General features: G+C 37.1%; 2 long non-coding RNA genes and 1 pseudogene across 2 annotated transcripts; all 3 read right to left on the minus strand.

Annotated features, from left to right (window-relative positions):
* Positions 1-88,022: 88,022 nt before the first annotated feature.
* Positions 88,023-94,725, minus strand: LOC126938397 (uncharacterized). The gene is made up of 3 exons (XR_007720081.1): positions 94,542-94,725; positions 89,982-90,191; positions 88,023-89,606 (listed from the first exon to the last, which is right to left on the minus strand). It is a non-coding gene; the product is annotated as an uncharacterized LOC126938397 (long non-coding RNA).
* Positions 94,726-119,941: 25,216 nt separating this feature from the next.
* On the minus strand, positions 119,942-126,276 carry LOC126938322 (plasminogen activator inhibitor 1 RNA-binding protein-like; annotated as a pseudogene).
* Positions 126,277-211,089: 84,813 nt separating this feature from the next.
* LOC126938332 (uncharacterized) lies at positions 211,090-455,868 on the minus strand. Its single transcript, XR_007720059.1, has 5 exons — positions 455,679-455,868; positions 404,743-404,833; positions 240,332-240,397; positions 231,817-231,961; positions 211,090-211,263 (listed from the first exon to the last, which is right to left on the minus strand). It is a non-coding gene; the product is annotated as an uncharacterized LOC126938332 (long non-coding RNA).
* Positions 455,869-576,716: the final 120,848 nt, after the last annotated feature.

Here is a 576,716-nt window from a genome sequence, read left to right on the forward strand (position 1 = left end):
CAAGTTAATTAAATCAGAACCCCAAATACTACCCAGATGACATCCTGAGGAGATCAAAGAAATGAATCCCTGGAGAAACTGGAAAGGAGAAATATATCTTACAGTCTTTAGTAGAATGGTGAAACATTTGCAGAGCCTTGATGGAGGAATGGGTCTGACCTCACTCTCAAGAGAACCAGTTCTGAGCTGGAACTAACCAAAGCTGCCACTGATCCCCTACCCAGCTTAACTCCTAGTGAGATAGAAGAGATCACCCCTTCACTTTAGCTGTTTGACAAAAAACAGATGTACCATTTTGGGGAAAAATGTTATTTGATTCACTCTCTTCTCTTTTGTCCATAATATACATCATAATATATAAAAAGTATAAGACATATGAAGAAGCAGGAAAATATTATCCATAATTTAGTTTAAAAAAGCATCCGTAGAAGCAGACCTACAGATGCAGATGACATAGATTTTGAAATTAGAGACATGACCTTTAATAATCTCTTTTCTTAACTTAGAGAGATATTTAGGAAATAATCTCTTATTTATTTGAAACTTGTAATTCCCTCGGTTTTTTTTCACCTATCAGATTGACAGAAAATCCAAAATCTTGACAAGATTGGCAAGATTGTAAGGAAACAGGCACTTTTCATACATTGCTGGTTCAAATATAAAATGCTATTATCCCATGAAGGAGAATTTGGCAATACTGAGCTAAACTACTAATGCATGTATTTTTTTTTTTTTTTGACCTATGGATTTCACGTTTAAGAACATACCCTGAAGACACATGTTTAACAATGACAAAAAGCATATGAAAAAGTTATTCATTGCAGTATTGTCATTGTAAAGTATTGTAAACTACCTAAAGTGTAGAATGAAGAAGACTGCTTTTACTAACCAAGTCTGAGATAATTTAAGCATTAAGGTAGATAAGAAAAATAATAGTTGGTTGAATAAACTATGGTTCATGCATACTATGGGGTGCTATTAACTGGTTTAAAAAATGAGAAACATCTCTAAGAACTGAAAGGGAGATGTTTCCAGAATTTATTTTAAAGTGAAATGTGAAAAATAACATATTTAATATGCTACCTTTTGTGAGAGAAAGAACAGAAAAAAAGAAAATGTACACATATCTATATAATTTTGTAAAAAGAAACAGAAGACTGATAATACAAAAATGAATGAAACGTTACTAATTAGGGAAGGAGATGAGAGGGTAGGGTTGCAGGGGAGGGGAGGAAATGATGTTTCTCTGAATACATCTTTCTATACAATTTTGACTTTTAATTGTATGCTTATGCTTTAACATATCCAATAAAATGAAATTACAGGGGTGGGGCAAAAAACCCAGACTAAAGGCAAACAGTAACAAATGAACTTAATGGCTTTCAGTGAGTAAAGTAACTTCCCTGAAGAAGTTAAAAATTATTTTTATTGTGGTAAAATATACATAACAAAACATATCATTGTAACAATTTTAAATCTGTATCTATTCAAAGATTTCTCTTTTTTAAGAGACAGGGTCAAGGTGGCTGGCAAGATGGTCAAATAGGAACAGTTTCGGTCAGCAGCTCCCAGTGAGATCACCACAGAAGGCAGGTGATTTCTGCATTTGTAACTGAGTTACCTGGCTCATCTCACTGGGGCTGGTCAGACAGTGGGTGCCACCCATGGAGGGCAAGCCAAAGCAGGGTGGGGTGTCACCTCAGCCGGGAAGTATAAGGGGTCAGGGAACTCCCTCCCCTACCCAAGAGAAGCCATGAGGGACTGTGCCCTGAGGAATGGTGCATTCCGGCCCAGATACTACACTTTTCCCACAGTCTTTGCAACCCGCAGACTAGGAGATTCCCTTGGGTGCCTACACCACCAGGGCCTTGGGTTTCAAGCACAAAACTGGGCAGCCATTTGGGCAGACACTGAGCTAGCTGCAGGAGTTTTTTTTTTTTTTTTTTTCATAGCCCAGTGGCACCTGGAATGCCAGGGAGACAGAACCGTTCACTCCCCTGGAAAGGGGGCTTAAGCCAGGGAGCCAAGTGGTCTAGCTCAACGGACACCACCCCCACGGAGCCCAGCAAGCTAAGATTCACTGGCTTTGAAATTCTCGCTGCCAGCACAGCAGTCTGAAGTCGACCTGGGGCACTTGAGCTTGGTGGCAGGAGGGGCATTCACCATTACTGAGGCTGTAGTAGGCGGTTTTCCTCTCACAGTGTAAACAAAGCCACTGGGAAGTTTGGACTGGGAGGAACCCACCACAGCACCATGAAGGCCCGTAACCAGACTGCCTCTCTAGATTCCTCCTCTCTGGGCAGGGCATCTCTGAAAGAAAGGCAGCAGCCCCAGTCAGGGGCTTATAGATAAAATTCCCATCTCCCTGGGACAGAGCACCTGGGGGAAGGGGTGACTACGGGCGCAGCTTCAGCAGACTTAAACATTCCTGCCTGCCGGCTCTGAAGAGAGCAAAGGATCTCCCAGCACAGTGCTTGAGCTCTGCTAAGGGACAGATCGCCTCCTCAAGTGGGGCCCTGACCCCCGTGCCTCTTGACTGGGAGACACCCCCCAGCAGAGGTCAACAGACACCTCATACAGGAAAGCTCTGGCTGGCATGTGGTGGGTGCCTCTCTGGGACAAAGTTTCCAGAGGAACAGGTAGCAATCTTTGCTGTTCTGCAGCCTCTGATGGTGATACCCAGGCAAACAGGGTCTGGAGTGGACCCCCAGCAAACTCCAGCAGAGGTGCAGCAGAGGGGCCTGACTGTTAGAAAGAAAACTAACAGAAAGGAATAGCATCAACATCAAGTAAAAGGACGTCCACACAAAAACCCCATCCGAAGGTCACCAGCATCAAAGACCAAAGGTAGATAAATCCCACGAAGATGAGGAGTCCAGGAATTCTAAACAAGCCTGGGCAACATGGCAAAATCCCGTCTCTACAAAAAAATACAAAACTTAGCCAGGCATGGTGGTGTGCACCTGTAGTCCCAGCTACTTGAGAGGCTGAGGTAGAAGGATTGCTTGAGCCTAGGAGGTCGAGGTTATAGTGAGCGGAGATTGTGCCACTGCACTCCAGCCTAGGTGACAGAGCAAGATCTTGTCTCAAAAAAAAAAAAAAAAAAAAAATTACACATACATACAAATATTAAACTCATTCACACTAACAATGCATGCCATATTGAATGTGTACTTTAGCTGTATCAATGTTATAATATTATGTAACATTACTACACCTTGTTGAATATCTCATATTGCTTGTTCTAACAAATTACTTTACACCCAGTATTTTCACTCAATTTATCCTAAAAAGTGGAGGTAAAACATAATTTCACTTCTTTTAGGCTTGTGTTTATCTGTTATAAAAACCTGGTAAATTAATACATAAGAAGCAAACATAGTATATCATTTTTTTAATTCCTGGATTTGCTTTCCATCTATTTTTATTTTAGACTGGAGTGCAGTGGCACCATCTTGGCTCACTGCAACCTCTGCCTCCTAGGTTCAAGCAATTCTCCTGCCTCTGCCTCCCAAATAGCAGGGATTACAGGTGTTCACCACCACGCCCAGCTAATTTTTGTGTTTTTAGTAGAGACTGGGTTTCACCATGTTATTTGTTTTTTAAAAAAAAAAATCAGTGCATACTCATTGTAGTAGATAAAACCATTTCATTGCAATATTGCCTTCTTAAATATTGCCCCTGGTAACTACACCCTGGTGCCTATTCGGTGGCAATGATGTTTGGGCTAAAATCTCAATGGTGTCACGAGTGAAATCAAATAAGAAAGGCATGTGTATTTTCTCTGCTAATGAAATACCCTAAATACTTAGACCCTTTTCATCACAATGTCTCCATTAATAGACAGAAAATATGCATATGTCCGGCTGTTCCTTTACACTTTCTTCTTTATTGCATTTTACTTTTTAAACATCTATCTTTTACTACTTCCTAGATCACATACCTGAACGGAATCAGAGTGAAATTCAACCACAAGTCACTGGCATCTGTAATCAAAATATACCTCTAGAGGTTTCTTGTTTGTTTTTCTATCTGTACACATGTGGTCTAGAGACTTGCGGTATTTAAAAGTATATATGGGTAAAATACCCAGCTCAATAATTTTTGCAAAAACATCTCTTTATTCCAGAAAATACATTCAGCTCTATACATGAGGCAATCTATTTGCATAAATGTTTTGCTTCATCCATAAACACATATTGCAAATAAAGAAAAACATATTTAAAAAAACATAAAATTCATTGACAATGGTGGACATCCTAGATCGGGCATGATGTTAAGAATCAGTTTTTGTTATTAACTAAATTATGTGAATTCTGAGTCCTCTCTCACTGTCAGAACCCTCTAGAGTATTAAAAAAAAAATAGAAATGTACTTTTTAATGAGGACAACCAGCATTTCTGCAATCATAGCACACTATAGTAGTTTGAATGATAATGCCAGCATATCTATATCCTAGGGAGAATATAAGATGTAAGCCACTTATTTAAAATATGATAGTGTAATATGATCAACTGCAATATATCTTTTTTGCTAAGGGGAAATAAAGTTCCTGTTAATCTTCTTTCAAGGCATAAAGAATGAAGAGAAAAATAGTCTCCCTAACCACGTTAAATTTTTAAATCATATTTAGTAGGTTCTACTGTATTTGAAATGCCGTATTCTCCCTTCCCACACTTCACTTGAAGTTAGGACATAGATTTACAATTTTCAGTGTTTATTAAACTAATGCTGGTCAAAGTTAAACACGCTCTTTGTAAAATATAAGTCCCTGGTTCCTTCTGAGTGATTATATAAAGAATTGTTTGGCCTTTGAAGACATTAGCTTCTGTTGTAGCAAAGGTTTTACTTCTCAAAGCCGCTAAAGTATGGATTGACTGTTCAGTGGATCTTAAGCCAAATTAGTTTTAATTTCTATTTTATCTTAAAGTGTTCACATCTAGGATGTTGTATAGGAGCATCCCTTATAACCCCCACACCACACACACACACACACACACACACACACACTCAACCCCACACACACCAGACCTACTATACCTAAGAGGTAGCCACAATCCAATGCTTTTCCTTCCACATTTGGTGTTCAGCTAGGTCCCTGAGACTTTACTGATTTCCACTACACACCTTCCTTACTTCAGCTTGTTTCTGATTTGGAGACACCACAAAATCTTGGGAGAACCTTGTTTATGTATAGGATTTAGTACTATTTTGCTAGCATTATTTTCCCATCAACCAAGAGATGTTCATTCTGACACGTGCCACCCTCCCAATTTAAAGTCCGTAAAATGTTGTTACTGTTGAAATTTGTTTCCTTTAAAATAGCATTTTACTGTAATTTAGGCAAACAACAAATATGCATCCTCCCAAGAGTAACACACCAAAGTTATGCACAGAAGAAAACTGATGATATTCTCCTCGGACTCTCTGTCTGTTTCACACCCTCTTTTCCTATAGTCTCATGCTACCTGTGCCTTAATTTACACATTTGTCCTTAGGAACTGGTGCTTGAGAGTGCCTTTTAATGTTTTTTATCTTAATTAATCACATTTTTAAATCAAGAACACCTAAAGTTGCCAAAGAAAAAAGAGAATGTAAAAGGTTATGAGGTCTGCAAAGGCCTTAACTAACTTCAGACCTTAGGAGAGATATTTACAGAATATTGCCAAATTCCAATAGAGAAAGTGTTTTTGTTGAAGTGTCTGATCATATAGAAAGGAATGTGTGGGGATTTCAACATTAGCTATAAGTTAAATGAGCAATTAGAATAGTGTTTATCTCTGTTTCCTGACTTCGTTACTTCGGGCACAGTACTTTGTCTCTGTGGTTAGGATTTGTGTCTTACCAAAATATAGAGCAGGACTAGATAAACTACAAAACTTTTTTAACACTAAGACTCCATAATACTATAATTTATTTTCGGCATAGGCGTATATATGACTATACATGCTGCTTACCCAAATGACTAATGACATAGTAAATGCTGATATAATCTGGTTCATTGCCTGGATTTGGAAATATGATTGGTCTATCACAATATATTAGATATCTACATTGTACAATTTATGTGGACATACTCATATAGCTTAGTTTTATTTTAAAGCAGATGTTAGTCAATTCTCAATACTATTGGGAGTAAATGTCTCATCCTAAAGAAGAAGCTGAATTAAATGACAAAGCAGCTTTCTTGATTAGTCCTATTTGCACATGACACCTAAGAAACCTCCTCCACTCTGTTTGTTTGCACTGGATTAGTCTCTACTAAAGTCAAAAATGCCTGAAACTGTGTGCTTGCTCTTGAATGGTCAGTATTTTTTTTTAGGAAAATCTTTTTTCCCATGTATTATATTTCACTCAGTGACTTGCATGCAATGAGTGTGTTTTGAATGAGAAACTTTCTCAGAATAACTACCATGTTTTTAAATTTCATTAAGTGAGTATCATTATTTTAATGTTGAGATAGAAACCCGAGTTTTGAAATATTAGGAACCTACATTAAGGCCATGCAGCCATAGAATGGTTGAGCCAGAATTTGACCTTAAACCTGAGTTTCCTCTGTCTCACTACACTACCTTTAGACACACAGAGGCTGACAGTCTTCTTTGCTCACCAGGTAGAGACTAACAGGCAGGTTCTTCAGTCGAACTTACCAGACTAACTCCACTTGGGAGACACACACACACACACACACACACCAAGCAACTTTGTTTATCTTTCAACCCATCTAGAAATACCATGTTATAAGTAAAAGAGAGTTATCAAAAGTTACTAAAGATGTGTCTTGCCATAAATCTCTTTGAAATCAAATGTGTTTTTACTGAATTCTGTTTTGTGTGCATTGAACAACATTAGAGCCATTCTTCAAAGCAGTTAGCTTTTTTGGTGTTGGAAAAGTGTGTTTGAAAGAAGAAACATTTGGAAGCTTGTGTTAAAGCAAAGCCGAGCAAGGCTGGAAATTGAGGGGAAGCAGGTTGCGATGTTGAGGTAGAAAGGTATCCCATAGAAGCTCATTTATTTTTTATTTGTTTTAATATTTGTTTATCGCAGAATCTGGAATAATGGGGCTTTGAGGTCCTATGCTAAGGAAATAGAAGGAAATTGGAGTGCATTGTGTCAGGGGCACACATTGCCACCCTCACCAGGAAAGGAAAGGGAATCTGAGAAACCTCAGGACAATTAAACTTTGATTTCCACATCCTTACTGACAATGTGCTACTTACCTGCTATGGGAGTTACGGCTCTTGTCATATCACTGCTCCTACAGAAAGGGAATGGACCAGATGTCTGCAATTTAATAAGTTTACATAGCTAACTACTTGGTTATTGATGGCTGGTTGGTGCTGTGTCGTTTTGAATAATGAAAAAGCTTGCATTATAAATTCAGGTAAGAAAGAAAGTTTGGATGCATAAGGTAGTAAAAAGAGGTTGAACCTTTTTTTGGCATTTATTGAGTTAATTGTGTTTTTTTTCCCCTTAACATACCCTGAATAGTTATATAATATAAAAAGCTCTTTTTCATATCCCTCAGTGTGTGTTGGGACTCCACATATAGAATACCCCCACCCCCCGCAAAAAAAAAATTTAGTCGGTGCCAAAATCTACATTTTCATTTGGCGAACTAGTTAAATCTATTCATAATCTGGTGCCTGAATCAAATTTCAGAGCCGACTAGACTGCCTTGGCTCCTGGTTTCTGTTGCTCGACCTGTCTCCGACTGAATTTAGCTATGATGTTACATCTTTAGCTGTAGAAAATTTCTAATAAGGGTGGCCTGTTTTCCTTTGCCACTGAAGGGTTCATACACAAGATTCAGCATTTCCGAGCAGGGGCCCAGTTGGAGCCACCATGAAGCATTCTTTGGAAAGAAACTCCTTGTTTCTTTAACTTCCCCCCCACCCTTTTTTTTCCTCTAAAGGTTCACTTTAACGGCTCTAACACTACATAAAACTTATATACTATATAGTGAACAAATTGTGTACAGAGTGTTGTCAGGAATTATGAGAGAAGGCATGAGGATCCAAGGAATTAGTTGTGAAATTGTGCAGGATTTTCCTGTTTGTATCACAGGAAGTGCAGGTGAAGACCGATCAGGAGCGAGTTGGGGTGTCCTGTTATCCAGAATGAGAGGAACTTTTTTTCTTGGGAAAGATTCAGATGGAGAAGGAAAGAGAAGAAAGTAGAGAAGAGGGAGAAGATTGGAACATCAGTTGCCAGAATACAATGCATTTGGAGACTTAGTTAAAATGAGAAAATAATGAATGGATTGTTGAACATTAGGAGGGTTACTGTAGATCTCAGTTTACTGCAGACAGTCCAAATATAGTATTGTTATCCTGTCTGGATTATATATTGGAGATAGATCACGTGATCGCCCTACACATTGGTCCTCTAGGAAGTCCATGATAAGTAACTATGTTCATGCATTTTTTATTTGATCATAAGAAATATTGGCAAGGTTGTTTTATTTTCTCAAAGCAATGGGAAGCTTTGTTATTCCAGGCAAATATCAAACAGAATGTCACATCATTATTTGTTTGAATACTATTGTGGAATTCTGTTACCATCATGTTAGACATAGTTATTAGAAATCAGAAGTCGGCAAGTGAATAAATGTTTTGGTCTTTGTCACAGTTACTGAACTTGGCCAAAGCAGCTAGCAAAAGCAGCCACAGATAATATGTTAACAAATGGGCATGGCTATGTTGCAATAAAACTGTATTTATGGCAGCGCGGTTGCTCATGCCTATAATTTCAGCACTCTGGGAGGCCAAGGTGGGAGGATTACTTGAGCCCAGGAGTTTGAGACCAGACTAAGTAACATAGTATGATCTTGTCACTACACAATTAAAAAAAAAATAGCTGAGCATGGTGGCACAAACGTGTAGTCCCCTCTACTTGGAAGGCTGAGGTGGGAGGATCACTTGAGCCCAGGAGGTCAAGGCTGCAGTGAGCTATCATTGTGCCACTGCACTTCAGCCTAGGTGATGGAGCGAGATCCTCTCTCTCAAAAAAACAGAACAAAACAAAACAAAACTTTATTTACAAAAAAGATCGACCAGGTGCAGTGGCTTATGCCTATTATCCCAGCACTTTGGGAGGCCGAGGCTGGTGGATCACCTGAGGTCGAGAGTTTGAGACCAGCCTGGGCAATAAGAGCAAAACTCTGTCTCAAAAAAAAAAAAAAAAAAAAAAAAAAAAAGGATTACAGGCCATATTTGGCTTGTGGACTATACATTGCTGACCCTTGATTTAGAAGAACATTTAAGGTCATGAGAATAGGTTAAGGATATGTTGATAACTGCAAAAGCAGACGGCAATACAATATGAACTATGTCGTTAGTATGTTTATATGAAAAAAACTAAATAACCCACAGCAGCCTAATATATTAAGAGAGATTTCCTAGGGTTGTGAAATTGCTAGTGATTTAGCTGTGCCTGTGTGTACCCACATAACTTTCTCAGCTTTCTGAATGTTTAGCACTGAGAGATTTTTACCCTTATATTAAGGATAAGAGGAGTGAGCGGAGTAAGGAAAATTACCCCGGGTCATGTTGTCACTGTTGTGTGTTGATTATCTCTACAGCATGTTGTTATACCTAAATGCATAAAAATCAAGGCTCCCAGGTAGAGGGATTCGGGCTCCATCATTAGCCATCTGGGGCCCTGATACTGTAATTTAACTGCTTCTTGTCTCTGTGTCTTCTTCAGTCTAAGAGGATAATAAAAACAATTTGTTCATGGAGTGTTCATAAAGATTGGGTTGCTCTATGTAAAGTTTCTAGAGTAGTTTCCGACACATATTCAATAAATACAATTATTTTTATAACCTGTACTGGATAAGAGTATCTCATATTCCTTTCACCGAAGGTTTTTTTTTTTTTTAAAGTCATTGTATATTTTTTTCTTGCTCATTTTCTATGACAAAGCTTTTTTTAGCCTTCTCATGGCATTTCTCACATTTACTCTTTTTTGTTACAAATTTTTTTTCTTTATAAAATGCCACGACATTGGAGTGAATCCTTTGGTCAACCCAAACCCTAAGGGCTATAGTAAAAGGTCATAAATTATTCTTCCTGCCGATAAAATTGAAGTCAATTTTCTATAAATGAGGTATCCTTCCTGCCTTTTCTATTCTCAGGCACATTCCTACTTTCCACATAAGTGTCATTTTCTTCCTCTTTAACATCCTCGTTGGAAATATTTTGGGGTTTCTCTTTTTCTAAAATCATCACTGTGATAATAAATATCAGTTTCTTGTATTAGATGAAGAGAGCAAGGGTTTGTGTCTGTCTTGCTCATAATTGTTTCTGCTATGCCCATTGCCTAGCACATGGCACGTTATAGATGCTTGATATAGTTTGGATGCTAATCTCATGTTGAAATGTATCCTTCGATGTTGGAGGTGAGCCTAGTGGGAGGTGTTTGGGTCATGGGGATGGATGTTTTATGAATGACTTGGGGCCATGCCCATGGTAATGAGTGAGTTCTTGCTCTAGTAGTTCATTTGAGAGCTGGTTGTTTAAAGGAGCCTGGCATCTCCTTCTCTCTCTTGCTCCCTCTCTCACCATGTGACACGCCTGCTCCCCCTTCACCTTCTGCCATGATTGTAAGCTTCCTGAGGCCTCACCAGAAGCCAAGTACATGCCAGCACCATGCTTCTTGCACAGCCTGCATAACTGTGAGCTGAATAAGCCTTTTTAAATTTATGAATTACCCAGCCTCCAGTATTCCCTTATCTGCAAAACAGGCTCATACAGTGCTCAATAAGTATTTATGAAATAGGCTATCCTGACAAATAACCTTTAAAAACTCATTTATCTGGCTTAATAATCATTAGGAAATATTATTTAGGGCAGTAGTGTTGTTGAAACATCCCAGAATGGCCATCAATTACTGTAAGTTTCTCAATTAATTTGACAGTAAGAATTTTATGATGAAAAGCACACAAGCAAACCATAAAAACACATTAAAAAAGAAAAAAAGAAGCTGACTACACTGTTTTCTAACTGAATGTGGTAGTCTCTTCCCAAGTTTTATTTTTGTTTGTTTTAATGAAAAGAATGGCTGGTATACTAGTATAACTATAAAGATGACTGATATTAGGGGTTTACATAATGTTTTCACCTTTCCATTTCTGACTGACAGAAATAAACATCAAATATAAATCCACATGTAATGAAATAGAGATACATTATTTTTCTTAAATGTTGTTTTCCAAACTTCTGGTTGTTTCACTGGGATCCTAGGGAAATCCAACAGTTCTAGTAAAATGTGGGCTGAGGAAAAGGAGAGAAGAATATGCAGTTATAGTATGGCTGCTTTTTAAGTACATCTTCTGTTCCCATTTTAGAAAACATAATGAAGAGCAGTGGGCCAGGGAATGACACCACATTTTACTATCTCCATGTCCCTCATGGTGCAGGTCCAACATCGCCATTTGACAAAGCATTACTTGATTTATTTAATTCTTTTCTCTGTTTAGCACCCTGCTCCTGTCTGTTGTTTGCTATTATTCAAATAGTATTATAGCTATTCGTGTAAAAGCCTGTCTCCTCTACCAGAACATCAGCTCTATGAGGGCAGGGATGGTCACTTTCATTTTCTGTTCAGGGTACTTAGCAAATTACAAGATAAATCTCCTTTGAATAAATTCAGCTGTGTAAATCACATGCAAAATAGGGTTTCCACATATTGAAGTGATCTGTGAAAGTGTCAGTTGAAACACCTACAGCTCTCCTCTCCTATGGCGAGGCAAATCCATGCTCCTCATAGAAGTAGTTGGCACACTGTGTTTTGACATGGTACCCCATGTCCATGTGAACCTCCTCTAGATTTTAAGGTTTGTGTGTCAGCAGGTGGACCCCTATCACATCCCACACACTACCTCCTGACTTTGTTTCATGGCCAATGTGGTTATAGTGGTCCCAGGAGCAGTCTCACCTGGCTCTCACATCTTGCTCTCCAGGGACCTACTCGGTTTTCTACCAACAGGCCATCTACCTAAATGCCATCTTGGAAATGTGTGTTTACAGAGTTTGAACATAAATTCCTTGGTTGTTTGATGCAGTTCCCAAAGACTTTGGGACTTCTGAGGCCATTTTTCTCACCTGGAGATGTCAACCATTCTACCCCATGAGCAAAGTTGTCTTTGCTGTTTGATTCATGCAGTTGATACAATACAGCCCCAATCTAGAAGACAAGAAAGGCCCATAGTCCAAACTCAACTTTTACTAATTTAAGCACATTTAACCTGGGGAGAAAGCCAAGAGGCTGGATTGGTTGGGATCATTTATTCTGCCAAGTTTGGGTGGGTTTGCACTAGCTGAATGTTCAGTGCCAACCCTGATCAGTATGAACTGGCACAGTAAATTAAGCTACCACACCTTTAATGAACTTAATTCCCTTATTTTGACAGAGTTCCCATTTCCAGTGATTCACTTTACATTTTAGACACTTCTCCTATAGGTGTTTGCCAAAGGCCCTTACTGACAGCCAAATACTGAATTAGTTAGAAATTAGAACGAAAAACCATCAAAATCATCATTGCATGTTCTGTAAGCCAGTTTTGAACCTTAGCTATTCGGGGTCGGAAGCACTTAGGGTAAGTTTTGAATACTTGCCCCAGGTCTTTTCTATTTTTCAAGATTCCATTGCATTTTGTAAGATTCAGGATCCAGGGCTTTGGTGAGGGATTGTGAAGAGTATCAGTTCTGCACAGACTCAGCACACTAGGCATTTACCAACTACTAAATACCATCATCAAGAGTTTGACTCTACTGAAAGAGAAGCAAACAGAGAGTAGTTATTTGGAGAAAGCAGGTTTGCCAGAATTAAAACGAGGTACATTTATTCTCAGCCATTTGTCTATAATTACAAAATATTTTCGTTTTTGAGGATTAATGGGAGTTGAGGAAATTATCTAAGTTTCTCATTGAGTTTATGCAAGAGCGATAGTGATAAGTAATATGATTTCTGTGTGCCAGCAGTGCTAAATGTTTTAAAAGCAAGGCCTACATTAACCCTTACAATTTAGTCAAGGTCAAACGCTATTAAGTGTTAGAACTGGGACTGAAGTTTATATTTATCTGGTTCTAAAACCCATGCCCTCAAATGCTACTCCAGAAATCATCACACTTTTCATAGTATGGGCCAGTTAGTAAGTCTTTTAGGATTTGTGGGCCTGGTGTTCTGTGGAAAACACACAGTTCTGCAGGTACAGCACATGGCAGCAGCCATAGCTGATTTGTGAGTAAATGAATGTGGTTGTCCAATAAAACTTTATTTGCAAGCACAGGTGTTAAGCCAGAATAGTCTCATGGATCACAGTTTGCTGATCCCTGTTCCAGTCTATACTCTAAACTTGATGTTTCTCAAAATGTTTCCTTTTCTTTCAACAATTTCTGGAGTACTAGATCATAGAATATTGCATTTCATCAGAGACTCTCTTTTCTCTCCTTTCATTCGTTCATCAAATATTTATTAATTACTAATTTAAAAATATATGTAAATCAATCCCTAAAATTTTCCCTCACTCTCTCATTTTGTGTTTTTTTCTTAATCGATTATTTTATCCATCCTTTCTTTCTTGAGAGTAGATCAGACTTTCTGTTATCTGCCCGATGCTGCCAAAATTTCAGATTATCAAAAAACTTTTCTCCTTCTTTCTAAAAACAAAAACAAAAACAAAACACAGAAAACTCAGTTTGAGTTTAAGACATTAGATGACCTTCTTTTGATAAAAAGCAGCCAGTCACCTTCCCTTAGATTTCTTCTCAGGTTGTGTATAATCAGCAGTTTGGGAATCCGTAATGGATTTTCCAGGAGGCAACTCTGATGAAAATGTCAATGTTCTAAACAAAGACAATTGTCAGAATGTTCTTTCAGAAATCCAGGTTATTCACTGTTTTAATCATGTTGAGCTTTCAGCTCTTCAATAGTAAGGGGGCATTGCCACCTGGTGGAAAAAAATATTGAGGGGGTTAGATGGTCACCTGGGGAAAACATGGATAAGCACACTCAACATGAATTGGAGAATTTTATCCTGGAAACGTCATTTCAGTGTCAAATGATAGGAAAACTGACCTCTTCCATGTTCAGAGCCTAAAACGATTAAATGAAAGAAAACACAGTTAACAATTGCATTTAAATGGATACAGGTAATCTTTTTCCAGAATAAAATGACTTGAAAGGTTGTATGTTATTTCTAGTTATGAAAACTCCCCTGGAGCCATTTCTTCCTCATTTATAGAATTTTCCACTCTTTTTCTGTAATTTTCAATTACTTCCTTTACATGGGTTTTTTAATTCCTATTCTCAGTAATGCTCAAGTCATATATATATACATATATATATATATAAATATATATATATATATATAACCTCTTAACTTGAACCTAAATTGTCTTTGAGCTGCTTTTTAAAGTTATATTCATTAGTGACCTATATCCACTGTCCCTAAGTTGTATCTGCTTACTTGCTGTCAAGCACTCTAAAATCTCTCCTTTATTTCTCATTATCTTCCTAAATCTGCTCTCCAAAGTGTTAAATTTGATTTACTCACGTGGCTCTCTTCAATCCTTATGCTCATTGACCTCTTCATGACCTCAACATCATCCTCGAAATTCCTCCTTGGTTTCCAACTGTGTGGTTTCCTAGTTGGACTCTTTCTGCTCTCATCGTTCCTTCTGTATTCATTGAATATGATCACTTTCTCTCTTTGCCTGGCTTCTTATCTGTGAGTCTTAAAGCTAAAGATGTTACTATCAGATGTGTCTTGTTCACAGTCTCACTTTCTGAATGTATTCATTGATTCTCATGGCTTCCAATAAGCATCGGATTACACAAATATCTGCTTTCCTAGGCCTGTCCCCAGACTAACTTTTCTCCCATTCCTATTTTTTCAGAGGTATCCTAAATTCAACATGCCCTCACATCAGCTGAAACCCCATCTTACCCAAACTGGGGGGAATATATTTCTTATATAATATTACTATTTCCCAATTCCTTCATTTAAATAAAGCCACACTTTTCCTACTATTTTGCGTTAGAAATCTTAGAGCAATTAAAAATTACCCTGTGCTTTACTGTTTTTATTTACGGGTTCTCTTTGCTTTTTTACTTTTTAATTTTTGTGGGTACATAGTAGGTATACCTGTTTATGGGGTACATGAGATGTCTTGATACAGGCATGAAATGTGAAATAAGCACATTATGGAAAATAGGGTATCCATCCCTTTAAGCGTTTGTCCTTTGAGTTATAAACAATCCAGTCACACTGAAGATTTTGTTAATGTAGAACTAAGTTATTATTGACTATAGTCACTGTGTCGTGCTATCAAATAGTAGGTCTCTCTGCTTCTTTAGGAGTTTTTATCTTAAGTGTAAACTTCATGAGTAGAAAAGCCTTCCCTCTTTTACTCACCATTGTCCCCTAGCACCCAGCACAGAGCTTGGAATATTATACATTGTTAACAAATCTTTGTAGATAAATAAATGGACACACGTCCTCTAACCTTTCTCTTTTCTATTGCCACTGCCAACTTCTGTGTCCTGATTCTTTTTGCTTCATCCCAGGATACAGGAACACTCTTTTAGACTGTAGCCCTCTACTTTGAGCCACACAGGTGGCTCATTAAATACTCAGTTTCCGAGGTCTCATTTCCAGATATTGTGATTCACCAGGACTGGAATCTGGATATTAAGCAAGCACAATACTGAATTCATAGTCCTGGATTTTCTCATTCTCTTCTGTCCTATTTTGTTCTTATAAACTTCTATGCAAACAGTAGCATTCTATTACAGTCAGTTTAGACACACATTTTCCTCTTTGGCTTTCATTCTTATTGGTCTTCATTTCTCAAACAAGCTGGATGCTTCTCAGGATCAGAATTAGATCTGTTTCCAGATTCCCAGATTTATTTCCTAGCTCCTTAATCTCTTAAGTCATATCTATACTCTGTGGTTTCTGTGAGGATCAAATGAGATAATATTTTTAACGAAATTGACTTGTAAATGCAAACAGTCACTATGCTTGTCAATTAGGCTGTTGTTTAGGTATTTTGTAACTACAACAATAGCTACCATGTACCTGCAAGATTATAAATTCAGTGGAATGATTCTCTTTCATTCTAGAACTCCCTGATGTAGCATATCCTTTGTACCTTTTCTAAAACATTAATTAGTGCTTCTTGGAGCATCACAGGTGGACCAATACCTCAGTATGGAATTGTGTTTGTTGCCTCTGAAAGAATAAATGTGCAGACAAGACTTTGGATAAATAAAGCTGATGAAAGCTAATGTAGGTTTGTTTTTTACAAAACTAATTTCTTATTCATTAGAAGAATGATTGCTGTGTTGAGAAATAGAGCGTTCCTCCCTGTATGAAGTAAGCATCTTAGAAACGACAGGGATGTTGCACACGAATTTCTTAGATTATGAAGTAGTAAATTCATGGAGATCACATGGCTTTTTCACCACTGTATTCTCTAAGTCTGGCTTATAGAAGAAGCTTGATAAGATAAACATCTATTAGTTGAGAAATCCAGTCTTCAATTACGAAATCTTAATCATATAACAATGTTTCGATGTCTTGCTTTTCATCCTGGTTCTTTTCCAGGGCTACCTATCCCCTATTTTTTTCTTAATCACATAATCCTATTGCCAGGTAACAATTTAGAGTTGCAAAGTGGAAAGCTAATTATAACGAGCTTAAGCTGGCCACATAGCCTTGTTTGGAGGCTTCATTTTATTCTAAACCCTCCAGTGGCTGGAGGTTGCCATGTGACTAAATTTTTACTAATGGAATGTGTTCCAAGTAACTAGAGCTGTGGTCAGCACAAATTGGTGTTCAAATATTGGTTGAATGAATACAGAAACAAGTAGAATGAAAAAAAAAAAAGTGAAGTGTGCAACTTCTGCCTCTCGAGGCTGTCTTGTTGAGACTTTGATCCAACTTTGAACATGCAGATGATCACGGGGCAGAGATTTGCAAACTTTTTCTGTAAAAGGTCAAATAGTAAATATTTTAGAGGCGATAAGGTCAGTGAGGTGCTCAACTCTGCTGTTGCAGCATCAAAGGAGTCACAGACAATACAGGAACAACTAGGTGTGGCAGTGCTCCAATAAAACTTTATATACAAAAACAGACAGCAGGCTGAACTGGAGCTTTGGGTTTCAGTTTGCCGACACCTGCTCAAGGGGACAGTGCGGGAGTAAAAGATGGAAAAAAGTGGAGTACAGGACAAACCTTATGCAGTCAAGCCATCCCATCAACCTGAACTGCTCAACTCAGAGCAGTGATGTGGAGGAGAAAAAAATATCTTTCTTCTTTAAGTCATTGTATATTGACTTTTTTTTGTTATAGCAAAGCTAATTAACCAATACATACAGGATACATTAAAATGAAGGGCTAGCTAAATTCATTGTTTATTATGTTTTATAATTATTATTCTATTATTATTTTAAGCCCATAATACCCCTGGGATTAATTGCCTATGATTAAACACTAAAAGTAGCCATTGCAGGGGTAGGGACACTCAAACCCTATATTGTAATATTTGATTAAGTCACTTAGTTTAATTATTATCACATTCCAATGAATGGGACATTTTAATTCTATTTTGGCAGATGACACAACAAAGGATGAGATAGGTTCAATATCTTATCTAAGATCATAGAACCAGAATGTCTTGAGACTAGGATGTTAGCTCAATGCCATCTGATTCCAAAGCCTTTGCTTAACATGAGGACTACTGTCAGGGTAGCTTTGCTACTATTTTGTTTGGATACATGCATTTATTAATATTTTCAGGCCTACTGCAGACTTGAAGGGAAATCTAAGTACCTGGTGTTCTTTATGTTCGCTAAACACAAAGTATCTGTAATAATATATAAGCAACCCTTTATTTGCTGTTCATGTCATTTGCACCAGCCTGCTAAAGTGTTCACAAAAAGAGATGGGAAATTGTGAGTGGTTTCTCTGTCCCTGCACTGTCCAGAATGATGGCCCTTGGCCATATGTGGCTATTCAAATTAATTGAAATTATTTTTGAAAACTTAGTTTTGCTCCAAAATTTCAGCGCCTCAGTTGCACTAGCCACATTTAATGTGCTCACTAGCCATCTGTGATGAGTGGACACCACTTTCTACAGTGCAGATTGTAGGATGTTGCCTCATTAAAGAACATTCCACTGGACAGCACGGCTTTCTCTTCTTTCACTAGATTTGACTCTTTTGGTTTCTATGTAAATTTAGGATCTCAGTACTTGACCTTTGGGGTACCCAGATGGCTATTCCATTAGTAGCATCCAGAAGAAGCTGCCCCTGCCTCCAGTTGCCTTGATTTAGTTCCCCCATGGCCCCTTCCCTTTTTCCTTTTCTGCTCCTCATCCTCATGGCCCTGCCACTTATGTGCTAGAGTTGTCATTCCCTCAGCACTAATTACTTCCCAGCAGGATGGAGCCAGGGTCATCAGTGGTATAAAAGCAGAAAGAAGGAGAAGGAAAAAGAGTCAAGACAATGTGTGGAATCTGCCCTCAGAGTGTGGAATCTGCAAACCAACTGAATGTTCACACTGTCCATATGAACAATCATCTTAAGTTATTATGCTCAGTGAATGTTTGCATCTCTTTACTATCCCTGCTAGGACCCAGAAGGAAGGGAAAATGTGAAAAACATCCAGTTACCTCAATCTTTAATATTATATGCTTGTATATATGGTTGTCTTCGTGTGTGTGTGTGTGTGTGTGTGTGTGTACATGTGTTTTCCTGCCCTATAGAGAATAGGAAAGCCCAGCTTAACAGCAAATACTCATCAGCTACACCTGGTCACCCAACTAGTGCTTAATTAGTTACAGTATAGAAAACAAAAAGTGTGGCTTTATGCAATGTTTTTGTTAAGGTTGAGCTCACTTTTATTATGGAAATACAACCTCCAGAGTTTATGAAAGTAAAGCTTATGAGAAGACCAATACTTGTTTGAACAGGCTGAGCAACTGTGATACCCCTGGTAGCATCCATAATTGTGAACTGAACTTGATTCTGTGCTCTTGGTTGCTAACAGTGTGAAGAATCCTAAAGGCAATTTGAAATGCTTGGCTCATGTCTAAGATGCTGGGCTCCTCCTTCCAGTGATGTTTCATTAACGAGACCAGTGGGATAACCCAGATCAATACATAGGTCCCTACTATCCACGACAAAGACTCATACAGAGATTAGAATTTGTACAATTGTTTGTCACTGGATTTGTGAGCAGAAAAACATGTTTTGGGAAATCTAGCCCCATATTAGAAATCTTGGGGCCTTTAAAGTCTTCATCACACGGGCAGGGATTTGGAAAAGTCTGCAGCCTCTTATTTATAGCAAGAACTGGTCCAAGGTGTGCTTTGTGATTTGAATGTTTAATGGAATAATTGTTATTTGCCTTCCGGGGTGAGAATTTACTTTCTTTGACTCTCCTTTGGAGTTCTTCAGTTTAAGATAAGCTCAAATATTGACAGAACTGGAACTGAGATTAAGGACATACAAAATACATTTGTGCTATACCAAAGGAAGAAGAGGAAAAACCAAAGCACCTCTCCCACAGTAAATAAGGGCAGCAAAGATCCTTAACAAAATACTACTGAATTTTACTCATGTATATGATGAAATGGATTAAGTTTACAGCGATCTGTAGAACAGTATGGATTCTTCACCTTGACACCCCCAAGAACAAACCACCGTATTAGCAAAACTCCCTTTGTATTCATTTTGACCGTTTTCTTTTTGGTGTGTATCATAATCTGATGCATAATGAAAACCAGCTGTTGTCCCTCGGAGAAAAAGAGGAAGAGCTCAGTCAAATATTCTAAAAGCAGAGTAGGCAGAGAGTCCACAGCCTAGGATGTCACTTACTAAGTCACTTAAAGAAAGTTGGAATTTGATGAGATGGAGGAGAGAAAAAAGTCAATATATTGATATCCTTGTTATCAGAGAATAAATTATCCATGTGCACTGCATATTATTTAAGTCTTCTGATTTTTCTCAGTCAAGTGTTGCATGCTTTGTTAGCTGATTTTCAGATTTATCACAGTCTGCCAAAAAGAAATCTCATCTGTGATAGAAGCAGGATTCAGGATTCAAATGATGACTAATTATTGACAGGGGTAAATAGAGAATTATATGTTTCCAGTTAATATAAATTAATATGTTTAATGTAAGGGAAGGACAGAGAAAAGGGGAGTTCCTATTTCCTCTCATAAAATATTTACTATTCAGGTCCTCACCAGTTGGTTCTACCAATCAAATATTTACCATCGAAGTCCTGGAGCAAGGTGAAGCATGTGGCCATTCATAGTGCTGTGGGCTAAGCTGGCCAGACTGAAGTCAGATCCCCTAAATATTAGTCTTTGACATTCTGACTCTGTCTGTGTTCATGGAAAAATAGATCACTGAAAAATGTTCTGTCCACCAATGAGTTATTAAGCAGAAATTAAATGTTTTATAAAGGCTCTTGAAAAACTATGCATATATATTTGAGGCCTTCAAAAGTCTATGATAAAAGAATGATGGAATTGTTCATTTGGAATTCTTCTTTCATTTACTTATTAAAATCACACTGACATTGCAAAACCTATCTATTCAGTGTCTTCAATATCAACTTGGAGTACAGCAAAAATGGATAATGCAGCTTTAAACATTGTTCATTTTTAGAATATTTTGACCATTCTCAGTATAAAGGTCACATTCATTTTAGAGTTTAAGGTACACTTTCTCCAACAAGCAAATTGTATAATTTACTCTAGGAGTTCATGTGGAATCCTAAACCTCCCCCTTAATTCCTTCTAATGGATAGAAGTGGGAGGGGAATGGGAAGAGTAGGAATGTGTAAGATAGCATGGGATGAGCTGGGCGTGGCAGCTACGCCTGTAATCTCAGCACTTTGGGAGGCCGAGGTGGACGGATCACTTGAGGTCGGGAGTTCGTGACCAGCCTGGCCAGCATGGTGAAACCCCGTCTACTAAAAATGAAAAAAAAAAAAAAAATAGCTGGGTGTGGTGGTGTGCACCTGTAGTCCCAGCTACTTGGGAGGCTGAGGCAGGAGAATTGCTTGAACCCTAAAAGTGGAGGTTGCAGTGAGCCAAGATCATGTTACTGCACTCCAGCCTGGGCAACAGAGGGAGATTCCATCTCAAAAAAAAAAAAAAGTTAGCACGGGATGACAATATGAAAAGTGCAGAAAGAGATTCTTCTCTGGCCTTGTACTATTTTCATCCATTTCATTCTACCTCCATTTTCATAATCAATTCACATCTAATTTTTTCACATCTAATGTCTTTCTTTCTATAACTGTCCAAAGTAAGCAAATGTGTACTGTTTGTTGCCACAGGATTGACATGTCAGAAATGACTCAGCTTTCAACACTTCCTAAAGATTTGTGACCTGAGTCAACTTCCTAATAAAACTGACCAAAACACCTAACTAGAATCCATCTATTCCTCTGAGGAGTATAAACAAAGCCTTTTTGGAAAGAATATATCAGTTCCGTTACTTCTGTTGGGTAAATGGGAGTTTTTTGTTTTGTTTTGTTTTGTTTTTCCAGAACATTTCTCTTCTGTTTTAATGTTTTCAACTGCAGCAGTGCGCTAAACAGAGAAAATCCATTCTCAGGACTTTCTGGGATTTGGGTCAAATGTCCCTTGGTTGTCATTCTAATCTTAAGGTTCTTTAAACAAAAGAGCTTTGTCTCAAAACATGGATCAGTTATTTCTTAAATTGGGTGAATAGCTTACCTTAGCTAAGACAGGAAGCCACTTTATTAATGGCATTCAGGACAAATCCACAACATTAAAACATTTGATATTGCACATAAATACAAATGGGAAATAAATCTGGCTGAGAACAAGGAAAATGCCTATGTCCAACCTCTATTAAATTCCTTAAAGTTAGGAAAACTATTTTTCCTGATGCTCCAGATTTTATAATGTTCTTTGACTTTTTTTAATTCCTTGCATTGTTTTTATTAAAAACCTGTGTCTTAAATACTCCATGCTCTACTTACTTTTCATTGTGCAATAGCTGTTTGGAGGAATTTTTTTAAAAAACAATTCAACAAAAGACATGAATAAAATCGTGAAAATATACCTTAGCAAGATTTTATAACTTTTGGTTGCTCATACTTCTTGTTACAACGTTGACTTATTTCCACTGGGGATATTGGGCTGGAGAGACTTCAAATATCTCCTTGTTTCAGGAACACTGGGAAGGACTGAAAAATAAACAACATTCCCTCAAAGTTAATCTGCACATTTATCTCTAAGCATTTTCCCATATTCATAGCTTGCTCAGACAAGGAAGCCCAAAATAATATTTTCTTTTAAAGACAAGAATTCAGTGAAGGGCAGTCCTATGGTCTTCTGACCAATGGTGATTCCAATATGGTGCACTGGTAGTAATTCCCAAAGTGTGTTTGCAGGTCACCTTGTATGACTTTCTATGCTCTTGTGCACCTTGGAACTCCTGAATCTTCAAGAAAAAGTGGCTAGAGATTCAGTAATTTTACAAGCTCTTCATGTTATTGTTATGCATGCTAAATTTTGAGAACGATTGAACTACATAAAACCATACCAAAACACAATTGCAAGCTAAAAGCATAAAATAAAGCTTAAAGCATAAAATAAGAAAGTAATAAACATAACTATTTCAAAGTTAAAAAAGTTGTGTAACCACAGATATCGTAAGCAAAGTTAAACCATAATACACAGGCAATAAGAGATTAGTATTTAGTATAAAGACCAACAAGTCAATGAGAAAAATGGCAAATAACTCAGGAGAAAAATTAAGCAAAATATTTGAAAAAGCTTTTCAAAAACTAAATCCAAATATTTAAAGAATGGGAAAAGATGTTCAGTTTCATTGGTAACTGGGGAAATACAAATCAAATTAAAGTGAAATGCCATTTGTGAAACTGCAAAAATTAGGAAGTGTGCTATTACCACTTGTGATCAGAGAGATAGATAAACAGGAATTTTCATAAAACTCTTAAGGATATTTTAGAACATTTGCTGGAAAGTATGTAGTAATAAGTAGCAAAACTAAAAATGTGCATGTCTTATAACCCAGAAAGTCCATTTCTAGGTATATAATTTATTTTACAAAAAACAGCAAAAAACAAAAATCTGAGCCACGTGCAAAATGATGCATGCCTGAAAATATTCATGATAGCTCTGCTTGCAATTGCCCTAAGTCAGAAATGACCTAAAAGTTCATTAAAAGGAACAAGGTAAATTAAATATGGGATTTTAATGTGACAGAATAATAAATAACACTCAAAAGAAATGAGCTAGAGCCGTATGTGTCAGGATGGATCATTTTTAAGAACTAAATTGACATCCTAGGCAACATGGTGAAAACCCATCTCTATGAAAAATTTAAAAATTAGCCGGGTGTGGTGTCGTGTGCCCATAGTCCCAGCTACTGGCAGACTGAAGTGGGAGGATCACTTGAGCCAAAGAGGTCGAGGCTGCAGTTTGCCAAGACTGTGCCAATGCACTCCAGCCTGGGCAACAGAACCAGACCCTGTGTCAAAACAAAACAAAACACTAAATTGAGTGAAAAAAACAAGCTAAGAAGAAATGAATATTTTTTATTTATATAAAAGTTAAAGCACAACATTTGTGGGTACATGCACCCATGCAGACCTGAATAAAGGCACCAAAATGTTATCATTTCCATGGAGATGGTAAGGTTGTACCTCAAATTCACCATAGCAGTTGCTTCTGGAGAGGGAACGAGAAATGAGACATAGGAGGGTACTTTAATTTTGAAATACTATCAATAATGAAGTAATACTATCATGCATTTATTTGCCAATTACATTATATATAGTATTCCATTTAATTTCATAACAAGTCTATGGGATAATAATATTAACATCCCTTTTTTACTTTTTTCAAATGATTTATTTTTGTATAAGTACACACACAAACACATTTTAAATCTAAAGCTGATTTGGAATACAACTTTAAATTTTTTATTATTTATGTATATTTCTCTATTTTTGTTTTTATTTTTAACATATATAAGATTGCCTTACAATGCTGATGCATTTCTTCTATTAAAAACACTACCATCACCTAGGTTTTCTGCTCTGCTTCACCTCATGTGCACTATTTCTTACTTACCTTCTCACTCCTACCCCCATTCTCACAAAAAAATATTTTTATTCTAGGGAAAGTTCATTTTCATACCTCACATGCCAATTATCTAATAGAACTTAACTCTTTCTAATCTGATTTGGCAATACAGACAAAAATTAAATTCTTTTAATGTTTTAAAAGATACCCAAGGCAATACTATACTATTCCTCTGCAAATCTCCAAAGTTAATAGACACTAATATGCATCTCTACTCTGTGTCTGCTTTTTAGCAGGTGTCTTAAAAAGAAAATATGATAAATTAGGCTTAATTTCCTAAGCCATGTTATCAGGAGTCACCACTTTTCACTTAGGAGGAATTCCTACATCATATTCGCAAAATAATTAATCTGTTTAAATAGATAAACCCTACGTAAGGCTTAGTTGGATTCTATTGGGAATAGGACGATTCAGTTCACACTGCACGACTGGAAAGATCATCACGTAAAACATGGTTGGTTAGTTATCATATTGAGTGAGATTTGAGGTTGCATGACTGGCAAGAAAACTCCATTCCTTCTGAACTTTTGAAAGACAGTCATGGGGCTGCAACTGTCTATATTGAACATGTTTCTGAAATACTGATTGGATTGTAGATAGGCTCAAGAAAAAATAAGAATTTGAAGTAATTTTTTAAAAATGCTCCTTTTTGTTGTTGTTGTTTGTTTATTTTTGTTTTTGAGACGGAGTCTTGCTCTTGTTGCCCAGGCTGGAGTGCAATGGCACGATCTTGGCTCACTGCAAACTCTGCCTCCGGAGTTGAAGTGATTCTCCTGCCTCAGCCTCCTGAGTAGCTGGGATTACAGGTGCCCACCACCACACCCAGCTAATTTTTTATTTTTAGTAGAGACGGGGTTTCACCAAAAATAATTTCAACTTTTAGATTCAGGGGTACATATGCAGGTTTGTTACATGAATATATTGTGTGATTCTGCAGTTTAGGGTACAAATGATCCCTCACCCAGGTACTGAGCATAGTATCCCATAAGTAGTTTTTCAACCCTTGCTCCCTTCCTTCCCTCTTTGAGTAGTTCTCAGTGTCTACTGCTACCATCTTTATGTCCATGAGTATCCCATGTTTAACTCCCACTTATAATTGAGAACATACAGTATTTGTTTTTCCATTCCTGCATTAATTTGCTTAAGATAATGACCTCCAACCGCATCCATGTTGCTGCAAAGGAAATGATTTTGTTCTTTTCTATGGCTTGTAGTTTTACATGATGTATATGTACCGCACTTTTTTATCCAACTAACTATTGATGGGAGCTTAGGTTGATTCCACATTTTTGCTATTGTAAATAGTACTGTGACAAACATTCAAATACATGTGTCTTTTTGGTAGAACAATTTCTTTTCTTTTGGATATATACCCAATAATGGGGTTGCTGGATCAAATGGTAGTTCTGTTTTAAGTTCTTTGAGAAATCTCCAAAATGCTTTCTACAGTGGCTGAGCTAATTTACATTCCCACCAACTGTGTATAAGCATTCCTTTTTCTCCATACCTTGCCGACATCTGTTGTTTTTTGACTTTTTATTAATAGCCATTCTGACTGGTATAAGATAACATCTCATTGTGGTTTTGATTTGCATTCTTCTGATCATTAACGATGTTCAGCATTTTTCATATGTTTTTTGGCCATTTGTATGTCTTCTTTTGAGAAGTGTCTGTTCATGTCTTTTGCCCACTTTTTAAAGGAGTTATTTGCTTTTTGCTTCTTGAATTGTTTACATTTCTTACAAATTCTGGATATTAGATCTTTATTGGATGCATAGTTTGTGAATATATTCTCCCATTCTGTAGGTTGTCTGTTTACTCTTTTGCTAGTTTCTTTTGCTGTGCAGAAGATCTTTAGTTTAATTAGGTCCCACTTGTCAATTTTTGTTCTTGCTGCCATTGCTTTTGAGGACTTAGTCATAAATTTTTTCCAAGATATCCAGAATGGTGTCTCCTAGGTTTTCTTCTAGGATTCTTGTAGTTTGTGATCTTACATTTAAATATTTCATTCATTTTGAGTTAATTTTTGTATATGGTAAATAGTATGGGTCCAGTTTCATTCTTCTGCACATGGCTAGCCAGCTATCCCAGCAACATTTATTGAATACAGAGTTCTTTTCCCATTGCTTAAAAAATAACCTTTCAATATAGACAAGTATTTTATGCTATATGATAAACTGATTTTGATCTAATTTTTCCCAAACTTCAAAAAGATGATTTTAATACATTTCCAAGCAGTGGTGCATAATTACTCTCTATAATAATAGGAAACAGAAAAGATATGGATGTATCAAGGCTTGAAGCTCCCCATCACTTTGGATTACTGTCAATGCTGGTCTAAGTAAAGAAAGGCAACTGCTTTCTCCAATGCAGAGAAAACTCAGCCAGCTTTTAGTTACCATTTACTGAAATCAGGCATTATGATATACACACACCTGTGCATACACACAAATATTTGTGCATGTATGTATATGTGTATACATACATACCTGTATGCCTGAATATATGTGTATGTGTGTATTCACATTATTTTAATCCTCCCCAGGTATGCTTTATATCTTTCTTTTTACAGATGAAGAACATGAGGCTCAAAAGTTTGAGTTCACAGAGATCACAAAGCTTAGTAAGCAACAAATGAAGAGTTGAAACTGGGTCTGTCTGACTCCATAGCCTATTTTATCCTGTACATTAGATACATCCATGCATTGTATCACTACCTAAAACATAAAAATGCGTGTAAGCCTATGGTCAAGAGAACAAGCAAGAATTGTGAGATAGATTGAGAGAGAGATTTTTAACCTAAACCCCTTATTGAGTATTTCTGCCATGAAAGAAGTAAGCTAATACCTTTTTCAGAAAAATATTGTAAACAGGGCTCTACACATCACTGATTCAATAAAAGCCAAGCTCCACAATGAATCTGGCCTAGGTTCATTCTTTCTGCCTCTTCTGAGAGTTCCATTTACTCTTTCAAAACTTTGTTCCAACAGATGAATGCTGATTTTTTTATTTCAATTTTTCTCCCATTCAAAATGTCTTTGTTCTTCTTTCAATCTTGTAACCCATTCTTAGAATAAAAATTCTTCCATAAGACAAGAAGACATCAAGACTTCCTCACCTTCACATAATATCTAGTATTTGTATATGTCTTGAGGGCTAATGAAATGCTCTCTTCAAGAATGCTCTGTTTCTCAACTTACAGAGCCTACTCCGTAACAGCCATTCATCCTTCTTATTCTTTCCTATTAGTTGTTCTTTGCTTTTGAATCTGATCACTGAATCCTATTATGGAAATTACTGACCACTTTGAATGTCTTAATCCCTGAAGGCTGCTCAACCCCTCCCAACATGCAACAGGAAGGAGAAGTGCACAAAGAAAGAAATCCGAGAGCCTCTACATTTCTTCGACTCTCTTTGGAGTACTACAGATGTATCACTTTGCAAGCAAAAATCAAATGTCCCGGGTCCCTATATTAGCTTTGCTAGAGGAGTGGGTGCAGTCCATTCTGTACACCCACATCGTATTCTAGCTAATAACAATCCAAATTTGTGTAGTGTTGAAAGAATAATTGGTTTTTCCACGGTGCTGTTTTCCAAATACTTTTTGTTTCTAATGTGAAAAAATATAATAGGTACTTATACAGAGAAGTACCCATAGCTTTGCTGATTTCTCTGCAAACATGAAGCAATTCTTTTAAGGAGGCACTGCCGTACTGTTGCTGTGGATTCAAAACTCAGGTCAGGTGTGTTACGTTTAACATACTGCCTAAAAGCTGCAGCAGACTGCTGCAGAGTTGATGAAAGATGGTCCAAGTTCCCATAAGAGGCAAACACACATGGAGAATTAAGTTGCACACAAAATGCAACTGAAGTTGCCTCCATTCACGGAACTCATCAAACTTGTGTGATCCCTATTCTTCATGTATTTATTTTTAACTCTGTAAGGCAAGATTGGCAACATAATTATATGACTTTAAAAATAGAGTTTATTTTAAAGATACATGTGGATCAGAACTACAAAACCAACTCTCCATCTCTTCCGTGGTTTGGATGATCCCTCTTCATGCTATCTCAATTGCTCTTAGTGTGCCTGTTCCATCTTAGTCTTAATACACCGTGGCTGATTGTCTCTATTCCTTCTATCCAACTCCCAGAAAAAGTTAACCTTACTGTTGTTCTAGCTACTTAGCATTACCCCACTTTGTCAGTTCTCTGTGCACTTGGGCTATCTCCTGGGCTTTCCTAGGGCCAGATGCCTGTCTTCCCAGTATGACCAGTAGCGAGTCCTGTGCAATTTTTTTAAAATTATTATACTTTTAGTTCTGGGGCACATGTGCAGAACATGCAAGTTTGTTACATAGGTATACACGTGCCATGGTGGTTTGCTGCACCCATCAAATCAACCCGTCATCTACATTAGGTATTTCTCCTAACGCTATCCCTCCCTTACCCCCACCCCGCATCCCCCGACAGGCCCCGGTGTGTGATATTCGCCTCCCTGTGTCCATGTGTTCTCATTGTTCAACTCCCCAATTGCAGCACTGTTCACAATAGCAAAGACTTGGAATCAACCCAAATGCCCAGCAATTTTTTGAAATGCAAATTTAAAAGTAAAAGGCCAGTTCCCATTTGTATAAAACATGAAAATATATATAAAAAAGAGTTGAATAATGATATAAATGGTCTATGTGCCTGATCACATTCTCTTTTCACCTCTCCCACTTTTTTTACTCCCACTGAATGTGTTCTTAACAATGATTGAAATGTCTAATCATTCAACTTTTCTTTCCTCTAGGCCTTCTGGCCCTCCTGAGTCTCATGTGGCTGTTCCCAGCTGTGATCCAGTGACAAGTATTTCAAACATGCTATCATATCACCAGAAGTCTTCATTTATTTCATCTCTCCCTCCGTTGATTATCTCATTTCAGTTTACTGACAAAATGAAATCCATCCATTATGAAATATTTTTACGTATCTCCTCTCCATCTCAGAATTTCTTTCTTAAACCAACTAGTCCTTTCTACTTCTTATTTTTTAGTTTATGTTTCTTATTTTAAATATACATATACCTTAATATTTTTTAAAACCAACTTTTAGCTTGGCTGTAATCTCTTTTTTCCTATTAACTACAAGTTATACTCTATTCGATTACCTCCTATTAGTTTCTACATAACTTTTCTCTTCTGCTTTATAATTAATATCTTACAGACTTCTACTACTAAGGATATACACATGTTCTAATCTAACTAATTCCTCACATCTATTAGAGTTTAAAAAACCCTTCCTGGCCAGGTGCGGTGTCTCACTCCTGTAATCCCAGCACTCTGAGAGGCCGAGTTGGGCAGATCATAAGGTCAAGAGATCGAGATCATCCTGACCAACATGGTGAAACCCCACCTCTACTAAAAACACAAAAATTAGCTGGGTGTGGTGGTAGACACCTGTAGTCTCAGCTACTCAGGAGGCTGAGGCAGGAGAATCACTTGAACCCGGGAGGCGGAAGTTGCAGTGAGCTGAGATTGCACCACTGCACTCCAGTCTGGGAGTCTGAGCAACAGAGCGAGACTCAGTCTCAAAAAAAAAAAAAAAAAAAAAAGAGAACAAACAAACAAAAGAAAGTCACATTTCTTTCTTAGCCATTCAGTCCAAGTCATCTATTATCTGCCTCTGACGTAAGTTCTCAGAATCCTGTCCCATTAGATTTTACCATATGAGTGCATTTTTGCTATGCTGGAAAATTTGTAATGCTGAACACAATATTCACTTTCTCACTCTGGAAATATGCCGATCTTTCAGCTGGGAAGTCCTTCACCTCCATTTATAAAATTCTCCCCAAGTTTCAATACTCAGATTGATCGCCAGTTCCATTTTTATACTACAGTCATGCACTGAAAAATGATGTCTTAGGCAACGATGGGCTGCCTATGTGACAGTGGTACTATAAAATTATACTGTATTTTTACTGTACCTTTTCTTTAGATACGCTAATACTTAAGTTTGTAGCTCAGGAGCAATAGGCTACAACATATAGCCTAGGTGTGTAGTAGGCTGTACCATCTAGATTTGTGTAAGTATATTCTATGATGTTTGCAAAATCATGAAATCACCTAACAATGCAGTTCTTAGAATATATGTGTATCAGTATCATTGAGGAATGCATGACTATGGTTCTATCTCCAGTGCTAACAAAAATAACCAGGAAACTGAGGACAGCTCAATCTTTTTCTCACAATTAGGAAAAATATGGTAGGAATATCAGTAAGCCTCAGACCTATTAGGATTTGGAGATAGGTCTATATCAGCAAGATGTTTGAGCACAGAAATGACAAGCATTTTCATTTTGTGACTAAGGCGTTACCTATGTGAAAACCATTTTTCCCCTATGTCAAGTCTTATGAAAGATAGGTTTCTTCATCTTCATATTCCTTCATCTTCAAAAAGATGAAGCTCGTTTTTGCTAGTAGACTTCCTGATTCCTCAGGCACTTGATAAAGGCTTTCGTCTCTTTGATTTCAATCAGCTTTCAGTTCTAAGATACTGATATTGCCTTTATTTCTCTCTACCCACCCAGGTTTTACAGAATTCTGGAAATTAGCCTAAATTTTTAGTAATGTTATAGTCTTCACACTGCAGTCTCAAAAACTTGACCCCATTGACTGGGTTGATAATATGGTTTGAATGTTTGTCCCCCTCATATCTCATGTTTCAATGTAATCCCCATTGTTGGAGGCAGGGCCTGGAGCGAGGTGTTTGGGTCATGGGGGCAGATCCCTCATGAATGCCTTGGTGCCCACCTCATGATCATGTGTGAGTTCTCACTCTGAGTTTATAGGAGATCTAGTTGTGTAAAAGAGTGTGGCACCTGCCCCAACTCTCTCCTTCTTGCCATATGATACGCCAGATCCCCCTTTGCCTTCCACCACGATTGAAAGCTTCCTAAAGCCTTCAATCCAGAAACAGATGCCTGAATATTCAGGCTTCATGTACAGACTGCAGAGCCATGAGCCAAAATAAACCTCTTTTCTTTAAAAAGTACCCAATCTCAGGTATTCCTTTATGGCAATGCAAGCAGACTAACACAGTTGAATTGTCTCCCAAAATTCACATCCACATGGAACCTCAAATGTGATCTTACTTAGAAATAGGGCCTTTGCTGATGTAATTAGTTAAGATGAAGTAATACTAGGCCCTAAATCAATGGCTGGTATTCTCATAAGAAGGCCATATGAAATGAAGAGAGACATGGGGAAGAATGTCCTGTGAAGATGGAGGCAGAGATTGGAGTTATGTGTTTATAAAGCCAAGTAACACCAGGGATTGATGTTAACCACCAAAATCTAGGAAAGAGATGTGGTACAGATTCTCCCTGCAGCCACCTTGGTGTTGAACTTCTAGCCTTTGGAACTATATGGAATTTTTTTTTTTTTTTAATTTAAGCCACCCACTTTGCAGTATTTTGTTACAGCAGCCCTAGAGAACTAATACATCTAATTAATCCATGGCATCAAAGACTTGACACCTAGATTGAATCAGAACACATCTTCTGCAATCTTGTTTGAGTTGTGTGTGTGTGTGTGTGTGTGTTTAATTCCTGACACATGCCAGAAGGTTGCAGCCTTAAACCTTTGGTAACAGACTGAGGAAAATTCTCTGAGAGCCTGTTGCCTATCCAGCTTCTCTATCTCACTGCAGAGTTCTTATTTCCTATGTCAGAATGACCCTCAAACTATTCCAGGAGAATATTTATCTGAAGCTTTTATGAAATTCAATTTGGGCATCAAAAGCCAGTTCCTTTATTATCACACCTCTTGATCAAAACACATTTTTCTGCCTGTTGTAACTTCGCAGTACCCTCTGCCTCCATTATATCATGTTCTGCCTTAAGCTGGAGCTAGTAGCCCAAAAATTTTGCATGCGCCTTCCTGCACCCCCAATAAAAAAGCCTGATTAAACTCTTAAAGGCAAACACCAGCTTTCATTCATATTTGTCTACAACACAATGCCTTCACTAATGAAGTCATTCAATACCCATGTATTTGCAGCCCACATTATAATAGGAACATTTAAACGTACTTAATAGGTGTTTGGTCAACATGCCTTGGATCAAAATGAATGATATCTAAAGCTTTCCTTTTCTTCATTTTAGCCTGTTGAAAAATGAGCCTAGACTCACTGTGCTTTAGTTTAGCTACCCTTCTGGTTAAATTATTTGATATCAGATACCACTGACATCCCTCCCTTTTCTTTGAAACAGGAAACAATGCCAAGAATACGTTAATCTAAACCCATGATGCTTCTACATCTCAAAGAACAGAGAGAAACGGAAACTGGAGGGAGGCCAGAAGTGACCAACTCTATTCCCTCATCTCTGTATTATACTCCCTTTGTCTAATCTGCCCTACCCTACCAGGTGGTTAAGAATTTTATCCTTTCTCCAGACTAGAAGAGGAAGTGGGGGCCGAAATTAGGTGTATACAAATTGTTGGAAAGCCTTTCTGTGGGTTTGGAGGGCTGAAGTAGAGTATCATTTTTATAAAGCAGCCCAAGCCTTTAATTTGAGCAGGAAGGTTCACACTCATTCTCTGGCATGAGTCCTATCAGGAGGATCACTGAAGCCAAGGCTGTAGAAATAAATAATTAATCTCTCCACACAAGGAGGCTAGTAAACAATATTCAATATGTGAATACTGAGTTGTGCCAAGAGGAAGAAGCATATAAACCAGGCAACTGCTGAACGCATTGCCAAAAGGGAGACTTCCACATCATTCACTAAAACCTTCAAAAACTAAATCAGATCCAAGAACAAACTCCTGCAGAATGACAGTGGTGGAGAAAGTGACCTCCCAGCATTGCAGACTTACATCAGTTGTTCTGATGTTCTTAGTTATATCAGATTCCTTCTAGAATCTTCTAAATATATCAGACAGTCAGACACAACCCCAGACTCTAATAAAAAACCCTGATGCTGGCCTACAGATCTGCGATTTAGTAAACTTTCTCCATGATTCTGGTGCACGTCCAACATAGAAGAACCACTTGGTACTTCTATGTGGCTCATATTTCTTCCACTATTTGCTAAATGTTGACCTTAGGCTAATATCTTAAATCCATGTCCAAGGGTTTCTTTAAGTGGAGACAGTACTACCTTATCATCAATCTATTGTGAGAATTAGATAAAAGGGTGCATACAAAGGACCGAGCAGTGTAGATACCACACTGTAAGTGCTTAATACTTGTCTCAGCTTATTATTCTGCAAGAGAAGCTAACTGCCTAATAGATCATGTAGATACCAAGTGCCCCTCGTGGCACTTTAATCAAAAAACTCTGTTGTTAATTCCTATTGTAAACCTCAATTGCTACATCAGCCAGCTCTTGAAAGGGATAAATATGACATTATTCATATTACTTTTATTTTCTAAATGCTCTTAGAGTGTTTGATCCCCAGGAAGCTATCATCATTAATGATTTCATGAGTGTACTGAGAGTAATGTTTAGGTGTAAAGGAAGTGAAAAGTAAATATGAATGCTTCTTTGCTCTTCAAAGATGAAGGTTCTGAGATCAAAGAGCCTGAGTGATGTGACCACATCCCAAAAGATGGTGCCAAATGCCGCCCTACTGATAAGGCTGCTGAGGGGACCGTGCACCTGTGTTCTTCTCTTAATACTTCCTCTGGGTCTCTGTTGACAAGGAACAGTTTGAAGTTTCTAAGAATTATTTAATAACCCTAATAGTCTTTGTTTCTTTAGTGACTCAAGTCTATACCTATAATGCTCAGGGTTTTTTTTTTTTTTTTTTTTAAATCAGGGAACATAATTTTTTTTCTTGTAGTCTCCTAAATAACAGATTGTATAATAAAAAAGGAGAAACTTTCTCAACAAGGAAGCTATCTGCACTGCTCTGCTGAACTCTAAGCCACCTCTGCTACTAAAAAGATAGTAGCACCTGTTGGGGTCTCTGGAGCAGGGAAACCCAAGTTGTCACAGATCTCGTATTCAGTAACCAAAGGGGATTCTACAACTTTTGTTTTTCTGGCTAGGTGACTTCAGCCCATCAAAGACAAAGCTGAAATAAAATAATCTGAAAGATCACTCTCTCTATTCATTTTTTACAAATAACTTTTATTTTTATGCAACTTTAGGTTCAAAGCATAATTGAGCAGAAAGTACAGAGAGTTCCCATATATCCCCTGCTCCTACACAGTACAGTCTCCCCCACTATCATTATCACACACCAGAGTGGTACCTTTGTTGCAATTGATGAGCCTACATTGACATATCATCATTAACCCAAAGTTCACAGTTAACATTAGGATTCACTCTTGGTATTGTACGTTCTATGGATTTTCACAAATGCATAATGGCATTTATTTACTATTGTAAATACATTGTTATCTACAATCTAGACACCATTGTCGTGTCACATAGAATAGTTTCACAGCCTTAAACATTCACTGTACCCTGCCCATCCATTCCTTTTCTCCCCATTAACCTCTGGCAACTACTGATTTTACTGACACCACACTTCACCTTTTCCAGAATGTAATATAGCTAAAAACATTCAGGATGTGGCCTTTTTGGATTGGCTTCTATCACTTAGCAATTATGCATTTAAGGTTCTTTCATGCCTTTTCATCGCTTGATAGCTCATTTCTTTTTGGTACTGAATAATACCTCCATTGTCTGGATGTATCATAGTTTATCCATTCACCTACTACTCTATTCAGTTTTTCTTTCTTTTTCTTCTTCTCCTTTTTTGTTTTGTTTTGTTTTTCTTTTGTAGAAACAGGTTGCCTAATAATGTCAAATGCTACTCTACTGATAAGACTGCTGAGATCTAGATTGTAGATTACAGTGTATCTACAATAGCATATAAATGTCATCATGCGTTTGTCAAAATCCATAGAATGTACAACACCAGGAGTGAACTCCAATGTAAAAATGTCTCACTCTGTTGCCCAGGCTGGAATGCAGTGGCACAACCTTGGCTCACTGCAACCTCAAACTCCTTGCTCAACCAATCCTCCCACCTCAGCCTCCTGAATAGCTGGAACTACAGGCAGGAGCCAGCAGGCCCAGCTAATTGTGTTTTAATTTTTTGTAGAGACAGGGTCTCACCATATTGCCCAAGCTAGTCTCAAACTCCTGGGCTTAAGCAGTTCTCCTGCCACCGCCTCCCAAAGTGCTTGGGTTACAGGTGTCAACCACCATGCCTGCTCCTCTATTCAGTTTTAATGCTTAAAATTCTCTTCCCTTTTTCCTCCACCTCTAGGTTTACTAAATTTTGCTTTGCCTTATGTGGTGACTGTGAGAGTGCATGAGTCGAAGCTCTTGTGACAGGGAGCATTACTGATTGACAACTATCTTGATCCAACCCTGTGTTTGCATGGAGGTGATGTTGCTGTGGGCTGCCTTCAGCCAATGACTGTGCACAGAAGGGGCAAAAAGACTCATTCCTACCAACAGTAGGACTCTACAGAGGGTGACTTTTGTGTGAGAACTTCCCAGTGGCTTGGTCAAAACTTCCTCGCAACTGAACTGTGGTAGAGACCCTTCTTGCCCAATTCTTCTTCTATTCTTGTCTCCTTCCACAGATGTCAGACCTGTTTTGAAATTGGAAAGCTCACCATACATTCATCTGCTTCCTTCTACTATAAAGCTCTTGTATATCTAATCTTATCTTGCTTTATGCTTCCCAGGGCACCTGAACTTACCTAAGTACAATAATGTGGTCTGTCTATGCAAAAGAACAAGTACTTTTCAACATCATAGATTCCATAGACTAGTGTTTCAGCAACTTTATTGTATACATTAGTTCCTAGGAGTCTTGTTAAAATACAGAATCTGAGTCAATCAGGATGAGGAAAGGCTGGAGATCCCAACAAACTCCAAAGTGATGTTGATGTTGCTTTTCCTTGCACCACACTTCGAATAACGGGGTCCTAGAAATGTAAAGTTCCTGCATTATAAATGATTCCTTTTGCTCCAGATACTTCAGTTTAAAAGCAATATCCTTAAAGTGTTAGTTTCAAGCACATCTTTTAATAAACAAGGGGAGATATCTAATTGAAGTTATCATCGTGAACACTTTCACACATAATCGAAAACTTTTGCCTAGACAAATTTACTGGGCTTAAGGTAACATACTGTATTTCAAAATATATGGAATAAGTTCTTACTGTAAATAGACACAAGTCCTTGGAAAATTTCATCACAATAGGGATTAGAACAAGTTTTCTATCTCCCTTAACACACACACACACACACACACATACACACACACACACACACTAAACTTCCCTTTCTTCCTTTTTTTTTTTAATTATACTTTAAGTTCTGGGATACATATGCAGAACGTGCAGGTTTGTTACATAGGTATACATATGTCATGGTGGTTTGCTGCACCCATCAACCTGTCATCTACATTAGGTATTTCTCCTAATGCTATACTTTCCCTAGCCCCCCACGGTGTGTGATGTTCCCCTCCCTGTATCCATGTGTCTCATTGTACAACTCCCACTGATGGGTGAGAACATGCCATGTTTGGTTTTCTGTTCCTGTGTTAGTCTGCTGAGGATGATGGTTTCCAGCTTCATCCATGTCCCTGCAAACGACATGAACTCATCCGTTTTTATGGCTGCATAGTATTTTGTGGTATATATGTGCCACATTTTCTTTATCCAGTCTATAATTGATGGGTATTTGGGTTGGTTTCAAGTCTTTGCTATTATGAACAGTGCTGCAATAAACATACATGTGCATGTGTCTTTATAGTAGAATGATTTATAATCCTTTAGGTATGCACCCAGTAATGGGATTGCTGGATCAAATGGTATTTCTGGATCCTTGAGGAATCACCACAGGGTCTTCCACAATGGTTGAACTAATTTAGACTCCCACTAACAGTGTAAAAGCATTCCTATTTCTCCACATCCTCTCCAGCATCTATCATTTCCTGACTTTTTGATGATCACCCTTCTAACTGGTGTGAGATGGGATCTCATTGTGATTTTGCATTTCTCTAATGACCAGTGATGATGAGTTTTTTCCATATATTTGTTGGCCACATAAATATCTTCTTTTGAGAGATGTCTTTTCATATCCTTTGCCTACTTTTTGATGGGTTTGTTTGCTTTTTTCTTGTAAATTTGTTTAAATTCTTTGTAGATTCTGTATATTAGCCCTTTGTCAGATAGATAGATTGAAAATTTTTCTCCCATTCTGTAGGTTGCCTGTTCACTCTGATGATAGTTTATTTTGCTGTGCAGAAGCTCTTTAGTTTAATTAGATCAATTTTGGCTTTTGTTGCCTTTGCTTTTGGAGTTTTAGTCATGAAGTCTTTGCCCATGCCTATGTCTTGAATGGTACTGCCTAGGTTTTCTTCTAGGGTTTTTTATGGTTTTAGGTCTTATGTTTAAGTCTTTAATCCATCTTAAGTTAATTTTTGTATAAGGTGTAAGGAAGGGGTCCAGTTTCAGTTTTCTGCATAGGGGTAGCCAGTTTTCCCAACACCATTTATTAAGTAGGGAATCCTTTCCCCATTGTTTGTTTTTGTCAGGTTTGTCAAAGATCAGATGGTTGTAGATGGGTGGTGTTATTTCTAAGGCCTCTGTTCTGTTCCATTGGTCTATATATCTGTTTTGGTACCAGTACCATGCTGTTTTGGTTACTGTAGCCTTGTAGTATAGTTTGAAGTCAGGTAACATGATGCCTCCAGCTTTGTTCTTTCTGTTTAGGATTGTCTTGGCTATACGGGCTCTTTATTGGTTCCATATGAAATTTAAAGTAGTTTTTTCTAATTTTGTGAAGAAAGTCAATAGTAGCTTGATGGGGATAGCACTGAATCTATAAATTACTTTGGGCAGTATGGCCATTTTCACGATATTGATTCTCCCTATTGATTCTCCCTATCCATGAGCATGGAATGTTTTTCCATTTGTTTGTGTCCTCTCCTATTTCCTTGAGCAGTGGTTTGTAGTTCTCCTTTCTTCCTTTTCTGTGGTCTTTGTATCAGTTTGTTGGAAATGAGACTGGAAAGCAATGTGATTTAGAAATAATTAATACATTTGCTCATAATTTCTAAATCCTCACATTAGCTGTGAGAGGGTGGAGCATTTTGTTTCCTATAAGAGCTTTCACAAAGCAACTTTATTGCCATCCTTTGATGAGGGTGTATTTTACAGGCCTTATCTTATAACTTTCCCAGGTCTGAATAGTCCAGATTCCAGATTTAAATAGGTTTTAAGAAATAGTTGAACTACGCAATATTTTTTCATAAAACTTCTTGCATCTTCCTAGTAATTATGAGTGTTTTATTTTCACTGTTTTATTTTTCTATGCTATCAGTGTGGTTAAAGTTTAGTTCCATGGTAAATATATAGAAATCCAAATTAACAGAAGGTTCATATGTTGTTCTTTGAATATCATGATTCATGCCACAAACACTATGCCAGAATTTCACCATCACATATATGTTCACATGGCCTATATAACTTTCCTTTTACCATGAATTATTTTATCAGGAAAAAAGTCTCATTTGCTGATCATGTGTAGGGAGATTGTCAACATTTATTAATTTAATCAAGAAATACATGATATTTAAAGATAGCTTTATTTGAAAAAAATCCATAAAATTATGTTAAAATATGATATTTTCTCAAAGGAAAATGAATAAAAACTATTCATCACCGGATGTCTCTAGAAAGTAGTAGTAATAGCAGTACTGTCCAATAAATATATAATGTAGCCCATATGTGTAACTTTAAATGTTCTTAGAGCCAAATATTTTTCAAAAGTAAAAAAGGAACAAGCAATGTTAACTTTAATAATGTGTTATTTAACCCAACATATAAAAATATTATCATTTAAACCTGTGATCAATATAAAAATTACTCATCAGTTATTTTACGTTCTTATTTCTTATACTACATCTTCAAAGTTGGCTGTGTATCTCAAACTTACAGGATGTCTCATTGTGAATCAGTCACATTTTGAGTGTATTATTTAACCCAATATATAAAAATATTATCTTTTAAAAATGTAATCAACATAAAAATCACTCATCAGCTGTTTTACATTCTTATATTTTTGAATTACATCTTCAAAGTCAGCTGTGTATCTGATACTTGCAGGATGTCTCACTGTGAATCTGTCACATTTTGAGTGCTCAGAAACCACACTTGATTAGTGGCTACTGTATTCAGCAGTGGAAATCTAACAAATGAGATACGGAAAAGTAAGAAAGCCAGAAAAGCCAAAAATGAGTTAGATCGTGACAAAAATTATAGCAATGATAGCAAGACTGTGTGTATGTGTATGTGTATGTATATATGTGTGCGTGTGTGTGTGTGTCTGTGTGTGTGTGTGTGAATATATGGATATAGGACATTTGTGACTATTTTTAAGGCTAGAAGAATAAGAAGGCAAAGAGAACACACTCAACGATATTACAACATTATGCTATAAAATTCAATTATGCTTATATTGGATAAAATACTTTCTATGATTTATTATTCTTTTTGGAAATAATTTATCTTCCCTGCCATCATGAACATGGGTTTGTAGATCTAACTGGAAGCGCAATTTAGAACATAACAGCAAGTATTTTTTGAGCATGCACTTTGGGCTTAGCACTAGGTTAGAGTTGTGGGAATTTCCAAAACATCAACATATTTCCTATCCAGTAAGTGTGATGTATTGGAAGGAGTCAGAGAGGGCTAGATTTGAATCCTTATGATCAAATTGCTCCCTTCTCTGAACTTAATTTATTTCCATAAAATTGGTGTAATAATACTTATCTCACAGTGTATGGTATTTATTAAATGAGTACAATGCCTATCTCACAAAATTTACCTTACAGAAACAAACTGCTTTTTATCTCCATGACTCTATTTGATAGTAGATTATCAACTACTTTGTGCAGGAAAGAAAATGTCTCAAGTACTTCTCAAGCAAGTCAAGACAGCCTTTAATGAAAAGCTTAAATGTGTAAGGCATAATAACAGATCCATAGAAGGTTAGAGAATAAGAATTGAAGACTATCCAAAAGGAAGGGCATTTGAATTTTCTTTCATCATCAAAAAAATTTAAGGAAGAAAATTTGGGGAAGAAAAGATAAGGGGAAGAAAATTCTAGAGAAGACGATCAAGGCAATAGCTACGCAAGTAGTGGGCATGGTAGGGTAACCAACTAGGGTATTTTGCTTAGAACAGAGGAGGTCCCCAGAGTGCAGGACTTTCAGTGCTAAAACCCAGACAGTCATTAGAAAATTGGGATGTTTGTTCACCCTAGCACAAGGTAAAAAGAAGTTCAGTAGGTGCATTGGTAAAGAGAAGGAAGAAGCTCAGCTTGATGGTCGCAGGATTTTCATATTATGAGACAAATAGAAAATAGAGTTAAATGGTAAGATGGGACAAGGTTTTGATGGGTCTTGAAATACACATAGGGCAATGTGAAAAACACTAGGGTGTATTGGCCAAACAGATTTAACAAATGTGAAAGAAAAAAATGATCTATGCATCAAAAGAATTGAGTCTTAGTTCTGATTTTGCCACCAACTCTGATTGCTCCTCAACTTTTACATCTGGGGACTCCATTTTTTTTTCATTTGTAAATAAGGAAGTTGGAGCATATAACCACCATAGCCTTGTGTGGTTGGGATCAGTTGTGATTCTACTGATGGGAGCAAAGATCTAATATTCAGAATCTGTAAGGAACTTAAACAGATTTATGAGCAAAAAAAAATAAAACCCTATGGAACAGTAGACAAAGGACATGAACAGACACTTTTCCAAAGAAGACACACATGGCCAACAAGTATATAAAACAATTATTAACATTTCTAGTCATTAGAGAAAAGCAAATTGAAACTACAATGAGAAACTTTCTCACCAGTCAGAATGGCTATTATTAAAATGTCAAAAAACAACAGAGGCTGGTGAGGTTGCAAAGAAAATGGAATGCTTATACACTGCAGGTGGGAATGGAAATTACTTCAGCCATTGTGGAAAACAGCTTGGCAATTTCTCAAAGAACTAAAACAGAATTACTATACTACCTAGCAATCCCATTATTGGGTATGTACCCAAAGGAATGTATATCATTCTACCTTAAAGGTACATGCACACACGTATGCTTATCACAGCACTACTCACAATAGCAAAGACATGGAGTCAACTCAAATGCCCATCAATGGTAGATTGCATTAAAAAACTATGGTACATATACACCATGGAATACTATGCAGCCATAAAAAATAATAAGATAATGTCCTTTGCAGGAACATGGGTAAAACTGGAGGTCATTATCCTAAGCAAACTAACACAGGAACGGACAACCAAATACTGAACGTTCTCAACTTAGAAGTGACAGTTAAACTTTGAAACATATGGGCACAAAGAAGGGAACAATGGCCACTAGGGCCTACTTCAGGGTGGAGGGTGGGAGGAGGGTGAGGATTGAAAAAGTACATGTCCTGTACTATGCTTATTACCTGGGTGACAAAGTAATCTGTATCCCAATCCCCTGTACCATGCAATTTACCTATATAACAAACCTGCACAGGTACCCCTGAATCTAAAATAAATGTTTTAAAAAGCATTATATTATATACCATAAATAAATAGAATTTTTGACAATTGAAAAATAAATAATTTATAAATCAAATGGAAGAAATTAAAATAAAATGAAATAGTTACTTCTAGAACAACAACAAAAGGAGTCATTGAAGACTTTGACCATATTGGTGGTCCAAGAAGAAAAGCTGTATATTTAGGTGAGAACACTAGTGTATCATTGGTTTCCCTATCATCTTGGAAGCTTTTTCATACATTTCTCCAGCACCGTCACTTGAAAGTCTCCTAGCAATACAGATTGATAACATGAACTCCCATTTCTTCCATGAATAGCAGTAGAAAACCGTAGGCAGTGGGTTCCTGAATTCGCTAGGGAAAAGTGTCCAAAATCCAGTTAAACTGAAGTTACTTGTTCATTAATTTCAGAATATTAAGGATATTAAGATATAATTATTTCCAAGAATTCAGAAGGAAGATGGCAGAGAAGAATACATCCATGAGCACTTTCCTTGAAAACACACTTTTATGAGTTACTGCCTCACTAACAGAACCATCATGCTAGAATTTTGTGTCACTTTCACAAGGCAGTTTTGACTTCGGAAACTGGAAAGAGAATGAATGATCAAGGCAGGGGAAATGAGGATGACAACTGGAGACAGACTCTCTCGAGCTAAATAATTCAGTTTTCATCTCATCTGAGTTCACTTCCTTGACTTCTATAAATAAAATAGATTATAAGACTTTTAGCTACTATCTCTTAAGAAGCTTATCTGTTTTGCCCATGCCTATGTCCTGAATGGTACTACCTAGGTTTTCCTCTAGGATTTTTATGGTATTAGGTCTAACATTTAAGTCTCTAATCCATCTTGAATTAATTTTCGTATAAGGAGTAAGGAAAGGATCCAGTTTCAGCTTTCTACTTATGGCTAGCCAATTTTCCCAGCACCATTTATTCAATAGGGAATCCTTCACGTCTAAAACACCAAAAGCAACAGCAGCAAAAGCCAAAATTGACAAATGGGATCTAATTAAACTAAAGAGCTTCTGCACAGCAAAAGAAACTACCATCAGAGTGAACAGGCAACCTACAGAATGGGAGAAAATTTTTGCAATCTACTCATCTGACAAAGGGCTAATATCCAGAACCTACAAAGAACTCAAACAAATTTCCAAGAAAAAAACAAACAACCCCATCAAAAAGTGGGCAAAGGATATGAACAGACATTTCTCAAAAGAAGACATTCATACAGCCAACAGACACATGAAAAAATGCTCATCATCACTGGCCATCAGAGAAATGCAAATCAAAACCACAATGAGATACCATCTCACACCAGTTAGAATGGCGATCATTAAAAAGTCAGGAAACAACAGGTGCTGGAGAGGATGTGGAGAAATAGGAACGCTTTTACACTGTTGGTGGGATTGTAAACTAGTTCAACCATTATGGAAAACAGTATGGCGATTCCTCAAGGATCTAGAACTAGATGTACCATATGACCCAGCCATCCCATTACTGGGTATATACCCAAAGGATTATAAATCATGCTGCTATAAAGACACATGCACACGTATGTTTATTGCAGCACTATTCACAATAGCAAAGACTTGGAATCAACCCAAATGTCCATCAGTGACAGACTGGATTAAGAAAATGTGGCACATATACACCATGGAATACAATGCAGCCATCAAAAAGGATGAGTTTGTGTCCTTTGTAGGGACATGGATGCAGCTGGAAACCATCATTCTTAGCAAACTATCACAAGAACAGAAAACCAAACACCGCATGTTCTCACTCATAGGTGGGAACTGAACAATGAGATCACTTGGACTCAGGAAGGGGAACATCACACACCGGGGCCTATCATGGGGAGGGGGGAGGGGGGAGGGATTGCATTGGGAGTTATACCTGATGTAAATGACGAGTTGATGGGTGCAGCACACCAACATGGCACAAGTATACATATGTAACAAACCTGCACGTTATGCACATGTACCCTACAACTTAAAGTATAATAATAATAAATAAATTTAAAAAAAAAGAAGCTTATCTGTTGACTTCCTAGATCTTATTGGCAGAAATACTATTCTAAATTTAGCATTTATAAACGTGAATTTAGCCAATAAACATTTAGTGCTAGAACTTAATTTCTTGCCAGAATAAAAGTATCATTATAAAGTGTCATGGAAAAAAGAGAAAATAATAATAATGCTTTGGAAAGTTCATCAATGAGAGTACTCATGCAAAAGAGTGATTGCTCCTGCTCTCCATGTTTAAGGGAAAAAGAAAGAACATCTTAATTACACTAATGGCCTAATTTTTTTTTTCATGTAATTACAAGTTTAAAGTTTTTCTTTGCTGCTAATTTTGTATGAAACATATTTGTGCTAAATATTGCCTTACCATATACCTAGAGATGTTTATTTACACAGATGCAGGATATTTTAATTTAGGGGGAGGGGGTCATTGAAACCAGAACCCAAAGCCAACTGCTCTTCAATTCCAGTGGTAATTTGTGGCTTTTCTTAGATTTAGTGGTTACAAAGGAGCCTTAGACTCTGTTGATCATAACCGATACTGCACCGCTATTTTATATGAAATTGAAAAAAAATAGAGTTCTTACTCTCATGACCCATTAAATATTTTAGCTCACTTTAACTGGGTAGAGCAATGGCGGCAAGGAAGAGGTGGAGGGAATCTGGGTGGTATCACACAAGTGAAACCAAATTTCCAGAGACGGGAACTACTTGTCCAGTTTCTTTATCTTAGCTAAGTAAACAAACTTGGGTCTGCATATAAAATAAAATAAGGTAGTAATAAAATAAATTAGGCAATGAACCAAGTTTAGAATTCATTTTCTTCTTGTTTTATTTCCATGTGAACATCTATGCAGAAATATTTACGTGAAAAAATTCCATTGTATATGTAACATATATTTAATGAAGTAGATGTAAGTTTCTGCAAACAGTGACATCCATTACAGATGCTGTTCATGTCACAGATCATTTGAAAAAGATATATTGATCAAGAATAAGGGAATGGGCTCAGAAATGTAAACTTTCAGAATGTTTGAAAGTATCATTTGAATGATAGCCTAGCGATGAGATCTTTCATACATTATCTTCATTCTCCTCCACAACTAGCTGAGTATTCTGTGAAAATACGAAAAAAATAACAGAAAAATCTCAAAACAGTGTCAGTTTATATTCTGACTGAAAAGGAACAAGGTGCAAAAAGGTCAAGAAAGTAAGTCTTAGATAGGTGAACATATGTGGGGAAAGAAAATTCCCTCTTATTGTAATGACAGCTTAATCAAGGACTTGATTTGATGATTAATATTACATTTTTCAATTTAATTTGAGAAATTTTAATTTAAAATTTTAACTATGGAGCACAGTTTTCTATGAAATGTTGTGTGAAAGAGCAGTGGCAAATTTAATTTCATACAAAAGTCTATGTCTATGAATGTTAAATGTCTATGAATGTTCAGCCATTTTCTATAGAATCCCTAATAGAGACTTGGGAACTTCTGTGCCTTCTTTTGGATGAGGATTCAGACAGTATGAATATGACAACGTTTTATCAGATTTTGTTTTCAGGCTGATATAACTGGTATCATATTTTAACTTCCTTTAAAGAAATCATATGTTTTACTCCATGGCTGAAGTATTCAGAAGCTGCATGGCTAATTTTTTGGCTGAAAGAATCATACTTGATTTCATTTATTTTCGTTCAATGTACAGAAAACATTTCTTGCCACAGTTCTGTCACTAGCTTTCCCCACTTAGCTAAGAAGGAAAAATAACATATTGTTATAACTGGCATATAGTTGTAGCCTTTTTAGAACTCCAAATATTAATTAGACTTGACTAAAACACAAGAGTTCCTAAAGTGAAAATTTTGTTGGAGTTGAGGCAATAAAAAGGTTAAAGAGTTAATAAACATTAAGATTTAAAATAGCCCAGGAAAAAATTTCTAAAATGCTATAAAATGTTTAAAATTATATGTTTAAAACCTATTGCTTAAAATCAGCATGTTGAAGAATTATCTGCACCCCATTTTCATCATAGCACTGTTCACAATAGCCAAGATATAAAACCAACCTAAATATCTATCAATAGACAAATGAATAAAGAAAATGAGGTGTATATACATAATGGAATATTATTCAGCCATCAAATTAATGAAATCCTGTGATTCATGGCAACATGGATGAGCGTGGAGAACATTATGCTAAATGAAATAAGTCAGGCAGAGAAAGACAAATACTGAATGTTCTCACTCATACATGGTAGCTTAAAAAAAGTTATGTTCATAAAATTAGGAAGCAGAATTGTGATTATTACAGGCTGGAAAAAAGAGGGGTGTTGGGGTGTTGTGGGGGTGGGGGGATATATAAAGGATGGTTAACAGATACAAAATTACAGCTAGACAGGAGAAATAAATTCTAGTGTTCTATAGTGCTATAGAATGACTCTAGTTAACAACAATTTATTGTATCATCTCAAACAGCTAGAAGAGAATTCTGAATGTTTTCAACACAAAGAAAGGATAAATGTTTTAGGTGATAGATATGCTAACCAGTCTTTACACATTGTATACATATATCAAAATATCACTCTGTACCTCCTAAATATGTACAATTATTATGTGTCAATTTAAAAATTAAAGATCCCAGCAACCAAAAAGAGTTAAGTACTATGATATCACCATGGCAACCAGTGAGCATGAAAAAAACCCTACCTACTTCAACTGTATCCCTTACACATAACTGTAGAATGGAGAGTAATTATATTGAGAAAAAAAATGGAGAAATGAAATTTCATATAATTATACAATTGCTTGGGCCAAAGACAGTATACTGCTTGATAATGAAAAATGACATGTATAAAGTATTTAAATGTTGGCTATAAAACTCTCTCTAAAATAGAAAATAAAGTCTGATTGTACATTGATAATATTCAGCAACATATAAATGAGCCTGTAATTACATGTTTGTTTCTAAACGTTCCTCTTAACTGCGTATCAATATTACGGTGTTAGACCCTTTACATTGACAACCAAACACATAATTACTGTGCTGGAAAGGAAAGTCCTAAAATTACTCTTCCATTAACTGATGCCCTAAAGTGATCAAGGGTAGGGATAGACATACAGAATTACTAAAACACATCAAAAGTAATAGCAAAGACATTTAGTGGTAAAACGCAAATTATTCTCTTTAAAATCAGGTAGAGAAAGGAAGTCCTTCACAAACACATTTATTTAACATTTTTAGTATAGTACAAGTACGACAAGTAGGAAAAATGCAAGGTATACAAATTAGAAAAAGACTACAGAACAATCTTTCACACACATATGTCCAAAAATATAGATGAGAAAATTTACTAGGAGTAATTGAGCTTAGCAGGTTTGCAAGATTTAAGATTCATGTGCAAAACCTAATTGCATTTCTAGCCACTAGAAACAAAGAATGAGAGAGTTATGAAAAACTTACCCTATTTACCTAAAAACCTATAATTATTCCATCAAAAGATGTAGAAAACCTTTAATACTAAATTGTAAAACTTTATTGAAAAAACTTAACTGAAAGGAGAGTGAGGAAAATTTAATATTGTAAAGATTTCAAGTTCCCCCGGATATATATGAGATATTTTCAATCAAAATCTCAACAAGTTTCTTCATAAAATTTGACAATCTGACTCAATGGCATTAAAAAAAATAAAGAGTAACAATAATAACACAATAGGAAAAGGAATAAGTGTTTGTCTTGCAAGACATAAATTTATTATAAAGCTACATTATTTAAGTGTAAAATTTTTTACACTACCTTATTTATGTGTAAAGGATACAGTTGAAGTAGGTGGGGCTTTTTTTCATGCTCACGGGTAGCCATGGTGATGTCATACTACTTAACTTTTTGTGGTTGCTCGGATCCTTAATTGTTTTTGAATGATATATAATAATTGTACATATTTATGAGGTACCGAGTAATATTTTGATATATGTATATAATGTGTAATGATTGATTAGCATATCTATCACCTAAACATTTATCCTTTCTTTGTGTTGAGAACATTCAGAATTCTCTTCTAATTGTTTGAAATGATACAATAAATTATTGTTAACTAGAGTCTTATTAAGTAGGGTTTGGAGAGATGGTTGGTTTATGTCTGCTTTATCCTGTCTCAGAGCGCATAGCCTTTTGCAGTTCTATATTGATGGGGGAAGTTCTATTTGACTTTTTACATTCCGCAGGCTTTGGTCTTTGACTTCTGACTCAATTCTCACTTCTGACCCTTCTCAATTTGACTTCTGACCCTTCCCTGCCCCCTTGTGGTTGCCAGAGCTAGAGGCCAAGTTTGCCAACATAGGTAAATGCCATCAGCACTGCATTCCAGTGCTTTGTTGATAATTATCCTAGTTCTATCCTTTCTGTGAATTTTGGCACAGTCAGTCCTTAATATCTTGACAGCACGGCAATGTGCTGACATATTGTATTAGTCTGTTTTCACGCTGCTAATAAAGACATACCCAAGACTGGGTAATTTATAAAGGAAAGAGGTTTAATTGACTCACAGCTCCACATGGCTGGGGGTGGGGAGCGCTCACAATCATGGTGGAAGGTAAATGAGGAGCAAAGTCATGTCTTACATGGCAGCAGGCAAGAGGGCATGTGTAGAGGAACTGCCCTTTTATAAAACCATCAGATCTCCTCAGACTTATGCACTATCGTGAGAACAGCAAGGGGGAAAAACCCACCCCCATGATTCAACTACCTCCCACCAGGTCCCTCCCACGACATGTGGGGATTGTTACAATTCAAGGAGAGATTTGGGTGAGGACACAGAGCCAAACTATATCAGGTATGTTTCAGCAATGGAGCAACTAGAGTGAAGAAACAAACCAACTTTATATGGAATCATGATATTTGACAAAGATGACCCAGCCAATGACTGGGAGAAGGAGGAATTAGTCAATAAACAGCATAAGCAATTGGCTTCCCATATGAAAAATAATGAAATGGTATTTCTATTCTATGCCATATGTAAAATGTTGTAGTAGAAAGATTAAAGATTTAAAAGTGGACTTCCATTTCTAGTATTAATAGGCTATGTTGTTGAGACCAAATTACTCCCTGAAAGCAACTAATGACACAGAAAAACTATTTTAGTTGTCCTTGAAAACAGAACAGCAATGATAAGATAATAAGGAGTGACACTGCCAAAATTAATGGAGAAGCAGGAGCCAAGACAGCTAAGCAAAGCACCAGGACACAGGAACCACTTGTGTCCTGATGGCTATTGCATACATTGGCAAACTTGGTCTCTAACTTTGGCAACCACCAGGGGGCAGGGAAAGGATATTAACTGGGTTCAATGTCAAGGCCTAGTAGCCTTCCCACTGCCCCAAGAGGAAGTCAAATGGGGAAATTTCTCACATCAATATGGAACCTCCCAGGCTTAGTGTGGGCAGCACTAAATAGATGTAAGCCAGCCCTTTCCCAACCCCCAGGGAACTGAATAGATCACCTTAGTCAGGAAGAGTGGGGGTGGTTGTTATTGAAAGGAAAAAAAAAAAATTCCTGCAAAAATGTTGCCATGGATTGACTCTCACAGAACTTTGCAATCCAGCTTCTAGATACTAAGGCGGAGAAGGGACTTTACGCTGTGAATTTAGCCTGAAGCTATCTGGGGCTAGAATGTCGCCAGGTGCAGAGCCTGTGCAAATGCAAATCCTTACCCATGTGGTATCTGAGTTCAAATTTTAAAAAAGATTCTTCTCCCATGAGACTTTACTTGCATCTACCCAAAAATTAATGTGACAAGTACAAGAATTTAAGGCATCTGTAAAGTGCTTGGTAGCCCATTTAGATGTGCTACCTGGATGCAGTGAACAGCCTGGACAACTTTATACTGCATCCCTAAAGTGAAATCTCATCCTATTTCTCAGGAATGCCCACATATTGTGTTTAAAGGACAAAATAAGGTGCTATTTTGAAATTCAAATATAACAATAATTGCGACTAGGTAAAAAAACTAAATGTTTCAGTTAAAAGTCAAAGACAATCAGACCAGATTATAAAAATAAACAAATTCTGTATTGTTTTCAAGGCATATACTTTGAGTATAAGAACATATAAAGGTTTAAAATAAAGGGGGAAATATGTAAATAAATAACAAAAAAATAGAAATAGACTAAATTGTTTTTATATTAGTAACATTTTTTGTGTTAAAGAGAGTCACTTTACAATTATGATACAAGCTTCAATTTGCCAGAAAAAAAAATGTAACTAGTTTAAATGATTATGGCTTAAATGACATAGATTTAAGATACATTAAAACCAAATTAAACACAGATAGCGGTGAAATAGGCATGTCCATAATTATAGCGGAAGGTTATTGCTTATCTCTTGAGGTAATTGCTACATCATGAAAACAACGATATCAGAAAGAACAGGGTAGATATAACCGATATATAGATATCAGATAGATAGATAGATAGATAGATAGATAGATAGATAGATAGATAGATAGATAGACAGACAGACAGATAGATAGATAACCAATGAGCAAATCTCACTTGACAAACACAAGTAGAATATTGCCATGAATAACTGAAGAATGCATACTATTTTCGAGTACCCAAGAAACAATTGTAAACATTGACTAAAATATATCACCTCAGAGTTGGTAGGACTGTATTAAAATAACTTCTGTTCATCAAATGACACCATTAAAATAGGGAGCAACAACTTGCAAAGTGAGAGAATATATTTGTAATACAGAAATTGACAATTGACAAAGGATTTGCATACAGAATATATTTTTTAAAACTACGAATCAATCAGAAAAAGAGAGACGATTGAACAGAAAATGGATCAAAAGACTTGAATTGACAGCTCACTAAGGAAACTATCAAAATGGCCAGTAAACATATGAAAAGATGTTCATTAGTCATTAGGAAACACGAACCCAAACCACTGGAGCTGAGACTAGCCACCTGAAAGAACAGCTGAAATGAAAAAAATAGAAAGTACCAAGTATATAGACAAGAATGTGGAGGAAACTGTATTCTCATAGACTGATGGGGGTGTAAATTTGTACAACTATTTTGGAAAATAGTTGGATTTAGCTGATGAAACTGAATGCACACATGTACCACTTTCCTCAAATTTCAGATATTGTTACTCAACAGAAGTGCATACATATATTTTAAAAAGATATATATTAAAATATTCTTAGCAGCACTATTCTCAATAACCAAAGATTGGAAACTATCAAAATGCAGTTTAATGACAAATAAATTGTTGTAAATAAGTAAATTCATACAATGAAATATTTTTATGCAGTTAGAATAAGCAATTAGCAATCACTGCATATAACAATATAATGAATTTGAAAACCATAATGAAAGAACTGAAAGAAGACTCAAAACAGTCCATTTGGTGTAATTTATTTATAGAAAGCTCAGAAATAGGTAAAACAAAAATAGCCTGTTAAAATACAGGTTATCTTTGTAGGATAGTGGCTGAAAGAAACACAGGTGATTCTAGAATTGGTAATGTTCTGGTTTTCATTTGAGTGGTGGTCTCTTGGATGTACTTAGTTCGAGAAAACACATCAAGCTTTAAACTTATATTTATTTTTCTGAATGTATATTTTAATATGATACACTATTAAAATACACTTATTTACAATTGCATCAGAAGTTGGAAGTACTAAGGAACAAATCTAACAAAAGTGTAAAATATCTCTAAGAAAAAAATATAGAATTACTGAGAAATTTAAATAAATAAATAAATAAATAAATGGGATGACAGACAATGTTCATGGAGTGAAACCTTAACATTGTAAAGATTTCAACTCCTCAATTTGATCTCTAGATTTAATTCAATCCCAATAAAAATCCTAATGATTTTCCCATTGGTAGGCCTTGAGAAGTAGATTCTAGAATTCACATAAAAGTACAACAAATGATTTAAAAAAAAGAAAAAAAAACCTCTAATAAAGAATCAAGTTAGATAACTTTTCTTCCTGTTATCAAGCCTTATTTTGAAGCTATAGTGATTAAGGCAATGCAGAATTTGCACAGCAGATATCTGGATAAATGCAAAAAATTTGTGATAACTCAGAAATAGACCATATTGTATACACTCATTGTATGACAGTGGTGGTACTCCATAGTTAGGTTAAAAAGTACGCATTTTAAAACATTTTGTATTTTAATTTATCTTAATTAAATATTATTTTATTTTTATTTTTAATTATTGATTCTAGACTTTCCGAAATGTTGCAATATTAGTACTTTTCCAAATAGCGTTCACCCAGATTATCCACACTGAACAAAATAAAGACACAAAAGGATGTGCAGAATAGTACTCTATTCATATAAAGTCCAAAGACAGATAAACTCAATTTCTGAAAGGTAAATAGATAAAACAACAGAGGAAAAAAGATACAATGATTTTCATCAAATTCAGAATAGCGGTTACCTCAAAGAGGCTGATTATCATGAAATCAGTATAGCAGTCACCTCAAACAGTTGATGCTATCACAGAAGAGGTACGGGGATGGGTGATTTTTTTTTCTTCGAGTGCAGGTCATATTTTATTTCTTTAATTAGATGATGTGGCTTACTTTACTGCACATATATGTTCAATTCATTTTTTTCATGTAAAACACATTTTACTGTAAAATTTTTAAAAACATTTAAACCAGAAAGAGTGGAACTTGGAAAAAAAGGTAACTTTAGTTTTATCAATTCTTTAACAATTTAGTTTTATCAATTACTTTAACAAGTAATTCTTTAATACTGGTAAATTATACTTTATTAAAAATTTCTTTAGCGAATACCATTCTTAAGATTTTACAGGAACCCTTCTGGCCTGAAGTTCTGTAAAGGTAGTTATTTCCCAATGGTGATGCAGTCATTTCCCTTTGTCATGTTATTTATTCAGAGTTTAATAAACAATTATTTGTTGCTTGGCTAAATAAGTGTCAAAACATACATAATGCAGTTTTTGGCCTGAAGAAATTTACAAATAAACACAATATTAATCGATTATTAATTCATTAATAAGAAACTAATTAAAGGAAGGACCTAAAGTACAACCACTAAATCTTCACGAGGCCACTCACCAACCTGCTGACTTTTGTACCCAAATACTTTACCCTCTTGACAATGGAGGGGAATTATTTACGCTCCTATCTAAAGTCTACCCCCTCTAACCTGCGCTGCAAGAGCATTACTCAGCAATTATTTCTTTGGCTACTATATTATCAATTTTTTCTTTCAATTAGAGTCATGTTCATCATAAATAAAAAATTTTGTTATTTTTTGCATCCTAAAACAAAAGCCCTATATATCAAAATTCCAGGAAAATATTCATTGTATTTAATTCTTACCATTTCACATCTTTTAAAACTCACTTCAACCAGGCTTTTGCTCTCAGTCCTTTATAAGAACTTCTCTTATAAAGGTCCACAGGGACTCAATGTTGCTAATATCGATGATTAATGATTAGTCCTCATCTTATTTGATCTGTCATCATGCATTTGACCCAGTTGGTCACGCCTTCATCCTGGAAACACTTGCTTTGTTTGGCTTTCATGATGTCACTCTACCTTGTTTCTTACCTACTTTATTGCCTTCTCATTCTCAGTTTCCTTTGCTACATCTTTTTATCCCCTTCAATGAAGCGATGTCATTTGTCTGGGGTAATATCCGAGGTTCATTGTCCCACAGCCGTATAAGTTTAGTAGGCGAAAGAAAGAGAAGAGCTCTCTGTGCAGAGAGGGGTCCCAGAGAAAATGGGTTGCTGCTTCTGCAGCGCAATGCAGAAGGTTTTATAGAGGAGCCTGAAGAGGCGGTGTTCGATTTACATAGGGCACAAAGGATTGGTCGGACCAGGTGTGCTATTTGCATAGCCCATGAAGAAGCTGGCCACCCCGCCCTAATCTTTTATGATGCAGATAGGTTCTCTACCTGGCTGGCCTCAGGTAGACGTGGCGACAAAGAAAAGGGACTAAGCAGCCTCCATGTTGAACCCATCTGGCTTCCAGGTAGCCCTTTCCTGTTGGCACAGCTTCCGGCATTTCCCCCAAGCACGCTTCCGGCTTCCGGCTTCCTTATCTATGTTTGCAGCTCGATTTCTCAGGATGCTCTTTGTTAAAAAAGAAATGATTTGGCCGGGCACAGTGGCTCACGCCTGTAATCCCAGCCTTTTGGGAGGCCGAGGCGGGAGGATTGCCTGAGCTCAGGCGTTCGCGACCAGCCTGGGCAACATGGTGAAACCTCGTCTGTACTGAAAATACAAAATTTAGCTGGGCGTGACTGCAAGCACCTGTACTCCCAGCTACTCGGGAGACTGAGGCAGGAGAATTGCTTGAACCCGGGAGGTGGAGGTTGCAGTGAGCTGAGATCAGGCCACTGCACTCCAGCCTGGGTGACAGAGCGAGACTCTGACTCAAAAACAAAAAACAAAAAAAGAAAAAAAGAAAAGAAAAAGAAATGATGTGGGGGCTACTTTTTGTTAAAAGGGAAATTCCGCCGAGGACTCTCTTACCCTCACTATCTACCTAAATAATTTCTTTTTAGCTCCTTGTATCATCAATTTCTAAACATTGGATGGGTATGTCCCAGAATTCATGTTTGTTTGTTTGTTTGTTTGTTTCTACCTACTTACACCCAATGCCTTGGTGATTTCATCCAGTAGCATGGTTTTAAATCACACCTATGTGCTAAGGATGAGCACATTTTTACATTTTCAGCCTAGGATGCTTCACTGAATCCCAGACCTCCGTTTGGATGTCTAATAAACAGAATTACTGAGACTTCTCCAGTGTCCTACCATCTCACCATCTCAGCCAAAGCAAAACTATATCCTTCAAATACCTTCATGTCTTTCTTAATCCCTCCCTTTCTCTCACACCCCATATCGAATTTGTCAGTATACGCTGTCAACATTTTCTACTCTCTCTAAACAGTACCTATATAATATTTTCTTGGATTGTTTCAGTCGACTCTACCTCCAAATTTCTCTCCTTGCTTCTTCTCGTTCTCCCGTAGAGTCTGATCTCAATACTGCAACTGGTAGGATGATTCTAAAACAGATTACGCCCCTTCTCGTCTCAAAACCCTCAAAATGATGTCACACTTCACTCAGATTAAAAGCCACTCTTTTGTTTGTTGGTTGGTTTTGCTTTCGTTTTGTTTTGTTTTGGTTTTTAAACTTTTATTTTCAGTTCAGGAGTAAAAGTACAGGTTTGTTACGTAGGTCAACTTGTGTCATGAGGGTTTGTTGTACAGAAGCCTAGTAACCCTTAGTTATTTTACCTGATCTTCTCCTTCCTCCCACCCTCCACTCTCCGAAAGGCCCCAGTGTGTGTCACTCTCCTCAATGTGTCCATGTGTTCTCATCATTTAGCTCCCACTTATAAGTGAGAACATGTGGTATTTGGTTTTGTGCTTCTGCATTAGTTTGCTAAGGATAATGAAAAGTCAGTCTTAAACAGCCTACTAAGCATCTATGATCTCGTCTCTGAAGTCATTTCCCACTTGCTTGCTTTAGTAGAGCCAAGCACACATATAACTCTCTGCTGCTTGGAGCATGGGCATGACGCCTCTTTAACACCTTTGCACTTCCTCCTCCCTGGCCTGAAAGATTTTTCTCCCAGATTTATGTGTGGTTCATTCTCTTGTCTCTCTTGTTTAAATATCAACTTCTCAGTGAAGCAACCTATTGTAAAATTGCAAGTCTCCACTCCCAGTACTCACAATCTTCCATATCCTGATCTATTGTATCACTGAACACTGACCAAGATGTAACACACAGTATCATTTACTTATTCACTGTTTGTCTTTCCACCCTTAAATGTATCTGTTATTTTCACTGATGTTTTCCCAGCTCCTAGAAGAATGTCCAACATGTAGAAGATGCTTAAGATGTAGTTGTTTAATGAATTAATTGTATTGCTTTATATAAACTGTAAGTCCTTTAAAAGTTTGGAGATGGGAGAGACAAGTATTAGGCAGAGGAGTTAAAGAGTTTTGAATGTATACAATTCCTGCTTGCATTTTACATGCCACATGTGGTTGAAATCAAGCAGAAAGAAAAACACCCACATTGGATGGACGGGATGAAAAATAGACAGAGTTTAGAGGAAACCATCTTCCTTCAGAATAAGATTTATGGTTTCTAGGCAGTCCCTCATCACCATTTTGGGGTATAAAATAAGAACTTTTTTTTGACTAAGATTCCAATTCTCCATCAAACTTTTCTTGAAGAATACTTTTCCTTCCTAAGGTTCTCTTGCCATGATAAATCAAAGACTATGAACAGATTAGCTGTGGCTGAGAAGCCTGGTTGTCTACCCATACCCAGGACTTTTTTCTTCTACAATAATAGCACCTTACCGTTTGACTAGACACATGGCCCCCTTAAGCAGTAACTATAGTTACATTCTCCCTGGAAACTAGGTGCAATGATGAAGTTCTGTCCAATGGAATATAAGGAAAATTGTGTGTGAGACTCCTAGGACACACCATTAAGGGGTGGGGGCATTCCCTTCTGTTTACTTTTTCAGCATCATGCTGCCTGGAAATGCAAAGTGGTAGCTGGAGCTTAAGGAGCCATCCTGGACCACAAGGTATTAGTCAATTATGAAAAATGGCAGAGCAACACAATAGAAAATTCTAGGGTCTTGAATAATTGAGAAGCTGCCAAACCAGCCTCAGGCTTTACTTTTGTTTGAGCAAGAAATAAACCTCTGCATTTAGGCCACCGGTAATTGGGTTTTCTGACATTCGCTATTATCACTAAAATTGCTATCTGCTTATCGCTAAAATAGAAGGTAGTAATATTTATTATTACTAAAATCTCCAGTTATCCTAAAAACGAAATTTCTTCTCTCAGAGGTCATATAATAATATAAAGTCACCAGTTAAACCCAGTTACTAGCAAAGCTGAAAGAACACTGACCTTGGAGTCCCGGTGGGCTTGGAAATCTCCCACTGTTCCAGCATTAACCCTTTAGTTGATAGATTTTAGAGAGGTTGGGGTGGTCTTATGGGCATGACCAGACTGGCTGGGCCAGGCAAGGAGTTTTCAGGGAACTTGGAGAAGGAGCTCTTTGACAACCAGTCTGGAAGGTTTTAATATCTGAGCAACTCGAATGTCTGTGAAAGTGAGGATCATCTCACTGTATAATAATACCTCTCTTATAATAATACCATGCAAATGAAGTGGGAATTCATCTCCTTTGACTTTTATTTATGTGATTTCTGTAGACGTAATCCCACTCTAGGAACAGGGTGGAGTACATGACACTAGGTAAAATCAGTCAGAAAACTCAATTGCTGAATTGACCTCAAGGTCAGTAAATTAAAAACCCAGTAAATATAAAACACTTATTAGCACTGCTAAAGAAGCGTGATCTATGGCCATTTATATTCAATGTTTTAGTGATATAAGCTTGGGACTGCAGGAGTCATAAGTGGAGCTTGAGAATGAAGCCAACACAGTAGAAAGAATGCCATTCAGTGCTGAGATGCTGGGTGCCACTGACAGCTCCTGAATCCTGAATTCAGCCATATCTGAAACCAGGCACTATCTATGGACTTTTAAATATTCAAGATAATAATTTCTCTCTTTCTTCTTAATCTAGGTTGGGTTGATTTTTTGTAATTTGTAACTGAACCATTCCTACCTGGTGCAAGAATTTGAACCTTCAGATGTGTCAGAAAAGAGCATTCTAGATACAAAATAGAATGGGCATAGATGCAAAATGTGGGCATTATTTTTGTAAAAGAATATAATCTTGTAGATAACTGGTAGTAGTTTGAAGAACAAATTAAGACAAGAAAAATGACAGACAACAAGATAAATAAAAATACTACTGAAATATTTCAGTTGAGTGGATGATGAGGTTCTGAATTAGATAAATGGCAAGTAGAGTCTCCATAAAGGTGAAATAGATGACGGGAACAAGTTTACATTATTAAGGGCATGAAATTTTTATTGGAGCTGGTGTTTAAACCCAGTGATTTCAGTTTCCCATCTCTCTGCTTTGGCTGTTCCACAACAACATCCTCTAATGTAGAGAAATATCTGCCACAGAGGATATGCTACCTAAATTGTGTGGCCCAATGAAAAATGAAAACTTAGGCCTTTTTTATAAAAATGTAAATTTCAGCATGGCAAGAGCAGAACATTAAATAAATCATGGGGCCCTTCTAAATGCAAGACCCTATGGGTGGCACAAGTTGCCTAACCATGATGTGGACCTTGTCCCGAAATGGAATGGATATTGGCAGTTTTTCTTCAGTAAATCTTCTGATACATAAATAAAACTTGTTTTAAAAAATTTCCTAAAGGTGTTTCATCGGCATAATAGAGCTGTCTTTCACTAGTTCAATTAAGACAAAGGAGAAGGGTTGTTTTTTAAAAACAAAAACAAAACTTGCTTATGAGAAAAGATACAATAATTCTTTATTTTACTCTACCTAGGCATTGCAACTGATCACCCTGTATTCAGTCATAAAACCCCTCATATTTAGCTCCTTAATCTGTCTACACCCAAATCTTCCATTTGGGTTATGCACTAGCATGTTCAAGAATTGAAATTTGGATATTTCTAAAGGTAATTTTAAATAGCTTTAAAATACATATTCACATTACCTATTTCAGAAAAACAAAACAAGTTTCATATTTAAACATAAGGAGTTTTCATTTAGCTCTTTTTTAATAATATTTTTGGAAATTCTTTGTTAAAGGCTGGAAATATTGAAGCTTGTAGAAAGTTTTTCTATCTAGAAAGACTAATAAAAGGATTTTAGATACATTTTACCAAAATACACAAATGTCAGCTCCTTTTTCTATACAATTCCATTTCTATGAAAACTATTTGAAAATTATTTCTCTTTTATAAAAGATTAAATTCAGTGTTTTATTGCCTAGGCTCATCCATGTGTTCATTCTGGAGAGTTACAAATGGAGGTTGTGGAATCAGAATATGTAGGTTCAAATCAACAACTTTGTCACTTACAAATGGAACTGGGTATTCCAATCGACATTAACTTCCTTATTTTGGGGAAAGGAATAATGATAGAAGTAACCTCTTCAGGGATTTGTGATGGTTATATGGGTGAATAGATAGAGAGTAGTGAAAACAGTGCATTGGAGACTGAAAACACTGAATACATGCAAAGATTATTATTCTTTGATCCATTCAACAAATAGTGAGTCTAGACTATATTCCATGAACTTGGTTAGTGATGGGCCACCAGTGTAAACAAGACAGACATAGCTCCTTCTCAAGTAGAGGGCACAATAGATCTCACAAGGAAGATAATCAAACAGTTATAATACTGTGTGATAAACTCTTTGAAGGAAGGAGAGTATCATGCTATGAAGCACTCAGCAGAAACACGGAAATCATCTGAGATGGTTATGTTGCCTTGGAAAAGCATGTTAGAAGATTATTCTTTTGAGAAGAATATGCAGCTGAATTTAAATTAATAAATAGTCAGATAAAGGACAGAAATAAAAATATGAAGGCAAAGAAGACTTGCAAATGAAATGAAGGAGAGAATAGCACAATCAAAGAACTGGGAGATATTTAATAGTGCATTGCTTATTCTGGGCAGTGGTAATCTAGTGAGATAAGCAAAAGCCACATCGTAACAGCATGCTGAGGGGTTTTACTTCTATCCTAAGGAAGATGTGCAGATGTATCACACACCAAGAGTTGGTCACTAAGTCGATCTGCTACAAAAGCACTTCATACTGCTATGTAGAGAAGAGATGAGAGGGAAATGGAAAGGGGACATTTAAAGTTTAATAGGATAATTAAAAATGCACTAAATAATTAAAAGATGAAAAAGACAAAGAGAAGAAAATGAGAAAGGAAAAGTGAAAGACTGACCAAGAGGGTTCAACCTCTAAGAAGAGTTCAAGAATAAGGGACAAATAAGAGAAGGGAACACAGAATTGAAGACCATGAGTTTCTAGATTAAATGACATCACCTTGTATTCAGCAGACTAATTTAAAGAAAAACACACCCACATCCAGTTGCCTTATGATAAAATTTCAGGACACTAAAAATTTTTTAAAAACCTATAAGCTTTTAAAGAAAACATAAGTCACATCAAAAAGGAATTATGAGTGAGATTACTGGAAGCTAGAATACAGTACAAATATGTCTTCAAAATTCTAAAAATAAAATTCAAAACTTATAATCCTAGCCAAGCCATCAGGAGTGTAATAGTAGAACTGAGATATTTTCAGACCTGTCAACTCTCAAAAAAAATTACCAGCCAGGCTTCTTTTTCTAGGAAGCTTCTGGTGTCACACTCCCAGGCACTAATTTATAAAGGAGGAATATGTAGGAATTTATGCAATATGGAAGATGTGAAGAGAGCTCCCAGAATGATAGTGAAGAGAAGACTTAGTAAGATGGCTGGTGTAGCAGGCCTAATTAATAACCTATGCAAGTTAAGGCAGAAGAAAAGAGAAAATACACACACACATGTGCACGCACACACACATGCACACACACATGCACCCCAAGCTCAGAGATTATATTGGAATATTCTGAGAGAATATTTATAGTTATTCTCGGAAAATCTTTGAAGCTGAATCAGTGAGAGTTACATAGAACAAAATACAAAGAAAAACCAAATATGGACAGCTATCGTCAAGAGAGTATAAACATGTGCAGAACAGGAAGAGGCATCTCACGCTTGTAATCCCAGCCCTTTGGGAGGTTGAAGCAGGAGGAGCTCTTGAGCCCAGGAGTCCGAGACCAATATGGGAAACATAGGGAAATTCTGTATCTCCAGATCATTTAAAAATTAGCTGGATGTGGTGGTGTATATCTGTGGTCTCAGCTACTCAGGAGGTTGAGGTGGGAGGATCAGCTGGGCCCAGGAGATTGAGGCTGCAGAGAGCCATATTCATGCCACTACACTCCAGCCTATGTGACAGAATAAGACCCTGTCTAAAAAAAACAAAAAAAAAAAAAACAGAACAGAGTGTAATCTTAAAGTACTGGGTAGCTCGGCTATCAGCAAAATATGCCTACTCATAAAAAGGTGGGTACTGACTATTCATTTAACCAACAATCTTGGGAACAGGAGGGCAGGAGAGAAAAGACATGCCTGTTGAGGAATGAGTGCCAGAGTTAATTCCTTGTCAGCTCTAGAAGAAAGTGGAAATATAATGCATAAGGTTCAAAAAAGATAGACATATAAGCATTTTCTTTAGAAATATAAAGATCAATACCATTAGAAACAGCTAGAGTGGCTGCATTTGTTGAGTAGGAATTAAAGGTGAGGACAAGTGGGGCAAGAAACAGCTGTTTTTCATTATAGTCTTTTAGTACTATTCAACTTTTAAAAACTTTTTATTGTGAATTACAACATACACACAGAAAGCTGCATAAAACACATTTGGACAGTTTAACTATATAATAAATGTCTGTGCAAACACCACCCAGGTCAAAAAGTAGAACATTGCCAGCCTCTGAAAGTACCCTCAACCCCCAAACCATCTACTGTCTCTGAGCAAAACCTCCTCCCAACCTTTGAAGCTGATACTAATTTGATTTCTGTAATAATAATTTTTGCATTTATTTATATTTTTATCACTTACGTGTGCATCCCTCAATGATATAGATTAGCTTTTTGTGGTTTTGACTTTGAATTTTTCAGTGTGTATACAGTTTACTTAAATAAAATTGAAAATTTTTAATGCAATATGTTTCTCCTATGAGTACGAGAACCACCTCCACTATAAAGAATTATTGAGTACACTGGCTTTCCCACATTGATATTTTCATATGAAAAAAGGTATTATTACTCATTTCTCCCAGACGCTTGTAAATGTACCTTTACCTTGGAACTGTAAGAAATGACCACAGATCTACACAAGGAGTATTTATATTTCCATAGCATTAATGACCAAGGCATGTTTTTAATATTGTATATGTAAAGCTGTGCTAAAATACAGTTTTAACAATAATTTCAATGAGCCATACATCATTAAAAGGAAAAGAAGATTCTATGACTTGAAGAAATAATAATGACAAAGACAGGTCACTTAATAATAATTTTTTAAAAAAAGAATAGCATTTAATATTTAGGTCCATACCACAAATCTGGTCTTTTAAAACAGTGGTTTCCTCCTAGAGCAAATATCGGAGTTGACTTTGTCCATTTTAAAGCAGTTCCCATAAATGTCATCCTCTTCACCACAGAAAGTAAATTAGAATGTCGGATATGGAGAAGTGGTAATAAGCATAGACATTCTAACAAACAAATAATAGATAATATCCAGAGCAATATCAACGGACTTTTCAGGCCATCTTATTCCAATGTATTCATTCCTCATCTTAGTACACTATCCCAGAGCAGAAGTACCCTTAGTACACATCTTAATACACTATCCCCCACCTAAATCAATAACACACTTCTGCTAGAATAAATAAACACATTCCCAACATCTTGCTCTACCCCTAGTTTCTTTTCCTATCTTTTTCTGACTTGCTGAGTGCCTCAACTGTGTAAACTGAAACTTTCTCATTTCGGACTTGGTGGAATCTGCTCACTCCATTTCCAACTCTGGCCCTATTACCTGCATTGGGCTTCAGTGACTTAATATTATAAGGTGAACTACTTCATTGCTACCACTTCTCCACCTAGCCAAAATGTGTTCATTGGAACGTATTCTGGACTGTGGAACAAAATGTAACAGGACATAGTCCTGCCATTAGTGGAGGCCAGCGATGTAGAGAAAGAGCCAGCTTGGCTGCGTCGAGGGTGAGTCCTCTTACTGTGGCTAGGGAGGAGCTTTGTCTCGTGGTCAGAGCACAGGCTGGGAGCCATGACTCATGGAGCCAGTTCCTGACTCCCCTCTGACTCACTTCATGACGTTGAACGAGTCCCTCTATCTTTCTGGGTCTCACTGGCCCCATTTCGTCTACTTCTTCTGGTCTCCCTGAGATTGCAGACATTTGTATTTCTTAATGTGTTTAAACCCTTCAGGAGAGCCATTTCCGAAGAAATATTGGTTCTGAGACTCAAGGGAGTTATTTGAGTCAGGGTGTGGAAATAAGAGATACTAAGTGACTACTAACCTGTGTGTGTTTGCTAGTTTTTCTTTATTTTTTCTGTTTGAGGTCTACCTAATTTACTTCCACCGGTCAGTGCTACTTAAGGCTACTTGGGGACTTTTACGTAACACACATTGTTGATTAAGTTGTGCCTGCAGGCTGGCCGGATACCTCCGTGACCATCTCATTGCCTATCAAATAAGGATCAAGCTGAGATTCAAGGCCTTCCACACTTAGATCCTAATCCACTTTCCCTGTTTTATATCCTCTACTCTTTTATGTGTATTTTATAACCTAGATGAGCTGATCTCTTAGCTATTTTTTCAAATAAATAGTATGCCCTGAAAGCAAAGACTTTGTTTTATTTGACTTCACAGTCTGGGATTCAACACAATACCTTGTGGATTGCCATTGGTTAATAGAGTCGAGTAAATGAGGAAATGAATGCACAAGTGAATAAATGGATGGATTCAGTTTCCTCCACCCAAAATGTCTTTCAAATATAAATACTACCTGTGTTTTATGGCCCATCTCAAATGACACATCATCCACAAAGCCTTCTTTGACTCTCCTGTGGGAAATGGCTTTCCCTCCTTTTTTACACCACTTTATCTGCTCTGATGACATAATGCCATATATCGAATTTACTTTTATATATCATAGCACCCATACCAGAGTCCCTTGAAGGGAAAGAACAAAATGTTTTTAATATTGTGCTTTTACCAGTAGCATTTTAATAATTATAGTCATGTACTGCATAATGGTATTGTGGTCAACCACAGACTGTATATATGACAGTGTTTCCATAAGAGAATAATTAAACTGAAAAATCCCTTTTGCTTAGTGACACTGCAGCCATCCTAAGGTCCTAGTGGCAATGCATTGTTCATGTATTTGTAGTGATGCTGGTGTAAACGGACCCACTGTGCTGCCAGTCGTGTAAAAGTACAGCACATACAGTTATATGCATAAAAGTACAGCATATGCTGCAAAAGTACAGCACATACAGTTATATGCAATACATCATACTTGATAATGACAATAAGTGACTATTGTATTAGTCTGTTCTCACGCTGCTAATAAAGACATATGGGACACTGGCTAATTTATATAGGAAAGAGGTTTAATGGACTCACAGTTCCACATGGCTGGGAAGGCCTCGCAATCATGGTGGAAGGCAAAGAGGAGTGAAGTCACGTCTTAACATGGTGGCAGGCAAGAGCCACGTGTCCAGGGAAATTCCCCTTTATAAAACCATCAGATCTCATGAGACTTATTCACTATCATGAGAACAGCATGGGAAAGACCCACCCCCATGATTCAATTACCTTTCACTGGGTCCCTTCCATGACACGTGGGGATTATGGAAACTACAATTCAAGATGAGATTTGCTGGGGGACGGGGGACAGAGCCAAACCATAGCAACTATGTTGTTGATTTATGTATTTACTATACTATACTTTCTATTGTTATTATAAGGTATACTCCTTCTACTTATAAACAATATTAACTGTAAAATAGCCTCAGGTAGGTTCTTCTGGATGTATTTCAGAAGAAGGCATTGTTATCATAGATGACAGCTCCTTGTGTGCTGTTGCCCCTGAAGACCTTCTAGTGGTACAAGATTCAGAGGTAGAAGACAGTGATGATCCTGACCCTGTGTCGGACTAGGTTGATGTGTATGTTTGTGTCTTAGTTTTAAGTTTAAAAAGTTAAAAAATTAAATGAAAAAAAAAGTTTATAGAATAAGGATATAAAGAAAGAAAATATTTTGGATCACTGTGTAGTATATTTGTGTTTTAAACTAAGGGTTTACAAAAGGGTCAAAAAGTTTTTAAAACATTTACAAGTTTATAAAGCAAAAAGTTACAGCAAGCTAAAGTTAATTTATTATTGAAGAAAGAAGTTTTTATATAAATTTAGTACAGCCTAAGTGTATAGCATTTATAAAGTCTATAGTAGTGCACAGAAATTCCCTAGGCCTTCAAATTCACTTACCATTCACTCACCAACTCACCCAGGGCAACCTCCAGCCCTGCAAGCTCCATTCATGACAAATACCTTATACAAGTGTACTATTTTTTATCTTTTATACCATATTTTTACTGTACCTGTTCTGTGTTTAGATACACCAATATGTATCATCGTGTTACAATGACTGAATACTACATTCAGTAGAGTAATATGCTGTACAGATTTGCAGCCCAGGAGCCATAAGCTGTACCATATAGCCTAGGTGTGTAGTAGGCTGTACCATGTAGGTTTATGTAAACACTGATGTTCACACAATAACAAAATTGCCTAACATCACATTTCTCATAACATTTCTCTGTTGTTAGGCAACATATGACTATTCTTTGAATCAAGCATGTGTGTGTGTGTGTGTGAACACTTACACCTTGAAAGTCCTATACCCCTCCCCTTGCTTTTTTGCAATTATGCTTTATCTCTTGATATCAGTTATAATTTGGGAACTCTGAGATGTAAAGTCAAGGGTTTCTACTCTGTCAAAGAAGGAAATAGGCCCAGAGCTCTAGCCTTTAGACACGAGATTTCTTTGGGTCAAAAGTTTTGGGATGAAGAAATTTAATTTAAAGGTATTACTAAAAACACAATGCACTTTTGGCATCTTATGCTGGCTGGTGTTTGTTTTCTTGGAAGTCATTAAGAAATTTATATTTTTTCACTGGTTTTCATTCTTTTGATATATCCATTTACTATATTTTAGGGCCTAAATTGTCCTAACTAAATTAGTTGTAAAAATCACAGACTCAAAAGAGGCCTTAGAGATTATATAGTCTGATCCTTTCATATAACAGAGGAGGAAATTGAGATTCTGGGATAGAATTGGCTTGCTCCAAACAATGAAAAGTGAATGAGAAAAACTCAGCTAACGATCTCATTCTTCTGGACAAGAAAGCAAAACAAACCACAAGACTCGTCAGCTGCTTTCTTCCTCATGATGCGGCCTTGATCTTTGGTGTTTTCTTTTCTGTTTTCTTAATTTGAGGGATTAAAAATTAGTCTTTTGGTTTTAGCAGTGCTCCTGTGGGGATCGAAAGCCTATGGTCCTAGTGCTTTCTCATATCCATTCGAAAAACACTGTCAGATGGAGTCAGTGAGCATATTCCAGCTCTAGTTGAAAAGTTAGGCAATAAATGGGAAAAGCAACAGTGTGAGTTTTGACTTTCTTGGAAGGCTCATGGTATCTGGGCCAGATTTGCATCCTTCGTAACTCCACAAGGGAACTCCCAGAAGACATATATTTTCTTTCCTTGACAAATGTCTCAAATTAAAGAGCAACAAAGGAAAATGGCTGAAGCACCAAGGGTGTGATATTTTAAGAGATTTAATTCGGTCTTTGGCTCTTCTGAGCTAAATAGGTCACGGTTCTCTATTGGGAGAACATTTGCCGATCAATTTGTATAACAGTAGGGCTCCAAGGGCGCTGCTAACGGGGTCATCTATTTATTTGAGGTTTAGTGATGAAATAGATGGATTTTCTCCCCACCCTAATTCATTTTTTAAAAAAAGTTTCCACTATCTTTTATTGTTCCCCATGGTAGATGATCCTCTTAAGGGAAGCTCAGTGGAGAAGGTCAAACTCCTAGCATTGATGTATGTTCACATTAATCATGTCCCGGAAAGATAAAGAATCTTGTAGGCAATTCATAGAGCAGAGTGAAGACAATTAAGTGGAGCAAATGGCATGCTTATTAGCCCTCAAGGCTATGACACTGGAAAAGAGCTTCTTCTTTTTTCTCTCCAAAATAAGGTGCATTCATATTCTTACTCACTGCTATAATATACTCTTATTTGAATAAAAGTTACTACATCTAAAATGCTAAAATTCTTTAGAGGCACTGTTTCCACAGAGTCTTTTTGTCTACATGAGCAAGAACAGTGATACATTTCATTTAAGCTTACGTTATATTTTCATTGCTACTTTTCTGCAAGTGCTGAAACGATGCTGAATCTGAATGCAAACATGTTGTTTGCATTCTAAAATTCTAATAATTTTAGAAAGGAGTTGAGAGGACTAATGCAGGGATTTAAAATCTGATGAATGATAATGTGACCAATCTGATATCAAGGATGAAAAGTTAAGTATTTAAAAATGATAAAAAGGTATCCTTTGCTTCAGGATTTCTTTTTTTAACTACTAAAGGACTTTACTCATTTGCCTTGATTGATTCAGCATATATAATGAGGGTCCACTACCTTCTTTGTGCTTTTTTAGTTCAGTGTTTATTTCTAATTCCCAAGTCCATATCATTCTAGTTAAGAGAGGCTAATTAAAATAAGACTAGTATTGATCTTTTCATTTTCAGTATTTCTTCTTATAATAAGTACCACTAGTTCAGCTCTCTGCCTCTCACATATTTACCCACCTTCCAAAATGCCAAAAGTGATGCAAATTAATCAATACACAAAAATAATCATGGCAAATCTTTATAGCATTACATGGCAGACATGAGTAAAAATAATTTTCCAGCATGAACCCCAAAATTCTTAGTTCTATAACCTCATTCTATTGTGAGCCTCTTCCTATGATTGGCAAAAATGAAGCCAAGTAATTTGGTGCAAATAATGGGACGTGGGCAGGTCAAAAGTTTGCCCCAAAGCAAAGAAATAATGAGGGAAAGTGCTAGGATTTGAACCCAGACCTTTGATCTCCACAATCTGTTCTCCTAACCATACACCCTGCTGCCTCTCATGAAGAATCAACTTGTTGGTGATAATAGAGTTCAGATACTTCATTACAATTTCCTAATTATATTAGAAATAATAATCACTGGATTATTATAGGAAATTTGAAAGATTACATTAGTAACAACAGGATATTATACTGAACAGAATAGACCCAAAGTATTTCTAAAATTTAGTTTTGATAACACTTTTTCACATTTGGTTGAAAGAGGCTTTATCAAGCTGGAAAAATGCCTAATCACGGGCAATTTACAAGCTAGAAAAGGGAAGTCCAATATTACTAACAAGATATAACGTGATACACATGCATAGGATATAGCGACAATATTCTGTAATAACTCTTCATGTGTTATTGTTTTCTCAAGGCAATCATGTATATATCTTTTAATAATTACAAGTCCAATTATTGTTGTTTTCTCAAAAATAGTCATGTCTATAATGCATGCTTTCTAAGAATCTAGACCATTCTACTTTTAGCAAAAGGGGAATGGAAGAAACAGTAGTTTGGAACATATCCTATGCTATCTTCTATAAAGTGAAAGCTTCAAATATTCTACTATTTTAAATGATAATAAATCAATCCAGATTGAGACCAGTATTTGTTATGTTATATTTGGAATTAATAATAATAAAACTAAATATTACCTTCTGTAATATTCAGAGTGGAATTTAATGGAAATAAAATGATCCTGTGAAGTTTGATTTTTCTACTTTGTACATTGTCATATTTTTGGAATGGAGATCCCTGTAAGATTACATTACTTGAAAAGTTGAAATAACTGCATTCAAGTGTAAATCAGACTATTTTTCCTGGAGCCAATATCACCTCTGTGGCCTAGTTTTACCTCTGCAGCCTTTTAAAAAATGCACTCAGGCACAGTCTACTTAAATTAAAGAAAGTAAAAGGAGTATTTTCCTTCTGCCTAAATTTGAAAACAGGCTCACTCACTTGCAGTAAGAAAGAAGGGACATTTACACATTAGTAATGTCCTTCAAAATAGCAGGAAATTGTCAACGTAAAGAAGAAAACTGGTAAAGAAAGTGAAGGGAAGTTGTTGTTACATCAACCGCATTCTTCAGTTTAAACCAAAGTACAGTAGAGTTTTTAAACAATGAACAGCTATCTTTCTTCACAATGTACGTTACCAATTAAAGAATAAATTTGTTTCTCCGTTTCAGTATTTCATGAGAGTCTTTTAAAAACCAAACATGCATCACCGCCATTGAAGGCAACCCTAACTCCCTCTGGTGTTCAGCGGTCCCCATGGAACAGAAGGCATTTATTTTGTAATTTACTGAGACACTGCACTCTGCAAAACAGGACCAAAAGACGGACCTCAAGCTGCAGTCACTGCTGAGCTCCTGAAACAACATACCTGAGCTATATTTGGAAATTTCTGTGTAGACAAAACAACGTGCTCTTGAAGAGGAGGGTGTAATGAGGAGTGCAGGAGGCATTATCTGGTTTCACAGTCTATCGTGATCAGATCAACCGAATAATTGTCCATTATTTTCTTTGTAGCATAGAGCCCAAGGCTGATGTATTTACTTTCAAAGTGAAATGAAGAATTGAGGATAAGTCAGCTCCCTAACCACTTCATTCCTCTTCCATCTCCATTCCAACATTTCTTTAACTTCCCAAATTGCAGTAACCTTAATGGGAGAGCTAGGCCTGAGCACAAAATTGAATTTCTTGACTTCCTTTGTGATATAATTAGGAGTGGCTCTGTACTCTTTATAATTAGGAGTGGCTCTGTACTCTTTAAGCAAGGCATTATAACGGCATACAGCCAATGTGTGTGTGTGTGTGTGTGTGTAGGGATGTGAGTCTTTGCATTCTATGTGCACAGGCATGCATGGCAAGGTGGTGGTGGAAGCCAACATCTTGGAATGGGAAACTAACAGCCGGAATGATAGCAGCAATAACTTTGGTGTGAAACAAATCATTTTAATGTGTGTCATGTCAGATAAATGTGGTAAATTGTAGATTTTATTTAAAGTAATTTCTGGGACTTCCATCCTGAACATTCCTCAAATGTATTGTTTTTGTTCAGCCCCCCAACTTCCAAAATTCTAGAACAGGTCCCAACATCAGTAACTTTCACAAACGGGACCATCTCCAACCTGGTTTATAGCTTCTTTTATAGCTTCCCCCATGCAATCCATCTTCCACAATGCCACCTGAGTGTTCTCCTCAAACAGAACTCTGGTCAGGTCTTTCTCCTGCTTGAAAACCCTACAGGGGCATCCTGTCATCTGCAGGAAATTCCCAAGATTTTGTGACCTGGCCTCTACTCACTTTCCCACCTTCACCTTGCTCACTACTTTATGAGGACAAATCACTGGTAAATTGCCCAGATATATACCCTGGTCTGTTCCCTTTTTCATTCCATGTAATGTTTGCCCTCCTCTTCAAGTTCTCTGTAATCCAACACCCTATCAGCGCCTCCATTCTTAGCCTTTCCATTGAACCTGAGCTCATTCTCCAATTCCTGTAGAGAATGTTTTCTGACTCTGGAGCCGTCACTCATCTGTGCTTCCACAGGGCACTATCTGTATTTATCACAGCATCGAACATATTAGATTGAAGTCAACAAATATATATGCTCTGTGTATATATGTATATATAACATATATATACCATGTTTATATTCATATATGTGTATAAACGTATATGTTGATTGAAATAAAACATATACAGTATGTATCTGTACCTATATATTTTATATATACACACTTATATGTAACATGTAACATATATACAGTATACCATGTTTATATACATATATGTGTAAATTTGTACATACAAATATATACATATATATCTTATGTATATACATATACATATCATTCATATATATATATATAACATACACACACACACACACACACGTAGCTTATATGTCTGGGAACTTTCCCTGGGACCAGTGGTATATCAAAGGCATGGCATAAATTTTGTAAAGAAGTTTCTGTACCACTGACAGCTCCACTAACTCTTTGACACTTGCTGGATAATTCTTCAGCTTAATGAGCCCTCTATGTCAGATATCCCTGCAGGGACTACTTAATGTTTACTTTTGCTCTAGGCTAAAAACAGTATGTTTGAAGAAAAACAATAACATGACTTTCCCCTTGAAATTTTTATTTGGTTAAATTTTATAGTTTCCAGACTGTTTTGAATGACTGAAACAGTCACTAAATAAGTGTACATTTTTGTATAAAATTTGGGGTGATTATAACAGATTCTACAGTCACAAGGAACTATATATGTCGGGCTAAAAGTAGAATAGAAGCTAAGATTCACAGCAGGAAGAACAATTATCAAATTCATGAGTCAGTTCAACTACAGTTGAAATACATGTCTCTTAAGACTGTCTTTTCTAGAAAGCAATTGTTATGATTATGATTCTAATTGACTCTTGAAGGATGATCATTTATTATTTTAAGTAAGACCTTATGCCTTGAAGGTAGTTTAGGATATAAAAATGCTGACTTAGTCTAGTTCCCTGCTGTGAACAGCAAAATTAGTGAAATTCAAACATGAGGTCACCATTTTATCCTAAGCACAGTAACTTAGATGAAAGCAAAGAGATAAAATTAATCTTGGCAGCATAATAATAAATAAAACCTTGTTAACGGATTGACTTCCTTTCTCCAGCTGCTGACGTGAACTTCAATAGAGCCTACAATCATATATGTGCATCTTATCTGGAACTTTAGTAGTGAGGTTTATTCAGTAAATATTTACTGAATATCTGCTAGACTTTCTTTTAGGTTTTTAGGACATAGATGTGTAAGATGAAAACTAGGACTTTGAGGATTTCATATTTTAGTGGGAAAGGAAAATGGTGAACTCAATAATTAAAATGCAGTAATATCAATGATAACTTTACAAAATGTAATATGAAAAAGCAGAATAGAAAAATCAAATTCAGGGTAAGAGTACCAGGAAGGTGCTCTGGAAAAGATCCTTGTGCATTTGAATCTAGTTAACTTGTAGAAATGAGTCCGGCAGAGAATATGGGAAGAGGTTCCAGAAAGAGACAGTGCAAGCCCCAAATGTTGAGAAACCCCTTAGAATATGGCACATTCAAGAAATGTCAGTCATGCAGAGAATATGAGAAGAGGTTCCAGAAAGGGAGAAAGCAAGACCAAAATGTTGAGAGACTCCCTTAAAATATGACACATTCAAGAAACGTCAACTCTACAGCTAGAATATTGGATGTTTTGTAAGATAAGAGGAGGAGAGGAAGTCATAGAAATAGGCAGATGTTAAATGATAGATGCAATGTTACACTGAGTAGTTTTGACATGATCGTGTCTAGGGAACAATAGAAGTATTGCAAGTGGTAAAAATAACAGGATCATATTTATATTTCATAACAGTAGTTTAGTGTGATAATCGAATTTACATTAGCAAAAAGAGACAATTGCATTATTCTGGAGAAGAAATAATGAGGACAATAAAATATTAATATAGAGAAGGGACTAGATACGAGAGTTATCTAAAAATAGATACACACAGTACTTCTGTGTGTTTGTGTGCGTGTGTTTGTGTGTGTTTGCTTGTGTGTGTGTGTGTGTGTGTGTGTAGGGATGTGAGCATTTGCATTGTATGTTCACAGGCATGCATGGTAGGGTGGTGGTGGAAGTCAACATCTTGGAATGAGAAATTCCAACCATCTGAATGATAGCAGCAATGTGTTGAGCGTGAAACAAATCATGTTACTGTGTTTCATGTCAGATAAATATGGTAAAATTTAGATTTTATTTAAAGTAATTCCTCAGACATCCATCTCAAACATTCCTCAAATGTGTGTGTTTCTCTTCATCCCAACTTCCAACATTCTAGAACAGGTCCCAACATCAGTAACTTCCACAAATGGGACCATCTCCAACCTGGTGTATGGCTTCTTCTATAGCTTCCCCCATGCAGTCCATCTTCCACCATGCCATCTGAGTGTTCTCAAACAAAACTCTGGCCATGTCTTTCTCCTGCTTGAAAACCCTACAGGGGCATCCTATCATCCACAGGAAAAACCTAAGACTCTGTGGCCTGAGAGCCTGATGGTATATGAAGTGGTGATAATGAAGAAGAAATTGTCCCAGATTTCTGGCTTAAGAGATTTTCCATATGATAATGCCATTTCCACAAGATTAGGAGTAAAAGGAATCAGATTTAAAGAGGCAGGAGAAGTAAGAGTGACGGAATTGTAGACATTTTGAGGTTCGGTTACTTTGGGAACTTTGAGTTGACCATGTTGGTAGAAAGAATAGATACAGTAGCTTAAAGTTTGAGGCAAGAGTGTGGGCATATCAGTACTAGTTGAAGTCATGGATGTGGGAATCACTCTAGAAAGACATGTAGAATAAAACGTTCTGCTTTAACCGTGTGGGACAATGGAGAAAAAGCACAAAATTGTCACCTTCTGCAAAGGGCTTGTATTGGTCTGTTCTTACACTATGAAGATACTACCCGAGACTGGGTAATTTATAAAGGAAAGAGGTTTAATTGGCTCACAGTTCCACATGGCTAGGGAGGCTTCAGGAAACTTAACAATCATGATGAAAGGCAAAGAGAAAGCAAGGCACTTTCTTCACATGGCAGCAGGAGTGACAAGAGTACAAGCACAGAAAGCTGCCACTTTTAAAACCATCAGATCTCATGAGACTCATTCACTATCATGAAAACAGCATGGGGAAACCACTCCCCATAATCCAATCACCTTCCATCAGATTCCTCCCTTGATACATGGGAATGACAATTCATGATGAGATTTGGGTAGGGACACAAAGTCTAACCATATCAGGGCTCAAGTGCCAAAGGAAAAACATCATTGACTTAAATAAGTCATTGTTAAATTGAAAATAGTATTTTAACACACTTGTTGTGGATGAACCCAAGATTAAGAGGTTGTATTAGTCCATTCTCATGTTGCTAATAAAGACATACCTGAGACTGGGTAATTTATAAAAGAAAGAGGTTTAATGGACTCACAGTTCTACATGGCTGGGGAGGCCTCAAAATCATGGCGGAAGGTGACGAAAGAGCAAAGGCACGTCTTACATGGAGGCAGGCAAGAGAGCATGTGCAGGGGAACTCCCCTTTATAAAACCATCAGATCTTGTGAGACTTACTCACTATCATGAAAACAGCACAGGAAAAACCTGCCCCCATCATTCAATTACTTCCCACTGGGTCCCTCCCATGACACCTGAGGATTATTACAATTCAAGGTGAGATTTGGGTGGGGACACAGAGTAAACCATATCAGAGGTTGAGAAGAAAATTGGAGGTGACAAATTGGCAATGAGTGAGGACAGTTCTGTCAGGATGCTTTGATATGAAGAGAATGAGATTAGAAGGTCCACAAGTTTTGATGCTTTGTAATGACATGATTATACGGCAGTGGGATGAGCCTGCAGAAAGATAGAGGATCTATAGACCAGGTCTTGAAGGGGCATCATACTTGAAAAGGAGGAGAACTTTACTTTTATCTGATGGAAAGTGGAAAGTGGAGATTCCAATATGATTTTAGTTAGAGGTGGATATAATTTGAGGTTGTTCTCATCAGCTGTCTTCTATTTCTTCAGCCAAGTAGGAAGAGAAATCATTTGCTAATATAAGGGTAAATAGTTAGACAAGAGAACTGAAAGAGATGTGGATTATCTGGGGAAATAAATTGCTGAGGAAAGTAGGTTGGCTAGCAGCACAACTGAAGTTTCAACCACCCACCTTATTGTTCAGTCCTCCTCTTGAACATCCTCCTTTCCCTATTTCTCCCCTTGTGCTTTGTTCCTCCTAGAGGCAAAAACAAAACAAAACAAAACAAAACAAAAACAAAACAAAACAAAATAAAAACAAAAACCCAGAAAACAAATAGCAAAAAAAATAAATAATTCTTTCCATTTCCTCATGTAGAACAAATTAGCCTTTCCAAGATGTTGGAACATGACCAGCACATGCAGTGACCTGCCTAGACCTTTGAAATACATGAAATTATGTCTTTTCTTACTAAGTTCTTAAGCACTTCTTTGGTTCATTTGGATATTGATGAAGGTAAAAGTTATAAATATTTTTTCCAGTTAAATTTATATAAGAAGTCCTTTTAAATAAGATGTTAATCCCTTCCTGATGCCATCATTATTATCTTCTCTTTTATTTTATACAAAAATCCATGGAAACATTATCTAAAATTTATATATGTGAAATACACTTTTAGTTTCAATTGTTAGAAACCATTAAATGGAGATATTTTTACATTGATTTATCATGTCTTAACAGATGAGCAAAGTGAGTTTCAATATCTAAAGCCAATTCCCATTCTGATTTTATTTCTGAACTGATTTATTTTATTATATTATTTATTTATTTTATTTTATTTGGTTAGAGACAGAGTCTCTCTCTATCATCCAGGCTGGAGTGGCACAAATAATCAGTGGCACAACCATGGCTCACTGCAGCCTGGAACTCCTGGGCACAAATAATCCTCCCACCTCGGCCTCTCAAGTAGCTGGAACTACAGGTACCTGCCGCCACACCTGGCTAATTTTATAATTTTTTTAGTAGAGACAAGATGCTGCAACATTGCCTCAGCTGGTCTTGAACTCCTGGACTCAAGCTAGGCTCCTGCCTCAGTCTCCTGAAGTGCTCAGATTTCAAGTATGAGCCACTGCACATGGCCTAATTTGTTTTACTTTATAGATTTTTCTTAAATATATTATAATTCTGAAAATACAGTGAATTTATTATTATAATATATCATACCATGTATGTCTACAGTATTTGTATCATAATAAATTTTATTTAGATATTATGGACAATGAAACTAAACCATAAAAGATTGCCTGCAGCCAGGAAGGTGAAGGAGGTGACAAACTGGAGAAAGAGGAGTAGAAGCAATACAGAGACTTTGACTTAAAACAAAAGTTTTTTATCTTGAAACATATTTAACCTTAAGAAGAACCTGTTCACATTACAGGCATACTACTATGAATACCTTTTTTTGTTTTTTTTTGTTTTTTTTTTTTTTTTTTGAGATGGAGTCTTGCTCTGTTGCCCAAGCTGGATTACAGTGGCACGATCTCAGCTCACTGCAACCTCCGCCTCCCGGATTCAAGCAATTCTCCTGCCTCAGCCTCCCAAGTAGCTAGGATTACAGGTGTGTGCCACCACGCCCAGCTAATATATATATATTTTGTATTTTTAGTTGAGACAGGTTTCACCATGTAAGCCAGGATGGTCTCAATCTCCTGACCTCGTGATCCACCCGCCTCAGCCTCCCAAACTGCTGAAATTACAGGCGTGAGCCACTGTACCCAGCCTGTGAATACCTTTTAAAGTAGATCATTTTGTTTATCTGTGATTTAAGTTTATCTTTCAACATGTTACTCAGAGCAGGTTATAACTTTATGACAAACTGAAGGTCTATTGTGACTATTTATTTTACTCCTTTTCAAGTGTAAGGCTACCTCAAATATTAAGGCAAAAATAATGTGAAGATAGACAACATTGTTAATATTGGCTCTTCTTCTTTTGAACTCCTGAGTCAGCTTTTATCAGAATCTCAAGATGGAAACAAAATTCCAAACTCTTCCTTCCTTTTTTCTTCAACTTTCCAAAAGAGAGAAAAAAATATACTCAGACTCCTTTGGTGAATCACTTGCCAGCTCTACCTAGCAAATGTAATTACAGTGTAACATTAACTTTTTTCCTCTGTAAATTACCCTTAAAGTCTGCATACATTTGGTTGGCCATTTACATCCAAGAAACACCTTCTGTAGAACAGTTTGTTTCAGCAAATCTGCCAAGCTGGGGAAACAGGGGTATTATTCAAAGACTTCAGGCCTCATGCACTGTCCTTTCACTACACTAACAGGAGGAAGCACAGCCTTGAAGAGGCAGATAAACAAATTCAGAAGATCCAGAGACAGAGTTCACTGACCACATAGAAGCACTAAAACTTTCAGGAACCAAAAGTATAAGCCAATGAGAAAGTATTGAGAAATAATGGTTAAGGGAATTGGAGATGTATCAAAGCCAACGCATTTTTTTTTTTTTTCTGTATTTCACCATCGACATAAGAATTACGAAACCTGGCCTTAAATTATGCCTCTAAATATTTATGTGGCCCTAGCTACTTGGCTTCTTTGTGTCCCATTTTCCTTATTGCTAAAATGAAGAAATTGTATAAAATGACTTCTAGTTATCTTCAATCTTTATTATTTAGAAGACATACATTCTTAAATATAAGGTCAAGCTTATTTTTAAATATGAGTGAAAATGTTTCCAGTGATACATATAAAAGCTACACACTAAATATTATTTGAGAAGTTTCTAAGGATACCGCAGTAATGTGCATTGGGGAAAAAAACACCATTTTAAGAAAGCAAAAAAAAAAAATAATAACAAGGAAGTGCTTCTGATTTTAAGTTAAGCATAAAGAAGGTAAGACTTCATTTAATAAAACGGAAAACTGTTCAGATTCTTTACTCAGCGTTCTTTTCACTTTATTACTTTCATTACATTTTACTAGTTATAACCTGATGTATAGTTCTACTCAGCTGTTTATTTATTAATACAAGGACTCAGCATTCCTCAGGGAATAGACATATCTTTTGAACCGTGACAATACATCTGACACCCAAATCATCCCACTGGCTGGATAAAATGTAAATTCTAAAATTATACATGGACCACAGCCTGGAGATTTTCAAATTCTTTATCTACAGGTTATCTTTAGTTCTAGATTCTTCCTCCTAGAGGATAGTAAATGCCATTATCAATACTAAATTGTGATTACATTTTCTTCCCATGACACATTAATACTGGTATTAATAGACAATGAATCTAGTACATTGGCATAAATGAACTTAGAGTTTCTATTTTATTTTATTTATTTTATTTTGAGATAAGATCTTGCTCGGTTGCCCAGGCTAGAGTACAGTGGCATAATCATGACTCACTGCAGCCTCAACCTCCCAGGCTCAAGCAATCCTCCCTCTTCAGCCTCCTAAGTAGCTAAGATAACACTCATGTACCACCATGCCTGGCTAATTAAAAAAAATTTTTTTTTTGTAGAGATGGGGTCTCCCTATGTTACCCAAGCTGGTCTCAAACTCCTAGACTCAAAGGATGTTTCTGCCTTGGTCTTCCAAAATGCTGGAATTACAGGCATGAGCCATGCACCTGGCATAATAGTTTCTTTGTAGAAAACCTATGAAAATCATAAGCTGGTTTCTTACTTAAAACACAGACCTTAAAGAATCAATCAGGTTATATAATTTAAATTTTCTTATTTAATAATAAATGTTCATGAAAAAATCCAAAATTTGTTTAGCATGCATAAGAAAACCCAAATTGTTCTTCCCATATCCACAGTTAGGAAGTAGAGGCATAAGTAGCATAAGTATACTGAAAGATCCATTTGTTTTTCTCCTACATGGATGAATAATTGAGATTCTTGGATTCCTCTTCAACTGTATGATATTTAGTTGGAGATCACATTTCATGGTGTTTCTGCGGAGGCCGTGTCTCTGTGTTTGTATTTATGTAGATCAGTCTACAGAGGGTATGGATTGTCTTCAACTGCAGGTGATGTGAGTAAAAATGGCCATGATGCCTTCACACCCCATCTACATCATAGAATGAGATTTCCAGCAAGATCTCTGAGTAAATTTCACCCATGATGCCTTGGATGTGGAGTTTTGCAATTGGTCTCATCATTTCTTCCCTTCCAATAACTGCTATATTCCATTTCCATCAGTCTATTCTTCCCATACTGAACAATATGAAAGTTTCTGATGACCTGTCACCTACCCCTAAACAAATAACACCTGTGTGGCCCTCAGAACTCCACTGCCTGTCATCCCAATTGAACATGCAGTCTTGGAGTCACTTAGAAAAAGTGTTTAGAGGGCAGGGCACAGTAGTTTACGCCTGTAATCTCAGCACTTTGGGAGGCCGAGACAGGTGGAGCACTTGAGATCAGGAGTTTGAGACCAGCCTGGGCAACATGGTGAAACCCTGTCTCTACTGAGAAAAAAAAAAAAAAAAAATTAGCTGGTCATGGTGGTGGACACCTGTACTCCCAGCTACTCAGGAGGATGAGGTGAGAGGATGGCTTGAACCCAGGAGGCAGAGGTTGCAGTGAGGCCAGATCACTCCACTGCACTCCAGCCTGTGTGACAGAACTAGATGTGTCTCAAAAAAAAAAAAAAAAAAAAAATATTTAGAGAAGAGAAAGGGAAAAGGAAAAAAAGCACCAAAGGAATGAAATATAAGGAAGTTTCTCATTCCTCATAGTCTGTTGGCTTTTCCTTACATGTTTGTATAGCAGTGGCTGTGATTAGTCCCTTAAAGCCATAAGTCCATATTCACCGGCATTCCTTCCTGAGCTTTAGGCTAAAATACTGAAAATTGAAACTCCCCATCAATGGGTGGTATTTGGATTAAATTAGATAAGAAAGAGACTGGACAAATTATTCACTGAATCTCTTTCAACATGTATATAAATTCACTATTCTTCACTGTTTTGATTATTTCAGATAATGAAATAGACTTTCAGAGGTTTCTTATCCCACATATTGATGTGTTCTTGCTTTAGCCACAATAAAGAAAGTCCTGAGGCTTGGAAAAGCATGTGGCCTGTAAGCAATGTTTTCCTTTCTGGAACATGTAACTGTCCTTGGTTCTTGTTTCTTTCCAGAGTCTTTAAGCCTAAAATGAAGAACTCAATCTTGGAGTGAATGATCAGAGCTGTTTTTCAATACCTAATTAAATTAGCATTTGGTGAACACTTAATTGGTTAATTAACATTATTTTAGTAACAGGCAATTTTATGAGAATTACTTCCAAGAATTATGCTCAGTCCCATGTAAAACAATTCTTTAGTTATTAGGTCAGTAGATTAGAATGTGAATCTTAAGCTACCTTGATCAGCAAATCACAAAGACTTTTTTTCCACTACAAAATCATTATATGTCTTTCACAATCCAGCTTGTGCAAAAATTCTGCAATTATTACTGAATTCTTTTCTTTTTCTATCCTAAGGGCTGAATATATACCTCTCCAAACAGAATATCTCATGCTGTATTATAACTATTTAATATCTGTCTCCTTCATAGAGTCTATGTAATTCCTTGAAGATAAAATCTCGTATCAATCTTGGTGTATTCGGAACCTAGTCACATGTCTAAGCACTTGGAATTTTTGTCTGAAAAAAAATATTGGCATACCTCAGACTCCTTTGGGTTTTTCTATACTACATGATCATTATCATCATCTTCTTCATCAACATCATCAGCTTGATAGTTAAATAAATTTCAGTAATATTTATTAAGCTTTTACGGTTTGCTATGAGCTTTCTTTAGTGCTTAATTTAGTGTTATTCTGATTTGGGCCTTTTCCATTCTCTTCTTCATCAGACTCTGTGCCCTGGGATTTTGACTTTTGCTGAAGGCATCAACCATACTCCCTTTGTTGGTTGGATTCTTTTGGCTTTAGCCAATGGCAGTCACCAGAAAGGATCTAAGGGTAGATACAATAAGAGAAAATGTTTTTTCTCCTTCTTCTTCCTGTGTAGACACCAAGTCTCTCACAGGAGCTTTGTACCTTCATGACTTAACATCCCCACTAGGGTGGTCCCTTTGCATGGTTCCAGTGTCCAGGTCTTCCCTCTGATAGTTGCCTCTGACCCTATTTGATCTCTGTGTCCCTTGGGATGTAATAGCTTTCCATCATTGCTGAGTCTCTCCATACTTTCCTGTCCCTTCTCCCACTTTCCTCACTTTATGTATTTCTTTAAAGTGTCTCCATTTTAAAGAACTATAAACTCTGTTTCCTGACAAGAATCTGATGGATTAAAACTAAGTAATAATAAACAAATAAACATGCTGCAAAATATTTATAATAACAAATTAAAATTGCATAAAATACAAACTATAGGTATATGTGCTATATGTGTGTATTTATTTATGTAACCTTATCAGGAAGATGCTGTTAGATTGAGCATTTTATGGCAAAGAAAATTGATACATAGGAATGTTAAGTAATTTCCCTAAAGATGCACAAGACTATACTTGGCAAAGTCAGTGGCCAGTATACTAACTTATGTATATATATTTTTTTACTCCAAGGATTCTCAGTCCCTATCTACTCCCCTATGATAAAGCCCTCTGGTCATTACTGATATTATTCATACCTTTTGACTACTTTACATTCTGAGTTCTGTCCCCTACCCATTAGCATATGAATCTCCAGGCCAAAAAAAAAAATGTCATGCTTTTCCAAGACCTTCCACTTCCTGGGCTTAGAAAATTGGACTATCATGAATTACATATTAGGTTGTCTGTTATCAATGGCAATGAACTATTGATGGTTTAAAAAAAAAAATTGGTAAGCTTAATTTGCCTCTATGCTAGCCAAGCAGGTCTGACTATAAAGTTGGAGTATTTTTTTTTTCAGCTGCTTTTTCTTCCTCAGTGCACTTGGGTTTGGCATTTATTTTTCCTCTCAGTGGGAACACTCAGAGCTGTGGGTGGCCTCTCTTGAAACCTCCTGTTTAAAATGAAGTTGAGGAGGAAACATGGTGCTTTCTCAACAGAAAAGAGAACATCTGTTCTCTTCCATAGAGAATAAAAATATAGTGAGAATGGACCCAGGGAGAGTTCATTTGTCCCCGCCACCTCCCCAAATCACCAAGTCCATTTTTTTTCCCCCAAATCTAATGGTCCCAAAGCAGACAAGGAGGCAGATTATCTACCTTAAATCATATGCTCTTCCTGCCAGGTGGAGACACTTCGACATGGCATCATCAATTATTGGTCAGTGAAATTGTGTTTCTTTACTGTTTGGGATTTCCAAAGGAAATAAAGAACAATTTTATTTAGTTATTTGTCTTTCCACCTATCCTCCCTTCTCTGAGAAGGAGGGTTCCCTCTTCTGTCCAAATTTAATTCTGCTGGCTATGTTTTGCATCCCCTCTCCTCAAACCTCTCTTTAACATTTCTCTTCCATCTCGTCATAAGAGCTACCAACATTTTCTTCTTCTAAACATAAAAATACTCTAAATATACCACTAAAATGGAAAAAAATATATATATGTCCATAAGTACTCCCATGACACAGTATTTCTCTTCTACAGCGAAGTGTTTTGAATGATGATTATTTACTTCTTCTCTGCAATGACTTAACTCCCGATTCACTTGTACCCGACCATCAGCCTGACTCTGGAACCTCCATGCCATGATTCTCACAAAATTCTGGAGGGTGCTTTTTGACAAAATATCTAATGGACACTTTTCCATTCTATTGTAACATGACTTTTCTACATGACTTGCCACTCTGAACTTTCTGCTTCTTGAAACTCTATCCTACCTTGAATTCTTTTTTTTTTTTTTTTTTTTTTTTTGCAGAGTCTCACTCTGTCACCCAGACTGGAGTACAGTGGCACAATCCCAGCTGACTGCAACCTCTGCCTCCCGGGCTCAAGCGATTCTCTTGCTTCAGCCTCCCTAGTAGCTGGGATTATAGGCACATGCCACTACGCCCAGCAAATTTTTGTATTTTTAGTACAGATGGGGTTTCACCATGTTGCCCAGGATGGTCTTGAACTCCTGACCTCGTGATCTGCCTGCCTTGGCCTCCCAAAGTGCTGGGATTACATGAGCCACCACACCTGGCCTCTTCTCTTGAATTCTATGACACCATTGCTTATGGTCATTTTTAAAACTCTGTGGTCATTCTTAGTCTTTTCCATGAACAGTTCTTCACACTTGTGTGTTAAATGATGATAATCCTCAGTATTCTCTTGAGCACAGTTAAGTTTCTTGCACTACAGAGTTTTGTGCTCAACAAATTTCTTAGCACTTGAGAAGCAGCACAAATTAATACATTAGGACAAATTAGCACATTAAACATGTTCAAAGCTCATCTCAGCCTGTTTTCCAGAGCAAATTTGCACTGCTTCTCCCACCTTCCTTTCTCAAAAAATGATACAAACCTGTTTCAGCTGCACAGAATAGAAACCTGAGGGTCATGCTAAATTCTCCTTTTCCCTTGCCTCCTTATCTAAATTAGCCTTAGCTGATGATGATGTCTATTAAATGTTCTAACATCCATCCCTTGTTATGCCTCTCATGTGTTTCTGCTTTAGTTTCAATTCAAGCTTCCCTTGAATATGTCAAGAGACTTTGCTTTTCCTTTTGGCTTCACTTATGCACTTCTACTCTGTCTTCCAGGTTGTAATTAATGTGGTCTTTCCAAAATTTGCCTACAGTGTTGGCATAAACTTGGAATGCATTGAAATAGAGTTCATCATAGTATTTGATCTTTTGCTTCAGCTCACAATGTCACCTTCCACCATGTAGCTTAATAATTCCACGTGTCAAACTACCTGTAGATGGCCTTAAACTACCAAACTACCTTTAAGATGTTTAAGATCTTTTAAGAAATGGTACAAATGGCTAGAGCTGTAATTGGACCTGAAGTGAGGCAAATCATGAATTCTAAGCCAACTGTATTTAAGATTTGGTTACTGTTAATCATTTTTATCAGGCACATGTAGCACCATCTAATTAAAATTGACAATTAACAAATATATATATTGAAGTAGGGATATTAAATATTTTCAGCCAAAAAAATGTGTTGGCTGAAATAGTACAGCCTACCTATTTAAAAATATATGTATATAGCCATCTCAAGTTACTTCTAAATTCAGGAGAAAGATGTCAATAAATATAGCCAAGTTTACATTCACCAGGTACGTTAATTGTGCAGTGTAGCTTTATTCTCTGTTTTTGCACAGAGTGTAACTGAACCCTGGGTAGGTAGTTGTCAGGTATTTATTGGACACCTGAAAACTTAAATGCTCTCTAGATACCTTGCTCCTTAACTTCCTTTCTGGTGCGAGAAATACTTCCAGGTTGACAAGTAGGTGAAGGTTAAAGGCTGAGCAGAAATATCCCTTTAGGCAGAGAGGAAGTGAATGAGCTAGTCTTCCTTGAAATTCTGGAATAATTAGTGTTTTGTAGTCAGGATAACATATATGGCCAGGAATAGATTAGAGGTTATTTCCTCAGAAGATCTTTATTGCAATTTATCTCCTTTATTAACACCAGCTGCAATTTACTAAATAGCACTTCTATGGATGTCATATACAAATTGCTAATTTTCTAAAGACCTCATAAAGAGGAACAATTATTCCTATTTTATCCGTGAATCTCACCTAAGTTAGTTGGTAGAGCAGCTTACAGTTACTTAAACTAAATCCATTGTTAAAACAAGGTGGAAAGAGTGGATTACCACAAGGAAACATTTCTCTCATCACTTAGGGTCAGGGCTTTGGAGTACAACCTATAGGAAAATACTAAGTTAAATTTTAGAAGACATTGATTGTTAGGTATCCATAAAAATAGTATAGGGGAAAAAACAATTCTTAGGTGTCTTTCGTTTGATTTTTTAAAAATCACTTACCTTGGTTCTAAGCAAGACAAAGATAAATAAAACATAGTCCCTCTTTTTTTGTTTTGTTTTGTTTTGTTTTGTTTTTAATAACAACTGTATTCTGGACACAAAACAAACCAAGAACTCCAAAAGAAAAAAAAAAAAAGGAAAAGATAGTAATGGAATACTGGAGTTCAAAACGGAGGTAGCTATCATCTGTAGTTGGAGAAATTAGTAAAGTTTTATGGAGAATGTGGAATTTGAAAAACATAAAGAATGAAGAATGGGCAAAAAGTTGCAGAGAGGTAGAGAAAAACAGACTTCCCAATTACAGGAAAAAAAATCTTCTATATGAGAATGATAATGAAGTCAGATCTTGGCAAGTAGGGTTTACAGATCTGGGGTTGGAGGGGAAGGTGGTTTGGGCTTTGAAGCACTTGCCTCAAAAATTTTTATTCACCTTTCAACTGCCTGAGATGACTGGGTCCACAACTGTCTTATGGCACGGGCATCTCCAGCTTAGACCAGGACAAGCATGAGACATGGTCCCTTAGCCCTCTTATTTCCATTTGCAGCAGTCTGCTCTGCAGCTTCCTACTTCACCTGTGGGGTTGATCTGATGCCAGAAGAGCTCAGGGACCCATGACTTTATATCACACTGAGGCCTCATGGTTGAGTCCTCATTCCAGAAGATTGTGGGCAAGCAAATCGTCCTCCTGGAGGCACCATATTTCATTTGTGGATCTGCATAAAAGTGGGCTGCCAGCATGATGCAAAGCACTGTTTTATACTTTCATATTAGACAGAGGCTGAGTTCAGAGCTCTGGGTCAACCGTCCACCATCGATCCTTAGTCTTGAGTCATACGTATAAGCCTAGATATCCACTCTCCACTCCTCTCAGTGTTCCAACGGCAGTAGGACCTCTAATCTATAGCACCCAAGATCAGCAGGGGTGGTGACAAGCATTCTTTACTCTGTGTGTCCCCTGTCACTGGCACCCAGGGTAGGCATGCCTTCCTCCCTGCATGCCTTATGCCATGTGTTAGCATTCGATAAGTGGGCAGCCCCTTCTAAGCACCTAATTAGATAAGATCCAATTAAACTCATCAGGGTGGCAAGTGGGGTTTACAGGTCTGGGGTTGGAGGGGAAGATGGTTTGTGCTTTGGAGTGCTTGCCTCAGAATGTTTAATTCCCCTTTCAACAGCCTGAGAGGACTGGGTCCAGAGCTGTCTTATGGCATGGGCATCTCAAACTTAGGCCAGGACTCACGTGGGACCTGGTCCCTGGACCCTGTTATTTCTGTTTGCAGCTGTCTCCTCTGCCACTTCCTACTTCACCTGTGGGGTTGACCTGATGTCCAAAGAGCTGTCAGGGAAGAACGTGACATGGAACTAGAATTGCCAACTCACCTTGTTCTTACATTAATGGAACAATATCCGTTATAAGAAATTCCAGTTGAGGAAGCAGAACAGTGCTCATAAAAGATACGGTCACTGAAAATAGGTGTCGGTCTATATACCAATCAGCACCAAGAGTCTTGCCCATAGTAATGGGGTGTCAGTAACACTAAGTAGAAGTAAGGATGTAGGGTCTAGGAATAAGAGACAATGAGAGATGGAGAGTTCTAGATAAAGGATTCAGTTTTTGGAGGTGGTGAATTCTAGAGCTGCCACATAGAACTAAGCATGGAACCAAGTCAGGGACACAGCCAGGAAGAAAGACAAGAGTAGAGCTTTCAAAGTTAGAGCCAGAATGGCAACTTGGGTGACTTGATGGTGATTCCTGGCTTATTTGATTATACCTCCGTTAACTTCTAGAGCCTAAGGTCAAAAATCGTTCTAGATGAAAAGATAGGGCTGACTTTACACACAAAGGATGAGTAAGGAAAAAGAAATTTCCTCTACTAGGAAGAGAAGACAGATAAAAAAACAAAATAATGGCTGAGAGAACACATTTAAGTCACCAAAAGTAATTTCACGAGGCATGTCTGAGTATCACCACACATTTGAGAGTACGCTTATGTAATGCTTAGAGAGGAAGGATGAGTCACATTGTAGAACTTTTATATATAGTACTTCCAAGATGTGAATTTGATAGGCAATGAAGAGATTTTTCTTCATAGGAAGAATTAAAAAATCACCAATGACCCCCTTTTGATTCATCTCAGTGTTGGGGTAGATTGGGACAAGAAGAATTGGATATAAAGATTAAACCAAAACTTTTATGTCCAATTGATTTTGACAAATTTTCCAAAATAATTCAAAGGAAAAATGAGAGTTGTCTCTACAAATTGTAACTGAATGAACAATTAGATATTGACAAGAAAATAAAATTACCTTTTGCTTTCTCATCACATACAATGACAAGTTGGATGCAGATCATGCTTCAAAGTAAAAAGTCGAAACTATAAAGTTTATAAAAGAGAATGTAAGAGAAGTCCATATTATTGAGGTAGGCAAATATTTCTTAGATACAACCTAGAAAGCATTAAGCAATAAAAATTTGATAAATTCGACTTAAGCAAAATCAAAAGCATCTGCTCATCAAAAGACACTGTAAAAAAAAGTGAACAGGTTAGCCACAGATGGGAGAAAATATCAGCCATACATACCTTTGACAAAGGACTTGTATTATTGTATTTGGAATATAAACATGATTCTAATAATGCAACAAAACCACCTGCTTTTTACCAGTAGATGAAGCACTTGAACAGATATTTCAAAAAGGGAAAAATACAAATTTCAATAAGCATATGTACAAGTGCTTAACTTTATTAGTTACCAAAGAAATGCAAGGTAAAGCCACTAAAGGTACCACTACATGTCCATCTGAATGGCTAAGAGAAAAAGTCATACAACACCAAATGTTAGGGAGAATGAGAAGCAACCATAACTTTTTAATGTTGCTATAAGACTATAAAATGCCACAACCACCGTGGAAATCACTGTGACAGTTTCTCATGAAGTTATACACACCTAGTCTATGACCCAGCAATTCCATTTATAGGTAATTTACCCACAATAACAGAAAATATGTCTAACAAAACTTGTGAAGGAATATTCATAGGAGTTTTTATTTCTATTAGACAAAAACGGAAGACAGTGCAAATGTCCATCAAGAAAATGTTTAAACATGTTGCAAGAGTCTCATAATTAAATAGCACATGGCAATGAAAAAGAAATGGATGTCTAAAATATACAGTAATATGGATAAATCACACAGACATTATGCTGAGTTACAGCAGCTTGATACAAATGAGCATATACTGCATGATTTAATTTATATGAAATTCTAGAATAGGCAAAATTAATTTATGGCAAAAAAAAAAAAGCTTTTCATAAAAGCTTTTCCCTTTAGAAAGCCAGTATGTGGGATTGGAGGCTAGAGATTATGGGGAAAGAGGTTTCACGAAGACAGCGGTGATGTTCTATTTTATTAACTGAGATGTGGGTCACGTAGGTGTATCATTTTGTCAAAGCTCATTGAACTTAAGATCTGTATATTTATTTCAGTGCATGTAAATTAAATCTCAATAAAAAATTCAGGCCAGGCATGGTGGCTCATGCCTGTAATCCCATCACTTTGGGAAGCTGAGGCGGGAGGATCACTTGAGGTCAGGAGTTCAACGCCAGCCTGGCCAACATGGTAAAGCCCTGTCTCTACTAAAAATACAAAATGCCAGGTGTGGTGATGCATGCTTGTAATCCTAGCTACTTGGGAGGCTGAGGTGGGAGAATCGCTTGAACCCGGGAGGTGGAGATTGCAGTGAGCCAAGATCCAGCACTTGTACTACACCCTGGGCGACAGCGCGAGACTGTTTCAAAGAAAAAACAAAATTCAGAGAGAACCTATTTAAATTTAAAAATGTAGCAAATTAGAGTAAGATGATTATAAAGCATTTTTCATAGGTTCTATATATTTGTATCTATGAACCTTTCACAAATTTCTATTATTCATAACAGCTTACTTTCAACACTTCTTACAACTGATAAAAACCCCTCAGGGACATAACAATTGAGAAAAAGTAAATCTTGATAATATAAGCTTTAAATATCCTCACTGTCTCTCTTCTTTTAATCTTTTCTCCCTTCCAGTTTGATGAGAGGTCTGAGCAAAAATCAATTACCTGCCTTAATTCATCTCTTGGAATGTAAAGACAAATCATAGCCCATACAAAAATAGATAAATCTCAACTCTGTACAGGGCTTTTCTATGTTTGTGGCAAGAATTAAATCCTACAGTGTACTCTAATGTTCCCAACCACTTGGCCTAGGCTAAAAATTACTCCAGACTTTTAACACTGTCTTCTCAGGATGTGAAAAATTTCCACATTTACGAAGCCATTTCATGGACATTTGCTGTGCAGATTTGATGAATAGGGACAGTTCTCTGAAAAACTTACACCCATATTTTTATAGCAATCAAGTAACTTTAAAAGGAGAGTGTTCTAGAGGAAATATATATATATATACACACACACATATACACACACACACATACATGCACACACACAAACACACACATATACATACATACCAAACAAAGAACAACAACAAAATTCTAAACCCAGAGTTTATGTAAATTGCTCTGAATTATGCAAGTACTAAGGGGAAGTCTTAGATTTAAAAACAGCTGCGCTTGAATATAAAACTAATTACCATTCTTAGAGTTACTTTGTTATGTTGAATAAATTGAAACAATAAAAATGCATTCATTCACTCAACAAACACTTGTTGAGTGCCTCCTGTGTGTTAGGAGTACTGTGTTCAGAGTTAAGACAAAAACTAATAAGCATGAACCTTGCTTTTGAGGAGCTCCCAGTCTAGTGTGGAGGTAGATGAATAAATATTCAATGTGTTATACTAGAGGCATAAATAAGGTGAAGTGGTGAAAAGACTAATCAATACTCAAGAGATGAACATGCACTTTCTCTAGAAAGATGCTTTTTTTTCTCATTTTTTTTTCAGGGTTATTTTCCACAAGGTGGGAATGTTTTCGATTAACAGGGAAGAACTGCACAGTTGTGTGCTGTTTTAGTGGCTGGGGTATGACATAAAGTGACAACCATAAGTTCAAAGAGTCTGGCTGTTTATGGGAATCCCACCTCCAGAGAACTGGCGTTTGAGTGTGAGATTACTCATCTGTATTAACTCTTTGGATAAACACTTTCTTGTTAAGTGTAACACGGGCTTTACATTTCCTGACAAAAATTGTTCTCAAATTTAAACAGAGTATCTGAACCAGGGTTTATTTTGTAAGGCATATTTAGAAAGAGACAAGTAGCTTCAATACAACCTTTTCTGCTGCCATTCAGGGTTTTGGGGCAAAGCTACAGCCCAGAGGCTTGATCCTGAATCCTCAAACAGAAGAGACCTTACCAGATTCCACCTGTTTTCCATGGTGTTACTGCACTGATGTTTCTGCAACTCCAATGAGCTTAGTTATCTCTGGGTTGACTTGATTTTTCACTTTGTGTATTGATTCTGAATGCCAAGTCAGGCTTTCCTCTGATTTCAATTCATTTGCAGTTGTAGAGTTTTCTGGGGTAAGAGAATGAGTGCCCAAGGAAGACGTGACTATAAGAATCAATCTGGGGCACAACGGGGAGAAATGTTAACAAAAATCTAAACGATAATACGCTCAACAGAAGATGGAAGAATTAATTTAGAGGATTACCACATCTAACCACCTGCTTCATCCCATTGCACCTGGCACAAGAGAACTGGCATTTATTCAAATGTTTGTTTGCCATATTTCTTTAAGAGTTTAAGGCATATATTTTCTTGTTTTAGTAGATTCACCTATACATTTATTAACAGTTGAATCTCTAAGGTACTATGTTAGGTGCTTTTAGAACTATAACCATTGTAAATGTATATATGTTTCAATATCCCGGTAGCAGAAATTTCTGATGAGATTATAAACAAATAAACAAAAACTTCCTTCAAGATAAATAAGTACTTACCTACACAGTCGTTTTAAGATTGAGGAAACCTCTGTTGTTGAAAACCAGAAGAGGAAAAAAGACACATTTTCATTCCCTTAGACAAGCGAATAATCTTGGGAAAGATTGTCCGTTTTATACTATTGGTGTAATAAGAGAGTTAAATTGTCATTTAAGCAATGAGTTTCTTCGAAGAAGTGTGAATATTATTAAATGGCAGAACTTTTGCATCTGTAGGGATAAAGAGGAACACATGGTTGATTGCAGCAGCACTATCTTCTTGCCAGGCTGGTGTGTTGGCTCTACACAGTTGGCCCTGGGTAAGAAAATGAAATTATGAGTTCCAAAGGGACAAAACACCGCAGTGGGCTTTTGCTTTCCTTGGGCTTGAAATTGACGATGGGTCCAATTTTATGTAGATCTTGCAGAGGAGAGAGGACCCAGCTTCAGACATGCAGGTTTTCAGAAGAAAACAGGGCCTTGTCTAAGTGTCAAGAGCCATCATGGATTTGTGTTCCTCATGAAACTTTTTACTGTGAGATCTTGTATGGAATTCTCCATTTCAGGGTTCAACTTCTTGGTACAAATATCTAATTAAAACCAAACCAATCCAGCAAACAAGAAATGGAAAAAAAACTTACAATTGCCTTTTGACTCACACCTTGTTTTGGAATATACATCCTAAGCAAGAACGTCACCCTTTAATGAAGAGAGTTTAGGGAGAGAGATATAGAGATATAGATATCAAGATACAGAGAAGGCCCGTGAGTTCTTTTGCCAAACGTCTTAAAGTTGTCAAACCAGCTAAGATTGTCTCTGGAGCAAGAAGTGATCCTTGTGTCTCATGGGACCCCTGAAGTCCTTTTGCTCCATGGGCTGCTCAGACAGCAGACACAGCTCCTACATGAGGACCCTGAGAAGGGAGGAGCATTTGCTCATGAGCCATGCTCAGGTGGGGCCCCCAATAACAGACATTGCATAGAAGACTGACCACCATGACTGGCCAGTCTTTCAGGACATTTATTACTTTGTATACTTTCCATGTGATTATTCACCTTTGCCCAGAAACTTAAAAGCCAGCAATGACTAAAAGGTGGCACAGGACTCCACTATTTCAAAATCTATGAACCAGGTTGTTCCAAAAACTTCATCAACTTCACTTTTCTTCTCTTGTGTTTCTAGCAGTTAGCAATGGCAAAATCGTGGAAAAGACAAGGCTTACCTCTAATGTGCCTGATTTGCTTGTACTGAGAAACTCATATTCCTTCTCTTTAGCCTTTCTACGATGTACCCTAATTCTGGATTTCCAGCTGAGCTCACCCTTCCTAAAAAAGCTCAATGTTTTTGACTTTTCCAAGGTCCCTGCTCCTCACCTCTGAAACCTTAACTCTGATTATTCCATTTCTGTTGATTCTTATAAACTTCTCTCTGCTGATGATTTGCTAGCTCATACCTTTAATTTGTGAAAGGATTTTTGTTTCCAGCTTTAGGTAGTAATATCTTTTTTAAAGTAAGATTTCTTGGGGAAAAACATAATAACCACACAGTTGCTTAGATATCTAAAGAATAGATGGGTTAAATCTCAGAGCAGAAGGGAGTTTGAGGAGCAAGTGAAACAGTGAGTCCTTACGTGGCATTCAACAATACGAATAAATGGCTAGCCACTAAAACTACACTCTCTCTCACTCTCATAGTAACTCTCTGAAGTTCAATGATTTCTATTCAGTTTTACTTATGCACTCATACATTTAAACCTGAAGAATACAATGCTTCTATATTGTATAGTGTTTTGCAATGAACATGATTATTTGTGTAATTTAGTGTAAATAATACTTTTTTCAACAATACAATGTGCAGAATTGTATTATTTATTTACATAATCATAAATATGTGTGCATTAAATTACCTTTTTCAGTTTAGTTTATTTAAGCACATAATAGAAAACAAGTTTTCTTATTGGTAGTATCCTTGTCACACAAAACAAATGCACTCAATTTTGTTTTCCTAGAGATCCAGGAAATACCTAATTGTATCTACTCAGTCGTCCACTTCTGGACCCTGTTACTTATCAGCACATTGTAGGCATGTGAGAAAAAAAATCAGAAGACCTGAACCCACAGGAGATTGTTGCTTTGCTGATCTCCAAAATACTTAACCAATGCCTCTTTATAGATGAGTTAAGACACAATAGTTAATCATTTCATGACAGTTACCGAGCCAAGTTGATAGTATGTCTTCCTGCTTGTCCATGAAAGAGGAGATTGCAATTGTACATAGGTCTCCAGAATACAACTGCTCCCACATGTTAGCTAGCACTGAGCACCTGTGACTGATATTTGTGTAGAGGATGGGCTTAGAAAATGGGCCTCAGACTCAGCCTTTCTGGCCCCTCTATAATCAACTTTGCCTTTCCCTGACATATATCTAGGTGGCTTCAACATGCCTGGAAATGAGAAGCTAGAGGATGAGACAGACAAGGTCCCTGATCTTATGCATCCTATAATATGTTCAGGAGAGAGAACAATAAATAAGGACGAAATTTTTTAAATGACTAAAGAAAGAATAAAAAAGAAAGATTTTAGATGACGATAGGTACTTTGTAGCGAGGTACAGAATAGTCAGGATAGTCACAGAAAGGCAACAATATCGACTGTGGATTTGAGGGCCAGCAGAGGCTATTGGGCTATAGGGATACTTAAGCAGACCCCTGGTTGGCTATGTGGAGTCCTGGACTATCAGTTGTAAGGCTATTTCAGATAGTGGGAGAGGCCAGTGCTGGGTCCTTTAGAGGAGATCAGAGTTCAAGAGCATAAGGAACAAAAAGCCAATATGGAAAGGATGGCGGGGTAGGGACTTGTCATATGAAAGAGGCCAGATTACAGATAACTTTCAAAATCAATATAAGAAATTCAGATTTCATTCTAAGTGGTATGGGAAGGTATCAGTGGGTGCTTAAGGGATGGAAGAATAAGAGATCATCTTCAGATATAATTGAGTCAGTTAACAAAAGCAAACAAACAAAGAGAAAAGATGAATTATTATAGAAAAACTTCTTACCCTCTTTTCACTTAACGACTGACTATATGACAGAGTGGCCTCTTTTAGACCAATCTTCCCCCACTGGCATGCACCCTGTGGTGTGGACTCCTTAATTTTGTAGGCCATAATTAACTACTTTTTCTTGTCATTGTTATTTTGGCAGCTTCATTGAGGTATAGCTGGTATATGGAAAACCATACATATTTAACGTATACAATTTGATTATTTTGGACATGGATATACCGTGAAACCACCACCAAAATCAGGGTGAACATCTGTCACCTCCAAAAGTTTCCTTGTGCCCCTTTGCGATTTTGTTGCTCTGTGTGTGTGTGTGTGTGTGTGTGTGTGTGTGTGAAGAAGTCCCAACCTGAGATTCCTCGCTTTAACAAACATTTTTTATGTGCACAATACAGTACTGTTAACTTTGGCATCATGTTGCACAGCAGATTTCTAGAATTTACTCATCTTGTATGATTGAATCTTTATACCCATTGAACAATAACTCCCACAATCAACTGGCTTTTAATGGCTTAGTTAAATCATACCTATTTAAGTTATCTATTAAAAATGCCACTCCTGAAAATAAATAGATAATATAGATAGACAGGCAAACAGATGAACTAATGAATCATCCCTGGTTACTTATCATTATAAAATTTAAATACTTAAAGGCATGACATAAAGACGAATAATGTGAGTTGCCATTTCAGTGAATGGCTCACTTTGTATCTGTTGCTGTGACAATGGTCATAAGAAAATCATAAATGAAAAAATTTAAAGACACATTTAAAGCAGAAACTGAAAGATATGTTGACAATTTCCTCTAGTTTTTTAAAAATTCAGCTGTCTATGGGATCTAAAAAATTAGTTTATACCCATTAGGAATACTGTTGTTATTCTAACCTCCCCAAAACACGATATTGGTAAAACATTAAAGCTACAATATTTTCTTTATCTAAATATTATTATGATTAGTAATAATTATCATTTACTCTCATTCAAAAACCAATTTGATTCTGAGCATGCCTAACTTACATTCCTTTATGCTGTATGTTTCTTCTTTGCCATCAGAAGGAAGGATTGGATCATTTACTCTCTAAATTTGGATATGAAAAATAATTTGAAAGAAAATATTTTTAAAACTCCAGGGAAACTAGTTTATATCGATAATCATAGATATTTTCCCTGAGTTTGAAATGAAGCAGTGCAGATCTAAGTGTATACATGAAAATCCAAGAATTATTACTAAGAAAACCTATTATTTCTCTCTCCTACTGTAGCAATTGGCTAAAAGTAAATATTTGTTTGTTCAGTAATTTATTTAAAATCCACTAAAAAAAGGAACTTGGTTTTTGGAGCAAATTTTTGGTTTATTAAACAAACTTCCATCTGGCCACAAAGTTCTTTGTACCTACTTAAGTACACTTTCTTGAAAAGATGAAAAATATGTTTTGTTTTTAGACATCCTTCCATCTAGGCAAAATTTAATGCAGTCTAAATTCTAAATTGTGAAACTTTTAATGTGAAAAAGGTACTTACGTTTTTGTCACAGATGCCACTGCATTAAGTCTTTGGTAAAAACTTTGAGGACACTTTTATGGTTCCGATGACGATCGAAGATGCCAGTCTGTCAATCACCCTGCCAATCAAATCTCACATTTATGCCTGAGAATACAGATCTCTCCACTCCTGATCTCCATGGAGATCCTTAAACCAGTCAGAGAAAATGCTTTTGTCTTCATACTAAAATACTGAAGATTTATGGAGTGATAGGCTTAATCCTCCAGAGAGGAGAGAGACAGCCTCGATCCATCTGAATTATTTAAAACCATGAGTATCTCATGCACATGAGAACTGATTTGAAAAATTTAAATTACAATAGAATGGGTTTGCCTGTAAAGAGATGAATTCAACCATAGATATTTGAGTTGCCTGGGAACAAAAGTCCAGAAAACCCAAGACCCTCAATGGAGAAAAGCTTTACCTGGCACTTTTTAAAAACAGTGCTTCACAAGCTTTCAGGTCCATCTGATGTACTTGAAAATCTAGTTAAGTTATAGATTCTTATTTAGTAAGTTTGGGTTGAGACTTGAGATTTTGTGTTTTTCAAAAGCTTTCAGGAGATGTTGCTGCTGCTGGTCCATGGATCACACTTTAAATAGCAAGTTTCCAGAATAACAAATGCACTTCAGCATTGAGGATTTAGGGTAACACTGATCCTCCATCAAAAATAGACATCTTCATCTCTTATGGTAGATTTATTCTTAGTCAAGTAACAAACTTTTCCACATAGGCATGGTGGGCTCACCCACTTTGCTGCGTGGCTCACCCAGCAAAAGTGCTGTAATCCCAGCACTTTTGGAGGCCGAGGCTGGAGGATGGCTTCAGCTCAGGAGTTCAAGACCAGCCTGGGCAATATTGTGAGACCCTCTTTCTACAAAAGATTTACAAAGTTAGCTGGATGTGGTGACTTGAGCTTGTAGTCCAAGCTACTCAGGGGGTTAAGGTGGGAGGATCCCTTGAGCCCAGGGGATCGAGGAGGCAATGAGCCATGGACCCACCACTGCACTCCAGTCTGGGTGACAGAGTGAGACCCTGTCTCAAAAACAAAAACAAACGCAACCCCTGGGACGCTCAATTTACCCATGTAACAAGCCTGCACAGGTACCCCTTGAACCTAAAAAGAAATGTTGGAGGGAACAACACAAAAACCTTTCCCCTGACAACCACTCAGACTGTAAGAAGCAGGCTAGAGAAAACCATACCTTTATTTCCTAGACTCAGCATCTTGTCACGTGACCCCGTCTCCTAGCTCAGACTGTCTTCTTGTGTGTTCCAAGAATCTGGTTTAGAAAGTCATGGCAGATTCAGGAACTATCAACTTCCCTATGCACAAGAGTGGAAAAGCCAGAGCGGGGCCAGTGTTCCTTCATGGGTCTGGGTACAAAAAGATACCTAATCAGTTCAACGCTGGATGCCTTAGTTACATTTTTTTCTCAGTTGTAACCAAACTCCATACTTACACGAACAACAACTTTTTTAATAAGGCAAACTATCACACCAGCGCATCCTTCCATGGCAATACAGATCTCTCTGTAGAACCTCAACCTGCCCATGAAACTGTGTGCCAGAACTTTGGTTTCACGATAGTGGAAACCTTTATCAGATTGCCAGGAGAAGATGGGGATTAGGGGGTGTGGGGGAGAAGAACGTGGAAATTTCCATAATCAAATCCCGAAGAGGAAAACTAAGGAGGGCCCATTCTCACTCAAATGCTACTCTCCCACTCAGTCCCCTCTCACAAGGGTTTACAAAGGGCCCTCTTTAATTTGTTGTGTATTTTACTCCCAGGCATGAATTCCTATTACAAGAGCCAGCCAAGTACACTGCGTCATCAATGGTTTCTTCTCTATAAATGCACCAAATTGTTAGAATTCTATCATAATTTTTTGTCTCTTCCCCATTTTGCCATAATACTCCCCATCTCATCCACATCTCCTTCCCAAACTCAAGTGATCTCTAAGTCAATGCTTTTAGTCCTGTTTCCCAGAACACCAGTATTCTCAACCGAGCTGCTGCTCAGCATTCTCTTCCCATGCTATCTAATGGCTACACATGGGCTTGTCAGGGTGTCTGTCTCTTGCTGACCTGCTTCCATAGAAATCTGATGGAACTCTGTTGGATGGTCGTGGGGGGAGCAGAAAGGCTGATTAAGCCATTGCTTGCATTGATTTAGTAGCCAGCAGCTTGGACTGATGCTTTATCAACTCTTAAATTCAAACCCTGGCTGGGAACTGAGTTATTCATCAAGAAGGATTAGAAAATGCAAAAGGTCTATAAATTTCACAGACTGATTCTTGTTATCTCCAGAGATTTTCCTGTCACTTAAAAATGATGTCTGGGGTACAATTTGCATCTAAAATGGCCTTGGAAAGAGGCAAAAGGCCAGCACTTCAAACTAATGAATCCTTAGGTTACAGAGAACTGCTCCCAGCCAAATAAAGCAAACCACATTTCTACCAAATTCCAATCAGACCCGACCCGAATCAATGACAAGCTTGCTAGTGGACTTGAGCTTCTTTCTTCCAGGAGGAATGCTATTATTTTTTTTTCACACAATTCACATTCATATTTAAGTAAAAGGAAAAGTAGTGTATTGGAAACAGAAAAACAGAATGGCATTATCAAGAAAACATGGTTTTTTTCTTCTTTTCTTTTCTTTTCTTTTTGAGATGGAGTCTGGCTCTGTCGCCCAGGCTGGAGTGCAGTGGCGCGACCTCAGCTCACTGCAAGCTCTGCCTCTCGGGTTCACGCCAATCTCCTGCCTCAGCCTCCCGAGGAGCTGGGACTACAGGCGCCCGCCACCACGCCTGGCTAATTTTTTGTATTTTTAGTAGAGACGGGGTTTCACCGTGTTAGTCAGGATGGTCTCGATCTCCTGACCTCGTGATCCGCCCGTCTCGGCCTCTCAAAGTGCTGGGATTACAGGCGTGAGCCACCACGCCCGGCCGAAAACATGGGTTTTAATGTCAGCTAGGTCACCAAATAGCTTTGTGATGGTAAAGGAGTCATTCCTTCTTTCTGGGCTTTCATTTCACTATCTTTAAAATTAAATCTCCAGGGTTCATTCTGTATGGGCTGCATTTCACTATTTATAAATCTAAATATCCAAGGTTTATTCTGCACTGTTATTGAGCAAGGTCCTTTCCTTACTGTTACAAGGCAGTAACAGTGATTTTACAGAACAAGTAATGGCTAGTGATTTTTCTAATAAATTAGAATGTTCACTGTCCTTCCTACAGGGTAGGATGATAAATATTCAATGTTTTTAATCTCTTAAAAATATATTCTTCTCATTCCCACCACAGATTATGTGATGGTTGTCACGAGTTCACTGCAATTACTGCTTGTGGGTAATGCATCCACTGTGTGTGTGTATACATGGATGTATACATTTCCCAGATGAAGTTCTCTAGGTTGTATTTTTAAGAGAAAAGACATGTTCTATTGTTTTAAATTATTATTTGGATAAGATTCTATTAGATTCATGCAAAATGTGGGCCTGAATTTTGTATAGCCCAAATGAATACTTCTATTGCTTAAAGATTCTGATAAGGATGCATTTACGGATAAGAAATATTGTTGCCTAGAGAGATTTTCAATATTTGAACAGATAAAATAAATAACTAAAGCAAATGCTGCATGTGGAATAACCTAATAACATCACAGGGTACAAATCTTACATACACAGCTTCAAGAAATAGAGGGTTGTTCTTTAAATGAACATCTTATGAGTTATAACATTTGGATTGATTCCATTGACTTAATTTTTATCCCAATTCGTGCTTTGTAGGGAAACTTATACTGATATCCAATCTCATCCTATGAAAGCCCAAAGCACTATCGAAAATGTACACATAATGGAGATTGTCATGTGAGGTCATTTGTAGGGCAAGTTATGTCACTGGGCATTTTCCAGTTGCAAAGAAGGGACACATTCAGGATAGAACATGAGTTTAAGAGTCAAGAAAGATCAAAGAAGCTTAGTAATATTTTTTGCAACTAAACAGTGATTTGAGATACATTATTGTCTTAATTAATCTGTCCCTACCCAGTACCCCACTCATCATAAAAACCAATGGGCAGAGCAGTGCCCCTTCTTAGACACAGCATGTCAGAGACCTTCAGTCAAAGTAACACATAGTCATTTTGCATTTTTCCAAAGACACCAATTTTGACCTTTTTTTGTCTGACCTAACTCAAATTATCTGCCCCTCTCAACTTTCCTACTAAAAGGACCTGTTTTTGTACTTGATAAATATGACTTACAATCTTACTGAGTGATTGTCATTGCTAATTTGCTTTTACAATCTATGTATTTGCTTGTAGAGTGCCATGTCATTACAGTATTTGCTAAAATCTAGGGTTTTGATATCTAGTGTCAGCAAACGACACTATGTCTGAGTAACCAACGGTCAGAGTGTTTGTTGTTGCTGTTTTGGAGAGACAGAGATCTTGCTTTGTTGCCCAGGCTGGTCTGGAACTCCTGGCTTGAAGTGATCCTCCCACCTGGGCCTACTAAACTGTTGGAATTATAGGCAGGAACCAACACACCCAGCCAGAGCTTTGCTGAATTCTTATGGCTTGAGTTCACAAGTGGTTCGATTACTCCAACCATGTGTTAAAGATGCTCCTTCTCTGTCTAGTAAGAAACTTGCAGTAACTATTCTTGCAGAGAAGCAATGTTCCCCTTGTTTTATATTTTGCATACAGTGTAGGACTTTCAAATTTTTTAAAATAAATATCTAACAATGTCTGGCTCAATAAACTCAGTAAATTTGCCATCCCAATCTACTACATCTACTCTTAGCATTAAAATACTGTATGAAGAGGGTAAACAATCTTTGAATGCAAATAATTATCGAATTATTAAGTTAGACTGAGGCTGTTAGTGTAGAGTAGGGCTTGACCTTTTAGTGCTCAAGGTAATGGTCTAATTCATCTTATTATAGAACCATTTCTCGTATATAGTATGTTTAAAGGTCAGAAAAGGTTAATCTGAGAATGTAGACTGTAGTATTTGGACAAGACTAAAGAAAATTTCAAAGTTGTTTTGGACTGCCGTAGTAACATTCCTGAAACATTTTCATTTTTACTGGAAGACAGAGTAATTCTGGTGATGAAAGTGCAGTGCAGATAAGAAGGTAGAGTTAATATTTCACAGTGTTTCCTTAAATTCCAAAATGGAAACATCCACTTGGTCCACCTACCTTCCTGTTATTCTAATATGTTATTCTAAGATAAGACAGTGGTTTGAGGATTGAAAATGTAAAATTCTGCAATTCTTCTTATAGCATTTAGTTTATAATAGTTCCTTTGGAAATAAAGGCTTTCCAGATCTGTAAAATGAAATTTTTTTTTACATATTCCAATCTATATTTTAAAAGCCACAGATGTCCAAAACTCATCTCAGACCCATACTTTTCACCCCTCTAATAGTACCCTAATAGTACTCATCCCATGCATTGAAATTTCACGTAGTCTGTGTTTTCTTCAATTTTGGAGAGTTAGCAAGCCTCTTTTCCATGGGTCCCTAACACAATGCACACATTTCTATGGGTTGTTTTTTTTTACTGCATTTCATCATCAGTATTTGTTTTGTGTTCGTGATTTCAACTAGAAGCACATTAACTGGGGTAGAACTCTTTCAGCAAATGTATGCCTATGTATTCATTCAAGGATTTTCTAGGCTTCCTTCATCTTAGTTCTGGGAAATACAGGTACTTCAATTATTATCAACAGAGTATCATACCTGTCACATTGTAGCCATTTACCAAGGATTTCTTAAATGAATAAAGGAGAAAAATATATGCATTCCTCACTTGCCACAAGTGCTTTGTGGACAGCTGTTGCTCCAGCATGTTCGGTAGAAGGCCTGGGACATGATAGATTGTTTTGAATATTTCTTGAATAATGTTGAATAAATGAAGAACAAATTAATGAAGAAACTTTCAAGTCATAAGCCCTATTTTTATCCTGGAAGAATTTGCCTTTCCTGATTTTCATTCTCTTTCTCCTTTTTTTTTTCATTATCCTCGTTGTCTGGATTGTTTGTGTTGGCTTCATGCTCAGTATCAGCCTCATATTTATCAGCAAACATTCACTGAAGGGTTACCATTTTGTTCAATTAGAGTTTTTCAAATCAAACGTATTGATGTCATTGTCCCTGCTCTACTTTGATATGAAAAGGAAGTGTCTGGTTACCATTGTAAATTCCACTGGGCATTTGATCGCTAACACATAACCCTGAACGTTTTCTCTCTGACCATTTCTCTGCTCTAAAGCAGATCATTAAATTGCTCCCAGGCAGAAAGAACAGGACCAGAACAGCAGGGCACTTTTGTAACAAGACCTTGTAAATTGAAAGCCCTAGATACCTTTCCCACTGTGAGAACCCGCTGAGACTGGTTCCTTTTAACATTGCATTAATAGGCCCTTCAGACCCACTTAATTAAAGACAGTATATCTAGGCAGACTTTCATCGCTTAGAAGGATCATGTGCATGGCAACTCTTAAAGACCAGCACTTATCTTCAAGGTCATTTTATTCTATTGAAACGTACGTCAGCCACATATTTTTGTTAGTTTCCATGTCTTCTGAAAAACATAGTTTCTGTCTTACGTACAGGACCATGGACCTGGAATGGGCTGTATTAAGAAATCAATCATGCCCTTGAATTTATACATGTTTTTCCATAACAAAGTCAGATGTGAGGGCCTTCTAGCTGTGATTAACCAAGTCCATTTGTTAAATCCCTGCTGGTTAAAGGAAAGGCTTATAATTGCAAATATCATGGCCATACAGTTACAAACTGGGAGCCTGCTGGGAAATGCAGACCTTAATGTAGAGGTGTCATTAAAACCTCCAAGTCAGTCAAGGTAGTTAATCACTCAATTAGACTCTCATTATCATCTGCCCCGCATCAAAAAGACTTCCCGCAGTCAAGGAGGGGTTGTAACCAGTCACTTTGACAGGTGATCCCCTCCTCAAATACAATGGCTACAATAGCCCTTGGAGGAGTTATCAGCATGATGTGGCCTGTATCTAAGCTGAAACAGACGCCCATGGGAGTTTGGACAGCCCTAACTGAGGAGATCAAAGGCAGGGAAACAGCTGATCCCAGACTGGCTGGTGTCAGCCTGGTGTTTCCTCTGTCAAAGGCAGATGGAGAATCAACTTATTGATTGCTGGCCTTGGTGTTCGTCCTGGAATTAAAGGTCTGGCCTGGGGGAATATTCATGAGGAATGTCTGACTTTGGAGGCCATGGTAGCACAGATATTAACAATCGCAAGCCTTTGCTTTCAGTGGAAAAAAAAAAAAAAAAACCTGCTCGAGAGAATTGGGGGTAAAATAGACATTTTGCCACCACACTGTGGCAGGCAAAGAAGAGAAAAAAATAGCAATCGGTATAGCCCAGATCTACTGAAACATGTTCCAAATACAGAGTTGGTCTTTTGGGATGGAATAATTTACTGGGGAGCAAAATAACTAATTGACGATTCCATGGGGCAATTAACATAATAAATGGAATGTTGTTGAATATGTAACCAACAATATTCTCCAAAATATTTAAGCCATGCTGAAATAGGGGTGTGTATATTGTCCTGACGTAATATTTCAACCTTTTTCCTAAAGGGTCAAATATACCAAAGTTAATTACTTAATGCAAGGAAAGTCTCCAAGGGAAAAGTACAGATGGATTTCAGGATATTCCAAATAGAATTTGTCAAATTGGTCTTCACTTGTTACTAATTTTAGTAAGTCAAGTAAAAACTATCTTCTACTGCTACTATCTTGAAGATAAATTATCTTAAGGTTCACAGTACAGTAGAGTAGAAACGTGTGATCTTTTCCTTGCCATCACAAGGGTCATGGCCACACTTTTGTAACAAAAGACAGGTTAACAAGAGAGAAAAAACAAATTTTTTAATCAAGATTTTATCTGACATGAGAACCTTCAAAAATGAAGACTCAAAGAACCAAGAGAAAACAATCTATGTATTTTTTATTTTTTAAGTATTGATAATACTTTAGTGTTTAGAATGGCTATTTTCCCTAAATTCCTTTTTTTAAATTATACTTCAAGTTCTGGGACACATGTGCTTGAATGTGCAGGTTTGTTACATAGGTATACATGTGCCATGGTGGTTTGCTGCACCTATCAACCCATCATCCAGGTTTTAAGCCCCACATGCATTAGGTATTTGTCCTAATGCTCTCCCTCCCCTTTCCCCCAACCCCCTGACAGGCCTTGGTGTGTGATGTTCCCCTCCCTGTGTCCATGTGTTCTCATTGTTCAACCCCCACTTATGAGTGAGAACATGCGGTGTTTGGTTTTCTGTTCCTGTGTTAGTTTGCTGAGGATAATGGCTTCCAGCTTCATCCATGTTCCTGCAAAGGACATGAACTCATTCTTTTTTATGGCTACGTAGTATTCCATGGTGTATATGTGCCACATTTTCTTTATCCAGTCTATCATTAATGGGCATTTGGGTTGGTTCCAAGTCTTTGCTCTTGTAAATAGTGCTGCAGTAAATATACGTGTGCATATATCTTTATAGTAGAATGATTTATAATCCTTTGGGTATATACCCGGTAATGGGATTGCTGGATCAAATGGTATCTTTATGTTTAGGTTTGATGCAGAATGGAGAGTCGTGTGGAATTGTGATTGGACAAAAATGGAATGATCCAACAGAAGTAGACTGAGAGAGGAAAGCAAGCAAGCCCTGTCTGTTCAGATTCTTTATGGTCTTTCTGTGTGACCTTCCTTCTCCCAGGTGTAGGGCAGAACCCCTTCTTCAATGATGGTCTCATGACCTACCTTCAGACAAGATAGGTGAGAGAATTTCTTATGGACAACCCTTACAGAGAAAGGCAGCAGCAGGTTAGAGTAATATTTCTAGGTTGTACGGCTGGCTCTGGGGGATAGGGGTTTTGGTTTCTCTGACCTGCCTCGGGGAAGAGGAATTCTAGGTTTTGGGGCTGACTTGAGAAAGGAAGGGAAGCAGGAGAAAGAAGGGCAAGAGAAGGTCAGAACCAGATTTTGCTTCTGAGGCCCTTCCAATGTCCTTCAGTTCAAAGTTCTCATCATACCAAAGGCGCCATGCTTTGGGGTATCATTTGTTGATCCCTAACTGTACTTATTTATCCATTCAAAAAATGAGTTCTCTGCATGTGCTAAACCCCTGTAGTAATCAAATCACATTATTTCACCATTAATGAAGTTTATAATTTAACTTTTTAAAGATATGCTTATGGAAACAGTGCCTCTGCTTCTTAATGTGAGTCTTTTTCCCCATAGAATTTAACTCCATAATGGATTATCTTGATAAACAGGCTCAGTTAGTTGCATTTTACCTTCCCTGCCCGTCTTTAAGATACTGCTTTTTTCCAAATATTCCTTTAACACTTTCAATTATTTATGCTAAAAAAAGGTTTTTAAGAACATCTGTCAAATCAAGCACTCAAGGGATTCTTTTGCATGTGTGTTTTGTTTTGTGAAATAAAGCCTACCGTCAACAAATTTGGGAAATGCTAATTTGCTTTTAATAAAATTTCAATTTAGAATATCTTTAGAGTTACAAAAAGAAAAAAAAAATAAAAGGAAAGATAGCACAGAGTGCCCTTATACCTCACATGCTGTTTCCTCTCTTATTAACATCTCACATTAGTATGGTAAATTTGTCACCGTTAATGAACCAACATTGATAGATTACTATTAACTAAAGTACATCGTTTATTCAGATTTTTCTCACTTCTTACTAAAGTTATTCTTTCGGTACTAGGATTCCATTAAATACATCATACCACATTTAGTTATTATGACTCCTAAGGACCGTCTTGTCTGCGGCAGGTTTTTGGATCTTTTTTGTTTTTGATTACCTTGATAGTTTTGAGTATTACAGACGGTATTTTGTAGAATGCTGCTTAATTGGTATTTGCTGGAAAGTTTTGTTTGTTTATTTAAATTATTAGACTGGGGGTTATGAGTTTTTGGGAGGAAGACAGAGGTAAAGTGTCATTTACATTATACCATCTCAAGGGTGCATTCTATCAACATAACTTCTCTCTCTGGATGGTAGCTTTGATTACCTGGGTGAGATAGTGTTCGTCAGATTTCTCCACCATGAAGTTATTATTTTTTCACCTGTCTGTACTGTTCTCTTTACAGCGAAGTTAATATGGGCAGCCTAAACATAAGAAGTGAGGAGTTATGCCCCACTTCCCTGAGGGCAGCATATCTGCATAAATTGTTTGAAATCCTGTGTGGGAGATTTGTCTATTTTCCTGCATTTATTTATGTATAAAATACTTCATTGATATCAGTATGCACTCATGGGTTTTTCTTTTATACTTTATGATACAATCCAACACTATCAACTAGCATGTAGGATTTATAAAAAAGTTCCTTCTGCCTTTGGTTTCATGGATTCAACTCATTTCCAAAATGAATTAATGAAGTCAGAATTTTTATCCTCCACCTTCTTGAGTAAGGTTGTTTCATACATTTGTAATATAGTCAGGTTACATTCTGGGGTCCTGCAGCTTCCTAAAATAATTTCTTTAAGGATCACTATTTGTGCTGAAAAGGTCTGTGGATTTTCACAAATGTTTAGTGTGCTATGTCCACAATCACAATATTATACAGAATTGTTTCATGACCTTAAAAGTTCGAGTCTCAAAACTGAAGAACTTGGAGTCCAATGTTTGAAGGCAGAAAGCATCCAGCACAGGACAAAGATATATATATGTATATATATGTGTGTGTGTGTGTGTGTGTGTGTGTGTGTGTGTGTGTGTGTAGAGAGAGAGAGAGGTCTGTCCTATTAGTATTGTTCTTCTAGAGAATCTTGACTAACACACAAATAAATTATGTACTTTTAGGTTTTCTTATAATCTCGGAGACATGTTATCTTTATTTCTGATAAATATTTAATTGTGAGAGTTACTGAAATTACTTTTTTTCTCTTTGCGGGTGGCAATTTTATTACTTTTCTCCAACAGCTAGTCAGTTAGCTTTCCATTTGTTTATTTTTAAATGACAGATAAAATTGTTTGCATTTATCATGTATAACATTGTTCTGAAGTATATGCATAAATACTTTAAAATTACTTTTATATATCCAGTATCCCATAGCTTCTTTTTATGTGGTAAAATTAATTTTTAATTGATTTAATGTTTTTGCATAATAACATAGGATTTGCATTTAAAATACAAAGATAAAAATGAAAAATAAAATACACAAGTCCTGTAATTGAGGCACTTATATCCTTGTTGCAGAGAAACAATATTTTCAGGTATTGATCAAATAATAGTTTATAATAATGTGTTAAATAATTGATAAAGACTGGAAAATGCTTCAGGAATTTTGAAATGTTGTTTAACCAAATAATTCTCTCTTTGAAACGTTCAGACAAAAAAGCAAAGCAGAACCGCGTTGGCTATAAAGGGTGGAAAATCGGGGACCTGCAAATTTGCCTCTACCCTCCTTTTTACCTCATTTCCCTTCCACCAACTGTGGCCCAAAAGGGGATTTTAAGGTATATGTAAGTCTTTGAGGAACTAATTCCCAAATCCCTGTCATCAATAGTTATTTGGGGAAGAGGAGATCCGTGCAGACTAAAATGTGTTGGAAAGGCTCTATCAGAGTAGTTGAAATTTGTATTTTTAACCTTAAGGTTTGAGTAGTATTTGGGTAGATGAGCAGATGAATCCAGAAGTGCTTAGGAGTGAAACTGACAGTATTAGCAAAAGCAGGAAACATGACTTTAGCAAAATATAGTACAAATAGAAGACAATGCAAGATGCCTGGCTGAAGAAGTTTCATGTAGCTATTACTGTGAATGTTGAATTAGAATTAAATTCTGGAGATATTCAAATGTAGTCAGTTTAAAATGGAAGAAATTCTTAAATTATCAAATACAATCTATATTTTAGATTGGATGATCTAGTAGTGATTTGCAGTAGTCGTTAAAAATATGAGAGACTGGATATGGTGGCTCATGCCTGTAATACCAGCACTTTGGGAGGCCAAGACAGGAGGATTGCTTGAGCCCAGGAGTTAAGACACTGCCTGAGGAATATAGTGAGACCCCATCTCTACAAAATATTTTTTAAAAAATTAGCTGGGCATGGTGGCACACACCTACAGTTCCAGCTACATGGGAGGCTGAGGTGGGAGGACTGCTTGAGCCTGGGGAGATCAAGGCTGCAGTAAGCTGTGATCAGGCCACTGCACTCTGGCCAGGGCAACAGAGCAAGACTCTGTCTTAAAAAAGACAAAAAAAAAGAAAAGAAATATAAAAGACTAGATCCCCAAATTCCCTGAGAAGAACGGTTTGTGGATTTCCGTTGAGTTCCTGTCCAGCATTTCTTTCTTAGGGTTTTAACTGTCCAGTATGCCATGTAATCCTGGGATCACTTCAATTTTGTGTCCTTTTCCTGAGGCCTGAATGAGACCCAAAACCAATGTATTAAGAAGCCCTATTCCTCTACTCAGAATAATTTTATTTAAGTTATGGACACATGCCCCATGCTGTTCTCCCCTGGCAATACTCTGACATTAGAGACAACAATCTCTTACTTGTAATAGTGCTGAAAGAATGGGAAGACAAGCTGTTGGCCAGCCATGATGAAGAAATTTGGCCAGACGCAGTGACTCATGCCTGTAATCCCAGCACTTCAGGAGGCTCAGGTGGGTGAATCACCTAAGGTCAGGAGTTTGAGACCAGCCTGGCCAATGTAGTAGAACCCCGCCTCTACTGAAAATACAACCACCACAAAAAAATTAGGTGGGCGTGGTGGCGGGCACCTGTAATCTGAGCCACTCGGGAGGCTGAGGCAGAAGAATCGCTTGAACTCGGGAGGCGGAGGTTGCAGTGAGCCGAGATCGCACCATTTCACTCTAGCCTTGGCAACAAGGGTGGAACTCTGTCTCAAGAAAAGAAGAAAGAAACTTAACTGTAGTGAGAAGGAATGAGGTTAATCCCTGAGATTATCCCAGAGGTGAAAAGAATAAAGAGAGAAAGAAAACCTTGATGAAATAGTTTGGGTGTTGAGACCCAGCTGAGACTGAAGTCATTCCATATCAATACTTTTTTTAAAAGCCGGTTTTAATTTTTATTTCTTTAACTAGTCTAAATTGGGTTATGCCACCTTAAATTGGTTTGCTGCGTTTAGGCTGGTAACTGCAATAACAACCTAATAGTTATTTACTCAGCACCAACTCTGACAGCTACTGTAGTAGAAACTGTCAAATAATTTATTCTAAACTTATAATTTTATTTTAACTTTATAACACCCATCATAAAAACTAAATAAGATGTAATGTGTTTTTCTTCATTTATAAAAGGGGACAATAAAATCAAGAGAGCTTGAACAACCCCTCCAAAGTTGTACAACTAGTACCTGGAAATTCAGGGACATGAACCCATATCTGTGTGTAACCAAATTCTGAGTTTTTGAGAGTATGCAGTTTTGCCTCTGGGAAGCAGAAATGAAAGTTGATCTAAGAGACTTTGTCAAGAACAGTAAATAAATGGTTAGCTCTAGTGACTATTGAATATGAAGAGTAAAAAAAATAAAAAATAAAAATAAAGGTTAGGAATCAAAGAAAATGACATTTACATCGAAGACATTTAGAAAACTGAAAATCGAGTTGGATTTTTGGAGAATAGGATACGATCAATTCAGTTTGAAGTACATGGAGTTTTAAGCAATGGTAGAACATTTCAGTGGATGTGGGCATCAGAAAGTAGAGACACAAGAGTGAAGTTCAAATGAACGTGAGAACTAAAGAAGAGCAGACTAATAACCCTGATGTGGGGAAAGCAAACTTGTAATTCCCTGATCCCTTCTTATTGCTGGAGCTGGTGAGAAGGCTGTCTCTGGCCTTCTATGAGAACCTGGGGCAGCCGGTAGCTATTTCTCCAGCTGAATTCAGAACGCCACTCTGCAATTGAAGATAATGAGGCAACACATAAACAGAGGTGATGGATGGAAGAGGAAGATGGTTGTTCAGAAATGCTCAATTAAAAAGAATCCCAGTCCTGTGTTGCAATGTTTATTAAAACGCTGTGGAAACCATTTTAATGCCCAAACCAGCTGAGAAGTCCAGGCAAATTTTAAGTAGTTGAACTCACTGAATAATTATGAGTCTTAGGCCTTCCCTTCCTTTATCCATGCTGGCAAAGTGCTCCAGGGCCACCTTATTCTACAGGTACATTTTTCCGTAACAAGCGAGGTTTCTTAGCATAATAATTTTAAGAGAAATATTTAGTAACTGGAAATTAAGTTTTTTTAAACTCTTAAAACTCTTGTTTTAATATTTAAATATTTCTTATCAAGGTTTTCTAATTTAAGAGCTTAGAATAGAAAATAATAAATGCTAATATTTATCAAATGAATCCATTCGCTGGTTCATTTATTCATTCATTCTTAACGTTGCATATTTGCATGCTTTATGTAAAGATTTGATTAAAAATGTCTAATAATTTATGAAAAATTGTTAATTAACATATGGTATATGTTAATACATAAAGAAAATATAATTAACAAATTTTGTTTTCCAATAAGTGAAATAAACAAGTATTTGCTCATAGCACATTCTTACCTCAATTGAAATTGAATCCACTACAATTGTTGAAAGCAATGAAATTATCAACATGTAGGAAAAAATATCTTTACTCCCAGAGCCCCAATTCATTACAATTAAAATAAAGGACATTGATAATCGATTCTCAAAATCCAAGGTTATCTCCTTTATAGTATTTGAATCCATTTATTTATGCTTCATGCATCACAATAACTAATAATAACTTTTTTTTTTTTTGCTTTTTTTTTCTTTTTGGTGCAGAAAGATATATCTGTTGTAACTGAATGCAAGGAACTGTAAAGGATATGAATCTGTGAAGAGTCCTTCCCACCCCAGCCATAAAATACTAATTTTTGGTTGTAATAAAAAAGTAAATACTATAAACTCTGTTTTAGTGACATTTAAATAGATCTTAACTGAGTTATTTATTTAAAATATATACAAATGGAATTTCAACTATTCTACAGAAATCAATTCCAGTCACTCATTCACTTTTTCAATTTATAGCTGCCCCTGATTGCTTGGTCTTCTCTCTTTAGTCCTTTTGCAAATGGCTTATTTTGAAAATGGCTTGTTTTGAAAACATCTTCAGTAACTTTCTAATGTACTTCTCTATCCATCTATTCAAAACAAAAGAAAATAGAACAATACCTTGCAAAGTTGGGAAACTTAATAACATTAGCAAATTACCTATCATATACCCTAGAATCTATCATGCAATTGTTAAATGATATTATCTTTAATAATTATTATTGTTAATAACAAGTAATTATACAAATTGAATAAAATGTCTGCACAGTGTCTGTGTGTTTATTTGGTCCTGGAATGTAGGGGTCAACATAAGAATCCGGGAAGAACCACTGGAATCGTGTCTGAAAGTATATACAGCAAGGCATAGTGGTTGAGAGCAAAGGTTTCAGATTTCAGCTGCCCTGGACTAAATGCTGTTTCTTCTGTTTACTGAACTGGATAACAGTGGGCAGGTTGATCTTTCTGTACACCATTTTCTTCATCTGTAAAATGGGTGATAATAATACCATCTCTTAAGGACTCTTAGAGGATTAAATTACTTAATATATGTAAAATCCTTAGAAGAATAGCTGGCAGAAAATGAGTGCTACATCACCGTTTTTGAGTACTTTTATATTAATGTGGCATTCTGAAAGTATCAAGTCATCTTCCTAATCATCATTATTTGCTCTTGGCTTATGACATCAGAATATGTAAACCTTTTACCTTTAAAACTCCAGTGGAGTTTGCCACTAGCCATTATTTTTCTTTTCTCTCACTAACGGTAAGAAATACATGCTGAACGCGGTGGCCGTGGGACTGCAGAAGGAGCACGGAGCTTGTTTTAAGCCAGGACTCCCTGCTGGAGTACATAGGAGAGGCCCAGACGGGGGCAGCTGTCGAGGCAGTGATGTATGACAAATGACTTGCTGCTGCAATGGATCATCAGAGGCTGGCTACGCTGGTGACATGTCACAGTCATACATCATCAGAGCAGTGCCTGGCAGGAGCAGCAGCCTGCAAACCACCCTGCCCCATAAATTTTAATACAGCCAAATAAAAAAAGCTGCACTTTTCTTTTCTTCTAAATTAAAGATTGACACTCAGGAAAGGAGGGACAGAGGACTCTTTCATATGACCAAGTTGCTTTCCAAGACCCCAGAGGCACTGAGGTCCTCTATTAATATGCACTGTCATCAATGCTCCACAATAAATGAAAACAAAACAAAACCAAACCAAAACCCCAGGTACCTTAGCTTGACTCAACCAGACTGGACCCAGTGTATGACTTCCTGGCACAGTCTGCCCTGGGAGGTAGAGACATCCTATATTAATCTATGGAAAATTGTTAGAAGCAGTGGGTCGCTTTGTTACCAATTACTTTCCTATAGTCAGTCGATGAGAGTGCATTAAAGTTTGCTATAATCTGGAAGGCATGCTGAGCAGTTTAGATCTCAATGGAGGTGGATATAGCTAGTCTACTGAGAAGCTTTGATACGTTTTTACCAAAATGGCAATTTCCTTACTAGGTTTTGTGATACAACTGTGAATAAAGCATTCTAGTAGTTTGCTTTTCAGTTGGGTTTAAGAGGAGATACTAAAAATGAACACAAAATGAGTAAGATATGAATTCCAACTATTGATAAGAAATAAAACTGGGGGGGGATAAAGAAATAAAAATGGGGTGATGAGATAGAGATCAGGTGTCTGCTTTAACTAAAGTGGTCAGGAAAGGAATCCCTAAAAAGATTAGTTATGATTTGAGACCTCAATGATAAGAAGCAAGCAGCCAAGGAAATTTCAGAAAATAAAGTGCCCCGGGCACAGGAATGACAAATGCAAAGTCCTGAGACAATAATGGATGTGCCAAATTTAAGTCAGAAGGGAGACACTTCAGCATATGCATAACAAACATGGGAAGAATTGAGATAGTAGAGGACAGATGGGTAGACAAGTTTCAGTTCACTGAGTTCCTTGTGAGCCATACTGAGGAATTTGGATAATCTGATTGTAAACAATTAGAAGCATTTTTTGTTGTTGTTTTGTTTTTTTTTTTGAGACAGAGTCTCACTCTGTCACCCAGACTGGAGTGCAATGGCACTATCTAGGCTCACTGCAACCTCCACCTCCCAGGTTCAAGCGATTCTCCTGCCTCAGCCTCCTGAGTAGCTGAGACTACAGGCACGCGCCACCATGTCCAGCTAATTTTTGTACTTTTAGTAGAGATGGGGTTTCACCGTGTTGGTCAGGATGATCTCGATCCCTTGACCTTGCAATCCGCCCACCTCGGCCTCCCAAAGTGCTGGGATTACAGGCGTGAGCCACCGCGCCCAACCAATTAGAAGGTTTTAAGCAGAGTAAGGATGTGAGAACACTCCCAATTTGGAAAGAAAAAAAAAATATTCTTGTTGCTATGTGAAGAGAAGGTTGAGGTGGGTAGCATTGGAGGCAGGGGAAGCAATACCAAAGACTAGTTAGAAAGCTTAACTAGCGCAACTGGATAAGTCAGAATAATCCAGGTAACAGATGACTGACCTTGTGCTGCAATTTTAGCAGTATGATGGCAGAAAGTGTTTGGATTTACAAAATATTTTGGAGGCAGAGCCAATGTGACTCATTCATGGAGTAGATGTTTTGCACGATGAAGGGAACAGAACCAGGGAAATGTCTTTAGATTCTGCTTTTACATGACAAAGTGGTGGTAATATTGTTTACCAAAATGTCTAAAAAACTTTGGAAGAAGCTTCTGAGTGAAAATGAATATGTTGCTTTTTGATGGCGTTCTGTTGAGATGGAAATTCAGTATCCTAGCGGAATTCTCAAGTAGGCAGTCGGTTAGAGGACTTTTGAGCTCAGGGGATGGGTCTGGAGTTCAAAATTTGAGATTCTTTATCCTGAGATTCAGGTAAAGTTATAAAAGAGAGGAAGACTTGAGGAGAGATCTCTGGGATATTCTAATATGTTGAGGTTTGGTAAGGGAGAAGGGGTGAATAAAAGAGAGGAAGAAAGGGTGATAAGAAAAGGTAGAAAATCAAGTAAGGTGAGTGTTGGTGTTGAAAAAAACCCAGAGAGCAAAGAGTTTCAGGAAGGAGGGACTGGTCATCTGCTGCTGGGCCACTGACTCTAATAGGTGGTTTAGAATGAACATGGAGAATGAACATCATCTTCCAAAGGATGAATTTTGTCAGTAACATTATTATGAGAAATGTTTACAATGTGAGGGTAATGAAAGTCCAGTTGGAAAATCTGAGCACAGGAGAGAAGCTGAAGAAGTAGGAATCAGACTAGAGACAACTCTTGGATAGCCGTTTCTAGCAAATGGAATGGAGAAATGGAATAGTAACTGAAGGTAGATGATGGAGTTTATGAAATTTCTTTTAAAGGTGAGTGATATTAAGGCATATTTGAGTACTAATGGGAATGAACCATTAGAAGGTGAGACAGAAGTCAAAGGAGGGAGTTCTAGGAGTGAGGTCCTAACAAGGTATGAAAGAATGGATCCAGAGTATCCATGCTCTTAGATAAGAGCAGAGAAAGTTCACAGATTTTAAAGAGAGAGATGCCACAACATGCGATACAGATGCAGGTAGTTTGGTGGATGTGGCTATAATCAGATAAGGCACTGGATTGGATCTATTTTATTAAACATGAATCAAATTTTCAGCTGAGAATGAGAAAAATTTCAGGAAAGAGACAGTGGAGAAATGTCATCTTTGAGAAGGGAAATTAATTAGATTAAAATGCTAAAATTGTCTGGAAATGTGGGAAGCTTCTCTGGGATTTCTGGTCATGAATTTGTCGTGTGTGTTACTTCAAAGAGCATTCAGATTTTCAGATCCAGGCATTGAGTAAGTGACTGATTGGGTTAATTAGGGATAGATATTGCCAACATTTGACTGAAGCACAGAGGAGCATAGGAATTCAGAGGATATGCAAGGGACTGGTTATAGTACTAGACTATGGAGGATGGTTGATTAAGAAGGGAAATGAAGACTCAGATGCAAAGGGATTTTATGCATAGAGAAAACATAATGCTTTTGATGGCTTGGAGGTATGGCTGGATCAGTCCATTTCTGGAGTGAGAGAAGCAGAATAAGTGAACTGACTAGTAGTTGATGAATGGTCAAAGCAGCAGGGTTTGGAATTAAGATTTTAGAATTTGTGTAGTTACTGGTGATGAAAAGTCTTGAGTGTAACCATGTGAGTCAATGACCTTTTTAGTGAAATGAGAGAAGAAACATTGTAGAATGTAAAGGAGTGAAAGAATTGGTGGGCTGTTGGTGGTACATCTAGATGGATATCAGAGTTGTCAAGAATGATGGTAAACAAAGAGGTGAAAGGAAGACAGTAATTCAGATGCAAAAGATCCACCTGCCAGGTCCTCCTGAATTCAGCACTCCTTTCACCCAGGGCCCAGAAGATTCCACAGGGCTATCTGTTCCACCCCACACTTGGAGAAAGGACCAAAAGGTGCTTCAAAGAAGGGAAATTAGGAGCCGGGGCTCAAGCAGTTCCCTATCTAAGGTATCACAGATGACGCTTCTAAATCATTCCAAAATGTGGAGAGCCTGAGGTCAGGGCTGGGATTACGGGTGCCCACCACTATGCTCGGCTAATTTTTTTTTTGTATTTTTAGTAGAGACGGGGGTTTCACCATGTTGGCCAGGCTGGTCTTGAACTCCTGACCTTGGGTAATCTGCCTGCCTCGGCCTCCCAACATACTGGGATTACAGGTGTGAGCCACTGTGGCTGGCCAACATTTTAATTTTTTTCTTATGAGAGGGATCACAGTAGGTAAACATCTTTCCTTTCCCATAAAACACTGGCTTAATTCCTAAAGCATCATTTGCAGATTAATTTATTTCATAGATTTTTGAGCCCAATTTGTTTTCGATTGGCAGTATTTCTTTAGGAGAGATCGAGCAGAGAAAGAAAAAGAAATACACGTTTGGGTGAGTAACACAATTAAACACACTGGATCCTTTGATAGGTGAGGAGTAGGATTTGTTCAGAGCCAAATCCCCCTAGAATTTTGAAAACAAAAAGAGAAACGGTAAGGCATTTGAACCTTTTAACTTTAGAGTTGTAATTAATTTAGGACCATTAGCATTATATGCGGAAACAACAAAATTCCCCCACAGCATCTCAATTCTTCAGTGGAAGCATATCCAAAATAAATACTGCCCCTTGATCCTGTACCATGAAATAAATTTCTAAGAAATCCTTGGCACCTTTTCCCTGAATTTCCAACATGGTCTGCTAAAGAAACTCTTCAATGAAACCACACAGGTACTGCTTCAGGAAAAACAACGACCAAAAAAAAAAAAAAACATGAAAGTACAGCCCCAGAGTGCATTTTCCAGCCAATTATGAAGCTGTATTAACTTTTTTTATATTACCCAAAAGATGTTTGCGATCGCATCCATAGCAAAGGGATTTCTCCCAGAATTTGTAAGTCTTTTTCTAATGATACCGCATCCTGATCTCTATTCTTTCTGTCTTTGTGTGTCCTCTTTATGTTTCTCTCTTTTGCTCTCTACTTCCCTTTCTCTGTCTGTCTCTCCTCCTGTTCGATCAGTGTCTACAGAATTTGGAAACAAGATATTTCTGCAAACCAAGCAACAGATTCACCCACATTTCAGGATTTTAGAGCATTTATCTTAGCGCTGGATTATGATGTCATTTAAACAAATTATTTCACAACACTGACTCCATTGTTTTTCTTTTAATTTTCTGCAGAGATATGAGTTAGGAAAACATTATTTATGGTAGAAGGAATTATGCAGATACATGGTTAAAAAAAAGCATATATTAAGCATATAATATGTTCCTTTATTTAAACAAAAATGTAAGATGTTTTGATATTGTAATATAGATATGGACATGGAGAATCTGGATATTTGTTAATGATTCATAGCTCATCGCTCTTACAGCCCTTTCTATACTGTTGGGGAATTTTAAGCCTTAGAAAACAGAATTTCTCTCCCTGACCATCTCCCGCTCTCTTTTCACCTGTTTGTTTTTTTTTTTTTCCTCCCCGTGGCAGGAATCTTCCCTTACCTTTTTCTGTCTTGGAGCTGACCATAAAGAAATAATCTGACCCACCCTGTCGGATTGTGGGTCATAAGACCCCCATTTCAGAAGGGGTCCTGCCCCATACCCTAGAGGAAGGAACACCGCACAGAGGCCAAGAATTGGAACAGACAGGACTAGATGGGTTTCCCCACTCCGTCTGTTAGTGTAAGATCATGCTCTTTCTGTCCAAGCACATTTCCACACGGTGGTCAATCCTGCCTATCCAATAAAGTCTCCATAAAAGGCCCAAGAAAGCAGGATTTGGGAGCCACGACTGCGCCACGGCACTCCAGCCTGGGCGATAGAGGGAGGTTCCATCTCAAAAAAAAAAAAAAAAAAAAGAAAATGAAAATTAAAATGTCAAAGTCATCTCTATTATGCAAAGTGTCTTCACTCAGAAGGGAAGGAAGCAGTGTCTTGTCTTCTTGATGACTAACCGTGGCACTGTGTATACTCTATGTCCTAAGGACACTGACAGTCATACACCAGACCTCACCTGATATTTTACACAGTCAACTCTCAGTTATTTGCACTAATGGGTAGGAAAAAAAAGGGGGATAGAGGCACAGGGGAGGGACACCACAGTTAACTCTATACAGAGAATACTTTTCAAATGGTTCCATTTTATTTTTGGAGTTTTTATTTTAATATGATGGTAGCAATGTGATATGTGGATTTTTTTTTTTGAGTTCTTAAAATAATCTAGCGATTCATTTAATGGAATTTATTTATTTATTTATTTATTATTTCTTTTCTTTTTTTTTTTTTTTTTTTTTGAGGCAGAGTCTCTGTCACCCAGGCTGGAGTGCAGTGGCACTATCTCGGCTCACTGCAACCTCCATCTTCCAGGTTGAAGCGATTCTCCTGCCTCAGCCTCCTGAGTAGCTGGGACTACAGGCACGTGCCACCACACCCGGCTAATTTTTTGAATTTTTGGTAAAGACGGGGTTTCACCACGTTAGCCAGGGTGGTCTCGATCTCCTGATCTCATGATCCACCCGCCTCAGCCTCCCAAAGTGCTGGGATTATAGGCGTGAACCACCGCGCCCGGCCATGTAATGAAGTTTAATGAAGAAAAGTCACCTTTCTCATTTTGCCTTTACGCTTAGCTCTTCTCTTATTTCCGTAAAAGAAATTATTTATATATCACTTCTGAGAGTGATTATTCCAAACCACCAACCTGAAGAGAAAAGCAGTCTTTTGCAAATGTTGCTGTTTTACACTTTCCCTAGGGCCAGAGATACTTATTTTGGCCTGCGAAAATTTTTCTACTCGCTTGTCTAACCTTAAGTAAATATCCCGTTTGTTTCCACAAACTGCATAATTAGCAGAACCAATGAAACTATTACTATGAATTTAAAAGCAAAATGTCCATGGATAATCTTTTAATTCCAATAATCTGTTCCCAGGTCATTAAGAATTCCTTTATAATTCTTAATTCAGAAGCGGGTCATGCACTTTGTACACACCAGTCTTCAAAACGAAAGTCATAGCACTGTTGGCAAAGGCTAGGGAATGTCTAGAAAAATAAGAGATCTGGGAGTTTCCATGTGAGGAGAGATAAATGATTAGCTATATTTCGTCTAGAAAGCAGGAAGACTATGGAGAAGTAATTGATTATTAACTCGAGAATTGTGTGATTAAGTGGCGACTTTTCTCAGTCTTTGGACAGTTATTATATATACTCTAATTTTTCGTTCTCCTAGAAAAGACTGCCTCATAGAGTAAAATTGTGAACTGTTTATCTCTGTAACCCTAGGACCTAGGGTTACACCTCTCATAATTATTGGGGATTTGAATAAAACTAAATGAATTAAATATTTATTGGGCTGTATGATGACTCCAGGCATACTGTTAAAACTTGAGATTTGGCAATGGACAGGAAGGTGGTGAAAAAAACCTCAGAAAATATACTTATATTTATATTTCTCTGCAATTTTACACTTAATTCTAATGATAGTAATTATGATTAATTGTATATTTTATCCTACATTCAGCCCATTGCATACTTTATCCCTCAAATCCTTATAAATTAAAGGAAAAAAGATAAGACAAGAGAACATTTATACACATTTAATACGTTAGAAAACTGAAGCTCAGAGAAATTATGGAATGCATGCAGTTTCATATAGCTGGGATTTAAATCCAGCTCCGTCAGTTTCCAAAGGCTGGACACTTTCCTTCATGTTGTATCATGTTTACATCGATTCTCTTAATTACTTGTCTAAGGATGCTTAGAAGTCTTCTTCATCCCACTATGTTCATTTGAAACTGGTTTGGGTATGCAGCTTTGGTTCTGGTTATCTTTGGTAAACAGAATTACAATTTTGATAGTTTCATTAGGTTGGTGCATACATAAGTGCAGTTTTTGCCATACTTTTCATCACTGTTTTTATAATTTTGATGTTCTATCTTGTAAATTTTGCAATTTAAATGTGGTAAACTGGCAGTTCACAATGCATATTAAGTAAATGGCAGTTTATCAACAGAGGAGGGTTCTTTCGTTCCCGTAGCAGAAAACAAGTTCTCTTCCAGTCCAAGAATTTCAAATGTTAATCCCACTGTAGGACATGGAGATACTCATCGGTTGTACCCTGTCTTGTGTCTAGGATCCTTCAAAAACTTTAATTTCCAAAGGACATTCCTCACCTTTGTTAATGTTTCTCCTACAACAAAATTTCGTTTGTAGTGTCTCTTCACACTGTTGCTTGGGAGCCCGTGAGCATCCCGCTGTAATGAGAACAAATACAGTTAAGATTATTTCCCCACTTTAGAAATTGAAAAATGCAGACCCAGCGAGTGTGAGTGGTTTCTCCATTCCTTAAGGAACTGTATATAAGAATGCTATTCCTAGAGATCTTCTAAGCCCTAGTCACAAAAAATTGGAGGAGGATAGATATTTCTTTCCATGTTTTGATGCTTTGTAGGGGATTATAGCCTAAATTATCCATGTTGCTTAAAAATAAATCAACACCAGCATATTAAAAACAAGAGGAGCTGCTCATGGGGATAAGATGGACAGAATCTTTCTAGAGGACAATTGTGTACTATTCATCAAAAGCCTTACAGATAGTCGCTTGGTCCTGCAATTCACAATCTAGGTTATATATTTTTAGAAATAACAGGAATAGGCCTGGCACGGTGGCTCGCACCTGTAATCCCAGCACTTTGGGAGGCCGCGGCAGGCAGATCGCAAGGTCAGGAGAGCGAGACCATCCTGGCCAACATGGTGAAACCCCGTCTCTATTAAAAATACAAACATTAGCTGGGCGTGGTGGCGTGTGTCTGTAATCCCAGCTACTTGAGAGGCTGAGGCAGGAGAATCGCTTGAACCAGGGAGTTGGAGGTTGCAGTGAGCTGAGATCGCGCCACTGCACTCCAGACTGGCGAAAGAGTTAAGACTCCATTTCAAACAAAAAAAGAAAAAAGAGAGAAGGAAATAACAGGAATAATATATACAGGCCTGTCCAGAAAAGCTACAAATCATGCTAAACAAAGATTTGAAACATCAGAAGTATAGCTAGTTAACTAAATAATACTCATACTAAAATCCATGTTATAGAGAAAAATATTTTTATGTATGAGAAAATGCTCAGAGTATAGAATTAACTTGAAAAGTTTTGTTTGTTTGTTTACTTGTTTGTTTGTTTTTTGAGACAGAGTCTCACTCTTTCACCCAGGCTGGAGTGCAGTGGCACAATCTCGGCTCACTGCAACCTCCCAGGTTCAAGCGATTCTCGTGCCTCAACCTCCAAGTAGTTGGGATTACAGGTGTGCACCACCACACCCAGCTAATGTTTATATTTTTTGGTAGAGAAGGGGTTTTGTCATGTTGGCTCAGCTGGTCTGGAACTCCTGACCTCAGGTGATCTGCCCACCTTGGTGTGGGATTACAACCATGAGCCACGGTGTGCAGCCTCCCCCTTTTTTTTTAACCGTTCACAGCAATATTTTAAATTTGGAAATGCATATTTGAAAGCAGCAATACAGAAGCATTCGTGAAAAATGCATAATTTCTGAAAATTATGAAAACATTTCTGCTACAATACATTCTAAATACAAAACTGACTATCATATTTGTTACTTATGTGTAGCCAGAGAAGTTCATTTTTAAAACAGATAAAATTGAGTCTTTAGGTGTGAATGGAATGAATAACAATCCTCTTTTTAAAAAATTTCTTAGTCGTTTGTAAGCACTAAGCATGCAACAGCTTTAAACAGGAGAGTCTGCAAAGGAACCAGGGTTGCCTAAGGGCATCCAGGTAGGCCAGAGCTGGGGGTACCTTTGGGTCATCATGTCAGGCGCAGAGGCACCTGTCTTGTGGATCCTGCTGCCATGGTTCTGACGTCCACCATGCCCAGGTCCATGGCATCCTCCCCTGCCACCACTGTCCTGGGTGGCCAAGGTCTCCAGAATTAATCTCCAGCTGAGACATTATATCAGAACATTATATCATTTGCTGGCTTCTGGAAAGGATGATCTACAATCAAATCTTCAGCATGAGCCTTTTCACTCTTTGATTTACGAAGAACCCACTTCTTCCGCTGCCCATCACACCTTCACGTGGTTTTCGGACATGAAATTCTACCTCTGCCCAGTCCTTACGTTGGACAGCCTTCCACTCACTCAAAGTCATCCCTTTTGGAGCCTCTGCCTTTACCTCCTCAGTTTCATTCTCCTCCTTTTCAGTGTCTGCCACTGCGTGTTCTTCACCTTCAGGGGTTTCCTTAGTTATATTTGATTGATGCAAGTCACTGCAATGATAAGATAATTGTTTCTGAATGTAAATGTTGGAGACTCTGTTAATCCATCTTTGACAGTTCCCCAGTTGTGACATCTGCCTCCTACATGACTGTCCTGTTGCTTCAGGCCAGCTGTGTCACTTGCGCTGCTCTTATATCAAACTTATGAGTGCCAGGAGAATGAAACCCATCTTCCCGGCCACTCCACGCCCACCGCCCCCTATTCCTCTTCCAAGACCCCCATGGCCTCCAACAGGAAAGCCAGTAATCAGTCTATCAATGGGAGGTCACTAATCAACCTATCAACTAAAGCTTCTCCTCCTTCCTTTTCTTCAAGTGGCTTCTCAAATCTTCGCTCATGAGGTGGTCACCTTTCTGGTCTTCTCTGAATTATTTTTCCATCCCTCTGAAATTGTTGATCAGGCCTTCTTCTCAGGCATCTTACTCCCTCTCTCTTAAGTGCCAGAGCAGCTGCATCTCTTCTTTCTTCTCAATCATGACAATTCTTGTCAACCATGCAAATGTTAGGGAGCAGCGGGTTCTTGTTGTCTTTTGGGGCTCTTTTTATCTTTTTGAGACAGGGTCTTGCTCTGTCGCTCAGGCTGGAGTGCAGTGGCATGGTAATAGCTCACCGTAGCCTCAACCTCCTGGACTCAAGGATCCTTCCACCTCAGCTTCCTAAGTAGCTGGGACCACAAGCATGCACCACCATGCTTGGATAACTTTTTAAATTTTAGTAGAGAGGAGATCTCTCTTTGCTGCCCAGTCTAGTCTTGAACTCCTGGACTCAAGCAATCCTCCCACCTCAACCTCTTAAAGCACTGGGATTATAGGCTTGCGCCACCATGGAAAGGCCTTTCTGTGACATTTTAGGCAGCTATGTCCCTGATGCCTTGGAGTTGGTCTCAGCTGTGGCCTGAGCTGTGCTCTTGGCCCAGGGCCTCCAACACCGCCCCCCAACAGCTTCTTTCTTCTTGTTCTTTGCTGCCTTCAGCACCTTGAGGAGGTCCAATTCCTGGTCAAATAACTGGTCCAATTGGTGGGTGACCATGCAGCCAAAGCTTTCCTGTAAGGTCCTAGCCATGATGGGGGCTCTGTGGCATGTTCCTATGGCTATTGTAACAGGCAGCCTTGAAAGCCATTTGAAACAGATGATAGAGTATGATCCATTTTTAAGGACTAGGGAGTATGTGAACGTGATCATGAGACTCATATGCATATGAATATTTCCAACTGCTTTTAGCACTGATTTTTGAAAATGCTATTTTAGGTAATCGTCTCTCAAATTATATTTAAATCATATAATTACCTTTTAAACAGAAAAACATTGATAAATGCTCTATTGGGTCTGATTATAGCATTTAGTGACTTTCCTTGTAGAAATGAGAATTAGGTTGAGCAGCAGAAAAGCAGACATAGGAATTACAATGGCATATCTTAGATGTGGGAGTCAGCACTTACGTCAGCACAGATAGTTGGCAATGTTCCAAAACTTGGTGGCCATCTGAATACTAAACTAGAACTTCCCTCCTTTAGTGCCCTGGCAGCTTCTGTGATTGTCCTCTTTTCTTTTTTCCTCCCCTAAATTCTCAACATTTAGGACTGTGCTTTTAGGGGCATTCCTTCTTATGGCCTTCCCTGTCTTCTTCTTCTTTTTTTTTTTTTCCTTTTTCTTTCTTTTCTGAGAGAGAATTTTGATCTTGTCACCCAGGCTGGAGTGCAATGGTGCGATCTTGGCTTACCACAATCTCAGCCTCCTGGATTCAAGTGATTCTCCTGCTTCTGCCTCCTGAGTAGCTGGGATTACAGGCATGCACCACCACGCCTGGCGAATTTTGTTTTTTCAGTAGAGATGGGGTTTCTCCATGTTGGTCAGGCTGGTCTCGAACTCCCAACCTCAGGTGATCCACCCGCCTCGGCCTCCCAAAGTTCTGGGATTACAGACGTGAGCCACCACTCCCAGCCAGCTCTCCCTTTCAAACTCAACATGCACCCTGAGGTAGTTCAGATTATCCACTGGACCGTTTGTCCAGCTAAGGCCAAAGACATGGCTGGCCATTGCCACAGCTGTAAGCCTTTCCTGCATTGGAAGAGTCCAAAGAGTATAAAAAAATCCCATTTGTGAAACTGTGTAAAGTTAGAGAAAGTCTTTATTCACCTGGGTGGTTTTGGATCCCACTCACACGAGGTCACATAGTGCCTTGTCATTACTGTACTACCTCAACTTGAATATTGTAATTTCATGTTCTCTATTCTAGAGCTATGAAGCACAAGAATTACACCACAGCTTCCTATTATCTGTAGTGAGCAAATTGTGTGGGTGGAAAACAGATGGAGTCAGAAAAATAACTTATGATTTTTTTCCATATGTTCATGTTTTACTTTTTATTAATAAGTGTTCTTGTCTTAATTCAGCCAGAAAGTACAGCTTGTACTAAGATAATAAAAGCCCAATAGCATCCCAATCATATACACATTATGTTCATGGAACTTGGTCCCTAGTGTTTTTAGGGTGATGAAAAATCCACATATATACACCTCAACAGCCCATAATGCAGCTCACGCTACAAAAATACTGCTGTCTGGTACTGTTTCCCGTATTTACATGTCTTTGTAAGATGCAGAAAGAAAACTAAATAAATAGATAGATAAGAAGGTGCCTTCCATGCCACTACATTTGGCCATTCATGACTGTGTCCTCAGGCTTTTCCAGCCATGGGAGGGTCCAGAAAATACGGTAAATAAATAAGCAGAGGGAAATGCCTTCCCATGCCACAACTGCTACTCAGCTTACACACTGCAGCAGAAGACTCAATTTCACATCTATCATTATTTTAACTGGCAATTGCTTAGACAGTTTTCCAGTTCTTATGAAAGAACTCAAATTATTTATGATGCTGACTCCCCACAATAGTTAATTCCTTCAAATGGCCCTAGAGAAGAATGGAACACAATTTTAGTTTGTGAAGGAGGAAAAAAAAAAAAAAAAAAAAAAAAAAAAGAAGTGAGCAGGAAAGACTTCTATTAAATTTATAAAATTTATAAATAAACTGTAGAATCTTGGGATCCTGGTTATGCTTTTCCTCCTAAGTACATTTAGGACACAGACAGATTCAAATGAATAATATTGTTGCCAGAATTCACATATCTTTCCTTTCACTGAAGACGTTAGCAGTAATTCACCTTTACTGATTGACATGACTATGTTAAAGTCAAAGAGAAAGGAATAAAGATTATTCGTGTTCCATGTGGATGAAATTCTTCCATTTTTTTTCTAAGAATGATAAAGAAAACAGGGCTTCTCAGAAACTGGGGCCTTCCGCAAAATGTTATCACAATGGTATATGATGTGAAAGCACCACTTTCAAACAGTTTGTTGCTTCTGTAGTGGTAGTAATGACAAATTAAAAACGTCAGAAAAGATATTTTCTCATATTCTGCTCTACAGCAATTAGCTGAATTAAGCCATGCTAGCCACACAAATATGCCTAAAACTGGAATTAACCACACGTTCCTGTCTTGTCCATCCTTTTCTTTCCTACTCTATTTGAAAATGTATATGTTGGGTTAGTTTTTTTGTTGCTGTTCAACAAGGGATTTTACCCCTCACTTCACAAAATGTGGAGAACTTTCAGATTTATGCAATGCTATATTCTATTTGGTGGTTGACTTATTTATTTCTCCTGTTACACTCTGGCTTCCAAAATTCTCAGGCAAAAATCTGTGCGCATCCAAAACTGTGGATACGTAACTCATATTTAAACGAGATTGAAAAAAACAATAGCCTTCACCTTAAACCATTAGTTTCTGTAACAGTGGGAACGAGCCAAAGGAAGCTATTTATCTACTTCAAGGTAATATTGAAGTTTCACTAAATTCCTTTCCTTGTCTTCATTCTCCTTTGCCAATAAGTATTTAAGATCAACAAGACTCCATTCATAAGATCTGAAGGCATTTTACTTTTACAATGCAAAACATAATTTTTTTTTTTTTTTTTTTTTTTGGAGACAAAGTCTCACTCTGTTGTCCAGGCTTGAGTGCAGTGGCGTGATCTCAGCTCACTGCAACCTCTGCCTCCTGGGATCAAGCGATTCTCCTGCCTCAGCCTCCAGAGTGGCTAGGATTACAGGTGTGTGCCACCACTCAGGCTAATTTTGTTTTTGTTTTTGTTTTTTTTAGTAGAAAAGGGTTTCACTCTGTTGGCCAGGCTGGTCTCGAACTCCTGTGCTGGGATTACAGGCTTGAGCCACCACACTTGACCTCCAACTCAAAATTTTAATACGTGATGAGAGAAAGTGGCCTGATCTAAACATGTTTCATGGCTGTTTTTCTTTGATGGCTTTTGCTCAGCTGGTTTTATAGGCAGTAGTTGTAGATAGTGGGCATATATGCCAAACATGTAATAGCATATTTAAAGCTAATACTAACAGAGTGTTTGCAAAATTAATTATCTAACTCTTGCCACCCCCATATACTTCCTCATTCATTCTTATCTTCCCAAGAGTTTTGTTTTAGGATCACGGACACAGATAGGAAGAGTCCATTTCTAAGGGTTTTAACTATCTTTACTCACTATAGTATACCCTAGAGGTAGCCTATATAGAGACTCAGTTTTTCCATACATTGGTTTTCAGACTTGAAGTACTAGAGAGAATGCCATTGCAATGTATTTATAAAATACTTATTCTGTAGAGCATCCCCAATACATCAACAGAAGACAACTGCTATAACATGATTACGTGTAACAATCACAGTTTGCCTGTGTGCCTGTGGTAGCTTTCTTCTTCTCTGTTCTCCCTGACTTCAGGATTACAGGTGCCTGCCGCCATGCCTGGCTAATTTTTGTATTTTTAGTAGAGATGGGGTTTCATCATCTTGGCCAGGCTGGTCTTGAACTCCTGACCTTGTGATCCACCTGCCTTAGCCTCCCAAAGTGCTGGGATTACAGGCATGAGCCACCGCCCCTGGCCAGCTAACTTTTTTTTTTAACAGAGACAAGGTCTTGCTATGCTGCAAGGCTGTGTTTTTTCTAAAATCCTTCTTTCTGCTGGGGATACCTACTTCTACTCCCTACCCCAAACCAACACCAGTATCCATTTGGTGAATCACAATTCAATACTTGAAGCCCAGATTTTCACACTTTTTTCCCAGTCCCCAGTTGGATTTTATGTTTCTCTCCTCTGTATTTTCACATTGTATCTTTATTAGAAATGTGTTATGCCTGGCCTTATACTTCAGTTATGACACCTGTGAGCCTTCCGAGATTCTAATCTCTGGATCATCCTTAGATCCTTTCACAAAATAAGCATTAAATAAATGCTTAATTAAATTGAAAGGGGGCTGTACCCCCAATCTGAAAGTAGCCTTTGTGTTCCTTAAAACTCAGAAGCTGATGACTGAATTATTCATGACATCAGCCATCCTCTCTAAAATAAAGTTGTACAAGAATGCCAAGGAAGCCAGCTGAAAAGAGATTCAGTTAAAAACATCACAGGACATTGTTGATGGTAAGAGACAACAAGCGGGAGAGAGCCCATTTTCTATTCCTGAATTAGACTGGTACACACTGGGGTGTGTGTGTGTGTGTGTGTGTGTGTGTGTGTGTGTGTATGCATGCACACATGCACATTATGACATTCCTTGCTTGGTCAAACACTTCAGTGTGATTATGAGTAATTCACATGGTAACATACAATTTTGCCCTAGATAGAGGTGCTTGAGTCAGAGTCAAACCTTTTTGGAGGAGGGGAAATCTTGGATTGAGAGCGTTACTGACACAGGCACCCATCCTTGTCTCTGCTCCAGATTACAGGAATCTCTGGTAAGAGCCAAAGCCTGTTATACCATTAGAAAGAAAATCACTCGGCTCCCCCAGTCTTTTGCGTCCAATTTATGTCCAATTTGCAGACTTTCAACATTGCAACCTCACAGTTCATAAAATCAAACTCAGCCTGGGCTAAGTCTCCAGGTAATGGATTTAGGATCACGGGAGGTGTTACCTGCAGTTCATGATGGGTAACTTTCTTGTTAACTAAAGTCCCTTTAGCTAAATGAGTTCCAGGTTTTAGTCTCCCCTCTCTCTTTTTTTTGGCAGGGATTTTTGGGATGGGGGTGGGGCAGGCGTAGAATTTTATTAGGCTGCGCGTGGAGAGCTTTTCATTGAAAAGGCAACAGGAAAAAAAATTGGGATAAGCCAGTCTTTGTATAAACGGAAGGTGGTGAAAGGAAGGCTGTGTGTAGGGGCTAGGGGATCAACCCTCCGGCTCCACTTGGCTACATAGGGACTCCGGGAGACAGCCTGGTGCTCAGAGCGGAGCCTGGGTATTTCCGCAGGTAACTGCAGCTCTGCAGGAAGGGCCCAGGGAGAGAGAAACCGCAGATGCAAGGGGGCTGGGGGGACTTGGTGGGGATACTAGCATCTCTTGTCCACTCTCTCTGTCCCTGTTCTTAGCATCAAATTCACTTTCCTCCGCTTGCCTTCGGGGAGTTCTAATCATTAGCCAATTGTTGAAAGCAGGTCAACTTAATATTCTAGGTGGGTGTCTAAGCATGTGTCTAAATATACAACGCACACATAAACATATGTATGGGCACACACTAACGATTTAAGGATCTGTTCCAGAAGCCTAAAGGGAAATATCCCTTCCAAGATTAATGGTTCTTCAACTGTCAGTTTCAGTAGTTGGGTTAATTTGATGTCTATGTTTTTAAAACACTCATTTATGGAGTCACTCCATTTAAAAGGCTAATGAAATGCTATTTAATTTGGGCCTTCTGTCATCCCTTAAGCCAAGATCAGCTACTTCTATATTTTGCTTATTTTAAAAATCATTTCCCTTATAAAAATCACATTGCTGCATGAATTTCATCTCTTCCCTATGCGTACACATCTCTTAAACTGGTCACATAGCTTCCTGTTTTATATACCTGTTTTTTTCCCCCTGCAGCCTTCCTGTTGTAGTTTTTTTGTTTTTTGGTTTTTTTTTCTGAAGCTATCAAGCGATCATTTTTTCTGAAGCTTCTTGTTATCTTTCCTGATCTCTTATTATATTATCCTTTTAGATAGAGCTCAGACCACTGTGTTGGAGAAAGAATGAGTATTTTACTTAATTTAGTGGTCAGATAATTTATTTATGCTTACACAACTATAGTTCCTCGTCTTGGAATTTTCAGAAATGGAGTTAAGTGGTTAGTTCCACCATTGGCCTTTGGTTGGATATATGGAAACGGCTCCATTGTAACCCACAGTTGTTTGTAAATCATAGACTTTCCTGCCATAGAGGGATTGTAGTCATATAGGGCAGAGTTGATATTTTATTCATTGTTTATTTCAAGACTAACAAATGATGGCCTATTATGGCATTATGGTTTTATCGTATTGTTTCTTGTACTAGAGTTTTATATATATATATATATACACACACACACACACACACACACACATTCCACACATAAACATATGTATGTATACTCACTAATGATGTAAGGATTCTTAGTCTGTGCACATATATATGTTTAAGGATCTGATATACACACACATATATATCACCATCTTTTTTTTAATGGGGAGAGGTTCTTAATGATACTGTTCTTGTCTCATGTCTCTTGTCAAAGTTTAATGCAAAAAAAAAAAACCCTATTTTTCTATTAATAGTTCAAAATGTCTGCTTAAGCTCATTTAACTTTCTCAATGTTGTAGTGACATTTATCACACAAGTTTGAGAAAGGGCTTGAGATAATACCCTAGAACATCTTGGAAATATGTGTAACAAAGATTCTGGCACCTCAATTAATCAACATGAATTGAGTCACCTGAGAAAATCATTCAACAAACCAACCATAGAATGACCTTGATGATTGGTTGGAATCTTCTCGTGCTGGTGTTTTGCTTCTCTCTTTTGAGTGGGTGCATGTGAGGGCAGGTCTCTTGCTCTACATTTGGTAGCTGTTCTTTGCTCTCCCTGGTTCGTGGCAGATTCCGTGGGGACTAAGATAGACCTATTAGCTCAATGCCTTGGGTCTGGAAAATAAGCAAGTTTTGTTTCAACAAGCTGCCACTATGGAAGGCCTCAGTTTCAATGTCCCAATCTGTGAATTTGATGAAAAGAGAAGCTGAAGAACTTATTGGAAAATTTAAGTTGCCTCTTAGCTATGTGCCCTTTGAAAATTAAACTGCTCACTCAGAACTTGGACTCCAGACTCCTGTTTTTTGGTTTGTGTCAGGCATCTGGAGGGAGCTTTGAGCCAAATGTGGTGTCCTGGGTGGGAAAGGTGGTTAACCTGAACCCCAAACACCTTTCCCTGCCACATGCTCCTGGGTGTCTTACAGTTTGCCTTTTAAAACCGAGCGTCAGAGAATGTCTACAAGATGAGGTTAGGACAATTATATGGTGGCAGTAGTATCCTATTTTTAAAAAAAAGATGGAGAGTCTCTAGGTGTTCAGGGTTTGGCAAACAAACTTAACAAAATATTTTAGATTTGGAAATGTGGAGGACACTCTGTCCCAAGGGTACTTGACTTTTATTTCTGTTAATAAATTTTAACATGAACTTAAAAATCATTGCTTTTAATTCACCAAAGCTATATTTGTTCAGAAATATATTAGAAAAATAAATATTGGAAAAGAGGAAGCAAGATTCTCTGTAGTTGGAGTTAACATGATTATCTTAAAAAAAAAAAAAGAAGCAAGAGAATCAAGGAGACAGAACTGGAAGTAACAAGTATGAGTAGTTGATGGCTAGCTATAACAACAATATAGAAACACTAATTGTTTTCCAAAAATCAAGGTTAACCCTGAATTGAATTTGGGATTAGTCATTCACTAGCTGAGGGAATATTCTCAGCCTTTTGGTGTCTATTTCTTCATCTGTAAATTGAAGTTAATAATATTTCCCATGTCAAACAATTGTTGTGAAAAGTAATTGAAATCACAAACATAAACCATTCAACAATGCACCTCCATGGACGTGCCTACTAAACATAAACTATTAGTTTTAAGTAGTTAAAAAATAAAATTATAATTATCCTATTCAAAACTGCCAATCAAATATTTTTAGAAAAAGCTTTAAAAGATTTACGGGAAAAAAAAGGTGGCACTGATTAAAAAAAACAACACTATTTTTTACTACAGGATATGAGGTTTACTTCTATTAATGAAATGATATGCTATGTTTCTAGATTATGAGACTCAATATTGTAATGATGTACGTGTATACGTATATATACCAGCCATTGATTGAGTGCTTAGTGTCTACTATGTGTCAGCCACTGTATGATGATTTTATATGTGTTTGTGTGTGTATATGTGTGTGTGTATCTCACTTACTATGCATATTAACCTGAAGAAGGAATTATTTTGCTCATTTCATAAAAGAGGATATTAGGGCTTAAAGAAGAAAAGAAACACGACTCCTTGCAGCTGGTAATTGGAGAAGTGTGAAATTGGATAAAAGTTTATAATTGATTTGTAATCTGAAAAATTAATAGGACTTTGAAATTGCCAAAGTGGTTCAAAGTTAACTGGGAAAAATAAATTGGTGAAAGTAGCCTAGGGTTGTTTGAAAACAGTAACCTAAGTAAAATGGTCTTACCAGATATTAAAATATATAATAAAACCATGAAAAGGTATCTAACTGGTATAGAATAGAAGAAACAAATAGAAATGAGAATAAATGATGATTCATTCCTTAGCTAGGTTGTACTCTAAAATCAGAGGCTAAGATAAAGTCTTGAGTCCAGATATCTTCTGGCATGTAGGGAATTATTCCAAAGAGTAAAAGCAGGGAACTTGGAAGATGGGAACAAGAAAAGAGGAAAATCCAATCTTAGGATGTCTTATCGAACTGATAACTCAATGGACAACTGGGGTTTAGTCTCACTAATGACACTCTAAGGAGCCATGTAGCATACATCTTCTCCATTGAGGGATAGAAGAGTGGTGTATTTATTTATGCAAAGTCTCCTGTACGACACTGGTCTGGGATTGCCTTTGATTGAGGGTATTAATTCACTTGCACTTCTAGATTTGTGCTTGTGTCATAGTGGCTGAGTGGTTTCACCAAAAATCCTACAATTGTAGCAGAAAAAGAGCTGGGCTGAAAGGGAGAGATTTCTGTTTTCAGCCAAGACAAGTTGCCATTCCTATCACAGCCGGCTGACTTTTCAGCTCAGAAGATGAGCTGAAAAGATGTTACGTGGTAAAAGTAGTATTTGATAAAGTTATATGGTAGTAGTAAAAGTAGTATTTCAAATTCTGAAAAACTTTGTGTTTTATTTGAATATAAAGTTAGAAATTTGGTTAGAATAGGAATAAAAAATAATTGAAGTCACATAAAGTTAACTTGCACGTGAAATAATTTAAATGGTGGAAAGTAAAAATACAAAAGGATTACAAGAAATACTGGTGTATAGTTTTTTGTTTGCTCATCTGATTGTTTTAGTTTTAGTTTTTAAATAATCCTCAGGAACAGAACAGACTCTCTAGTCATAATATTTATGATAAAAAACCATGTATGAAAATAGTATAACTCATTAAAAATGTATTTAAATAGTTAATCCAAAACAATTTTTTTCTATTTTATTTTATTTATTTTTTTAAATTATTCTTTAAGTTATAGGGTACATGTGCACAACGTGCAGGTTTGTTACATATGTATACATATGCCATATTGGTGTGCTGCACCCATTAACTCATCATTTACATTACGTATATCTCCTAATTCTATCCCTCCCCACTCCACCCACCCCACAACAGGCCCCAATGTGTGATGTTCCCCACCCTGTGTCCACGTGTTCTCCTTGTTCAATTCCCACCTATGAGTGAGAACATGTGGTGTTTGGTTTTTGTCCTTGCGATAGTTTGCTGAGAATGATGGTTTCCAGTTTCACCCATGTCTCTACAAAGGACATGAACTCATCATTTTTTATGACTGCATAGTATTCCATGGTGTATATGTGCCACATTTTCTTAATCTAGTCTATCACTGATGGACATTTGGGTTGATTCCAAGTCTTTGCTATTGTGAATAGTGCCTCAATAAACATACGTGTGCATGTGTCTTTATGGCAGCATGATTTATAATCCTTTGGGTATATACCCAGTAATGGGATGGCTGGGTCAAATGGTATTTCTAGTTCTAGATCCTTGAGGAATCGCCACACTGTCTTCCACAATGGTTGAACTAGTTTACAGTCCCACCAACAGTGTAAAAGTGTTCCTATTTCTCCACATCCTCTCCAGCACCTGTTGTTTCCTGACTTTTTAATGATCACCATTCTAATTGGTGTGAGATGGTATCTCATTGTGGTTTTGATTTGCATTTCTCTGATGGCCAGTGATGATGAGCATTTTTTCATGTGTCTGTTGGCTGCATAAATGTCTTCTTTTGAGAAGTGTCTGTTCATATGCTTCGCCCACTTTTTGATGGGGTTGTTTGTATTTTTTTCTTGTAAATTTGTCTGAGTTCTTTGTAGATTCTGGATATTAGCCCTTTGTCAGATGAGTAGATTGCAAAAATTTTCTCCCATTCTGTAGGTTGCCTGTTCACTCTGATGGTAGTTTCTTTTGCTGTGCAGAAGCTCTTTAGTTTAATGAGATCCCATTTGTCAATTCTGGCTTTTGATAACATTGCTTTTGGTGTTTTAGACATGAAGTCCTTGCCCATGCCTATGTCCTGAATGGTATTGCCTAGGTTTTCTTCTAGGGTTTTATGGTTTTAGGTCTAACATTTAAGTCTTTAATCCATCTTGAATTAATTTTTGTATAAGGTATAGGGAAGGGATACAGTTTCAGCTTTCTACATATGGCTAGCCAGTTTTCCTAGCACCATTTATTAAATAGGGAACCCTTTCCCCATTTCTTGTTTTTGTCAGGTTTGTCAAAGATCAGATGGTTGTAGATGTGTGGTATTATTTCTGAGGGCTCTGAATCCAAAATAATTTTTACTCTTCAAAAGTTGCTTTCTTGTTCCAACTGAATAGTCTCATTATGTTAAATAAACATATCTAAATTTTGACTATTTTGTTGCCAAGTGCTCACATAAACTCTCTGTACCAATATACTATCTGTAATGTTGTGTGTACAAGTACTTAGTATATAAAGAGCATATGATCCAAGAGCAGCCTAGACTACTCTCAAATATATATCTTAAATCTAGAATAATTTTTTTTAAAAATCAAAGTCAAGTTTATATTTATAACGTATTAGATTTCTAAATCTATAAGTAAAATATTGTTGCATTTTAAAAGTTCACCCCCTCAGTTTCACCATTATTTGTATTTTTTTAAATACAGTCATTTGAGACATTTTTTTTCTGACAAAGATGGAGAAACTGTGATTTAGTTGTAAAGCCTACATATACAAAAACAAATTTTAAAAAGTGGAGAGCTTAGACAATGAATCAGTTATCACTATCACCTCTAATTCCCATATCTAATTATGTGCCGCCCAAAGCCCTTTGGTCGAAGTTATAAACATATTTGATTAGTTCACCATTTAGCTTTTATAATTTGATGCAATTTATGTTTAGAAGGTGGCTTGATTAATATAGGTGTAGCATAGATAAACTGGTGATTAAGTACTTTATAATTGAACTATTTAAAATATTCTCAACTTAGCAATGAATTTGAAATTTTCTAATTCAGATTCAAGTATTTTCCTTCAACCTCTTGTCCTCTACTACAGTCTCATTGTTACAATCAATATAAATTAGAAAAATAAATTCTAGCTTTAAATCTTCTCAAAGACACTTTAAGTTGCAGGCCAAGATCCAAACAAAAGCAATTTTATACTGTATAATTTGGCAGAAGAATGCTATATAAAGAAGAAATGGCCCTACCGATGGGCCAAACACTGAGAAATTCCCTAAATAGCATATGTATGGCAGCTTTTTAAAAACTTTCTTAATGTCTTTCTTCATTCAGCTATGTTTTGTAGCTATGTTTTTCTGAAATGAATTTTATACTAAATGGGATTGAAGGCCTTTATTTGTGCTCTGTCACTGACTTGCTTTTAATCAACTTGGAGGATGATCAAATAGAAGTGAAGAGTAACCTATCACAAAACAACTGAAAAATTAGGTGAGAGGAAATATTGGCCACAAATTGGTGATCCAGGGCAACATAAATCCAAATATACTCGCTTTTTGAATTTTTCAGGTTTCAGACAAAAAGAAAACATGATTTTGGACACAATTTATGATGCTTTTCTTCATGGACCACAAAGGGGGATCTCCTTAGGAAATCAACAGCTAGAATTTGTTCTGGCTTGTTTTTCTTTTTCCTTCCAGCTTGTCATGGTCTTTATAATTTTTTTTTTCTTACTACTATGCAAAGACTTGAATGTGCAGTGCTGTCATACTTTCCACTGAGCTTCAAAGAAACAAAGCAGAATGAAGCTTGTTGTAAACTTTTATTTCCATCTTCTGCTTTATGTAACCTTATTTTAGTAGCTCCAGTAAAATGTAACCACATTCACCGACACTTAATTTGGGCTAAATGATGAAAGAAAGCCAATAATAGCTTAGAAACAAATTCTGAAAATGCATGTCTGCCTCTATATCAGATGTTATCAGGTCACAAATTATTGAAATTATAACACATGCTGTATAATATGTAAACACACTATGGTGGTGGTATAAATTCAATGCTCCTTAAATATAATGGACATATGTGTTTTATTTGTATTAGCATTTATTTATCAACCAACAACTACATGGTTGGCAAGTCACTTCAGAAGACCCTATATTTGTTTAGTGTTTTACAGCATATAAAATGATTTATAGCAGTTGTTTTATCTGATTCTAATAATTGTCCATGATATGTCATGTTCAAAGCCTGGTAGTGTTAGAGCTATAAATTGATCTTAGCTCCTGTGATTCCTGATCCATAGCATTTCTGGACTATTCAGGTACCAGATAGGTTTATGATATATGTAATATACATTGTTGAACTTTACCTATTTAATTGCATGTAGTTGATAACTATTTATTAAAATAACAGCCTGGAATTTTAGCAAATTAATGAAATAGCTAGCATGTGCCAAGGACCTACTATATACCAGGATGTGTTATTTCTGTTCTCATTATGTTTTGCTGTGTGACAAACCTTCTACAAACTTAGTGATTTAAAATGACAACTATTCTATTTATGTACTCATGATTCTGCTATTTTGTCACTATTTTGCAAACATAACTTGTTTGCTTCAATGAGATTAGCTGGAATGGCTTAAGAATATGCTTTAAAGACGGCTTCAACTTTCAACAGTAGGTTGATCCTGACTGTTCCCTGGGACTCAGCTGTGTCTGTGGCCCAGTAACTTTGGTTCATACTTATGTCTGTCTTGCTTGGTTCTTCTCCCTTAAATCTCTCTGTGTGGCTAGCTTGGGTTTCCTTACAGGATTGGGTTATCAGGAAACTTGACTTCCAAAATGCCAGAGGAGAAGCTTCTTAAGGCTTAGGCTCCAAACTGGCACAGGGTCACTGCTGCTGCCTTCCCTTGGCTAATGTGATTTAAAGAGACCTCCAAATTCAAGGGGAAAGGGCAATACCAGAGTGGGGATAACAGGAGTTTTGTTTTACTTGGGAATATAAGTGTATCATATAGAAACTTGTATACAAATGTTCATAGCAGTTTTATTTATAACACCCCGAAACTGGAAACTATCCAGATATCCTTCAATGGGTGGAATATTATGACTATTGAATATTATTCGGCGATGAAAAGGAATGAGTGCAACACTTTGGATTAACCTTAAGGAAATGAGACTGGTGAAAAAAGTCAATCTCAAAAGGATATATACTGCATAATTCCATTTATATAACATTGTGAAATAACATTTCGTAGATATGAAGAACAAATCAGTTGTTCCTGGGGCTAGCGGATTAAGAATGGAGAGAAGTAGGCATGTCTATATAGGGGTAATGGGAAGAAACTTTGTGATGCTGGCATAGTGGAATATCTTGATTGTGGTAGTGGTTACAGAAGCAACATGCATGATGAAATTGCAAGGAGCTACACTTACACACAAGTGCATATATAACTAATAAAACAAGAATAAGTTCTGTGGATTATACCATTGCCAATTTCCTAGTTGTTAAATTGTATTCTAGTTAGGCAAGGTGTAGACATTGGGGGAGGCTGAGTGAAGGGTGCATAAAACCTCCTTGTACCTTTCTGTGACTTCATGTAAATCTTAGTTTTTAAATTAAAAGCAAATTGGAAGAAGAAAAAGAGGAGGAGGAAGAAGAAAGAAGAAGGAGAAGAAGGAGAAGGAGGAGGAGGAGAAGAAGAGAAAGAAGAAGAAGAAGAAGGAGAAGAAGAAGAAGAAAGGAGGAGGAGGAGAAGTAGGAGAAGGAAGAAAAAGAAGAAGAGGAGGAGGAGAAGGAGAAGGAAAATAAGGAAAAGGAGGAGAAGGAGATGAAGAGAAGGAAAAGGAAGAAGAGGAATAGGAGGAGGAGGAGAAGGAGATGAAGAGAAGGAAAAGGAAGAAGAGGAATAGGAGGAGGAGGAGAAGGAAGAAGACAAAGAAGAAAGAATAGGAAGAAAAGAAAAAAATAAAGAGGAAAAGGAGAGAAGAAGATCGAGAGGGAAGATGGAAGAAGGAAGGGAGGAAGATGAATATTCTTGAGGTTAAAAAGAGGAAGGGGATGTGCAGTCAAAGGGCCTTGGCTCAACTCTGAGTACATTTTGTAAAGTGTACTTAGAATTTTTGTTTTAATTCAGGTATGGAGAGGTCAACAGATCAGGAGACAGTTGCCATTAAAAATATAGTTTGATTATCATAGTTCTCACAAGAAGGGACACTCCATACCATGTGCAGCCATATGGGGAAGCCCCAAGGTCAGTCAGGAGGCAGAAGGAGTAGGGTGAAAGCATGGGCCCGAGCCTTTATTGTGATTTCCATAGGAAGGAAGGCTGAGGCAGGGGAAGCAGCTGAGCAGGCTTAGGATTGGATAGTTTAAATAATTTTGGCAGGCCATGGGCTATGGGAGTGGTCGCTAGTCATCCAGTACCTGCCTCTGGGGTAATTTATGTCAGAGGGAATGTTGGCTTGGTCTGTGAAAGTTTGATAAAGGAGTTGGTTAAATTATAGACTCGACTGGTTTGTATGTATATCAAAGTTGTGCACACAAGCAAGTTGTTTGCTATCTCTAGGTACTAGCTAGCCCTCTAAGGTGCAGTCCCTCCCTGGGTCTGCAAGACTCCAGCATGTCAAAGCAAAGTATTAAAAAAAACAAAAAAACAAAAAAACAAAAAAAACATGATTCATACAGCATGCTACTTCCTAGTGGTCAAACCTCCAGACTGTTTTTGACTCTTAAGGCCTCAGTTTATCCCCTTTATAATTTGCATAGTAATTGCACCTATCTCATAAAGTTGTCAAAAGGACTAAATAGGAGATAAGCCACATAAAGCATTTACAACAGTGCCCAGCATTCATTAAGCATTCAAATATGCTAATATTGTGCAATCTTGGATTATTGGTAAAACAATATCTGGTACAATGGTAAGTGAGTTTGGAGGTTTCAATAAATCCTTGTTCAAATGATAATTTATGTAACTTTTAACACCATATATAGACTTCTATTCTCACGAAGCAAAACTCTTTTACTCTATCTCATTTCTATTTGAATGCTACTTATGCTAAACTTCAGGATAAGCTCCAGAAGACAATACATTTTGGTAGAGAAGAAAATCTGAGTACTGTTGTAGGTTATAATGTGCATATAAAGCAATTGTTCCAAGGTGGAAACTGATTTGGAAATTACCAACATAAAGTGCAATAAAAACACATATTCCAACTGTAACCATTAATGTCCTACAGTTTCTTTCATGGAAAACACTAACCCTAATCTATGCTATATTTCGAGGAAATAGCTGATTTTCAGGTGCAATAAACTCAGGCTACAAGAAAAAACCTGGCTATAGTCAAACATTTAGCTCATTTTCTTTGCATGAAAATAAATCACACTTTGTCAGCTAGAGAAGGTTAAAAGTCAATTGGTAAATGGATGGCTTCACCACTGATCTGTGGAACTTCACAGGGACATCCAGCTAACTATAACACCCCTCACCACTTCATAAATTTAAAACAATCCATAAATAACAACTTACTCCAAATTAGATGGAAGAATGACATTTCAGGAGGTGTGGAGATGAGAAAGATGGGGAGTTATATAAAATATGAGAGAGGTCCCATGAGAGATCTCATTAAGTATTGCTTAATTTCAGTCAACGTGACAAGTTGGACACAGGCCTGATAAAAGCCAAAGACTATAAATTGTCTAAGAAAATTAAGATACAAGTGATCCACTTAAATAATAGTCTAAAGTCAGGTAACTTTATTATAGTACTATATTTTCTGCAATATGGTATGCAATTAATTCTTCCTTAGATAAACAAACTGATTAAAATTTCATTAATGCCGACATTTCACAATAAACCTGGATCCAGTGAACCCCTTTCTTGTTGCTTACTTAAGTCCTTATAATTAATTCTAGATTTATGTCATTTACTGGTCAATGTTACAGTCACCTTACTAACTATTTAAGCAATTTGAAAGCTGTCGGAGCTCACAGGAGCCACTGAAGCAGTAGGTGAGAGCCCACAGTTTTAATCTGATCCTTATTTTGAGAAGTTTTATTTTCCCATGCTGTGGCATTTTCTTTTAGCCAAGTAATTAAATGTTATTATCTTCATTTTACGTACAACAGTAATTCCAAGATTGGATTTCCGTTGGACACATGTGGCAGCACAGTTTTGTCCAATATACCGCCTAGCAACATTTTTCCCCTTTTTAATTGTTTTCTCAGTTGCATCCCCCAAAGTTATTTTGCCATAATCGATAAATCTAAACTGTGATATTATACAAAGGTCCTAAGAATTATTCACATAATTTGCTTACTCTGATTTGTGTTGTTAGTTTCTTCTTTCAACAGGCATTTGTTGAGTTCCCTGAAAGTATTTCAGGGCCACACATAGAAGAGGCTTCCAAAATATCTTCCAGAATTCTTAAAGACCTTATATAATTTCCCATCAACCAGGTAATGGGAGATGAGCAGCCAAATTCAAAACCTTACTCCACACCTGACCCTTGTGATGAGATGGAGTTCTCTTCCAACACTTTTGAACATGTAGAACTTTCACCAAATTTAAACATTTGTTTATGTACATAAACAGTTTTAAGAACAGCCTTTTAGTAGGACCAAAACAGAACAAAATAAAAAAAAATAGTCAGGTAATTTACATTTTTATCTCACATAGGTAGTGTGTTATTATGAATGAGGTGTTTCCAGAATCAGGTGTCCAGCATGTCCTCACTCTTTAAAACAAGTTGTGGGAGAAAACTATTCAGACTTTAAAAACCAGGAATTTGTATGACATCCAGGATTATAGAATCTTGTAATTAGACAAGGTTCTCTAAGAACACTGTATTAGTCTGTTCTCACGCTGCTAATAAAGACATACCTGAGACTGGGTAATTTACAAAGGAAAGAGGTTTGATTGACTCACATTTCAGCATGGCTGGGGAGGCCTCAGGAAACTTACAAACGTAGCAGAAGGGGAAGCAAACACGTCCTTCTTCATATGGCAGCAGCAAGGAGAACTGCCAAGAAAAAGGAGGAAGAGCCCCTTATAAAATCATCAGATCTCGTGATAACTCACTCACTATCTTGAGAACAGCATGAGGGTAACCACCCCCATGATTCAATTACTTCCCACCGGCTCCATCCCATGACACATGGGAATTATGGGAACAACAATTCAAGATGAGACTTGGGTAGGGACACAGCCAAACCATATCAAACATTAAGAAGATAGAAATTACTACTTTCATTTTCAGTTCGTTAGCTTGAACATCAAAGCCTTCCACTATCTGTCGAGAACTAATTTGAACAAAATGAACGTTTTTCTCTAGCCAGATCCACAGATCCCCCATATGCTATGACCTGCGTAATTGTTTGTTTTGCTCCCTGGTCTCAATTATTTTCCCAATTATTCCTTCATTAACCAAAATTTTTATATGTTAGAGACTTAATACAAATCTTTATCATTCTTTTTTCTCTTCTACTTTTTTTAGTTCAAAGCTTTTCTTGATACTCTTCTTCATAGAAGTCTCTTACTAATAGTAGTCATAATAACAATAAAACATTTGACTGTGTGTGACTAAATATGCCTTCTGGTTTTCTTGTACCAATTGGCTTTCAACTACCAGGAGATTGAAACTCATTTTGAAATAAGAACCGTGTCTCACATTGTGATACTTTTTCCCTCAGAATCGTACCAAATACTCGATAGAAAGTGGCTTACAAATATGTACTATTGATGTATGCACCCATCTCATTGCCTTTTCCCAGTACAGAACATCCCTTATAGCAGTGCCAAAAGTCAGTTTTAAAAATAAATGTAAATATACTATAAGAGAATTACACAAACTTTTTAAAAAAAGATATCCATTTAGCAACATTTACGAATGTTTCCTAGGCATTTGAGAAAACAAAACCAAGGGCAGGGTGCAGTGACTCATGCGTATAATCCCAGCACTTTGGGAGGCCGAGGCAGTCGGATCACAAGGTCAGGAAATCGAGACCATCCTGGCTAACACAGTGAAACTGTGTCTCTACTAAAAATAGAAAAAATTAGCTGGGCGTGATGGCGGACATCTGTAGTCCCAGCTGCTCAGGAGGCTGAGGCAGGGGAATCGCTTGAACCTGGGAGGCAGAGGTTGCAGTGAGCTGAGATCACGCCACTGCACTCCAGCCTGGGCGACAGAGTGAGACTCTGTTTCAAACAAACAAAAAAAAAGAAAACAAAAAAAAAAAAAAGAAAAAGAAAAAAGAAAAAACCAAAACCAAGAAATATTTGTTTACAGAATCATGGAAAAATCTTGCATCTGTTGCAATATCATCAATAAACTGCATCCACCTTACTTGTCTAGGTTTTCTGTTATTCTCCACATCTCGAAATCATTCAATGTTTGAGGATAAATATTTGATGTAGAATAAAATCGTTCTGAAATGTCTTAGTTAGATCTGGGTCGAATCCTAGAGCCTTGCTATTTAAAAGATGTGCCACCTTGATGCTGCCATCTTTGTTAAAGGGCACTCTCAGTGTACCTTAAATGGAGACCATATTGCCTCCCACAGGGAGTAGTGGTGAAGTCTAAATGGAAACAAGGATTTGCTTTTCTTCTCCAAGCTTTACCCTTGTATTATGGTACTTTTTGAAGTAGAGAACTTAGGGAGAAACATGAGCACACAAACAACAGTGTCTTTTCAACTCATTAATTCCATTCTTAATGCAAAACTTTCATTTCTTTCTCACAGAGCTGTTTTTGTTTTTGTTTTCTTTTGTTTTGTTTTGAGAGGGAGTCTCACTGTGTCACCCAGGCTGGTGGGCAGTGGCCCAATCTCGGCCCACTGCAACCTCCGCCTCCCGGGTTCAAGCGATTCGCCAGCCTCCCGAGTAGCTGGAATTACAGGCACACGCCGTGACGCCTGGCTAATTTTTGTATTTTTAGTAGAGATGGGGTTTCACCATATTGGCCAGACTGATCATGAACTCCTGACCTCAAGTGATCCTCCTGCCTTGGCCTCCCAAAGTGTTGGGATTACAGGGGTGAGCCACTGAACCTGGCCAGAGCTGTATTTTTATCTTCCTTTCATCTCCTGCAATAGACAGTGTCAGACATATGTGCTTATTTCTTTCTGTCTCCAAATCTTATCTCAAAGATTTTTTTTCTCCTCAATTTCTGCCTCTCAGCACCCATTCCATCCCATCTTTGAGGTTAAGATCATTCTTCCATGATTATTAGGTCTTCTTAAAGTGTTTCCTTTCTCTGAAGAATTTCACTGTCCCAGGCCGGGCGCGGTGGCTCACGCCTGTAATCCCAGCACTTTGAGGCCGAGGCGGGCGGATCACGAGGTCAGGAGATCGATCCTGGCTAACACGTCAGCAAAAAAAAATTAGCCGCATTACTCGGGAAACCAAGCTTGCAGTGAGCTGAATCCGGCCACTGCACTCATAAGCGAGACTCTGTCTCAAAAAAAAAAAAAAAAAAAAAAAAAAAGAATTTCACTGTCCCTCAGGCTGAGGTTATATGTGTCAGAGGCATTTGAACCAAAGTAACTTCATCTTGAATAGGGGCTGGGTATAATGAGGCTAAGGTCTTAGTCATGAATTCTTTGCCTAGGCCAATGTCCAGAAGAGTTTTTCCTAGGTTATCTTCTATAATGTTTATGGCGTCGGGTCTTATACTTAAGTCTTTGACCCATCTTGAGTTGATTTTTTAAATAAGATGAGAGATAGGGATCCAGTTTCATTCTGCTACATGTGGCTATCCAGTTTTCCCAGCACCGTGTATTAAATAGGGTATCCTTTCCTCAATTTATGTTTTGTATGCTTTTTTGAAGATCCGTTGCTTCTAAATATTTGACTTTATTTCTGGGTTCTTTACTCTGTTTCATTGGTCTATGTGTCTAGTTTTATATCAGTATCATGCTGTTTTGGTAACTATAGCCTTATAATTAATTTGAAGTCTGGTAATGTGATGCCTCTAGATTTGTTCATTTTTAGAAGTAAATAATGTCTTTGGAGCAACATGGATAGAGCTGGAGGTCATATTCTAAGAAATGCAAGAATGAAAAAACAAATACCACATATTCTTACTTATAAGTGGGAGCAAAGCTATGGCTACGCAAAGGCATATAGAGTAATGTAATGAGCTTTGGGTCTCCAGGGTAGGGGAGAGGTTAAGAGGGTCATGAGGGATAAAAAACTGCATGTTGAGTATAATGTACGCTCTGGTGATGGGTGCACTAAAATCTCAGACTTTACCACTATACAATTCATCCATGTAATAAAAAACCACTTGTACTCCAAAAGCTATTGAAATAAAGATAAATATTAATTTTTTAAAATGAGGTTGAAACCTACTGGGCAGTGTTCCCAGGAGTTTAGGCATTCTTAATCACAGGATAAGATAGGAGGTCAACAGGCTTGTCTCACAGGATATGGATCACAAAGACCTTGCTGATAAAACAGGGTGTGATAAAGAAGCCAGCCAAAACCCACCAGAACCAAGATGGCAACAAAAACAACCTCTGGTTGTCCTCGCTACTCATTATACTCTAATTATAATATATTTGCATGCTAAAAGATACTCCTGCCAGCCTCATGACAGTTTACAAATGCCGTGGCAATGTCCAGAAGTTACTGTATATAGTCTGAAAAGGGGAGGAGTCCTCAGCTCCTGGAACCCCACACCCTTTTCTCAGAAAACTCATGAATAATCCACCCCTTGTTTAGCGTATAATGAAGAAATAACCGCATTATACTCAGTCATGCAGCTCATGCCACTGTTCTGTCTGTGGAGTAGCCATCCTTTTATTTCTTTACTTTCTTAATAAACTTGCTTTCACTTGACTCTATAGACTCGGCCCCAATTCTCGCTTGCTTGAGATTCGAGAACCTTCTTTTGGGGACTGGATCAGGACCCTTTTCTAGTAACACACGTTCTATAATAGTTACAGATGCTCTTTTGTGTATGTTTGACTACTCATTCCACAAGCATATCACTGAACCTTAAAAAATAAGTGCTTCTGGGGTGAGACTCAGAGGTTTTTATTTTTGTTCTTTTTTTAAAAAATATGTAGTCTTCCAATGTACATAAATTATGTAGGTTAGGAATTCATGATGCAACCAGAGGGAAGTATTTTCTATTCATTATTTATTCTTATCTCACTTTGTTCTAAAAAGGTTTTTAGGTGGCTTCCAAGAGAGTGTATCTGAACCTATAGTATAATAAATTATTTTATAATGAATAGCTTTGCATTGTACACTTACACAATGCCATTATATCATGTTCATTCTGTTTAACCTCATGACATCCTATGTGTTAAGAGGCTATATGTCATAGGTTAGAAAAAATTGATTTTGCTCTAAAGTAATAAGTTTTCTTTCCTGTACTCCCTCCCCAATATGCCTCTCATTACTTAGGAAGAACATTTTGCTGTTTCTCTAAGCCAGTATTTTAATCAAAGCATCTTCGAGACACTGATCGCCCATTTAATGAATACACAGAATCTGATTATTTGGGGAGACAAGCAGATTGATGGTGGAGTTGTGATCACAAAAGGGTAGTGTATCTTAGATGCTTGTCTGCAATACTCCCCATGTATTCCATTTTGAATTTCATGTGGATTGAAGGGAGATGATATTTTTAATAGCGAAAAGAAATAGAAAATGAAATTCTATAAAGAATGGTCAACTGGTTTACATTTGAACTGGTGTTTCTTTTCCGACTGCTCTGGGATTAAAACAGGTTGATCCACCCTATCATTATGTATAACAGCCAATAACTTCAGAGTTCTTGAAAATAGTGATAATATAAAAATACATCTACCCAAAATGGAAACTTAGGATTTATTAAGCGGCTTAACTTTGTTGGCATTGATAAATGAGCCTTTCTAAAAAAAGATTTTTTTTTTTTTTTTTTTTAAACTTGGTTCCTAAGTGAGCCAGCTGCAGATGGCTTTGGGGGTTTTTGCAGTGTCATTATGAGAAACCGTCTGTCTAGCTTTCTTTCAAAATCTCCCAAGCTCTGCCCAGGTGTTGAGATTTAAGGATGTGCCATTCCTTACATCAGCTGCACAGGATGGACTCTCACCCACACTGTCAGCACCTTGTGAACAAGAGAAGGCCCTCTTTGTATACTTCCTCAAGGCACTTCAGTTGGCTATCTCATTCTGTTTCAAATTAACATCAGTGGTAATTTCCGCTGGTTATGCTGTGTAAAAGGAATTCAATATCCTTCAACTGTTCTTTGCTTGCAGGGCACCATGGGAGGCTGTTAAGATATGCAAATTGTGTTGTCTCAATGTACTCTCATGGATAGTTTTTTTTCCCCTTCGTCTTAGCAAACTGAAAGGAAATGTTAGAGTTTGGCTCTTAATCCTGGAGGGAAAAAGAACAGTGACTGCAGGTTCTCCCTGTGAATCTTCTCTCAAGGACAGATCATTCCATAATGTCGAATGTTGCATTTGGGGAAAGCGCTTTTACATATTGTGGGGACACATAAAAAAATAATAAAATTACTAAAGACATCTTTAGACATATTGTGAAATTGTTACTATTGTTTACATATATGCCAATTATTTTGCTAGACAATGACATTTCTCCAGAACATGAATTTTGCAAATATGATCTTGTAGGGGATAAAAAAAAAAATCTTTTTCTTACCTATTACAAGGTTTATGGTTGAGACCTCTACAACAAAAAACAGTTTAACAAAAGAAAAATATACACATTTATTTAATAGGTAAATTTTATTTATTTTTTAATGATGTGGGAAACTTCATAAGGAAATGAAGATCCCCCCAAAATAGATAAACTTGTATAAATATTTTTATGCTTAGGTTTGATGAAGAGTGAAATATGATTGGAGGAGAAAATGACATGATCTAATAGTAATAAACTGGGGGTGGTAGGGAGAGATTTAGTAAGGCCTTTTTATTCAGATTCTTCTCTGTGTCTCTGTGTCTTAAGAGATACATTTCTTTCATCCAGGTGTAGAGAGAGTACCCCTGGAATGGGGCTCTTATGACCTGCTTCAGGGGAGAATGGCAAGGGGAAGGTGAGATGGCTTCCTGTTTCTGTTGTTTTCTCAACTGTCAAGGTGCCATATTTTGGAGTAGCAGGTCGTAAGCCCCATCAATCTTCAAGTAGTTTAAAATCACTGTGGTGAACAATCAAGACTTAACCCTCTGACCTTAATAGTTAAAAATATAATAGGGGTCAAGATTGGCCCAAGTTCAAGGTTTTCATTCTATTGATTATGTGATCTAAGTTACTTAAAATCTCAAAGTTTCAGTTTTATTATCTCTATATTCAAGAAATTTGACACCTAGTTAATGATGTTATTATAAGTCTAACATAAGGTAATGTTTCTGTCCCAAGGCCATCATGCATTTTAAGAAGGCTTTTATTGTTATTACATAATTGCTTTGGGAAAAATAGTTGATTGAATATTCCACGTTCTTAGCAGGCTTTGATAATATTTAATGACATATTTCTGCATCATGGATTTGATCAATTGCATCTGAATTAATTCCATTAACCTGTCATATATTGTCAATAGATTAACTTTTTATATAGTATTTAAGTAAGCACAATAATTATGTGTGTGCTATAGTGATGTTACAGATGTTACAGTAGGTAGCTAGTCAGACACGAGTAGAGCAGGAGAGGGCTCCTACACCACACACATACCAGGAATGTCAGGTGACATCAGGTGATGGTCAGGTGGTTGTTAACGATCTCTCTAAAATACTAATTGGTTGCAACCAGTTCCGGGGAAAAGCAGTCTCCCAATAGATAGAAAAATCAAAACTGGTGATCAGTAGCTTCCAGTTAAGATCTCAGGAGTTGGGCCAATGGGCTCAAGCATGAGATTAAGAGGCAAAATGGTGAAGTTTAAGTGGTATATGACCTTCTAGGGACATTCGACCAGTAAGGGAAGAATGCCTTAAGTGAGCATGTGTACAACTCCAGAAAACATACTGTGCATGCTCCCCTCCCAGATGCTGGCAGGCCACTGCACATGCAGACAGCCCACACCAAGGGAAGAATCAGGGGAAAATGGACACAGGACCCCCAGAGTATGCAAACGTGTAAAACCCAAAGTCAAATGTCAAATGGTGCACTTGATCTCTCAAGTCACCCGCGTGGCCCTCTTCCAAGTGTATTTTACTTCCTTTCATTCCTGCTCTAAAGCTTTTTAATACATTTTCACTCCTGTTCTAAAACGTGCCTCAGTCTCTCCTCTGCCTTATGCCCCTCAGGTGAATTCTTTATTCTGAGGAGGCAAGAGTTGACGTTGCTACAAACCTGTATGGATTTGCCACTGGTAACAGTGATAATGGGAAAAAAAATGATACAGATACTATTAAATGGCTTTATTATAAAGGTCCATTTCTAACATGAATACTGCATAATAGATTACTAGGACATAGTGTGACTGAGCATTTCTCACAATGGCCCTCATGTGTGTCCCACAACAACCCTCCCTGACCCCTCTTGCACTTGGCCTTAGCCTCTAGCTCTTCTTCCTTGCCCTTATTGATAAAATCTAAATTGCTCCCACACTAGATACTAATGCACAGGAATACTTTCTCCCTCTTCTAAGAAACATCCTTGACCAACTATTCTAGAAACTAGTTGCTGAAAGAAACCACCTGCTGAAGCCCAATAAAAGATTCCTGATAAGGTTTGGCTCTGCGTCCCCACTCAAATCTTATCTTGTAGTTCCCATAATTTCCATGTATTGTGGGAGGAACCTGGTGGGAGATGATTGAGTCATGGAGGCAGGTCTTTTCTGTGCTGTTCTCATGATAGTGAATAAGTCTCATGACATCTAATGGCTTTAAAATGGGAGTTAACTTGCACAAGGTCTCCCTTTACCTGCCACTATCCATGTAAGATGTGACTTGCTCCTCCTTGCCTTCTGCCATGATTGTGAGGCCTCTGCAGCCACGTGGAAGTGTGAGTCCAATTAAACCCCTTTCTTTTGTAACTTGCTCAGTCTCAGGTATGTCTTTATCAGCAGCGTGAAAACGGACTATTACAATTCCAATCTTTTTGTCCAAGTTAGAATGCTCCTTTGCAGTTTTCCCAGGCCTTGCGTTTTGAAATAAAGGCTATGCTAATGGTGCTTTTGTTGGTTTTCTTCACAGTAGTCTGTAGGTTTTCTTTTTTCTTTTCTTTTTTTTTTTTTTTTTTTTTTTTTGAGATGGAGTCTTGTTCCGTCTCCCAGGTTGGAGTGCAATGGCACGAGCTCAGCTTACTGCAAACTCCGCCTCGTGGGTTCAAGCAATCTTCCACCTCAGCCTCCTGAGTAGTTGGGACTACAGGCACTTGTCATCATGCCTGGCTAATTTTTGTATTTTTGTAGAGACTGGGACTCACCATGTTGACCAGGCTGGTCTTGAACTCCTGACCTCAGGTGTTCCACCCGCCTCAGCCTCCCAAAGTGCTGAGAATACAGGCGTGAGCCACCATGCCTGGCTGTTTTTTTTTTTTTTTAAGTTTGCAAAATACCCTATATAAGAAGTGGAATATCTTATACTTTATTATCTATCATTGTTTTTGAGAGTAATCATCTGCAAGAACAATAACAAATTATAATTACTGATTTTTTTAAAAAGCAAACTATTTCAGGCAAATATTCATAAATCAGATTGATTTTAGACTCTGGGAGATGACAACTTTACAATTAATTTTTAGAAATCCCTTTAGCAAAATCTCTCAGTTCATTACATGCTTTCCTTAAAAGTAAAATATTTAACCAGTGACACCATTCTTGGATAAAATAAGGTCTGATGTGGAAACGAAATGGGTAAACCAAAACAACCTAACCTTAACCCTTGGGGATCAGTTTAGGAGAGACTTGGAGATGTTACAAGTCAAAGAAGCTGCAGTCCAGAGCCATCCAGTATGGCAGGTCATCCAAATGCAGCCAACCTCCTAATTTTTGTACAGCTTATAAGTTAAGAATGGTTTTTACATTTCTAAATGGTTGGAAGAAACACGAAAAGAAAAAATCGTATTTTGTGACATGTCAGTATTATATGAAATTCAAAATTCAGTATCCACAAATAAGTTTAATTGGAACAGAGCCACATCTATTTGTTTATGTAGAGTGAGTGACTGCTTTGGCCCTACAATAGCAGAACTCAGTAGTTTTAAAGAGACCATATGGCTCACAAAGCAGAACATATTTACTGTTTGGTCATTTACAGAAAAAAAAAAATTGGCTGACTCCAAGTATAGACCAATGGAATTTATATATATAGCCATTCCAGTACTGTTTACAAAATTAGTTTTCATTTGTTAGTTTGGTTTGATGACATAAGAAAGTTCTTGCATTATAGAGTTCAGAAAATGAAAGGAGCATGGGAAAGAATATGCAGTATAATGTGGATATGTAAAATCAAAAATGAGTAAATTACTTAAAAAATACACTTGAATGTTAATAGTACCTAAGATTGAAATTATACACGTTCTCCCTCTCCCACAGGCTTTTCTTCTAATACTTATAAACTAGAAAATCAGAGGAAAGGTGATGAAAACATTTTAAAATGAAACTGATTTGTATGACAATCTGTTGAATTGTTTCTACAGTTTGGTTCTGGTATTTTGAACAAGAAATGTGAATTTAATAACTATTTTCTGCTAATTAATGCTCTAAAGACCACATCCAATTAACTCTCTCTAAAAACTTATGTAACATGTGTTTTTGTCAAAATAACTCTTCACTTATTAGAATGAATTTAATAAAAACCAAATTATAGTCTAGTTCTAGTATATGTTTATATCTCATGAGTAAAGTGAATGCTGAGATGTTACTGTTATTTTGCTTACCTGGGAAAAGCAATGCTAATGAATTAGTTACAAAATGTAAATCCGGATGTAGAAGGTAGTTTACTGCAGTTAAAGAATACATTTTAAGATCACGTGATTTATTTGTGACTGTTTCTTTATGTATGAAGAAAATCCATTTATATAAATATCAATTTTGTGGTAAGAATGTTTCATTTTTAATGTTTTTTAAATGGAAAAGGAAAACAAATGCCTAAATCTTTGCTATAATTCAAGTAAACTCAGAATGATATAGTTCCAGCAGATGTTTACCTATATAGAAATAAAATACAGAAATGTGTACGCAGATTGATAAAGATGTGCACATATGTGCATATGTTCAAGGCCAGGTAACTCCACAGATTTATGTATGATAAATTGAAGTTAAAAGAATTGTGCCTTATAGATTTGTTTTTCTGATCAAGAGTTGCATTGTCAGTAATTTTGTAAATGGCTATCCAGAGACAACATTTATTATTGGTTGCACTGATGTAGTAGGCTATTTTGGTCATTCTTCATTTTAAAGCATTTGTTTGCCTTCATTTTCTTGTGGCAGACTGAGCCAAATAGAAACAGGCTTTGAAATCATTATAAAGCAAAGTATTTTTCCAAGAAAAAATCAGAACTTTAGAAAGTCAAGTAAGAAATGAATGAGTCTAAGAAAAGCCGGTCCTTCTTCCAGAAAAATCAGTGGTGATTGCAGAGAGCAATCACCGCTATCAATTATTGTTCTTTTACATCCTCTTTACGATATTGCTGTTTGTTATTGTTGTGTTTATTTGTTTGCTTGTTTGTTGCAATTCAAGAACCCAGTGTCCCAGCTGACAGGAAAATATGCCAAAAAAATGCAATAAATAGTTGGTTGAATGCTCACTCACTGCAGATAACTCAAGAAAAGGTAAACTGTATGGATGAGAGTATCAAATCACATTAGGTCATGCACCTATGTTTTAAGGGAAATCATTAGCTTGTAAAAATAACACACTAAAAGGTTAATTTTGTTTTTCCTTCATCTTATTAGACTAGAGATAAAGCAGGATATGCAGGGGAGAAAAAGTCGTATGTTTTCCTCACTCATTACAAGGTTCAGGGCTGAGCCCCCATAACCAAAGACAGGCTGACAAGAAAAAAATTACACACATCTATTTCATAGAAATTTTATTTCACGTGGGAGGCTTCAGAAATGAAGACTCACAGACACAAGGAAAAATTGTACTTTTATGGACAGTTATGCAGAAGTATGATTGGAGGATAAAAGGGTATATGCTAATGAAAACAAACTTTGGGGAGCTTAGCAAGGCCTGATTATTCCCATCCTTCTTGGCATCTCTGTGTGACATTTCTTCCATGGAAGTAGAGATCAGGACATCGAACACATGAGGGTCTTTAGGGTATGACAGTAGGTAGCTTGTCAGACATGAGCAGGGTAGAAAAGGCCCCCCTCGGCCGGGTGCAGTGGCTCACGCCTGTAATCCCAGCACTTTGGGAGGCCGAGGTGGGCGAATCACGAGGTCAGGAGATCGAGACCATCCTGGCTAACACAGTGAAAACCCATCTCTACTAAAAATACAAAAAATTAGCCGGGCGAGTTGGCGGGCGCCTGTAGTCCCAGCTACTCGGGAGGCTGAGGCAGGAGAATGGCGTGAACCCGGGAGGCGGAGCTTGCAGTGAGCCGAGATTGCGCCACTGCACTCCAGTCCGGGCGACAGAGTGAGATTCCGTCTGAAAAAAAAAAAAAAAAAAAAAAAGAAAAAAGAAAAGACCTTCTCCCCACCAGGAATAATGTCAGGCGACCCTCAGGTAATGGTCAGGCTATTGTTAAGTTGTCTCTCTAGAATAATAATTGGTCGCAGCCAGCACCAGGAAAAGGCAGTCTCCAAATAGACAGAAACAACTGAAACTGATGGTCAACATCTTCCTGAAAAGATCTCAGGAGTTGGGCAAGTGGGCTCAAGCATGTGCACTAAGAGGCAAAATGGTAGAGTTTAACTGGTATATGACCTTCCTCTTAGAGCACATGACTGGTAAGAGAAAAATGCCTCAAGTGAGCAGGTGCACAATTTCAGTAAATACACTGTGCCTCTGGGCCCTCCCAAGTGCCAGCAGGCCACTGTACATGTGGACAGCCCACCCCAAGGGAAGAATCTGGGGAGAAGTAATGCAACCCTGGAAGCTTGCCAGCATGTAAGACCCCAAGGCAAAGGTCAAACCATGCACTTGGTCCTTCAAGGTGCCCACTTGGCCCTCATCTACTTCACTGATTTCATTCCAGCTCTGAACTTTTTAATAAAATCTTATTCTAAAACTTGCCTTGGTCTCTCACTCTGCCTTATGCCCCTTGGTCAAATTCTTTCCTCTGAGGAGGCAAGAGCTGAGGTTGCTGCAGACCTGTACAGACTCACTGCTGGTAATGACAGGAGAAGGAAGAAGGCCAGATGGACACCTTCCTAGGTTTTTTGGCCTGCTTCAGGGAGAAAGGTGGAGGTTAAGTGAGAGTGGCCTTCCTGCTTCTGCTGTTTTCTCAAATACCAAGGTGCCATATTTTGGGGTAGCTTTTCCCACACATCATCAGATACCTGTGACCATATTCATTTTCTGTTTGGAGGACACTCTTTTTCTCTGAACTTGAATAACAACCTCAGAATTTCCAACAATCAACCCAATCAGCCACTACTATCAGTTGAAGTCAGCCTGAGAGATGGAAGAGATCCTTGAATTGGAGGTGAGCTCCTCAGAGGCCAGGCTTTTGTTGCAACCATGCTTTTATCTGCAGAAGTGGTATTACTAACAATAAGATCTAACACTTACGCAGTGCTTACTATGTATGTACCAGGCACTTTTCAAGGAGCTGTCATTTATAACTCGTTTATGCCTCAACAAAAACCAAATGGGACTGGGAACTATAATGCCTATTTCACAAATGAAATCACAGGCTCCACAAGGAGTGGTAACATGCTCAAGGCATAGCAGTGAAGTGAGACAATGATAATTCAAACCAGAGTAGCTTGGATCCAGTGCCTGGGGCTACCCACTGCATCACACAGCCTCTCCTGAACATGGTGGCTGTGTCTTAATCATTGAAGGATTCAGTCAACCTTCCTTCCTTCCTTCCTCCTCCCTCCCCTCCCTTCCTTCCCTCCCTCCCTCCCCTTCCTTCCTTCCCTCCCTCCCTCACCTTCCTTTCCTCCCTCCTTCCTTCCCTCCCTCCCTCCTTCCTTCCTTCCTTGCTCCCTCCCTCCCTTCCTCCCTCCCTCCCTTCCTCCCTCCCTCCCTTCCTCCCTCCCTCCACCTTCTTCCCTCCTTCCACCCTCTCTTCCTTCCTTTCTTCTTCCCTCCATCTTCTTCCTTCCTTCAATTCCCATCCCTCCTTTTTTCTTCCTTCCTCTCTCCTTTACTTCCTTTCCTCCTTCCTCTTTCCTTCCCTTCTTTCCTTCCTTCCTTCCTCCTCCCTCCCTCCCTCCCTCCCTTCCTTCCTTCTCCCTCGCTCCCTCCCTCTCCTTCCTTCCTTCCTTCCTCCCTCCCTCCCTCCCTCCCTCCCTCTCTCCCTCCCTCTCTCCCTCCCTCTCTCCTTTCCTCTCTCCTTTCCTTTTTTCCTTCCTTCTTCCCTCCCTCTCTCCCTCCCTTCTTTTTTTCCTTCCTTCCTTACTCTCTGATATGGTTTGGCTGTGTCTCCACCCAAATCTCACCCTGAATTGTAATAATCTCCATGTGTCAAGGGCAGGGCCAGGTGGAGATAATTAAATCATGGGGGCAGTTGCCCCCATGCTGTTCTTGTGGTAGTCAATAAGTCTCATGAGATCTGATGGTTTTGTAAATAAGAGTTCCCCTGCACAAGCTCCCTTGTCGGCCACCATGTAAGACATGCCTTTGTTCCTCCTTTGCCTTCCACCATGATTATGAGGCCTCCCCAGCCATGTGGAACTGTGAATTCATTAAACCTCTTTTTCTTTATAAATTACCAAGTCTAAGGTATGTCTTTATTAGCAGTAAGAATGAACTAATACCCTCCCACTCTCCACCCTTCCTTCTTTCCTTCCTTCCTTCTTTCCTTCCTTCCTTCCTTCCTTCCTTTCCTTCCTTCCTTCCTTCCTTCCTTCCTTCCTCCCTTCTTTTCTTCCTTCCTTTCTTGCTTCCCTCATTCCCTCCTTCCTTTTCTCTTTTAATGGAAGAAGGGCATGTTTAAGACAAAGTGCCCAGGATCATAAAAATTATAATGTAACCCTGGTTGCTGATGGGAGAAAATAATTATTAATCTACCTCCTTTCAGCTTCTCCTAACAAGTCATATGAGTACCTGAATCTAGGAGGAAAAGCAACCTTTTTGGTCATATTAATAACTGAATCTAAAAAAACAACAGCTTTTTTGGTAAAATAATCTCCTTTATTTAATACTAAAGATGATTGAAAAACTTTTCATATTTCTCTCGTTTCTTATTCTAGGAGCAACCCAGAAATTGTCTGTTTTCTATGAATAGTTATTCTATTAAATAAATGAAAATAACAGATACTAATAGCAACATATGTAACAATATATCTGAGTGTTGCAAAATACAACTCTGATTTTGTTCAGGGAAAAAAGTTATTATTTCTTTTCAGCCTTTCATGTGATTATTTTAAGTAGCTTTTATTGTTAGTAACTTAATTGTTAAAATAAGAACAGTTTTGATTACTTGCAATATAATGGTAAATTCACTGAAATTTAGTGCAAAAAGAATGACAACTGCAAAAGATGTAGCTACTAAATCTTGACCTACTAAATCTTTAGCCTTCCAGAGATTCTCATACATAACATCATTAAGAGTATGGGCTTTGGAATTTGATAAACTAGAACCTCTATATTTGTGACATCCATTAGAGTAGCCACAAGACACATAGGCAGTTTAAATTTAAATTTTGATTAATCAAGACCAAATAAGGTTAGAAATTCAGGTATGCAGTCACACCAGCCACATTTTAAGTGCTCAATACTCACGTATAGATAGTGGCTCCCATATGAGAAACAGTGGGTACAGATCATTTCCATCATCACTGCAAGTCCTATTGGAGTGATATCAGAGGTGATCACACATTTTCTGTGGTGAGCCAGAGAGTAAACATTTTACGTTTTGTGAGCCTTATGGTCTTTCTTTTGTAACTACTTAACTCTGCCATTGTAACTTGAAAGCAACCATAGACAAATGTGTAAACAAATTGGGTGTGGCTTTACAAAAATTGGCAGTGACCTGTATTTGGCTCCAAGATGTAGGGTGTCTAAACCACATCATGCAAGCAGGGCACTAAGCATGATGTCAACCTTCCTTTCTTCCTTCCTTCCTTTCCTTCCTTCTTTTCCTTCCTTCCTTCCTTCCTTCCTTCCCCTTCCTTCCTTCCTTCCTTCCTTCCTTCCTTCCTTCCTTCCTTCCTTCCTTCCTTTCCTCCTTCCTTCCTTCCTTCCTTCCTTCCTTCCTTCCTTCCTTCCTTCCTTCTTCCTTCCTTCCTACTGTGTGTATTGGACACGCAGTAGACATTCTATACTAATCTTTTTATTGTAAGTTTTTAAAAATAAGACAATAACTATAAAGTCAGAAATAAACTAAAAGTCCAAGTTTTTGTAAATACAATTTAGTGTGTTCCAGAAACATATCAGTAATTAATTAGACATGATACTCCAATAAACAAGCAAGCAAACAAACAAACCCTGAAATGTATTTATGGGCATGGAAAAATGTTACTAATCCCTCTGTATATTTTAACAATAGTATGTAGGTTATGCGTGTAGTTAGCTTAAAAGAGGACAGGAACACATATATTTATAGTTGCACATTTTGATGTACTGACAAATATGTTTTAATGTCATTTTTTGGTTTATGTTTTTTAATTTTTTCTACATATAATCTCTGTTACTTTTATAATCAGATGAAAGAACTAACCAAATAAAAGTAACTGGAGTTTTGGTCTTCTTGCAACTCGTTCCTAATATCAGTAAGGGAACTGCACTGAGTGAGTTCTGTTCTCACTGAAGCATAACATTGTCTAGTTCTATTTAGTCTGTTTCTATATACATATTTTATAAACATCATTGGTATGAGACAAAATAATAATAGTGTGAAGGTGGCCAACCATGAAAATCTTGAATAATTTAGGGATACGGTGTAACGGACTGCTGGATTGTTTATGACTTCAAGATAATCATTTGGAACTTAGGGGAAAATTTCACAGATAAAAATCTCTCTTTTTCTCATTCATATTACCTTCTTTCCATAAATGCAAAGAAAGAGAAATATTTTCCCTATATAGACCATGTTCCATCTTTATCAATAATGGGTAAGCACATATTATACTGGGGCTTATGCTATGCAAAACCTATGAAACAAACCTCATGTTCCCCGATAATTTATTATTTGAGAAAATGTCTAGAACATGTTAGTAAGTATAAAAATAGATTCATCCACTATTTGGATTGGGGTTATAAAACAAAACATGCAGGTATGAAATTGCATTTTTAAATTTACACTACAGAGTTTTATTTTTATAAAAACAGATATAAACATATTATGTATGTATACGTGCACACCCATGCACATGCTAAAGATACACAGGAAACATTTAAATGTGTATTAAGTAAATGCACAAATAGTGAATTTGAAATGTACTTAAAAGATAAATAATTCGGTAAAAATATTTAGTACACCAGGAAATACAGCATAATCAGAAGTTCTGGCAATATAGAAATCAAACAAAATCTGTTTTGTTTTTTCTTTTCTGTTTTTGGAGCTACAGCGTGACAAGAAAGATTTAACAATTTTTTTCTACTGAAAATATATGATTTTGTTAATTTTGGTACCCCGATTCCTGTAGTTTGAATTGTTATGAAATTTATCACAAAGGCAAGTATTTAAATAAGCAAAATGTCAATATTTTTATAGTCAAAATGCTTAAGTTAGTGTGTATAATTTTTATACTAAAAAAATTCTGTTAGAGTACAGGTCAGGGTGTATAAGAAAGGGAAACCTGTTTCCCTTTTCGGTTGAGAAAACTTCATTTGGGTAATGGTGTGATTTTCCATCTGTGGCGGTTACGCAGGCATTAGCCAAGGAGCCTTATAGGAAAAGACGAGATGTTAAGTTTCACCTCAAGATACATTTACAAGTCCTGTTTGGCAGCATTTTCTCTGAGAACAAGCTATGCTATATATTTCAGAGAAATTGAAACCATATGTTGACACCTAAAAATTTTGAGAAATACCACTGGAGTTTGCAAGAAAACATATAAATATAATCAAATCGTTGTAGAATATGTCTTCTTGGACTAACTATAATACCTCACTTGTTTTTTGAGAAGCTGTATTAGTGATGTCTTAATGCTATTAGCTGTAAAACACAGTGATCTAGTTGAAACTGACTGTTTGAGTTAATATTAAACCCTTCATCTTATATTTCCAAATTGAAATGAAAAGATTTAATAGTACCTGCTTCAATTTTAGTAATAATTATGTTTCCTTGCTGATACTTGGCATATAAGCCTTTCCTGTCAAAAGACTGGGGTCTTGGAACAAGATTTAGGCCAAAATGAAGCCTCAGTAAGAAAACACTATTTGGGGCATATGTAGGCTGACAGCTGTTTGATGAACTACTGTACAGCCATTCTGCTTTCTCCAGTACTGAGGTCAATCACTTTTGTCCACAAATATTGAAAAACAACACAGCCAAGGCACTGAATTAAATCTTAAAGGTGGACAGACACCTTTAAGGACAGACACATGACCCAAGTCGTCTGTCACAATTAAATCTTAATTTAAAGTGAGGTATAGGACAATTCTTCTGCAGCTCCAGGAACCTACCTACTCAGAGATACATATAATAATCAAACATTGTAGAGTATTTCTCCCTTAAATAAAAACATCAATGGTATCCTTGCCATAGTAGGATTTTAGAATTCTATCCACCTGGAAAGCATACAAGAGAACCATGGTTATGACTTTTCCTGCGTCAATTTGAATTGGAAATTGTGGGACGGGGCCCCAGGAAGGGATGGCCATTAGCTGGCTGTGCTATCAGCTGGCTATCATCGTGCCTACCAGGGATCCCCCTTCTTCGTCTTCACCATTAAGTCTGGTCATCTTCAGTCTCTTTGCTACCAGCGTCACAGCTGAGTGCCCTCAGTTTGCTACACTTCTATGTGAATATTTTCCTTAGTGTTAGTTTAATGGACTATTTGAAATAAAAAATAAGGCAATTTTAAATGCAATTTTCAGAAGTTTCTCTTGCACACATTTACTTTAAATTTTACTTTAGGAACAACCTATTTCTACCTGCAAATCTGGGCCACCTTGCCAATTTTCTGACCTTTGGAAGGTCCTTTAATTATCTAGGGTTCTTCCATGTCTTTTAGTTTTTTTTTTTTTTTGTGTTTTTTTGTGTGTGTGTGTGTGTGTTTCTTTGTTGTTGTTGGTAGTGGTAGTGGTGGTGGTGGGGTATGTATATGGAACAAACTAAATATTTCTAGTTCAATTCTTTGGAATGGGAGAACTCCCCCATCTCAACCCTGACTCCCACACCACCACCTAAAGGGCAGTAAAATGTCTTAGTTTCTTCAATGCAAAGTCACAAAGGGATTGCATTTCATGAAATTTTTTAATATGCTCATGAGGGAGAAGAGTACTCTCACCATATGGGAGTACACACACGTGCACACATAAAGTTTGGACTAATAGTAACTACCTACATTTATTTGAGTAGCTAGTATGTACCAGAGAAGTAACTGGGCATCAAATATATCTTATTTAAACCTAACTAAGATTCATGAAAGATGTAATCCTCCTTTGATAGATGAGAACACTGAAAATTAAAAATTTAACTAAATTGCTCACATGCCCAAAGTTAGAAGATGAGGCAGATCTATTTAAACGTGTAACTGACAATAAAGACTACACAGTTAATTGTACTATGTATTGCCCAGTTTTTAATTCTTGTAGTCCACAATGGCCTTGTAGATGTAAAAGGCAGTTTTAATACCATAAATAGATAAATTCCACAAAAGTACAAAATGATTTAAGGTACAGTAGCATAATTTGCAAGAAAGGAAATAGACAAATGCAGATTCCAAATTGCTTTATTGTAAGGGTTCTTTATGCAAAGGATTTCTCGAACTTCTCAAATCTGTGGGAGAGAATTATGAAAAATATTTGAGTATATAGGTGCACACTTTTTCTGGGGAGATGATCAATAGCTTTATCAGATTATCTACGTGATTTATGGTGTATGTATATATGTATACATCTTAAAGATCTAGATGGTGCACAGAAATACTCAAACCTTTATCCTAAAGCATTAGAGTTCCACTCTCTCTAGAATTAGGAAGATTCTTCATTCTTAAAGTAACTGCTTCTTATCCTTCTCTGTGTATGTAGACTCCAAATGCTCCTCTGATCCCGCATAATGAAATTTCAAGTCATCTGCTATGTCCTTGGAGGTTTGATATTGGATCTAGCTTTACAAATGTGAAGGAAACCATTTAAGCTGGATCTGTTTTCTTTATTCCCTTTGAGCTTTTTATTTTACAGTATTGAAATAATATTTAATCATTGCCTTTACCCCTCTTAGAGACTTGGAAACTCTGGGCCTCCAGAACCTGACAGTTATTCTTGATCTTTTTGTGCCTGACATTTTTGGTTGCCTTAATAGCACATTCATTAATCACTTGCTTAGTTTCTTTCAATCTTGGGATAAACTCAACTTTCACAGCTACTGTTCTAATTTGGCACATGTTCCTGGCTTCTCTACCACTCTTGAGAAGTTGGGATGACCATCTCTCATTGCAATTGGTGTGCATAAGTTCCCTCTGTCAGTCAGAAGCTAACTCCCTACCCAACTTTTGGAGCTGCCCGCTAAGTTAATTTCTCTATAACAAAAACCAATAGCTTCTCAAATAGTTGCAACTCAGAAATTCCTGAAATATCTTAAGACCAGTAATCAAGGTGGCGGTTAACCAATAACCTTTACCTAATTATCCCTAACTCCCTAATTTGTCCAAAGTGATATTTTTACAGGATTGTGGTATTATACTTTTGAAACCCAAATAATTTAATTGTCATTTTAGTAGCAGATTAAATTTCCACCAAATATCAAACCATTCAAGACTCACCGATAAATCAATGCATTTGTCTTGTACTCTGATTTGCTCTACCAACTCATAAGCATGGTATCTTACATTATTGATTCTTGATTAAAAACAACATCAACAAAACTTTATCCAAAGTAAAATTGCATATCACTCTTTTTTTTTCAAACACAGTAAGGTATTTATTTTCCCAATAAATATTGGGTAAATGATTTACCACTCTTTTGTTTAAATTATTAGTAAAATGGGGTCAGTATTGGATTGTTTTGAAAAGAATGCTCCCAGCTGGGTGCAGTGGCTCAAGTCTGTAATCCCAGCACTTTGGGAGGCTGAGACAGGTGGACAACCAGAGGTCAGGAGTTTGAGAGAAGCCTAGCCAACATGGTGAAACCCCATCTCTACCAAAAATACAAAAATTAGCCAGGCGTGGTGGCACATGCCTGTAATCCCAGCTACTCAGAAGGCTGAGTCAGGAGAATCGCTTGAACGCAGGAGGTAGAGGTTGCAGTGAGCTGAGATCACGCCACTGCACTCCAGCCTGGGCAACAAGAGCAAAACTCCATCTCAAAAATAATAAAAAAGGAAAGGAAAGGAAGAAGAGGGGAGGGGAGAGGAGGAGAGGAAAGGAAGCTTCCTAAGGTCAGACATGCATTTGAAATCATGACCCTCCTCTAACAAGTTGAGCAAGCTTAGTTACCCAATTTTTGATGTTCATTTTCCTAATCTACAAAATAAGAATAAAAATGATAATCCATACCCCAGAGAATTGTTGTGTCTTTAAAATGAGAAAACATAGGCAACACACTTACCATCCTACTTATCATATCATAATGAATTTAGCATATTTTGTTTGGTATTACTATAATTGCTTTTTGCTAAACAAAAGTGGAAACTAAGAACCACAGAAATAGACAAACATCCAAAATCTATCATACCTAAATAATTTTATTATTATTATTATTTTTTTGAGACAGAGTCTCCCTCTGTCACCCAGGCTGGAGTGCAGTGGCGCAATCTCAGCTCACTGCAAGCTTTGCCTTCCAGGTTCACACCATTCTCCTGCTTCAGCCTCCCAAGTAGCTGGGACTACAGGTGCCCACCACCATGCCTGGCTAATTTTTTTGTATTTTTAGTTGAGATGGGGTTTTGACATGTTAGCCAGGATGGTCTCAATCTCCTGACCTTGTGATCCACCTGTCTCTGCCTCCCAAAGTGCTGGGATTACAGGTGTGAACGTACCTAAATAATTTAATTTGGACAACAAGAAAACAAACCAAACCAAAATAAAAACTAAGCATTGATGTGGATAATCCAGCAATAATAACTGAAAGGGTTAATAAGTAAAAAGTTAAAATATTATATGTAGATTTTTCTTTCTATAAATAAATACATACATATACCATGTATCTATATATGTAGTGCTATCTATATACCCATATAGATCTATAAATATATACATGTATTTCTTCTTGAGCAATTAAAATTCTCAATTCTTTGAATTATTTGAGTTATTGTCACTCCAACTTACTCCTAGGTTAAAATCCTTAACCAAACTCCTGACCTTAAAAACATAAAAGAAAATTATAGAGCTGAACATTGAGGTTGCTGAGACTAGAGCATCATTTTCCAGCTCAAACAAACAAAAAAAAAAAAAATGAAAGAATGGATGACATAAGAATTTATCCCCTGCTTGATGCTTGATGCTTGTAGATTCCATTTTCATCTCCCATGTAAGCAGATAATATATTTGAGATCATGGTATTTTCAATTCCAATGACATAGATTAACCCATTGCCTAACTTCCTCTAAGGAAGTTAAATAACTCAGGGTCAGATCCTAAAGTTAATATCTGAAGTTAATAATCACTGTGCTCTAGAATTTGCAAGCTCTAGGTCCTGTTATCTTATGATTCCTTTTCTGAGTGGAAGTAGTATCCATATTCAGTAAAGTGAGCTACTGTGCAGTGCCTTTGAAGAAGCTCATAAAACAGTGGGTTTAATTTGTCTGGGAAATAGAGACGAAAATGTGGTGCAGGTCCCTGATGGAAAATGTGGCTCCGTTATGCCGTGTTCCCACCAAATATCTTGGAAAATGGGCAATATTAACATAGCTCTCTGGAGTAGGGCCAGAAAGAAACAGTGGATGTTCTCTTGTAAAAACCCTGAAAGCAGCAAGCAATCCATAAACAGTATGCAGACTGAGTCTGAAAATGGACCATTTTACGTTCCCTAATGGAAGGATAGCTTATTTGTTCATGGATTTATAGCAACAATGTGATGTCATCAAGTGATTTACGGCAAGAAACATAGCAAGTGTCAATATACAGTGGGGGGTGGAAACATCCTATTCCCACCAAGAAGCTGGTCCCCGTAGGAGGTTGTCTTTGCCTTAGGGTGGGGCGGATGTAGGAAAACCCAGGTTGTTCGTGTTACTGGAAATGGGACGAAGGAGTGAGAGATTTACCGGAGCCATCCATCTTAGGAAAGGACTTGAGGAATACACAATTAGTCTATTTAGGACATAAAAAGGACAATGACAAACCAGATCATAACTCTAATTCTTAACTCATCCAATGAGCAATGTTTAATGCTCCACGGGAAGGTAGAAAGGATACCTACAAAACCCAGGCACACGTGTAGCAAATATTCAATGGGACTATTTTCCCATTGAAAAGTTGAAAAAATTGCAATGAGAATGGGATACTGACAGTATGAAGTGGTAGTTATGAAGCATGGCTTTATTTTATTTTTAAATTTGTGTACAGTGAAATTTACTATTTTTGACAGTTACACAAATTTGACAAAATTTTGAAAATTATGTAACTGTCACCACAAACTAAACACATTGCCATGATCTCAAAAACTTCTCTAACCTAGTCCCTTTGCGGTTAATCCCTCTCCTCACCCTCAAACCCTTGCAGCCACTGATTGAGTCTCTGTTACTTCAGTTTTGCTGTTTCCAGAATGCCATTTAAATATAATCATACAGTGCATTGACCTCTAAGACAACATACTGTATGCATTTGAAATTCATCCATGTCATTATATGCATCAATAGTTCATGTTTTTCATTACTGAGTAATATTCCACTGTATGGATGCACTATGTTCTTGTATCCATTCCCAGTCTGAAGGACATTTGAGTTGTTTCCAGTTCACAGTGATTTTAGTCCAGCTACTAACACTATTCATTATCCAGGTTTTAGTATGATGATAAAATTTCATTTCTCTTGAATAAATACTTAGGAACAGGTTTGCCAATTCATGTGGTAAGTATATAATTACTTTTATAAGAAACAGTCAAACTTTTTTTTTAAGTTGCTGTATGATTTTGCAACCCACTAGCAATGCAGCCAAGTCCCAATTCCTCTGCATCCTCACACACTTGGTATTGCCAGGCGTTCGTGTTGGTTTATTTTTGTTTCTTGCGACTCTGATGTGTATGTAGTAGTATCTCATTGTGGCTTAATTTGCATTTCCTAATGACTAATTCTGTTAGTCATCTTTTCAGGGGCTTATTTGCAATCCATATACCTTCTTTGAAGTGCTTATTTGCAATCCAATACCTTCTTTGAAGTGATTGTTTAAAGCTTTTCCTCACTTTTTAATTGGATTCTCTTTTTTTATTATTGAATTTATGTATATTCTCTATGATGTCTCTATGTGTATCCTAAACACAAAGACCTGAAGGATTTATGATTTACAAATATTTTCTACCAGTCAGCGGCTTGTGCTTTTTTTTCACTTTTAGTTTTATTCAGATAATAGACATTTTAAATTTTGATACCCATTTTACCATTTTTTTTTTTTCCATTGAATAGAATATGCTTTTGGTATACTATAAGAAATACTTTGCCTGGCTAAAGTTCACAAAGGATTTTTTCCTGTATTTTCTTCAGAAAGTTGTATACTTTTAGGGTTACATTTGGGTCAATGAACCGTTATGATTTAATTTTTGTTTAAGGGTGAGGTGTGGGCTAATGATTTCCCAACAGCATTTGTTTATATTGTTGTTATAATGAACAATTATGAGTTAATTTTTGTTTAAGGGTGAGGTGTAGGCTAAGGTTCATTTTAGTGCATTTGATGTCCCAACAGCATTTGTTATTATTCCAACATCATTTGTTAAACGTACTATACTTTATGGATTGAACTGGATTTACAATTTCGTAAAAACAATATATTTGTACTTGTTTTTTTGTCAGTTTTGTTCTGTTTCATTAATCCATATATCTATTTTTCAAAAATGTGACATTGTTTTGTTTAATGTACCATTATAGAAAGCACTGAAATAAGATAGTATGAGTCTTCCAACTTTGCTCTTTTTCAAAATTGCTTTGGCTTTTCTATTTTCTTAACTTTTCATAGAAATTTGAGAATAAGACTAACTAAAATCTACACAAATAATGTTGAAAGTTTGAATCTATATATAACAGAATATATATGTTATTTGGAGGAGGGTTGATTTTTTAAACAATAATGCGTCCTCTAATTTAAAAAAATATGGTGTATATTTCCATTCCACTTAAATGTATTTAATTTAAGAATATGGTATGTATTTCCATTTATTTGGGTCTTTGATGTCTTTCATTGTCTTAGAATTTTCAGCATACTGTTTCTGTACATATTGGTTAGATGTACGTTACCCAAGTCATTTTTTAAAATTGTTATTGTAAAAGGTACCTTGAAAAAATTTTCAATTTTGAAATGTTTCTTGCCAGTATATAGAAATATTATTGATTTTTGTACACTTACTGCAACCTTGTGGCACTGCAAAGGCTACTTATTATTTTGACAAGTATCTACAGAATCTTTGGGACTTTTTTGTGTAAACTATATTAGTTGCAAATAGTTTTATTTCTTCATTTCCTATATATATGTATATATACACTTTTTTTTTTTTTTTTTTTTTTTTTTTTGAGACAGTCTCACTCTGTCTTCCAGGCTGGAGTGCGATGGCACAATCTTGACTCACTGCAACTTCCACCTCCCAGGTTCAAGCAATTCTTGTGCCTCAGCCTCCTGAGTAGCTGGGATTACAGACATGTGCCACCATGCCTGGCTGATTTTTGCATATTTAGTAGAGATGGTATTTCACCACATTGCCCAGGCTGGTCTTGAACTCCTGAGCTGAGGCAGTCTGCCCACCTCAGCCTCCCAAAGTGCTGGGATGATAGGCATGAGCCACTGTGCCCAGCCTATATTTCTTTTATTTCATTTTCTTGTGTTATTTCATTGGCTAGGACTTCCAATACAATGATGACTAGGAGTAGAAAGGGGGCACATGCTTTCCTTGTTCCTGATCTTAGAAGGAATACACACATGCTTTCATAATTAAATATAATGTTAGCTTATTTTTAAAAATTCCTATGTATGCCCTGTATCATGTTTAGGAAGGCCTCTAATATCCCTAGCCTGCTAAGAGTTCTTATGCTAAGTAAATCTTAAGCCCTCTCAAATGCTATTTCTATTTTTCACATCTGTTGAGATGAGTGTTTTTTTCTTTTATTCTGCTAATATGGTGAATTACACTGATTTTTGAAGGTTGAACCATCCTTGGATTCCTGTGATCTCACTTGATGGCATGCATATATTATATATATTATATGTTTTCTGAATGTTGAATTCAATTTGTGACATTTTATTCAGGATTATTCCATCTAGGTTCATAAGTGATACTGGTATATGGGTTTTCTGCCTTTTAATGCTTTTGTCTAGTTTTGGCATCAAAGTAATGGTAGCCTCATAAAATGAGCTGGGAACTGCTCCCTCCTATCCCATTTACTAGAAGATATTGTGTAGTATTTGAGTTATTTCTTCCTTAAATGTTTGGTAGAATTTGCTAGTGAAACCATTTAGGATGTGGAGGTTTTTGGTTTTGTTTTTGAAGGATTTTAACAATGGATTTAATTTATTTAATAACTATAATATTATTCTTTGGAAATTTATTTTTAAATGAGTTTCAGTAGCTAATGTTTTCTTCAAGGATTGTTTGTTTTATAAGATTGTAGTTTCCTTTGGATGGTAGGACACAACACGATGATACTAGGCATGTTAGATGAAAGGTATAGCTCTTTGTTACTTACAGCTCCAAATGACAGAAGGCTGCCAGACAGGGCCACAAAAGGAATTGCTCCCAGGGACAGGGTAACAGTGAGCTGGAGCAGTAGGGTTCAGCTTCGTATGGTACATAGGGCCAAGTTAGCTAGGTTTCCTGGGCTTCCTGTGGACTGGATAATTTGAATTATTTTATAGGCTCCAGAGCATAGAGAGTGTTCCTAGTTGTTTGTTACCTGGGCCTGGAGTAATAAAAAACAGGTGCACAATAACCAAGAGTGTTAGTGCCCCATAAGGGAAATGGTTAGAGTGTGGATTTAATCAGCTACTCAAGAGGGGAAATTAACTGTCCTGTAGCCAGGGCCTCAACGTGGGTCAAGTCAGCATTTTTTCAATAATGATTTTACATTGGTCCATTTCATCTGTCAAATTTATATGTTAAAAATCTATTTTTATTTTTAAATTAATTTTTTTAAGAGACAGGGATTTTCTGTGTCACCCAGGTTGGAGTGCAATGGTGCCATTATAGCTCACTGTGGCCTCTACTCCTGGGCTCAAGTGATCCTCCTGCCTCAGGCTGCCAAGTGAGGACTGCAGGTGCATGCCACTATGCCTGGCTAATTTTTTAAATATTTTGTAAAGACAATGTCTTTCTATATTGCCCAGTCTGGCCACAAACTCCTAGCCTCAAGGAATCTTTCCTTCTCAGCCTCCCAAAGTGCTGAGATTATAGGTATGAGCCACTGTGCCCAGCTGAGTTGTAAAATATATAAACATTAAGTCATCTGTGGTATACTCTTATTATCCCTTCAGTGTCTTTTTGAGTTACATGACTATAGTGCAATCCCATCTTTTATTCTTGATATTTAAATTTGTGTTTATTCTCTTCTACTTTCTTACCGCTCTGGCTAGAATTTTATTAATCTTTTCAAAAATTTAGCTTTTCATTTTATTAATTTTCTCTCTTGCTTTTCTGTCTTAAAATTTAAAAGAAATTATTATTACATTCTTCTGCTTGTGTTTTTTCCAATTTGCTCTTCTCTTTTCTGATTTCTGAGGATGGTAACTTAGATTTTTTAACATTTTTAACATTTTTCTTCTTATTCATGAAGAAGTGGGAGTCAGCTTAGTATGGCACATTGGGCCAGGTTAGCTAGGTTTCCAGGGCTTCCTGTGGATTGGATAATTTGAATTATTTCATAGGCTCCAGAGCATAGAAGGTGTTCCTAGTTGTTTGTCATCTGGTCCTGGAGTAATAAAACACAGGTCTCATTGATTTTCTTTTAAAACGATTATATTCTAGGTACTTTTGAAAAAAAATTCAGTTTCTACCACATAAAGAGTGAGGCCACATATCAATAATGCTTTATTGAACAGATACCTAGTTATGAGAGAAAGAATGGAAAAGCCCAATTGCAAAAATCAAGGAGAGCACCAAACCAAAAATGGAGTCACATGTGTCAACACTACAGCATCCTAGGGGCTTACTGGAGGTCTATAGCCCACCCTGAGGAAGAAGGTGTGGCTTTGGACCCACCGGACAGAGTTGATCTGAGATTCCCACATAAGCCAAATATCTGGAAAGAATTTAATCCTTAGGAAATGAAAACAAGCAAAACTCATCCACCAATGCAAATTGGAACAGTAAAAATTTGTCTGGTCCTGGGTTAGGAAAAAGTATTCCATGAGAAATTAAAATTATACCAGTTAATACATTTATGATCCTTTCCCTAAAAAACAGAGCCTATTAATAAAAAAATTTGGTCAACATATGTCATTACATAATTACAAATTAAAACAACAATGAAATACCACTGTGCACCTACTAGAATAAATAAAATCCAGAAAACTGACAATACTAAAAGTTGCAATAATGTAGAGCATCCGAATGCTCATTGTTGACTGGTGGGAATGCAAAATGGTACAGCCACTTTAACAAAAAGTTTTGACAGTGTCTCAGTCAAGTTTTGTGTTGCTATAAAGAAATACTTGAGGCTGGGTAATTTATTAAAAAAAGAAGTTCATTTGGCTCAAGTTTTGCAGGCTGTACCAGAAGCATGGTGCCAGGATCTGCTTTTAAGCATCTGGAAGCTTCCATTCATGGCAGAAGGCAAAGGGTAGCTGGTGTTTAGAGACCACATGGTGAGAGAAAAACAAGAGAGAGAGAGGAGGTGGTGCAAGGCTCTTTTCAACAACCAGTTCTCACAGTGACTGAGAGTGAGAATTCACTCCTGTGCAAATGAAGAATGGCACCAAGCCATTCATGAGGGATCTGCACCCTTCCCAACTCAACACCACACACCAAGCCCTACTTTAACACTGGGGATCAAATTTCAACATGAAACATAGTGGGGCCAAGCAAACCATATTTAAACCATAGCAGACAGTTTGAATCCAAAGCTAAATACACTCTTACCTTATGATTCAGCAGTCAGGCTCCTTGGTAGTTACACAAATTAGTTGAAAACATATTTTCACACAGAAACCTGCACATAGATATTTATAGCAGCTTTATTTATAATTATTGCTAACTGGAAACAACCAGGATGTTCTTTAACAGGTGAATGAATAAATAAACTGGGGTACATCCACACAATGGAATACTATTCATCAATAAAAGAAATGAGCTATCAAGCCACCAAGACACATGGAGAAATCTTAAATACATATTGCTAAATGAAAGAAGTCAGTCTGAGAAGGCTACATAATATATAATTTCAACTCTAGATGTTTCTTGCCTTATGATAGAGTTATATCTCAATAAACCCATCAAAAGTTGAAAATGTTAAGTCAAAAATGCAACTCTTTTTTCTTTTTCTTTTGTTTGAGGCAGAGTGTCACTCTGTCACCCAGGCTGCAGTGCAGTGGTGCAATCCCAGCTCACTGCAACCTCTGCCTTCCAGGTTCAAGCAATTCCTGTCACAGCTTCCTGAGTAGCTGGGATTACAGGCGCCTGCCACCACACCCAGCTAATTTTTGTATATTTAGTAGAGTTGGGGTTTTATCATTTTGGCCAGGCTGGTTTTGAACTCCTGACCTGAAGTGATCCGCCCATCTCGGCTTCCCAAAGTGCTGGGATTACAGGCGTGAGCCACCGCCCCTGGCCCCATAATGCATTTCACACATCTAACCTACCAAACATCATAGCTTAGTCTAGTCTACCTTAAACATTCTCAGAATACTTAAATTAGCCTACAATTGGGCAAAATTATCTACCCCAAAGCCTATTTTATAATCAAGTGTTGAATATCTCATGTAATTTATTGAATACACCACACAGTGCAGTATCAATTGCTTACCCTCATGATTGCGTGGCTGCCTGGTTGCTGCAGCTCACTGCTGCTGCCCTGAATCACGAGAGAATTATACCATATATCGCTAGCCTGAGAAAAGAACAAAATTCAAATTCTGAAGTATAGTTTCTACTGAATGTGCATCACTTTTGCATTATTGTAAAGCTGAAAAATGGTAAGTAAACCCATCATAAGTCAGGAACTGTCTATGTATGACATTTTGGACAGAATAATAAATCTAAAATTAGATTTTGAAAACTAGACACGTGTCTAAGTTATTCGGGGTTCAAATAAGAAATTTTTGATAGCTTAAATAGAAAACAACTCATTCATTAAGTAATCAATAGATGAATTGTAGTGTACTTACAATGTGGGAAAACATCAATCACCAAAATTGATAAATTAACTAGATCAGGTTTAGTCTTTGAGACTTTTTTGGTCATAATGTGAGTTGAAAAAAAAGACGTTATTTGAGGATATTATGTAGATACTTATATAACAAGAGAAAAAGCAAATTTCCACAAATTTGGGGTTAGTAAAATTCAAAATATAATCATAACAATTGAAAGATTTTTGTTTTTTAGTTTTTTTTTGTTTGTTTATAACACAGGTCTACTAATGAAAATAAGATTTCCGGCCGGGCGCGGTGGCTCAAGCCTGTAATCCCAGCACTTTGGGAGGCCGAGGCGGGTGGATCACGAGGTCAGGAGATCGAGACCATCCTGGCTAACATGGTGAAACCCCGTCTCTACTAAAAATACAAAAAACTAGCCGGGCGTGGTGGCGGGCGCCTGTAGTCCCAGCTACTCGGAGGCTAAGGCAGGAGAATGGCGTGAACCCGGGAGGCGGAGCTTGCAGTGAGCCGAGATCGCGCCACTGCACTCCAGCCTGGGTGACAGAGCGAGAGACTCCGTCTCAAAAAAAAAAAAAAAAAAAAAAAAAAAAAAAAGGAAAATAAGATTTCCTTTTGGGGGATACAATTTTATTAAGTTGGGGTTCAAAGTTAGCATTTCTTATCATCAAATTGTTTGTAAATGTTAAAATGTAAAAAACTTTCTGGGCCTGAAATCTGTACAAAAACTAATGGTGGGTTAAATTTTGACCTGTGGACCACAGTTTGCCAATCTCTGAACCAGATCAATGTGTACCAGCATGATATTGAGCATAAACACATCTTGTCAAAGGAAGCATACATATTGGTGCCATTCATGCAAATTATTTAAAAATCAAAAGATAACCATTATTACTTACGGATATAAATATGTAGTAAAGTATAATAACATGGACAGGAAGGACAGATACCAGCTTCAGAATTAGGGCTGAATGTGATTTCTCAGGTTAAACTAATAACTCTAACATTTCTATACCAGAATCCTTTTCTGGGTTTCAGATATTCACTTCAAATGCTGCCTGCTGAGTATACCAACTGGGGTTGGCCACAGGAATTTTGAAAGGAATATGTACAAAAATAAATGAATCATTTACCTCTTCCACCGCTTCCTGCCAAATTTTTCTTATTCCATTTTGCTTATCTTAATAAATACTGCCAATGCCGTCTGAATTTTTGTAATCTTTTTTTTCCTCCCCAAATATTACTGTTATTAATATTTCCTAAATTCAGGTCCTCCTCCTCACCATTCTCTCTCTTGCTGTCTCTTTCTCTCTCTCTTTCTCCTCTCTCCTCTGCCTTCCCTCCTCCATTACTAATACCAAAGAGGCCTCATAATTTTTCTCTATGAAATAAAGTTTTGAAAACTCAAATGTGATCCTATCATGCTATTTCTCAAACTCTCTGATATCTCCTTCTCCCAAATAGGATAACACACAAACTCCTTGCTGGCCTTAAAAGGCTTTGTAAATTGGCTTTCTTAACTTTTAAAAATAAGATTTCTAACTTTTAATTATTAACTTTTAACACCCCCTCTACACACCCATCCAAACCCCCGACAATTTACATCCCACAGTTGTAGTCTCAAAATTCTTATGATGACAAACCCCTATCAATCATACATTTTGAAATTATTCCTCGATACAATTTTTTATTCAAAATATAAGCCTATCTGTGTATTTATTCATAAGTACATTAATAAATACTCAAAATAAAAAATTTTAAATATAAGCTGAATAAAATATACATATTTTAAAGGCTTTATACCTTCAGTATTAACAGCACACACACACATACACACACACACACCCTCTTTTTGTTCTGATCAATGCATTAATATTAGCTAGAATACAAATAATATAATTTTATATATTTTATTTTGTTAAATCAACACACAACAGTAATACATGTTTTAGGGTACCTAATGATATTTTGATACATGGAATATATCATGATCAGATAGGGTAGTTAGTATATACATTATCTCAAATATTTATGATTTCTTTGTGTTGGGAACATTTGATATCCTCCTCCTGGCTAACAAACAGTGTTTTTAATGGGACCAAGATGATGGTGTCTGCTGCCACTTCTAACAAATTATTTGCATTTGTGCACATATGCTCTTTCTCCATCCTGCTAATAAGAAAAGGACTCAGTGCTCCAGACTCAGTGCTCCTATTCAAGTGCAACTCCTTCTGTTCCTATCCCTTCTCCCCTTATCAAGTCATACCTCAAGGAATTGTCCTTTTTCTAGAATGATTCCCCCTCCATTTCTGCTGAATTATTTCCATAAGCATATACACATTCTGTAATATCTGCTCTCCAATAACCAAAACAAAAATATCCCTTGACTCCAGTATAAACCAATATCTCTACTCTTCTTTACTGAAAAGCTCCTCCAACGAGTTTTCTGTACACGTTCTCTTTAGTCCCTCCTCTAGCTTGACCACTGCTCCACTGAAGTTGCACTTGCCAAGGTCACCAATGAACCTCACGTTTCTAAATCCATTGACCAATTCTTAGTCCACATGGTATTGACCACCCAGCAGCCCTTGACGTGGTTGGCCATTTTCTCCTCATTGACATGTTTTCTTCACCGGACTTCCTGGAAAACCATTCTCTCAGTTCCTTTCAAACTCACTTTCTGATGCCTTGTCTACTTTGCTGTTTCTGTCTCTTCTCTCAGACCTCTCTAAATGACAAAATATATCAACACCCAATAGGAAATCAAATCTGCACTTTTGTCCTAGTTGATCTCATTCATGCTCATGACTTTCCACCTGAATGTCAATGTACACAGTTACATCTGAAGCCTGGCCCTCTCCACTGGACTCTAGATTATTCTAGAAAAATGCTGACTCACTACCTCCACGTCTATGTCTGTCAGGCATCTCATAGTTAACAGCTCCAGACAAAATTCCATATTTCTTTTTTTTTTTTTTTTGAGATGGAGTCTCACGCTGTTGCCCAGGCTGGAGTGCGGTGGCGCGATCTCGGCTCACTGCAAGCTCCGCCTCCCGGGTTCCCGCCATTCTCCTGCCTCAGCCTCCTGAGTAGCTGGGACTGACTACAGGCGCCCGCCACCGCGCCTGGCTAATTTTTTTTGTATTTTTAGTAGAGACGGGGTTTCACTGTGGTCTCGATCTCCTGACCTTGTGATCCGCCCGCCTTGGCCTCCCAAAGTGCTGGGATTACAGGCTTGAGCCACCGCGCCCGGCCAAAATTCCATATTTCTGACCTTCATGACTTCTTCCTCATTTGTTGCCCTATCTGTAATCAGCAACTTTAATCTTCCATTTGTTCAGTCTAAAAGCCACAGAGAGATCCTTGACTTCTTTTTATTTCATAAACCATATCCTATCCATGTATAAATCTTTTTAACTGTACCTTCAAAAAACCTTATGTGTGTTATGTGTCACTGTGGCTAGATTATGGTGTCCAGATGTTTGCTCAAACACCAGGGTAGATGTTGCTGTGATAGTACCTTTGTAAAGATGTGATATTTAAATCCGCAGACTTTGAGTAAAGTAGATTGCCCTCCCCAGTGTGAGTGGGCTTCATCCAGTCGTTGAAGGTCTCAAGAAAAAAGACTGAGGACCACCATAAAGAAGGAATTCTGCCTCCATACTGTATTCAGACTTGAGAATGCACCATCAACTTTTGCAAGACAGTCTATCTGTGGATCCTTTGTAGGAATCATCTTGAGCCATGTGTCTATGTGTCTGAAATCTGAACAATGTCCTTTACCATCACTGCTGTTACTCTAGTCCAAGTCACCATCACCTCACATGTATTAATGCAATAGCTTGCTATTAGTCTCCCTGCTGTCCCTACAGTATATGTTGATCACACAATACTCAGAGTCATTCACTTTTACAAAGTAAATCAGATTACGTATCTCCTCTGCCCAAAATTCTCTAATCCCTGTCACCACCACCACCATGCAATGGCCTACAAGTTTGTACATGACCTTACTTCACTCTCCTTTGTATCAAGTATCAATCTCTTCCCAGCAGGCTCAACTCCAGCCACACTGACCTCCTTGCATCTCCTTGAAAATATCAAGAACATTTGTTTCTTAGTCTTCCCTCTGCTTGGAATGCTCTCCTCTGTACTATCTACATGGATAGTTCCCTCATTTCCTTTGGGTCTCTGCTCTCAAAGCTTCTATTGATAACACACCTTCCTACCCATTGCATTTCCTATTCTCTTTACTCTGCACATCACTGCACCTACCCTGATGTATGCACATTTGTGTATGCCAATTAAATTTTATTTTTCAAGCATAAATGACTAATGAGATCTAATTAAACAGATTCTGCACAGCAAAAGAAAATATCAACAGAGTAAACAGACAACCTACAGAATGGGAAAAAATTTTTGCAAACTATGCATCTGACAAAGGTCTAATATCCAGAATTTCTAAGGAACTTAAACAAATTTACAAGAACAAACAACTCCGTTAAAAAGCAGGTAAAGGACATGAACAGACCCTTTTCAAAAGAAGACACACATGTGGTCAAAAAGCGTATGAAAAAAAGCTTGTCCAGGTGTGTTGGCTCACGCCTGTAATCCCAGCACTTTGGGAGGCTGAGGTGGGCAGATCACCTGAGGTCAGGAGTTTGAAACCAGCCTGGTCAACATGGCGAAACCCCGTTTCTACTAAAAGTACAAAAATAAGCGGGTGTGGTGGTGGGTGCCTATAATCTCAGCTGCTCAGTAGGCTGAGGCAGGAGAATCACTTGAACCTGGGAGGCGGAAGTTGCAGTGAACCAAGATTGCACCACTGTACTCCAGAATGGGCAACACGAGTGAGACTCCATCTCAGAAAAAAAAAAAAAAAAAAGCTTAACATCACTGATTATTAGAGAAATGCAAATCAAAACCATTCTGAGATACCATCTAACACCAATCAGAATGACTATTAAAAAATCAAAAAATAACATGCTGGAGAGGTTATGGAGAAAAAGGAACGCTTTTACACTGCTGGTGGGAGTGCAAATTAGTTCAACCATTGTGGAAGACAGTGTCGTGATTCCTCAAAGACCTAAAGTCAGAAGCACCATTCGACCCAGCAATCTCATTACTGGGTACTCAAAGGAATATAAATCGTTCTATTATAAAGACACATGGACACACATATTCACTGCAGCAGTATTCACAGTAACAAAGACATGGAATCAACCTCAATGTCCATTTGATGAAGACTGGATAAAGAAAATGTAGTACATATACACCATGGAATACTATGCAGCCATAGAAAAGAATGAGATCATGTTTTCTGCAGGGACATGGATGAGCTAGAGGCCATTATCCTTAGCAAATTAAGGCAGGAACAGAAAACCAGATAGCACATGTTCTCACTTTTCATTTGGAGCTAAATGACAGAACACATGGACATATAGAGGGAGATAACACACTTGGGCCTATCAGAGGGTGGAGGGTAGGAGGAGAGAGAGGATCAGGAAAAATAACTAATGAGTAAGTACTAGGCTTAGTGCCTGGGTGATGAAATAATAAGTACAACAAACCCCCATAACATGTTTACCTATGTAACAACCTGCACATCCTGCACATGTACCCCTGAGCTTAAAATAAAAGTAAAAATAAGTAAATAAATTATTTTCTTCCTTAGAGGTGGGGTCTCACTATGTTGCCCAGGCTGGCCTTGAACTCCTGGGCTCAAGCAATTCTCCCACTTCAGCCAATTATTTATTCGCTTCTTGTTTATCTACCACCACCAGAACATAACCTCCACGATCCAGGAACTAATCTATTTTGTTTGATGTTGCGTCCTCAGAACCTAGAATGACATACCAACTTATAGAAGGAGCTTGACAGACTGTTTTTTTACAAATGCATGAGGAGCAAATGAACACATGACTGCATAGATTAGTCCTGATTAGCTTCTTAAGCTTCTTTTTGACATGTCATATGCCTGTGATGGTGATTTTTATGTGTCAACTTGGCTAGACTATGGTGTCCAGATGGTTGGCCAAACACCAAGGTAGATGTTGCTGCGAGAGTGCGTATTATACATGTGATTCATATTTAAATTAACTAGTAGACTTTGAGTGAAATAGAATACTCTCCCTAGTGTGAGTGGGCTTCATCCAATCAGTTGAAAGCCTTAAGAAACAAGACTGAGGAGCCCCAGAAAGAAGGAATTCTGCCTCTAGACTGTCTTCGAATATGACAAAGCAGGCTCAACTTTTCCCTGGGTCTCCAGTCTGCCCTGTGGATTTCAGACTTGCCAGGCTCCACCATCATGTGAGCCAATTTCTTAAAATCTCTGTCTTTATGTAAATGATTTGTATGGATGTGTGTGGGTGGGGGTGTGTTCGTGCGTGTAACCTACTTGTTCTGTTTCTCTGGGAACCCTAATCAATACAATGCTTGAAGAAAACTTTGTGCTCAGAGTAAAGGCAGTTTGGGCTCTGTCCTTCCTCTTTTGCTGATTCCTATATTCACTAGTAAATATAATAGTAGTAGAGGTGATAGCAACTGACCATAGCATGTACTACGTACTGTTCTAAGATGTACTGTTCTAAGAGGCTAACGTGTGCTAGCCCATCTGTATTAGTCTGTTCTCACGCTGCTAATAAGGACATACCCAGGACTGGTTAATTTATAAAGGAAAGAGATTTAATGGACTCACAGTGGGAAGCCCTCACAATCACGGTGGAAAGCGAAGGGGAAGCAAGACGTCTTACATGGCTGCAGGCAAGAGAGCTTGTGTAGGGGAACTCCCATTTATAAAGCTATCAGATCTCATGAAACTTATTCACTACAATAAAAGCATGGGGGAATACGCCCCTATGATTCAATTATCTCCACCTGGTCCTGCCCTTGATACCTGGGGATTATTATAATTCAAGGTGAGAATTGGGTGGGGACACAGATAAATCATGTCACCATCTAATCTCCACCACAATCCTTGAGAAATATGCCAATGTCTGATTTTTAGACAGGAGGAAACAGAAACTCAGAGATGCGCACTGTTCAAGCATTCCAGTACCACATCTCATAAGTGGCAAAGGCCGGATTCTAGGCAAGACAGTCTATCTGTGGCTTCCTTAGAGGAATAATCTTAAGCCATGTGTCCATTTTATGATGGTCGCATTAGTTAAAAGCAGACAATATAATCTGCAGCTCTGCTGACACAAGCATATTTCATGACAATGCTTTGCGGTTATTTGAAAGACAGTGGATGATAACACTTTTGCACGCGGGAACCTACGTTCTTTCTTCCCTTAGGACACCATTCAGACTGCATATGATGTGTAACTGACATGTACACATGTTAACCTATAAATTATAACCACAATGACAGGTGACTTGGGAAGACACTCATATTCATCTCTATATTAAGTATCAGCAAGTTCATTGACTCATTTATAAATAAAATAAAAACATGAATACATACTCTGTTTCTTCCTGCACTGCAACAGATTGTCCTGCTTACCACTGTACTCTACTTGGGAGATACTTGCTTAGACACACTGCTCCTTTTGTTCTCAGATGTGCCAAGTACTTTCTTACCTCCACACCACTCCCCCATAAGCTTTTTCCCTCCAATAACCTTCCTTTTCTTCTTAACATTACACACCAGTTTGGAAAAATAAAACAAAATGTGAAAATTATAACTCTGTATGTGAGGATTCAGTTCAACAGACCGATTCTAAACAGTTAGCTAAATGTGAAACAGTTTCATGCCATAAAGCGACACTACTGTGGTCTTTTTCTAGATAAACAGTGGTCAGATAATTCCTGCACCTCTCTAGCAGATGCAAATAAATTAGTATAGCTCAAAAGGAAATCCACAGTCTGCTAGGGAAAGCGGATCTTCACATGTTGCAACATCTGTTTGTTTTTCTCTACGCTCCTCTTGCAAAAATATATAACCTTGATATCAGAATTAGATTTGAGTCTGGGAAGAGATACAATTTTCTTCTAAAGCTTTGTTGAGTTTTATCAGAAAATAGTAGTCAAACTGGATTATTCTGCACCATATAGTTCATCCTCCCCCAAATACAATAAAACAATAAAATAAAACTGGATGACATTGTGAACATTTTAATAAATTTGCTTAAATTACTTTGTAGATTATTTTAAAGGTTATTTCAGAATAAGTATTACTTCAAGAGACCAGCATAGTTTTTAGTAGTTTTGGCATTGCATTCATGATTAGTTTTAATATTATTTAAATTGTCAAATTAAATTCACTAGACACTGTCTAGTGTAGATTCCTCCCAACAAGAATTTTGTATAAACACACTAAGTAATTGAAATGTATTATCTTCTCCACAGAATCAAATGCTACACAGGATATATGAACAAGAGAGATATATGACAGAATTAAAGCAATCATATTTTTTTTTATACAATCACAGCTCCGCTTGACACCTATTGCCCTTAACCACTTTTTAGAACTGTATGACTCCAGTGGACTCACATTTTTCACACCTTTATCTACTCCACAACAGGTGTGAGGGAAAGAGCAGACGACAAGTGTGTACCTTACACCAAACTCATTTTTGGATGTCAAATTTGAGAAGGGGAAAGAGTGTAGAAATGGAGTTTATTCATTAAATTGAAACCACCTTTCGTCTTCCAATTAGAAACACATTTTACTGTCAATCTCTTTGCAGAATTACCTGCTCCTACTGCATGTATAGGTTGCACTTCAAAGAGAAACAACATAGAATAAAATATTAAGCCAACAATAGCACTAACTGAATAGAAATTTTATTTTATTTTTTTGTAAGAAAATACCTACAGGATGCTCAAAGGAGATATCAAAATGTTAATAGGCTTCCCATTTTTCCTGCCCTTAAAGATAAACAGAATCTACCCATGAATCAGATATTCTCATTTTGTTCTCATATTTCACATATTAAAAGTATGTATATATGTATACATACTTTTACTGATATAGGTATAGTAATATATATAACATATATCTTGTATACGTGCTTATATGTAATACATATTATATATATGATATATAAACATAACGCAAACAAGTTTGAGTATTTAAGGTTTATAATTGAAGAAATAAACTTTTCCTTTTTTTACCTATACTATACATGTATATATTTTTAACGTATTTGTACTTTTATTTTTATGTTGTAAATAGTATTGTTTTATTAACTTGAATTATTTATTTATTTTCATAAGTTATTGGGGTGCAGGTGGTATTTGGTTACATAAGTAAGTTCTTTAGTGGTGATTTGTGAGATTTTGATGCACCTATCACCCGTGCAGTGTATACTGCACCATATTTGTAGTCTTCTGTTCCTTGCCTTCCTCCCACTCTTCCCCCCAAGTCCCCAAAGTCCATTGCATCATTCTTATGCCTTTGCATCCTCATAGCTTAGCTCCCACATAGCAATGAGAACATACGATGTTTGGTTTTCCATTCCTGAGTTACTTCACTTATAATAGTCTCCAATCTTATGCAGGTCACTGCAAATGCTGTTAATTCATTCCTTTTATGGCTGTGTAGTATTCCATTGTGTGTGTGTGTGTGTGTGTGTGTGTATCTATATATATCTCTCTCTCACAGTTTCTTTATCCACTCATTGATTAATGGGCATTGGGGCTGGTTCTGGGATTTTGCAGTTGTGAATTGTGCTGCTACAAACGTGTGTGCAAGTATCTTTTTCTAATAATGACCTCTTTTCCTCTAGGTAGATACCCAGTAATGGGATTGCTCGATCAAATGATAGTTCTACTTTTAGTTCTTGAAGGAATCTCCACACTGTTTCCCATAGCAGCTGTACTAGTTTACATTACCACAAGCAGTGTAGAAGCGTTCCCTGTTCACTGCATCCACGCCAACATCTACTGTCTTTTGGTTTTGTTGTTGTTGTTGTTGGTTTTTATGGTCATTCTTGCAGGAATGAGGTGATATCGAATTGTGGTTTTGATTTGGATTTCTCTGATCATTAGTGGTGTTGAGCATTTTTTCATATGTTTGTTGGCCATTTGTATATCTTCTTTTGAGAATTGTCTATTCATGTCTTCAGCCCACTTTTTTGATGGGATTGTTGGCTTTTTTCTTACTGATTTGTTTGAATTCGTCATAGATTCTGGATATTAGTCCTTTGTTGGATGTATAGATTGTGAAGATTTTCTCCCACTCTGTGGGTTGTTTGTTTAGTCTACTGACTGTTCCTTTTGCCGTGCAAAAGCTTTTTAGTTTAATTAGGTCCCAGTGATTTATCTTTGTTTTTACTGCATTTGCTTTTGGGTTCTTGGTCATGAAATCCTTCCCTAAGCCAATGTCTAGAAGGGTGTTTCCAATGTATCTTCCAGAATTTGTATAGTTTCAGGTCTTAGGTTTAATCCATTTTGAGTTGATTTTTGTATAAGGTGAGAGATAAGAATCCAGTTTCATTCTTCTACATGTGGCTAGCCAGTTATCCCAGCACCATTTGTTGAAAAGGGTGTCCTTTCCCCACTTTATGTTTTTGTTTGCTTTGTCAAAGATCAGTCGGCTGTAAATATTTGAGTTTATTTCTGGGTTCTCTATTCTGTTCCATTGATCTGTGTTCTTATTTCTGTACCAGTATCACACTGTTTTGGTGACTATGGCCTCATGGGATAGTATAGTTTGAAATCAGGTAGTGCGATGCCTCCAGATTTGTTCTTTTCGCTTAGTCTTGCTTTGGCTATGTGGGCTCTTTCTTGGTTCCTCATGAATTTTATAATTGTGTTTTCTAATTCTATGAAGAATGATGGTGGATTTTGATGGGGATTGCATTGAATTTGTAGATTGCTTTTGGCAGTATGGTCATTTTCGTAATATTGATTCTACCCATCCATGAGCATGGGATGTGTTTCCATTTGTTCATGTTGTCTATCATTTTTTTCAGTTGTGTTTTGTAGTTTTCCTTGTAGAGGTCTTTTGACTCCTTGGTTAGGTATATTCCTGAGTTTCTTTTCTTCTTCTTCTTCTTCTTTTTTTTTTTTTTGCAGCTATTGTAAAAGGGGTTCAGTTCTTAATATAATTGTCTACTTGGTTGCTGTTGTTGTATAGAAGAGCTACTGATTTGTGTACATTAATCTTGTACCCGGAAACTTTGCTGAATTCTTTTATCAGTTTTAGGAACTCTCTGGAGGAGTCCTGGAGTCCTTAGGGTTTTCAAAGTGAACAATCATATCATCAACAAACAGCGACAGTTTGACTTCCTCTTTACCAATTTGGAAGCTCTTTATTTCTTTCTCTTATCTAATTGCTCTGGCTAGTACTTCCAGTACTATGTTGAAGAGTAGTGGTGACAGTGGGCATCCTTGTCTTGTTCCAGTTCTCAGAGGGAATGATTTCAACTTTTCCCCATTCAGTATTAGGTTGACTGTAGGTTTGTCATAGATGGCTTTTATTACGTTAAAGTATGTCCCTTATATGCTGATTTTGCAGAGAGTTTTAATTATAAAGTGATGCTGGATTTTGTTGAATGCTTTTTCTGCATCTATTGAAATGATCATGTGATTTTTGTTTTTAATTCTATTTATGTGGTGTATCACATTTACTGATGACTTGCATATGTTAAACCATCGCTGCCTCCCTGGCATGAAACCCACTTGATCATGGTGGATTATCTTTTTGATATATTGTTGGATTCAGTTAGCTAGTGTTTTGTTAAGGATTTTAGCATCTGTGTTCATCAAGGATATCAGTCTGTAGTTTTCTTTTCTGGTTATGTCCTTGCCTGGTTTTGGTATTAGGGTGATGCTGGCTTCATAGAATGAATTAGGGAGAGTTCCTTCTTTCTCTCTCTTGTGGAATAGTGTCAAAATGATTGGTAACAATCCTTCTTTGAATGGCTGCTAGAATTTTGCTGTGAATCCAGCTGGTCCTGGACATTTTTTTGGTTGGTAATTTTTAAATTAACATTTCAATCTTGCTGCTTGTTATTGGTCTGTTCAGGGTATCAAATTTTTCCTGATTTAAGCTAGGAGGGTTGTATTTTTCCAGGAATTTATCCATCTCTTCTAGATTTTTTAGTTTATATGCATAAAAGTGTTCACAGTTGCCTTGAATGATCTTTTGTATTTCAGTGGTGTCAGTTGTAGTATCTCTGTTTCATTTCTTAGTGAGGTTATTTGGATTTTCTGTCTTCGTTTCTTCATTAATCTTACCAATGGTCTATTGATTTTATTTATCTTTTCAAAGAACCAGCTTTTTGTTTCATTTATCTTTTGTATTTTTTGTTTGTTTGTTTCAATTTCATTTAGTTCTGCTCTAATCTTGGTTATTTCCTTTCTTCTGCTGGGTTTGGGTTTGGTTTGTTCTTGCTTCTGTAGTTCCTTGAGGTGTGACCTTAGAGTGTCAGTGTGTGCTCTTTCAGTCTTTTTGATGTAGGCGTTTAGGGCTATGAACTTTCCTCTTAGCACCACTTTTGCTGTATCCCAGAGGTTTTGATATGTTGTGTCATTATTGTCATTGAGTTCAGAGAATTTTTTAATTTCCATCTTGATTTCGTTTTTGACCCAATGCTCATTTGGGAGCAGGTTATTTAATTTCCCTGTATTTGCATGATTTTGAAGGTTCCTTTTGGAGTTGATTTCCAGCTTTATTCCACTGTGGTCTGAGAGAGTGCTTGATATAATTTCAATTTTCTTAAAATTATTGAGGCTCATTTTATGGCCTATCCTATGGTCTATCTTGGAGAAAGTTCCACGCGCTGTTGAATAGAATGTATATTCTGCGGTTGTTGGATGAAATGTTCTATATATATCTGCTAAGTCCATTTGTTCCAAGGTATAGTTTCAATCCATTGTTTCTTTGTTGACTTTCGGTCTTGATGACCTGTTTAGTGCTGTCAGTGGAGTACTGAAGTCTCCCACTATTATTGTGTTGCTGTCTATCTCATTTCTTAGGTCTTTTAGCAATTATTTTATAAATGTGAGAGCTCCAGTGTTAGGTGCATATATGTTTAGGATTGTGATATTTTCCTGTTGGACAAGGTCTTTTAGCATTATATAATGTCCCTCTTTGTCTCTTTTAACTGCTGTTGCTTTAAAGTTTGTTCTGTCTGATATAAGAATAGCTACTCCTGTTCACTTTTGGTGTCCATTTGCATGAAATTCATTTTTTCTACCACTTTACTTTAACTTTATGTGAGTCCTTATGTGCTAGGTGAGTCTACTGAAGGCAGCGAATAGTTAGTTGGTGAGTTCTTATCCATTCTGTGGTTCTGTATATTTCAAGTGGAGCATTTAGGCCATTTATATTCAAAGTTAGTATTGAAATGTGAGATACTGTTGCATTCATCATGCTCTTTGTTGCCTGTGTACTTTTGTTTATTTGGTTTTTCGTTTTTGCTTTTTAACTTGTGTTTTTGTTTTACAGGTCCTGTGTGATTTATGCTTTAAAGAGGTTCTGTTTTGATGTGTTTCCAGAATTTGTTTAAAGACTTAGAGCTCCTTTTAGCAGTTCTTATAGTGGTGGCTTGGTAATGGTGAATTCTCTCAGCATTTGTTTGTCTGAAAAAGACTGTATCTTTCCTTCATATCTGATGCTTAGTTTTGCTGGATACAAAATTCTTGACTGATAATTGTCTTGTTTGAGGAGGCAGAAGATACGGCCCCAATCCCTTCTAGCTTGTAGGGTTTCTGCTGAGAAATCTGCTCTTAATCTGATAGGTTTTCCTTTATAGCTTACCTGGTGCTTCTGCTTCACAGTTCTTAAGATTCTTTCCTTCATCTTAATTTGGATAACCTGATGACAATGTGCCTAGGTGAAGATTTTTTTGCAATGAATTTCTAGGATGTTCTTTTTCCTTCTTGTATTTGGATATCTAGGTCTCCAGCAAGGCCAGGAAAGTTTTTCTCAATTATTCCCCCAAATATGTTTTCCAAGCTTTTAGAATTCTCTTCTTCCTCAGGAACACCGATTATTCTTAGGTTTGGTTGTTTAACATAATCCCAGACTTCTTGGAGGCTTTGTTCATATTTTTGTGTTATTTTTTCTTTGTCTTTGTTGGATTGGGTTAATTCCAAGACCCTGTTTTTTTGTATTACCAGGGTCGGTTTTCTGGTTCCTTCTCATTTGGGTAGGCTCTGTCAGAGGGAAAGTTTAGAGCTGAAGGCTGTTGTTCAGATTATTTTGTCCCACAGGGGTGTCCCCTTGATATAGTACTCTCCCCCTTTTCCTATGGATGTGGCTTCCTGCAAGCAGAACTGCAGTGATTATTGTCTCTCTTCTGGGTCTAGCTACCCAGCAAGTCTACCTGGCCCTAGGCTGGTACCAGGGGTTGTCTGCACAGAGTTCTGTGATGTGAACCATCTATGGGTCTCTCAGCTGTGGACACCAGTGCCTGTTCCAGTGGGGGTGGCTGGGGCTTGGGGGTGGGGGTGGGGGGATGGTGCACAATGGACTCTGTGAGGGTTCTTAGCTTTGGTGGTTTAATGCACTATTTTTGTGCTGCTTGGCCTCCTGCCAGGAGGTGGCGCTTTCCAGAGGACATCAGCTGTGGTAGCATGGGGAGGAACCGGCAGTGGGTGGGGCCCTGGAGCTCCCAAGATTATATGTCCTTTGTCTTCTGCTACTGGGGGGGTAGGGAAGGACCATCAGGTGGGGGCAGGGCTAGGTGTGTCTGAGGTCAGTTTCTTCCTGGGCACATCTTGCTGTGGCTCCTGTGAGGGCTAGGGGTGAGGTTCCCAGGTCACTGGAGTTGTGTGCCTAGGAGGATTATGGCTGTGGCTGCTGAGTCATGCAGGTTGTCAGGGAAGTGAGGAAAGCCTGCAGTCACAGACTTCGCCCAGCTTCCATGCAAACCGAAGGGTCCCCCACACACAGCCCCCCAGACCGTTTCCAGGCGGATAGCGATACAGCTTTGAAAACCTTCCCCAGACTATCCGTCTCCCAGGTGCAAAAGAAAAAGGCTTAGTTCTTCCCCCGCCTGTGGAGTCTGCACACCCAATTTGCATCCTCCTAAATCCTGTTCTGGCCAGGAGGCTTCTCACCCCGTTCAAATTGTTACAGAGTTCAGCTAGGGATTTCCTTCTCCCTGTGTAGTTTCACCCCCTGCTCCTCTCCCGCTGGATCCCTGTGGTGCCAGGCAGGAATGGCCTGCGAGGTGACCCTGTCAGCTCCCAGGGTCTTCTGCTGCTTCCTCTATCCATGTATTTCATTCGGTTCTCCAAATTGACTCGGCTCCAGGTAAAGTCAGAAACTACTTCTGCAAACAGACCTTCAGCTTCTGCGATGGGGGCGTGTGTTTGGGAGAGGAAGGTTTCCCTTTCCCACTTCCGCAGTTGGGGTACTCATAGTTATGGGGTCAATCTCCCGGCTCCTGCAGGAGTATTCTGCTCCCTTCAGAGGGTCTGCGGGTCCTCTTGGGATTGCTGATTTGTTCTTGCAGTTGATCTGGAGCTAAAATTCACAATGCAAGCCCCCTGCCCACTGCTCTGTCGAGAGCTGCAATCTAGTCCTGCCTCCTGCCTACCATGGTAACCTGCCAGGTCTCCTATACTGTATATTTAATCTAAGTTACAAAGACACTAAATGGAGGCAAACGTCTCCAAAAGCCAATATTGTGCAAATTGATAACTATAAAATATAGTTTTTAAATTTTGTTCGTGTTTATCATGGGATAGTTTTTGCTGGAAGCTTGTGGTGTGGAAGTTCTTACCTCTTGTTTCACTCTAAAATTTGCTGATTTTAGATTTGGATTTCCTTATGCACAAGATCTTAAAATGTTTATTGACTTATTTATGTTTAAGAATTATATATATCGTTTTTGCAATATCAGAAATCTGTGTACTTTTGTTATAAAGAAGCTTTAGGGCACACTGTACTTCGGATAGAAGCTTCTCTATATGGTACCGAAAAGATGGGTACAAAATTAACATCGCAAATGTGTCATAGGAATGCTTGAGTATCTCTAAGCTTAAATATCATGAAGATTTGAAATGATTATTCTTAAATTTGAATGTTCGACACAATCAACACTTTAAATCATTACATATCAACTATGTATTTGAATTCTTTTCCCTCAGTGTCCAAAGCAAAGTACGTAGACATATTTCATTTAGTCTTCAAGTGAGTGCAGGACTCTATGAAAAACCCATAGAAGACTCAAGAAGTACAATGATCAAAAAGATAAAGAGCAGGATTTGAGAGAAAAACAAGAGGGTCTTAATTATTCAGAGAGAAGGAAGAGAAAGACAAAAAGAGGAATGAACTATTTTGTTGTTTGTAGTTTCAAAAAAAGGTGATTGTCTCCATGGGGATGTTAGGTTTGTTACTAGGGAAAATTATGTATGTGTTTGTGTGTGTTCATATATGAATGTGTTTGTGTCTGTGGGGCATGAAGAATGCAGTCTTTCTTCTGTTGATCATAGAATCCTCCTTGAAATTATGGATACGTACCAATTTACCATTAAAGCTTTTCTCTGACCCTTATGGTAAAGAGAAAAGTGTGCCATGGAAGGTGCTGTAAAATGTCCTTTGACAGAAGCCTGAGTGAAACATACTCAGAACTAGGCTGGCAGTGTAGACTGAAGCTATCTTCCTGGCCTGGCTCTACTGCTAGAATTTTAAGAGAAAGGCAGTATCCTCATCAGCCCCAAGAAAAAGTGAAAATCATATAACATTGTCATGTTCTGTTTTGTCATTTAATGTAAAATAAAACACCTAAAATTAGAAACCCCTATTTTCCTATGCAGCAATAGTTTATTTGTAGAAAGAAACCTTGACGATATTCTAATACATCTGGAAAACTGTAAATCAGGGTGAATGATTGAAACCGTGGCATGGTTGATCCTGCTTCCACAGTGGTGCTTAGTCATCATTGTTCTGGAAAACAATGTGTTCGGCTTTTGATTGTTTTAGATCTTTTACTTTTATTTCCTGAGAAATAGATGTATTGATATTGAAGCTGGCTAGTTGAATGATCTGTTTCTGGGCCAAAGGAAATGCAAAAGATTAAGTGCTGAAAGGTAGCTGTTGGGAAATTCAGAAAGTGAATTTTGCTTTTCTGTCAGTTGGCTGATACCAAGCTCACTTGATAATAAGAGCTCTTTAGAGGAACATAAATGTCAGTTTTGCGTCAGCTTGTAACCTGAGGAAAAGTGTGAAAGGGTAGCGCAGCCCTTCCCTCAATTTAAACTTTGTAAAGGGGCTTTTGACTGACTCCCCTTGGTTTGTGGTTTCTGGATCTAGTATTCCAGCCCATTGAATGTTTTTTTGTGGGTGTTCAGACCAAAAGAGACTTATCTGTAGACTTACACCCCCACCCTGTGGTTCTGGCCAACCAATGACGCTGGGTCAGAATGAGTCTCTTAATGGTAACATTTAGCCTATTTCAACACACTTCTCTTAAAGCAGCACGTTCAGCTTGTACTTGAACAGGGGCTTTATTACTTAACTTAAATTTTTTTAAGAAAAATAATATTTCTAAATCTGATAACTCATCTAAATTATTCTGGAATTATCATGGAAAAGTGGAAATAAGTAGTCCTACTTTAAACAACAAAGTTTCATTCATGGGCATCAAATATTAAAACATTTGTTCAAATGAGAGCTAATTCAGATTTAATTTTGAATTCTTAACTTTTGTTTTTACTGAGGATACTGATCAAAATAATAAAGATAGAAATTAAAGCTAGTATACTAAAGATATAGTAAACTAAGGTAGTTAAAGGAGAGAAAATAATATAATTTGTAGAATAATATTGTAAACCTTAAATTCAGTTTTGGTTGATAATTTTGAATCTTCTTTTAGAATCATTCGTTAATTCCAAATATCTTAGCCTATGACTACATTTTAAATTATTGGGGTTCAAATTAAAATGTGTGGCAGTTTAATGTTCTATTATCTTTCATTTAGAGGGAAGTCCTTTGAGAAGCTAACAAATTACACTGTAATTAAATTTTTAGAGCTAATGAATTAATCCCCTTAGCCACCATTTGCTTAGTTTACCTATTGAACTCAGTTATATCACTTTTACTGAGGGAACTAGGAATTTCTCCTCCATTGTTCTGGCTCATATCTGTAAGTAAAGAACCTTATTTTTTCTGATGAAGTCTTAACATTCCCAAAATGATTTCCTATTCCATAAATCTCCCACAGCTCCAAGCCATCAATCACTAAGACCCTTGTCTTATGATAACCACAAGCAAGGTAATATTAATAAAACTGATATTGTAGGGAACAGGCTAGAAAGAAAGGCTGATGTGTTCAATAAGAATCTATTATACTCTGTACCACAATAGCAACCTTTGTTTTTGTTTGAATTATATTTTAAATCCTTGTGAATACAGGCCAAAGCAAATCCTAAATAAGTAGTAACACATAGTGCTCAATTTCTGCTCCTTTTTCCTTTCTTTCCTTCTGTTACCTCTTGGTCATTTCACTCCTCATTACCACCTTTGATTGAACCTCAACTTATGGAAAAGGGCGGAGAGTGAAGTTCACTAGGCTCTCCTGCTCCTGCTAGTGTAGCCCAGGAAGGAAAAAGTGAAGGGCAGGAAGTTGTAGCGGGGTGACCAGAAGGTTTCAGAGCCTATAGATAGGCAGTATACCTTTGAATGCTTTCTTCCCAATGTGCCTTGATAACGAAGAAATAGGTTATGCTCAGATAAGCACATGCACATAACACCTTTATTTTGAGGGATAAGTAAAAAGCTTTCACTGTTTATTTGTTATTAATTAATGGTTCATGGGAGAAGTGATCTAGCATTGCCATGGTTTGAATGTGTCCTCTCCGAAATTCAGGTGTTGCCAACTTGAATATTAAGAGGTGGGGCTTTTAAGAGATGACTGGGCCATAAGGGGTCCTCCCTGGTAAATGGGATTAAGATCCTTATCAAAAAGGCTTCACCCACCATTTAGCCAGCTTGCCCTTCTGTGCATTCACCATGTGAGGACACAGTGCCTCTTCCCTGCAGAGAATGCAGAATCAAAGCAATGCAGCATCAGGATGGCATCTTGGAAGCAGAGAGCAGCTGTCCTTGTACAACTGAACCTGCTAGAAGTTTGCCCTTGGACTTTCCAGCCCATAGAACTGTGATACATACATTTCTGTTATTTATAAATTACCCAGCCTGTGGCATTTGGTTATGACAGCAAAAGAGGGAGCGAGGCCAGCACCTATAGCATGCCTATATAGAATTTCCACATTTATCATCAAATTTGCATAGGCTTCCCTGTTCCATATCCATGATGCTCCCTATTATTCTATGATAAGGAGATTGCCATCATTCTCTAGAGTTCACTTCCCTGGTTACAAACCTTAATATTTATTTATTTATTTTTTTTAAAAATTTTTTTATTATTATTATACATCCTTGCACACTTCTCTTGGTGTGCTGCACCTTTCTCTCCCCCCTCCCCCCTTGATAGCCCAGTCCCCTTCTGACCAAGTATGTTTATATTCTGAATCATCCTTGACACTTCTCTTCCTTTCTCTCCCCTTGCCCAGTCTCTGCTATACTGAATCCGTAATCAAGACCTACTGGTTTCTACCTTCTAATATCTCTTATAGATATCTACTTCTTCTCCAATCCCTTTCCTTAGGCTAAGTGGGAATCTATCTTCTGCGGGACCAACACATCTCCTGGGTTCATTTTACCATCCGGATTGTCAAATCTATGAAAATAGAGACCAAAGTTGTTTTTGATTCCTCTCTGAATCCCTGGAAATTTCCACAGGACCTGGCTTGTAGAAAGGAGAAAAAGGTGTCAGTATGCATTGCCAATAATTTTTTTTAAAGTAACTAGAGAAGATGATTATAACTTTAACTTTTAAATTTCTTTACCTACTAACTACACACACACACACACACACACACACACACACACATTTTTCTACAGACATACCATGTGGCATGGAGCTAAGAACTGCTGTAGGCAGGTCTTGAGATCGCAATCAACATACATTTCTTGAGATCTAATAGAAAATGTCCTTTCCCTCTCACAAGCTTTGCATAAAACTATTAAAGAGCCCTGAAATGACCTGAAACAGGAAGCTTTGGTTCTAGCTACCTGTTTGTAGACTGTATAGTGGATAGTTAATGCCCAGCCCAGTGCCTTAGGATGGTTAATGCCAGTGGAATCTGAGAGTATGTTTACCATTTACTAGGTATGCAATCGTAGACAAATCACTTTATCTCTCTGAGATTTGGTTATTTCTATTATAAAATTAGAATAAAAATATACAACTTCCAAGATTTTGTGAGGGCTCAAGACGATATTAATGTAGTGCCCACCACAGTGCCAAGTACATAGAGATGCCTAATAAATTTTAGTTGGACATTTCAAATGACAATCTCTTTAAGTTACAAAATGACTTGTGCTCATCTTTCTGGCAAAAAGAGGTGTTATGATTATGGGACATTTTTATGCTTCCAAAGGCCATTTACAACTATTCAAGAATCTGCTTAAATATAATGGAGAAATTGGCAGGACAGCTATTATTTCTCTCAATTTTTCTAAAAATAAAGAACTAGAGACCCAAAGAATTGCATGAATTTCACAAGGTCATAGAGTGAGTTAGTAACTAACTTGGAAATGGGCTTAGCCTTTGGGACTTCTCATCTGTTTTTGTCCCTGGTCCCCCAGTAACAAGAGCTTAATTCATTCCAAAGATGCTTGAACTGTGGGTATAAATGTTTCAATGTACCAAGGCTTTCTGGAACTGTCAATGTTAAGCATATTTTAAGATACAATAAATATTCTGCAATTTCACTACCTGCTTAGCCTAGCCTAGCCTTTCTATTTAAAGCTGTATTTGGTCCCACATTCATTTACTCATTAAAAGTTATAGAAACAAAACTATGTGTGAGGCACCATGAAGAGATGCAAAGGTGTCCCGCTGTCAAATGCCCTGCCCTCATTGATTCCTTATAGGCTAAGAATAAATCTGCTAAAATGACCAGCAGCCAACTGAGGGAAAAGACCACCATTAGAGGTTTTCCTTCCAGTAGAATCATCAACCCCCTGGAGATGGGAGATCAGCCTAAAGACACTAAAGACACAGCAATCTACCTTTCAGCAATTACTCAACCCTATTCCAGCAAATCACCAAATGGAGAGAATCTTTTATAAAAGAAAGAAGGAAAAGAAAGGCTAGATAGAAATGAGATCCAGAAAATATTTCTGGGTGGTAGCATGCTGAAGTCCAGATGGAAATTTAGCATTAATTTGGCTAACACTATTTCAGTCACAGCACATTTTCAACTATTTATTTTTGTACTGAGCCTCTCCTAGTAAGGTGGGTATCAAATGGAAATTTTTTTTCTAAGGTGGCATTTCAAATAATAACAATAATAATAAAATCCTGGATCAGGAACACTTTTTCCATTAGATGCACAAGGAAGCAAAGCAGGAAGCTTGAATGGTCCTATATTTTTTGGCTAATTGAATCTGTTCATGTAAATGACATCTCTCCATTTCTTCCTTTAAAACGTTTGTTTTTCTATCCTTTTAAATGATTGGCTCCAACTTTGAGATGCTTGTTTCTTTAGTGTTGATACCCAAAAATGAATGCAGTCCTCTAATTTATACCATGGGGGAAAGGAGAGCTGGAGTATGAGAGGTGGATTTTATCCGTGCCATGGTTACATATAGAAAATTGATTTTCCAACCATACCAAATGATAAAGTCCATCTTTGATATATTCCTCTCTCACTGCTTTCCAGGTCTTAAGGCATCTGATCTCAGGTCAACTCCCCTTGGAGTGTAATTTAGAATACAGTCCCTTCCCTTTAGAGGTTTCATGCCACAGGGCATGGGTATGTTTTCTTTGGCTAGGACAGACCTTATGAAAGAAATTATTCTGCTGCCTAACTGACAGAGTTGGGCATGGGGTACAGAGGAATGGAGCCTCTCCCAGTGGCCCTTTGCCTGGAATTTGTCCTAAAAGCATGAAACTAAGCAGGATTTGTAGCAGACAGATGTGGATAATATATGCACTACCTTTCCATTCTGGTGTCTGTTTGCATGAGAATGATAAACTGCAGGACTTTAAATGTGGCCCTAGGTAATGGTGAAGTTGTGAACTCTTGGAGAGACCTGGTCCCGGATTTGATTGGAAAATCTATTATGGATGGATCTTCTGGCCAAACAAACAAACAAAAAAATCCTCCAAAAAACAGGCAACAAAAAAAGTCCCATAGTGCCAGGTCTGCTGGAGCAAGCTTTCTGAAGACAATAAACTAAAGATTTTTAGTAGTCCATGAAAAGTATGTATGTTATAAGCAGACAACAGTCAAATTTGGTGGCTGGTCGATACCGCTTGCTCTAAAACTACCTAAAAACTGGGGCTACTCAGCAGGTCAATGGTGTTTATTCAAAAACCTCTTATTACCTGGGCCAACATCTTAACCTAGAATTACTGATTGGTCCAAGAGTTTGTTTCTTTGGTTCTTTTTTGTTTGTTTGTTTTGGATGAGTTTCCAGGAACAATTACAGTGAAACTATTGTTGTGTAGTGAAAAGAATCCCTTCTTGGGTCATATGAGTTCTAGTCTGCCTCTGCCATTTTAATTGTAAGCAAATTGTTACCTTACATATAATGTGAGAGAGATTATTTACATGACTTCCAGCTTACCTTTTTTTTCACTCCAAAACATTATAGTATCAGTGCCACCAGACTTATCACAGTGAGTCAAATGTAAAAGTTAAGTGTCTAACATCAGCAATTTGTACCTCCATTGCCTGAAGTCTAGTGGTTTGTGGGAAATATATGTTATTGATTATATTATAAGACATTCATTAATTTTTTTGAAATTTAAATTGGAGGTAAAACCTGGGAATTGAGATGACCTTTTTCTTGCTCTCTCACTAGCACATTTCTTCTAAACCAAGAACTGAACTTCCCATTTGTACACAGCAGCCAGCTTAGGTCTCGGCTTAGAGCAGGAATTGGCAAATAAATCATGACCCTCAGGCCACATATAGCCTGCAACCACCTGTTTTTGTAAGACCGAAAGCTAAGAATGGTCTCCTCCATATATATTTTTCTCTGTATTTTTAAATAGGTGAAAAATATCAAAACAAGAATAATATTGTACAACATGAAAAATACATGAAATTCAGATCTCAGTGTCCTTGAATAAGGTTTTATTGGAACACAGCCACACTCATTTGTTTACTACTATCTGTGGATGCTTTCATACCACCACAACAGAATTGAGTAGCAGCATCAGAGACAGTGCAGCTTGCAAAGCTGAACATTTTTACTGTCTATCTTATTATTAAAATATTGCCAACCTCTGGCATGGAGGGAGAGTATGAACTGTCAGAAATACATTAGGAAAGAGAGAAAAGAGAAATAATTACTAAGAAGAAAAATGTAAAAGAGGAAAACAATAATGATTACTAAATTGTAATTTCAATAACGTTAGCCGTATTTGTTTATGTATAATACTACTACCATTTTGAAAATATGGCACATAGACTATTTTATTAGTCCTAGGCCAAAAGAAAGTTATGAAGGAGTAAGATAAGTAAGATATTCTCTATTTTACTGAAAGATAGCGAGGCCCAGAAAAGTTCAATGTGAGCCACACAGCGAGTTAGCCCTCAGAGCCAAGACTTTAATTCAGGGCCCTGAAGATTTATTCCAGTAGGCCTGACATATACAACATACAACAGAAGAGGACTGGGGTGAAAGGGAAGGGTCATTCTGGGAACACTGAATTAAAGTCTTACTAAAAGACTGAATTGTCACTCTTCCTACAGAATACACTTAAAACCTCAGGTTGACCATGTCATCCCATATGTTGATTCTATTAAAGGTAACACACACACACACACACACACAAATATATGTGTAAAACATTTATGTGTTTCTAAAAGATTTACCATTATCCAAAAAATCGTCGACATATAAACCGTTTAGTTTAGATAACACTCTGTTTTCAATACCTACACAAATACTCAGTCATTTGGGCTATATTTTTATATTCTGTGTAGTATGAAACAAAAAGGACAATAATGTTCAGACCTCAAGATTTATATCTTCGAACAAATGACCAAATACCAAATTAAAAATAAAAAACTAACTAAATAAGTTCTAGATCTAGCAAACGACAGGAACGCCAAAAACTGTCATTTCTGATCCCTACATCTTGTGAGAAAGTAGCCAATAAATGCAGCCGTGGTCTCTCCCACCTCAGCCATCACCACCAACCCCAAATCCAGAGCAGCTGATACGATTTAGTGGCACAGGAAGAGACAAACATGTGGGAAAGCAAACCCTGAAAGTCAATTGGATTATAAAGTGGAGACTTTTGTGATAAAGGGGACTTAGTTTTACAGCTTAGTTGAGCACGAGTGGGGAGAAAAAAGAAAGAAGAAAAATCACTCTGGGTCTCTTTGCTTAAGTTATTTTGCAGATTTATTGAAACATGCACGTGGTAGAAAATGACTTCCAGAAGTTAGAATTTTAGCTAAGCCATACTGTGGTGGCTGGCTCTCCTGTGCAAACATGGCCTCATGCTCTGAGCTCTGAGGTAATGTGAGGTAACTGTTTACACTCAGGAGCGCTTGACAATGTTAATTGCAGGATGCCTCTGGCCCAAGCTGGCGTGGCACTCCTGGATCCTCCACTCTGATTAGAAATTTGTGAAATATAACACGTCTTGCCAGGTACAGTCACGTTTGGGTCAAGCCATTTTTACCAAGTAAAAAGAAGTGGGAAAATATAGTGGAAATACACACGTTTGAGCGCACACACACACACACACAGGAGGTCATAGTAGCCAATGCCGAGTCTACACAAGCACACTTGATTAGGTATTTTAACTGATCATGACATTCAAAACGATCAAGCCATTCTTAATGGGAGATGTAGCATTTGGTTGGTTGCTCCTGGCTCTCCATTCTTTCCTGCGGTTAGTGTTTGCTATGGAACACGGAGCCTTGCTTATTGATAATTGGGGACACTTTATTAAATGCCAATGTACTGGCGAGGTGAAGCCGCTTCACTAATTTCTTGGCCTCCTAATTTATAGCCAAAAAGTCAACAAACAGATCTGAGCTATGCCTACAGGAATCCAAAACAACCGGTGAATATTGTTTGATCCACTTCATCAGTTTGATCGAATTCACAGGTGGCTTAATGCATCTGGGTAGAAATAGCCACAAGCTTAATTCATAGTAAAACAAAACATGATCAATTTAAGTAGCCCATTGAGAAAAATACAGTCAAGCACTTTGTTTGCTGGAAGGTCAGGCTAAAGGGAAATCGCTGTTTACAGAATTTCACGCAGCCCTTTTTGGCTCTGTGTGATGCTGGGAATAAGGTCTTCCTCCCCTGGAATGTCTTAGCATTTCATTTAATACGAGTATGTGGGTTAGATACTATCCATGTGTAAGAATTTGGTGCTATTTTTCATTCACTATTAATTTATACTTTTCTTGAAGTAAGGAATGATGATGTATTTTTGTATTACGTACGGCACAATGTCATCCACGGACTAGTTCCTCTAGAAATATGTGATAAAAACAAGTTAAAATAATTAATGATGGATACACAAGTCTCTTACGTTTCTTGGGGCTCTTCTATTGCCAGTAATTCATTCAACTATGCTCATAGTAGAGATATCCTTTGTTATAAGCATGGTCCTTGTCATTTCGGGTATACAAATATAAATGGGACACACTTAACTGGCTGCAGATAATTTAGGGGAAAGCTATTATGAGAAGAAACATCTTTAACAGAATATAGAATAGGGTATATCTTATTAGAGAGGTCCAAACAAAGAAGAGGATTCAAAGAAGAGGTTTTGTCATTTAACTTGTTGATTAATTGCCTCTTCATCTACTAAATATTTATTTTAGTCAATCACGAAAAACATCAATACATGATAATATTTGTTATCACCTATATAGTGTTTTGTACTGTAAGCTACTTTCAATACATTACAGGTATTAATTCACTAAATCCTCACAACAAATTGGTGAGGTATATATTACTATCATCTCTATTAGACAGATGAAAAAACCTGGGGAACAGAGAGATGTTAAATAACTTGGGCAGTATCACACAGCACATAATTAGTGGAGATGGAATTTGATCCCAGGCACTCTGGCTCAAGGGTTTTGTCCTATTAACCAAAATACCAGTGTTGACTTAACCCTTGCTCTTTGGGAGTTTATGATCTAGAACAGGGGATGCAAATATTTCCCATAAAGGGCCAACTAGGAAATATTTTTGGTTATTTTTGGCCAGAGGGTCTCTGTTACCACCCCTAACTCTGCTGTTAAAGTAGGACAGCCTCCCTAGATAGTGTGGAACCAAATGGGCATAGCTGTGTTCTAATAAAACTGTATGTCTAAAAGCAATCAGCTGGTTGAATGGCACCTGCAGGTTGTAGTTTCCTGACCCTATCTAGAAGGAAAGAAGTATATAAGCAAGCAAACACAGAAGGATTTTACTAGTTGCAATAGGTGTGAGGTTGGGAATGGTCTGAGATAAGAAACATTGGGTTTAGCGAGCATGAGAGAAGAGAGAAACTAGGCAGATAGTGTTCAGATGAGGTCTCTCAGAAGCAGTGGCCTTTACATAGGGTTTAATGGTGAGCGCTCCAAGCAAGCAAAAAGGAGCCAAAGAAACACCATTCTGGATGGAGGGAATAATAAGATAAAGGCCACAGAGAAGTTAGAAAAATATTGGTGAGGCATGTTCTAAGAGTAAATTGTGTGAACACAAAAGAGAGTGGTGATGTCTTCCAAAAGGGCCAAGCAAGGTCACAGAGGGCCTTGGACACTGTAGTGAGGATGGATATTCCTAAGGTCTCTGGGAAGACACTGAGGAGTCCAAGTCGGGCTCAAAGACAAGGCAAACTGTACATGTTTTTAAAGGGATAAAGTAGACTTTGGGCTTAGCCTAGGGGCCTAGGTGGAGTTTTGTTTCAACATTAGCTTATAATTTATATGTATAGAAAAGCTAAGGCAGGATATAATACTTTCCAAAAATTGAAATTATACCTGTTGTTGTACAATACTAAACTCTAAAATTTATCATGTATAATTCTATTTAACTCACCAATAAGAGGATTGCTAGATGCCAGGTGCTGTGCTAAACATTAATGCAAAAATATACATATCTCGAAAAAGAGCTCTGTGTGTACTAGAGTTAAATAAGGGCATAGCCAATACAACATTCATTACTCCCTAAGGGAGTTCAAATCCCAGTTGTGCAGCCTTAGCACATTACTTAAATGCTCTATGCCTCAGACAGAACAGGATGATAATAAAATATGTGATTTCGAAAGTGAGGATGAGGAAAAAAGATGATACAGACAATAAGAAGTTCCTAGACTAAAAAATAAATGTTAGCTCCTTTCATGAGGAGATAATATTTCATAATTATCCTTAAGAAAATATTAGGCATGCACTCTATCAACTAATAAGTACACACACACATATAATTTAATACAACTAAAAACAGAGAGCAATTCATTGTTTGCTAAGTGACAAAACACATTCTAAAGATGTTTTAAAGCTACAGGATTTCAAAGAAGGGAGAAACCAAAGAAAGGTTCTACAGTGAGGATGTTTTGAGCCCCTGCCCCCTCTGCAACCAATGACTGTAAATAGCATTAAGGGGGCCAGTGTAGTTTTAGTTTTAAATTTACATTTTGGGCACTATTTGGAACTCAGCTTCTTTCAGACATATCCTAAACTCACCAAGATTTTCTAGGCCAAGAAAGGGAATACGTAACCTAGGATTTGTACATTTGACCATATGCTGGCAGAGCCCATCATAACAGTGTTTAGTATTAGAAAGTAAGGCAATAGAAGACAAGTCATGCCTACGCTACCCAAACCAACGTCATCTATAATTGTAACAAAAGAGTCTTAGAATATAAATGTAATATCACATACAATTTTAGGAAGTAAGATATGGGGAAAAGGCTTAATATTTAGTAATGGATGGTAAATTCTGTAGCATAATTAGGTTTCTCATAAAATGCTATATCAACATTTCATCTTGTACATAAAATTGTAATACCAAAGTAGAATGATGTTGCAAACACACCTATATAGATCATTAGAAGAGTAATTTTCTCTCTTGAGAGCTTCATAGCATAGAATAATCTGAAGAACTATAGCATATAGATATATTGAAATAAATTGCAAGAATGCCAAAAAATGAGACCTCAGTGATATAAAATGAAATAAGAGCAATCAAGTTAAATTCATTTTGTTTTTAATGCGTACTTTGAGAATGGCACAGATTACAAAATAGAAACTTGAGAGTAATTTTTGTGGAGTATGTGTTTTGAATCCCATGTAATAAATACATAAAGAAAATTGCCGTGAGTTGTGAAAATTATTTTCTTCATTTCAACCAGGAGCTTGGTTCTTTACAATGATAATATGGTGTTAAAAGTTTGATTGCAAAATGGCTGTGCTCTGGGGGCAGCTTCTGTGCTGCTTTTGTGGTTTCTGCTGATACAAATTTGATATTTTACAAATGCAGAATATGAAATATATTCCTAACATGTGTTTCATACACTTATAATACACCAAAATGTAAAACAGCATATGCTTGGGACATTTCTTGGCTGTGTGCTTAATGCAGTATATCTGGAACCCGTTAAATGTTATTATAGAAATAATTGAAACATTTCGCACAGTTTCATGCAGAGAATTTTGCATGTTAAGCTCATACTCCTTTCTTCAGTTATAGAAGACTTTACATGACTGATACACAAATGTTTCCATTAGAATCAGGAACACGGATATGGTGTTTCTTTTTATGAACCAGTGTTAGGTAAACTTTGGCGGTATTTCAGACTTAATTTTGCCAACAACCACCTATCACTGAATAGATTCATGAAGAGAGGTTTTTCTACAAATGAATTATATTGAAAATAAAGAGAGACGCGATTTCTACTTTCACAATTTAAAAATGACATCCTTTATTCCTCTTAAATTCATTTTTCTCCTTCTATTTCTTTGCTGAAGGTTCTTTGTTTATCCCGGTGTCACATCAGTATTTTCTCGGTGATAAGTTGTAATATTTAATCATTCAGATATAACTCCTGCTTTCATTTGTGATGTGGAGTGTAATCAGTTTTTAGTATGATTTCTGGCTTCAATTTAAACAAATTGAAAATTTATATTTCCTATGGTGAATTCGGAAATGAATGACCTGATAGAAAGTCTGAAGTGATTCAGTAATAGCTTTAAATTATTATTCATTATTATTACTTTTTTGAGACAGGGTCTCACTCTGTCACCCAGGCTGTAATGTAGTGGCATGATCATGGCTCACTGGAGCTTCAACCTCCCCAGGCTCAGGTGATTCTCCCCACTCACTCCCTCGGCCTCTGGTATAGCTGGAACTACAGGTGCACGCCAACATGCCCGGCTAAATTTTATATATTTTTGAAGAGACAGTTTCACCATGTTACCCAGGCTGGTCTTGAACTTCTGGGCTCAAGCAACCTGCCTCAGCTTCCCAAAATGCTGGGTTTACAGGCTTGAGCCACCGCACCCTGCCCAATATTAATTTTTTATTTCTGAGAATTGAATGCCACTATTATTTCCAGATCATTTAGAAACTACATAAAATGATCTAGTTTTTCTCACGACAAACAGCACCATTTATTTTACTGAAAACCAGTTGTTACCACTAAAGTATGGTATGAGCCTATATGTACATTTCATTGATAGTGGGCCTCTCCACGTCAGTGGTTCTCCAAAGTGGGGTCCCCAGACCACCATCACTATCATCACTTGGGAACTTCCTAGAAATGCAAACTGACAGGCTCCCCTGGAGACCTACTGAAACGGAAACTGGGAATGAGGCTTGGTAGTCTTTGCTTTAACAGGCTCTCCAGATGATCCAGAAGCATGTTCAAGTTTGAAAAGCATTGCTCTAGAAGGATGGATCCATCTCATCATGCACTGAGATGATGAGTTTCAATATCCTGCTAGAATCCTCTGTTCAATTACAGGGCCTATGACAGGTTGGAGGGAAAACATTTATGTTAAAGTCAAATACATCTACTAGAGATAGAATAGACAAAAGATAACCAATCTCAGATTCTGGGAGAAATATTCTTCTTGCTTTCCCTCGCCCTTGTCTGCGTACCATATTTCCTCTGCCAAAACACACTTCCATAAGCGCGTGCACATGCACACACACACACACACACAGAGATTTATCTACCCCTAAAAAAAAAGATAACTTGTCCATCCCCTGCTTTCATTTAAGTAAAGATTTTCCATAAGACAAGTATCTCAAGAAACAGAAATTTCATTTTCCAGCCAATGTGTGAATATTATCCGGGCCTCACAAAATGTTAGAGAGATTTACAAAAGGTGAGGATCTACTAATGACTTTTTTTTTTTTTTTACCATGTTTAAGACCTAAAAGTAGGAATCATGAATTTCCTCAAACTTAAAATTGGTCAAATAATTAATTTGTATATTTAATGTATAGTGGAACTTACGGATTAAAATGATTTGTTTTTATTATTAGGGAGTCTGTAGAATAAGCCATTGCATGAACTCACCCAGAGTCGTCCATATGCCTGTCTGACAGTTGTTAAAGGCAGTATCATCCCGTGCCACATGTGGTTAAGAAAGGTGATTCTGAATCTGAGTTTCACCACTTTTTAGTTTTGTGAACGACAGCAAATAACATAGATTGCTTGATTTTCTCTTTTCTCCATTGAAACGTGGAAATAATAAGAAAATCTACTCTATAGCATTGGTAGACAAAAATAAACAAGATAGTGTTTATAATGCCTGGCACATTTAATAAACATTAGCTATCACTAAGCTGAATTTTCACTGACCATCTCTCTTGAGATCACATTCTCATCCTTATTTTATTTCCTTGATTAATGTGTCAAAACATTACTTTGGAAACACACAGCATAAAGTTTCCTTTCCATTGAATTTTCAATAAATTATGAGCTTTCACCGTAATGATATGCATTTACCTTAATTCCTCCCTTTGAAAAAACTCCCTTAACGTTTATATTAATGAGTCTTTTCAGTAGTTATGAGTCTGGACTATGCTCTTCCAAAGAAGTTTCCTCATAAATTAGCATTAATTGATGTCCAGTTTTTTGGAAAATGTTAGCACACATTATTTATGGCACGTTCTGTTCGTGTGGCGCCTCTTAATGTGAAAAAAAAAAAAGTTTTCAAAGGAGGTTCAAATGCTGTTTCCTTTGCTTGCAAAATGGTGAAAGCCACGGGCTTTTCGTATTTGGCAAGCTTTCAGCAATATTTCTAGTTGAAGAGCATGTAAGTGATCTGAAGTCAAGGGCGAATTTGGGATCACTCTCAATGTCGTGGTTTTTTCCACATCCATTTTAAGCCTGCACGAGCTGTGGATGCTGTACCCAAGTGACAAAAACACATCCCTCCAGTATTAATAAGAACGCCTTGTATCCAAAATGAAGCAACATTTCAGAAAGGTTGGCATCACTTCTACCAATCCTAGGGTATGAGAAAAACACATCAGGACATAAATATATATTTAGTTTTATTCCTTCTGGTATATCCGTACATGTGTGCAAATGGACCATTTGTACTTTTCTAAGCATCTTAATAGACTAGAAGAGGGAAGAAAGCAAGAATCCATAAAAATAAAGTTGTAGTTTGATTTCATTCTGTAGAAAAAGTTATGTAATACTGTAACCAGAAATCTTCCTAAAGGTTGGAGGCTTTTTCTCAATGTTAAACATCATAGATTAATGGGTATTGAGTAAACACTGGCACAGATGTTCTGGAAAGCTGATCCTTAAAGATACATGCAGTGGGTCATTAGGATCTAGCACATAGTGAATTCTCAATCATTTGTGTTTGTTATTTTCATTTTTCCCAGTCTTACGTGCTTGGTGATTTTTGTTTTGTGCCATTTTCAATTCTGTGTATTTGCTTGGTAACAAATACTTAAGAAGGCTCTTGCTTACAGATAAATTCATTTTTCATTATAAGAAAATATAGAACTAGTCACTTATCCTAATACAATCAACCACATAAATGTCAATCTATATTGGATTTTCTTGGGAGAAAACCAAGTTCAGCTGAAAGTATTTCCATAAAAATGTAGATTGATGTGATAAACATAGAATGTTATTTGCATCAAATATAAACCCTGATGAAATGAAAGAGACAGGTCAAAAGACTTTTTTTATTATTTATTTATTTATTTATTTATTTATTTATTTATTTTTGAGACATTCTCGCTCTGTCGCCCAGGCCGGAGTGCAGTGGCGCGATCTCAGGTCACTGCAACCTCTGCCTCCCGGGTTCAAGCAATTCTCCTGCCCCAGCCTCCGGAGTAGCTGGGACTACTTGGGAGGCCAAGGCAGGGGGATCATGAGGTCAGGAGTTTGAGACCAGCCTGGCTAATATGGTAAAACCACATCTCTACTAAAAATACAAAAGACTATTTTTAAAGTAAGTTCCATTGTAAGCCCAATCTTTGAATAATAAATGAGCCTACAAATAATTTTTTTTCCTCTAAATAATTTGTATTTTTATTAAGGAGATGACATATACACAGGAAATAAGAGAAAGCTAGAAATGGTGTACAAAAGACTACATGATTTGCTGCTTTGTTCTATTCATAACTATAGAAATTCCAAAGAGATATAAATATTTTTGGCAGTCCACAATTTTTCAGGATTTGAGTCAGAAGAGGGGCTGGTCCCAAAAATACATGACCCTTCCCAGAGCGGGTGCTACCAAAAAGATTATCTCAAAGTCAAGGAGGAAAAATAAACCCTATTAACAGTCAGTCAATTATACTAACATAGAAAAAGGAAACAATTTCTGATGTGAAAATAAAGCAATTGTTTAGAAGCTTAGATAAGCCAAAGCACCAAAGTGTGGATGGGCTTGAAATAAAAAGCCAATATGGGCCTGGCATGGTGGCTCACGCCAGTAATCCCAGCCCTTTGGGAGGCTGAGGTGAGAGGATCACCTGAGGCCAGGAGTTTGAGACCAGCCTGGCCAACATAGCGAAACCCTGACTCTACTAAAAACACAAAAATTATCCGGCACGCACCTGTAGTCCCTGGGAGGCTGAGGCAGGAGAATTACTTGAACCCGGGAGGTGGAGGTTGCAGTGAGCCGAGATCAGGCCATTGCACTCCAGCCTGGGCAACAGAGCGAGACTGTCTGGGGAAAAAAAAAAAAAGAAAAACAGAAAAAGCCAATATGAGAAAAACAGAGGCTGGACTGAGGAACAGACATGGTGAGCTGCAACGTGGAATAGGTCTACCACAATCTTCCCAGAGCTTAAACAGTCATGTTGAGCCTTGCTGAGAGGATACAGCATTTCTGACATGTTTGTGGGAAAAAAAGACTGTTTACAGGTCAGATTTTGTCAGTATCAAAGACCATCGAGGGTAAAAATGGAAAAGTTGCAGGCATAGAGATTTAGATTTGGATAGTGGTTCTGTCCCTGTGTACTATTTTGCAACGGATTGGGAAGCCATGCAGGGCTCTGGACCTTCTATATTCTCATCTATGAGACAGGATGAGTGACACAAACTTTTTGAAATTCTTCTGAGGGTTGGCAATGATGTATAGTTACCACAAGATCTAACACAAAATATGTGTTGTTTTTTTTTTCACATTTTCAAAACCTATTTTTTTTTTTTTGGTAAAAAGCGGATTCGTTTTATTTTAGATTCAGAGGGTACATGTGCATGTTTCTTACATGGGGATATTGCATACTGGTGGGGATTGGATTTCTAATGTACCCATTATTCAAATATTGAACATTGCATCCAATAGGTAATAAAAATGTTCTTAGTGAACGATGGCTATTTTTATTATTGTTGTTATTATTATTGGCTCAACTTTCTATCCAGTCTGTAAGTCCTCATGATAACATAAACATCATTTTACATTCTAAGCAGTGCTTGAATAACAACTGTAAAATTTTTTTCTTTTACTCCTAGAAGCCCCCATTCCATCTATTAGAAAAATTTTCTGTTAAATTAAAATGTACTTATTCAGGTGACAAATTTTCTGCATTAGTTTAATGATGGGTAAGAAATAAATCTATGGCTGGGCACAGTGACTCATGCCTGTCATGTCAGTACTTTGGGAGGCCGAGGCAGGAGGATCACTTGAGCTCAAGAGTTCAAGGCCAGCCTGGGCTATATAGCGAGACCTTATCTCTACTAAAAAATAAAATAATAATAATTAGCTGGGCATGGTGGTGCACACCTGTAGTCCCAGCTACTCGGCAGGCTGAGGCAGGAGGATTGCTTGAGCCCAAGAGATGGACGCTGCAGTGAGCTATGATCATGCCACTGCACTCTAACCTTGGTGACAGTGAGGCCCTGTCTCAAAGCAAACAAACAATAAACAAAAAACAGAAAGAAATAAACCTAAAATCTCTTTTATGTGGTAGCATGTCCATACTCTGCTTATACGTTTATGTCTTTGCTTCCGTTTGGCTCTCTCAGCTACATATCACTGTCGTCTCATACGCAGGGAACTAAGTGGTTGCGCTCTCTCTCTCTCTCTCTCTCTCTCTCTCTCTCTCTCTCTGAGTTTATTCTTCTATCTGATAGAAGTAGTTTTGAAACAAAGTCTTGGTGTGACTTAACCAACACAGAATAGATACAAGCAATTACTTTTCTTACCTCTGAATAATATTCTTCTAGTAAAGCCTAAATCACATTAGCTTTCAGATGACCATATTACAGTATTGATGAAGGCACAGCGTCATCTTAAACCTCTTTCTAGGGGCTAATGCATCAATGAATCAATTCTTCTACCGCCTAAGATACATCAATCTAGGAGCTAATCCATCCCTCCATCAATTCTTCTATTCATTTGAGAATGGTAAGTTTTGCTTTCCACATATTTCCAGAGTGAAAAGGCACTTTATTGAATCTACGTAGATTTAAGAAACAGAGATTCCCTCTCCTACTAGGTTGATATAGTCCCAGAGTCCCTGACAGTTGATATGTGAGCTGAGTAGTTACATTATTTTGTTTGTTTTTCATTTGGTTCTACCGAGCAGATCTTATTTGCATCATCTAAGCATCCTCTTGAATCTAGAGAACAAAAAATTCGCTACTTAATAAGAGAATTCAGAGACAGGCAGATTTAATGTGTTGCTTACATACTTTTGCTTTTAATTTGTTTTCTCCATGTTCCTCTTGCTTTTCATTTTCAGGTTCTATTTTCCCTTTAACCTTTATACCTAGCCAGGTAAGAAAAATGTAGTAATTTCAAATTTCAGTAAACTGCATTTCAACCGTAAACAAGCGAGAATGACCACATTCGTGTCATGTTCTAATAAATATTAGGGTCTGACGCAGATTGGGGTTTTTCCTGACTGCTTTGGGAAGTATTGACGTTCCAGCAATCAGTCTTTGCTAAATTTTTTAACTGATTTTCTAGATGTTCTGCACTCGACATTGAACATGAGGCTCATTGTATTCTCTATTAAATGACACAGTTAAAGCTTGAAGCAGAAATTTTTGACTGTAATCAGGCATAAAGGAAATAGGAAAATTTATCCCAATGAATTGTATTCTTCTTCATTATCAAAAAAGGTAAAGAATGTCGATAAAACATGCATATCTGTTTACTCACAATTTACTATTCCTATGCTTAAAGATAGATTTTCTGTTAAAATAGAAAGATACAGATCTCTTCTGAAGAGCTTCAGAAAACTTTCATATTAAAAAGGCATTCATCTGCTAACGATGAAATATTTTTCTTGCTGTGATTGTTCTATAGAACAATTGCTAAAAGCAATTAGAAGTAAAAGATACAAGTAAAAACCAATAGTTATTGTCATCAAGGAGAAAATATCTATCCTATATATAGTTCAAGGTAATCGTAAGTATTCAATTCATGATACTAACATTTTCAGGACCCAAACTTCTGATCCTTTTAAGAGATTTATTTCCCATGCCATTTAATAGTCCCATTGCCTGGAATCAAGTTCAACCCACAATGTCTAATCTAACAAAAATGTTAATGTAAAAGAAAAACTAACATTTTCCAAAGTGCTCATAGACGACAGACTGCAACAATATTTCACTTATATTTATGATTACTTAGAAGTCTGTGCTCTCTTAACAGCCTACTTCTAAACTTCTGAAAATAGTTTCCTCTGGATTTGATAATTTTCGAAAAATAACTAAACAGTGAAACAGACGAAATTCTGAAAATGAATTAGGTAAAATTACCCAAGTGTGGGGTTAATTAGAGAAGAAGTAACTCTGGGAATCTGAATCATAAGCTATTTCCAAAGTATGACTTTTTATTACTTTTAGGAATATAATAGGAACAAGCAGCTGAGAGTGTTACCAAGTAGGAACACTGCCAGATGTGCTTAGATAAGTAGATAAAAAATAGTTGTAAATAAAATGGTGTACTAGCTACATTTGGTAAATTTATTTTTAATAATTCTTGAAAAGCTTTAAAATAAGAATCAAATATTTTATTCCATAACATGTTTATTTGTATGATGACACACAATCCAATTTAATCAATTTTCACCTTATTTTCAAGAGAGTGAAAAACAAGTAAGTTTTCACCAGAAATACATCTTTTTTTTTTTTTTTTAGATGGAGTTTCGCTTTGCCACCCAGGCTGGAGTGCAGTGGTGCGGTCTTGGCTCACTGCAACCTCTGCCTCCCTGGTTCAAGCAGTTCTCCTGCCTCAGCCTCCAAGTAGCTGGCACTACAGGCATGTGCCACCACGATTGGCTATTTTTTGTTTGGTTGGTTTTTTTTTGTATTTTTAGTAGAGACAGGGTATCACCATGTTAGCCAGGCTGGTCTCTATCTCCTGACCTCAGGCGATCCGCCCTCCTCAGCCTCCCAAAGTTTTGGGATTATAAGCGTGAGCCACCACTCCCAGCCCCCAAAATACATTTTTATTCAGAAAAGCAAACTTACCAATAGCAAGATGTGCTGAACATACACATTTTATTGAAGGGTGAGCAAATGTGAGTAAACCAGGTCTCACTGAAAGAGCTAAAAGCATGAGAAGAAGCATTTAATTGACATTTGAACTGTGGTCATGTAAGATGTGATTTAACATAAAATTACTGCCATGTTTCCTGGCGTATCTTCTCCCATTCACCCTCCTAAATAGAACTCTTTCTTGCAGCATTTTGACTTACGTGTGATATTCTGTTGACCAATGTTTCTGAGAGTTGTGGTTAAACTCACAGTCTCTGGAAATTCTAGTAGCACCTTGCACAATCCTGGGTAATGTATTTTCTCTGTTTCCTCATCTGTTAAGTACTAACTCATTTAATCCTCACAACTACGAGAATTTTTTCTCATAGAAAATATTTTCGTAGAAAAAAATTCTCAAATTTTCTTAAAGTTGTGAGGATTAAATGAGTTAATACTTCAAAATTCTTAGAACAATGTGTGCCACATATTAAGTCCTAATTATCATTTGCCAGAAGGCAAATAACCTAGAACAAGTACCCTCGTAGTTTTCCATTTATCCAATGCTCACTATTTGCAAAGTTCTGTGCTCTGCAAATACTTGTATGAGAGATGCAGAGTTTTATACAAACATTTTTATAATTTAAGGTGGGTTTTAATTTAGAAGAGGAGAAATCCTTTCTGCAAATGTCTATAAAAAATGACTATGGGCTTTGTGTTTGGACCTGACAGTCAAAGATTATTTAATGCAAGACAAGTTTAAGATCATGGAATTTAGTGGGCAAATCACACATATTCTTTGAGCACGTTCCCACTGTCAGGCACTGAGCTGGTTGGTGGAGGATAATGTAAAGATGACATTTTCTCATCTCAAGTTACACTTAGTAAAGCACACAGACCTATAAGCAAATAATTCTACCACAGTGATAAACTAGAATTAAGATATGCACGAGGAAGGATGGAGTGAATTATTTTGGCAGGGAGGAAAGCATTCAGACAAGGATCAGGAGATGAAGAGAGTTGACCATGTCTCCAGGAACAAATCCAAGGCAGTGATGGGCATGCTAGATGGGTGACTCTTGCATACTGTGACTGGGAGGCATGGAAGTCAGTGTGGTACACTTTGTACACGTTGCACCTGTCAGTAGTTGAACATGGCAGACAGAAAATGAAGGGGCACAGAAGACATGCCTGTAAGCAGACATCTCTGTTCAGAATGATTATTTGTAATTCATATTTCAAATTACAGTAGATATGAGAAAATTATGGAGAAAGACTGATGGAATAATTATACCTGTAAGGCCAGAAGTAAATACAGAAGGATTCACCATTACTGCACACACACTAGGCACTATCATTTGAATCTGCCTTCTCTGATCTTATTCAAATTCAGGTCTTGCTGCTTCCTCAAAGATCTTGCTTAAAAATAGGAATCCTTACAAATAAAAGTCTTCAAATATTATTCTGTTTTCTGAAGGAAGAGGTCTATGTGATTTTCTTTCAAGCCACTTTATTTTTGGCAAGATTTAGAGAAAAGCTCTCCTTTAAAAAATATAAGTTTTCCTTCCTAGAGGCACAATACTCAGACATGAGGAAATATCAGTCAAGAAGACAAAATAAACATGTAATTCATAAGTGCTTTAAGCCAACTAGAATATACTAAATATTGTAGTAAGTCTGAGTTCTCGTGTGCCTGTGTGTGAGAGAGACAGGAAGGGAGGGGTGAGGGAGAGAGGGAGAGAAAAAAAAAGGGTGAGAAAGAAAGAGCCAAAGAGGAAAAGGAAGAAAAAGAGGGAAGGAGAAAAGGAAGGAAGGAAGGAAGGAGAATGCAAGCAAGAAAGAAAGACAGAGAAAAAGAAAGGAGAGAGAGAGAAAGAAGAAAGAAAAAAGAAAGAAAAGAAAGAGAAAGAAAGAAAAAGAAAGAAGAAAGAAGAGAAAGAAAAAAGAGAAAGAAAAAGAAAAAGAAAGAAAAGAAAGAAAAGAAAAGAAAAGAAAAAGAAAGAAAGAAAAAGAGAAAAGAGAGAGAAAATCTACTGAAAGGTTTTGGTCTGTGAAGTGGATTATTGGAAATGGTTAGTCCCATTCTCTCCCAGACCATAGCAGGACAGTGTTAGTCAGCCAGCAAATCCCTCAGTGGGTTGAGGGTTGGCAGACGATCATTGCTTTAGGTTTTGCTCTGTGGTCTGACTCAAATCAAACCTATGTTAGCGTGCATGTGTCTAGCCATAATGGAATCTACCATTAGTGCTGGTTCCACCCATAGCAAATGGTATTCAAACATTATCCTCACATGGAAGACCTGAGATGAGATGGGAAATTGAATAAACTACAAACCCTTCCTTATTCCAGGCAATTCTAAGTTCAACATGACCGTTCCCATTAAAATCAGCCTTATTTGTAAGGTAACTAAGTGCTTAGAAATGTCTTTGGGGATACATGGTATAATGCAGGTAACCAAACCAAACCAAACCAAACAAAAACAAAAACCTCTAAAAAGCTATGCCAATAAAACCACAACCTGAATTCATTTATCTCTTTAGAAAGTAGTTCACTTTCCTCAGGGAAAGGAATTTATTCTAGGGCACAGAATGTATCTTGAATCTGAGCAGACAGTTCTGCTTGGCCGTAAGAGGGATGGAGATTAATGCCAGTGAACTCTGATACATCCCACAGTGAAGAGATCATGCCTTGCAGAGATGGGCTAATGATATAATTTCTGTTTTATGAAGAACCCCACTCCATAAAAACAATAGCATGCAGGCAGCAACATCGCTTAGTGGAAAGAGAACAGATTTTGGAATTGATTAGGCACAGGTTTATTTTTCAGCTCTGTTGTCAGAGCAGTCACCTAATCACATAGACATATTTTATTTTTTTAGAGACAGTGTCTTATTCTATTGCCCAGAAAGGAGTGCAGTGTTGATATCATAGCTCACTGTAATCTCGAACTCCCAGACTCAAGCGATCCTCCCAGCCCAGGAGTAGCTGAGGTTACAGGTGTGTGCCACCATGTCTGGCTAATTTTTCTATTGTATGTAGAGATGGGGTCCCACCATGTCACCCAGGCTAGTCTTGAACTCCTAGGCTGAAGCAATCTTCCTGCCTCGGCCTCCCAAAGTGCTAAGATTACAGGTGTGAGTCACCGCATCTACAAAGACAGATTTGAAAGACAAAACTTACATTAAGTGCCTATTAGAGTACTTGGCACATGGCAAACCCCAAATGCGTCATTTTTATACAAATCTAAAAAAAGATACATCAAAAATAATGCTCCTACATAAACAGTATGTAGGAACTGATGCAGAGTAAAGAGAATGGGACTGATATAAAAGGCAAATTTCAATAAATTTCAGGAAATTAGCAAAGGCAAACTCACAGGCAATAGGCAAAAATGTAAGGACCACCCGTTCCCCACTCCTCTGCTTTCCCTAAGAATCTTAATTATTGAGAGGAGATTTGCCCCTGCATGGAAAATGTCTTTCCCCCTAGTTTTATTTAAATGGAAAACAAGGATGACCTCCAAGGACCCTGCAGTTAGGTCAGTAAAGTGCTGAGGATGCCTCTGGCACATACTGCTGAATATGTAAATATGGAGGTTCCCAGCATGTGGTTGGCCACTAATTAGTTGTAATTAGTTATATGACTTTTTGTATGTGATGATGATTTAATTTCTGGAAGCTTCACTTTCCTTATCTGTAAAATGAGGAGAATGAGCAATGTTATCTAAATTCTGATTGCATTCTGAGAAACAATAACATAAGTTTTGTCTTATCAAGGATCAGAAAGTTAATGATGAAGCAAAAACTCACAGAGGTGGAACAGGAGCCTGTAGATAGCAGAGTTGAAAATTATGCGGCTCCCAGTCAATTCCAGCACGATGCTAACCCTTGTAATATAGCGAAGTGCTGTTTTCCATTCGTCTATATATCCTTAGGCAATACTTGCTTATTTTAAAAAGCCCATTTTATCTTATACATTCTGTGTGCACATACAAGTACATATCATATTATGTGACCCAGAGGCCTATCTAAATGTATAGAACTTGTTCAGTTGGCAGGAAGAAAAAAATAATAAAAATATTCCCATTTGCTTTGTTTAAAAGATGTAGACATTTTTCTTTTATTTATTTGTTTTAATTCAAGAGAAAACCAGAAAATGTAGCCAGACAGTAGCTGTGTCTTTTGGCAGTAGAAATAATCTAATAAAAGCATCACATTTCAAAGGGGGAGGGGGAGACCCATCTCAGACATTAGTAACGTCATTCTAGCCCCAAATATATTTCATTCTGGGTTTATATTTTTTGGACTCACACAGCTTATGATGATTTTATCCAAAGTTCATGCCACCAGAGTTGGAATTTTTAATACAAACATTTAGACCAGGCAGTGATTGGCAGTTCTGACTGTTAATACCCCGTAGTAGGTCTTCTACCGTGGTGAGAAGTTAAGATTTATTTTGACAAGCTTTCTCTTGGTTTTGTAGCTAGAAGCTTTATAATGGGGTTACCCCATGACTATATATTGGGTATAGGTTATTAGAATTCATAGCAAAATGGTAGACAGTCTTTTCCCATATAACCAGAGCCCGCAGATGCTGGAACTTGATATTAATGAAGTTATATCCAGTTATTGCCTTCTTTAATGGGTAGAATCTGGACATTGGATTCGAAATAGAACCAGACAATAAGTGGCCATGAATGTCAGCATCTCAATTTAGGAAGTCTCCTGATTAAAAACAACAACAACAAAAACTGACTTTTTTCTAAGCTCGTTGTCAATTCCTCATCTCCAAAAGAATCATTTGGTAGCTTTTTCACACGTACAAAAAAATTTACATAGAGTTGAATTAAGGCTGCTGAGATTTCTTCAAACATTGCTAAGTTAGGGCCGGGCATGGTGGCTCATGCCTGTAATCCCAGCGTTTTGGGAGGCCGAGGCAGGCGGATCACCTGAGGTCAGGAGTTCAAGACCAGTCTGACCAATATGGTGAAACCCTGTCTCTTAAAAATACAAAAATTAGCCGGGCTTGGTGGCATGCACTTGTAGTCCCAGCTACTCGTGAGGCTGAGACAGGAGAATCGCTTGAACCTGGGAGGCGGAGATTGCAGTGAGCTGTGATCGCACCACTGCATTCCAGCCTGGGCGACAGACTGCATCTCAAAGAAAAAAAAGAAAAATTGCTAAGTGAGGGTAATGTTTCTCAAAGTGATGATTTGAAGAGGCTTTATTAGGAGAATATTGGAGATTGTATAACAGATTGTTATATATAGCAGGGTGAAGGAAAGGGACCATATTATGATTCTTATAATAAGATTACGCACTCATTTTTTTTTTAACATATCAGGCTCTAGTCTTTAACAGTGTCTTCATGAAAAACACAGTAAAGCTCAGAATATACATGAATTTTAATATTTAATTTAATATTTAATATATTATGTATTTAATACATATTTAATATATATTTAATGTACAGATATTTCACTTAGGCATGACTTTATTGTCATTAGGCAAAAATCAACCTTTACTTCTTAGACATCCATCAAGATTGTGCTGATGACCCTTTGTGGTGTCCAGGGTCTTCTGAGGGATCAGCTAAGTCCGATAGAAGTGCTTGTGAGTGAGGGCTCCTGGGCTGGTCCAAACACTGTGCCTAAATGATGATAAAAGGAAGTGTCATTGGTGTTAATTCTATAATTATTGAGTGTTTATTACACAATAGATTGGCATGCTATGCTTCATGAGACTAAGCATGTACTCTTTAAAAAAGGAATTATAAGAGAGATCTCAATGTGTTTAGACAAGGTAATCTTTATAGTTTCAAATAATTCTGAGAGGTAGGATTCTGAAGTCTTAATCAAGGAGATTCAATAAAATATAACTTTTATCTGCTTATCAGTAATCAGAATTGAACTGATTTCTTATTGATACAGGAAAAATCAAGTAAGAATAATAGTCATTCAACAATTCTTTAAAAAATATGTATTTGTGATGATTAATATTAGGTTTTATCTTGATTGGATTGAAGAATGTCTAGATAGCTGGTAAAGTATTACTTCTGAATGTGTCCGTGAGGGTGTTGCCATTGATATGTGAGTTAGTGGACTGGGAGAGGAAGATCCACCCTCAATGTGGGTGGCCACCATCCAATTGGCTGCCAGCACAGCTAGAACAAAGTAGGCAGAAGAAGGTGGGATAGCTTTGCTTGCTGAGTCTTCTGACTTCCTTCTTTCTCCCATGCTGGGTGCTTCCGTCCATTCCTCCTGCCCTTGGACACCAGAATCCAGGTCCTTTGACCTTTGGACTCTGGGACTTGCATCAGTGGCTTGCTGGGGGCTCTCGACCCTTCAGTCACAGGCTGAAGGCTGCACTGTCAGCTTTCTTGACTTGAGGCTTTCAGACTCAGACTGTGCCACTACCAGCTTTCTTCCCCAGCTTGCAGATGGTCTATCATGGGACTTTGCCTTGTAATTGTGTGGTGAGCCAATTATCCCTAATAAACATGTATTCAGGAGATAATATATATGCAGTGACCTGAGCTGTACTTTGGGCCCTTTGAGCCAGGGCTGGAGCTGGAGCTGGAGCAGCTGGGATGCAAGGAGCAGTGTCCTGGGGCTGTGCAGAGCAGTGGGCCCTGGGCCTGGCCCAAGAAACCATTCTTCCCTCCTAGGCCTCCAGGCCTGTGATGAGTGGGGCTGCTGGGAAGATCTCTGAATTGCCTAAGAGTTCTGTCCCTCTGGAGAACCCTGACTAATACAGCATCGGTCATCTGTTTATGTGCAGACTCTGCCGACTGCTGGGAAAATGTCAACAAATAGAGTAGACAATGCCTCTTCCTTTGTGAAATTTATATTTTATGTGAGGAAACCAAACATCAAGTCAGCAACAAATAAGACAACCACAGATTGTGTAAAACTATAAATGACACAAATAAAATAATTCAATAGAGACCAAATGAGTAAGGCCAGCTAAAGATAAAATAAGAGACAACTTTTCAAAGGAGGGTAAAAACGAGCTACCTATAAGATCTTGGACTTTAGCATTCAGAGTTCAAAGAAATGAAGCAACAAGCGAGGATTCACTTAGAATGAAAATATTTGATCTGTTTGGGCAAGAAAGCAGTGAGAACAGAGACAGAGATTACTGGGGGAGGAGTGAGGAAATGGAGTGGTACAGATTAGAAAGGCAAGCTGGAGACAGGCCATTCAAACTTTTTAGGCCAATGTAAGACCTTTTTTTTTTTTAGTACAATAAAACCTTTGAACATCTTCAAACAGAAAAATGAAATGGTCTGAGTCTCAGTTTTAAAGGTTACTGTGGATGCATTATTTAGAATGGGCCAAAGACAACAAAAATGGAAAACAAGGAGATTCATAAGAGAGCCCCATCTCTATCTGTGTTTAAATCATGGTGGCTTAAACTACAGTGCTACTAGTGCACTAGTAAAGAAAAAAAAAAAATGCAGATTTAGTACATATCAAAGAGACAGAATTAAAAGGATTTTGATTAGATGTAAGGGTAAAATTGTGAATTAAATGGATTGCTACGTTGCCCTAGCATTCATTCTCAGTTGGTGACTGCTTGCTCACCTAGGAATTCAAGAGTGGTGAGATGTGCAGGGAGTGTTTGGACAGAAGGGGGGGTTGGGGTAGTACAATGAATGCTAGTTGCTCAGCTTCATACACAGAAGTTGACTGCTTGCTCACCTGAAGTCTAATCAGCAGTTGTATTAGTCTGTTCTTGCATTCCTATAAAGAAATACCTGAGACTGTATAATTTATAAAGAAAAGAGGTTCAGTTGAATCATGGCTCTTCAGGCTCTACAGGAAGCATCGTGGCTTCTGCTTCTGGGGAGGCCTCAGGAAAATTCAAATCATGGTGAAAGGCAAAGGAGGAGTAAGGATCTCACATGGCAGGAGCAAGAGCAAGAGCAAGAGAGAGAGGGGAGGTGCCACACACGTTTAAACAACAAGATCTCCTGAGAACTCACTCACTATCATGAGAACAGCACCAAAGGGATGCTGCTAAACTGTTTATGAGAATCCAGCCCTATGATCCTAACCACCTCCCACAAGGCCTCTCCTCCAACATGGGGATTACCATTCAACATGAGATTTGGGAGGTGAAAAATACCCAAACTCTATTATTCCACCCCCACCCCTCCCAAATCTCATGTCTTTCTCACATTTCAAAATACAATCATGCCTTCCCAATAGTCCCCCAAAGTTTTAACTCCTCCTAGCATTAACTCAAAAGTCCAGAGTCCAAAGTGTCATCTGAGATAAGGCAAGTCCCTTCTACCTACAAGCCTGTAAAATATAAAACAAGTTAGTTATGTCCAAGGATGCAAGGAGTTAAGTATTGGGTAATTATTTTCATTCCCAAAAGGAGAAATTGGCCAAAAGAAAGAAGCTACAGGCCCCAGCCAAGTTCAAAATCCAGCCAGGCAGTCATTAAATCTTAAAGCTCCAAAATAATCTTCTTTAACTTCACATCCCATGTCCAGGGCACACTGGTGTGAGGGGTGGTCTCCCAAGGCCTTGAGAATGGCTTCCATTGAAATAAATTGTATAAGTCCTAAGACATCATACTTATTCAATGAGATATTTTTCACTATTTAAGTTGGCAAACTAGACTTTACATTATGCACCAAAATACAATTATTATTTGTCCAGGATATCTCAATGCTTGATATCATTTGTCTACTGTTCCCTCTGTCCATTTCCCACTTAGATGACTTGAAAATTAACAGTGTAATTTCATCTGATTATAATCAGTTAGCCATTGACTAAAAATTCTCCTTGGCTATTACATTCAGTATTTCACTAGTACATTGTTGAATATGTGACTAGCAAATAAGCAATAAAAACTGCACTTCTCAAAAGATAACTAAAGATTTATTCCTTACATCACTAACTTCAAGAGAGATATTATTCTCTAAACTAATTTTCTTCTTGTCCTAGGCTTGAAGTTTCATGTATATCAAGATTACTATAATAAGGCTTTCATTGCAGGAAAACTGAAACCTATCTAGTAGTTTTTTATTACTGTCTTTGTCAGACATACTAGATTTTTCTAGCAAATCCCAAAGCATTCAAATTTATGCAAATTATTCATTTCCCAAAAAGGAGTTTTGACCTTATTAAGTATTGTTTTCATCTAAAGCTATGATGTAGTCCCAGGGTGTTCTATCAGACTACTAAGAAGTTTAGAGTTTCTACTTTACTCATTGAAAAGAAACACATGTATTTATTCAGTTTTTCAAACTAGCATGGATTAAAGCTGTGTCACTGATATGGTTTCGCTGTGTCCCCACCCAAATCTCATCTTGAATTGTAGCTTCCATAATCCCCATGTATTGTGGGAGGGACCTGGTGGGAGGTAATTGAATCATGGGGGTAGTTTTTCCCATGCTGTTCTCATGATAGTAGATAAGTCTCATGAGATCTGATGGCTTTCTAAAGGGCAGTTCCCCGGCACACATTCTCTTGCCTGTGCAATGCAAGACATGTCTTTGCTCTTCCTTTTCCTTCCACCATGATTGTGAAGATTCTCCAGCCACGTGGAACTGTGAGTGCATTAAACCTCTTTTTCTTTATAAATCACCCAATCTAGAAGATTTCTTCACAGCAGTATGAAAATGACTAATACAGTTATATTTTAAAAAATACTCTTATAACACATAGAAAAAATATACACATAGAAAAAATGTATACACAAATAAGATAAGTTGTGCAAAGTAATTAGCAGAGTTATTGGCACTTAGTGCTCAATCAAATACATCAATCTTTTATAATAAAAATTATTTGTGTTATTAATCATCATAATAGTCAATGAAAACAGGTATTTGCAATATTATATTTATTGCCTTTATTAAAATGAATAATGAAAAGCCCCATGTTTTAGGTAGACACATATCCATTGTCACCTGGCTTATGGAAATGATATCACTTTTACATTACACAAAAATGAAATTCAATTAGCCAACTCATCCGTATTTTGATAGAGGTAGAATCTTATTTTTATCCTATTGTCCCAAGCCCTTTGTAGATTTAGGTTGAAATTGCATAATACTGACATTAACAATTAAGTGGTTGAGTCTACTAGTAACTAAGTGAACAGAATAATCAACTAGGTACAAAGTTGAAGTATATATAATTTATGAACATTAATAATCCCAGCGCTTTGGTTTTATATAATTATTGAATCCACATCTATTTATTGAGCATCTGCTCTGCAGGAACTGCTAGGGTATGTGCTTGTGAGAAATGGTGAAAAACACAGACCCCATCCAAGATTTCAGGGTCCTAAATAACTTCAGTAGTTTTCAAGATGCTATTGAAGACAAAGTCCCTGAAAACTAGGATCAAATGTAGTAAGTGTTAGAGACAACTAATTCTCCCTCTGTGTTTTTCTGGGGAGCGGTAAGTAAAATGTTCCAATTGTGAAGGCTTCATTTTCTGGCTATTGTGTGAGAGTGCTATATTTAGCAAATAAAAATACAGGACATCCAGTTAAATTTGAATTTCAGACGAACAACATTTTTTTGTGGTATATTGCATGTGATATTTGTATTTTATTTGGCAAACCTTTGTGGGGAGGAAAATCCTTTCCAAGCCAGCATGTTGCAACAGTAAACACTATGATGTTTTCCCAAGTTACAATTTAGAAAGAATATTTATATCAATTGTTTTAATGGGTGATTTCAAATCTTTACTGGCTAGATTTTTTTTTAGCATTAAAACATAAATGTGTTATGGGAGTAGATTTTTTAAGAAATACAATTTTTTAGATGATGAACTTGCTATTATAGCACCCATAGGCATGTTTGTAATTAACTTTCAAGGCATATAAATGATCTAATTTGTGAAAATATGTTTTTGATCTGTTGGGATTTGTTTCAAATATGGCCATTACCTCAATGTAACTGATTGACCACCCAAACCTCATTCATTTCACAGCATGAAATGAAGTGATGATGTTCCCTGGAAAATACAGCATATACTTGAGACAGATTCATGAGCTAGTTATAGATGCTGATCCCCAGAGAGCAATCCATTGCTGGCTTCTGCTCAAAACGTGTAGGAATCTGTTTCACATCCTTCAGGGGTGTCCAATCTTTTGGCTTCCCTGGGCCACATGGGAAGAAGAATTGTCTTGGGCCACACATAAAATACACTAACACTAACAATAGCTGCTGATGAGCTCTCTCACTATATATATATTGCAAAAAAATCTCATAACGTTTTAAGAAAGTTTACAAATTTGTGTTGGGCTACCCTGGACCCCATGCATCCTGAGGGCTATGGGTTGGACAAGCTTGCTCTACATTATCTGGTTGGAATCTGATGCCTCAGGTGGAATATGTACATAAAGATGACCCCTTTTCCTCCCAATCTACTTTGAAATAATTTTAAGGACATATGAACGTAATAGCTACTATAAATTGCATGTCCACAATGTAGTTAGGGAAGTTAACTAAGCGGAAAAGAACACATAAAGGCATATAAAACCTCTCATTGTTAATTGTAGCTGCAGATTACCCGATGGAGGGCTTATACCTGACTTCTCAATACCTTTTTTCTAACCTATTCTATTGAAATAGTAAAACAAAACAACAACATAACTTCTAAAAATATTTCAAATAAAAATATCTTTATGCTATTTTAAAAACAATTTCTCAAAACCTTTAAAATTAAGGTATAGTACATGTAACATAAAATTTACCATGTTAACCCTTTTTTTTTTTTTTTTTTTTTTTTTTTTTGAGACGGAGTCTCGCTCTGTCGCCCAGGCTGGAGTGCAGTGGCGCGATCTCGGCTCACTGCAAGCTCCGCCTCCCGGGTTCCCGCTATTCTCCTGGCTTAGCCTCCCGAATAGCTAGGACTACAGGCGCCCGCAACCGCGCCCGGCTAATTTTTTTTTTTTTTTTTTTTTTTTTTTAGTAGAGATGGGGTTTCACCGTGGTCTCCATCTCCTGACCTGTGATCCGCCTGCCTCGGCCTCCCAAAGTGCTGGGATTACAGGCGTGAGCCACCGTGCCCGGCTTTTTTTTTTTTTTTTTTTTTTTTGAGATGGAATCTCACTCTGTCACCAGGCTGGAGTGCAGTTGCACAATCTCGGCTTCCTGCAACCTCCACTTCTTAAGTTCAAAAGGTTCTCCTGCCTCAGCCTCCCGAGTAGCTGGGACTACAGGTGTGCACCACCACACCTGGCTAATTTTTGTATTTTTAGCAGAGATTGGGTTTCACCATGTTGGCCAGGATGGTGTCAATCTCTTGACCTCATGATCCACCCACCTTAGCCTCCCAAAGTGTTGGGATTACAGGTGTGAGTGATGGCACCTGGCCCATGTTAACCATTTTTAAGTGCACATTGGCCTTAAGGACATTCACACTGTTGGGCTACCACGACCACTCTTCATCCACAGAACACTTTCATCCTGCAAAACTGAAACTCTGTGCCTGTTATAGGACAATTCCCTCTTACCTCCTCCTGCTGGCAACCACCATTCTACTTTCTGTCCCTATGAATTTGACTATTTTAAGTACCTAATTTAAGTGGAGTCTGTCCTTTTGCAACTGGCTTTTTTCACTTAGCATAGACCCCTAAAGGTTCATCCATGTTATAGTTTGTGTCAGAATTAACTTCTTTTTGAAGGCTGAATGATACTCCATTGTATGTATATACCACATTTTGTTTATCCATCCATCTGTTGTTGGATACTGAGTACTTGCTTTCAATTCTTTTGGGCATACACCCAGAAGTGGAATTGCTAGATTATATTGGTAATTTCATTATTAATATTTGAGGAACCACCATTCTGTTTTTTATAGTGGCTTCACCATTTTACATTCCCACCAACAGTCATAAGATTTCTGATATTTCTGCATCCTCTCCAACACTCATTATTTTGTGTTTTATTTTATAGTAGACATCCTAATGGGTGTGAGATGATATCCCATTGTGGTTTTGATTTGCATTTCCTTAGTGATTAGTGATGTTGATCATTTTTTCATGTGCGTATGTCTTCTTTGGAGAAGTGTTTATGCAAATCCTTTGTCCATTTATTAATTCAGTTATTTGCTGTTGTTGATTTGTAGGGGTTCTTTGTATGTTCTGGATATTAATCCCTTATCAGATGTATCATTTGTAAATAGTTTTCCCATTCTTTTTTTTTTTTTAACTGAGATGGAGTCTCACTCTGTTGCCCAGGCTAGAGTGCAGTAGCGCAATCTCGGCTCACTGCAAGCTCCGCCTCCTGGGTTCATGCCATTCTCCTGCTTCAGCCTCCTGAGTAGCTGGGACTACAGACACCCACCACCACGCCCGGCTAATTTTTTGTATTTTTAGTAGAGATGGGATTTCTCTTTGTTACCCAGGATGGTCTCGATCTCCTGACTTCATGATCCACCCACCTCGGCTTCCCAAAGTGCTGGGATTACAGGCATGAGCCACCGCACCTAGCCAATAGTTTTCCCATTCTATGTGTTGCCTTTCAATTCTGTTGATTGTATCCTTTAATGCACAGAAGTTTAAAATTTTTATGTAGTCCAGTTCATCTGTTTCCTTCTGTTGTCCATGCTTTTGCTGTCATATTCAAGATATCATTACTAAATCCAATGTATGAAGCTTTTCCCTTTCATTTCTTCCACAAGTTTTAGGCTTTTCAATCTTACATTTAAGTCATGAATTTATTTTGAATTCATTTTTCTATGTAGTATAAAGTCAAAATTTTTAAATCATGAATTTGAATTGACATTTAAAATCATTTAGTTCACAGATGGATTGGATTTAAACATTATTTAGCTTAATACATGAAGTAACAACTAAGTTCCTTCTAAAACAATCTTAGAACATTCTTTCAACTCTGGCTATGTCCTACTTTTTCTTCAAAATTCAATTTAGGTATTATCTATTCTGTAAGTATTCCAGGACATCTTACTCTCCAACAAATACTCATCTCAAGAGGAAATGCCCAAACGCCTCTGAGCTCTTCTAAATTTCCAATCATAATATACTGTGTTTTTTAGATGATTTTATTTTTTAGAGCAGTTTTAGGTTAACAGCAAGATTGAGAGGAGGAAGGTACAGAGATTTCTCATATACCACTGTCCCCTACATGCACGGCTTATATTATCCCCATTATCAACATTCTTCACCAGAGTGGTACATTGGTTACAAGTGATGAGCCTAAATTGGCATACCATAATTACTCAAAGTCCACTGTTTAAATTAGGATTCACTGTCGGTGTTGTACATTCTATGGATTTGGAAAAATGTATGGTAACATGTATCTACCATTATATTATTGTGCAAGTATTTTCACTGCCCCCCAAATCCTCCTGCTTCACCTGTTCCTCACCACCCCCCAACCTCTGGAAACCACTATTCTTTTCACTGTCTCCATAGTTTCTTCTTTTCCAGAATGTCATATAGTCTGAATTATCCAGTATGTAACCTTTTTAGACTTGCTTCCTTCATGTAATAATACATATTTAAGCTTCCTCTATGTCCTTATGGTTTGATAACTCATGTCTTTTTAGTGCTGAATAATATTTAATTATCCACAGCTTATTTATCTACTTACTTACCGAAGGATATTTTGGTTGCTTACAAGTTTTGGAAATTAGGAATAAGGCTGCTATAAACATACATGCACAAGTTTTTGTGTGACCATAAGTTTTCAACTCCTTTGAGTAAATACCAACAAGCACATTTGCTGGATCATATAGGAAGAGTATGTTTAGTTTTGTAAGAAAGCGCCAAACTGGCAGGGCACAGTAGCTCATGCCTGTAATCACAGCACTTTGGAAAGCTGAGGCAAGAGGATCATTTGAACCCAGGAGTTTAAGACTAGCATGGGCAACATAGTGAAATGCCATCTATACTAAAAATAAACATAAAAAAAATAGCCTGCTGTGGTGACGCATGCCTGTAGTTACAACTGCTTGGGAGGCTGAGGTGGGAGGATAGCTTGAGCCGAGGAAGTCGAGGCTGCAGTGAGCCATAATTATGCCACTGCACTCCAGCCTAGGCAATAGAGTGAGACCCTGTCTTAAAAAAAAAAAAAAGAAAGAAACTGTCAAACTGTTTGCCAAAATGGCTATACAATGTTCATTCCCACCAGCAGTAAATGAGAGCCCCTGGTGCTCCACATCCTCATAAGTATTTAGTGCTGTCAGTGTTAATCATGTTAATAGGTATATAGTGGTATCAAATTGTTGCTTTAATTTTCATTTTCTAACGACATATGATGTAGAGCATCTTTTCGTATGCTTTTTGTCATCTGTAGCTTCTTTGGTGAAATATCTGTTAAAATTTTTGACGAATTTTTTCATCAGTTTATTTCTTATTGTTGGGTTTTTAGAGTTATTTGTCTATCTTAGATAGCAGTCCTTTGTCAGTTATGTCTTTTGAAATATTTTCTCCCAGTTTGTGGCTTGTCTTCTCATTCTCTTGACATTATCTTTTGCAAAGGAGGAGTTTTTAATTTTAATGGGGTCCCTCTTATCAATTATTTCTTTCATGGATTCTGCCTTTGGTGTCATATCTAAAATGTCATCGCCATAGCCAAAGTCATCTAGGTTTTCACCTAAGTTATCTTCCAGGAGTTTTATAGTGTTGCATTTTACATTTAGGCCCATGATATGTTTGAGTTAATTTGTGTAAACCGAACAAGATCTGTGTCTAAATTCATTTTTTTAAATGTAGATTTCATATACTATACCTTGAATCCTCTTTGCCTTCCTAAAAATATTAAACCTTTAGGCAGAGATTATATCTTACTTATCTTTATATTCTCCAATTATATTCCAGAGTTCATAACCCCCAAAAAATGCATGATGGTGACCTTCTAGATGCCATACTTATAAAGTGTAAAATTCAATTTTTGACTCTGTTATTTAAAAAATTTCTTCTCTTTAGTTAACATAGTATTCCTCATTCTCTCTTAGATACCTACACAGATCATATAAAGTTCCTCTTCTTTGTAAGAGCTTTCCAATTATTTTAACACAACTATTTTGGTCTTTCCCAGTTTCAGATCTTCAATTCCAAAACAAATGTCTTCAGATCCTTTCCAGGCTCTTAATCAACCCTGTAATTCTCTTATGGATTTGTATGTTCAGGGCTGGGGGGAGTGACAAGTTATTTTCCTTGGAATTTTTAATGTTAAAAATACAGAAACAAACATAAAATTCTGAAAAATTCACACAAACTATTTGAAGTCACAAATTTAGAAAATTACTTCTGAACCACAAGAATGAGAATCCATATACAAAAGATGCATCTGCAATTCTCTGAATGTTTTAAATGAACCCAACTAATATTTCACAGTTTGTAAATTTTCATTTTAGATATGCGTAGAGCAAAAATCATAACCTGGTCCATATCTCTCAGGTCATTATCACCTTATGTAGGTTTGCAACCTTCTTTGAAAATGTACTTTAGTTTTCCCAAGAAATTAGCTCATTTTCATGATAGAAATTGATAAAATATTTGAAACCACCAATGTGGAGTCTCTCTATCCTTCTGTTAATTGCCTAAACCTAATGTATCATAATATCATTCTCCACTTTTCATTTTTATTTCATCTCTTTTCATAGTCTTTCCATGTAATCTTAGCATGCATATGTTTGTTTTCTGTGCTTATTGTGAACAAAATGCCTAAGTAGTTAAAGAATTCCAGTTGAACTAAATTCAGCACTCATCTATTTACAGTTGTTTTTGTTTGCTTTTTAAAATCTTACTGCTTTGGCAGGAAAAAATACCAACAAGCTCTAAGTTTGTAGTGACAAATGTAGACTTCATCTCAAATTCATGTATGGGTGACATTTGCATGTTGATTTCTTTGCCGCCCTAATGGTTAAATTTCAAAGCACATCTTTCCTTTTATCTTCAGCTGAATGAGACATCAAAATAAGGGCCAGATAAAGGCGGAAGTCCTTTGTCTGAAACTGCCCAGGCCTGGCCAGCTGTGATGAAAACTGTCTGATGTTTCACAGGCTTCTTGTCTGGCCTCAAGCTGGTATTTGCTTCTTTTATTTTGGAGGTTTTAAAGGAATATTGCATTCTAGCACACAGTGTCATAATGGACAATGGAAGGCCTGTTCATGGTGGTGTCTGAATATATACACATCAGATTAAATTATTTATTAGATAATAAGCCACTGGTTACACAAGGAATATGTGCCATCTTTTATTATAATCATGGTAATTTCTAAGGTCAAACTAATGTTTGGTTGTATCACAATATCACAGCCTAATGAGAGTGTCTCCTTTACTGATAAATCTAACCTTCATGTTTCATTTTCTAATGTAGGTAATGAGATCGAGTGTTTTGGTTTAGTGTGTTTATTTTTAAATATAAAATCAATTAGTAGTAGCATCTGTAAATAGTATACTATTTGATGATAAGAAAGGTAGACTAACTGGAGTATGCTAAATTATATTTGGTCAATTTTAATAAGAAATAATAGTGATTTGCTCTAAGCAGCAAGTAAATGAAGGCAGCTCCCTTAAAAAAAAAATCAAATAAGCCAGTGGTTGGCCATTAAAGTCATAAAGTATTTTCTTAGGTTTTTTTTTTTTAACTTCATGTAAATATCTTCTTAATTTGGGGGATAGAATAGATATGCACAGGAGTAAAAGTGTGCTACAGTTATCTGAACTTGTAGCATTATTTATATTATAGTTCAACCTTTTTTTAAGAGAAAAAAGCAATAATTATTTCAGAATATTTTGCTTTCTAAAATAGCATAAGGGCAAGTAGATATAATACATTATAAATTATCTTGGGTCCAAAATCGTTAAGATAACTTGACAATTGCACATACTGGATCCTTAACTATGTTTTTGGACCTCGCTGCTTGATGCTCTATTGATGAAATAAGGCTGACTCACTTCCTCAGGCCACACTCTTGTGTTTTTCTCATGCTGAGAAGTCCGGTCTACTTAGTGAGACCTCAAGACCTGGCACTCTGCCTCCAGTCCAACTTCCTGTTCCTTCCAGCCTGTCTAGTCACATACACATCACACACAAGTCATGCGAGACTGTCATTTCTTCTTTGCAGAACCTACCCTGTGCTCTTCTACCTCAGCATCTTTGCTCAAAATGTCTCCACAGATGGAGTACTCATCAGCCCCATTTTGTCTGTTACAATCCTGGCTATTCTTTTCATCCAACTCCATTGCCCAGTCCTTCACGAAGTTTGCCACAACCCTTCTTTCTTCTTCTTTATTTTATCATAGACCTGTTTGTGGTTCTTTCATATTATCATAGAATTGTTTGTGGTTCTTTCGTAGCAATAATTCACCAACATGGTGAAACCCTGTCCCTACTTAAAAATACAAAAATTAGCCAGGCGTGGTGGCGGATGCCTGTAATCCCAGCTACTCAGGAGGCTGAGGCAGGAGAATCACTTGAACCCGGGAGGCGGAGGTTGTAGTGAGCCGAGATTGCGCCATTGCACTCCAGCCTGGGCAACAAGAGTGAAACTCTGTCAAAAGAAAGAAAGAAAGAAAGAGAGAGAGAGGAAGGAAGGAAGGAAGGGAGGAAGGGAAGGAGGGAGGGAGGGAGGAAGGAAGGAAGGAAATAATGGCATTCGCAGGAACCTAGATGGAGTTGGAGACCATTATTCTAAGTGAAGTAACTCAGGAATGAAAAACCAAACACAGTATGTTCTCTAATTGCTTTTTATAATAGCCTACTAGGGCTCACTTACACATTTTTCAGGATAACCATAAAAAAGGTTTGTTCTTTGGGACATATTTTGCATATATTTCATGGTAGAATCACTGCAAGCTTCATCCAGTGTCCCTAAAAATACTTTTAACCTACCTGCGCTGAACACTATTCTTTGGTGCATAAACTGAAGTTTATACCATAATGTATGCTTTCAATCAATTAAATATATTTTAATATAGACTCTTCAGATTGAAGGAACATGAAAAAAAACTAGGATAATCATCCACCGCCTTCTTCCCAAGTCTTATAAAATGGTTGTCCAACCCATGCTTAAAATACTGGTGCTCACTATATTTAAGGAACAATCTCTTGACCACATGATGTGAAGTTTTGCCTGTTATTCACTGGCAACGGCCTGGCAGAATTGGATTCCTGTGCATTTTTCTACACACAAGATACTGGAATAATCTCCATCCCCATACTAAATGGAGGATGTCTGGGGGAGTGGGATTTTTTTTTTTTCTTTGAGACAGATCTCGGCTCACTGCAACCTCTACCTCCCGGGTTCAAGTGATTCTCCTGCCTCAGCTTCCCGAGTAGCTGGGATTACAGGCGCCCACTACAATGACCACGTCTGGCTAATTTTTGTATTTTTAAGTAGAGACAGGTTTTCACCAAGTCAGTCAGGCTGGTCTTAAGCTCTGACCTCAAGTGAGCCACCTGCCTCAGCTTCCCAAAGTGCTGGGATTACAGGTGTGAACCACTGCACCCAACCTATTTAGTTTCTTTTTATGACTGAGTAGTATTCCATGGTGTGTATGTATATATCACATTTTTAAAATTCACTTGTTGACTGATGGACATTTGGGCTGGTTCCATGTTTTTGCAATTGTGAATTGTGCTGCTATAAACATGTGTGCAAGTGTCTTTTTCATATAATGACTTCTTTTCCTCTGGCTAGATACCCAGTAGTGTAATTGCTGGATCAAATGGTAAATCTACTTTTAATTCTTTAAGAAATCTTCGTATTGTTTTCTGTAGTGGTTGTACTAGTTTACAGTTCCACCAGCAGTAAAAAAAAAAGTCTTCCCTTTTTACCACATCCATGCCAACATCTATTATTTTTTATTTTTTCTGATTATGGCCATTCTTGCCAGAAGAACGCGGTATCTCATTGTAGTTTTGATTTGCATTTTCCTGATAATTAGTGATGTTGAACATTTTTATAAAAGTGGGAACTAACCTATGAAGATGCAAAGGCATTAAGAATGATACAGTAACGTGGGGGAAGGGTGGGAGGGGGTGACGGATAAAAGACTACACATTGGGTACAGTGTTCACTGCTCAGGTGATGGGTGCACCAAAATCTCAGAAATCTACACTGAAGAACTTATCCACATAACCAAACACCACCTGTATCCCAAAAACTATTGAAATAAAAAAGAAAAGAAAAGCAGCTAGAACAATGCCTATCATGTAAGATACCCCCCTTCCAAAAAAAAAAAAAAAAAGCAAACAGGCCGGTGTGGTGGCTCATGCCTGTAATCCGAGGACTTTGGGAGGCCAAAGCAGGTGGATCATAAGGTCAGGAAATCGAGACCATCCTGGCCAACATGGTGAAATACCATCTCTACTAAAAATACAAAAAATTAGCTGGGCGTGGTGGCATGCACCTGTAGTCCCAGCTACTCTGGAGGCTGAGGCAGGAGAATCACTTGAACCCAGGAGGCAGAGCTTGCAGTGAGCCGAGATCACGCCACTGCACTCCAGCCTGGGTAACAGAGGGAGACTCTGTCTCAAAAACAAACAAACAAAAAAAAACAGAGACATTAATTAAAGTTTGAATTTCAGTCTACGAATTATATCTTTTATTTTCTAGTATTGATTTTTGCTAATTAGAATGAGTCCTTATTAAATAAAACAATTACCCCAAGGAATACTGTAAATCTTTACCATGACTTTTAATCTTTCTCAACAAATAAATTGTATTTCTTTATGGTATTGTTTTTACTTTTACTTGCTAATATTTTTCATAGCAAATGCTTATTATGGAAATGGGAAGTTAATAAAACAGATTACAGTGAAAGCAAAGGCTATTAGAAAAGCATCTTGATAGTACCTTATTTTGTTTCACTCTTAAGAACATAGAATTTTTAAAATTAGGAATATTAAAGAATATTCAATCAAATATCACATTTTAATAAAGTACAGAAAAAGAAATGAGAGTATAAATTTTATTTTATTATGGACCTTGATTATAGTCAGAAGTATATTTATATCTGATTAGTTAATATAGTATCTGTGAAGTCCCTGAAACATATTTCTTTAAATATTAGATATCTGCTTAGAATTGTATCAATAGTATCCCTTCATAAATATATTTTATTTCTCCCAAGTCTTCAAATAGTCGATGACACATCATATAAATTTAAGATCTCGCCTTGCTTTCTTCTCTCCCTCAGCAGAGAATACTATACATGGCTATGTACATTTTCAAAAAATGGAAGAGATAGAGGTATAGAGGAGGAGGGGCTGCAGGTAAATATTCAAACCCCCAAAATTTAAAGAACTATGACTTGAAAAATTAAATGTGTTTCTAGCTATCAATAACACCTAAGGGGTACAAGGATATCATAAGCATTGTTTGAAACTAAAATGTGTGCACTTGCTAATTTTTTATGCATCTGCTATATACTGAGTTTACCTAATTTTCCAGCAGCCAATATAGTATGTAACCTACCCAGTTCATAAATCTTTTGCTGCATAGTAAATCATTCCCAAATTTAGTGGATTATAGCAACAGCACTTTATAATTTTTCATTATTCCATTTGTTGACAATCTAGACGGTCTTTTGTTGGCATCCTTCGGGGTTGCTCATGATGCTGAGGTCATCTGACAGCTATGCTGGCACTCCACTGTGCAAGATGGTCTCAATCAGCTGTCTGGTTGTACGTGCTACCATTGTGGGTCTCTGGTTGTTCTCTATGTGACCTCTCATCTTCTAATATACGGACTGGGATTCTTCACAGCCTTGTGATGTCAGGGTTCCATCAGCTAAATCCTGGACTCTAGAACTCTTATTACTTTACTTCTACCACATTTATTTATTAAAACAAGTCACCAGACCAGTTTAGACTCAAGGAGTCTATAAAATAGACTCTACCTCATGATAGGAAAAGGGGTAATGACACTTAACGAACAGGTATAAAACAGTGAGTTATGGTTTACTGAGGATCATTATGATGATTATCTACAGCAGTGCCATCTCTGGCCTCAATGAGTCATACTCTCTCACATGTAAAATGCACTCCCTCCTGCTTCTCAAGACCCTTTCAAATATCATTTAATCAACACCAGATTCAGGCTCTGAGTCTGGGATCTCATCAACTAAATAAGGTCCAGATGTGGATTACACACCCCACACACTCAACCTACAACAATGAGATGGAGACAAGTAACTGCAATAGATAATCCCACTCTGAAAACAGAACTAGGAGGTGCATAGTAAACACTGGTTGATATGGTTGATAACAATTCTCCTTTTCCAAAGTCAGGGAATAGTCTTTGATTAAAGCTGAATTATTCTCCCTGGAATCAATTCTCTAATCTATTCTTCTTCTTTATTCTTGGCTCTGTCCTCTCAGCCTGTTTCCTTTATAGAAAGTTGACAGCCCAGAAGCCTCTTCTCAGTTTGAACTACCATTTAGTCTAAAACAATACGGCATGCTTAAACTTTGTGGGTTTCCTATGTATGAAATTATGTACCACTCCATTACATAAAGTCATGCCAAATTCATCCTATAGCATGCCATTTTAAATTTGGGAGTTGTTGGGAAATAGCCTTGAAATAGAAGCCCCTTTTTCTACCTGAAAGGTTCTAGTGACCCCCACCTTAAACTTTTCTGAGATTTTCACAAGTGGTATTATGGACATACCCTTGAGCCAATCTTTTCGTAGGCATTTCTTAATTGACAGTATTTTACTGGCTGGAGAGAATACCCTGGGGTGTCTATATTTCTTCTAAATTATGCATATAAACCAAACTTCTTTTTTTAGAGCATTTTTTTAAATGTTAAAGGAACCAACTGACACTTCACTTAGCCTGAAATTTTCCTTGGTAAGATTTACAAGTTCATTAGGTTATTTTCTATCTTCTGCTTTAATGTAGGATAAAATTATGTTAATTGTTCTGCTGGTGTAGGACACAGGTTGCCTTTTCTGCAGCCTAAGATAACAATTTTCTCAGTGCTTTTCTTGCCCCAGTAGCAGTCTTCCTGCTTCTCTTCCACTCTCCACTTGCCACCTGAGCTAAAAGATAATGCCAAACATTTTAAGTTTTTTAAAGGGAGAAACCCACTTCCAGGTATTAATTTCTGTTTCAGTTACCTTTTGCTGCATAAGAGATCACCTCAAAACTGAGTAACTTAAAACAATACTAATATTTTATTTCTCGTGATTCCACCTTAGCAATGTGGGAAGTTCTTCTGCTGGTTCTTCCTGAGATCACTCATGTGGCTTAAGTCTTTTGATGACTACACTCAAGCTGGAGGTTCTGAGATGGTATCAATCAAAGTTTTTGCTACTTAATTTGGCTATGAGCTGGGGCTCCTTGGTTTTTCCATAGTTAACCTTCCATTCTCTATTAGGCTTGGATTAAATTTCACCTTATAGTGGTTTCAGGGTTTTAAGACTGTCAGGGAAAATCCTGCAAAATCTATTGAGATTCACACAAGACTTCTGCCACATTATAATGGGTAAAGCAAGTCACAAAGCCAGTGAAGGGGATGATAAAATACAACTCAGATACTATGTCACATTACAAAGGTTCTGGGTACATGAAGATGGGATTTCTTAGAGGTCATGACTGTAACAATCTGTCACTCTACCTTTCTCCTTCAAAGCACCTCTGAAAGTGTATGAAATTATGAATACTTTTTTAAAAGACTGCATTTTTAGAGCAGTTTTAGGTTGAGAACAAAACTGAGAGGATGATACAGAGACTCCCCTGCCCTCAAACATGCATACCCTCCCCCATTATTAATATCCATCACCAAAGTGGAACATTGGTTACAGTTGGTGAACCTACAGTGACACATCATAATTACCCAAAGTCCATGGTTTACATTAGGGAAATTTTTTTGTGTTGTACATTCTATGAATTTGAATAAATGTATAATGACAAGTATCCATCTTTATGGTATCATGCAAAGTATTTTCACTGCCCTGAAAATCCTTTGTGCTTTGCCTATTTATCACCTCCTCCATCCTAAGCCCTGGCAAACACTGATCTTTTTACTCTCTTCATAGCCTTGTCTTCTTCAGAATGTCATATAGTCTGAATTATCCTGAACATAGGCTTCTTCCACACAGTAATATGCATTTAAGGTTCCTCCATGTTTATTCATGGATTGATAACTCATTTCTTTATAGCATTGAATTATAATAATATACCATTGCCTGAGTGTACCACAGTTTAATTATCCATTAATGACATCTTGGTTGCTTCCAAGTTTTTGGCAATTATAAATGAAGTTGTTGTAAATATTCACGTGCAAATTTTCTTGTGGACATACATTTACAATAATGTATATGCCAAGGTTGTTGGGTAAATACCAAGAGGTGTAATTGCTGGATTATTGGGTAAGTATGTTTAATTTTTTTAAGAAACTGCCAAACTCTATTCCAAAGTGCCTGTGCCATTTTGCATTGCCATCAGCAATGAATAAGAGTTCCTCTTGCTCCACATCCTTGCCTGCATTTTATATTGTCAGTACTGTAGGTTTGGGGCAATCTAATGGATGTGTAATGGTGTCTTTTTGTTGTTTTAATTTGCATTTTCCTGATGGCATGTGATGTAGAATATCTTTTCATATGCTTTTTTTTTTCTTTGCCATCTGTATAAAATGAGAGGTGTCTCATTTTCTTGGTGACGTGTCTGTTAAAACCTTTGGCCCAGTTTTTAATTGAGTCATTTGTTTTTTTATTGTTGAGTTGGTAAGAATTCTTTGTATATTTTGAATAGCAGTCCTTTATCAGATGTGTCTTTTGTAGATATTTTTTCCCAGTCTGTGGCTTGTCTTCTCCTTCCCTTGACATTGCCTTTTGCAGAGGAGGTTTTAATTTTAATGAAGTCAAGCTTATCAATTATTTCTTTCATGGGCTGTGTCTTTTGTGTTGTATCTAAAAAGTCACCAACCTATCTAAGGTCATCTAGGCTTTTTCCTATGCTAACCTCTAGGAGTTTTATAGTGTATTTTACATTTATGTCTATGATCCATTTTTAGTTTTTTTTTGTTTTTTTTTTTTGTTTTGAGACAGGTTCTAACTGTCACCCGGGCTGGAGTGTAGTGGCTTGATCCTGGCTTACTGCAACTTCCACCTCCTGAGCTCAAGCCATCCTCCCACCAATACCTCTCAAGTAGCTGGGACTATCAGTGCACACCATTACTATGCCTGGCTAATTTCTGTAATTTTTGTAGATATGGAATTTTGCCATGTTGCCCAGGGTGGTCTCAAACTCCTGAGCTCCCGCCTCACCTCCCAAAGTGCCGAGATTACAGGCATAAGCCACCACCCCTGGCTTAGTTAACTTTTTGAAGTATTACTTTTAAAACTTAACTGTGAGATTCTAGACCAGTGACACAACTGGCCCTGATTAATTTTGAAAATGAAAATAATTTCCTGATTGATTGACTTCAACATATCATTCACATATGTAGGATTATAGAGTTTTCGGACAGTGAAGGTAATAAGGTGATATCTAGTACAAATTCACTTCTTATTCTTGAATCCTTTCCATCACTTCACAGTAACTCTTTTTGCTCAAATCTGTAGGTGTTAACACTCTGCTGCTCTACAAAATTTTCATCTGAGCCCATCTACTACTATTATTCCTCTTGTTCCTCCCCTTCTTCCTCCTCCTACTATGAAACAGCAATCTTTCCTCATTGCCTTTTATGTGCCAAATTCTTTTCATGCATTAGTTTTATTCAACAACTTCATAAAATATATATTATGTTTAAACCCAAGGATATGAGATGTAGAAACATTAAGAAGTAGGCTATAAATGTGGGCTTATCTATACTCAGTCTGAGTTTGCTCCACTTTCCCTAGAGAATATTATAAAAGTCTCTTGGATTATAAAGGAAGAATATGAGGAAAGCAGTTGACCAGAAAAAATAAATATTTACTAAGCACCTGCAAATGTCAGACAGCGAAATATAGCACTTTAGTATAATGTCCATTTTGGTCTCAGTTTTCCAACTCACTCTTTACCTACTTTTGCCTCCTCCATATGTCAAAATTATAAACCCTTCCTTATGATGCACGCATAGTTTTCAATTAATGTTTATTTCTCATCCTTAACCCAGAAAACTCAGAGTTGAATATCTGTGTACTGTTTTTTCTCTTCATCATTTTTCCCCTTTCCCCCCACCCCACTGATTATATAAGTGCAGTATGAGGCATTAAGATTTAGGAGTTTATGGATATGACATTATATTTGTAATAGTTCTGACCTCTGGGCCTTAGGTTTGTTGTTGTTATTGGTGGTGCTGTTTTAAATCAGTATAGTTAGGTGTTTGGATCATCTTTTAGTAAAACTTCCAGGAAAGATGCCTTCAGGATCCAGGTTGCTACTTGTGGGACCAGCACTGGCAGCTTCTGCTTGAGTAGGAGAGGAAAAGAGAACAGGTGATCAATGAGGAGGCCAGGGACGGGACAACTCAGTGAACATAAATAACAGAGGAAAGAAGAAGGAATGTAAACTGTCAAGGGGGCATTACTTCTTTCTTTCTTTTTTTTTTTTTTTTTTTTTTTTTTTTTTTGTCCCTCTTCTCTTTTTTGTTAAAGAAAAGAAAAAATCTTTCCGGCAGCTTTGTAGCACCATCTCAATCTCTTTGCATCTGTTGTTATGCTCACTCAGATTCAGGAAAGTCACACGTATCATTTTTCAAAAGGCACAGAAAAGAAAATATTGCGAACTGACAACCCTTTTAGGAAATCCACTTCGGACTTGGAATTTAAGACAAAGTGAAGTGGAGACTTACACAATCCTCCAGTGGATTTTGATTTGAATACTAAGGCTCTTCAACACCGCACTGCATTTTCTCTGTAATTTGTGCACACACACATACGCACACACACATGCACACACACACACACACACACAGAGGAGGTAATGGCTCCATGATCTCTCTATTTAACACTTTGGACCATTGCAGAGACTATTCAGGCAAAGAATACCAGGAAATAACGTGAATTTCATTTTCATCTCCATCTCCATCTAGTGGTTCCTGCTGTGCACATCTTTATCTGATGGGAAGAACAGTCCAGCATCCTGGAAGAAACAGAGTTAGGATCTTCACAGCAGAAACCACTGTATGGAAATTAAAATGAAAGTGGAATTCACATTATTTCCTAATTAATATTGGAAGCCTGATGTTTCTAGAGAAGTGCGTCCGTGCTCCATTTTACTCTCCGTGTGTAAACATTTGACATTTTAAAAAATTGAAGAGGGAGATCTAATTTTGAAATTTTCTCATGAAAATCTACCTTTTCTTCTTGCCCTTCCTAAAAAGTAACTATATAAAGGAGATACGATAGTAGAAGTTAGAAAAGCCAAAAATCCTTTGTATATTATAGTATTTCTATATCTTTACTAAATTTGGTTTCAGTAAATGAAAACTTGGTCATTCTATCCTATTGAGTTGTCTTGTCTTGAAGAATGAGCAGGTGACCCTCCAAGGCATACAAAATGGAAACATATTCTACAATGGGAAAAAGAAAACAATATGGACACGGGTATCTCATGGGCTCTCAGGAAGTAACCTGTAGCACAAAGAGTCAATTTTCTCTATTTCTGTCTCTGAGGCCTTACATACTCTCTTCTCTGCTTCATTTTGTACACTGGTTTTATTTATCTCCTCAAAAGAGCCTTACCTCCTCTTAAATGCTTATTAGAGCCTTTGGAAGCTAATTTTAAATTCTCATAAATGAGATTCTGATGGATCCAACTTGAGCCAGATTTCTACTCTTGGTCCCCATAGCTGTGGTTATGGGGGAATAGGGCCATATGACCTGATGCCCCTTCAGTGGGAAGGCAGATGGTCAGATGAAGAACTTTGGGTAGATATTTTTCTAAAGGTAACATAGAGTAGGAAAAAAATATAATTTGTGGAGGAAATAACTGATATTTCTGGTGCATTTCATCTTTTTCTAGCTACGTGTTTCATTACCATAGCTTTTGCTGAGTAATACACAGCTCCAAAACATATAGCATAAAACTACAAGTGTTTATTTTTCCTGTGTCCATGGGTCAGCCAGGGCAGTTTTGCTGTTCTGGGCCAGGCTTGGCCGATCTTGCCTGGGCTCATTCATGAAGCTGCTGCTAGTTGGCCAGTTGACTGGGGACTTGCAGGTCTAGGATACCCTCACGGTGGATCCACTCATTTTCTACTCATGTGGCCCCTCATTCTTCAGCAGACTACCTCAGCTTACACTCATGGCAGAAGGCACACAAAGAGAGAGTAAAACAAAGCACAGCCTCTTGAGGCCTAGTTTCAAAACTGGCGTGATAATGTTTCAGAGCATTTCATCGGCCAAAGCGTATCTCCAGGCCAGCTCTAATTTGAGCATTTCATTGGTCAAAGTGGATCTCCTGTCCAGCTCCAATTCGAGCATTCATTGGTCAAAACATATCCCCAGGCCAGCTCTAATTCGAGCATTTCATTCGTCAAACCCATCTCCAGGCCAGCTCTAATTCCAGCTTGGAGAAATAGATTCCATTTCTTCATGGGAGGGGCTGTAAAATGACATCGCAAAGGGTGTTGTGGCTAGAGGGAGGTCATTAATTTGTGTCACCAATGCAATAATCTATAACACTTGCATCTTTATTTACCTCATCCATTTATCATTAAACCCCAAGCTATTCAGAGGGGCCATGTCTTCTCGGATTCTCTCCAGGAAGCTAAAAGTTTTCCAGTTATTTTTCTTTTTTATAATAAATCTTTTTAAGATACGTACACCTGCTAATATCTTCAGGATGATGTTTCTTTTATTTTATCCCACAATGTTTACACTTTGTCTTTATTACTTCTTTAAATATACTCTTTTTTTGTTCGTTTATAATATTGGTTAAGAGTAGTATGTATGTATGTATTTGTTTATTTTGAGACAGTTTCTCACTGTTGCCCAGGCTGGAGTGTAGTGGCGTAATCTCCGCTCACTGCAACCTCTGCCTCCCAGGTTCAAGCAATTCTCTTACTTTGGTCTGCTGAGCAGGCAGGATTACAGGCGCCCAGCACCACGCCCAGCTCATTTTTTGTACCTTTTTTTTTTTTTTTTTTTTTTTTTTTTTGACAGAGTCTTGCTCTGTCTCCCAGGCTGGAGTGCAGTGGCACGATCTCGGCTCACTGCAAGCTCTGCCTCCTGGGTTCATGCCATTCTCCTGCCTCAGCCTCCCGAGTAGCTGGGACTACAGGCACCTGTCACCACGCCCGGCTAATTTTTTGTACTTTTAGTAGAGACAGGGTTTCACCGTGTTGAGCAGGCTGGTCTCAAACTCCTGACCTCGTGATTCGCCCGCCTCGGCCTCCCAAAGTGCCGGGATAACGGCCTTGAGCCACTGATCCAGGTGAAGAGTAGAGTTTAATTAGAATTAAACTGCCTGTGTTCAAATCATACCTTCACCATTTACTACCTGTGTCACTTTCAGCAAATTACTTTGACTTAAATTCTCTTTGTCTCAGTCTCCTCATCAGTAAGATGGAAATAATAACCACCTCATCATGTTTTATGAAGGTGAAATGATTAACTATTTATAAGCACTAAAAATAGTACCTGTCACATAGTAATTTTCAGTAACTGTTATTATGATTGTTGTCATTATTATTTTATCAATCTTTAAATGAACAAGAACATTTCCAGACTCAGTGCTTTGATTGAGCGGATTGGCCTTTGGCTTGCCTTTTTTTTTTTTTTTTTTTTTTAACTGAGCGAACTTCTCAGATCTACAGAGCTGAAGAACTAGATCGGGGGTCTAAACTCCAGGGCCACAGACTGGTACCAGTCTGTTTTAGGAACCAGGCTGCACAGCACGAGGTGAGTGGTGGGAAGGTGAGAGGTGGCGAAGCTTCATCTGTATTTACAGCCCTCCCTGTCGCTCACATTACTGCCTGAGCTCTGCCTCCTGTTAGATCAGCAGCCACATTAGATTCTGATAGGTGCACAAACCCTATTGTGAACTACGCATGTGAGGAAACTAGGTTGTACGTTCCTTATGAGAATCTAACGCCTGATGATCTGTCACTGCCTCCCATCACCCACAGATGGGACCATCTACATGTAGGAAAACAAGCTCAGGGCTCCCACTGATTCTGCATTATGGTGAGTTGTATAATTATTTCATTCTCTAGTACAATGTAACAATTATAGAAGTAAAGTGCATAATAAATATAATGCACTGGAATCATCGCGAAACCATCCGCCCACCCCCGGCTCCTGGAGAAATTGTCTCCCATGAAATTGGTCCCTGGTGCCAAAAAGGCTGGGGACTGCCGAGCTAGATACTGTGCAGAGATCCTAGCGTCTTTTTATGATCAATTCCCATTCACCTTGGGCTGTGTCTTCTTGGGAGTTTTGTTACTGGGTCTACACTGTCAAGGCTGCAACATTTCACCTTGAATGCGGGTCTCTCTTGCCCTGGTTCTCTTTTACGCAGATTGCTTTGGGACTTTCAGATACTAGAACACACAGGATGAGGGCATCAAAGAGGAGCAAGGGGGAAGAGCATCACCTACAGAGATCCTTGATCAGAAGCAGGTCCTGCTTCTCTGCCAGGGGAATGTGGATCAGGTTTGGTGGCCTTCTAGCATCTCTCATTCTGTCAAGGTTGTTCCATGTCACAAGATGGCATGCACACAGGGCACCAATTGGTTAATACACTCAGCCCTGTCTGACTTCCAATTATTGAAAATTCCTTCCAGATTCAGGCCTTGGGTTGTCTGTCAATCTTAGTTTATGGGGTCATAAATTTACATCTTTTCTGCCCTTACATAGTTCTTTTAGTGAGAGTTCGGGAGAGGCTTTGTCCAAGGCTTCTAGACAGAGGCCATTTTTAAACCAGAAACTTTGTTCACCTAATTGTCAAGTTTATTTGGCTCTTGTTTTTATTCAACCTAAAAATTTGGATGTGAACATTACCCAGGAATAACTCCTTCTTAAGTAAATATAGTATGTTATTGAATAAGAAGCACATAGAATTTTAAACTAAGAATTCTAAGGTTTCCAGAAAACAGGTTACCCTCTCATGGAGTTTTCTTTTAGGGGTAAGTGACTTGTGACCCCCTAATGAAAACAAACTCTAAGATGTCAGTGGTGATAGTTGGGTATTATTTTTGTTTAAGAATTTTAAATATCGTAGGTATAAGACTCTTGTAGCACAGGTAATATTAAATATTTGCACGTCTCTGAATTATGGTTTTTTCCCCCCTTTTTTCGGGGGGAGTTGGGGGTTGATTCAAACAAGAGGTAAAGAAATATATCTTTCTGGTTGAAAAGAAAAATTCTAAAATGGATATTTTTAACTTGTGCAGTTTTTAGTTTCTAAATCTGTCACTAATACGGGAATCATTTTTGTGTGTGGCTGGCTGTTATTTATGAAAAAGTTGTATTTTATGAAATGTTGATTTTTCGAAATGTTATTTGACAGATTTCTTTGGAATACTGTTTATGCTGACTCTGTACTTATTAAACTACACAGGAAGAGGTAACTTTATAGAAAGAAATACATCTGCAAAAAATGTGCATAAGTTGCTTAACCCTTAAAGAAATTAGAGCCAAAGTTAATTCTAATGTTTGCATTTAAATGAATAATACAGTATAGATTCTTGCCTATTAAGAAATCTATTTGCTGGTCCTGGCTACCAGTATTTCCTTGTTGCAAACTGATAAACCTGAAAAAATAGATCTATTGAGGGATATATATTTGTTAATTCTGACTCTTAGAAACCTGCTCATTTTCATGTACACAAACAAATGCCGATGGAATGAGTCCAACCAAATTCAGAGAGCTCTTTAGTCATACTTAGAAAATCAACTACATATAAAATTGACTAAAAACAATACCATCACCACCAATGAAACCACGACCACCATCAATGAAAAGTAACCTGATGGTAAAATAAATTTTAACTCTTTATGACTTGGTTCAACATTATAAAAATTCCCTGACACAGGCAGCTTAATAGAACTCTATCTCTGAAACATAATTGGACAGGATCTAACAGTTTTATTTTCTTAAAGGATATACTTGTGTACATTTACTGGTAATGAAAATGATTAAAGTAGTTTTGGAGTTCAGAAAAGCCCACTTATTTATTTATTCATCCCATGAATATTTTTCTGGGTGAGAACTATGCTCACTAGACTGTATTCTTCAGTCAGGTCTCTATTACATGGGGTTAATTTGCTACTATTATTTCTCGTTTCAACAGAAAAATTGTTAATCCATCTTTAAGTACATTCAAAGTTTCTATTCTTCTCAAATAGAATTGTCTTTGTCTCTCTCTCTTTTATAATAAGTATTTAAAGTTTGTCTCTTATATGAAATTTCACTCTCATTAATTACCTTTACTACATTGCTACTTAAATTATTATTGCTTAGTGTTATCACATTTTCCAGGAATTATTCTAATTTCCATGAATTACGGCATAGCTTTGAAAGTTTATTTTAGATTATATTTTGCCATGGAAAATTTTTTTGACAGTATTCATATTTTCTGTAAAAAATGCATTTACATAGTTTGGAAACCATATGTGTATTTCTGGGAACAATAAGGGAGATAGATATCTGAGACTGGAATGTGTTGGGAAATCTATACCATGTACTCATGTAATTATGGGGTTTGGTCAAACAGACCAAAGAGACCGACTGGCCAAAAAGCTTTTAAACCTTCATATTATTTGTGTTGGTTACTGTTCGGAATCTGGTGAGCGAGGCTACAACTCCTGGAAGAACTAATTTTCAATGTGGAGTTTATCTTAGAACAAAAAGTAAATTTTTATGGGTAATTCTTGAGCTGTAGAAATGTTTCAAACTCTTGCCCTTCCTATTTTTACTCATCTAATCAAATAGTTTTTGGGCATTTACCATGTTCTATGTAATTTGCTGGGTACTGGAGATTTGATGATGGAGAAAACAGATATCCTTTCCCTAAAGAAGGCACTAACTTACCACGCATCATTAAAATTCTTTGGTCTTGAATTTCTTTATAGAAAAAAATGGAAGAAAAAAAATCTCTGAATTCCATACTTATCATGAAATTATGTCTAAGAGTGGGTAGTTTTAGAATAATTTATTGGAAGTGAGAAAGACAAGTTGTAGAAGATAATGTTTGGAACTTAACGATTTACATCAGAAATAACACATATGTTAAAAAGTATATATAATTCTAACAGACTTAAAATAGTACCATAAATCTAAAAAAAACCCATAACATATAAATAATATATCAGAAATTCAATAAAACAGAAAAATGCTACATCAAATATCACTTGGATAATAGACAAGATCAACCGTAGATTGTTTCTGAGTCTCTCTCTTTTTTTTTTTTTTCTAGAAATAGCAATCCCTCTCCATTCTGTTGGCACTTGTAAGGATTACCTGAAACCAGACAGACAGGTAAAGTTTGTGGCTAGCTTTCTCCACTCTTCCTTTTCATCCCTCGTTTGATTTTTTAATTCTATCCCAAACATGTAATTTTTCAAGTACTTTATTTTAATCATTGTTATTTAAATGGTCATTTTGAAACTAATATTTCTTAAACAATTTTAATGCCTTTCTTACCTTTGTTCATATTCTTATCTAAACTCCAGAAACCATTAGCTATATTAGCTATATGACAGAAGACAATTCCATCTTTATGGAGAAAATGATTTCAAGGTCTTAGCTCAACCAAATGCTGTCTACATATAGAATTTCTGACCAGCATTTTAATCAACAGATAATTATATTAACATATATGATCAGATGCATATACATTTCATCACAAAATAAGAAATGCAACTTAACCTGATACATGATATTGTTACATATACACATGCACACACACATACAGCAAAAACTTGCTGTGACTGACTCCTTTCTTGGGGCTTTGGGGTCTGTCACTTACATTGCTATGACTAAATCTTTAAATCAAGGTGGGGTGTCATTTTGGTGGTCAATGGCTGTGTGAAACTAAGTTTCTATACCTTAACAAATGGAGGCAATATAAAATAACAATGATTTTGTCCCGTTTTTCTCAAAAAATAAAATGGTCTCATTTGGAAAGGATGAAGAAGAAAATGTAAGTTAAAATTACATGGACCATGATATTCTACATGCATTGTGCTACAGAAAAGCAATACTACTTAGATGAATTAATATGATTTTCTTTGAGTCTCTCACTTTTTTTCATTTGTGTTTGTGGGATTTGGATGGCTGTCCCTGATATAAATTAGCTTTTTGTCTCCATTCCTCTAGGATATATCACTTTTTTTACAACCAAACTTGAAGCAAGTAGGATAAAGTATATGTCATAAAATATGCAATGACTTAACTGATTAGTGAGGTGGTCTTTCCTAGTCCTGTGCCAATATATATTCAGAATAATAAATCCTATGTAACATCATGCATCACAAGCTTTATTTTGGTTTTCTGTGGTAAAACCAAGCATTTATACAGTAGAAAGATGGTTGAGAGAGTGTTTTTCTGTTACCATATTTTATCATCAACCTTTTCATCTCTATTAGAGTTGATAATATGGGATTCATATTTAACTGGGATATATAGATTATCAGTTCATCTATGTTGCTCAGACTGGTCTCAAACTCCTGGCTTCAAGAAATCCATCTGCCTCAACCTCCCAAAGGGCTGAGATTAGGGGCATGAACCACCACACCTGGCCAAAATTAATGATTTTAATCTTCTTTCTGTCAAGCACAAATCAAAGTTGTTAATTATAAGCCAAATTGGCCAATTTAAATCAATCTTACCTTGCCTTCCCTCCTTCCTTCTGTCCATCCGTCCGTTTCTCTCTCTCTCTTTCCATCTTCTACTCTCTAGAATAAAAATAATCACGGATTAGGCAAGAGGTCAAGAAGAAAGATAAGGGCTTGGATGTTTAGGAAACTGTATTTTAAGCTCTTTCAATTAGTTAAAAATTGATTATCTTTCTACTTTTCTAGTGAATACTAAATTTCTCATAAACACAAGACCTCTTAAAATATAAACAACAAAATCAAAGATAAAAATCAGTAGGGCTTAGCTCTAATTTTCTAAAAATCAATTTTTATTATTTTTCATTTTACAAATATGTGCTATACTAGATGCTTTAGATTTTAATATAATTTTGTAATTTCCCATATACTTGGTTCCAAATAGTTCCAACGTATAGGTCTGTGTAGCTAATTGCCTTTCTTGATTCCCTTTCAGATTTTCAAACAGTGTTTACAATTTTTTCTTGTTACTTGTTTGTTCCACTTTTTTGCTTTTAATGTCCCTTCCTTAGATGTCTCAGCCAAGAAGTGTATCACATTGACACCAACTTAACTCATGACTGCAGGCTGGCTTTCCAATCCATTAGTGCCCTCCACAAGTCAAGTGTTGGACCGCAGGAAATGAAGAAGTAGAGCTTTGGTTTACATATGTTGACGTGAACAACTCAGTTGCACCCGTTATGAGAGTAACTGCTCAGCTCATGATGAGTGAATAGGTCATCCAGCAAGAAACAGAAAACACAGAAATGGACCTTCTTTGGGAGCAGGGTAGCAAGGTGCTGACAGCTTAATGAATGACTTGTCTGTTATGACAGTAGGACACCTAGCAATGCCAAGAGCAAATATTTGAAAGAATATGCAATGCAGGAAGTGTATGTATGTTCTATATATAGGACACGTAGATTGCCTGTATCACTAACAGATGGGCAGCATTTGAGAAATCTTATTTTATAATGTGCAACATCACTCCTGTCAGATACACTTTGAGATTTGCGGATTAATGGAGCATGGCACTCAGAGTAAAATGGGAATTCCATTGTATGTACTGAGGGACTGGGGGTTTTAGGGATAGATGAGCTCAACAGAGAATACTGTCCATATTTTTTAGAGGTATAACTCTGATTTCATTTATAATTTAATAATAAACAGCTGCAGACACCATGTCAGATGAAATAGGTAAGTAGATAATTTTGTGATGTGTCTTTGGATAACATTAAATAGTGAAACCATGGCTAAAGGAGCCAAGTGATTAGATGGATGAGGAGTTCACTTTTAGTTTCTAAACCAAGAAATTCACCAACATTAATTTTGAAGGGCAATAAAATTAGTTAGCTTGCAAAAAATGGTATTTTTTATAAATGGACTCACTTTGGAGCTAAGACTCAGATAATTTTAATTAAATTCAACTGAGATAGGTGACTGAGAGATGGTTCTTTTAATTTATTTTTATTTTTATTTTGAGACAGAATTTCCCTTTGTTGCCCAGGCTGGAGTACAGTGGCGAGATCTCGGCTTACTGCAATGTCTGCTTCCTGGGTTCAAGTGATTCTCCTGTCTCAGCCTCCCCAGTAGCTGGAACTATAGGTGCGTACCCCTAAATTTTTTGTATTTTTAGTAGAGGCAGGGTTTCACTGTGTTTGCCAGGATGGTCTCGATCTCCTCACCTCGTAATCTGCCTGCCTTGGCCTCCCAAAGTGTTGGGATTAACAGCAGTGAGCCACTGCATCTGGTTGAGAGATGGTTCTTGAATAGACCCTGACACTCTTATTCACTCTGGTATGGGATCTTGTAAATACATTTGTTAACCATAGTAAATAAGCATGGAGACAAAATTAGGCCCACCATCTATTAGAGATTAATGACCATTTTGGAGTCTCGTGGTTAACAAACGTATATAGACTAGATTCTGACGTATTTCTTATTATAGAGGTCAAGAAGAGGATGGGTAACCGGTAAATATTTGAAACCCCCAGTTATTCATGGAAATTTCATGAGTGCTAACTCATTAGCCAGATCCTATCATAGACAAGCCTCTCTCTCTCCTCATTGCTGTGTTCATCCCCACTCATTATTCATTCGTTTTTACTGGCAGATGGCTCAGTACCAGGTGCTTTGCTGCATGTCCTAGTGAATAGCATATTGCCTTCAGAAATGCTCTGTGTCAAAATTCTTTTCTTTTAGAAAAAATATATGGATTACTGTTCTTAGCTTTCCATTCATTCTCTAGCAACTCTGTTAACATCACAGACTTCTCAGAGCGTGGCTGAGGAGGCATTTCTTCCAGCCACACAACAATTCCACAGAAATAAAGAAGGGCTCAAGCTAGTAAGATCTCACACGAGGCCGGGCGCGGTGGCTCAAGCCTGTAATCCCAGCACTTTGGGAGGCCGAGACGGGCGGATCACGAGGTCAGGAGATCGAGACCATCCTGGCTAACACAGTGAAACCCCGTCTCTACTAAAAAATACAAAAAACTAGCTGGGCGAGGTGGCGGGCGCCTGTAGTCCCAGCTACTCGGGAGGCTGAGGCAGGAGAATGGCGTAGACCCGGGAGGCGGAGCTTGCAGTGAGCCGAGATCCGGCCACTGCACTCCAGCCTGGGCGACAGAGCGAGACTCCGTCTCAAAAAAAAAAAAAAAAAAAAAAAAGATCTCACACGAAGCTGGTACAATATGGGTTTGCCACAGACGTTAGGTCGCTTTCTCTGTGCAGTCAGGTCTCAACATCTGGTGCAAACTACTTGGCAGAGGCAACAGAATGATATCTGGCTTTCAAATCATCAGGGCACAATCATTTGGCCTCACGAAGTGATCTAATTAGATAAGAAATCTCAACACTATTGAAACATGGTTACTATGATGTTTGCAATACAATAGGTCTTTACAGTTCAGGCTAACTGGCCTCACTTCGCCTACAGGGTTATCTTTTAGTTGTTTTTTCAACATATGCCTTAAGTAAACTATCACAAAACTGACCACATAAATAAGCATCAAATAAATTTTATGTAAAAAATTTGGTTCTTCCTTTCTCACTGTGAGCCTTAACTCTCTACAAGAAATAGCTCTGCCATGGCATTATCTCAGAGCCCGGCAATGGAGCCATCCCTAACTCTTCACATTATCCCTGTGGGTTTACCTGGTCACCCCCTGGGCATTGTCAATTATTTATGAATAGTGCCTCTCATTTCTATTCTCTCTGGTTTCATTCCAGGTCAGGTCTTCATAATCAGGGGCTTAATCAACATTACATATGGTATATTTATTTAAACATTCTTGAAGACTCTTGTTAGAGAGCATCATGGTACAAGTCTCTTGTTTGCAATTCAGCTGAATGAAGACTTAAGCCATATGTCTATATAGATAAACACTATGACAAGTGAGAGTCTGAGATGATAGGGCTCTCCCATGATGAAAGGGTTTGTGGGCCCTCAAAAGAGCTGGAAATAGAGGTGTAATGTTAGAGACAGTGGTTCTCCCACAGTGTCCCCTGTAATAATAGTTGTAAATTATTCTCTTATTTTTGGCTCCCTTGGGTTGAGCCTGAAAAAATTATAAATATATGAACACAGTCAAATGACAGGCAATAGATATTGCAACACTTACGATATTGCAACACTTACGGGAGGGAAAGAGCTAATTTTCTTAATTTAAAAATCTCATACAAGTCACTGAAATAAAACAAAATCATCCAGTAGAAATATGGTCAAGGCATAGGAGCAGATGGCTCCCATGGATTTAAAGATAAATTGAACTCAAAGAGGAAAATGTCCCAAATCAAAATTAAAAGTATAAATTTTTATTTTCTTATAAATTAGTAAGGATCAGAAAGTGTAGTGTTAGAAGGTGTAGAACTATACTCACATGTTGCAGGGAGTAGAAACTCTTATGAGGTACAATTTGTCAAAAGTTATAAAAATTTAAATAGACATATTTTGGTAGAGAATTCCACTTGGCTATAGATTAGATGTGCATGGAAACATATGTACGAGAATGTATATGTATTATTGCTTATGAGTTTAAAAGACTAAGAAACAACCTGAACATCCAGCAATAGGGGATTTATAAATAAATAATGGTAACTCCATTGAATGAAATAGTATGCAGTTACAGCTGTCAAAAAGAACAAGGAGGCTCTGTACGTACCAAGACAAACTGACTTCCACGATAAGGTAAAAAATGCAAAATAGAGAATAGTGTGTATAAGATTCAAGTTGCATTAAAAAGGAAAGTTATTACCGATTTTAGCATATGCCCATATTATCCAATGGATGTTTACACAAAAACTTGGTATGTGTGACTACATCTTGGGTGCAGAAGCAAGGGGCCAGAAGTCATTGGCAGAAAGAAAATATAATTTTCACTGAATACTTATTTGTTGTCTTTAAAATTTTCACTTTTGCATGTATTCATGTAACCTTTCAACAAATTGAAATATACATGTACAATGCATATTTTTTAAAATTTCATATATTGATACAGTGCATATTTATTACAAATTTATATGATAATATGCAATTATTAAAATACATGTAAAATAAAACACTCTCAGCCTTTTCCACGGTGTCATTTGAAGGTATCACAAAGTGTCTGATTCATGCTGGGAATAACGTGATACAGGTAAGAGAATCAGAAGCATGTAGAAATACCTTTCAGCTACAGTAGCTCTTAAGAGAACAGAATTCAATCGGCAGGACAAAGACCAGAAATTCAGTCACATGGTGGTAGAGATGACAAGCAGTAACCTGATAAAGTTACAAATGTGGTGGCTTCATTTAAGCATTCTCAGAAACTGTAGTTGGAGAAAAATTTGTGAAAGTCTTTTCATGTTTTGCAGTTAAGCTAGATGAAGACTGAAATCATTGTTCACAATTAATGCTTGTATGCCCCGTTTTGTAAACATCACTGGAAATAAGTACTCTCCTAAAATCAGGAGGCGCAGGCTAAAATGAGGCTGGCTCAACAGAGGCCAACCAAGAATTTGGAGGGAACGGGGCTGGTGTGTTCCAGACAACAAGTCACATGTCACCCAGTTTATCTAAGTGTATGGTGCCCTCTGAGTTTGTGCCCCCTTACGTATGTTACATTCTGTCTAATGATGCAGTCATATTGTTTTTCAAAATTCAAAATATCTTTATGTTTCTATAAGGGTCTGTGCTTGACACAGATCCTGGCCTGTTGAAATGACCATTTTAAAATTCCCTTTTCTACAGTGCTCAGTACTAAGAAAAATTTGGAGAAACTGTACTGGCATACAATTTATCTACGTACAATTCACCTAAAGTTTAGGAAGAAAGGAATCCAATCAAAAAGAGTTACCATGAGATCCTGATGACCAATAACTGGGCAATTTCCTATTCTCTCAAATCTGGTTGGTAGGAAATTTACATCTACGAGTGAATTAGTCTCTAATTGGTAGAAACTTAAGTTATAGGAAATGATGTATCTTCTTGGTAAGAGGGGAATTTCTGCACTTGCTCTTTTCTGCTGCTTGCCTCTAAAAATCATGATGGTAAAGAGATAGACGTTTTGATTCTCACTTGTTTTTATTTTTTGCTATTGATTTTGATTTCTTCCTTCCTTCCTCCCTCCAGCTCTTTTCCTATTAAGAAAGAGGATTTAACCACAGATCTATTTATCCTGTTCTGTTAGTTTTTACTTTGACCCAGTGAGCATAATCATCCTGCTTCATTATAAAAAGAGAACAAGAGAACTTTGAAAAAAGAAGGGCCAACCTCCCATAAATACCACTGTTTTTCATGAAGGCTGTGTCCACTGGATGGCTAGCAAGAGTCAATTGAGCAAGTTTCTCTGTAATGAGAACATAGATGTCTAACTATCCCAGCTGCTCGGGAGGCTCAGGCAGGAGAGTTGCTCGAACCTGGGAGGCGGAGGTTGCAGTGAGCTGAGATTGTGCCACTGCACTCCAGACGGGGCAACAACAACAACAACAAAAAACAAAACAAAACAAAAAAAACTTCGTGTAATGTTTTAGGACGCACTTTCCTGACCTTAGACTTAAAAGTATCATTGCAGAAAGCAAATCATTTTCCTGTCTTTTCAGAATTCTGCTCCAACTCCTAGTCTCAAAATTAGTTTATACCAAATGCAGATGACAATTTGAATCTCCACAGCATCTGGGAATTCAACCGAACAACTTTCATGGCTACTGCTTTGAGTCATGAGCCGGACGCACTCTCCTTTTGGTTATTTCTGCTCTCCTTTAGCTGTTTACTTATTCTCATGTGCATAATTCCTTCCAGCAGGCTCCATTTCTATCCCACTCACCCTGGCTGCTGCACCTTCTAACCATTACACTGCACCCTTGGAAACCTCATTCCATCATCTACAATTGCCCTGCACCTTCAAAATTCTAAAGAAAGAGTGCTCTACATTTTACATTTCCCATTTATTTATTTATTTCCATAGAGAAAAGATCTCACTTTGTTGACCAGGCTTGTCTTATACTCCTAGCCCCAAGTGATCCTCTTACTTTGACCTCCCCAAGTGCTAGGATTACAGGCACGAGCCACCATGCCCAGTTTCCACTCCTTAACTTACATAATAGTAGCAACATCACTTCTCTTTGATTGTCCTTTTTTGTGAAGGCTACTCATTCTTTCAGGCCTCACACGCCACGGGACTGAGAAGCACTATGGCAAATGTCCTAGCCCTCACTACCTTCTTCAGCCCATCTGTATTTCTGCAATTGCCTTTCCCTCCCGTCCTCCGCACCAACTCCTCCAAACTTCCACCACCTTCCCTGAGAAAACTCCACCCCTTTCTCTCACCAGGTATCTTGCCCTTTGCTCAGTCACCTCTTCAGCTTCCTGCCCGACTAATCACCAGAATGAATTGCTCTGTGCCCCTCCTCCTCCCTCTTGGAAGAAGTCAGTTCCTTTCTGCAAAATTAGACTGATACATCCACATTTGCTTTCCATTCCATTCCTTTCTGAATCAGCAACAAAACTCAGAAACTGGGTTTCTTTAGTCAAGTATCTCATTCCTGCATGCTCCCTCTCCTTCCTTAGCCTTTTGGCCTCTATTAGCTTAAAAACAAAAACAAAACACCGAAATAATGAAACCAAGCTCTTTCCCCCTACCTCTTTATGCTTTCAGTCCCCGATCGAGCTAAAAATCTAGCATTGTCATTGGATTCTTGTGCTTCTTTATCCACATCATTATTTTTCCAGTTCTATAAACCAGTGCTTTTTAAAGTTCAAAGTGCTTTTGATTTAGTTGGAGATTTTGCTGGAAAGCAGATCCTGATTTGCTTGGTCTGAAGTGTGGCCGTGTTGCTGCATTTCTAAGACGTTCCCAAGCACTGCAGGCACTACTACTCTACATTTCACCCTTGCGGTGGGGATGAAAGAAAGACAGATGCCTCCAAAATACTTTGTAAGATGTTGAGAGCAATATTCAAAAGAATAACACACATATATTTTTCATAAGTTATATCCAATTACATTGAGAGAATGTTTTAATCCTAATACGGATAAAGCAATCACTATAATTTTCCTGACAACTTACTAGGTGCTATGGCATTTCATTTATCCAGATGAACAAAGTGGGCTTTAAAGAGGTTAAACAGTGGGTCAAACTAACAAAAAATAAACATGGTTTGCATAATTATTGTTATAGTAATAAGAATCCATGTCTTAAAATATTTTAAATTTATACTCCAGTTCCCCTTTTATTTGTTACCTTCCTCCCCTATTTCCCTTGAATAATATAACTTGGTTTTAGAAATTAACTCTTTTGTTTTTAGAGAGAACAAATTATTTTCAGTTTCTCTAAAAAATAGGAATACAGTAAACAAAGATTTTAACTGGACAAGATGCTAATAAATTAAAATATAATCACATTCTGAGGTCAGATTGATGAAGTTGGAATTATGACTTTACCTCCTAATGTGTGATCAAATTACTTAACTTCTCTGTGCCTCAGTTTTCTCATAAAATGTAAGGCAGTGACAAAACCTCATAGACTGTGATGAAATGAAGTTAAACCTCTAAAACACTTACAAAATTAACTAACGCATGGCAAGTGATGAATGCATGTGTGTAGTTATTATTATTACTATTATTATTATCAAGGCATTTTAAAAATTCTGCTCCTGGGATGGTGTCTGTGATTACCCTACTGGGACAGAAAAGTAAGATTTAGCCAAATGATCCATCATCTGGGTTTGTTAGTTTTGTCTGCAGACTGAGTCTGAATAAATCCCTTGGTACTTGAAATTCTACAGACCAATTTCTCCCCCATCTCTAATCCTCTCCAAGAAGATAGAGCAGTTAATGAATTAGCTTGATCTATCTCCTAAGCTGTACTGTCATCAGCAAATTACCCCAAAGAATATTATAAATGGATGTTACAAATTAGAAATCATGTCCTTAAATTACTTCCTTCCTCCCTCTATTCTCTTATTTCAAAACCTTGCAAATCTACTACCAATCAACTTTGCTCCGTTGGACAAAATGTAATCAGGCATTTCTTATTTAGAATTGTGCATGAAAAGCTCTGTAGTAGGATTTGTAGATTTGTTTGCTAAGATTATCCAATGATTTCAACTGTAACAATTATTTAAAAAAAAAAAAAAACACCTGATTATACTGCCATCAGAGGATTATCATAGGATTAGAATCACTGATACTGTGAATCTCTGTGATTCTTACTGATTTCACTTATGATTTGCCTGAGTTGATATAATTGGCAGATTCACATTTCTTTTTCTACTTAACTGCTAACGGGGATTCATATATGCCCCAAATCATTTTTTATACTTACAAAGATATAAAGGTCATAGTGTCTATTAGCAAAGATGGAAGGTGATTTCCTCATACTGACAGATATGAAACAAGCTTGCATTTTCTTTTGACAAATGGTAAATTTATAAAACTGCGGTTGCCCTTGAAGTTAATGAAATAAAAGACTTTATTTTCTTCTATCAAGTGAGCCTCAGAAAGTTACGTGTCTTGCCTCATATCACAGAGGGGCAGTTAGGGCAGAAACAGTAGATCAATGTTTGTTTTATATGGTTACATTGCTTCTGAATGAACGCCAACATTTAATTTGACTTCATTTGAGCTATCATTCACAATTTGGGATAAAATCAACATAGCAAAGAAATACATAATTACTGCTGTCATTTAATTTTGATGAAAATGTGGTTTGCATTATTGTTTTGTCAGGGTGCATTTTGTTTACAGCTTTCTTAATTCACTTAGGACTGCCTATACAAATGTCTGCACAAGAAATATTTACACACAGCTATTGCTGCCCTGCTATGGCCTGTGTTTGTTCAGATTCCAAATATTTTCATCTGTGTAAGTTTCCTTTGGATGAAACTGTGAAAAATGGAGGCTAAGTCTATTAAAGATGGAAGAACACATTCACAGGCGGCTACTGTCTTCCAGAAGTCCCAGTACAATAATTTAAGGGAATAGAGGAGAAAAAAAAACGAAACCCACAAGAATAAAGAGAATGGGTCAGTAGACAACAGAGATAGAATGTCAGGGCATAAAAGTAAGATAGAGTAGTGATAAATGACTTAGCAAGATAAAAAAGCTGAATTTTAGTTTGCTACTGGGAAAAGCTATGAAGTAATCTCATGTTCATTGCAGAACTTCTCCTCAAATCTGAAACTGGAAACAAAAAAATTCTGGAGAAGAGGGTAAAGGAAATATTATCACAGGGGAATTGGTCAACCATTTGAAAAGGAAGAAATAGTTTGTTAACCAGATCCTCTTGCTAGTATGCACAGCCTAGAGATTGTGGAGTCAGTATTTCAGCTGAGTATTAGAGATGCATTTGCTGGAGACAGTAAACCAAATGGCCTCTAGCCTAGGAAACAACAGGAAAAGCTAATAGTTAGCAATGAGAGTATCATGTGGAAAACAGGCATTGATTACACGTTTGTGACGTGAATGTTTAGATTCCCAGATTTCTACTCTACTTCCAGAATTCTGGCAACATCAGTCAGATTCAGCTACATAGCAAATGACCCAAAATGTAGTTGGTTAGAACAGTCATTGTATTTTACTTATGATTCTGTGGGTCAGCTGGGCAGTTCTTTCGAGAAAACACGTGGAATATATGCAAGACAAATGTGGTGTTAAATTTTCAGAAAGCAAAGCCGTCTTCTGTGAATTAAAAATATGGTTACATAGTGAAAACTTTAATAGACAACAAAATTGAAGAAAGCAACCAGAAAGTAGAAAATACAAGTGCTGAATAATACAAGAATGAAGTAAATAAAGTTATAGCAATAGTCTATAGTTCCAGCTGCTAGATAGTGGGAATTTCAGAATGAAAAATAATGACACAGAGAATGTTAGCATTTCAATGAAGACATAGACTGAGGCCAGTAAACCTTTTCTGCAAAGGACCAGATACTAAATATATTAGGGTTTATGAGACATATTTCATCTGTTGTATATTCCTTGTTTAGTGGTTTGCTTGTCTTTACAATCCTTTAAAAAGGTAAAACTGTTTTTAGATTACTGGCTATAAACAAATATGTCACAGACTAGATTTGGCCCTGATTGGGCAGTAATTTGACAACTGCTGGTATAGAGAATTACACAAGCTTTTCTCCTGCCAAAACAATAACAACAACAACACTATAAACTACAGGTGTCTTCTCTCTGTACATGCACAGAAATGTGAAGGAACTAAATATTACTGGAAGCTCTCTTCCAGGATAAGCAAAGATCAAAAGCTGCTCACCCACGTGAAGCCATTGTCCAAGAACTGGGTAAATACTGCTAGACTACTGGGCCTGACAAAGGCAAAGGATGTCTGCTAGATCAAGGAGAGAACAATAGATATTTCAACAGCCATGTAGACTGCCATGACCTGCTAGAACTTTGGAAGCCTTGAAATCAAAGCTACTTCCCTTTACCCACTAAATCTCAGCCATGGAACTTTTATGCATTATGGCGTATATGGAGAGCAAGCCTAGAGTTGGACTGGAAAGATATACAGATATTTCCATCTTATCCTGTAAGACCATGAGAAAAAGATTTTTAAAAAACAGTGAAAAGATGCTGCCTGACATTGACTGAGATGTAGCAATCTCAGTCAGACATTGCTAATACTGGCAAGGCATTAAATAACTAGCACTAGTATGTTAAAGAAAATAGAGAAAAAAATATGTACAAAATGAAGGAAAGGATGGCTGGAAATGTCCAATAGAGAAAAGAAATTCATTTATAAAAAAGATCAAGTGAAAACTCTAGAACTGAAAAATATAATCCTTAAATTAAACATTATAGAATAAACTTAACAGACAACATACAGCATAAGAAGGACCAGTGAACTTAAAAATGGGTAAATAGAAAATGATCAAAGGTGAAAATAGGGAGAAAATGTATTAAGAATAAAAAATAAACAAAAAACAAAAATACCAGAACCAAGTGGGAGAGACATATAGGATAATAATAAACAGTATAACACACATGTAATTGAAGATCCAGAGGAAACAAACAGAAAAAGAAGAGATAGCTATTTTTTAATGTTATTTCATTTGTATAGATGTATGGGATACAAGTATAATTCTGTTGCATGGATATATTGTATCTTGGTGAAGTCAGAGCTATTAGTGTATCCATCACTGGTTAAATTGGCTTTGATAAAGAATTTCCTAACACTCTTTAAACTCTTCATCTCAAAGATCCAAGAAGCTCAATGAATTCTGAATATAGTACAAAACAACATCTAGGCACATCATTGTGAAATGTCTGAAAAACAATCTTAAAAGAAGGAGCAAAACAAGCATATTGCATTCAAGGATAAAACCATAAAGTTGACTATTTCGCTCTATAAAGGACACTATGAAAGCAAAAAGATAATGGAATAACATCTTTAAATTGCCGAAAGAATACAAAAAGCAAAAAACCCTGCAACTCTAGAAAAAAAATTCCTCAAAAATGGTGATAAAATGAGGCTATCTTAAGACATTTCGAAATCAAAAGAGAAACAGTATGCCAGACAAGATTCTACATTATTTTAGGGAAGCTATTCATTAGAGGTTCTAAATGTACAGTTTTAAAAGAATATTTGTTTTAAAAAACAGTTTTAAAAGAAGAAGAAATTCAAGGAATAGTGAATCTAATATAGTGTGATAAAATGACATCTTTAAAAAAGGAAGTAGAAACAAATCTGAATGGTTGATTTAGAAGTAGCCACTTTTGTGATGTTAAATGCTTATTCTTGTGAAAAACTGTACATTTTACTCATTGTACTAAATCAACATGGTGAAACCAAAAATACAAAAATTAGCCAGGCATGGTGGTGGGCACCTATAATCCCAGCTACTCGGGAGGCTAAGACAGGAGAATCACTTGAACCAAGGAGTTGGTGGTTGCAGTGAGCCAGGATCATGCCACTGCACTCCAGCCTGGCGACAGAAAGTCCTCATTAGATTTTGAACCTCCTTGAACACTCATTTTCCTATTTACATACTAAATGGAGACAAGTGAGCAAGCGTTTTGACCATTTTGTATTCAAATTGACCTTATTCAAGTTTGGAATATTAAACTCAGATATTCTAAAATATCTGAGTTACTTAGGTACACTTGTATTTTAAGGTTAGAATTAGCCAGCTAATTGCCTCTTCATTACAACAGAGCAAGCCAAAATCCAGCCTCAATCTTGACGTAGTGTTTCTTAGCGGTCCCTTTCCAACCCATCACTGGCTGCATGGACTTCTTTAAGACACCTAAGTATTTTCCATTCTTTAAAATCTGTACTTGGACTCCTTACATGAAAGAGTGTCTAAAGGAAGACAATTGTATTTCTGAACTCCAGAGGTAGTTCAGGAGAACCATTGCTAGAGTCAGTTCTTATTCTATCCTGATGGTTTTTTCACTATAGGAGACACTGGTTTGGTATCCAGAAGATGGTAAACAATACTTGATCTTTCTCAGTTTAGAGAAGTATTGTCAATTCACAACCACTCATAAAAGTTATACGTAACATGAGTTCTATGTAATGGGCTGTTCATCTCCAATGAGCGCTTGTACTTAGATGTACTTAGATGTACTGGCCTGGCTTTTGCTATGGTTTATATGAATTCTCATAAGAAATCAAAGGACTGGAGGTCATTTCCTTCTTGTAGCTTATGAAAGAACAGTTGGTTTTGCAGGAGATAAACCCAACATCTCTATACCTCTACTCACTCCTCTTCATGTTCTCGTCAAACCCCAACCTCATGTGATGACATAGACATCATCTACCGAAGATGCCTACACCTGCTCTCCAGTAGACAAAAACCATGCTCTATCTGGGCAGTCCTCGGCTACAAGCTTGTCTTATCTTCACACACCACCATCCTGACCCTGTGAGACAAAGACTATCAACAGTGCTGGGCACTGGTAAAGCCAGCATTCCCCTCTTGACTGATAACAGGGAGATGCATGAATTGGTCTTTTCAGCCAATCTCATGGTGTCCAGCCAGAGCTTATCTTCAGTTTTAAGGAAGGAAAAACTGAAGTTGGCTAAAAGCTTTTCTTTATTCTCTCTTGCCTTGATATTCTATAAGTCACCAGGGGAGCTAAATATTGCAAAATCCTGTCATGAAAGAGCAGGCTGATAAACTGAAAAATAAAAACAGATGTGGAGCAAAGAAGGCTTATGGACATTTGTTTCTTGCTTTGGACTGGTTCAAGTGCTGGGAATCTTTATTTCTACTCCCACTAAGAAAAATCTAATATTTCCTCTGCTTCTGACTATCACAATCCTTGGATAATTCACATCTTTGGATAATCACCTCTCCCACATTGAAGTCAAAATAAAGTGATGGGAAAATGCAAAATAAAAATAATAAGTGACATTTATTGCATGTGTATGTGCCAAACACTCCGCAGGCAATATTTCATTTAAACAGGGAGAAAGCTCATATTCTAAGGCCTGATGGCCTGGAGTCAAATCCTAGCATTAGTGCTTACTAGCTGAGTAACCTTGAGCAAGTTACTCGAGTTGTTTTTGTCTGTTTCCTTACCTGTGCAAGGAGAATAACAATACCTTTACCACCCTCTTAAGGGTCTTGAATGGATTAAAATAGTTAATATTTAAAAATTGCTAAAAACAGTATCTGCCTATTGTAAACCCTCAATATGAATAGACTGTTAATCTTATTATATGCAATGAAATAGGTAGTGTTATCAATCCTCATATTTTATATGAAGAACTAAATCTCAGCGAGGTTAGGTCACATGGGAATTATTATGCATTACTGGAATCACAGCCCTCATCTGTTGGATTCCACAGCCCAAATACTTAACCATGATGCCATACAGTAGAATTTTCAAGGCAAAGTCAAAATGGAGATGCCACCAACCTATGAACACCACTGTGATTTCTACATGTTAGGCAAATATATAATTCAGCCCTTAGTCTTGATGTTTTACCTTCACAGATTTGAATATGAATTCTACAGATTTCCCCTCAGATTTCTATTTGCTACATGAAGGCATAACTGCTATTAGGACCCTAGGATCTGAGGAATCAAAATGATGTCAGGGCCAGGTCTGGTGGCTTACACCTGTAATCTCAGCATGCTGGGAAGCCGAGGTGGGTGGATCGCCTGAGTCAGGAGTTCGAGACCAACCTGGCCAACATAGTGAAACCCCATCTCTACTAAAACTACAAAAGTTAGCCAGGCGTGGTGGCATACACCTGTAATCTCAGCTACTTGGAAGGCTAAGGCAGGAGAATTGTTGAAACCAGGGGTGCAGAGCTTGCAGTGAGCTGAGATCCCGCCACTGTACTCCAGCCTGGGAGACAGAACGAGACACCATCTGAAAAAAAAAATGCCATCAGTTTTGCAAAGGCACTAATATCTAAGTAGCCTAAGAGTGGAGCGTTGATCTCATCCCATGGAAGGACTAACTAGAAAAGGTGGATACTACATCATCATCACCCTGCTTCTCCTGAGATTTATCATATTGAATTTTATTGGCTACAAGTTACAGAAGACCCAACTCATAACAATGTATTGATAATAAAGTGTTCACTATCTCACATGTCAAGAATTTGTAAGAGCAGATGTTTCCAGGGTTCAGGTGATTCAGTAACACAAGGACGTTATTTTCATCCTTTCCCCTCACCACATGTAGCTTATTTCCTCTTATCTCCAGCCTTGTCTTCATATGTGGCATGACGGCTATAACATCAGCTTGATTTTTTTTTTTTTTTTTGAAACAGGGCCTTGCTCTATTTCTCAGACTGGAGTACAGTGACATGATCACAGCTCACTCCAGCCTTGAATTCCTGGGCTCAAGCCATCCTCCCGCCTCAGCCTCCCAAGCAGCTAGGATTACAGGCATGCACAACCACACTTGGCTAATTTTTAAAATTTTTCTAGAGACAAGGGTCTCATTCTGTTGCCCAGGCTGGTCTTGAACTCCTGAGTTCAAGCGATCCTCCTGCCTCAGTCTCCCAAAGTGCTGAGATTACAGGTGTGAGCCATTATACCCAGTCTCAGCTCGATTTTTAACTGAGCTCATGACCCCTCTTTAAAACCAGTTTAGATGTAGGACTAATTTCTTACCACTGCTATATGAAAGTGGAATGTGCATTTTTCAGAAGGGCCTTTTCTTTCTACTTTCCTCCTTACTGCTTTTTCTACCCTTGAGGGATGGCAGAATAGAAATCAGGAAACAGCCCACATTCATCATGACAGGATCTACTATGTCAACACTGAATTGCTTATTATTATATGAAAGAAAGTGACATTTTAATCTCATTTAAGCAACTGCTACTTGGATTCTCTTCCATTTGAATCTCAATCAATATTCCACTGATAGTATCTCTGCTAGTTTCCCCAATAATCCACAGTCAGTATTGCAATTAGAATAATGACTTAAGGCCGGGTGCGGTGGCTCATGCCTGTAATTCCAGCACTTTGGGAGGCCGAGGCAGACGGATCACAAGGTCAGGAGTTTGAGACCAGCCTGGCCAATATGGTGAAACCCCATCTCTACTAAAAATACAAAAAAAATTTAGCCGGGCATGGTGGCACACGCCTGTAATCCCAGCTACTCAGGAGGCTAAGGCAGGAGAATTGCTCGGACCCGGGAGGGGGAGGTTGTGGTGAGCCAAGATCGCGTCACTGCACTCCAGCCTGGGCAACAGAGGGAGACTCCGTTTCAAAAAAAAAAAAAAAAAAAAAAAAAAAAAAAAAAAGGCTTCAGTAGAAATCAATTAATTCCACTGTTCAATGGCTGCCACCATTTTGACTGCACTTAGAATCCATAATCTGTCCCCTGCTTACTTTCTATACATGTCCTACCAACCCCTTGACTCTTACTGCATCTTGTCAATCCTGACCTTCTTTCTGTTCTCCAGGAAAGAAAGCAAAAAGAAAAGGGAATGGGAGGAGAGGGGAGGGGAGGAGAGGGGAAGGGAGGAGAGGGGGGAGGGGGAGGGGAGGGGGGAAGGGAGGGGAGGGGGAGGGGAGGAGGGGAGGGGAGGAGGGGAAGGGGGGGGGAAGGGGGGGAAGGGAGGGGAGGGGAGGGGATGGGGGGAAGGGAGGGGAGGGAAGGGGAAGGGGGGAGGGGAGGGGATGGGAGAGGAAGGGAGGGGAGGGGAGGGGAAGGGAGGGGAAGGGAGGGGAAGGGAGGGGAAGGGAAGAGAAGGGAGAAGAGAGAAGAGGGAAGAGAAAAGAGAAGAGAAAAAAGAAAAAAAAGAAAAGAAATATCATCCCCACTCTAGGAGTTTATGCTTCTTATTCTTTCCCTCCGTCCTGTTTTCCCAAAAAGCTTTATATAATCATCTTCCTAATTCAGAACTGACCTCAGTTACCGTCTTCTCAATAAATCTTTCTTATTTCTTGAGCACCCTTTCTCAGTCACCCCTCATCATTACTCATAACACTGCTTTATTGCCTCATGGCTCTTAACTGTACCTGAAAGTTTCTTTTCTAGTTATTTGTTATATTATATGTCTTCAACCATTAGAGTGTAAGCTCCAGGAAAACTAGGAGCTCATATACCTAGACATATCTGTCTTGTAAAAGCACAGCTCGAAGAAGTTTATATTTTGTCTAGCTCTTAGTTTAATTTTCTGGATTTATTTTCATGCCATTTCATAAGCATTCAGATTGCTGGAGGGTGTATGTTAGCTGGAGTCTTATTACGTAAATGATTTTGTGTTCCCCCTCTATATGTGATGAAGATTTCAAATAGACCATTCTTAAGTTACTCTCGTAATAAAAAACTAAGAGAATTTTAAAATAAAACCATAAAGAAACTTAGAAGGATTGGGGGGGTAAGGAGATAATTGGGAGAATAAACATCCAAAATGATGTCTAATTTGGTTGAAAATAACCAGGATCTACTGCATGACGCTGGGAAAAGATTACTGAAGCTCTTGACTCCTGGCCTGATTTGCAGTCTGACCTTAGGACGCCTGTTACAATTCTCTTAAGTTGGATGGACTCTTCCTAATAAATGCATTGAGAATCTTTAGATACAACAATTTCAAGTCAAGCTTGGAAGCCTTTTCTGTATGATTTTAGTTATCTTTAAAAATTAAAAACAGCTCTGCCTGCACTTGTCTTGTTTCAGCATAGAAATATTCCCAGCAAGTGCTTGCATGAAACAAAATAATCATTTGGAACATGACGATTGAAAAAATGAACTGTGTCTTTTAGCTGCTTGATGACAATCCAATTGTACTGATTTTTAAAAATTAATTTTCTTATTAAATCAGTTTAAAATAATGTATTTTTAAAATGTACCCTTTCCTTATTCATTTCGCATCTGTTTTTTTTTGTTTTTTTTTTTTTTTTTTTTTTTTTTTCTTTTGGTCCATGTACTATGGACTTGGCAAGATGGAGCTATAGTTTCTGTATTTGGATGATGAACAGATAAAGAAGTGTTCCATATAGAAAGCAATGTTTGTTTTTGGAAATTTTACATACTTGCATTCAGTCTCATAATTATATAGATGTTTTCTGCCAGCTTTCTAATGTTTCAAGCCTATTTTTACTCTATTATTTTTCTCTAAGCAGACTTAACCTTAGAAACTGAATAATGACATCCTTCCTAGAAGAAAAAAGTTTCCTCAAATTACTTCAGAGGACTTCCGTTGATGTTTTATTTTCAATAAACCTTGAGGCAAATAGCCACTTTTGAACTTTGCACTTTGCCCTCTGAGTTTCACAACCTGGAGAAAGATCAATACCAGAGTCAAAAGTGTCAGCAAAAAATGAAAATGATATGCACAAATTGTTATTTATACAAGTCCCCTGATTTTGTTTACTGAGTTTAATATAAACTATGCCTTTTGATTAAAAGCAAATGTTCAAGTTCTCTGTAGGGACCTGCTGTTCTAGATGATTATATCTTGTAAAGAAAACTGCAAAGGGCAAGAATTAACATAGAAAAGCAGATGGCTAGCAGGAATTCCTTTGGTATTAAATATACTAAATCGCAGAAGATAATGACGGAGCCATGTGGCTATGTGTGGCAGAAAAGGGGAGAGAATAATTACAACAGACATAATGCTCTATTTCTTAAGGCCTTCTGACATATATATTATTCAAAACTGTTGGCATAGTGTGCCAAAATTAATACAAATTATCATCCTTTTACATTAGCTACTTTAAGTCTTGAAATTCACCACAAAATAAGACAATCAAATACGCACGCAAATATGTTATCTTTAGTGCTGTTGACACTTTAGCTCTTAGAGAAATAATAAAATAAAAAGAAAAAAGAGAAAAAAATTAAATGATGTTTTTCATTTTCCATAGAATTTAATGAATCAGCTTAAAATATTTTATGGGATATTTCATTAACTGAGAAAACTATCATTGTAGGCAGATACGTGAGAAAACCAAGTTACTAAAACTGCATACCCGAGGTGATTCATCATTTGTAAAATCATCAAATTTTATATAGATTTAAAATATACAAGTAAGCCTGGAAGAAAAGGTACAAAATTAATGAGCTTTCTCTGGAGTTGGGCCTATATTTCTTATTTTCCTTATACATTTTTAGTTTTTAAATGTTTCATCAAAGTGTAAGCACTATTTTTGTAATTAAGAGGTAATTATTAAAATGGGTGCTATGCTGTTGATATTTATTTTTAGGCACAAAAAGGAAATGCTATTGAACTTATTAAGATTTTACATCTTTTATAGAATCTGACGAGGCATATGACAATGAATTCCCTACTCGTTTGCTCCCTTTTGGGGTTTCCCACTACTAAGATAGCAAACCTTAACTACTTAAAACAAAAGTATTAATAAACATCTATGATAGATTGTCGTTTTTAAAAAGATTTAGCTTAAATGTTTTTGAATGATACCTAATATACATTTATTTTTGGCTTTAGACAGTGATGGGAATTTTAGGAGTTTATAATTCTTGTCCTCAAGGAGTTTATAGTCTTGCTGGGAAAAACAGACCTGCTATATGAAGTATTTACAGAATAATTAATGAACAATTTGTGTGGTCCTAACCAATTGTGCGGTGAGGTTCCTGAGTTTATTCCTCTTCTCATAGGAATATGTAAGATAATGGTAGACATTTGTGGAATTAATTAAGAAGAACAAATATAGTAAAGCCACAATCAAATTTATTGATGTTGTGTTTAGTGTAGCTCAAATTAATTTCTCTAAAATATGGGAAGTGAAATATGTGCATCTTCTATTTAATTTTAGCTCTCAGGGAATACAAATAAAAACATCCTGATTCTATCATTCAACAAATGTTTAAGATATTTCAATGTAGATAAAATGTTAAATCAAATAAGGATTAAAGCTCAGATGAGAGCCTTTTCAAACAACCTATTGTTGAATGTTTGGTGACTTGTATCCATCAGAGGAATGCTGTGGCCCATGAGTGTCTGTCCTTTGTAAGTGAATCTTCTGTATCATGCCCTCAGGTCTTATGGTGATGTATTACCTCTGCAGGAGTTCTAACTTAAAAACAAAATGACGCAAACAAAAACACCAAATACTTTACTAACAGGGAGACAAAATTAAAATGAGTGGGGGAAAAAAGGCTCAATATCTGTAAGTAATTAAATATCACATTCGTTCTTTGGAATTTAGCAGCCAAGAGATCATGTTTCACTCCATTAATTTGTTCTTTTACTGCTCACTGTAGGAAACAAAGAATGAAAACCAGTTTCCAGATTTCCATCTTAATTAATCCATAATAGCCTGACCAGTAAAATAATCTTCCATTATCAAATTTCAACCAAAGATGGCAACTTTTCCTGGTAAGGGTGCCAAGAAGAAATATTTCAAAATAAAACAATAAACAATACAATGTAACTTGCACCTGGAATTGAAAAAAACCAACTATGGACTGACCAGCTGTGTAGAGTATAGCAAAGAATAACTGCCTTATAACAATTTTATAAGATATCATCCATGTTACTCTGCATAGGATTTCAAAGGGAATGATAGTACACATATTTAGCACCCGTTATAAATTAAATAGGTGTCTTAATCTTTGCTTAGTTGTCACGTTTTACTCTGATTTTACATATATATGTATATCTATGGAGATATATATGTATATATGGAGATTTATATATATATACTCTACATATATATTTATATATATTTTACATACATATATGGAGATTTTACATATATACACACATATATACATATATATGTACATATTTACATATATGTGTGTGTGTGTGTATATATGTGGTGATCTGGCTGCCCAATATCTTAATAATAAGAAACAACAAAAAACTTAGTTTAATGCTTCTGTTTTTACACACACATTATATACACACATATATATGTGCATATATACACGTGTATATATATGTGTGTGTATGTATATATGTGGTGATTTGGCTGCCCAATATCTTAATAACAAGAAACAACAAAAACCTGTTTAATGCTTCTGTTTTCCTACATATAAACAATGTGTGATTATAAACATGCACGGAAGGCAATAATGCCCCTTTAACATGACCTTTAATTTACCTTTGCTTATACAGAAGTCATTTCCTATACCAAACAATAAGTCAGCTGCAATACTGAATGTACAGCTGAAAATTCATTTCATTTATTTTAAATGAAATGGGCAACTGGGGATTCCCAAGAGTGATATTAATGGGTCACTTAAACATTAGGTGGCCTGGCTGCTTAGAAAAAGCGTTTCGGCATGGCTTCTTTTGTGAATGCCTCATTTTTATAAACCATAATCTATGGTTCCTTTCCTTCAAGAAAGTGGACAAAAATATCTATCATAGCCTAAAGAGATTTTCATATTTTATGTGCTTTTGTTTACCATTTGTCCAATGTCACCATGCGTCTTAGAGTAAGAGAACAAAACAGAATGCCGGAAATAAACCTTATGCAAAGAAGCTCAAAGGAAGGGCCCTGGAGTGCATTCTGCACGGTACCAGTGAGCACTTCATTTTCCACTATTGCTTTGCCTCTTACTAGTAAAGAAAGTTGCTTATAAAATAAACCACACACACTGACGGAACTCACAATTGGAACATTTAAATGATTATTTGCTTCTCTTCCTACCAGCTTGTAAAACATTATTTTCTTATTCTTCCTTAAATGGCCTGTGCTAATTACATACCATGACCCTTGCCCTCCAAGTGCCTTCATTTATGGCAGTGCATTCCTTTTCAGGGCAACACATTGGCCTGGTTTATAGGATGTTGCTACCAGGCCTTCCCTCCTGACTTCTACTTCCCTAGGTCATAAGTCTAATTCACCACATATAATCCAGCAAAATAATCTATTTTTTCAGCAGAGGTAGATAACTCAATTGCATCCTGAGAAATAAGACAAAATAATATGACTAATTATATGTGACTAAAATAATGCAAAATAATATATCCCTCTTTGGAATATCAACATAGAAATACTTTGGTGATTTGTTTCTTTCCTAAAAGAGAGAAAATAAAAATAAAAATTCAGCCTAGGAATGTATAATTGAATTACCATTGTGGAGCCATTTCTACAGGGATTATAGAAATAACATTTGAGTTGACTTCTTAAACAGTCTGCAGATTGGAAGTTTATAAACTGTTTTGAAACTTACAATCTCAGTTTTGCGTGATTCTAAACTGGCAATGACATCAGAGGATGGAAGTGAGACTCCATGTTAATCTAAGTGTATCGGGGTAAAAGGTTGTTGAGATGATGTCGTACCTATCTTTCATTTACCTCAGACATAATACAAGATTGAAACTCTTTCAGCTGTATATTTGTCAAATTGTTGAATTCAGCACAGCTTGGTTTTCAGGATCTGAATATTGAATGGATTGAGACAAACTGACCAAATAGAGATTGCTATTAAAACATAACTATAAAATTGAATCATTCAGAAACAAACTAAACATTTCTATGCACAGGGCCATATTATTTTAACCATTATTGCTAGCCCTCAAAGTTCTGGTAAATTTATCACAATTATTTATTGATTTCAAATGAAACTGTTTTAGGAAGTTGAACTATTCAGTTAATTATATAAGGCTCTTAATACATTTCCTATAGCTAGACGTATCTATAGTATGAACATAAATGAAAATTTTTGTCAATTGCTAAATGAAATAATTGTACTTTTCATACAACTTTGACTGAGTAAGAAATATACAATAAAAAAGGAAGGTGTTTTTGGCATGCCATTATATCTATACATACCTAACATCATGTAAAACTACATAACGTGTGTCATTCTAATTCAATTTCTATTACAACTAGTACCTTTACTTAGAAAACTAGGATGCCTGAATTTCTGTCAAGTTAAATTTATCCAAAGTGTTTTGTTTAAGCAGCAATATAATTAACTTAAAAGTATTTTCATTTAAGTATGTTAAAAATCTAGATTTAAACAAATAAGCATATATAATTCATTTATGAGTATCACTCTAACTTCATTAAATAGTATATATTGCATATAAAATATTAGGTATATTATAACCATTATACAAAAATATTTACATATGAAATTTGCAACAATTTGATTTGCAAGCCTATTTTCCACTTGGGCATTATATACACGTTAAACGTCTTCCCTGTGGTATTCGACTTTATGTTGATATGGTGTTTTCATCAGTAACATCTTTTTTTTTTTTTTTTTTGAGACGGAGTCTCGCTCTGTCGCCCAGGCTGGAGTGCAGTGGCCGGATCTCAGCTCACTGCAAGCTCCGCCTCCCGGGTTTACACCATTCTCCTGCCTCAGCCTCCCAAGTAGCTGGGACTACAGGCGCCCACCACTTCGCCCGGCTAGTTTTTTGTATTTTTTAGTAGAGACGGGGTTTCACCGTGTTAGCCAGGATGGTCTCGATCTCCTGACCTCGTGATCCGCCCGTCTCGGCCTCCCAAAGTGCTGGGATTACAGGCTTGAGCCACCGCGCCCGGCCCATCAGTAACATTTTAACACGTGATGACTTTATAGCACAGGTAGAGGAATCTTTGCTGGCCATTTCCTTGAGGATAGTATAGTGAGGGTGACAAGTGTTAAAATTCTGAGATACTTTTTCTTATGATGGCTTGGGGTCCCTCTCCCCACCCATCTACCAGTGATGTGGGCTCTCAGAAAAGAGGCCATTTACTTGCCCTGTTGTCAGCGCATCTGGAGGCCTTGTCAAAACAATCTAATTTTACTCTGTAACTTTTTGACATTGGTATTTATTGCACCTGTCTTTGGGCATGATTTATGACCTGTCTGGTGAATATTTCTCCCCATGTTGGAGTTTACAATATGAGATAAGTGAAGCATTTAAAGGCCTGTGTGTGCTTCAAAATGGGAAATGGACATTTTGCACGCACAGCTCACCGCCTTTCCTCTTTCCTCAACCTCATCGTCACCTCAAAAATGGCCACTGTGATACACCTTTCACTCAGTTCTTCAGAGAAAGAAGGAAGACAAAGATTATGTAAGACTACATTTTCTATAATCTATTTTGCAGGGGAATTATGCATCAATAAATTCTAATGAGTGGCAAGGAAATTCACCATGGGGGAGACAGCCAATGGAAAACATGTGTTTGTTGTAAGGAGAGCCCAGTGACCTTTTGTCTTTGTAATGGTATCCTGGCTGGGACTCATCAGTGTTTCTATATGTCACCAGAAAACACACTTACCATTGGCAAAATTGCACATATTTTTTAAGCAGCCATTTTAATTACATTGCTTCACTAGGCTGTAATCAAGAAAACTTTCTTTCCTTGAGTCATCCCCTCTGGGTCTTGGTATTAGCTTATGATTGTTTAGCAATTCTTCTTAATCTCATAAAGTACTTGCCTCAGATATGTCTTTTTTTTTCTATGTTCTCATAAGAAAATGTTTTAAGTCCCTCAATTTCTGCTCTCCGAAGTTCAAAAGAATATGATCTACTTTAGGAAACTTCTCTAATTACTAATAAATTATAATATTTCTGAAGAAAAAGTTTGAGATATGTGACTAGAATCTGTTTCTGTGCCTCCTTCTTCAGGAATGCAAACTCTTTCCATTTAACACAATAGAAACTAAATTATCTTAAAATAACATGAAATACGATTTATGTGTTTGTACAATTATATATTTTTAACTTCAAATGAAGTAAAACAGATTAAAATTTAATGTGCTTTAATCATACTTTAAAAGAAAGCATAGATTGCCCTGTCCTAAGCACTTTTATTTTTTTCCACCATCATCCTACCTAGAATGAAGACTCAAGCTCAACCTCTCCAGAACTTTCCTTACTGGCTATATACTTTCTTTTATTTGAGTGACAAAAATCTGTTAAAATGTTGTATATACTTAATTTAAAATCATTAATATGTTCACTTCCAAGGTGTCCCTAAGAGCTCACAATTATCTACTATATCACTATGTTATTTAAGTGCAGTCATAATTGGCACCAGCTTCTGTAAGTTACCTTTATTTTGATCAGATAGCACATATACACTTAAACATTTATTAATTTAAATGTGTTTCAAAAAATCATTACAGAAGCCTTCAAATCATAAGTGGGTTGAACTTTATTTACTCAATTTGATTTGAAAATTGAGAACTCTGACACAGGTTTAAATAGAAAACCCAATTTTCTGTACACTGGTAATTCAGACAAAAAAATTATGCCATCGAAAGAGAAGATAATTAATTATTGCTTTCTATGATAACTCCTTAAAGCTGCAGCAGTAGGAGGTGCATAAGCAATAGTTCTTGCAGCAAGGAATCCTGTAGTCTGTGCCCTTCATGTCTTTACTATCCATCTCTCAACCATGCCCCAAGTTTCTTAACGTTTTTACCCAGAAATGATAATCTAACTCTTTAATCATTTTTGTTGTATTTCTCTCAATCCTCTCAAAATTCTCCATATCATTCTGTTGTGGTGGTGGTAGTAGTTGGACCGCAAAGTGGGTAAACTTGCCAGGGTTGAGCATAGATGGATAATTACCTCAAGGTTCCTATGTACAACACTTACATATATATCAATAACTTGGTAGTTTATACAGTGTTAATCTGCCTTACAGACTCATTCAGTGTGACACGCCAATTTTCTTCTGGATACTTAAACATTAAGACTAGTCCCTACCATCTTCTTGTGGTGCAACTATATTTTACTCCTGTGAAAAGTTCTGCAGCATTTTCCTTTTTAGAAGATGAAGGACTTTGTTCCTTGGCAAATGCAAATGCAAATGAGGAAAAGACACTATATTTGTCAACTATAATACCTTAATCACTGCAGTGAAATATATACTAGCCATTTTACTGTCAGCTCTTGCCATTTCTTGTTAGTCCATCTGCAATCCAGAAAACATAAGAAGTCCCTCTCCATGCAGTGATACAATTTCCTTCTTGAACGTACTCATCTTTAACAAGTTGGACTCTGCCAATGTGTTGCCAAGCCAGTGACATCAGCACTGGCAGGACATAAAATTGAGATTAGAAGTGGCCCCATGACATCACCCTCTTGTTCCTATCGAACAGATGGTTTCTGTATATTGTGCAATTTTAGATCATTATTCATGGTTTGGGTCAGTATAATTCAGGAAGCCAAAAAACTGCCAAGAAAAATTGACCTGGAACCAGTTCAAAGACTTAAAATGATTTTATTGATTAGATGACTAAGTTTTCATTTTCCAGAAGAACATCATGAATCATCAATATATGATAATACCTGAGTCATTTTGCATGCAGCGCGATGTTTAGAACTTCAAAACAAGATCATCTTTGAGGGGTTAACCTTAAAGAATTGTGATAATAAGATAGCTGAGGGACTTTGTTGGGTACAAATAAACGCGGGCCAAAACTGTTGACTGAGGCAAGTGGTTTGTTTGAACTGGATGGTTATTTATTTTCACCTTATACTTGTGGACTTCACATCCTCCTCACAGCTCAGTTCAGAGACAGTAAAGAGGTATGTTTTAAACAAGCCAGACAGGAAGCTATTTTGTAAGGCCTTGTTCAGGCATTATACCAAAATAAGAAGATAAAGCACAATTTGGCTGGCTGAGAACTTGGAGAATAAAATCATGTTCAAAACAAAACAAAACAAAACCTAAATGTGTTCAGAGAAAGCTTTACAAGAGACCATAAGTATCATCTATTCTTTCTTTAAAAATCTGGAAGGAATTTTAGTAATAATACATTTCACTTAGAGTAAATATTAGCTATTTTTTAAAGATATATCTCATTATATTCATTAGATTATCACTGCCAGAGGGCAAATCTCTTGCATGAGGCATTTTAAATTTATTCCTAAACAAATTCATGCTATGCCCAAACCTCTACCCATCTATGCCTCCCTTCCATCCTGCTGCCTAGGTGCTGTTCCACGTCTTTGAACATGTTACTATCTTACTTAACATTAGTAAGACTGTTGTTGCCACCCACTTAATTGAGTATAAATTTATGCATTAAGAAAATCAGGTCTTAGCCAGGCAAAGTGGTTCATGACTGTAATCCCAACACTTTGGGAGGCTGAGGCGGGCGGATCACGAGGTCAGGAGATCGAGACCATCCTGGCTAACCAGATGGAACCCCGTCTCTACTAAAAATACAAAAAAATTAGCCAGGCGTGGTAGTGGGCACCTGTAGCCCCAGCTACTCAGGAAGCTGAGGCAGGAGAATGGCATGAACCCAGGAGGAGGCGGAGCTTGCAGTGAGCTGAGATTGCGCCACTGCACTCCAGCCTAGGCAACAGAGTGAGACTCCGTCTCAAAAAAAAAAAAAAAAAAAAAGAAATCAGGTCTTTTTTTATTTCTGTGTGGATTTCTCCTTCCATCCTGTGATGGTGTATGCCTGGCAAAGTTATGCACACTTTTCACAACCCTGTTTAACAAGCCTATGTTAGGATAATTCACTCTTGACATCACAAGCAATGCAGCTTTATTAGAAGACTGTAAGAGATTAAACTCTATGGATAGGGGCTTACTCCTTGTCTTTGTTCCTAAAGTTTAAAATTTATAACTAGGTATAAAAGATGAGATCTTCCTACTATCACAGGATAAACCCTATTGAGATTCAGGCTTCATGGTTTATATAACTGAGTTAACATGTTGCTGTGTTTCATGTTCTATCATGATTTGCATAGTTATGTTCCTCCCCTCACTCCCTACGGTCAGAGCAGGGTTTTGTAATGACAGAAGCATTACAAGCAAGAGGAGGTGCTGGAGAGGTGGGAGTAGAGAAATAATTGGTATCCACTTTGGAGCTGTGTGACTGCCAAGATTTTATTTTCTACATTAGATTTTTAAATACACCGTAATCATCTTCACATTGTGGGTGCCTACTATAGTGCTTGGCACATATTCACTACCTAGTAAATGTTTGTGAAAAGAAGGCTGAATTGGCATTTTCATGTTGTATTTAAGTGGGAAGGTTCTGGCTTTAGTCTGAACGGGCTGATACATTTACAACTTCTGTGACACAAGGTATATTAGTCCATTCTCACACTGCTATAAAGATGCTACCTGAGACTGAGTAATTTGTAAACAAAAGAGGTTTAATTCACAGTTCCACATAGCTGGGGAGGCCTCAGGAAACTCACAATTATGGTGGAAAGCAAAGGGGAAGAAAAGCACATCTCATATGGCAGCAGGAGAGAAAGAGAGAAGGAGCAAAGGGGAAGTGCCACACTTTAAAACCATCAGTTCTTGTGAGAATTCCCTCACTATCATGAAAGCAGAATGAGGAAAACTGCTCCCATGATCAAATCACCTCCCACCACATCTCTCCCTGCACACATGGGGATTGCAATTAGATATGAGATTTGGGAGAGGACACAAGGTAAAACCATATTTTTTCACCCCAGCCCCTCCCAAATATCATGTTCTTCTCACATTTCAAAACAAAATCATGCCTTCACAACAGTCCCCCAAAGTCTAAACTCATTCCAGCATTAACCCAAAGACCAAATCCAAAGTCTCATCTGAGACAAGGCAAGTCCCTTCTGCCTAGGATCCTGTAGAATCAAAATCAAGTTAGTTACTTCCAAGATACAATGGGGGTACAGGTGTTGGGTAAATGTTCCCATTCCAAATGGGAGAAATTGGCCAAAACAAAGGGGTCATGGACCCCAGGCAAGTCCAAAACCTAGCAGGGCATTTCTTAAAGCTCCAAAATCATCTCCTTTGACTCCGTGTCTCACATCCAGGGCACATTGATGCAAAGGGTGTGCTCTCATGGCGTTGGGCAGCTCTGCCTCTGTGACTCTGCAGGATTCAGGCCCTGAAGCTGCTTTCACAGGCTGGCATTGAATGCCTGTGGCTTTTTCAGGTGCATGGTATAAGCTGTTTGTGTATCTACCTTCCTGGGGACTGGAGGGCAGTGACCTTCTTCTCACAGCTGAGTGTGAGGGCTCCAACCCCACATTTTCCTTCCACACTGCCCTAGCAGAGGTGCTCCATGAGGGCTATGCCCCTTCAGCAGACTTCTGCCTGGACATCTAGGCATTTCCATGTATCCTCTGAAATCTAAGCAGAGATTCCCAAAGCTTAACTCCTGTCTTCTGCACACCTACAGGCCTAACACCACATGTAAGACACCAAGGCTTGGGGTTTGCACCCTCTGAAGCAATGGCCGAGCTGCACCTTGGCCTCCTTTAGCCATGGCTTTAGCTGGAATGGCTGGGACACAGGACACCAACTCTGGAGGCTGCACAGGGCAGTGGGGCCATGGGAGAACAACACCATTTTTTTCTCCTAAGCCTACAGGCCTCTGATGGGAGGGGCTGCCATGAAGCTCTCTGACATGCCTTGGAGACATTTTCCCCATTGTCTTGGCCATTAACATTTGGCTCCTTGTTACTTATGCAAACTTCTGCATAATTTGATGGCTTGATTTCCTCCCCAGAAAATAGGTTTTTATTTTCTACCACATGGTTAGGTTGCAAATTTTCAAAACCTTTATGCTCTGCTTTCCTTTTAAACATAAGTTTCAATATCAAACCATCTCTTTGTGAACGCATATAACTGAATGCTTTCAGAATAAGCCAGGTAACCCCTTGAAATGCTTTTCTGCTTAGAAATTTCTTCTGCCAGATACCCTAAATCATCTCTCTCAAGTTCAAACTTCCACATATCTCTAGGGAAGGGGTAAGTGACCTTTGATCCACTTCCCAATAAATTCCTCATCTCCACCTGAGACCACCTCAGCCTGGACTTCATTATTCGTATCACTATCAGCATTTTGGTCAAAACCATTCAACAGGTCTCCAGGAAGTTCCAAACTTTCCAGCATCTTCCTGTCTTCTTCTGAGCCTTCCAAACTGTTTGAACCTCTGCCTGTGACCCAGTTCCAATGCTGCTTACACAGTTTCAAGTGTCTTTATAGCAATGCCCCAAACTCTGAATGATACGGTTTGGCTTTGTATCTCCACGCAAATCTCCTCTAGAATTGGAATCCTCACATGTTGAGTGGGAGACCTGGTGAGAGGCAATTGGATCATGGGGGTGGTGCTCCCCATGCTGTTTTCATGATAGTGAGGGAGTTCTCATGAGTTCTGATGATTTTAAACGGTGGCACTTCTCCTTTCCTCCTCTTCTCCCTCCTGCAGCCATGTAAGATGTGCCTTTCTTTTCCTTTGTCTTCCACCATGATTGTAAGCTTACAGAGGCCTCCCCAGCCATGCCAAACTGTGAGTCAATGAAAGCTCTTTTGTTTATAAATTACTTAGTCTCAGGTGATGTCTTTATAGCAATGTAAGAAAGGACTAATACACATGGCAAGTCACTTATGCTAGCTAAACATCGGGCTCCTCATCTGCACATTGAGAGAATGTAGTATAATGAGTCACATTGACTGCCTACATGTTGATCATAAGTCTGAGATCATTCTTGGTACTTTATGCATATTAACTTACCTGATGTCTATATAAGTCCTAAGGTGTAAGTGCTATCTTTTAAATCTACATTTACATACAAAAACGGAGGCTCAAGCAGGTGAAATGACTTGCCCGAGCTCAAGAGCTGAGGGGCAAACCCAGGCAGTATGCTTACAAAGATGGCATGTATGGCCGCTATGCCACATCGCCCGGTTGTAAGGTTTCAATGCAATGTAGATGTAAGTCACATGACACATAATCCATCAAAAATACAAGTTCTTATTGTTGCTGAATTCCATCATTTATAATTGAAGATGCGAGACAAAATTCTCCCTAGACCCTGACTAGTTGCACCATTCTATATAAAACCTGTGGTGATGATTACATTGTTATAGTAGCAGTGACACGGGAAATAAAAGATTTGGTGCAGTGACGGAGTCATCATTGAAGCTATTTTCCTTCCAATTTCTCTCTAAACTTATGCTATGAATAAATCATATGGTCTCTTTAAAAGTATTGATTGAAGCCGGGCACGGTAGCTCACACCCGTAATCCCAACACTATGGGAGGCCGAGGTGGGTGGATCGAGGTCAGGAGTTCAAGACTAGCCTGGCCAAGATGGTGAAACCCCATCTCTACTAAAAATTCAAAAATTAGCTAGGCGTGGTGGCAGGCACCTGTAATCCCAGCTACTTGGAAGGCTGAGGCAGAGAACTGCTTGAACCAGGGAGGCAGAGGTTGCAATGAGCTGAGATGGTGCCACTGCTCTCCAGCCTGGGCAAGAGTGAGACTCCATCTCAGTAAAAAAAAAAAGATATTGATTGAAATGCCATGATTCTATATATTACATATACATATGTGTGTGTGTGTATATATGTATATACAAATATACAAATATATACACGTGTATATATATATCTGCAACTAACTTATGTAATATACCTATTTTGAATATGCCTGTAATAAGATAACAGTGAGCTAACAAGAAAGAAATTCTATGCAACTCAAGCTTAATCATCCTATGTAAACCTTTCAGTTTTTGTATCATGTTATATTTTAAATCTCATTTCCAGGTCCTATTAGATAGACTATCTGGTGGTTATAGGAACCACTGAAAGCAAGAATACAGTTTTCTGTAGGAATGGTGAAATATATCTTACATTACTTACATAAAGGAAGCTTCAATCATAGGTAATAATAGGTTCAGAAATGTTCGATTTTTTTTGTTGCAACATGACACATCACCTTGTTTAACTCTAACGTACTCCAGCTATAATACACTGGCAACATTCTCTCGCCAAGCAATCAAACAATTTACCACTTCAGTTCATCACTTACACACTTGCCTCCTCTCCCCGCCTCCCACCTATCCAACCCCATGATGTAAGCAATAACAACATTACATTGAATGAAGTTTCAGAATGAAATCAGCATAAAAAGAAGAAAAATTTTTTAAATGATATTGCTGATTGGGGAGAAGAGGATATAGGAATTCAAGTAGCTTCTTTGGGTATTCTTTTTCCAAAGGCTGTCTTTGCTCTGAGGGGAATTGAATATATGCTTATGATTCAATTTGATTTTTTCCCCAGTTACGGCAGGTAGGACAGTGTCTGGGCATGCCTCATCCCTCAGCCCTATTTCTCTGAACATTACCAGTATCACAGATAGTGTTAGAAGCGGTACTAAGAAATTTGTTTCCTGGAATTTTCTGCTTGTCTCTCTAGAATAGAGGTCTTATCTATTTACATATGCCTTTGCCCCTTATTTCTTTATTATAATAATTATTATTATTTTTGAGACAGAGTCTCACCCTGTCACCCAGGCTGAAGTACAGTGATGTGATCACGGCTCACTGCAGCCTCAAACTCCTGGGCTCAAGCAGTCCTCCCACCTTAGCCTCCCAAGTACCTGGGACTACAAGAATGTGCCACCACATTAGGCTACATTTTTTATTTTGTTTTGTAGAGACTGGGATCTCGCTATGTTGCCCAGGCTAGTCTCAAACTCCTGGGCTCAGCTTAGCCAACAGGATGAAACCCCTTCTCTACTAAAAATACAAAAATTAGCCAGGCATGGTGACATACACCTGTAATCCCAGCTACTCCAGAGGCCGAGGCAGGAGAATCTCTTGAACCAGGGAGGCAGAGGTTGCAGTGAGCCATGATTCCACCACTGCACTCCAGCCTGAGCAACAGAGCAAGACCGTGTCTCAAAAACAAAACAAAACAAAAACCCTCCTGAGCTCAAGAGATCCTCCTGCCTTGGCCTTCCAAGGTGTTCAGGTTACAGACATGAGCCACTGTGCCTGGCTGACTCTCTCCCGCTTCTTTAAAACACTGTTTTCAGGATTGCATTTACATATATATAGGAATACTGCTCCTCCGGGATGATTCCTTAGGGACTTGATCCTTGTCTTTGTACCTACTCTGTACCATTCCTAAACTTGTGTAACTAAGTAAACACTGTTTCAAAATGTCCTTATTTCCTAGGCACATGGCATGTCTTTTTCAGTCTTCAAAAAAAGGTGTCAGGCACTCCATGAACACTGACTGATGGTTCTGCTTTGTTTCTGCAGGAACAGAAATCAAATCAGGTAGCATGCTGTAGTAGCACTGGAAAAATGAAACATAACTCTTAGCTGGTAACTTGGTTTGATGTACAAACAGGTGAGGAAAGAAAGAGAAACATTAAAAAAAGGTTTATCTGTGAATGACTGTTTTAGAATTCTTTACTAAAGATGATCTAAAGATGTAAAATTCTATGCTTGAGGGAGATGGCTGTGTTTATATATTACATTCACCCTGAGTACTGACTGATAAGCTGTTGTAGATCCGGCTTGCCATTAAACTTCACATTTTGAATCTGAGATAAAAGGCTAAATGGAGGAGTGTTCTATGTCACATCTCCCGTAGATCAATGAATAAATAAATATAAACTGTAATACTTTCCTTCCAGGAGCCTAAAGAGGCCTTTTACATTTTACATTCTCAAAAAGCCTTTTTAACAGTCACATGTCTATAGGATTCAAGGTTTCATTTGCATGGTCAAAGTAGACAAATATTTCATTACAAGGGGAGCTTCTCAAAGATAGCCTCTATTTTCTCCTGTTTTCCAATTCATGCTAAAGTTATAAAGAAACCTGAAAAACAAAAGAAAACCAAACAGAACAACAACAAAACTCTCCTCTCTTCCTTCATCACTACCAACTGCAGCCAAAACAGTGCAGTGAGGAAAATACCTGCAGCCTCTAGGAGCTTTGATAGAATCAAGACCAGTGAGATGTGCCAGGCCTTTTTCCTTTCTCCCAGATGGTGTCGTTTGCGACTTTCACATTTGGCTTTTAATGGACAAGCGAGAAAGCCTGCCAGTAAAGCAGCGAAGCAAACTAAGAAAACAAACAAACAAAAGCAATCACGTCCTAGACACGGAGGCCAATGACAGGTATGATTGATCAGGTGACCAGCTGGAAGCTGTCACCACCAGGTTGAGAGAAACAGGCAGAGTTTGGCATGTTTCACGGGCCAGAGATTATCATGGGCTCTTAGGTAGTCAGTGTTCTTCGGCAAACAAAGAAATGGAAAGAATGGAGTTTGTTTTGCCTGGGCCACATATCTCATAAGCAATACTTATCACATGATCCACCTGGTATAAAGGATACTGGAAACTAAACATATCGTATTTCCTCTTGGAAACGCTTACTAAAGAAATCCATACTGTGCACCACTGTCAGTATTTTTGTGTTCAGAGACAAGCTGGATACTTTTTCCTTGCTAAAGTAAGTATACATGTTGGCATGTAATAACTTCAACAGCCATGCAATCCACTGGGAAGCAATCTCAAGTTTAAACGCTTAAATTCTAATTGTGGTGTAATTTCCTTGTTGCTTAATTGAGGAAAACAGAAGCCCTATGAACTCGATAGTATTGTCTTGAAATAAGTGGAATAATACCACATACACTTGATTTAAAGATGTCATGGATTATAAGGCTCACAGAAAGTTTCTGAAGAAATAACACCTTTTTGCACATTAAGTAAACATATTGATTTTAAAATTAATCTCATTCTTTAAAAAATATTAAAATGTGCATAAAAGGTACACATTGCAAGATCTACATGAAAATATTTGATAAACCACAAAGTGCTAGACACATGAAAGACATTACCAACAATTCAGTCTTAATGTGAACATGTTAATAATATGGAATTATTAGTATCCTTCTTGCTGTAGACCGTTGCCTTCAATAACACGATGACTTCACACACACAAACAGAAACACATCATAAACAGCATAAACTTAAGATCTTAGTGTTCTTCAACTCATGTATACTAAAAATGAAAATAATAGAAAATAAACCTTTTACAAATTTTACTTCATCAGAACACAAGTAAGCATCAGTGTAACAAACATATCCTGAAAGCCTCAACCTGATTCCATTTCAACCCAACACACATTTGGTGAGTAAACTATTGATCAAACTCATCCTATAATATTTGTTCCTGGTTTTTGTTAAGCGCCCAATTTGTATTTACAAATACAGTATTTGTTTTCAAAGAATTAGGATCAAACGGAAGATAATCAAATGACACTGTATGACTAAGAGACAGATCATCAATATCTCTTCAGTAGGACCAGATTCTGGTATCTTGCCAAAATATTTTGGTAAAATACTGGGAAATAAAGCTATGTGCCTACATTACTGGTTCCCAAACTTGGCGCATCCCAAGGATCACCTGCAACAGACAAAACATATTCGGGGTTTCTTGTCTACCCTTGGAGACTCTGAAGCACTATGTCCCAGTGGGGTCCCAGGATTTTCAATGTTTATCAGGTGATTCTAATGAGAGCTGGAGACTGTTGTAGTAACGATTCACATTAACCTTCCAGACTCATTAGTAATGTAACAATATGGAAAAATATTCCTTTGCAGGAGAATATATTTTTTTCTTTAATGTTGGAGAAATATTTGCTACATCACTTGGCAAGGGTGGGAGAAATGCTCATGGGAAATTTTTGAGGAAAAAAAGATGGTCCTGGGCTACATTCTAAGCTTATTCTTGCTGGGTAGAGTACATAAACTCACAGCATGAGATAAATTTTTATGGACAAAAGAGGAAATTTTTTAAAGGTTGCAAATGGGAAGAAAATAGGAGTAAAAGGAAAATGTTCTTAGTTTAGTGCCTTATATGTACATACTTGCTAAATTTAGTAATGATTGTTGTTGTTAGTATTATTACCCCTAACATTATATGTAGACAACAAAAGTCAGTAACATATTAGGGTTAAAGATGTCCTCAAAGGGATTGATCTAATGACTAGCAAAGTTCAAGGATCCTTAAACTCAGTGGCCACTGACTACGCACATGTACCATAAAGAAAGAATAAAACAAAAGCATTTCTTTAAACAATCTGTTGGAACAGCCAAATGTCTCTGTCAATTTAAAGTTGCACCAAAACCGTCCAGTATACCCCAAAACAATGATGAATCTTTGGAAATGCAAGCAGACATTCCAAAAGAAATGATTTCATACTTGAATTGTCTTCAGGAAACTAGAGTTAATGGTAATTTAATAATGCTTTCTTAAATGTCAAGGGATATAATAATTTACCCCCTTCGAATATTGCTACTTTCCTTTCTGTTTTTCCCCAGTGATTGATATCCCACTTTGAACTATTTAATTATATTTAAAAATAAGTTTTACATGCAATTTTAAAAATTTATTTCATAAATTGCTAACTAGATTTTAGATTCTAAAAACTGTAAAATAGTGTATTGAAAATGTAGTCTTTGTCGAGTCAAGAATAATAAAAAAAAAAAAATACACTTTTACTGACCATTAACCAGGGGAAAGAAGTTCTCTTGGGATAAGGAGTGTTACTGTAAAAGAGCATGCCGCCTGTGACTTTTGTAGTTCACAAATTTCAGGTAACTGGTGCCCTGCAGTACGTGAGTGAAAAAAAAATACTTGTTTTTAAGACAAGGTATGGAGCAAAATATTGTCAAAATAGTGTTTTTCAAGGTGTATTTATTTTTATTTTTAATGAAACAAAATTACTGCCAGCTGTGCAGTGTTCTCACTCTACCCATTACATTTTAATGAATCTTACAATAAGATGATTAATTCTACACTCTTGTAGACTTTTGGCTGAATGTTGTTGATTAAGCAATTACTTTAATCCACTTCTGTTTGTTTTTATGCAAGCCCAATGATGAAGGTAATTTTTCCCCCTGTGGAATAATCTCACTAGAATTATTAGGCACGTGTGAAAGGAGTTTTACACACGTTTCCAAGGGCTTCAGTTGCTATTATTAACCAATTTTAAGCCGCAAATTGCAATCAACCTGTTTTATTCCAGCTGATAAAGTTCACAACATCAATTTGTTTAATTTCTGATCTTAGGCACTGACATTATGCAATGGCATTAAAATAATATCATAGTATTTTGGCATGGAATAACTTACGTAAAAACACAATAGAAATTGATCAACTATTTGACTTAGGCAGCAAAACATGCACATTTTTGGTTTTCAAAAATGATTAAAATGTAGGGAATAATACAAATAAAGGTTTTAGAAATGTAGTAGAAAATGTTAGAAATGTAGTAGAAAATGTTAGAAGTAGGATTATGGTTTAGAGTAGTTAGATCAGTGTGGGTGTTTGTTGGGGACCCCTGTGGGTTTGCAGAATTAGCAAGATATTTATTGTGGACCTGATAGGACAGGCAACAGGAAAGGTCTCTACCTGACATGGAGAGACACTGGAAGGTTTGGGTTATAAGAAATTTAATAGTGGAGATAACTGCCTCCGCATTTCTTGTGATGGCAAATGGTAGCACATTGCAAGAATCAGAATAGAGGTAACACAAATGATTGGATTATTTGATACTTATTTTGCCTACCTTTTTTCTTCCTTTACTACAGAAGACCAAAGGTGTGAATAGTTTTTTATTTTGTGTAACTTGTTGTGTTCGGCTGCATTATACAAAAGAACCGATATTCAATCATTTTTAATTCACTAAAATGACAATTTATATGGTTAAAAATAATAACTATAAAGTAATTCTGTCATACAGGCATACTGCCTTCTTCCTTGGTTCTTCTTTTGTTGTTGCTGTTACAAGATAAAATGTGTCAGCTTTTGAGAGTTCCTTGATTTTCCTTTCCCCTCTTCTGACTACAGAGGACTCTGTTGTGAATCACTATTTGCTCTCGAGAAAGTTCAGGGCTTCTGTGATAGTGAATAAGGAGAGAAATGGGAGCGAAAGAGGAGAAAAAACAAAAACACCTCTCTGAATGTGAAACACAGATGTTTTATTTTAGTGAAGTTGAAGAGAAAAGTGAAGCTGAGGAGAAAATTGCACAAAGCACAGCTGCATTGTGCAAGAAAAATTGTTTGTTGAAAGAAAAATAAATTTGATATTAGGTAGTTTTGCTAGGATTATGTATTCATTTTATTTCTTTAAAAAATACAGGTGAAGAATTTGTATTATACTAGCTTCAAAGCATGCACTTACTAAATTTGAAAGACATTTAATTATAGATGCACGACATTATTCTTTTCTCCTTCTGTCTATAAAACTTTTAGTTTGTCTAAATTTAAAGGGTACAAGTGTGATTTTGTTACATGGAAATATTGCACAGAGATGAAGTCTGGGTCTTTCGTGTATTCATCAGCCAGATAATATATATCAAATAATCTTATATAATTTAAAATAATGTAAAATTAAGTTTTACATTGTATTATTCATATCCTATACACATGCTATTGCATGAAATATACATTTAAAAATACAACATAGGGCTTAAAACTCACAGGCATGCCTAGTCCTAATCATGGACCTACCTGCAACATTTGCTCTAAAATACATGTTATTTGACCCTCCTGTTTCTGGCAATAGCTTCTTATATTTCATTTGAATTAAGAAAATTTCTGTTGATAAATTTCTTACATTCAAATCATTACATCCCATCACCTTAGCAAATTGTTTGTCTATTAGACTTTACTATAAGAGTTGGGAGAGTCTTTAAATTATATTATATGAATACATAATTATTGGGAGAGTCCTTAAATTATATTAATACATAATAATAGCTATCCATTTAATAATTTATTCAATAAATACTTATTGGCCGGGTATGGTGGCTCATCCCTGTAATCCCAGCACTTTGGGAGGTCAAGGTGGGCAGATCACGAGGTCAGGAGTTTGAAATCAGCCTGTCCAACACGGTGAAACCCCATCTCTGCTAAAAGTACAAATATCAGCTAGGCGTGGTAGCAGGCACCTATAATCCCAGATACTCAGGAGGCTGAGGCAGGAGAATTGCTCGAACCCAGGAGGCAGAGGTTGCAGTGAGCCAAGATTGCATCACTGCATTCCAGCCTGGGTGACAGAGCAAGACTCAGTCTCAAATAAATAAATAATAAATTAAATATTTATCATTTACTCTACCCTTAGCACTGTAACACGAGCTAAGAATTTTCCTACATATAGGAGGAAGGACAGTCCCTGCTTTTAGTGAGTTTAAATGACTTTCTTCTGGGTTGAATAGGGTGAGGTCTTCAATATGCCTCACAGAGAAAAACAAGAATGCATGCTTACTAGCCACTGCGAAATGGCATGAAGTGGATTTTCCTGTGATATACAATATCCAGAATACAGAAAGAATGGTATGGGCACAAGAAGGAAGATTTTCTTTCCACTATACCTTAACAAAAATTGAGCAGTTTAAAACATTTTCATTGTCCTTTTCTATTGGGACTGCATTGGTGTGTCAGGCTGAATAAGAATTAGTCCTTTATTTTTCAATGAAAGTAATGAACATTCATTCTCCGCAAAATAAACGGTTATATGCATAGGCACAGAATATGGTTAAGCCCAAATCAGCTTTTCTGTTACCTCCCATTCTTTTGAGAATGAATAGAGGAGAGAGGGAAGTGTTGACTGGCAGGATGGAGCAGCACATATCCTGGCAGAGGAAGAGTCACATGTTTAGAAAGATGGTTCCCGTTTCCCCTCGACAGAGGAGGACCCGACTTCCGTGAATGGGTTTCAGCAACTGCAACAGCAGCACTTTATGGCCATAGCATATGCCTTGCGTTTTCACTTAGGGCTGTCTTAGAAGTTCAGACATTGGGATCTTTTTCTTTGAAGACCTCCTGAACACAGTTCTCACTCTTTCTGGCTCCACAAACTAATTACATCCATGATAAGGAAATATTTAAAAGTGCGTTTCCCAAAGCACTTAAGGGTGGCTGGACACTGCGAAACACTTTAAAAACCACACCAGGAACCTTTCATGTCTTAGGTACATTTTAAACATAGCGTGGGCATTGAAGTTTTAAATTCAGAAATAGGGTATCATATAGCTACACTCCAGAGTTCTGTAGACTTTAAGTATCCTACTGGATAAACTGGTTACCAGAAAAAGAAAATTCCCCTACAGAGTGTCTTTGGTTACATTGTTTCTACAACCTAAAATGAGCATTGCAGCAGGGTTCACTTTTCAAGCCCATTTGTTATATTAATTACAACAAGTTGATTATAGAAGATAGAATTTGAATAAATTACAGCTTTAACATAAAAAGAAATGTTACTGAGGAAACTCAATAATCTAAGCAAGCATTGAACAGCAAGCCAAAATAAAGAGAAGCATTCAGCTGTTGCACCTCAGAAAAAAAAAAAAAAAAAAAGATCGAAGTACTTAAGTACTGTCAAAATACTCACTGTTCATCTCTAAGTATCAGCTGTGTTGATCTTTCTCCCTAGACTAACTTTCTCTATCTGGTAGACACGTTAACCAAGAGTTCTTCAGTTTTATGTGCTATAAAGAAGTTTCTTATTTCCAAGTTCCAAAGTTCCATTGAAGTGACTCATCAAGTCAACTGGAGTCAGATTGTACCTTATGTCAGATAATTATGATCAGTGCTGGAGTCATACAAAACATGAAAAGTAAGTCAGTAGAACCTCTAAGAACAAAATGAGTAAAGAAACCCTGTCAGCAGAAGGATTTGTTGTTGCCTGGGTCGGGGAGAAGATAATCTAGGCACTGAGAAGAACCTCCCATTGGCTAGACCCAACTGGAAGCCAGGAGTTAAGAGAGAAGAGTGTGCTGTATTCTGTCTGATATAATACCTTGTGGTAGAGATCAGGAAAGAGAAGATAAAAGGGCCTGGGGTAAAGGAAGGCAGACTAATTAGTTCCCATAGTCAATATGATATATATGTGAGATGGTTTGACTGTGTCCCCATCCAAATCTCATCTTGAATTGTAACTCCCATAATTTCTATGTGTTGTGGAAAGGAGCTGGTGAGAGACAATTGAACCATGGGGGCAGTTTCCCCCATACTGTTCTCATGGTAGTGAATAAGTCTCATGAGATCTGATGGTTTTATAAAGGGAAACCCCTTTCGCTTGGTTCTCATTTTCCCTCATCTGCTGCCATGTAAGATGTGCCTTTCGCCTTCTGCCATGATTGCGAGGCCTCCCCAGCCATGTGGAACTGTGAGTCCATTAAATCTCTTTTACTTCCCAAATTACCCAGTCTCAGGTATGTCTTTATCAGCGGCACGAAAATGGACTAATACAATACAGGGGACTTTTACCTATTAGACTAGAATTTGTTAACAATTGTTACCTGGCCCCTTTCTGGCCCTGTGATAGAGAGAATTACAAATGGAAAAAGACTCAAGGAGCTTCTTTTTTTTCTAGTTAAAATTTATTCTAGTTGAGCAAGGAGGAGTATTTTGAATGCCAGGTGCTATTAATGTCAGTGTTGGTATCTTTTATACCTGCTATTAATTTTAGTTTCCTCCACATTTCTATGGTGGTACACCAGTGACTTTTAGGTTAGTGCTTTGTCTCAAGAAAGCAATACTAGTGGATGACCTGCTTGTTCCCTCCTATTCTATTGTTACCAACCCAGACTTTGAAAATATAGCATTTAACTCCATAGTGATTATTTTATTTAATCCAGTAGGAGTCATATTTTGATCCTTTGCATTCTTAGAAAGGAAAGGTGAATTCCTTAAAGAATTAGGAAGAGAATACTATTCCCTTCCTGCACATAATTCAAAGGGCTTGCTGAATCATTGCAGTAATATTAGAACCTGTGAAAACCCCACTGGACATGAGAAGGTGTTGAATGGATAGGAAAGGAGAAATGGACTTGAAAGGTTTCTTCCCATCTGGTGATTCCCCCAATGACCAAGCTAAAAGAGGACCGGGAAGAGAAAAGGCTCAAGTAATATTATGAGAGTCGTGTTTTCCACTCATGTTCAGGAAACCATTGAGACAAAAGACACCCAGCAGCAGCCACATGGCTCGGGGACTTGGAAAAACATGCTGCTTCCTCTGTTGTTTCCTCACAATATTCGTGCCCTCTCTCAATTTGTTTTTGTAAGGAAATAATTAAAGATACAGATTTTTTAAAAAAGACTGACCAGTCTCTCTTTAAATGTTAAAAAAAAAACTCTTTTTCAATGAAATTATTTCAATTCTTTCTGTTTTCTTCTTCAGACAAAAAAATGTATATATCAGTTTTCTTTATCTGGACACTAAAGAGAAGATTGGTTTACATTCCCTTAGAGGAAAATATCCAAGGAAACTTTTGCCAGCTTAATGCATTAGTCTGAGATTTTTATGTCATGTGGTTATGAGGTGTAAGGCTACTTTAAATCAAAGTACTTTTTCTTATGCCACTCTGGAGCTATATGAAAATACATGAATTTCATACTTCATATTTCTTATCTTCTAATCAGTTTTTTTGTCAACTACTTTTAACACAGTACATGCTAAGAGTATTGAAAAGTAATATAATCTACATTGCAAGTTTATTAGGACTTCATTATTTCTGTGATTCAGCAGATCTGTGCATACATAACTCTTTTTTCATTAGAAACTATTAATAGAATATGAAGTGGCACCTCTTCGATAAAGTCACCAAAGATAAAACCTTACTAAAAGCTTAGTAGGCATTGAGTATACTAGACTATTATATGTAGTACATATTCATGCAGTTTTAGGCAAGAAAAATAAAATTCTACAGATTTCATTGAGAGATAAGATTTTGTATCAGATTGAAAAACATAAAAGTTCCACATGTTCTATATTTATTCCATCTAACTGCTGATTTCAAAGAATAGTAAAAACTCTAAGGTTTCTAACATAGAGGGAATTTTGGTTTGGTTTTTTTTTTTTTTTTTGCCTCATACACAAAAATTTATCTTTCATCATTGTAATATATATTGATCCATCATTTTAGAAAATAACATGAAAATACATCTTTAGTCTTTTGTCTGTTTATTTTTGTTTTCTGATGAGAAATCTGCAGTCTCTCAAATAGCTGCTTTCTTATATGTAATTTGTCATCTAATTCCCCTCAACCACCCTTTAGCTACTTTTAATTTTTTTTCTTTGTTTTTGGTTTTTAGCAGTTTGGTTATGATTTACCTGGGTATAGATTTTTAATGTACATCTTATTTGGGGTTCACTGAACTTCTTCATTCTGTAAACTTTATTTTACCAAGTTTGCAAAATTATCAGCCATTAATTCTTTAGTTATTTTTGTACTATATTCTTTCTCCTTTCTTTTTTAACTTTGGTGTCATAAATATTAGACTCTTAGAATTGTCTCACAGGTACCCAAGGCTGTCTTTTTGTTTTCCAAATATTTTTCTTTGTTTCTCAGACTGAATAATTTTTATTGATGTATTTCACTGACTCTTTTCACGATAAACTCCATTTTGCTATTAATTTTAAAATTTCAGTTATTTACTTTTAGATTCTAATGTCTCTGTTTTTCACATCTTCTATGTCTTGCTGAGACTATCTTTCCATTCATTTTAAGAGTATTTTCTCTACTTCCTGGAGCATGGTTATAATAGTTGCTTTAAATTATTTTTCTAATGATTTCAACATTGGTGTTATCTGTTTATTTTCCTCAAAGTTATTGAGATTTTCCTGCTTCTTTATATGTCAAGTAATAGTGGATTGTATCCTTAAAAATTTTAATATCATGGTAGGAAATTTTGAATATTTTAAAAATTCTATGGATTGTTTTTGCAAACAATCAGCTCAAACAATCAGTTGGGTTCACATCATGAGCTGTAACCTATCCTTCAATATCGGTTCAGTTTCTAAAACCTCTACAGGACTCTTCAGTTGTTTTCCATGTGTGTACCAACTAGGAAGAAATCTGAGTCTTTTTAGTATTATCTCCCCATTCTTGAGATTTTATTAATGCTTTTCAGTTATTTTTCCATATTTTAGCTCTGATTGGATGATCTCCATTGATGTATCTTTCAGTTCACTGACTCTTTACTCTGTCATTTTAATTTTGCCATTGAGTCTATCCAGTGAATATTTGATTTTGATTATGTTGGTTTGACTTGCAGCACCAAACATTGAGATGCTGAAACGGTTTGGATGTTTCGTCCCCTCCAAGTCTCATGTTGAAATGTGACCTCCAATGTTGGAGGTGGGATTAGTGGGAAGTGTTTGGGTCATGGGGGTGGATCCCTCCTGAATGGCTTGGTGTTGTCCTTGTGGTAATGAGTGAGTTCTCATTCTATGACTTCACATGAGATCTAGCCATTTAGAAGAGCCTGGCACCTCTTCCCTCTCTCTCTCTTGCTCTCTTGCTCCCTCACTCATCATGTGACATGCTGGCTCCCCTTTATTTTCCATTATGGTTGGAAGCTTCCTGAGGCCTCATCAGAAGCAGATGCTGGTGCCATGCTTCATGGACAGCCTGCAGAACTCTGAGCTGAATAAACCTGTTTTCTTTACAAATTACCCAGCCTCTGCTATTTCTTCATAGCAATGCAAATGGACAAATACAGCTTAAAAATATGACAATCGGAAAGTGGAAGGTAAACAGTACAAAACTTTAGGGACTCATATTCTGGGTGAAGTTTAAGGGTCCAAGTGTCTGAGTGTATCAAAATATCCCCTCAAAGGTAAAGGAAAGTTTTCTGAAGTTTTACTGCCTACCACTCAAAAAGATGGGTACTATATTGTGGAACAGTTTGGAGTGGGATAAAAGAGCAACATACAACACACTTGAGTACGCTAATCCAAAACATTTATCTCATTAACCTCCAAATACCATTTTTGGTCATTCGTTTCCTGGGATCACTCCTCATATAAATTTCTATATTAATCAGCACTCAGATGAGAAGTAGAAATTGCACATGTTATTTAAACAGAGAAAATAAAGAATTGGATATTAACTGTTGAAGAACAGAAATGACACAAAGAAAACACTAAGAAATCATGGGTGTATTAACAGCAGTAAGGAGTTGCCACCTCTATGACTAGGGGAACATTAGATGTGTTCCCACTTAACACTTGAAGAATGGGACCTGAAGACCTCTGAGGATGGGTTGCTACTCTGCTGGTAAGGATGCCACTAAACTTAGATTAGCGAGTTCAGCGCCTTTGTGGGACTGACCTGAGACCTTATGGGAGGAGGAGCTGGACAGTTAATGAGAAGGAGACACATTGAAGCTGATCTGGAAGTGCTGGAAGACTAAAAACTGGATTCAACTTCTGCTGGTGGAATGATTGCAGGAGCAAAGCCAGGGTGAAGCTGACAGGTAGAGAAAACAGAGAAAAAGCTAACAGGATGCTCGTATAAAAAGGCAAGTCTCTTTTCATCTTCCAATCTTCCAGTCCACGTGTATTGACAGAGCCTTTTAAGGAGTCAGCTACAGAGAATGAAAGTGGGTGGCAGAGATCTACCTTTCCATTGCCAAATGAAGTAGAGAATTATAGACCTGGGTGAAAGGCATTAGCCCGGTAAATGGCACACTGTGTCATGACTATTCATGACAGCTTATACGTGAACAATTAACTTTGTTTCATAATTGGGTGTGGTGGTTCACACCTGTAATCCCAGCACTTTGGGAGGCTGAGGTGGGTAGATCACCTGAGGTCAGAAGCTTGAGACCAGCCTGGTTAACATGGTGAAACCCCATCTCTACTAAAAATACAAAAATTAGCTGGGCGTGATGGCAGGTACGTGTAATCCCAGCTACTCTGGAGGCTGAGGCAGGAGAATTGCTTGAGCCTGGGAGGCGGAGGTTGCAGTGAGCCAAGATCGTGTCATTGCACTCCAGCCTGGGCAACAAGAGCGAAACTCAGTCTCAATAATAATAATAATAATAATAATAATAATAATAATATTGTGTGTTTCCAACTGAAGATTTAATTTTAAAATTAATACATTTAGGAAAATTTTAAAAAAAACAGTAAAATAAGAAAAAAACTGGCTGTTTTTAATTGTCATTTGCCTCTCAACTATTAGGTTGCTGAATTTAGTGTAACTGCATGTTTGGGAGCTAAATTTTGGATTGAGTACAATTGTAGCAGGAAATTAATACTGATCAAAGTAATTTTCCCAGAAAGATGAAGAGTGTTTTTCCTGTGGTGCCATGTACTCCCTGGCAGGGTGTTGCCATCATTGTTACTTTTCCATTGACAATAGAGCTTTTGCAGAATAAAGAAGAGAATACTTTATTTCTCTCTTTTGGATGAAGTCAAAGATGCCCTGGATTAGTGTTGCCAGGCCTCTGCACAGCATAAAGGCACCACTCTTTCATTTCAATCACATATAACCGATTCTCCCAGTATGCATATGTTCCTGCAGGGTGTCAAGAACATGGGGGAACGTCAATGTCTTCACAAGCCATACAATCCCTCCACTGCTCAAAAAGACTCACTTATTCCATATGGCTAAAACTTAAAACAAAACCACTTGAGATTTTCCTAGAAATTGCATTAAATCGGGAAATTATTTGCATACACTTCTGTTGTTTGTGCAGCCTAGGAATACACTGCTTTATTGTTTGCGGCTGGCCGGTAGGCTATACCCTCGTAGGTTGCCTTGTTAGAACTACATTAGAAAGGAAATCAACAGATTACCTTTGGTTGGGTTTATGCAAAGGGAGAGACAGCAAGAAATTAAAGACTCAGAGAAAGGAGAAGTCAGTGCATTTATTCCTTTGACTCCATCACCCTTTGGGCACACCATTGGGTTGGCTCCCTTACTCCACTGAAAGCCATAGCAGTGGTGGGTCTCTCCATGTGGATGCCTTCTCTATATTCTAGTAACCACTCCTAGGTGTAAGTAGCAACAGTACTCTCCACAATTCAATGTTATGGAGTATATGATCACACTTTGGTTGCCTTCGTTCTTCGCCCAGCAGCCATAAATCACACACAAGCTTAAAGCCTTCCACTGACTTCCATTAAACTTGGAATAACATACACACCAAAAACCATGTCTACAAAGTGCAACCAGACTTGACTTATCCACCTTTCCAGACTCTCACTGCCACCGTTTAAAGGCCCCATCCTGGTCTCAAAACCCGGCAAAATCTGCTCCTGATTATATCTCCAACATCTCATCCCACTTTCCATCTTGGTTTCTATTTTCCAATGATTTTGTTTTCCTGCCATTTCCTTAAACACACTGAAACTTTTCTTAATGAAGAAAAGTTCATCCTTGCTATTACTACTTCCTAGAATGCTCTTCTCTGTTTCTTTCCAAATTAGCTCATTCTCATCCTTCAGGTCTCTGCCTAGTAATCACTGCCGCTGAAGAACTTTCTGAACATCTTAAATTGACCATCCCAATTACTTTTGATTATCATCTTATTTCCTTCATTTCATTTATGACATTACATAACAACCATAATCATTTTTCACTTAGTGATGGTCTTCCCTAATGAGAATATAAGCTTCATTCATGCAATAATCTTGCTATTGGGGTTGACCATTGTAGCCTCACAAAACAAACCTGGACTAATAGATGGGACTCAATACCTGTTTCTTGAGTGAAATTCGAGTATAATGTACTTTGCAATGAGAGGCATATATCTCTCTTCAATGAAAGTATTTGTTAGGCAGAAATCATTACTGATTCTCTCTACTTGAATTTTTCCATAACCACAGTGTTCCCTAAGGTCTGTTACTTACAGCTACATTTACTGTTCCTGCTTCCAGCTCCAGATGCTGATTTGGGGGTGAGGATGGTGATACAGTTTCACTGTATCCTCACCCAAATCTCATCTTGAATTGTAACTCCCATAATTCCCATTGTGGTGTGAGGAAACTGGTGGGAGATAATTAAATCATGGCAGCAGTTTCCCCCATACTGTTCTCATGGTAGTGAATAAGTCTCATGAGATATAATGGTTTTATAAGGGGTAACCCCTTTGGCTTGGCTCTGACTCGTATATTGTCTGCCACCAAGTAAGACATGCTTTTCACCTTCTGTCATGATTGTGAGGCCACGTGGAACTGTAGGTCCATTAAACCTCTTTCTTTCTTTCTTTCTTTCTTTTTTTTTAATGTAATATGCTATTGTTTTATCGCTTGAGTAAATGTCGAATTGACATTAACTTAAGGAAACAGACCACTGTAGGTTTTTCTAAATATCTTGCAGTAAACCTCTTTCTTTTGTAAATTTCCCAGTCTTGGGTATCTTTATCAGCAGTGTGAAAACAGACTAATACAGATGGGCAAGCAGAGACTACGGTGGAGTTCTTCTGGGAGTTTTTCCAGGTTGTTCCTTTATAGGTAAAGAATTAAACATTGCAGAAACCCCTTGATGTATCAAGTATAAATATAGTTCCCTCTCTTAGCTTAGAACCCTGAAGACATTATTTTTTCTATTTTTCTGTTCTATTGGTTTCATCTATGGGTATCTGAAAGGGTTTATAGGCCTCTCTGCTGAAGTTATAACCCCATAATTCATCTGGAATAGGAACACTGGCCACTCAATAGTTGTTTACTCAATAGTTGTTTACAAAATTCAAATGGACAGAAATTGGCATTCTCACTTAAAACTTAACCCGGATATTTTCTGTGGCACATGTTTTTGGAAGGTTTTATTTGACAATTTTTTAGGGTATTTGTATTAGTCAGTGTTCTCCAGAGGGACAGAACTCATAGGATATATGTATATATGGAAGGGAGTTTATTAAGGAGAATTAACTCACATTATCACAAGGCAAAGTCCCACGATAATCTGTCTGCAAGCTGAGGAAGAAAGAAGCCAGTAGTGGCTCAGTCCGAGTCCAAAAGCCTGAAAAGTAGGAAACTGACAATGCAGCCTTCAGTCTATAGGCCGAGAGCCCCTGGCAAACCACTGGTGTAAGTTCAAGAGTCCAAAGACTGAAGTACCTGGAGTCTGATGTCCAAACGCAGAAAGCATGCAGCACAGGAGAAAGATGAAAGCCAGGAGTCTCCGCAAACCAGCTTATCTCACCTTCTTATACCTGCTTTGTTCTAGCCCTGCTGGCAGCCCATTGGATGGTGCCCACTCACACTGAAGGTGAGTCTCCCTCTCCCACTCCACTGACTCAAATGTTAATGCACTCTGGCAACACCTTCACAGATACACCCAGGAACAATATTTTACCAGCTATCTAGGCCTCCTTCAATCCAATCAAGTTGACACCTAATATTAACATCACAGTATTCTATATCACTAGAGAAACATCAAACTAACTCTTAGAACTAGCTCCTAATCTATGAGCAATTTTGAGTTTAAGCATCAGAAAGCATCAGAATGATAATTAAGTCTCTAATTTTAATTTTAAAACATTTTATGTTTTTAAAAACTTAAGTGTTTAACTTGTTCAGACTGTAGGGATCCACATTTGCACTGGTGTATTTTCAGGGGATGGGCAAAGTGGCGGGGGATATGATACCTATTATTAAAGAGTAGCTTGCTCCCGTGACTATTGTGTTCTTTTCCTTTTATTTGTTCCTGTGATATTTGACACAAATTAACAATTTTCTGATTGTTCAGAAAGAATTCATTTGTCAATATGTCAGTTATTTATAATAATCTATATATTCTTGTGAAGCAATATTTAGTATACTTATCCATGTTGAAGCAAGCAAATGAATTTATATTTAACATCTTTATGAAAATGAAAGTATTGTCTGTAATGAAGTATTTGTACATAATTGTATGTAAAATATTTGTATGTACTATTATATATAAAGCATTTATACATAATTATATGTGTGTGTAAATGTATATTATGTATAAAGCATTTATATATGTGTGTAAATGTATATTATGTTTAAAGCATTTATACATAATTATATGTGTGTGTAAATGTATATGCATATACATATCTATTATTGTCAAGATCAAGTTAGTTCTTAGCTAAGTCTGTGTTTAACTTTTCCAGCAGGTCTCCACAATAATAAAATTGTCAAGCCAGTTTTCGTTAACAATTACTGACTCCAGCTATAAATCCCTAAACTGGTCAATAACCTATAACCCAGCACCTTTTGAAATGGAATGTGGGATATTTACGCTCCCCTTGAGAACAGCTTTTATACAAAGTCCCAACAGCAGTGTGTGCTGACCAGGACCACCGTTCTTGAGCAATAACACAAACACGATAGCAATAGCGTCGGTGTCTTCGCTTCTGTCTTCCCTCCCATGCCTGTAATGTCTGAGACCACTTTTCTTGGAAGGCTTGAATCGCACCCAACTTAACATATTAGGTGCTAGCTTAGCACACGCAGCACTAAACCACACCACAGCTCATTAACCTGTAGACTATAAAACAAGAAAAAAAAAACTTGCAGAAACGTCAGTTTAACTTTCCATGTCAATAACAGGGTTTAGGGTTAACAAAGAAAGAAAACACAAAACCTGAGACTGTGTGGTCATTATTAAGAATAATAATTACAAAACACAAAACCTGAGACTGTGTGGTCATTATTATTAAGAATCGTTCATTTCATAATTAGTTTTTAAGTCGTAAAGCAAAGCGTCTGAGGAAAACTAGCTTCTAATCGTATATTTTATTTAAAATTCACTATGTCATGTTTTTCAAAAATATATTAGTCTAACTTAAATACAGTGTAAAGTTGAGTAATCCCTTTACAATATACTGGAGTTTTTTTTCAAAAATATTGAGCACATATAAGACCTTTTTCCTAATATATTCTCCAACCATTAAACAAATATTTATTAAGCGTTATGTGCCAGGCACAGCTTTAAAGTCACTGAAATACAGTGGAGAATAAAGCAGACACAAGCTGCTGTCCTCAGGGCGCTTACATGCACTTTAGTGTTTTGCATCACCCTCTAATATATGCTTATACGTGTCTTTCCGTTTGTGATGAAGCTAAATTTCACAATGGTCAAAGTCCAAAATACGTGATTCCCATTCTGGTTTGTTTGACATATCCCTCCTTTCAAAGAAAAAATCATTTTGTACATTAAAAATTAAAGTATTTTTATTGTCCTAGAAACACGAAGATAAGCAGTGAAGATTGAGGTATCTAAATGCTTCTGCCTAAGTGTACTCTATCATGTGCTACACTGTCCCCAAGACGCAGGTCAGAGACAGGAGGAGATATGTGCTCTAGAAAAATAAGTATGTCAGCTCAGTAGCTCCAGACAGCAGTATATTGGAGGCCTTAACTAGTAGCATAATGCTGGGACGGGATGCTTCTTGGTGGTTCAAACTTTGCTATACTTTTCGGGGTACCTGAAAATATAATAAGCTGTCAGAAAACTATGGCTTGTCACAGTGACTTAGATTATGTGTGTGTGTGTGCATATATGTATATATGTACGCACATGTGTGTATGCATATATAGTCATATACATTCATATGTACACACATATGCATACACACGGATATATATGTATGTATACACATATATACATAATCTAAGTCACTGTGACAAGTCAGTGTTTATATATATAAGTCAGCATGTATATTAACACAATTATTACACAAAATGGGGGTTAAAGGACTCAATCCCCTACACAAAAACCTGCATGTAACTTTTGACTCTCCAAAACCTTCACTACTAGTAGCCTACTGTTAACTGGAAGCCTTACTGATAATATAAACCATCAATTAATGCATATTTTATATGTTATATACTGTATTCTTACATGAAGTAAGCTAGAGAAAAGAAAATGTTACTAAAAAAACTCTAAGAAAGAGAAAATATATTTATTATTCATTAAGCGGAAGTAGATGATCGTAAAAGTCTTTGTCTTCATTTTCTTCATGTTGAGAAAGATAAGAAAGAAAAGAGGAGAGGTTGATCTTGTTGTCCTAGGGGTGGCAAAGGCAGAAGAAAATCTGTGTATAAGTGAACCCATGCAGTTCAAACCCATGTTATTCAAGGGTCACCTGTATATACATTTCTCTCTCTGTATATACACATACACATATGTACACATGTATAGAGAGAGAGAGTGTGTGTGTGTGTGTGTGTAGACAGAGACAGAGAGAGAGAGCACTTAATTACACATCAGGCACTGTGTTAGTTGCCAAAGTTATTAAAAAAATAAAAGGGCTGGGTGCGGTGGCTCATGCCTGTAATCCCAGCACTTTGGGAGGCCGAGGTGGGTGGATCACGAAGTCAGGAGATCGAGACGATCCTGGCCAACACGGTGAAGCCCCGTCTCTACTAAAAATAGAAAAATTAGCTGGGCCTGGTGGTGGGCACCTGTAGTCCCAGCTACTCGGGAGGCTGAGGCAGGAGAATCACTTGAACCCAGGAAGTGGAGGTTGTAGTGAGTCAAGATTGCACCACTGCACTCCAGCCTGGCGACAAAGCGAGACTGTCTCAAAAAAAAATAAAAATAAATAAAAATAAAATTTAAAAAATAAAAATAAAAGAAGACAAGTCCCACAACTCTCACTCTAGTTGGGGAAGTGATAGTTATGGGTTAGAGTCCTGTATTTATTATTATGGGAGGCTTAGACACATGGTTAGCTAAGGGAAGTCTTCTAAGAAAATAAAGCACCTGATGTGAATTAATTTGTTGGCACCTACCCTGTGCTAGGAGCCTGAATGAAATTTTAGTCTAATGTGCTTTGCAGTGGAAGGTATATATTTTTGTTCAACAAAGGCGTTGGGAATTCAATAACGAATAACATGGACATGGTTCTTGCCCGAAGGAGACAAAAGTATAGTGAGGAGATGAGAGACTTTCAATTACAGAAAATCATACCTACATCTCAACCATGAAGAGGCAGGTTTGGCCAAGGGCAGCATAGGTAGGGAAATCCTGGCCCAGGGGAGAATTGAGCAAAGATTAAAGAAAGGATAGAAACGGCAAGATTGTACAGATTGAGCATAAATAATTTGGTGTTGCTAACGTGTAAACAAAAGCAAAGAATGGAGAGATTTCCTGTATTCTTGAGAATTATTCTGTCATACAGGTGAGAGAACCAGACTGAGAGTCAGAGGATCTGAGCTCTAGTTCCAGAAGAAAGATCTGGGGGAAGTCGTTGCAGGGTAATAATCTAGGCATTTCAGAATCATTTGGGGAGAGAATAATAGTTTTAAAATAAGGGTGGAGTATGCATGACTCCAAGATCATCCCCTGCCCTTCAGTCCTGTCTCAACTGAAGCTTCTTTTCAGTCACCTACCTGATATGACAAAAATGATGAAAACATTTGTTGCCAACTTCAGGATGGTTGCAAAAAATGAATGAAATAATGAATGTAACAGTGTATTCAAATATTAATCAATAACACTGTTGCTTAGTAATGGATATATAAAATTGACACCAAGACTTATCAAGATTTATACCGGGAGATTTAAATCTGCTTTATGGAGAAAGATAATGCAGTTCTAATTAACATTTTCCAAAGCAATTCATAATATCCATTGTGCTCTTGGCCACTGGATGTCCTTTTCCATAGAATGGTGCTTAGAGTTTTTGTCCAGGGTGGAGAAGAGAAAATAGTACGTCCTTTAGAATTATTTTTAGTCTTTTGGGATCTACTTTTTGTAATTGAGAGAAAAAAAATAGATATTTAAAACTTATCTTTGGAAAGGAAGATGAAATGTCATAATGTTGTCAGTTCTAATAACAAGTGGTGTATCAAATGCAATCTTATTTGAAACTCAGTGGGATTTTCACATAATGTCATATATTTTTACTAAATTTTACTAATGTGGAAAAATAAGTAATTTAGGATATCCAAGGTTATTCTAAAATGATAAATGATAATGTGTATATATATATACACACATAAAAATGACAAACTAAAAGTAAATTAAAATGACCATTTAGTCAATATATTCATCAGTAGCTTTCTAAGCTTTGAGATTGGCTTTGAAAACACTATATGGAAAAAAACATGATTAAAATAGATTATATTTTTAAAATAACTAAAAATTTTGGTGAGAAAATGCCAAAATTCTGGTAATAAAGCAAATAATTCTTTGACAAAAAATAATTGCATACATAGCAAGTTTTTATCTCCTTATATAAAAAAATGTAAATGGCACCAATAATGATGTGACATTTTACCCTTATTAAAGTGACCAATTTAAAAAGTAAATTCCAACCAGGCAAAGTTACATTTATACAGTATCTTCCTACATTATTTGAAGAGTATAAAGTGGTATAGCTCTGTGGAAAGTAATTTGACAGTATGCAGTAAAAATAACAGTATTAATTGTTGTGACTTGGTAAGCATTCTATGAATGTATCCTAAGGAAACAACTTAAAAGCAAAATAAGTTATACACATGAAGACATTGATTGCAACATTACCTGGAAATAAATGAGAATCAATCTCGTTTGCAAATGTAGGATAATTCAAAAGTCAGGTAGTGTAATTAAGTAACAGAATGGTGCTTTTACTTAATGGTATTTTATGTGAGCACTCACGGAATAATAATTAACAGCTTTAGTGATAGGAAAATGAGTACATAATTTACGTGAGAAAGCAAAATTAACAACTGTATATAGGCCGGGCGTAGTGGCTTATGCCTATAATCCCAGCACTTTGGGAGGCGAGGCAGAGGTGGGTGGATCACCTGAGGTCAGGAGACCAAGACCAGCCTGACCAACATGATGAAACCCCATCTCTACTAAAGATACAAAATTAGCTGAGCATGGTGGCACATGCCTGTAAACCCAGCTACTTGGGAGGCTGAGACAGGAAAATCGCTTGAACCTGAGAGGCGGAGGTTGCAGTGAGCTGAGATTGTGCCATTGCACACCAGCCTGGGCAACAAGAGCAAAGCTCCATCTCAAAAACAAAACAAAACAACTGTACAAAGATACTGTGATTGCACCTCAGTAAAGACAATAAATGTAATTAATAGAAATACTTCAGAAACTAGTTCTTAATAATACTAAAAAAATCACATAAATGATTTTTAATAAAAAATATATAGAAAGGATGCATTAGTTTGAAAACTAGTAAATAAAGAAAAGCATCAAACATTTATCTTGACACTTCTGTATAAAGTATACTTGGGGTAGCTAATAGTTGACATATTTTTATGTAGGAGTATTCCAGCTAATTAAAGAAATAAAATCAGAGAGTCAAATCAGTCACTTGTATACCTTGAAGGAGTTTGAGAAATATATCAGGTAAAGGACTTTCAGTTGTGAGGAACAGAACCAACAGTGGTTTTCTTGAGCAAAGATAAAACAAGTAGGAGATTGGAGGTTGAAATAATTGATGGAAAGTTGGAAAACCAGGCTTAGAAAATGACCCAGGCTACTTCAGACATCCAGGAAGCAGGAAGCCATTCAACTAACTTTTAGGAGTCACATTCTGGCCAGGATTCTGAGGCTCTGGGACCCTTCCACTGCTGCTTCTGCATATGAATTTTAACCTCGCTCTCCATCTCTGTCATACCTGTTCAAGATTCAAATCCTGGACATAAGCATCTAAATTTTTGAGCCTAGAGGTCATGTGCACATACGTTTCTCTAGGAGAGTAGTTAAAACAGGGAGGCTCTCATACTTCTTGATTCTGTAAAACGGAGAAGGCAATGCCTTATGCTAATACCAAAAAGCTAACACACGTTCACTGTGCAATTTGTTAATCAAAAAGCAATAAATAATAGAAGACACCAGAAGAAAACAGAAGAAATTCCATGCCTGCTATGTACAGGATACAAGACATCTCATATGTGTCATCATTTAATCCTCACATCTCCAAACTCTTCATGAAAGATATTCTTGTTACCTTTCACGTAATCTCCCAATTCAGGAGAATAAGTGAGGTTGCTCATGTGAAATTAGGAAGGCCAAGGTTTAAATCTAAGTCTTTATAACCATGAAATTCAGCTGCTGTGGGAATCCAGAAAGAAGAAATTATATTCAATCGATGGATTGACTCAACAGATGACATTTACTTCAAACGTTCAAAGTTGAGTAAAAGTTTTGACATCTACCAATAGGGAAGGAGAATATCAGACAGAGGAAACAACATGAGCAAGGATAGAAGAAAGAGTAAAGTTTGGAAGTCTTGGGAAAGTCTTGGGAAAAATATTGAGAACACAGATTGAGGTTAAGACTAAGTTTTAGAAACCTTTGAAGGGTAGTCTAAGAAAAGAATTCGGTCTTGAGTCTGAGCATTTCTGGGAACCACGAGGTAATCTTGGACAGCATGGGTAATATTATTAGAACTATGCTTCAGGAACACTAATTTGACAAAATTTTTATGAAATTATCAGTCGATATACACTAATCTTATTAAAAGGATGTGGCTGGCACTTTCCACTCTTTATTCAAAGACACAAAACAGTGTTCCTTATATGTTTTGTACTGAAATAATCTTGAAGGAAACCTCTTCCCGTGGATAACTTTAATATAAATAGCCACCTTTCAACTCATATTAAGGTAAAAAATCACACATATAGCAATCTTTGCTTTTTGAACAGCTAACATTTTATTTAAATTGAAAATGGTAGTTGAACATATAAAAATTTCTAAGGATGCTTCATGTTTAATGTAGACCTAATATTTTATTTAGAGAATAAGGAATGAAACCAAGGAAGATAGAATGACATTAAAGACATCAAATTATAAATTAGTGGTAAAGCTAAAAAAAAAGTCTAATTTAGCACTCTGGACACTCAATTCCAATTATGTCTTATTTTACCATACAACTGCTGTCTGCTTTCCTGGCTGCTCTGGGACAAAAACAATCTCATAGAAATTGCTGCAGGTAACCGAACATTCTTTTATAATTTAAGAATAGTCTTTTATATTCCTTTTGCATTTTATTTATCCAAATTCTGTAAAAATTGAGAAGGACATCATCTTAAAAACATCTAACCTAATCTGACTCCAAAAACCGTATCTTGAAACCTGACTTCTAGGTTGTAAAATTATCAACAGATCAGCAAACTGGCCATTTAGATATCTAATTCCAATGACAGATGAAAAATCATAGGAAATTACATGATTTTTATCTTTCTACATGGAAATAGCAAAGGAAGATTTATTACTAAACCACCCAGTTTCTTAACCAAAAAAAAAAAAAAAAAAAAAAAAAACTCAAAATACATGTCAAGGGAACATTTTAGGTTTTTAAATAGAAATTATCAATATGATCTGTCATCGTTATTTACTACATGTGCTGCCCATTTATTTTTCTGTGAAAACAAAAGAAATTTAATCTTCCTTATTTTTCTTGACTTAGCTAACTATATGGCATAGTATTTTGAAAGGGTTAAATAATTTCCTTCTCTTCTGCACATTTATTTATTTCTTTTTGTGTGTGAGGTTCCCCACTAACCATAGCTCTGTCCAAAAGGAAATTAAAATGAAATACATAAGGCATGCTGGGACTTCACACTTCAGAGACTTACAAAGCAATATGGCCTGGTTAAATTGATTGTCACTTTAACTGCCCACATCTACTCTTCAGGAAGGGGGCTTACGGTTTAACTGTTCTTAACGGGACCATATCCCTTTTCCAATAGCTTAATTTAGGTTGTGCTGAAATTCCTATTAAAATCAGAGTCATTAATATTTCATTAAAAATACCCATGATGTCAGAAGCAGTCATTCCGAGCCTGCCAAGTTTCAAAGAAAACTACGCTTTGTCGGGTTGTGCTAACATCCTGATATCTAAACTCACATTTACATTTTTTCATCCACCTGAATAAAAAACAAAAATGAAAGAAGGAATGTATTGAATGACTCCCATTGTCTGATGCCTTCTGTGTTTTGATGTCTTCAGATAATACCATTAGCTCTTGACAATATGATCTTAAAACTTGACTTCAAGGATGTCAAATTATCAACAGATCAGCAGGCTGACCATTTAGATATCTTACTTTTGCACCACAAAATTAGAGCACTTGACAAATGGATATGAGGTTTCTCTGTGTCAAGTGTACTGAAGGATTTTATTTTAACAAAAGTCCTCTAGCCAGAGCCACCTTAAAATCACAGAGCTGTCACATAAATGCATATATAAAATCCCAATCATAACTAAAATGCATCATCATGGACTTAGACAATTACTTGTAGATATTCATTATTCTTTGCTATTTGATTTAGAGAAAAGTTGTTAACAGAGTCTGGTTCAAAGCTTTGATTTTTAGTGTTTGCTTTTAGAGAGAAGATGCCTGCCCAAATACCCAGATAATATATGATGGATCTCTTACTCAACTGAGTTAACACTCATTCCTAAACCTGACTCATTCTCTTGGCCTTCCAGCCCAGATCCTCTTCATTGTGTCACATTCTACACCTTCACCTGCCCTATGACTTCTAAATGTTTACATTTTCAACATGATGACTTTCTCTATGAAGTTCTGAATAAGCAGTTCTCTGTTGTAGAATATCTTTTCTTTTCCACCCCTTCTTCTAGGAAATATCTATAGCCCACACATGCTTTAGGAATCAGCTAAGATGCTACTTCTTCAGCTGGGAACTCTACTCAATGATCATGGCCTTTCCCCCACAACAGCCGGTGACTACTGTTAGACCAGGGATTTTCTATGGCTTGTTTGCAACCATCTCCTTAGCACTTACCATGGTGCCTGGCATACACTAGCTCCTCCTCATGGTATGTTGTTCTTGATAAACCTAACATAAGAGATTCAGAAAATAAAGCATATGGATTGCTTCCAATATGAAGAAATGGATGAGACACATAGCTTTCTGGCAAAGTCTACAGAATGGCCAAAATTTTGCCACAAACAGAAATGCACAAAGCATATTCTAGGGTGGCAAGTAAGTGACTTTCCAGAATTGCAGCAATGAAAGATAAGGCAGAAATGTAAGTAAGGCTCAAGTATGAATTTTAGGTGCAATATAAAAAAAAAAAATGCCTCTCCTTTCCGGGTTCCTATTCATTGTTTTAATGAACCTAAATATGATTGCGACTTATTCCCTTGATATTCCTTTTAGTTAAGAACAATTGGTGGAGGACAACATAATGTACAGACTCCTCAAATTAGAGCACTATCTTACCTGAATAGAAATCATTCATATCGTCAACTGGGGAATATTGCCCAAACCCCGTGGTACAGGCTCTGTCATTTTCTTTCTAACCTTTTCCCCTTCAGTGCCCAAGAAAATCACTTCCTTTCATTCTCAGAGAAAATGTAAGAAACTGAAAATCTACATGCCCTCAAATATTCCAGAAAGTTCATTTTTAAATTTCATTCAGAAATTTTCCATTGCACAGAAGGAATGAGCTATCGAAAAGAAGTTCAGTCCAAAGAAGGCATTTTTTTAACTTAAAATTGAGATGTCCCACTATGTTTCTCAATTAAGAATGAATTGAATTTTATACTAAAACGTTCATATTATTTAAGTAATAAATAATGATGTCTAAAAAACTAATTAATACAAATCATTTTTAAAAATCAATCAAAATGTTTCTTTGGCACACGAAGGATCAGTCTCTGGATACATGTATCCAAAAAGAGAAAACATTCTGATTCAGGCTCAATTCAAAACATGGAATAAAGAATGTACTTATAAGAAGAAAATGAAATTATTAGCCAGCTGAATCCTAAAGGAAGAAAGGAGAAAATAAAAAGGAATTAGTCCATAGGCTTTTCTGGTCCAAGCAATGACTCAAAATTAGATGTGATAACTATGTGTAACCATTTGAATTATATAAGCATTACAGAAGAATAAAAACATGTTAAAATAGAAGAGATTATGTGATCATTAATAAAATAAGAAATGTGGTCTGAATAAAAGGAGGAAGCACTCTGAGATGAGTTATCTTGGTTCTTCTATTTTATAAGTAAAAGTTAGATAAAACCACATTTTTATAGTATTTAGATACTTATTTGAGCAAGTAGATATACAGGATTATCTAAACCTGCCAAAATGATGTCCCAGTCAAGCATCTCTTTCTTTCTAAAATGGTAGGGCAATAACAAAAAGGACAGCCTAATCTTCTCTCTCTCTCTCTCTCTCTCTCTCTCTCTCTCTCTCTCTTTGTTTTTGTTTGAATGAAAAGAGGAAATGCTCAGAAGTTCACAAGAGACAGAGCAGCCATAAACTCTCAGTTTGATCTCCAGGCCAAAGACATGTAGATAAATTCAGATTCAGCTAGGGCAGGATTAACACAAGACATGATTGAATCGGAGCAAAGACAGCCAGTCCAGACTCCCCTGCCTGATTTCTGGCACTCAATCCATTTTGATTGTACCTTAGCCAGGGCCTGTAATGCATTGAACATCTGCTTAACTATATTCTGTATTGTAGTAAAATCAAAAAGAGGTGCAGTGGGGGCAGTGCTCGCATTCAGTAGTTTTCCTGCTTAGATCACTCATTGGATTTGCTGATAAAGAAAGAAAGAAATCATAGAGGAAGAGGAGAAAAGAGAAGAGAAAAAAATCAGATGCATAAAACATATTTAAAACATATTTAAAAGCATCGTTTGGCTAGAATGACTCAGAACACATGAAAACTATGCTAACTACAAAATCTTCATTTTAATACTTCTAGATTAAAATCTCATTTTCACCTCGTAATTATATTTGACAGTTAGATTGTTCTTTTCTCACAAGTGCTAAGTAGCAATATAGTTCAGTCCAGGAATAGGCAAACTTTTTCTGCAAAGGGGATGATGATATTTTAGGATGTCCAGGCCAGATAGTCTCTTTCACAATAATACCACTTTGCTTGCATAGGGCAAAAGCAACTACAGATAACATGTTTAAAAAAAATGGTGTGATTGTGTTTCAATAACACTTTATTTAAAAATGGCCAGACCAATTTGACATGCATGCAGTCATCTGCCAACCCTGGTTTAGGTAATTGCCTTTATCACACATTATTTAGAAACTCGGAATCTGCAAGCCTCTGACATACAAGGAGGAAAGTAAAGTAATATTATTTTTGCATATTGAGAAAGATCCAAACTTTACAATTTTCAAATCAAATCGCAAAAAAATTGAGTGGCATACATGTGGTGAAAGAGCTAGTAAATGCTTAAAGCAGGATTCTAGCATGATTTGTCAAAGTCCAAAATCTGCACATTTATAAGTTCATCCTGCTACTGTCTTCAAGTAATTGGTCAAAATTTGATAAGCAAATCAGAAAGTAATTAAGGATGCTTACTTTAAAAAGACGTGTTTTCTAAAATTCCCATGCCCCTCCAGACATGTGCTTAAGAAAATACATGTTTGGGAAATAATCAGGGCCCAGAACTGTTCACAAAATTTAGTTCAAATGCTCTATTTTTAGTGAAAAATTTTATTTGCACAAAAGATTATGTATGAATATTTTTCTTTACTCTTTCATGAAATATATTTTCCAGTTGATACCTTGCCCTTTTTTAATGGTATTTTTTGAAACATGAAAAAATATGTAAAATTGAAAAATTTTAAATTATTTCTATGATGATTTATTTTTCTCCTTTTGCTTTTGTGGAAAAGGAGGAAATACTGGAAAGACCACTCTGAAGACCAGATACATATTCACCAATAGTTTATTCTAATTTAAAAAATTACCTTATGATTTTAACAGTCTGAAATTTATCTTGACACATGATTTCAAAGAGGAGTAAAACTAATTTTTTTCTGTAAGTCATTAATTATGACTGTTTACTGAATAAAACTGTCCCTTTTCAAAGGGTTTGAAAGGGCTTATTTTTATTACATACTATTTATATCTTTATTAAATACTAAAGTTTTGTAGACCTAGTGTGATGGTTAAAAATGAGTGCCAACTTGATTGGATCGAAGGATACAAAGTATTGGGTGCGTCTGTGAGGGTGTTGTCAAAGGATATTAACATTTGAGTCAGTGGGATGGGAAAGGCAGACTCACCCTTAACCTGGGTGGGCACCCTGCCAGCACAGCTAGAATAGAAGCAGGCAGAAAAATGTGAAAAGAGAGACTGGTCTAGCCTCCCAGCCTACATCTTTCTCCTGTGCTGGATGCTTCCTGCTCTTGAACATCAGATTCCAAGTTCTTCAGTTTTGGAACTCGGACTGGCTCTCCTTGCTCCTCAGCCTGCAGACCGCCTTTTGTAGGACCTTGTGATCATGTGAGTTAATACATAATAAACTCATATATATATATTCCATGAGTTCTGTCCAGCTAGAGAACCCTGGCTAATACAAATTTTGGTACCAGGAGTGGTTCTAGAGGAATAGAATATTAAGGATGAAGTTCTTTCACTGATTTTGGGGTTTCTGGAGTTGGCTGCTTAATATGATTAGACCCAAAAATGCTAAGGACTCTACTTCTAATAGTATGGAGAACACTGATAGTCCTTGGCATGACCTGCTTAGAGAGTTATGCAAAATAAATGCATTTGATACTCCTGATTCATCGCTTGTGAGAGCCAAGGAGTTCAGTGATTCTATATATAATACTTTTGACCATATGTGGAGAACCAAGGAACATAATGAAGCTGGTTGGTTGCTCCTAAGTTCAGTGGACAAAGTGATGAAAGAAAATGATGAACTCAGGGATTCTATCTCCCAGCTTCAGAAGCAGACACTGAGCTTCAAATCTGCTAAGATTGCCCCAAGTGAGTCTTATTTCCTGTAGAGAAAGAGCTGAAATTGTGGAAAAACAAACATAAGCTCTTATCATGAAAGTGGCTGACCTGCAAGGAAAAGTGCATGCACAGCCTCACCAGGTGTCTACTGCTAAAGTGAGGGCATTGATTGGAAAAGAATGGGACCCTGAAACTTGGAATGGGGATGTGTGGGAGGACCCTGATGAAGCTGGGGACACTGAGTTTGTAAACTCGGATGAACCTTTTTTGCCAGAAGAAACAGCTTCCCCATTCCCCATTAGTGGCAACATTCCCTCCCCTACCCATGCTGCCATCTTTCCGCCTTTGTCTGAGGAGATAAACCCTGTGCTGCCTGAGGCAACAGTGGTGGCCTCCCATGAGGCAGTTGCCAGGCAAGACAATGTTGATTCTCCTCAGGAGTCACCCCCAACACTCCTGTTTGTTTCTAGACCTATAATTAGACTAAAGTCCTGGTGGGCCCATAGAGATGGGACTGAGAGTGTGACCCATGAGGAGATGCGCTACACTTGAAAAGAATTGCTTGAGTTTTCTAATTTATATAAACAGGAATCTGGAGAACAGGCATGGGAATAGATATCAAGGGTGTGGGATAATGGTGGAAGGAACATAGAGTTGGATCAGGCTGAATTTATTGATTTGGGCCCACTAAGTAGGGACACTGCATTTAATGTTGCAGCTCGGGGAGTTAAAAAAGGTTCTAATAGTTTATTTGTTTGGTTAACTGAAATATGGATTAAAAGTTCGCCCACTGTGAGTGAGCTGGAAATGCCTGATCTCCTTTGGCTTAATGTAGAGGAAGGGATCCAAAGGCTTAGGGAGATTGGAATGGTGGAGTGGATTAGCCACTTTAGACCTACTCATCCCAGCTGGGAGGGTCCAGAAGATATACCCTTGACCAATGCCTTGCAAAATAGATGTGTGAGGGCAGCACCTGCATCTTTGAAGTGCCCTGTAATTGCTCTTCTTTGTATGTCAGATCTAACACTGGGAACTGCAGTCACTCAACTACAAAATTTTAAAACAATGGGAATAATTGGATGCCAAGGTGGCAGGGGCCAAGTGGCAGCACTCAAACATCAAAGGCAAGCTGGGCATAGCTACCGTAATGGACAGCAGAGGCAAAGCGGCAATCAGAATAGTCTGACTCATGTAGAGCTAGGGCATTGGCTAATTAATCACTGTGTTCCTAGAAGTGAAATTGATAGGAAGCCTACTGCATTCCTACTTAATTTATATAAACAAAATCTTAGAGGTCGAAAGGATAAAAAACTAATTTGAATTATAAAAACAGAGAATCAATTTCCAGACTTGAGACAATTTACAGACCCAGAACCCCTTTAATTTAGGGAGGACACCACTACATTACTGATAATTTATGCAGTGAATCTTTATGGAGCAAGGCCCTGCCATCTTCTGCAGATAACTACTGGAACAGCACTTGGCCCATTACTGGGCTTTGGTGGAAACTGAACATTTGACTATGGGTCATCAAGTCACCATGTGACCTGCACTGCCTATCATGAACTGAGTGCTTTTTGACCCATCGAGCCATTAAGTGGGTTGTGCACAGCAGCATTCCATGATCAAATGGAAGTGGTATATACATGATGAGGCTCAAGCAGGTCCTGAAGGCACAAGTAAGTTACATGAGGAAGTGTCTCAAATGCCCACAGTCTCCGCTCTTGCCACCCTGCCTCCTCTCCTCCATCCTACACTGATGGCCTCAGGGGAGCTCCCTATGATCAGCTGACAGAGGAAGAGAAGACTAGGGCCTGATTCACAGATGGTTCTGCACGAAATGCAGGCATCACCCAAAAGTGGCTAGCTACAGCACTACAGCCCCTTTCTAGGACATTCCTGAAGGACAGCAGTGAAGGGAAATCTCCCCAGTGGGCAGAAATTTGAGCAGTACACCTGGTTGTACATTTTGCATGGAAGAAGAAATGGCCAGATGTGCGATTATAAATTCATTCATGGGCTGTAGCCAATGGGTTTGGCTGGATGGTCAGGACTTGGAAGAAGCATGATTGGAAAATTGGTGACAAAGAAATTTGGGGAAAAGGTATGTGGATGGACCTCTCTGAGTGGTCAAAAAATGTGAAGATATCTGTATCCCATATGAGTGCTCACCAACAGGTGACCTCAGCAGAGGAGGATTTTAATAATCAAAGAGATAGGATGACTTGTTTTGTGGACACCACTCAGTCTCTTTCCCAAGCCACCCCTGTCATCACCCAATGGGCCCATGAATCAAGTGCCATGGTGGCAGGGATGGAGGTTACACACGTGCTTAGCAACACGGACTTCCACTCACCAACGCTGACCTGGCTACAGCCACTGCTGAGTGCCCAATTTGCCAGCAGCAGAGACCACCACTGAGCCCTCGATATGGCACCATTCCTCAGGGTGATCTGCTAGCTACCTGGTGGCCGGTTGATTATATTGGACCTCTACCAACATGGAAAGAGCAGAGATTTGTCCTCACTGGAATAGACACTGACTCCAGATATGGGTTTGCCTATCCTGCACGCAGTGCTTCTGCCAAGCCTACCATCTGTGAACTCATGGAATGCCTTATTCACTGTCACAGTATTCCATACAGCATTGCCTCTGACCAAGGAACTCACTTTATGGCTAAAGAAGTGCAGCAGTGGGCTTGTGCTTATGAAATTCACTGGCCTTACCATGTTCTCCATCATCCTGAAGCAGCTGGATTGATAGATGGTTGAACGACCTTTTGAAGTCACAATTACAACCCAACTAGGTGACAATACTTTCGAGGGCTGGGACAAAGTTCTCCAGAAGATCATGTATGCTCCGACTCAGCATCTAATGTACGGTACTATTTCTCCCATAGCCAGGATTCACGGGTCTAGAAATCAAGGGGTGGAAGTGGCACTACTCACCATCACCCCTAGTGATCCACTAGCAAAATTTTTGCTTCCTGTTCCCGTGACATTATGTTCTGCTGGCCTAAAGGTGTTAGTTCTGGAGGGAGGAACACTGACACCAGGAGACACAACAACGATGCCATTAAACTGGAATTTATGATTGCCACCTGGACACTTTGCGCTCCTCCTACCTTGAAGTCAACAGGCTAAGAAGGGAGTTACAGTGTTGGCTGGAGTGATTGACCGAGACTGTCAAGATGAAATCGATCTACTACTCCACAATGGAGGTAGGAAAAGTATGCATGGAATCCATTAGGGCATCTCTTAGTATTACCATGTCCTATGATTAAGGTCAATGGGAAACTATAATAGTCCAATCCAGGCAGGACTACAAATTACCCAGACCCTTCAGGAATAAAGGTTTGGGTCACACCACCAGGAAAAAAAAAATCCATGACCTGCTGAGTGAGGTGCTTGCTGAAGGCAAAGGGAATATAGAATGGGTGGTAGAAGAAGGTAGTCATCGATACCACCTACGACCATATGACCAGCTGCAGAAATGAGGACTGTAATTGTCATGAGTATTTTCTCCTTCTTTTGGTAAACATGTTTGTGCATGTACACACTTTTACTAAGAAAATATCTTCATTTTATTTCCTTTCTCCTTTATCATGTGACATAAAGTTTATTAACTTCACATCAGCATTTAAGTATTGTTAACTTTATGTACTAATATTTGGGTTGGGGATTGGTGCCTTTCTGGTTGTAGGAAGGATAGTTGTATTATGTTAGGCATAATTATGACCTTATTATTTTCTTCATTTGAAGATTGTGTATGATCTCAGGAGATGTGTATGGGTTCAAGTTAACAAGGGGTAGACTTGTGATGGTTAATACTGAGTGTCAACTTAATTGGATTGAAGGATACGAAGTATTCATTCTGGGTGTGTCTGTGAGGGTGTTGCCAAAGGAGATGATCATTTGAGTCGGTGGGCTGGGAAAGGCAGATCCACCCTTAATCTGTGTGGACACCATCTAATCAGCTGCCAGTTCAGCCAGAATATAAAGTAGGCAGAAAAATGAGAAAAGCCTAGACTGGTTTAGCCTCCCAGCCTACATGTTTCTCCCATGCTGGATGCTTCCTGCCCTCAAACACTGGACTCCAAGTAATTCAGTTTTGGAACTCAGACTGGCTCTCCTTGCTCCTCAGGCTGCAAGATGGCCTATTGTGGGACCTTGTGATCATGTGAGTTAATACTCAATAAACTCCCCTTTATATAGATCTATACCTATCTATATCTCTATCTATCTTTCTTTCTATCTATCTATCTATCTATCTATCTATCTATCATCTATCATCTATCTATCTATCTATCTATCTATCTATCTATCTATCTATCTATCTATCTATCTATCTTCCATTAGTTCTCTCCCTCTAGAGAACCCTGACTAAAACACCTAGCTTGGAAACTGAGAAATTTATTTTTAATTTCACTAATATGTTATTTCTTCTATAGCATCAAACTTCTACTTACTGCAACTCTATAATACTTAAACATTCCTTTATCCCTCAAACCTCACTAACTCTTCTCCCGTTTGTTATCCAAACCTCATTTTAGATTTTATTTATATTGTCTACTTTTTGTAATTCCTTTAACCTAGACACAGATCAAATGCTTCCTGATAGAATGACAAGTTGAAGCATGAGTATTAACATGTTATATGTTAGTTGACTGAAAGGAAAATAAAAAGAGATGGGCAAGTACTCTGAGTATGTGGGAAGTCCCAGGAGGTTGCTGGTCTTCAGCTGTTTTATGCATCATGCACTGAGGTCCACTCTTGTGGAACCAGCCACCATCTCTTCCCATTTGGATCAGTCTTCACCTTTCTTGCCTCAGAGGTAGGGAGGTCTTGTGGTTTTAAATATTTCACTTAGAGGGGCTCCACAGTTGTTTTTTCCAATCACATGTATTTGTTTCCTCCCAAAGAATTAGAATTAGGAGATTATACATTGGTCTGCTTGAGACTATTATTTTGCAAGAGTGTGATGAGGGTGGCTGGGGAGGACTCATAATCTGGTGGGATGTGAAAGGCATGATGGTGGCAGACAAGAGAAGAAGGCTTGTGCAGGGAAAGTCCCATATTTGAAATCATCAGATCTCCTGATACTCACTCACTGTCAGGAGAACAGGGCAGGAAAAATCCAACGCCATAATTCAGTCACCTCCCACTGCCTCCCTCCCACAACATGTGAGAATTCAAGATGAGATCTGAGTGGGGACACAGCCAAACCATATGAAAGAAGAAAGGCTCAAAGAACATTCCAAATGACTGCAAACACCTCCACTGGTGACCTCACTAATTTAAAGGAATAGCGGCAAACATTTTAAGATATCGTTCTCCACCTTTACTACTTTGCTCTCTTCCGCTCTTTCCTGTAGGGAGCCAATTGTGGACTTCTTGCAAATTCTTTCAATTGGGTGCAATTCGTTCTACACTTATTTATGTTTGGTTAAGAGCCCTTAACTTGTTTTATTGACTATACTAATTGACTGTACTTGCCATCGACTGTACAAATACATTGTTGCTATATTTACTTCATAAATCTCATTTTATTTTTGATGAGGAGGTTTTAAAAATTTAAACTCCCATGTTGTCTCATTTCTTGCAAGTTTCTGGATTGCATTTTTTACTTATATGAGGAGTGCATTTTTTAACTTATACTTTTAATTGACTTATACTTTTAATTGAGGAGTTTTATCCTATTTGTATTTATTGTCATCACTAATAAATTTACTGTTTGGATATCAAGTTTCATCATTCCTATCTTATGTTTCTGTTTTCTTTTTATTTTTTAGTATGAGTTATAATTTGTTGGTCTTGAATATTTAACAAGTACGATTTTTAATTACACAAATGGTCACCTTTTATTTTGTTGAAAAAAGCACAGTTGAACTTAATCTTTTCTGTTTACCAGTGTCAATGATAAAGTAGTATTTATTTATTCCTCCCTATTTAAAATGAAGAAAGTAGCACATTTTTATTTCTTCTTTAAATTTCAGTCGCCCAGTTTCAGGGATGTCACCCAGCAATTTAGAATCTCTTTATATGATTAACATTTTATGTGTCTGCTTTTATAAGAATTAGTTGCATTTTGTTTTAAAATTACACTTATAATGCTTGTTTTTCCATAACTAGTTTAAATAGTTTTTGTGCTTTCCACCTATAATGCTTTCTAGAAACTGCCCACTTTTGAAGTCTTTAATGTGATACAGTTAGCTAAAGGATATCTTCAGTTCGTGCTTTCAGAGAAAGTATAGGAGCCTGTCTTGTCATTATATTCATATTTGAATTGTACTTTTTTGATAATAGGTGTCTTTTGAAATAACCTATTTCCTTCAAATCTTGAATTATTGTGTTTAATGCTGAGGAGAAGGCATTGAAAGGAGCCTGAATTTTTGTTACTATTAGTAGCAAATTTTGCTTTATTTACGTTGTTTACTTGACATGTTTGGATTCTTATTCTTTTGAGATGCAGTTGTATATATTAGTCTATTTTGATTAATTTTGCCTGATGTGTAGCCTACCTATATATTCTTCAGATTTGGGTCTTTTACTCAGGATTATATCTTATTCTATTTTTATTATTGCTTCTGCTCCATATTTTCCAGTCTCATTTTCTGGAATTCCAGTATTCCATATACTCCTCTCTACTTTCTATCACTACTACTTAACATATCTTAGTTAAGACATTCTAAATTGGATTTTTTTGTTAGAGCAACCCAACCTAATATGAATAGATATGATATACATTTTCAGTACCACTTCAGCAGCACAAAGCGTAAGACAAGTTGGCGTTTTCAACAGTGGCAGTTTATCTCTTCTTGCTTGGGGAAAATGCCTTACTGGGGACAGCTATCAATGGTCCCTGTTCCGTTTTGCTTGCCTTCACTCCCAGTGCACAGTATGTCTGTCTCTGATATTCTTTTTGGTGCTGCTGTCTGAAATATCAGTGACAGGGTCTGCCTGATCAAGAAGAAAGTTCATTGTCTTTCAGACTTTCTGCCTGGCATATTTCTCTCACAGATTCTTCCAAATACGTTTCTCATCTGGGACACAAAGGAAAACTCATTTGGAGCACTTGATCTCAGTCCCAAGCCCTATTTTGGCCATAAGTCTCCACCACGCTCTGTCTGAGTTGGGCATGTTAGAAGGATTTTACCACAATTTTTTCCAAATTAATCTTGTCTAAACCATTTTTTCAGAAGAAAGATTTAGTAATTTAGGGTCTTCCTTTAATCTCATCATATCTTTATCCAGTTTTCATGGGAAAGTTTTAGGATGCAGATAGTATTTCGTTTTCTCTCTCTCTCTTTTTTTTTTTTTTTTTGATGGATTCTCTCTCTGTCGCCCAGGCTGGAGTGCAGTGGCACAGACTTGACTCACTGCAACCTCCACCTGCTGGGTTCAAGCAATTCTCCTGCCTCAGCCTCCTGAGTAGCTAAAACTATAGGCATGTGCTACCACACCTGGATAATTTTTGTATTTTTAGTAGAGATGGGGTTTCACCACCTTGGCCTTGCTGATCTTAAACTCCTGACCTGCAGTGATCAGACAGCCTCAGCCTCCCAAAGTGCTGGGATTTCAGGCATGAGCCATTGCGCCTGGCCAGAGAAAGTAAACTTAGAAGGCCCCGGTGAGATATGAATTCTATCTCTTACAATAAAGCAAAGCAGAGAGAGTAAGATAATCTCCTTGGATATTTCAAATGTTCAAATCTAAGTTTTGAACCTGGCATTATTTAGGCATCTGTGTACAAATTACTGACTTTTTAAAAACACTGTTTTAAGAAATTTATTTTAATTGACAAGGAAAAATTACATATACAGTACCTACGGTATACAGCATGAGGCGATGTTACATGTATACCTTGTAGAAGGGCTATGTGGCTATGTCAAGCTATTTAACATATGCCTTACTTCAAATATGTATCGTTTCCTTTTGTAATGAGAAGACTTTAAATGTACTCTCTTAGCAATTTTCAAATATTAAATATATTACTATTAACTGTGGTCACTATGATATACAATTGATCTCTTGAGCTTATGCCTCATATCTAATGGAAATACTATGTGTCCTTTGAATTCACATGTTCCCAGTCCCCAGACCACCTCACCAGCCTCTGGGAAACACAATTTTCCTCTCTGTTTCTGTGACTTACTGAAAACTCTTGACCCTTAATACTAATGAGTAATCATTGGTTTTCAATTAACAGTGGGGTCTCAGACCAAAAAAAAGAGAGAGAGAGAGATGTTAGTTATAAATAAATGTGTTTTGTTGTTTGTTTGTTTTTTGTTTTTAGTTTTCTTGAAACAGTCTTGTTCTGTCACTCAAGCTGGAGTGTAGTGGTGTGATCTACCTCTGCCTCCCGGGTTCAAGCGATTCTCCCACTTCAGCCTCTGGAGGAGCTGGGATTACAGGCAGGCAACACCGTGCCCAGCTAATTTTTTGTATTTTTAGCAGAGACGGTGTTTCATCATGTTGGTCTGGCTAATCTCCAACTCCTGACCTCAAGTGATCCATCCACTTCGGCCTCCCAAAGTGCTGGGATTACAGGCATGAGCCACCGCCCAGCCTAAAATGTCCTTTTTTGTTAAAAAAAAAAAAAACAAAAAACAAAAACAAAAACAACTGGCTACTAAAAATGTAAAATCACACATGTGGCTTTCACGTGTGACACGTTTGATTTTCATGCGACCAGCACTATGTAGAAAACTAGCAAAGCCACTGGTGTGTCTAGGACAGACTGAGAGAACGGAAGAAAGGCCAGAGGGCACAACGAAGGGCTGACCATAAGCCAGATGGAGAAGTGGCCTGTCGACTGTTGCAAAGATGTCAGCTTTCATTCTGAGTGAACCGCACATCCAAACCATTACCGAGTCTGAAGCAGAGAACATTTGTGCCGACATCATATTTAAAAGGGTGTCTATGTTTGGTGTTTTGTGCCTGAACACCAAGGAGGCAAAGGTAAAGTCAGGAAAATGAGTTCAAAGGCTATTTTATGAATTGAGTCAAGAGATGATGATAACTATGATTGGAACAATCAGTAAGAGAAAATATCTTCTGGAAATCACAACAAATATAAAACGGATGAAAAATAAGAGGAAAAAATCATGAAAATAGGAATAATTCTAAGAGGTTCAGAGAGGGGATAACATAAATAATAATAATGATAATAATGATAGACAATTTCCCAAACCTGAAAATGGGTCTTCAATTTGGAACAGCCACTAACTAAAAAAGCAATCATCAAGAAGATGCACTATTTCATAATTCAGACATTCAAAAAATAAAATGGATATACTAAAAACATATGGAGGAGGAATAAAACAGATCACCTACTAAGAATCTGAAATTAAACTTCTCAGTGGAAACTTCAAATACTATACTTAGAATTTGAAATTAAACTTCTCAGTGGAAACTCTGAATACTAATAGAATATTGAGTACTAGTAGAGTATCTCAAGCACAGAGGAAAGCCCAAGGAGAATAATTTTGCACGAGGAGTCCACGGCAGCTAGTGCAAAGAAGAAGGCAAAGCTCAGTGTGTACTAAGGGATAGGGGGTGAAATTAACAGCATGCTAGGATCTGTGCTTTCAATATTAGAAAAACTTAGTGACAGGAGCTTGATGGGATTTTTAGAACAAAGGTATAAAGATATTTAAGCAAATATAAAATCAGTAAGTGAGGAAATTTGAAAAGTAGCATGTAAGCAATGAATTATAACATAAACACTGGTAACAGATTAAATCCCCAAATTGTGATATTATATGATACCACTGTGGGACAAGGGAACATATGAGTATACAACAAAGTTAAACCCTTCTTCTCCTATTACAGGAATTTGATAGATAATGTCGGAAATTGATAAATATGTATGAATACAAATTTATGAAAAACATAAGCACATTACTATTTCCTAAATATATTTAAAAATATAAACAGGCCGGGCGCGGTGGCTTACACCTGTAATCCATGCACTTTGGGAGGCTGAGGCAGGTGGATGACGAGGTCAGGAGTTCAAGACCAGCCTAGCCAACATGGCGAAACCCTGTCTGTACTAAAATTACAAAAATTAGCCAGGCGCAGTGGCAGTCGCCTATAATCCCAGCTGCTCAGGAGGCTGAGGCAGGAGAATTGCTTGAACCCTGGAGGTGGAGGTTGCAGTGAGCCAAGATCACGCCACTGCACTCCCATTTGGGTGACAGAGCAAGACTTCACCTTGAAATATATATGTAAATATATGTAAATAGCAATGTATGCATATATGCAAATATATGTAAATACACACCCACAAAAATAGATAAATAGATGAAGGTAAACAGCAAAAAATATAGAAAAGATTTGTCTCTCAGAAGCAGGATTAGGTATTCAGAAAGAATAGTATTTTTCTTAGAAACATTTGGTACTGTTGTCAATTTTGTGAGATGGATTGGGTTACTGGTGTCACTTATTCACTCCTTTGTAACAACTACATTCTCACATAACTGTAGAGGCCCCCTCATGTACAGAGAAATGTTCCTGACACTGCTACAGGACTTGGATGTACACCCATGTAATCTTCTCTCGCCAGTGGAATGGTAGGGGGCATGAGACACACACAGAGGCTTTAAACATATTTTTGGTATTTTATTTGCCTACTTGTGCTTCTCAGATTCGCCAAGAAGAGAACAGAATGCTACTGGCCCAAGGACAATGTAGAAACCTGTGGTGCCAGCTTGAACCCAACTTTACCATGTAGTGAAGCCCAGCTTCCTCCAGTCAAGTCCGAGGAGCCATAGTTGGTCCACCCATGAGTAAGAAAATGGTGGCAGTTGCCATAAGCCAAGAAAAATATGGTGGTGTAAGACACTGAGAACTTTGAAGTTGATTAATCCAAATTAACTAATACTCTACCTTTATGATACATACACCATGAGAAAATTCATCAAAACAAATTTTATGCTAATTAAAAATAATAATAAGGAATTAGTGGGAAAGTTAGGATTCCACACACTGGAACTTCATCTGCTCAACTAAAGTGGTCATATATCTATCTGTTTATTTCATTCTGACAACATTAAAATCTGTTCTCAGCCAGGCGTGATAGCACATGGGCACATAAGCCTAATGTTTTGGGAGGCTGAGGTGGGAGGATTGCTTGAGCCCAGGAGTTTGAGACCAGCCTGGGCAACATGGTAAGACCCTGTCTCCACAAGAGATTAAAAAATTAGTTGGGCGTGGTGGCTCACGCCTGTGGTCCCAGCTACTTGGGAGGCTGAGGCAGGAGGATCGTTTCAGCCCAGGAGGTCGAGGCTGCAGTGAGCCATAATTGAGCCACTGCACTTCAGGCTGGGCAACAGAGCCAGACCCTGTGTCAAACAAACAAACAAACAAAAAGTAAAAGAAAAGAAAATTTTAAAAAGGAATTGAAAAAAATCTATTATCTTCCCAGGAATAGCATACGTGACTCAGCATAAGCAATCTGCTGCGTCACTATTATCCAAAAACCCTGGAAATTATACAGATTATAAACATTCTTTCTTTGGATCTGTGACCTTCTTTTTCAGAAGGCTGCTCTCTATTTCTGGCCCTGCAGCAACTTCACCCTCAAGGCTTTTCCAACCAGTTTCCCTGTTCTGGGAGTGCTGCTATCTGCTTCCATCTGGTGTTCCCCCATCCCACTGTTGAAAGGGAAATCAGTTCCATTAGTTTAGAGCAGTGCAATATCACAGAGTGGAAGAGGCCAGGGAGAGATTCATGGGCACAGATCATGGGGGGATTGAGTGGGTTTTGAAGGGAAGATAAGCATGGGATGGATAAAACAGAGTACACAGGGGTCTCCTTTCTACCTTAGGAAATAGAAAATCACTTTTAAGATCCCCAAAGGGAAATCAATGGCTTTCTCCCCCGTGGTGAAACTTTCTTGTCTTAACAGGAACGACATAAATAACACTTTTATTATAAGGAAGAATCGGCCTCTTATTAAGACTCATAAATCAACAGTTATTTTATTTTCACAACATGACCCCCAAATGTAATTTTAATGTGAAACATATTTTAAATGGCATGTGGGTATACATAATTTATATTTGTTTACATATATGGTACTGAGATATCTACTTTTATGTTTGAATACATATTGTATAATTTGGGAGAATACATTATTTTGCTGTATATAAAAAGCTAGATATAGTGGAAAAATATGGGACTTTAAATGTATGAGAGTGTTGAGAAGCATTAGAGGCAGAGAGGACTGGTGTCAAATTCTAGCTGCATCTTTTATACATTACGATCGTGTTTGTTTTTTTCCCACTGTAAACCTGGTGTCATCACAGTGTCTGGCACAGAATATGTGTTCAATATGTATTCGTTTGATAGTGAGTAATAGATGAGATATGTGAAGTTTTAAGTGGGTAAGTGACTTCTCTGAGCTCAATCTGTGGCACACACAGGATAGAACCCCGCCTGCTTGTCTCCTCATTGAGTCATCTTTTAATCGGACTTAGTCACTTGTATTTTAGCTTATACCTTTTGTGTCTAATCGTTGAAACCAAGTTTAAACTGAAATAAAGAAAATATGGGAATTTAATTAAATGTCCCTAGACTATTTCTTAAGTCAACCCAGCCCTGGGAAAAATAAGAAAACAGGTGTGTCGCTGAAACATCTAGCGACAAGGAGTGCATGCCTCCAGGGAATTTTTTCTTCCAGGGTTTTCTGCTTTTCTCTATATAGTGTGGCAGCATCATCCTATCATCTCACAAAAGAGTACCTTTCTCTTCATGAAGTAAATTATCACGGATAATACCTTGACTGTTGATACTTGTGATGGTTAATTTGTGTCAGCTTGTGTCAGCACGCTTACTTCTCATGGTTCCAATGCCTGGCTTACTCTTAGTGGGGAGTTTTAAGTGATCATGAGAAATGTAGGGATCTTGATCAGACAAGGTCGTATCTCTGTGGGACTTCCAGGAATTAGGCTATGAACTATGAAGTCCAGGCAAGGTCATCAACAACAGCAGCATTGCCTGTGGGTTTCTGGCACTCCTATTGACCATGTTGGTGACAACACTCTTTGAGACAACCAACATGAGAAGTCTGAAGCCTTTTAGGTGAGAATTTGATGATGATATGGCTTGGCTCTGTGTCCCACTCAAATCTCATCTCCTATTGTAATTCCCATTCTCCCCCTGTGTCAGGGGAGAGACCTCGTGGGAGCTGAATGTATCATGTGGGGCTGGTGTCTTCCATGCTGTTCTCGTGATAGTGAGTTCTCACGAGATCTAATGGTTTTAAAAGCATTTGTCATTTCCACTGCTTGCACTTCTCTCTCACCTGCTGCCATGTAAGACGTGCCTGCTTCCCCTTCCACCATAATTGTAAGTTTCCCTAGGTCTCCCCAGACATTCAAAAGTGTGAGTCAATTAAACCTCTCTTCTTTATAAATGACCCAGTCTTAAGTATTTCTTTATAGTGGTGTGAAAACAGACAAATACACATGGCATGGGGTTCAAAGAGAATACAGAAGCAGTTGCAAAATAGAACCTCAGTGGGGTAGAAGAGCTCCTAAGTTATTGTCGACTTAGCTCAGAGGCCATGCACACAACTACTTGGCTCAGAGCACAAAGCTTCCAAATTATATTTTTATGTGTTCACAGGACACAGAAACATACCTGTGAATTGAATTCTTAGAAAAAGGCTTGATTTTGCTAGAGTAAGTGTGCAAATTGAACTCAATAACTGTATTAACTAGGCCATATGGATGTGCAGAGAAAAATTTTCCATAGCTAAATATGTTAACTCTAAGCCCTAGTCAGCCATCACACAAATATGTAAACAGATATGAGAAGAAACTTGAGAAAGTGCAAAATGTGAATTTAATGAAAGTCCATCTTTTCCCAAAACCCAAAGGAAAATTACTTTGTTATTTATTTATTCTTACTTTACTTTTTTTTTCTAAAATGTATTTGAAGCTGCAAAAGGTGAGGATTAAGATAATGAAAGCCATCTTTCATTTATACTTGTTTTGCTGCCTATATATAATAAATTACATGTGTCCACAATAGGTATGTTTTTAGTTTACCATAAAACAATAGTGATCAGACTGGTGATATTTATTTATTAAAAAATTGAAATAGTTATAACGAAAGCATGCTTAAAAATATAAACCTCTGGGGCAATATTTTGAACATTTTATATATTCTCACTAATGGCTTCAACCTCACAGAAGCAGAGCAGTCTGAAAACCTCTCACTTATGCCAAGTCAACATTTACAGGCAAGTGGGTAGCTCTTATCGAAGACGTGTCAAATGGAATCTGTGGCCACACGACAAAAATGAAGTAAATGTTAACAATGACAAGAGAAAACTTAAAATATGTTTTGGCAAATGTTCTCACTGCTTCAACAATATCTTCAGTAGTAAATCAATGCTTGTTAGAATGGATGGTTTTAAACACTGAAAACAATTGTGCTAGTTATTCCATGATCCTGTGATATTAAACACTGTGTGGGTGAAGTGGTGAAGAGTGATAGTTAATAGGTTTATCTTTAAGCATCGAGGGCATATTTTAATTACTGTATTATCATGAGAATACATTTCTCTATAATCAGTTTCCTAGGGGTTTGTCACCTAGAAAACATTCACTTGTGAGGGTAAAGCAGCCAACTGGTCAAATATTTTATTTTATAGGAAATCATCAATTGACATGTTTTACAGATATAGTTCATGAGATATTATATTTTATCCTTTAATTTCATATCCTTTTTGAAAGAAAATTACTAAAGCATAATACTTTTTAGTGTTTTATAAACTACATCATCACATCAGTATAATATGTTATATTTTTGATAGCAGAATGAGATTTTCTTAAAATTTACCAATACACTTATTCCTAAGTTCTTATTTATTCTGTAATGGATCAGGGCCTAGATAAAGAAGTTGGTACATATACTATGTGTATTTTTTTTCTTTGCTCTTACTTAATATGTTTTCTTATTAACCTGGTTTCATAGATTACTTTTATTTAATTATGTTTAGATAAGAGACAACATCCAAGAATTGATGCAGAAACAAATCATTTCTTGTAATAAGAGTCTGAGCAAAATATCTTTGGAAATGAACTCCAATATACTCTAGGTTGGGAGAGTAAGGAAGCTTACAGATCGGAAATCAAGATTGTCAGCAAATTTATATCAACATGGTTCTCACAGAGTCATTTATAGAATTTCAAAGCACTCCCTTTGGATGGTTGCCTGGAACATAAATCTGGGTTCCAGATGAGTAATTAGCATAGAAATGTGGGCCTCGAGATTTTAGAAGAGCATCCTTCCCGATAAGTCAGCTTTCAGAGGGCAAAAAAATCCCACCTGAAAGGAGCTATAGGTGAACCCTCAATGAAGACTAGGGGAAATTAGGTGCTGTCAGTAACAGTCCGCCTATTTCAAGTGTTGCATTTGTAGGACTCAACAGAAAAGTACCCGATATCCAGCTGGAGAATAAGGCTAGGCATATGGCTCCATGGCCACTCCTCTCCTTGTGTAGTAGGACCACGAACAAGATGGCCATATGGGACTAGTCCTAAGCCAAACAGTATGGGCTCCCTTTCATTATACCTAATGGAGAGGACTTCATCATTGAATGCCCAAATTATAGGCAGCAGAGGCCTATGAAGAGCTCTTGATGATGCTATGCTCTAGAAAAGACCAGCCAGCTATTTGGTGGAAGACTGATTCTATTAGACTCCTTCTACACTGCCGTGGGGCTGTGATCCATTTTTACCAGAATGGGCTGGATGTTGGCTTTCCTTCTCTGTCCACAGTGCCTCTGCCAGCACCATTACCCAAGGGCTTAAAGAATACTTGATGGAATATTAATGGAAGGGAAAGTACTAATTGGGGCAGCAACTCAAACAACTTAGAAGTTGGGGAAAGTCATACTCACAAGAAAAATACAAGCCAGTGGTTGTTTCTGTGCACCATGGATGCACTGGAGAAGAACAATGAAAGGCTATTCATAACTAATCACTAATTTAACACTAATTGCAAAATCAGAGAAAGAGATGTTTAGCTTCTGCGTAACGCAATTACCATAGACATATTTAAGAATTGACCATATCTCTGAGCGCGGTGGCTCATGCCTGTAATCCCAGCACTTTGGGAGGCCAAGGCGGGCGGATCACGAAGTCAGGAGATCGAGACCATCCTGGCTCACATGGTGAAACCCTGTCTCTACTAAAAATACAAAGAAAGCCGGGCATGGTAGTGGGCGCCTGTAGTCCCAGCTACTCAGGAGGCTGAGGCAGGAGAATGGTGTGAACCCGGGAGGTGGAGCTTGCAGTGAGTCGAGATCGTGCCACTGCACTCCAGCCTAGGCGATGAGCAAGACTCTATAAAAAAATAAATAAATAAATAAATTGGCCAAATCTACACCTCGGTGCCTTGGCCAGTAGGGGAGACCTTATGTAAGTTCCCAGAACTACACTTAACTGCTGCTTGCCAAGGTAGTACACCAAGAGCAACATTTGATTTTTGTTTCTGCCCTAGGGCATAGAAAACTGGAAAGTGTCACTCATTTTAACAATAAAAAAATTAAAGATAATAAAAATCAAAATCGTGAATTTTCTTCCTTCCTTCCCTCCCTCCCTTTCCTTCTTTCTTTCTTTCTGTCTTTTCCTTCCTTCCTCCCTCCCTTCCTCCCTTCTTTCCTTCCTTCCTTCCTTATTCTCCTTCTTTCCTTCCCGCCTTCCCGCCTTCCCGCCTTCCTGCCTTCCCGCCTTCCCTCCTTCTTTTTTCAGAGTCTCACTCTGTCACAAACTGGAGTGCAATGGCGTGATCTTAGCTCACTGCAACCTCCACCTCCCAGGTTCAAGCAATTCTCCTGCCTCGGCCTCCCAAATAGCTGGGATTACAGGCACACGCCACCATGTTTGGCTAATTTATGTATTTTTAGTAGAGACAGGGTTTCACTGTGTCGGCCAGGCTGGTCCCGAACGCCTGACCTCAAGTGAACTGCCCGCCTCGGCCTCCCAAACTGCTGGGATTATAGCATGAGTCACTGTGCCTGGGAATTTTCTTGAAAGCAACAGAGGAGAGACAAGATCCAAGGACAAATAGGTAGGAGCTTGGGAGCTTGGAATAATAATTTAAAAATACACATCTTCTAAGGGAAGGCAGGGCAAATGAATGAGCACACCTGTGGCAGAGCACAGGAAGTGGCAGACACCACACACATGAGTAAGAAGCTTGGGTACTATTTTAACTAATTGCTAAAGATTGTGTGAGGGCCAGTGTGAAACTATAGAATCCTTGAAAATCCTAGACAACTCCGAGGGGAGTTGACATCCACTTGCAGTCTCCTTGCCAAGGATATCCAGCCAGTCTTCATGAGAAATATTGGTGGCGAGGAGGAGACCAGAGAGAGGTTCTCACGGTGGTGTCAGCATGGAGGGAGAAATCTTCTGGGAGAAAGACACCCAGGCAACATGGAACTTCCCCCCCTTTTTTTAAAATGTATTTTGTTTTATTTTAAGTTCCACGATACCTGTGCAGGACACACAGGCTTGTTACATACGTAAATGTGTGCCATGATGGTTTGCTGCGCCTATCAACCCATCACCTAGGTATTAAGCCTCATATGCATTAGCTGTTTATCCTGATGCTCTCCCTACCCTCGCTCCCCACAACAGGCCCCAGTGTGTGTTGCTTCCCTCCCTGTGTCCATGTGTTCTCATTGTTCAGCTCCCACTTAGAAGTGAGAACGTGTGGTGCTTGGTTTTCTGTTCCTGTGTTAGTTTGCCAAGGTTAATGGGTTCCAGATCCATCCATGTCCCTGTGAGGGACATAATCTCATTCCTTTTTATGGCTGCATAGTATTCCATGGTGTATATGTATCACATTATAAAACTTCTCTCTTCATTAGCACCTTTCCTTTGGCCACGGGGGGAGGTATAGTAAATCTTGTCATACTCCCACCTCCAAAGCCCATGTAGAACTTATTTTTGTGTTGTTTCCTTTTCGGGGGAGTGGGAGGGGAGGAAAGATAAAAGAAAAACTCTCCTCCACCTTAAGAGTAGGGGATAGGAAAAGAAGGAAACATTTTATAACCCAGGATCTTATACAAATAACTTCAGAATTCTGAGACTGTTGAAGGAGGGTCAGGAAATGATCTCCCACAAAAATCTTCCATAGAGATAAGGCAGAATTTAGGAGCCACGAAGAGAAAAAGAGGGTTCCTAGGAAGGACTCATTCCTGGTGCTTGAGTTCACAGACCCTAACTAAGACCAAAAAAACAGAGCAAGTACCTCTGCCCCCATCACTAGAAATGTCAAGTAGTGTTGGAGGAGGGACAAGATTGTGACTCAGGTACACCAGTCCGGCTGACAGCCTTGGGCGGGGCATGAACATTGAGGAAAATCCCTCTAAACATACTATTACAAAAACAGGGCATTTTTAGAAGATCTGAAGCTTTTGGTTTTCAAATGAGGGCAATTTGACTCACAGGGACATTTTGACAATATTTGGAGATCCTTTTAATCGGCACACCTGGGAATGGGAAAGTGCCACTGGTATGGAGTGGACAGAGGCCAGGGATACTGCAGAACCTTCTATAGTACACGGAACTACCCTGACCACTGCCACCATCGTCACCAACAAAGAATTCTCCAGACAAGAATGTCAGCGACCCCAAGGTTCTAAAACTCTGAAATAAGGCAACCACGGTAACACTAAAACTCAAACCTAGCCATACTCCTGATTAAATTGACTCCTACTTTCCCCTCCTTAATAAGTATAGCCTGGTAAGCAAGTAAACAAGGAGTATGCAGTTCCAGGTTTAAATATTGTGTAAATATTGCATAAACCAGACAATATATACTATTATGTTCTATGCCAACTGTGTGACATTTAATTAAAAATTATGAGATACACACACACACACACACTCTAGAAAATGGCATTGTAAAAGACAAAACAATCAACAGAACCAGAATGAAAATTGACAGATAGTTGAACAGCCAGAGAAATAATTTAAAATATGTGTGATTAATATAATTATGCTACTATATTATCAAAAGCTAGACACAAATGCATGAACAGATGGGAATTTCAGCAGAGAGAGGCAAGCTTTAAGAAAGAATACATTGAAGAAGCTAAAATGAAAAACAAACAAAAAATAACAATATAAGAGAGGAAGAATTCTTCAGGCATATTCGCTAGTAAACTTGACACATCCTGGGAAAGAATACATGAATTTGAAGATAGGTAAATAGAAATAACACACACACACACACACACAAAACAGAAAGTAAAAAGAATGGGGAAAAGTACACAGATCATTTAAGAGCCATGGGACAATATCAAATGACCCAACCTACATGTAATTGAAGTTCCTTCAGAAGAGAGAGAAGAGGGAAAATTTAAAGAGACAACACCCAATAATTATTTTAAGAGAATGAATTAAAATACAGAGATGATGAAATTACATAAACAAATAGCAAGATCCAACTATATACTGTCTACAAAAAAACCATTAGAAATGTAAAACCTTAGAGTGACTAAAGTAGAAGGAACCACATCATAAACGAACAACAGAAAAGTTGGAATTACTATATTCATCTCAGATAAACTAGGCTGGATACCAGAAATAATGAGGGACGTTACAAAATGATAACAAGGTTAGTTCACCCAAAGACATAATTTAAATATGTATGCACCTTAAAACAGGACATCAAAATACATTGAACAAGAATGGATAAAGCAGGAGAAAGAGACAAACCCACAATTATGATTGGAAACTTAAACATTTCTATTTAATAATAAAGTAGACAGATAACCTATGAAATCCTAGCTGACCTGAATCAGACTGTCACCCAACTCAGCTTAGTTGATAGAGAATACTGCCCAACAACACAGAGCACATTCAAGCACACATGGCGAATTCACCGTGACAGGTCATATTTTTTGTCATTAAACAAACTCAACAATTTAAAACTGTCGAAACTATGCAAAGCATGTTTTCTATCCAAAATGGAATTGAGCTAAAAATCAGTAACTGAAAGATATCTGGGAAATCTTTAACTTTTGGAAATTGAGTAACATTGCATCTGATGAACTGACAGGTCAAAATCAAACGACAAGTGAATATTTAGTTGAATGAAAATTAAAACGAACATCAAGCGTTTCCGGGATGCAGCTAAAACAAAGCTCACTCCACTTTTGTGATGGTCCGGGTGCACTCTGGCAGCCCCTCATCTCAGTAGAACTGCCTGTCTTCTCCTTTCTGTCCTTCTGTTCCTCGGGCACCATCTGAGAGGCCTGTGGCAACTGCTCAGAGATCCTTACAGATGAGAAACTTGAAGGTGAAAGGTAACAACTCCCACAGAGCAACTCATGAGTATTGGAGGCACAAAAGATCAGATTCCAACCCTTAAGAAACACTATCAAAGGAGAGTCTACTCATTGTTTCAGAAGGTCCCCAAGCAAGATTGATACACAATTGCCCTGGAAATGGTAAGATCAACAGCATGTGTCAGGATTGGTAGTCCTTCTTTTTCTATCACACTATTCTCATGCTTCTACTCTCATCAACTGCAATCAATTCCCAAAATAAACCTACAAGCAATGCAGCCCCTCAGGCTGTGTTTCTTGAGAGAACTCAGGATAAGAAAAGATTACAATTTTTTTCCTTTGACTACTCCTTTCACATATTGCTATTTGTTACGATTACAGATAATGTGGTGGGACATCATTATATATATATGTGTGTGTGTGTATACCTCCCCACACACAAACACACACACACATATCTTTGTCACACACACATGTATATGTATTAGATTCATTGGACTAGCGTGTTAGGTAAAAGCATTCATGAATTTCTTTTTTTTTGTTTTGTTTTTTTTTTGTTTTTTTGTTTTTTTGTTTTGAGACGGAGTCTCGCTCTGTCGCCCAGGCTGGAGTGCAGTGGCGCGATCTCGGCTCACTGCAAGCTCTGCCTCCTGGGTTTACGCCATTCTCCTGCCTCAGCCTCCTGAGTAGCTGGGACTACAGGCGCCCGCCACCGCGCCCGGCTAATTTTTTGTATTTTTAGTAGAGACGTGGTTTCACCGTGGTCTCGATCTCCTGACCTTGTGATCCGCCCGCCTCGGCCTCCCAAAGTGCTGGGATTACAGGCGTGAGCCACCGCGCCCGGCCTAGCATTCATGAATTTCATATTTTGACAAATAATGCAAATTTTAACAGTTGTAACTGTTTATATTCTCACCAAAGCTCTGGGTGGCTTGCTATTTAATGTTCTGCCCTTTCTTTTCAATTTCATTTTAGATTCCTTGAGAGCAAAGACAAAGTTCACTATGTTATATCCCCCATAGTAGCATAGTATCTATTGGAAATACATTCACAGGCTGAAAGGTTATATAGAAGTAAATACTTTTTCTACAGAGGAGAGAACAGGTAGGATGCAAAAGTCAAACATTCCAACATTTAGGGGTCCTATCGAAACAGAGCAGGCCAATCAGTGGAGGTTCACACTCCAGGTAATTGGCCTAACTTTTACAAACTTTCCTTGCCTCTAATATTCATTTAATTGAAATATGCATTCGCTAATTATGAACATAGCAAATTATGGAAAATAAAATGATTTTGGAATTATTTATTTTCTTATGAGGCAGCCTCATAGTTAATCATCCAGATTTTTCAAAAGAATTTATTATGGGAATTTAGTAATACAGTAGTAGTATTTTCACAATATACTTGATGGGTGGGTAATTCTCTAAGAAAAATAAAAGTCATAAATATTAAAATTTATAAAGGCTCAATTGCTCCAAACTTTTCTGTTGCAGAAAAGTAGTTAAAATCTTAGCTGCTGCTGACTTTCCCCTGGGGACAAAATTTTTACTGGAAAGGTGGTTGTACTATGGAAACATTTACCAGCTGCAGGTATAATACTGTGTCTGTTGTCAGACTCACAATTTCATTGGTTTATTTCTGGAGGATTATTTAGATGGCTGTGGTCTTATATCCAGGCCCAGAGGAAAGAAAAAAAAAGACAGAAAAAAAAAAAAAGAAAGAAAAAGGAGCCTATGAGGTGTGCCTTCTCACTACAGAATAATGATTTGTTATGTGTTTGTCTGAGTTAAATATAGCAGCCAGTCATCTTGCACAGTTCTATATTATACTCTGCTCACCAAAAAAAAAAAAAAAAAAAAAATTGTTTGGATAGTAGACGTAGTCTCAATAAAAACCATAGCTCATTTCTCCATTTCTCCATTTATTTAAGGTAGATTTGCAGGGCTTATGATGATATAAATTTTACCAATTAATCAATAAGAATTGAAATTTGTTTGACTCACTAATGCCATCATCTTTTACTCAAATTTGTTATTATTTTAACAACGGCGATTTTGAACGTGACATTCCTAATGGCAGCAGCAATTATTTGGGAGGGGGAGGTGGCTGACTATTCACTCCCCTGGGTTATTAATCAATTGGTGGGTTGAGGGCAAAAATTAATTAGGGATTACAAAACCCTCCTTCGTTATATTAAATGGCTCACTGAAAACAAATAACCTCACCTGCATTAATTTCATGAGTTCGAAGATTAAAGAAATTGAATTGAATTCCTTACAAGTGATTTTCAGTTCCCAAGCTGAGATCAACATAGTGTTCAAAAGCAGCCTATGTCTCAAGGAAAGTCTGGGACTTCAATTTATGCTGCCTTTTCTAGTTGCACCAGGCATTTGCTAGACCCAAAGTCTTTATGATTTGATTAAAACTAAGGTGTTATTATTATTAGTATTATTATTATACTTTAAGTTCTAGGGTACATGTACACAACGTGCAGGTTTGTTACATAGGTATACATGTCCCATGTTGGTTTGCTGCACCCATCAACTCCTCATTTACCTTCGGTATTTCTCCTAATGCTATCCCTCCCCCAGTCCCCTACCCCCTGACACGCCCCAGTGTGTGATGTTCCCCACCCTGTGTCCAAGTGTTCTCATTGTTCAATTCCCACCTATGAGTGAGAACATGCGGTGTTTGGTTTTCTGTCCTTGTGATAGTTTGCTGAGAATGATGGTTTCCAGCTTCATCCATGTCCCTGCAAAGGACATGAACTCACCTTTTTTTATAGTTGCATAGTATTCCATGGTGTATATGTGCCACATTTTCTTAATCCAATTTACCATTGATGGACATTTGGGTTGGTTCCAAGTCTTTGCTATTGTGAATAGTGCCACAATAAACATACGTGTGCATGTGTCCTTATAGTAGCATGATTTATAATCCTTTGGGTATATACCCAGTAATGGGATTGCTCCTAGTCATTGTGATCATACAACGCTTGAAATCAAGAGAACCAGATCCTGATGTATACTGATTGCTGTAAAATATCTGGTAAGTTAAAACTTTGGCAGCAGAACCAAAAGCCTTGTTTGAATTTTGTAATAAGACTGTAGTGTGTCATTATAATGTTTCATCCCTCTACTTAAATCATTGCTATATTTTTCAAAAAAAGATAAAGTATAATGGATATATTTTACAATTGTCCTTAGATATTATACATTTTATTAGTCTTACAAATTGAGCATAGAACATATTTGCGTCTACCACCATACCTGTAATGTTAATAGGGAAAAATGATCACTTTGCTTTGTGTATTTGTGTACCCTATTTGTAAAGGTCCAATAAAGCTTTCAATAGGTCACCTTTATTTCTGTTTTTAAAGTAGTTATGAATTTTTGTTGATTACTAGAAAATATACTATCATCTTTATTACACAAAAGATAATAAAAATAAGCTTAAATCATTTATGACTCTACCATTTCAAGACCACTGCTATATATAAGATTATATGAATATGTACACACATGTACTTATCTTTTACAAAATGTATTTCACTTTGATGTAAAAATTGATTTTACATTATATTGATTTTACATACAAATACAGATATTGGCTTAACTCTCTTAATTTTATATCAAGAGCATGTCATCTTTAATGTTCTCAAAAGTGATTTAATCATTTACTTAATTTTAAAATCTCTTCTATGCACTTTTTCTCTTTTACTTTTCTGAAAAGTAATGGGCATAAGATAATAGATTTTAGTAATATTCAGACCTAGGCCAACATTTAATGTTTGCTGTTATTATTTGCATTCTATAATTTTAAAATAAAAGTCCTCCAATTAATTTCTATGATCTCAGCATTCAACGTTAATACATGTTACACCAAGTAATACTATTAGTTTTTCTCACTGGTATGTAAGTCAGCAGGGCAGTGGGAACATTTGATAATTAGATTACACTGGTGAGCATCAACTGTAATTTTTGAGTCTTTGAAAAATCATCCTGCAGGTATTGCCCTTCAACAAAATTTAATTTGGCATTGGTCTTTCCCAAGCATTTCGCTAGTATTCCCACTACTTTCTTGAAGTTATCCACCTTTTCATTTCTGCTTACACACATTCACTACTGTGATCTGTCTCTGTCCATAGCAAGGTCAGTTGCTCTTTGTAGATATGAAATTACATGCCACACATTTTAAACAAAGAGTGTTTAAAGACCTAGATTCTAAATGTGTTTACTTACCAACTCTGTAAATAAAAAATAGATGTTCTATTCTATAATTAATGGTATTGACTCTGAGCTTTCTATCCCCCAATGAAGTTATAGGAAAAATTCTTTGAAAATGAATGGAATGGCCCCAAGTGTTGTTATATTTCTCTTCTTAGCTATATGTGATTTTCGGGGGCTGATATCATCAATTATGGATGTAACTATTTTAAAAATGTTCAATAATTCTTTTTTTTTTTTTTTTTTTTTTTGAGACGGAGTCTCGCTCTGTCGCCCAGGCTGGAGCACAGTGGCCAGATCTCAGCTCACTGCAAGCTCTGCCTCCTGGGTTTATGCCATTCTCCTGCCTTATCCTCTCGAGTAGCTGGGACTACAGGCGCCCGCCACCTCGCCCTGCTAGTTTTTTGTATTTTTTAGTAGAGACGGGGTTTCACCGTGTTAGCCTGGATGGTCTCAATCTCCTGACCTCGTGATCCGCCCGTCTCAGCCTCCCAAAGTGCTGGGATTACAGGCTTGAGCCACCGCGCCCAGCCAATAATTCTTTGTCATAGTCATTTTATGTTACAGAAATGATTATGGACATGCATGGATTTACTGGTTAGAATGTTCAACATAAAATTTTTTATGAAATTTAAATATTCAAATAAAAAACAAATTACATCTCCAATAATATTAGAGAAATTACATAATTTATGGTTTTGTGAAATTTAGTAAATGAATCCTAATAAAAGGAAAGATTTCATGAGAGAGTAATGAAAAGAGGGTTAAAAACAGAATGTGCATTGTGGTCCAATTTTATAAAAATAAAAATGAACATGCATATAAATGTCCAAAGGTCTGTCATTCTTTCATTTGTTTTCTGTCTGCATTTTAATATTATACAAGCATAATGCATAACCATTGTAATAAATATAAACATTGGTGTTATTTTCTTTAATGTACGATGAATCAGAAATTCAACGTAATATTGCCAAATAAGCTTGGTTTTCTCCGTTAGCTCATTGTACGGACTTTGGCATTGTCAATGATAACATTTATATAACCCTTGAGATCTGTCCCTCAATCTTTTACAAATATGACAGGAATAACAGAAGTTCAGTATTAGTTTATTACATGGATAAAGAACAATAGAGTTCAGTACTGAAAGCTTTCTTCCTTTGTATGACATGCAGAATACTGCCCCCCCTCCAATGTGCATGTCCGAATTCCCAGAACCTGTGAATGTGCTACCTTATGTGGCAGAAAGAATTTTGCAGATGTTATTAAGTTAATGGTGTTGAGATGGGGAGATTATCCTGGATTATCTGGGTGGGCCCAGTGGAATCACAGGCATCCTTCAAGTGTGTCGGGGTAAGCAGGGCAGGACAGAGTAGGAGAAGGAGATGTGATATGTGTGATGACGGAAGCAGAGGTCAGAGTGAGGAGATTGCTGGATGGAGGCCATAAACTAAGGCATGCGGGCAGTCTCCAGACGATAAAGAAAGGAAGGAAATGGATTCTCCCCTGGAGCCTCTAAAAGAAACGTAACTCTGCCAACTCCTTGATTTTAGGACTTTTGACTTCCACAAGTGTAAGACAATACATCAGTGTTGATTTAGGCCACTAAGTTTGTGGTACTTTGTTAGTGCAGCAACAAGAAACTAATACGCTTTGGAAGCCAGAACTTGCTTCTGAATTCCTTGGCAGTTTCACCATAGAATCTGTTTAAAAGAAAAAAACTGAACACTCATTACATTTAACAGAGTTTAATTGAGCGCAGAACAATGATTCTGGCAGCCTCCTCCCACCCCTCCTGCAACCAGAATAGGTTCAGGACAATGTCAGCTGCTGCACACTTGGAGAGGACTTGCAGACGGGAAAAGGAAAGTGACGCACAGAAAAGGAAGTGAGGTCCAGAAACAGCCGTGGTCGTTACACCTCAGCGTTGGCCTCATTTGCACATGGTTTGAACAGATGGTCACCTGTGAGTGGTTGAAGGACGGCTGCTGGGATTGGCTGAGACGTGACTTCTCGTTAACAAGAGTAGGCTACAGTCTGTTTACACACTCAGTTAGGTTACAGTTCACTATGTATGAGAAACACTTACGCCCAACTTAAAATATGTACAGGGGCAGCTCTAGGTTAATTTCAATTTAACAAATCGTATCAGACATGCAGAAAGACCTTGTCTGAGTTTTTTTCTCTTTAACTCTGCAAGGATGGCTTCAGATATTTTCCCAAAAATAAGCACTCACCATCACCATCTGGCTCATTTATACATGTATACACACACACACACACACACACATAGATTTTATATATATATTGTAAATCTTGGTTAGCATTTGAAGCTTTTATATATTTTACATATAACATATATATTTATATAACATATTTATATGTATATACTTATATATAAAATCATATATTTATATGGTTATATATACATATAAAATCATATAATATATACTTATATATGTATATATATTTATTTATATGTATATATAATATTTATACATACATATATAAAATATATATAAGAGCTAACAAAGAAGCCCGACAACCACATGTACAAACCAGAACCAGGGAGATGTTCCATTCCCAGAAGGAATGTGAATAAGAGAGCACCCAGCAAGGCAGCTCTCAGCCAGGGATTCCCCACATTTCAATCAGCTGTGTGCCAGCAGTTTAAAGCAACTACTGTAAGAGCAGGCGAAAATGTGGTTATAAGCTGTGTGATGACAGTTGCCCATACTTTATGAAGAGAGCAGTGCCTTGAACATACATCTGCTACATACTAGGTGACTGTTGCTTTGTAAATTGCTACAGTAGAATTAGGCATCACTTCTTAATGCGCCACAACACACCTCGGGATATCTCTTGTGTTTCTCTTTAAGATTTAATCACAAAACCATTTGTTCAATGAAGAAATCTTGGAAAACAACAAAACGCTTATGGCAAAAATAAATGGTCTGTAATGCTGACTATTACAATTTCACATGCTGTCTCTGTCTGTCTCGTTTTTTTCTATGTATGTATGTAAATACACGAAGAAACAAAATTACCTCTGATAATGGCACCACACTATGTTCCCTACTATTCTGAGTTCTATTACTATTATTCAGTCATTAAATATTATCCAACTCTGGTCCTCCAACTTTGGCATGTACCAGAATCACCTGGAAGCCTTGTTAAAACACATATTATGGGGTCGCAGACTTTGAGTTCTGTAGGTCTAGGCTACGGCTCCCAGAATTTACACTGAGTTCTTAGGTGATGTGGTTGTTGCTGGTCCGGAGACCCCACTTGGAGAATCACTCCTCTAGATAGGAGATTATTAGCTGACATAGACAAATATTTTATATTTCTGTTATCTCTATTTGCTATTTCCAATTAATATTTATATTGTTATCATTTGCCTACTCAGTATGCTTGGAGGGTCCCAGGATTATACACTATGTTCGGTTGGTATGGAAAAATGGTCCTCCTTCAGAAAATTCAAAAACAAAACACTTTGCTTCAACTAAAGGGCATTTCAGTTAATCAAGGCCTGTAAATAATTGAGATAATTTAGGTCAAAGCTCCAACTACCTTCGCATGTATAAACTGAAATTCTATGCATGATGGTCATTGTTTTTCAAGGAATCCCATTTAACTAAAAAGAGGTTGAAGTTCCTAACACATGTTTTCCAGGTAGTTTTTTAAACAGGTCTCTGTTTTTTATTTTAACTGAAATTTTTTTCTAATGTGGATCAACCGAAAGTCCTGGCTGGAAGCCTCAGAATGTAGAAAACCCAACCTGTTCTGGTTGCACAATCCAAATGTAAACAGCCTTCCTTGTCATTTGTTGGCAGAGTGTTTGGGACACCAAGTTATTTCACTTTATTGAAATTTCTCTCATGAAAAATGCATGGAACAGCCTTCACACTTCTGCCAAAACCTCATGTATTTACCTCACTTGGGGGCAGTGAAGATTTGTGTGTAAACATATAGAAAGCCTTTGTAGTATCTGAGGCAAGCATAAAATGACACTCCTACTGCCCATAGGAAAAAGCATCACATAGATAAACTTTGCACTGGCACCCTCTTTCCTCCTAAAATCTTTCCAGAACATTCCTGCCTTCCCTGTGCTGTCTCTACTCATAGCATATCGCTAGGCTGGGCCTACCCAATGTGACAAGGCGTTATTTAGTTGGCTTCAACTTGGACGGGAGGAATTGAGACTTTAAGGTTCTGGGTAAACCAGTAGCCTCTTATCTAAATCCAAAACATAGAACAAAGTATTTAGAAATGTTTCTTCTATAAATTGTGAGCTTACTGATAGCAGCTCATATAAAATCATACATATTAAATCGTATTTGATTACTGACTTACAAAACAATCACCTTTACTGAATAAAACACTATGTGAAATTAAAACTAAAATATGAGATTCACAGCATAGAAAATATGATAAAGGAATGTAGTGCTTGTGAAACTTTTCAGCCGTCATCATTTAATCGAAGGGAGTGAAAATGGGCAGTGATCGTTCTTTGGCCTGAACACAAAGGAAAACACAAAATGCCTACTAGCTAGTTGACCTTTAAGAAAAACAAAGGATTTACATACATATTTTTAAAATGTAATTAATATATATTTCAAATTAATCATCTAAATTAGCTATCCAATCTGATTGCCCATCCCCTCCTGTCTATACACCATTGAAATTGACAAGCCTTAAATGGGTTTATTCTGTAGCTTCTTGTAATACACAATTGAGAAGTGTCACCACGCAAACGTTTTAGAGTACCAGCTTTGGATTCAGACAGATCTAGATCCTAATCCTGTTGTTTCCACTGTATTCCATAGTGTTCTTTGCATACCATCTAGGATCACTGTGTGGTTTTCATCTGGGTCAGCTCCCGTTGCTATAATCCTAATAGCCAGCATCTGTGTCTCCTTGCCTAAAGACTCCTCATGCTATATCAGCCCTTCTCAGAGTGCACTTGGAAATGTGTCAAAAATAAAAGTTCTTGAGTCCCACCCCAGACTTACTGAATGTGAAACTATTTTAACAAGCCTTCCAGGTGATTCTGATTTGCTGAAGTTTGAGACCCACTGGACCACACACTTTGGGGACACAGAGAGCCCTTCATGCGGGCCTGGGATTTCATGTATTCCCTTGTCTCTCCTGCCATCTCCTCACCGATGACGCTCGGGTAGGGAGGAATATATAGCCCAGTCCTCTTGTCCCTTACTGGGACAACGTTAATAGGTGAACCACATAGTTTTCAGAACTTCCTATAGGGTGATGCTTTGGGGGAGTTTGCTAAATACATGCCTTTTACTTGGCATTTGTTGGCATAGCGTTTGTTGGCATAGAGAACACCTTCTTTTCTGCTCTGTCTCACTTCCCTGATTTTACACTGGTAGTTCTTGGGGAATAGTCTTTTAAAAGCAAACAAATCAACTTTTATATGAATCCTTTGCTTCCTGGGAATTCAACTGTGAAGAACAAAGAGAAGAGAAGAGAAGAGAAGAGAAGAGAAGAGAAGAGAAGAGAAGAGAAGAGAAGAGAAGAGAGAGAAGAGAAGAGAAGAGAAGAGAAGAGAAGAGAAGAAAGAGAGAGAATCTGTTCCCAGTTCCTGACACAGAACTCCTTAAACTCTTGTAATCTGCGTACTAGAGATTCTAGGAACATCTTTTTTTCTAACATTCAGCCTTTGGCCTTGGTTCCTGAAACAGAGCTTCTAATTTCCTTGGAATTTTCTGGATGATAGGATCATCTTTTGTTCTAATTAGGTGCCTCTTGGTGGGCTCCTGAATAGCTCCTGGATATGGGCTGGTCACCAGAAATGTCAAGCCATGATCAGAATCTGTACAGCTTTCAGCTCCACCCCAGCCTCATCTTCAGAAAGGGGAGAGGAGCTACAATTAAAATAATCATCCATCTTGCCTACATGATGAAACCTTCATGAAAATCTCTAAAGCACAGCGTTACAAGATCATCTGGGTTGGTGAACACATCCATGTGCTGGGAGGCTGGTACATTCCAGCTCCACAGAGACAGAAACTTCTGCACTGGGTATCATGACAGACCCCTATCAACTCCAGTAGGAATGCCACCAGGTTCAAGAGGCTGAAAAAGAGACCCAGAGCAGGCTGGGTGTGGCGGTTCACGCCTATAATCCCAGTACTTTGGGAGGCCAAGGTGGGTGGATCACCTGAGGTCAGGAGTTCGAGATCAGCCTGGTTAACACGGTGAAACCCCATCTCTACTAAAAATACAAAAATTAGTCCAGTGCCTGTAATCCCAACTACTCGGGAGGCTGAGGCATAAGAATTGCTTGAACCCAGGAAGCAAAGGTTTCAGTGAGCCGAGATTGCACCACTGCACTCTAGCCTGTGGGATAGAGCAAGACTGTTTAAAAAAAAAAAAAAAAAAAAAAACCAAAGCCAGCAAACAAGACATAGAGTTTATTGAGAGGAACTTACATACAGGGAGGTCCAGTGCCAGCAGGCAGTAGAAGGGAACCACCACTGCTAGTGATGCTCATCATCACTAGCCATCAGAGAAATGCAAATCAAAACCACAATGAGATACCATCTCACACCAGTTAGAATGGCGATCATTAAAAAGTCAGGAAACAACAGGTGCTGGAGAGGATGTGGAGAAATAGGAACACTTTTACACTGTTGGTGGGACTGTAAACTAGTTCAACCATTGTGGAACAGTGTGGCAATTCCTCAAGGATCTAGAACTAGAAATACCATTTGACCCAGCCATCCCATTACTGGGTATATACCCAAAGGATTATAAATCATGCTGCTATAAAGACACATGCACATGTATGTTCACTGCAGCACTATTCACAATAGCAAAGACTTGGAACCAACCCAAATGTCCATCAATGACAGACTGGATTAAGAAAATGTGGCACATATACACCATGGAATACTACGCTGCCATAAAAAAGGATGAGTTAATGTCCTTTGCAGGGACATGGATGCAGCTGGAAACCATCATTCTCAGCAAACCATCACAAGAACAGAAAACTAAATACCGCATGTTCTCACTCATAGGTGGGAATTGAACAATGAGAACACTTGGACATAGGAAGGAGAACATCACACACCGGGGCCTGTTGTGGGGTGTGGGGAGGGGGGAGTGATAGCATTAGGAGATATACCTAATATAAATGACGAGTTAATGGATGCAGCACACCAACATGGCACATGTATACATATGTAACAAAACTGCATGTTGTGCACATGTGCCCTAGAACATAAAGTATAATTAAAAAAAAAAGAAGACACATATATGCAAGCCAATAAACATGGAAAAAAACAAAACAAAACAAAACAAAACAATCCCAGAGCCAGCAAACAAGACATAGAGTTTATTGAGAGGAACTTACATACAGGGAGGTCCAGTGCCATCAGGCAGTAGAAGGGAACCACCACCGCTTGCTAAAACCATGCAGTTTATATGACAATCTCTACCTGGCAGCCTTCATTTAACCCCAAACAAAGGGTCTCAATTTCCTGTATGACCCATGTTCCACAGGATGGGCTAGGGGTTCAGATGCTCCTCATAGATAAGAAATAAATCTCCAGGTTTGCCGCTCCTGGATTCCATAGCTTGGAACTCCAAACACATATTCAAGTGCATCTGCCATATAGGGTCATTCTCAGAGTAAGCTTAAGTTACCACCGTCAGGTGCATCTGCCACACAGGGATCCTTCTGAACCTCTCCCCGTGTACTTCCACCTGGCTGTTCATCTGTTACCGTATCCTTTATAATAAACCAGCAAGCACAGTTAAGTGCTTCTCTGAGTTCTGTGAGTAAGACTAACAAATTCTGGACCTGAAGAGAGGGTTATGGAAACTCACTATTTATATCCAGTTGTTCAGAAATATGCGAGGCCTGGCATGTGAAGTAGAGGACAATCTTAAAGTGAGACTGAGCCCTTCACTTTGTAGAATTCAACACTAACTCCAAGTAGATAATGTCAGAATTGAGTTGATTGCAAGACACTCAGCTGGTGTCTGGACAATTGGAGAATTAGCTGGTGTAGAAACACACACACACACACACACATACACAATAACAACTAAATACATTCCCTTCTTATGGGCTATCTCCCTCAAATTATTTAACTTTTGGTCCCTTGGTGTCTTTATCTGAGACAATATCTACCCTCAAATAGTACTTGTATACCCAATAAGATAGGGCTGTCCTTGGGACATGGTTAGCATTCATTGATGTCTTCTCCTCACCCTTTCCTCATCTCCCATCTCATATCCTCTCCTTTCCATTCATTGGTGCTATGATTATTATTGTCATCATTATCATCATTACCATCATGATTATATTTATAAATAGAACTTTGGAATTAAGATCAATTAATTCAATTTATGTTAAGAACTATTTTATTATAACAACAAAAAAACTGTTTAGATGTGCACAGAAATAAAGCCACTACTGAAATCTAGCACACCACTGAGAAAGAAAATGGAAAAAGACCATCCTGACATTTGAAAGTTGGCATAATACCCTTCCTGGGCCATGCCATTATATCTAGCTTAACTGATCTCACAAAATACCAGACTTAGACAAGGTTATGCTGAGTCTATGACAAAAGAGATAAAACAAGTCTACTTTATAATTTTGCCTAAGAACCAATTAAAAAATAAAAGAAAATCACAGTGCCACCCACAAAATACCAAACATCTCTCTCTCTTACCTAAATGATAGGCTGCTACTTTACCAGCTATAGCTTTATCTTTGTTTTAGTCCCCTCTTTGTATGGTTAAGATTCTTTGAGATAGTCATAAAATTGTCCTGCTTTCTGGAAGCATTAAACTTAGAGCAAACTCATTTCTTAGACCGTCTCCCAAATTACCCAACCAAAGTGTAAATTCTGTATCACGTTCTATCTAAAACCCTCTTTCGAAGACATCCTCAGATCCCCATGGTGCATGTTCTCCCTTTTTGCAACCAAAAGTAAATATAACTAATTGAACTACAGCTGTGCTTCTGGTGGTCTTTGTCTGGAAGGCATTGGCATCACTCAGAAGAAGATGTAAAGAAGTAGTGCTTTGTTTTCATGGAGACAAATTTATAAGCAAACATAAGGAAGGTCGTAGGGCTTTCAGTTTTGAATTGTTTTTCCTTGTTTGTTTGCTGTGACAGTAGTCTTATTTGTTGTTTAACTTCTTTCCTCTGGACTAGCTATAGATTTTATAATTACCATTATTTGTTTTAATTTTAAATGAGATACAGATAAATTTTAAATGATATAATAATATTGAAATATTATACTAATAATGCTATTAGGACAACACTGCCTCCTTTTCTCCTCTTCAGTAAAAAATGAAAACAATATAAAATATGACTCCAATTCCTAGAAAATTAGAATCTATATGACATGACAAATATATATGCACTATAGATAATAAATACAAATATGCATATGCTTGTTTCAAAATGAATGAGGCAGACAAGTCCTACAGGAAATCAGAAAACGACAAATACATTGTGAAGATTTATGACCATAAGCATGTAATGCTGAAATTAAATACTTAGGAATAATGATCCTACAGGGAGATACTAGGGGAATAGAAACCAGGAGAGACTGCTGACTACATTGCTTTGTAAGTGCAACTAGGGAGACCATTTGGAAGGTAATCTCTGAGTCTTTGTTGAAAATTGAGATCATTCAATGTCTCATCAGTTTTGCAAATTGAAGGTATATCAAACTGAGAGCAGATACTTGAGATTTCATGTATATAGCAGAATTTTAAAGATGAACCCCCAAGGTTCCCATCTCCTGTTATTCAACTAAATACTAACCTAAGCCAGGTACTGCTATGAAGAAGTTTGTAAATGTAATTAAGGTTACTAATCAGCTGATTTGAAAGTAGGGTGATAATTATAGGTTATCTGGGTGCCCAATAGTAGTATGAGTCCCCTTTAAAGCAGAAAAGTCACTCGGAGAGATGTGGAAGGGAGATCAGAAGTATGATAAGCATTTGACAGAACCCTCATTACTAAAGGGGGTCTGCTTAGAGAACATGAAAAGAAAGACCAGCCCCTGCTGACAGTCAGCAAGGAAATGGGCACTGCAATCCTTCCATTGCAAGAAACTAAATTTGATCAATGACCTGGATGAGCTTGGAAAAACATTCTTCCCAAAGCACCTGCATCAGAACCCTGGCAACTGACACCTTGATTGTGTTCTTGTGAAATCTGGAACAGAGAAGCCTGCTGAGCCAACCCAGACTTCTGAATGACATATCTGGGAGATGATTTTTTTAAGCTGTTAAGTCTGTGGTGATCTGTAACAGCAGCAATAGAAAACTAGTCATAGGCATGTATATGTATATATATATTAAGTATTATTTTTCCTTTACTCCTTTTCACATGGAAAAAAGACTTTTTTAAAAAGATAGCAACTGAACTCTTCCACCACATCCAACTCAAATACCTCCACCTCCAATACTATCTCCTCTTCCACCACTACCACCATCATCAAAGACTCCTCCATAATTACTAATATGTCATCAATATCTCCACCCCCAATAACCATATCACCATAACTTCCCCCACTACCATCTCTACCACCATCATCTCTACCTCTAATGGCGCCATCATGACTTAGACCACCATCTGTTTTATACACAACCTCACAATCCTCTCTCTTCTTTGCACTCTCACTGCCATTTTCACAATCACTACCACCACCTCCATCTCCCCTTTCAGCATCAGTACCCCCATCACCATCATTTCCACTGTCACCTCCAATCACCACTGCAACAGCTCCATCGCTGCCGTTTCTAGCCTCATTATTTATCAGCAAAGAAACTAGAAGGAACAGCTGTGTTCCCCAACTCACATGCACTTCCACATGACTCCTAAAGTTACTTTACAGTTTGCAAGTTGCTATTTCTTTAATTAAAAGAGAACCTACGTATCAACAAGTTTTATCACTTACATTCATTTTATGTTTTAAATATCAGGAAAATAGAGAAAAGATAAGACTTGGAATATAACTCCCATAAATGAAATCACCTCACTTCTGAAAATTATGAAGACTATGGAGATACTGACCTCCACTAGATAATTTAAATTCTCCTATACACCGTAGCTCAGCTGTACATTAACCGGAAAAGCTAAGCAAGCTGAATGTAGGATTTTATATGCTAAATTCCAGGAACCATTTTATGAGTGACTGTGGCAAAAATCCATCTATTTATCTATAATATTTCTTTGCCAATTTATGGGCCATTCTCATCCAAGTTCAATTTAAATTATAAAATTCAGTATTTATATGTTCTAGGTAAGAAAAGATCATATGTAGCAGATAAATGCAAATATGATATAGCGGATCCATGCCATCTAAGCCTCTTTTATCTACAGCATGGAGGATACTTAGGATGAGATGCTTTTTGCCCAATTGTCCTGGAAACCAAATGTGAGCATTTATAATATTGTTGGCAAGGTTAATGGTGTACTTGGTGGTCATGGAAATAAATGATGTTAACTGGGCTGAGCTGGGAAGGTGCCCATGGTTTTATTCTCATAAACACAATGCGCCAACCAACTGTTGCTCATTCAAAGCCAACTGTGGAGGGAAGACTTCTCCAAATTTCCTTCACCCACCATGACAGCCTTGGCTGCAGATCTGCTTTCATGCTTGGTTAAGCTGGGGTAAGGTTAGCCAAGTCAGTGTCTCATCAGTGACCTTAACATTATGGCTTACTCTGCCCATGGCGCTCATCCCCAGTAAAACATTCAGAGACTTTTTTGGTCACTTACACACTGTTGGTCTACTCCTTATGAGGTAGTGTCTCCAAGGTCAGAATTCAACACATATTAACTCAAAGGTACATCAGGTGGAATCCACACTGAGAAATCATCATCTTGGTTAATAAATCCCTTCTGAAGGATTAATTATGCTTTCCTTAGAGACAAGGCAGGAGTATACACTTTGTCACAGTCACTGGTCCTTATACTATTTTTAACAAACATAAACTACTGCTCTAGCTTTTGAAATGACTAAACTTTATTTTAATAAAAACACATCAAACGTTTTTCATAAATTTTTTTCTTCATCCTATGCACAGCTTATAGAATTCCAACCACACTACCAGCCTTTGGTTAAACAAAGTAGATTATTATGAATGCAAATATTTGATATGTTAAATGTGAGTTAAATTAGATTCACTTTTAATGACTCTACACTCACGAAGAAGCTTATACTTATAAGAAAATAACCTTTTAAAATGTCCTTGACTCTCTAGGGGAAATGGGATCATTTGCCTATAAATACACACAACATCCCTGTTTAAAAATAAATATCCTAAATATTGCCTGCCACAACTCAAATCCTATCATTAGCAAGAAATTCTTATAAAAGAGGCATTTCATTAAATTAATACATGTGAGACGGCATTAGGCATGTACTATACTTTAGGGAAGAAAAAATACGTAAATAAGTGAGTGGAAGGGATGTTTTGCATCACATGTTGTATATTCCAACATTTTCCCCAATATGAAAATAACTCTGACCACTTGGCTGATGAAAAACTGGACCTTAGCAAATATTGTTAGATCCTGAACAGTCGTGTTCAACACATGGGTGGCAAAACCAGAAAACAACCAGTGCCTGCTTAAGTTTTAAAGAAAAGTGGTATATTGACTAAATCAGAAAAATAATTTAAAAGAAAATGAAACTATAAATAATAAGTAAATGTAATTGAGCAAGGAAAGAGGTAATTTACTACAAATAGGATATTGAGCATTTGAATACAAAGAAAAACATTATTGGGTATCAATAAACTATTTATCTGCGTTTTCATTTGTAGGTATTTATTAGCCACTTTGACCACTTAGAGAGAGACAGTGACGGAGAGAGGGAAAGAGATGGAACCCATATTATTTTACAACCCAATATCGGAAGTGATATACCATCACTTCTGCCATATATGGGTCAAAGGGACCAACTCTTGTACAATGTGGTGGAAATAAACAGGTTGTGAATATCAGGAGGTGGAGATCATTGGAAACCATCTTGTAGGCTGGCCACTTGGATTTATGTCTTTTTTATTCATTTACTGTTATTTGTGGAGTTTTGGGAGGAAGAAAACATGAATGAATGGGTTCAATTCATCATATATAACCATAATATATGGTAGATTTTTAAAGCAGGACATGAGGAAGACATGGGGGTTAGTTCATCAGTGGGAGAAAATTGCCACAACAAATGATTTTTAGATTTGGGCCCATCTCCACAAGGGAAAAAATAAAAAACTTTGAAATACCAAGCAGACAAAAACATAACCAAATTTATTCCACATCAATTGAATTACTCATAGAAAATCTGACAGTTATCCACATACTACCTGCTATTCTAAAACCCTGACTAACACTGATGAAATTCTACCTACAATTTCTATTAAAGGAATGCTAGACATTTAAACCAAATTTTCTGGGACTAACTGTTTTCTGCATTTTTTACTTTTTATGTTGTTAAGAAGAAAGCTTTGGCCAGAGGCAATGTTTCTGGAATGAGAACATGATATACAGATGGTTTTCTCAATGGTATAAAGACAATATGTTCTTAATAATGTAAAAATTACAAATTGATCGGTTAAGTGAGCCTTTGTAAAGGTAGAGACGAAAGGTAACAGGAGGTATAATATTTGATGAAGCCCATTTGTAACCATTTTACTTTTAGCAATGGGATGAGTGACTAATGTAATAACAACAAAACATACACTAAGATTTTATATCATCTTACGATAATGACAAATGTTATGCTACAAAACTATCGACCCTTTCACTGTTGATTTTTATGCATCATAATTCTTTTGGGTTAATAGCTCAAATCACATTGAATTTGCACTTCTAGCTGGCAAAATATCTAAAATAGTGTTTTGTTTTAATATCTTACTGTGAATAGAAAGGTTAATTTTATGAAAAAACTAGCAAATCAATCTAACTTTTAATGAAACTGATTTATAAGGTCATCATCTGAAAATTTGTATCATTTGCAATATTGACAAGCATTATTATCACATGATGCGCTCAGGGTCTTTGGAAGCTGAAAATTCTGATGTAATCGTATTTGGTGTATTTCCACCAGAAAAGTTATTATTGTACTGCTGTTCTCAATAAATTCACAATCCATTCACTAGCTCTCCATTTTATAGATACATAGATATGATTTATGCACACAAGGATATTATATCAAAAGACATATGTGAAGCAGATATAGACATGGTCGCAGATTTGTCTAGGTATAGAGAGGATACTTTGAAACAATAAATAATGCATTTCTTCCAGGTAATTTTTAGTGGTCCTTAGCTATTTGTGATTCACTAATATGACTTTAATAGCTTCAAAACAAGAGTCAAATTCTTCCTAGAATGAAGAAATGCTTGCTAAATTTTACATTTCAAACAACATCATATAATAGTAGCAGTGTCAATAAGCTAAAGATGCTGTTGACTTTCAAGAATATTGATCCTGAGAGAGAAAAAAAAAGCTTTTAACTTTTCTATATAAATCAAGAGCAAAAGCTAGCATTGTGTTCTTACGTAGAAAACTACGTGACAAAGTTTCCTCCAAATGAAAACTCTGACCGAGTTGAGGAGAATCTAGCAAGATATGCTTATTTTCTCTGCAATCATTCTCTGAAAAGTGTCCCACTAACCTCGGCATCCTTGGGCTGAGAGCCATATTGAAATTCTGTGATTTAGAACAGAGGAATCCAAGGCTTTGCATCCTAGCATGTTTATGAAGAGACCTACTCTAGAAAGAAGTTTATAGCCCATTGTGAATGGAATAATGGAGACCTAGGGGAATACGGCCAAGAGAACCTCATAGCTAAGATTTCCAAGCTTCGAGGATTGAGGACATGGCGTATAGTCTGATTACCAGAGGTTGTAGCAAACTAAGTAGATACTAGCCCATAGCAAAGAGAACCAGATGGCATTACCTCTGATGGGCATCAGCTGTCAGTGGTTTAATTTTTTCAAAACTCAACTTGCTCATTTGTAATATGGGTTCATTAATAAATACTTGATGAACTTGCAAAAAAAATACAAAATTATATAAAATAACACTTCTCAATGACTCATACGTTGGTTATCATTTGAAATGAATTCAAAAAACAATTCTCCCTTTTCATTTCTGCATGCAGGTAGCGCTTTGCTACTGACTTTTGTGGCCTTTCACTTTCTAATAGTTCATTAGAATAATTGAGAAGCCGAAATCCTGAGTGGCAGACTTCAAAACTTAAGAAGTAGAACCTACACTGTCCATCATCCCAAAATAATGTCATACACAGTAGTCCCATCAACACACTAAACACACTACTTTCATTATAACTAAATTCCTTGTAAGTATGAAGCTACAACATCTCTTTTATATATATATATATTTGAAATGGAGGCTTGCTCTGCTGCCCAGGCTGGAGTGCAGTAGCACAATCTTGGCTCCCTGCAACCTCCACCTCCCAGATTCAAGTGATTCTCCTGCCTCAGCTTCCTGAGTAGCTGGAACTACAAGCACACAAGACCATGCCTGGCTAATTTTTGCATTTTTAGTAGAGACAGGGTTTCACCATGTTGCCCAAGCTGGTCTTGAATTTCTGACCTCAAGTGATCCGCCTGCCTCCGCCTCCCAAAGTGCTGGGATTACAGGCATGAGCCACCGCACCAGGCCACATCTCTTTATTTGTTTTAAATTTAATCCTCAATGAAAACCTGCCAAAGGCAAATTAGTTGTGTGGATATTTGCAAATCTGTAGTAATAGATTATGAGGGGGGTAATAACTCTTTTAGGCACATTTCTGAAGGAAGTGATGATGTACTCAAAAGGGTTAAGTGAGGAGAGATTAAAGATGCATGCTACAGAGGTGGAGCCCTCTGATATGAGATTCATATCCTTATAAAAGGGAGCTCAGAGAGCTTTCTCAGCTGCTTTCCTCCACGTGAAGATGCAAGGAGAATTGGCAGTCTGCACACCAGAAGGCCCTCACCAGAATCTGACCTTGCCGTCACCCTGATTTTGAATTTCCACCTCCAGAACTGCAAGAAATAAATGTCTAAGTCACCTAGTCTATGATACCATGTAATAATAGTCAGAACTGATTAAGAGCAGGCATCAGTTTTTAGGGGTGTGGGTAGAACGAAAGGAGCCATCAGGGATGGTGAAATGCCCATGGATGAACACTACTTAGGCATGTGTGATGGTTAATACTGAGTGTCAACTTGATTAGATGAAGGATGCAAAGTATTGATCGTGGGTGTGTCTGTGAGGGTGTCGCCAAAGGAGATTAACATTTGGGTCAGTGGGCTGGGAAAGGCAGACTGACCCTTAATCTGGGTGGGCACCATCTAATCAACTGCCAGAGAGGCTAGAACATAAAGCAGGCAGAAGAAGGTGAAAAGACTAGACTGGCTTAGCCTCCCAGCCTACATCTTTCGGCCATGCTGGATGCTTCCTGCCCTCAAACATCAGACTCCAAGTTCTTCAGCTTTGGGAGTGGCTTCCTTGCTCCTCAGCTTGCAAACAGCCCATTATGGGACCTTCTGATTGTGTGAATTAATACTCCTTAATAAACTCATATATATCTCCATCTTATTAATTCTGTCCCTCTAGAGAATCCTGACTAACACAGCATCCCTGAGCAAAAGGGCAAAGCAAGAGAAAGGCATTACTTGCTCCAAGTGAGAGCTGTAGCCATGGTAGAGGAGCTGCCTTTAGGAGCTGTGGCCATAGGTAGAGGGACATAGATACTGCCAATACTGCAGCCCGTTGGTGACATACTGGGGACATAGAACCCTTCTCTCCTGCTTTCTCTTCTCCTCTCAGTGCTTCCCTTCATCAAACCCATTGGGAAGCTCAAGCACTAGGAAGCCCAGGTACAATATTGCCAGCTTAGTCTCCAGGTGCAGAAGGAAAAAAAAGGGCAGAGAATAGAATCCATAACCAGTCCAAGAACCAGCTTGTCTCTATTTTAAGAGTAGGAGCAACTGAGACATAGAATAGCTCATTCACAAAAGCAGGAATAGATGATTCATTTAATAATTTCTAGGACATGGCTGTATCCACGCTGACTGGGATGTGCTAGTTGGCATTTTGTTTTGTGGTCTTTTAATGGATGGGTGTATCTCAGATTTGTATAAATTCCTTTGGTCTGGGTGGTCAGTGAAACATCTAACCAAAACTCATCATATTTGTTTCTGGAAAACTGACAGATTTTTAAGTTGTGTTCGTTGAGGCAAAGATTCTGAATTTTTTGCTTGATTTGCAAGTGTGTCTTCAGAGACCCAAACTGTTAATGGAATCACCTGCTCTATTCTCTGTCCCACAAATACTATTTAATTAAAATTTAAGAATTAATGAAAGCATCATACTTGAATACAAACATTTATCAGAATGTGTATTTTTACATTCATTCACCTTTATGCTTTGATAGCCTTATATGTGGTAAATTTATTATCATCAGAAAAAACTTAAATCAATTTCATGTTGGTGTAAGCTAGATTTAAAGAATATAGGTTGCACCTATTTGCACGGCATAGTATCTTATTGATGCTTGAACAGTTTTATTGCCCAAATAGGTGAAGGAAATAATTATTAATTGAAGCAGATAACCTAAAAGTAAATTTCTTTATTTTTCAGCATAATGCCCTGAATGATGCAATGTAGTCAACACCTCTCAGTACACTTTCTTTGTTTTTTAAAAAAGGTCAAACTTGGGGTACACAAGTTATATAAAGACAGTGATTAGAGAGTGGAAGGCAATTATGCTTAGATATGTTTACTCATTATTTTATAGACATGATAGAGGGTCTGCTTTAACGGCTATTACAGACAGGGCTGGCAATGTTTTAATAGATCATGCCACATTATATCAAATATTTATACTTTGGGAAATACGATTTGAACCATACAAAGTTTTAACATTTGTAGTAACAGAAATGGCTACACAACAAAGTGCCAATATAATTGTATCATTCCTCGAGAATTTTCTTAGCTGTTTAGTAGCTAAAGTATTTGAACATTAAGCTACATAGTGGTATGGAGTAGCAAAAGTCCGTGGGATTCTGGAACGTTCATTTTATGTTTTTTAAATTTTGTTTTTAATTAATATATAATAATTATATATATATATATATTTATGGAGTACAGAGTGCTATTTTGATACATATATATAATGTAAAATAACCAAATCAGGGTAGTCACCTTAAATATCATTTATTTGTGTCTGGAGAATTCAAAATTCTTTCTTCTAGCTATTTGAAAATAAACAATAAATTATTGTTAACTATCTTCACCCTACCGTGCTATAGAACATTAGAACTTACTCTTCCCATCTAGCTGTAATTTTGTATCTCGTAATCAGCCACTCTCTATCCTCCTCTATCCTGTGCACTTCCAAGCCCCTAACAGCCACAGTTTACTCTCTACTTCTATGAGATCAACTTTTATACCTCCTACATATGAGTGATAACATGTGGTATTTATCTTTCTGTGCCTGACTTATTTTCCTTAAAATAAAGTCCCCCAGGCTCATTTATGTTGCTGAAAATGATAGGATTTCATTTGTTTTTATAGCTAAATAGTATTGCATTGTGCATACATACTGCATTTTCTTTATCCATCCATCTGTTGATGGACACTTAGGTTGATTCTATATGTTGGCTCTTGTGAATAGTACCGCAATAAACATGGGGGTGCTCTTTAGTATACTGACTTCCATTCTTTCGGATAAATACCTAGCGATATAGTGATTTTAGCTCCTTTGGACGAATACCAAGTGGTTCCACTTTTAGTTTTTGAGAAACTTCCATACCGTTCATTAAAATGGCTGTAATAATTTACACTCTCAAAAACAGTGTTTAAGAGTTCCCTTTTTTTCTGCATCCTTGCCACTATCTGTTATTTTTTTTTCTTTTTGACAATAGTCATAATAGTCATTTTAACTGGGGTGAGTCAATATCTCATTGTGGTTTTGATTTTCATTTCCCTGATGATGAATGATGCTGAACATCTGTCATATACTTGTTGGCCATTTGCATGTCTTCTTTTGAGAAAAGTCTATTCAGATCTTTGTCTATTTTTTTTTTATTATTATTATACTTTAAGTTCTAGGGTATATGTGCATAACGTGCAGGTTTGTTACATATGTATACTTGTGCCATGTTGCTGTGCTGCACCCATCAACTCGTCAGCACCCATCAACTCGTCATTTACATCAGGTATAACTCCCAATGCAATTCCTCCCCCCTCCCCCCTCCCCATGATAGGCCCTGGTGTGTGATGTTCCCCTTCCCGAGTCCAAGTGATCTCATTGTTCAGTTCCCACCTATGAGTGAGAACATGCGGTGTTTGGTTTTCTGTTCTTGCGATAGTTTGCTAAGAATGATGGTTTCCAGCTGCATCCATGTCCCTACAAAGGACACAAACTCATCCTTTTTGATGGCTGCATAGTATTCCATGGTGTATATGTGCCACATTTTCTTAATCCAGTCTGTCACTGATGGACATTTGGGTTGATTCCAAGTCTTTGCTATTGTGAATAGTGCCACAATAAACATACGTGTGCATGTGTCTTTATAGCAGCATGATTTATAATCCTTTGGGTATATACCCAGTAATGGGATGGCTGGGTCATATGGTACCTCTAGTTCTAGATCCTTGAGGAATCGCCATACTGTTTTCCATAATGGTTGAACTAGTTTACAATCCCACCAACAGTGTAAAAGTGTTCCTATTTCTCCACATCCTCTCCAGCACCTGTTGTTTCCTGACTTTTTAATGATCGCCATTCTAACTGGTGTGAGATGGTATCTCATTGTGGTTTTGATTTGCATTTCTCTGATGGCCAGCGATGATGAGCATTTTTTCATGTGTCTGTTGGCTGTATGAATGTCTTCTTTTGAGAAATGTCTGTTCATATCCTTTGCCCACTTTTTGATGGGGTTGTTGTTTTCTTGTAAATTTGTTTGAGTTCTTTGTAGGTTCTGGATATTAGCCCTTTGTCAGATGAGTAGATTGCAAAAATTTTCTCCCTTTGTCTATTTTTTAATCAGATTTTTGTTATTGTTTTCTGTTGAGTTCCTTGTATATTCCTGCATTGGTGTTTGTGTATTTTGTGGAATAGTCACTTCTTCCAATTTTATGGAGTAGCTCTTTAAGGGAAGACTTTCTCCTATAGACATGTCCTATAGTGTCTGCTGGGTAGGATGCTTTGGGTTTGTGCTTCTGGGTGGATGTAGTATGCAGTCTCCTCATGATTTCTTCATCTGTAATCGATGTTTGCAGCGTCTGCTAGGGCCTCAGTGGCCTAGGCTGCAGTCATTTGAAGAGGCTGTGGTGAGGCTTTGTTGGGAGTCAGGGAAGGAGTGCCACACGTGCATGGAGGCTCCATTCCTAGCAAGGGTGGAAATGTTGGTGGCAGCAGGCCTTATTTGGCTAGACCTTGGAGCCCCGAGGCCAGAACATGGGCACACAGCTGCTTCAGCACTGAAGGGATCAAGATCACTAACAGTAGTGGTATGCCCTAGGCATGCCAGTCTTTGGGACACTGTGCGGCACACATGAGTGTGAGGTGGTTTTGTTCTGGAGTGAACAGGGTTGACCCGGGTCCAGGAAGGCCGGTCTTATGGCCCCTGGAGAGTGCCAGCCAGCCTTACTGCTAGACTAAGTGAAAGTCTCAGCATTGGTGACTGGGCCTGGGAAGGCAGCTTTTCAGGTTAAGGGGGCATGCACATGAACTGCCTCTGGCCTAGGGGCAGAATACTTGCTGTGTGAGACTGCCTGTGCCCAAAATGCAATGTGCTGTGTGGGCACAAGAGAAGGGGACATGGCTGCACAGCTGGGTCCAGCTGGTGTTGTGACATTTTAGCCCTCTGTGTGGTGGGATGTCCCTAGGGTCCCAGGAGTGTGGAGATGCAGAGGCTACTGAGCCCCAGGGCAGAATGCAGTCTGATGGTAGCTTCATTCTCAAAATTATGACATGCTATATGGCAGCCTGAGTCCTGGGGGTTGGGGAAAACCGATTCCTCTCTGGATCAACGCCGTCATGTGGTCTCCAGGCAGTTCCTCTCCTGGGCTCAAGGTCTGCAGGGGCTGTGGGCTATCTTGCAGCTAGGATTACAGGAGTTTGTAGTGAGAGTGCGTACTTCGACAGATCACCTCTTACCTTTTCCTGCAATGAGAAATTCTTCCCGGCTCTGAGCTGATCCCCGCCAGATGCCTTGCTTCCCTCTCTATGCTGCCATCCTGAGTCGCTGGGCCTCAGAAGGTCTGTGTTACTTTGCTAAACTCCAGTTTTTTCCCTCAGACTATTCCACATGTGGTGATCTGGTTGTTGTTTTTGTCTTTCTTTATAGAAGAGGCCAGTGCTGGGTGCCTCTAGTCAGCCATGTTGATTACGTCCTTTCTAGAAAACACCCTGATACCTTGTGCCTGTTCTTCCAAGGTGGCTGACATTGTGCCTGTGCTTCCAAGGTGGCTGACGCTTGTGCCTGGGCTTCCAAGGTGGCTGACGTTTGTGCCTGGGCTTCCAACGTAACTGACGCTTGTGCCTGGGCTTCCGAGGTGGCTGACGTTGTGCCTGGGCTTCCGAGGTGGCTGACGTTGTACCTGGGCTTCTGAGGTGGCTGACTTCTAACTGAGTGCAGTGGATACCCCAGTGGTGCTTTACAGAACAGATGGCAGTGCTGTGCAATCTCAGAACACAACTGGACGAATCCCCATTTTTAAAACGTTGCTTTTGAAGTTCCTTGGTCTATTTTAAGTCTTAGACAATAGAGCACTAATTCGTGTCCACAGTTAGGGAAAAAGCACCTGAAATACTCATGTTATGTCACCTTTCAGTACCACAATTCAAAAAGTGAAAGACGATGCTGCCAGGAACCATGTATAGGTCTCTACTACTGATTTTTCTCTCATTTTAACCTAGTTTCACATATTTTTGTGGTATAGCTAACTCAACACTGATTCAATACTAAAATATATTATCTAAGATAGTCTTTAAAAATATATGAATTTCACTGGGATTTGTTTAAAACCCTACACAAATAATTACCTCTTACTAAAAACACTGAGTTTGGCAAGTGAAATTTTGTAATAAGGTGAAGATTCAATAAAATCTTGTCTCAAACTAATGGGCTCTGGCAACTTTTATTTCTTTTTTCTGTAAATTCTGTCTATGGCACTACTGCTATTAGGCCAAATAGATGTCCTCTGCAATAATGGTCGTAATGGTACAATGACAGATGACAAGCCACGGGGACCAGACTGCTGTCTGGAAAGGAGCACGAAATTTTAACTCTGTCTCCCTTTGTCTACCAAGGTCTCAATAGTCTTGACTTTCTTTCTTTTTTTTTTTTTTTTTTTTTTTTTTTAACATAGGCTATAATCGTCTAGGTCTGGGGTTGGCAAACTTTCTGCAAAGAGCCAGACAGTAAATATTTTTGGCTTTTTATGCCAGACAGTCTCTGTCACATGTACTCAATTTTGCTGTTGTAGCATGAAAGTCACCATAGACAATACATATATGAACGAGTCTAGCTGTCTTCAAATAAAACTTTATAAAAACAGGCAGACAGCCAGTGTGGCACCCATTTATAGTTTGCCAACGTGTGGTCTAAGTCATCCTTATCTAAAGTGTCAAGAATACAGAAAAAGAGCTAAAACCTCTCTTAGCTGTCTTTGAAAACTAAAGGAAGTAGATTATGACCATCTATAGGTGTATGAGCTATTAGAAAGAAGCCTAAAACATTGTTCTTTTTTAGGCAACTGCCTAACAGAAGAAAGTTTCTGCATATAATTACTTGTGATACTTCAGAAACTCACCGTGATCTGACACACTTTAAATGTCCTAGTTTCTGGTACATGCATCATCATCTTTTCCTCTGATACTGTCAGTTTCCAGAATTTTTGAATCCAGTCCCAAATCTCAATCTTGCTTCCATCATATCAAGACCTGAATACATTTCAATTTGGGAACTATTTAGAATTTTATATTTCCCCTTCATGGAAATAAGTGACAGATTGCAACAAAGCAACGTTTTTGTTGTTTTAACTTTAGAAATAACTCCTGTACTAGGTTTGCTGTTTTCTGAAACGCCCATCTCCCATGAATTTGGAAAGAGAATGTAAATTTAACATCCTAGACCAGCTAAAGGCGACTTTTATGATCATGTGCTATTTGTTTACTGCCTCTGAAACTTACTGCTCTTATCTGTGAGATGGAAATAATAAATTATTTTTAAAATGTGTAAGTGAATTTTAAATGTAAGGTGCGTAGAAAAAGTTCTTTCCATGCAGTACGCTGAGTAAATGGTTGCTAACATATTTAATTAGCTAGAGAAAGACCGGCATATCATTGAGTGATATGTGACATAACCCTAATTTGTCTTTAGACATTTTAAAAGTAAAAATTGTACGGTATCCTCCCCTTAGAGAATCTCATTAGGTAAGATCTCTTATCAATACCAATTATGACGAAAATTAGAGACACAAATTAGATATAAGACTTTTAACTTCTGAATTCTTGATGTTTAGGTTGTTCATAATAGTTACCTTATTCGTGATGATATTGGTTATACATTTTATTGAGAAAGATGTCCTAAGACTTTCATGTCAATCAAGCCACAAAGTCACCTGGAGTAAGACTTTGCATATTGTGGCAGAAGCACTCTCATAGTAAACAGTAACTTACCTATATGAACACTGTCAGAAGCCCCTTCCTAGGACCCCCCACTCCATACCACAGAAACAAATAGAGTCAGGTGATTTAAGTGTGTTTCCCAGGATTTTGTGTGAATCACTACTTATCCTATTCACTGGGTGGACGAGGGACATCGACAGTTTGGATTAAAGACTTCGCCATGGCTGTCTGCACCACGAAGTGTCCTATTCACAAATTTGACAAGGAATTTCCTCAAGGGTTACTTGTTGTTTTGTCCTAATGCATTGCAGTTTACCTTTTTTTGGCATTTATATTTTGTAGGTAATTTTGAGCTGGAGAGTCTTGAAACCATTTGACTTGTGGAAGAAAATTGCTTGGAGCACTATGAAAATATCATTGAGACCATGTGGTTTTTAAACTCTTTTGCACTGTACTCTGCTTCTCAATTATTTCCAGCTGTGTCTAGCCACTAAGCGTACCTTTACAGCTTGACTTTTTTTTTTTATAGCTGTGGAGTACCATTTTCTGTTTAGTTGTTTAAGTGAATGTCGAATGTCAGGTAGCTGTGGAAGATTCAGTTCTGTTCCAAGATATAACCATTCTTTCTCCTGGCACTTAATACTTGTCTGCTTTTCCTGATTTTATATTTTTGACAAGAGTAGGAAGTGAAAATAGGATGAAGTCTCATTAATTTATACTCCATTCATTTACTCTTTGTAAATATAGATGCAGATAAAATTTCACTTATATCATCTACGAAAAAGACTTAGAAATGAAAATCCATAGTTAAACAAGGATATCAAGCTCCTGTTGGAATCATAACTTTTTAAAGTCATTAACAGCATGCATCCATTTGCCTATTAGTCATGTAATGAATGGATTTTCTGCCTTAGTTAAATTTGTTAATCAGTAACTTGCATTGTTTCCTGTTCTGTTTTTCTTAAAACTATTCTAAAACTTAGACATCTAACCTGTTTCAAAGTGCTTCATAACCCTTCCCCTCTATGTTGAAATTTTGATGAAGATAACTGTCTTTACTATACAAATCAAATGTGTAAGTATCAAGAATATAGCATGGTTGCCTATTCTGAGGGGTGATATTGAAGATATTTAATGACTGTTAGAGCATGAGCAACAACCAATCAGAAACAGATGCCCTGTCCAATCAGAATGGACACCAGCCACTTCAACAGGTGCTTACCAGCTGCCAGTCGGCCTTGCCTGCTCCCTAGGGAGGTCTGCAGCTGCTTTCAGACCAAAAAGATTAAAAAGGAATAGAAAATATGTAATACAGTACTTTCTCTATGACCCAGTTTTGTCCACATCTCTTTCTACCGTTGTAAGTCCTATTTTGACTACTGTTATGAGGGCATTGTCATGAAACCAAGACTCTTAATTAACTTCCTAATTCTACCGAAAATCTGAGTCATAAACTGATGCTGTGTAATGTTCTAAGGGAAAGAGATGTTCTCTATTCCCAACACTGAACAAGTTTAGATACTCAGTGGCAACATGGGAGGGACTTTATATTAGCTTCACCTGGAAGGTGACTGCATCACTGCTTAAAATTAGTTTCAAAAGCTACACAAATGTATAAAAACTAAAATTAATAAAAACTGAAATTTAGTAATGCATTCCAAGGAAACAATAGATCCTTTTAATATTTTCTATCTTTCTGCTCCTCACATCCTAGTGAAAATAAGAGAGGCTGATCCATTTTTTAAAAATTCCCCAAGTACATGAGTACAGACACACACAGTATTTATTTTTATACACATATGAGTGAAGCCTACACATAATTCTGTATGTTATTTCTCTAAATTTAGCTTAAATTCTAGCAGAAAATTCTATATGGTGCAGAAAATAACATTCATCCCTGATGATAAATTTAGTAACCAAGAGTTGGCAGAATATTAATAGATGCAAGAGGTCATTGCTCTCTTGCAACCACTAAAGACATGTTCTCTGTTATAAACATTTGAACAAGGTTTAAATTTGGTAGATTATTTATAAAATGAGAGTTTTTCAGCCGTTTCTCTCCAACATCCTAGGATAATGGTCATCCTTTTCATCTCTGTGTCCTTAGAGATGTATAATGTGCTACAAGCATGCCTCTTAAAGACCATATTTGCTGAGACAGCATAAGCAAAACTCCTTTGTAGTCAGGTGTTACACATGCCCGTACATTCCACAAGTCAGAGTGAAATGATCCATTCGTTTATCCTTTTGCTTATTCATTCCACAACATTTTATTGAGTGTCTACTCGGTGCTGGAGGATTCTGATGCTACTTTGATAAATGCAATCTCACCTCTGTCTCCTGGAAGTGCAATCTCTAAAGGCAGAGGAAAAACAAGTGTAAATAAAAATCTACCTAAGTGGAAATATATGCTATGATTGCAAAAGAACAGGATGCTATCTGAGTAGAAAGAAATAGAAGCTAAGTGTTTTAGGGTAGAGGAGAAGACAGTAGTTGCCCCTGAGGTTTCCTGAGGAGGTTTTGCTGAGGCAGAAAGAAAAAAAAATAGCAAAGCCATTAAGTATTGAGAGCCTGTCATGTAACTCAATTTGACATAATATAATTTAGTCCTCTATTATGTCTTTAAAATTAAAATAAAGCTTCAGGCTTCTCCAGAGTGGACGTATATATAAATAAGAATAGAATTATTTTTACAAAAAAAATAGCTTAGAGTCCAGGAATACACTATTTCTTTATACCAGGGAACAGCTGATTGGGGTTTAACTCAAAGAGCCTCCTGAACTTCAGTCAGGAAGGCAGGACTGGAGCAAACTTGTGAAGTCAGTGGACTGTGTCCTTGGTATTGGTGTCCTCCAATATCCTCTTTCAGCTTCTTTCTCCCTCCTGGGTCTGCCCCTAATGTTGTCAAGGTCTCAGTTTTAACCTATCATCTTAGTTTTGCATATAAAATGCAAATTTAATCTATCAAAATCGCTTTTCCTTTATATCTAATTTACATGAAACTACGCTCTAGTGAAAGCTTAGTGGTTCCCATTTCAATATTTTCCTAAGAATCTGATGACATGGGAATTACTTTTAACCTGCAATTTTAGGTGCTAAAAGCTTGGCTTGTGAGGAAAGATGTAAGTGAATTAATTATTAGAGTTTATATATAATAAGTGTATGCATGTGTGCACATATATACATATACACATATATATGTGTAGTTTGAATAACATAATATGATATACAATGTAGATATATAGTATATAACACGCCCATATATATGACTGTAATACAAGATTGCTGTTTAATTATTATAACACTAAAAATTTACATCATGCAAAATAATTTGAAAGAGATTGTGTTTTTTTATATAGAACAAGTCCACTTACTCCATTTTATTTCAGAGCTCCCAACTGTTTAAAAGAAAATTAATCACAGCAAAAATTTCTGTCAAGTGCTCCAAAGGGGCCTCTAATTCTTTTTTCTTTTGGTTATGCTGCACAATTTCAACTGGCACTTTTTAGAAAATGGGTGGAGCGGAAACTTTGAACTCAGTGGAAGACAGATACAAAATGTCTCCAACACTCTAATTGTTTTTCTGAGAAATTTAGTAATTATAGAGAAGTCTGTTTATTTTAGTGGCTTCTTATCACCACATGCAACTCACTTTATGACATTTTCTCAAGGGACCTCCATGACATCATAGAGCAGCTCCAGTGCTTTCTGATACTTTAAAATTCTGTCACAGCCCATTTACAGTACGGCATAGAATTGTGGGATGCCTACAGCAGTCTCCACACAGCTCCCTTACACATATTCAAATACATATATATGTCTATTTATGTAGATGTATATACTATGTAATATTTCAAAATATATCATACAAAATATAAAAATAAAACATTACGTACAGATACATAATTTGCAATGCGAGGAAGGGCGGGGGGGGGGGTGGGGGCAGTGAAGGTTGTGCTTGATTTAAATCACTGTAGTATCTGGAGAGCCTGAGAGGTCACTTCTCCAGAGCACCTGGTCTAACTAAGGAACTTGCCCAGACAAATGGCATAGGCCATGTACTCTTCCCCTTGCGTGGCAGTGTCTTGGCATGTAACCAGTCTACCTAGTGAATGCATGAATAGTGAAGGAATGATTGAATAAAGAAGTACCTAAATACATAAGTCAATGATTGCTTGAGTAAATGTCGATCTCTTAGATGATGGAGAACAGGGAAGCTGTACAAACAGTACAGTACCAGAGTCTTAGGAACTCCATGTTTGAGAATTTCTCTAAATAATAGTTTGTCATATTTCTCTGAAGGTGGCTCTAGTTTTACCAATTGTTTCTAATGTTCAAAGTTTTATCCCAAGAGAATGGTATACCCAATGATGATGGACTTTTAGCACTGGGACCGATGGATTAGAGGTACTTAGAAGGATTGGGAAAAGAGGAACATTCTTTTGCATTTAAATTATATGACATATTTGGACATTTTCTCCACAACCTTGAAAGAATAACTCTAGATTCCCTTTAAGTAGATGAAAACTACTCTGTGAAAAAACAGAAATCAATTCCCTTTATACCAGGAATGTCAAGTTCCCTAGGGCTCTTCATTGGCTTTTACCTTTATACACGCATGCCAATAGGTACATTTCATGAAATAAGGAGATAACAGACACATCCAAAAGCAACCGAGGCTGAGTGTTGGGCGGAGAGGTCATTTTAGGTTGCAGCTTGGGAACTTTGACCCCAGGCACAGTGTACAGCACCGCACCGGTGATTTTCTCATTTCCACTGAAAGCACTGGTCCGCTTGCGACGGGAATATCAAGTGTTACTATGGGTTGCTGCAGCTGCGAGCCATTATTTCCAGTGGCAGTGGAAATCCATTGAAAGATCTCCTGGGAGATTGTGCAAAATGCTGTGGTGGGTTTAATATTAACCCTTGCCACTGCTGTAGCTAAGACTTCCGGCAAAGACCAAATTTTACTGGTCAGCTGCTGCCAAGTTTTAGAAAAAAACAGACTTCATCACATACAAGCTCGATTTTGAGATGGAAAACAAGTGCCTTCTAATGCAACACTAGGCCCCTTGGAAGCCTTTTGTCTGCATTTGACAGTTTCACACCCCACAATGTCTGTTTCATAGAGGTCTAGAAAGCTTTCTAGGAGAGGAAAGCCTGTAATGAGGAATGCAGCGCAACTCAGACAAACCAAATGCGTTTTTCTTTATAGTTCAATATGTGCCTTAAAAATAGGGGGGAAAAAAACCTATATTACATTACCAGACACACTAATATTTTATTTCTACAGCTATTTTTTGGGCCTTACTTAATTTGAAACTTCTCTATTATTTTGTTTCCTTTATTATTTAGGGAAATTCGCATTCTTATTTCCTGTTCACTTTTTTTTTCTCTTTACAGTGAACATTCATAAGAGGATGATAAAGTCCTGAAAAACACACCATGATGACAAATACAGGAAGTACTCTGCTCCTGACTCTTCACAAAACTAAATAACTAAATAACTCGCGATGCTTTTATTGTAGGTCTAAGAATTTGTATGTCAGTTATGTATTTCCATTTTGATGTAATTTCTTCAATTAACTAGCTGCTCTTAATTGGTAGACACAGTCACATCACCAGAAAATTGGGCTTAAATCAGGGTTTCTCAACTTGTGTATTATGACATTTTCGACTGGACAGTTCTTTGTCACGGGGTGGGCCTGTGGGGCAGGCTTTTCTGTCCATTGTAAGATGATTCCAACATCTTTTGCCTCTGCTCACTAGATGCCAGCAGCACCTCTCCCGCCAGGTATGACAGCCAAAAATGTCTCCAGACAGTGCCAACTATCATCTAGGAGCAAAATCTTCCCAGGTGAAGAACGACTGGTTTAGAAGGAAGATAGAGTACAAAAGTCTTTTTTTAAGAAAGTCTGGAGGCGAGGCACGGTGGCTCATGCCCGTAATTCCAGCACTTTGGAAGGCCAAAGCGGACGGATCATGAGGTCAGGAGATTGAGACCATCCTGGCTAACACGGTGAAACCCCGTCTCTACTAAAAATACAAAAAATGAGCCAGGTGTGGTGGCGGGCACTTGTAGTCCCAGCTACTCCAGAGGCTGAGGCAGGAGAATGGTGTGAACCCAGGAGGCTGAGCTTGCAGGGAGCCGAGATTGCGCCACTGCACTCCAGCCGGGGCGACAGAGCGAGACTCCATCTCTAAATAAATAAATAATCTGTAAGCCATGTCCTTATGTGCTAGGATATTTTATGCACATGATCTAAATACCTATTCTCAAATCCTTAAGGGTTCTGATTCCTACTCAGCCTTCACTTTCCTTTTGTTCTCCATTTGGTAGACTTCAAAGAGGACCATCCTAAGCCCTTTTCCTTACCTACTAACTATTGAAATCCTCAGGTGGTTCCCAGTTTGGCTTTTCATTTTCACTTAGAATTAAAGCCTTCAACACTATGACTGAGCTCGCAGCTGCAGGCTAACTATGATATCTCAGACTGGCACTCCCTATTGCACGTGGCTATCCAGGGAAGCGCCAGGTGGGAGCGGATGGAGAGCATCGGCTACCTAGGAGTCACCAGTAAGTTGCAGCGCCTTCCTCATGCAGCAATAGCAGAAAGAAGACATTACAAGCATCTGGTATACCCCAATATAACAGCCGCAACAGAGCTGGCCCTTGTCGTTCTCAATGAGAAGAATATTCTCATGCATTTTGATTTTAAAGAAAACTCACCTTTGTTTTATTTTACCATTTGTCTGTAAACATAGCTTGCCCTTTAAGCCAAAGTAACTTCTACCAACTAGTACTGTTTCCACCCAGCTTTGGATTTAGATTGCTCTGGGAATAGAGTTCCTCAAAACTGCTTTCTAAAAGATCCTGTATTCCCACAAGAACATGACATTGTAAAACAGCAATTTCAGCTGAAAGTTAACAAGGTTTTAAGGTAGTTAAAAATCTGTGAAAGCCTGACTCCCAGTGTGAAATACAAAACCTGTGAAATTCAAATGTGCAGGAGCGCTTTCATTTACTCACAGCTATGATTAAGGCTGAAAATGCTTCTTTGTTTAAAAATAATCCACAGGCCAGAGTGTAAAGAAATGTAGGATTCTTAAATTTACTATTTATTTTTTCTTTGGCTAATTATGAGCTGAAAATAGTTCAATGTATATATAGTTAGGTGTTTTCATTTGTATACACTTTCTATAGGCTTCCTTTGTATTCCCCCCTCTCTCTATATACACACATACGCACACATACACATATGTCTATATACACATATATTATACTTATATACAATATACTTACAGATTAAGCATGATGTATGCAGTTACTTAGACACAGATATGAAGGGTTTAGTAGCTTAAAATAACATGTTATGTTGCAGTGGAATGAGCACGAAGGCACGCATCTGCAAAGAGGATTCAGTTCTCAGCATGCTATGTCATGGTGATCTAATAACTACCAACGTTAATCAGTATTTCAGCCAATTCTAAGTTTTCACACATATAATATTACGATACTAATATTCTGATTTTCCTCTACCTACTCCAAAAATATAGAAGGCCTTTAAAAACTGCAAGGTCTATAAATATGTAGAATAGATATTTATATAGCTACCTAAACTAAATATTTTCCCCAAAAATGGTTAGGACAATTACTCTATGCAATCAATTCTGTATTCATTCTGTACTTGGTGTCAAATATACAGTTAACTTATAAGCCATGCCAAAGTTCTTATATCAATATGATAAATCAGTATACAGTTTATTGAAAACTAGAATTTATGGGAGTGCGGCAAGAACTTCTTCCACAAGAAGACATTTCGTTAATATTAGCTTCCCCGAACTTTGTGAGATTTTTAAATATTTTGTACCTAGCTATCAAATTTATTACTAAATGTATGATTATTAATAATATAATGAAATATTGAATTTATATTTTACATTTTGTACAGTAGCAGAAAAAGTATCTGAAAATATTTTGGGACATATGAATATTGAAAAATGGCATTCATTTTAAGTCTGTCTAACCTTAACAAAAGGACCAAGAGGGCTTCACTGTAAGCAAAAGCATGCTCATGTAATAATCACAGGAGTCTCAAACTCTACCTTCCTTTATGGTATTAAAATATAGTCATTAAAATATGTATCTCATCCCTTAGAGTATACAGTCAATATTCTTCCTTCCCTTTTAAGACTTTTAAATTGTGGTTACTAGTTGTTTACTCAGATTAGTGAACCGACCTAATTTCAAAGACAGAGCTTTTAAGTCAAAAGACTCAATTGATACCATGAAACACTTTTGACTTTAGAATTAATTTTCAATTTCTAGGCTACTATATTTTCAGATGTATTATTTATCTACAAGGAAAAAATAAATGAATTATGGTAAATCTATATGATATAATAGTTCGTACCCATTTAAAATCATATAGTGATAACCTAAAGATGAGAAAGTCTACAAAGCATAATATTTGGTAGAAATAAGAAAATTATAAAATTCTATAGCTGGTACAATCCAACATTACATATGTGTATATATACAGATATATGAAATATATATTAATATGTATAAAAATGTATCTCAACATATGTGAGATGTATGTTATAATAAATGTATCTTGATGTTAAATAAATATTCTTATACCGATGTAAAAAAGGAGGGAAAAATATTACCATTCTGACAGCAGTCTGGTAGAAGTATGGGTCATTAAATGCTGTTTATATTGGTTATCTGTGTTTTCTAAATGTTCTACAATCTTATTTATTATTTTTCAATCTGAAAATAAAATATTAAATAAAATATTATAATCTTAAAATACATAAGGAAGAAACCAATTTCATTAGAATATAAAAAATTCAGATTTTAGGTGTTAATTCTAGAACTAGTTCAAATGTGATGATAATATATATTTCTGCCTCCAAATGCGTTTTGAAGAAGTACAGTACAAACTCAGTTAAAAAAATAAAAACAACACAAGAGTTGTGACAAAAAAAGAGAATAAATAAGACAATGTATTGAAAGGTTTCTTAAAATCAGACTTTTTAGCTACATTTTTCCAAAGAGTCAAATTTAGCTTAATTTTTAAATCAGTATGCAAGTCATAACAAAAAGGTTTCACTTTTAACTCTAACGGATGTATTTTATTCAAAGTGCAAGAACTTTAAAAAATATGGGGAATGAGACCCACACAAATATGATTTCTATTTCTTTTCTGATGATCTAAAAACATTCAAATCTTTATGTAAACCTCACTGGCAAAAATAATTAGAGCTTTGCTGTCATTTAAAATTGCTGAAAATATTACAGAAGAAAATACAAACTGTCATTAAGAGAAAAATATTTTACAAAACAGTCCAAAGACATTCCTTTGCGTTATAGAGATAATGAACATAAATTGTCTAATTTGAAAGGCTTCTGTTTACTAACTAGCTTTTTGTTTAAGTGTAATTTTTATAGGATTAATGATTAAGGGTTAAGTCACAGGCTCTATAGGAATATTGCCTTTACTAGTCTCTGATTTTTTTTTTTTTTTAATTCTTAATGAATCCAAAAAGGGGAGTGGGAGAGGTGGGGCCACATATGGTGTCAATACACTTTAATTAAGTGCAATAATTCCCCCTTTCCTGAGGTAGCTGTGTTAAGACAGATTTCTCTTCAGAGATTTACATTCTGGGGATCTATTTTTTCAGCACAGCCATCAAATTAGTCTGTGGAATTCCACTGCCCCCTGCTGGAATCCTGTAAAAGTTCAGATGGCTTTCCATCTTCAAAATCAGAAATTTGGGGGTTCCGCCTCTTAATTTTGATGTTTTCAGCTTTTAACAGAAACCTTTCAAAGATAAAAGGTTTGAAAAACTTCAAAGTCAAGGAAAGGTTGCTAAAATTTTTTTTTTTTTTTTTTTTTTTTTTTTTGAGACGGAGTCTCGCTCTGTCGCCCAGGCTGGAGTGCAGAGGCCGGATCTCAGCTCACTGCAAGCTCCGCCTCCCGGGTTCACGCCATTCTCCTGCCTCAGCCTCCCGAGTAGCTGGGACTACAGGCGCCCGCCACCTCACCCGGCTAGTTTTTTGTATTTTTTTAGTAGAGACGGGGTTTCACCGTGTTCGCCAGGATGGTCTCGATCTCCTGACCTCGTGATCCGCCCGTCTCGGCCTCCAACACACAAACGTCACTCAGAAACATTTCTTTACATGTTGAAAATAAGCTTAGATTTTTATAACCATCTCATTATGTGTAAATACTATTTAAAAAAAAAAAAACCCACAACTTTTGCCTGCTAAGACAGAATGAAGAAAACTGTCTTTGAAGTACAGCAATGCCATTTTTCCCCTCTGTCAGGCACCAAACAGAGAATATAATAATTTAAGAAAACGAATTACACCATTATATTATTGTATTTTTATTTTTAGCTAAATATCATAGACTAAATTCCTTTGAAAATTAAGGTGCATTAAAATCTGCAGTTTGTTTTATGAGTGGCATTCACCGAATTAAATTTTCCAGCACTGACCCTTGTTTCAGTGGGAAACTTAGGAGATGGATGCCTTTGATCTGCAGAGCAGATGGTGATCTGCACGCTTCTGGCAGAAATCTTCCACAAATATACAATAAGAAGTGACCTGGAAAAGTCACTTCATGGAGGAGTAAAGAAGTGGCCAGAGGTGGACTCAGAAGTGCCCAAAGCTATCTGGCTGGAGGCATTGTTACTGATTGGGTATCAGTTTTTAATTCATTGGATACTGCTTTTCAACTAAAATTTAAAAATCTCTCCTCCCTTTTCAACATCTGGTTTAGCAATTCCTTGAGAGACAAAACAGCCCTTTCTCTCTCATCCCATCTATTAAAATGTACCTAGGTCCTGAGACAGAAACGAATGACCATGTCAGAGCTGAATACTTCTATTCCAGTATTCTGCTAGAAATAAGTCCTAATGCCCCAAAATCAAAATATTACAGTAGGACAATCTTCGACAGTGCAATTGATGGAAAATTAGCTCGGTTTCCTGTTATATCCCACAAAGTAATTTGTTACATCAAAATGTATAAAATATTATAATCAGTTCAATGTATTTATTTAAAGAACAAAATAACAATTTAAGTCCTTATATCTTATCCTTTCATGGCCGCTAAATATTTTAATTCGTAGTACACTATTTTAAACATTTTCTTTAAAGCATTTTGAAACAATACTTACCATATTGAATATGCAAGAAGATCTGAGCTTGGATGTATTCATACTAATTAAATGTTGCAATATAGGGATAAACATTTATAGTCACACGTGTATTTTAACTATAAATAAATTTTTAATAACTTAGTCATTGTACGCCTTTTTTATCAGTGCAAATTTTCCTAAAATAAGCAAAGCTCTTTTAATATTATGAAATCTTAGTCTGGAGAACTAATTTTACATCTACTTTTTCGGTTCCCCCATTTAAGTGAAATATACCAAAGCAGAAAACACAATTGAGAATTTTTATTTTACAACTATAGATTTATCTGTAAGTTGTTAGATATCTGCCATATGATCAATGTTCACTCATACCTCTCATTTACCAAGCCTAATATACTTGCAGCTCTACAGAAGTGTAGCTGGCATATCATATACAAGTACCATCATTGTTAGAAGAGAGATATATCAATGTCTTTCATTAAAAAAATAATAATAAAATAAAGACTAGGCCAGGCGCAGTAGTTTAAGTCTGTAATCCTAGCACTTTGGGAGACTGAAGCAGGGAGATTGCTTGAGCCCAGGAGTTTGAGACCAGCCTGGGCAACAAGGCAAAACCTCTTCTGTATTAAAAACACCAACATTAGCCAGGCGTGGTGGTGCATGCCAGTAGTCTCAGCTACCAGGGAGGCTGAGGTGGGAGAATTGCCTGAGCCCAGGAAGTTGAACTGCAGTGAGCCAGTATTATACCATCACACGCCAGTCTAGGTAACAGGAGTTAGATCTTGTCTTAAAGAGAACAAGAGAGACTAAAATCCAAGTTGTAAACTGTAAGGTAGATTACTGTGTATCTCCACAAACATACGTCTTGCATGTATGGGTAATGGTGTCAAAATATGGGTTGAGTCAATGTCAATAATCTTACATAAGTTGTAAAAATGTATAACACTATGTATAATTTAAAATAAAGTTTTATCATTAGAGGGAATAGTATTCTAAAGATAAGCATATTGGCTTAAATACAAAAGTGTTATTGTTGAAAACTGTGTGAGATCAGAATTCATGAATATTCTAAATATCATTTTGCACAGATCCCAAAGTTTATCTAAATTGTCTTCATTTAAAATCAAACTTGCTTCCATTGTAGGTAAAAGTATATTTACTGACTGCTAGAAGACAGAGTAGAAGGAAATGCATCACTAAAAGGTTTCAAGAGTTATAGTTAAATAGAGAAGAAAAATATTTCTTTAATTTAGGAGTTATCTTTGGGCAATGGGGTTTTGCATATATCATACAGAGTCCTCTTACAGCTATATAGTCAAGACTTACAGGGCTGGAGTGAAACAGAGATGGTTATATTCCTAACTTCTCACTACCTTCTAGAACTATGCTTCACATAACAATTCATCTATAGAAAATTTCAATCAAGCTTCACCTGAGGGAACAAGAACAGAATGAATTTTACCTTCTCCCCTCACTCTCTCATTCTCCTATCTTAGGGATTTTTCTTAACATTATCTTATCATTACAAACCCTACCCTATGCACTAAAAACACTTGAAAATAAACTCATCCACTGCACTGCTTATCTATTCCTTTTAGCGATTATAAGACATAGAAATACAGAGTGGCACCAATTCCTGCAAGAACTATGAAGTTTCTGTTGAAACATCCTGAAACATCCATGCAGAGAGGCTGTGCTGCCTCTAGGCATGATGGGAGTTCTTTACTTCTTGCCTTCTTTACATGTTCTTAGTCTCAAGCACACATACAGTCTGGGTATCACTACTACATTTGGCCTGTCTAGGTCCATACTGTTTCCTATATAAATCTTAATCAAAATAGAAAACAAAAAAAAATAGTACTATAAATACTCTACCCTTCATTTCAGGTAAGATAGACTATGAATTTTCCAAAGGAATTTAATGAAATGAAAAATTAAGAGTCTATTATATTCCATTAGGCCTTTTACAGACACTGTTTCATGTGATTCTTGTCAAGAGTTCTCTAAGTCATTATTATTTTCATTTTGCTCATGAGGGAACCAAGGTTCTGATGGGGGAAATGATTTGCCAAGGATTAGATAGTAGTTGAAGGTAAAGGACAGATGCAATTTTAAGACCTAGACTTTTTATAACTGCAATCTTCTTACTCCATTATCCTCTGTCTTCCAACTTTCCCACAAAAATCTCTTACCCCCTCTCCATCAAAAGACCCTATAAGTATTTTACCAAGCAAGATTTTAGACTTTTCAGAGAACATGCTGGGAACATTCCTAATATATTCCTTAGGAAATACAAATTTAGAAAGAAAAGAATGAGTTCTTATATGTAGGATGTCCAAGAATTAATTTCTGTCTAGCCAGCTCAAACACAGTATCTTCCAACTATACGTTTTCACTCAGCAGGCGATATTGGCACCAACATCTCTGAGTTATAAAGAAGTTATCCTGGGTTTTGCTGTCTTCCCTGTCCCATGGCAAGTCTACTCTTCAGCTTCGAAGCTCTTTACAAGTCATCACACTCACCTGTGTTGCTCTGGCATCCTTGGAAATCTTAACATTGCTCTGAATCGTTGGTAGGTACTGCGTGTAAAGGAATTATATTTACCACCCCATGTTTTTATGAGCTGCATGTGGTGAGCTCATGACTCTCTTTGCTAGCTTCTACTAGAGGCCTTGGTGCGGTGGGGCTGGGAACACAGAAGTCTGGTGGAGGGGGCCATCTTGAACCCGTTGATTTAAAAACAACCCTTTAGCTTTCTGTTTCTCGTGTGCTTATATGATAAGCTTTTAATTCTTCTCTGAGGGATACCATTAATTTTCAGTTCACCTCAAGAACAAAGATGACTTAAGTATTCGGATGGTGCAAAAATAATTGCAGTAATGGCAAAAACCGCAATTACTTTTGCACCAACTTAATAAATGCTGAAGTGTCTTTGCCCCAACCGTTAACTACTTTCCTCAATTCTTTGATAACATTGTTCTGACTCTGATTTTCCACAAGTCACAAGTCCCTGATTTACACCCTCATGACACACACTATTTCAATAATTGAAATGAAATGCTATGTCATTTTAATTACCCACATTAACAGACTATGATTTGTAAACTTCAAAGTGATGTTTAAATTGGCTGCTGTTAGAAGAGGCAGGTAACCTTGTTTGTGGAGGCTTATTTCAAACAACAAGTCTACTTAAATTTGCAAGAGTTGGGTATAATTACTACTGGTATTTTTACCTCTCTCTTGCTTTACAGAATATATCAAGGACCATTTAAATATATTTTATTTTTAACTTAAAAATTTTTCTCAAACTATATAATATCTTTTTGCTTGATAATATCTGAAAAGTGCTAATAATGTAACAAAACATTGTGCAATGTACAAAGCCTTTACTATAACAGGATTACTTTTCTTTAAGTTTCATTCTTTGTAATGCAAGGGATTCACAGTTACCATCTGCAGTGTGCAACAGCCCTACTTTGTAGTCATATTGCTTAACATATCTATGCATGCTATAAATCCACATCAAATAAAAATAAAATTGAAGGTACAATGCATTATTCAGCATGATAATTGAGGAAAAAATAGTTTATTCTGATTTTTCTACAAACTTTCGTGAAGCACATATGTGTATTGCTAATAGACTTTTCCAGGAAACTATATTATATTTTATGCCTGGTATTACTGAATCCCAGTCCAGTTGTCCAGTTCTCAGGCTTACAGACTCCATCCTTTACTCAAGAGATGTCATAAATATATATCTTTGGTCACAAGTAGGACCAAAATATTTGTGGAGAGAAGAGCAGAATAATCTATTAATCATAGGAAAGATTATTACTAGTTTAAAAAAGGCTCTCCTACTCTATTAACAATTTATATTACATGTTTTAACACTGGTAGCTGAGTAGTTCCATATTTGTGGACAAGGTACAGCATATTACGTTAAATACGAAACATTGAGATGCTTTTGTGAACTCTCGGGGAAATTAGCAAAACTCTCAGTTAACAGGAGCAGTATGCTTAATAAAAGGTAGCTAACTTGTTTCCTAAGATTACTTTAGTATTTACAAGAGAGATTTTTAAAATAAAAGGATCTTATTTTCTAAATGGTTTCCATGGCTTTATTTTGTTTGTTTTGTATTTTCTTGGCACATGGCTTAAATTATCTGAGACTAGAGGAAATGAAGATGGTAACAATCCAATAATTCCTCTTCAATGAACAGCATTTAAAATTCAGTAACCATCTACGTTTAATTTCTTCCTCGTTAGAACCAGGGAAGTAGTGAGATGGGGAAAGGGGGCTGATGTAAGAACATTGCAGCTCATTCTTAAACATCGTGGTATTTTTCTTGAAACAGAAGGTAGTAATCAATGAGAAGTTATTCAATGTGGTTCAGCTCATATAATACTTTCCTGGTGTTAGTCTAACCACTATTGCTTTGCACCTTTTTTTTTTTTTTAAAACCTTAGTAGACTCTTTAAGGTCACATCTGTTAGGGCACATAATGGTTTTTAATCACACTTTTCTAAATGACTAGAACACAAGTATGTGAGCGGAGCAGCACTTAAACCGAAGCCTGATCCCTGTTGTAGGATATTTGGGTGGTGATTTTCAGGAGGACTGAATGCAAAATGGCAGAGACCTCTGCTGAACCCATGCCAGTTGATATACAGCTGAACAATCAAATGCAAGCAAACCCCCACTCTGAATAAGTCTCCTTTCCCAAAGGAGGATCATGGAGAACAGTTTCAATTTTAAGGAAGCAATGAAGGCTAGAATAATATATTATCTTTACAGACCCTTGTCTTCAATTCCAAACACCTCTAATGCACCTTAAATCCACATCAGATCAGTTTCAACCAAATTATAATAAGTATTCACAGTACAGTGCCTTTCCCCCAAATTTGAATTAGGTGCTAAAAACAAATTTTTCTTCTTTTTCAACTTATATTTAACTTGAGTCATTGATGATGTGCTACTGACTTTTGCTATATAGCTTGGAACAAAATCATATACTGTAGTCCATATCTAAGTATACTTCCAGTAGTTACTCATATTCTAGGGATATAGACAAAAAGAGCTGATACTTATTTAGAATTCTATTTTATTCAATAAATTACACTATTCTAGACAGTAACGAAACAGCAGCTACAAACAATAAGGATCTTGTTGTCATGAAGCTTCTAATCTATATATTAGAATATATCATTGGATTTGAAAATGAAAACAAACTACATAATTTCAAATGGTGATAAATCTGATTAGGCAATTAAAACAGAGTGATGTAAAAGAGAATGACTGAAGGAAGCTGCTTATGTTTATCTTCAGGAAAGATATCTTGAAGACATGATAATTTGCATTGAGACCCGAATGATAACAAAATGTCAACTTCGAGAAGATCTGAGGGCAAGTATAAGAATAAAATTTTATTGCACAAACAAGCATGTTAGAGAAACAACATGAAAAGGCCAGTGTGGCTGGACCATAATGAATGAAGAAAAGGGCATTTCTAGGTGGACTCCAGTTTGCATAAGGCCTTGGAGGCCAGAGTGAGTTTTTCACGTGGACAGTCAACATGGTTGAACAGCGCTCTACTATCCAACATGTTTAATTGTAGTAATAGTTTCGTTTTAATTAAAGACAAGCTGAGATCACCGTAGGCAATTCTGTTCTTAGGTGCTAATATAGTACATACCTAAATGAGGCAGATTACATTATTTTAAAGAGTCATATTAATATATTTTTCATTCATGAAACATCATCTAGTTGCAATAGCAATCTTAAAAATGTGATACCACCAGTTTATTAATTCAATTATATTTAAGTAACATTGACAGCATGTTATGAGGGAAAATAAATGAAAGGAATAATTTCTTTCCTTAAAGGGCTTATAGTAAACACATTAAAGCCATTGAGTATAGTGAGTCATGTGTATAGTAAACACATTAAAGCCATTGGGCATTAGAATAAAAATTCATTCATTCTAATTAATCTATTTTACATTCAACAGAATGTAAAACTTGCTCTGATCTTTTCTTCCTTAATTTTAAAGTTTAGTCCTTTGAGCTACGGAACGGACAAATGACTAAAATTTGCAGCTCTGAGAAGAAAACACTGGTTTTCCATATGTCCATAGCAATTACAGCCAAGAGTATCAATAAGTTAACCTGGCCATGTGCTATGGTTTGAATATTTGTACTCACCAAAACTCATGTTGAAATGTAAGCCCCAATGTGGCATTACTGAAAGGTGGGGCCTTAAGAGGTAATTAGGTCATGAGGGCTCTGGATTAATGGGTTATAGACTAATGGGTTAACTTCTGTGCATTAAAGGATACAATCAACAGAATTGAAAGGCAACACATAGAATGGGAAAACTATTGGCCAGGCGCGGTGGCTCATGCCTGTAATCCCAGCACTTTGGGAAGCCGAGGCGGGTGGATCACGAAGTCAGGAGATCGAGACCATCCTGGCTAACAAAGAGAAATCCCATCTCTACTAAATATACAAAAAATTAGCCAGGCGTGGTGGCGGACGCCTGTAGTCCCAGCTACTTGGGAGGCTGAGGCAGGAGAATGGCGTGAACCCTGGAGGTGGTGGAGCTTGCAGTGAGCCAAGATCGCGCCAATGCACTCCAGCCTGGGCGACACAGTGAGACTCCGACTCAAAAAAAAAAAATTGAAAAACGTTATTATAATTGGGTGCCCATTGGAAGCACTGATAATCTATTGATGACCTATTATCTGAAAGGAAAGTAGTGTTCTGTGCAAAAGTAATTCTAAGTAAAAGATGTTTTATATCCTCAAGAGTTTCATAAGAGAAGAAAGTCAAGTTAGCCATTAGAAAACCGTATTACAAATGCTCTTAGTAAGATAAGAGCTCATGAGACCACATAAAGCATTTGAGGCTCTTGATGTGAAAAGATCAAGGAGATCAAGCTATGAAAAGCTTTGGTGGCAGAAGATGAGAAGAATAATTCTCTTTGGAGAGAATCAAATGGAGCTTTAGGCAAGAGAACTTGGAATCATGCAGGCACTCTTGATAAGGATGGGTGAACATGGACAGGAAAAAGAAATTTCAGGCGGAGGAAACAGCAGAAGCAAATTTATTAGCATTATCTATATATATTTTTCCCTTTTTTACTTATCAAAGAATCTGGTAGGAAAACTTGTGATAATGTTCTATCCAGCCCAATGCAAATATTCAAAGTCAATCATTCTTCAGGATTATATATTTTTCCATGTGGATAAGCTTTTCCCACAGTACCAAGATGTATCACTGCAGAAAGATTCTCTTTCCACTATTTGTCTCACTGTTCATTTCACTATAAACAGGAGAAATAAAGAAGATGAAGCATAAATAGATCAATTTTCTTGATTCCTAGTTGGTAGCTTGACATGGTAGGAGTTTTGATCATTAATTATAAAGTAACATGATGGATATTCCAATCATGAAAAAGACTAAAGGGCCTAAATAATTCTTTTAAAAACAAACAAATATTTTAAAGAAACAGACACAAAATTTTGAGTAGTTTTATTCCCATAAGGTAGCAAGCTATCTAGCCAAACAATGCTGCAACTCTTATTATAGTCAACTCATTTTTGAAGACTTAACTCTTCTTAGTAATTCTGTGAACATTAGCAAAGCTTTATTTCTAGTTTTAAAACTTTTAGTCTAACTAGTTTTCATGTCACAATACTTCAATTGATATGAAATATGAACAATAATTCTGATGGTTTTCTCTAAACCCACTGCAAAATTCCTTGCTTTGAGGGGCGTCTTCTATAACTGGCAGACAACAATCTGGCTTTAATTGCTAATTCATCTCTACATTGGAAACTTTGCCATTTTTTCTTTAATTTTTCAGCTGAAAAATTGCTAATAAAAGAAAGAAATGGGCCGGGTGCAGTGTTCACACTGTAATCCCAGCACTTTGGGAGGCCGAGGAGGGTGGATCACGAGGTAAGGAGTTTGGGACCAGTCTGGCCAACATAGTGAAATCCCTGTCTCTACTAAAAATACAAAAAATTAGCTGGGTGTGGTGGTGGGCTCCTGTAATCCCAGCTACTCAGGAGGCTGAGGCAGGAGAATTGCGTGAACCCGGGAGGTGGAGGTTGCAGTTAGCCGAGATTGCCCCAGTGTACTCCAGCCTGGCAATAGCTCCATCTCAAAAAAAACAAAAACACAAAAACAAAACAAAACAAAACAAAACAAAAAACCATGTTTTTTTTGGGGGGGCGGGGAGGGAAGGTCATATTATGTGGATGAAGAAAGCGGAGAGAAAGGTCACAGTGCTTCTTAAGCAGGAAATCAAAGGTAGTCAACTTGAATGAGAGCTGCTTAAAGTGGAGACAAGTGATAAACCGGTTACGTTAGGAGATGCACTGGTAGCTAGATTAATTTCCAGGATCCTATAGGTGCCTTTTTCAATTGATATCCTTTAAATAACCTTTAATTTTTTGTGTGTTAAAATCTCTATTATAACAGGGAAAATTGAGGAAGACACTTATTAAAAAGAGGCAGCAGCACATGTGGTATTATTTCTACAGCCATTCACTGTGTTGATATAAAGTAATACATTTGAGTCAAACATCATCTGTGTGAGTAGTTAAAGTGAAAACTGATCTGACTTTGCACTGTGGCCCAACTGGCTGTCCAATTAGCAAAATGATTAGCCAGGTTAATATCAACAGACCCATTCCTGTGTCAATTTGACAGTTATATTGCTACACAGATTTCAGCCTTTCCCTTAGGGCCTGGCCATGATCCATATATATATATATACACACACACACACACACACACACTTATGGATATCTATGGATATACCCCTAATGACGCACCAGTCATTGGCATAGGAAACATGCTCGTGCCTCTGATAGAAATCCAATGACAAAAATACTTCAATGGTTTTCCAAAACTTGAAAGACTTTTCTTTAGAAACATCTCTAGTTAATACAGCCCACCTCCAAATTATCCTCTAGAAGAGTTTGTAATAGAAGAGTTGGTTGTCTAACAAATGGCTTTGAACTTAGAATATGTCTTTGGCCTGCAGTTATATGAATAAGAATAGTTTAATTAAAAGCCATTTAATACTGTTTGCATATTACCTCCATTGAAAACTGTTAACTCCTGTAAATGTATTTTTTTTTTTTTTTTTTTTTTTTTTTTTTTTGATACAGAGTCTCGCTCTGTCATCCAGACTGGAGTGCAGTGGCGCGATCTCGGCTCACTGCAAGCTTGGCCTCCTGGGTTCATGCCATTCTCCTGTCTCAGCCTCCCGAGTAGCTGGGAATACAGGTGCCCGTCACCACGCCCCACTATATTTTTTGGTTTTTTTGGTATTTTTAGTAGAGACGGGGTTTCACCATGTTAGCCAGGATGGTCTCGATCTCCTGACCTCGTGATCTGCCCGTCTCTGCCTCCCAAAGCCCTGGGATTACAGGCGTGAATCACTGCGCCCAGCCTGTAAATGTATTTTTTAAATAAATGCTTGTAAATTGTTTTCCTATTGATACAATTGCCAAATGTGGATTTCTTGACAAGAGTGTTGTCTTGATATTCTGGACATTTTCCAGACAATCTATGTGATTGGCATAGAGACCACAAAGCTGGATAAAATACACCTTTATTTTGATCTTTTGAATTTCACCAAAGAAAGTAGAATTAACAGCTTTATGTGAGACAAAAATAAGATTCCTAAATCTTATTAATACTACAGCAGACTTTCCTAACCTGAGACTTAGGATGGAGTCAAGGAGCTATGGAATGCTCCCTAAAAGTGCATGCCACATTTGTGTGTGTGTATGTTATTATGTGCATGTCTCTGGGCCAAGAGATCACTAGTTTTCAAGTTCTCAAAAAGGTCTGTGGCTCACAGAAGTCTAATAACCCTGCTTTGAAGGGCTTATTAGATAGAATTCAAATCCCCAAGGAGAGGGTGCTGGAATCTCCCGTTTGGCCCTGCTCTTCCTCTGTCTTTTCCCCACACTGCCTCTGAGTCAGAGAAGCTGGCCTGTAGGATGACATCACTTGGCTTCTATTAGGATTCCTGTCAATGGAGAACAATGGTGGAATATTAGAGCAAAAGGGGAAGGTCCACCTGATATATACTCCTCTGGCTCCATCCATATGGGGTTAACACATGGCTGTGATGTTCCCTTGAGGATCACAGGTCCTACCGGGCAGTGCTGTTATCACAGCTCTCTGTCTCCTTTACACATTAAGGTCTAGGGATTTTAACAAAACCCTACTGTTACTAGTCCCAAAGTATTACTTTTTTTTTTTTTTTTTTTTTTTTTGCCTTCCCCGACACCCTGCTCACACCTTTGTAAATAGTCACAGTGAATGATCCATCTCTTTCTTTCCATGATCTCAACTGATAAGCAGGTGAACTCATTATAAGCAACACCCCCTTTCTTTTGATGAAATGGACGGGGTGTGTAAAGAGAAAAGTTCTGTGATAGGTAAAAAGGATTATCGTATTAGAGCAATAGACAATAATTATCACTTTAGGTGGCACCTGAAAGTAGATTGTAATGGGCAGAACCATTATTCAAATTAAAAGGTGGGGGGATGCATAGATTAATTTTCTCATGGTACAGAAGACATAAGTGAAATGATATATTAATAAGGCAAAAATGATATTAACCTTAAATAATACAAAGACCTTGGACATCTTACAAAGTGGCATTGACTTCACCTAGTTTTACAACAATGGATTTAAGTTACTGAATAATAATTATTAATGGAAAATGTATGTGACAATAAAGCCATTGAGCAGTCCCATTTTAACCAAGTTTCACCACTTGTGAAACAACGTAACAATATGTGCCTCCTAATTTAGTGCAATGAGACATACACAAAAGCCATGTTTCTATAGTCCTTACTCACTACAATTTGTAGTCTTTCAATTAGTATATCTTCAGTATGTCTAAATGAGAAAATATTTAGAAAACGGAATGTTGAAAGGAAAAAACAAGTGCCTCCTATAAGCATACTAGCCAGAAAGAAGCACTGCCATTTTAATTCTATATCTATCTACACACACATATGTGTATGCATATATATGTGTGTGTATATATGTGTGTGTATATATATATTATATATATCTCTTTGCAAACACATATAAATATGTGAATGCATAATTTAAAACAGCAATCCCCAACCTTTTTGGCACCATAGACTGGTTTCTTGGAAGACAATTTTTCCATGGGGTTGGGGGATGGTTTCTGGATGAAACTGTTCCATCTCAAATCATTAGGCACTAGTTAGAGTCTCACAGGGTGTGTGCAACCTAGATCCCTCACATGTGCAGTTCACAATAGGGTTTGTGCTCCTGTGAGAATCTAATGCCACCGCTGATCTGACTGACAGGAGGTGGAGCTTGCTTGTCTGCCACTCACCCCCCGCGTGCTACCGGGTTCCCAATAGGCCACAGACCTCTACCAGTCCGTGGCCTGGAGGCTGGGGACCTCTGATTTAGAAGATAAATGTTTCTTAATGCACAAAAATTAATTACTACATCTAAGGTTTATTTAATTTTACAACAGTTTTGTGTATATATGTGCTTATTTTATATTTAGCGGCATTCTTGTCAAGAGTACAGAACTTACTGGAATACTTCAAAACCATATTTTACACTTTCTTTGAACTAAAAGCTTTTTATTAGGAATCTTTACTCAGGTTTTCTTTTTTTTTTTTTTTTTTTTTTTGAGACAGAGTTTCACTTTGTCCCCCGGGCTACAGTGCAGTGATCTTGGCTCGCCGCAACCCCCACTTCCCGGGCTCAGATGATTCTCATGCCTCAGCCTCCTGAGTAGCTGGTCCAGCAGGCCCGCACCACTGCCCCTGGCCAATTTTTATATATATTTTGTTCAGATAAAGGGTTTTTCTACATTGCCCCAGGTGGTCTTGAACTCCTGAGCTCAAGTGATCCTCCCATCGCGGCCTCCCAAAGTGCTAGGATTACAGGCGTGACCCACCGCTACTAACCCTTTACTCAGTTTTTTCTTTTTTTTTTTTTTGAGACGGAGTCTCGCTCAGTTGCCCAGGCTGGAGCGTAGTGGTGCCATCTCGGCTCACTGCAAACTCCACCTCCCGGGTTCACGCCATTCTCCTGCCTCAGCCTCCCAAGTAGCTGGGACTACAGGCACCCACCACTATGCCTGGCTAATATTTTTGTATTTTTAGTAAAGATGGGGTTTCACAGTGTTAGCCAGGATGGTCTCGATCTCCTGACCTCGTGATCCGCCCCTATCAGCCTCCCAAAGTGCTGGGATTACAGGTGTGAGCCACCGCGCCCAGCCCTTTTACTCAGTTTTGTTGACAAAATTGTTATTCTTAATTTTAAAGTTCCGTTTCTGGGATGTATACAAATGAATAACAATGTTCCAACCTGTTTATTCTTTCAGTAGTCCTGCATTGAGCTTGACAAATTAAATAGATATTTAAAATAAACATCTATGCAAAGTCATTTATTACATGCTCTCTAAGGGGAGAGCTTAAATAATAAAGATTTGAGTAGGTTTGACAATTACTTTGGAAAAGTGGTATTGTTCAATGAATTTAATGTTATAGATTACTCCAGCCTTTTTGCAGCGTCAAAATGAATGTAATAGGTTACATTTTTTCTAAAACTTTCTCAGGATGGAGATATATTAAACTACTTTGGTATCTGCACAATATATCAGTTAGCTTTTATTTCTAGAATTATTTTACATTCTTTATTTCTAGAATTACATTAAGAGGTAGATAATGTAAAATTGTCTCACAATTGGTAAAACATGGTTACAGCTGGTCTATGCAATGGCTTTATTGTAACATACATTTTTCCAGTTTTGTTTATCATATATTTTACATAACGAACACCACATATAGGTAAACTAAATTATTTTTGTCCTTTGAACTAAAACCATTGCTCTCGTGTGTTGCATTTAGAAATAACAAGAGTGTAGATTGACAGCATTTTTTTCTCTGACTATAAACTCGAGTGTTGCGTTTGGCAAAATTGGTTTTCAAATATATTTAAACTCAATCTAACTAAACACCATTCACACTTTTTAAGCAATGGAAATGACAAAAGCCGTGGTTTGTTTTAATCAAAACCATTCCAATACAAATCCCATTTGTAGCATACTAGATACCAGTTGTTCACTGATTTTCTTTTATTAATGATCTATGTGCAAATGCACGGGCTCACAGCAAATCAGATATGTTATTAGATGCATCCAAGTCCTTTTCAAATAATATATTTCCCTAAAGTTGTTTCATTTGGGCTATGTCAACAGAGATCACTCCATATGTCTTAGTTTGCAAAGACAGGGATTGAAATGTACTCTTAGCCAATGCATAGAATAGAAATAGCCCATAACTCACAGCCTGGGTTTTATTGAGAAAGCAGAATGATGTATTTCATTGTTAGGTAACAAAAATCTATATTGTTTAAAATGTCTGTAATCTGAGTTCTTCCCCACCACCCCCCAAAGTGACATTGACTGAAATCTCTCTATAAAGAGAATTGGGCTATTGCTTCTAGTTCAAATGCATACCCCTTCATTTCCTCTAATTTTATACAATGTAAATAAATACTCTGTAGTGTTCAGAGGCTACTGGAAAACTCTGAATGCCTATCATGTGTTCTAAATAAGGCCGTCTTGAATAAAGAATTACCTTTGAGCTAAGAAAAGTAATAGTTGCTAAGCAGAAAGGTCAACAAGAGCAAGTGGGCTTTTTCCTGTATTTGTCTGTGAGAATAAACATATGGAGGAAAATGTCCTTCTATAAAAGAATTCAAACAAAGCAAAAGTCTTCAGAAAATAGATTGCCATGGAAAGTTTATTTAAACTTAAGACTCCCGCATGGAATTAGCCATGTTAGACTGCATTGAATTGAATGAATAATTCCATTCCAATATGGCTCACTTTCTTTTAATTTCTGCGAGTAATGTTTGGAATATTTGTGCCCAGCAGTATATGAGACATTTCAACATTAGCAAATTGGAGCACAAGAAATAAGACCCTGAAGAAATGAGCCCACAACTTCAGGGCTAGTCAGAAATGTTCAGAAACTCTTAAAGGATGTAAATATAACTCAAAACAATGCTGAAAGCAAAGCATAATATCTGAGGTTTTATATAAATAAATATGCATATAAATATATATGTTACATATATTTATATAACCTTCTAAAATATATGTATATTTTTAAAAACTAGATTACAAATGTACAGCATTCATTAGAATCTTATAAATTTTATATTTTAAAATTGATTTCTGTAGAAAACATTTAATGTAATTGTTATAGTGTTTCACAGAACACAAAAAGCAAAATGGAGTAGGAAGATTATTAGGTTGGGAGTATCTAGGTTTGTAACTCCAGACAATTAGAACTACTGTCTTTCCCAACAAAGTGCACCTTTATCTTCCTTCTATTGTTCTATCCTGAATAATCTGCATTAATTCTTTGTTTCTCACATATGCTATACTCCTTTGCAAGTTTTGACCAACCTTTATAACAGGGTGATGTAGAAAAATAGGGCTTTCTGGGTTTCAAGCAAACAGGTCCTGACGAATGATTTCTCACTTTACTCATGAAAAATTAATCATAATTTAGAAATGTTAAAAACTTTTAGTAGTATTAAAAATTAAAATGGAAAGTTTACATTGTTAGAATCTGGAGTGATTTTCGTCTATCTTTAAAGAGTTGGATTAAAAAAAAATGAGGACAGACTGACACTATGCCTAATGCAAAATCTGAAAAAGGAAAACAGTTCATTCTTTCCCCTTCATTTTCTCAAAAGTGGCCCTGACTTAAAGACCAAGATCTGGGCTAGCTAGAAAACAGGGTAGCTATCACTCAATTATCTGGCCACCAGGGTTCTAGTGAAAAAGAAGGGTGAAGACTAATGAGAATACATATAAAAGGTCCAGTCACCACAAGTAAAAAGAGAGTGGGCTTCTCCTGCCATATATTAAAACATATGGTTAAACTATATTAATTTAAATAGTATGGCACTCAAGCAAGAATATATGGACTAATCAATTATGCAGAAGAGATATCTGAAAAATAAGCTGTATGGATATATCAATTTAGTTCTGTTTTTAAAGGTGGAGTTACAAAATCTATAGGGAAAGAAATGATTAACCAATAGTTGTATGGGACTTCGATAATTTTGAACAGCGTACGGTCAGAGCATCACCGCGAACCACACATCAAAATAAATTCCACATTGATTCAACAATAAAAAGGGACCCAAAAATAATTCAAAGAGGCTGGGTGTGGTGGCTCACTCCTTTAATCCCAGCACTTTGGGAGGCCGAGACAGGTGGATCACCTGAGGTCAGGAGTTCAAGACCACTCTGACCAACATGGTGAAACCCTGTCTCTACTAAAAATACAAAAATTAGCTGGGCATGCTGGCGTGCACCTGTAGTCCCAGCTACTCAGGAGGCTGAAGCAGGAGAATCACTTGAACCCAGAAGGCGGAGGCTGCAGTGAGCCTAGACTGCGCCACTGCTCTCCAGTCTGGGTGACAGAGTGAGACTCCATCTCAAAAAAAAAAAAAAAAAAAAAAAAAAAAAAGAAAGAAAGAAAAGAAAAGAAAAGAAAAAAAACTTGAAGAAATGTAGCTAAATATTTACTTGTTGTATAGAATTAGGAACGATTATCTCAGCATTAAAAACAAAGGACAATATACCACTGGTGAAGAGAATGCACACGGGAAAGTTAAGTGAAGAATTATAAGGCTATCTTATTTTAAATGGTAAGTCAAACTATAAACTCTGGGGAAATATACAGTCCATAAAGTTTGCTAATAAGTAAACAAGGAAAACTTATACCCAGAAGACATAAAATGGGGAAAACACATAAATAGGTAATTCACAGATAAAACATTCACATTTGGAAAAAATTTTCTAAAAAAGACTTTTAAAAGTGCTTTTTGAGGAACTAATGCCAGCTAAATATTAATACACAATACATTTTCAACAATAAGTTGACAAATATTGAAAATGAATTAGGCATTCTCATATAATATTTAAAAATTGAAAATGTAAATTTAGGATACCATTCTGCAAGTAATTGGATAATATATATCAGTCAGACTTAAAGTTGACCTATTAACCCTATTTCTAAAAACCTATCCTAAGAAAACAGAGATTGACCAAATACTTATGTAAAAAGATGCTATTGTGCATCTTTATTTACAACAGCAATATAGTAGAAACAAAGATTCAAAATAAAACTGGTTAAATAAATTTTAAAAGACATTCAGTCAAAAATTATGCAACTATTATAATGTCAAATTTAAAACATATTTAAATGTAAAGATTTGGCTAAGGCTTACTTTTTTTCTAATCAAGAATTTGGCATTTTGAACATAGGCTATTTTGTTTAAACTATGCACATTTCACATTCTCCATCCTCTCCTCCCTTGTACTCAGACTTACTATGACAGGTGGAATGTCAGGTTTACAAAGCTAAACTCTTGTCTTGTTTATTTTGCTGTAATTTTTTGTTTCATTCTTTCTTGTTCCCTTCCCAGCCTCCACAATACACACACACACACAAAACAAACAAAAACAAACCAACCAACAGAAGAAAAACCACGTACAATGTTTTAACTTCAGCACAGTGGCTGCGGTAGGTACACAGTATCCAGCGAATGAATGAAGAGATGGAGTAAATAATACAGGCAACTGCAGGTTGGTGCAAATGTAATTGTAGTTTTTGCCGTTACTGATAATATCAGATGATTTTGTTTTGCAAAAGCTTAATCTGTTGAGTGCTTGCATTTGACAACTAAAAAGAAAAATCTCTTCCTAGAAAAAATACTTTTAAAGAAATTCATTATGGGGTGTTATATGTGTGTTTGTTTGTTTATAAAATTGTGGTATCTAATGGAATGTACTGTCCCTTTTTTGTCGATAGAGTTTTGTCATTTTTATGTCAAAGATAGAAACACACCAAAAGCACGCTGTTCCTGTATTTTCTCTGCCTTCAGCACCTCATTTTTAAAAATAAAAGACTGCAACACAGTTTATTTATGTGTTCCACCTAATTCTAAAATATTTAAAAGGACGTAGTGGCATCTTGTTGCAGATGTTTATCTTGTGCAAATCCTGGCAGGGGATAATTAAAGATTCTTAATAAAATATTTGTCAGTCAGATGTGGAGAATGATTTTTGACCTTAAAAAAGCAGACAAATGAAAAGGTCACCTATGTATACAGTTGCACATATTAAATTAGTCAAAAGATCCCTAATGTGGGTGTTTATTTCAGTCCAAAGAATATGACTCCACTGTAGATGTGAATTTTGTAAGATACTTTAGAGAAAACCAGTATAATGTAAAATGCTACTTCTTCCTAAGATTTGGAGATCTAATAATAGAACTCGAACCTGGGTATGTACTGAAATAATGAAAAGACTGATGAATGAAAGCACGCAATAATAACAGTGCATGAAGGTGGGGAGGTAGCCTACAGGAGGGAGTGAAACACAACGAGGCACATAGGAAAGTCTCCTACAACCATATATGTTCAAGCTGTCTTACTTCTGAATGAAAGCTGATTCCCAAACATTCCAAGGAGATAGGTTGTTGAAGGAGTGAAATGGCTTATTCCAGACAAAAGGAAGATTGTGAGTTGTGAAGACAAGTAGGTATTAATTAGCATGGTGTCTTTTTTTTTGTTTTTTGCATTTTTTCCTTCTTTTTAAATTTATAAGTTCAGGGGCACAAGTGCAGGTTTGTTGTACAGGTAAATTTAGCCATGGGGGTTCGTTGTACAGATTATTTTGTCACCCAGGTATTAAGCCTCGTACCCATTAGTTATTTTTCCTGATCCTCTCCCTCTTCCCACCCTCCATCCTCCCAAAGGCCCCAGTACGTGTCGTTCCCCTCTATAGGTCCACGTGTTCTCATCATTTAGCTCCCACTTATAAGTGAGAACATATGGTATTTGTTTTTCTCTTCCTTTGTTAGTTTGCTAAGGATAATGACCTCCAGCTCCATCCATGTCCCTGCAAAGGACATGATCCTGTTCTTTTTTATGGCTGCATAGTATTCCATTGTATATATCTATATATATCTTCATCTATATATATATATATATATATATATATATATATATATATCTACCTATCTATCTGTCTGTCTGTCTGTCTATCTATCACATTTTCTTTATCCAGTCTTCTAATATGGAAACCAAAAGGAGCATGGTATCTTGCAACTACAAGCAGTTTGTTGTCATGGGATCATGGTTTGTGTAGGGAGTACAGCGAAGATAAATGATTGATAGAATTGGAAACCACCAAAGGCACTGTTCATAATGCTAAGGCTTATATTGGACTTTATTCTTCATGGGTCATAGGGATTTATTGCAGGGTTTTAAGCTGAGGATTGACATAATCATAGCGGAGCGGTTTTAAGATGGTGATGGTGAACCTGTTTTCAGGCATGCTACCTGAGTCAGGGGTGCCAGTTAGGAGACAGGAGTCTGTGGGAACACAAATGAAATCAAGGTGGTAGACATCTCTAAAGGACAGTAGGAGATGTTCTTAAGAAATTTACTAGTCCTTCCTTTAAATCCATCACACATTTTAGGACTTGCATATTACTCAAATCCAGTTTTATACAATGAAACAGTTTCTATTCATAAAGAATTTGACTACATCCTTAATACATTAAAAGTTTCAGAACTCCTCTGATTGAATAAAAAAGTCAATATTGTTTAATAACTTTTTTTAAAAATTAAAAATGACATTAGCATTTATATAAAGCATCATAGTTTCCAGGTAGCATGTTCCTTGGATAGGAAGTGAATTAAAATTAGTGTTTCTTGTGAGCATGCATCTTTTGAAGCATCTCTGGGCTTCTAGTTTTAAAAGTAAAATAATTTGGACTGCTGTTTATCATGGTTGTATTCTGGAGGAGATTTTTGCCTTTCCTATTAGGGTTTATCTAAATCTACACCATGGATTATTTTCTTCTCCCACCTTATGTGACTTGGCTATTAGTGTAAAACCAAGCTCAGTGTCGGTTACCTTATGTCCACTCTTGATTTTGTTAATTGGTTTAGACACCAGGGAGATTTCCAATAGCCTGAGGTATTTAAAATTTACTAATTTTTCAGAGTTGGAAATCAGAGCTTTCAATAAATTAATCATTTCCCAATTTGAGTGTTAAGTCCTTACACAAGTCCCTGGAAAGAGAATAAGACACTGAAATAATTTCAGTAGCATAAATTCAGCCCAACAGGATTTCTAATTTATCGGAACCAGGCGGAATCTGTATGTGGTTTGGATAGGCTACAAGAGTCAGTCTTTTCCAATCCTGTTTCTGTCCTAGAGTATGGACCATGCAGAACTCTAAAGATAGAAATAGAGGAGAGGTTTAACATGAGCCAGTTGCTTTTGATGCTTAGAAAAGGGGTTTGGGTGCTTCAGAAACTGCACACATTTCACTTTAGAGATCTGCATGGTAATTGGATACACATTGAAAAGTATTTATACTTTTGATAAAATACACAGTTGTCTGAACTTTTGCCCAGAACCAGAAACCAAATAGGATGTACGCCTTCGTTTGGAGAATTCATTTATGCATTTCTGAATTTGAACATTCCCCTCTACTAATGAAACATTAAGAACTTGTGGTTAACTCGAGATGAAAATTTGGAGTGGCTACCGTTTGGATAAAATTATTTTCTTATGTTTTCATACAATCGCTTAATGAGCTGTATCCCATGAGGTCACACTGGAGACCCACAACAGTTAAACCTAAATAGCCAATTGAAGCCTGTCTTTCTGTCAAGAACACTAGTTTTTAAAGCTTTGTTTGCTCTCCCCACTCTCCTGCTGCTCCCCACAACTTGTTAGGAATAAGACGTTTGGCTCCATGTTTAAAACCAGAAATGGAAAGTTGTTTTGGTTTTCCTTAATAAAGTCTTCACAAATTTGATTTTTAACTTATAGAAGAGAGTTTTCCGTTAAGCCTTCCTTTTTTATTTCCATTTAAGGCAGGCAGCAAAGTCGGCTGTAGAGAAGTCTGTAATTAAAAACAAAGATTCTCTAGTTTCCCACTTGCTCAAATATATGTTATGCTTCTTGAATACTGAGTTTTACATTTTTTCTTGATGCATTATACTTGGTATAATATAATGCAATTAGGAGTCCTGGCATGATGTTGGAGTGTGGAGTCAGTTACCTGAGAGTGAAAATGGCAGGGACATTATATGGGATGCTAGGTGCCTACTAATGTATATGATTATGTTGGTTTTGGACATGAAAGTGAAATGTCATAGATTCTTGCCCAGGCTGGAATGCAGTGGCATAATCATAGCTCACTGCAGCCTCAAACTCCTAGGCTCAAGCGATCTTCCCACCTTAGTCTCCTGAGTAGCTAGGACTACAGGCACATGCCACCATGCTTGAGCAATTTTTAATTTTTTTTTTTTTGACACAGGATCTCTCTATGTTGCCCAGGCTGGTCTCAAACTCCTGGCCTCAAGCTATCCTCCAACCTCGGCCTCCCAAAGTGTTGGAATTACAGGCATTACCCATCATGCTCAGACAGTATGGGATGATTCTAATGAACAGTGTCTATAATTTAGTGGAAAGTACTGGATTTAGGTTCGGGAAAACCTGGACACCTCTGTTAGCTGCAGCTTCTGATGTTCTTTCCTAAGGTTAAATTCTTTTAATACATCATTTCATTTCATCATCAATAAATCTCCTCTGTAGTACTTTGTATCTCCACTTTATACGTAAGATAATTGAGGTTTAGTGTAGTTAAGTAATTTTCTGCAGACTCCAGAGCCTGCAGGTGGAGAGACTGGCTCATTAAGTGTCATTTCAAAGTCCTTGCTCTTTGTGACCACAGAACTGGCATGAGAATGGGAAACTCCTGCTGCCACTAGCCAGTGATGCACATTCAGTTAATTTGTTTAAAAGTTCTAATCATTCTCTTTGTTATATGTAAATTAGCAGCAATACTCTCTGTTGCACAGGGCATTAGGCATATTAAGCGAGATGACATGAAAGTACTTAGCAGCATGTTACCTATCGTATCTTGGAAGTCAGTAAATATTCGTTTAGTTTGGAGAAATACATATCTATGACTTCAAAAGATAAAAAATTGCTGAAGGAAGACAATAATTTGTATAGACTGCCTAGATTATTAATGGTGTGACAAGAAGTAAAGGTTTATTTGGACCAGAGAATCCGGGAAATAAGAAAAACACACATTCTTTGCTTTCATTTGGACCCAAGAAAGTATTACGGTACAGTGAAGACAGAAAAAAATGGACAACTGCTTTTCACAATATTAATTGACTTACTGAATTAGAAGGTGTCTTTCCACATGTATAATGGACAATGTCAGGCTTGAAAATGTATTAGTAGCTCAGGAATTCAACAACCAGACACTATTTCATTCTGAAGAACAAAATTAGAAATCCCCATTAATTTACTCTTTGCAGACTGGAGAGTATATTAAAAAATACCCAAAGTAGAATTTCATCATGAATTTATGGTGTTTTTCTTTGCTGTACAGTTTGGCTCTTTCTGAAAGCTGCAAATGTGAATATAGGTTATAATGGAGCTTGGAAGAAGATGAGGAAGAAGAAGGAGGAGGAGCAGGAGAAGGAGAAGAAAAATGATTGCTGCAGGATACTATACCATTGTAAAAGTAGATCATTTTTATGACCAAATGGGGAAAATGGGGTCCAATAATAAACTATTATACAAAGAAGTTTAAACATTTAAAAATTAACTATATAAATTGCTATTCCTATGGAAAGAATGAGTTTTTGTTCAGAATAATTCTTATATTTAGTGGAGGAAGGAGGAATGTGTGTGTGTGTGTATGTATACATATATGTATAAATGCATATATATGGTTTATATATATTAATTCTCATTAATTTTTAAGAATAGAAAGGAACACCTTTCTTTTATTTTTATTTTTATTTTTTGAGATGGAGTTTCACTCTTGTTGCCCAGGCTGGAGTGCAATGGCGCAATCTCAGCTCACTGCAACCTCTGTCTCCCAGGTCCAAGTGAGTCTCTTGCCTCAGCCTCCCGAGTAGCTGAGATTACAGGCGCATGCTATCATGCCCAGCTAATTTTTGTATTTGTAGTAGGGACAGGGTTTCACCATGCTGGCCAGGCTGGTCTTTAACTCCTGACCTCAGGTGATCTGCCCACCTCGACCTCCCAAAGTGTTGGGATTACAGACGTGAGCCATCGCACCTGGCCTAGAAAGGAACGCCTTTCTAAATAATTTTACTATTGGTCTAATCTATTACTTCTATTTGCTATTTTGCCTTGATAAGTTACACTTAGGTTTCTCCCATTTTGCATCCTAGACAATATTGCATGCTAGACAAAACTACAGATGCTTTCTGTAGCCTATCTCTAGATCTCTCATATCCTTGGCACGTTTAGCTTTAAAATACATTGTACTCGTTTCCTAAAACTTTAAAATAAATATCTTTTTGTTATTAATTTGTTTTGATGTGCAGTCTAAAAGTTAAAACATCACTTAAAAATATAGGTCATTTCACACCATCCTTTCAAATATAGAGGGAAGACCCTTTCAGTCGCTCCTAGAAATACCTTTTAGTCCAGACTACATAAAGTAAGTTACTGTTTATTGCTGTAAAATAAGTATGGGAGGGGAAATTGAGCCCCCACGAGGGGAGCATATGAGGTTAGTAACACTAACCTACCATGAAAAGCATGGCAACCCAAGACCAAGGCTAGCGGGGGGTGGGGTGGGAGCATAAGTGGGCATCCAGCTAAATAAAAGTGTTGAGGATGATTCCGCAAACTATGCAGGCTGTGAAATTCAGCCCAAACTGTGGAGAAGTGGAGACCCAGGCAAGTTCTAGTCAAGCAGGGAGAGAGAAGCCAGGTTCAGGCTGCCACGCTCTGCCATTTTTCATCCTGCATCTACGTTATAAGTGACTATATGTCCACAGATGTTCATTATTGTCTCCTGGGGCCTACAGGACTCCAGATAGCTTTGGATCTAATATGTGCCATTGCCAAGGTAATTCCAAAATTGAAAGTCATTTTGCATATAGATGCAGATTTAGGTTATGTAAGGTCTGAAGTTTCCACAATTCTGAGGACTCTCCTTAAGAAATGTTTTAAAAACTACAAATGCAAAATAGACGTGAATGCTAATGTATACTTAGAATGAGAAAGAAGTCACACATTATAAATTTTGAAAGACTCATTGACAAAAAATTTTAAATTGATTTGAGCTTGATTTTAAATATGACTCAATAAAGAAACAGCAATTTATTACCTGAGATGTAAGCAACAGGGTAAAGACATTGTTTCATGAAAATTAAAGTACAGGAGTCTCCTTCACAGGCAGATATTTGCTTTGCAAGATATCTACTGTGAGACCTAGAGAAATTTATGTAAAAGTCCATAATTGGTGCATAGATGCTATTTTCCAAGAATGCTTGCGATTATGAAAGCAACTGAAGTCTACAGCAAAACTATGCCATTTGTAACTTAAACTGTGAAGATTCAATTTCTCTTTTCATATATAATTTGAAAAACTTAAATTTTACTCCCTTCTTGACCTGACAATAAGCTACCAGGCAGAAAAACATAATTCTAACACCATTTAGGTAGTTAGGTAGTTGTATTACATCACGGCTTTTACAAACAAATGAGACCAAATAAACTCAGATGTTCTATTTTCTTTGTGTATAACCGTTGCTAAAATTGCTGTGTAATATATGCTAGACATTCAATACTCAGAATGACTGAAATTTTAAAAACATTTTAAAGTAAACCAAAATTGGTACTTTGGAAACATTTTGTAATGTATCTTAAGATGTATACGTACAAATTTTATGGACTTCATTAAACCTTAAGTGGATATGACAGACATCTATTGAACGTAATTCAGCATATTTATATTCTTTAATCAGGGGCCTCTGAGTCTGTAAAAAATAATTATTTAGTATTAGAAATTAATGGATCCAAAACATTATATATTTCACTGGTTTCATTCCACTAAGAGTGATAATTAAGTTCTCTGATAGATCTGCTCAACTTAATATTGTTTTATCAATTATTACTTCATTTAACATAAATGTAAGACTAATTTTAAACAGAAACATCTTGATACATTTTAATTCTTAGTGTCATTCTTCAGAAAGCTCTTCCTTGCCCAAATATTCTTAAAATACATTTTTCATGGGAGGAGAGAAAGGTGGAGAATCTATACCTCGTGTTGTTTAACTCTACAAGTGCTTTTTTTCCCCTTTAAAGAATAGTAAATCCAAACAGCCTTCTGTTTCCTGTAATTGTTATAACGTGAAATGTAAACAAAAAATCTCGATTTTAATCTATAATATCTCTCATTAATCCTAATTCAATTTTTTTATTTAAAATTATGACTTAAGCTCCAAGGATTCAATAAATTCACTTTCATGTCTTCTGATAAAGTATGTGTTCCATTGGCCGGGTGCGGTGGCTCAAGCCTGTAATCCCAGCACTTTGGGAGGCCGAGACGGGCGGATCACGAGGTCAGGAGATCGAGACCATCCTGGCTAACACAGTGAAACCCCGTCTCTACTAAAAAATACAAAAAACTAGCCGGGCGAGGTGGCAGGCGCCTGTAGTCCCAGCTACTTGGGAGGCTGAGGCAGGAGAATGAAGTGAACCCGGGAGGCAGAGCTTGCAGTGAGCCAATATCCGGCCACTGCACTCCAGCCTGGGCGACAGAGCGAGACTCCGTCTCAAAAAAAAAAAAAAAAAAAAAAAAAAAGAAAGAAAAAAAAAATACATGTTCCGGGCCGGGCGCGGTGGCTCATGCCTGTAATCCCAGCACCAGCACTTTGGGAGGCTGAGGCAGGCAGATCACGAGGTCAGGAGATCGAGACCATCCTGGCTAACACGGTGAAACTCCGTCTCTACTAAAAATACAAAATATTAGCCAGGCGTGGTGGCGGGCGCCTGTAGTCCCAGCTACTTGGGAGGCTGAGGCAGGAGAATGGTGTGAACCCGGGAGGCAGAGCTTGCAGTGAGCCGAGATCGTGCCACTGCACTCCAGTCTGGGCAACAAAGCGAGACTCCGTCTCAAAAAAAAAAAAAAAAATGTGTTCAGGTTTTGGTGGTAGATACGCTTTCTAGAACAGCAGAAGTAACTGTAGATGCTAGCATAAACAACCAAATAAACATTCATTTACATCAGGTGGGTTTCAATATGTGTTGCTGCCACAGGTAGGCTCAGCAATTTTTCTGAGTTTCATAAAATCTTAGACATCGAAAAATACAAAGGGAGAAAAACTGGCTATGTATCACCTGGAGGTGACTTTCTTTCTTATATGTAAAATTGTTTACCAAAGAAAAGCAATGGTTATTTAAATTTCAAAGTGTTTTTATTACTGTTGTTTATTTAAAAAAAAAAAGTTTTAGTTTGAAATGATTTTACATGTACAGCGAAGTTGCAAAGAGAGTGGAGTTCCCATACACCCTTAACATACACCCCATAATGTTCCCATACACCCCATAATGTTATCATTTTGTACTGCTGTCTCATTTTTGTCAAAACTAAGAAAGCAACACTGATACATTACTATTAACTAAACCTCAAACTTGATCCAAATTTCACCACTGTTTCCATTAATATCCTTTTTCTGCTCTAGGATACAATTCAGAATACCACACAGCATTTAGTTGTCACATCTCCATAGTCTCCTTTGGTCTATGACAGTTTCTCAGTCTTTCTTTGTTTCATGACCTTGACATTCTTGCAAAATGAATACAGTGCATCAAGGCTAGATGAAAGTTCTCAAGTCAGGTAGGGCCCTCCTGAGGAACAGTTAATGACAATGCTAAATGTACAATTTGCTGAGGTGATTTTGGAAGATTTCTGTAACCTAAACATTAGGTAGCTTGAGGAAGGTTTGAATAAGTTCTTACATCTGAATTCCTTATTGTAGCTGCTTCTATGATTTGTAGCTAAGCTAGGAAATCTTGAACCTTTCACAGTGGTCCAGAGTTGTAGATTTTCCATTGTTTTAATGCTGAAAGTGCTGAATGCAAATGGAAAAGTATAATGAACACATCTGAAAATTGAAAGTATATAATTTGAGGTTGCACTGCTTTCAAAACTTTAGAAGTCTATGCCTGCCAAGAAAAGAAGTTGTAGCATTACACTTCTATTTCTAAAGAGAAGTCAATACCTATAAGACATATGTCTTTATTTACTCAAACATAAATCAAATGGTTCAGGAACTTGTGCAAGTAAATCGGATTCCATTTGTATGTTTTTCCTGACACATAAATCTAGCTGCATGCAGAATGGCATGAATAATGCAGGAACTGAGCTCCCAGAGTGGATAATCTTTCACTGGAAACCTGGGACTGATGGCTTACCTTACAGAAATGGGCTTGGCACCATGGAGATAAATGCAAGAACACACATAAGCAATCTATGTGTACCTATTTTTTCTCCTGTTGGATTTTTATATTCTGAGACACATGAAAGTAGTGGCATGCCAGTGTTGTTTCCTTATGTACCTTATTTAATGCATTAAATAATAATAATAATACTAAACATTGGTCACTGTCATTATGATTACTGATTTATTTATTTATGAGACGGAGTCTCCTCTGTCGCCGAGCGCAGTGGCGCGATCTCGGCTCACTGCAAGCTCCGTCTCCTGGGTTCACGCCATTCTCCTGTCTCCGCCTCCCAAGTAGCTGGGACTACAGGCGCCCGCCACCATGTCCAGCTAATTTTTTGTATTTTTAGTAGAGATGGGGCTTCACCGTGTTAGCCAGGAGGGTCTCTTATCTCCTGACCTCGTGATCCGCCTGCCTCGGTCTCCCAAAGTGCTGGGATTACAGGCGTGAGCCACCGCGCCTGACCTGATTACTGATTCTTTTATGCTGATTGCACTACTCACGGCAACCCTATATACTATTGTTACTATCATGTTAAGAAGAAGAAGATGAAGGACTGGGGATTTTCATAATTAAAGATCATGCCCTTGGGCAAGGGCAGAGTCAAATCTGGTCTGTCTCACTCCACAGGCATAAACATTACTAAATACAATTCCTATTTTGAACTCAAGATGGTCTTTGATGGCTTATGGTAGTAAGATAAAGCAAGCTGACAGAGGCAAAAGGAAGAAATAAAAATAAGTTAGGACAAGACCCTGAGTATAAAAAGAACAAATCCTGTGCTCAGACTGCAAAGCTAAGTTAAAGCACACTATAAGATTATTTTCTCAGCAGTAGAAAGAGCAAGGCTACATAAACTAATATTCAGATCCCATTTATCACTTGTGTGTCTGAACAGTTCAGGGAAAAAAATAAATCCTGAAACCATAACTGAAGTTACAAAGGCCTTTATTCATTGATTAAAAGTCTATCAACAAGATGGTATCGAAATCTTTCAAAAATCTTAATAAGACAAGGATGTCCTCCCTTCCCACTTTTATTTAATGTTTTATTATAGGTTCTAGCCAAGGCAATTGGCCAAGGAAAAGAAAGATAATGTATTCTGATTATTTGGGAAGAAGCAAAACTATCTCTAATTTACAGATAACAGGATTTTGTATATAGATAATTCTAAGGAACGTACACACACGAATCAGATCTTAAAATAAGTGCCACAGATGATTTAACAGATGACCAAAATCAAGATTTTTATCAGGGCAGGGTGTTTCTGGAATTTGGAGTTTCTAATGTCTTTTCTTGGCTGCTCTTGAACTTCTCAGAAAATTTTCACTTTAAACATAGTTGCAGTGTTATTTCTAATGTCAACTGGCAGCATGGATGATTTCATAGTTGCTGTTGGAAACCATTCCCAGAGTGGCTGATTACTTTCTACAATGGAAAACCATTTCTTTGTGTTCATTCTGATCTTTTATCCATACTTTTTTCCCAACGTGTTCAGTCAATAGGGCAAACTCGAGATGTTAAAACTGTCAGCATTGAAACTCTGCTCACTTTCATTGGCTCCTTTAACCAATTAAACCTCCCAGTCAAATGAAATAGCAAGAGTTATTTTTTCCCCTTTATTTCTAATCCTAAGTAGTTATGAAAAAGTTTCTCAAAATCTCATTCTGGGACTCTACCAAAGATGTATGTGTTCGAGCCAATCACATAGTAGTGGAACATGAGGAAACATATTTTTAATAAAAGATAATAGCAAGTTTCATCAGAAGATATTGAATATTTTCCAAATAGAGTCAGTTACTGATGGAAAGGAGCTAAAATTATAAAGCAACTGAAGGAGCTTGGAACCGTGGATTTGGAATGGATTCTGAGATTTAGGAGAATCAAAATCGTAAGTGTGTTAAGATTGTCACAGTGTATGCTTTCACATTCACAAAGATGCTAAGAGCCCGGAACACATGAGGGAAGTGGGAGCTAATTATACCAAATTGGAAGTTACCAGCATGTCAATGGTGATTGAATCCTTTGTCATGAATGGCATACTAAACATATTATAAAGTGATAAAAGAAGAGGGCACACGTCATAATCTTGAGGAATACCTAACTTTAAAGTGTGCAAAGGAAACAAGAAGTCAGAAAATCAGTAGAAAAATATATTAATGGCAAAAAACGCAATTACTTTTGCACCAGTGTAATAGAAATGTTGCATCCTAACATTTAGGAAAAATGTGGTTCAACAGAAGATCCACAATGTCATATGCTCCTAGGAGATCAAATAAGAGAAGGGATGCTGCATTGAATGATCTTTTGAATTGATGACGATTGGCATGTTAAAAGGTCACGGGTCTCCCCTTTATGAGATCCAAGTGTTATTTTTAAATAAACATTGAGATTGCTCCAAGACTCTGCTTAATCTCCAGAGTTTTGCAAAACTTTATTCTGACAATGTGTGCCATTGCTTTATTCTGACAATGTGTGCCATTGCTTTATTCTGACAATGTGTGCCATTGCTTTTGTTGCTCTTATAGAGAAGTTTTGAAGGTGCTCCTTCTGCTTCTTCACTGATGTCTCACCTATATTTTGTGTCGCTATCCTCATTTGTTTATCCATCTTTTTAGATGACTGCACTTAATCTGTCATTTATCTGCAATGTGCAGCTGTAATCATGGCAGCACCGTTTCCATCAATCCCTTTCCCTGTGTTATTTATGTTCTTCATTACTTCTCTTATTTATTACTTAGATAAGTGGTGACCAAAGAAAGGTATGCATATTTTAGGATATGCTCAACATGATCTTGCAGTCACAAAAAAGGAAGACAGTCTGTGAAAGTTATTTTATCTTTTTGTTTCATTTGTATGGGTTTGATCATATAAGTGTCTATACCTTCTCATCCTATAGTAATTACTGTTATTTACAGAAAATCACCAAAGTTCTTTGCTTGGTAATTTTTAAATCATTTAAATATGAGTCTTTCGTATGTATCAAGCTTTTCCAGCCCAGTGGTTTAAAAATATTGTTTAAATGTACACCCAAATAAGTTAACTCCGTATTTCTGTTCAACATTTCATACTTCAAACCGTACATGATATGTAAAAAAAAAAAAAACTCCAGAATTTTTTTTTTTCCTCAAAGAATCTACCTTAGCTAGGTTTCTATCAGGAGAAGTAAATGACAAAAATACAGTTGATGACCAATGTACATGTTTTAAACAGGTAACTAATGGTGAGGTAAATGTGGGAGAACTTTGCTTTCCTAGAGGACAGAAATGTCGCACACATACAAAGAAAGCCTAAAGTAGACATTTTTAAGTTGGCCATTTTGAAATTGGTATACTGCAATTTTATTTTGAGGTCATTAAATTTTATTTAATCTTCGGGAAAAAAAAAACAGAGTATCATTTTGTGAAATGTGGTAATGACTTTAGTGCACAGCACATATGACGTTCCTGGCACCATCTTGATGTGTCACTGTATCTCTGTAAAATGGCTTTGGCTTTATTTCAGTGACTTCAAAAAGATCACTTTTCTTAAAGGAGCATTTGCTCCCTCAGAATCTTTGTTATTATGCCAACTGGACTGTTATTTCTGCTCTTCTTTGCAAAGAACTGTAAGACAAAGGCCTAATAAATACATTCAAAATTGGGAAAGATCGAGGGGTTCTTTGTTTATAATCTCTTTGTATGAGTAGAAACGTACAGAGAAAAATCTATTTTAATATTTCAGTATCTGCTTGGTTATCAGTATAGACTAAGACAAATTAGTAGAGCAAGGGTATAAAATAAGTATGCTCGAAACATAGAATGATGTCACATGAAAAAGTGAATTCTCTTTATAGAGTTTAAAAGGTAATTAAAAGGTTATTTTTTTGAGGCTTTAGTAACATTTCATCTAATGTGAAGCCAATGTGTTCCAGGTCATATGCAGGCCAGCCTAGAATGAAGTCACAGAAATGAAAGTGAAGATGGAGTGGGAGATTACTTTAATTAGGATTTCTTAAGATAATATTTAATTTCATGAAGGATTTTAAGGCTGTAAGATTGTTTCCTCACATCACAAGCGACATGGAATATGCACATTTTCAGATTCTTCCCAGCCACCAGGATTGTCTGGAATTCACAACCTCCAAAAGACACAATTAATGCCAGTTACAATAAGAATCCCAGAATATTAGTGGCATGCAAATGGATCTGACTAATAACAAAATGTAAGGTGGTGTTTCTGTAAGTATCTAATCCAATGATTTTTGAAAGATCCTGTCCTTGATCTCATTTTTTTCCCTGGAAATGGTGATTTGGTGCTGAACTGCATTTGATAAGAAGTTAATGCCTAAAGTATACAAGAAAAGAAGTGTGTGTCTTGGTGTGTGGCATGTGAAAACTTTGAGGAAGAAAAATAAGGATCAGGGAACCAATCTCTGAAACAGTATAGGTCACAAGTGCACATTTAAGTAGGATTTATTTATAACCTTGAAATATTGAATAAGGAAAAGTCCTTGGGGGTGATAGTTTTGAAACTCTTTAGCTTATTGCTTGGGATTTTGAGATTTTTCACTTAGATGGGTATACACATTTGGAAACGCAATGTCACATTTTTAATGAAATGCAATGTCACTCCCTCACACTTGGGAGTGAGCATGATATTCTAGAAAGAAAGAAAAAAAAACCCTGCATTTAGATGCCAAGCACCTTATAAAACTCTTAGAATTTATTATGGTTCCACTTTTACAGATGGGGAAACTGAGACTCAGACTAGGCTCTTTGCCTGTTATACCACTATAAGTGGTGGAAACAGAATTCAAATCTCGATCAACCTTTAAGCCTATACATCAGATTACCTCTCTTCTCCGAATTAAAGACTAGAAATCAAAATTCCAAATGGTAACCCATTTGAGTGGGTGCCTTTTTACTCTGCCTTGACATCTTGCTGCTGTATATTCAGAAAGTGAGGAGAATGGTGATGCATATTGTCTTTAGCTAGAGGACCATGTCACTTTTTCTCCATTTTCCCCCCCAAACCCATCCTCTCCCATTCTCTGTCCCGTCTGTATCCTGAGATGCTTGTGCCCGAGGCATGCATCATCAAACTTCCTTACCTCCTGGCTTCTGATTTAGTTTGACTAATAGGAGAGTAAGAAGAGAATAACCTGAGCATTTCTTCTCTGTTCCATCTCAACGTCAGTACTTTGGTTGTGACTGTGATTATGTTTCCCAAAATTTTGTATGCTGTTGGGAGGCCCCTCTTTCTTCCCTCTTTCCCTGTCACTAGATCCTGATGAATAATCTCCCCCTGTGCTCCCTGAGGCCTGGAAGTGGTAACACATCCCAGTGCTGCTAGTCCCTGGAAGTCTCGGCATCCCTGATCAGCTACCTGATCCCTGACCGCTCCGTAAATAGTCCTTCATGAAATTCTTTTCAATATACCCATTGCGCGCATCTAGTCTTTCCTTTTGGAATCCTGAATATTATATGACTATTAGAAGATTAAACATTTCTTGGGCTGGGTACGGTGGCTCGTGTCTGTAATTCCAGCACTTTGGGAGGCTAAGATGGGCGGATCACTTGAGGTCAGGAGTTCCAGACCAGCCTGGTCAACATGGTGAAAACCCCCATCTCCACTAAAAATACAAAAAAAAAAAAAAAAAAAAAAAAAAAAAATTAGCTAGGTGTGGTGATGCACTCCAGTAATCCCAGCTAACTAAGAGGCTGAGATAGGAGAATCTCTTGAACCTGGGAGGCGGAGGCTGTAGTGAGAATAGATTGCACCACTGCCCTCCAGCCTGGGAGACAGAATGAGACTCCATCTTAAGGGGAAAAAAAAAAAAAAAAAAAAAAAAAAAAAAAAAAAAAAAAAAAACCTCTGCAAATAGAGGCTGTTCAATGTTCCCTTGTTTTAGTTATTGATTAGGCTAGTAATACAAACAGATTCCAAAGATGCTCAGAATCTTTTTCTCTTTTTCTATTGTACAGCAGGAAAAAATTATATTTATTATTCTCTCAACTCTTCCAGTGACCTATCCTCTTCTCTGACAATATATCTATCAATTGGCAATATTTTTACATGTAATTTGAGTATACACGAATCTACCACTTGTTGAAGCAAGCTAAATATGACCTGAGAAGGACTGAGTTCTTCTATATTTGAGTCCCTGTGGAGGAACCGTAACCTCACTTAATAGGTAGACAAGCCTGAAAATCTAACTTAGCAGTACGCATCTGTAACAATAGCTGAGTCTTGGCCAATCCCAGCAGCCACACTTCAACCATTCATAGGTAGACAAGACTGAAAAATGTAACTTAGGAGTACGCATCTGTAACAACAGCTGAGTCTTGGCCAATTGCAGCAGCCACACTTTAACCATTCATATACTGTGTTCAAATCAGGCAACCCGTAACCACTCCAGTTGTTTCTGTACCTCACCTCCAATTTCTGTACATCACTTCCTTCTCTTGTCTCTAAATTTGTTCTGACCACGAGGCATCCCTGAAGTCTCTCTCAACCTACTGTGATTCTGGAGGCCGCCTGATTTGTGGATTTGTTTTTTTTTCTGTTGATTAAATCCTGTTAATGTGTCTAAAATTTTCTTTTAACATCCTGTAAACCTCTTCATCAAAAAGAATTTTAGAAAAGGGTATGAAAGTTCCTTCAGGCCGGGCGCGGTGGCTCAAGCCTGTAATCCCAGCACTTTGGGAGGCCGAGACGGGCGGATCACGAGGTCAGGAGATCGAGACCATCCTGGCTAACACGGTGAAACCCCATCTCTACTAAAAATACAAAAAACTAGCCGGGCGAGGTGGCGGGCGCCTGTAGTCCCAGCTACTCGGGAGGCTGAGGCAGGAGAATGGCGTAAACCCGGGAGGCGGAGCTTGCAGTGAGCTGAGATCCGGCCACTGCACTCCAGCCTGGGCGACAAAGCGAGACTCCGTCTCAAAAAAAAAAAAAAAAAAAAAAAAAAAAAAGAAAGTTCCTTCAAGCCTCTGCCATACTTGATAAGCAATCTCATAATATGGATGGAGCCCCTGAGCCTTCTGAGTTGGGCTGTCATGTTGTCATTACCAGAAGGGCACCTCACAGTTGTCATTTTTCTTGAAATTTCAGGGGCAGGTTTACTTGTTAAGCACTCACTCTTTAAAAGATGTTTCCCCTGTGAATTCTGCTATCCTGTACTCTTTTGGTTTTCTTACCTCTTTGGCCATCCATTCTCATTACTTTGTGGATCATCATCTTGCACCTGTTCTTTATGTCTTGAAGTAGCTCAGGTCTCTGGCTTTGAAAATTCTAAAAATCATCCAGAGAGGATGCAGCATAATCTTTGTATGTACATTCTAGCCCTTTTACTTGGACCCCAGACCTGTTATTTCAAAATATTTTGACTATTTGACATCTGCATTTAGACTTGTCTCTGGTATCTATAACTCAATTTATGTAAAACTGAACTCATACTCTTCCTTATTCTACCTAAGAAAAAAATAAATAAGAAAAAAATGAAAAAAAAAAAAATAAAACAACCACCATTACAGCAACAACTCAAGCAACAACTCAATGAAATATTTCATAACATGTTGAGGACCTTGGATTTTTGCTGGCAGGAGACAGTGTACAATGGACAGATCCTATGCAGGCAGAATGGGAAGGATCTTCATATTTACATTTTGAAGTGATTACTTTGCTGATTTTCAATAGTTTTGAAGAAAAGATGACTGTTGGCAGAGAGGCCATCTGAGATATGTTTTACATGTTTGAGGTAAAACACAATGAAGATGTGAAGAGAGGTATTAAAATAGGGACAGAGAGGAGTGCATGAATTTGAGAGATATTTAAAAGATAAATCAATAGAACTTGATAACTGACTAGATTTAAGGACTAAGGAAGAGATATGCTTTTATCACCTAGGAAAAGGATGTTGTGACCAGGTGAAATAGAGAATACAAAATAAGTAAGTCAAAAAATAAAGGGGGGAAAATAGGTGTTTTTCTCTTTCTCTTTCCTTCCTTTCCTCTGTCTTTCTTATTTCTTTTCTTCCTTTTTTCTATTTATTTTTAATTTTTTCTTTTTTTTAATGTTTGAAATACCTGTACGAAATGCTAAGAAAGTAGCTGAAATTTCCAGTATATTAGTCTGGATGTCAGAGAAAAGATGACCTCAGCTCAAAAAGCAGATGCAGGAGTAATGGGTATATAGAGGACAGTGGAATTATGCCATAATTAGCTCACAAAGGGAAGGAAACTGTGCCAAGTGGGAAAAACAGCAGCCAAAGACAGAACTCTGAGGACTACAGCACTCACAGAGTGGTTAATGAAGAAAAAGCTGTTAAAGCCTGAGATTCAGGTAACTTAAGCATCTGTTCCAAACCTTGTACATAATTATGGGAAAAGGAACAGAGAGAGCATGAATTTAGATTCTCACACAAGTTCTCTTTCCACGGAACACTAATTTGTCCTCATTCTGTTTTAACAGAATGAAGGTCAAATTGTAGCATAGGGGACTTCAGAAATTTCAGCTATGTCTACACTAATATTTTACCATCATTTATCAAGTACCTAATGGATAATTCAGTTTCCACACTGTAAGAAACTGCTCTAAAACTTAGCCACTTGGGATAATAATATGGATTGATTTTCACAAATGTGTAGGGCAGTTGGGGATTTCTTGAACTGTAAGCTGGTTTGGCTGAAGCTAGATGGTTTCACTAGCACTCTGGTGATTGGTTCAAGACCAACTAAGGTGATGAGAAGACTAGGCTACGTGTCTTTCATCCTCTGCCAGGTTAGCCAAGACCCACTCACATGGTAGTGGTCAGAGTTCCTGGGCCCCAGCATGCAAGCACATTGCAAGTCTGTGCTTGCATCAAGTTTGCTGTCATCCCATTAGCTAAAACCAGAGTTAGACTGGGAGGGACCAAACCACGTGTGTAGGCAGAGAGAGAAGCATCACATCAGACACTTTTGCTATCTACCACAGGTATCCAGATTTGCAATTACTGCCCATCTTTGACAGACTGGATGAAGAAAGTGTGGCACATATACACCATGGAATACTATACAGCCATTAAAAAGAATGAGTTCATATCCTTTACAGGGACATGGATGAAGCTGGAAACCATCATTCTCAGCAAACTAACACAGGAACAGAAAACCAAAAACCGCATGTTCTCACTCATAAGTGGGAACTGAACAATGAGAACACATGGACACAGGGAGGGGAACATCACATACTGGGGCCTGTTAGGGGGTGGGGGACAAGGAGAGGGAGAGCATTAGGACAAATACGTAATGTATACAGGGCTTAAAACCTAGATGATGGGTTGATGGGTGCAGCAAACCACCATGGCACATATATCCCTATGTAACAAACCTGCAAGTTCTACACATGTATCCCAGAACTTAAAGTAAAATTAAAACAACAAAAACAAAACCACATCATTTATGTGACTCTTTCAGGCCTGACTATAGGTTTTGTCTTTCCATGTGAGTCTCTGAACCTTCACTAACATACATCATGCTACTCAAAGTTTCAAAGGAAAGGTGAGGTATTTATTTTTTCTAATTAAAGCATATCTTCCAACATGGAAATACTAGATTTTGGAATCTGAAACCTTTTTATAACAGAAAAAACAATTTTTCGTTTCTTTTTTTTTCAACTTTTATTTTAGATTTAGGGTTACATGTGAAGGTCTGTTAAGTGGGTATACTGTGTGATGCTGAGGTTTGGGGTACGAATGACACCATCAGCCAGGTTCTGACCATAGTACCCCACAGTTAGTTTTTCAGCCACATTTTCTTTTAAGAAGAAATCGTCTAAACTATTAAGAATGGTCTATTTTATAAAAAGATAAATTCTTGGCATTTTAAATTCATAACAAGTTTAGGAAATTTGCAATCAGTCTCTGTAGTTTTCAAAGAGGTCTGAGCAGAGTTAATATTTAATAAAAAGAAGTAATTCTTCCTGAATCGTCTAATTCAGAATGCCCACACTGGGGACGGACTGTACAAAATGTCTCCAGTACTGAAAATCCCCTATATTTTATTTTACCTACAAGTGGTGACAAACATCTTGAAAACAAATATCTTTCAAGGAAATCTGATGAAACAAAAAGTATTTTGTTCCAAATGTAAGGAATAAATCTTGTAAATTTTAAGTGGTTTCCCGAACAAGAAGTGTATGGAAAACGCCAAAAACGCTTTTTTTTTTTTCTAGGCATTTCTTCAAGAGCAGAATTTCAAGGACTTAAAAAGGTTTTGTTTTTGTTTTGTTTTACTTCTTAAACGACTAGCTCCAATATTATTTATGGTAGATATTTAGAGGTTTTTAAAGGTGTTTTGCAGATGCATTATACTGGCCTCACTGGCTATGCTTACAGATGTATCGCATGCTGAAGGATGTTATTCAATTGTTTATACACATAAAAAATTGCTCTAAATTTGTGAAAATATTTCTGTCTTTTAGTTGTGATTAGTTGTGAAAATATTTCTGTCTTTCAGAAACACCTTTAGTCTCCAGTAAGTCTTGTGGTGAACATCAGGATTACTCAGTGTTCTGAAGAAATAACCACAGTTATTACATGAAAAAAGAAAGAACAATTCTAAAAATCCATAAATTGTCATTAGCATGTGCCACAATGATGCAAAATATGGTTTTCATCTATTTTGAATGAATAGTTGAATCTTGAGCACCCCTTTACTGAGAGGCGCTTACCTTGTTGGCGAATGCCTGGGTTTAAATGCTAGATTCAACATCTCCAGTAGAGTAGCTTTAGCTTCATCTGTTATATTTTTTGAGATTCTGTCTCTTAATGCAATAGGGATATCTAAGCAATAAGCATTTCTAATATTTCTAATTGTTTTCTAAATTTTCATTTCAAATACCAAAGTTAAATTATTTTATTAAAATGGTTTGTTTTTGTTTTGAGACAGAGTCTCACTCTGTCACCCAGGCTAGAGTGCAGTGGCGCGATACTGGCTCACTGCAACCTCTGCCTCTCGGGTTCAAGTGATTCTCGTGCCTCAGCCTCCTGAGTAGCTGGGATTATAGGCGTGTGCCACCACATTCAGCTTATCTAAGTGTTTTTGGAAAGGAAGTCAGTTTGCTGTATCTATATTCATATGCAATTTCAAATTACATATGAAATTATGTGCAGAAAGTGGATATCCAAGTGGAACCACTGTAGACATCACATATTTCAGGTGGACAAAAATCCAGGAAAAAGACATACGGCATCACTTTTTTTGTGATAATGCGTGTAATGGAAAGATCAAATGTTATATACATAGCTTGTTTAGTCTTGAGACTAATATTATAAACCAATTAACTGTCAATCAAAGAAGTTTTAATGAATAGACATACAAATTAGATGCTCTGCTGTAGACATTCTTACAACATCAGTAGTTTATAAATGGATCAAGAAATGCCAAGGTAGTCGAATCACAAGGTCAAGAGATCGAGACAATCCTGGCCAACGCGACGAAACTCTGTCTCTACCAAAAGTACAAAAATTAGCTGGGCATGGTGGTGCGTGCTTGTAATCCCAGCTACTCAGGAGGCTGAGGCAGGAGAACTGCTTGAACCCGGGAGGGAGAGGTTGCAGTAAGCAGAGATGGTGCCACCGCACTCCAGCCTGGTGACAGAACAAGACTCCGTCTCAAAAACAAAAACAAAAAGAAAAAGAAAAAGAAAAAATTGCATGTCCACTTCTCTTCCTTGTTAGTGCATGGTGCCGTTTATTCTCTCCACAGAATTGCCAACCACTTCCTAATTCATCTTTCCCTCTCCCTCTAACCCAAATTAATGCAGTCATTGGTTCTCCACAGTAAAATTACAACCATTTTTGGTTTTTTACAGCTAAATTAGATCTTGTCAATTAGTAGTTGAGTTTCTTCCACGTCTTTTTATTGCTCTAAGAAAAACAGTTAATAAATCATTAGCTCCTTGTGTGGTCTAATCCATACTAAACTCCTAATCTCTACACTGTAGTAAGGCTACAGTCCTCAGCTCTAACCAGAGATTCCTTAATTTAGATTGCAGCTGTGCGCCAGTTACTAGATGTGAGTTGACCCTTATGTAAATTTATCAACCTCGCCGAACCTGGCTATTCATAAACGGGGCAAGCATCTACCTCACTAGAGGACAAAATGAAGCTGTGCATTTAAAACAATTCCACCAAAGCTATGTGCTCTGTGAATATGACATCTCCCACTAGCAAGCCTCACCATCTGCTTTTTAGCCCCTCTACCCTTTGGCCCAGTGTCTAAGGAATGCTGTGTGCCCTCCTAGCACAGAAACTCTGTGTGTGCTGTTTCTTTCTGGGGAAGCTCTTCCCTTCTGAAGAGCTTCTGAACTCTCGTTGCATCTGTAGCACCCAGCCCAAGCATTTCTTCCCCACAGAAGCTTTGATCCCTGACTCCCCCTGCACTTTATTTCCCTTATCAGAACGGCAGTTGAACAGTCATTGGTTTCATCATCTGAATAATGTCTGGCTCTCCTGAGACACTGTGGGCTCCTTGAAAGCAAAGATTGAATTTGGTCACCTTTGCATCTCCAGTATCCAGCACTGTGCTTAAAAATGTGTGTTGAATGAATAAATCCATGAGTTAATTAAATGAAATCAAACAAGGACAATACTAAATGAATACGTTAACACAAACTTTAGCTTAGCATGGTCCCATGAATTCAACAGATTGAAATGAAATGTGAATGCTATTTGCATGTCTTTTATTCATTTATTCATTCAACACACATTTATGTGATGTCATGTCCATCACATAAAAAGGATGATAGTGATAATGACAATGATGATGGTCATACCCAGCTCTCAAACACGCCTAGTGTATACGAAGCACTAAATGCATTCTGCATATATTAACTTATTTCATATTAGATAATAGCTAAACAAATTTCAAGTTTCTTGATTGTTAATTTTATACCACTGAATTATAACCCATTTCAAAATATTAACAAATTGATTTTAGTGTATTATTATTTTGAACATGTCAACTTGTCCAGAAGTCTTGGAGAGAAAGTCTTGGAAAAAAATCATAATGCTGAGGTAAGAACTCAGAGTTCTGGGGCAGAGAACATGTACGTACTCAGGTCAGAGAATAAAACACACAAAACAATTCAGTGGGTCTTCACTATGAATAAGCTATTAACAAATGTCTAATGCTACCATTAGAATTATTTCCTTAGAATTTTAGATATGAGGAATAATAAAATATTCCTTACTTATATATATATATACGTACACGTGTGTGTATATATATATTTTATATATGTGTGTGTGTATTGCATATTCACTCTATGGCAAAGTCTTTACAAACATTTATTATATTATTCAATCCTCAAAAATCCTTACAGACTTTTTACCATCTAATTATACAAGAAGATAAATGTAGTATCAGCGAGATTTCATAACTAGCCCCAGGTCACCCATCTTGTAAAGTGATGTTTGAACTGAGTTTTCTCTGATTCTGCAACCCATGGTGTTCTAACTATACATCCGACTACACTATGCTGGAAGAATGGAAATTGCTGGGATACGGAAACAGTTCGTTATTTTCCTTCGCTCTTTTCAAATCAGTCAATTTTAGATTAAGTTATGTTATCTCTACTGAGCTACGGACTGGGCGTCCTAACAGTTCTACTCCTTCACAGCTGTGTGAGCAGAGATACATCTCTCAGACTAGATTACTTCCGAGTCTCTATTATCTTGAAAGAGATAAGTTAGAACATATTTATTATATTTGATAAATATATAAATTATATTTGAGGTATAAGTAGATACATATTTTGACACTCAACAGCATAATTCAGTTTATGGAGAGGAAAAGACAACAGAAAAAGAGAAAAACCTCATGAGCAAACACAAACAACCTTCACATCCAAACTAAATATGGGTGGGAGACTCAATAATGATCACTGCACTGACCAAAAGGCAATCCTTAATTTTGCAAAAATATTTGCAGTGTAAATTTTTGGTCAGTTGGAGACTGGCTGCATTTTTCAAAAGCCACAAAATCATAACCATAGGAGTATTTTAAATGTCTATGATAACTACTTAGTGGTTCAGAAACTAAAACTTTTTAATTCAGACTTCCAAGGAAAATGGTTTGTTCTAAGTTTAAAAAAATCACAGAGGGTAGGCAATACAGGATTTTTTTCAAATCTATCTATTTACGAAAAGAAAAAATATATAAGAAATATGCATTAAAACTTTTTAATTTATAATTTATTTTAAACTAGTATTTTCCCTTTTCTCAGTAACATACTATTAAGTTGTAGAGTGGGATAGTGCTGAGGCAGATATTTACATAATTTAATGTGCTACATGAATTGATTGGTAGAGAGAAAACTCTCTGCCATTTTTATTATTCAAATAATTTGGACAAAGTATCTCTGATCAAATTGCCTAACTGAATTAGGATGTCTATATCCAACTTGCAAGATAATTTTGAAATCTACATTTCCAACTCGGCACAAGTGTTTCAAAGAAAACCCTCCCTTCCATGAGAATTGTATTCCTCATCTCATTGAACAGTTTACTCTACAAATTTGTTCTTCACTAAGCACAAATGAGAGACATGGCTTTGAAGACAAAGGGAAAAAATCATAACGAAATTAATAGATCAGAAAGCTAAGGTTTGTTTACAGAGAAATCTCAGTAGTTTGGAATGGAATGGAGATAACTCGCCAACTTTAGAAAGTTTTACTTACACTTGAAAGTATAAAATAACCTTCCACCACCATAAAATGCTTGCTGAGGAGGTAATTTAAATGTTAAAAACAAAATGCCTCACACTTTATTTATTTATCAACAAATCAAATAAAGGACAAGAACATCCTGACGTTCCTCTAATGTCTCCACACTTGAAAGATCCTGAGAGTAAGTGGTGAGTATAATTTAGCTCCCATCCTTTGTTGTAAAGGCAGTCATTTAAGCCATGAGACGTATTTGTTAGTTCTAAACATAAAACATAACACATCGGCTTGTTTGAGATTCTATGGTAATCATCCAACCAGTGCCACTTAGCATCATGCTTGGCTTTGAAGCCAAGAAGAGAAAAAAACACCAAAATAAGAACTGAATATAAAAGATGGGTTTGGAGCCAAGTCATCAAGAATAAATGTGAAGAAGTCATCCAAGGGCTACATGCAAACCTATAAACATTGTACATGTGCACGGTCTTATGTTCCTTGGGTTAAATAACATAATAAACAAATGTTGGTAAAGAAATTTCAGGTCTTGGGTTGGCAACTAAGGGAAAGATAAAAGTGAAGAAACAACAACAAAAAGAATACTAAGATTTGTACAACACAACCTTTAGTTTAAAATGCTGCCTGGCTAGAAAAGAACATGCAGCCTATTCTAATTTACCACGACACATTTCAGAAAACAGTTAAAGCAACAAAACAAAACAAAAAAATGACAATGCGTATCATTTAAAAATTAACACTGACAGCAACACTAATACAAGGAACTAAGAAGGTTTTTCATAAAATTCAAAATCTGTTGCTACGTAGAGAATTATAGGCAAGTCTAATAAAACAGACCAAATCCTCAGACTTCAAAAAAGGGAAGCAAACTCTTTTTCTCCTCTGTATATTGTCTCCTTGGTTCTGGTATCTTCCATTTATGATTAATAGTTACACTAACATTTTCCCATCATTGTTGATGTAGAGATATCATTGCTAGAAACTTTGTCATTTCAAACATAATAAAGTGCTGTCAAAAAGATATTTCTCTTAAGTTTGTTATTAACACTTGGAGTAGACATTTAAGGGTCTGGCAAATCGTTTTGCAATAGAGGAGATGTGTAAGTCACTGTTGTAACTGGCTGCCAAGTATTTGCTGAAGACCTACAGAAACATAGACCTGAATATACCTAGCAAGTTCTCCAGTCCTGCCATACCTAATGGTACTCAGTTAAATGATAATAGACAGTAAATAAATAAATAAAAGTAATAGTCCATTCTGAATTAGAATGCCTTTGATATTGGCTGAAATGTATTAAAAGATTAGTAGACAAGTTCTGAGACTACCACACACAACACTGCCTCCTACCGCTGCCAGGTGGGCAGGAAAATTGTTACACGCTTTAAGGGACTGATACTTGCAGCAGAGTGGAAGTAACCTGAATGCATCATCAGAAAAGCATTTGAACATTCCCAGTTTCTGCCCCTTTACCCCTCTGAAAAATAATAACACTAACAAATAAAAATAACAAGGGAAACTTGATGTCCCATTGGAGCTGTCAGTATGAACGAGCTAGACCAAGAATAATCCAGTTAAAAAAGGGTAAGGAAACTACAACCAAACAACACTTTGAGCAAGTGAGTTCACACACACACACACACACACACACACACAAGAATATATTTCACAGGAAGTACAACAGAGAGGTAAGAGAGACCTTCAGAGAATTAGAAGGAGCTGTTCCTTGCATAAAGAAATGCAATAGAAATTTCAAGCCTAGAGAGGAAAAACTGGTTCCATGCCCATCTAATTTATGTAGGCAAAATTGTATCTTGACAGCAAATATGACTTCTGGAAAATAGAGTTAATTAGACTTTAGGTTTTATCGTAGACAAACTGAAAAATTTTTTCTACTTACCTCCTTCTCTTTCCCACCGCTCATTTTGACTGCGTCTTTTCAATCAGTTTCTTTCTTTCCTTCTGCTTCTCTCTTCTTCATTCATGGGTCTCTTAATAGAAAATGTAGATAATTTAGTGATCTTCAATATGTATTGCCTGGAAACCACCAGCCTAAATTCATTATTCCTCTAACCCATTTAATTTCCTTCCAGTTCTATGTGTGTCTGTTTAGCTTATAATCTTCCAATTATCATTCAATTTCCTGGTACTTTGATACTAAGAAGAGAGTGCTCTGCATATCAGACATAAAAATAGGGTCACTGGAATGTCTACCCTTCATAAATTCAAATGCTGACCTTTACCTACCCAACTATGTTTCTGAAAACTCACCTGGAAATTTTTATCACTCAAATCACTAAGGACACAAAATCCTGCCCTTGGCTGTAGTCAACCGTATTGAGAGTAGATCTATTTTAACCCGGTGCCCCGGATATTATGGTCTTTGATACTCAGGTTCTCCCTTGATGAGCAAACACAGTTTCTGCACTTATTTCAGATGTCTCTCCCTGTACTATACATTCCTGAAGAGAAGGTTTGGCATTTGCTCTCTATATGAAGTACCACAGCTTCAACAAGAGGTAGCCGCAGCTTCTCTGTTCAGTTACAGCCAAATGCATATACCTGGTTCCCCTTCTCCACTTGAGCGGAGGAGCCAGTGTCTTTTGAATTTGAAACAATCTTATGTGAGTTTCATTTCAGAGAATTATATCTTTACAGTACCTAGGGATAAGCTTAGACTGTCTCCTGAGGTAAACACCTTTTTTTTTTTTTTTTTTTTTTTTTTGAGACAGAGTCTTGATCTGTCACCCTGGCTGGAATGCAGTGGCACGATCTCAGCTCACTGCAGCCTCTGCCTCCTGGGTTCAAGTGATTCTCGTGCCTCAGCCTCCCGAGTAACCGGGATTATGGGTACCCGCCACCACGTCCAGCTAAATTTTGTCTTTCTCCACATGGTGGCAGGAAGGAAAAGTGCCTAGCAAAAGGGGGAAAAGCCCCTTATAAATCCATCAGATCTTGTAAGAACTCACTCATAACAACAGTAGCATGGGGGTAACCACCCCCATGATTCAATTACCTCCTACCAGGTCCCTCCCACAACACACGGGGATTATGGGAGCTACAATTCAAGATGAGATTTGGGAGGGGATACAGCCAAAATATCTCAGGAGCTCAAACAGCTCAGTAGGAAAATACTCTGGCGAACATATGGCAAACAGATATGTGAAAAGGTGCTCAACATCATTGATCATTAGAGAAATAAAAGCAAATCAAAACTGCAATGAGGTATCATCTTATTCCCATTAAAATGGCTTACATCTAAAGAACAGGCAACAACAAAGGCTGGCAAGGATGTGGAAAAAAAGTAACCCTCATGCAATGTAGGCGGGAAAGTAAATTAGTACAATCACTATAGAGAACAGTTTGGAAATTCCTCCAAAAAAAAAAAAAAACAAAACACACGAAAACTAAACTAGAGCTCCATATGATCCAGCAATCATACTGCTAGGTACATACCCAAAAGAAATCAGTACATCAAAGAGATATCTGCACTCCTACATTTGCTGCAGCACTGTTCACCATACCTAAGGTTTGGAAGCAACCTATGTGTTCATCAACAGATGAATGGATAAAGAAAATGTGGTACATAGACATAATGGAGTACTATTCAGCCATAAAAATGAATGAGATCCTGTCATTTGCAATAACATGCATGAAAGTGGAGATCATTGTGTTAAGTGAAATAAACCAGGCACAGAAAGATAAACATTCCATGTTCTTATTATATTTGTGAGATCTAAAAATCAAAACAACTGAACGCATAAACACAGGTAGAAGTATGGTTACCAGAGGCTGGGAAGCGTAGTGCGGTGTTGGGGGAAGGTGGGGATAGCGAATGGATCCAAAAATAAAAAAGAAATCAGACTTACTATTTGATAGCACAGCAGGATAACTATAGTCAATAATAATTGCCCATTTTAAAGTAACTTAAAGGGTGTAATTGAATTATTTGTAACACAAAGGATAGATGCATAAGGGAATGGATATTCCATTTCTGTGAAGTGATTATTATGCGCTGCAGGCCTGTATCAAAACATCTCATGTGCCCCCTAAATATATAATCTACTATGTACCAACAAAAATTCAAAATTAAAAAAAAATTTAAAATCCTTAGAAACTTAATATGAACTTCCTTTTTGGATTACAGTATTTGTGGAACTACGCTCTGTACCACTTTTCTGCTACAAATGCTTACTCCATTAACTGGTTCATACTTAGCCTAAGGAATTTTGACTGTATGTTTTACAAAGTATTTTTTAATTTCTGAGACACCTATCTGACCATCTAAAGTCAATGGACCATCCAGTTTGACCTTACCAATTACATCTATGTTGGAAGCATCTCCACGATGGAATTTACACAGTTTATTTGAATGCTCTACATTTCTTAACAAACACAGCAGGTTCACACTGATTGTGATTAGAACAAGAATCTAAATGTTCCTGGTTCTTTTGTACAACTTGCTCGGAGAGTTGGATTGTTTGTTATTGTTATCAATTATTTCAGATTAATTGTGACCCTAAATTAAAGCTGGTAATTTTAAATAGAGATGTTTTCCGTATTAGAATACATATTGAAGAAATTGCTCTTTTCTTTCTCAAAGTCAGTGTGGCTTTCCCAATTTTTCTTACATTAAGTTACTTAACTGGCAATAAGAAAAATCTAGAATAAAACAATTATCGTGCTCTAATCTTCTTGAGAAATGATAATTATTATATCTAATCAACATGATTCACGTTACTATGGATACTTGAAGTTATGGGATACAGAATATGCTTGTTTTCCTGGAGATGAAGTACATTATTAACATTCTGGTTGAAGTTCTTTACATGAACTAAGCAGTTATCCCCAAAGACATTGTATCTATGAACTCACTTTATATTAAAATATCATGTACATATTTATCTATTTTGTCCATATTAAACATGGACATGTAATTTCCTTAGCCCAGAATTTTTTATGAAGTTGTTGGGACATTTCATGGAAAACTGACTTGACATCTCAGAATTACATTATTCTAAAAGAAGTCCTCCTTGATGTTACTCTCAATGATTTAGGCAGTGCATTAATATCATAGTGTCTCTTAATATTGTGTCATAGATATATAAAGCAATACGTGATTGAACAAGGAGTTCCTCATCTGAATTTCGATGAGCTATTGCTGTTGCCTTCACATTGATCTGCCACATGACCATAAGCTCCCCCTGCGATTTACTTTGCCATTCTTTTTCTCCATATAGCCTTTTCTCAAACTGAGAAAAACTATTTGCCACTGTCTGCATACAACCCCCATTGTTTTACCTTCATGCCTTTGCTTGGTTTTCCTGCCTACGTAAAATACCTTTGTTCACTCAATCCAAAATTCACTAAGCTCTACAATGTACTAAACAGTGTTCCAGCTTGAGAACAAAGCAGAAGGAAGATGCTCAAGGTCCCCACTCTTAAGGAGTTTTTCTTCTGGTAAAGAAGATACACAATAATCAAATAGACAGATACACACTGTAATTTCAGATAGAGAGAATGCAATGAAGACAATAAAGCACAGGAATAAAGCAGACGAAAACAAAGCAGAGGAGATGAGAATTTCTGGTCTAGCATGACTTTGTCAGGAATGGCTGCTCTGAAAGAGTGAGAATTATGCAGATGGCTAAGTTGTAAAGGAGGGCTAAGTAGGTATACTAAGTCAGGGTTCTCTAAAGGGACCAAACCAATAAGACATGTGTATATATGAAGGGGAGTTTATGAGGAGAATTGACTCACATGGTCACAAGGTGAAGTCTCACAATAGGCTGTCTGCAAGCTGAGGGGCAAGGAAGCCAGAGTCCCAAAAACTCAAGAGTAGGGGGGCTGACAGTGCAGCTTCAGTCTGTGGTCGAAGGCCCAAGAGACCCTGGCAAACCACTGGTGTAAAGTGCAAGAATCCAAAGGCTGAAGAACTTGGGAGTTCGATGTTTGAGGGCAGGAAGCACCCAGCATGGGAGAAAGATGAAGGCAGGAAGACTCAGCAGGTCTGCTCTTTCTACCTTCTTCTGCCTGCTTTATTCTTACCCATACTGGCAGCTGATTAGATGGCGCCCACCCAGATTGAGGGTGGGTCTGCTTCTCCCAGTTCACTGACTCAAAAGTTAATCTCCTTTGGCTACACCTTCACAAGCACATCCAGGAACAATACTTTGCATCCTTCAATCCAATCAAGTTGACACTCAATGTTAACAATCACAGCAGGGTAAGGACTGAGACTGAGGAGGGAAGAGCTTGCTAGGCAGAAAGCGAAACACGTATAAAGCTTGTAAGACAGGAGCAAACTTGATATGGTGGATAACCAGTCAGAAGGTCAGTGTAGCTGTACCCACAGTTAAGGAGAGAAAGAGTCAAGGGAAATATTTGTGTATAAAATCTTGAAGGCCACACTAAGGAATTTTCTTTTTATTGCAAGTATAAACGAAAAGCTTTAGCAAGAGACTTAAGCAATCTGATTAACATTCTTAAAAGACCATGTTCATTGCTGTGTACAGAATAGAACGGTTGGGAGATATATTAAAATACAGTGAATCTAGATGGAGAGATGGTGGTGTGAATTTAAGATGATACCCAGAGTTAGCAAGAGGTGACTAGATTTAAGCTAGGCTTTGGGGATAGAGCCCACATGGCTTGTTGGTGTATTACATGTGGGAATTACAAAAATAGACTTGACAAGAATTATGTTGATTATTTTGCCTGAGTAAACAGATGAATGACAGTTCCCATAACTGCCAGAGGAGGAGTATATTTTGTGGATGGGAACCACGGTTCTATTTTGTGAATGCTTATGAGAGATCAATTAGCCTTACCTCAGTATAAGTAATTATATATCTATATATTCACAAATATCTACATGGAACGCCTCTCTCGCTCTCTCCCCCCCCACCTCCCTCTTTTTTTCTGTCATCCATTTCCACTTCCTACTGAATTGTTTATTTGTATATATGTCTTATTAATCTGTATTAGAAAGTTTTCATTAACTTCAAGTCTTCAATAAATGAAAGTCAGCCAATATATGAAGAAGATTAAGAGAAAAAACGATGGCTTCATCTAAAAACACAAAGATATTTGAAATGACTGGCTCTCAGGAACACCTAGAATCATGTCATTGAAGTCCATGATTTCTTTCACTAAAATTCCCTTTGTGCATTTGCTTCATTGTTCTTTATTAGAAGACCAGAAGATTCTTGTCTGTTTTTTAAATACTATTTCTACTGCAAATGCGGAAGATGTTTGCCCACAGCTGCAAAGCGCACATATTCAAAATCTCCTCAAAAATAGATTCAGAAAATGAATCTATTTCTGTTTCAATTATAAATTCTTAGAGATAGAATTATTTTGCTTTGGTTTTCATCAATTGCTCATCCCTGGCCCAAATAACACTGTAAACACTTTATGGTTGGAGATATGTTTGCTAGAACTGTGTAAATCCTCTAAAGTTTAGTGAGTATACCATGGGTAATTTTTTACGGGACGGAACAAATGAATGAATAAACTAATGATCAAATGAATGAATGGATGGATGAATGAATGGCTTCAGGGCATCCATGATATAATTGGGGAGAAACATAGGAAATTCACTACACTAAAAGGCAACAGAGTAAAATTTTAAATCCTTAATTATGTTGAAAGGTCCACTTACAGTAGAAAGTAGAAGTTTGGTAGAGACTATTACTTCTATCACAATACCGGATTAACAAACAGTCATACTTTTCTTTGCAATCATCAAAAAGCAGTGGATGCAAAGGAGCCTGAAATAACTAAATTACAAAAAAGGATGAGAAGTCCTTCATACCTGAGCAAAAAGCAGGGGCTTCTTTTGTACTTGGAGCAATATTTTAGTCTTAGCATGAATAGCAGAGGGAGAGGCAGGCCTGATAATCAGAAAATAGTCCATGAGACGATGAGAAACCAGCTGAAATTTAAGAACTGTATGGGTTGACATGATGGATTAGAATTTAAAAGATCTCCAAAAGCAAACATAAATCTCTCATCTGACAATTATCTCTCATGAGGATTTTGCTAAGTATATATCAATGGAAAGAGTGAGAGAGCAGAGAAAAACAGTCTCACACAGTGCATGAGCCCGGGCACTGCGGAGTTGAATAAACTAAACTAAAACTCAGGCTGCAATTCAGCTCTCTGCCAGCTCAAAGCTTCGTAGGATCAAAATGCTCAACCCCCTTTGCTACAATACAGGGTGTTATAGACTGAGAGGAAGGAGAAATATAGATCTCTTTAATTGCAATTTAAACTTTACACTAGTTAAATGACCCAGTGCTAGTCTAGCTCTACTCATGGGTGAAATCAAAATGATCCATCCCTCACCCTAGCTGCCTGAAAGGGAAAAGGTATGGAAACTCTGGAAGCAAGAAAACAAAACATGTTGTCTAGTTTAGTCTATTCTATTTTTTTGTTCAAAATGTCCTGCATATAAGCAGAAATCAAAAGATGCAAAAAGACAGGTTAAACTGACCCAAAAATGAAAACAATAAACAAAAAACAGCAAATACAGGCAGACACAAAGACGAAATGGATGTTTTTATTAATAGACAGGACTTAAACAAATCTAAATATGTCAAATAACTAAGAGAAGTAATTTACCGAATGGTAAAAGCCCTAAAAAATGACCGAATTGAAATTCTAGAAGAAAAAATGTAATATCTGAAATTAAAAATTTATCAAATGATTTTAAATAGTAAACTTGAAGACAATTTAATACATATTACTCACATTGAAACTTTTTTTTAAATTTATTTATTATTATTATACTTTAAGTTGTAGGGTACATGTGCATAACGTGCAGGTTTGTTACATATGTATACTTGTGCCATGTTGGTGTGCTGCACCCATCAACTCGTCATTTACATCAGGTATAACTCCCAATGCAATCCCTCCCCCCTACCCCCTCCCCATGATAGGCCCCTGTGTGTGATGTTCCCCTTCCTGAGTCCAAGTGATCTCATTGTTCAGTTCCCACCTATGAGTGAGAACATGCGGTGTTTGGTTTTCTGTTCTTGTGATAGTTTGCTAAGAATGATGGTTTCCAGCTGCATCCATGTCCCTACAAAGGACACAAACTCATCCTTTTTGATGGCTGCATAGTATTCCATGGTGTATATGTGCCACATTTTCTTAATCCAGTCTGTCACTGATGGACATTTGGGTTGATTCCAAGTCTTTGCTATTGTGAATAGTGCTGCAATAAACATACGTGTGCATGTGTCTTTATAGCAGCATAATTTATAAGCCTTTGGGTATATACCCAGTAATGGGATGGCTGGGTCATATGGTACATCTAGTTCTAGATCCTTGAGGAATTGCCATACTGTTTTCCATAATGGTTGAACTAGTTTACAATCCCACCAACCTAATACCATAAAAATCCTAGAGGAAAACCTAGGTAGTACCATTCAGGACATAGGCATGGGCAAAGACATCATGTCTAAAACACCAAAAGCAATGGCAGCAGCCAAAATTGACAAATGGGATCTCATTAAACTAAAGAGCTTCTGCACAGCAAAAGAAACTACCATCAGAGTGAACAGGCAACCTACAGAATGGGAGAAAATTTTTGCAATCTACTCATCTGACAAAGGGCTAATATCCAGAACCTACAAAGAACTCAAACAAATTTACAAGAAAAAAACAAACAACCCCATCAAAAAGTGGGCAAAGGATATGAACAGACATTTCTCAAAAGAAGACGTTCATACAGCCAACAGACACATGAAAAAATGCTCATCATCACTGGCCATCAGAGAAATGCAAATCAAAACCACAATGAGATACCATTTCACACCAGTTAGAATGGCAATCATTAAAAAGTCAGGAAACAACAGGTGCTGGAGAGGATGTGGAGAAATTGAAACTTTGAGACAAAGAAAAAATAGCTAAACAGAGCATCATAGACATATTAGGACCAGGTCAAATAATCTAAACACTTAAGTGGTGTCCCTGAAGTGAGAGAGCATGGGCAAGGAAGTATTTGAAGATATACTTGTGAAGATTTTTCTATACATAGTGATTGAAATCACACATCTCAGAAGCTCAGGGAATCCCAAGCACGATAAATACAAAAACAAAACCAACAAATAAAAACCTGGCATTCCTACATGTAGCATAGTCAAATGCAGAAAATCATAGATAAGAAAAATATTTTGAAAGAAATCTGAGAAAAGTAGACACATTACATTTAGGAAATAACAATAAGAGAGATAACTGATATCTTTTAAACCCAAAGTATTTGCAATCTAATTTTATATTTGATTAGCTAATACAAAAGTGTCATCGCTTTTTTTTTTTTTTTTTTTTTTTTTGAGACAGAGTTTTGCTCTTGTTGCCCAGACTGAAGTGTAATGGCATGATCTCGACTCACTGCAACCTCCGCCTCCCAGGTTCAAGTGATTCTCCTTCCTCAGCCTCCCGAGTAGCTGGGATTACAGGCACACACCACCACACCCAGCCAATTTTTTTTGTATTTTCAGTAGACATGGGGTTTCACCATGTTGCCTAGGCTGCTCTCGAACTCCTGACTTCAGGTAACCCACCGGCCTCAGCCTCCCAAAATCATGGGATTACAGACATGAGCCACCGCGCCTGGTCTCATTGCATTTTTAACCGTATTTATTTATATAAAGTAATAGAGACATAGCCCAAATTAGATGAAATTGTATCTTGGGAATCTGTCTCACTTTTTCCCCCATTATCTCCCTCCCACCAAAACATACAAAATGGGTTTAATATATGCAGATGTTTATTAAAGAGAGATGATATTTAGTTCATATTACAATAAGTTCAGGAGACTGGTGGCAGAGAGAAAAAAACCTCCAATGCCTTAGTTATGCTTTCATTGTAGTCATTAATTTAAGCTTTTACTTGAAAGATATTACCTTAATTTTTCCATTGAAGAAGAATGGAAATATTTGAAAATAATGAAACTTCAGGTGGAGAAATTGTAGAACATAGAATCAATGGCTATAGGTTTTAGCATTTTGATGGTGTTTCTGATGTTTTGACATTAACGTTATTTTTTTCAGGGGACAGTGTTGACCATGCTATGAATGATAGTATAAATCTTGAGTTCTATGCTTTGTTTGTATAATGTTTTTGAAAATAATAATGATAACAAGTGACATTGTTTATTCTCAGCCTATTACCTTCTAGGAGTAGAAAGTAAAACAGTGAATTCTCATTTTGATTTATTTTTTCATATAAATACACAAAATTGGGCATTCTTTACTCCGAGAGGACAGAAGTAATTTTATTGTTTTATCAATGGTGTTTTGGAAGCATCATGTGTTTTGATGGTATGAGCTATATTTGTGAAGCATGTGGTTTTTAAATCCATAATATAACAAATTTGGTTATAATCTGTGTTTTAACAGATTATAAGTATTCTACTTTTTCTTTTCCTTAAACAAGATTATTCCTCTAGAGCTGTTTGCTATTCCAGATATACTCTATCTAATTATTATGTTAACTTTGCACAGTATGTCAACTGGATCAGGAATTAAATTGATCATTTCATTTTCATTTAGAAATTTGTTAAATTTTTAATGTTCATGATCAAAAATCAAATGTATAAATACATATGTAATTAAATAATTTAGGAAGACTCACTACCATGCTCCCAACCACCACCAAGCTTGTCCAGTGTTTTGTAGACTGAATTACATTATATTTATATATATGTAATTCACTATATATTATGACTAATTTTTATGTCTCAAACTTTACCCTTCTTCAATTATCTAGGTTATGAAAACTAAAACCAGCACTGTCACCAGAACAAAATAACTATTAGAGGGCCTAGAGAGAAATATATTAAAAAACAAACAACAATAAATTAAAACATATGAACAGTTATGGATATGGGGAAATACAAATAGAAAAATAAAGTAAAATAAAGGACAAAGTTCACAGGAAAGAAAAATGTCAAATCAGCTTTTACATCTAGTGGTTGATTACAAATATGGCTATGAGAATCTCACCAATCAAAACAAAGACTTAAATAGGGTCATAGTGTCCATTATTTAAAAATAAACTTCTAAGAGGAGTACAGATATTGAAACAACAAAATTAGAAAGAAATACTGCAGAATGGCACTAAGAAAGGAGCCACTGCTGTATAGTCACAGATGATACACTACAGTAAATCGCAGTATAGTGGACCCTGTCTTTCCCATACAACAGAGGGTTGTAATTTTCTAATATTTCTCAGAAAAGCACAGAAGTGAATATTCAATGCTCAGCTCAGTAAAAGCAATTCTACGAGGAGCCAAAATTATTGGGTGGAAGAATATAGACGTTCCCTAGACTAACATAATTCAAAGATAAAATATTGGGCTGGGCGCAGAGGCTCACGCCTGTAATGCCAGCACTTTGGGAGGCCAAAGTGGTCGAATCATGAGGTCAAGAGATGGAGACCATCCTGGCCAACATGGTGAAACTCCATCTCTACTAAAAACACAGAAAATCGCCGGGAGTGGTGGCACATGCCTGTAGTCCCAGCTACTTGGGAGGCTGAGGCAGGAGAATCGCTTGAACCCGGGAGGTGGAGGTTGCAGTGAGCGAAGATTGTGCCACTGCACTCCAGCCTGGCGACAGAGTGAGACTCCATCTCAAAAAAAAACAGAAAAAAGAGAGAGAGAGATAAAAGTTTAAATACTTGGTGAAATTGAAGTAGTCTATGCATTAAAGGTTATCATCAATAGACTCATATTTATCAATAGTATTATTTTTAATTGACCATTTGACAAAACACTCTTGAATGAGATTATATTTTCTGGCTGGAATATGAAAGAGGGGAAACTTTATTCCCAAATAAAGGCAAATCCATATTCTTTGACTATCAAATTAGTTGATGATAGAGTTAATATCAATTTATAAAATAAAGTGCTTATAGGTGTCAGGATTAGATAGTAAACTATGCTGAAAAACAAAGAAATGCTGACTCTCAGTGGGTCAGCACAGTAAGAATTTCTTTCGATGCCAATCTGGATGCTTTCCTAGTGGATTTCTTCCAAGACCATGTTCCTACAGGGCCAGATGGAAATCTTGGCTTTCACGGACACTATGGAAGAGGAAGAGGAGTCTGAAAGATTCTGAAGAATGATTTTTACGTGTTGCCCAATGGGATTAACATCACTTCTGTACACATTTCACCTGCTAGGAAAATTGTTCTAACAAAAATACAAGGAAGGCTGGGAGGCTCAGAAATGTAGTCTTCCAGTGGGTTGTAGGAGAGGAAACAGTGTTGGGAACATAAAGTGTTTTATTTGTTGTGGTTCTTAACCAGAAAATGTGCCTGAATAGATTTTTAACTCACTTAAAAAAAAACTAAGACGACTTCTATGCATAGATGATGTTAATGAACAAGTCCCCAAAGATCCACATTAACAGGTTTCTATAACAATGGCTGCATTTTCCCTAAAGAGGTTTTTCAAGCATAACAGAAAAGAGATGAAATGTTGCCTCAGTAACCTCTCCAAAAATAGGATATGTAATTTGTCTAGAATATTTAGGTAATAAGTCAATAATCTTAATGTGTAACTGAAAATAAAACACATTGTTATAAACTTCAGTTTGGCTTTATTCATAAACTGAGATACAAAGATGTCTTAATGTAAGTTTTGTACTTGTAATCACTCTTATAAAGCTTATAACAGTAACCGAAGCAGCTATTAAATAATGTCAACATTATGTTAGAAGATTCTGATCTGCCCATTTTTCCAAGCAGTTTATTGCAGAATAGTGTTTAAAATAAGAACAGAGATTTCAAAATAACTATCGTTAATGTTCTGGTAGGGAATCGCGCTTCTTCTGATACTGGAAAGAATAAAAACTCTTGCATCCAAATAATGAATAATACGAAATTTCCAGAAAGCACCAATGATAACTGATTTATCAAAAGTGAGGAGTATTCATTACTCCAATGTCTCAACATTTCATGAGATTATTGTGACCACAGAGCTCACTCTTGACCATAGATAAAATTGCCGTCTCATGTTACTGTATGTATGTATGTACGTATTTAATCTCTTTGTGTTTGGTCATGAAGGTTATTGTAGAAAACCTGCAAACACTTAAGAAAGACAATCTGACAAATATTCCCACAATCGCACAGCCTTCAGAGGCAACTGTGGAGTTTTGTTTTATCTGATAATTTATTCATAGTTTATATCTTGATGATAGATATTATTGCTGGCTCCTAAATATTGGCTAAATATTTTGACACAAATTTCCTACTTCATTTATATAATTATGTAAATCTTACTCCTGTGTAAGAAACACCATATAATTATATCCTAATTTCCTTAACCATCCTCCTAATATTGGACATGTAGATATTAGGATATTTTATTATATTTATTAAGATAGTATTCATCATGGTAGTCTTATGAGAGCTCCCAGAAGAAAAGTCCTGGCTCCAAATGTATGAGCATTTTCAAAGTTTGGAGTATGTATTGCCAACTTGTATTCTATTCATGTTTCTCCAACTTCTCTCTGGAATTCTTAGTGGGTTTTTTTTGTTCTTAAAAAGTGTACAAATCTTAAACTAGTTAACCTATCTTTTCTGCCCTTTAGGTGTAGAACTTTTCACACTCTACAGTTTATGACATAGCTTTGTATATGATCTAATTTATGCTTCATAAACATGCTTTGCAAGATTAGGACGATATTATTTCCAGTTTCACAAGGGAAGGAAGAGGGATGTTAAATTTCTTGCTTCTGGTTCTAAAACTAATAAGTATCACAGTCAGAATTTGGATCTCTAGCTCCTGCCTCCTACCCCAAGGCTTTTTCAATTACGACAGGACTACAAGGTACAGTGATTCATGGGAATTCATACTGTTTACCTTTCATAATAAAACGCAGCAACATTGGTCCTCACTTTCAAAAGGGAAAGCAACATTATGTCAGACATGATTTAAATGTAATAACAACTGCTTAACTTGCAAGGCAGTAAGAACATGTGGTACCCTTTTATGGAGACTTTCTGTTTTTAAAAGTTAAACTACATCAGATTTTTCTCAGCACTGTATCTGTGATTCCTGAGGAAAACTTAGGATCAAAAATGCTTTTAAAAAAATCAAGTACTTTTTTTTCATGTTTTGTAGATTTTCTTTGAATTATAAAAAGAAAATCCTTCTAATGTATTCATAAGCAAAACCGGCTTTTGTCACTAGCACCCTGTAGAAACCAAAGATGAACATTAAATTACTCTGAGCACATGGCTACTTGCCAGTAATTATTCAATACGAGGTTTAAGCAAGTTTATCTAGAATACGAGGTCCATGTATACACAGCTAAAGGGAAAGACATGGTTAAAGTAATTATTTGGCATATTCCCACAGTATAGACAGTCAGTCTGGCTCATTCAGAGTAAAGAATAATGACCCAGCACATTTCTTTTGCCATTTGGCAAATCACCTCAATGTGCCTCAACAGATGAACATTAAATCTACAAGATGCCAAAAGAGAAAGAAAACATAACTTCCTTGGGTATTGGAAAGTCTGCAGAAAGCACAGCCTACGGGAAGGACGCTCTAGAAGAGAATGGGCCAGAATCGGGGAAATTGCCTTAACATTCTGTGATCCTTTCTGGGGCTTGTGAATTAAGATTCTAGAGTCTCTTCATCATACCTCTCTTACTGCTCCATCAATTCTTCCCATGAAGCTTCTGGTCTTTTCTTAAATGTCTTTTTCTCTAGGTAATGAAGATCTGACTTCTCTACAGACAGTAGTGTCCTTTTATCCAAAACCCCCAGTGGATGCCTGAAACCGCAGATAATACCGAACTTTATATACAGAGAGTCCCTAACTCATGATGGTTTAACTTAATGATTTTTCCACTTTACGATGGTGCAAAAGCATTGTTTTTCTTTATAATATTCAATGATTCATGAGATAGTCAACATTTTATTATAAAGTATGCTTTGCACTAGACGATTTTGCCTAACTAAGCTAATGTAAGTGTTCTGAGCACATTTAAGGTAGGCGAGATTGATCTATGATGTCTGGTAGTTTAGGTGTATTAAATGCATTTTTACTTAACAATAATTTCAGTGTATAATGGATTTATCTTGACATCACCCCATCATAAGTCAAGGAGCATCTGTATACATGTTTATTTTGATCTGATAACCAAGACACTGTTAAGTGACTAACTTGAAGATGACTCATACAACATGGATATGTGGGACAAAGGGATGATTCACATCCTGGGCAGGATGGAGTGGTGTGGCATGAGAGTTCATCACACTCTTTAGAATGACACACAATTTAAAACATATGGTGCTTATTACTGGAATTTTCTATGTAATGTTTTTTGACTATGGTTGATCACAAGAAACTGAAACCACTGAAAGCAAAATTGAAGATGAGGGGTGGGATACTATAATTCCACAGCTATAGCTTATCTGATGACTAATTAAATACACTGTATAATCCCATCTTGAAATTTTCTTTTGTGCTGGGCATGAGAAGAAGAGACTGATTGAGAAGCACCAGGCTTGTTTACTGTTGACAACAATAATACGTATCTCAGTACCCTCTGCAGATAATCAATACCCTTTTTAGTTTATTTTCCCCTTTGTTCCTATTTCCTTGAGATTATTTTTAAATGAAGCAACATTGATTTACTATAGTATAAATGTTACTTCTATGGACAAGAGTGTTATTCATTCTAAACATAAGAATTTTCTTAAGTTCAGGGGTACATAAACAGATTTGTTACATGGGTAATCTTGTGTCATGGGAGTTTATTGTACAGATTACTTCATCACCCAGGTATTAAACCTAGTACCCAACAGTTATTTTTCCTGATGCTCTCCTTCCTCCCATCCTCCACTCTCTGATAAGACCCAGTGTGTACTGTTCCATTCTTAAAACCAAAACAGAAATGATGGCTATTCTTTTTCTTGCTTAATGGACAGATATTTCTGAAAGATTCCATTAGATTTTTCTTTGGCTGTTTATTTTGGTATAGCAGATTGATCAACGGGATGGATTCTAGAAGCAATTTCTCCAGGCTCATATATTTCCTTCACTGTTTATTAACTAAATGGCTTATCTTTCTTGGCCTTAATTTTCTTATTTTCATAAGAGAGATAATGGTTTCTGCCATGTAGGAGTTCTGTGAATAATATGTAAGATGATTTATACAAAAGCTTAATACTGAGCCAGATGCATGGAAATGTGTTAATACATATTTATGATTAGAGGTAGTAGCATGTCAAACATACACACTCGCTAGACTTAGATTTATTGTGGGATCTCAGGCAAATAACTATTTAATGTTACTTGTTCTACTTTTCCTTGTCTATAAACTGGAAAGGTAGTCCTGACCCTATAGGTAGTTAGGTGTTATGAGAAATGAGTCAATTCATATAAAGTATTATTATAACATTTTGTGGCTCATGCATGGCAAGTGCTCAAAAAATTAACTACTACAAATATTATTTATCCATGCATGCTAAAAGAATTTTCTAAGACAAATGGAAAACAAGATGAAAAAGCCTGAAACTCTACATTAAAAGGGTCATATTTAATTGTAAATTATTTATAAATACTGCTACATTTTAATATATATAAAAATAAAATTTAAATATCTAAACATAGAAAAAATTATCAGCAACGTAGTGTCAATGTCTCCCGGGGGTAAACATAAAAGACCGTACATTATTATCAGCCCCAATCTCTGCATTCTGCTTCTAGAAGCCGATTTCAGGCTTGAGTTATAAAAAGCATTTAGAAACACTTTAAAGTCCACTTTTCTAACTTCCATTGAGTGTCTATTCACCCAAATTTTAAAGAAAGGCTACTACGCACAAAGTCATTTTTAAAAAATAGTGAGTTTGATTTTTTTATCACAGTGTACTTTTTGGCTCCTGACTGTACTTAGGCTAATATGCATATCTTTTGAGATTCAAATGAGGATTGTAACACAGTTCCTTTTGAGGAGAGGTTCCTAATATTGTTTCTAGCTCCTACCTGGAATCAGGGGTTGGGACACACTTTTTGCTTTCCCAATCCCTATTCAGTTTTTGGAACCCGGTTCTACTGTCTTGGTTCAGTGTGTAGATGGGCCGCCACCGTGGTATATGGCCAAATATTAAGTTCATGTTTCTCATCTCCAAGTCCACCTTTCAATATTCTGCCCTATGATATTGTGCAGACCACATTTCTCCTTTGCCATCTGCCTCTCTGCTACATATAATGCAGTAGATGGCACTAAGGGGAGATAGGAAGCCTGGAGACTCATGCCTTCTGTTTGCTCCCTGTTGTCAAAAGTACCACTCCCATAACAGGTCTTCACACCAACAGCAGCATGTGTTCATGCTGTTTCCAGCTTCATCTAGCTTGATGGGTCTAGTTTTCACCTTCATTTAGAACTCCAGGCTGGGCACGGTGGCTCACACCTGTAATCCCAGCCCTTTGGGAGGCCGAGGCAGGCGGATCACCTGAGGTCAGGAGTTTGAGAGCAGCCTGGCCAACATGGTAAAACCCTGTCTCTACTAAAAATACACACACACACACACACACACACACACACACACACACACACACACAAATTAGCCAGGCTTGGGGGCACACGCCTGTAATCCCAGCTACTTGTGAGGCTGAGGCAGGAGAATGCTTGAGCCCGGGAGATGGAGGTTGCAGTGAGCTGAGATCATACCACTGCACTCTAGCCTGGCCAACAGAGCGAGACTCTGTCTCAAAAAAACAAAACAAACAAAACAAAAAACAACTCCCAGAACCTGCTCAGAAGGTTCCCTTAGAAGTAGTATCCACCAGAGAAGACCCTTTCTCAGAAGTTTCAGTAGAGCTTTCAGTTTCAGGAGCTCTCTCCTATGAATTCTAGAGGTATGGAGCTGAGACACGTCCTCTTCTTGTGTAGGTCCCAGCTGCCCAGTCCTCTCCTCCAAACTTCTAGCGCTCGAAAATATTCAACAACTTCTTCCCTTTCTTCCTGCATCTTGACCAAGATGGCCTTCACATTCCTCTCACCTTCACTAAACTTTAGACAAATTATGTCGTGACCGTATGCTTCTGACCTCTCTTCTCAAGAGTATTTACTGTAAAATACCAGCAATGGTAAATTCTTTCTCTGCCCCTTTTACAACCCAGAAATGTCTTTCTCAAAGACCTGGGAGCCACCCACTTTGAAATCTAATCATTAAAGAAGACAAATGTATCTTTTTCCCATTCTTTGCGGGAGGGTAGAAGGCTAACCTGAACAAACAACAATTAGCAAACACAGATGCTCTAATGACTTGACCAACTTCCCCTTCCAGCTACATTTCCACTAGTTTATCCCAGAAATTAAAAACCCTGCTGTTTCTGCAGAAACAAAAAGTGGGAGGGTTGAATTCAGTCCTGTTCTGAAGTCTCTCTCCTTTATTGCTATAACTCGAATACAGTCTGTCTTGTCCATTTTAACAAGTGTTTAGTGCAATTTCACTTTGACAATCTTTTCTGACAGTATCATCTCAGTGTTTCCCCTTTGCCTTTTTCATCCTCCAATACCTGAATAATTGATTCTTTACATTACATCCTGTTAAAAAACAGAAACAAACAAACAAATATTCCTGTCTGGAACCTGCCCGATACAGTTAGCCCTCCTTTTTTAGCTGTCAACAGGTGGAGGACTCATCATTTATCACTAATTTCTAAAAAGAAAAATGGACTCCCCCTCCCCACAAAAATTAAATCACATAAAACTAAACTGGTAATAAAAGGTTGTTTTATCTGATAAGCTTTAAAAACATTGGGTGGGTAGAAATGTTTGTATCATGCTGATGCCAAGAACATAAAACTGAAGCGTATTAGTGATACAGTTTGGCTCTGTGTCCCCACCCAAATCTCATGTTGAATTATGATCCCAAGTGTTGGAGGTAGGGCCTGGTGGGAGGTGATTGGATCATGGGGGTGGTTTCTAATGGTTTAGCACCATCACCCTAATGCTGTCTCATGACAGAGTTCTCATGAGATGTGGTTGTTTTATTCCTATTTCAAAGTCTTTAAACTTTTTTCATTAAATATTTTGTTTACTGAACTAAAATTACTTATGCATACAAACATTTCTGAACTTCCATGGTACTTTCAGTTAGTATCACATCATTTACCACTTGCTTGGACACTCCTAACTCTATTATTGATTCTTGCATATATCTTGCCTCACACACTATGTTGCAATTCCTCATTTTAAAATTGCCTCCTATTCACTCCCTTGGTGAGCAAAGGATTTCTCCATAGTGTTACGGGAATGGCACAATACTAATACTTCACACTCGACAAGTGAGATCAACAGCAGTGTGTTAGTCACATATACTCACAGACCGGGGAGAGGGACACCATGCCACATAGAGTCACATGGAGCCTGTGCTCAAGAAAAGAGCTCCTTCATTCTCTTTCTTCCTCCAGCTCCCACCACCTAAGATGTGCTGCTTCCCCTTTGCCTTCTGCCATGATCATATATTTCCTGAGGCCTTCCCAGCCATGCTGCCTGTACAGCCTGCAAAACTGTGAGTCAATTAAACCTCTTTTCTTTATAAATTACCCTGTCTCAGGTATGTCTTTATAGCAGTGTGAGAACAGACTAATACAACTAGTTACGTGTTTCAAAGTCCCTTGCTCATTTCAATAAACTTGACCTCCAGGTTCCAGTGGGGATAATTGGCTTGTTTTTCCCCTCCTTTCAGGAGGACAACAGGATACACAAATATTTTCTGATGTAGCACAAGTCAGCTCTTGGATTTGTTCTGCTCTTGCCCTTCTGTCGCCATCTGACACCTCTTTTCTCACCTAAATGACTAACCACTGCATTTGCTCAAAGAAACCAGAGTCCCAAAGGGGAATTTTAAGAAGACAAACCCGGCCAGGCGTCGTGGCTCACGCCTGTAATCCCAGCACTTTGGCAGGCCAAGGAAGGCAAGATCACAAGGTCAGGAGTTCGAGACCAGCCTAGCCAACATGGTGAAATCCCATCTTTACTGAAAAAGTACAGAAATTAGCTGGGTATGGTGGCAGGTGCCTGTAATCCTGTGTCCGGAATTGGTTCCTTTTGGTGAGTTCTTGGTCTCACTAACTTCAAGAATGAAGCCGCGGACCCTTGCGGTGAGCGTTACAGTTCTTAAAGACGGTATGCCCAGAGTTTGTTCCTTCAGATGTTCAGATGTGTCCGGAGTTTCTTCCTTCCAGAGGGTTCGTGGTCTTGCTTGACTTCAGGAGTGAAGCTTCAGACCTTCACAGTGAGTGTTGCAGCTCTTAAAGGTGGCACATCCGGAGTTGTTCCTCTGGGTGGGTTAATGGTCTCCCTGACTTTAGGACTGAAGCGCAGACTTTCATGGTAAGTGTTACAGCTCATAAAGGTAGTGTGGACCCAAATAGCGAGCAGCAGCAAGATTTATTGTGAAGAGTGAAAGAACAAAGTTTCCACATATGGAAGGGAACCCAAGCAGGTTGCCCCTGCTGGCTTGGGTGGCCTGCTTTTATTCCCTTATTTGGCCCCACCCACATCCTGCTGATTGGTCTATTTTACAGAGTGCTGCTTGGTCCATTTTTACAGAGGGCTGATTGGTGCATTTACAAACCTTTAGCTAGACACAAGAGTGCTGATTGGTGCATTTAATGATCCTTTAGTGAGACAGAAAAGTTAACCAAGTCCCCACCTCATTAGCTAGACACAGAGCACTGATTGGTGCATTTACAAACCTTTAGCTAGACACAGAGCACTGATTGGTGCATTTACAATCCTTTAGCTAGACAGGAAAGTTCTCCAAGTCCCCGCCCGACCCAGAAGCCCAGCTGGCTTCACCTCTCAATCCCAGCTACTCTGGAGGCTGAGGTGGGAGAATTGCTTGAACCCAGGAGGCAGAGGTTGCAGTCAGCTGAGATGGTGCCACTGCACTCCTGCCTGGGTGACACAGCTCCCTCTCCAAAAAAAAAAGACAAACCCCATACAAATAAATTCTTGTCAGTAAGCAGGCAATTCACAGAAATGTTTGATTTGTTGTGTAGTCACTATCATTACCCTCCAGCTGTTTTCTAAAGGAATGATGAAACAACTATTGTGGTTTTAAGTCAAGTGGTGGAGAGGAAGTTCTACTGCTATAAAAAGAAAACCGATCACAATGTTTCTAAATTTTGCTTCAGTTGTACTTTAGACCAGTTGATACAAAGCAGAAAGTAAAATGTTAAAACTCCTGTAAGCTCCCCACTCCGTTTTTTTGGTAATGCAATTTATGTTTCCTCTTAGCTCCTCTAACTCTCCTGTGATCTGAAACTTTTCTAATTGACTTCTTAGAATCACCGTGGTGCAATTTAAAGGCAACATTTTGCCGTTAAATAAAAGAAAGAGGAATTGAAAGGGGTGTATTTATAACCTTGGTCATTGGTATCCTAGGAGTGTTTCTGTTTTAATAATTAATTAGCTTATCAGTTCAGAAATGTTAAAATGACTTTCAGAATCCTGTGCTCTGAGGCTGTTGGCACCATGCATATTTCCTGACTGGTTTCCTTAACTTTCCGTTGAATTTTTTTCTCCCTGAAACTAAAATCATTTAATGAAATCTGACACTTCAAGGCCACCGACTGATCTTCTGAGCAGAAGGTATGCAAAGGTGGCCAACTTCATTAAATTATAGCCCCTGTCCAGGTTAGGAGACATCATTTTAAGGCAGACAAAGTGCAATGCAGCCAGGAATGCTAAGAGACATAACTAATAACATGGAAAAAAAGAATAATGTGAAAAAATCTGAAGGGAAAATAAGTTCAACACACAGAAGAGCGAAGATCAGGAGGTGGGGGAAGGAAAAGGCACATGTGCAATTTTTTTCCCACTTATTCTATTTCCTTTATGTTCCCTAGTTCAGGGCTGCTGGTAGAAGATTGATACATTTATTAATTCTCCATGCAGAAAGACAAACAGTGGACTCAGTCCATTGGGATTGCAATGTCTGGCCCCAGGTGTCCCTGTGGAATCTTCCAAAGTTGCCTAATGGTCTTTGACCAACACAGACCCATTTAAGAAATACAGTATCCATTTTCTAAAATCTCACTCAGACTCATACATAAAATAAAATCATCCTGTCACAATGCACTGGCTTTCTCTCCAGTTCTTCCTTTTATTTCTCTTGGTTAATTTAAAACACAGGGCTGGGAAAAGAAAAGGAAGAAAAAAAAATTTTAAGGATGTTCAAGGTAGTCTTTGTAATATGATCTTTTTCCCATTCAAATTGCAAGAATGTAGTCAAATACACCATTTATTTCTGTATATAGTGATAATTTTGCTTTCTCTTTTAGAAACTATTTGAGCAAACATTCATACAGATATTTTCACTTATTTTACCTGTTTTTTAAACTTAAGACCTGACTGAGGGCACTGCAAATTATGAAATCTATTTTATTAGGGTGAAAATTGACATCATAAAAGTGTGGAAATTTTGGTTTACCTGTTTAATATTTTTGGGGGGGTAGAGTCTTGCTATCTTTCATTTTTAGAACTCATCTTGGATATTAGATGCTTATTAGTTTTAATAAATTTCCACATATTAGATGAAGTATAAATGACATATTAGTCACATAGCAGGTATTTTTCTATAGTTCCTCATACAATTCTAATAAAGAGAAACAAGAAAAAAATTTCAGATGATCAGAAGTTCCTCTGATTTTAGTTTAAGTCTTGAAAACAGGTAAATGTAGTTCAATTATTTGAGATACCTTTATGTAAAATTCTGGAAGTTTGTCAGCATAAGATGAGAATAACTGTTACGTCTGTGTTACAGAGCACCTAGATTTTGTGAAGGATAATCTATTAGGATATTATTAGAAATTAAAAAATCATCTTTTGAGATCAATTTATATGTGAACCCTAAAAAAATAAACATGCTTTTAGTTTGCATTTTGGATGATGAATTGGAAAGGTTGTTATTTTACTAATGTGTTCTGTTATGTCTGTTTATGTTATTGAGATGAGATAGCATATATACAGTATCCAACTCTGTTTTAAAAGATAAAGGATAAAATATATCATTTATTTTGATATCATTGTTAGAGTTGAGGTTGGATAAAAGGATAAAATATATCATTTCAAGTAATAAGGTCCATTTATCTAAACTTTATATTTGTTTGGGATAGTTCCTGAAATAGACCATGAAACCAACTTCCTTATAAGATTTGAAAAAACAATCATAATTGAACATAGACTATCTAACAAATTTTTAGTTAACTACATTAAATATAAAATTATAAGACTATAATTTTATGTATAAGTTTATTTTACCTTTTTCATTTTGTAAGACCCATATTTTGGTAAAGAATGATACATTTGGTGGATAGATGAAATATCGTATTTGTATATATATGTACCCAAGCCTATTATAAAGTAAAATATAACAACATTTTTTATATATATGCATATGTAGTTATATGTATTTGTATAGTTATATTTGTTAAATATAAAATAAATATTCACAAAAAGACTTTGTGAGGTTGTCCACCCTAAAATATAGCTTGTTGAGAGAGTACTGTACTGGTTGTAAGCCCTTAGATTTTGAGGATAATTGTTTAAAAAGTAAACATGTACAATTTTTTAAAAAGTTTGAATTCCTACCTCACTCCATATGCCAAATAGTTAAATTCAAATAGAAATCATTTAATGAAATAAAAGCAAATACAGGTGATGTTGTAAAATAAGCTCTGAGTGAAAATTTCTATTTAAGAACATCATTAAACCAAATAATAAAAACAGAAGTTTAAATTCATCATTCTCACTGAATTAAAACTTAAATTTGTATACAAAAAAAATACAAGAAGATTTGGTAACGAGGACTTTGATGCTGAGCAGGTGTTTCAACCTCACTGCGACCACAACATAAGAGTCACTTAACCATTCCCCACCCTGAACTCCCAGATATATTCAAGGAAAAGGTGCCCTGCTAGCTAGAGGACTTTCTCTATTGTAATAAACAGCATCAAACATACCAAAGTCTTCAGAAAACAGGAAGAATTCAGGGAGGAAGATAGTAACATAGTGAACAAATCAAAGACCGAGGCCAGAAAGAGATTAACATTTGTCCAACCTCAACTCTAACAATGATCAACTCCATCACAATAATATATGAACATACATTATCTCTGTTTCTCATGTAATCATTCATAAATATCTCCAAGACGTTTAATAGATAGCTATGTATAGGTAACATAAAAGGATGGACATTGGAGACATAGCCCGGCACCTCCTGAGTGATAGGAGTTTAATGTATTTTAGTGACCAGCTGACCCTTGCCTGAGGTTTCTGATTTGCATTAAACGAATAGAGAGTAATTTTAGGTATAAATAGTATCAAAGAGACAATGGGAAACATGTAAGAAAGAACTAGACAAAATCCTGAATCAGCCAAGATGTAGTAACTCAGCTTTTGGCAAAGGGAACAAGACAGATGTGATGGAGTTTTGAAAAATGGTACAGAGTTTCACAGCAGGTCGACATGATTGTGTATGTTGAGGAGTGTGGCCTTGGCTTCCCTCAGCCTCATTATGTTTACCTGCCTGAAGGAGCAAATGATAAATGATCCATAAGATAAAGTAGCATTGTATTTGAAACATCAGGATCTTAGAAATATTACGTTCAAACTCTCTTTGTATGTAGAATCCAGTACCAGGGCATCAAGGGTTGGCATGGATTTAGGCCACTCAGGTTGGTATGGATATCTACCAGAGTAAAAATGGCAACTTTCTAGGTCAGGTAAACCAATCTATAGTCTATCAAAAACTCATCAGGCAAGAAAGAATCAAGATGGATCATGGGCTCATAAAGTCAAGAAGAAAACTAACGGGAGCTCTCAATTTGGCAAAGTCCCCATCCTTAACACAAAGCTTTTGTCTGGAAGCATAAAACAAGACAGAGTTGTTTGTTGTATGGAACTCAGTGTCTCAAAGAACTTTCCCTAGGCATAGCAAAACCAGGTTAATTAATTAAACAACCATTTGTTGACACCTGCTATGCATGGTAGATTAGTGCTGACATAGTTACACTCTTGGCTGAGAGAAAGTGTTGCTACTAAATTAAGAATAAAGACTGTGTGAACTGTTTCCATTTTATTTCAATTTGCAACTGAAATTTTATCTTTATTTTTAAATTATACTTTAAGTTCTGGGATACATGTGCAGAACGTGCAGGTTTGTTAAATAGGTATACATGTGCCATGGTGGTTTGCCACACCCATCAACCCATCATCTAGGTTTCAAGCCCTGCATGCATTAGGTGTTTGTCCTAAAGCTCTCCCACAGGGAGGGAAACATCACACACAGAGGCAACTGAATGTTTTTACCGGGCATGTATTTTCTGCAAATTCTTAGGGCAGCACCAGGCATATATCCCTCAGACCTTTCCCTCAAACCTCAGACTACTTTTCCAGAATATTGGTTAGACTACTACTCACCCCAAATATCATATCATCTCTCCTTCATTATGCATGGTAAAGCAGCACTGATGTTTGTGCTTCAGAATTTGTATATCCAAAACTATTATGATAATCTGAAAAAAAACTGTGTGCATTATACACACACACATGCATGCGCGTGCATACACTTTTTTCCTGTTAGTTTCTCACTTCACATTTTTGCACATAGAGCCTCATTTTAGATAATGCAGTACATGTTTATTTAGGTCTACTGTATTCAAGGCACCATCTCATCCTCGGATATAACAGCTTGACGATTCCTCTTTGATTTAAAACCTCTTCTCTGCTAAGTTTAACACAGAAATTTAACCTGTACCATGTTCCTTGGTATTGGAAACCACGTGATCACTTCTGAACCAAATCACATTGACAATTTTTGGATCCGTCATCATCATCATCACTCACCTGCTCTGTTCACTCTTCTAATGCTTCACTGGTCCTCAGCTATTCTTCTTTCTAGTCTTTCCATAAGCTTCCTATTTCTGACCAGACAGCTCCTTCCCCAGACAAAGCAGGCACTCTCTCTCATGTTCTTCAAGTCCACGTGTTAAAGTTACTTTCAAAGTAAGGTCTTCATAATCACCTTGTTTAAAAGTGTAAAAAATCTCTTCCCTTAAACTTTTTTATCTTCGTTGAGTGTTTTTATCCATATCAATTAACATATTGCACCATGCTCTATAATTTGGTTATTTTATTTTTTTCTTTACTGGAATGTAAGCTGCACAAAGGCAGGTATTTTTGTCTTTTATTGTACAACGACGTGTTTCAGTACTTTGAAGTATATATGACGACCTCGTGGCAATTCAATAAGTATTTGTAGAATAATGAATAAACCATCATCAGCCATATCTCAGAAACTGTCTTATAGCCTTAATATGAGTTGAAACAATTTTCTTGAGTTTTGATAATAAAAATAAAAAGTATTGAAATTCCCCACCCTGAACACTATTTTTATTGGGGGTAGGAGTTGGCATCAGGCTTAAATCTACATTTTAAAAGAATAAATTACTTTTGGAAATGAGCTTCTCTGAAATGTGTAATGGATGTATGGAAGAAAAGGCATAATGCAACTGCAGAATTATCCAAGTAATAGAAAAATAACTGGAGGGATATTATCTTGACATTTTAAAATGTGAAGATCTAGCAAAGGAATAAAGATAACCATTTAAAAAGTTGATAATGATGGCCATTTTTAATTTCCAAAAGTGTGGAGGAGCATAACTCAAGAAGGATACCATTAGCTAAAACACTTGCCCTGTGTGCCGACTCAAGCATGCTAATAGAAGTTTCCATGTTTTAGAATTTGGCAGGGAAATCCTTATAAAAATAAAAGTGATCCACTGTAAGTTTACTGCAACTGGAGCCTCTATAAGTTATGTTCTTGTTTCTAAGCCAGATCAGGGTGGCAATGAAAATATTTGGAGGTAGTCCTGGCACATAACTTTTGACATTTAGGTAAAATTCACTGGGAAAAGAGTCATTTTAGGTTAACCTGAATCTGAAGGCTCATTATATTAGAGACATAAGCATTCATTTTTGCAGCTCTATGTTTGGTCTTCAAGCCAAATGTAGATGTGACTGTGGTCCTAGACGTAGAGTCACAGAATATGTTAACCATCTTGCCTAGAATAATGCTCACCTTTTGCTGCTCTAAAGACTGAAATATAAATATATTAGTCTATATAGATAGGTTATATATTACAATATATAGGAGATATATATATATCTTTTCTTTTTTTTTAATCAAAGGACTCCAATTCATTTTACCTTAAAAATGTGAAGTTGTGTATATATATATCTTTCTATATATATATATATCTCTTTCTGAATGTGTGTGTGTGTATATATATCTTTCTGTGTATATATATATCTCTGTATGTGTATATACATATATATATATCTTTCTGTATGTGTATATACATATACATATACATACATATATATATATATATCTCTTTCTTTCTGTATATTCATTTTGCTGGAGTAGACTTTTGTCCTGGTATCCTTTCCAAATTGGGAACATCCCAGTCAGAGGGTGTGCAGGGCAGAGTCAATGATAGCTGAATCTTTCTGGCAGCTAGGTAAACGTCTTTGCCCTAGCCAGTTAAATGTCCCTACTGAAGGCTTTGCACAGTTGTTCACTCTCTCAGGAAGCAGTTTCAGGCAGAGCTTTTTCCCAGTGGCTACAATGTAATGAAGACCTTACAGCTGATGATGGTATCAGGGGCAATGGCACCAACCAAGCTGGCAAATGTCATGGGATGATGATCTGGGGGAGTTGTCCAAATCGTCTCATCACATGTCATGGTATTGGTGATGCAGGCATACCTCAGAGATATTGTGGGTTCAGGCCCAGACCACCTCAATACAGCAAATATCCCAACAAACAAGTCACACAAACTTTTTGGTTTCCCGGTACATCTAAAAGTTATGTTTGTACTACACCATAGTCTATAAAGTGTGCAATACCATTATGTCTAAACAATGTACATAATTTGGTTAAAAATAGTTCATTGCTAAAAATGCTAATAATCTTCAAAGCTATTATTATTGAGTCATAATCTTTTTCTGGTGGATGTCATGCCTCATTGTTGATGGCTGCTGATTGATGAGAGTAGGGGTTGCTGAAACTTTGCATGGCTGTGGCGGTTTCTTAAAATAAGGCGACAATGAAGTTTTCTGAATTAACTATTCCTTTCCGAAATGCATGTTTGATAGCATTTTACCCACAGTAGAACTTATTTCAAAGTTGGAATCAATCCTCCCAAACCTTGCCGCAGCTTTATTAACTAAGAAGTTTATGTAATATTTGAAGTTCTTTTTTGTTATTTGCATAATGCTCACAGGAGTGGACTCCATCTCTAAAAACTCTCTGTTCATTCGTAAGAAGCAACTCCTATCCATTACAATTTCATCATGAGATTGCAGAAATTCAGCCACATCTTCAGCCTCCACTTTTAATTCTAGTTCTCTTGCTAGTTCCATCACATCTGCAGTTACTTCCTCCACTGATGTCTCGAACTCCTCAGAGTCATCCATGAGGGTTGGAATCAACTTCTTCAAAGCTCTTGCTAATGTTGATATTTTGTCCTCCTCCCATGAATCACAAATGTTCTTAATGGTATCTAGAATGGTAAAGCCTTTCCAGAAGATTTTCAATTTACTTTGGCCAGGTCCATCAGAGGAATATGGCATCTACAGCCTTATGAAATTTATTTTTAAGTAGCAAGATTTGAAAGTCAAAAATACCCTTTGACATTAGGCTTCAGAATGAATATTGTGCTAGCAGAAATAAAAACATTCATCTCCTTGTACATCAGCAGCAGACCTCTTAAGTGACCGGGTACATGGTCAAGAAGCAATATTTTGAAACAATTTTTTTTTTTTCAGAGCAGTAGCTCCCAACAATGGGCTTAAAATATTCAGTAAGCTATGATGCAAACAGATACGCTGTCCTCCAGGCTTTGTGATTCCATTTATGAGTGCAGGCAGAGTAAATTTAGACCCTTGGATTTGGTAAATGGGTACTGGCTTCAACTTAAAGGTCACAAGCTGTGCTTACACCTAATAAAAGACTCACACTGTCTAACGAAGCTTTGAAGCCAGGTATTGACTTCTCATCTCTAGCTGTGAAAGTCCTCGATGGTATCTTCTTCCAATATTAGGCTGTTTTATCTACTTGGAAAATTTGTTTTTTAGTGTACCCACTTCCATTAACTTCTTAGCTAGATTTTCTGAATAACTAACTGCACCTTCTACATAAGTACCTGCTGCTTCACCTTGCACTTTTATGTTGTAGAAACAGTTTCTTAAACTTTATGAACCAACACTTGCCAGTTTCAAACTTTTCTTCTGCAGCTTCTTCACCTCTTTAGGCCTTCATAGAACTGAATAGAGTTAGGGCCAGGCTCTGAATTAGGCTTTCGCTTTAGGGGATGTTGTAGCTGGTTTTATCTGCTATCCAGACCACTCAAACTTTCTCCATATCAGCAATAAAGCTGTTTCACTTTCTTATCAATTATGTGCTCACTGGAGTAGCATTTTTAAATTTCCTTTGAGAATATTTTCTTCACTTTCACAAATTTTCAAACTGGTGCAGGAGGCCTAGCTTTTGGCCTATCTCAGCTTCTGACATGCCTTCCTCCCTGAATTTAATCATTTCTAGCTTTTGATTTAAAGTGAAAGACAAGCGACTCTTCCTTTCACTTGAACACTTACAGGCCATTGTAGAGTTATTAATTGGCCAAATTTCAATATTGTTTTATTTCTGGAAATAGGGAGGCACAAAGAGAATGAGAAAGATGGAGAAACAGGCAGTGAGCGGAGCAGTTAGAACACATACAACATTGGTCAATTAAGGTCACTGTCTTACATGGGTAGGGTTTGCAGCACCTCAAAACAATTACTATAACATCAAAGATCACTGATCACAGATTACCATAATGGATATAATCATAATAAAAAAGTTCAAGCAATTTACAGATTCAATGCTATTCCTATCAAACTACCAATGATATTCTTCACAGAGCTAGAAAAAAAAAACTATCTTAAAATTCAAATGAAACCAAAGAAGAGCCTGAATAGCCAAGGCAATCCTAAGCAAAAGGAACAAATCTAGGAGGAATCGCATTACCTGACTTCAAACTGTACTACAGGGCTACAGTAACTGAAACAATATGGTACTGGTACAAAACAGACACATAGACCAATGGAACAGAATAGAGAGCCCAGAAATAAGTCCACACTTACCTACAACCATATGATTTTCAACAAAGCTGACAAAAACAAGCAATGAGGGAAGGGGCCTCTATTCAATAAATGGTGCTGGGATAACTAGATAGCCATATGCAAAAGATTGAAATTGGACCCCTTCCTTACACATGCACAAAAATGAACTCGAGATGGATTAAAGACTTAAATGTAAAACCCAAAACTATGAAAATCCTAGAAGAAAACCTAGGCAATATCATTCTGGACATAGGAACTGATGAAGACTTCATGATAAAGACACCAAAAGCAAATGTAACAAAAGCAAAAATTAATAAATGAGATATAATTAAACTTAAGAGCTTCTGTACAGCAAAAGAAGCTGCCAACAGAGTAAACAGACAACCTACAGAATGGGAGAAAATATTTGCAAACCATGCATCTGAAAAAGATTGAATATCCAGCATCTACAGCAAACTTAAACAAATTTACAAAAGAAAACCAACCCCAATAAAAAATGGGCAAAGGACATGAACAGACACTTCTCAAAAGAAGACATACATGTGACCAACAAGCATAGGAATAAAAGGATACTATCACTGATCATTAGAGAAATGCAAACCAAAACCACAATGAGATACCATCTCATACCAGTCAGAATGGCTACTTTCAAAAGGTCAAAAAATAACAGATGCTGGCCAGGTTGTAGAGAAAATGGAACACTTACACACTGTTGGTGGGAGCATAAACTAGTTCAGCCATTGTGGAAAGCAGTATGGTGATTCCTCAAAGAACTGAAAGCAGAACTACCATTTGACCCAGCAATTCAATTACTGGGTATATACCCAGAGTAATATAAAGCATTCTACCATAAAGACACATGCATGAGAATGTTCATTGCAGCACCATTCACAATAGCAAAGACATGGAATCAACTCAAATGTCCACCAGTGGTAGATTGGATAAAGAAAATGCGGTACATACACACTATGGAATACCACACAGTCAGAAAAAAAAAAAAAGTCATGTCCTTTGCAGGAACATGGGTGGAGCTGGAGGCCATCATTCTTAGCAAACCCACGCAGCAACAGAAAACCAAATACCACGTGTTTTCACTGATAAGTGGGAGCTAAATGATAAGGACTAATGAACACAAAGAAGGAAACCACAGACACTGGGGCCTACTTAAGGGTGGAGGTTAAGAGGAGGGAGAGGAACAGAAAAATAACTATGGGGTACTAGGCTTACTACTTGGGTGATGAAATAATCTGCACAGCAAACTCCCGTGACATGAGTTCACCTATTTAACAAACCTGCATGTGTACTCCTGAACCTAAAAGTTTTTTTAAAAAAGAAAATGCTCTAAATAGGAATTATCAAAATGTGACTTAGAGGCACAAAGTGAGCACATGATATTAGAAAAACGGTGCTGACAGACTTGCTCAACAAAGGATTGCCACAAATCTTCAATATGTGAAAACACAGTACCAGTGAGGAACACATGTAATTGACTTCCCTCTATCTCCGCCTGAACCTTATTCTACCATATTTCTGTCAATGATGAAAACTACCTAAAATCCTTGCAATAACTGTATCGTCCACCTTAGTCAAATATGAATTTTGTTTCTTGTAAGCAAATATTCAGAGAAGTGCAATACAATATGAATGTATTTTTCTCTGTACTTAAGGATAAAGCTGTTTATATGGCTTCTGTTGTGAAAATAATTTCATTATATATGTTAAATTATACATATTTTATATGTTACGTAATTTAATGTTATTATATATTATTACACATAATATACATAATTTTGTAGGACTTTATTGTATTTTCTCTCTGAAGACATACTCATTTTGCATGTTCTTTGAATGATTACTTGTACATTTTCCTAAAGTGTCATAAGCACATTAACTTCCCCCTTTATATTTTAGTGAGTTCATTGTTCATCATTATTTCTCTTCTAGCATGTCTTTTTCATCTTGGTATATTTTTCAACCAGTGGAGTACTTTTTTCAGGAAGGGTAATTTGGGTTTAGTCTGATCCCTTGCGTTTCTGAAAATGTCTTATATTTTCTTTACACCTAAGCAATAGTTTAAATAAACAGAAAATTATTGAGTCTCTTTCTTTAAACCTTACATTTCTTTATATTATTCTTCATTATTCCCTGAAATTTAGTTCTGGGAGGAGAAATCTCATGTCCAACTACTTTTTGTTTTCATTTGTATTTGTCTTTGACACCCTTATCTGTAGGTTTTTAGATTTTTTTCCCATTAATCTGTGAAATTTTTTAAAAGAATATGATGTTTGTATTCTGTGTTCTGTAGATTTTCATTGTGATTTCTTGGCATTAGCTGTGATTTTTTAAGGATCACATTCATTGTCACTGTGGAGACTATTTTTCTTTTGCCGTTTTGTGTATTGCTTTTGTTTTGCATGCTACGTATTTTCCCCTCAGCAATATCTTTTTGTTTTGTTTTGTTTTGTTTGAGACAGAGTCGCTCCATCGCCCAGGCTGGAGTGCAGTGGTGCGATCTCCGCTCACTGCAACCTCCACTTCCTAGGTTCAAGCAATTTTCCTGCCTCAGCCACCCAAGTAGCTGGGATTACAGGTGCCCACCACCATGCCCACCTAATTTTTTTTTTTTGTAGTTTTAGTAGAGACGGGGTTTCACCATGTTGGCCAGCCTGATCTCGAACTCCTGACCTCAGGTGATGCACCCACCTTGGCTTCCCTAAGTGCTGTGATTGCAGGTGTGAGCCACCGCGCCCGGCCTGCAATTTCTATTATATGTGTACTGGATCTCTTTTGTCTGTTCTTGTCTCTGACTTTTATCTTTATTCTGTAGCACTCATTTCTTCATTCATTCTTCAAATTCTGAGAGAATTTCTTTAGCTTCTCTTTGCTTCACATCTCTGCAGAGTCTAATGCTCTCTACCTGCTTTATATTTTGATTGAGTTATCATTTTCCTTTTCAGTAGCCTTCTTCCATCACAATATTTCTTTTCATGACTACTATCTCTAGTTTAGTAGGCAGAGTATCATTTTGAGTTTTTGTGAAAGGTGAATTCAACGTTTTATAAAATTTGATCTTATACCCCAAACAGTCCTTTTCTTTGAAACTGAAATATACTTTCAGTTTCATGTAAATGGTTGTTCAATATTGGGCAATGAGATGATGTCAGAAACCATTTAGAATCTTTTCCCAAAATGTTGGTTCAGATAAAGGAGGAGGAAGGAAACATTAATATTCAGCCTAGCTTTATTGTGTCAAATTGCACGTCTGACAGCCTGAAGGAATCTGGAGGGAACAAGACAGGAGACTTGAAGTAAGCTGCCTTTTGGTGGCAAAAAGATCTGTTTTCATTAATATGCAGGCAACCTGCAATGAGCCATGGAAGGCCACACCTTCTCTAATTTGCTTCTCATTAGGGGCCTGGTATGACAGGTCCTTCAAATCGCTTTAGGTACATCTGTGGAAGTGAAGTTTGAGACCTGAGTGAAGAGGCAGGGCCAGAAAGCTTTTGGCTCCCTGAAGATTTGAAACAAACAAAAATGTCTAATGCAAAAATTTAAGTTGTGAATTAAACATAAAATATCACATGAATTATATCCTTAATTTAGTAGCCAGGACTTTGAGCAATAGGGCGAATGTATTAGCACTCACCAATCTATTATTTTTATGCATTTAAAAATCTACATAAGGCCGGGCGTGGTGGCTCATGCCTGTAATCCCAGCACTTTGGGAGGCCGAGGTAGGCAGATTATCTGAGGTCAGGAGTTCGAGACCAGCCTGGCCAACGTGGTGAAACCCCGTCTCTACTAAAAACATAAAAAAATAAGCCGGGCTTGGTGATGCAAGCCTGTAATCCCAGCTACTTGGGAGGCTGAGGCAGGAGAATCACTTGAACCCGGGAGGCAGAGGCTGCAGTGAACGGAGATCACGCTATTGTACTTCAGCCTGGGCAACAAGAGCAAAACTGTTTCGAGAAAAAAAAAACTACATAAGAAGATATTTTGAAGTATGCATAAAATGAGACTATTATTTATTATTTCAATTCTGCTTAACCCTGTTTTATTTTATAAACAGCTATATATAAATTATTATTCTGTTGGCTTAAGCCTAAATAAAGATGTTTCCCACTCCTTCACTTATTTGGCAGATATAGTTGCTGTTGGAAAGTTGCAGAATAGACCATAATCTTAACGAGCAAGTGAAGTTGAAGTCTTTAGAACTGAGCGTTTTGAATCAGAGTTTTATATGATGCACTCCCAGAAAAGTGTGACTGCCTAGAGAGTCGAACCTTTTAATTAGTAGACTGATGATGAAGCAAAGATGGGGATTTTTAGTTTCGGAAAAAGTGGACAGACACTATAGCGAAGTCAAGAGCTTGACGTTTCCAACGCACTGAGAAACATGGGGAAAAAGCATCTCCATCATCTGACATAATTTGTCGTTGGCGCTGCAAGGAAATGAATATTCTGACAAAAGCCCGTCATTCTGTATTTCAACATTGTGGAACGTTGTTCAAGAATCATGAAATATCTACCAAAGAGAAACGAAACTATACGGGGTTGGGAAGAGACTTAAGAAAGAGATCACCACTGTTCTGGTGTTTAGATATCCGCATCATGAGTTGTTTGGTCTGGAGTTTGTAAAGGTGAATGTAAGTGACATTGATAAGCTTCCAGGAAGAGCCACAACTGTCCCTCACTTGCTTATTTCATTACTCAGAGCCATACTAGACTTCTGCTGACGTAGATAGACCCATGAATGGAGCATCACACCAACTGTGGGAGCATAAGACAAAATGTTCAACAAATGAACGATGCTAAAGAGAGCTCTGAGTCTATAATCTTGCTTATGCATCTTCTGTTACTATTCTAGAACATCGTATTTTTCCTGTTACTGATAACAAAGGTAAGAGTGTATTGTGATAGTGAGATATTTGAATGACTTGCTTTTAGATTTAGGTGAAGATGAAATAACATGATCCTGGGGGTTCTAAGGGCACAACTAGGGTGCGTAAAGCCTCCTGCTTCTTTAATTCCAGAAGCAGGAACTATAAGGGGTCTCCAAGACTATTGTGTCATGGACGACGTCTCTGAAAAGTCAACACAATCACTCAGTTTTTTACCTTTGCAAATTATAAGCAACTCCTGATTTTGTTTTTAAAGAAATGCTATTTTTTAATGGCTGTTGACAAAAAGAAATTTCGTGTTCTCCCTAAGTAAAGATTTTATTAATAAAAAAGACAAGATATGATGATGAGTTTTAGAGTTAATATTAAATTTACTGAAGACACAAAATAAACAAACCAAAAGATTCGTTTCCATTAAGACCAGGTTAGCCTCATAAACAAACTTTTCAGGTTAACCTTATACAAACGTTTTGTGAATAAAACTTAATCATTTTCAGGAGGCCCTATGATCAATGCTTCATCAAGTCAAGTTGAAAATTTTAAATTTCCTTAGGCAATCAAGCTATGTATAATTTAATTCCTCTAAATGTATCAAACACACTTACACATATAACACATTCACTTTTCTGTTGCATCTAAAAAGCAAAACTAAAGAGCAAAACTCTCCAAACTATTTAACAACTTAATAATCAAAATGCATACATATGATGAAACCCAAGTCGGTTTGAACCTCACAATACGGATTAAATACTTAGCCAATTTATCTTAAAATCTCCGTTCTTATGGAGTCCTCAGCCATAACTAGGTTGCATACAAACTAATAAACTCCCTAAGAAAAGATATTACTGGTACATAAAAAAAAAAATAACAACCCACACAGTGTTAGACATACCAAGTGTTTAAAATGTCTATGAATTGAAAGTCTTGATTTTACTTATAAGAAAACAGAAAAATATCTAACTTCACAACACATAAGCATTTTTATCCAATTGTCTTTTACCATTTTTAAAAATGTAATTTTCCAACCTCAGTGAATCAAGTTCACCCTAATGAGTCAAAAATTCTAGTGAATTCAAGGATAAACTGTGATTTTGCAATATACAGCATTAGTACACCTTAAAAAGAAACATGTTAGCATGAAAGTGTTTTCATATAGTTTTGAAATATGTTTTGTAAATATAACTCAATCTGATTTCCTTGCAAATAAATCACTTTAATAAAAAAGAATATAGTAACTGAATTTACTAGGAAACAACTAATTTTCACACTGCAAGGGATCAAGGGCTTTTCTGTACTTTGTTAAGCCGGAATTAGTTAGAATGTCAGGAACCACAACACTTCTAGAAATACCAAGTCTCCAGTTTTGCCTAAAGTTTACTAGGTTAGGTTAGTTTCCAAACATCGCATTCCCACTGTCTCAGCAACTGTGGCTTTTTTCTTGTTCCTCACCCTGAAACAGGGAATTAGTGTGGATATTTTCCCCATAATCCCGGTAACTATCTCTTATTTGTGAACCAATTGAAAAATCAACTTCTGTAAATAGATGTTTGCATATTTTCTAACTTATTAATAAATACAAGAAATAAAATGAATCCATAAAAGATTCTAGTGCAAAGGTCACTCAATTATTTATTTTAAATCGGAATGCCAAGGCTACTCTATTACATTATCTTAAAAGTCATCTTTTCTTTAAACATGATAAAACCTGCGAATACCAGTAGGCTGTTCCACAAAATGGATTAGCATCATTGGTGCAGTTTACTTTGCATATTTATAGATCTGCTCAGCATTTTCAGAATTAAGAGACTGATCATTTATACAAATGTTTATATCATTTTTAAAATGTTAGATCCCATCTCACTAGGCTGAAGTCTTTCCTGACAGGAGATTTTTGACTAGAATGCAGACTGGTAAGGCAATTATTCACCTGGCCTTTGCTGGAAACTGAAGGTCATTATTGCATCATTGTGAAGATCCAGACTTGAAGTGCATGTCCTCTAGATGTGTTGCTCTTATGACACAAAATCCCAGAATGTAAGTTACAACACTAACCTACTTCCTTTTTAATTCAAATCTGTGTGAGTTATTTATTTACTTTTGGAATGCTACTCATCTAATATTTACTGCCTGATTCTATTCAAATACTTTTCAGAGTATTCTCGGCACGTGGCTCCCAGCTCTTGTCAATAGTGAAATGTGATTCAGTTTAGATTTTGCCTATATTGCTTGTCTTTCTCTGGCTTTGTGAGTCTCACTAATGACATTTAACAGTCTCCCGAATCACCACCAATGTTTTATATATCTTATAAAGGTAATCAAAATTAACTGCTTTCAAAATAGGACTTATGGGAAACTATCCATAGGACATGTGCTATAAATGAATGGTTAGCCATAAATCCCAAAGCAACAGAATCCAGTGTGCAGCTTTTAGCTATTTAGAATTCTTTTTACTTAAATTACTTGTATGGAAAACGATGTTTCATCCAACCCCCAAACCGCCAAACCACAGGTGTTTAAGTAAGTCTTGAACTTCTATTATTTTTCTATTCAAATAGATTATTTGGAGTACCAAGCAAATACTAGGGAAAACATATAACACCAATATTTAGGAGGTACATTTTAGAGTTGGCAGCTCTTCTCACCTCTTTTCCCCTCTCCAGGGTATACACACATAAATCACTTTAATTTTTTTTTCTGAGAATTTATATGCTAAATTTTCTGCATCTTGAAAATGTTGAACCATTTATTAACACAAGGCATATTTTCATCTTTGGTCTTTCCACCTACATGCCCCCCTGAAATATTCTAATTATAATATAATGTAGCCAGAACATTTTCATTATTGTTTCTCCATCATCTCTGGCACTATTCTCAGGGTTTGTAGTAAGGGTTTTTTATACAACCATTCTCTCCTTTATACCTAACAATAGTAGTCTTGAGTTCAAGTTGACAATCAAATTCATGAGACACACAATAGTCTTCACCTAACACCAAGTTTACTTGGTGTTGAGAAAGAATAAAGACTGACAAAAATAGAGCTCATACAGAGAAAGCAATGCAGTGGTCATGGAACTTCCAGGCACAATTGCCATCATCACGTCACCCTACATGGAAGACATGTATGACTGGAAAGACCATACAGGCAGGCATGGATCACCTTTGTTCAGGGAAGCCATAAGTTCTAGGTCCCATCAACATTCATACCTTTTAAACCAGTGGTCTCCAACCTTTTTGGACCAGGGACCAGTTTCATGGAAGACAATTTTTCCACAGACTGGGATAGGGGAAGGGTTTCAGGATGACTCAAGGGCATTACATGTATTGTGTACTCTATTTATATTATTACATCATAATATATAATGAAATAATATCTACCTCACCATCACGTAGAATCAGTGGGAGCCCTAAGCTTGTTTTCCTACAACTAGATGGTCCAGTCTGGGGGTGATGGGAGACACTGACAGATCATCAAGCCTTAGATTCTCATAAGGAGCGCACAACCCATATCCCTCGCATGCACAGTTCACAACTGGGCTTGTGCTCCCATGAGAATCTAATGCCACTGCTGATTTGACAGGAGGTGGAGCTCAGGCAGTAATGCCAGCAATGGGGAGTGGCTGCAAACAGAGAAGAAGCTGCACTCCCTCACCCATCACTCACCTCTTGCTGTGTGGCCTGGTTCCTAACAGGTCATGAACTAGTATCAGTCCATAGCCCAGGGATTGGGGACCCCTGTTTTAAACCACACAGCTCGCTCAACCTCGGGGTACGTAACTAGTGGTCGTTCTGTGATACAGCTGCATCTCATCAATATCCATCTTTTCCCTTTCATCTCCTAAGTACCACTGGTTTCCATAGTTCTATGTATTTTTTAATCTCTTCAATTTCCTTATTTTAAATCCCAGTTTCTAAGAGTTATAGGCACATGGACTTTTTTTTTTTTTTTTTTTTTTTTTTTTTTTTTTTTTTTTTTGAGACAGGGTCTCACTCTGTCACCCAGGCTGGAGTGCAATGACATAATCTTGGCTCACTGCAACCTCTGCCTCCCAGGCTCAAATGATCCTCCTGCCTCAGCCTCCCAAGTAGCTAGGACCACAGATGTGTGCCACCACGCCTGGCTGAGCATTTTTCTTCCTTTTTTTTTTGTAGAGATGGGGTTTTGCCATGTAGCCCAGGCTGGTCTCCAACTCTTGAGCTCAAGCGATCCTCTTGTGTTGGTCTCCCAAAATGCTGGGACTATAGGTGTGAGCCACTGTGCCTGGCTGGCATATGGATTTTTTATGAAGGAGCTTCAAGAGGAAGTTTTTATCAGTCATTTGTTTTTGCTTCTAAATTTTGCTCCTAAATTTCTAACTCACGTGGAGGCTTAGGTTACTTCTCAGGGTTCCTTGTCTCTTTGTTTCCCTTTCCAGTGGGAGCACACAGGTCTGCAAGTACTTCTGCATTTCCAACTAACCCAGGAAGCGTTAAGCTGCTCTACGTGAAATTTCCCCACAGCTTCATTGCCCAGGTTTCTTCTCAGTTGACTCACCACTCCAGGTATTCAGAAATGTATAAATGAATGTTGACTACTGGACACCACTCATCCAAATACGGTAAAGGTACCTGACATACATCCCTGGGACTATCTCAGTCTCATTTAGTTGGCCTAGTTATTTCAGCAATCGAGTACATAAATATGTCCCATCCAAATTAGACCATGTAAACCATTCACACTCAAAAGGGTTTCTCTCATTCTTGGGCTGGGTCAGGCTAACCATAGTGCTGCTTGCTGAAGGCAGCCCCGGGATAAATGGTGTTTCTCTTGCCTATGGGAAGGATAAGTGCCTCCAACACAAGGCGAAGCTCGAAGTAGAAATACGCAGACACAGGACAGGCAGGGTGAATAATGTTCTCTAAACTTTCACTATTCCGTGAGAAGTTTGCTTAGGCGGGATATGTCTAGCCTCATCACGGGTCATTGATATGTAAATGTAGTTACTAAATTCCTGCCTCCTTTCATATGTCTAGAGGATTTGGAAAGAAACAAGCATTATCCAACATATTTCTGAGGGCTCAAGTTTCCTTTTTCAGGTATACTAGCAGGAGAAACATGATGTTTTTGCAGGCCGAGTTTTGGGGGAAATTGCATATCAAAGGCCTCGTACCCCTCCCTGGTGATCCAGCTCAGCTCATTGCTGCGCTGCATACAGGAGAGCCATCTAGGTCACCCAGGAAACCAACTAGGTTGGTTTTCCCCAATAATCTCCTAAAGTGTCCATTGTGGAAAATGTGCTGTCCTCTTCAGGAACCTGACCATCATCATAAACTCCCACCAACCCTTGTCCCTGGCACGTGCTGCTTTCTATATATCCTGGCAGCCAAACCAAATATAATTTAATCTGTATGCTCTGCGAGCAAATGGAGACGCTCTCAATTGCTCTCCAGAAATTGTATTGGTTGTTGAACAATTTAGTACATTAAACGTTGTATTTTTAGGATGAGACAAACAGGTGGCAAATTATTTTTTCACCTAATGAGGATTTGGTCTTTTCAAATTATATCTCCCAGTATGTAAGATTTGAAAAGCAGCCACCGAGAATTTGCCAGTTAAAAAAATTAGGTATCTCTACATCAATCAGCTAATACTTCATGAAACGCTAGAACAGACCTTAGTATTATTTCCCTGCCTTTTTCCCACTCATGTATTCCATAAATTTTTATATTTATTAAAATATTCTATGCAATACATTTGCTAGGAAATTATATTTTCAGTCTAATTTCTTTCATATGTAGTCCATCTTAAGGCTTACAAGTTGCTTTTACATGAATTATAATTTTGTGCCTTCCTCAACTACCCTACGAGTCGATGCAAGGCAACTATTGCTTTCACTTTACGAGAGAGAAAACTAATATTTCAAAGTGACAGACCTGGGAACTAGAACTCAGTAGTGAAAAATAATAATACTGGAATAGAAGATTCTTACATAGTGTATCTAGTAAAACAGACATTACACTGCTTCCTACTGAACAGAAAACTGTAAAAGATAAATGATTATAATTTTAAAAATTTTAAAAAGAAACATCAGTGATTAAAAGACTTCCAGCAAATATGAGTAGATGGCACACACACACACACACACACACACACACACACACAAAAAAAAAAAAAAAAAAACCCAGACCTGACCTCAGAAACAGGAAAAAAGAAAGGAAATTGTGCAGCACGGTAAGGTTTACTCTATGCTGCATTTTCGTTATGCCATTGTTTAATTTTTTTAGTCAAAGCCATTCATCTTCCAGGGGATCAAATAAGCTGGGTGGTAAAAAAAACAGATGGAAGCAAGGGAACAGCGTTATGGGGTAGAGGGTGGTGGGGAGTTTGGTAATTCAGGCTGTTGAGATTTGTTGCTTCAATCTCACCACAATGATCAAGGAAAAATATTGCTTTTCATACGAAGTGAAAATCAGAAATGTGGGCTTCCTCTTAGCAGCACTGCGCACTGGGGATTCTGTGAAAGAAAACCAATTCTCCTTTACTCGAAGATCCATATCGGTTTCAAAGCCATTTATTTTTCTTTTCCTCTCAATATAACAGGTAGTACGGATGGGGTGAATTATCAATATAATATCTATTTCTAGAAGCACGAATTTGTAGCTACTTCTGGAATAGTAGATTACAAAAAGGAGTCAGAAGTAACAGATATAAAATTTATTTTACTTCGCCCCACTCATACATACGAATGCTTCTGTGTACTATTAAAATTACTGCAAAGTTCTGTTCTAACTAATGTAAATTTCCCATCTGAAGACTACAAATGACATTCATGATTGTTAAGAGTATGAACACATTTTTCTTCTCTTCCATATTAGAAATGGGGCAGGGTTTTCAGATAAGGCAGATTATTTCTTTAACAGTACCTCCACTCCTTCAGCAATATTATAAAAAGGTATTCTTTTTGGGGGGTGCAGATTAACTGAGGCCTTTTTCCTGGTATGCTTATGTCAATGAATTGGTTTCCTGACCCACTTTATACATCCAAACACAATTTGAAGAAGTTCGGGCAGAGGTACAGGAAATATGGAGTCTCTTGCCTCCCAGAGGCTAATTTACATGGAAAAGCCCATTTAAACCAGAAAGAATGAAGACATTTTTCATTGACAAGTTATAATACCCTATTATGAAAGTGAAAATCCTATATATGAGCAGGATTTTATAATGCAATGCATCTTGTGAGTACTTTCAACATCTGACCAGCTCTTAGAAACTGTCTTAACAAATGTTGCTAAACTAGACAGGGATAAAAGCTGGTTTCAAAATGGGAAGGGTATTTAAATGGAGACTAATTTTTTCAGTGTCAATAAAAATGTGAATTTATGACTTGAGTTTTATGTTGCTTCCCTAAATAATTGTGGAAATTCTGGTAATGAATATTTGGACATTGAAAAAAGCTCTATTATGACGAAATAGAAAGTAATTTATTACAGGTTTCCACCCAATTAAAACATTCAAGTGTCTGAAACTATAAGCCTGTTATTCATATTATTGCTGTTGTTTATCCCAATTGGAAAGACTGAAACAAGTAAAATTTCTTTAATTAAGAGTCACTGATTAGATCCCTTATGCAAGACTTTTCTCAGCAAATGAGATAAAATTCTCTCAGCCACTAATGTTTAATCTACACCACTCATTCCAATTCTGAGACTGCCATTGACGTCAGTAGAAATCCTTGATACGAAATAAAAATATGTAAAAACGAAGAAGTATAAAAGGACTCTGTATATTCCATGTTTATAGTACGTTACAGATGTATGTACAGGGCTCTTTGCAAATTGGTCTACTTAAATGTGTGCTTTCGCTTGTACAAATACAGTTTACTTATAAGATGAATTAAGTACCATTAAGGAAAAAAAAAAAAAAAAAACATTTCAGTAACTATAAGTACCTTGAATTTTCCTTCTTTTCTGAGTATCATCTCTAACCCTGGAAACATTTTTTCATGAAGTTGCATCCAAATATTTGTTTAAAAGTGACCCACAGTTTCCACCTAATGACACAGTAAAGTATTGGCACTGAGAAGTCCTTATTTAAATGAGACACTAGAACATGGCTCAGTGTTACTGACACATTATTTTTAGAGAGGAAATTTTCTACCTTGAAAAGTACTTAAAATAGTAGATAATTTCCTTTTGTTAGGATCAGAGAGAACTATATATTTGAGAAAAATTATACTTCTAGAAAGTTGTTTAACTGAAGGAATAACATGAGAGATAAATGCAAAATTTTAACGTGATGGTAACTTGGCACTGCGGAAAATTAAAGCCTGCATTTATTGTCAAAAGTTTAGGGACATCTTATAACGTCAAATGTGTTCAGACTTAACGGTTGAGATTTTTCTAGAATCGTAATGAACCATTTTAAATCCATCTTCATTCCAATTGTAAGTTAAGAAGTCTCCTTTGCTATGTATGTGATCTCAGAAGTTATTCAACCTCTGATTCTCACCACCCTTAACTATAAAAATAAGGATATCATAATATACCTCAGAGGGTCACTGTGATGATTAGATGGGTAAAGCACACAGCCAGGTCAATTTGTTTATATATAGTATGCATGCATTAATTAACTATGTCTAGTCATATTTTCAGACCTGAGCACGTAGCATATTTTCACATCTCTCAGATAAAGAATGTCAAATGTTGGTATGCTCTTTGACAACGTATTTTAAATATCATTTTGTCTCCATAATCTGAATTTTTCCAGTAAAAGCCTTTTTTTTTTTTTCAATAAAATGCCCAGATCATTGTCTCCGTTTCCGATTAGTAAAATACCCTTAGTTTAAGCAACAGCCAGTGTCCACAGAGTAAAGCTAACAAAAAATGTTGGTAGCTAACCTATTTCACATGTGGCAACCACAATTACATTTCATACTGGAGTTTGTTTGCTTTATTTTTGCCTGCCCTGAATGGATTCCACGGTAGCTGGGAACTTGCAAAATTATTGCCAGTTATAACTAGAGGAAAAAATATATTGAGTTTAACTTCATTACAGCTACAGCACTTGTATCAACAGGGCCTGGCATAAAATGGGAAAGCTGCCGAAATTCATCAAGTGACGTTACTGTTTAGAATAGGTGGTGGGGACCGTTGCCGCTCCTGGTTCCAGATCTTGTACTGACCCTGCTTCTGTGGTCTTCTGTCTCAGCAGGCTGTCAAGTCAGAGACTGAGTGCCTGAGCAGGCATGGACCATGAAGGAGAGGAATCTAACACACCGAGGTTGGAGCCAGCCAGTCTGAGGAAGTCAGAGATGGCAGGAAGAAATGGTAAGTATGTACGTCTAGGCAGGCTGGCAAGATCCAGGGTGAAACAAGTTAACAAAGGAGTATTAGTGACCAAATGTAAACACTGATTCTAGTTCAGCACATTTAATTTAGACATGTGTTTATTCCTTAAGTATTTATTGAGTGCCTGATATTTATAAGGCACTGAATTTATGGCATTGATGTAGACTAAGGCAGGGTTCCTCAGCTTCAGTGTCATTGATCCTTTGGGCCAGGTAATTCTTTGTTGGGAGAGGTGAAGGCTTTTTCTGTGCATGGACAGATGCATAGCAAGCATCCCTAGCCATTACTCCCTATATGTCAATAACAAGACCACTCCCCAGTTGTGTCAACTAAAAAATGTCTCTAGATATCGTCAAACATAGCTTGGGGGGCAAACTCTTCCCCCACTGGAAGTCACTGGACTGCAGGGACCAAAAATAACATCCTTACACTGGAGTCTTCAGGAGCGTAGAAGAGCTTTACTTTTAGAGCTCTGGTTGCTGAAGCTGGTATGCCATCCTGGGCCCACATTATATCCAGAAAGTTTTCTGATAAAAACAGGAGAATCCTTTTCCTCTGGGATCCTTAATAGTGACTCATAAAAATTTCACCAGATAAGCAGGTATAACATGCAGAGTTTCTCCTTCTCTCAAGCTAATCTTGCATTAAAGATATTTCTTAATGCCGTCATTATATTGTCCACTCGAAATAATTGGAGATCATGTAATGCTGAACTTCGGGATATTGACTTTGTATGAAACTGGGCTTTCAGAGAGGTGAGAAATCACTTGAGTAATTGGAAATGAAAAGTGTAGAAAAAGAATCTAATTTAAGATAAATAGTGTGATCAAATTCGCTGTGATAAGGGGGACTGACTAAAGAGAAATGCGCATGTTGGAGAATAATGAGAAATAACTTTGGAAATAGAAGCTTGGTGAATCCCAAGAAATTGAGCATGCAAGTTAACCAAAACACCTCCACAGCAGTTTGTCCTCTTGATCTTGACACAGAAAATCCCTGAAGGAAACACTTAATTCAGGACATTGACTCCTTGAATTGAAGCTCAACCAGCTTTTAAATCTCCAGACATAATCTCCAAGCAGTTCAGTCAAAACCACTATCACCATGCTGGGGGATCTGATGTCACTTCCATCATGGAGGAGAAACCTGAGCCTGACTGCACTGGACTTTCTGATCAGTTCACATAAGAGGCCCCGGTTCAAGGCTAACAATATCTGACATGTAAAGTAAATACAGTTTGCAGCCTGTTTGTTGCAACAAGCAGGACTGCAAGCTGAGAAGAGTCCATGCGCTGGGATCATGTGAGCACAGTTCTCCATTATGATTAATGAGGAAGTTGAATTGCAGTGCCGCCACTCTGAGAATAGTGGCTGTCAAAAGAATTCAACACAAAAAGCTGTAAAACAGAACATTAAAACAAGCACTGGGCTGAAATGTACCTCCAGGGGCAGAGAAGGGGCGGGTGGTGAGGTGAGTTAATTTGTTTTTATTTGTAGGTCTCATTCCAAAAGGTGATGTTTGGTTTTACCTCCTGAACTGGTGCTGGAGAAGAGACATGGCCCATGAAACAGCGGTGGACCTTTCCAAGCAGAACTAGAAGACATTTGTCAGAGTTCCAGACATTCGCGAACAACTCCCCAGATTCCCTGAGCTTGTTATTATTAAAAGTAGGTTTAAGGCTGATGAAAGCTCCCAGGTCAGTAGCCTCTGAAAATTGTAGTTTAACAGCAGGGAAGATACAGCAACTACACCCTCCAGTAGAAAGATAACGCCCATTTCTTCCAGGCATGGCCCCCTGCTGAGCCCTAGGCTTTTGGCAAGGGATTTCAACCTCGATTTGCTGGATCCTAGGGGAAGAGAAAGTTATTCCAACTTCATGACACATTCATGCTAGACCTTTATTTCTATAAAACGGCCACTGCTTGTCAGTGACCCTTAAGGTGTCTAATGAGGAACAGGAAAATGAGGAGCAGGAGTTCGCATATGTGGAGAAATACACAAAACAGAAGCTGTGAGTTGATGCAACTGCTAATATATATATAACATAACACAGTGCTTCCAATAAGACTAACAGGTCCTTCCTCATCTTAAATGCTCACAACTTCCCATCAGGCTAAAATCGTCCAACAGCTTCTTCCTTGTATAGTCTTTTTTTATTAGTAGATTATAGTTCTTTAGAAAATTACTGATACATTTCACCTTTTCTCAAAAATAATTTATTATTTTTACCAATAACAGCTTTAGAGCTATACAATAACTTGTTAGCAGATTGTAGTTCTTTGGAAAATTACTGATAAATATCACCTTTTCCCAAAAATAATTTATTGTTTTTACCAAAAATGACTTTAGAGCTATACAATCACAAATGGTGTTGTTTGCATTTCTTTGCTCTTCTCCAAACTGAAAACTTAGGCGTCAATATCATTTTCTGATTTTTAAAGTCTCCTCTTTTTAGTGTTTTCATTTGAAGTGTTTTTCTTTCGTCTTAATAATCTGTGCCTAACAACTCATGTGCTGAGTAAATACTCTGTCCATGTTACTTGACTCCTGGTGCACACTAGGATATATTTCAAAAATCCTTACCACTTTTTTTAGAAGGCTATGGTTTATATTATTTATATTAATTGGTTCATTCTTTATTAATTGAATGACTAATGATGGATTGCAGCCACAGGAGAATTGTTTTGGACCTAAATTCTAGAAGTCCCCAACATAGTAATGATTCATAATCTATTTTACTAACACTTGAGCTCTTCCTGTCTATCCTGTGCTCCAATATGCTCAAAGACACTCCACTCCCAGAACACACAGACACACAGACACACACACACACACACATATACAAAGCCACCTGAGTTATCACTGCTGTTGCTGGCATTCCCTTCTTCACACCTCCTTAGAGCAGGGCAATGTGAAATAACACCTATTTGACCACTGGGGCAACATTGTCTTGCTGGTGTGAAGAGTGGAAGGGGAGAAGTTATAAAAAATATGATGTTTGTGGACATCAGGACAAAAATTAGTTGGGCATGGTGGTGTGTGCCTATGGCGTCAGCTACTCAAGAGGCTGAGCCCCGGAGGTCCAGGTTGCAGTGAACTGCGATGGCACCATTACACTCCAGCACCTGGGTGACAGAGCAAAACCATGTCTCAAAAAAGAAAAAAAAAAAAAAAAAAAGAGTAGAGGAGATATTTTGTCAGTGAGAGCTACTTAAGAGAAATAATTTCTAGGAACTAATTCCTCAAAAAATGCTAGCCTTCTCCAAAATATTTCTAAACAGGGCGTGTTTTGTTTTTAATCTAACTTTTGGCAAAAACCTTAGAGAAGGTTCTCCATGTAGATGTAGGCCCATATTTGAGTTAGCACAACTTTAAAAATACAGTATCTTCTAAGACTTTCACTTTAATGAGAACAAGTTAAATCAATTCTCCGAATAACAACACGAAATCAGCTTGGAGGATTGGACTTTTGATGAGAGAGAAATACAGGTAATGTTCCTGAAATTGAGTAAACATAGGAACCAGAGAACATTTATGGTAGAAGACTAATCACTTTTGTACTCCACAGCCACTCTAGCAAAGATGAGTGTGGGAAGAAGAGTAAATTGGTTCCTTTAAAGCCCTTTGAATCCTTAGTTTGTTGTAAACTCAATCGCTTTTTGGATTTAGTCCTTCAGTATTATCTGTGATGCCCTTAATTAAGGGCCATAGACTGGAAAGGAAACCACGTAAAACCAAGAAACCACTGCTCAGCCTAGAAACAAGTTCACTACTATGTACGTAAGAGTAAGATGAATCAAACTGCATTGAAAATATCATGCGTGTTCTGACATGCTCAAAATTCTGATTTCATTAGCGAAAGGGAAATGTCAGCCAAGTTGAGCTGCAAAGACATTGATATCCAGAGATTTTGTTCATTTTTCTCTAATTACTAATGTTTTAAAAATACATTAACAGGTTCATTTCCTCAAGAGATTCAAGATTTAATTACCTCTGGCCATTTATCTATAGGAGTCCCTGTACCAGAATGTAGGTAGCCATCCTTTTATTGTTATTGTTTTAATTCATTGTAAGTGATTTTAACAAAAACACAAAAGAAAATTTACTTTTTACACTTACGTAAAATTTTCAGAGAAATACATGAGCATTACGTTATGTTCTGAATTCCTTCGGTTTATTTCCTGCCACTTCCCACAATTAGGTTCTATGAAAGGAATGACTTACATGCTAGTTAGGAAAATTTGTTTGATTTATTTATGATGATTAATACTTTACTTTTATTTACTTGTCTCTGATTTTAACAATGTGGGTCTCCCAGGTCAATGCTATCACAATAATCTATCAGAAAAGTTGAAGTCTCCTGGGTTTAAACAAATTGTGTGTTACTTTTTTGCTAGGTTTTTTCTTTCGTGTTGAGTTCTCCAATTCATAAGTACAATACTCTGTCAGGAAAGAGGAACTTCTCCTTGTTATGAAATGAGTCAGTAAAGATTGCAAGAGTCCCAAAATCTCAGTTCTTATAAAAACTCTTAAATAACCTATTATTTAGTGTTATCCAGATAATAACAAAATATAATACGCATATATTGGCAGTTCAAGAATCTTTAACTAGGACGGCATACATTCAGTTGAGGAAGAAGATGAATCTTGTGCAAAAGAATGAAAATTATTGATGACGGAGCTGGAATAATTTTATGTGCACTAAACACACATTAAGAGAAAGGGAGCAGGATGCATTGTTATTCACCCAAATGCCTCTGAATGCAAATAATTAAAGTCATACTTCTGAAAATGCACCTTGCCCCAACGAATCTATACTTTCTTGGAAAAGAAGGCAAAATCAAGTGAATGCTATATGAGAAAAACCTTGAGGTAGAGTTATTCTGGCCACTGGGTAAGGAGGAATGAATTCATTTGTACCATTTAAATGTGAGGAAAAGGATTGCAAAATCTTGGTGGCCTGGGTGGGCTCAATGTATCTGGTATCCATTAAGATCCAAAATTTACTCGAACCTACAGATTAATTCTCCTGCAGGAACTGAGGCAAACCAATAGCAGCTGAAAGTTAATCAAGCACTGATCTCTTCCAATCCTTCTAATCACAGCCAGCTGTGATTTCAAACCTTTGCACTGAGGTTCCCTGGGGCAGTTATCCACAAGCCCTGGAGTGAGCACCCTCAACTTTTGAAGGGCAAGAAAGAAGTTAATAAAATAAAACTTAATGCCTCCAATCAAGGAACTGAAGAATAGGATCGGGATGGTCTACAGCTTTTTCTGTATTAATCTCTTCCCTCTCTTCCAGCTGCCTATCCCTGGAAGGCACGTGCTTTCTTCCGAATGTTTGCTGGGAATCCTTTATTTAAAAGGCTAATACAATTGTGGACAGTTGGTTATTCACTGGGGCTTCTCCAGTTGTCTCAGGAGAAGGGGTTATTTATAGCACCTAAAGAAATTCTCCTAATTTTTATTGATATAATCATGGAATTCTTGAGTTTGTGTAATAAATGCCATCCAAATGAAGATGAACATCCAGATGAAGATGGCTTAAAGAAGTCAAAATGTATTCTGAGCACAACTATCTGAGCCCAACCAGTTAGCAAGCTTTAATTAAACACTAACAAAGCCATACAACTTGCAAATAAGCTTACTGTAAAGTTGGTGGTTTTGTGATTTTTAGTTTATTGATGTTATAAGCACGCAAGATTGTGACAGATAAAATTATGTAATTATCTAGCTCTGCTTATTGTTTCTTCCTATCCACAAGGCCTAGGACCTACATATACTTCCTTCATTCAGAGCCAGTTCTCTTCGCCGGGACTGATCTTTCCTGCAATTTAGCTAAAACACCTGAGCCTTCTCTTGCTGCTGACAGAATCCTGAAACTACTTGTATATCTTCTTTTCCAAGTATCTGTAACACCCCTGGACACCTTTTATCTCTCTCCTGGTTACCCATTGTCACCTCTGGACATCTTTTATCTCTCTCCTGGTTACCCATTGTCACCTCTGGACATCTTTTATCTTTCTCCTGGTTACCCATTGTCACTTTTGGCACGCTTTTGAGTTAGGACCCTAAATATATATATAGCACTTATTGTCTATTGCTTTGAGCTTTAGATAACATGTTTTGTCTGTTAGATTTCCTTCTATCATTAAAAATGAATTTATCTCCCCAGAATCAGCGATATTTAATTGTTTGGATTTATTTCGAGTTCTGGCTTTCCTAATATGCCCCATTTTCTCACATTTCACAAGCATTTACAGCCATGTTCTAAGAAATGACATGCTCCCACGCTAAGTCTTCTCAAATAATTCTAGTCCACAGTGACCCTAACAACATAATATAGCAGAATTCACCAAAGCATCATGCAAGCAGACAGTGAGGCCTCTATATCTTCTAATGCAATTGAGGATTAAACTATAAAATGAAGTCATAATGGATAAACTGAATTCTAACCTACCTAATTATAAAAAGAGAATGGATATAAGATTATTGATTATGTAAACATATCTGATTGTGAGTGATAGTTCAGGCACATATGTGTAACTCTTGTCTTGAATTCACCCACCGATAATTCTAACAATCAAAGGAATATACAAAAGATTGAGAGAAGCCCAGTGTCTGATTTAGAAAAAAGGGAATGCTACCATTTACGTATACAATTTTCAAAAAATTACATCATATACAAATAAAGCACAGATAAACGAACCCATCATTCACTTCATGGACGGAAGCTGATTAAACTGAAATTACATGGGAGATACGACTCCAGCAGAACCACATCAAAATCTCCTATCTCAAAACTGCAAAATCTGTGGGGGCCATGGCAGGATGTGGGACCATTGGTCAGCCACAAACTGAGATCCTTGCCAATATCTTGGAGAGCTCTCCAGCACAGAGAATTGAGAGGAAAGGCAAGATCCCACAGAAAATCTCCCTCCTGCTTTTTATTTGATACAGACAGAAATGGTAGGGAATGCAAAGGCTTGGCTGCACCTGTTCTTAATCAAAAAAGCCAGACCTGACAGATAATGAGGGCACTGCCCGAAGAAACTTTGATCACCACAACAAACGCAAGAAACCTACATAATCTCCCAATACTTGACAAGTAGAGGTACATGCGGATGGGTAGAGCAAAAGTAATCAAATACGTAGAAAAAGAGCAGTTGAAAACAGCCGTTTCAAGTCCACATGACGGATTGAACACATGTATTTACTTGCTTTTCTTCCCCAAATCCTACTGAAATGACAATAAAGCTGTTTAAAAATAGTGAATCCCTGGCAGTAGGAAGAATAAAGCGTACCGTTAGTGATTCAAAAATGGGAAAATTTTCTGAAAGCACAGACATGTGGTCTAAGTTAGATAGATAAACTAGAGCAAAAGTGAAACCTGAAGCTGAGTCGATGCTCCTTTCTTCCACACGCTAGAGGGGCTGGTTGTGGGGTTCAATGGGGTTAGCACAGAGGTGACCCGGCTATGAGGCTGGGAGCATCCGTGTTCATGGAAGAGCAGCAACACGGGCTTCCTTTCTCCCCTCCAGGAATATGAGTCAGGTGCCTGCTGCTGCTGTTCCCAGGTGAAACCCTGAAACCTGCTCTCTAAATTAAGCAGAATTATTTTGGGGAGTGGCCTGTTGTGTAGACTCAAGCCTGGAAGAAGCAGCAGAAATGAAGATAGTTCTCTATTTCCTAATAGATCAATTGGAAAAAAAAAAAAAAAAGGAGAAAGGTAAAAACAGACAACAACATGTGATCCAGAAGTGAGTTACATTAAAGAAGCCTAATGTCAAGTATATTATCTCATGTCAATTTACCTATTGCAGCTGTAACAAATCACCTCAAATTGGAGGGGGGAGGGATTGCATTGGGAGTTATACCTGATGTAAATGACGAGTTGATGGGTGCAGCACACCAACATTGCACAGGTATACATATGTAACAAACCTGCATGTTATCCACATGTACCCTAGAACTTAAAGTATAATAAAAACACACACACACACACACACAAATGTATTCTCTTACCAGTCTCAAGTCAGAAATCTGAAATGGGTTGCAATGGGCTAAAATGGAGGCCTCAGCAGAGTGGTCCATCCAGAGGCTCGAGGGCAGATTCTGTTCCCTGCCTTTTCTAATGTCTGGCGGCTGAATACATTCCTTGGCTCATGGCCCCTTCCTCCATCTTCAAAGCCACAACACAGCATCTGCAAATCTCTCTGACTCTAGCCTTCCAGTCTCCCTCTCTGATTTATGAGGACTCTTATGATCACACTGGGCCCCTCCCAGATTATCCAGGATAATCCCCTCTCAAAATCTTTCACTTAATCAGATATTCCAAGTCCTTGTTGCCATTTAACTTAATCAGAATTTCCAAGTTCTTTTGCAATTGCCATTTAGGTAATCCACTGTCAGATCCTGGGGTCCAGGTCCAGCCCACGCTGCAGTCTGAGGGGAGTGGGTGGATGAGCAGAAAGAACACTCCGGGGGGGGCGGGCCATAGGCAGGTGAATATAGTTTATTCAATAGCAGTTTTCATCAACAGCTTTCTCAGTAACAGCTTACTCTTACACTGTTTGCCCCATCTAGGCTGCTTGAGCCAGCCACCCTCACACACAGCTGCGTGGCCAGCTCTCCCTTGCTCAGGATCAACAGCTTAACTCTTTTCTCTGGGCACAAGCAAACCGAGCTGTGTCCTGGCTCCCTCCTGTCTGTCTGCATAGACGGAGAGCTTTGGCTCTCTCTTTCTCTGGACACCCTTGCACCCACCATGTTAAGCCATGTTGAGGCGAGCCGAGCCCCAGGAGCCCAAGAGCCATGTAGGTTGTGCACAGCATCAACAGGGCAGTTACCCCTTTTACAGACAATAGTGGCTCCAAGCCAAGTATGAACTTACACAAACAGGTTATATAACAAGAGGAGGTGTGTGCCAGTGCACCAAACTCGCTGACTCATGCAGGCCTAGATATCCACCTCAGCCTACTCCTTGACCAAAGCACATCCAAATACCTTACACTCCACCCCGCAGGCCGAGGGAGACATAGGTTTTGGATACACAGGTTTGACACACATTAGCCTGACACGCAGGCTTTAGGCACACAGGCTGGATATACACGCACAGGTTTGACACAGTAGCTTGACACAAAAGCTTTGGGCACAGAGGCCCATTACATACATAAGCCTCGATAAACTGCCCAGCTATTGGTGCAGATTACCACAGGTGTCACCCTTTTGGTGATTATTATTCACACTGCCCTGAGTTGAGCTCATTAGCTACTCTGTTTACACCTGGTTTCAAACCATATGGTGTTAGTACTAGGCTGGGCTGCGACCACAGTCCAGGCAGCAGAATCACCCTGGCTAGACCTATGTGTATACCATACGCCATTAGGAACAGGGGTATGCACATCCTAACGGTGAAGGCTCAGGGTCTAGGGGTGCCTCAGGCCCCATGGCCTTATCTTGAATTAGAACTACAGATCCCAAGACTTCTTGTAATTCTGCTGCTAAGGGACTTATACTCAGCATACTCCGCTGCTGTAAGTAGGCACCCCACTTTGCTCAAGTGGGTGTCTGTGCCATCCCTGTCCAGGGGGTTGTTACCCATGAACGCACCCATCCCACTACTACTAACTGCTTCTTTCTTAAGGAACACCAGAGCTCAGCTCCTTTCCACAGCTGAGACTAGCAACAGCCTAGTAGCACGCCCAAGCGCTCCATGCATAGCTATAGGCCCTAGCCCAAACTATCTGTGGTTACATGCACATCAAGTTTAAATTGGCACCCCTGGTTAACTACCCATAGGGATTGTGCCTGCTAAAAAGCCTGCTTGGCTACCAGGAAAGACTGTTTCAGCCGCGTCTTCCCAATCCCAGGCAAGAGGGGCGTTGCTGCTTCTAAACCTGCAAATTGTTTCCGGGTCTTCATGGACTGTCCCGTTCCATTGCCCAGCAGTCCATTGAGTTCATGATAGACGGCACAGCTTCCAAGCCGTGCAAAACATCCATCCCCAGAATCTCCTCAGGCATGGGAGACACATACACAGTGCATAAGTGGAGAGCCAAGTGGCCGATGCCAAGGTGCAAAGACACCGGTTTCACTTTCACTGACCAGCTTTCATAGCCATTAATAAATGCAGCTCTGCCTGGAAACTTATCCGGGTTCAGAGACCAGTGGATTGCCGAGGGCACATGTGGCACTGGCCATCCAGTACCCCGCAAGCCAGGCACAACGGTGGCTCTAAGCCAAGTATCAACTTACACAAACAGATTATAAAACATGTGGAGGTGTGCGCAGGTGTGCGCCAAACTCGCTGATTCATGCAGGTGCCTAAATATGCGCCTCGGCCTATTCCTTGACCAAAGCACATCCATGTACCTTACACCCACACATCCCAAAGGTGAGACATTACCATCTGTGAACACTGATAGTCATTGTTCTGCCCATTTGACAGTTTAGAAACTGCCTTAGTCCTCTCTGTTCATACAATATAAATAGAAATATGATTGTTGCTAAAACCCACAGTTACTGGGGTAACCAAGATCTGAACAGCATCAAAAGGAACCCAAATAAGTTGCCTATGCAGACATCATAGCTCATCATTCCCCTATGATTAGTTAACAATTGAAAAGAAAAAATATTAATCGTATGTTGTAAGATAAATTCATTAATGTAATTAGGGTCTACTGTATGCCTGGGACAGGGGATAGAAGGAGAAATAGAAATACAAATTCTCAGCATCATGAATTTTGTATTCTGTTACAGTATGTAAAGAAAACTAATTGATTAATTCATTTACTTCTTCAGCAAATCTTTATCGAATATCTTTGATGTGCCAAGAGCTGTCCTAGCCAGCAGTATTGTAACAGGGAGCAAAAGAAAGTCCCTGCCCTCATAAATTTATGTTCTGGAATGAGGAGACAGACATACAGTCTAACATATAGACGTATGTTACGTGTAATATGTTTTATGTATTTCTAGATACACACACATATATTTTAGTATATTAGGTGGTAATCATGGTTATAAAGAGAAATCAATTAGCATCATAGGTGTTTTTGTATTGAAGATTATCATATAATTTATTAGTCCAATTTATTAAATTATGAGAGTAATAGATGTTATGAATGATTATGGCATGATAATGGGCATAATCTGAGACTACCGTGGGCAGATTGGAAAGTATGGGAATTCCAGATGAGTGTGCATGTGTTTGCATTTATGTGTGTTTATGTGTGTGTTTAGGAACATAGCAGAAGTGTTTTTGAACAACGGTCTGATGGAACAGAAGGAGACAGCCACGCATAAGTTAAATAAGGAAGGAAAGAAAATTTAGATAATTGGTAGCACTACAAGCAGTCTTAAAACAGGCTGCTTGTAGTGCTACCTGTGCTACAAGTGCTTGTAGTATTTGTCGTGCTAAAACAAGAGACTGAGGGCTACTTTAAATCAAGGTCAGGAAAAGTCTTAGTAAAAAGGTGACATTTATGTTGGATCTGAGTGACAGGGAGAAACCATCCATGAAAATATCAGGGAAAAAACTTCCATGGGCTTCCTCTTCTAGTTATGGCTGGTAAACTCCCATTGGACTAACTGTCCTACAGATAACAACTATAAACTCTAGACAAAATACAAGAAACAATTCCCCGAAGGCATTGGAAAGCAACAGAAACAAGGAAGAACTAAGTTGAGGTTGACCCTAGAAGGAAGGAAATGATACTGAAAGTGATTTTTAGATTCACTGCTTCCAGCCTGAGGGCATGTATCATTCTTGATCATGGCTATGGGGGTGATGGCTAAAACTTCTACAGAAAAGCCACAATGATTCTTGTTTCAAGATCCAGAGGACAGAGCTGGAGCATTTTACAAGAATTACAAGCTCCAAATGTAAAGTAAATATGCCATGATTTAGAGCAACAGGTGGAATTTACTTGTTCTTAGTGTTTGGGATCTGGTTCCTTTCCTTTCTTCGTTGTAGAGAATACAGAAACTCTAGATAAAGATCACAGTTCCCAAATTCCCTGCAATTATATATGGTCATATTGCTTCTTTCTTTCTTTTTAACTTTTAAGTTAAAAAAGTTAAAAAGTTAACTTTGTACATAGGTAATAGATACCTTATTTACAACAAAATAGTTTTGTTACATACGTAGACATGTGTCATGTGTGTTTGTTGGACAAATTATTTCATGATCCAGGTATTAACCCTAGTATCTATTATTTTTTTGATCCTCTCCCTCCTCCCATCCTCTACCCTTTCATAGGCCTCAGTGTGTGTTCTTTCCCTCTATGTGTCCATGTGTTCTCATCATTTGGCTCACACTCATAAGTGAGAACATGTTGTATTTGGTCTTCTGTTCCTGCCTTAGTTTGTTAAGGATAATGACCTCCAGCTCCATCCATGTCCCTGCAAAGGACACTGATCTCATTTTTTTCTATGGCTGTATAGTATTCCATGTTGTATATATACCAAATTTTCTTTATCCACTCTACCATTGATAGGCATTTAGGTTGATTCCATGTTTTTGCAATTGTAAATAGTGCTGCAGTGAACATATGTGTGCATGTGTCTCAATCATACAACAATGTATATTCCTTTGGGTATATACCCAGTAAGGGAATTGCTAGGTCAAAGGTATTTCTGTCTTCAGGTTTTTGAGGAATCATCACACTGTCTTCCACAACGGTTGAACTAATTTAAATCCCCACCAACAGTGTATAAGTGTTCCTTTTTCTCCACAATCTCACCAACATCTGTTGTTTTTTTGACTCTTTAATGATAGTCATTCTGACTGGTATGAGATGGTATCTCATTGTGGTTTTGACTTGAATTACTCTAATAATTAGTGATGTTTAGCTTTTTTTCATATGATTGTTAGTCACACATACTACTTATTTCTAATTAATGGGATGTGAGTAGAAGTAGTATGACAATGTCAAAAAGTATCCTTGAAGAGTTAAGAGCCATGTACCCTTCCCAACCTCTGGTTCTGTCCTCATGGCTAAAAAATGAATATAAAACTGAGCATGAATTCATCTACCTATCTCTGGATTTTGCTTATGTAAGCCTCTAAAACCTTTACAAACATATATAGCATATACAAAATGTTTGCTCTTTGGAGACGCTATGTTTGTTTGTACTATGCTACGTTGAATGTATGTAGCATGGTGGAAATCTCACAATAAGATATTTCTGTTATGTGATCATTTTCCTGGAATTGCAGAATAGGAACGTAAAATTTGTTACTGTATATTATTTCGTTTAATAGTCAAGGTTTTCTGGATATTGTACAACGAAATAAAAATACAGGAATAAATAGTAGATTGGTATGTCAGTAAAATTGCCACTATCATCTATAAGCCATGATTTCAGATATCCCTGTTTATCAGAGTAGCTTCATAGTCTCCATGGGAGAGCTCAGTAATAATCTGAATTTATAAACATTAAATTTAAAAAATAAATATATTAATAAGATACTCCTTTGCTTGTTTCATATAGTAGGACTTCCAGTTAAGATTTTGTGTAAATTATGTTTTCCTATGAAGAATTTAAACATCATGGAGGTAACATAGAATAAGTCTTAAACTAAAATGTATCCAATTTTTACCTGATCAAAAACAGGTTTAATATGGAACAAATTTAAAAGATTAACTTTTTAAGAGAAAAGATTTTGTTCTTCAACATTGCAATATTCATATAATATGTTTATATATTAAACTTAAAAATGTGGCTTCTTTTAAACAGGTTGATTATGCCAAATCGATAAAGTACAGGGTAGTTGTATTACATTACTTGTAACGAGTTATAAAAGGAGTCATTTGAATGATTTAGTTAACCTACTAAATATGCAATCTCTGTGCAAATTTTTCTAAGAAGTTGCCAAAACCTAGTTATGTCATTTAAGGCATTCTATAATTATCTCCCAGATTCCCTTTCAGATAGCCTCTGGCTACATGCTACACAATGACTGTTTTCATTTTGTACAAATGGTTATTAATAAAAACTAAATCATCTTTTTCTCCACACATCAAAATCTCAAAGAAATCAGAGTTATCCATGGTGAACCATCATTTCATACCCATGATGGTAACAAAGTCCTTTTAAATTGTTGTCAGCTAGCTGCCTTTTTAAGTAAAGGGAAGTTAAAGCACATTATCCTAAATTACTTCCTCTTGGAAATGCTACAGCTTTATATTTGATATCACTTAAATCAATTAGGCACATGTAAGCATACTCCATTTTTAAATTTTTTTCCTTAGACAGAATTTCGCTCTGTCACCCAGGCTGGAGTGCAGTGGCACGATCTCAGCTCACAACCTCTGCCTCCCGATTCAAGCAATTCTCCTGCCTCAGCCTCCCAAGTAACTGGGATTTCAGGAACCCGCCACCATGTCTGGCTAGTTTTTGTGTTTTTAGTAGAGATGGGGTTTCATCATGTTGGCCATGCTGGTCTCAAACTCTTGACCTCAGGTGATCCACCCACCTCGGCCTCCTAAAGTGCTGGGTTTACAGACGTGAACCACCACTCCTGGCCAACTGTAAGCATAGTCTTTTGAACAACCTAAAGTCATAGCAAGGCTATACATTTTATTTCTCTGTCTGACATTGCAGTTGAGAAGGAAATGACAGTGTTTCCAGTGTAACTATTCACTCTTAGTCACCCCAGTTTCTCAATGCGCTATTGCTTCCTTCTGACTTGGTCAATGCTGACTTTTCTCTCATCAAATATTCCCTGAGGACTAAATAAAAAGAATGGCATGGGACAAATATTAACTAATTAATTAAGCCTCAGGTCTTGAAAGTCCTTAAAATTGTGATGGGAATGTGATCACATCTCAGTGACTTTAAGAGTGAAAAAAAAGAGCAGAGCTTGCCAAGCTCCACTAAAATATGGAAAAAGGAAGCATTTCTGCTTCTCTAGTTCTTTGTAGCCAGCGTGCTTTGTAATTCTGCCCCAAAGAAGATTGTCTTTAATCTACGAGGATTTAACCCCCTGATTCTGTCCATTGGAAAAAAATTCCCTGTTTCTGTTCATTTATCAGGTTCTGCCAGCCTGATCATTCTTTTAACACGTTAAAAATAAAGGCTACACAATAAGCAGAATAAAGACCTAATAATCAGTTGAAATTATTATTTTAAGAATGTATCAGATGTTGTTGTGTTTGACTAGCATCCACTTGTAATGAACATGCAATGACAATTTTGAATGACAAACGCTCTAGTTTGAAAATTCCAGTCACGTCTCTAACAGATCATACTGATTATTCATACCAAGAGAGGTAAAACTGGGTAAAATCAAGTAATGTGATGTTGCGAAGTGCTAATGGGTGAATCTTTGATAAGCAAGGAAGACATGTCTTAATTAACAGCCAGATTCTAAATCTGGTTTTTTTTTGTTTGTTTTTTGTTTTTTCCAGATCTGCTTTCTTGGTATGTTATTATTGTGCTTTGGTACTTTAGAGAAAAGAAAAAAAAAGTTTTCTTAAAAATTTGAAGACCTAGATAACAAAATATAAAATGTCTTTTTATTTTTCTCACCCTCAGGGTTTTTTAGCCTCGTATATGAATTAATCTCTAAGGTCAAATGGCTCATAATGTGTTTTACTGAAATAAATACTGTTTGATTCCTTATAGGGCATGTGCAGACCCAAAAATGTCTAACAAAGCATTCTTGAATAACCTCTAGTGGGTATCAGCTAAATATATTATGATCACAGTTATTTGAAATATGGGAAAAATAATTTAAAATAAAAAATGGCCAATGTGTGCCTTACAGGTAGGCAACGGGATGCAATTTTAAAGCATTGGTGAGAAATGGAAAACCTTTGAAGCTAAGTGGAAGCTGATGATGACTCTTTATCTTATAAACACATTGTATTTGTTAAGCCCCCATGGCTTTCTGAAGCATAAAAGAGAATTATAGCTGGATTTTAAGAATTCTATCCTACCAAAGTAACTTATCTTCTATGCCAGAATGCAGTGAGTTTAGGTGATGATATTCTCTCATGGATAAACGGAGCTCATAAGCAATTCAGACCTGTCCATAGGGCTGATAGAACTAAATATGTTCTTAAATTGAAGAAACATCCCAGTTAGAGTATAAGATGCATATTTTACGTGAGTAGGCTACATTCCAGCATTGCCTAAACATGCCTTTATTTAAAAAAAAAAAAAATTCTTTCCTTCAGAATGAAAAAGTCTGCTTCCATTTATTTCAGGCGACTGCAAGACAATGAAGCAGAAGGAAAAATTTAACACTGGCACGGCAGTGTCTTGGAGCTAATTGTTTTTCACCAAACACACACACGTAGCAGCGAAACATCCTTAAAATGTAAAACATCTTGGTTTTTTAATAACCCCTTGTGGTATGTTTTTACTTTAGCAATAATTGTATTTTCTTTTTTGCACATTTTATTTAACAACATTGCAGTGCCAGATAATCGGTTCCATGTGTTCAGGGCACTAGCAAAGTGCCTAACGGAGAAACAATTAACTTTATTGGGCTCCTGTTATTGGCAGACACAGCCTTACACCCTTACTTGTTCATGGTGCTGAGCTACATATGAGCTGCAAAGAATTTGGTGTCCTAAGTAATCATGCAGCAACCTGAATTTAGAGCCAAGTTGTCATTAAGCAAAAAAAAAAAAAAAAATCATGATCATGAACTAGAAACAGAAGTTAAAGTCCATGACAAGATCAGAAGATAAAGTTCACTTAAGTAACAAAAAGTGCAATGATTAGTCCAGGGCCTGGAGCCAGTGGTTGATGAGCAAGCTTGGACTTTTGCTAAAGAAGAACATGCAGTATGATTTGAAGCAAATATGAGCACTGTGACTGTAATGCAAGCATAGCTCTTTTAGTAATAGGCACTGAAACAATAGGTAAATGCAGTTAAGTGCAAGGAGCAACATAGTTAGGTTTTATCAAACATTAACACTTGTACTGGAGAGTCCATAAAATTCTAATTGGCCTCTTCTGCGGAAAGCAGCCCCAAGAGGTTCTTTATGTACAAAGCAGCTCTGACTCATGCCATGAGTGCTATGAGAAAATAAACCCTGCTAGCATAGCTGCCATTCATTTGTCCAGGGAATGATGCTCAAGCCACAGAAAGGATAAACAGATCAGGCATGTGGTAGCACAACCACCTCTGCAATGACACAGCCTAAAACTCAGCATTGCATTGGACAAATGGACCTGAACAAATTCTCTTTTATGAAAAGTGAGCATGGCAAGTATACCTGGGGAGGGAATATCATTTGGGCTCAGACAATATCCTAAATAAATCTGAGATATGAGTCTGTTGCTTCATGAAGCACATGATCTCTCCCAGGCTGAGAAGGGCACCTGGAGTGCATGTTACCCTGCCTTTGTTGTGTGCCCTTATTTTTTAAAAAATTTCTCAATATAGGAGATAAGCTGGAAAGTTCTATTTTCTTTCAGAATTTACTTAATACACATTATGTCTGCAAGGCATTCATCTGGGCCTCCACAGAGAAAAAAACTGTCAATGAATGGAACCATAAGATGGGACTGTAGAGGCCAAAGGAGGGAAATGTTTGAAGAAAGTCTTATTCACTCCAATATGTTTTGCTTTGCTGATTCCTTCACAGTTGGGAGCAGCACAAAATTCGAAGCAACTTTGGGGAATTTAGACAGCTACAAGAATATTGGCAGGTAAAGGAGGAAGAAAGAAGTGGTGAAGACATATTATATTTTTATCCTGCATTGTTCCTCTTGAGCACTACTAGTGGGCAGATAATATATTTCATTATTAAAATACAAGAATTACCCTTTTATTGTTAGAAATGACACTTGTAACCTATACTACTGTTTCTGGAAGTGCGACCCCACTGAACTCGAATATGCTTGAAGATGATCCAAAGATTGTTGCTGCTAATGCTGAAATTAACAGTCTTTCCAAAGCTAAGAAAAATAATTCACAGGTAAAATTATTTTAGTTTTAGAGTTTTTCATGAGTTAACCTTGAATAGTCTGTACCTGTCATGTATGTTTGAGTCACAATTGTTGAAATCAGACTTGTGATATGATTACACGTGTAGTTTCATTTTATGTTTTTTATTTTTAGGATATTGATATTCCATGATACTCCACATATGAGATTTCCAAGTTGTGGTCACCATGAGAATACGAGGCTCAGACTATCCCTCAAGAGAGGGTCTGCTGACAGGATTATAGGAGGCCAATGGCCTCCAGCTGCCTCATCTTGGGAATGTAAGCCATACTCCCTCTGTCCCTAAGCACAATGTGGCTACCAGTGTACACAGTGAGGGTGCCAGAGCTGAGCCATTCCTTTTAAATGCAGGACTCCACTTACAGGCCATTTTTTCTCTGGGGATCCTCATTAGCCTGGCTGAGATTTTGTCAGAGCTGCACAAGCTTTCCCACCATACCCTTCTTCCTTCCCTCTCTCCTTTCACAGATGTCAGACCTGTATCTGCCAACTTGTAGTCTCTCTTCATTTTCTCCATCAAAAGTGTTTCTCCAATAAATCTTTTTCATATCTAATTTCATCTTGACATCTTTTTTATAGAGGTATTAAATTAATACTCTGATACTCAGGTATTCTTTCTCAATTTTAAGAATTACCTATCTGTAGTGTAAGTTTCAAAAAAAAGGATGAGGCCAGGCATGGTGGCTCACGCCTATAATCCCAGCACTGTGGGAGGCCCAGGTGGGTGGACTGCTTGAGCTCAGGAAATAGAGAAGAGCCTGTACAACACGGTGAAACCCTGTTTCTACAAAAAATTAGGCAGGTGTGGTGGAGCACGCCTGTGGGTCCTGGCTACTCGGGAGGCTGGGGTAGAAGGATCACTTGAGCCTGGGAGGTGGAGGTTGCAGTGAGCTGAGATTGCTCCACTGCACTCCAGCCTGAGCAACAGTGTCAGGCTCTGTCTAATAAAATAAAAGTAAAAATGACATTATTCTATACTATTGAATAGCTATTACTTGAAGAAAATTGGAAAAATACCTAATGTCACAAATAACTTCAGATGGACTGGTACAGACTAGTTACAGCAAGAAAACATTTTAAAAGAAATATAGGGATATATATATATATATTTATATATATATTTTTATATATATTTTTATATTTATATATATGTATATATTTGTATTTATATATAATTTTTTTCAGAGTCACAGGGCTGGAAAACACATTATAGAGGAATCCAGAGTGCCTAAGTGTGTAATTTATATAACATTCTCTATCATACCAAAATAAGATGTAGCTTTCATACCTCAGCAGTCTCCTGTAAGTAACTGATCCTCATTTCTATGAAATAGTCTATCAAGGAAAATAATAAAATGCTTTATATGTTATCTATGTTTACCAACATCCTCATAGTTACACAGTAGTTACACATGAAATATGCTCATATCCCTAGACATAGCATGGCTTATAAACAAGTTCAACTTAAACTGTCTGCCATGAATCTTTACTATGACACAGAGTTACCCAAATAGTTACATCATCATGTTCAGAAATTTTTCTCAGTTATTAGGGTTGGTCCTGGCTCATAGTTTAGCATTCTCTTTCTTCAGCCACTAATACCATTTTTTTCTGAAAGTGGCTCTCATTAAGCATAACCCTCTTCTCAAACTACTTCACCCTCTATCTGAAGAAACGATCTTACTTAGACTCCTGTGATTCTTTAAACAGATGAAACATGCACTAAATCTGTCTCAAAATGAAGTGCCTAAACTAATTAAGCTAAAAATATTCTTAAATTCTCTTGGTCTTCTCTTCCAACCACCCGGAAGACATTGGGGTTTCTAGCAGCCCCAGGAAAACAAGAATCTTTTCTTATCCTCAGGGTGATGTGAGAAGGGAAATTGATTTCATATTATATTTAGCACTTCATTGATTCTGTCTCCCCCGTTGAGAGACCCTGTTAGGACTAAACAAAAGACATCACTTTTATGAACTGCCTATAACTCTATGTCTTTGTTGGATTATGGAAAAGTCTGCCAGTGTGGAAAGCTCGAATTCAGAGTGCTCAGTGAGGCTTGCCCAGTGGAGGCCAACTCAGTAAATCATATCTGACAGCCTTTTGTTAAAGAACTTTCTCAGTGCTCACTGTGTCCCCCTGTACTGGCCCCAGTAGCTCGCCCCCACACCATACCCACAGCTATTGGAACTTGTGTTGGTATTTACTCAGGATGATTTCATGGTCCTTGCCAGCACTGACTTACCTAATACTGATGAGCCTAGCTATAGGCCCCAGTCTTTGCAAATAATTTACAGAAGCGTCAGAAGTCTTTTTGTTGGATTTGTTCTACAGTGATGACACTTGCAATTTTCTTTTTGTTGGATTTGTTCTACAGTGATGACACTTGCAATTTTCTTTTGGCCTCTTGCTGATAAGAGTTCAGTCATAAATGAAAGAAGATAAAACTCAAATATGACTGTTTTCCACGCACTATTTCCATTACCTTTTGATAGTAATAAAATGATGCAAAAATAATGCATGTCCTTGTAAAGACTCAGAAACCATGTCACCATGGCCACTTTTATACATCTCAATAGGTGAGATTGTCAGTGACTCCAGTTAAGGTGCTACCAACTGTACTTAAGTAGGTTATAAAGTGAAAACTATTTCTTTGAAATTTTTTTTTTATTATTATTTTTTTTTTACAGCCACTGAGATAGTGACTTTACCTCTACCTGGATGTGTGAGGAAATGTGGTCACTCTAAAATTTCTACCCATCTCTCAGTCCCACCTCTCACCCTTGATGTCTGTTTGTAGAGGAAAATAGATCCCTGTATTTGTCTTTCTTTGTTTGTTTGTTTTTGAGTTTTTTTTGGAGATGGAGTTTTGCTCTTGTTGCCCGGGCTGTAGTGCAGTAGTGCAATCTTGACTCACTGCAACCTTCGCCTCCGGGGTTCAAGCGATTCTCCTGCCTCAACCTCCCGAGTAGCTGGGATCACAAGCACCCGCCACCATGCCCGGCTAATTTTTTGTATATTTAGTAGAGATGGGGTTTCACCATGTTGGCCAGGCAGGTCTCGAACTCCTGAACTCAGATGATCCACCCGCCTCAGCCTCCCAAAATGCTGGGATTACAGGCATGAGCCACCACGCCCAGCCTGCTTGTATTTGTCATATTGCCATTTCATTTTACATATCAGCAATACTATCTTTGTAGTGTGTGAATAGCTGTGCCCACTGTCTATACTTTTTCATACAAGTCATATCCACCCAGCTTTATGTTAAAGAGCTGCTTTAATCTTTTTGTTTATTTGTTTGTTTGTTTTAGACGGAGTTTTGCTCTGTCGCCCAGGCTGTAATCTTAATATGTACGTAGTTTTAGCATCACCAGAGCCATCATAAATGACCAATATTCTCAGATTTTATATACATACAACTGTAAAATAGTTTAACTTGTCTTTTTCTAAAAGAGCCATTTCAGAAAAAGTCTTGTTAAAGAATGGAAATTGTAAACCCTGTGATCAAAGACCAACGTGGAGAAGATACTCGAGGCAGTTTTTCCAAAACATTTTGCTCTTGTTGAAAAAAAAAAACATCAATATAGATGAAAGTTAGATGGTAATATTGTAAGTTGGTTAGTTCTTAGGTGGATAGGAGAGCTATAACACGCTCCAGGAGCATGGTTTCCTGTGCTCATAACTCCCTGTCTATACCCAAATTCTTAATGCTATAGTTTGTCTCTCCTTTTAGCTTTTTGATATAATAAAAATTTTAACAATAAAATTGCACAGGGCTGGGCACGGTGGCTCACGTCTATAATCCCAGCACTTTGGGGGGCCAAGGTGGGCGGATCATGAGGTCAGGAGATCGAGACCATCCTTGCTAACACAGTGAAACCCCGTCTCTACTAAAAATACAAAAATTTAGCCAGGCGTGGTGGCAAGCGCCTGTAGTCCCAGCTACTCGGGAGACTGAGACGAGAGAATCACTTGAACCCAGGAGGCAGAGGTTGCAGTGAGCCGAGATCGTGCCACTGCACTCCAGCCTGGGCGATAGAGCGAGACTCTGTCTGAGGACCAAAAAAAAAAAAAAAAAAAATTGCACAGAAGCCAAAAACATACATAATGGATTTAATTAATGCCAGTTGGCCAGGAGTGAATCATAGAGTCTCTCTTTGAATTTCAGGAGTTCTGCATAAAAGGCTACTAAGGTGTTGTTCCCATGGGGGAAGCACGTGGATCACTGAGAAAATTACCTTCATAATTTGGACTGAGAAATACTGAGTATTTTAGGATTTTTTTTTTTCTTAAATTATCCAGTCTTTCTCTCTCCATTAATTTAATAATATGAGAGGTATTTATTTTCTTTGCCACTTCTAACAGTGGCAAGGACTGAATTACACATCAAGGACTGAATTAAGACCATTTCTGTAGAATCAAAATTACCACCAAGTATCAGGTCCCTAAATGGTCTGCTGCCCCAAATAAAAGCTTTAGAATCCAAATGGCAAAGGTAAAATTCTGATTTTGCACTTAGCCATTATAACATTGGGAAAGCCACTTAACCTGTTTAAGCTTCATGGGGCTGAGGAACCATACCTGTCACCCTAACTAACCAGGTTGTTACTGAAATGAATGAGAAAATCTACAGGGAAGTAATTTGTTATATGTCATGTAAATATCACAGGTTATATTTATAGAAAATACATTTTGTATTGTTCAAATACTAAATAATCTCAAATCTTTTGTTTTTAAACTATCATCACTCCTTCTCCATCTCTAGAAGTGCTTTGCAGTTTTAATAATCAGGAAGAGAATAACAACTTAAAATGGTGTGCATTATTTTAAAAATAAAGTATGTTGAATGGTTTTTAAAGCAGACCATGAACCAAATCTTCCCTGCAGCCAGTTTTTGTAAATACGGCTTTTTTGGACCAAAGCTACACCTATTCATTTACATATTGTCTACGGCTGCTTCCAAACTCCGTGGACAGAACTCAGTCATGGCAACAGAGACCATATGGCCTGCAAAGCCAAAAATATTTACTATCTGGCCCTTTACAGAAAATTTTGACCAACTCTGGGATTAATAGCACAAAAAGGGAACAAAGCAGATTTCATTTAAAAATGCCCTTTTCATCTGTTAAATATTTTGTAGATTCGTACTTTAAAAATCTTGCTAAAGCTATTGAGAGCTGGTGAGAAAATGCATGATGTTACACACACACAAAATGTGGGTTTGCCTGAAAATGTGCACCTTGTCTGACTGCAAATTTGGTTACATTCAATGGCTTAAATATTCTGACACTGAGCCAGAAGGATTCCATGGTGATACTGAAAGCAGTGCCTGCCTCACAAATGAAACCAATTGCAGCTGTCAGCCACTGTCACTTTGGCTTAATTATTAAAATAAAGACAATTGGTTTTGAGCACACAGAACATTGGAGATTTGAAGATAATTGTTATGAAATAATTCTGCCTAGAAAACTAGTAACAGTACATGATTTTTATTGTGTGCCTGTCAGTGCAAAAATCTGACTGTCAAGCCCACTTTAAATATGGACACAAATAATAGGAGGTTGGCCTGTGCCTTTGAATTGGTAAACTGAAAAAAGAAACACACACACACACACACACATACACACACCCCTGCAGAGGAGCAGGCAAATAACCTTTAAGTGCAGTACAGAAACACTATTCCTTTAAGTGAAAAACTCAATATAAAAAAAGAGATTTTGTAGGGGTAGAATTCTGTACAGTTATTTCAATGTTGGGAGAGTATCCGTCCATGGCTTTTTTTTTTTTCTGTTTTTTTTTTTTTTTTTCCTCAACACAGATGTTCATCTGCATCCCATCTGATCTGAATATTCGGCTTTCTTGGCACACATCTCTTTATCTCCACTGTGTGTTCTTCCTCTGGGCCAAACTCCAGTGTCACAGATGTGCAGAGAGAGAAAGGAAAGAGAATATTAGGGATGGAAAGGCTGAGCTCAAATTAATCAACAGGTCCTTATGAGGACTGTTTATTTCCCTAAATTCCCACCTGCACTGTTACAATCTAATAGCCAGACAAATCTGGCAACAAATCGCCCATCCGTGAAAGGATTTTTAGAAATTTATACCTTACGGAAGTAAGACTTATAAAAGTTGAGCCCAGGATAAACCATCCATAAATCCTTTATGTATTTACTTATTTTGCATAAAAATGGGGTACCTAATTCAAAATTTAGTGTTCCTTGCAGTAAATGTGAAAATCTGATACAATCAATAGAATCGTACTTTTAATGCCACTTCTTGAATCTAACACTGGATAGTATCAAAGAATCATTCTCCATTATTCTGTTCTGGTGAATGAAAGGCTCTAGGCAGTGGCTATTTAGTCAGCATTCATAAATTTTCACTTTTCTAATCTCTCATCCAACCAGTGAAAATTTCCAAGTAGCTCTTTTTGTTGTTGTTTAAAGAGATATCTGAATTTTCTCAATGCACACATTTGTGCTACACACGATTATACATTAGTCTTGTTATGTTTTATCATGTCTGCTTTTTTATCTCCTACAATAAGACTTAGCAATTTTTCCTTCTGTAAAGGGTGAAATATGATCTCTGTTGAAACTCAATTTGCAATCGTAGGACCATAGTAGTCATAGATAATATATAAATGTATAGACGTGGCTGTGTTCCAATAAAACTTTACAATGCAGTCAGTGAGCTGGACTGAGCCCCAAGGGTCATTGTTTGATGAACAATGCTGTACTAGATTCTAAGTTTTTGAGGACAGTTTATTTTCCTGGAAACTATTTCCATCAAGTAATACTTTCCTTCAGCCTGAAGAACTTTTTCCAGCATCCTTATAATGTTGATGACCATTCTCTCAGCTTTTGTGTGACTGGCACTGCCTTCACCTCTCCATCATTTGTGAAGGATATTTTCACTGAGTACAGAAGTCCAGGTCAGCTGCTGTTTTTCTTCTGTTACTTCACATTTGTTGTTTGATTGTTTTCTAGCATCCATTACTACTGATAAGAAGTCAACTGTTTTTATATAATCGTTCCCCGAATTGTCATCTGTTTTGTTTTGGTTTTGCCTTTGGCACATTATAAAATGTTTCATCTTAGCTTTTTATGATAGCAGCATGATTTTGATATGCCTAGATATAGGTTTTTTTTTTTTTATTTATTCTTATTGGCATTTATCGAGCTCCTTGGATATGAAAGGTGATTTTTTTTTTTTTTTTTTTTTTTTTTTTTTGCTTTTACAAGAGTAGGAAATTTCTTCAAAAAAATGCTTTCTGCCCCTTCTTTTTCTCCTTCCTAACACACAGTTGCCTGTGTGTTGACCACTTCACATTTTTGCATAGGTCACTAAGGCTCCATTAATTTTATTTATTTTTCTTTTTAATTGCTTTTTAAAGTTATGTATATTTTATTTAAATAATTGTAACAAATAATAATTGTATATATTTATGTGGCACACTGTGATCTTTTGACACACACACACAGTGGAATAATTAAACCAAGCTAATTAACATATGCAGCACCAAACATATTCATTTTTTTTGTGGTGAGAACCTTAAAAATCTACTCAGCAATTTTTTTAATACGTTACATTGTTACTAACTATATTCACCAGTTTCAGTTAGACAATAGGAATAAGTTCTGCTAATTTTCTTTCAATCTTTTTCTCTCTGTTTTTTTACAATGTATATCTTGTGTTGATCTGTTTTTAAGTTGACTAACCTTTTGTTGTAATCAACGTCTAAACTGCGCTTAAACCCAGTAAGTGATTTTTTTTTTTTTTTTTAAGTTTTAGATATTGGACTCTTCAGTTCTGTAATTTCAGTTTGGTTTTTTAGTTTTAATTTCTCTATTGAGATTTCTCATCTGTTTACGCACTGTTACTTTTTTTTTTTTCCTTTAGGCCCTTGAACTTTAAATGGCTCTACCAGTTAATTACAGCATCTGGAATATTGCATGATCTATTTGTATCGACTGTTTTTTTTTTAAGTTACATTTTCACTGTTTTTTTTTTTTTTTTTTTCTTTTTCCCGCATGCCTAGTAATTTGTATCTTATTCTGGACATTACAGTGATGTGTTACAAGACATCTGGATTGTGCCCACTTTCTCTCTTGACAACATGTTCAATTATGGGCAGAGCCTCCTGTCATTGTGAAGCTTGATTTTATTATTTTTTATGACATAATGATTTCAATTTTGAGTTGATACTTAGGATGTGGCCTTTATTTTAGAATGTAATCTTTATTAATATGTTGTTAATTTTCTTGGATCTCACTTGAATATATTAGTTTATTAGAGAGGTTTCTCTGCTCTTCCTGGACCAAAATTCTATCATCCACACTTAAAAGGCCTTTGTTATCACGATTCTGCCATCATCTCTGTAAGAAAAAACTTCTGCTGTCTCACAGTTGTTTATCCCATGTCTGTACAACTTCTCTCAGTCAAGACCCCATGGTAACTTCTCATGCAGACTTCTGGGTCCTTTACTCTATGTAGCCCCTATTTTCTGGGATCCTGCTCAGCAAATTTCAGCTGTTTTAGTGGCCTGGAACTCATATTTGCCTTATCACCTCAGAGGTATTGCTTCACTACTTGAGCTCTGATTTGATCTGCCTTGAGGTATGAACATATCCCCAGGCAGAAAGCCAGGGAATATGTTTACCTTCTCTTAAGAATTGGAGGCTGGGTGTGGTGGCACATGCCTGTAATCCCTGCACTTTGGGAGGCCGAGGTGGGCGGATCACCTGAGGTCAGGAGATCGAGACCAGCCTGGCCAAAATGGCGAAATCCCGTCTCTACTAAAAATACAAAAATGAGCTGGGCATGGTGGCACACACCTGTAGTCCAAGCTACTTGGGAGGCTGAGGTAGGAGAATTGCTTGAACCTGGTAGGCAGAGGTGAAGTGAGCCAAGGTTGCGCCACTGCGCTCCAGCCTGGGCAACAAAGCAAGACCCTGCCTCAAAAAAAAAAAAAAAAAATGTAGACTTGAATTTCCTGTTATCCAATGCCTGAAAACCATTGGTTCCTATATTTTGCCACTTTTTATACTTTTTTACTCTGGACAGACAAATCATTAACAAAAAATTAAAGGAGGATCTAGTATCAAATTGTGAATTAATAATCATCTAAAGACAGATGAAATATAAAGAATGCATCTATGTCTAAAAAGTGGTAAGACATTTAAATGAGAAAATCTAAATTAAAAAATATTGTGATGAAGTGAGAAAGCTCACTAGTAGTTAAAAAACAGACAAAACAAGACATACATGCAGTCACCAAGCATACGAAAAAAAGCTCAGTATCACTGATCATTAGAGAAATGCAAATCAAAACCACAGTGAGATACCATCTCATGCCAGTCAGAATAACTATCATTAAAAAGTAAAAAAACACATGTTGGTGAGGTTGTGGAGAAAAGAGAATGCTTATACACTGTTAGCTGGAGTGCAAATTAGTTCAACCATTGTGGAAAGCAGTATGGTGATTCCTCAAACTGCTAAAAGCAGAACTAACATTCAACCCACCAATCCCATTACTGGGTATAAATCCAGAGGAATATAAATCATTATACCATAAAAACACATACATGTGTATGTTCACTGCAGCACTACTCATAATAGCAAAAACATGGAATCAATTCAAATGCCCATCAATCACAGATTGTATAAATAAAATGTGGTACATATACACCATGAAATAATATGCAGCCATAAAAAAGAATGCAATCATGTCTTTTACAGGAACATTGATGGAACTGGTGGCTATTATCCTTAGAAAACTAATGCAGGAACAGAAAATCAAATACCGCATGTTCTCACTTATAAGTGGAAACTAAATGATGGGAACTCATGAACACAAAGAAGGAAACAACACACACTGGGGTCTACTTGAGGGTGAAGGATAGGAGGATGGAGAAGAGCAGAAAAAATAACTGCTGTGGACTAGGCTTAATACCTGGGGGATGAAATAATCTATACAACAAACCCCTATGACATGAGTTTACCTACATAAAAAAACTTCACAGGTCCCCCTGAATCAAAAGTAAAAGTTTAACAACAACAAAAAACCCTCACACTTTTAGTCTTTTCAAATAGCTTGCTGAGTGTTTATGAGCAAGTTGAGTAATGAGAACATAAGGTTTTGCATCTGTATTTGCAAAATGATTATCATATGCCTATCCTGTCTGCTACAAAGGCTTTTAGATATGACATAGCATAGTTTTAACATGGATAGCTAGACTTATAATCTCACTACTACAAGATCTTGGACAAGTTATCTATCCTCTCTGATCCTCATTTTTTTTCTATAACTGGGATAATAGTAATTGCCTTATAATGATATTAAATATTAAAATAAATAATTTTTGATAATTCCTTTATCATAATAATTGGTACATGGTAAACACTCAAGAAATGTTAACTATTTTATCAATATACTATTATATAAGTATTATACATATAAATAACATTAGCAAAGTTGTGATTGTAATAAATGACCATGTATAAGTAAATAATACAATAAGAAATTGAATGTTATTAATATTATATTGTATAATCATAAGACTATTTTCTTATATTTGAAACAACAAATGAAAGTAAACATTTTTAAAAATTATTCTTCTTTATCAGGTGTGGTGGCTTATGACTGTAATCCCAGAGCTTTGGGAGACCCAGGTGGGTGGATCTCTCGAGTACAAGAGTTCAAGACCAACCTAGGCAACGTGGTGAAACCCTCTCTCTAAAAAAAAAAAAAAAAAAAAAAAAAAAATTAGCTGGCCATGGTGGTATGTGCCTGTGGTCCCAGGTACTCGGGAGGCTGAGGTGGTAGGATGGCTTGAGTCTGGGAGGCGGAGGTTGCAGTGAGCCAAGATTGCACCAGTGCACTCCAGCCTGGGTGACACAGTGAGACACTGTCTCAAAAAAACAAAACATAAAACAAACAAATAAACATTTATTCTGCTTTGATTCTGGCTATCTACATATATAATTAGACCCTAACCTATCAAAAAGAATTTTGATACTACTTATCAAATAATGGGAGTCCTCAGAAAAGTATCTGTAAGACAGGCAAAGCAAAGAGGGAAGAAATCACAGGGTACTAAGTGAAATAATCACAAACAATAAGTAAGTAATAGCCAAAAAAAAAAAAAAAAAGAAATGTTGTATTAACATACTTAAATTTTTAAAATATTGTTTTCTTATATTTTATTACTTCTTAAAGAGTTTTTTTGTGTTTATTATTTTTCGGCTCTAGTGATAAGGCTTCAGCTTAAACTATTCTCTAGATTTCTTATGGAAACACAGAAATTAAGAAAAAAAATAAAAACATTTGGGATCCATTATTGTGCCCTATTCATCCATTTGAAGTGTGATGCGTCTCCAGTTGTCATGTTGTTATTCTAATAATTTCCTGTGCTTATTCTCTCAGCTCTCCTTCTCTTTCTCTCTCACCCTTTAAAAAAATAATCCTCAATACTAATTAAGGCAGAACTTTATCACTGAGAATTTCTGAATTACAAGAGAATGCTGAATTTTACAGGATGAGGGAAGAGTTTGACGTTGCATAAACAAGCAAAAACAAAAAACAAAAAATACGCTAACTCACATAACAGAATTTGTATGAATACATTCTGATGATCTCTTTTTGTACGGGTTTTGAATTTTGCTTTTGCATTATTGAAAACAATCTTAAGCAGAATATAGTAATAATAGTGCTAAATAGCTGTTCACTGAAACATTGTCTATATAATAAACTTTTGAGGATTAAATGCTAAAAGTAAAAGGAAACTAAAATCTGTGAGAATGCCGAGTTACACGTTGTAAAAGCCAAATAGAATTTAGAACTCATAGGATTCATATAAATTTCATTGTAGACCTCCTAGTTCACAGAAGGGTCAACCTAAAGATCTTGCCAACCATAGAATAACACTTTAAGACTATGGGAGACCCTAGTAATATGACTGAAGGAAAAGCTATGGAGTAGCAGTTCCTTGGGCTTCAGTAATCTATCTAAACTTGAAGACTTTAAAATAAAATGATTTGCTTTTTATTTTGGAGAGCCATGGTTGCTTTGTTTATAGTCAATTTTTTAAAAGTCTCATTAACTTTGTTGTATTTTGTAGGCAACATCTTTGTTTTGTCAGAGATCCAATGCAATAAGAGGCACTATCCAAGTTTCCAGAAAGTGTGAGCACACACCTTGTACTGATTTAGGGTTGAACTGCATACTCTAAGTTTTAATTACGAGTTTAAGACAAAGACTGAAATTGACATTTTGCATTTTCAGCAAGACGGTAAGAACTGCAAATGCTTTATGCTACACTCATTAAATTGTGGCCACTTGGATGAATTAAATAAGAGTAGCAATAATATTTTATGTTAAATTAAATATTTGAAATGTTAAGACTAACATTTTAATATTATTTTGATTTTAAATACAATATTTAATGTCAAAATATATTTAATAGTAGTATATTTAACATTGACATCACATTGTGAAACCACTAACAATGAAAATTTTCTAAATGATATTGTGAAATGGGTATTAATCTTAGTTTTCTCATCTGAAACATGCAGAATACAAAAATGTATTCATCAACACATACAAATAGCAAAGTCTTCTGATTCCAAACCTGCTTTGTACTCCCATTTGTCTGTATTCAGCAGTCACTATTTACTTTGTAGCATATACAACATCTAGCATAGAAGTATACACAAGGTGTTAGTAAACATGTATTGATTGATGCATTTCCTTTGATAGAGATAGAAAATGCTTGAAACATATGTTTGATTAACAAATACTTATTAAAAACTTGTTACTCAGCAGATTTCAACAACAAAAATAAATTGTTAAGCTCTGTGTGTAGCTGAAGAGATGGACAAGAAAGAAAATTATAATGCATATAAAATGTGTTTTGATATAAAGGCAAATATAAGGGTGTCTTAGTACTGTAAAATGAACTTCGGCTTAGGGATGGGGTGCATTATGTAAAGGTGAACCAGTGTGTTCCAGGGACAAGTCAGTTTGCTGATGTTTAAGGTGCAAGTGGATGAATGGAGGATATGAAACCAGCAGAGAATTTGATTATAAAGTATTAGTGAGCTTTGTTAATACACACATACTTACAGAAATACATACCTGCAACAAAAATAAAATACACCAAAATGTTAATAAAGACCATCACTGTATGTCATAATTGGGGGTGGTTTTTAAATTTTACAAATGTTAAATGTTTAAAAATGTTTTATAAACATTTTACGGTGTTTATATTTGTGAAAAACGATGTAGATTATTTAAAATCAGGAGCTGGTGAGACAAAGTAAGTACAAGATTAACAACAAAAACAAAACAAAAATATGTGGAAAGTACCAGCCAAGCTTCAAAACTAAAGTGTTTAGAGAGAAGAAAGAAAGAAAGAAAGAAAGAAAGAAAGAAAGAAAGAAAGAAAGAAAGAAAGAAAGAAAGAAAAAAGAAAAGAAAAGAAAAGAAAAGAAAAGAAAAGAAAAGAAAAGAAAAGAAAAGAAAAGAAAAGAAAAGAAAAGAAAAGAAGGAAGGAAGGAAGGAAGGAAGGAAGGAAGGAAGGGGGAAGGAAAAGAAGGAAGGAAAAGAAGGAAAGAAAGAAAAGAAAGAAAGAAAAACAGACACAGATGGAGATTGGTGTATATTAGCCCAAAATATTCTGCTTTGAGATAAGGCTTATTTTAAGCTGATGGCAATTTAGGAATAGCAAATACAGAAAAAGCTCTCTGCCCTCCAGCTTTCTGTCTAAAAGTGGCACATAAATTTTCCTTTGTAAACATAACACAAATTTCCATTTGTAAAGATGTCTTTCTTTTTTGTATCAGAAAGAGGAGGACAGCTCTGTCAGTGGAGATTCCTCTTATCAATGGAGAAAGCACTTGAGTCTATATAACACATCTTACTCAATAAACTTTATATTCCATTAGTTTTCCTCATACTTACATTTCCACAATTTATATTCCCTAGAGGTTCTGTGCCTTCCCTTCTTTTGTATAGTTACTTCTCCACAATTTATCATCCTTTGTTAAGATGGTATATGAGCCCCAAATTCTAACCATTTCCTTTTGACACATTTCTGTGTGAATAACTGTACATACATATGTAATTAAATATATTTTTTTTCCTTGCTAATCTATCTTTTGTGAGTTTACCTCACAGGTTTGCAACTACTAGATCTAACGAGCTAAAAGTATAAGGATAGTTATCTACTAAATTGCAAAAGCATAACAAAGGGAGGGTAAATATGCATATGCCCATTTTTTCAATTAGGCTTGTTGGTGTATCTGGAAATCGAACACAGAAGTCTGTGATGCAGAATGTTGGTAAGATATTCGCATACCCATGTAAACAGAAAGGCAGAACAATATTTTGTCCCAAAGTCAAAGTTGAGCTGGGGTATCAAGGGATAACTTCATGATGACTAAACTACAATATATGTGAAATAATAGGCACATAAATCTTGTGGTCTGATTTTGAAATCTAACATATAATGAACCTAAAACCCATAAAATATTAATAAGGGCATTTAGAGGGTTGAAAAATATAAAGCAATTGAAAAGAAAAATTTAAAGTAAGTCTCAAGAGATGAAAGAGGAGGGGAAATATTAAGCAGCACCTACAAATATACCAGGTATTGAAAAGAGTATGACTGGAAGAAAGTTATTTTGTAGGATAGAAAGCATTATTAGAAAATGATAAACATAAGAGATTTATCAGGTCATCTGAGAAAATAAGAAAGTGATGAAGGTTTGAATCTCATAAATGAAATTTTTAAAGATAACATTAATAAATATCAAAGCCAATATCAACAAACGTCAAAGGACTATATAATATCAATTGTAGAAAATATATTATAATCAAGTGGGTTACTGGATAAGCTGTACTAATTCTATTACACAGAAATTTCCAAGATATTTATTACTGTGGAATTTCCCCACCATGTCTATGAAAAACAGAGAGGGACACAATCAGCATTCAAATAGAAATCACGGAGTCACATTTAAAATCCATAAAACCTTTTATATGAAAAGTCAGACTCTGGTTCACATCTAATGTCCAATTTTTAAGCTATCCATTTGCACTGAGTGCTATTCTTTCTTTATTGCTAGGTATGACCATTAGTAAAATGCATTTACCTATAATGTGATAAAAATTATGAAAGATGTCATAGCAATCATGTTTGAAAATTAGTTCTAGCCCATTTGATGAAAACTTCCATTACCGTAATAAACAAAGAAATAGGTTAAAATTCCTAACTGTGAGGCATATGAGGGAAATGTGGGATGTTTCCTATTATAGATTAAGATAAGTTCTCTTTTTGTACTCAAAAAGAGATTGCTAAGGTTAAGGTGCATATTTCTGGGGATTATTTCATTCCAGGTCTCTGATTCAATTAACAATTTATTTTAATAACAGTAATAATTATATCCAATATTTATTGTAGACTCACTGTGGTCAGGCATTAATCTAAGCTTTCTAAGTAAGTGTTATCAGTTAGTGTGCATGTCTTTCAGTTCTCACAATAATTAAAAGGGGTACATGCTATGATTTTCATAGTTTTAAAGGGCAAAACAAAAAAAATCAAATGACTTTAAATTGAGGAAGTTAGCTGAGTTGAAACTCAAACCCAATCAACACCTAAATTCATGGTTTTCATCATACATCATACCTCCTCCTCACATATTAAGAAACTTATAATAATAAAAAAAGTAGAAATAGCTCTCCAGGAAACAGAGTTAGAAATAATTGACCAATACAAATAATTCTATCATTCAGCCTAATACAAACTGCTCAGGATATTAAAAGACTTATATAGAAGCACTGTGTTAGGTCACAAATCAGATGAAAGAAGACTGGTTTTACCCTGTAGTCAGTAGAATGAGGTTCTGTAATTCAATGTGCAATGGGCCAGTTGTACATGTTCTTACAAATTTAAGCAGTGCACACATGCCATATGTGTGTGCATTTGTGTGTGCGTGTGTGTGTGTGTGTGTGTGTGTGTGTGTGTGTGTGTGTGTATGTGTATGCAGGGCAAGGGTCTTCTTTTTTTCTCTTTCTTTTCTTCTTTATTTTCTCCAGGCAAGAGTTTGATGCCAAGCCTGTTTACAAAGTTCAGCTTTGGGGTCGTGAGAATTTTGCTGCAAACAACTGACAGTTTTATGTTCCTGAAACTCACAAAGCTTTCATCCTCTTCCTGGTCTTTCTTTACCGTCATGTCTCTTAACCTCTTCTTCTTGACCTGCCTCAACTATTGTTTGGAATCATATAGGGGAGTCTGGACACAGAAAGCTGGAAATTCACCTTATTACCTGAATTTTATTGCTGGAACACATTTGACAATATTTCAGTCAATTTTTCCTGCAATGGGATCTATTCAGGCTGTCAGATAATGGTCTCCTTTTGAACAAGCTAGATCTCTGGAGATAAATATAAGTATTAGAGAGAGATGGCTCTACTGAAGTTTTTCTACAATCAAACAAAAAAAAAAAAGTAATGAGAAGGGGATGACTTAAATATGATTCCCTGTTTTGTGTCAGACTTCACACACAAATCAGTAAATTGTGATTTCAATTGATAACTTCAAAAATAACGAAGAAATTCTCATGGAAAGAATGGTCTCTGTAAGACAGAGATCTAGAAGGAAGTCTTTCTTAACTAAAGGTCAGGCCACAATTTCCGGCACTGGGTATATTGTACTCTCAGGCAATTCATGACTTCAAGACACCAACTAGCTTTCAGGAGTGAAAACAAACAAACAAGAAACTGAATAGACAATCTTCAACATACATACAAACTGCTTTGGATTTGTTTTTACACTAGCTGTTTGAAACTTGGAACACATTTTTCCCATGAAAACAATAATATAAATTGTGGCTAGGTTCTTAAGGTAGTTGAAAAGAAGGCTATTTAACCAATAATGTCTTTGAAATAGATCACAAAAGGCATTAACCCTAGATCCAGTTTGTGGTTACAAGTAAGGATGGGGAACCACTAAATGAAAGAATATGGGAAGGGAAATTTTTCCCATTTTGATACGCAGTACTGAATCATATATAGATATAGCAAAATAGCATTTGTTGATGGCTTTTTGTCTTTGTGTTTTGAAGTTTGAAAAAATAAGAAAATTTAGTATCACCATAAAATTAGTAACCAGCAATAACCGCCATTAATATATTGGTAAACAAAGAAGCCAGTTGCAAACAAAATACGTGGTATAAATTGTTTGCCTCTCCCTCTCTCTTTCTCACTATTTGCATATAAAAAATTTCAGAAAGATGAAACAAATTTTATTTAACTTTTTCTTTGTAAAAGTTAAATTCTGTTAAAATAGTTGTCTGGGATATCAATGATGATTTTCTGGGTATGAAGTCTTCAAATTGTATGTGCTTAGACAGAGTATCTGTTATTTAAGCCTTTCGATAGGTATTCCCAAATAGCTCTCTAGGAAAGTGATTGTAAGTTGCATTCTCACCAGAAGGTCATAGAAGTAGATGCGTAAAAATTTTGTAACAGGTTGGTTTGTTTTCAGGACTATTTTCCTTTCCTTCCCTTCCCCACTTTGGCTGCATTTTTTGTCTCCTACCTAAAAGGACCTGGTGCATTCTAGATTCTCAAAGCTTCTCTTCTACCCCACACTGTGGGGTGTTACACCATTACTCTATTACACCATTACTATGACTCTATTACACCATTACTCAGAAATTGCCCCTTATTCAAAACTCCCACCAGATTTCCAAAACTTGCATCTCATTCTCTGTAAAAATCCCCCGATGAAGGGCATTCACAGAGCTAAGATTTGTTTTAGGCATTTGTCTACATTTTGAGGTTTAAATATTTTCTACAGTCTGTTTTATCCATAATTCCATGTATACTAAAAGTACCATTTCAAAGGAACAGCTGAAGGAATGGATTAAAAACTACATGGCGGCTGGAATTGGTGAATTATACTGAGATAATAGTTTTCAATAGCTTTAAGATATTTGTATGTTTTGTTGAGATTGCCCATTTCTAAGACATAATCAAGGATGTGATCAATGACTTATGTAAAGGAGTTTCATTCCGGGTTGTTTAAAATATCAGATAAAACTAGACACAAATGCCAATTATAACACATTTATGCGAAGGAATAAACACTTCTAATCATACCACATATGAAGGATGCTAATGGCATACAGAATGATAAGGATACAGAATTAAGTAAAAACTACAATGTAAGAGTTCACAGTCTCACGAATTTGTTATAATTAAATATATAAATAGATCCATCAAACAGATCCATAGATACATTTATCCTGATTAGTAGTCATTTTGGATGTTGACTATAAATAGCAATTTTGGTTCTCTATTTCAAATTGCTTCACAAAGATTTCCTGTATCTCTCATAATTCAGGCTATGAAATACAATTTAATAAGATTTTATAGTTGATAATAAACTCTCCCAAGCCTGTCTCTAAGAATTTTTGTGTAGTGGATGAAAACTTGCTATAAAACAAAAATTCAAGTAGTATGAGTGGATCTTTTTTGCCTTTGCTATTTTTCATCCCTGAATGGGGCAGGTGCTTGTTTTTTCTTTTTTCTTTTTCTTTTTCTTTTTTTTTTTTTGTTTATTATTATTTTCCTCTCCTCTATTGCATAGAATAAAAATAAATAAATAAAGACACACAAGCTCCTTGTCATTGCTATGCTGGGCAACAGGCATTTCAACTGGGGTTTATGAGGTAATAAATTATTGTTCCCTGTCCTGGCAAGTTACTTTTTTGAAAGGCCACATCCGGTCCTTGGGGCACCAGCTTTTATTATGCATTTCATATTGAACCAAAGGTCAAATTAATTGACCTTATCTATGTGAAAAACCAGCTGGTTGCCTAGAGAAATAAAATCTTTTACAGAGACTTTTGGGACAAGGAAAAAAAAAAAAAAAACACAGGAAATCTCAATCCCATGGCAGCTGGAACCTCCAATTAGAAAAAGAGAAAATTTGGAGGAATTTAATTTTTTGAATGATGAGTTAGAATCAATAACAATTACATTTTCTCTAAAGAATGGCAGAGCCAATGAGATCCCACATCATCTGCATCTTTACACATATTTTACATATCACAAATTTGAGGGAGGGCAGAAGAGAAGAACCATTCATTTGGTGGACTCTGAGGCCTAATGTGGCAACTCATTTTATGGGAATAAGTAAACCATCCAGGTTCTGAAAGAAATCATTCTTGACGTAAAAGAGTCAAAGTGAGGGCAAATCTCCACCTCCCCCAACCCAAATGCAAAATAGATACTCTGTGCCTTCTGAAACATAGTGACTTAATAGAATAGAAACAGAGACGAATTCACTTTTCTAAAACTTCTATACCTCCACTTCTTCATCTGGTAAATGGGATAATAATTCTTGAATCTCATTATTATACGTACAAATCAAATCAGACAATATAGAAAAAATCTTAGCACTTAAGTTCTGGCAATAAGCAATGAAAATGTTAGTCTTCTACATTACTTAAAAGAAGAGATAAAATAATTATTACTGGTTTCACTCAGAACCACAAAATATTATTTTGCTTTACCTGTACTATAGCAAAATAAATACATTTTTCTCTACCTGCAATAGGCAAAAATAAATAACTAAATAAATAAGCTCATGTCGCCATTTCTTAATTTATTGCTTTATTTCTCTTCTTTTCAGTTATGCATGCAAACATAGCCCTTGACATATTTAATGTGAAAAATGATTTAGAATGGTGAGGATAGGTATTTTGACACCACTGACAATTTGTGACTCTAATATGTGAATTTGATTCAAATATGTAAACTTAGCATGTGTCTGAAGAAATAGTGAGATGGGGAACATTGATTAGGCTTCCTTGAAAAAATTCTGCTAGATACCCCATACCAATCCTTGTGTCTCTTATTTTAATGACTAAGCAAAACTCATGTTTCTTCTCTCTGAAAAAAAAAAATTATTTTAAATTAATCATATGTAAACAAAGAGGACAAATCAGATTTGATGAATGAGATTTTTATGCCGCATCAAAGCCCATGTCAGGTGGAGGCCTGCTGTATCATCTAGTATGGAAAAGATTAAGTCACACAACACACATCTGCTTGGTGAAACGCTGAAAAAGTTAATGGCTGTGAAAAAGAGTTTGAACCCCTAGCTGAGGTCAGAAACGGGGTGATTTAGTGACTTCAGTAAACAGACTTTCAATGGGGGTAAAATGAAGTTTGGTTTCATTTGCCCAGTACATACAGAACATCAATAAAATTATTGGTGTCCAAAGATAAGTTCAAAGCCACTTAGAAAGTGAACTATTTGTAAAAATCAGTCAATTGTTATATGAACTAAATCCATAATTAATAACTTAATCTTTTAATCTTATCAAACCCAGGATGTAATTTTAGAAATGGAGAGCTAAAGATGAAATTACTCAGCCAACTTAGAAAAAAACATAGAAGAGAGAGATGACCCTTTACTCCTGAACACTGAGCACACAAAGGTTGAACCAAACACTCTGAAACTAACGGGGCTGACGTTCATGCCTTTTCTAAATTCATATGGAAGGGAATGTGATCTTCCTATGCCAATTCATATGCAAAGTTGATTTAACTTTACAAAACTATGGCAATGAATATGCTCTTTTCGATTCTAATTTTTTGTTTCTCAGGTGGGATTTGAGGTTCAGGACAAAGAAAGTCAAATCAAAAGAAGAAAATGACAGAAGTCAGTTAAAAAAAAATCAAAAGATTAATTTTGGAACTGAGGATTTGGTGAAGAGCAGGATTAAGTAAAAGTAGATGCCTCTGAAAAGAAGGATTTTCTATGATTTCAAAGATGTAATGATAAAAATTCTGTCTACTTGGTAGAAAGGACTGATAACATATCTCTAGAAACGCATGTATGGATGAAGGCATAGACATATTCTTTAATGAGAGGCTTTGCTGGATCTTGAGCCCTAAGGTAGATCTGTTGGCTTACCATATTTACAGGAGCCATCTGACCCAGTAACAGTGGCTGCTATTTCAAAGGCATTTGTATTTCCTTATGAGTCTTGGAGAAGGAGCAAGCATGGTGTCTTTGGGGGTGTAAAAAGACCAACTTAGGGATCTGGAGCGGATCAGATTTCCTTGGCCTCCGTGTCTCCACGCTTCCTGGTTGAAAGCAGGAACGTGCGTGAGCTGCTTTGACTCCAAGTACCCCAGGAACCGTCAGTGAACCTGAAAGCCCCCACATCTGGCTATGGCTTACTCTTGTTTGCTTTAAGTTCTGCACACAGACGACCACCCTGACTGTGAATTCAGGGATGGCCCAGCCTTCTTTATGCACGGCCAGCGAGGTGCAGAGTCTGAAGGCTCACCTGGTCCGAGGGTGAGGTCCACCACATTTTCAACTTGCCTTTGTTTTTGTTAGTATTACTCCTTTTGAAAGGGATTTCTGCATGGGGAAAGCACACATTCGTCATCATCGCTCCTTGGCCTATTCCTTCTCCATTATGTATAAACTATGTCCCAGCAAAGAAATGGTCAGTGCTTTACAGCAATACCCCAGACACATAACACTGAAGAAGAGAAATTTCTGATTTAGATGCCTCCAATAACAATTTACTTCCAAGGAGCTTCATTTAGCTTTATGATGGTTCAGATTTTTTTGTTGTTGTTCCAAAAAAATGTTCTATCTAGGAGTATAAATTGAATAGAAAAACAGATTTCCAAAGAATCTTAGACAATGATTAAGTACAGTATACTGCACTTAAAAACCAACATATGAGCATGAGATAAACACACATTGTAGAAAAGAACAGTGACCTGAATGATCGGGTAGTTAATAGTTAGAATAATGAATCACTCTTTAGTTTTTCAGAAACTGATTAGTGTTTTTTTGTTTTTGTGGATGTTGTTGTTGTCCTAGAAAGCCATCAGTTTTTGTTGTTTGTTTTTGTTGTAATAGCAAATAAACAGAACTGAGAAAAAAGTAATTAAGCAATGTCCTTAAAAAAATAAGACAATGAAATGTCTACCATTTTTTTCCTTTTCTTTACAAAAATATTTTCTATGAAAACCCTGAAATTCCAAGGACATAGCATCAAAACTACTAGTAAAAGGTGAAAGTTTTACTTATTATTTTGCCTATCCTAAAACAAATGACATATTTCTAAATACAAATGACAGAATATTTTACATATTAAAACATAATAAATATGTATGTATAATATATAACTATGTATATAATACATGCAATATGTTAATATATAATACTTATGTTAATATATATGTATATATATACACACACACATGCTTTATGCCTTTAAGTACAATATTGAATAACCGAAATTTTCTGTTGAATAAAGGAAAACAAACAAAAATAGAACAACCAAATCACCAACCACGTTTTACACTTTCTTCCTTCATATTCAAAATATGTATTAGATAACACAGGTTGGAAAAAAATATGGGTTATGTTGAGGACTCACAGTACTACTGTGTCTTTAGCCACATTTTCAGCATCTCAGTCCTCTCCCTGCTGAATAGTTCAGAACGGCTGTGCCCCTTCTCTTTTGTTGCCCTGGTAGATCCACGGAAGTCCACCTCACTGCCTTCCACCTAAAGGGTCCTGGCTGGCAGAATTCGTCTAGAGTTTGATTTCCTTATCTTTCTGGATCGTAAGTGTCTGTAAGTCATACTCCAGGCGTCCTTTGATGAAAAATGCTGTTTTGTCATTGTCCAAAGGCTGGCAAGAATGTTAACAATTGCGTATGTTCATTACTATTAGAAAATTGGTAAGGAGAGGCAATGTTCTTTTGAGCAGAAAGGTCTAATTCAGAGTGCCCTGAATTCCCGGTGAAGAGCTCTCTCCACACTTAATCGTCATAGCACTAGAGGTCTTGATCTATTAGATGTGAGCCCTGGAAAAATGCCACTTATTGGAATTTTTGTTCCAAATAACCAGAATTAAGATTAAATGGATAGGTATGGACATAAGAAATCATGAAGCAGAATGTTGTAGTTGATCACTGATGAGGAAATCAAATGAATCTGTTTAAGATTCGTATCATCACTGTGTCTGTGGTCATCAGTCAACATGGAAAACATTACTCCGATGTTGTCTAAATTTTAATTGCAGAGAATATGTGTACCAGTAAGTAAAAACACGTAGACCCTATTCTTAGAAGTAGGGTTGCCTGTTATTATAATCTTTTAGTAATAAAAGTTTTAGTTTTAGAATGATACTTTCTAAAATATTGATGGTAGGCCTTTTCTATTTAAAAGATTATAATGATTAATCCTTTTTGGTCTAATCTCCCAGGCCTCAAAAGTCTTTTTAACTGAAAAGCAGGCAAAGATGCACTTTACACCGGACACATATCTAAAAATTGGTATAACTCAGAAAATGGACAAAGGCAAATCATTATTTGTTTATTTCAGTAGCCTGATGTGCATCTTACAGAATGTGGTATGTGAAAGTAACTCATCAAATTGTGACTGAATCACTAGATTTCACCTTATATTAAATAGTGTCTAATATAATATTTTTGAAAAAATTCTGGTTCTTCTCATACCTGTATCAATCTTTATGGAAAGAGTTTATACAGAATGTTGAGAATATGATTGACATAAAATTAGATATAACAAATGCCTGATTATTCAAATTAATGAAAGAAACTGACAGATTAGAAACTACAAAGCAAGCCTCATTTTTGGATAGAAATACACTGCAATGTCATTTTTATTTTTATAATTTGCCTTCCTAATTAGATACTGCATTGGGTGACACAAGAAAGTGCTTGTATTCCCTGAATGGTAGAAAATGTCATCACGAAGGCAGCAGGGAGAATGTAGACTGGGCCGTCAAATGGTAGCATTCAGTCTAAATGGTTCTCCTGTACTTAGAATATCACCCATACTGAAAGCACTGACAGCATCATACTGATCAGTTCAGCTTTCCATGCCTTGGTAGTTTCAGACATTGCATGCTACACTTCTGTCTGGGCTAAGATAAATGTCCGTTAATTCTCCAGATGTTGCTATCTGTTCAACTTTCATCCATGTGCACTTATATCCACGTCTGGAAATGTTTAAATAAATGGTAAAAAATTTTTTCACTTTCTTTCTGGATATCTCAGTGTCCTGGAGTCCTGTCCACAGCCAATTTATATCTTTCTTGATTTTCATCAAAATACTGGGAATTCTTCCTCTTGTTGTATATAATAACATCATATCATAACATTAAAAACCGTTTTCAAAGGGTAGTTTTTAAACATCCCAATGAAGAACTGATTTTAACTGATGTGCTGATACCTCCACCTGGTGGCTGAAGTGGAGAATACATCCTTCTCATGCTGGGAACTAAAGACAATTAATTACTCATTGGTGTTCTATAATTCAGCGACTTGAGCATTTTCCATGTGCTACCCGCAGTAAACAAAATATGATGAGTAAAGTCTCATTTTTGAAGTAATGATAATATAATTAATTTAGAAATCAGTATACTTACTGAAAAATATAATTATTACTTTTATTTTATTGTTTTTAATAAGCATTTTATTTTTAGAATAATTTTACATTTACAGAAAAGTTGCAGAAATAAAACAGAGAGTTCACGTATAAGTATAATCCAGCTTCCATTTATGCTAATTGCTTACATGACTATGGAACATTTGTCAAAGCTAAAAGAACTTGACTTTGGTTACGTTACTATTAAATAATTCTATTGACTATGTTCAGACCTCATTTGTATTTCACTAGTTTTTCCACCAGTTTTCCATTTTTCTGTCCCAGGATCCAGTCCAAGTTAGCACATTTGCACTTTATATAATGTCTTCTTAATGTCTTCTGGTGTTTTTTCAATGTGCCAGATTTTCATACCTTTCCACAATTATTATGTTGATAGTAATAGAACAATAACATGATCAACAAGAAAGTGAATACACTATGAGTAGTTATGAGACAGTTAATCATTATATTCTTATGTGGTGATTTTCAAGGTTTGAAATATTTTAAGAATATTGGGGAAATGACAATGTTTGAGAATATAGACTAAAACTATGCTGAGTTCATTTAAAACTAAATCTAGGGAAAAAATGGTCTTTGTTTCTTTCTGGTTGACTTTTGGGCATCTCTAACATGGAGCTGTCATTCAAAGGCTGGAATGAGTCAAGTGCTAAGTGACCAAACTGCTACTTAAAGAAGAAGGTGAATGGGAGGAAGAAGGAAACAAGTATTACATGTAAGGAAATTAAAAGACACACTGACATGTTAAAATACATATATATATATATATATCTCAACATCATTTCAGTGTCCAAATGTAGGCCTGTATTTAGGGAGACTCAGTCTCTTTAGTCCACAGTGACTTATACCTTTCCAGGTATTTAGAGTCTACACCATTTGTTTGGCAAATTATGATTTCTCACCTAGCGAGAATACATTGTTACTTTTATATTTAACTCACAAAAACTAAGTTGTCCAACCCACCCTTTTGTAATTACTTGTAAATAAGAATAATGCCTCTTAATTTTACCCTGTTATATGCCTAGCATAAATATACACAGAAAGACAAAATTATTTATTTCACTCATTCATTAATTTCATCATTCATCCCACAAATAGTTAACATATACCACGTGGAAGTCATTGCTCTAGTTGCCAGGCATGTAGAAAGAAATATACAACAGCCCTGATCTCATGAAGCTTCACAGATTCTGAGTTGAAAATAAAACCTTTTGATTGAACATGAAAGAAAACACCTGTCTACACCATTATCTTTCTCCTTTTTCAATGCATTTGTTCTGTCACTACTTTTCATGAGAAAGTCCAAGAGTAGTTTAAAAAACTGTTTTATGATCAAATAGATAAACTGGAAATATTCAGATGTAAGACTACCTCTAATTATATCACATAACTTGATTTTTGAGTTATACAAGATGTGTAAAAGAGACTCTGCTGTCAGAAAAGTAGAACCATTTGGTAACCAGCACTTGTATTTTTAGGAAAAAAAAAGATGGAAATGCCAAGAAAAGTATTACTAAGTGTTTTGGATAAAATTAAGGTTGCCTAGTAATTTAGTTTATGATAAAGGAGATATTTAAATAAGTGAAGAAAGGATGAACTCATCAATATACATGAATGAAAAAAATTCCTTTCTTTCAGAAAAGAAGTAACAGACTTTTTCTAAACCACAAAACCTACATAAAAACAAGTTTTTGATCAACGAAATAGTGTTCAGGGGAGAGGACACCACTTGACACCTAGAAAAAAATCTGAATTTATTGCTTAAATAAGGGAGAACTATTGTTTTTTCGGCACCATCCCCCTGATTGCAAAGCAGGAAGCTTATTTTGTATGAGGATTTGGAAGAGGAAGAGCTCAGGGATTGGCCGACTTTCAAAGTCAGGAGTTGGTTGATCTCAGTAGTGGAAATGTGCTTACTCAGGTAAGCTATTTGTTGTTTTTTCCAGAAACAGGGTCTTGTTCTGTTGCCCAGATGGAGTGCAGTGATGGGATCAAAGCTCACTGAAGCCTCAACCTCCTGGGCTCAAGAGATCCTCCTGCCTCAGCCTCCCAAGTAGCTGGGACTACAGGTGTGAGGCACTACACCCTGCTCAGGTAAGTTTATTGTTTGGCCAGCTTTCAGAAATGTGTTCATGGAGTAAGGCTTTTGGTTACTGTCTGACTATGAAAAATAGGTGACTTCTGTGATTGACTGATTTTCAGAAACATGACCACTGACTACAATGCTCGTCAGTCTTGAAACAGATTCTACAAATAACATAACTAAGAATGGGGAAAAGATCTTAATAGATACTTAACCAAAAAAGAGATACACAATAGCAGATAAGCCTCAGTGGGGAAAAAGACACTCAACGCTGTTAGTCATTAGAGAAGTGCAAACTAAAACTGCAATGAGATACCACTACACGCGCATTACACTGGCTACAATGGAAAAGACCGATCATAATAAATAATGGAAAGGACATGGAGAAACCGGAACCCTCATAAAATGTTGGTCAGAATGTAAAATGCTACAATTGCTTTGGAAAACAATTTAGCAGTTTATTAAACAGTTAAACATATGCCTTTCATATGGTCCAGCCATTCTGCTTCTAAATATTTAACAGAGAAAACCGAAAGCATGTTTATACCCAGGCCCATACACAAATATTCACAGCAGCTTCACCTGTAATGGCAAAAAGCGGAAACAACACAACTGCTCAAAACAAGTCTGGGTAAAAAAAGTTTGTGCTGTAGCTATAAGATGAAATACTACTAAACAATGAAAAGGAATGAGCTATTGATACAGCCAACAAGATAGATCAATCTCAGTAGTTTAGCTGTGCTTAGTAAAAGATATAAAAGGGTGCATATTGCATGCTTCTATTTATATAAGTTTCTAGAAATGCAAACTAACTTTCAGTGACAGAAAAAGATTGACACTTATCTGTAGACAGGTGTGGAGGGTGGTGGAGGAGATTACAAAGAAGCCTGAGAAAGTTTTGCAGTGATAGAGACGTTTATCTTCTTGATTGTGATGATGGTTTTACAGGTAGATATCTATTTTAAAACTTATTGAATTGTGCATAATAAATATGTGCACGTTATGTTAATTAGACATCAATAGAGATGCTAAAATTATGACCTCAATTTGATCATTACTCATTGTATTAATGTATCAAAATATCACATGTATGCCATAAATATGTACAAGTAGTAGATATCATTAAAAAACTATAGATGAATATATTTATAAGAATATATTGGCCGGGCATGGTGACTCATGCATGTAATCCCAGCACTTTGGGAAGCTGAGGAGGGCAGATCACCTGAGGTCGGGAGTTCAAGACCAGCCTGACCAACATGAAAAAACCCGCCTCTATTAAAAATACAAAATTAGTGGGGTGTGGTGGTGCACGCCTGTAATCCCACCTACTCAGGAGGCTGAGGCAGGAGAATCGCTTGAACCCAGGAGGCAGAGGTTGCAGTGAGCCAAGATCATGCCATTGTATTCCAGCCTGAGCAATAAGAGCGAAACTCTGCCATATATATATATATATATAGAGAGAGAGAGAGAGAGAGAGAGAGAGAGAGAGAGAGAAGTAAGGACTTCCTAAGAAAGAACCAAAATGCCAAAGACATACACTAAAAGTATCCTGATTATAAAGTTTTTAAAGTTTAAGTCATATTTGGATACATAAAGAAAAAAAAGAAAAAAATACTGTAAACAATATTAGCATGGAAAAATTAAAATTGGAGAAAATATTTGCAAAACATTTAATAGACAAATGACCGGTATCACGAATATACAACATGCTCTTATAAATTAGTATAATGGTAAACAATAATAGAAAATGGGAGCAGGATATATCAGAGGAATTCTGACTAGCCAATAGCATATGGAAAGATATTCAACATCAGTGGGAACATCACGTAAGACAATATATGTCTATTGGACCATTTGAAAATTACCCAGTTACTTGCTTGTCTTTTTTCAAATAGAATCTAAAGGCAAGGTGTCTTGCTCTTGGTAACATTTAATCCCCACGATTTAGCCCCATGTCTGAGAAATAGAGATTTAAAAATGATTCATTCAATGAAACCCCTCCTCCCTCAGTCTTTTATGACATAGCCTCTCTTTTCTTTATTTTTTGGCTCTCTTCAGGATCTTGTGTTTCCTCTTCCCCCCTTTTCAAAATCTGTGTAAAAGAAGAGAAGAGTTTCCTCTCTTCTTCTATAATACATATTATATAATAAGATATATATATATATGCGCAGTATATACACACTGGGCTTCACACTGTTCCCAGTGCAGCAAAAGTTCTTCCTCTTAGCCATTCATTTTTCCCTCTACCCGGTTAACTCTCATTCTTACTTCATTCTTTGTATTAAATGCCACTTTGTCATGGTGGTCACGTTTGACTTTTCCAACCTTCAATATCAGGGCAAATCCCTTTGTTTAAGGACAGTCTACTTCTTTTCATTACGTTCCTCACATCTGTATCACTTCCCTTGTGAAATGTAACTTTCATGTTATAACATCGTCAAAAATATTCATCAACAGAGCATAATTGCTGTAAAAACCTGACGCTAGTGAAGAAACAAAGAATAAAACAGGTGTGCCAAAGAATAGAAACCCCTCCCTTTTAGTTCATAGATTTTGAAAAGGGGAAGAGGAAAAAAAGATCCTGAAGAGAGGCAGGGATAATATCTGCCTTGTCTACTCTGATATCCCAACACCTAGCAGGATACTTGGCAAATGAGTGGTAAGTACATTAGGAATTGAAATGAAATTTTTACTCCTTATCTCAACCATCATATTCCCTCCTTCCACTTCTTCTACCACTCTACTCCCCCCCGTTTTACTCTGCCTGGCTAATTTCTACCACCCTTTTAATACTCAGCTGTAGTGTTTTCTCTTTTTGTAAGTCTCTCTCCATGGACCACTCTGAGCTAGGTGGTTCAGCCAAAGGATTTCTAGAACATCTCTCAGTCATGGCTCCGATATTGCAACAGCATTCATCATCAGTTCTACCTCAAGGACAGACAATATATTCTTATTAAGCCATGTGCCTCCAGGACCTGACACAGTGCCTATACGTGGAAAGCACTCAATAAAAGGTGGAAATAATCAATTAACGAGTTTCTTCTTAGGAAAATAAAATTGCGTCAATTTATTTGCAAAACAAAATCATCAAAGTTGTTGAATAATGTATATGCTAATAGAAAGCTCTTCTCTCTCTTTCTCTCTCTCTGTGTGTGTTTTTTTAAATTAATTTGTTTTATTTATTTGCCATGAACCCATGGCATTAGAATAAAATTCATTACACTTGAAAATATAATATAGCTATGCTACCACAAGATGGCAGGGGAGTATCATGCTTGCCATGTGCATGTATATTATATAATAAGCATTTTATATATATATGCAGTATATACACACATATGTATGTATGTATTATATTTCATGTTTTTCCCTGAATAATCAGTACCTATTAGTGTAGAATAAATTACTAATACATGAATCCTGTTCTAAGTAAATTATATAGAGGAAAATTGTAGCTAACCTTTTTACTGTGCTCTGACTAAAATTCAAGGTATAATGGCTTTCCCAACTCTTTGTTTTCTTTCCTAGAACTCTAGTGGGTACAAATTGATGCATGGCTGCTATGGGCCAGGAATCAGTTCCATAGACAGTTAATATCTATGGTTTTTCAAGGGGAAACTGAAGCTAAGAAATGTTAACTATCTCACCTAAAATCACTTGATATAATTTTGAGCTTAGAATTTAAACCCAGGTCTTTATATAATTTAATTTCAAAACTACCATTATTTCTGCTAGGCCATTCTGCCTCCATAGCTCGCTCTCTCTGTGTGTGTGTGTGTGTGTGTGTGTGTGTGTGTGTGTGTGCGCGCGCGCGCGCACACGCGCACGCGCACCTGTGTGTATGTTCTCTTCCATAGTCCTATCTTTTTACTATTGTCTGTTTTTGAAAGGTAAAATTACGATCCAACCAAAAGATTTTTCCTCAATCAAAACTTTGAAATGGACTTGTGCTCTCTGTCCCAATCCCAACCCTTTTACATTCAGTAGTCTCATCAAGATGGGCCAAGCTAGGGAATACTCTGTGTCTTTCTCAGAGCTACAGGAGGTCAGGGGTAATGATGATGCCTAAACTGAAGTCAAGAGATCTGACGTTAAATAACTTGAGATCAGCAAAGCTGAGAAAGATACCACTTTTAAAAGCAATTCTACTTGGACATGGTGAAGTTGGGAAGAATTCTCTTACAAATAAATATATGACTAACAAATTTGATATCCAAGCATTTTATACAATAGGAATGGGATTTTAAAATAAAGATTTAGAGATGAATGGCTTGTTTTAACTGTAGCAGATTTTGGACACAGTCAGTAGTCATTTAGAAATCTGGGGGCACCATTTTCCAGGGATTCTGAATTTTGCCTTCTTATTTTTGGATTAGATGACTCTCAAAGTCTCCAGAACATGGATAAATGAAAGAATTTATATATTAGACAGATAGCAAAGAGCTTGAATCTTTACTTTTGTGATTCTGAGGAATAAGATTGACATATATGAATTTTAAGAGTCTGTAGAAGAAGCACAATCTGGTACAGAGACAATGACAAATGTCTTTACTTGAAACAATTAAAAAGAGATTTCACTAATGCAGCACCAACGTTTTAGAAAGCAGTTGGAAAAGTCTTGTAATTAAGGATAAGTCAGATATCTCAATACAAGCAGACTCAGTCTATCTTCGCTTGAAAGCTGAAGTTTAGCTCATCTTGCAGTCTGTCAATGGTTAAAACAATTGTCAGGGCCTCTTAACCGGGCTCAAACATACACACAAAGTAAGTACAGGGATGCATCAGAAAATTAATGTTTGCAGCAATGTATTATCTACTAGTAAAATTAAACTAATGAATAATGTTGCTTCATCAGTGGTTGGGAGAAGAGAAATAGCCACTCACTGAGAAATTTATTTACTCAATAATGGAAAATTGCATTTTATAGATTTTAATGGATATCTAATAATGTTGCTTTTATTAAATATGTAAATTGCAGATTTAATAATGCATAAGAAAAATAGGACATTAATTATAATTAAAATAGTGTTGAATATTCTAGAAGTTATAGTTGTTTTCTTAGAAAAAGAGTAATGTTCAATATTAAAATTTTAATCTTAAAGAGAAAAAGCACTCTTTAATTGGGTCTCAAATTCCCTGAACCCTACCATGATGTAATGCTTTCCCAGGAGCAGATTAAGCCATATTCTCCCATCTGTATGGAGGGAAGCAAACAGATAGTTTTAAAAGCAACATGAAATTACCTGTTCCACACAGAGTAATAGCACAATGTATGAACTTAAGCCTCCAACTGTCCAGCACTGGGCCAGACCCATTCAAGTTGTGCTGTAAAGGTGAAGAGGTACAAGGTGAACTACCACACTCCATCAATTCTCCAAAACCGGGTGAGATGGAACATGTGCCACTGGTAGTTTAATTTTCCCACTTTCCTGATTGCTGTGCAGCTGTTAACAGGCTGACTGTGGCTTTACCTAACCTCCTGTTAGAAGAGGGCACCTTAGGAGAAACCTCAAGGAAGGCACAGAAGAATGGAGGTTGGTTGCGTGGAGATGGAAAGTTCACTGAATCCCTGCAGTATTAGAACGTTTATGGCTTACACGGTGCATCCTGACATGTACTGCAGGATGTGATGTTCAAATAAATCAGGCACAACTTTTAAAACTTCAATTCACTGTAAAGAAAAGGACAGGCTGAGCAGGGTGGCTCATGCCTGTAATCCCAACACTCAGGTAGGCCAAGGCAGGAGGATTACTTGAGCCCAGGAGTTTCAGACCACCCTGGGCAACATGGTAAAACCCCATCTCTATAAAATAGAAAAATAAATAGCCAGGCATGGTGGCATTTACCTGTGATATCAGCTACTTTGGAGGTTGAGGTGAGAGGATCGCTTGAGCCTGGAAGGCCGAGGCTGCAGTAAGCTATGATTGTGTCTTTGTACTCCAGTCTGGGCAACAAGCAAGATCATGTTTCTATCCACACACACAAAGAAGAAAAAGTATGAATAGGAAAGAGATGCTCATCGTTTTCAGAAGCAGGAATCATCTGCATTGAGTTATTAATTTTAATGACCTCTGTTTAGTGCCACTAGCTAATGGGCCTCTTCCAAAACCTGAGGGTTTTGCTGTGGTTGTTGCTTAAATAATATAATACTGTTGAAGGAATAAAACAATGAAACAATGTTTTCCTTCAGATCATTAGCATTGGAGTGAATAAATAAAACAAGGCAAAACAAAATCTTAAATATCCTCTGATGATGTCTTTTAAACTGTCATTTGTCTGGGATTAGTAAAAGTAACTACTCATTAATGAAAATATTGTTTCTGGGAAAACAGCACATCTAATTTGTAGGCATTTTAGGCTTGAAGGTGAATATGGTCTTTGGCAAAAGGATCATTTAGAGAATTCTTCATCATGATTAAAGTAATGAAATTATTAATACAAATAAAATGATTAAACAGTTGATGGTTTTCTCATGAAATAACAGAACAGCTGGGATTGACCTGGTAAGATTTTAGGCAACGCTGGTCACTAATGACTTTCAGTTTTCCTATTAATAGCCCCAAGAATGATCTGGAAGGAGTAAACTTCTTACAAGTCCATGTTTTCTAATTAAGTCCATTACATTCACACACAATAGCTTGTTGACTTGTTTTCCTACTCCAATATTATTCAGAACTGCATGTTCTAAGCTATACCAGTCTTTTTATGCAAAACCATCATTTAGCATTATCCCCATTTGTGCTTAAAGCCACTAGACTTGTGAAGACATCTTTCCAAAGGTGAAAACTTAATAATTCACAGAATGACTATAGACACAGTCCTATTCTCATGATAAATTTTTGGTCCCCACTTTCTCCTCCCTTCCCCTTGTCATCTGTTTCTGATTCTAATACAGTCCTCACTAAGATCAGTATATTTTCACGCTCTGAATTTTTGAGTTTCTTGGAATTTCTTTTTCTCCCGATCCACAGAGCAATATTTCAGTTAACATCTTAATAGGTGTGTGCTTTTTAGTTGGTCTCCAAATTTTCTTAAGAAAAGGCAGAGAAACGTTGGGCTTATTTCAAATTATTTTTTTCAGATAATTGCTATATAATATATTATGCATAATTTTACATAACTTTGCTAGACACTACAGTAAGAATAAAAACAAAACCCTCAGTTCTATCTTGTGTTCTGCATTACTAAAATTAATGGAGGTGTTTTCAATTTAAGAATTTTAAAAATTCTTAAAAAGGATGGGTATTTTCTAGTCATATCCAAGTACTTTCTAAAAACAGTAAAGATTGGAACATTTTTCAAGGCGTCTGAGAAGACTAGTTCACACACTGAGAGGACAGTAAATTTAGCCAGCCTATAGGGGGAAATGAATTGCAGTGTTTTAGGGAACTCATAGTCCTGTAGAACATTCCCTGAAAGCCTTATTTCTGTTTAGAAAAGCTGTATTTCTTACTTTCCATCAGACTTTTTCAGGTATGTTTATCATCATAAAGTCAATCACTAAACAAAGTGATTTTTATGGAAAAGGAGAGAGGCTTTAAAGTGAGACTTAACTGTGAATGCTTTGCCCTCTTATTTGACAACACGGTGCACTGGGGTCTGACTTTCATCCAAGGAAACCTTAAGGGAAAAATATAAAGTTACAGAGGCTGCTTTGGCTGGTGGAACAGGGGTGAGTTGCTTTTTTATTTCAGGAGTAACTGTACTTCCCTTCCATGGTAGGCCAAGGAATATGTCACTGTTTTTCTAGGACCCAGTGCAGACTTTTGTTGCAGAGAAAACTGGCCCGGAGCTATTGAAGTCCTGCCCGAAATGACTATCAGGAAGAGGAAAATGGGACTCCAATAGTTGAGAGGTGAGATGTGCTATGAAGTGAGTCACCCAAGGACCAGGCTTTTGGAAGGGAAACGTCTGAAGAGAAGGCAGGGCACACACCTAGAATTTGAGTTGGAGGGCCCAAGTTGAATCTCCTCCAGTGAACCTAGGAAAGCACCCATGTTAGACATTGTTCATGCATCATATCAGATCCGCTAAACCTCTTTGTTCTCTGATTTTGGCCACAGCTTCAGTGATGAGCTGTGCATGGGCCCCAAATGACTTTCTGCAGGTGCATCTTGGCACCACCATACATCAAGCCCATCCAGCATTCCTATCGCCCATGCCTGGGCTTTTCTGTGACATGGCAGAAAATTATTTTGTGATCATTCTTGTTCATCGTGGAACTCTAAGAGAGCTAATGTCTCATGGGATGAGACTTTGGATAAATGTGCACAGAAACCAACAAACAAAAGCTTCTCCTTCCTCTGCTGAAGGATTGATCCTAAAGCTCATGCCACTCAGCTTTCCAGAAGATCCCACAGGAGTGAACATCCAGTCATCCTGACACTGACCATCTTGAAACATCCTTACTTTGAACCTGCCTGGTTTCACTACCCCTGTCCCTCACTTTCGGGGTTACAGTTCCCAATAAATTAGGCAGGTTCTACATTCTGAGAACCCAGCTAAAACAGAATCCTTTGAGATTAAGAGAAGTCTGAGCTGGCACAAAACTCATCCAAATAAGAAACTTCTCATCTCCATTCCCATATTTCATGCTCCACACCCCACTTCTCAATTACTAACCACTCCCATTCAAACTAATAACTGGAGGAAGACTCAAGTAGGAGAGAGGAAGTGCTGTGTCACTGTTGGCAATGGTGTGGCCAATTTCAACAGCCCAGCTAGGGAAGGGAAGAAGATTTAATATTAAGTCAATCCAGACATGTGAATGTTACAGACACCTGGACATTTCAGCTTCCAAGTTGAATCTGAGTTGTTACCTAAAGTGATTTGAGAAACTATTTGACACCTCCAAGCAGGCAGAAACTCAAGGGCCCACCCGACTTTCCATCTAGAGTCATGGGAAAGCCACGCCACTGAATAGATTTTGAAAGAGAGGTTGGGAACAGAACTCAAGTTCCATGTGTTTATAACCCATTGATCATGCTTTCTCAACACGTAAGTTACTTGACATGGGGTGAGTTACTTGGTTTCTTAAGGTTTTAAGTATCCAGTTTTAAAAATGCATTACACACACCTTGCCTCATTAGAATCGTAATGAATAAGATCATTTAGGTAAGCACAGCAAAGCACCATGAGCATTCAATCACTGTTAGCCTCCTTCCTTCCCCAAACTTGCATCCCATTATGCATTGATCTAATAGTAACACTGAAGAATTGTTAGAAAGGTCAGTTTATTAGCTTAAAAAAAAGTAAATAGAAGTTAATGCTTAGAAATGAGCTGATGTTGACAGACTGAATTAAGAAAATGTGGCACATATACACCATGGAATACTATGCAGCCATAAAAAGGGATTAATTTGTGTCCTTTGTAGGGACATGGATGCAGCTGGAAACCATCATTCTCAGCAAACTATTGCACAAAAACAGAAAACCAAACACCGCATGTTCTCACTCATAGGTGGGAATTGAACAATGAGATTACTTGGACTCGGGAAGGGGAACATCACACACCGGGGCCTATTCTGGGGAGCGGGGAGGGATGGCACTGGGAGTTACACCTGATGTAAATGACGAGTTGATGGGTGCTGACGAGTTGATGGGTGCAGCACACCAACATGGCACAGGTATACATATGTAACAAATCTGCACATTGTGCACATGTACCCTAGAACTTAAAGTATAATAATAATAAAAAAAAAAGAAATGAACTGATGTTGAAAGGCATTTATCTCTGATTATTAGACAAATAACTTAATATTTCTCATGTCCAGTTTTGTGGACTGGCAACCTGTGCTCAGTCCTCAGAAGGACCCTGTGCCTGGTTTAATGCTCTCCAGTTACTGTGTTGAAATTCTTAATAACGTAATCCTTCAACTTGTGTTTTGTCAGTGAGGACCCACGGGACAATGGCGCCTATGTGTGAGCAGAGGAGATACTCACACTTTGAATGTTTCCTGTAGTTCCATACTTTCCCATTGTCTTATAGTATCTACAACGCTGCATAACACAAAATTCTAGTAGCCTCGCCATGCCTGAGAGTCTACGAAGACTCAAGAGTACAGATAAGCATGTACCATTCCCAAGGGAGTGAGCAGGGACTCTGACATCCCTAGAGTCCACATATTCCATTCAAACCAGAAGTTGCTTTCCAGTGGAGAAATAAGACAATAGCCTTCTGGGAAACAGAGAAGAGCAAGGAACCTAGGAAAGCCATTCTTACTCCTGGTACTTCCTTCCATGTGCCAGCCAACCACTTAGGCTGAAAATGAAGACAACATTGGAATATAGCAGCAGCCATGGTCTCCTTACCTTTAAGTCCTTCTTTATTCACCAGTAAATTGAAGATAGAGAGGGTTGATGGGATGTGCATGTTTCCAGAAGTAAAATACAAACAGAAGAGGTGGTTTTCTGTAGCGTTTCCTTCTGATAAGAAGGAAATGGGTAGGCGCGTACGACCTACAAAATAGAAAGTGGATAGTGTCAGTGATTCTGCGTAACCAACAAAATGCATTTACATTTGTATCAAAAGCTGGCATTTCACAACATAAAGATGAATAGGGACATGAACACTAATAATTACGTTGTAAATTTTTCTTTGCTTAGAATTACACTAAATCAATAACATGAAGCAAATAAGGACACCATGACAATTTCAGAGAATTCATGGAGAGAGAGAAAGAAAAAAGTTTCTGTTAGTACTTTTAATAACATCTTTTTCTGCTTTCTGAAACAGAGGTCCTTATTTTTGTTCTCTACTGGGTCCCTGGTGTTTGTTCTCTTATCTATAAAATGAAATATTTGTACAAGAATGCCTCTTAGGGTCCCCCATTCTATGCGGGGTTTCCACTAGAAAAATTGGCTTCCCCTCTGAATGACCACAACCCACCAAAAGAAAGCGGGCAGCCCCTCTGTTGAGACGGCCAACAGATGGCGCCTTTGTGCTGAGAAAAAAGAGACCCCTGCTTTGGGAGGTAGTAGCCTGGCTCCTGGGTGCACAGTTGGGTTAGAGGAGACCCAACTGCATTTTAAGCTTCCATTTGCTTCATTGGCTGGGTGCCTTTATGCAGAACAAACCGCACAGCATTACATGGCAGTTTCGGTTCCATCCGTTCAAATATTTTCCTCTTACTATTGGCAACTTCGACTTTACCTTTTTAATTTTGACCCCTGTTCTATGAATCAGGGTTCAAAGAATTGCTGCTGTAAACATGTGTTTTGTTTCTGTGCTAAAAAGAGAACAGAGCCAGGTTGAAACGATGCTTCTTGCATTGTCATCTGAGTTTTGGCAATTCTAGCTAGTCCAAGGGTTAGCTGGATGAAATGTTATTAACTTTTGGGGAAATAGTAGGAATGATATGAAAACATAACCCAGCTGACTTTTGTTCTTTGCTGTTGGTGTTCTTTTTTGTTGTTTGGTTCAAAATAAAAATTAAAAAAATTCTTCTTTGGAAGTATGTTTGAAACAGAAGGACTCTTTCAATGATAGCAGTTAAATATGTATCAGTGCGTTTCAAGGGAAGGATGAAACAAAAGATTGGGTCTCTTAATTTCGTTAAAAATTCACTACGTTCACTTCCAGAGCAGGTCTGTTGACTAATTAGATGCTCTCGATTCTAAACTATTATCTTCTGCCCTGGTACCTTGCTCTCCCCAGGGAAGTTTAATTTAAGTATATTGCTGGTCTTTGCTTCCCTCCCACACTGTTGTGAAGTGTTGCTATGAGGCAGCTGAACAGCTGCTGTGCCTTTCCCCAGAAGTGGCTGCATTCCAATAGTGGGCAAAGTGAGTTATGTAAAGGCAGTTTTTCAGGGTTTCCTAGGAAACTAGTGATGGTGGTCCAGTTTGGATTTGACATGGAAACAAGAAGATTAAGTCTAACTTTGGAGGGGCTGGGGGTGGTGAGGGGCAGAAAGCTCTGGAGGGTACTTCCACACTAGTTTGCTGCATTTTTATTTTGAAAGTATATAAGAACTTTGGCTTAGGAAGGCTGCGATAGTCCAAACAATAAAATAGCAGCCCTGGACTGAAGTTCATGACCTCACCCACGTCTTCACAGTGACCTAAACTGAGTCCATTAGAAATGAGGGAGAAATTAAATCCAGCATGTGTCCCCTACTGAATTTATAAAACCAACCAGAATAAAGGCTTTTAGCTACTGTTTGATTATTCAAATATGTAAAATGCCAAACTGGGCTAATTCAGCCCTAATGCTCTTGTAATTTACTCATTCCATTTAACTACAATATAGAGAGAACTAACTTTGTACTTAGTACTGTGTTAGAGTTTGAGAGAACAGAGAGATTCTAATGAGAATATACCTTCTTAGAGCCCAAGGATTAGGGAAAGAAGAGAAACTGAAACCATAGTGTAATATAGTAAACAGCTCAGGAGTGTATGGGAACCAATCAGAAACTCTTTCTAATGAGGTTTCTCTGATTCTCACTGGATATTTCTGACACATCCAGTGTCTGACACATGCTATCAACTATAGCATGACACTTGTTAAATGCCGGAGAAGGCCGGGCGCGGTGGCTCACACCTATAATCCCAGCACTTTGGGAGGTTGAGATGGGCGGATCACGAGGCCGGGAGATCGAGACCATCCTGGCTATCACGGTGAAACCCCATCTCTACTAAAAATACAAAAAAATTAGCTGGGTTTGGTGGTGCATGCCTGTAGTCCCAGCTACTCGGGAGGCTGAGGCAGGAGAATCTCTTAAACCCTGGAGGTGGAGGTTGCAGTGAGCTGAGATTGTGCCACTGCACCCCAGCCTGGGCAACACAGTGAGATTCTCCGTCTCAAAAAAAAAAAAAAAAAAGAAAGAAAGAAAGAAAAGAAAAGAAAAAAAAAAGGCCGGAGAAAAGTCATTCATTTAGATTTTGTTCTAAAAATAACTATCTACATGATACCAGACAACAACAAAAAAGTCAAACAACCAGTTGCTTTGCTACACTATGCCAAATAATTCATGGTCCAAAATATATTTTGCTGAAGTGGCTCACCGCAGATGGAATGGACTAGAAGTTTTGGAAGTGCGAACATAACTAATAAGGCAGTCATGCCTCTTTTAAGAACCTTCCGTCTGAAGAAATGAACACTACCTAGAAACACTGATGATAAAAAAGAAGGTTCAAATAACTTCAGAAATGCACAAAAATTACATTTTTACAAAGGTATAAGAATTTACGATTCATTGTCATTATCAATATTATATTCCAATTTGTTTCAGAACACTTTTTATTACACTGAAGAGAAGAATTTATTTTGGCACCTGCCTCCAGTGACTGACAATCTGCTTTTATAAATAATTCATTTATTCTTTTTCAATATTTTAATAATTAAAATACAAACAAACCTTTATATTTCTTGTTTGATTGGATTTGTTATTTTTCACTCCAAAAACAAAGACGTAGACATTTCTAAAACAGAATTAATATTTGGCCCAGCAATCCCATTACTGTGTATCTACCCAAAGGAATATGCCATAAAGACACATGCATGTATATGTTCATTGCAATAGCATAGACATGGAATCAACCTAAATGCCCATCAATAGAAGACTGGGTAAAAAATGTGGTACATATACACTATAGAAAACTATGCCACCATAAAAAGAAATGAGATAATGTCTTTTGCAGAAACATGGATGGAGCTGGAGGCCATTAGCAAACTAACGCAGGAACAGAAAACCAAACACTGAATGTTCTCACTTATAAGTGGGAGCTAAATGAAGAGAACACATGGACGCAAACAGGGGAACAACAGACACTAGGGCCTACTTGAGGGTGGAGGGTGAGATAAGAGAGACAGAAAATAACTACCGGTACTAGGTTTAGTACCTGGGTGACTAAATAATCCAAAATAATCTATACAACAAACCCCCATGACACGAGTTTACCTGTATAACAAACCTGTACATGTATGCCTGAACCCAAAATAAAAGTTAAAAATAAATAAGTGCTTTTTTTTTTTTGAGACGGAGTCTCACTCCGTCACCCAGGCTGGAGTGCAGTGGCGCAGTATCGGCTCACTGCAAGCTCCACCTCCTGGGTTCACGCCATTCTCCTGCCTCAGCCTCCCAAATAGCTGGGACTACAGGTGCCCGCCACCTCGCCCAGCTAATTTTTTGTATTTTTAGTAGAGACGGGGTTTCACTGTGTTAGCCAGGATGGTCTCAATCTCCCGACCTCGTGATCTGCCCGCCTCGGCCTCCCAAAGTGCTGGGATTAGAGGCGTGAGCCACCACGCCCGGCCCCAGAAATTTCTTTTTAATGGATCTTGAAATAGAAGAATTAGGATTTAGTGGCTTTGACTGATATTTAGTAAACATTGTTTTTTTCCTATGATCCTATGTCTTCATTTTTGGCAGAAATAGACAACAAGTAGTTAGCATTTGAATTTATCACATTAGAGTGTAGTGTGAATCATATCTCCTTTGTTATTACTAAGAATTGATCAGGGTCATTTGTTTCCTCCTTTTATTTTCCTCTTCCTGCTTTCAAAACGCACAATAATTCTTTAGGTGTTGTCTAGATCTTCACATATAATTTAGCCAAAGTTGAGTAACTCTGTGAGGATGTTCTGGCTTTCCCAACAAAGGTCTCCAGAACTCTCTTCTCCATTCTATATTTCTTTTGGCAAATGCTCGTGGCCTAAATCCAAAGATTCTAACTATTGCACTTGGGAGATCACATTCTTGTAAATTATCCCTTTTCAAAGCAGGCTAGGGGGTGTGTGGCTTCTGGTTTGTAAATATGTACTGTTAGTTCTGCTCATTTTGAAAATATGAATTTGTTCCAGTGTAATTGGTATATTATCATCAGTTTGAGGATAACATAAATTTTGCATTTGTTTACATGCGTTGTCATCCATGAGAAGCAGTAGGTCAACACAGAAAACTGCACTCAGCTGAAGGGAGCCACCTAGAAGTTACACAAAGCACACAAATGTAGACACCTCACGAGGATCACAAGCCACACCCATCTACATCTGGTGTTATAGCTTTCTGTCTGGTTTCAGAGGATGCTCCTTCCTTCACTTCACAGTAACTCAGAGCTGTCCACAAGCAAACTCCAGGTGCCATATTGAATGTGATATGTGTTTCTTAACCACTTAACATGGATAAAATTGTGATGCCATTTTTGTTTCAATTTTAGCTTTTATCTTAGATACAGGGTGTGCTGCCATCTTTATTATATTTCTATCTTTTCAAAAAATGTGTCACTGATTATGAGTGTTGCGTGCCTAAGCCAATTTATCCAAAGCTCTGTGGTTTTAATTGCATGACGTTACACAGAACAGCGATTCTTAGGAACACATATGTTGCATTATGGCAGAAATGACTGTATATGCAAGCTGACTAGCCAGGAGTGGGGCAAGGGGTGTGTAATAAATAGCAGGAAAGAGTGGAACTAAGACACTCACTGACCTTTTGTCATATAATGTTAAACATGTAGGTACTGGTGATAGGCTAATAAGCATGCCGTCCTAAGTCTTTTACATGCATTACCAAGTCAATCATCATGGCAAACTTATTAAATGGGCATTGCTGTGTGGGGAGAATGCTTTCTGCCTGCTTTTGAAATTATTGTTCGTGTGAAAGATAATGCATGAGTAGAACACCTCCAGCTTCTCACCATCGAGGTGCTGGCTGCTCATGCTCCTTCCTGAGCCCTGAGATGTTCACTCTGTCTCTTCCCACTCATTCTTCCCTCTCCCTCCAACCTCCATCTGGTGTGTTCTGTTGGACTAGACGACTCTCATCAGCTCTCCCAAGGACCCACATCCAGTCCCTGGGAAGCATTTGTGCTTCTTTGTTCTTGGAAATAACTGGAAAAGCAGGGCAATCCCCATAGAGAAGGATCTCTATAGACCATTCGGAAGATCTCTCATGCGCCAGGATTCTTGGGCACAGGGAGGATTTCAGTCGGCTGTGCCCCTCACCCATGGGAGTAGCCTCTCCAAATTACACTTTGGAAACCATTGGAAGGATTAAGGCGAGGTGGATGGGCCGACCTCTCATGTCTGAGATGGAATCAGATGAGACTCATGCCTCCAAAGAAGGCACTGTCATAAAATTGATTTCTCCTTATTCTCTGGATTCTTTTCTATTCTCAAAATAGGCTAAGAGAATTTATTGTGGTGAAACAGGTTTGATGTGTGCATTGGAAATCTGCACATGGTGATTTGTGACCTCCTGATATATTCTATCTCTCAATCTTTTTAGATCAGAGCATATATGGAGAATGAGGGTATCAATTCCCACATATCCCTGGGGGCTTGAGCAGAAATACTGAGCAATAAAGAAAAAGAGAATAATTAGAGAAGCTGAAGATCTCCATGAAGAGGTTTTTGATGTGGGTAAGAAATATGGTTTGGGGCCATGAGTTTAGTGTGTGGGAAGAACATTCTTATCTTGGTGCTTTGTAAAGGCGTATACTAGCCCAGGCAGATTTTTTCCCTTGAGCCTTGGCTCTTAGCTGCTGTGGACAGGCCATAAGGCTTCAATCAGTTGTGCTAAATGTTTGGTGCTGCTTATTGTGGCTTTTTCCAGAGTGAAGTAGCCATTTTCATAATATCAGGGGTATTTGCATGAGTAGCTTCAAGTGAATGGTGCTCAGGCTTTAAGTGTCTCTGCCAGTGAGGCTTAACTTCTATGCAAGGCCCTGACCTTGAGCAGAGGAGGGCTTCTGAAGATGTGTAGGCAACTTAGGCCTCAGGCAGGGCGTGCAAACAATGTTATAGCTTCTGCATAGTTATGGCTGCCTTATAAGGACCTCAGCAAATGCTGGCCACATAGATGGCAAAGATTCAGGCTGTGTTTGGATCTCAGCAGTCACCAACTTGCATTATCTACTGCAGAAAGCCTCAATGGCAAATTCTTGTAGCTTACCCTAGAAGTACCGCCTGAACAGCATAAAATCTGTCACAAGAAAAACAAACATTTTGTGCACTTGCCTTTTAGAGGCAAGAGGGTTGAGCCACATTTTTTGGTGCCAGACTGAGTTCTATGTGCATTAATAATATTCAGTCTTTAAAGTGTAGATACTGTGGATCAGACAAAAAAGAAATCGAGAAAGAACAAAGATTGCACTCCTGTGGTTGGGCTACAGACTCCATAACCACTCCCCACTTGTGGTCTTATGGTGGCTCTGACTGGGTGTCTTGGACATAAGTAATTCAAAAACAGGAGGCAGTGGAAAGGGTCACATTGATAAATGCAGAGGCTGACTCAATTTGGAACTTGGTGGCAAGAACATGAGACTCAAGGTGTAAGTATAAATGAACAGATTTTGAAAATATGGATATAAAAGAAAAAAATAACACACAAAACGATCTTGGAGCTGGGACTGCACCATTGCAAAAATGTTAACTCGCCAAGAAAGCAATGATATCTGAGAGAACAAGGAGTGATAGCAAATGCACAGTTCCAAGGGAACCATCTGCAAGGAGCTTCCTCCCAACCGAGCAAGGTTACAGATTACAGATTCTGAGCAACTGGTAGGAACTGAGAGGCACTCAGCTAAAGATAAACCCAAGGCGTTCTTCTTTTGCTCAGATAATATTGGATATCTTCTCCAGCTTTTGGCAATACCAAGTGCTAGGTTCTAGGAATATAATATTTCTCACAGTAAGTCTCTTGTTTTCTAAATATGTTAGTGATAATCATGTGTCTTTACTTCTATGGGACTCTTTAAAAAGAAAATCATGGGCACCAGAGTCTTGTTGTCGAACTAATTTAACTTCCAAAGCCCTGAAGAAAATTGAACCGATTCATGAGAAAACAGCCCAGGTTGCATCTGCTGAAGGAACACTAGCTCTATATTGGCATCACATGCCCTTTAGTGAAGTCAGAGAAGAGTAAGAAGCAGGTTTGACATTGTGGAAGACAGTGGGGTGATTCCTCAAAGACCTAAACACAGAAATACCATTTGACCCAGCAATCCCAATACTGGGTATACACCCAAAGGAATATAAGTCATTCTTTTATAAAGACACAAGCACGTGTATGTTCACTGCAGGACTCTTTACAATAGCAAAGACATAGAATCTACCAAAATGCCCACGAATGACAGACTGGATTTTAAAAATGTGGTACACATACACCATGGAATAAGATGCAGCCATAAAAAGAAATGAGATCACATCATTTGTAGGGACATGGATGGAGCTGGAGGCCATTATCCTTAGCAAACTAACACAGGAACAAAACATCAAATACCACATGTTCTCACTTATAAGTGGGAGCTAAATGATGAGAACATATAGATACACAGTGGGTAACAATACACACTAGGACCTATCAGAGGGTGGAGGGTGAGAGGAGGGAGAGGATCAGGAAAAACAGTAATGAGTACTAGGCTTAGTACCCGGGTGATGAAATCATCTGTACAACAAACCCCCATGACACAATTTTACTTATGCAACAAACCTGCACTTATACACCTGAACTTAAAATAAAAGTTGAAAAAAAGCAGGGTTGGATCCATTTTATTATATATGGATATAAATAAATACATATATATATATATATACATACAGTCATGCAATGCTTAATGATGGGGATATATTCTGCGAAATGCATCCTAAGGTGATTTTGTTGTTGTACGAACATCATAGAGTGTACTTACACAAACCTAGATGGTAGAGGCTGCTATACACTGAGGATGTATGGTATAGCCTGTTGCTCCTAGGCTACAAACCTGCATATGACTGCAGGGAATACTGTCTGTAATTGTAACACAATGGTAATTATTTGTGTATCTAAATATAGAAAAGGTACCGTAAAAATACTGCATGAAAAATGAAAGATAGTACGCCTGTAGAGCACACTGGTATACCATGAATGGAACTTATAGGACTGGAAGTTGCTCTGGGTGAGTCTATGAGTGAGTGGTACTGAATGAATGTGAAGGTCTAGAAGATTACTGTACACTACTTTAGACTTTATAAACACTGTACACTTAGGATACACTACATGTATTTAAAATATTTTTCTTCAATGATAAATTAACCTTAGCTTACTGTAACACTTTTACTTTATCAACTTTCTCATGTTTTTTAACTTTTTGACGTTTTTGTAATAATGCTTAGTTTAAAACACACATTGTACAGCTGTACAAACATATTTTTTCTTTATGCACTTATTCTATATGCTATCTTCTCTTTTATTTTATTTTTTACTATTAAAACTTTTTTGTTAAAGACTAAAACACAAGCACACACATTAGCCTGAGACAACACATAGTCATGATCATCAATCTCACTGTTTTTCTTCTTCACCTCTTGTCCCGCTGCCTTCAGGGGCAATAACATGCGTGAAACTGTCATCTTCTATGATAACAATGCCTTCTTCTGGAATCCCTCCTACAAGGACCTGCCTGAGGCTGTTTTACAGTTGACATATTTTTTGTAAGTAGGAGGATACTTTAAAATAACCATAGAAATATAATGTAGTAAATACATAAACCAGTAACATAGTAATTTATTATAACAGTCTAGTATTATGTACTATACATAGTTGCCTGTGCTAGACTTTTGTAAGACTGGCAGAGCAATAGTTGTGTTTATACCAGCATCACCACAAACATGTGAGTAATGTATTGTGTATGACTACAAAGGCTAAGAAGTCAGCAGGCTATAGGAATTTTTCAGCTCCATTATAATCTTATAGGACTACTTTCATACATGTGGTCCATCCTTGACTGAAACATCATTATGTGGCACATGACCATATATATATATAATCTTTCATTTGCAAAATTATCTGTAATTTGCAAATAAAAAAGAATTCGATGAGGGGTTCTTTTGGACTATTCTATTATATACAAGAAACAAACTTTAACAAGGGAAATGCTATTTGAATTAACTTCTTTCTGGAATCTCTAGTTGGGGGAAATTTTATTATTGACTCATTAGGTTTTCATTCAAACTTTTTTGCAGTGCCCTAGTAGGCTACATTGAATAATATGGCTGGACATAGTTCGAGGTTAAGAAAGAGATCAGAGTATGAATTTTCAGCTTTGGGTAAAATACCACCTCAGAGTCCATTTATTTAACATTTTATTGTGACTCATTCCAGAGTCTTCTGAGAACAAAATGTACAACAGCCACTTGTAGGTCTAGAAGACAGCCCAGTGGAGGTATGGCTGGTATTGGAAAAGTACAAGAACCTGGACACAAGGCTGTTGTAAAAAAAAAAAATGCTGCTCTCCTTCCCTGAGTGGGTGGCGCTTATTGACTGAGAGTAAGTGCAATGTCTAGACACAAAGCGTTAAGACCTCAGAAACCTGGGGGAAAATTATGGGGGAATAGTTCTTTCCAGCCCCTAAAGTTTCCCCCAGATATAAACACTTCTGTCTTTTTCTAACCCTTAATCACTATTCTACCAGAAGTAATAAGATGATTCATTGAACTACTAAGTTTGAGGACAATAATTTGGGTGTACTGACTTCAGCTCTTCCTTTTTTCTTTTATTTACTTCTCCTCCTCTCCCCTCAAAAAGTCAGTAGGTGACGTACCTCCCTGCCCGATGTGTAACCTTTGTGGTCTTTGCATTTCAGGTCCGGCCTGGCATGTGCAGGTGGTTAAATGTCTCCATCTGATATTTACCTGGTAGGTTTATTTGGCTCAGACACTAAGCTACATCATCTCACTTAGTCGTTATCATGAGTCAAGGTGAAAATTTTGACTCCATCTGCTTCTTTTTTCGTATTTTCTCAATTTTTTTAGAACATGGATGGGAAAGAGGGATGCTATTTATTAAACCTGCTGAATTCCTAGAAAACTGACATGAATCCCAGTTTGCAGATGGAAAGATTGAGTCTTTAAGTATGAATGACCAACCAAGTTCACGTCATTAGCAAAGGAAAGGAGCCCATATTTGAAGCCACCTGTCTGGTTCTAGAACCTAGCCTCACAGCCACCTTGCTGATTTTTTGTTCTTTTCTTGTTCCTGGGTTGAACACATACTTTATTTCCTCATTAATGAAATCAGGTTCTTTCTTTCAACTAGTTAAGTACTTATTTGGTAACAAAAGGTCTTAGAATGAGCAGAAGGTCTGAGAATCCATTGCTCTTCTAAGCTAATGTTAACTCAAACAGAGATTGAGAAATGGAAAGAGGGAACAGGAAGAAAAGGGCAAAAGAAGAAACTTGGGAGCTGGAGAAGAGGACATTTGGGAGGATGGGGTTATTGCAAATGTCTGTTTATGCTTCTAACTCCCCATGGTGAGGAAATGATCATGAAAAATGACAACAATTTCTCTTCAAGTAACTTGCGTGGTAAAAGTGGAAAAAAATAAGGGGCTTGGTTAAGCATTATGTATGTCATTAATTACCACACACACATATGTACATATATATATAGTAAGTTTGAGGACAATAATTAGGGTGTACTGACTTCAGCTCCTCCTTTTTTCTTTTATTTACTTCTTCTTCTCCTCCTCTCCCCTCAAAAAGTCAGTAGGTGTCGTACCTCCCTGCTTCATGTGTAACCTTTGTGGTCTTTGCATATCAGGTCCGGTCTGGCATGTGCAGTTGATATATATGTACATATGTATATGTACACACACACACACATATATATGTACATATACACATAATTTTTATATATATATACAGGGTCTCACACTGCCACCCAGACTGGAGTGCAGTGGTGCAATCTCTGCTCACTTCAGCCTCCACTTCCTGGGTTCAAGTGATTCTCGTGCCTCAGCCTCCTGAGTAGCTGGGACTACAGGCATGCCCCATCATGCCTGGCTAATTTTTGTATTTTTTTGGTACAGACGGGGTGTCACCCTGTTATCCAGGCTGGTTTCGAACGCCTGACCTCAAGTGATCCTCCTGCCTTGGCCTCCCAAAGTGCTGGGATTACAGGCATGAGTCACCATGCCCAGTCCATTTATATTTATTTGCAGTGATGGATTAAAAAATGATATAAGACATCTTCATCTCTGACATCGTTTTTAAAGAACATTTCTTTATGGTCTATATTCACCTTCATGCATTGAATGAGCTAAGGAAAAATGTTCAAACTGAACGCAAGATTGGCCTAAGTCAGAGAATGGGAAAAACCTTTTCAGCCTCGTGGAGCTGCTGATGCCAGATAGCTCATTAGAAGTCAATCAACTAGAAACCACCAAGAATTGAGTAAAGATTTTTTTTTTTTTCATTTCTCAACACAGAGGAATGGTTTAAGCAGTTAGAAAGAAGGGCCAAGAAGCATCCTTTCAAAATAACTGGTGTTGTTAAGTATTCCTGCTGTCTTAGGATTGACAGTAAAGGGGAAAAGAAGTCCAGAATTACAGAATCCATGCAGCAACTTAGAAAGGTTTGCAGAAGACAGGAATGACAGAGTGGGATTGCCCCGTATAAAATATCCAGCTCATTCTGCGTATGCTTACTTTATAAAGTTCTAGAACTCTCTGGTTTAAATATATGAAGGTTTGGGTTTTTAAGGAACCTTGAAGAGACTACAAGAAGAGATTTGATGATGCTCTATTTTAAAATTTTTCAAGAGTTTTTGAATGTCCACATTCAATAAGTGATGAGACAGTTCAAAGAAGCATCACAAAAACAAACAAGTAATAATATCCACCCCAATGTTTGTTTCTACAGTGTACTGAAAAACAGAAGATCTGGTTAAAATCTTCTTAAACTGGCTTCTTTAGCATATTATATGTCATCTGTTAACCAAGCCAATTTAAGATGCTTTTGACTAAATTTTGTTTGATAGTATGTGTATACACAAAAGCCTTTCAAAACCTTTATATGTACATATATCAATGTAGTACTATATATAGTGTATATGTGCTTACATATACTAATATGTATACTAATGTATACTAATATTAGTATATACAGCATACTAATATATAATATATAAGTAAATTATATAAGATATATTTATATAGAGTTTATGTATGACATATATACTAATATACATACTGATATATTAGTATATATCATATTATATATATAATATGATATATTATATATCATATATATATATATGTATTACATATTATATACACATATAATGTATTACATATTATATACATATATGTATATATACATGTATACATATATGTATATATAATGTATAACATATTGTACATGATATATATCATATATTATATATTGTATTATATATAACATATAATATGATATATACTAATATATCAGTATATATATTAGTATATATGTCATACATAAACTCTATAAATATATGTATACTAAGATATATGTATACTGATACATATATAGGTGTACATACATACACATACTTATATGTATACACATACATACATATATATACATATATATATGTTTTGAAAGGTTTTGTGTATATATGTAGGCTTTGTCCCATATCCAGAAAGTGACCTACCTTCATATCTGGCAAATCTCTTTTGCACTACAGAACAATTCTGACATGAATTGTTTGTGTTTTGATTTATTCGAGCTTCTCACAGGGAAAATGTTTTAAAAATACATTTCATTTTTAAATTACTGATTGGGTACAACATATACTATTTGAGTGGCAGGTACACTTAAAGTCCAGACTTCACCACTCTACAATTCATCCAAGTAACCAAAAATCCACTTGTACTCCTAAGGTGATTGAAATAAAATTTAAACAAATAAACAATTAAAAAGTAAATTTCTTTTTTGCTTGCTGCTACCATGTCATTTGGCTTGCTTGTGCTATGAGAGCACATAGCCAGTTTAATTTCTAAGAATTTGCTGGCCCTGACTCCAAGGAAGGGGAGGTCTCTGAGAGTAAGTCAAGTCTCACTTTGTTGGCTTGTTGTCTCTTGTTCTCACAGGGACACTCGACCAATGTTTTGTTCCTCTTTTCCTATAACCTAGGAAAAGAAGTTTCCTTGATGAATATAGTTTTGCATCCCCTTTTTCCAGCTCAGTCTTACATAGGAAGAAAATATTCTTGTCTAATAGCGCCAACACCCTTGCAAGAACAAAATAGACTTTCGGATAACTTGATTTAGCCAGCATGGTAAGTGTGACGATGTTAATGAAATAATAAATGAGAGGTTGTAATACCATACTTAGCAGTTTCTAATCTGACTCATCCTCCTATTAGCCATGAAATCCTAGGTAAGTCATGTTAACCTCTCCATGCCTTATTTTTCCCATTTTAACAACCTTAATAACAATAGTATGTACTAATTGGGTTGATGTGAATATTAAGTGAGAAGGCAGCTTGGGGAGTGCTTAGAATAAAGTATATATTCACTAAGCGTTAGCTATTTTTGCTAAAAAAATTAGTTTGCAACATGCACTATGGAGAAAATAATATATCAGACTTCTTCAATACAACTTGTATCTTAAAACTAAACATTTGAGTGAATGAAGGCATTTTATTTATTTGGATATTTTGAAAGGGGTGTAAAGTGATGAATTTGGGGTCAGTTTCTGTATTGTTCATCCATGTTGAGTGATACATAAATGGCTGCTCTGCTCCTGACAGCTCAAGGCAATTCCATACTCCTTTGTTAGGCCAACCTGGCTCTTGTCCCAGCACCTAGTGCTGATCAGCCAGCTGACTGAGGCACACAGAAGATGCCAGTCACAGAAATAAAATAGGTTCTGAGACAGTGTCCCATTGAAGAGCACATTATAATTCATCTATTCATTTCAAAACAGAGTGCTTTACTTTCCCTTCATAACGACAACAACAAAAAAGACAAAGCACAATAAAGTATTGTTCTCAGTTGTTGATTTGTTGTTTTTTTTAATAAATCAAGAATTATTTGTTAGGCTATCCAAATTTATTGTAGTGTTTTGCAGGCTCAAGAAGAATAAAATATAAAATGGGATCACAATAGGAAAGCACATAAATACAGTGATTTGGAAGTTAAGGGAACAAAAAGTCTGAGTTTTTAAAATGAAATCATTTTAAAACGTCCACCTTGCTAGTGTAGTCACTGTTGGGTTATCAACTGCATTAATTAACTCAACTCAGAGGCCTTGTACCATCTTGTTATGCATTAATTTTAACTGTTCCGGCTCTATTTTTTTGTCAAGCATCCGGCTTTACATTGGGTATAACTTTCATAAACAATAAATAAGAACATTAGAACTTAAGCTGAAACTCTTATTTTTTATGGTCCCAATGGCCAATGGGTTTCTTCAAAAGTTAGCATGAGGTTCACATCATGAGTTAAATGAGTTTCAGGTACTGATGGGAGGATCATGTTTCAGTAACCGATCTGAATCCAATGAAATGGCTTGTAACAAAAGGTAGTCTATGGAATATTGTGGGTAGGAAGATTTAACATAATAGAGAGATTTGCTTATATGCATAAAGGCCTTCTAGGGTAATGGAAACAACAGGGCAAGCATGTCGAAAGAAGCAAGATGTTGAAACAAACAACAAAAAACACCAGCACGTGGGATTAAAAAAACATACATTCTAATCCCACCTTTTTCTTCTTACTAGGGATTAATGATCAAGGGTTGAGTCTTTTCTATAATTAACCTCATTTTTCTCCACTGTAAAGGAAGCAGAGAATATCTCAAGTATTAATTGAAGGACCATAATTGCAAAAATGTTAAAGTATACTTTAAAATGAGACATTTTCATACAGTAAAGCATGTGACAGGGTGGAAAAAACATAGTGTTTAGAGCAAGATGAATTTGACTTCATGTTCAAGCCCACTACTTATTTACTGAATGACCTTTCTAGACTTTTGCTCATCAGCAAAATGGAGATGTTTGGAGGTTTGCTATGAGGCTTAAGAGGCATATGAAGCTCCCAACACAGTATTTATACCCATTAGATGCTCATTAAATGTCAGTCTCCATTCTTTTATGCCCTTATTACATAAGAAGATCAAGAAAACTATGGATTAAAGATTTGCTTAGTCATACCCTTCTCCTCAGAAATACCTTGCATATTTTCCCTGACCTCAGGAGAAGGGTGACAAAGAATTGGAAGACTCAGAAAGATGTCTGGTATGAAAGAAATGAAAGATACATTGTGTTATTGTAGTTAATAAAGAAGCAATTTAAAAGTTATCTATCTGCAAATCATCTTCCAGTTCATGCATACTGACTGGCTTGGGGTAAGGCTACTCAATGTTAGAGTTTGTAAATGCTTTTGCAAGTAGATAAGAGAGATTTTTAATTAGGATATTAAGTAGTCACAAAAGAAGAAAGAAATTATGACAGTCACTGAATTATTGCTTCCATGATTTTAATTTGATTTCTATATTCTCTTTCACAGATATTAAAAAGACTAATTTCACCAGATTCCTTTAGCAGGTTAAACTGTTAAAAATTTAGAATTATTGTACTTCAGGTAAATGAGGTTTTGGTATATTAAGTTTAAACTCTTTTGTATATATATAAAATGCAATTGCCACTTGCAAATTTAAAAGCCTACTTTTTTTGTCATGATTTATTTTTTATTCCTCTTCACTAAGTGGTTTTTTGGGGCTTTCATTTAACTTATGCTTAAAGAGTTAGAAATAAAATATTTGTTTCTGCAAAAATAAGAGATAGTTAAAAGGGACACCTGTCTACATTGAAGTTTAACTGTTATTTAAGATATGAACATTCAATGATATATTTGCTTCTTATACGGATATTCTTAAACTTTATAGAAAGAGAAATTATATTTTTATATAAATTTTAAAGGAAAGCATGGGTTTGGTAAATCTCCAGATTATCACAAGTTAATACACTCTAACTTGATAAAGCTTTTCAAAAATACTCATCTACAAAAGACAGACCTTTTCCCAAGTGCATTAATAGCTTCAAAAACTGTCAAATGTTTGCAAAGAAAGAGGCCCCATGGTCCAATGTATTTGGGAAATACATCACTAAAAAAGATGAATAAATGTATTCCGTAGAATTTACAAGAACCTTTAATCTGCTAACATATACTTTGATTTCCTAAGTAAATCCTAAGATTCCTAACATCTAGTGTGTGGTGCTTCCCAAATGCATATGACCATGAAAGTCAATTGGAGCATTCTATGGAGTTAGAAATCAACAGAACATGTCTTGGAAAAGGTTATTCTGGGCCTTTAACTCAAATATTATCAACACATTATAAATATGCAATTACTTTGGATTTATTCTAAATAATTAGAACAGCATTCACGATAATCTGGGAAATGATAATTTTAAATTAATCTCAAAAAATAACAGGTCAAATCAGTTCAGGTCAGTTGCACTGAACATTTCTCCAAGGAAAAAGTCATGCCCCTTTACATCAGAATTATCTAAGACACTAAGAAAAAAATCAATGTAATTTTCCACATTAAAGTATAAAGAAAAAAGAATAAATATATGAATAGATCTAGAGAAAGCATTTGATAAAATTTAGCACCCACTCATACAAAAAGAAGTAGAAATAGAAGAAAACTTTCATAAATAAATTATATATGATAAAACAGATTAATTTTAAGAGGGACCTACCCCAATCTTGGTGCCTGATATATTCCATAGGTCAAAATAACTATACATCATTTTGCAAAATAATTGAATGAATTTGTATATTAAATATAAGCAACATTTTTTCATGAATTATTTTAGTATAGAAATATTTTTAGAGAAAAAATATAAATGTTAAATTTTGCTTTGACTGTTTTGGATTTTTGTCATCGTTATTTTGTGTTGATTTGGGTAGCTGCTAGGAAAAACCTAGAGTACTCTATTCATGGATAAACTCTTAATTAAAAAATTATGTTCAGCCATGTTGAAAGCCAAGTTCCTTTTTAATTTTCATTTTTCCAAGTATGATATGAGACAGATCTACAATGTACAATGCAAAGGCTGAGCTGCTTTGTTTCAAGTGGGAAAATAGAACCAACCTGGATTACCTCTTGAGAATCCCTGCAGGAGTGATGCTTAAGGATCTTCTGCAAGTCACAAGGTTATAGCTAACAAAGTTTGAGAACTATTTATGCAGAGAAAGTTTTAGAACATGGGAATGGGAGGAGGGAGCCAAAGAGAGGATTGCTTGGCTCGGAGAGTCTTCATTTCCTTAATGGAATAATAATATGTGCTTTAGCCCCTTGGGGATAATGGGAATGAGCAAATTTGTGATTATAAAATACCCTGCAGTTTGAGAGTTTTTGTTTTCAAAGCCTTGTTGGAAAATATAGTACTTAAAATTTGAATCACTTGAGATACTTTATTTCTTTTCAAGATGTATGTGGGGGGAATGTGATAGAAGGAATATTAAAAATGTGCAAGTGAGAAGAGAGAGAAATTTTAAACTAGGACTCTATTTGCTTAAACACAAAACTGCTTCTGTTGCTTTGAAGACAGAAATTAAGCTTGAAAATCAGAACGTGACAGTGTTACCATAGGTGGGGTGCAGACAGAAAAATGGCAGGGGTTTGGATTTTGGATTGGGGTTGAAATGGAATGTATATGTAAATTAACTGAGTTATTAAAATATATTCATATCCAAAACAAACATTTTGAAAGGATAAGGGGGAAGCTCATCAGACATATCCAACCACTGTAATTTAACGTTTTTAAAAGAAAATAAGGATTCATTTAGAACTTTCAAAATTGCTTTCGGTTATGACTACATTTACTTTCACATTACAATCCAAAATAATTCATTTTTAAATACAATTGAAATTATATATTAGAGTTTTCCCATCTTCATTTTAAAAGATAAAAAATTGCAAAATAAAACCATGCTATTGGAAAGTAAATACACGTATATGCACACATGTGCACGCACACACACACACACACACACAATGGGAGCAAGGTAACTAATGTGAGACAGTAATAAAGTGGGGTGGAAAAATAAGTGATAAGCATTAGGAAGTAATTATTAAGCTTCAGTGATTATTAATGAACAATAGCAGAGGGAGCCAAATGAACTGCAAGTTTATCAAAAGACCTAAGGAAACGGGCAATGCTTTATTGTCCTGAAGGGCATTCACTTCAGTCATTTCTATCTGTGGGGATTTTCAGTTATCTTCCTGCAAGTCGAAGCTGATGTTCTTGCTAAAAAAAAAAGTGACATTTCTTGAGAAATACATTTTATGCCTTTTTTTTGTTGGAGGCAATTGTTCTTAGATATTGCATTAGAAGTACATATGTTGCCTGTATTAATATTCTTAATTCAAAGAATTAAAATAAGAAAACATTTAAAAATAAGAAAACATTTTACTTACACTTGAAAAATTTAAAGACAGAGTGAGCTCTAAGTTTGGTTTGATCCAAAGTTTACTAGGATTCTAAGTCCATTTCACTACCCTTTTTCTGAAGTTTGGCTCAAGATGGCTACTAGCAGCAGTGGTGCTATCTGCAGTTTTCCTCATGTGACTAAACAGTGAAGCAGAGAGTACTGTTATTCCAGGGACATTGCAAAGTATTCAAGGGCATAGAGGAAATGCATGTGTTTTTGTGTTTTCTTAGTGTGTTTTTCCAGATAATGTGAAGATGTACTGTCCTATGATTTACGGTACAATAAAGAAAGCTCAGGCATTTAACCAGTGGGAACAAGTCTATTACTAATCACGAAAAGAAGAAACAAACAAAAAAAAAGTTCCTCCAACAAGACAGAAGGGATTAGGATATGCATATTCAAGACTAAGAGGCCAACTTACCAAGAATTTCCATAATTGTTCATTGTGATCCAGTTTTACTGATTCACATGAAAATATGCTATTATCAGAAGACCTTGGTCATGCATAGCATTAAAGTTTTGGATAAGAAAGGAAATACTATAAAACAGCAGGTTAAATTATATTTCATTTTTGATGATGTACTATTTGATACTTAAAAGAAGATATGCAGAATATATGTATGTTATCAGCAAAATTCAACAAACATTTACACTGGGATCCATCAGAGGGTAGAGGAGGGAGGAGGCAGAGGATCAGGAAAAATAACTTATAGGTACTGGGCTTAATACCTGGGTACTGAAATAATCTGTACAACAAACCACCATGATACAAGTGTATCTATGTAACAAAACTGCACTTGAACCCTTGAGCTTAAAGTAAAAGCTACAAAACAAAAACCCTAAGTTTGTTTACAGGGACTTCTAGTGCCCCCCAAAGCCTCTGTGACCTCCCTGACCTCCCCCTCTGCTCTCTCATTCCCTCACTAAAACTTCGCCTTTCCTCACACACGTCAGACATAGCTCCATCGTATGGCACCTACTAGCTATGAAAGGCAATTTTCCCAGATAGCTTCAAGGCTTTCTCTCTTACCTCCTTCTAGACTTTACTTAACCGTTCCCAAGTAAGTTTGCCCTGACCAACTTCTTTAACATGGAACCATGTCTATCCACCTAATTCTAGCACTTCACAATATTTTTTTTAAAACTTGGCTCTGCCTTTCTTCCTTTTATTTCTACAGCACTATTTTCCTAAAGTAACATATAATTATCTTTTTATTATATATATTTTTGCTTGTCTGACGCTGCCAACTAGAATGTGTACTTCAAAAAAGGCAGTCATCTTTGGCTATTTTGTTTACTGATGACCACAAGTGCACAGAACAGCACCTGACATTTTATACAGATCAGTAAATGTTTGTTGAATAAATGAATGACTAAATTAGGTATCTACGCAAATGCTAGATGACCATCCTACATAGATAATGTACAGATCATTTCTGAGGGGAAGAGAATGGCTAAAATTCTCACAATCCTTTCATTTTTACAAGTCTATTGTTTCATGACTTTTGCTTCAAATAAACACTAAAATTGCACTTTGACCGGGTCCTCAGTTTTTTTTGTTTTGTTTTGTTTTGTTTTTTTTGATAAAAGAGTTTAAACTTGAAAGTGATGAATTAATGAGAATAACTGAATGCCACATTCTATATTCTTAGAATGCTCAGTTGAAGACAATCATGGGAAGGAAAGACTGTCTCTAAAAACTATTCTGTCAACTCTGAAAGGCCCATTTGGATCCAGGGAGCCTCAGGGACAACCTAAAGCTCATACTGTCACACCTAGCAGCTATATAGGGTATGCCCGCAGGGACCAATGGACAATTTCCTTTTCTGTGAATCAATAAAAGAATATTAATCAAGTTGCCTTAAAATTGGCCAGTCATGAGGGGTCACCATCATAAATCCTGGGGTGATTTAATTGAATTGTGATATTTACTGAATTCTTTTAACATATTGAAGCACATGGGGAATATTTACTAAATTGTAAAATAACAATCCCTTATGTTTTCTTTTTATTCTGAAGACAACTGTGATTAATAATTTTTTCATCATTTCATATTCTGAAAATAAACTTCTTCTTATTCCTACTTTGGTAACGTTAACAAGAACATATTTAGAGTACCAGGTAAGAACCAAGCATTGACAGATTTTTTATTTTTATTTTTTGAGGCAGGGTCTCACTCTGTCTCACTGATGTCAACCTCCTGGACTTAGGCAATCCTCTCGCCTCAGCCCTCCAAGTAGCGGCAACTACAGGTGCATGCCACCACAGCCAGCTAATTTTTCTTTTTTTTTTTTTGTAGAGACAGCATCTCACTATGTTGTCCAGGCTGGTCTCAAATTCCTGAGCTCAAATGATCCGCCTGCCTCAGCTCCCAAAGTGCTGTGATTACAGGCATGATCCACCACACCTGGCTGGGAGAGATTTTAGTTAACCAGGAAGCAAAGGCTGGAACCTTCAGTCACTCAATGCAAGATCTGAACCCAGACCTCAAGCTGGGATAGAGCAGTGCTTATGTTCATATCCTAAGTCATTGACTATTCCAGAGGTTTCAGTAGAAAGAGACTGAATTGTAACTGAAGAGACCAATTCATCAGAAGCTCTCTGTGTGCTGTGGAGAACACCAGTCCATATATACTAAATAAGGGGAGTCTACCCGGATAGTGTCCTTGCGGTGTGAGTGGTGCTGAAGAGGGTAGTGGTTAGACTTGTAGGGTGGAAATTGATCAAAGCCAACTGATTATGGACTGGAGGTCTTTTGAACATTCCTGTTGGGAGATTTAGATGTCCCCATTGGAAAAAAGCTTTAGAATGAACTGCATCCTGAAACAGTAGAGTCTGGTTTAGTTGTAACAAATGCATGCACTAATATGTGAAGTTAGGAGAGATGCTGAAAAGGACTCTTACGATTACTAAGTCCTGACTCTAGCCAGAGGCTTATGTTTGAGGCACACAACCTTAGAAAAACATTGCCTTTCCTGACCTAAGCCACCCTAGAAAGGATTCCAATGCCATCTCTGAGTTCTTTATTCCCTTCAATTGAAGATGAGTTTTGTCTCTTAAAATTATTTGGAAAGAGGTATAAGAATCTCAGATTCATCATCAAGTTGAGAAAGGGTCAGATGCAATAACGAAAAAGGGCAGTGTATAAACATAAAACTGGAAGCTTACTCCACTTCTAAATCAGCCTTTTAAAATTGCAGACAGTAAATTATCACAGTGGAATGGCTCTGCCTTCTTCAAAATGCCAGCCAGACCCAAGATTCTAGTTCTTAAGGATGTAAGACAGGGAAGGGTTGTTGAGACTGCACCCTGCCACGTGGCAGGCAAGAGTGCCCCAATTCCAATAGTTTCAATTTGGTTCAGCTTCTAAGTCTCATGTTTAGACTTAATTTTGCTTGTAATTAAAATTAAACAAACAACAATGACCTTTGCCACAGACACAGCCACCCTCTTCTTCAGCAGGTAAGGACGTTGCTCATGAGTTCAAAGCAGGAGTAGCATACAGATAGGGTTACTTCCACCATTTACCTTTTCAGCATATAAAAAGACCTGAAATGGCTCAGATGTGAAGAGAAGTGAATTTAAGAACTAAATGGGCCTTCCACCTGGTCAAAAAATGTCATAAGTACCAATGGAGGACAAGTATGTCAGTAGCTTGAAGAAGGGGTGAAGCCAATAGCATTGGAAATTCCTTAAGGTACTGCAACTCTTATAGACCTGAAAACCTGATGTCCCACAGGAGCGAGCAGTCTTGGTTTGCAAAGGATCTTCTGGATTAGGAGTCAGAGAGATTCATATAAGCTTTAAGTCTAATAATTAAAAGAGTACAATGTGGTGATTTGTTATGAAAATAACAATCTTATTTTTATGTTACAAATGAGAGACATCATTGCACCAAATGCTATGCTTTGACTGACTGGCACATCCATACCAATTATCCAGGCAATAGAGACATAGCACTGAAGTCTGCGAAAATACTACATGTCTTTTTTATTTGCTTGGTTCCTTACTGATGTTTTGTAGCTCTGTTACATCACAGTTTTATTTTCTTCTTGTTTTATGACTGCAATTTTGTGAGAGCAATGGGTTTTAAAACAGTAGATATCCTTAGTTAAATTTGGATTCTTAGGATTTATTTAATTTTCTACTTTCTTCAACTGAGGACACAAATCCCCTTTGCTCAATGATATCTTGACACAAAGATGTCTGAACCATGCAGAACAATCCTTTATTTTGCTTGTTTGATTGACAACTTCATTTTGTTTGTTGGTTTTGCTTTCCAATTTATCTGGTCCTTAGCAAAAGGTGTCCATTGTTAACCAAAAATAAGATCACTGGATACAATTCTCAATGATAAAACCTCCAAAATGGGACTGTTAGATATTTAGTAGGCCTCCATTCCATAAGATGCAATAGTATTAGGCAAGCTAATTGCAAGGGAAATCACCAAGAAGGAATTATATAACCTTATCAAAATTTATCCTAGAATCTTGTTCTTCAGAGGCCTCATTGTCTAATTCAGGAGTTCCCAAACCCTAGGCCACAGACCAGTGCTGGGCCGCACAGCAGAAGACGAGTGGTGGGCAAGCAAGCAAAGCTTCATCTCTATTTATAGCCACTCCCCATTGCTTGCATTACCACCTGAGCTCTGCCTCCTGACAGATCAGCAGCAGCAGTAGATTCTCACAGGAGTGCAAACCCTACTATGAACTGCACATGAAAGGGATCTAGGTTGCATGCTCCTTATGATAATTTAATGCCTGATGATCTGTCACTGTCTCCCATCACTCCTAGATGGGACCATCCAGTTGCAGGAAAACAAGCTCAGGGCTCCCACTTGTTCTACATTATGGTGAGTTGTACAACTGTTTTATTATATATTACAATGTAATAATAATAGAAATAAAGTGCACAACAAATGTAATGTACTTGAATCATCCCCAAACCATCCCCAACACCTGGTCTGTGGAAAAATTGTCTTCCATGAAACTGGTTTCTGGAGCCAAAATGAGTGGGGGCCTCTGGTCTTATTTCCATGATGCTATTAGACATCCTTAGGTCAAATAGACTTCCAAATGATCTAGAAAGCTAAACTGGTCTCCATTTTCAATTTGCCCTTCTTAGCCATTGCTACTGGGCAGTGTATATATGTGTAATTGCAGAGCAAAGAGCTCCTGATACTCCTAAGGGTGACTTTGTCTTTGATATGTGTTCTCTCTCAAGAAAATATTAGTTTTGAAGTCTGATATGGGTTTCCTTTTTAGATTTTTTATTATTTTTTAAATTTGTGTGGGTACTGAGTAGATATATATATGTATAAATATATATTTATAAATAAATATATAATAAATATAATTTTTATATATCACATTTTCTTTATTATTAATTATTATTATTATTAATATTAATATTATTAAGGGCAGCCAGAGAGAAAGGTCAGGTTACCCACAAAGGGAAGCCCACCAGACTAACAGCAGATCACTCGGCAGAAACTCTACAAGCCAGAAGTGAGTGGGGGCCAATATTCAACATTCTTAAAGAAAAGAATTTGCAACCCAGAATTTCATATCCAGCCAAACTAAGTTTCATAAGTGAAGGAGAAATAAAATCGTTTACAGACAAGCAAATGCTGAGAGATTTTGTCACCACTAGGCCTGCCCTACAAGAGCTCCTGAAGGAAGCACTAAACATGGAAAGGAACAACTGGTATCAGCCATTGCAAAAACATGCCTAAATGTAAAGACCATCGATGCTAGGAAGAAACTGCATCAACTAATGAGCAAAATCACCAGCTAACATCATAATGACAGGATCAAGTTCACAGATAACAATATTAACATTAAATGTAAATGGGCTAAATGGTCCAATTAAAAGACACAGACTGGTAAATTGGATAAAGAGTCAAGACCCATCAGTATGCTGTATTCAGGAGACCATCTCACATGCAGAGACACACATAGGCTCAAAATAAAGGGATGGAGGAAGATCTACCAAGCAAATGGAAAACAAAAAAAGGCAGGGGTTGCAATCCTAGTCTCTGATAAAACAGACTTTAAACCAACAAAGATCAAAAGAGACAAAGAAGGCCATTACATAATGGTTAAAGGGATCAGTTCAGCAAGAAGAGCTAACTATCCTAAATATATATGCACCCAATACAGGAGCCCCCAGATTCATAAAGCAAGTCCTTAGAGACTTACAAAGAGATTTAGACTCACACGCAATAATTATGGGAGACTTTAACACCCCACTGTCAACAACAGACAGATCAACGAGACACAAAGTTAACAAGGACATCCAGGAATTGAACTCGACTCTGCACCAAGTGGACCTAATAGACATCTACAGAACTCTCCACCCCAAATCAACAGAATATACATTCTTCTTGGCACCACATCGCACTTATTCCAAAATTGACCACATAGTTGGAAGTAACGCACTCCTCAGCAAATGTAAAAGAACATAAATTATAACAAACTGTCTCTCTGACCACAATGCAATCAAACTAGAACTCAGGACTAAGAAACTCAATCAAAACCACTCAACTACATGGAAACTGAACAACCTGCTCCTGAATGACTACTGGGTACATAACGAAATGAAGGCAGAAATAAAGTTGCTCTTTGAAACCAATGAGAACAAAGATACAACATACCAGAATCTCTGGGACACATTTAAAGCAGTGTGTAGTGGGAAATTTATACCACTAAATGCCCACAAGAGAAAGCAGGAAAGATCTAAAATTGGCACCCTAACATCACAATTAAAAGAACTAGAGAAGCAAGAGCAAACACATTCAAAGGTAGCAGAAGGCAAGAAATAACTAAGATCAGAGCAGAACTGAAGGAGATAGAGACACAAAAAAGCCTCCAAAAAATCAATGAATCCAGGAGCTGGTTTTTTGAAAAGATCAACAAAATTGATAGACTGCTAGCAAGACTAATAAAGAAGAAAAGAGAAGAATCAAATAGATGCAATAAAAAATGATAAAGGGGATATCACCACCAATCCCACAGAAATACAAACTACTATCAAAGAATACTATAAACGCCTCTATGCAAATAAACTAGAAAACCTAGCAGAAATGGATAAATTCCTGGACACATACACTCTCCCAAGACTAAACCAGCAAGAATTTGAACCCCTCAATAGAACAATAGCAGGCTCTGAAATTGAGGCAATAATTAATAGCCTACCAACCAAAAAAAAGTCCAGGACCAGACAGATTCGCAGCCAAATTCTACCAGAGGTACAAAGAGGAGCTGGTACCATTCCTTCTGAAGCTATTCCAATCAATAGAAAAAGAGGGAATCCTCCCTAACTCATTTTATGAGGCCAACATCATCCTGATACCAAAGCCTGGCAGAGACACAACAAAAAAGAGAATTTTAGACCAATATCCCTGATGAACACTGATACAAAAATCCTCAATAAAATACTGGCAAACTGAATATAGCAGCACATCAACAAGTTATCCTCCATGATCAAGTGGGCTTCATCTCTGGGATGCAAGCTGGTTCAACATATGTAAACCAATAAACGTAATCCAGCATATAAACAGAATCAAAGACAAAAACCACATGATTGTCTCAATAGATGCAGAAAAGGCCTTTGACAAAATTCAGTAGCCCTTCATGCTAAAAACTCTCAATAAATTCGGTATTGATGGAACGTATCTCAAAACAATAAGAGCTATTTATGACAAACCCACAGCCAATATCATACTGAATGGGCAAAAACTGGAAGCATTCCCCTTAAAAACTGGCACAAGACAGGGATGCCATCTCTCACCACTTCTATTCAACATAGTGGTGGAAGTTCTGGCCAGAGCAATCAGGCAAGAGAAAGAAATCAAGGGTATTCAATTAGGAAAAGAAGAAGTCAAATTGTCCCTCTTTGCAGATGACATGATTGCATATTTAGAAAACCCCATCGTCTCAGCCCAAAATCTCCTTAAGCTCATAAGCAACTTCAGCAAAGTCTCAGGACACAAAATCAATGTGCAAAAATCACAAGCATTCTTATACACCAATAACAGACAAACAGAGAACCAAATCATGAATGAACTCCCATTCACAATTGCTTCAAAGAGAATAAAATACCTAGGAATCCAACTTACAAGGGATGTGAAGGACCTTGTCAAGGAGAACTACAAAACACTGCTCAATGAAATAAAAGAGGACACAAACAAATGAAAGAACATTCGATGTTCATGGATATGAAGAATCAATATCATGAAAATGACCATACTGCCCAAGGTAATTTATAGATTCAATGCCATCGCCATTAAGCAACCAATGACTTTCTTCACAGAATTGGAGAAAACTACTTTAAAGTTCATATGGAACCAAAAAAGACCTCGCATTGCCAAGACAATCCTAAGTCAAAAGAACAAAGCTGGAGGCATCACGCTACCTGACTTCAAACTGTACTACAAGGCTACAGTAACCAAAACAACATGGTACTGGTGCCAAAACAGAGATATAGACCAATGGAACAGAACAGAGCCCTCAGAAATAATACTACACATCTACAACAATCTGATCTTTGACAAACCTGACAAAAACAAGAAATGGGGAAAGGATTCCCTATTTAATAAATGGTGCTAGGGAAAACTGGCTAGCCGTAAGTAGAAAGCTGAAACTGGATCCCTTCCCTATACCCTATACAAAAATTAATTCAAGATGGATTAGAGACTTAAATGTTAGACCTAAAACCAGAAAAATCCTAGAAGAAAACCTAGGCAATACCACTCAGGACATAGGCATGGGCAAGGACTTCATGTCTAAATCACCAAAAGCAATGTAAACAAAAGCCAAAATTGACAAATGGGATCTAATTAAACTAAAGAGCTTCTGCACAGCAAAAGAAACTACCATTAGAGTGAACAGGCAACCTACAGAATGGGATAAAATTTTTGCAATCTACTCATCTGACAAAGTGCTAATATCCAGAACCTACAAAGAACTCAAACAAATTTACAAAAAAAAAAAAAAACAACCCCATCAAAAAGTGGGCAAAGGAAATGAACAGACACTTCTCAAAATAAGACATTTATACAGCCAACAAACACATGAAAAAATGCTCATCATCAGTAGCCATCAGAGAAATGCAAATCAAAGCCACAATGAGATACCATCTCACACCAGTTAGAATGGTGATCATTAAAAAGTCAGGAAACAACAGGTGCTGGAGAGGATGTGGAGAAGTAGGAACACTTTTACACTGTTGGTGGGAGTGTAAACTAGTTGAACCATCGTGGAAGACAGTGTGGCGATTCCTCAAGGATCTAGAACTAGAAATACCATTTGACCCAGCCATCCCATTACTAGGTATATACCCGAAGGATTATAAATCATGCTGCTATAAAGACACATGCACATGTATGTTTATTACGGCACTGTTCACAATAGCAAAGACTTGGAATCAACCCAAATGTCCATCAGTGACAGACTGGATTCAGAAAATGTGGCACATATACACCATGGAATACTATGCAGCCATAAAAAAGGATGAGTTCATGTCCTTTGTAGGGACATGGATGCAGCTGGAAACCATCATTCTCAGCTAACTATCTATCACAAGAACAGAAAACCAAACACCGCATGTTCTCACTCATAGGTGGGAACTGAACCATGAGATCACTTGGACACAGGAAGGGGAACAGCACACACCAGGGCCTGTTGTGGGGCGGGGGGAGGTGGGAGAGGGGAGTGATAACATTAGGAGATATACCTAATGTAAATGACGAGTTAATGGGTGCAGCCCACCAACATGGCACATGTATACATATGTAATGAACCTGCACGTTGTGCACATGTACCCTAGAACATAAAGTACAATAAAAAATAATTATTATTATTTTATATATTATATATAAATATATAATAAATAAATGTACATAAATAAATATATATTTATTTATTTATGGGGTAAATGAGACGTTTTGATACAGGCCTGCAATGTGAAATAAGCACATCATGGAGAGTGGGATATCCATCCCCTCAAGCATTTATCCTTTCAGTTACAATCCTATCATATTCTTTATTTTAAAATATAAAATTTAAAATTATTATTGACTTTGAGTCATAGATGAGGTTGAAATGGTTTTAACTTTGAGGATTAAGTGAGCAAAGAGACAAATAATCAAATGATTGCTAAAGATTCCATTCCCCTTTTTAAACACTCGTTCTACATGTTTTCTCAGTCTTTCTTGTACATGCAAGCTCATTCCTTATGCTATTTCTGTCTTCAGTAGGAAAATCTTTGGCCTCTTCTACCTTGTAAAAGAAAATATTACTCCTCATGCTGTGACTCTCTAGAGTTACCATTCATTTTATTTGACACCCCAATTTCTCAAACATGTGTTTGCCCTAATTGCCTTCATTTCCATGTGTCAGAACCCTGGCTCCATAGCAAGGTTTCTGCTCCCCTTACGTTACCAAAATGATATTAACAAGGTTGACTGTGGCATACAAACTATCAAATACAGTGTCATTTTTTTCAGGGCTTTTTGATCGTTCAATATTTGTATGTAACTTCTTGGAACTATTTTCTTCAGTTCCAACAATGCACTGTTTTATGTCCTTGGAACCTGGCCATTTCTGTTTTATTTTTTCCCCCTCCTTTCAAATTCTAAGGTTCAGCTTGACAAAATCTTTTCTTCATTAAAACTAAATGTATCATGGAATTATCCATCAGCTCAATATCCATAATTCTTTATTGAAATTATTCCTAAATATGATTTTTTCATACAGTGGGAATGAGGACTTCCTTGATTTCATTTTCCTTAATCCATTACTTCACATTGAATTAATCATCAAGTTCTGATGATTTTTTTCTATATACTGTTTCTCATAGCTTTTCTTTATTTTTCACTATTAGCATTTGTTCCAGTTTGTTTTATTATATCATAGAGCAATAAAACTTCTAACTTTCACGTTCCCCATATGCTGACGATTTGATCATGTTAGAATCATTACTGATTTCCATAGTTACTAAAATTCCTTCTCATCTAGTCAGATTTCCTTATAATGCAAAGTAAACTATTTGTTATTCAATAAATAATTATTTATTGAGTGTATATTAAATGTCCTACCTGGGCATAATGGTAACTTATAATAATAATTACAAACCTAACTTTGGATATAGAAACCAAGACATAATCCCTCAGCATGTAAATACAGATGTCTAGTGACTCATTATGGTATTTATTATTGGTGCGATTACAACAATTATCTTTTGATGGTTTCACATTGGGTATGATCCAACATCTTATGGGAACAATTTAAAAAGGTGGTTTCCAGGAATAGCATGAGGAAGAAGCCATGGATTTATGAAGTTCTCTGGTTAGACAAGCTTTGCCCAGTCATCATCTCCTAGGTAGTTTTCCTTTTATAAACAATCTTAGTTTCAAGTAGAAAGAAATGTGCTTTTCTCTATCTTGCCATCGACAACAATTGCCTCTGTCTTTCCAAAATAGATATCATTTCCTCTGCAATGTTTTATATTAACTATCTGAAATTAAACAAAAGTTATATGTTTAATGTTCTTGTATATAATAGCAAAAGATAAATGAGTTTCTTTTTTAATGTATTATTTAATATGAGTAAATCTTGATTTATGAGGATTGTTAGAGAAAAAATACACATTATATCCAATAGCTCAAACTACCCTTAGTAGACTCTATAAATAATTAATTCTCATGAGAAATGTATTTATTTCAGCTGTGCATAATTACTACTCTTAAATTTAAAAATAATATACCAGAAATTTGCTTTCAACCACAGAAAAAGGAAAGTATACTAGCAAAAAATGCTCTTTTAATGTAGAATTCATAAAAATTGGCGTGTGTACAGTGCATTTCCTAAATACCAATCAAACTTATCAGTAACTATTTAAGAAGTATAATGAAGTCTGGATTTTGTATTTTTTTGAAAAGAGTTGATTGACAATAACAATTAAAGTGTATTGTTATGCCAGGCAATGCTTTAAGATGAGGTCAGCAAACTGTTTTTCTGTAAAGGCCAGCTAATAAATATTTCTGGTTTTGTGAGTTACCCAGTCAATTGCAACTACTCAAATTATAGTTGCCTTTTTAATAGCAAAGCAGCCATATTTAATATGTAAGCAAATGGATATGGTTGTGTTCCAATAAAACTTTATTTATAAAAATAGGTGGTGAACAGGATTTGGCCTATGGACCGTATCTGTGAGCCCTCAGCAAAGTACTTTATTTCTAGAATTTTGTTTAATGTAATTGCCTTAACACCTGCCTATGGTAGAAATGATTCACTTATCTCATTCTTAAATTAATTTTATGATTAATAAACAGTAGAATTTTAATATTTAAGAGAACACAGATATGTTAAGTGATCTTCAACTCTGCAGGTGTTAGTTATTATCTTAATTTTACATATAAAGAAACTGAGGCTCAGAAGCAGATAATTTGCCCAAATTGCATGGCTGATAAGGGGCAGAGAGCCCCGATTCACATTCTGACTTTTAGTAGAAGGAACAACAGACAATACAATATTAGATACAGAGCTGGGTGTTCAAGATTGTAAGTCAACACATAAACAGAATGAGAAATGAGGTAGAACTTATAAGAAATTCACAGGATCAGGAAACTTGGTAAGATGGCACATATCTAATGGAACAAAAACAGAGTTGGAGATTCCCAGAGCCAACTTATAATATCGTAGTAATTTTTTATTTAGGTTCATTTACATAAACCAGAACAGTCAGAGAATTACTTCCCAAAGTATCCTCTTTCCTATTTTTAGTGCATAACTGAATGTTTCGCAGAGTAAACAAGGAAATATCTACTTCTTCCCCCACCCCCAGCTACTGCAATTAGGTCATATTAGTAATCGGGTTCACTGAAAGTGTCTCCATAAATAGAATAAAATGTAAAGTTGAGGCGCTATCTGCTCTAGAACCCTGAACAAGTCTTTTAATCCCTTTGTGACCTCAGAAATAAAAAAAAAAAAAAAAAAAGTGGTTTGAGATAAATCATCCTAGAGAGGCTGTTTGGCCTAAAATATTTCTGATTATATATTTTTAAGGCAGTAAACTTAGATCTACCTCACATTTAAAAGTGTGTTGGAATATTTCAAATAAAAGATTTTTTAAATGCCATCATTTAATACTTCATACTATTTCACTATTAAGCCTTAAGAAAACATGAAGATAATATAACAGGTTCAGCCACTTTTTTCTCCGAATAACGCTAACTCCCTCTTACATTCCCCACCTCATTCTGAGACTCCAATTACAGGTTATTTAACACATTATAAGTATGTTCTATATGTCTCTTACATGCTTTTCTATTTTTTTCTCTTTCTCTGTGCTTCAGTTTGTATATTTTACATTGATTCAGTTCAGAACTCTTGTCATCTGTGTCTAATCCATTGTTAACCTATCAATTGAGTTCCATTGTTAACCTATCAATTGAGTTCTTAAGTTCATAGGTCACATTTTTGTTTCTAGACTGTTGTTCTAAATCTATTTATAGGTTCTAATTTTCCACTGAAATTCCTCATTTTTAAGTCAATATTTTTCCTTTGTTTTTTTTTTCTTTTGTATATTAATCTCAAGTATCTTAAGTTCTTATCTGCTAACCTGAAAATCAGAATCTGATTGTATTTTTGTGTGTTTCTTTGTGATATTGGCATATGCTCCTATTGCACAAGTAGAATAATTATTAATTATATGCTATTTATTTACTATAAAAAATGCAGGCATTAGATGATGTAACTTTCACCAGAAAAGGTTTGGAAATTGATCACCTGAATCCAATCGGGGCCTGAGCATGGGTAAGGTTGGTTGCAATCCTTAGGACTCAGTCTCCTTGTGGCTTACCCTTCATCCTTAACACTTGGCCCTTTGAGGATTTTGGTTGAGAGTTTGGGGAATGTGTCCGTGTCTCCAGCACACCAAGACTGTAGGAGTTTTACTGTGTTTCCAAAATCGTTTGCTTTAGTCTCTTGCTACCAGAAGCTTCAGAACATGAAGCATGTCTTTGGGAGAAAACCAACTCTGTGTTTTAGACCCCACTAAGTCTCTGATTTTGTGGCTTTGTGACTCTATCTTTGCAAAACTAGTAAAACCTCTACTGACTTTTTTTTTTTTTTTGAAATAGGGTCTCGCTCTGTCACCCAGACTAGAGTGCGGTGGCGCAATCTTGGCTCACTGCAACCTCCGCCTCCCGGGTTCAAGGGATTCTCTTGCCTCAGCCTCCAGAGTAGCTGGGATTACAGGCGCATGCCACCACGCCTGGATAATTTTTGTATTTTTAGTAGAGACAGGGTTTCACCATATTGGTCAGACTGTTCTCGAACTCCTGACCTTGTGATCTGCCCACCTCAGCCTCCCAAAGTGCTGGGATTACAGGTGTGAACCACTGTGCCCGGCCTCTACTGACTTCTTATCCCCCAGGAAATGTCTAATGCCTGGGTAAAGCCAGTATTCTCCACTTCTGCCAATTCTGAATGGGCAAATGCAACCTGGAAAAGGCCAGTGCACATCCTCATTCACCTTTGAACAGCTCTATTCTCTCTGGAGTTTCAGTTACTTTAATCCTCATTATTTCTTCTGTCCTGTAATTCCTTTAGAAATACGACTTTTGTAATTTATTCAGCTATTCTTATTGTTTCAGTAGAAGCCCTGGTCTAGTTAGAAGCAGAAGTAAAATTTTTTAATCTGATAAGGGTTATTTTCAAAATTCTACAAGTACACATCATGCTAATGCTACAGTTTCAAAGACTTACATCCTGAGATCAAAAACTAGAGTGGGATGTCATTTATCACCACATCTCTTCAGTATTATATTGAAGGACTTTGAAAGTGTAATCAAGCAATATATGCAAACAAACACTAAAATATGTAAGAACTGGGTAGCAAAAAAAGTCATTTTTTCAGAAGACTTAATAGTGTACAGAGAAAATTCAAAGAATCTACAGGTATTACTCAAACTAATAAATGAATTTTGAAACCAACAATTAGAAAATAAAATGCCAAGAAAAGAGATAGAATTGATCATAGATAGTTTGGCAATCTCTCTTGAGAGATGTAGAAGAGTTGTGTACAGAAAACTACACAGTCCTCAGATAAATTAAAAATCTAAGTGATGTAAACGAATCATGCTTATTCCTAGGTTAGAAGATTCGATATTGTAAAGATGTATCATATCCAAACTTATCTATACATTTAATACAATACCAATTAAAGTTCTGGGAGGGGTTTGTTTGCATTTGTTTGTAGAAACTGACAAGCTGATGCTAAAACTTACAAAGAAGTGCAAAGGGCCAAGAACTTTATAGAGAATCCTGAGGAAGAAGAAAGTTGGAGGATTCATCCTGCAGGATAGCAAGACATATGAAGACAATACAGTGTTGTATTAGCAGAAGAGAAGAAAAACTAGACCAATGGAACAGATTAGAAAATCCAGAAACAGACGCATACATATAGAATCAACTTATTCACAGCAAGGTATCATACTAGGGAAGGTGCAGTAAGGGAAATGTAGTCTTTTCAATATATTGCACTGGATCACTTATATATTTATGTTCTACATTTATGTAGATTAATAAACATGAAAATGTTTCCACTTTACAGTTTAGAAATGTTAAAAAAATTCTATAATATAAATAAATTATGATACTGGAGTTGTACAAGTGTTTCTTAAATAGAAGAGGGAAAGCACTAATCATAAAAGAGAGAAGTGTGAGATTAGACTTTTAAAATTAAGTTCTTCTCTTAATTAAAACTCAATATTAAAAGTAAACATGTAAGCCACAGGTTGGGAATATGCATCTATATATAAATACTATAAAATGTATGATATATCGGTAATAGAGACATACTTCTTATACATTACTTCATTGAAGAATATAAAAAACTCAATTTTTTAGAAAAAGTGAAAATATTGAGTGAGCACTTCACTAAAAATGAATAGAAACCACATAAAAAGATTGCAATACACTTAAAAAAGATGTACATTATTAGTTGTTAGGAAAATAAAAAGTCAATTTTAATTAAGCCACAATAGCAAAAATCAAAAATAAGTGACAATGTGTAATGTTGTCAAGATAGTGTAGCAACTATAATTTTCATATACTGCTGGTGGAATTTAAAAACTAGTACAGCCAGTTTGGGAAAACTGATAGTCTAATGAATTTGAACATGTTCATACTCTAAAATTCAGAGGTTCTATTTACACATATAACACACTTGTACTGTAAATGATGTCTAAAAATATTTGTAGCAAATTATTCATAATATCATGAAACTGAAAACAATGCAAGTGTTCATCTATAGTAAAATGAATAAATTATGATGTATTCATACAATAGAATATCATACAGGGATGAGAATTCTATGGTAACGTTACATGTAACATGGATGAATCTCACAGACATGATTTTGGGAAAAAGAAGCCAGATACAAAAAATGTATGTACTATAATATTTATATAAATGTCAAATAAAAGAACAAACTAATCTCTGATGCCAGAAGTCAAAATAATAGTCGCTTTAGTAAGGGAGAGGGTGAGAAGGAAGGACTCTGGAGTATTGCTAATAATCTCTATTTTGATTTTAGTGGTTAAAGAATTTGTTCATCTCGTAAAATGTATCAAGGTTGTAATTTAAGATCTGTTCATTTTATTTATGTGTCATAATTGAATAACAAAGGTTTACTAAAAGATGAGCTAGAAAGAGAATGAGTTGCATCCCTGTCACAGACTCAGTGTGTAGTGAAGTAGAATTAATGGACTCAGCCCTCGTTGTGACATTAACAGAAGTGACTCAGATTCACCTGAATACAATCAACTCAAGAACAGGTATGTACAAAAGGAAGCACATGAATTATTACAAAAATGTTACCTGACAGCACGCAACTACGTGATACCTTTCTTTCTTTGTTCCTTTTTCAATAAACGCAGGCAGAATATGTAAAATAAAAGTCGATTGACTTTTAAATACATGAAATTTATAGGCATTGATTAAACAAAGGATTAAATAGATAAGGGAAAATATTAGAAAAGACTGAGTCATTTTCTTAAACATGTGATTGAGTGTTCCGTGTTTGTGTGTGAGAAAGAGAAAACAAAAAAAGAAAAGGGAGAGAAACAGATCACTCAACAATTTTTTTCAGTGATACATATTCATCAAAGACAAGTACAACTATATGAATATATGAATATGAATTATTAAATTCTGCAATACAGATGTTTTTATTGGGCACAGGTAGACTATATCTTTAAATTAATGCAGATAAAATAAGTGATGGCTCATGAAATTAGCAGAACTCTTTATATTCTTTTCTTTCTATGAAATCAAGTGACTGTGCAAGTTTGCCATTACTCTATTCACTGGGTGTCGAAATAGTGAAAATTCACTCATTCTAAAATGCTAGTGTATTTGGTTTGTTTTTAATATTATATTATTATACTCATAATATTTTCTTTAGTCAAAACAAATATTTGAATTTTTTTTTAGTGCACTTCTCATCACTTTGACTTAAAAATAATTAATTTTAAAGTGATGACTATAACACCCTAGAAGATCAAGCTTTTCTGGAACTGCACATTCCAAAATTCCATATTAATTAGATACAAATGAAGTCATACTCTTCCTTCTCTTTTTGTCTGATTAATGGTTAAGTAATGGATTTTAAATGAGCATAATTAGATGCAAACTTCTTACTGTTCTTATAAAGTCTTTATCCCAATTTAGCTATCAAATACCTGTTTAATAATTTTTCATTTTGTCTTTGCATAGAGTATATTGCTCAAATTTTGGAAGAGCCTTCTAGCTTTTCAAATAACATTTATGCATCCATGGAGACCTGGTAAGACCCAATATGTAAACATCTTTTAAAATATATTATTTAGTGTTCTTTCATAAAATATCCAACAGCCTTTGCTCCCAACCTACTGTGTGAACTCTGCATCAGAAACTTACGGAGATTCAAGTGGAGACATGAAAATGTGGACTTTATGGACGGACGAGGTGGCTCAGGCCTGTAATCCCAGCACTTTGGGAGGCCAAGGTGGGTGGATCACTGGAGGTCAGGAGTTCGAGACCAGCCTGATCAACATCGTGAAATCCCGGTCTCTATTTAAAAAAACAAAAATTAGCCAGGTGTAGTGGCAGGCACCTGTAGTCCCAGCTACTTGGGAGGCAGAGACAAGAGAATTGCTTGAATCCTGGAGGTGAAGGTTGCACTGAGCCAAGATCATGTCACTGCACTCTGGCCTGGCTGATAAGACCGAGACTCCCTCTCAAAAAAAACAAAACAAAACTGGACTTTACAATTTGCTTGCTATAATAATACTAGCTAACATACGTTTCTTATTTTTGTGCCTGGCACTGTTCTAAAACATTCTACATATGTTCATTTATTTATTTCTTGCAATAACACATAAGAAACCTACATTTTATAGATGAAAAAATGGAGGCTTAATTACATAATTATATACAGGCTCTAGATATTATGTGCTGTATAGTGATTATACAACTACGATACACCAAGAGAAAATTAGAAAGTGGGCCAGGCACAGTGGCTCACGCCCGCAATCCCAGCACTTCGGGAGGCCAAGGCAGGAGGATCATGAGGTCAAGAGATTGAGGCCATCCTGACCAACATCGTGAAACCCCGTCTTTACTAAAAATACATGGCTGGCACATGCCTGTAATCCCAGCTACTTGGGAGGCTGAGGCAGGAGAATTGCTTGAACCCAGGAGTTGGAGGTTGCAGTAAGCTGAGAGATCACGCCACTGCCCTCCAGGCTGGCTGACAAGAGGGAAAGAAACTCCAACTCAAAAAAAAAAAAAAAAAAGTAAGAAAACAAAATTAGAAAGTAATATAAGAATATATTTAAAAAATGTCTAACCTCTTTTTATAACTTCTAGTAATATGGAAAGAAAAAATAATATTGAATACTCTGTTTCATTTAACAATTTATACTTTTAGCGTGTTCACCCAAATATTTGATAAAAGCAGAAGATAATATTTATTAAAAATAAATACCTGTACAGATTACTACAATAAATGAGACTTCTTCCAAAAAACTGATTACGGAAAGCAACTTCCTTTTATTGGAAAACAAGTATTTTGAACAGATTTTATAACCTGAAAATGATTCTATCAGGACACGAGCAGTCTCCTGCATTATAGTTCTGCTTTAGAATTTTATATTAAAATCCTTTTAAAAATTTAGCCATATTACAAACTGCAGTACAATCCACCTTCCATATCCAAAGTTTCCACATTCATGGATTCAACCAACCATGGATCAAAATTAGCAAAATAATAAAAATAAACAACGGACAGGTGTGGTGGCTCACACCTGTAATCCCAGCACTTTGGGAGGCTGAGGCGGGTGGATCATGAGGTCAAGAAATGGGGACCATCCTGGCTAACACAGTGAAACCCCATCTCTACTGAAAAAACAAAAAATTAGCCGGGCGTGGTGGCAGACGCCTGTAATCCCACCTATGTGGGCGTTTGAGGCATGAGAATCGCTTGAACCCGGGAGGTGGAGGTTGCAGTGAGCTGAGATCGCACCACTGTACTCCAGCCTGGGTGACAGAGTGAGACTACATCTCAAAAAATAATAATAATAAAATAAAATTAAATTAAATTAAATTAAAATAAAAAATACAATAATAAAAAAAAAAAATCAATACATCATAACAACTATTTACAGATTAGGCACTATAGGTAATCTAGAAATAATTTTATTTAAAGCATACAGGAGAATGTGCATAGGTTATATGCAAATATTATGTCACTTTACATGAGACTTAAGTAATCTTCAATTTTGTCATCCACAGGGGGTCCTGGAACCAGTCCCCCGAGGATGCCAAGGAATAACCATACTTTATGCCTAAGCTACAAAATAAATGCTTACACGCGCGCACACACACACACATTTTAATGTGGAGATGTATGTGTCTGCATTTTTCCCACAAAAAGAGCTATAAAAAACCAGATTCTTAAACTGAAGTCTATAATCTTGAAACACAAAAAACGTAATTCATGAAATCATGTTAATTATTGGATTAGATGCATTACATAGGAAGTAGAAATGACGTTTTTCAACAGAAACATTTTCTCTTCTTCCTCTGCGAAGGGAGTTAACACAGTGTCGGGAGACACGCCATGAATCTCTCCTGCTCTTTTGTGTTTTGGGGCCATGGCCGTTCTCAGGATCGTGCTTGCAGTGAACAACCTTGAGAGATGAGGCACTGTCTCTCCACACCTCGCGCCTCCAAAGTGCAGGCTTGCTTACTTCTTGCTTTAAAAGTACAGCAATGTTTTGTAGTTTTCCTTGCAATGACCTTTCACCCCCTTGATAGCTGTATTCCTAGCTATTTTGTTATTTTTGTAACTAATATAAATGGGATTGTGATATTGAATTGGTTTGACTCTCAGCTTCAACATTATTGATGTATAAAAATGCTACTGATTTTTTTAACATTGATTTGGTATCCTGAAACTTTACAAGGCATTTATCAGTTCTAGGAGCCTTTTGGCGGAGTCTTTAGGGTCTTCTATTATCAGCAGAGAGATAGCTTGACTTCTCTTTTTGTTGGATGACTTTTATTTCTTTCTCTTGCCTGATTGCTCTGGCTAGGACCTCCAGTACCATAGGCTCATGTAACAAACGTGCACCAGTATCCACCAAATCTAAAATAAAGTACAGGTTTTCAAAATCTCTATATTATTGTAGCTTACATTTCAGCAAGAGAGGCACAAGACAAACATACAAAAATAACTACACGAACCCAAGCAAACATTAATTTCCAAATAGTGATATGTTCTATAAAAACAACAGAGTGTAATTCAATAGAAACAAAGCAAAACCATATCGAAGCAGTGGATTATTTGTTTACTTTCCATATGGGCATGGAAGGGAAAATAAAGAAGGTCAAGAAAGCATGGCTTGGTCCTGGCAGGGTGACTCACACCTGTAATACCAGCACTTTGGGAGGCCAAGGCAGGCAGATCACATGAGGCCAGGAGTTCAAGACCAACCCGGTCAATATGGTGAAACCCTGTCTCTACCAAAAGTACAAAAATTAGCCATGTGTAGTGGTGCATGACTAATCCCAGCTACAGTGGTTAGTGGAGATTGAGACCATAGATAAGGTCACAGTGGAAAGCTGTTCTAATTAGAGACTGAATGAGGAGAAAGAATGAGTCATAGTTTTCTAGACAGGGGTGCAGTGAGCATAAAAGTCCTAAGTGGTAGAATGAGACTCATGGGTTGGAAGAAAAAAAAAAAAAAAACACAGACCTGAGTGGCTTGAGCCGTAACAGCAAAGCATAATGTGGGAACAGAAGACATAGATTAGGTCACATAGAACCGGATGGATGATGAAGGCATTGAATTTAATTCTAAATGTAGAGGAAGGCCATTGGAAGACCAAGCAAGGTGATTAACAAGATTTGATTTTACGTTTCACAGAAGATAACTAGTCGCTGAATGTACTTTTTTTGTCTTCTCTTCTACCTTTCATCCATAAGGTAACGAATGAATATATCTTTTTAAATTCAGTTAATTCAGAATCACTCCTTTTCAAGATGTCAACAAAATAAAATAATTCAAGAAATAAAATAAGTCAACAGAAAGGCCAAGATAAACTGTTGTAAGTTAGTAAAGTTGTTTTTTATTCCACTTCCTGCCAAAAAAGAGAGAGAGAGAAACATTTCTGCTTCACAGAGTTCTGAGCATGATCGTGTTATGTCTTAGCTAAATGGAATATGAACATCTGAAAAATAGTTAAGTCACAAAAGCATCCACCATTTCTTAAAAAAAAAAAAAAAAAAAAAAAAAAAAAAAAAACTTGGCTGGGCACAGCGGCGCACGCCTGTAATCCCAGCACATTGGGAGGCCGAGGCGCGCGGATCACGAGATCAGGAGATGGAGACCATCCTGGCTAACACGGTGAAACCCCGTCTCTCCTAAAAATACAAAAAATTAGCCGGGCGTGGTGGCGGGTGCCTGTAGTCCCAGCTACTTGGGAGGCTGAGGCAGGAGAATGGCTTGAACCCAGGAGGCGAAGCTTTCAGTGAGCCGAGATCACACCACTGCACTCCAGCCTGGGCGACAGAGCCAAGACTCCATCTCAAAAAAAAAAAAAAAAAACCCGTTCATCAAATATAACCTTATTGCTCTGAAAAACAAATCAGAATATTACAATATAATCAATATAAGATGACTATCCCTATTTTTTCCTTTTCAAAAAGGAAAGACATGTCTATACGATTCTCAGTTTTTTGAAAAAAAAAAAAGAGAAATTATCTAATTGTCACTCTTACTAAGGCAGAAATAATTTGGGCTTAATATTACAACTAGAATCCCTTACCATACTTACTTACCCTGGTATAATTAATATGCATTGTATATCTGCATCAAAATATCTCATATCCCACATAAAAATTTAAAAGAAAACTAGAAATCTTGACTTTGATTTAATAAAATGCTTCTTGACATTTGTGCAAAACAAAATAGAATAACAACATCCTAATAAAGTTGGAAGGACAAAATAACTGGGTTATAGGCTCATTATGGGATATGTTCATGAATGTGATATCCATTTTTTTCCTGGAGGTTTAGATTTACAATTTGAAAGAAATAGGTTGTGCTTTGTGGCCTCTGGCATTCCATAATTCAAAGTTTGAAAAGAAACATGACTTTAGGGCAGGTAAGAAAGTAGCAGGCCATTTTGGTAGGGAAGTAATGGAAAATTTACCTTTCCCTTGGGGAGCACTATTCTGCAATATAAACACCTACCCACTAACACACAAGATCCAGTTAAACTTGTTAAGATCCAGTTAAACCAGTGTGGGAGCATAATTGTTTAAGGGTCCTATTTTATCTGAAAACTTTTACTCTTACTCTTCAGTTCCCATCCTAAAGTAAGCCCAGCCATAGTTCTTGGTCCACAGAGTTACTATGGGGGTGCGAACAATGTAACTCAATAATGCTCAATAATGTGCTTTTTTATTTTCTTTTTTTAACCTGGACTTTAATGTCTAAATAACATAAAGATTCTGAGTTTAGAATAATTATGATTAGCCATTTAATGCTTTAAAAGTGTTGCTTGATTGAATCTCCATTATCAAAATTTAGTGTTCTAAGACTATATAGTATAATCATATCACACAGTGCATCATTTTGTGTTAATCATTTTCTGGCAGGCAGCCTGTGAGATCCCCAGTGATCTCTGCCTTCTGGTATCTGTGCCTTGTTTAATCACTTCACCTCACTGTACCTGGTAACTCATTTCTAATGAATAGAATATGAATAGAATACTACAAAAGTGATGGGATGTCATGTCCAAGTGTAAGTTATAAAATGACTGTGGCTTCTGTCTTGTCACTTCCTCTCATTTGCTGCCTCTTAAGACCCTCTAGCTGAGGAAGCCATCTGTCATGTTGCGTGCTCTGTATGGTGGCCAATGGGGGTGAGTTTGCAAGTTGATCCTTCCCTGGTCAAGCATCGAGATGACTGCAGCCTTGGTTGGCAATCTCATTGCAACCTTATGAGAGACTCGGAGCTAGAGATACCCAACAAAGTCATATCTATAGAAGCTGTGAAGTAATAAATAACTTATTTCAGGTAACTAAAACTGGGAGTAATTTGGTACACAGTAAAACAAATGCAGTCTTTTAAAATATTGTTGTTAAAGCATTTTCATTAAGAATTTGCTATATAAATAATAATAAGTGCCTATGTATTCATGGATTCCTAAAATTCCATGAAATTTACCCATCCATTCTTACCCCTTTTGCTCTATTTACTTTCATTAGTCATGGGTTTATTTTGTACTGTAATATTTATTTGGGAGTACAATTTGATGGTACAATTAAATCCCTTAATTTTTGACAACATTCTGCTTTTAATAAATGTTCAGTACAAGGTACTCCTCACATGCTTTCTGAATCTGAATACAGTTATTTAAAATAAATAACAATATACCAACAAATTATGTTACCTACTACCAGCATAAATGTAAATTATAAAAAGAAAAACAACTCGATTTCCTAATGCCTCCTGTTTATCTAGTCACTGCTCAAAAATTCAGAAATAATAATATAATGATTTTGTTCTTGCTTTATAATCTGGAGAAACAGTAATGACCACTCAATTGCAATCAAGTAATAGAAACTTGAACTTGGGAATGGCCATCAAGACTTCTTGTTTATTATTGTCTCTACTTTTCATTTTTGGATGATGGATTTGTTCAAGAAATGCATATTTTGTGATTAAGAGCCAGACTTCTCCCTGGGTTGTGTTCCTTTCTGACTACTGCTTTCAAATACAGTTCTGTGCTACATTAAATCCAATGAACAAACTTATTTTTCTAAAGCTTGTAAGGCTAAACTTGCTCCTAAACACAACAGGTTCAAGCACACTATTTTACATACATTTTATCTAAGAACTACATGTAAAAATAATATTTAGTATCAATAAGATATTGATAGTGACAGGAGGCAGCCAATTGCCTAGGTAGATAGGGGTGGGCACCCAGTGAAACCCCACCTCCAAGCTGAAGACCGTTTAAAGCCTGAAAGCCAAAATACAAGTGAAATCCTCAGACTTAATTGAGAACTTGTCTTCCTGTTTGGTGCGCTCTCCTCTGATTGACACCCACCCTCCACCTCTTTTACATATGCTTTCCTCTGATTGATGCCCACCCTTTACCTATTTCACATATACCTTCCCTTTCCTAATTAGTTTTCTACACTGTTGTGCCCAACTTTGAGTGATGCATTTTACTTTAACTTTTTTTTGCATACTCACAAACCAATCAGCACGCACTCCCCATACTGTGCCTATAAAGACCCTGGATTCAGTTGGTAGAGGATAAGATGACCTGACTTCAGGTAAGAGACAACCTGACTTTGGGGAAAATGACCTGCCCTTCCCATCCCCTCTCCAGCTCCCCTCTCCACTGAGGGCTGTTTTCATTGCTCAATAAAACTCTCCACCTTCACTATCCTTCAACCATCTGTAGGGCCTCATTCTTCTTGGACACTGGACAAAAGCTTGGGACCCACTGAGTGTGGGTACCCAGAAGGGCTGTCACACCAGCCTTTTGCCCTTGCCCACAGAGAGGAGTTGCCCCACACAATGAGGCAAGGGGCCAATTAAGCTGCTAACACACCACCATCCGAAAACAGTGGAACTAAAAGAACACTGTAACACCCCCTCTGGGGCTTCAGGGTTGCAGGCACCCTCAGCTGGATGCCACCGCATTCCCCTTGAGGTGACACACCTGGTCTGGCCACAGGCCCTGCACAGAGCTCATTTCTGTGTAGGTGCTGGAGTGGCCTGCTGAATTCCACACTGGCTCACTCACATGCTCCCTCCTGCAAGGGATTGAGTGCCAGGGGACAAGTATAGACGGTACCCCTGCAGTGAGTCTGGCAAAGGGCCCAAGAAAAATCCTGCATCAATGTTATTATATATTTTTCTAAAAGTCAAAGGCTATAGGAAAGCCAAGTAAGCCTTCTAGGATTAATCATCAGGAAAATCAAGTCACCTAAACGTTTACATTTAAATTATCTCCACCACACTCCCTTCTACCTGATGGCCAGGTGATGAACTGTGAATTTTTAAGATTATATAAATCAGTGTTTTTTCTAGAAAAAAAAAGTTTCAAGGCTTCCAACTGCTCTTCCCTCCAAAACTCTAATTAAATAGATCAAAAATAGACAAAAAGAAAAGTTTATGAAGGTGAAAATGGTAGGGCTGGCTTCTAAGTTTATATTTTAAATTCTTTTTTTTTTTTTTTTTTTTTTTTTTTTTGAGACGGAGTCTCGCTCTGTCACCCAGGCTGGGGTGCAGTGGCGCGATCTCAGCTCACTGCAAGCTCCGCCCCCCGGGTTCCCGCCATTCTCCTGCCTCAGCCTCCCGAGTAGCTGGGACCACAGGCGCCCGCCACCTCGCCTGGCTAGTTTTTTTGTATTTTTAGTAGAGACGGGGTTTCACCGTGTTAACCAGGATGGTCTCGATCTCCTGACCTCGTGATCCGCCCGTCTCGGCCTCCCAAAGTGCTGGGATTACAGGCTTGCGCCACCGCGCCCGGCCTATATTTTAAATTCTTGATATGGGAATATATATTTATAGCCAAACTTTTTTCCAATTGTCTTTGATTTCCATTGCAATTCACAGTAAAAGTGATATCAAAATAATTTCCAAAATATTTTATTTGCTTTTGGCATGAGATTAAAACACAGAGATCAAACTTTCCCAAAACAAAATTTGATCCTGATAATAAATAACTAAACTATAATTTATATGTAAAACAAAATTTATTCAATAATCTTGTGGTAAAATACAAGAACCTACTTTAATCACTTTTAGCTGAATACACAGGTCCATCTCTAAGAGTGCAGGGTGAAAAGGAGATGATGTAGTGTCAAATGAGAAGTTTTGAGACCTAAAAGTAGATCGTCGAAGAAGGTTACATGATCCCTTGTGCAGATTTCAATCTGCATTAAATATGTTAAATGTAAAAAAAGGGGTGTTGTTTTGGTTTCAAGTGGCAGACAGGATATATGCTACACATTTCAAAATAAGGAAGGAGATATTTGTGATAACTGTCTGTATCACTAAAATCCACTAAAGAAGTCTGGAGAAAGAAACCACAGCACAGGATGAATTTAAGAAGGCAAAGATGCTAAAAGAAGACAGGAGGAATGAGGCCCAGGACCAATGAAAGAATATAAAGCTGTTAAAGAGTTTGGGGTAAGTGTTAGGCATTGTCACTGCCTTGGTGAAGGTGGGTGTAGGGAGATTCCCACCTAATGGGAGCTAGTGCTCTCAGTAGAGGGACACAGCCAACACAGGGAACAAAGAAAAGAGAGAGAGAGAGAGAAGAAATCAATGGCCATTTTCTCACTCACCTCTTGCTCCCTGTACTCTCAACAGAGCTTCCCATTGTGAAACCAGCTGGAACCCAAAGAGCAAGGGATGTTGACCTTAGGGGTCAGCCGGGTGATGCCCAGAGGCGAATAAAAAAAATAGTAGATCTAGAGGGAAAAAGAAAAGAAATCCAGCAAAGTGACCTGACTTGAAGCATTGGTAGGAGAAGCATCAATACCAGTGAAAAGCCTAGCAGAGTATATGGTAAAAAGTAAAGGCTCAATTACTGATACTCATAATATTATTAGTTATCATTATTCTTTTGTGAAAAACAAAAGAGATTTAAAAACCGGAAAAAGAAAAAATAAGAGGAGGAGGAAGGAGGGACTTTTCAAATTCACTGTGTTGCATATTTTTGACTAAGTGTTGGTAAAATCATGAGGCCACAAAATGCATTTAAATCTGTTCAGTCCTTTTATGTACTGAATATTAATTAACTTAATGACTTTCTTAATGTCATGAAGGGGAGTTTCTTCTTCTCTGATGCCACAAAGAACAGTTTGTTATCTTGACTCTTCTTGACTATAGCATTTTGAAATGAGAAGAAAAATCTTTCTATGTGAACTAACGTATCTATTTTTAAATAACCACCATTTTAAATGGATTTCATTAGGATAAGTCCTAAATATAAGTTTTCTTAAATAACTTTTAATGACAAATATGTTTTGCTTCTACTAATTCAAATAGAAATAAACATTTTAAAATATCTTTCACAATTTTTGAACAATTAAATGAATGTTTCAGTATGCATAAGCAAGAATACATTTCATAAGTGAACAATATAGCTCAGAATTATAGTTCATAATAATCACTTTATGTAAACTTGGAAACAAGAAACAAAATATGTGCCAGAAAAGCATAGGATTAAAACCCCACACTTGTGAAATATATTTGATTTCAGAACCAGAAACTTTGCATGTGAGAGAAATATTTGAGAAACTTTTGTCTTAATACTTTTGACACTTCAACACCTTATGTTGACAAAATGACTATTATACATTGTTACAAAAGTTCTCTAAAATGAAATAATTGGTATGTGAAAATTAGGAAATATTGTAATCCCTAATGTTTCTGTTATTTCCTTCATATAGAGAAAGCCTGCATGTTAAATTTTTCAAGACCTCCTATCTTACTAAAGTTTTGTTTGAATGGAAAAAACATTCTATTGGCACTTGCTAAATTCATTCTTTGTGTCCAACTGTAATATCTCAAGACACACACTTACCTGCTTCTGATAGTTGGTGAACATGCAGAGTTGGACGTGGCTCTGGGGATTAACACCTGTGTATCTACTGATTTAATCAGTGATTTCTTGTGCTGATCATTAGAGTACTGGCAACAAGACTCATCCTTATATCAATGTTTATTTAGAATGGCATCATGGCAATGCTGAATTCTCACCATAAGTAGTTGGGAGACAGAGAGAAAAAGTAACCAGGGGCAAGGGAGAGAGGGAGGAAAAGATTATAAAGGACATCTAAATGGAATAAAGTTTATTGGCTCTTCTCTTTGCTTGATTTTTGGTACTGTTTTTTCCTCTGAATCTTAAATGACACTCATGACCAATCTGTTTTCTGATCAATGTTTAAACTGAATCAGTGTTTATGAAAACAAAGGAAGTGCTTTGATTTGAAAAACTTCCTCTGTACAGCTGATGGTGTTTTAACACCCAGGCATTAATCTATGCTGGGGCCTCTAATGGTACCAACAGTTAATCTTATATGTGTTGGTATACTTGCTCTTGTTCTTCCAGACTTAACATTCTTTTATTACAGAGTCAATAGAAGGAAGAGAAAGAATTCTCAGTATAGATGCACATTACAGAATTTACTGACTGTATTCCTGGATTATTGTGCTGATACTGACTCTGAGAGTTCATCTCAAATTGTGCTTTTCCTATGTCTTCTATCCCAAAATACATAGATGTGCAAACACATTTTGTTGTTGCTGGTGAGGTGGTTGTTTCGGATGGTAGTAAAGAATAATTTTGGCATTAGGGAAAAATATTTCTGTCTATTGTGAGGTGACTCTTTAAGTAGAGTTCTTGATAGCTTGTTATATACACCAGCTAAGAGGCATCCTTACAAGCCCAAGTCTGGATGGAAACTCAAGATGATGATTTAGTCAGTTTTTGCATTGCTATAAATACATACCTGAGACTGAAACATTTATAAAGAAAAGAGTTTTAATTGGGTCATAATTCTGCAGGGTGTACAGAAAGTATAGTGGCCCCTGCTTCTGGGGAGGTCTCAGGAAGCTTCCAATCATGGTGGAAGGCAAAGGGAAGCAGGCACATCTTACGTGGCTGGAGCAGGAGGAACAGAGAGAAGGGACAGATGCCACACACTTTTAAGCAGCCAGATCTCATAAGAACTCTATTATGAAAACGGCACCAAAGGAATGGTGCTAAACCATTCATGAATGATCCACCCCCACGATCCAGTCACCTACTATTAGGCCCCAGCTCCTAATTAATCCCCAGTGATTACAATTTAACATGATATTTGGATGGGGACACAGATCCAAATCATATCAATGGTCAGTGGGGTCATTATGAAATATTTGTCCATCGTATTAGTCCTCACACTGCTAATAAAGACATACTCAAGACTGGGTAATTTACAGAGGAAAGAGGTTTAATGGACTCTCAGTTCCACATGGCTGGGGAGGCCTCACAATCACGGTAGAAGAGCAAGAGGCATCTTACATGGCAGCAGGCACGAGAGAGAGCATGTGCAGGGGAACTCCTCCTTCAGATTTCATGAGATCTAAAACCATCATATCTCATGAGACTTATTTACTATCACAAGAAAAGCACGGGAAAGACCCACCCCATGATGCAATGACCTCCCACTGGGACTCTCCCATGACACGTGGAAATTGTGGGAACTACAATTCAAGATGAGATTTGGGTGGGGACACAGCCAAACCATGGTATCCATTCATCCCTCTTTAGACCCATGATTGTATTTGGAGGTGCATTGTATATTCTAGATGAGCAGAAGCACATTCAATGTGTTTTAACTTATTGGTTGGTTGATTGTTTCTTTCTTTTTCCAAAAAGCAATTAGGCTCTTTGGAAATTTAAAGTTAAGCTAGAAATAAAACCTTACTTGTTAAATCTTACAGTCTCATGGGACAAAGAACGTATCAGTAAATATATAGCTAGCACACACCTATTATGAATCTTAGAAAAAAGACAGGTACTAAATTAATAAATGTAAATAAATAATGACAATATACATGCTAAAATGAAAGTATGTATATGCTAATAGGAGTGATATAGATAGGAGTGAGGAGTGGATGCTTTGATGGGGGAAGAGAAAAGCTCAGAATTTAACAAAAAAGTTCTAAACTAATCTATGGAGGATACAACATTTGCTGGTTGCTAAATTGAGGTAGCTTTTTCAACAGAAGGCATAACATATGCAAGCATGGAAACTCATGATGTGTCTGAAGAACTGCAAATAGGCTAGTATGTCTTATCTGGAGGACACAATAGAGAGTGGCTGTAGACAAGATTCAAGAGGCACTCAAGTACCGAATGATGGAGAGACTTGTTTGTTATCTTATTTGAGCTTTAGCAGAAGAAGATGAGTAACTGTGAAAGGAATCAAAGGAAAACAATGGAATTTTCAGCTTTAAATTTGGAATGATCACTCTGACAGAATGTGGACCAACGACATGTTAGATAGATCTTTTTTCTCTTTACCATTTGTGGAGTCAAAAGAATAAAGTACAAGGCTATGATGGCTGAAAAACCCCCGTCAACAGGCTCATATAGCTCCTCTCATGTTACACATGGGAAAACTGAGACTTACCAAGGCTGCATATGTTTATGTCATAAACGGAAGAATCAGGCCTCTCTGATTCCAAAGTCTGAATGTGTTTTTTACTAAACCACAGTGCTTCCCTAATGTGACCGTTTCGTCCTCAGAATCACCCTCCCTCTTTGAACTCTCTTACGGTGTTTATTTTGTTCTACCTCGAATTACTTAAAACTGTTGCCTTCTTTTAAGCCACATATTTTGAGAGAAAAGGATATGCATTGTCCATCTTTTAAAATTATTGGTGTTTTAGCACATTTTCTTATACTAATAGGTGCTTGACACACCTATTAAATAAATATATAAATAAATTTAAGTAAATATAAATGTCATCAAACATGAGCTGAGCAATTCGGCCCTCTCTCATTTGTGTTAGTAAAAACGTCATTAGGTAGAAAGGGATAGGGTTAAAAGCCTTCTATTGTTTAAAAGATCAATAATAAAAGCTGTCTTGCTTTCAGGCCACAGATTCCTCAGATGGTGTGAACACTTCAGTGGTCAAAGTGTCAGGGTGTTAGAGAATCCATCCTCCATTTAAATTCATTAATTCTTTATCAGTTTCTTAAATTCAAGATAACAAAGCAATTTTCTTTCTTCAAATTTATCATGGAGGTAATTACTGTCAGGTGTCTTGAAGAGATAATGTGGATTAGTATCACAACCGATTATTCAAATTCTGGAAAGACACTCTTAGCAGTAACTTCACATTCCATTTAGTATAAGAAAATGCAAGACAATTTATAACCTTTCTTACATAAGCCAATTAACAAAAAACTATTATTCTTTATTTTTATAACATAATACCATATGTACTTTGGACGATAATGATTCACAAGAGATGCATTTATTCATTTATTCCTTTAGCACATGCTTATTGGGTGCTATTCTGTGGTAGGCTCTGCTAAGTGAACAGAAATATACTTACTCAATGCCTTAATCGAGCTTATATTATGGGAGAAGTTCAGTGTAGTGCAGGAAGAGGTGTGCGTAAGATGGTAAAAAATATTCAAAACTTCAAAACTATAATAAGCACAAATCAACAGGCCATAGGGCCCTAAATGAGAGTGTCCTTGGCTGGTTAGCTAGAACGTTATTTGAAAGATTAGCCAACTCACCTGTACCTCAGCAAGAGTTGTTGGTGCACTTTCAAAATGAAGAGCATACCATTGTTACAGGGAGGGTCTTTGTTCTTAGAGCTCCCAAGACGTGGTAGGCTGCTCCCAAGATGGCAGCAAGCCTTTTGTTCTCTGACCTGGGGTTCTTGGCCTCATGGATTCCAAGGAATGGAACCTTGGGCCATGTGGTGAGTGTTGTAGCTCTATTAGAAGCTGTGGGGGTCACGGAAGAGAACCGTGGAACGCAGCAACTAGTGTTCAGCTCAATTAGGACGAACCTGGACACTTAGCCTTGCAGGAACAATGGCAAGCCTCTAGCCCAGTCAAGAGCAGCAATGGGCGCCTCCCTGGGTCAGAAGCACAGCAGACACCCTGCTGGATCTGGAGGGGTGGATGTCAGCGGCGGGTCTGTGACTGCGGCAAACAGCAGTGGTGGACAGCAAATGAAAGCTCAGCACGAGCCATAACAAACACGGACCAGAAGAGTGTGCAGTTGCAAGATTTAATAGAGTGAAAACAGAGCTCCTATGCAAGGGAGGGGACCCAAAGGGGGTTGCCGCTCCCTGCTGGAATGCCTGGGTTTATATCCCAATCATTGTCCCTCCCCTTGTGCTCTTAGGCGATATACGATTTGACAGTTTCTTTACCTCCTGTTTTTAGCCTAATTTGTATTTTAGTGAGCCCTCTTTACTACCTGATTGGTTGGGTGCGAGCTGAGTTACAAGCCCCGTGTTTAAAGGTAGGTGCAGTCACACTTCCCAGCTAGGCTTAGGAATTCTTAGTCGGCCTAGGAAATCCAGCTAGTCCTGCCTCTCACCATGGAAACTGACCATTGAAGATGGTGGAGTATAGCAGGCTCCAAAACCCAGTGAAATGAAATCAAAGGTTAAAGATAGGAAGGAAGAAGGTACACCAACACACCTGCAGAAAAGTGAGCAACCAACCATAATCTTGTAAAAAAGAGAGGTTGAAAAAAGAAATTAAAATGTCTGGTACTTTTTACAATAGCTTTAAAAACTCCAGAAACAGTCCAGAAAAGAGAAAAATGTTAAAATTTTTATTTAGTGTTTTATTTCTGGGGAAGGAGAATACATGAGGGATGGAAGGGGATTGTATATTCGTTCATTTTCATGCTGCTTATAACAACATACCCGAGACTGGGAAGAAAAAGAGGTTTAATTGGACTTACAGTTCCACATGGCTGAGGAGGCCTCAGAATCACGGCAGGAGGCAAAAGACACTTCTTACATGGTGACAGCAAGAGAAAATGATGAAGCTGCAAAAGCGGAAACCCCTGATAAAACCGTCAGATCTCACGAGACTTATTCACTACCACGAGAACAGTATGGGAGAAACCGCCCCCATGAATCAAATTATCTCCCACGGGGTCCTTCCCACAACATGTGGGAATTATGGGAGTACAATTCAAGATGAGATTTGGGTGGGGACACAGCCAAAGCGTATCAGGCAGATAGGCACCTTGTGGAAAACCAAGAAGAATCATCAGAGTGGATCCACTCACTTCTATGACAAGGCCGCCCCGGAATTTGGCTGTCCTGCCAGGGGCGATAAAAACCCGTGGTGGAAGTGGATGGAATGCACTCTTCACTGCTTGGAATGGGCACTGGCACAGGATGTTCAGGCCCCAGAAGAAAGACAAGAATAAATGTCCACAAGCAAAGAACTCAAAGTGGTTTCAGAGGCTCTCTGGCTACACCCACCACTATTTCCTCAGAGAACAAAATGGAGATAAGAAATCAGCTTCCAAGACACTAGTAAAGTGCAAGATGCAAGTCCAGACTGGGAAAGACCAACTAAAACTTGAGTGTACCAGGGCAGACACAAGGTTGTTCTGCGAAGAGAATCTTGTTCAATGTGAACAGCTATATAAAAAGGAAAGTTCTGATACACATGCAAACATCATCCACACACATGAATAAACACAAGACATACAACACATACACATAAAAATTATGTTTAAAAATGACCAAAATCTTGAAGAAAATGTAACCCCTGGCACATGGTAGAGAAATAGTTCCCCGATGAATACTTTAAATAATTTTAAAAACTTAATGAAAATTCAATAAAACACATTCCAAAACACTAGACTACTTAAAAAATTATTTCATAAACCATAAAATATTTGAAAAGATCAGAAATTATTAAAATATAACAAATACATTAATAATATGTAGAAACCAGAACAAGAGAGCCAAAACCTTCATTAATGTCATGTTGTTGAAACCTGAGATAATGGCAATAAAGAAAAAAATAGTGATTCTCACAACTACAGAGATGATAGCTTCAGAAGATAAAAACAGTATGGTCTAAGAATCCTTGGCATCCTTAATATAAAGTATCCAACAAATGTGGCAGAACTATTCTGAATATAATATAGGCAATTGTTTCTGGAACCAAGGAGAAACTGAATTCACACATTTTCTTCTGTGTTAGAAAAAGAAAAAAACATAAAATAATTGGCACTAAAGCATATTCTGGTTAAGTTTTTGAACATCAATGATAAAGAAAGACTAGTTTAAGTATCAGTAAAAATAGAGCAAGTCACCCACAAGGGATAAATATCATGCTAGCTTTGGACTCCCCTGCAACTTTCAGTGCCAGAGAAATTAGATTACTGTCTATAAAATTCAGAAGAGAACCAAATTTGACCAAGAATATATTCTAACCAAGCAAAATTTTATCCAGTAAAGAAGGCAAAATGAAATATTAGCTCTTCCAAATTTAATATATTTTAAAATATATAAACTTATTGATGTTTATATCCAGCCATCCAAGAGATCAAGACAAAGAAGTTAAAAGCAGATAATAAATGATAAAAATACTGCTAGTAAGCACTAATTTCATTTGAATATAGAAGATTAAACAACTGCATCATTTTAGCTCAAGAATAGTTTATCATGCAAAATGATAAACTATGATGAATTAAAAATAATTACAGCAATTAGAATGGGAGAGAAAGGGAAGAGGTGGAAGTAGCTGCATATTACCTATTTTCTTCTAGAATAAAATCAATTGGTATTACTTAAAACATGATTGATAGATAGGAAGCTGTAATGATTTAGATATTTCAGTAGGCAGAATTCTAAGAGAGCCTCTAATATACTCACCCTGTAATGTTAATGTATAATATCCTGTATAACTCCTTTTTTGAGTTGGATATGATGAGCTGTCACTCCAGTGATTAGATGATGTTATGTGGAAAAGGTGAAGAAGTTTTGAAGATGTAATTTCTTTTCTCCTTTAAATTGTTTATGTCTGAATTTGTGTCTTCTTCACACTACTAACAATAAAATTATATTCATTATTGTAGTTGTTAGTAGTGGTTATGGTGATCAAGTTTGAGCCAAAATCAGTAGCTTTTTAGAACTCTTATGCTTTCTGTGTATTTTCACAACCAAGCAACAAATACACTGAGAGAAGTGTAAAATAGACATTTGAAGATTAGGATGTCCTTTAGTATTCATTGACCCGGAGACACATAGGTGAGCATAAGGATGTTAGGGCCTTCCGGAAGTGGTGCCACTGAGATTCCAATTTTGACTTCCTAAGTATTTTTAGTTAGGAGAATCTAGAGGGATAGCCTCAACTTAGCTGCTGGTAGAAAAAAGAAGAAAAAATGATACCAAGGTACTTAATGAAGGTCTCACAAGGAGGGAGGGATTCAGAGCTGGCTCTCCAAGATCTACACAAAGGTCGAAGCATAGGTGGCTGGTGTCTGCATAGTACGTGGCTGTGTGTGAAAGCCATAGTACACGGCTGGTTTCTACACAGGTTGTAGATCCTCTGAATCCCTCACTCCTGGTTGGGGGAATGCTTAGAAAAAAAGGATGGTCATTGGAACATGAAACAAAAGATCTCTCATTTTGGGACACTGCGAGAGCATCGGTGCTGTTTACTGCTGTTTCCAGGGTATAGATCCTCAAGGGCAACCCTGAGTGTATCAACTGAAGCAAAGGTGCTAATAAACAGGTTGGATTTTGCAGATATCTGTCTTTTGGCTTTCATTCCACATTTAGAATTAGAAATGATTGTTTTTAGACAGAAAAACCATTGGTGTTGCTGGACATGTGATAGAAAAAGAGATAAACAGATAGGGAGGGAAGGAGATAGATGGATGGATGGATGGATAGATAGATAGATAGATAGATAGATAGATAGATAGATAGATAGATACACAGATATAGATAGATAGAAATGCATGCATACATATACACACACTATTGTTCAATTCTTGTAACGACAGGGGGAACTTCAAGGAGGAACGTCTATACTTTCTGCCAAACAGGGACTTCAATTAGTAATTAACAAAACAATGTAACAATATATGTGGCAGCATTTATATCTTAAACTTGTGAACGATTTCCTATTGGTTACCTAAAAAAAATCTGGAATGACTTGTCACTCTGTTTAACTCAAATCTATACTATCTCCACTCAGAAATTCAGAAGCAGTGCATTATCCTTCTTTTCTATATACCTACAACTTCTTTTTATTTTAAAATTTCCCATAAAGAACTGTATTTTCTAGCTTCTTTGTAAGTAAGGTCCTCCCAGCTAACTTCCCAGTCTCCTAGCCAGCCTTTGCCGGTATTTTAAGCTTTAGCAACACAGAACTTCTTACGTTTCTCTGGAAGCATTTTCCTTACTGAGTGCAGTTTCTTGTGCTGTCCTCCATGTGCTTGCCTCCCCTTGACATGAGGCTGGACAGCTCCAGGTACAGTTTGCTATGATGCACTCAATATTCACCTTTGGTTCAAAGGGTTTCCTGAACTGATTGATTCCTCACACCTAGGCTAGATTTAGCGGGTTTGTTTTTTTTTTTCCTAATTGTTCCCAAGTGCAGTCTCCACCATTGCATGGGATCATATTTTATGTGTATTTGCATGTTTTTGTGTGCTGAGAACAGTATCTTACACATAAATACTTTTTAAAATACTTTTCACATAGAAAACTTATTAGGTAACTGGAAATATGCAATTCAAATTATTGCCTATGCTACCTTTTTGGTAGGATTTTTCATATGTAATTATACTTGCTTTGAATTGCTTTACTTTGAATTGAAAGAAAATTCAAAACAAGTAAGTTTACATCTGAACAACTCCCTCCATTTATTTAACTATTGAAACACTTGGAATGAAACCACATAGCTCACGTATTTGTTTGTTAAAAATATGCGCTTTTAAATTATCGTCCATATTTTACTTTGAGTAATTCTATTTGACCAGGAAACTCAGTATATTATTTTTCAAACTCAAGAATTCATGTAGTCCATTCTCACAGGAGCAGTCACTATTTTGATAAATACATTGTCACATAATTGAAGTCGGCTGCACTTTGGTGATAATGGTAGTTATTAACTTCTCTAAAAATGCCAGAAACATCGTGAGAAAGCAAATGTGCATGGATCATAATTTTATTTCATTTTGTCAGTATTATAAGCTAATGATGGGAAAGAACCAAACTACTATGTGCTGGATCAATGTGCAAGAAAAATGTGCATGTTTCCAAGACTTAGCAAACATAATCTTTAGAATTGCTTCTATAATCATTTTGAAATATTAGACGAATGACTACAGCTCTCTGACAAAAGTAACCATAGGAATTAGTTTTTTCTAGAGTATTAGCTTCAAATATACCTAGTACTACCTTGGGAAATCTAATTTTTATTAAGAAAACAAAGTTGAGGCAAACTGCAATCAGGTTTAGGATACCTTTAATTTTGAAAGAAACGTAATTCATAATCATCTATCTAGACTTTAGCCAATGAGATCACCTATAATGACAGTGACTGATAAATACTATACAACACTGAAGAAATAGTTAAGCCTCATTAAGTGAGATTAGTGTGAGCCAAGGAAGGAGACCAGGAAGCAAGAGGCGGTAATAAAGAGAAGGACATAATTCTTTATTCTCAAAAATGGTTAAGAATTGTAATTTATAATTATATGTAAGATGCAAATCTCACTATGAGAATACATTATCACTAGTGAGCTGCCCATTAAGTTCCCATTTAATATCGATTAAATTGAATTGGAAATCATTCTAGTATGCCAGATAGTTGCAGGATTCTATTTCACAGCAAAGTTCTGAAATCAAGAAGTTAAATAAGTTTGTGAAATCTGTCTAAGACAAATATATTATCTTATGTATCTTAAATCTAAGAAACCACTGTCATAGTGTTAAAAGTAAACTTAGATTTGTTTTATGAACAAATCTTTTTAGATTTGCAGGTCTGAACTGAAAAAAAAAAATTCTTCATGAAGTCAAGCTCTTTGAGATTTGTCTAAGCAAAAAATGGTATCACATCCGACTTAAAATAGATGCCAGACACAGAGGTCTAAATATCTTCCTTCCTATTCACTGCCATGTACTCATACCTGCCAATTTCCTTTTTAATTTGTCTACTGAATATAAAATGTGTTGTGTAAGGGAAAAATGAGACACTGGGAACATCATAGCTTACACAGTTCTTGTATTTGCAAACTATCATGCTCTGAATTAGACTGTTTTGTTCAAATTAATTGTATAATATTTGTCATAGATTATCATACCAGCAATGCATTATTTTGACCTAGAAGACCATACTCAGCACATGATAGATTGCATAAAACATTTGGGGTTAAAAAATTATCTGGAAGATGGTATTATGCTTCACATTTTCTGTTGGAGTCAGATACGTGTCTATATAGTTGAAAAAGATACATGCTGTAAATAGTGCACAGATTATAATTTCTACAATAAACTTCAAGAGTGACAGGACCCATTAGATATTTCAAAGGTCAAGGAGATTTCTGATTGAGAATACAGATTGAACAAAAGCAATAAAAATTCTGAGGAATTTATGTATATTTAATTTTCCCCAAGAGAAGAGCTTTAATATGGAAAAAATAAGAGATGCCTTCCTTTCCAAGCAATTGAGTAGGACATTAAAAGTGATACATCTTCAGTTTTTTCACAATATGGGAAAAATTGCCATTGGCATTCTCTTCTGAGACATGGATGACAATAGATGGGTTTTTAATAACAGCTCAGCCTTCCAAAGAAATGCACATGTCTATCTGAAATGGTGTGAAATCTTTGGACACATTTGTTATCAGCACCAAGGTCTACCATTATAATTTCAGAAAACATTGTTTTCCCCATTATATCAGTTAACAGAATATAAATATTTTATTATCAGGAATGAATGTGAAAAGAATGGAAAAATGCTGTTTTCCTTTTACTCATGTAAATGAAACCTGAAATGTTAGCTGTGTAAATTATTAGGCAGAAAGGGCACATGTGGTTTAACTCCCAGTCATGGGATAGGAATGGTAGTGCTTCAAAAACTAATTTACAAGTTAAAATAATACTGAAGTGCAGATGAAAAATTCAGAAAGCACATACTCATTTTAAATGGGAAAAATTAATCTGGGCTATATAAAATGGATAGTTCTTGTGCTTCATATAAGAATTATCAGGCCGGGTGCAGTGGCTCACGCTTGTAATCCCAGCACTTTGGGAGGCCAAGGCGGGCGGATCACCTAAAGTCAGGAGTTTGAGACCAACCTGGCCATTACGGTGAAACCCCCTCTCTACTAAAAACACAAAAATTAGCTGGGCGTAGTGGCGGGCGCCCGTGATTCCAGCTACTCATGAGGCTGAGGCCAGAGAATCACTTGAACCCGGGAGGTGGAGGTTGCAGTGAGCCGAGATCGTGCCACTGCACTCCAGCCTGGGCAAAAAAGCAAGACTCCATCTCAAAAAAAAAAAAAAAAAAAAAAAAAAAAAAAAAAAAAAAAAAAAAATTATCTAGATAATGTTACATAGTAAAATCTTATAATTTGGATGGTTTAATCAGGTGTCCCTATTTTATCGTGAACTAAATGTCCTACTTGTCTTTAAAATATCTGTTACATAAAATTATGCCATTTAAAAGACCATTTCCCAGAAGTTTTATATTTAATCAAGGAGCATTCATTTAATTGTGTGCACAGAGAGGTCTCAGAAAAAAATGGTCCTACTGACAATGAAACTCTGCTGTAAAGTTATTTTTCCACAGGCTGAATCTACAATATATTTTTGCTCACTCCTATTTGAATTGAGAGTGAACATGGAGTGGGGATAGCTAAAACAAGCAATGGTGGAAAAAGTTATTCCACTCTACAGTATTCAGCCTTATCAACAGGGCTTAAGGACAGCTTCTGATAGGCATTATGTGTCTTCGATTCATGGTGTTTACTGCAGAGTCTGGGTTGTTGCCCTGGAAAAAATATTTCTTCCATAAAGTGTAACTAATAATATATATCAACTCCCTCTTGTGTACCATTTACTGTTGTATACCATTTAAGTAGACAAAGTGCTTTAATGTAGAATAATCAAAGATTTCAGAAAATACCTGTGTGAGACTGAACTAATCAATTTCATTGGGTTGGTTAGTTTCTCAGACTGTTTATATAGCTTCTTACTAGATCATAGATGAAAACAATGGGCTTAACAGTGGGTAAATTAAGTAGAAAATACAGATACTTTTTCCCTTTCTTTCCATTCCATTTTCAGCTCTTTACCTGTTCTTTACTTTAATGAACTAGATCTCCACAGTAAGATATGCATAGTTTTAAAATTCTTCTTCTGACTCATGAACATGGTTGTATTGCCTCGTGGAAAGTTGGAGTGGAAATGAAAGAACTCAATTATTGTCATCCTTTGATAGGGCTCACATTAGCATACACACACTCCCAGATGTAGAATAACTATTCCAACATAAAAAGTAACTTATTTATATTTAAAGATACTTTATTAGTCTTTATCATTGAGTTTTTTTTTTTCTAACACACAAAACACATCTCCAAATGATTTAGGTTAGCTGAAGACAGTTCTAAAGTATGTTAATCAGATGATGCATGTTTTCTTTTTTTCTTTTTTTTTCTTTTTGAGATGGAATCTCACTCTGTTGCCCAGGCTGGAGTGCAGTGGCGATATCTCAGCTCACTGCAGACTCTGCCTCCCGGGTTCAAGTGATTCTCCTGCCTCAGCCTCTGGGGCAGCTGGGATTACAGGCACAAGCCACCACGACCAGCTAATTTTTGTATATTAATAGAGACGGGGTTTCACCATGTTGGCCAGGCTGGTCTTGAACTCCTGACCTCAGGATATCCACCCACCTCAGCCTTCCAAGGTGCCAGGATTATAGGCGTGAGCCACCTTGCCCGGCCAGATGATGTATTCTTACTTCTTTATTTTTTTAATGAGAAAAATAAGACTGAGAAAACAGAAATGACTTTCTCTTAGATACATAGCATAACAGCATCTTAAGTTGAAACCTCCTCAATGTTTCTGCTTATACAATAATGCTCAACTCACACACAATTTTTGGAATTCCTTTTTGGATTTGCCTTTAGAGCCATTTTTGAAGACAAAAAGAATCTATTTTCATAGGTATCCATTAGTCTGTATGCTTTGGTTTTTGCCAAAGTAATATTTCTTAACTCAACCCCCTACTTACTCATCAACCTTGGCTACGTTGGGACCTCCTTGTGGGCAAATATCATATTATATTGCAACAGTCCTTTAGTATAATAATTGTTGCATTGTTGAATTGATTATATATTGATAAAATATATGCATAGTATATGCATTCTTTTGTTCAAAACTGAAACTAAAAGGGTAGGGACTGAAATATTCTTGATTAAAATTATTCTGAGGTCTTCTCTTGCCAAAACCTTGAAAGTCAATCTATATATGTTTGTCTTTAGGACATTATTATTATTATTCATAGATTAATTTTGAGACTCAAAAAACAGCCTATATGAATGAAATGCTAATCTAACTGACTGAACACCTAAAGGTGTTAATGACTGGATTAGAATATTTTTCTATCATTGTTATTCCATGCCTGAAACATCCAGTGCTTTGGACTTATGTTTCTATAAACAGCACAAAAAGAGTCTTTACAGAAGATCCTAAAATGAATGTGTGGATTTCAAAGAATGTTTTCCGATGGAAAGAAAGTGTAAATCTTTTATGTAGTTGAGTGCTAAAACAGATAATTGATCAACGTTAACAGGTGGAACCAAAACAAATGGTCCTAATCTATGCCCCTGTAAATATATTAAACACAAGTCTGCTTTTCTAATGAATCAAGAAAATTAATACAAGATTGTTTTTCTTATCCATTCAGTGTCCCATACTGGAAGCCAGAAAGTCTAAGGGAATCTTCTTTGGTATATTTGAAAAGTCTAGGTCATATATTTTGCCTGGAACTCCTTATAGAGAACTATGCTTGCCATTTTTAGAAAATAACTGTGGTTACTTGGGCCAGTGTCAGGGCAACACTTTCCAAAATACAATGACGAGGAAGATTTACACATCTCAAAGATATTTGAAGTTGATGGAGTCTGTAGCTACTTAAAGATCAGCAGCTCGTATTAGATTAAATAGAACTGGGTTATGATCTGGGCCCACTGATTGTGAATATTCTGAACTCACTCATTTTCTTCACTGATCTCAAATGCCATGATGCCTAGTCTTTCCCATTCCAGTTCTTTTTCTCTAAGATATAGGTTGCTCAGCCTTCTTAAAACTGTCACCTACCATTGCATATTACTCTCTGGACATTGATTGACAAGCACAGGATGCAGGGACATTATCATTGTCTATTATTACATGGGTAATACATATAGGTAAACCAGAATATGCCAAGCCATTACTAAAGGGTCAATAAATGTGAGCCGTTCTTATCACATGCTCCCCACTGCTCTTGCTTAGCTGTTGAATCAATATTTTATATATAATGCTGACTGTCAAATAAAATGTCTCCTTTGGGTTTTTAGTGTTCTCTGGGAGGGGGGATTATTTATCTTTTTTTCCTACTTTTATTTTAGGTTCAGGGGGTACATGTGCAGATTTGTTACATGGGTCAATTGAACTCTTTTCAATTCAATCTTCACCTAATCTGTATTTCAGCAGTTGATTCCTTGGACACAAAATCAAGAATTTTCCATTAGTCATTTCTAATTTCCAAGGTGGGTGGATCACCTGAGGTCAGGAGCTCAAGACCAGCCTGGCCAACATGATGAAACCCTGTCACTACTAAAAATACAAAAAAATTAGCTGGACGTGGCAGCAGGTGCCTGTAATCCCAGCTACTTGGGAGGCTGAGGCAGGAAAATCACTTGAACCTGGGAGGCAGAGATTGCAGTGAGCTGAGATTGTGCCACTGCACTCCAGCCTGGGTGACAAGAGCAAAACTCCGTCTCAAAAAAAAAAAAAAAAAAAAAAAAAGAAGAAGTAAAGACTGAGCTACTGAGCTATTTATATTGTTAAAATTATTTCCTACTTGTTATAAAGTACTACCCAAGCTTCAGAGAAGAGAAACATGACATCATCAAGTTGAATAGGCATGCTTTTTTGTGTTTTCTTGTGGTTTCCTTCATAGTACTTAGCATAATTCTGAGTATGTTATACAGTATGCTTAAGCACTTTTTTGAGGATGAATGAATTAGATGGAATAAAAAGGCACAGTGAAAGAGTGAACCAAGACATTGAAGAGGACTTTCTATGGTAACAACCTACAGACAAGGGACAGATTTTCAAAATCCTGGATAAATGTCTTGGGGGCAGAGATTTACTGTATAAGAAACTGAGATGACCACACATTGAAAGCTGAGAGGGTTTTTCAAGATATAGGAAATACATTTCAGTTCAATTAAAATCAGACAAAGTAAAATGTTCAAAGCATTCTTCTCTTTAATTCCCCTGATGTCTTAAAATTACTTTCTTCTTACATTTTCCATAAATTATTATTAAATCTATCATACATGGTAAACTGGATTGTAAAGAGATGCTTTCTCCTTATATAGGTGATGGTCTTCACAAACAGAAAAACAAACTATGCCACAGATGTCATACCAGGTCTGTGTTCTATCAGTTCAACATTGCTTAGAACTGATAAAAATAGAAAACTAAAACACAATGGCTTAAATAGATTAGAAGTTTATTTTTCTCTCACATAAATTAAGTTTAGAAGTAGACCACCCAAAGCTAGTATGGCAGGCACATGGTCATTGAAAACTCAGGCTCCTTGTAGCTCTTCTTTCACTATTTCTTGTGCTTTCAAATTGGCTTCCTTATTCCCCAAAGAGAGGAGCAAAATGAACTTTTCACACAAATCTACTCTCATGGAGCTTTCCGGAAGCCCTCATTCATGGGACACTCACTCATATTTCATTGGCTAAAGCCTAATCACATGGTCACCTACAACCTCAAGTGAGGTTAGGAAATGTTTTTAAGGTAAATCAGTGTCTCCTCCAACAAACTGAAGGGATGTTAATAAAAAATGTCAGTAGAAAGTCTTACGCCTTACGTGTTCTTTTTTTTTTTTTTTTTTTTTTTTTTTTTTTCAATGTTTACGTTAATCTATCTCCTTTAATTTTCCTGGAACCTGCTGTAGTAGTGGCCCTTTTCTGGAGCATGACGGCTATTGAGGAACCTGGTTGCCAACCAACTTTACCTCGTGTAGCCCTAGCAGTTGACTTGCTGCTCAATATGGGCCTTCGCTGTGGTGTCAAACATACTTCTTTTGATTATACTCTAAATTATTTTTCATTTCACAAAATTTAATTCACAAAATAAAAAGCACCCAAAAGTACTGTAAGATTAGTCCACAATTGCTTATCTTTACTAATCTATTTCCATCTACTCTTGGTTATTCATTAATTGTCAACTCTATTTGACTCCATTTATGAATTATTTTCAATTAGTAAATATTCCTAGAAGTAAATTTAAAATATATATATTTCTCTCAATGACGCAAACAAAAAGGAAACTCTATTTGTCTTTCATTAAGTTACTTGGTGCACACATGACTGTCCACAATATATCATTTTAAGATACAATTTGTTTAACACTCTAGAATCACAATGGCCTTCTTGTCAAATCCCTCATTCAAAGTATGTATCTCATTGGAAGACTCCCAGGCGTTTTTTTCCCTAATATTTTCAAATTTGATTTACTTCCTGCTTGAAGAGGCAGAAATTTCCATTTTTGGATGCTTCATAATTGGAAGTTCTTCTTATATTATAACAATTTGCTCTGTCACTGTTACTACTAGCCTTGCTTCCATTTATATTCTGGGAATTTGACTGAACTGAGTCATGCATTTGGATGATGTGAGATCACATAAAAAATTACTTTCCTGAGTGAGTACTACGGTCCATAATGTCTGTACTGTTTATATAATATCAAGTTTGAAGGTTTTATATACGGGACAGTCTTAATTTGTCCTACACTAACATTAAACAAAACCACAACCTTGTGGCAAAGTCTGTTGAAACAACAAAAGTACTTCATTATTTGTAAAATCTCTGGCCCAGAAATATATTGAATGTCATAGTAAAAGCTATGTGAGGAATTTCATTTAATAAAATATTTTTACCTCTATTTTCTCAGTATTTCTTGCCTATCTATTTCATGCCAGACAATTTTCATGTGTAAATTGTCTGACCTTTGTCTGACTTTTTGAACTTAGGATGTTTCTATAATTAAAAAAATATGTCTCAAGAAAATAAAGCGATAAAACTATTTGTGTCTCCTCTACCACCATATCTCATTTGTGTCAATAATGTAACACAAATCACAAATTTGGAGACAAGTTTGTCTGTGTGTTACTTGTGTACCTAGGAAAATAATTTATTTTTTTCCACGGATGTTAAGCATTGCTAAGTGAAAAATAGTCCCTCCAGAGTCTCTGGATTATATTTTTCTATGACATAGTACCCTAGAACTTTCCCTGATGGAACTCACCCTCTTTGCAATGAACTGTAGTCACTTAAGTAATCTTCTTTAAGACTAAATACTAGAACAGATGGTCCAGACAAGCATTAAGTTCAGCTGCCCATTCCATAACAACTGTACTGCTTTAAATGATTAGGGGAATTGTGGAAGCCAGGAAATGTTTATTGTTTTGGAAAGAGGGTGGGCCAGGATGGAATTTCACTTTCACTTTTTCCTAGAGGAAAGTATTCATCCAGCAGATTTTATGTGACATATCAGAACCACAGCCTACATTTGCCAACTGTCAAGACATCCAACGGTTAAGGCAACTGGGAAAGGTAGCAAAAAAATAAATTGACTCCCAGCCAAGCAAATGCCAATTATAGTTTGTTTTAAGAGTGCTAGAAAGGATGGCAGAGAGCCAACAGCATGGTAGATGGACAGGGCTGCTTTAAGGGCACATAACAAAGGCTATGGCCTGTGAAATTCCAAAGAGACATGATTGGCACATTGGCACATATTGTGGGGGGAGGGTGGCCAGGCTCTTCAGGCTCTCTCAAAGATGGGTCTGTGCCAGTCAAACAGTTCTTTTACTTATAGTGCAAAGTCTTTATCATGGAAGTTGTGGGACTATGGGGATGGTTTACAGTGGTCCCCTTTTATCCCTGGTTTCAGTTTCTATGATTTTAGTTATCCAGAGTCAACTATGGTCTGAAAACAGGTGACTACATTACAGTAAGATATTTTGGGAGAAAGAGAGACCACATTCACACAACTTCTATTACAGAATATTGTCATAATTTTTCTATTATTAGTGACTGCTGTTAATCTCTTATGTGTCCAATCTATACTTAAATTTAGTCATAGGTGTGTATGTATAGAAAAAAAAACAGGGTATATATAGGGTTCAGTACCCACAGCTTCAGGCATCTACTGGGGATCTTGGAACATAGCCCCCATGGATAACAGGCAACTCCTGTATTCTAGGTGTTAGCATGCTTTTAATTAGGAGAATCACCATATAATGATCACTAGCTTGGCTTTGTCAATGGGCAGTCTAAACCACATTTGAAGAAGACAAGGAGAAAAATGTGTTCTCTGGTGTGGCTAACTTTCTGGTTCAGAATAAAATGAAGCTACTGCAAACTTCAAAAGGCAACCTGTATCTGGTTACCTTTAGGTAGGCACAAATAATTGTATCACTTTAAAAAGTAAAGATGCAATGGTTCTTACATGATGTCTGAAGGCTTTTCTTTGTTAAAGAGATCATAAGAGTATTTGATTAGCATTTTGGCATTGGGTGGTTCATATTGACTAATGTGTTTTCCTAAATGTAATCCATCAAACTATTGTATTTCATTGAAGAACAAAATCTATTTAATTGGGGGAGATATTGCAGGGTGTACACGATAGGTAGAGGATGCCACATTTACAAATAAGAAATAAGAACGTTCTTTAAGTTGCTTTGCACATGAATTTTTACATGGTCTATGTTAGCAAAATTTAAAAATGGAAGGTTATCACTAAAGTAGAATTCCAACCATGGAAAGCAGAAATGCGCTCTATCAAGTACTTTATACATTCAAGTGGAATATCTTAGTAAGTCTTCCCCTCTAAAAAAAAAAGGGAACTTTACTTTCTGAAATACATGCAAACATCCTGAAAAGTTGCATATAGAATCATTTTTATAAATTAACTGCATTATGAAAGTTCATTACTTACAGGCACATGATAATGATTTGAGGAAAGCTGGTATCTCTTTCATTGAACCTACTTAAATAAAGCACATTTTTGTGAGGCATATATTTTAGGCTTTATTTCTTTGGTTCAACCAAGATATTCATGCCAATACAAAGATAAAATTAGTAAGTAACAGGACTACTTGGAGGACTCTACATCAACATCATTTTATTAGGTTAAGTACAAAATTAATTAGTAATTAATTTTGCCATGCAAAGCATAAAGATACGCAATTTTTCACAAGGTAATAAGATCAAGGCAAGCAATTATGGCAATGCACCTGAGACAATCTTGCTTATTCAAGGAATTTTGTACAAAGGAAATAAATGTTCTTTCAATGCTTTGAAATATTGTCAGAATGACATAGATGTACAACAAAACATCAGACATGCAGGCAGTGGAGCTCTCAGATGTGCTAAGGATGACACAGAATAGACCAGAAGATCTCATCCTTGGCTACTCATTGTGACTACTTGGGGAGATTTAAATAGTACTGGTATCTGGTGTTCATGCCTAGAGATCCTGACTTAATTGGTCTTAGGCGTGTCAAGGGCACGGCGATTTTGAAAGCTCCCTTGCTGATGCAAATGTGCAGCCACAGCAGAGGATCTCTGGTTTAGATTGATCTAGCAATTCTTAAATTTCTCTAGGTGTAAGAGTCTCTTAGAGGCTTGTTAAAAAGTGCGTCTAGGCCGGGCATGGTGGCTGATGCCTGTGATCCCAGCACTTTGGGAGCCCGAGGTGAGCAGATCACCTGAGGTCAGGAGTTCCAGGACAGCCTGGCCAGCATGGCAAAACCCCATCTCTACTAAAATAAAAATACAAATATTAGCTGGGCGTGGCGGTGGATACCTGTAATCCCAGCTACTCAGGAGGCTGAGGCAGAAGAATCACTTGAACCCAGGAGGCAGAGGTTACAGTGAACCGAGATTGCACCATTTCACTCAACCTGGGTGACACAGCAAGACTCCATCTCAAAAAAAATAAATAAATAAAAGTGTGTCTAATCAGCTACCCAGGGGATTTACATTCAGGTGGTCCTTGAGCCATACCCTAGGAAAAACAAAACAAAAACCTCTTGTCTTGTGTTAGCTTATTTTTTAATTCCTGGGCTTCTCACTTGGTGATGCCAACCTAAGCTATGTGAAAGTTCACTCAGAGTGCATAATGCTCAATTTTGGCAGTTCCCAACACTCATGGAAACAAAAACTTTCACAAAAGCTTCTGTACTATTGTGTTGCCACATGCAATGCCAAGGGCAATTCCAAATTCCCATAAGTCAGGCAAGTCTCCAGCCCCCCGCCAAAAAAAAAAAAAAAAAAAAAAAAAAAAGGCCAAAATAATGAGGTAGATTATACTTAGACATAAACTACTAAATTCATGGAAGATCTTTTCTTTTTTTAATTATTTTTACTTTAATGTGCAAACATTTATTTTAAAAATGTATTATGTCTATGACCCAACAATTCTACTCTCAGACGTTTATCCTAGAAAAATGAAAACATGTGTCTCCCAAAAAAACTTGTTCAAGAATTTTTATTCATAATAACCAAATACCAGAAAAAAACGAAATGTTTATCAACAAGTGAATGGACAAATAAATCGTGGTATATGTATACAATAGAAGACTACTAAGCTGAAAAATAAAAATGAAAAAACATACAAGCAACTGATACGCAAATAACATGAACTAATTCTCAAAGACATTATTGTGAATGAGGGAAGTAAGAGGCAACAGAGAATGTACTACATGAATCAATTTATATGAAGTTCTAAAATAGATAAAATTAATCCATGATGATAGAGTACCAGAGGATGGACCAAATATAGTGAGAGGAAAAGTTACAAGAAGATGGAAACATTTTATATTTTGATTGGGGTTGTGGTAACACCCCACAACACATGAGTTATGGAAACGTACTCAAAAACTACAATAACTAATATGTTGCCCTTAAAAACACATAGTACCTTTCTCAAGACATGCCTAATGATTTTTCAAAAGAAATGCACATAAAGCCAGATTGAAATTCAAGTGTTTCCTCTGTCTATCCCTTTTTAAAGGCAATATTATAGCTAAATCATTACATTAAAAAATTCTTCAAAAAGGTTTTTCAGTTCAGGAAGGAGCACAGAATTTTAGCCTAACATATGAACCAGTTGTTCCAATTCTTTTATTTTAGAGATGAGGGAACTCAAGCCTGCAATAATATATTCAGCATCACCCTGGAAGTCGCTGGTGTTGCTTTTTACACTCAGCTCTTATGACAATATATCTATTGTTGCAGGAAGTCAGGGACCCCAAACAGACGGACTGGCTGAAGCCATGGTAGAAGAACATAAATTGTGAAGATTTCATGGACATTTACCACTTCACCAATCAATACTCTTGTGATTTCCTATGCCTGTCTTTACTTTAATCACTTAATCCCATCATTTTCATAAGCTGAGGATGTATGTCATCTCAGGACCTTGTGATGATTGTGTTAACTGCACAAATTGGTCGTAAAGCATGTGTGTTTAAACAATATGAAATCTGGGCACCTTGAAAAAAGAACAGGATAACAATGATGTTCAAGGAACAAGGGAGATAACCAGCAGGTCTGACTGCCTGAGAACCAGGTGGAACAGAGCCATATTTCCCTTCTTACAAAAGTGAATAGGAGAAATACTGCAGAATTCTTTTTCTCAGCAAGGAACATGCCTGAGCAAGACAAGCATTCCTAGGGGGAGGTCTCTAAAATGGCCGTTTGGGGAATATCTGTCTTATATGGTTGCAGATAAGGGATGAAATAAGCCCCAGTCTCCCGTAGTGCTCCCAGGTCTATTAGGACGAGGAAATTCCTGCCTAGTAAATTTTAGCCAGACCAGTTGTCTGCTCTCAAACCCTGTCTCCTGATGTTATCAACGACAATGTGTGCCTGAAACTTCATTAGCAATTTTAATTTCGCCCCGGTGCTCTGCCCCCATTTGCCTTGTGATATTTTAGTGCCTTGTGAAGCATGTGATCTGTGACCCACACCCTATTTGTACACTCCCTCTCCTTTGAAAATCACTAATAAAAACTTGCTGGTTTTGTGGCTTGAGGGGCAACACGGAACCTGCCAACATGTGATGTCTCCCCCGAACACCCAGCTTTAAAATGTCTCTCTTTTGTACTCTTTCCCTTTATTTCTCAGACCAGCTGACACTTAGGGAAATAGAAAAGAACGTACGTGAAATATTGGGGGTAGTTTCCCCGATAATCTACTACTTTTTCTAATGCACAGTCTATTCTAGTTTGCATTAATAATTAGGAATACTTAGCTAGTACTTAATATATGTGTCTTGTCAAATCTTGAATATTCATGAACTACCTCTAACATGTCACCTTACAATATGTCATAGCTTTTCTCCATTGATTGATTAGTGAGTCATATATTTAAACTCACAGTACAACTTGGATATATATACGTGTATACATAGATATATACACACACACACATATATATATATATAATCTATCATCTTTATTTTGTGAATCACTTATCTAGCCTTCTATCTTTAACCCTGCCTCATGGGTAGCAGAGTAAAATAACATAACTAATATACAATTAGGTAACTCAAACTAAATTTTAAGGTGATTCTTAGTTTTTCTCGAGAAAACATTTAGTTTCCTATAAAACCTTATAATGACAAAAAAAAGGGAAGTCAATATGAGCTTACTTTCTACATCTGTATAAAGAATACATACACAGTATAAATACACATACTCACATACTGCATGTTGGAAGATGAATTAATATTCTGACATGCAGCATTTTTCATGAATACTTTGTATAATAAATCTTAATTTTTTCACACAGATGTCCCCACTGTACATTCAGAAAGATGAAAAGCCTTATAAATAAAATAGCAAAAGAAGAAACATCACATTAATAATTATAAAAATCTCATCCATGATAGAACTAGTTATACAGAAAACAGATATTCAGATTCTGTTGTATTCCAGGCACAGGACTTTACAGTGGGGATGAATAAGTTCCTTGTCATCACAGTTCCAGGTCTGGTAAACATACAAATTGATTAGTACTTACCAAGGAATGTGGTAACTGCTAAGCTGAAGGAAACACATGGTGCTTTGGGAGGAAGTAGGAGAGATCTCTAACCAGACTGGGGAGAACATGTAAGAAGGAGACCAAGTGGGGAATTTAATGAATAATAAGAAAACTGTAGAAAATTTGTGAGGTGTACATGAATATATAAGGGTTTGGGTAAGGAGTTGAAAAGAAAGCTAAGACAAGAGAAGTTAGAAAAGTCGATATGAAAAATTGGGTTAGCTATATTAAAGATTAGAGGGATGTTATCTGTCTGAAATGGTAAGCCTTTAGAGTAAAAATTTTTTAGGCATGAGACTTTTATGATTATATTTTTGTTTTAGAAAGACTACTTTAGACGCCATCTTTAAAATATCTCAAATGCATATACTTAAGTAGCATCAAATAAAATTGTCTCATGATCACTTTTTGGCACTACCATTTCTCCCTTTAACAGCAAATAGTAATTTTGCACAATTTTGTTTATTCTATAAGGGGTACTATACAATATGTATACTCTTGAGTCTGGCTTCTTTTACTCAACATTATGTTTTGAGATTTGTCCATGTTGTTACATGCATACAATTATAAATAATTTACTGCCATTGTTGGATATTACTCTAATGTGTGTTTAGACAACAATTTATATATCCATTCTATTGGCAATAAATATTTGGGTAGTTTTCACTTCATAGTTGACTGTTAGAACTATTACTTTAAATTATTTGAAATAAAAATCAATCTTGGATGTCACAATATTTATAAGTTCAACTTTCATCCAAGCTGGCCAAGCTACCATGTGCCCACACCTTGGGCTAGGGTAACAGGCCTACCCACCTCCAGCACTCACTTCATTCCCCAGTGGCCAAGCTGCTGCATCCTCATGTTCTTGGCCAGAGAAACAGCCTAGCAAATGCATCCAATATGGCCTTTCATCTGAACTAGATGACCTGCCAGATGTCTGCATGCCTATACCCCTGGTAAGAGAAATATCTCAGTGACCTTACTCCCATGTGCATGTACATGTCTGTGGCCTGAGAATCAGCCCAGTAGGCCCAGTAGGCCCAGCTGGCAAAGCTAAACCACCAGGACCACAAACTTCTACAGCCTAGGCCACTTAGATACTTGCAAACATCTTGTTAACATAAAATATACCCTAAGAAATTGCATGAAAACTAAACTACATTACTGTGTCAACCCTGAACCAAAATCAATGCATCTTACCCAGCCAATATGCTAGAGTTCATCTACAGGAATAAGTCTTTTCCTACAAAAGCTAATCCATAAAACTGAAAGAGGCAAGTGTTCCACGAGATGTGCAGATATCAACACAGGGACATAAGAGACATAAACAAGCAAAAAAAAAATGACAACTTCAAAGAAACATAGTAATTCTCTAGTGACAGACCCCAAAAGAAAGAAAATTTATGAAATGCCAAAAAAATAATTCAAAAGAATGATCTTAAGGAAACTATATGAGATAAAAGAGAATACAGATAGACAATACAGCACAAAAAAAGAAAAATTCATGGTTTGGGCCAGGCATGGTGTCTCATGCCTATAATCCCAGCACTTCGGGAGGCCGAAGTGGGCAGATCACTTGAGGTCAGGAGTTCCAGACCAGCCTGGTCAACATGGTGAAACCCTGTCTCTACTAAAAATACAAAAATTAGCCAGGTGTGGTGGCGGGCACCTGTAGTCACAGCTACTCGGGAGGCTGAGGCAGAAGAATCGCTTGAACCCAGGAGGCAGAGGTTGCAGTGAGCCGAGATCGCGCCACCGTACTCCAGCCTGGGTGACAGAGCAAGACTCCATCTCAAAAAAAGAAAAAGAAAAAAAATTCATGATTTGAAAGGAAAATTCAACAAAGAGATAGATACCTTTAAAAGAACTAAACAAAAACCTCGGAGCCAAAGAACATAATGAAAAGCAAAAATATATAATCAATAACTTTAACAAGAGACTAAATCAAAAAGAATTTCTGAACCTGAAGACAAGGCTTCAAATGTTTATGGCAGCACTATTTACAACAGCCAAGATATGGAATTGACCTAAATGCCCATCTACAGGTGAATAGATAAGGAAATATATATACAGATACATATATATATATATATATATATGTACAATATGTAAATTGTACAATACAATATATACAATAACAAATTAGAAAACCTAAAGGACACAGATAAATTCCTAGATACACATAACCTATAAGACTGAACAAAGAAGAAATAAAAAAACTTTTACATATAGATGTGGTTTTATATATACATATATAATTGTATTATTTTCCATAATGGCTGTATATACATATATATACACACATACACACACACACATATAAACAACTATCTTATAAATACATATTATTCCATTCTATATAATTATAATATAGAATGGAATATTCAGTCATTAAAAAAGAGTAACATTCTATCATTAGTGGCAATGTGGATGAATCTGTAGGACACAGTGTTAAGTGAAATAAGCCAGGTTCAGAAAGATAAACACTGAATGTTCTCACTCATATATGGAAGCTAAAATGTCAATCTCATAGAAGAAGAGAGTAGAATAGTGGTTACTAGAGGATGAAAAGTGAGCGGGGATAAGGAGACGCTGTTTAACAAATAGAAAATTACAGCGAGACAGAAGGAATAAGTTATAGTATTTTACAGCATTTGTAAGATGACTGTAGTTAACAATTTATTGTATTTTTTATCAGCCAGAAGAGAGGATTTTAAATGTTCTCAACACAAAGAAATAATAAGTACTTAAGGTTTTGGATTTGCTAATTACCCTGATTCGATCATTACATATTGCACACATGTATCAAAATATCACACTGGTCCCCATATATCTGTACAATTATATGTCAATTAAAATAATAAAAGTTTATTAAAGTTATTAAAGTTTTGGTGAGGCTTTTATATTTTTATTTTCTGGGCATATTTATTTTTTGCACTGGTATCAAGAGTTTAATTAAAAATCATTATTGTGAACCAGTTATATGCCAGTAACTGCACTGGACAAATGTGTGAAAGTATATTGTTTAAGTGTTTCTTTTTAAGAGAAATCTACAGATCTGCTAAATATTCCTCTCTCCCTATCTCCCTCCTTTCCTCCCTCCCTCACTCCCTCCCTCTCTCTTCTTTCCTTCCTTCTTTTTTCCTTCATTCTTTTTTTCTTTTTCTT

This window comes from Macaca thibetana, chromosome 16, assembly GCF_024542745.1.
Source record: "Macaca thibetana thibetana isolate TM-01 chromosome 16, ASM2454274v1, whole genome shotgun sequence".
NCBI lineage: Eukaryota > Metazoa > Chordata > Mammalia > Primates > Cercopithecidae > Macaca > Macaca thibetana.